Source organism: Camelus dromedarius, chromosome 10 (genome assembly GCF_036321535.1).
Source record: "Camelus dromedarius isolate mCamDro1 chromosome 10, mCamDro1.pat, whole genome shotgun sequence".
In the NCBI taxonomy this organism is placed as follows: Eukaryota; Metazoa; Chordata; class Mammalia; order Artiodactyla; family Camelidae; genus Camelus; species Camelus dromedarius.
In genome coordinates this window covers 41659038-42082577 of record NC_087445.1, presented here as the reverse complement: position 1 = coordinate 42082577, position 423540 = coordinate 41659038, and the positions used below count along the sequence as shown (strand labels likewise).

Genomic DNA, 423540 nt, shown 5'->3' with positions numbered 1-423540 from the left:
TGCATGTTTAATTCAACTATTCAAATCAGCATTTATTTTTCAAGAGGACTCAAAGGCTAAATTCCTATATGGTGGTTGGAAAACAAGATGTTCTTTCAAAAAGGAGTCCATAATTGCTAAGATTAGTTGTGGGAGGTGGGGCAAAGAGGCCAGCAATTTGGTGTTTGGGGGTACTGAGATGGACAAGTTAGCAGAAAGGTAAGTTTTGGAAAAAAAATTCAGTTTTGTTTTGGACTTGTTACATAAATGCCTATTAGATCTCTAAGTCAATGTGTCCAAAGGGCGACTGAAGTTAGGGGTAAGGTTAAGCTTTGAAGTTTAGGAGAGAAGTCATTGATAAGTGGTATTACAGATAGTCCCGTACTTAACCATGCTTTGACTTAGGAGTTTTTGACTTTATGATGGTGGCGTTACGCATTCAGTAGAAGCTGTGCTTTGAATTTTGAAGTTTGATCTTTTCCTGGGTTCATGATATGTGGAAGGGTGCTCTCCCATGGTGCTGGGTAGCGGGTGCAAACCACAGCTCCCAGTCATCCCTGCAGTCACCAGGGTAAACAACCTCAGCCCTGCAGTCACCAGGGTAAACAACCGACACACTTACAACCATTCTGTAGCCATACAGTCATTCTGCTTTTCACTTTCAGTACAGTATTCTGTAAGTCACCTGAGGTATTCAACACTTTATCATAAAATATGCCTTGTGTGAGATGGTTTTGCCCAACTATAGATTAATATGAGTATTCTAAGCTCCTTTAAGGTAGGCTAGGTTAAGCTATGATGTTCAGTAGATTAGGTGTATTGAATGCACACTTTTTTCATTTTTATTTATTTATTTTTGGTGGGGGGAGGTGATTAGGTTTATTTATTTACTTATTTTTTGATGGAGGTACTGGGGATTGAACCCAGGACCTTCTGCATGCTAAGCATGTGCTCTACCACTGAGCTATACCCACCATCCTAAATGCATTCTTGACTTCTGATATTTTCAATTTTTAATGGGTTTATCAGGACATAACCTCATCCTAAGTTAAGGAAGATCTGTATAGGTCATATCAAAGAATAAATATCTGAACACAACTAAGATGAGTCTGGTAACTCTGGAGGGGTGATATATCCTATCAGATATCAAAATATTTCATAGAACCCCTGTAATCAAATCAAGATGGTTTTAATATAAGTAGCTCAGTGGAAGAGTATAGACTCAAAGAAATGGATCTCAGGCAATATTAGAGTGTAATACATAACAAAGATGGAAGTTTAATTCATTGGAAAAAAAGATGGAATGTTCAATAAATGATTTTGGTACAACTGGCTATCCATCTGGAAGAAAATAAAATTAGTGTCCTATCTTACATATTTTACAAAAATAAACACCAGATGGGTTAAATATTTAAATGTAAAAAAGAAAAAAGAAAAGTGCTCGCAAGAAAATTTAAGATACTGCATGTACAATCTAGAAATGGACTTTCTTACAAAGGCTAGGATTTCAAAAGCTACGTGAGAAAATAGAAATATTTGGATATATAAAATTAAAATCTTCTATGACAGAAGATTCCATTAAAAATGATAAAGAACAATATATTTGAAAATTTATAATTCAGATGACAAACAGTTGATATATAATATTGAAGAGCTCTTACAATTGTCAGGAAAAAGACAAATGAGCCAATTTAAAAAAATGAGCAAAGGATGTAAATAGACAATTCACTGAATAACAAATGCAAATACTAAGAAGCTATGAACAAATGTACAAATTCATGAGTAGTCAGGGAAACACAAAGTGAAGCAACACTTTAATATTATTTGAATCCCTTCAGGCTGCCAAAAATTAATGAGTGGTAATATTTATTGCTGGTAGGGACATGGGTATTCCTATTTTTGGAGGAAATGTGAATTACTTTAGTATTTTTGGAAAGGAATGTAGCCACATCTATCAGAGTAAAAAAAATCTATATATCCTTTAATTCAGTAGCCTTTTCCCTGGAAATCTATCCCACAGAAATAAAAACACTAGAGCATGAGGACTTGTATACAAAGATGCTATTTTATTTTTAGTGGCCAAAGTTGGAAATAGAAGTGAATGTCCTTCAATGGGGAAAAATGGGATAAAATACAGCCTTTTCACACTGTGGAATATTATGTATGAATGTATGAAAGACTGAATCAGAGTTTACTAAGAGTTTACTTAGATTCTCACAAGGTATTGTTAGGTGAGAAAAGCAAAATTTAGAGTTCATGTAATATGGTCCCATTTTTAAACTAATGATGACAAACTCCCTCTGTGTACATTTATTTACATTTATGAGTGTTTTTAAGCTTATATATATGATCATTAGAGCATAAAAATGAAGAAAATGTACTAGGTGGTTAACATTTGTTCATTCAAGAAGAGAGTGATCTAAATGGAGGAGGGGAGGATTTAAGCAAAAAGGAAAAGAAAAGAAAAATAAAAATGTCCAAACTCCTTATCTTAAAGATTTCTACTCCTTAAATTCTTGAGATAACGTAGCTTCCATGAAAAGTCAGATTGAAGAACAAACAATAGCGATCCCTGCCCACTCACTGTCAAGTGTGTTTGAAGGCAGGCTTCCTTGTCTATAATTCTAGCCTATTCAGTGGAAGTTATATAATAAACAGTTTCTGATCTTCAGGCAGAAAATATTTTGGAGCAACATGTTGACATGTTGACTGCCTTAGAAAAATAGATGTTAAGTACATTTCAATCATCAGGTATAGTTATCACCTATTCATCAAAATATCCATCACCACTCCAGCAACTCTCACCTACCAAGCACATCCAAAACTAGAGATGACTGAGTGGAGAAAGGGGGGGAGTGGTGATAGGAGGGAAGGACTCAAAACATTTTAGAGAACACATTGGGTTCAGAAAATTGAATGAAAAATTGCAAACATAGTGGTCTTAGAAAAAAATGGATTAGAAAATTAGGAATCATTTAGACCAGCCTATCTGGGATATGGACAAGTAACCCCCATTAATGACTGGTCTGCTTAAGAGCTGATACTTATGTATACAACTGAAACAGAATTTTCATGAAATGATAATACATGTAGCCTACTTTGATATTTCCTATTGATGTTCTTTTTCTTTAAAACAAACAAAAAAATGCTGGTCACAACCAGGAATGGGTCACATCTGTAGTGTGAAAAACAGTGCCCCAGAGCAGCATAGAGGTATTACTAGTGCTCTTTTAGCTTTGTGACCTTCTTCAAGGTCATGTTTTTATTCTGTGTTACTTGTTAAAATTCTAAGATACTACATTTGTCAAAGAGAATGGCATCTTTCCAGCCCCTTGCTTGCACATTTCCTTGGAATTTCCTTAGAAACAGGGCACTCATTCCCTCTAAGGGGGGCATCTTGAGAACAAAATATCCTTCCTAAATCACACTTCGACTTGCTGTGGACTTGTTGGTTTTCACTGTCTTCTACCACAAGAACCTTCTGTTCTCTCTTCTAGTTTCTTTTTGTTATCTCAGGCTAATTTTTTTGGTTTCAATTTTATCCAGTCAACTAAGTTTTATTAATTTAGAAATAGCAAGGTGAACAAGAAAAAAGCTCTCTACCCATGAGTAACTAATATATTAGGAGAAGAAACAAACAGGCGTAGCAGAGCGGGATGTTGAAGAGAGGAAATTGGAGGTCCTCAGGCAGCAGAGAAAGATGGGTCTGATTGACAAGGGGTGGAGAAGGTTTCTCACATGAGATGTGTTTGGGAAACAAAGTACCTGCCTTTGCCTGGGGTGAGAGAGGGCATTCCTGGAAGAGGGAACAGCTTGCATCAAGACAAAGAGGTGGGGAGAACGTGTAGTTACTTTTGTCTGGGGTTCCGGGAGAGTGATGGGAGATGAGGTCAGCTGAAGGAGCTGATAGCTGAAGGGCCTGCTAAGCACATCTGTAGGCTGTGGGGAGCCGCCCAGGTGATTTCTGTGTTCTCACTGCTCTCTGGAAGGAAGCAAGGAGGGCTGGGTTCAGATCTCAGGGTCTTAGTCTTACTTCTTTTTCCTAGACACTAGCCCACCTAAAGTCTGGAATGTCTCATTATCTGAATCCCCAGAACCTGGTGTTGGGCTTGGCATGGACTCCATGGACATGCAGAGGAGTACCTGACAATTAGTTCACTTTTGCAGAGATCTGAAAAGTCACATCCAGGCTGTGCTTTAATCTTTAAGAAGAATGTAATGGAATTGCAGCACTTTGGGAATAATCTAAGAAAAACACTGTTTTTACTGAGACCTCTTTTCAAAACTACCCCTTCTTGGAGAGACATTTCAAATGAATTAGTAACTTAAAATTATTCTCATCCCTCCCCCAGATCCTAAAGATTAGGAAAACAGTGATGTGAATAAAAAGAAACTGGAAGTATAAAAATAATTGACTTGTGATTATCCTAGTTTTACAATTCTCTCTAGCTACTGCTGGTCAATAACAGCTTTAGGTTTATGACTATTTTAGTATGATTTTATAAGTGTGAAGATCATCAAAGAAATAATTGAATGTTAGAATTGGGAGGTCCCTGTGAGCTTATTCTGGTTCATCTCCTCTCATTTTACAGCTGGGGAAAGTCGGACCTAGATTATTTATGCAAACTGCCCCAAATAATTTTATATCAGAGAATTAAAATCAACCAAAAAGCTATGACTCAGAGCAACTTACCTTGTCGGTGTAGGTCCCATTAATCCCTTAAAAATGCATATGTGTGTTTCCACAATACAATTTGTATCAAATTGATATATTTTTGTATCTTGCCTTTTAACTCAATATATTTTGACGTTTTCCTTCAATTCTTTGTTATTCACTTATTACTCACGTATTTCCATATTTAATGACCATATAATATATCATTATATGAATATACCATAACTTATCTGACCTAGTCACCCTTGTTGAGCATTTAGATTGTTTTAAGTTATTAGTTATTAGATTGTTTTGTTGTTAGTAGGAATAAACCTTTGCACATAAACCATGGCTTCTCTGATTGTTAAGGGGAGGATTGCTAATTTGGTCAAAGGGGATGGATACGTTTAAGGCTTCTGCTACACACTGCCAAGTTGACCAGCCCAGGAAAGTTTCGCAGATTTGTAGTAAGAAGTTTGCTTTTTCATATCTTTTTTGAAACCTTAGCAACTTTAGACCTAACAGGTCAGTTATTTCAGTTAACTTGGGAGTTCAAATTTGCCTTGATTTTAATCATTTAAAAAACACTAATAATTATCATGCAATTATAAGTTTGAGAAGCTGAGGTCATTTTTCTCAAATTGTAAATGAATCTGTAAAAGCTAAGAGAGAAAGGTGTGACTAAATGACTACGGATCAAATAAGAAATGTCTGGGAACTTTCCTGTAGGGGTCACTATTACTATCAATTTATGCCTGCAAGGAAATAAAATAGTCGTGCATTTAAGAATGTATGCACATTCATTTTTAATGCCTGATGCGTCTCCATTCCCTAAACTGTAAAATAAATAATAAGACTTTGCAGCCAGATAGCATGGTAATGCCAAGTTCTTTATATAATCACACATACCACTCTCTCCACTCAATATGCTCCTCAGTTTGAATTGATTAAATATATGCTACTCATAAGAAAGGCACTTATGCTTGGTCTTAATAGAGGAAGCATTAGCTAATTGCCTAATGCCATAAAGTGTTTATTTACATGGCACATGCTGACTTGAGGAGAAGGAAAAAAACAACAACACGTTCACTGCTGTGGACGACAGGATGCCCTTCCTCTGCCTTCCCTTATCTGCTTTTCCTATGGACCTCTTTGGCTCTGCCTCAAAAGGTACACAGAGGACAAAATCGGATGTTGTAACCTGCATTCTATCCTGCCGTTTGAGTACAGAGGTTTTTTTTTTTTTTTTTAATTTTAAGTTTTTATTAATGCAGCTCAAACGTGATCCCGACGTTCCAGGAGCCAGGCCACTGTGGCTGTGCGGACACATCTTTGCAAGGTGGCTGTCAGTTTTCAGGACTGGGGCGGGGAACACGCCAGGTGCTGCTGGAAACGGGTCAGCCCCCTCTGCATAGCAGGAGTCTTTTCCACCACAAAATGCAAAGTAGCCAGCCGTTTTCCATTCCCCGCATCCCCAGCCCTCCTTGTCTGGCCGGGTGGGAAGGGGCCAGTAGGATATGCACCCTCTGCTTCCGCACTTCTTTTACTTAACTGAACCCAGGGGCAGCTGCTCCTCTGAGCGCAGCGCCAAAGCGCTCAGGCCCAGCTGCACCTTGCAGGCAGGTTGCTGAGCTGACCAAGGGCTTTGGTCCAGCAGGAGCTGGCCTGGGGCGTCCGGGAAGCGGAAGGAGCCGGTCTGGGAAACCCTGTTGTGAGCTTCAGTTTCAGGTGGGCAGAGAGAACTCAGCCTCGCCCCTGGCGCGCGGAGTCCCGCGGCGCACGCTCGGTTCGCTCCGCTTACAGCTGAAAGGAGTTGAGGCTGGGAGTTGGCCAACCTCAATCACCTGTCGGAAGCCCGCCCCAGGGCGCGCTGATAACTGCAGCCTCGGCTGGCGGCCTCCTCCGCGCCGGGACGCCAAGGCCAGGGTGGCAGGTGTGGGAGCTGCTCCCCGAGACACCCGCTCCCCAGCTCCCTGCTCGCCCTTTCGCCTCCAGGTGCCAGCGATTTAGCGCGCCCCGAAGGCCAACAGCCTCAGGCGCCAGGGCTGCGGGTTCGAGAGGCTCCGCCTCCTTCTATCAATTAGAACCAAAAACGCCAAGCCGGAACCTTCCCACTCGATCTTAAGCTGCGGTCACTGCTGAGTTTCTTCAGAACTTCGCAAGAAAGGGCCAGCCAGGACCTTTGCCTCCAACCTACGCCGCGCCAGTTGGGGACACCTGCAGGCCTGGGAGGTCCCGCTTTTCTCCGGGCACCGACGCCCCAACTTTTAAGGAGCGGTCTGCGCTCCCCGATTGACTGTCGAGCTCCTGTGCCAAGGGGCGCACTGGTCTTTCCAGGGCCGGCAACCCTCTCTCCCCCGCTCGCCCTCCTCCTCCCCCGAGCGGGTTGTGGGGCTGGGTGAGTCCGAATCTGCAGTACACTTGAGCGTTCCCAAAGCTCCGGGTTCGCCCCCCTCACCTCGGACCCGACGGTCGAGTAGGGACAGAGCCCGGGTGATCCAGGCCTTTTACTGCCAAACTTTAATCGGCCTCCGTCTGTCCTTTCCGAACTCGGGTGCCGAAGCGGATCGGCCGGGCGAGCGGGCGGCGGAGCATCGAGGCGCTCGGAGCCGCGTCTCCCGTCGGGTGCTGAGCGCACCATGGCCGGCTGCTGCTGCCTGTCGGCGGAGGAGAAGGAGTCGCAGCGCATTAGCGCCGAGATCGAGCGGCAACTTCGCCGGGACAAGAAGGATGCGCGCCGCGAGCTCAAGCTGCTGCTGCTGGGTGAGTGGCTGCGTCTCTCCGACCCCCGAGCGCCGGGCGTTTCCCCCCGGCTGCTTCCCTCGCCCGCGTCCTCTCTTGGAGTCGAGCGCGGTGCTGGGCGGCTTCCTTCTCCTCCCCCCAGGGGTTCGCGGATGGCAGCCAGTTGGGTCCTTTGAACCTCCAGCTGGGCGACTTTCGAAGGTACCCCCTTTCTTACCCCCAAACAAGGCTGAGACGTAACCTTTGACCTCCATCTGCTTTCCCCCATCTGTTCTGGTTTGCCCCTCTCCCTAAAGCCTCATCCACCCGACTCCTCCGTCTCTAGCGCGTATCTTGGATATTGGGGGGTGGGTGCTTGACCCACATCTTGGGTTCAGCGCCAGCTCTGGCCCCTGCACTCTCAGGGCTGAGTAAGTACCGTTGACTGAGCGCTTACGGAGTACGGTATTGCGCTTAGTTCTGCTGGGCATCGCTGGGCAGTGATGTGGGCAGGTAATATCCCCATTTTAGAGAATTAAACACAGAGGACGGAAATTTGGCGAACTTGACCTGAATGAGAAAAGGCAAAGCAGATACCAGGCCAGTCGAGTCGTAGGGATGAAGTCCAAGCCCGAGCTGCCCCGCACCCCACGCCTGCCTCCGCGGCTCCCTTTGGCTAGGCGGTTCTGTTTGCCACAGGCCCAAACCTCCTTTGCTCAGCTTAACTCAGCCTGTGCTGGTTCCTGGGATTGGGACTCCGCTGCCCCAGCTGTGCTGGCTGGTCTTCGTCGGGCTCCTTTGCCCTCTGCCCAGGTCTAGGTAGGACACCCACTTACAAAAATGGAAAGAGAACGTTAAGGTTTGCCCAATATAGGCTGCAGGACAGGATCCCACCTTTTCCGACCTGGAGAGCCCTGTTCAGTCCATTTTGCTGTTTGAGGGATATTTACATTTTCCTTCTTTCAGACCAGGATAGTAGCTGTCAATCTTTTTAGATAGCTGCAAGTATTTCCATTTCTTTTCTTTTATCTCTTCCAGACAGGAATCCTCTCTTAAACCAGTTTATTCATCTTTAATGTAAGGAATCACCCTTCCAGAAGGCTTTGAGGAAAGAAAAGCCCATCTAATTAGAAGAAAACAGACAGCTTTTAGTCAGTCTTGCCATCAGACCTGGGCAAGGGAACCCCCATGTAATTCCCTGGGTTTAGAGGGGGCAGAGTCTGGCCTTCCCCAGGCTGTGCCCCTCCTCATTGGGCTAAGTGTGTGCAGGTGGACTGGGCTGCCTGCCCAGAGTCCACACTGCCCACTGCACCCCAGATGCCTATTAAATTCCCTGCCCAGAGGCCCCAAGCCTGCTCTGTGCAAGTAGGGGCAGTAGACTGCATCCCTCAGGAGTGCCCAGTGGAGCAGCTGTGCTGGGGTTGTGGAAGAGCCTGGAAATGTGGGCTGAGGGTCTACAGGTGTGCCCACGAGGCCTCCCTGGGAAGAGATGGAGCCTGGGTGGGGCAGGGAGGGGATTCAGTCTGCTGGCCGAGGCTGCTCTTCACATCTGGCCCAGAACTCTGAGGGGTCTGAGAATTCAGATTGTACCTGGCCTTCCAGGTTGTTCTAAAGCTACACTGGTCCAGGAGGGAGGATTATGTAACAGTCTGCTACCTGGTTAGCACTTCAAAGTAATTTTGTGGGCCTCCATCTGTCCCCTTGTCCCAGGCCCCACAAAGGTTAGGGACAGGCCTAGCTTTAGCTGCGTGCTTTTCAAGGACAGGCTGGACCCTCTTTCACTCTGAAATATTTTGATTTGTGTCCGTGTGTGTCTGGAATATACCAGGAGCTTGGCAAGTGAAAAATTAAGCAGTAAACTGAGCCATACTGTACTGGTAATAAACCTGTTTGGAGAAAAATGCTTGCATTTACTTACACTCACACTAGGTTAGGAATGTCTGTAGGTATGTTGTTTGCACTGGAAGTCCTATTTGATTCTGGTGACCAGAATCCTTTCTTGTCCCCACCCAGGCCCTTAAGTCCAACTCTCTTCTGCCCCTTGAGGCACTGCCTCAACTCCTTTACATCAAGCCTGGCAGTGACCGGCTCAGTGCTAGTGACTCAGAAACTGTTAGAAATAGTCTCCACACCACATAGAACTGTCCAGAACCCCAAAGATGGACTTTGAAACCCGTGGCTTCTTTCACTTTTTGGGGGGGGGGTGTTGGGGGAGGTAATTAGGTTTATTTATATAGGTACCGGGGATCGAAGTCATGAACCTCATACACACTAAGCATGCACTCTTCCACTATGCTATACCCTCCCCGCTACTTTCACTCTTTAAGGGAGCAGGGCACGTTTGCATTTTGTAAGACAGAGGAGGTGATGATGCCGAAGATAGAGGAATCAGGGAATGGTATATGCTGTTATGTCTGAAGTCATGCAGTTTGAGTGGGGAAAAAAAAAATCACCCGAGCCTCTGCAATAGGTGTATTAGATGAGCCATTGCCTGGATGCCTCAGGTGAAAGCTCCATTTTGCAAATGGGAGTTTAGGATCCCGTGTGGAACATGGAATGATTTGAGAAGCCACCGACTCTTTCACGAGGAAGCATGCTGTTGCAACGAAATGATTGGAGGTTGTTTGCAAAGTGCATTCAATGGGGCAGTATCCTATCTGCTTAATGAAAGCCTGGGTCAGTGTCTGCAGGGAAAGATAAAGGCTGTTGGCTGGTCAGGGCTGGAAATTGCAAGATGTCAGTGTGAAGTGCGCTCAGTGGATGGAGATTGGTGGGTGGGGCAATGAGGAATAAAGGAGATGGCTGAATTTAGAGGAAAGAAATTCCTTGTCAGTTCCTCAGATAAAAGTAGGACAAAAGAGTTCTGATAAGAACTTTGAAGAGCACTTCCTGGTGTAGGAAGGAATTGTCTGGACAATAGCAATTAAATGGGGAGGAATGTTGACCTTTTATTGGTAATGAATTAGCCTTGGGGAAGTGTTGCTTGTCAATCGGGTTGAGTGTCTCCACCAACTCTGATGGCTTAATTTTGGATGCAGACCTCTCATGGAAAGGAATAAAGTTTACTGGGGAGTTTGTATATAACTTGTGCTGGTATAGAGATTAAAAATGTAATTTCTTGGGCCTGACTGCCTGGGTTCAAACCTTGGCTCTACTCTTTTTTTTTTTTTTTCCTTTTTGTTCATGGAGGTACTGGGGATTGAACCCAGAATGTTGTGCATACTAAGCATACACTCTACCACTGAGCTGTACCCACTCCCCTTGGTTCTACCCTTTCATAACTGGGGACTGACTTCTCTTGGCTTTGTCTGCAATGGCAAGTGTCAGCTAGCATGGCTCCATTCCTGAGCATTTTTAGCCACCAGTGAGGTGTCATTTCCATTTTAGCTGATCAACTGTAGGTCACCAGCAGTTTGTCTAAACTCTCCTGGTTGTGCTTTAACAGAAGTGTTGTGCTTTGAATTTCCCTTACTCAGCTGACTTTAAAACCTCTTCCTATACTTATACTAAAGAGTTGAAAAATCTGAGTTCCCCCAAAGTTTCACTGCATTGGTTATAAACAAAATTCCATTTTAGAAGTGGCCATCATGTTCCTGGACTGGAAGTCTATTAGAAGAAATGGCACAGAGAATATAGGCTTCTCAGTGGAAAGTGGCAGAATTTTCTGGCTCTGTAAGGAGGAAGAGGAGCAGAATGGTAAGTTTGCCCGTGTTCCTTCCTCTTTGCTTAGTTTAATCCAAAGTGCCAGGCACGGAGCTCAGTGCCAGGGAATCGTTTCCAAGAGCTAAGCTGGAGGTGCTTGTTCACACGGGAAGGTGACCACGAACGTTTAATAAAAATTAAAAGGTGGAACAGGCAGAGCACAAAGTACTTAATGGCTCAAATGATTTTCCAACTCCACTCTTTCTACATTTACCAGTTGGCACTGGACATTCTGCTGTAAGAGCCTTCTCTTTGCCCCTTTTTTGGTTTATCTATTATCTATATACACTCATGTATACCTCAGGGTGTGTTTGTGTGTGCATATGATTTTGATCAATGCTTTACTTGATTTCTGTACTTAAGCATTTTGGTCCTAGATTGTACCTGATTTGTGCAATGAGACCCCCTTCTGGCAGCTTCCCCGCATCACTGAGACATGCTCCATCATTTTTTTGAAGCACTTCCTTACTTTTGTAACTACATGCTCCAGGCTCATCTTGAATGTATCATACTTTCTAGTCTGGGAATCAGGCATTTCGCTGCAGGGCTTTGGTGACTTTTAGTGGAGAACTTTCCTTCTAAGATGCTTAAGCTACTTGAAACAAAGATACCTAGTCCCCTAATTCAAATCAGTCCGCAGTATCTAAGTACCTGAAGAACTGCATTTCTAAAGCACAAAGTTAAGGATGAGAGTTTTGAGGCTGTCATGCTGTGAGTGGGTATAACATGGAAAAAAATCTAAGTGGAGTTTGACCAAAAACAATGTAAAAAAAAAAGCCTTACTCCTCAAAGGGTAAAAAATTTCAAAAAAATTTTTTTCTCTTTTAAAGATGACTTCTAGTCTGTGTTTTCTCTCTTTCCCTGATACCTGATTCACAAAAGGAAAGTCTCATAAGATCTCCCATGTGTGGTGTTGCAGGGAGGGAGGTGGCTGGGTTGAGAAGGTGAAGAGGGGAATTTTCAGTGAGTCAGTGTAACAAAGCTGTTGTGTTACTGAAGACAAAGGTTGAAATTCAGGGCAGGGCATCTCACGAAATGAAAATAACTGCATAATAAAAACTGGGAGAGCCAGAGCCAGGGCCTTTCCAGGGCACAGCCATCAACATGTCTTGACTCCATTCTCTTCCAAGCTCCAGAGCCCTCTGGGCCTTTACTGGGCCCTGGTGTGGATGAGGGTGCACTCCTGGATCAGTTTAGTATGGGAGCCGTGCATCACAGCCACGGCTGTCATCTGAGTGCAGATGGCCTGCGGCCGGGCTCCCTGCAAGGCCAGCAGCTGCTGCTGTAGACACTTTCCAAGGAATTGAAAGTGCACTAGTGGGAATCCCGGGGCTCTAAAGGAGGAAGGCACCGTTCGAGCCTCTGCGGAGCGTCACCTTTCATTACAGCTGCTGATTGGTAGATGGATAGGTTGTCATGTTGGCCAGGGTTCTTGGTTTAAGACCATTTAAGCAGCAGAATAATTCATTGGAGGGGAAGCGGGAAACTCATAGAATTGATGGGTATTGGAGAGCAGGCTCGGCCAAAGGGCAGGGTCCAAGGGAGTCTCAACACTGGGATCAGACCAGACTGCCGAACACGCGGCCAGGGACTGGTCACCCAGGGAGTCACTGAGCTGTGCTGGATGCTCCCCTGCACGTTAGTGCTGCAGATCTTCTGAGACTGTCTCCTGCAACTTTGTGTCACTTGTCAAAACCTCAGACCATCTGATTGTGCCCACTGCCACGGAGCTGGGGGAGAGGCAGCGTGGCATAGTGGTGACAGCCTCCTCTCTGGAGCCAGCTGTTGAGAGTTTAAAACCTAGGCAAGAAGTAGTTCCCCTTGTGCTGCCAACCCCCTGTCTGGGCCCAGGCCACTTGCCTACTGTTACGAGGTCACTGTTAGAACTAGCATGTAGTTCCTGGCAGGGCGTGCGGATAGGACGGACAAGAGCATGTAACCTCCGCTGGTGCCCCTTCTCAGGGAGAAGGGACCGGTGTGTGGCCATAACATAGAGTCATGAAGTGAGCAGTGCGTTAAGGCTCTGGGAACCTGAGTATTTTCTTTTTCTTTCTCTTTTTTTGGTGGCAGTAGCCTCTGAGTAGTGATACATGACCATAAGCAAGACATTCCCTTTGATCCTCAGGGGCCTGACCTGTAAAATGAAAGGTTTCAATCAGGTAACCTCTGAGGTCTTTTCAATTCTATCATCAGATGGTTTATATCAGTGGTTCTCAAAATCTCTTCCCAGGACCAGGAGCATCAGTACCTCTGGGAACTTACTGGAAATGCAAACTCTCAAGTCCCTACCATGGCCTTCTAAATCAGAAATTCTGGCCTGGGGCCAGCAATCTCATGCAGTAAGCCCTCCAGGTGATCCCAGTATGTGCTCAAGTTGGAGAACCTGTCTTACAGTGTGGGCCTGGAGCTCAGGACTGGCCAGCCTCTGATGGCCACCCTCAGCTCTAAGCCATATATCCTTATCTTTCAGCCGGTCTCCAGGAGGCCCCAGGGATTAACCCGCCTAAGGGGAGGCCCTGATTCTTGCAGTTGAAGCAATCTCTCCCTCATCAACCTGATGAAGGGTCTTCAGAGTGTGAGCTGGGTAATTCGTCGGGGTTGTTGAGCCTTTGCCCCCAGGTGCCAGGTTGGTGTGCAAAGAGGAAGAGCAGGTAGGCAGGAATGTCTCACCTCGGCAAGGGTCCTTACAAAAGAGCAGTGTGCGCATTTGCTGGGACCTTGAACTTTGATGTACCACTCATAAAGGTGTGCTTCTGTAGATTGCAGTGGTTTTATGGCCAATAACCATTAAGCAGTTACCCTTCTATTGTGGATTAAGTGGTGTGGAGGAAGCAGGTTTTAGACCCAGCTATCAGTCTTCTCTTTGAAAGTTTGCCCTCTATGGAACATTGGCTGGCATTTTCATCTGAAGAGTAGTATTCCTCGTTGTCAAGTTTTTTTTGTCCCCTAAGTAACTGAAACACTCTTCTATTTTGTACTTAGCGATGAGAGGAAAAGGGGACACTTACCTTCCATTATTTTGTCTGAGAGGCATCTTTGACATTGTCGGTCAGTTGTCAACAACCCACAGGTGGACTCACTGTGCCACCGCTGTTGCGAATCTGCCATGAATATCACCTTCACTTTGAATAACTCATCCCCAGAATGTTTCTGTCGCTCAGCTCCTATTAATAGGGAAATATAAGCTAATTGTATTATAAACAAAATCAAATAAATGAAGGTGATCAATCGTTGGCAGAATCATCACCTAATGTACCTCATGGTCTAAATCTTACTCAGCCAAGTCAGTGCCACTCAAAATGCAGTTGTGGGCGCCAGGCCAGGGTGCATCAAAGACAAGTACAGAAATCAAGAGTAAGCGGCTAGAGACTTGTATAGGCATTTAACATTGTCGTGGCATCAGAGGGTATTTTTTTTATTGTATTTCATTGATGTGAGACTCAGCAACTGAATGGGAAAGATTTAGAAACTAGTCCCTACCACAAAGGGTTTGAGAAACACAAGTGCAAAACTTTATTTGGTGGACGAGGAGGAAAAGGTCCAGAGGAATGAAGAGACCTCAGCAGATGCACAGGGTTGGGTGGTCAGTAGCTAATTGACAGTCAGCGCCAGCGAGGGGTCCAGTCCCTTCGTTGCCAATCCATTCTTTCATTAAGTCACTCTGAGTCTTCATGATGAATTTCATTTCTAAGGCAGCATCGATTCTAAGATCTGCCATTGATTTGAAAGCAGCTCTTCATTTAGTGCCCCTGAAGGAAATGTACACATCAATGTAAAGGCATCTTGACCTTAAAAATGTTAATTTGTTTGGCAGTGAATCTCAGAATCAAGGATATAAGGTTTTTTCCCCTTTTTCCTGCTAATAGTACAAATTTAAAATAAAATAAAACTGCCCCAGTTATTGACAAAGAATTTAATTTCATAAAACTAATTTAAGGGCTGAAATTAGATTGGAAAAGAAGCCTCTGTTGTGTTACAGTCAGCCCCCTGGGTTCCACTTTAAGTAATCTTATTCTATGAAACTCCGAAAAGAATTGCTGCCTGGATTCGTGGGACTGTTACATATAAAGAAGTTTATGAAAAAAAATAAGAGCAACCAAATCTTGAGAGTACCTTGCTCCAAGGTCTGAATAATCATGGATGGGACACAGCCACGCAATTGGCTGCGTCAAGGAAGACTTTCACAGGAGACCTTGAATACCATGACAGCTTTGTTCACCCACGGTGCTAAGCACAGAGCTTAGCTTACGCTGGCTGAATTAATATGTGTATGTTTCTCTCTCTGTAGTGGTTTCCATGAAATACCAGATGAGTAGTGTGAATGCCTTATAGGAGATGGAGGTCTCTATTGTTTGGGCTGCTGTAGGAAGGAAGACAGGCCTGAGTTGAGCCTTAAAGAAAGGCAGGTTAAAAATTCTAGAATCGATTTGTTTTCTACATGTCCAAGATCTTGACTAATGTCTCATTTTGAACATGTGTTTATACCTGTATTAGTGGTTTCAAAATGAGAAAATTGAGCCTGGGTCCTAGAGATGAAATCATATTTGGAAAATACAGTTTTTGTATTTCCATAAAGACTTTTCCTAATAACTGTACATGATACAACTCTGATACATAAACAGAACTATAGCTGAGGAATTTGCTAATTGTTCTTCTCTATTGCTTTATTCTGAAATAATTTGAGAAAAATTATAATTCTTCTTGGTCTTTATTTAACTTTTATAAATATGAAGTAGTTCTGCTGTAAAATGAAAGAGTTAGACTTCATGATTTTGTAGGCCCATCTCGCACTTAGTTTTATGAATATGAAATTTGTTAGGTCTACAGAAAGAAGCAGTCATGATGACTTAAATCCTCAGAAGCTTAAGACCTAGTTTGAAATGTTAAGAGCCACACCACAACTTGAGCAAATTTCATAGGAAAGTGACCTTTTTCTGTGCAGCTAGCAGGAATAATGATCCAATGTCACTCTTAGTGGCAGTATTTGAAGTAGCAAGACATTTTGTGGTTCACATAAAAATATATTGCATTTGTTGATATAAATCTTTGTAATGGGTATTATTTAAAACAGTGGTTTTCACATTTTGTGATTTTGAGTTTGTTTTTAAAAGTTTGGGAAAGGAAACAAAATGGGACCATCCATTTAAAAATTTTACCAAGTGAGACTATTAAAAAATATCTTAGAATATTCATCCAAAAAGCAATTTAAAGGGTGATATTAGACACAATGAACAATGCCTTTCCTAACATGGCCAAAGTGGAACACACTGAACCAAACTGAAGGGTCTTCTCTTTTATCCTCTCCCTGATTCACACATTTCCACCTGTCCTCCTTACCTCAACAAATAGTACCAGTCTGAAAAACACAACGAACTAGTGAATAAAACTAAAAAGCAGACTCAAAAATGTAGAGAACAAACTGGTGGTTACGTGTGGGGAGAGGGAAGCGGGGAGGGGTAGTTTGGGGCAGGGGATGAAGAGATATAATTAAGTATAAAATAAGCTACAAGGATATATTGTACAACAAGGGGAATATAGCCAATATTTTATAGTAACTATAAATGGAGTATAACTTTAAAAATTGTGAATCACTGTTATACAGCTGTAACTTAAATAATAAAAAGTTAATTAACTAAAAAACAAAGGGTACCACTGACCACCCAGGTTCTCAAGCCAGAATCCAGAATCTTTATCTTTCTTCTACTACACCTAACACTAGAAATGGAAATACTAGCAAAACATTAACGTTTATACACCCAGTTGTCAATCTAGGCACTTGAAATGAATGAGCTCATGTATTCCTCGCCATGCTTGACGGCGCAATTATCATTGTCCTCGCCATTCTACAGATGAGGAAACTGGGGCCCCAAGACACGGTTCACCAGCTAAGGCAGAGCCAGGGTTTGAATCCAGGCTGTCAGACTCCAGAGCCCTGCTTCTTAATCATGGTCCAAAATCTCACCAAAATCTACTTCAAGACACTGAATCTCCACTGGGCCCACTTCTTGCCATCCTGTTGGCCCCAGCTGTTGTCTGGATTACTTCATCACCTACCATTCCTGAGCCGGGAGTCCACTCTTCACACTGCGGCCAGAGTGCCCTTTCAAAATTGTAGACTGGGCTGTTGTTTTCCTGCTCAAAACCTTTCTATGTCTTCTCATTACCTATGGGTGCAAATTTGAAATCTATGCATGGCCTGTGAGACCTTCTGTCTCCTGCCACCCCTCTGCCAACGTTCCTTGTGATCACTCACTTCTGGCCACAGAGCTTCCTTTTAGCACTTACAACAAGCCAAACGCTTCCTTTTCAGGTATCTGCATGTGCCAGTCATCTGCCTCCAACGTGCATCTTACTGGTCTTTAGCTCACTGCTACTCATTTTCAGAATGCATCTCAAAAATCCCTTCTTCCTGGAAGCCTTCATTGACTCCCCAATCCAAATTGAGTCCCCCCAGAATATTGTCCCATAGCCTATTCTACATTTCTTCCTTAAAGTAGTGACATCATTGTTTGAAACTCTATTTCTGACGTTGTATGTACTCTCCGTCTTCCCTGCTAGACTCTAAGTTTGCTGAGTGTAGGGACTATTGGAACCAGTAAATCTTCAAGATCTTGTGTGGTGCCTTGGTGTTCCAGAAACATTTGCTGAATGAACAAATATACTGCCATTTATTATCAATATAATTGCATGAAAGAAAGGCTACTTTAACTTCAAACAGTGAAAAGGGCTTATTCTTAGTAAAGGACACTTTAAATTGAATGAATATATATTTATGACTAACTCAATATTTGCTCATATTACATTTCACTTTTGGACTATATAGTGATGTATAAATGTCATTATATACTGACATTGGACTGTGGGCTGATGTTCTGGGAATCAGTGATTTATTGCATGCATCTTATTTATATTTCCTAAGCTTTCATATTTTCTTATGCACAAAAGTGAACACTGAATATTAAAAAAAATTTTTTTCCCTTAAAAAGTGTCATACTTGTGGCAGAGATCGCTAGCAGTCTCCTGAATATCTGTAATTTCCTCCTTCTGTAGTGATGTAATATCTTGGCACATGACACTGAGGTAAAGACCATATTTCTCAGTTTGCCTGCTGCTAGGCGTGGCCATTTGGCCAAGGTTATAGCCCATGGGATGTAAACTGTAGGCATTGAGGCTATTTCTGAGTTGTGCCCTTAAAAGGAAAGGAACCTTTCTTCCCTTCTAGAGAAGGGTGCTGATTTGGTGGGAGAAGTTAGAGCAACTGTCTTCTGCCATGAGTTGGAAGTCCAGTATTGAGGACAAAAAAGCAACAAGGTGGAAAAGGCCTGTGTCCCTGATACCAGACAGGTGCTATTCCTGCCCTGAGTTAGAAATGATGGGGCCCTTTTTCAACAGCAGCTAAACTTGTCTCCTAGCTAATGAAATATTATACACTTAGTTTCGCACTTAGCTTTTTAACTCCCAATATATCTGGGTGTTCTTTCCCAATCATATGTAATTCAAAGGCAGAAAAGTCAGAATGTATATGTTGGGGAAAGGGGACCTCGTATCTAACGTGATGAACATATTATAGCTGGAGGGCAGTGCTGTGTCTGGACCTCTCATTCTCCCACCTTTCTAGCGATAAACAACATGCTTGTATTTTCTGCCCACATTTTCTACAGTTGACTTTTCAGATATTTGATAGGAGCTTTTCTGCAAGCATATAAACATTAGAAGCTGCTTGTTTTACTTGACATTGAGTTTATTTATTAAAGCTGAGAAGTGTAAAAGCCGAGTTTTCCTAAGCCTTTAATATTCATTTCAATGTTCAAAAATCTAGTAATTTTTGTATAAAAATAACCATGCCTTTCACATAATTCTTTGATTAGCTTTTAATTTACTACTAAGTTAACCCTACTTACTAATTTAGTGAAATAAAGGATTAACTTTCCTCTAAACATTTTTAAAACCTATTTACAAATTTTAAAAGCCCTGAGTATCCTCAAATAGATCAGCCCCCTGACAAAGCTGGTAAGAAAAAAAGCTGAGCATTTAAGTGACTCTAGTGATCTCATAAACCTAAACTTATAGGTTAAATTAATCTTATTCTTTTAAACAATCAAATACTGTCTCTAAATGTAATAAAATAAAATACTGTTCCTAAATGTAACCAAATCAAATAATCATTTAAACTATTAATTCCTGTAAATTTATCATTACTCTGATACTTAGATTACTTAATATCAGATCAAATACTTTAATTAATAATAGCGTCAAAAAACTCAATGTTGCTCACGATTACTCTACTTATTCTTAAATTTAATTTGAGTATTGTTACTGTATGTATGATTCATGTCTTCTTACTCCTTCATCTTTTGTGGCTTGCAAAGTTCAGCCCAACCAAAAAGAGAAAATTTACAATCTCAGCCTGAAAGTTAGGACAGTGTTTCAAGCCCATACATTTTCTTGCAACGCAAAGCATCACTTATTCCTTTATTCCAATTTTTACTGTTTAAAAAACAACTTTTAATTAGCTCATTTGAACTGATTGGATTCTGTATCCACTGCCCCTTGCAATGGCAGCTAGTTTCTTCACTACCTAATTTGTGCTGAAGAGATGCTACATTTTATAAAAAGCTCTTCTAGCTGTCTGGTGACCATCACTTCTGATTCTTTTACAGTCATTGAACTTTAAAGAGGAGACACTTAGATCTTGGATTCAAGAGATGAGGGCCACGAGGTTGTTTCTTAAAGCTTGTCTTGATTCTTCTTTGGATATTCTGTGTTTGAACACATCAGTCTAATATTGTTTGCTTATCCCTTTACTTTCTATGGAAACATTAAGCTATTTAAGAATGAATGAAAGAACAAGATGAAGTAGAGTGAATTAAATACAGAGCCCCTGTCACAGACCATAAACCTACCCAAAACTCCCATCAGCTGGAAGCCATCAAAGCAAGTGTTTGGGTTTAAATGCTTCTTCTTTGTTCTAAAATGCCTAAGGGTTGACTGAATCACCCCCTTTAATATCTTCTCTCTGCCTTTGTATTTGTTGCTGTGGAATCGCAGACTTTCTACAGGTAGCTCATGCATGAGGAACCTGCTGGAACTTTCCCTGAGCTCTTTCAGATTACCGCTCATTTAGGATAATGAGGAAGTCCTTCTGCCTTGCCTAGTAATTCAATGTGTGTCTGTATTTGGGGATAGACAGGTGGAAGAAATGAAGAGGAGGTTTTGGTTTATTTGACATAAGCTCATCAGGATAAGACTGGACACTAAAGGTAGTGTCTATCACTTAGACATGGCCTCAGTGAAGCCAATTTGTTCTGTGTACACATGTATACCCACAACCCCCCCCCCCCAACTATCACTAGGTAATTTGCACTTGGAAGGCAATTTGAATTTGCCCTTAGGAGAATTAAACCAGTTCTATCTACAATGTAGTTACATCTTGGTGCAAACCAGAAAATGGCCAGAAGACTTACTATCCAATGGAAGTATATTCATTTGTTTAAAGTGTTCATTTTGAGAATCTAAATTTTCTGTTTAAAGTCATCTTACTCTTTAGGGAGAATCATGCTGGCCAAAACTGAAAGGGTTTTGTTCTTAATTATTACGAGTTGAAAAACTCAAAGAATTTCTTAATTTGTATTGATATCTGATAGAGCTATAGTTAGTAATATTATTTCTGATTTGTATTTCTTCCAGAGTTCTAAACATTCCTTATTACATTTGATACATTGCATGTTTAATGACTTGCTTTCCCTTTAATGCTTTTAAACTTTCAACTATCTGAAAAGGCTGGATGTTGTCTAAAGCCCTGTGGATGACTTGCCAGATATCTTTGGTATGAGTCCCAATATGGCTTCTATTTTGCAGTGTGACCTTGGACAATCCATATAAGTAAAATGAAGAGGCTGGATTCAGTGCTTCCAGCTCTGGGTTTCAGCGGTAACTCCTCAGCCATAGTGGAAGTATTAGTTACCTTGATCACTCAGGGCAGACACTGACCCACGTGCATGTGTGTGTAGTGGCTGCCTCCAGCAAAACTGAGGAAATAGTACCTGGTTGCTGTTTACCTTGGGGGACAAGTGGCAGAAATAGAGCTCTTCACATTCCTTTGTTCTCTAACCATGTCTGAAATTTCATGTAACTTGAGACTTTATATATATAGGTTTGTCAGGGACAAAAATGTATTGAATACATTTGAATGAATTGAATGCATTGAAATGAATCATCTAACTGGGATTGTAGAAATGTCTCTTGAAATAAAAATGACTCCTAGGAGGTGGATGAAATGGGTGAAAGGGGTCCAAAGGTATAAAGCAGGATTAAGTGAGTTTGTCAAAGTCTCTTGCTGCTAGATGTGAAGCTGGGATTTGATTGACCAGGTAGTTTGATTCCAGGGGCTCCCTGCTCTTCATACAGCTCCTCTCTCCTGCCCCTGGTAAAGAGTCAGCATAGGGCATCCATGGCTGGGTTGGGCAGTGGAAGGAAGCTGCAGGTAGAGACAAGGGTCTGGCATGTGCTTCTGGGTCTTCCATTACAGTACAATGGGGACTTTAGGCAAGTCTTACGAGTTGTCTCTAATGGAATAGAATGTGAATTGCTGATGTGAGCCATACACATAATTAAAAATTTTCAAGTGGTTACATTAAAAAAAAGAAACAAATTAATTTTAATATAATTATAATATAATATCATTTTAACAATATATTTTGTTTAATCTAATATATTAAAATATAATCATTCAACATGTAATTGATAACATCAGTAAGGTATCATATTCTTTTTTTATATTGAATCTTTGAAATCTGGTGTATGTTTTACATTTACAGCAAAACTCAATTCAGATTATCCATATTTTAAGTGTTCAGTGGCCTCACACGGCTAGTGGCCACCATACTGGACAGCACGGCTCTGAACCCTTGCACAGCTGTGAACTATAAAACAAGACAGTGGTAATGGAGGATCTATAAAACCTCAGCTCTGAAATTCTAGGAATCTATGATAGGAAGCACCTATACTTCTTAAGATGCTGACCATGAGTTTACTTGTTTCTTCCCTGCTTAAACAGCATGAAAAATGCATTCTAAGATAAGAATTCAACAGTAAAAAAAATTCTTTATGACTCACAAAGGCAATGTCATGTCAAGATAGTGTGTGCGTACCAAATAAGAATTTTCAGAAAGTAACCCCGCTTTGGTGGGTAAAAAAAAAAAATAATGAAAATCAATTATTTTCCTCACAAATACCTGGGAGCTTACACCAGCTCCTGTTCCAGGTCTCTGGAATTCAGAAGAGAGCAATTCAAAGCCTCTGCCCTCCTGGTGCTTCCATTGCAGTGTGACAGTGAACAGACGTGCAGGATGATTTTCGGTTAGCCAGGACCATGAAGAGAAACAGAGCAGAGTAAGCAGTTAGAGAGTGGAGACCTGGGGGATCAGTGGGTCTAGCTTTGAAAGGAAGACTTCTTTGAAGAGGTGACTATTGAGGAGAGATTGGGTTGAGAGATGGGACAAGCTGCGTGAAGACTCAGAGAACAGGGAGCAGGGGGTGACAGCGTTCGAGGCTGGTGAGACAGCCTGAGGTGGCAGTGGGCTGAGTGGGCTTGTGGAAGAGCTACAGGCACTTAGGTGAGCGAGAGAGAGGATGAGGGGAAGCAGGACTTTGGGTTTCAGTTTAAGGGCTGGAGAGACCACAGGAGAGTGGTGATTAGCAGACAGAGGTGATCTGATTGTCTTTTGAAAAAGAAAACTCAGAGACAGAGTTTAGACTGAATTTGGTAAGAGTAGAAGCAGGAGGACCAATCAGGATGCTACAAAATTGTCTGGGTGACCTGTCATGGCGACTTGACTAGCAGAGGAATTTTGGAGGTTGACTGAATTGATTAGATTTCATATCCGTGTTGAAGGTTGAGTTGGTTGGATGTGTTTATTGACGGCCCCGGGGTATTCAAGGACAGAATCGAGATGATCCTTGGATTTGGGGCTTGAGCAACCAGGCCAGTGGCAGTTCCACTTACTGAGATGGCTGAGAGTAAGGGGAAGGTGGGTTTGGCAGCAGGGAGAGGTACAGGGAATCAGTCACTCTGGTTTTAGACATTTTCAGATTGATGTCTATATGAAGGTAAACATCAGGATTAAATTTGAGGCTGGAGAGATTTATCATCTTCATCTTAGATATTTGGAGAGAGGACTTTGCTGTGACTCAGGGAGCTGGAAGTACAGTTACTGTTTCATCTGGGCACTGACTTTAATTTTGTTCCCAGGATAAAGATGAGGCCTTATGATGCTTAGCTTTGGATAGTGATATAAGCCACTGGGCTAGGAATCATGACTTAGATAAAGAAGTATTACCCCTTCACTGCTACCAGGTCTTGGTTCTGTGCTTGAGAAAGAGCTGTAACCAGCACTGGTAAGCAGATGGTAAGCATGCGTGCTGGTACAAGACGTTAAGTATTGAAATACTCCTATACCAATTGGTAAATGGCCATTCGCCTGAGTGCCCCCTCCTCTTGATGTTGTCAACCCAGCCATCAGGGCCTCACCTTTGGAATACTCCACATCTCCCTCTACTTAACAGCTAATAGGTAGTGCCTCACACAGCGATTAACTTCCTTGGTTCTGTTCCAGCCACTGGAGTGGAACCGCATCTGTTCTGAGTGGTCAGTCCCCATGCCAGGCCATAAGCACTGTTAAATATTTTGAGTATAACTCATGGTTCTACCCCTGGGTAGGCCGTGACCAAGCCATGTGAAGCTAGGAAGAGGACCCTCATGGACCAGTCACTTTCAAATAATCCAGAATGCTGATGTCCTTGATCTCTTGCATAAATTATGTTCCTACTCTACATTACCATTCCATGAACACTGCACAACACATCCTACACCAGCCAGCGTCTGGTGTAGGATGTGCTTTCCTTATATCCCAGCAGAAATACTACAGATGGGCACTCCCCAGCTTACTCTGTGACTAAGAACTATGAGATTTCAGACAGACCCTTTATTCCTTTATTTCACATTTATACCATCAACCAAGATCAAAGTAAGAGATATCTGAGTTACTACAATGAAACAAGAAAAGACCTTGCTCTCTCCTTTGGACTCCATGTTATCACTTATACAAAACCAAACCAAAAGAACGGATGACTCTGTTGTACTTTGAGGGCGTGCATGCGAAATGAAGCCTTAGTCAGGATAAAATTCTTCACTCAGAATTTAAATCAATATATACACACATTTGTTTATTTATATATAAATGTATCTGTACACATTTAAATAAATAAATATATAAATGGTATGTATATAACATGCAATTATATATTAATATATATATATAATTCTACATACTTTACTTTCAACCACCAACATTGATTCTGGAGATGCTCCAAGTGTAGACCGTGTATGATGGTAAACAGGTTGGTGAAGGGACTTGGGTGGAGGGAGAGTGTGGACTCAGCTCCTTCTTGGTCATCCTGCTCTCCTAAGACCGTAGAGAGGAGACAAAAACAAGAAGTGATCTCCAGTTGGATGCATGAGTGATGTGTCACAGAGCCGAAAGGGCTGTTACCAAAGGGCCGGGTCTGGGAGTTTTCCTGGAGGTGGGAGAACCGCTGAGGACCTGGCCAAGTCTGTGGTACTTAACTAAGGAGAAAATGAGACAAGGCACTTCCAGTATTCTAGACTATAAATAAATGTGTCTTAAGATTGACTTCCCTTCAGTGGCTTAAAAAACCATTCTCTCCTCCATCCCAATTAATTTGAGATAATTTCTGAGAAGTGCTGGGAGAGTTTATTCTCTAAAAAGTTGACGGCTCATTTGGAGCCTAGTGGCCTCAAGTGGCCGTCACGTTTCTTACTGGGTCAGTGTTCGATGATGGTGCTCCTGTCACGTTTGTTTCAGCCACAAGTCCATTTGCCTTTATTCCACAGGCAGTAGAGAACTTTCTCTGTGCCAAGAACTGTGGGTACAGAGAAGAGTAAGAATGACAAATGTAAGTGGATTTTCGGTTAAATTAGACTTTTAACCTCCCCTCGTCTTTCCAAGTTTATAACCATTTAGGAGGCAAGCTGGTTTCCGATGCTTTAAATGCTCTTGGCATTTACAGTATATTAGGATTGTGGGAGTATTTGCAATCTACCACCCCCGACTCTTTCTCTGGGGATAAGAGTTTTTCACTAGGTCTGCTGGTAGCTCTTCATGGAGGGGAATCTAGGCTGCGGATGATGCTGAGAGAATGCTAAAGAAGCGAGGCAGGCCGCGCTGGTGTATAATAGAACTGTAGTGGGGAAGAGGGAAGACAGAAGAGCCATGGGCTGTGTGGCAGGGGGCTTTTCAGAGCGAGGTTTCAGACTAGGAGAGTTTCAGAGAACATTCTCTGTGTGGAAGATATTCAGAGAAACAGTGATAAGGAGAGACCATTTTGAACATATGTTTTGAAAATTAAGAATATACCTCCCCTGTGGCATTTTGTAAAGATTGAAAGAATTGGAAAATTAAATAGATGTTAGTTACCTCACTGTTTATACGAATATAACACAATGTCAAAACTGAGCTGCATGGAGCCCCAGGATTTGAGGAAATAACACTGAAAACACTTAAGATGTGAGCCTCTGACACAGATGCCCCAAGAACTGAGGAGCTGGAGTAGTTGGACTGGCCCCTGTGTGACCGATAATGAGATGGATGGGCCATTGGAATGTGGTTGGGTGTGAGGTGCACCTTTTCCGTTTATAAATTGGGACATTAGGAGAAAAATGTTTTTTTAAGCCATTAAAGGGAAATCCATTGTAAGGGACATTTACAGTCTTCTCTCTTTTTCTGCTTAGGTATCACCTATTTGGCAAGAATTAATCTAGCCTACAATCAACTTCCCATTCACAGTCTTCTTCATCTCCTCTAGTCATCCTTGAAGCCATTAGTTAGGAAGCCTATGGCTACAAGATAAATAGTGCCTTGTGGCCTGAGTTACCACTTGGGGGAAACCTGCCCAACCAGAGACACATGCATTAGACTTTATATGCACGAGTGAAAAATAAATTTCATTGTGTCAAGTCACTGAGGTTATGGGATTTTTGTTACTACTGCAGAGCCTAGCCTACTCTGACTAATACACTCTACTTCTAAGCAAGAAGTACAGGAATAACCTCTCTGCTATGCTCACTGACTGACTACACTATTAGTTGTTGTTTCTTACGCTGTGGGAGAAACAGCTGCTGATCTTAACAAATATATTCCTCTCCTCTCCAATGTGTTTTCCAACAAGATTAAAACTCTTAATGATGCTGTTTTGGCAACAAGAAAAGGAGATCAAGTGTGGGGAACAATTTAGTGGCAAATCATCAGCACATAACAAATTACGGTGGAATTTTCCTGAAGCCAGTTCAGGTTCTACAAGTTTAGCTTGTGAAGGAGCGAGTCTTTGCCTTCCTTTCTTTTGCCCTTGTGTCTTCGTATTTGTTTACATTTTAGATTCTGGTGTTTGCTTTTTAGTTTTATTTATTCATTACACTTTTTGCCTGGTTTCAGACTCAAAGAACATGAGACTCCTCAGGGAGGTATGTGGCACTACCTACCCTCCCAGGTTGGTAGGAATGATGCCTGGAACAGGACCTTAGGGGAAAACATTTCTCATGATTGTCTCATTTTGGCTACCTGCCATCCATGGTCTTTGGTAAGGATTTTGATTTTGCTTCTTTGGGTGTGATCTTTTTGCTTTTTTCCAACTGGTGGACTGTGTAAGAGCTCAGTTTTTGGTGTCTGCTTTCCACCTGTCACTTACTGTCTATATGACCCTTAATGAGTAACAATTTCTTTGGACTCTATTTTCTTATTTGTAAAATCAAATAAGATATACATGTATATCTTTAGCATAGCTTCTGATTTATTATATCCATTAAATAATAGCTCTTTTGTTGATATTACTATTATCAGTGACAATATTACCTGTTGTTTCCTCTCTAGTTTTTTTTTTTTCCTTATGTTGGTGTTTTTTAAGTTGTGGCTTTGAACATGGGTCTTGGCATGTTGCATTTGGGGGGCATCTGAAGTTTAGAAACTTCCAGATTATGAGAGCATTCTGAGTAGATTTGTGTCCATAGAGGCAGCTCAGTGTAGAAATCCAAAGGATAAATGCTGTTTGAATCACTCAAAATAGACTTTCCCATTTTTAACTTCAGCAGCAGGCTGTGGTGGGTGCAGGAAGAAGGCCAAGTTACTCACATCCCCCAACAGGAGAAAAATGAGTTATCATTTTCATTGCCTTGGCTTTGCGTCCTTCTTCTTTTTCTCTGGAGATCACACGTGTAAGAAAAGGGCTGGAAGAGGGGCAGAGTACAAATGGAGGACCATTAAAGCCAAGGGAGATTTATTGTCTGAAATCTGTTTTCCACCTCCATGGCCACTGTTGGGAGGTGATTCCCCATAGACCTCTCATGTTTGTACATGTCTTGCAATCAGGGCACTAATTGTCCATTTCCTGGACTTTCTTTTCAAGAATGTTGGTAAAACAAAAAGTCTTGAAAGATAGAGATAGTGTTTTTCTCCAGAGTAAAGGGCAGGCCTGCTTACTGCCCATCATAAAAGTTTCAAGTTTCCTAAGCTTAGAGTTCCTCTCCTGTAATTAAACCACAGAGCTTTCAGGCGTGCATCTGGGCCTGTCCACAGAGCCCCTTGGGACTTTGGGGCGGGAGAACTGATACTAACACGCTGATTCTCATGCTTCTTTCAGTGCTATTGGTAATAAAGTCCTTTGTCTCTGACCCTGGAGTCTCATGCGTCCTTCCAGCATCTATGAAAATGGTGGCAGGCTAACTTGTTAGCTTGCAAATAGGGTAAAATCCCAGACCCTTCTTAGTTCTTGACAGCCACCATTTTAGTTACCAGTCTTCTAGTGTTAAAAGCACGTGAGAATAAGGGAGGGTAAAACCAGTGTAACTGAACTGCAGCTCTGAGCCATGTGCTTCATTCTCGGAGTGTGTCTTTGTCTACTTCTTATTCTTCTACTCCTTTCCTCCTCATTCTGCATCGTTAAATCCCCAGGCTGATAAGGGCAAACTCATCTTTGAAGGGTGAGGGAAGGGAAAAAGATTTAGAAGTGAAATCAGACTCCTTTTTAACACAAATGAGGGGGGTGAAATGGGTGCCATTCAGATGTTAATCCTCTATGTCTCATGGTAAGCAGGAGTCCGATCTTACAGCTCACAAATATTTCCAATGGATGATTATTGTTTTTCTCTTCTCTAGTCTATAATATAACAGAATTATGTATCAAAAGTAGTTTATTTGGTTGCCTACATTTGGTCAAATTCATACAGTTATTGGCACTAATGAATAAATGGTTTATTTAGCTTCAAGTTTGTGAGTGTAGAGGAGCATTTTATAGACTGAATGACTGTGTGTGTTCCACCACCCTGAAATTCATATGTTGAAGCTCTAATCCCCAATGGGATGGCATTTGGAGATGCGCCTTTGGGAGGTTAATAGGGCTAGATGAGGTCATGAGAGTGGGGCCCTGGCCCAGTGAGATTAGTGCCCTTATAAGGAGACACCAGAGAGCTTGGTTTCTCTCTCTCCACCATGTGAGGACACAGTGAGAAGAGAACTATCTGCAAGGCAGAAAGAGTTCTTGCCAGGGACCAGACTGACTAGCATCTTGATCTTGGACTTCCCAGCCTCCATAAATATGAGAAATAAATTTCACCCAGTGGTTTAAGCCACCTGGTCTATGGTATTCTGCTATGGCAGCCTAAGAAACGTATACAGAACAGGCATCTGGCATTGAGGAGACGTTAAGCAGTCAGAAAAGTGTGTGTGGGTCTTTGGAGGTGGTCTCCCTTGGAAATCTTCTTTGGATTTTCACACCCATTCCTTATACTGTGTTCAAGTGTGTGAGACTCAGATGATGTTCATCTGCAAAAGATATATCTGAACAAGTGTGACCCAGTATGCCCTCCTCAAGAGCCTTCACTAAGCCATCTCAGCTCCCATACATGCTTGCTTGAATCACCAGCCCCATTTAGTGGTTCTGTCAAGCCACTCTCCCTGCTCATTGATTTATGGTGGCTTCTGCTGTTAGGATTCATCAGCAGTCACTTATTATTCTGATTGCTCATGCCTTCTCAGCATGTCACTTGAGATCTCTGTCTGTATGAGCCAGTGATGAGCTTGAAATGTTCTTATTCTACTTCTATGGTAATCTGTCTTTTCTTTTATTATCACAGACTGTTGAAGCTTGAAAGAATCTCAAATCATTCCATGCAAATCCATTATTTTCCAAGTAAGGAAAGGAAATTGTTTTAGCTTAAGTGGCTATAAAACACCATAAACTCGGTGGCTTAAATAACAGACATTTATTTCCTACAGTTCTGGAGGCTCGGAAGTCTAAGATCATGGTGCCAGCACGGTTGAGTTCTGGTGAGAACCCCCTCCTGGCTTGCAGATGGCTGCTTCCTTGCTGGATCCCTATGTGGTGGAGAGAGGAAGTTCTGGGGTCTCTTCTTAGAAGGGCACTAATCCCATCATGGGGGCTTCACCCTCATGACCTCCTCTAAATTAGATTACCTTTCAAAAGCCCCCTCTCCTAAAACTGTCCCATTAGGGGTTAGATATGCAATCTGTGAATTTTAGGGAGACAGACATTCAGTCCAAAACAGAAGGCTTAGAGAAGTTTAAGTTTTTGAGCCATACAGCATTTTTCCTTTCACAACATCTACTCAGAAAATGACTCCCCCATGAACTCTAACTAATTAAGCCCTTTATAGCCCATTTGATGGCAGCATTCATGCAGCAATTCTCTTTTGAGCTTTGCTGAGACACAGTGGGTATGCTAATACGCAGGAGACACAGCATCTGAAAACAGAGATCGCAGTTTTGATGTTCATTATCCCTATTTAATGATAATGGCCATCCACCTCCTGAAAAGAAGGCGCTATGCATATTAATGAAGAAAGAATTCCAGAGGTTGAGATTCTGATTTTGTATAATCACAGGATAATACTCATTAACTAGTTGTTCCCAAAATAACCAACCTAATAGGTTTGTAGGGAGAAATGTTGCTTGACTTTAAAGAGATTTGTATATACTTGTGCTAGAAAGATTAAGTAAGAATAAGGTTTTTAAAATCCTGGTAACAAGAAAATTACTTTCTTAGAATATATTTTTGTTTGTTTGGAGATAGTCTTTTTTTTTTTTTTTTTTTCTTTTTAGAAGATAATAGGTTTTAATTGCTGGTAATTTATCCAGATCAGTTATCTTGCCTTCTCCTGGGTCAAGGCTTTAAAAGGAGAGAACAGTTTTCTCCTTCTTGGAAGAATAATAAAGCACTTACAATGTTTCTGTTTCATTTCATGCTGCCCACCTAAGAATCTAGTTTATCTTGCTCTGGCAAACATTTCCTGAATCACTTCATTGTTTGAATGGCTCCCCACCCCCAACCTCATTAACAGGAAAGGGAGATGTCTCGCAACAGAATGTATTAAACTTATCAAGAATTGCTCTTTGCCAGTGGATAGTCTTTCATGTAGTTTTGTTTTGGAATGGAAAAATAATGCTGCTTATGATGGGCTCTTACAACCTGGAAGAAGTTTAGAAATTGTGTAGTTCAGTTTCATTATTTCAAGCTGAGGTAACTGGGACCGAGAGGAGAAACTTGCTTAATTAGTAAAGAATCAAAACTAGAGCTGCTGCGGGAAAAGTGGGTGCAAGAGGATGGTCACACCCCAGGGACTGGCCGCCAAGTGGGGGGTCACTGGTTTCCAGCAGGAAAGAATTCAAGAGGGAGTCATAGTAAAGTGAAAGCAAGTTTATTTAGACAGATACACATTCGATAGACTGAATGCAGTCCATCTCAGAAGGGAGAGCAGCCCAGGGGGTGGGGTGGGGTGGGGTGGGGGTGAGTTTTTATGGGCTGGATAATTTCATATGCTAACAAGTGGGAGGATTATTCCAACTATTTGAAGGTAGGGGATGGGGATTTCCAGGAATTGGGCCCCTGCCCACTTTTGGCCCTTTATGGTCAGACTCAGAACTGTCATTGCACCAGTGGGTGTTCCGTTTTGTATGCTAATGTATTACAATGAGCATGTAATGAGGCTCAAGGTCTACTGGGAGCTGAATCTCCTGCCATCTTGGGTCTAGCTGGTCCTGACCGGTATTTGTCCTGTCCTCAATGGTTGTGTCTTTCTTTACTGGTTGTATCCTGCCCCCTTCCCTCCTATCTCAGAACCAACGCTCCTTGGCTTCCAGCCCAGTGTGGTTTCTGACCCCATGATACTGGCCTCCTTTCTCATTGGATGGGGCTTTGTCTGCCCTGTTTCATCCTCATCCATGATAAGTGACAAAGAAACAAAAGATCAAATCTTGTGGCAATATTCATGCAACGGTTCTTCTTTGAGCCTTCTCTGTGATGCAAAAATATATGAGATACGTCACCAGAAAACAGGAATCTTGGCCTACTGGAAATTTCCACACTTACTGAGCATTTCTTTGTGCCAAACACAGTGTAGGTCACAGGGTCAAACTGGCATTCACACAGCTGTCTGTGACTATCATGTGAAGTGAGCATCCTTGTTTAGACATTTCTGGAAAAAAGAAAAGAATATTCTGACAGTGACTCTAGCTGAGGAAGGTCTCTGCTAGTCAGTCCAGTGGGAAAATGGTAGGGCCTTACTCTGCCTCAAATTGTAGACATCCAGCTCGTAAAAGTAAGAGAACACGAGTGAGTCAGACTACTTGCTTTAATCGTCCTCTGTGAGTTAGCCCAAGTGAGGTTTCTCTGGGGTTTCCAGCCTCCTCTTCCATCACTTGTTCACCTTACACCTGTTCTCCTCCTCACTGAGCCGTCGAGTGAGCTTTCCCATGCCCATGCCAAACCTGCATGCGGGGAATTGCTGTGCGTTTGCAGCCTAGCGTGAATTTGTCAGTCATTCTTGTTTATCAGGTCTATTCATTTTTTAAGCCTTATTTCTACGGATTGGGAAGCTTTTTTAATGGAAGGGGAGGGACCCAGGGCTTTTAAAATTTGGTGTAGCTGAGATGTTCATTTTGGTATTGACATTTTATTCTGAGCATGTACGGGTAAGGAGGTAAGGAGTAACATGTGCCCATCTTTCCACCCAAGGATTGGTAATCTTCTCGGTCAATAGAGCCAAAATGCAGAATGCACTCTTTCTTATAAAAAAAAATTTGACACATTTGTGGACAAGAAAGGAACACTGGTTCCTTTAGTCACCATCTAGCCCAGCTGGATTTTCATATTTAAATATTTCAGTTAAAAATTAATTCAGTATCTCAACATTAATTTTTATAGGATTACATACCAAGTTAAAATGGCATTTAAGCCATGTATCCAGGAATGCAGAGGCAAATGGTTTGCAATTAGGGTGTGGATTTTATGAAAACTGAAGTATTTGCCTGAAATGGGGGTGGATTCCTGTGAGATGGCACTAGAGTGATTAGAAAAAGTGGTAACTTAAAGACCTATTTTCCCCTCAAACACTGAGAGGATTGGACTGTTGGCTGATGCTAAAGTCAATAAGAAGGGTAAAAATGATATAATAATTGTTAGCACCTTATAGCTTACAAAGTGCTTTCCTCTCTTTAGTTTGAACCTGATAATGACCCCACAGGTAATCAGGAATGACTTCATTTTACCTTTGCGGAAACTCAGACACATGTAGCCAGTGATGGAGCCATGACTTACATCTGGGCTTTTGGGCTTTGGATTATGTGCTTTTGCTTCCCGTCATTCTGCTTCCTTGTTAAGCACTGCCAGTGGTTAGTGATGAGACAGAACCAGACGGGGTTTATCTTGCCATGTTTTCTGACAGGATTTTCTGTGGAGGTGAGGACTTGGGAGAATGACTGGCTGGTCCTGTTGCCCACGTAATCAGATTGACCTTAGTGACGATGTATGTAAGGAATCTCATCAACCCTGAATTCTACCCTTCTCTTCTGACTTTGGACCTCTACTGAGGGCTTCACCAAAATAAGACAGGCTTAACCTCAATCTTTGAAGTTCTGCCGTTTTTATAGGATTTGGGGAACATCTATTTTCACCAGATACTTGGTTTCCTTTAAATATAAACCATGGGACTGTCATCCTATGAGATCTTGTTACACTTGTGGTTTTGGACATAAACAGAACACAGCATCTCAAATTTTTTTTATCCAAGTATCCTTAGCAGCAGAGGAAAATGAAGGAGAAATCCTGGCACTTGGGCATAAGCTTAAGGAATCTCAACAGGAAGTATCTCTGAAGTCTTCTATTTACAAAAATGAATGGGGATTTTATGTTAGGTTCTAAAACATTTATTCCCATATTAAAAAATAACATTTCAGATTAATTGCAATGACAGATATCAACCTTCTAGACCTTTCCTCTGTGGCTTCGTGAACCCAGCACACTGCTGGCTATGCTCAGGTTTCTCTGCCCCAGTTTAAGAAGCACGGACCCAGGCGAGTACTCGCATTCTTCCTGTTTTCCCAGGACTGTAGGAATCTGGGGTCATTCCTGATAACACAAGCAGGTGTGGTTTGGGGTCTCTATCTGTGTCTCTTAGACATTTACAGTCATCAGACCAAATCTCAAACCATTTCACTCCCATTCACTCTCCATTTTCCTTACGAACTGTCAAAGCAGTATGGCCAGGAAGAGGGACAAGGCTCTTGTAACAGTGGGAAGTGGTGCCTAATTTTAATATAAATGACATTGTTTATGGAAGGATATAAGTGGGCCCATATAACAGAGATCGGTATGAGCCTACCAACTGTGAGAAGAGCTTTGTGGGTCAAACTTTGATAACCACTGTTTTGTCAGGAGCCTGGTGTGACCAGATGTTTGCTCTACTTTAATGAAGGCAATAAAGGGCTGGCAGCAAGCAAATAATATCCGGGACATGTGGGGCATTTATGAGTTGGGTGGCAGGTGAAATGATGTTCAAGACTTGTTACATAATTTGTGGGCTGGTGTGAGATGAAAACGTAGGATCCTCTGTGCAAAAATTAAGAATTTAAAGATGGCAATACAGAGCATTAAACCAAGCCCAGGGCCCTTCTAAGCGGGAAGCCCCAGCCGTTGTACAGCTCACATGCCATGCATCTGGCTCTGATAAAGTTGGTAAAATTGGGAAAGTTCTGGGTGTAGCTAGAGTGCAAAGGAAGAAATCATAAATTCAAAGGTTACAGGAGAAAAAAGAGAAGGAAGATGACACAAGGAACAAAGTTTCCTTGGAGGTGATGGGCAAGAAGAGGTGGTCCTCGCTGGAGAGGAGAGGAGAATGATGTAGGCTGGTGAGAACAAAAACAGATCCCACATCAGTGTTACAAACCAGGTCCCTCCCAGGGGTCAGCTGTAAGCAAGGATGGGTTATATTCTAGTGGGCAGAATGAGACCTCCACAAAGCACAGAATGGGCTGGTTAATTCATTGTAAGATTCTCTTTCATACCTTCCATTGAAACTCATCACAGTTGCATTTGCTATGAGATCAGAGAACCATAAATGAGTTATGACTATTGGTTTTGTCCACCTTGGAAAAACATTTAGTTTATAGGATGGAGTGATTCAGGGAATTGGCATGGATGGTGATTTCAGTGTCTTGAAAAGATGAAACTTGAACATCAGTGAACTCTAAAGGCTGTGAGCATGATTCAGACTTTATGGCAGACAGTGATCCAATGCAGTGGTCATTTATTCAGGCAATAATCATTATGGGGGTGAGAAGCCAAACTCAAACAGAAATAGGAACAGGCAGGGAAGGATGTGTGTGAGGACAGTGAGGAGCCCCGGTGACCCAGGCAAGCCAGAGAGCATGGGGCCTGTTGAAAGATGCTCAGAGTCAAATAATTCTAGAACCCAGTGAAGACTGAGTGGAATCCTTACACAGTTTAGGCTTAATGGCTTGGCCATCAATTTGTAACCCTTGACAGATGAGTCACTGGGGAAAAGCAGACCCTTTAATGCCTCTGGAAAGCACTGAAATGGGGCGATAAGTATCTTCCAATGAATCTAAACCTTCCAAGCAGGCGGCAGGCCCCGGGCTTCCATCGAGGGTGCATACAGCTGCCTTCTGCTGCCCAGCATCTGTGTTGTCCTATGTCCATCAGGTGGCTACAGGCTACCCTCATGATCTACGAGGGTTTAATTACTAAGCCGGAAGTTCTTTTATTGCTATGCATAAACCCACTTCATTTTCATCCTGTTTCCTCTTTCTGTAGGACTCCCCACACCTAAGAATGACATCTCTTTCTACATAGAATAAAGCCCTGTTGCATGTGTGTTGTTTCCCCCATTTGAAAATATTGGAAATCCTGGTTTCTAAAACACATCGTGTGCAGGACCAGAGAGTTTGATTCAGATAACGTTTATTCCATCAGAATAAATGAGGGTTCTATTTTTGAACACTGGTGTTAGTGCCCGATTCATCTTGAGTGAAAAAGATTCTTCCTTTGACTTCTTTTGCCAAAGATCCCCAGATCTTTGCATCATTTCTACTCCGTTTTTCACACTCTGGTTCCTTGTTTTGCTTTCTGGAATCTCTGAGTCTCTCAAGATGAATTGCCTGAGTGTGTTTTAGCAACTCTGGGTGCTATGTGACAAGTGTTTAGAGGGTTTGCACATTTCAGGCTGGGAAGAAGAAATTGGAGGCCACAAGTTTCCTAGTTGTGTTAAGGAGAACCCTCATACATTCCTGTGTATTGCTGTGTATTAGTCAAAAGAGAAGTCAGTTACTTTCAAACTTTCCTAAGGAAAAAAAATGGTTTGAAAAAAAAACAGTTTTACTGACAAAAGCTCTAGATAAGAAGGCTTGTGCTCTGATGTCAGGACAGAGACTTGTCTATCATTAATTTTTACTGGTTTGAATTGTGAAGATAAAAGGAGACAGGCTCTAGCTTTCCCCTCTTCTTTTAGTCTGTTAGTGAGATACAGATTTGGGACCTCAGAATCAAGCCTGGGCCTCCAGTCTTTTTTTTTTTTTTTTTTTTAAACTAGAACACTGTGAAAATGCTGCCCCAAACAAGCACATGCATGACCATTTATTGCTGGATCTTAATTAAAACAGGAAGAGAACTGTTGTTACCTTTCTTTTAAAACTGAGATACTTTGATGCAAATGCATACTCTACAGTTACAGATTTTTCTTTTGCTAGTTTTAAAATTTTAATTTCCTTCATTTCTGTCGGCAGCCACCATGTCCCAGGAAAGGGACACCTGTGATCTTAAACTTAGATGTTACTCAGTGTAACAGAGGACCATGGAAGGGATGTCTCAACAGGAGAAATGCCTAGACTGGAGGAGGCCTAGTGACAGGTGTCGGCCACGGTCCACACAGCAATACATCCCGACTTGATGGTAATGGGAAAAAGACCAGGGCAGGCTCCCCTGGGGTGGGCGGGGGCAGCATCCTCAGGGCTAGGCTTATCTGAATTACAAAACTGGTGGCGTTTGTCCCCTAAACTGATAGAATTTGTCCTTATGATCCTCTGTTTTCTGGACTGTAATCAAATCTTGTTTCCCAACAGAGCTGCAGTTACGACTATAGTGCCTTTGTGGGAATTAGGAAAGGTTACCTCTCAGAGCAAACCCAATGGTGGTGTTCAGCCCGCTTACCACCCTTTGTGTGGAGTGTGAGCTGCCCACAGTCCCTACACGATGCTGGGTATCGCAGCAGAGGAGACTCACCTTTCTCCTCGCTGCTCAAAACTTCTCCGCTGTATGACTCTTCCTGAGCCTTCCTTTTCCTGAACCACCTCGTTACGCAAAGAATAAATTCAAGCCAAGATGTTAACAGCCATGGTTGTTCCAGGTGTGCCGTTGTGTTGCCAATGCTGTTTCCATCGTCCAGAATACTGTTTCCTGACTTTATATCTGCTCAAAATCCTATTTATTTTACTCTGTGATAAAAATCTTGACACTTGGTTGAGTTAATTTCCTCCTCTGGGTGGATGTTGTACTGGATGTGCTCATCCGTTTTAATATTTCTCATATTGGTCCATAAGTATTTCCTTGTCAATCTCCCCTAATGGGAAATCCCCTTGAGATGAGAGGCAGCGTTACCCATTTTTATATCCCTGGCTCATGGTTCATTATTTAGACGTCAATAGGTAATCAACAAGTAAGTAAGAATCATGTTGAATGCACTGGTCAATCAGACATAGTACCCACCACGATGCTTTCTCACTGAAATAGGGGAATCCTGGAGACGACTCGTTAAAGCAGCTGATCAAAGCGCAGGCAGCCTGGAGGACAGAGCCAGGCTGGTGTTTTCTTTGCCCAGAGCCTAGTTGGTGTTTTGCAATCTACTTGTGGTTGGATCAAGAATTAGTAAGAACTTGCTAGAGAGGAGTTTTATCCCTGTTTGTTGATTTTTTTTCAATTCCGTGAGTCCCGGAAGCAATGGGAACCTCCAAATGTGTATCAGAAAATTGTTTGGTTCCCTGGATTTGAGGCAAATGTACAGCTTACCTTTGCCCAGCAGTGCTATTGAGCAGGAAGCACTGTCTGTGAGGGAACATACACTCTAATTAGGTTGCTAAATATATCAAGTGATAAACTACACAAAAGGCCAGAAATCACAGCCTCTGGTGACTAGAGGAGTCTTCAGGGAGTGGATTTTTAAGCTGTATCTTGTGGAGTTTCAGTTTGCTCATGTGACTGAGAAATGTTTATCTGATGTGCTCCATCTTGTCCTAGGATAGAAGATACAAAGATGGGTCCGTCAGGAGGATACTTGTATTAGCTTTAAACTTTGGGGGTGGCCCAGCCCCTAAAATGAATACAGTTCTTTGCCCAGCCCCATGAAAAATTGCCAGATTAGCACAAGATGACTATATGTGCTAAGTAATATACCAGCCAGGTTTCAGTGCCAACAAAAAGGAAAGAAGTTCCATATGTTCAAAACAAAGTTTTTTTTTTAATTAAAAATTTTGTTGGAGGACGTTAAGAGGAAGAATTTTATCAAATATCTCATCTTCCTGTATATGTGGGAAAAGTTCTACCATGAAGAGCTCTGAGGATGGAACACTGGGTGAGACCAATATTTTAAAAACTTAAGAAGATGGGTCAGAAAAATAATCGAATTGAGGCAGAGGCTGTTCATTTACCAAGCTTATCAGCATGTTTGGGTACGATGCTGTGGGCTTTGTATGCAGACCTCAGTTTGGTCTTTAAAGTTATACTGTGCCCATTCAGGGCCACTCAGGTACAGCCATTTCTGCTAAATGTGTTCACCAGTTCTCCAGAGAAGTTCAAGTTGTAGAATTAAAAGAGTTTTATGTGGTTCACATGCAACATCTTAGAAGGAACCTAAACGTAGGCAAGACGTCTGCTTTGTCAGGGCAGTTCTGATGGGTCGAATTAGGTCCTGAGGAATGTTGTTTGAAATGCTGCCGATAGCCGTAAAATCATCCTTCAATAAATTCAACCAGGATTGAAATTCAAGGCTGGAAATAAGATGAAAAAATGACCAAACTCCTTTTTTCTCCCGTTGGGAATACTTTGAAACTATTTTAAGTGCTCATCTCTATTTCTTCCCCTGATGCTACCCCCTGAAGTATATCCCAAGGGGTGTTTCATCTCCTTTAATCACAGTGTGTCACATGGCAGCATCAGAAGCCCTCATCGGGTGCCAACAGGGAGGAGGTGTGAAAATAAGGACTTTGGTTAAAAGGGAGCTTTAGGATTTCTCAGTCAGATTTATTTCTAATCCTAGGTAAAAACAGTGAACGAGTATCAATTATGTACTAACTACTATACATAAAATAGATAAACAGCAAGGTCCGACTGTAGAGCACAGGGAACAATTTCAATATCTTGTCATAGCCTATAATGAAAAAGAATATGAAAAGGAATATGTATATGTATAACTGAATCACTATGCTGTACACCAGAAATTAACACAACGTTGTAAACTAACTATATTTCAAAAAAATTTCAATGGTGTAATACCATGTTATGGGCACCAAGTCTCTTTGGCCAGAAACAAAAAAATTAATGTAAAACACTGTTGTCCTTCCAAGATTTTTTTTAATCATCAGCTAAATGAACCATGGCTCAATTTCAGTCATTAAGAAAATGATATCTTTTGATCGATCCCAACACTTCTGTTTGTACTCGATGCAGTTTGGTGGCATTTGTTTGGTGGCATTGTCTGTAGGAGATGAGCTTTGGCGTGGCTGGCATTCGGAAAGAAGCACATCCTCATGCAGAGGAACGTGCGGTGGCTTTGCATATCTCTGTTCAGAAGCATCTGTGGGGCTGGACATTTTCATGCAGTGTACTGAGTGATGCATTCATGGACTCTCGGCCTGCAGGGGAGATAACAGCTCCCTCCCTGAAGGTCTGATTGAGCCCCAATGTGCCATTTCCATTCTCTCCATCCTGGCAGATAAACAAAGCTCTATGCTTGGGCAGTCTTCCAAAGGACTCCTATCTTGTCTTTGTTTAAACTAAAAAAAAAAAAAAAGCTCAGTCCATGAAGAGGCGCTTGTCTTTTGAAAACATCCCTAAAAGCCTTGAGTGCTTCTGTCCTATCTTTCTCTTGTCAAAATGGTTGCAATGTGAATTTCGTTCACCACGGTAAAGTTCATTTCCTGTCTGTGGTGCTGTCCAGATTTACTTTATCACGCTCACATGCCTGTCAAGGGAGAGCGTGGGTTCGTTGAGAGCAGCAGGAAGTGGGAAGGAAATGAGAGGCACAGTGTTTAATAATCACACAATCAGCATTCGCTTGGGGCACAACGATTGGGAAGGGAGTAGAGTGATGGGATGGATAAAAGCGGGGACTTTGAGGGTGGAATCACCCTGCTGCCCCTTGCTAGCTGTGTGATCACAGGCTCGGAGAAGTTAAATAGCCGCTGGTTCATCTTGTGCAAGGAGAGTGTGTGTGTGTGTGTGTGTGTGTATTGCACTCAGCACTGTGTATGTGGAAAGCTCTCGATAAACGGTAGTTATCATTAATAAGAGTTAAGAGCTGAGAAGATCACTGAAGGCATTTGTCACTCTGCTCATGAGCTGTGATAGCCCATTTGGGGATAGAGGAGGCACGTTCCATCTATAATGCATTCCTTTAGCTCCTTCCATCCTTGGTAAGCTAAGCTGAGGAATAAATCTAGACCTTAATTTAACAAATGTTCATCAGCATTAGCTGTGTACTGGTGGATCATGCCATGTGGTGTGGGGAACGCAGATGTCAAAGATGTGGCGACAGGGGCAACCGGTCAAGGGGGGGCATGAGACATGGTGGGCAGCTACATCCTAGGGCAGAACTCCTGCCAAGCGAACGGGGTGTGAAGTGTTCCGGTTTGAAAGTAGTCAGAGATTTCTTGCAAAAGGTGGCCTTGGAGCTGGGCACTGAAGAGTGGTGGAAATTCTGGGGGATAGAATTGCAGCCAGGGGCTCAGTTTAACCCCCCACACTCACACACAGAATGCTGGCCACGTATTTTCTGTTTCCAAGGGCCTGCAGTGTTCTTTATGTTCATAACACGTCAGTATCTTCTTGCTTTGAACAAAAACAAGAGTTATTTGCAGTGGGCACAGACTTGCTGAGTGCAGGCTGCCGTTCTCCCACACACGCAGGGAAGATCCCATGGTTAACGGGAAACTAAAACCTGGGCAGGCCAAGGTCAAGCCCAGGGTCTTCCATTCTAAGAAAAATTTGTTAGTTGCAAACTCAGTTATAACTCAGGAGAGGGTTTCTCATGGCAGTTGAAAAGTTCCTTTCCTCTTTTATAGAAACCAGCCAAGTTTTCAAAGTGTGCAACGGACCCTTTTCAAAGTGGAAAGACTAGGGAAGAAGGACATTTTACCAAGACTAAGTCCAGAGCATTGATGTCTTCTCAGCTCAGGTTCTTCCAAACCCGGCAGCTAGCCACGGACACCGGAACTTAGGGTGTAAGATACGTTTTCTTTTCTTTTCTTTTTTTCAATCGAAGTCGAGTCAGTTTACAATGTTGTGCTAATTTCTGGTATACAGCATAGTGATTCAGTTATACATGTATATATCCCTTTTCATATTATTTTTCATTATAGGCTATTATAAGGTATTGAATACAGTTCCCTGTGCTATGTAGTAGAAACTTTATTATCCATTTTGTGTACTGTAGTTAGTATCTGCAAATCTTGAACTCCCAATTTATCCCTTTATCCCCCTCTTTCCCCTGGGTAGCTATAAGTTTGATTTCTATGTCTGTGAATCTTTCTTTTGTAAATAAGTTCATTGTGTCATTTTTTTTTTTTAGATTCCCTATATAAGTGATGTCATATTGTATTTTTCTTTCTCTTTCCGGCTTACTTCACTTAGAATGACAATCTCCAGTTCCATCCATGTTGCTGCAAATGGCATTATATTATTCTTTTATGGCTGAGTAGTATTCCATTGTGTGTGTGTGTGTGTGTGTGTGTATATATATATATATAACTTCTTTATCCAGTCATTTGTTGATGGACATTTAGGTTGTTTCCATGCCTTGGCTAGTGTAAATAGTGCTGCTGTGAACATTGGAGTGCATATATCTTTTCAAATTAGAGTTCCCTCTGGATATATGTCCAAGGGTGGGATTGCTGGATCATGTGGTAAGTCTATTTTTAGTTTAAGGAATCTCCATACTGTTTTCCATAATGGCTGCACCAAACTACATTCCCGCCGAAAATGTAGGAGTGTTCCCTTTTCTCCGCACCGTCTCCAGCATTTATCATTTGTGGACTTTTGAATGATGCCCATCCTGACTGGAGTGAGGTGACAGCTTATTGTAGTTTTGATTTGCATTTCTCTAATAATTGGTGATATTGAACATTTTTTCATGTGTCTATTAGCCATTTGTATGTAAGACACGTTTTGATTTGTTTTTAGTTCTTATCCTATTTAGGGCCACCTGGAGACCAGATCAGTAGGGTGGTCCATGAAGAGATACCCTTTCCTTCTACCTCTCTGAGCCAGTGTAGAGAGGGCTGGGGGTACTGATGAACGTCCGAAACTCTGTCCCTGCCTTTCTCTGCAGGGCGGTCATGATGTCCGCCTTGGACTAGAAGAACTGAGTATGTGGAAAAATGTAAGCCGAGATTTAAGGAATAGGCCTGCGCAGTCTCTAAACTCAGAGTTTTTATACTGTGACCCTTTTGGAAGGTCCAGTGTGTTGGTGCTGAATTATTTCCTTGTCCCTGTAATGGTTTCCAGTTCGCTCTGTTTGTGCAGTGCTGTAACCGCACCCTCCACGTACTCTCCCCCTTACAAGAAGACTCCAGCAGATGAGGCCTTGTTTGAGAATGGGCTTTTTAGATTCGTCTTTTTATTATTTTTTATTTTTAAAAATTCTTATTTTTTATTGAAGTATAGTCAGTTTACAATGTTGGTTTCAGGTACACAGCAAAATGATTCAGTTATATATATATAAGAATATAAAAAAATATATATATATATTTTTTTCATATTCTTTTCCACTACAGCTCATTAGAAGAAATTGAGTATAGTTCGTTGCACTATACAGTAGGTCCTTGTTACTTATCTATTTTTCATATAGTAATACATATCTGTTAACCCCAAACTCCTAATCGGGCTTTTTAGATTCTGCTGCTTTAGGCAGAAAGGAAGCAGTTCTATGAAGTACTTTCTAGCTGATGAGCAACTGTACAACATAAGGTGGTTTCAGCATTATTAGACCTTCTCATTTGCTCACTGGGAGGGAAGACTTTAACAAAAAAAGACTTTCAAGCAAACTTTAAAACTAGGTACACATTTGACCTGGATTTATTTTTTCTTTCACCCCATCTTCGCATTGCCAATGTGTAGTTGAACAGCACAGTTGAAAAGAAAAATCTGTAGACAAGAGAGTGACTGTGATTCTTTGCAGGATGTGTTGTGACAGCCCTGATCAGAGCTTAGATGGTGCAGACCGACAAGTTGCTGTCAGCTCACACGCCAACACACACACACAGACGCTGAAATATCAGGGGATGGATTCAAGCACTCATTGCTCTGCCCTGTGCTGGTCTTTGCATCATTTCATGACTTCAGAATTCAGGAGCTGTTGGGGGGGGGGCATTTTGTTCACGCAAAGCACAGTTTCAGCTTCTGCCTCTGTAGTTGGAGGTAAGAACACTGCTTGCACCTCGTGGGTTTCGTGTGATTCTACAGGAATAATATCTGTGACAACATACGGAACAAAATAAACTGTTAGTCAGATACAGAATTATAACACATCTGCCATGAAAGAGTAAGGAATAATTTCCTACAAATGAATCCAGGACAAAATTTGAAACTAGGCATCAGGCTTCTTTGTGTGACTCCCTTCCCTCGTGGACCTACCTTCCCTCCCCTCCTGCCTTCTTGCCATCTCTCCCCACCTCAGCGCCCTAATAATTTTTCCTAGGAAAAATAACTGATAATTGAGACTTAGCCCAGCTCATGGATAAAAGTCTGCATGCCATGTGAGATATGACTTTCCCTTGATTAAATACCTGATTTTTGTTCAGTTAAAATTATTAATCAAATATCTGCTTGTGTCCAGTGCTAAGCCAGGCACAGGCCATTCCTGAGTCCTGTCTCACAGGGCTTGTACTTTGGGAAGGTCAATAAAGTAAGAGTATAAAGTATTATACTACAATATAGTGCAGTGTTAGTGTTACCTCAGTGATCTGTGCCTTAACAAGTACAGTTTATGGGACTTGAAAAAGAGGAGGAAAAATTACTTCTAATGCAGAAGAATCAAAGAAGAATTTATAAAGGGGGCTTAGGATGCGTAAGACTTGTATCAGGAGGTAGCTGCAAACTCAACTACCTTTGGAATGCCAAGCCGACAACCTAATGAGTAAATCAGGCTGGCCTAACACTATAAGGAGTGGTGGTGACTGGGGTATATTGGAGAAAGTTTGTCTCTCTTAAAGTGTTGGCCACTGTTCAGGCCAACCCAGTGGTTTCTACCTGACAATGTAGGCCCCAAATGGCCAGAAGAATATAGAAATCCACCTTTTTAGGTGAAATCTCCCAATTTTTGACAACTAATAAAAATAAGCTAAGATCTCATGCAAGTAAACACAGACACACACACACACACACAAATATTAGGGGATGGATTCAAGCTCTGCAGGCAGAGAGTGCAAAGTGTTGCATGTGAAGAAACTCGGGTGGTTTCACATAAAGCTGGGACACTGACTTCTTGAAGGGTTTTGTGAGAAATCTGCTTGGAAAGCAGGTCAGAGGCCCTTGCATGTCAGATAGGAAGTTTGAACCTTATCCTCTCAGAATGGGGAGCCAGTGAAGGTTTTTGAGCAAGGCAGTGGATCTGCCAGATAGTAGAATAATCTGAGCCACTACAGACATACTTTACATCAGAGAAAGGTAGGCATTGTGCTACTGTCTTGTCTACTACTGTGCCACATGTTTACAAACGATGCCATCTCACCCTAACAAACTGAAGTAGAGGTGGATATCGTTAGCTATGTTAATTTAACACATGAGCAAATGGAGGCTTTCAGGAGTCCCCTGAGATCATTCAGCTCAGGAAGGGAGGGCTCAGGATTTGAATCCAGGGACATTTGATTGAAAAGGCTGCATAATTAGCCTCTTTGGTGTACACAGAGAGACAGGGAAAGAGAGAGAGAGAGAGATTTGTTACTTCTTTTAATCTAGTAACTCTAGATTACCGGATGATCAAAGATCCGAGTGCAAGGATGGAGCCATCAGTATTCGGTTCAACCAGAAAGGTTGAAATTGTTGTGAAGCAATTTGCTATGGGAGGTGAAGCTCTGGCTGGGGGAAGAGAGTGATCAGAATGGTTCTCCTTGGAAATGGTGGGTGATGGTCCTGAAAGTGCAGTCTTTCCCTGCAACGTCTGCCTTCCTGGAGCACGAGGCTAACCCCCTAGAGCATGTTGACGTTGCTATTCATCGTCTATTGCTAAATATGAGATGACTGAGCTTACTGATTCCTGCTAGGATGGGGCCCACGCTTCCTTGTTCCTCCGGAAGAATGTGGAGTCTTACCCCAAAGCCGGGTCTGGCTGGTGGTCTACGCTCCTGACCTGTGTCCGCAGTGATTTCAAAAATCCCTGTGTTCAAAGATATGCTTAAGATGTCTGACATGTCATTCTTACTTATTTGGGTGCTGGGCCCTGTGGTTTTCTAACTGGAAAAGTGAATAAGGTAAAGTCTAAGATCCACTTAAGTTCTGAAATTTCTTAGTGCTTTGAAAATGAGGTGATTTGGGGGATGTTTATATTGATAAGTATTAGTATCTTCCTAAGGAACTGGATGCATAATCTTTTCTTTAAATGTGTGTGACCCGAGAGTTACCTTTGCTTGTTGCCCTAGGTGATTGGATCTTTAAAAAGGTTACTTCCCTCGGCCCGTGCTGTGCTCCATCTTCCCCTCACTCTGACACAGAAACTGACTCACGTGTTCAGACAGCAACCCGTGAGGCAGTAGGATAGAAATACGAAATCAGGCTGTCTTGGGAAGTGTGGGACATCTGGCCGCCATGCCATGCCCTTTCTCCATCAGGGAAGGAAAGAGGAGGGACTTTTCCAGGGCTCACAGAAAACATGAAATTGTGCTCGCCACCTGAGACCTTAGGCCATTTTGGTTTTGTTGTGCTCTTACGGGAACTCCCTCAACAATATGCACACACCAGTTTCCAGCCCAGAAACTTTATTTTACAGGGAGAAATCGCTTGTAACTGACTACTGAGGGTTAGGAAAATGATGGGGAGTTTGGCTGAGTTTAAACCTGACATTGTACTGGTTTCCTTATTTTTATGCATTGATTTTTTTTTTTCATTGTTTTGCGGGTAAGGGGGCATGATTATCCTCTTAATGCTTCCCTGACTGTGGAAGACATAAGTTGCAAAACATCACTTTAGGAAGTTAAGTTCTCGGTGCTGAAGGCGATAACTCTGATGGTCACAATTAAAATCCTGGAGACTATGCCTTCGCAGGCAACTCCAACCATCAGTGTTGCTTTAGGGAAGCCAGTTTACCCAGTGTGTACCAACTAAAAGTTATAACTCAAGCAGAGAGGAAAAAGGCAATCTCCAGCCACCCTCAATGCTTTCTCCACCCTGGACGAACAAACACCTCCCTCCCTTTTGGACAAACATATCTATAAAGACAGAACTGACTCATGCTGTGGCTCTTGAGAATGAAATACAGGTGATGCCTGAACCCCAAAGTGATAACATTGAACAAAGAGTGTTCTTTGCTATCCTGGGAACCCTGACTTCCTAATAAAAACCTAGCTCGCTCAGCTTTGTAGGAATAAAATTGCTACGTTAAAGTCAAATGAACTGGCAATCCAAACAGTTTGTTTAAGGCAGAGGCAGTCAGCAAATAGCTTTGCTCTTCAGGAAAATAAAGTGGCCTGGACTATCAGAGACTTAGATGGTCCCCACAGTTGACTATTTGCTCACAGGCCCAACAGGGCTTGCAGGAAATAGACCTGTGAAAACCAGTGCCAGGTTTTGGTAAACCCACACTGGAAGTTACTGAACTAAATAGACTCCTAGGGCGTCCAAGGGTTCTGTGATTCCAAACGTGATTTTTCCTAACATATTGCAGAGTCTGTATGAAAATGGGGGTGGGGGTGGGGTTGGAAATGATGTTTCCAACAGCTCTCTGTTTTGCCTCTGCTGCCATTTTTCTTTTCTTAATGCAGTTGACATATGAACCCCCACTATGTTCCTGGGCACTTTCAGGCAGTGGCTGAGAGGACACTGAAGTCAAATTGAAGAACTGACCATGACTGTAACAGCTCAGAGAGCAACATAGTAAGTGCTCAGTACGTATTTGTGGAATGGAGAAGGCAATTAATTGTGTCTGGGGACAGCAGAGGACTTCTTTGGGCTTAGGTGACCTCTGATTCAGATTCAGGCTTGACAGGAGGGTGTCACCCTATAAAGAAGGGGGGTTACCAACTTCCATGCTGTATGGGCTAAACTGGGCTCTATTTTGGATTTTTATACTCAAGACATCATCCTGATTCTTCTCTGTGCAGTCTTATTCTTGTTTCCACAGCCTCTGATTAAATGCTTTAGGTAGATTTTCCATATTTTATACTCATCCTTTTATTCATTCAGCCCTCAGACACTCAAGTATCTGTCTGGCTTTCTTGTTTCTGGGGGAAGAACTGGGCCAAACATAAAATCCTTACGCATTTCCTTAGTCATTCTCTTGTTACGGTCAAGACATCACCAACTCTGGTTTGCTACTTTGATGTTCTCCATTCATTTAGAATGCAGTACTGAAAATTAGAAAGCATTTTATTGCTTGAGGTTCTGTGGTTACAAGCAACAGACACTCACTTAAGCAAGAAAAGGAATTCACTGAAGGGGCAGGGGGATGTGGCAAATACAGTAATGGCCTCCCAAAGTGGTTCACATCCTAACCCCTGAAACCTGTGAGTAAGTTACCTTACCTGGAAAAAGGGACTTTGCAGGTGGATTAAGGGTCTTGAAATGGTGAGAGTAGCCTGGATCATCCAGATGGTCCCACTGCCATCACAGGGTCCTTACAGAGGGAAGCAGGAAGGTCAAAGTCAGGGAAGGAGATGTGACATCGGAAGTAGAGGTCAGAGGGATGCCATTGCCAGAAGGAGGCCCCCAAGTCAGGGAATGCAATGCCCTCTAGAAGCTGGAAACAGCAAAGTATGAATTCTTCTCAAGAAACTCAGACTTGTCAACTCCTTGATTTTAGGACTTCTGACCTCTGAATTGTGAGATAGTAAATTTATGTATATGTGTTTATTGAGCTGAAATTTACACGGCATAAAATTAACCATTTTTAAATGAACAATTCAGTGGCATTTAATACATTCTCAAAGTTGTGCAACTGCTAGTTTGTCTAGTTCCAAAACATTTTCATCACCCCTAAAAGAAACCTTGTACCTATTAAGCTTCTCATATCTCTGTTCTCCCTCCCCCTGGTAGCCACCAATCTGTGTTCTGTCTCTATGGATTAATGTGTCATGGGTGTTTGATGTATGTGACCTTTTGTATCTTCTTTCATTTACCAGAATGTTTTGAAGGTTCATGTGTGTTGTAGCCTGTCTCACCTTCATTTCTTTTCATGGCTGAATAATATTCCATTGTGTGGATACACTACAGTTTATCCATTCATCTACTGATGGACATTTGGGCTGTCTTGACCTTTTGGCGATTGTGAATAGTGTTGCTATGAACATGCATGTACACGTCCCTGTTTGAGAACATGCTTTCAGTTCTTTTGGATATAAACCGAGGAGTGAAATTGCTGGATTGTGTGGTGACTGTATGTTTAACTTCTAACTGCCAGATTGTTTTCCTTAGCAACTGAATCATTTTATACTCCCACCAGCAATATATAAGGGCTCTAGTTTCTTCAGATCCTTGTCAATGTTTATTATTTCCTTTTTCTTAAAAAATTATAGCTATCCTAATGAGTATGAAGTGATATCTCACTGTGGCTTTGAGTTGCATTTCCCTAATGATTAATGATGCTGAGCATCAATTTTCATGTGCTTATTGACCATTTGTATATCTTATTTGAAGAAATGTCTATTCAAGTCCTTTGCCCATTTTTAAATTGGATTTTTATCTTTGTTGTTGGGGGACTCACAGAATTGAGAGAAAAGTTGAATAAGTTGTGGAAAAGATACCGTGGGATTCTGGGTCACAGGAGTTAATGGATGGTCTATTTGAGATATTTCTTTTAAGATGTGTCTAATCCAATTTCTTTTAATTCTTATGTCTCTGATTTAAGAGGGGAGAGTGGCTGGTGTAGCAGAGGGATGTTCAATTCCTGGTCAGAAGAAAGCAGACTTCCTTGACTGCTACTACCACTTAGACAGCGTGTACATGAAATAGAAGCGCTATTAGTAGAAAGAAGGCAAATGGATGCTGGAAAGGCAGAAACAGAAGGGGTCCACAGAGGCATACAAACTAGGTAGTACTGCAGAAAAACAAAACCAAACCAAACCCTAACATGATAGAGATATACCAGTTCTGATAGCTGAAGATATAAATCTGGAATTATAAAATGGGAAGATGGAGCAGAAGACAAGTATCAGTTTCAAAAAAAAAAGTGTGGGGGGGTGTTAGTGATAGACAACACTGGCTCCATCATTAGAGGCATACCATCTGGAAAAAAGGAAGTGATGATCCCGTTCTGTTTTGCACTGGTTATACCCCACTGTATACTCTATTTTGTGTTCCCTACCTTGAGGGTCATACGGGCAAAGTAGAGCATGCTTAGAGATGAGAGGACAGGAGACTGGAGTCGTGGCATTGGAGTAATGGCAAATTTAGCTGAATGAGTAAATATTCTGGTCAAGAGGGTATAGGATCTGACAGGTGCACTTTAAGTGGAGAGAACTAAGACCAAGATCTCAGTAGCTTAATAAAAGCTTCACGTTTCTCACATCACAGTCCAAGTGGGTTTGTGGTGGTGAGAACCTAGTTCAGCATTTTGGATCACATGGCTCCACCTTCCTCCAGACCTTTTCCTCCTCTTGCTATTAATGAAGAGGGGGAAAGAGTGAGGAGCCTGCTTGTGTGTGTGCACGCTCATGGACCACACCTGGCACATCACTTCACACATTCTCACTTTGGGTTAAAACTCATTCATATGGACACACTTCCTGCAAGGAATGCTAGGAAATGTAGTCTTATTCAGAAAAAATGGTGCCATGGCCATGCACAGTAGGCCCACAACACTGGGAAAGCAAGATGGATTGATTACTGACCCCTAGGAGGAAAAAAAGGAGGATGCAAACAGGAATCCCTGCCTTTGCTCTTATGTTCTTGTTAGCTGGGCCTCTGCATCTTCTTTTTCCTGCTGTTTCTTTTTTCCTTCCCCTTCACAGAACTTTGTATTGACTCTGACTTAGGAACCTTGCAATTCCTTTCCTGCCTCTCTTTTATTAATTATGATTAATTTTATTGATTGTGATTACTTTTATTACTTGTGGTTGTAGTTAAAGGTTTTACACTACACACAGTGGAGAGAGCAAACTGATGGCTCATGGTCCAGTTGTGTCTTGAAGTCTTGGCAAGTTCAAGTGTGTATGTGTGTGTCTATGTTTAAACATTGTGTAATATCCAGTAAAATTCCAGATGTATGTTTTCCTTGCAATATCAGAAAATCTGCCCGTATGGGCAAAGAATAACAAGAATAGAAAGCATGCATTCTCCATGCTGCCACAGTCTGTGCTAATTACTAATGCCTATTACTTCTCCATGCTGAGACTTACAGTCAGTTTCCACTTACCACATTACTGTGATTTTTTTTTTTTTAACACTCTTCTCTCTCTATGATTTTGTGATCCCTTCCTGACTGTTGCAGGCATTTGAGTTTGGGATCACTGGCTTCTCCTGCTGCCACTTCAGCTGAAATGTTGGTTGGAATAGAGGGAGGGTAGGGGTGGGTAAATTGCAGCACCAGAGACATGGTGAGATAGGGGTGAGGGTTGACCACAGGATGCCTGGATGCCCATCACATGGTGAAGGGGAGGCCAACTGGTGGTACAGAGCAGTTGTTTCCAAACCTTGATTGTACGCCTCATTAGGTAAATAATGTTTGCATATACATCCCTCAAAGTAGGTATTAGTACTTAAAAATCACATGCAAATACTCCTGTTACTTCCAGATGCAATGCACTCTCAAGGTCACAACTAAAGATGACTGTAAGTCTATATTCCAAATGATCTTCATTATAATTTTGGATTTGGATTTTTGGTTGGCAGATGTAGATTCTTAATGGCATCTTTAATTAGCAGTTTCTTGGCATTATTTAAGCCTCTTATACATTTTGTGGGGCTTAGATGAATTGAAACTAGGCAATACATTCCATAAATTCTGTGACATACACATTTCAGCATGTGGCAGTGAGCTGAATGGAAATGAATGGGTTGGTTCACCTCTGTCAACCCCGCTGAGTTGCAGAATTTTATTTCCACTCTTTTCTCAGGATGCGTTTCACACAACCTGATGGGAGGCCATCTGACAGATGAAGATAGCTGTGTTTGTTTAAATTTAAACATTTTTGATAAAATTAATATAAATATAATTCTAATACTTTCCTCCTGTGGCTCAGTGGCACATCTTGTTTGTTTGTCCCCCGGGTGACCCACTTTGGGGCCACTGGTGGGTGAATAGAGCCTTACTGGCCAAGGAGTGGTCCCCAGACCAGCACTAGCATCACCCGGGAGTGAGTTAGAAATATTGACTCTCAGACCGCACCCGAGACCTGCTGAGTCAGAATCTGCATTTTAACAAGAGTCCCAGGAAATTTGTATGCACAGAAAAGTTTTAGAAACATGAATTAAGGGGACAGCTGAGGATTTGCTTGGGTTTGGGGTGGGCGAGGGATGATGGAGGAGTGAAGGCAGGTATCAGAGGTAATAGGACCTCATCATGGCCTCGTAGACACCAGACACGGTAGTTGGGGTGCTCAGCATGTTCCCAGACCCACACTTAGGAGACGGCAGATGGAGCTAAATAGAACTAATGCGAAAAGATTATTTAAAATCTTCAACCCTTCAACCAACATGAATATAAAACAAAAACAATTCAAATCCCAAACAAATGTTTACTGGAATTTCATGAACTTACAGAGAAAGCATTTGTTTTGGAAACGAGTCAGAGGAGTTCAGATTCCTCAAATGGAGTTTTTCTCTTGCCAAAGCTTCTCTTCATTTCCCAGCTGCCTGCAATTTATCTGCCTTCTTAGCTGAAGGGCTAATGACCGCAGGCGCACATTTAATACTTTGTCTACCTTGGTTTTCTTTCTTTCTGTCCCTCCAAACTTGAACTCAGACTTTAAGGCCTTGCCTCCTTTTTCTGAGCACATTTCCCAAACAAAGGCTTTGCTGGGTCTTATTTTCTTTGGGAATTAGGCCAGTTGGAGATGGGATGAAGCTCTTGCTTATTCCAAGACACCTAGGGCTTGCATCAGTGGGACTGCAGGGAAATCTCGGCGCATCCTTCTGTATGCAGTGCGACCAAAACACATTTCAGATGCCAGCACTGTGGGAATCAGTGGGGAACCTGAGTTAAGATGTCTCGGTGGGGGTGTGAAAACCCAGCCCTCCCAGCCAGACTGAGGTTTCCATTTATACAACCCATGGTTTTGAACACCTCCTGGAGTCGGCTCAGTGCCCTGAGAATCCAAAGAGGAGCAAAACCTCTGACCTGATGGAGCTCAACACCTTATGGCAAGTACAGATATGTAGGTAGACTCTCCAGCCTCCACAGAGACCTGTGCAACAGCTGAAATACAGAGGAAGTGATGTTAAGTGGTAAGAGTGGGTGAACGGTTAGATTTGGTGGTGGCTGAGATGATGGGGCAAAGAGGCTTGTGTCTGAGAAGTTGAATAGTATTTGTCAGGTGGGCCGGGGAGAAGAAAAAGAAATTCAGATAGATACAACAGCTTGTGCAGAGTGGATGTGCGAATTGGCATTGAGTGTTGGCCAACTGCAAGGCCAAGGGGATGGACAGGATTTCAGGAGAGGCAGATGGGCAGTAACTCGAGACAGGATTTTACTCTAATAGACTAGTGACTCTTTAACCAGGGTGTAAATGCGTGGGATGCAAAGTGGTCTGGGAAAAGGGAATCCGTGAGCAGAGGAGGAGGAGAGGGAAAGACTGGTCAAGTTGTAGAGGGCAGGCAGGAAGGTGGGAATATTAGTGCGTGAACCACTGACCACACTAAAGTGCGGCCCCGAGGGCCTGCTGAGATTGCAAACTCTGACTGAATAGCAGCACACACCTCAGGTATACTGTAGCTGCTTTGGGGCTTTCACGTGTAGAGTAGGATTAATTCAGGGTTAGAAGCTTTGGGTATCTTGAGTGGAGAAACACTAGAAGGTCAAAGTAAAGTGTTGGTCAAAGGGAGTTAAGATAATAGAACACTTGATCCAGGCTTTGTAGACAAGAAAATGGAGCCAGGAGGGAAAAGAATTGGAGAAACAGTGAGGGCTCCAAGGAACCCAAGGTATATATGAGCTTCAGGGAGCTGAGTTGACCTGAAATTGTGGTCAGACAGTAGGATGCAGAATTTAAGATTTCTCAAGTGAAGTGTCCAGTTGGGGTCCCAGATTTTTCCTGTACCTCTTCTTCTGTGAATTAAGCTTGGCCTGTCCCCCCTGAATTTATTTAAGGTAGCAGAAGAGACCCATCAACAGATAAAATTGGGTGATGGGAAATTATAACAAGTGTACACAGGAATGTGGGGTCAAGGCTGTTTCTTCCAGGGGGTTCATGAACCCTCGGGACTAAGGATTCCACAACTGAACCGAACTGTGGGAACTTCCTGTCACTTAACATTCAACTCCAGTGACCTGCCTTGTTCATTAAGCACTTATTTCTTAAAAGAGAGAATCTTATTAGGTTGACTTTGTCAATACACAAACCAAAGTCTTGCACCAATTCTCCTCTGAAAGTGTCCCTCCCTGATGTTTGGCCAAAATGTGGTTGTCTAGGATCTGGGTCCAGGGCCATTCCTTGTGGCAGAGAACACTTTCTAGCAGTTAGTATGCACAGGCCCACTGAGTCGTGTTATTCACAACGACCTCATGAAGTGTAGGTACTATGATTCATTTCATTTGACACACACAGAAACTGAGGCACAGAGAGGTTAAATAATTCACCAAGTGTACACGGCCAGAACACGGCAGAACCAGTATGTCTGACCATGGAGTCTGTGCTCTGAACTTCTCTCTGTGGCTGCCTCTGAACAGAAGTGATGCCAAACATGTTTCTTAAAAGGTGACAGCTGTCTGCCTAGTTTTCTCCTACAGCCTTTCATGGCCTGGCAAATAACTACGGTTTCATGTGGTCCCTTAAAATATGGGTCCTTCTCCCACACTGCGCCCCCCACACACCAAGCCTATGAGAACTGCAGGTGGATAGGTATTGGAGGTGATGTAATTTATCATTCAAACTGGGGATAGTCTGAGAGCGAACGCAGGCACTGTTATTAATAGCTATGCCAGCGCCACAGGCACAAACTAGGACTGTCCAGGGCAAAGAAGCACATACGGTCACTCTAGTTTTATATTATGTACTAAGTGAGAATTGAAATAAGTTACACGCAGACTCATCGTATTTCTAATCCGCCAGAGGAAAAGAAAAATTCCAAATCAAATTCCAAAAGGCCTGGTTCATAATAGGTGCTTAATAGATTTTGAATGCATAAATGATTGGTTTCAGTATGTCCCAAAGAGGTGTGCAGAGGACAGAAACAAATCTTGCTTCCAGGAGCGAGGAAGGGGCACAGCTAGAAAGTGCCAGTGGGCCACTCCTCGCAGTAACGTTTGTCCAAGCACTTTGTAGTTGAACAAGTTAGTGCTTGTCATTGATCTTAAATCGGTCAGCAGGCCCAAAGGAAACTTACTAAGAACTGTTTTTTGCATCTCTTAGTATAAGACTGTCATTAAAATATCTGTGTCTAAGGGAGAATTTGGGATTGACTCAGCATTTCCTGCTGTAGAAAGCAACAGCAAATGGCTGAAGGAAGAATAATAGATCTTTGAAAAGCCCGAGACCAGGGCCTGCAGGCATCAAGATTTCCTTTGAGTTTGCAAAGCTAATACCACTTTAGGAAACTGAAGAAACTTGATTCTTGGAAAAACTGAAAGAATGTGCCCCAAGGTCACCCAGCGGTCATGAAACAAGCAACTGGTCTCTGGTTCCAAATTTGCTCTTCTCTGTTGCTGGGGGAGGGCAGGACTTGGGACACCCCCTCCCTAGAGCTTCCGGTCCCAGTAGTGTTCGGGTTTGGGGGAAGAGTCGAAGTATGCGACGGAGTTGTTTACGTTGGCACCAGGTATTGTCACCTGAAGACACCGGTCAGTTCCACCCGATCTGCGTCTTTGCACCCAGTGGTGCCCAGCCTTAGGGTGAAGACCCTTATTTTTTCAGAGTGCCTGAGGGCCAGTCACATCTTGTGGTATCCCAACTTCTTCGGAGTGGCAGAGGGTGGGACTAATGACCAGATCTCAGTGATCTAGGGTGGAGGCATCCTATCCCATCCCTGCATCTTATTCCCAGCCTCCCAAGGCTGGATGCCCGAAGAATAGGACAATGCAGCTAGCAAGAAGTCCCAGACATCATGACTCGCATTACCCTATAGTCTGAGATAAGGGCCACAGCATTCTCTAGGCCTATGAGGTTTTTTTGGGGATGAGAGTCAATTTGGAAGAATTTATTATTTATGAAAACTATGGACCTGTAGTTTTACTGGAGTATTTTAGGTGGATGTATAGTCTCTGCCCCTCTCACCCAGCTGGTCCATTTCCTTTTCTGGTAATGAATCCTTTTTGTGTTTGAGACCTATGTCTTTATAAGGACAAAATCGGTGCTAAGTGAGGTGCTTGAGGATTTCAACTAAACTACAATATGGGAAACATTAAATGAAGATAAGGTTTTGAGTGAGATAAATATTAGGAAAACAGTCATTATTGTTTAAACTGAGGATCTGGTTGTACTTGCATGAAAGCATTTTTTTTCCACTCTCAATTTTTAAAATTTTGTGAGTTTTAAGGGAGCCTATGCTAATTTATAATTTAAGATTGTAGCTATATGTGACCAAACTTACTTTTTTCACACGAGAGATTGATGTTTTCCACCAGTGTACCTATTCCAACAGCTGAGTCATATTGGAAACACAATGTAGAACAAACACTAAACAAGTTTTTCAAGTGATATAAAACTGTCATTGGCCCTTGACGTAGTAGAGTTCTCCAGAATTATGTGAGAGACCAAAACCACAGAGCCACTGATGCGGGACAGTCCCAGAGGTCCTCAGATAAAAGTGAGGCAGGACTTAATCTTACTGCCATGATCATTCACTGTTTCACTCCGTCAGCCTCGGCCCACTGTTTGTGGGTTCTGATCATGGGTGTCTCACCCATCATCACCCAAGTAACACAAACTCTTAATGCTGAGAGAGGAGTATTTGTGATTTCTTTGTTTACTTCCATGAAAAACATGACTCCTTGGAAAACAAGAGTTTTGAGATCATTTGATAGGAAAAACAAGTTTACCGCAGAGCTGTGTAAGCAGCCGAGCCAGAAACTGGGGTATGGGGGTCTACCGGAGCCTGAGGAAGTTGGGAGTTTATCATCAAAGCTGTCCCCTGGAGCTCTGATAATGTGACCAGCAATTCCAAAGAATCTCCTTCAAAATTTTTCTCTGCCTTCCTGCTTCTGGATTCTGCAGAGCCCTCTTTGAAAGTGGTCAGTAAATAGGCAGGTTCCCAGAATGTGAGATTTACAGATAAGGAATATCGGTAGTTTAAAGAGGCTCTGCTAAAATGATTCTAGTTGTGTTGATGGTAAAATGGCTCCCTCCTGAGAGCCCTCCCAAAAGAAGTCTTGTCTGACTGATGATGGCCTTGGCAGAGGAAGGGCATCATTGGAATATGGTTGGACTTGTGTATTTCTTAAAACACCTTGACTTGAATTCACGAAAGGCTCGTGGTTGCCAGACCCACTCATTAGATGTCTGAATAGATGAAGGATGATTTATGTTCAAGGTCTGAGAACTGTACTCTGTTTTATTGCTATACGAACCCTATTGACAAAGCTCTGAGCTTTCATTTAGGGGGAAATGGGATTTATCTAAAATTCTTTTTTTAAACATTTTTTATTGAGTTACAGTCATTTTACAATGTTGCGTGAAATTCCAGTGTAGAGCACAATTTTTCAGTTACACATGAACATACATATATTCATTGTCACACTTTTTTCTCTGCGAGCTACCACAAGATCTTGTATATATTTCCCTGTGCTGTACAGTATAATCTTGTTTATCTATTCTACATATGCCTGTCAGTATCTACAAATTTTAAACTCCCAGTCTATCCCTTCCCACCTCCTCCCTCTTGGCAACTACAAGTTTGTATTCTGTGTCTATGAGTGTGTGTTTTTTTTTTTTTTTTAGATTCCACATATGAGCGATCTTGAAATTCTTTTTTTTTTAAGCGTAGAGTGTTTAAGAAAGTATGGGGCAGATACTCTACTTCTCCCCAAAGTGGTAAATGCAGGTGTTCAACTTTTATATCCTGGTAATAAGTAAAATGAGTTCTTGAGTGATTTTTACCTTAAGATGAGGGATATTTCCCCCTCATTAACTCTTCAAACAGTCCTTGGATCATAGTAGCAAATGCCTCAGTGTCAGCCTAAAGCACTTCCTCCCCAGTTGCTTCTGGAGCTCTAGGGGCACATTTGTTCCAAAAGAAACTCCTATGTGATGTATTAGATTTCATGCATGCACATACTTCTGCTTTATGGGAAAGGTTAGAATTTAGCAAAGAAGAGGTACACATTTCTGAGCTATTTGCTGGTAAGATGGGGTTCAGATGTTTGGCATTTTCAGGTTAGCATTATCAGGCTCATATTCTCATAATGTTATTTTCTTTGGAAAATGTTTTCTGTTTCAGAGAACAGTCATAAATTGGGGAAGGTTTAAAGTGTTCATCCAACACTTTTGTTACCGAGTTATTGGATGGAGTCATGGAACATATAGCATCTCCACAGGATTTTGAGGGTATGAGCATAGGTTTTTAGACCATGGAGAGAATATATGAAATTACTGACTGGACAATTCAGTTATGATAATGATGTAAAGAATGTGGAGGGAAAAGTGGGAAACATTAACCTCTAGGTCTTCTCTAATTACTGGCGTTATAACATCACGTGAACTCATTTTTTTTTTTAATAAAGCCACACAAATGTCTCAAATAGAAATCTTCAGTGGAAGTATCATTAAATAGTATAACAATGAATGTTACTCTGAAAATAAGCTGTTTCTCAAACTATTTCACTTCCATCTTAAGCAGAAAAATAACAACTATGAACATTTATGCTTTCAAAGTTAGATGGGAAGTAAAGTATCTTATATCTTTAAAATTTTTGATAATTAAAAAAATTTAAAAATAGGACACTGTCATAGCTAAAAATAAAAATATGTGGATTTTCCAAGAGCATCATTCGTAATTATTTTGATCTTTGCTCTATCTGGTCTCTGGACAAATGGCAAAGCATCCTTTTTCAAAATCTTTCTCCCTTTACGAGCCATAACATAGAACTGAAAATACACGGAACCGTAGTTCTTTGCTTATAAGAAGTTTTATATCTCTCAATTGGAAAATAGCAACAGTAGAAGATTTTGTTTTATCATCTTTAAAATAAATGCTCATTGCCGCTACCAATTAAAAATACCTTGCAATGACATTTCAGCACCACGGATAGCACTACCCTGTGCTGCTTCCCCCTCCCCAATTTTAGTCGAGCCACCTCTGGTCTGACAAGAGGGGTTAGGGATGTCTGTGTTGCCATAAGTAGTACTTACACTTGGTGTTACAGTAAAATCACCAGAAGAACTTTAAATACCTCAATGTCCAGTCTCCACCACTCTGACCAATTAAACCAGACTCTGGGGGTAGATCCCAAGCATTAATTTAACTTCTTAAGCTTTCTAGCCTTAAAACCAATAGCAAGTAGTAATTTCTAGGAGATGGGGTGACTTTCTTCTGAAATAAGGTTCTCAAGTTTAATTGCCTCTTAGAATTACCCAGGTAGTTTAAAAATAAAATCATTACCTGGGCTTGTCCCTAGACATTGTAACTCAACTGGCCTAAGTTGGGGCACAGACATCACTAGCTTTAAAAAACAAAAAACCGCCACCCCGCCAAACTCCAGGTGATTCTAATTAACAAGTGTTGCTCAATATCACTCTAAAGTAAGGCCTAGAATTAATTTTTTTTCATGTGGAAACTTTAGGCAACTTTGATATTTCAATAGGGGCCCCACATTCTAAAAAGAAGCAACATCTAGTTTTCATGACATTACACTTAAAGTTGAGAAAATTGGATTCCAGCCAGATTTGAAATCAAATGGCACCCCAACAGCTACCTTCTGCACCTTGCCTGAGCCAGAGCCCCAAACCTGCATGTTGAGTACCATCATGAAGTGTGAAATAGTAACCTTCTCCCAACTTGTTCACAAACATTATCTTTTGTCCCCAGCTGAGATTGGTGATTTCAAACTACCTGCTAGAGAAGTTCAAAGTTTCCTTAGTACCCTCATTTACTTTACCCCAAGCTGGGCATGTGTCCAGATGATTCACTGTTTAATAAGTTGAGAATGTATGGCAGACATCAGTTAGTGTTTACCAAAAATTTTTGTGCCTCTCTGTGTTTCCCCTCCTCCCTTGCTGTTATGTTGGAGCCATGTGACTCTGAGCAGAGAGTCTCTTCTGGAACAATGCAGATAAGAGTTGGTGCTTCCCCCTTGCCTCTTCCTTTGCTGCCTCATGGTTGGATGGACCACATGTTGGAGATGGCAGAGCTTCAGCAAGGAAGAGGGCTGCCTGCCTGCATGATGTGGCATGTAAATAGGAAAGTTACCAAGAGTATGTATCAGGGCTTGTCTGATGTGATAGCTACTGTTCATTATATACATCATGAGGTTCTCAAAGATTAATGAATAATCCTGAGAGTGTCAGCTGATAAGAATCTTTATGTTCCTGCCCATTACAAAGTGAGAGGAGAAAATGTGTGTATGTTAATTCTTATGTTTCCATCTATTCAAATTAAGAGGAGAAACAGTACATACAATATATGGACTCCAGATTGGGTGAATGTTTTTCCTTCCGTTAATCACTCTTAGCAGTACTGCTACTGTGTGCATTTAACTACTTTGCAACCGGAGGGGGTGGGGAGGGGAAACCCCTTCATTTCACCTGAAATTACCCAACAAACAAGTGCTTTAATTAATAAGGAACTGAAATTCATCCTTTCTCTTGATGTTGCTTTGCCTTTTTCTCTAAGGTTGAGATGATCATTCTGTTGCTGAGACTAGTTTTTACAACACACCTGTGTTTATATTTGCGGCCACTACTCTCCCTGTGTTGGTCCTTTCTCTCGTTAAACTGATTTTGTGCTGCCTTCCCTCCTGGTTCCCCTTTTCCCTGAGGTGGAGCTAGTAGGATGCCAGCCTCCAAATCTCCCTCAGTTTCTGGTCTTGTAACCACAGAGGAGAAGACACAGGTTAAAAGAAACAAACAAATGGTGGTGCCCGGATGGGACAATAAGTCTAGTTGTTTTGGGCCGTGATTGTCTTTGAGCTATGATGGTTCTCCACCTGACATCAAGCATCTGAGTCTTTTAGAGGTTTTGGTGAAAGATCTTCCTCATTCTACTGCTCAGTCCTTGTCTTCCCTCATCTCCACTTCACTCCATCACAGAGAAGTGGAGCCAGCTTACTTACATTCAATCCCTTGAGCATAGGTTGGTTATATCCCAATGGGAGCTGAAACGTAGGTCTTCACTAATAATGCTCCCCTCTCCTGCATCCCCAACATCCTTGGTACAGAAAGATTCAACCAAGATTATTCTCCGGATATTTTCAAGGTTTGAGAAAAGTGATTTTCAAGCAGGGTGTTAAAGTGATCTATAAGCTAATTTTAGCTGAAATAACATCACTGAGAATGCATTTAGCAGTAACAGTGTGTTGCGGGCTTATTATGCATGGCTTATACCTGCGGTTCCTAATCACTTATAGCCCTGTGCTTGTCTACCTGCCGTATTACCTCCCTGAAGCCACCAGTGGAACACTTAAGCCAATTACTGCGATGGCTTATTAAATTATGACCCCAAACATTCAGAAGCATCCCGTGTTCACCCTTCTAATTGGATCTGGCCTGACGTCATTTTAAAAATGTGCAGAGTCCTCAGGAGACACACAGGCAGCAGGTTTTTGCAAGATTTGCAAGGCACGGGATGCTTTTTAGGCTAATTTACTGCTTTAAAATATTTAATGTCTTTGATAGACTCCATTACCTTGGCTAATTCAAGCTAATTTGATTTTTCATTTGTAGCTAGTTAATTTCCATTTCTAATCACAGATTGTGATTCTAACAGAAATATTTTTAAAACCTGCAGATCACAGGTCACAGATCAGTTTATTGCGTACTGAAGCAAAGCTGCCTCTTGTCAGATAGCTTTTGGAATGATCTTGGAACTAATGTCTCATTACATACTGTATAGAACGAAGAAGTTAGCATTTGTTTTCATTTCATGACAGAAAGAGAGGTGGAAAGAGAGAAATAACCCAAAGGTAAGACTGATCCAAAATAGGAAGAAGATGTAAGATTTGTCTGAATGTTTTTTGGCTGTTATTTCCCAGTCTAAGTACTTTGACAGACACGTTTTATCATCTTTCCTCCCTCCAAGTTAGGTCTCTGTTTGTTCTGCTGATATATATGTATATATATATGTATATATATATTTTTTCTTGTGAAACATTTTTTTGCCACTATGACTGTTTCTTTTTCAATTCCTTATCACTCACTGGCCAAAAAAATTGCTCACTGCTGATGAAAATCAACTAGTTTTCCAAACGACCTGATTTTTCTGCCTCACCCAGAGACTCTTCATTGGGTCTTCCAGTTCCCACTGCTAGGCCTTTCCCCTCAGTCCTTTGTTCTCAGCCGCCTCTTTGAAATTGAAAGCTACCTCTTTCAGTTGCTCCTCCACGTTGCTGGAAGGCCAGCATGTCCACAGTGTGAACACGCGCCAAGTGAAGACAGGTTCTCCTACAGTGGGACACCCTAGCATTGATGTCAGGGGCTCCTGACTTTGTTCGGTCCGTCGGTGACCTTTCTCCAGCTCCTGGAAGAAAGGACTGATGACCGTTTTCTTGGCTTGTCTATAAACAGAGATTTCAAAACTCACTGAGTTTAAATTCTCAGGACAAAGGTTTAGTTTCAGGTTAAATACAATGTGGGTTCTACTCTTCCACATTCTCACCCTCCAGAAACTGGCATAGTATAGGAGCCCCAGAAGGATTAAATGAATGAATGATGGAGTTGAAAGGCAAAGGGGTTGAAGGAAAACAATTGCTACATTATTTTCATATTTCTATGTCTTTTCTCACTTGTAAATGGACATGCCGCTTACCATTTACTTAAATAACGACACTGTTGAGGATAAATATAAATGACGAAATGAGTATTTTTTTCTCATTCGACTATTAACCGCTTGTAACATCTGAGCAGCCCAAACTGACCATTGCCCTGTGTTGTGTTTTGGGGCCTGGTCTCTATACCTGTGTCTGCCTAGTTTCCCATGCTTTCCCTATAGTTTTGGTTTTACTTTCCCCCGTACCCACTCTGGCTTCTCAGCAAGACTTCACCTCTTCAGGGTTCTGCAGGCACTTTTTTGCACCTAGCCCTGGGCAGCCCTGGGTAACCCCGGTGTTTGGGCCACTTCTGAGATAGTGTTCATGGGAGTCCGATGGCAGCCAGGCCCTCCTTGCCACCCATCACTGTTTCGGGGGACTCCCTTCTCTCAATCCAGTAGCCATATCATCAGACCTTCTTGGGTGCCCTCAGCCACCCCCACTCCAAGATACCTCCGTGACTTAGATGAGTATCACTCTGATATCACTGCTGGACGTCAGTGCCCCTTACCTTCTTGAAGGCTCCATCTGTGGTCATCATCTCCTCTTACCCTGCTTCTTCATCGATCCTTACTCTTGCCTTGATCTTTGGAATGACTCTTCTGATTGACTGACTTCCTCTGAATGGGAAGAAATTCCTTGGTTCAGCTTCTCTCTTCAAGAGGCCAACAGCCTGTCTCTTCAATTCACTTCTAAAACTTTCAAAGAAATCCACTTTGGGCCATCCTTGCTATTTGTATCCAGCCACCGTGCCGATCCTGCTCTCTGGGAGGCCTGGGGTGACCTCTAATCACCACATCAAAAGCACTATCTCACCTTTGTCCATTTCCATGCCTGCCCAGCATCTGGCACTACTATCTTCTCTCCCTCTTTTTGACACTGTCTTTATTTAATTCACCAGGCAGTACCTTCTCCCAACTTTCCTACACTGTTTCTTTGTAGGATCTTGCATGGGCTCCTAATCTTTTTACTGACTTCTCTTTTCCAAGCTTCGGTCCCTGCCTCCACTGGGAGAAGTTTTTCTAGTGCCCGTTTTATGCATGTGTTTCAATTTCTCCTCCCTTTTTGTGTGAGGCAGTGACCTCTCTCCTCTCCCCACACAGACGTGAAAGGCTCAGCCCCCAGATATAATGGCCTGTGTCCTGTTCGACACACCTGAGCTTCTTGACCTGTTGCTCTGGCATTTAATTCCTCCTGTTTATGGCAGCTGGGAGTTCCCTTTCCTGCTTTTTCAAATTTGGCTGTGTATTTTTGTGGTGTTACATTTGCTCCAGCATTTTTGTGAGTTTGGAGAGTTGGTGGGTGGGGGTGGTTTTTCATCCTGTCACGCCTGTCAGTCCTGTTGACTAGGGGTTGCCAACATCCACTTTCTAAGGCACAGACCTGACTTTTTCACTTTCCTATCAAAACCTTTGACTCCCTATTATATCCAGACCGAAGTTCAAACTGCTTGGCATCGCAGGGCATCAAAGCCCTTAACACTTACAGCTTCACCTACTTTTTCAGGTTTGTTTCTTGTGACATCTCTTCGTTTTTCAATGATAGCAGTCGATGATTCCAACATATCCTCTGCCATCTTTATTTCTTAGAGCTGCACTATCCAGTAGAAATATGAGCCACATAGATAATTTTAAAGTTCTGTTAATCGTATTTTAAAAAGCAAAAAAAAAGTGAAAAATTTTTTTCTACCTTAACTTTCTGAAAGACTTTCTCTGACTTGCCTTTATTTTTATTTTTTAATATATATATATTTTTTAATTGAAGTATAGTCAGTTTACAATGTGTCAATTTCTGGTGTACAGCATTAACACTTCAGTCATGCATGAACATACATATATTCGTTTTCATATTCTTTTTCACCATAAGTTACTACAAGATATTGAATATAGTCCCCTGTGCTATACAGTATAGACTTGTTGTTTATCTATTTTATATTTATTAGTATCTGCAAATCTCGAACTCCCATTTTAACCCTTCCTACCCTTTCCCCGCTGCCAGTAACCATAAACTTGTTTTCTGTGTGAGTCTGTTTCTGTTTTGTAAATAAGTTTTTTTTTTTTTTTAAGATTTCACATATAAATGATTATCATATGGTATTTTTCTTTCTCTTTCTGGCTTAATTCATGGTGAAATTAATTTAAAAAATATATTTTCCTTAACTCAGTATATCCAAAATATTACCAAATAGGTACTCAATATAAGCATTATTAATAAGATATTTCACACTCTTTTTTTTTAATACTAAGTCTTTGAAATCCAGTGTGTTTTTACAGCACTTCTCAATTTGAGCTAGTCACGTTTTAAATGCTCAGTAGCCACATGTGGCTGGTGGCTACCATATTGGATGGCATGGCCTTACAGCACTGATTTAAGATGTTCTGCCCACACCTGCTAAACAAGACCCACCTTAAATACCACTCACCCCCAGATACTTTCCAATGTTTATTTCCTGTCAAATTGAATCTCTGGCCACTCTAGAATATTTTAAAAATTCCTTTTATTGAGCACTTATCACAGCCTATCTTGAATTCATGTATTTGTGTATTTATCTGTCTCAGTGAAATCATAGAAGGTACATATTACCCTTTGCTCATCTTTGAGCAACAGTGGGAAAGTAGAGAGGAAAATTGGACTTTGGCAGAAAGCCAACCCAAGTTCAAATGGTAATACTTCCATGGTGCAGTGGTGGTGGCTATATAATTATGGTCCATTTTTTAACCTCCATTTCCTCATCTATAAATTAAGGTAATGCCTCTATTATAGGGTAAATGAGCATTCAACAAGGCGTGCCTGGTACTTGTTTGGGGCTCAGTAAATTATCGTTTTGTTTCCCTTATTCTAGGATGCGACTAATTTAAGGTGCATCATTAATTTAATAACAAAGAGCTATTAAAGAATGTAAGGAAGAGATCAGTATATTAAATATGCACATGGATTATTAGTTGTGCCCATATTCAGGAACATTAAAATTGGAGGACTCATACATTGCTAATGGGAATGTAAAATGATGCAGCCACTTTGGAAAATACTTGACAATTCCACAAAAGGTTAAATATGGAGCTTCTACAAAAGGTTAAATATGGAACTACTGTATGAACCAGAAAGTCTATTCCCAGGTATCTATGCAAGAGAATTGAAACCTATGTCCATACCAAAACTTGCACATGAATGTTCACAGCAGTATAATTCATAATAGGCAAAAAGTAGAAACAACCCAAATGTTTATCCGTTCATCAGTTGATAGACAAAATTGGTACATCCGTACCATAGAATACTATTTGGAAATAGAAAGGAGTAAGGTACTGATGCAGGCTATAGCATGGATGAACCTCAGAAAACATTATGCTGAGTAAAAGAAGCCAGTCACAGAAGAGCACATGTTACGTGATCCCACCTTGAACTGTCCAGAATAGGCAAATCTCTAGAAACAGAACGTAGATGAGTGGTTGCCTGGGCTGGCATGGTGTGGGCATGGGGAATCCCTGCTGATGGGTACAAGGTTTCTTTTGGGGATAACGGAAACGTTCTAAGATGAGATTGTGGAGATGGTGTACAACTTAGCACAGTTACTAAAACCGTTGACTTGTACACATGAGATTGGGTAAACTTTATAGTATGTAGGTTATATCTCAGTAAAGAGACTAAAAATTTGGAAGGCAGTTGTTTCAGAAATAAAGGCATACGTGTTTGTCTACCTTAAAGAAGTGGCTTCTTTGGGTTGTCTCTCCCTCACCATTCTCTGAGCTCCTCGGGAGCAGCGAGCATGATGATCTCTTCACAGCCATTTCACAGGACGTGACATATAGTAGTTGCTCAGGAAACCCATTGGGCGGGACAATTCTGGTCCCTCCAGCACCAGAGAGAGCAGCTAAAGCACCAGCCACATCTGGCAATGTGTATTTCCATTTACCAGTGCACCCTTTTAGACTCCCACGTGTCAGTGACCTCATAACAGAGGAAGCTTATGAGTCACGATTTCTCCTAAGAAGCTTTCAGGCTGCAGAGTACCTTACATTTGAATTCTCGTGCAGAAAACTTGGAACATGAACCATATTTGCTACAACTTGCATTTTCGTAAATATGAAAATTGGAGAAGGCTAACCATCTTGCTTTCTAAATAAGATTAGGTAAAAGGCATTTCATATGTTACCTCTAGATCTGCGTCACAGGTTGAGATCTGTAATGTATCTCTATGTGCTGATTTGTTTGGCAGGATCATCTCTAACTAATAAACACATGGTACATTTGAGAGCAAACACCTGGCCTGGCACGACTGTATTATCAGTTACTACTCATGAAGGTCGTTCCAAGGGCAACATTTGCTGAGAAACAGACAGTGCTCTTGGGGTCTGGTTGCCGGTTTAAGATAAATACAAGCAGTTTTTTAAAAAGTAGCAAAGTGTTTGAGACTTCCAGCTCACTCTCCCAAGATTCAAATTTTGGCCACAGTTGAAAAGCAGAGAGATATACTAGTTAGTTAGCTAGTTATAAATTAATAATGTAATCAGCAGTGTAATGTAAATGAACTACAAATAGCTTAAACACCCATCTTTTAAAACAAAATTGTTCAATAGAAACACAATGTGAGTTGCATTCTAATCACTGCGTTAATAGAAGTAAAAAGAAACAGATGAAATTTATTTTAATGTTATATTTTATGTGATCTGGTAATCTGACATATTATCCTTTCAACATGCACTTAAGATAGAAAATTATTTAATTTTATAAATTATTATTATATCCTATATTCTTTTTTTCTTGGTAGTAAGTACTCAAAATCTGGCGTGTATTTATATATAGGACACTTCTCAGTTCATTCCTGCCTCATTCAAGTATTTGATAGCCACTTGTAACCAGTGGCTACCATAGTGGATGGCATGGATTTAGAGGGATGGCTTCTAAAAATATGGCATGTTCCTACTGTGCAGAAGTTACAAATAAGGAGGCAGAGAAGCACCACATGGAAAGAGCTCAAAGTCTTATTGTTAAGTGAAAACAGTGTAGGAGAATATTATGCATGGTATGACACAAGTGAAAAATTATTTTGAAAAATGAGAAGTATATATATATATAAAATAAAAGTATATATAAAAATGAAAAGAATATGTGTATATTCACTAATATGTCATGAAAATACATATGTATGCAAGTAAACAGAAAAAGTTCTGGAAGACAGCCCATCATTGAGAGGACTGAGGATGGAGGGGGAGCAGTGCATATGGCCAATGTAGGATTTAAGTGTAAAATTTTAACTTTTTAAATAAGGAGAAATGTATTCATGTGTATACACCTTGTGTAATAATAAGTACTTTAAAAGTGAGCTCATTACGTCTAACCATCCTGACTGTCTCTGGATGTCAGTGGTCTTCAACTTGGGCTGCACCTTAGAATCACCAGGGGGCTTTTCTGCCTGGACCCCACCTTGGATCGATTGAATCAAAATCTCTGAAGGTGGCCTTCTATCTTAAGCTCTTCAGATCCTAAAGATTGGTGGCCAAGGTGGCCAAGATTGAGAACCACGTGTATGGAAGAAGGGATGGAAAGTTTGTCCTTAAAACAGTTATCTGTGGACGATTCTCAAAAAATAATTTGATAAGAATCCGATGGAAGTTACTTTGAGGCATATTGTCTGATGAGGGTTTTCTGTTCTTAAATAAGGGCAAATCTATATTTTACAGCTAAATAGATCAAATGAGCTGAAGGATGGGTTTGATGTTATTTTGTGAAAATTGCAGTTCCTGAAAGACTTCCTAACCCGTGGCCATGTGAAATTTGGCTAAGAGAGTCTTTAAAATCAGAGCTGGTCTTTCTTTAAAGCAATTCTATGTGAACTCTAACAAATGAACACATATGGCCGCAAGAGCCAAAGTTGCATTCCATCGACAACTATCTAATAGGTAGTTCACAAAACAAAGGATTACGTAGACTTTAAAAATTATTTACTTAGATTCTTGAGCTCAGTGTCACCTTTTGAAAACATGAGATTAACCAACCTTCGTATTTTGAAAGCACCACTTCACTTTGAAAGCATCACTGATAGAAAAATTTTTTTCCTCTTACTGTGTTCTGCCTGAATGGGTGACAATCATAATGTCAGTGCCATCCAGGGTGAAGCCAGCGCAATCCCATTTGACAAGATAAGCCCCTCTGAGAAAGAAGCAGGCATATTTTACATTTGATCCAGGGTCAGTATCGGTTTGGGATACATCTCTCTGTCATTGGCCTCCTCTGCACTTAGAAATGAAACAAATCAGTGTTTGATAAGGCTTGTAGCCATTAGCTGTCTGTTCCTAGGCTTTGAAAACGCCTAGAAATTGCCTGATTTACTGAATGCTCCATTCATTTGTCCTGGAGTTTAAAGGAGCAAGCTACTGTCACCATGGAAACAGTCTCACATTCTAAGGAAACTGATTCAGTACCTGGCTCCTAAAGATTAATATATAACATGAGCTCAGAAGAGAACAAGGGATCTTCATTAGATTCCATAGTTGAGATGATGGCATTCCCTGCTCCAAAAATCTCATCCTCATTTGATTTTTAGTCCTTGAGTTGACATTTGCTGGGTAATAGAATGTGGTGAGGGTTCAATACTTTAATCCCTTGCCACTAAATTACTGCATTTGTGTGAACAACCCAAATGCCAGATTGGTTTCATACAGACTCTGAAGTTGCTATTATCAAAAGGATAACAGATACCCAATTTTGCTACCAGAAGCCTGGAAAACTGATATTGGGATCTAACTCTGATGGGGGCTGAAATAAACTAGTTTAAAACACTTAAAAAAAAAAAAAAAGACTGAAGTGAGCCCACTTAGAATGTGTTCCAGTCTTTTGTGTTAAATACTGGGGTGGGAATTTCTTAGTTGGAATTTCATTTTGAAAAATAAAACAAAGTATAAGCAAGTTACTTGATCTTACAATTAAAAAAATTTAGGTTATGATATCAAGAATGGTTGTACATATATGTTCAGTCAAGTGTGAAACAAGTATGGCATTTAAAAAAATACTTACATGCACAACACACTGTCATAAGTATGTGTAGATTTTGATACCACCTCCCAGCTCACCATTTACCCAAGAGATACAACTATAGTATTTTTTGTTGTAAATTTTCCAGTGGAATTTAGCAGCTAATAGGTGCTTTTGGGCATTTGGGACTTTTGCCACCCACTAGTAAATTCTTTTTTTTTTTTTTGTATATATATATATTTTTTATTGAAGTATAGTCAGTTTACAATGTTGTATCAGTTTCTGGTGTACAGCATAATGCTTCAGTCATACATGAACATACATGTATTTGTTTTCATATTCTTCCTCACAAGTTACTACAAAATATTGAATATAGTTCCCTGTGCTGTACAGTATGAACTTGTTTATTTTATATATACTAGTTAGTATCTGCAAATCTTGAACTCCTGATTTATCCCTTCCCACCCCCTTCCCCTACTGGTAACCATAAGTTTGTTTTCTATGTCTGTGAGTCTGTTCTGTAAATAAGTTCATTTGTCTTTTTTTTTTTTTCCATCCCACATATAAGTGATATCATATAGTATTTTTCTTTCTTTTTATGGCTTACTTCACTTAGAATAACATTCTCCAGGTCTATCCATGTTGCTGCAAATGGCATTGTTTTATTGTTAATGACTGAGTAGTATTCCTTTGTATAAATATACCACAACTTCTTTATCTAGTCATCTGTTGATGGACATTTAGGTTGTTTCCATGTCTTGGCTATTATAAATAGTGCTGCTGTGTTTAGTCTTTTAAGGAATCTCCATAATGTTTTCCGTAACAGCTGCACCAAACTGCATTCCCACCAGCAGTATGGGAGGGTTCCCTTTTCTCCACACCCTCTCCAGTGTTTATCGTTCATGGAATTTTGAATGATGGCCATTCTGACTGGTGTGAGTTGATACCTCACTGTAGTTTTGATTTGCATTTCTCTGATAAATAGTTATACTGAGCATTTTTTCATGTGCCTATTGGCTATCTGTATGTCTTCATTGGAGAATTGGTTGTTTAGGTCTTTGCCCATTTTTGGATTGGGTTTTTTTTTTTATTATTATTAAGTTGTATGAGCTGCTTATATATTTTGGAAATTAAGCCCTTATCAGCCTCATCTTTTTCAAATATTTTCTCCCATTCCATAGGTTGTTGTTTTGTTTTGCTTATGGTTTCCTTTGCTGTGTGCAAAAGCTTATAAGTTTAATTAGGTCCTATTCATTAATTTTTGCTTTTATTTCTATTGCCTGGGTAGACTGCCCTAGGAGAACATTGCTAAGATTTATATCAGAATGTTTTGCCTATGTTTTCTTCTAAGAGGTTTTTTTCAATCATTCAAAACACTCCTTCTTCACCACTCTGCTAGGTTACTGCCTTCCTTTTTCATGTTACTTTCTCCTTCCTAGAATAAATCCCTTATTCTAGCTTCGTGGCTCCCTCCTATGCCCTCCTCCTAACTCATACATGAGCATCCTTTTGGATTCTGTCCTTTCATTTGTGGTGTTCAGTAGCTTCCTTGCTCTTAGTCCTCACTCATTCACTTCAGGTGCTTCATCCTTATTAGGACTCTTCAGACTATTTTTCTTTCTCCCTAGACTCTCAATAGCACTTACCTCTTCCACTCAATGTGGCACGTGATCTCTCACTACATTTCCTAGCTTTGTCTAAATGATGTGTTGTTATGTGTCTTGCCCACTCAGACAGTGTCCTTGGGAGAAGGGATGATGTATCTTCAGGACCCTAGCACAAACCCATTCACATTATGGGCTCTCAAGATCTCACCATTAAGTTCCATTCAGTGATTTGAATTTAATGATTTCTGAGTTTTCTGAATACATAGTGTTAGCCTAGGATTTTACTTTTTTACGACTGCTGAAATTTTCTAATGAAATCCCATAGCTAGCTATTCCAGCAACATCTATAGACTCACAGGATGTAAGAGGGAATCATTTCTGAATCTATATGGATAATTCATGTGGCTGAAAACTTGGCTGTGGATTGAAAACTTCTTAGTTCATCAGGCTTTGAAATCCTCCAAAGAAAGTCAGTGATACATTGTTTGAGCTTTATCCCAAAGAGAAAGATGAAGCAATGCAAAAGAGGAGAGATTTTCTAAGAAAGAAGCGCCCTCTGGAATGCCCCTTTTGACTGGTAGGAATTAGGCAATAGGAAAATAAGATACAGATTTGATGTTTGTTAGTATAGTAATAAGTTAGCTAGCTGAAGGAAAACGTAATCACACCCCAGCTGCATGAGTTTTGTGCTAAGCATTGGCTTAAGAGTTAGAAACACTTATTAAACACATTTTGAAAAACTGACATATAGTTGATTTACAATATTAGTTTCAAGTGTACCTCATAGTGATTCAATTTTTTAACATTTTTTATTGAATTATAGTCATTTTACAATGTTGTCGTGATTCAATATTTATATGAAAATATGGAACACTTAACGAATTTGTGTGTCACCCTATTAATCTTCTCTGTATTGTCCCAGTTTTACTATATGTACTGCTGAAGTGAGCAACACAATTTTTTATTGTGATTAAAAATACATAAAATGTACTGTCTTAACCATTTTAAAATGTGCAATGCAATCATTAAGTACTTTTACAAAATTGCACAACCATCCCCACCATCCATTTCTAGAACTCCCTCATCATCCCAAAGAGAAACTCTGTACCCATTAAACAGTAACTCTGTTTCTCTTGCTCCAGCTCCTGGAAACTTTCATTCTGCTTTCTGTTTCTGTGAATTTGCTATTCCAGATAGTTAAATCCTATAAGTGGAATCGTATAATATTTTCCCTTTGGTGTCTGACTTATTTCACTTGGCGTAATGTTTCCAGGTTCCTCCATATTGTAGCATGTATCAAAATTGCCTTTCTTTTTAAGGCTGGATAATATTCCATTGTATGTATATACCACATTTTGTTTATCTCTTCCTCTGTTGATGGATAAACAGTAGTTAAACTATGAAATATTGATATCACTTGCATGACTTATTATAGTGGTTTTTCTGATCTCAATCTTCCCTGTCTTTAAAAGATTTCTTATCCTCTGACAGAGGGATCTGTGTATCCCAGTAAGTAAATTTGTTTGACAGGTCTGGGAAGGTATTTTGACCCAACAGAGTGGGATGGACGAGACCAGGTGTGATCAGCTTAAGCTTGCCCATCCTTACTGCCCAGCTCTGTGTGGACTCAATTTAGAGGCCTAGAGGGAGCAATACCATGCTTTTTTTTTTTTTTTATGGATTGACTTTTTTTTTTCAGTTTTTTTTTTATTGAAATCAGTTTACAATGTTGTGTCAATTTCTGGTGTACAGCATGGTGTTTCAATCATACATATACATACATATATTCCTTTTCATATTCTTTTTCATTAGAGGTTACTACAAGATAATTGAATATAGTTCCTGTGCTATACAGTAGAAACGTGTCTATCTATTTTATATTTAAATATAGATATAGATAGTATCTGCAAAATATTTTAATAGGTACAAGGTGACACTTGTGAAGCTTGTTTAAATTTCTGTATAAAAACTAAAAGAAACTGGGATCTAAGTTGGCATTTGTGAAAAGTCTGGGAGGGAAGACTAAACATTTGAGAATTATCCTGGCTGAGGGAGCTCTCTGAAGTAATACGAGTTTAGACTCAGAGGAATTTGTGGAGTCATAGCCAAGAATCCCGAGAGACTATATTCCTTCTGGTTCATGTGAAAGTGGACAGCAACAGACTTTAAATCAGGCTCAAAGAGAAGGGAAAGAACAAAGCCAGGCAGCACCAGAGGAGACCCAGATACTCAGCTCCCTGTGCTCAGATGCTCAGGGGAGGGTTTCCATTTTCACTAATGGTACTTCCTAGGGGAGATACAACACAGGGTTAGATGCTGTGGAGTTACTGCTTTAGAATACAGAGGAAAACAAAGGTGGTAAGTGTGTGAATTTTATTTTCTATAGGCTACCTCTGCCTTTCTATAGAAGGCAGACCCCAGTCTCCATTCCCACTGCACCTTTTATGGATGGAGAGGCACACAGTGACATCTGGGTCCAAGGTCTCCTCATCTATGCCAAGTGCACAACCTCACTTGGTTCCTGTCACTCCCTACACACACTTTCTAGATGTGATTTTGCTGTTATTAGGTTTAGACGTGCTATTGGGAACCCATTAAACCCCCTTCCCTGGAAGGCCTGCTTAGCTATGTCACATGACATGTCTGAGCACCTGGGCTCTGAGTTGAAGTATATTACTCAAAACTGAAGATGCTTTAAAATAATGATTTTTAAAAATGTATCTACATTTCCTCATTTTTATTAGGCAATGTTTTGAGAAAAAAAAAAGGAAACCATGTTATAATGAATTCCCCTTCTTTTTCATCTAAATTCAATAATTTTAAATATCTTGCCATGTTTCTTTATCTACATCCATGTCTGTTTATCTTTTCTGTTTTGCGGAAACATTTAAAAGTTAGTTGCAGGTTTCCTGGAGTGGCAGCTCTCATGTTCTAGGAACATTCTTCTGCAAAAACAAGACACCTTTGTCACACCTAAGAGTATTAATAACACTTTCATATTATGGACTATCCAATCTATGTCAAAATACCCTTCATTTTCTTAAGAATAATTTTTAGGAAATTAATTTCCCAGCAGAAGCCTCAGAGACTGGGAAACTGAGACAGATGTCAGAGGGTGGAGAATTGTATAGGAAGGAACCATGTGGTGTCGTGTGCAAGATGTGAGGGTTGGGGCTGGAGTCTTGGATTGTAGTTCTAAACCTTTAGGAGGCCTCAGGGAAGACATTTAGCTTTCCGAGCTCATTGGCAAAATGAGGTGGTTGAATAAGATAATCCCTGCAGTCCCTTCGGATTCCCCCGAAGGAATCAAAATGTGAGTATAAATTGCTAATGTAAAAATATTATCTAAATGTCACCTTGCTTTTTTGAAACAGTATTTTTCCCCCCTCTTCATACTTGTTTAGGGAGTGTCTAGTGTAGTGATGGAAACTAAAGGTAACCTGCCCTTCTCTGGCGCCATGAAATCGTTCTCTTGACCACTGTACCCCTTGTTCCACCAGAGGAAGGAACAGTTTTAAACCTAGCTTATTTCTTTGTATCATTTATCCAGGCCTGCTCTTGTTTTTCCATCATATTTTTGCTAGTCATTGAAAAGACAGTTTCATCCTCTGCCAGAAAGGCTCCCTAATGTGGGCCATTCGCGTTCCCTGCTAACCAATATTTTGTCCGTAATGAAACATTGTTTGGGTAATGATGGAGCAGGAGTGCTGGGGAAAATGTGCTTGGTCCCAGTACATGAAAACACCAGGCAGACCAGGGTGGTCTTCTCTGACTTCTCTGTGACTTTATTGACACACACCGTGTTCTGGTTATTTTCTCAGTGGGCCAGAATTATTGCACTCTCGGGTATAATAATCTGGGACTTGTGGCTGGCTCTGTCACCTCACCATAGTCCCACTGAGTTGGTTACTTCGTTTTCTCTGTTTCTCATCCTTTTTTCTCTCTCCCTCTTTCTTCCTCATTCACTTATTCATCCATTCCCTTATTCAGTGTGTGCCCTCAGGCACAGGGTGGGGGCTGCAGTGAACGGACATCCCCACCCCACAGGTTGATTTCTCTCTTGGTCGTAGCCCATGTCAGAATGAAGTGCTATGAAAGTGAAAGGGTCATTGCCTGTGGGTTACCATCATGGAAAAGAAAAGGGACCTGTGGGATGTACGTGTAGCATTTCAGTTACTGTCAAGGCAATTTTCAAACACACTTCCGATTGGAGAAACCTGGGACTGGTTAGGAGTGAGGAGGGGGAGAGCTCCAGGCACTCAGTGGTGACCCACCTGGGCTGCGAAGAACAGGAAGGCTGGTTCTCTGGTCTTGGCTAACACAAAGGGAGATGCATGGTGATGTTTTGGTGGTGGCCTGGAGCAGTTCAGTTTTAGGATGAGTCCATTTTCTTTCTTTCTAAAACACTGATCCATTAAGAAAGTAATAATAAGAGTTAAAACCTTTATTATTCCCCAGATGTGCTCAGAAGTAGACTGCTTTCATCAAGATTGTCTGGACGCTCTGTCATGGCCCCTCCTTTTTCCTCATCTTCCCCCACCCCACCATTAGCGTCCACCTTCATGTGTCTGCCATGAATTCTTTGCACCCATTCCCCATACATTTCATAGCTGTGCAACTGTGAGACAGCGCATTTTGTGCATACTTAAAAATGAATGTTTAAATAAGTGACGAAGACTCATGTGGCAACCTGCTTTTTATTTCTCTTTCATTCGGCGCTGCTTTATAAGATCCATCTGTGGGGCTAGATCCATGCACTCCTTTCATTGCTAGGAAACATTTCATCCAACAAATAAACATTTGTTTGGACATGTAGGCCATTTTCAGTTCTTCCCAGTAACAAACAGTGGTGTAGTGGCGCCTGTTGCCTTGTGTACATGAAGATATGCTACCTTTTCTCCAACTCTTTTGTTTTGAAAATTTTCAAACCTGTAGGAAGTTAAAAGAGTGTACAATAATCACCTGCTTTTTTTTTCCCCTAAAATACCCAATTAGTTAATTTCCCTGTACAGGCTTTCTCTTTCTCATTCCCCCCTCTCACCTGCCTTCCCTGGTCCATTTGGGCTGCTGTAACAGTACCATAGACTGGGTGGCTTGTGAATGATAGAAATTTATTTATCCCGGTTCCAGAGGCTGGGCAGTCCAAGATCCAGGAGCTGGCAGATTCTGTGTCTGGTGAAGGCCTGTTTCCTATTTCATAGACTACCACCTTTTCACTATGTCCTCATATTGCAGAAGGGGAGATTTGGCTCCCCGGAGTCTTTTCTGTAAGGGCATTAATCCCACGCGGGTGGTGCCCTCATGACCTAAGCACCTCCTAAAGGCCCCACCCCCTAATAGCATCCCCTTGGAAACTGAGTTTAACATACGAATTTTGAGGGACACAAACATTGTCTGTAATGTTCTTATTCTCTCTAGATAGACAGATAAATTGTGTGTGTGTCTAGGTTCCTTTTTAACTGAATTTTTTAAAATTTTAGACCTCACTCCAAAATATTCCATCACTAATCTCCTAATAAAAAGGTCATTCTCTTATATAACCACAGTATAATGATCATGTCTCAGAAAGTTAAATAATTGCATAGTATCATATGATACCAATCTAGAATATGCATATTTAAAAATTTTATTTATTTTTATATTTTAAAAATCAGTCTTTGTTGGGTGAGGAGGAGGTAATTAGGTTTTTATTTATTTAAATAATTTTTTAAATGGCAGTACTGGGAATTGAACCTGGGACCTCATGCATACTAAGCATGCACTCTATGGCTGAGCTATACCCTCCCCCAAATATGCATATTTTTATTTAAAGAAATACTGCCAATGACTCTCCAAAGCGTCTGTACTAATTTATTGTTCCCAACAGCAATGCATGAAAATTTCAACTTTCCCACACACTTACCAACACTTTGTTATTCTCTTTTGAATTTTTGCTAGTTTGATGGGTAAGAAAGCATCACTTTTAGATTTACATTTTAAAGAAGAAAAATCAGCCACGAAAACATGTAATTCAAGCACAAGATTTTATCTTTGTCAAAGTAGAAATGAGATCCTAATTTGGCTTCCAGAACAGGATAATATGCTCCATGTCTGTGAGCAATTTAGAGCAGGATTCTTAAACTTTTCTGAAAATTTTGGGAAAAGAAATAATGCAGCTCAGTTCTTCATTTTATAAACACAGACCTTTCAGCCAAAAATCTTATCAGAGAATGTTCTGACACAATTATCTTGGGGAATCTGAAGTTTTATCAGTGAAGTATTAATAGTATCATTTAAAAATACATATAAATCATTGACATTAATATTAGAATAGCCTACAGGATATGAAACCGTCCCACTGAGAACAGGGAGGAAACAGAACAGACCGTGTCTGTGTTCTTTATGACCATAAAACTGATAACTAAAACTTAAAAAGTAATTTTTAGCAAAATCTCTTAGATTTAAACTTTGACGACTAATTAGACACGGTATGCTCGTAACCAAATGTAGACAGAATTTTGCTTACTTTTTTGTGCATAAGTAACGAAAACAAACACTGTGTCTCTACTGCCCAGTGATTACCGCTATTAATAGTTGGTGATGATGATTCAACTTAAAAGTGTGTGTGTGTTTGTATGCAAGCATAAGAATAATCTGGATCACTTTCACTTTTTTTAAAAACATTTTTTATTGATTTGTAATCATTTTACAATGTTGTGTCAAATTCCAGTGTAGAGCATAATTTTTCAGTTATACATGAACATACATATATTCATTGTCACATTTTTTTTTCTCTGAGCTACCATAAGATCTTGTGTATATTTCCCTGTGCTATGCAGTGTAATCTTGTTTATCTATTCTACAATTTTGAAATCCCATCTATCCCTTCCCATCCTCCGCCCCCTTGGCAACCATAAGTTTGTATTCTATGTCTATGAGTCTGTTTCTGTTTTGTATTTATGCTTTGTTTGTTTTTGTTTGTTTGTTTGTTTTTTGGATTCCACATATGAGCGATCTCGTATGGTATTTTTCTTTCTCTTTCTGGCTTATTTCACTTAGAATGACATTCTCTAGGAGCATCCATGTTGCTGCAAATGGTGTTATGTTGTCGGTTTTATGGCTGAGTAGTATTCCATTGTATAAATATACCACATCTTCTTTATCCAGTCATCTGTTGATGGACATTTAGGCTGTTTCCATGTCTTGGCTATTGTAAATAATGCTGCTATGAACATCGGGGTGCAGACTTTTACCTTTAAGTAACACGAGCACTACTGAGTGTTTGCTATGGGCTAAGCACTGGTCTAAGTGCTTGTACCATTATCATTCCCATTTTCCAGATGCAGTTATTGAGGTTTGAGGTTAGGCAGCACGTGAGTGGTGGACCTAGAATTTGAGCACAGGGAGCCTTCTTAATCTTTATCATACTCCCTCCCAGCTTTATGTTACTTTCTCATTTATTGTACTAGAAACATCATTTCATGTCAGGAAATATTCATCTACATTGATTTTTCTTGGCTGTATATTTCCATTGTATAGAGTTACCGTAACTAATTGATTTCATCACCTACCACTGTGCATTTAATTTTTCTTTTTTTCTTTTTTTTGCAATGGTGTGTAATGCTGTGGTCACTGTCCCCTTACATTTACCTTTGGCTACTTGTCCAACACTTTCTTTAGAAATCCTAGAATTGGAATTTCTGGGTGACATAATACCACATTTTGAATGGTGTTGATCCAAGCTGTCATGCTGCTTCACATGGCTGGGTACAGGTGCTGCAGGAATAAATTGGGCTGGGTGTCTGTTTTCTTAGATTCCCACTAACACTGGAGTTTTGGTCAATTTTGCCCCTCTAATAGACACAATATGGTATCTCATGGTTTTCCTTTGTACCCTTTCATTATAGTGAGGCCAAACATTTTTCATATGCTTTCTTGTCTTTTCTCTTTTTTGTTTTTGTTTTTTAAATTGAAGTATAGTTATTTTACAATGTTGCATCACTTTCTGGTGTACAGCATAGCGTTTCAGTCATACATATATGTACATATATTCCTTTTCATATTTTTTTCATTATAGGTTACTACGAGATATTGAATATAGTTCCCTGTGCTATACAGTAGAAACTTGTTGTTTATCTATTTTACATATAGTAGTTAGTATCTACAAATCTCAAACTCCCAGTTTATCCCTTCCCACCCCCTTTCTGGAGGGAACTCTAATTTGAAAAGACATATGCACCCCAATGTTCATACTTGTATTTTCTTTTTGTAGCTTGTCTTTTTTGTATTTTCCATATTTTCTCTTCAACTATTGTTGTCTTTTAAAAATTGATTTGTAATAGCTCATAAAAGGAAGAATATCAATTCCTTGTCATGTTAGAACAGTTTTCCCCTAGCAAGGGCTTTGTTTTTTCATGTCTTTTTTTTAATAGCATATTTTACATTTTGTTTATATTTTAAAAGTCTAAATTTCCCCAGTGCAATATGGGACAAATAGCCACCTTTATTTTCTTGACGTACGTTGATTATTTAAAATTTTCATATATAAATCTTTAGCTCATCTGGAATCGATTTTGATGTGCCAGACAAATCTGATTTTTTTCCCGTATGGTCAAGATCTAGTCCCAATTCTGTTTATTGAGATGCCATTTATGAAAATGTTAGGAGCAGTGCTGGCACACACAGTTTCTCCACAGACAATGCTAGCATCCCTTTCTCCCTGTCTCTGTCTTCGGCAGAGTCTTAGGCAGAGGTACAAAGTAAGGGGTTTGCCATATCCAAGAGTTGGGCTGGAAGAGAAATAAAGAGCAAGACTGATAATTGAGATTTCACCATTTCATCAGTGATGAATGTTTATGAAGCTCCCTTGAAGATGTGTGACAATTGTTAGCTTCCACAAGGCTAGTGTGGGATGTTGATAGCTCTTTTTTCTTGGGATATGCTTTTCCAGAAGGTCATCACTAGGTAAATTGGGAGTTGGTCCTTATCTGGATTCTCATAAAGCTACAGCAGGCAGCAACTTTTCGAAAACCCTGGTTGGATTCCCCTGGCTTTTCTCCCATCAGCCTGCAATACGGGGTTTCATGTTCATTGTCTGGCAAGGTTTCCACTACTTGATGTTGGATGGAAAATAAATTAGAACTTGATTGTTGCAAGTGTTTTAATTATGGTGCTTAACCAGGCTAATTATATTTGGTTACAAGCACCAAAAATATCAGGCATTTAAAAAAAAAAACCCTAAGGTAAAATAATAATGATTTTTAAATTAGCTCCTGTTTCTCTAATGTATCAACGTTAAATGGAGCTACAATGGTAGATTGTTCTGGAAGAGATTGCCCTTGCCCACGTGCTGGATGAATTGGGTCTTCTGTAGCATATTTCTTATATTGTATTGGAGAGTAATCATTCTTTGTGAGGTGATCTTGGGATTTTTAAAGGAGCAGAGAGTAATTATTATAAAATATGCCATAACAAAATAGGTAACCTAATTTACCAGTTGATGTAATTGTAGTATACTTCAGAGTACAAGACCAAGAACAATGTGTTAATTTTTAACTCAAGTTAGGAAAATTCATCAACAAATTCTTTGTTTTGTGCCAAAACCCCAAGGTTTGAAGAACCTAAAAATGCTTAGAGCATCTTTTCTCACATTATTTTCATTTCTAAATCTTTTTCTCAGATCTGCTCATCTCTCAGTCGCTCAAAGCCTCCACATTTCCTTCACTTTCACCACTAACTCCCCAAAAAAGTGAACCAAAAAAAGCAAACACATGCAGTACTGATTTCAGACAAAATAGACTTTAAAACAAAGGCCATAAAGAAGGATAAAGAAGGACATTTTGTGATTAAAGGAGTGATACAAGATGAGGATATTACACTCGTTAATATATATGCACACAATATAGGAGTACCTAAGTACATAAAACAATTACTAACAGAGATAAAGGGGGATATTGATGGGAATACAATCATAGTTGGAGATTTTAACATCGCATTAACATCACTAGACAGATCTTCCAGACAGAAAATAAATAAGGCAACAGAGAAATTAAATAATACAATAGAAAAATTAGATTTGGTGGATATTTTCAGAGCATTACACCCCCCCAAAATAGGATATACATTCTTTTCAAGTGCACATGGAACATTTTCTAGGATTGATCATGTACTTGGGCACAAAAGAAACCTAAACAATTTTAAGAAGATAGAAATTATCTCAGGCATCTTTACTGACCACAATGCCATGAAACTAGAAATCAACAACAGAAAAACAAAGGAAAAAAAAAGGAAAGCATGGAGATTAAACAATATGCTATTAAAAAACCAATGGGTCAATGAGGAAATGAAAGCTGAAATTAAAAATACCTTGAGACAAATGAAAATGAAAGCACAACCACACAAAATTTATGGGACACAGCAAAGGCAGTGCTAAGAGGGGAGTTTATAGCGATACAGGCCTTCCTCAAAAAAGAACAACCTCAAATAAACAATTTAACCCACCAGCTGAAAGAAGTAGAAAAAGAAGAACAAAAAATCCCAAAAGGCAGCAGAAGGAAGGAAATTATAAAGATTAGGGAGGAAATAAATAAAATAGAGATTTAAAAAACCATAGAAAACATCAATCAAACCAAAAGCTGGTTTTTTGAAAAAGTAAATAAAATCGACAAACCTCTGGCCAAACTCACAAAGAAGAAAAGAGAGACAGCATAAATTAGCAAAATAAGAAAGGAAAATGGAGAAATTACAACAAATAAAATAGAAATACAGACTATCATACGAGAATATTATGAAAAACTATATGGAACCGAACTGGATAACCTAGAGGAGATGGACAAGTTTCTGGAAACATACAGTCCACCAACACTGAATCAAGAAGAAACTGACCACTTGAACAAACCGATCACTAGAAATGAAATCTAAATAGCAATAAAAAACCTCCCTACAAATAAAAGTCCAGGACCGGACGGCTTCACCAGGGAATTCTACCAAACATACAAAGAAGAACTCATACCAGTCCTTCTCAAACTCTTCCAGAAGACTGAAAAGGAGGAAATACTCCTAAACTCATTCTATGAAGCCACTATCATCCTGATACCAAAACCAGGCAAAGACACTACCAAAAAAGAGAATTATAGGCCAATATCACTGATGAACATAGATGCCCAAATCCTCACCAAAATATTAGCAAATAGAATCCAACAACACATAAAAAAGATTATACATCATGACCAAACGGGGTTCATCCCAGGGACACAAGGGTGGTTCAACATATGCAAATCAATGTAATACATCATATCAACAAGAGAAAGGACAAAAACCACATGATCATCTCAATCGATGCAGAAAAAGCATTTGATAAAATTCAACACCCATTTATGATAAAAACTCTCACCAAAGTGGGTATAGAGGGAACGTATCTCAACATCATAAAAGCTATATATGACACCTACAGCCAGCATAGTACTCAATGTTGAAAAACTCTAAAGCTTCCCACTAAAATCTGGGACAAGACAAGGATGCCCACTATCACCACTCCTATTCAATACAGTCTTGGAAGTCCTAGCCACAGCAATCAGGCAAGAGAGAGAAATAAAAGGGATCCAAATTGGAAAAGAAGAGGTAAAAGTGTCACTATATGCCAATGACATGTTACTATATATAGAAAACCCTAAAAGGTCCACACAAAAACTACTAGAGCTGATTGAAGAATTCAGCAAGGTAGCAGGTTACAAGATTAACACTCAAAAATCAGTTGCATTTCTTTACACTAACGATGAATCAACAGAAAAAGCAAGTAAAGAAACAATCGCCTTTAAAATAGCACCTAAAGTAATAAAATACCTAGGAATAAATCTAACCAAGGAGGTGAAAGAATTATACACAGAAAATTATAAACCACTGATGAAGGAAATTAAAGAAGACTTTAAAAAATGGAAAGATATCCCATGCTCTTGGATTGGAAGAATCAATATTGTTAAAATGGTCACACTGCCCAAGGCAATCTACAGATTTAATGCAATCCCTATCAAATTACCCAGGACATATTTCACAGAACTAGAACAATTCATAATAAAATTTATACAGAACCATCAAAGACCTAGAATTGCCAAAGCATTACTGAAGAGAAAGAAAGAGGCTGGAGAATAACTCTCCCAGACTTCAGGCAATACTATAGAGCTACAGTCATCAAGACAGCATGGTATTGGTACAAAAACAGACATATAGACCAATGGAATAGAATAGAGAGCCCAGAAATGAACCCACAAACTTTTGGTCAACTAATCTTCGACAAAGGAGGCAAGAATATACAATGGAATAAAGACAGTCTCTTCAGCAAATGGTGTTGGGAAAACTGGACAGCAGCATGTAAAGCAATGAAGCTAGAACACTCCCTTACACCATACACAAAAATCAACTCAAAATGAATCAAAGACTTAAACATAAGACAAGATACAATAAACCTCCTAGAGGAAAATATAGGCAAAACATTATCTGACATACATCTCAAAAATGTTCTAGAAGAAATAAAAGCAAGAATAAACAAATGGGACCTATTGAAACTTACAAGCTTTTGCGCAGCAAAGGAAACCATAAGTAAAACAAAAAGACAACCTACGGAATGGGAGAAAATTTTTGCAAATGAAACCAACAAAGGCTTGATCTCCAGAATATATAAGCAGTTATTACGACTTGATAAGAAACAACCAAACAACCCAATCCAAAAATGGGCAAAAGACCTAAACAAGCAATTCTCCAAGGAAGACATACAAATGATCAATAAGCACATGAAAAAATGCTCAATATCACTAATTATCAGAGAAATGCAAATCAAAACTACAATGAGGTATCACCTCACACCAGTCAGAATGGCTGTCATTCAAAAATCCACAAATGACAAATGCTGGAGAGGCTGTGGAGAAAAGGGAACCCTCCTTCACTGCTGGTGAGAATGCAGTTTGGTACAGCCACTGTGGAAAACAGTATGGAGATTCCTCAAAAGACTAGGAATAGACTTACCATATGACCCAGGAATCCCGCTCCTGGGCTTATATCCAGAAGGAACCCTACTTCAAAATGACACCTGCACCCCAATGTTCATAGCAACACTATTTATAATAGCCAAGACATGGAAACAGCCTATATGTCCATCAACAGCTGACTGGATAAAGAAGCTGTGGTATATTTATACAATGGAATACTACTCAGCCGTATAAACTGACAACATAATGCCATTTGCAGCAACATGGATGCTTCTGGAGAATGTCATTCTAAGTGACATTCTGGTAGATCTGGTAGAATAATGTTTTTCATGAATTTTTCATCATAGTTTTTCCTGTGGGGCCAGAACTGACCAGACTTTAGGAGCAGGAGAGGGTCCGATGAGGAAGGACTTCAATTTCAGTCTGGAAGCAGCTTGAGAACCTGATTGCCTAGGTGATTTAGGGTCACTTGAAAGGGTGAATGAATGAGCATGTGTGTATATCTATGAGAGATCTCAGTCTTTCCAATCTCTTGACTAGTCTTGATCTGCCACAGATGTACTTCAAGGTGGCAGATTGGAGTGGACAAAAAGTACATTTCTGCCAGCTAGTGGTTGACCAGATGTCACAATCCAGATGCAGAAAGTTAAAGATCCAGCTTAGCTGCAAGACAGAGTTCAGATTCTAAAAACTTAATAGATGAATGGAAATTGTATCCTTCAGAAACCCAAGAATATGCAGAATTTGAAAAAGAATGAGGAGGGAGAGGAGGAAAAGAACAGCTAGAGAATGTACGTCAAACTGTGCAGAAACATTTAAGGATTCTTGATTTGGGTGGTTGTTGATTTGCAGGCACAAAAGTTCTTCGTAAAGTATAATGAAAGTTCTTAACTAATCTGCCGAAGAGGTTGAAAAATTTCCCCTTCATTCTCTCATGGAAAAAAAAATTCATCCATATCTTTTCAAGTAGGGGTAGGGGCAGGGGACAACTAAGCAGACTGCTTGGAAATATTCACTGTTTTCATCAGGAAAATCAGAGCTGAATTCTCATTTCCATGGAGAATTTAAAGCAGGAATTAGTCCCACAGTATTACAACCAGTAAGAGAAAATCTAATTCTGGTCTTGAGACCGAATGTAACTACATTTCCAACATAAAAGAGTAAATGTGGAAGTGACCATTTTAATATGCACACTGTAGCCTGTAACTAATCTTATTTCTCCTGTGGACAACCTGACTTTGGAAAAATCCTGCCATTTCATTTCCATCTCCCATTAGATTCTGTTGGATCTTCAAGGTGTAGGTAATGGTTGGATTATAGGAGAATATATAAAGTATGCATATTAACCACTTTAAAATATTTTGAATTAGTCAAATTAATTTCATGCTGTAGTGCCTAACTTGAATGCGTTTTATGGTAGTAAATGCACGGATTTTGTGTTCTAGTTTTTTAAATTTTATTGAGTTACAGTCAGTTTACAATGTTGTGTCAATTTCCAACATAGAGCACAGTTTTTCAGTTATACATGAACATACATATATTTATTGTCGCATTCTTTTTCACCATGAGCTACTACAAGTTCTTGTATACATTCCCCTGTGCTGTACAGTATAATCTTGTTTATCTATTCTACATATGCCTGTCAGTATCTACAAATTTCAAACTCCCAGTCTGTCCCTTCCCACTCACCTCCCCCCTGGCAACCACAAGTTTGTATTCTATGTCTATGATTCTGTTTCTGTTTTGTATTTATGTTCATTTGTCTTTTTCTTTTTTTTTTTTAAGATTTCACATATAAGTGATATCATATGGTATTTTTCTTTCTTTTTCTGGGTTACTTCACTTAGAATGACATTCTCCAGGGACATCCATGTTTCTGTAAATGACATTATGTTGTTGTTTTTTTATGACTAAATAGTATTCTATTGTATAAATATACCATATCTTCTTTATCCAGTCATCTGTCGATGGACACTTATGATGTTTCCATGTCTTGGCTATTGTAAATAGTAAACGCGTATATTTAGATGGTTGACATTTCTGGGTGGATATTGAGTTAAATGTGATCATATGACACCTCTCCTAATTATCCTGAGTAATATGGCTGGTCCAGAAACATTGGCTGACTCAAAAAAATCTTAGTGTTTATTTAGCCAATAATATGAACCATGCTTACATACTTTTGAAGTATTCTTCAGCTCTTAAAAGCCCTGGGTGAAATCAAGAACTCTCTGTTTTAGTCTGTTATCCTTTCAGCAAATAATTAAAAGTCAGATGCTTCTCTGCTGGGTAGATCTATACCAAAATATACCCAGGCTGGGAGAGTATGTCCTGGTCCAAGGGTGAAATTAGAGTATTTTGCCATTGACATTTACCTCTTCAACCCTATGTGCATTTTGAGCCACAGAGGCACTTAACGTTTTTAGGGCTGGGGCAGGACCACAAATGGAAGCCCCTGGCTAATGTCCCCTTGTCACCACCACCTCTCATGCACACAGCAGGGCTTTGCACGTACTCAGGCCAGTACATCCAAGCCCACCCCCCAAATATCTGTCTCTTACTACCTTTCAGGCTTAGGTATGTGACATCAGTGTCACGCTTACCTTCAAGAGGAGGGATCGGGGAAGGGCCTATGGAGGCCCTGGAAGTGGGCTGGGGGGCCAATGGGGCAGTGAAATTCGAGGATCTCAAGTGCCTGGAGCTTGGCCTTGAAGCTGGGAGAGGTTGTGGATGACAAGTGGGCATGTCTCCTTGGTCCTGGGGCCTCATTGCCCCTTTGGGTGGGGAGAGATGAAAGAGGGCCGGAGTGAGGTCCTCTAAAGCTGGGGAAGCTCCTTTGTCCCCCTCCGTTGGTGGCACTGTGTCACGCCCTGGAATATGGGAATAACTGCGGGATGTTGTCTTGCTGGCCCTTATGCTTTCAGACAGCACGCCTCTGAACGTCTGCTCTGTGCAGATTGTTAGGCTAGGTGTTGTGGGAGGACACAAAATACAAAGCTATTTTTAATCGAGTTGTGGGGGAGACAAAAGCTGAACTGAGAATAATTACAAAACAACTAGCTAACAAGGGGGAAATTGAGACCCTAAATTGTTGAGTAAGGGAATTTTGAGTGAAGTAGAGTCAAGTGATGTGGCTGATTTTGAGCCAGAGAGGATCAGGGACCATGGCATTCAGGGCTGCCAGCTTGTGCTTCCAGGGCTCCCGCAGGGACCATGAATGTGTGACTGGGCCTGATGTAAGCAGGGGCGTCTAGGGAGAGAACGTGGGAGCATTTGGGTTAAATGAGTAAATGTATCCTCCAACAAAAGGCGTTCAAATTAAAAATTAAAAAACTGAACAATGGGCTGACCAAACAAAATAGGAATGAGATCCCTGACTCTCAACTTCCAGGGTTGTTGCGGATGAAATTAAAGTGACATTGCCCCATCGATGTAGAAACTTAATTGCTCCAAGGCTGTGTGGTGATGAGGTAAGGAATGCTAAGGAAAATGTAGTCTTAGTTACACCTAATAAAGTAACTTGAAGTAAGAAAGGTGCTTCCATAGGAAACAAGTATGAGGGAAAGAGCTGTAATGAGAAAATTCTTTAGTGTCCTGGAGACACTCCAAATGATGGTTCAGACCAGTGGAGAGCAGGAAGAGCCCTTTTCCCTTTCGTATTGGAAGCATTAAAAGTTTGCTATGTTTCGAAAACATAGAGGGATTCCCTATTCTCCTTTTCATTTCTGTAGAATCCCATCAATAATTATTATATCAAGTTTCTTGGAGTGTGAGCCTGTGATCACATTTCCCAAACAGACACTGTGCTGGGTTAACTAAAGTGTCTCTCCAGTTCATGATGAATTTGGAATCTGTGAATGTGAGCTTACGTGCAGATAGGGTCTTTGCAGATGTAATCAAACCAAGATGTCATACTGGATTAGGATGGGCCCTGAATCCATTGTGACTAGTGTCCTTAGAAGTTGGATGAAATGCGGACACACACACACATATGCACAAACACACACACACACAGAGGATTGATGGCCACATGAAGACAAAGGCACAGATGAGAGGTATGCTGCTGTAGACCAAGAGCATCAAGGATGGTCAACAACCAGTGGAAACTAGGAGAGAAGCAAGGAACATATTCTCTTCCAGAGCCTCTGTGAGAGAATAAATTTCTATCGTTTTAAGCCACCCAGTTTGTGGTATTTTCTTCCAGCAGACTAGGAAACTAGGCACCACTCCCCAACTTCATTATTATTAGAAATGCCACCACGTTCCTGGTCTCAAAGGTTATAATTCCTGTTTCTAACCTTGTCTTGCAAATGCATTCAGTCTTCCAAACCATCACATGTCCTTCTTCCTCTCCTTTTCCACAGTGTTCTCTCTTATCACTTATCATAATAATTAATACTTGAATTCTGCTTTCTAGAATTAAGATAATTTTAATTATCACAAATCATGATGAAATGGCATTATTCTGCCCACTTAATTGATGAGGAAACTGAGGGTCAGAGAGTTGAACTACTTTGTCTAAGGTCAAACAGCTTTCTAGCATATTACAAATTTGGGATTCCAGCAAGGATAAGCCCTTTAATCCAAAAGAAAATACTCAACCCCAAATGGTGTGCTTGGCTTTAATTATTTTTCCACACTGCCTTCTCCATCATCCCAAAGAAAAGACTACAAGAGCTTGTTTGTATCATTGGGGTAAAATGAGAATCATCCTCAAATCATTCTCCTTTGCTCCCCCGTACTTTAGAGGACTCACCCTTAGTTATTTTCCCAGCAGAGGTATCCCAGTGTTGATGTAACAAAAAAGAGCTCATTTGCCTCTTTTTTTTTCTCTTGTAACAACAGAATTTCTTTTATATATTTAATTATAGCCTTAGAAGAGACATTGAATTGGCTTTTTTTCCCCCATCAGTAGGTCACTGGGAATATAATTAATACACATAATAGCTATCTCATATACGGATTTCTTTTAGTTGAAATGGTCCCCTTTGCATACGTTTTCCCACTGTCTGTAACAAAGCAACTACTTGGGTTATGCTGTTCAGCTGGTTTCATAGCAAAGTCCAAAAGTTCATCCTTCCAAACATGTTAGCAGTTCCCACAGTTGTCTTAATGAAAATCTGGGGGTTTTGTTAAGGTGGAGGTTTATGAAAAGGAAAAGCTGGTTGGCTGTGGATTTTCTTGTTTTAGGCTGTATGTTTAAGCAGTAAATTAGCGTTGTAATGCCAGAGGAGGCTGTAAGTCTCTCCCAACCCCAATATGGCAGAGTTATATTGAGAGTGACCCTATGCTTTATTATCCAAACCAGGACACTTTTGAGAATGAAAAAGGATCCTATGAATAATCCCCTGAGAAGAAGCAGTGTAAGCTAGGTCTGGTCCTAGGCAACCAGAGGTATGGTTATCCTGGTTGTTTTAACCCACCTTGGAGAGAGGAGTCCAGCCTGTTTTTGAAATCATTTTTCCCCAAAGAGATGGATGAGTGGGGGTAGAGATTATTATTAATCATGAAGCATTAGATTGTCCCTTGGAAATTATATATGTAACTTTTTTTGGATATCAATAAAAAACACATTGAAAAATTTTTGACCAAATGTTTTGGTCTTAGTCATGCTGGAGCTCATGGTTCTGGGAAGACTGAGGCTCATATGGGACTTGGCCTGGAAGAAAGGCAACCAGGAAGCTGGCCTTACCCTCCTAGGACTAGTGCCCAGCTGAGGCACTCACTAAATGCTGAATAGGCAATGATTGGAATGGCTCTCAGCACGTCCTGAATTGGATTGTGACCTGACTTGATTCACAGTTGTACACCAGAAGAGAAATTTCTCTCTTGCAGAGGGTGAAGCCATGAGGACCATTTGATAAAAACTCGAGTTTCTCAGTTGGCACAAATTTGTTTGTTGTTTTGGGGATTGATGGGAGAATTAAAGTGGAAGAATGTATTTCATTGACATTAGGAAAGGCCCCTGGGAGTTAACTGGTAGGAAAGATTCCAAGGCTTTGTGGTAATGAGATAAGGCATGCTAAGGAAAATGTGTTAGGTACTTCTTCAAATATTTAGACATTTAGTGAGCACCTACTCTAGGGCAAGTGTTGTCCAAGGTGCTGGGGTTCAAAGGTAGCGAAGAGTTTCTAATCTAAGGGAAATCACAGATTAATGGGATGACAGATAAACACAAACATCATGACAAGGCAATATTAATAGCAGAGATATAGTAGGAACAGGAAAAAGAGCATGAGTCTTTCTGCCTGGGAATTCAGGGGGATTCACAGTAAAAAGTGATGGTGGTCCAGTGTGATGAGTTGAGTGTGTTGGTCCAGGAGTCAGCAGGCCTCCTGGGGTAGAGAAAGGAAGGCAAAGGTGACACATCCTGAGCTTTAAGTGGTTGATGTAACATTGCTGGTATCTTGCTGTTATTTAATCCATGTGTTCTTAAACTGGACCTTTCAAGGGTAAATTCATGTATTTTGATCACAACGGTGCTGAAAGACACAATATTCCTACTTGACTATCTACAGTAGTCCCTCCTTATCCCTGGGGGATGCATTCCAAGACCCTCCGTGGATGCCTGAAACCACACATAGTACCAAATTCTATGTACACTATGTCTTTTCCTGTACACACATAACTTTGATAAAGTTTAATTTATAAATTAGGCACAGTGAGAGATTCACAACATAACTAGTAATAAAATAGAACAATTATAACAGGATACTATAATTAAAGTTATGTGAATCTGGTCTCTCTCAAAATATCTTATTATACAAATTTAATGCCTTTTTCATCTTAACTAAGAACTTATTACACGCTGTGGCTATAATTTTGGCAATTTGAGGTGCAGCAGCAAAGCTAGCATGAATTTCTTTCTCCTTCTTCACAGTTTCACGGATAGAAGATTCATTCTTCCTAGAGATCTTTGCCCTCTCAGCATACAATTTTTTTTTCCTTTCCTTACTAAGTCTAGAATTTTTATCTTTCTGCTTAAAGAATGCACTTCACGGCTTCTCTTTGGTGTATCTGAATTGCCAGCATCCCTACTCTTGAGTTTTGGGGCTATTATTAAGTACAATGAGGGTTTTTGAACACAAGGGCTGCGATAACTCGGCAGTCAGTCTGATAACCAGATAGCTACCAGGTGACTAAGGGGCAGGATACGCTGGACAAAGGGATGGTTCACCTCCCAGGCGGGAAGGAGCGGGATGGAGCGGGATGGTGAAAGGTTTCACCAGGCTACGCAGAAGGGCATGCAATTTAAAACAAGAATTCTTTAATCCTGGAATTTTCTATTTAATATTTTCAGACCATGGTTGACCATAGGTAATTGAAACCACGGAAATTAAAACCGGGGATAAGGGGGTGCTACTGTACTTAAATCTGAATAAAATTGTCACCTTCTGCCAGAATGATGAGAGGTACTTCAAGAGAACAACTTTTTAACAGTCCAAGGAGGATGATAGTGCCTTGTACTCTTCAAAGCCCTACACAGTTTGGGAATTCTCTGTGCTTTCATTCTTAACCTGAACCTACATTTAATTGCACTACTATCTACTTTTTTTTAAAAGTACAATTTAACTTATTTTTATTTAAATCTATCTTTGGAGTGGTGGGTGATGGATAAAGAGTGGGCCAGGTTCTCTGTAGTGGCTGGTGGTGCAGCAAAATGCTTCAGTGTTTCGAAATGGTTACCTTGTCTCTGTCGGCCCTTCTTGACGCTTTAGGATTTTAAGTCTATCGTCTCTTTTTAGAGCTTCTTTCTTGTCCTTTCATTTATGTCTTGGCTCCATTCTTTCTCCTATTCTTTCTCAACATGAGCAAAAATCAAGCTTTTAGACAATTGTAACTTGTGCAAGAACAAGTCCTGACGTCAGACTCATTCCTGTGTTGACCATTGTGGGGTTATGTTCTTCCTCATATCCGTTCAAAGGTTGAGAGGCAAAAGTCTTATCAGTGCCCTGGTGGTATGATTTCTTGGTAAACATTTCTGTAAGAATGAGGGAAATGTCAATTTTCAGGAAGAGCAGTGAACTGTGGAAGATTCTAAAAGCATTTATGAAAATGCTTACAATCTGTCTTTTTTAAAAGTAGAGCAATGATGAGTCAAAGTCATATAGCAGAAAGTGATCTCTTGACTCTTGTTATAAGTGAAATGAGTTGTACTTTTAAAGGGATCACTAATATTTTAGCTGTAAGCCACAGAGATTATTTGAATATGTTTCTCCCTATTCTTTGTATGGTTTATTCATTTTTAGGGAAAAGTAATTGGTATCCTGAGCAATTTCCAAAATAGAGTTTTGTCACTAAAAAGCATTGGACTCTTAAGATTCTATATATTTTATTACTTTTCCAGAAATGAGTGATTGACACAGAACAAGCAAAATTGTGTGACTTCCTGAGGGTCAGCTATAACGTTTGGCTAGTAACAAAGATCTCTGGATCATGTGACTACAAAGAAGAGATGCATGTCAATCAATGATAGATGTTTCCTGACATAAAGCAGTAAATACTAAGCTAAATATTTGTATTGAATTTTTCAAGAATACCACATTTATAACAAACTGTAGAAATTTGGTTGTATAGGTAAATAGCTCAAATTAATTTAGAGTAAAAATTAGTCTTGCTGTCTCGTTGCGTTTGAACTTTTAAATGCACTTATGACAAATATAAGAAGCACATTGTTTTTTTGATACTTCAAATTAGAAAAACATTTATTCAGAAATTCTTTGTGATTGAAAATTGTTAGCATGATCTTTTGGCTTTGCCTCATACAAGAACTGCTCAGAAGTCAAGTCTGGACTTGAAAATACCTTCTTGATCAAAATGAGGCCCAAAGACAGAAAGTAGCAGGAAATACTTGGAATTGTTACTTTTCTTCGTTAGGCCATAAAGATGATTTTGTACATTGGTGAGAATAAAAAGATGATAAAATATGATACAGCATCTTTTGAATTCTGCTCCATTGTTTTAGTGTTACTTTGGTTTTTTTAAAAAATCTCACACTGTCTATTCAGCCTCATCACTTCATTTCTTTCAGCTTTTCCTTTTTGTTTCAAAAGCCTTGTACTTACTTCTTCAGTTAAGAGAGGGGCCATGAACCTTGTCTCCTGTTCTGTGTTGCCTAGGACATTACCTCTTCTTTTATGGTGAAAAATTGCTCCTGCCCTATTTGCAAGAGTAGAAGAAGCTGGGGAAGGTGGCATGATTGTGAGGGTGATGTGGGGGTTGGGTAGAAGTAGGCAGGACTGAATAAGTGACTATTTAGGCACCTTAGAAATGTTTTCCCTCTGGAAATGGAAAAACTAAGCTCCCACAGATGTATTTTATTCATGCAGAAGTGAAATTGGAGCTTGGTATAAAAACTCATCACATAACAGAACATAATGTAACTCTCTGAGCGTTCCAGTCCCAGGTAGCTTAGTAGAGGTTCCCCTTGGAAGAGCTCTGAGAAAGGCTTCCCAGTCCCAGGGAATCAGAACCCCAGGAGCTCCAGTTAAAAATGCACATTGCCAGGCTCCTGCAAGGACCAGTCAGGCTTGAACTGAGGAGGAGCCCAGGAATCTGCGTTTTTGTGGCACATCCCTCCCTCCATTGGATTGCACTTAGGTAGATGTCTTAGTTCATTTGGGTTGCTGTGAAATACCCCAGACTGGGTAGCTCACGCACAACAGAAATTTATTTCTCACAGTCTGGAGGCTGGAAGTTGGAGATCAGGGTGCCACCAAGGCTGGGCTCTGGTGAGAGCTCTCCTCCAGGTGGCAGACGTCTCCTGGCATCCTCACGTGGTAGAAGGGGCAGGGGAGCACTCTGGGCTCTCTTTTATTAGGGCACTAATCCCATTCATGAGGCCTCCACTCTCATGACCTAATTAACTCCCAAAGCCCCTCCTGATACCACCTGTTTGGGCATAAGGTTTTCAGCAAAACAACGAGGCCCTGCTGTAGAGCACAGGAGCTATATTCAATACTTCCCAACGGCCTATAATGAAAAAGAATATGAAAAGGAATATATGTATATGTATAAATGAGTCACTGTGCTGTACACCAGAAATCAGCACAACATTGTAAATTGACTATACTTCAATTAAAAAGAAAGAATTTTGGGGGGACACAAACATTCTGACCGTAGCAGTCGGGAGTCATTTGGGATTTTCCCCAACGTTAGCCGGATCCGCTCCCAAATCAGCATCTTAAGGACAACGAGCACCAGGATTGCAGCACTCTTAGGTGCATAAACTCCCACCGCGTGGCCCAAGGTCAGCGGTGAGTTTCCGGGGGTCCAGGCAACGTGCCCCCAAATCCAGGCCCTTTCCTCTGGGCCACTCTCCTTGCTACTGAGAACGGCTCCTGCTTAAGGATGGCAAAAGGAATTTTCTTAACGCACCTACCTCACTACCAGGAAACCCTGATACGGAACCTGGGCCTCCCTGTGTGGCTGGCCCCGGGGCCCGTGTGTCCTCATCAGACCGGGCAAGTGGCAGGGCGCCTGCTCCCGTGGGAGGCTGCTTTGTGTACTCAGCAGACTCGTCCAGTTAGTCCGGAGTCTTCTCTTGGCCAGGCAAAACCTCTTCCTATCGCTTTCCCAAACCGTGCTCGTCCTGGTTGTCTTAAGTCAGTAAATACCCAAGCACAGATGTCTTTCAGACTCGTACTCTGTGCTCTGATCTAGGCTCCAAAGATACCAGGGAACAAGTGCGATAAGGCCCTGTCCCCACAGAGCCAGCCTGCCAGTCACGTGAGAATGTCCATACCTTCTTCTGCCCGTTGGTCTCCTAGATCATATACACCAACGTCCAGAATTGTGTCCCCACTTTTGTTCTGTTTATGTACATTGTCTTCTGTAACACGGAGCTGAAAACAGCAGTTTCCCCTAGATAGTTTCAGAACACATCACAGACTTCGGGAGGTGGCTCTGCCCATCTGAGAAGCTTTATCAGCTCCTCGCTTTGACTCTCCGGGAGGCGGTCTTAACTCAAGGTTGTAGTGAACTTGAGAACAATTGGCTTTCTGTGTAAATGTCCTTGGTCTATCACTTGGAAAGGATTTATTTTACTTTGGCCTCTGTTTCCTCCTGTCTCCTCAAAAGCAACTTCCCCGCCCCTACCCCCAGCCTTTTGTGTGTTCAAAATTAAGCTGAAACTTGAACCTCATTGCTTTCTCACATCTCAGAAAGTGTTTAGAATTTTAGTGCTGAGACATTTTGCTGGACCCTTTTCAGCTACATGAGTTTCAACCTTCAGTGTTTTTGTATGTGGGTGAGGTTCATGGGTAGAATTTCAGAAGCCTCTAGAGAGAAGGAGAGAGAAAGCTCCTTTAAGGATGGAGAGTAAATGGCTACATTTCACATAAAGAGGACAATAATTTGTGTGCATTGTTTTCTGAAAAAAAATACACAGATCACTGGGGATAGACAAGATGCTTGTAGTTACAATATCACTGAAGTCTTATGATAATGTATTTAATGTGAGTCCTCATGGCAGATAATACTGGCTTTTCACTCATGACATTCATGTTTCCTTACATAACAAGCTTATTTAAATAAAAAAACTTCCATATTATATAATCGTACAGAATGGTACATGGATATGATAAAAATAGCAGGGCAGGTACACAGATGATGAGTTTGAGGAAACTCCTGGTGAGTTTACTCCTGGTGAAGTTGATGCCAGGAGTCAGTGTCTTGAGAAAAGCTCCCAGCCCTGCAAAGTGCCCACCTCCACCCACAGAAGCAGGAAGCCCACGGAGCTGAACTTTCACTTAAATGGAGCACAAGTTGTCCATATGTGCTGACCGTGCCAGGATGGCCAGCCACGTAAGTGTGGAGTGACCACTTAACTGAGTGTCTGTGCTGGAAAAGGAAATAACTCACGTTGAAGGCTGGGCGAGGCAGAGGATCCTGGCAGAACGCTATAGTGAGAGACTCAGAAGCGTATGCGAGCCTTACGAGAAGCAGGTGGGAGAAGCAGGTTGGTCTCCTGCCTGGAGGTCAGAGGGCACAAAGCAGGGAACGCGCACCAGGCCCTCTGGGGAATCTGCTACCAGCCAGAGTGCCTTACCCAGAAGTTACCTGCTGATGTTATTACAGACCACATTTGCAGTAGGATAAGTAAGAACCTCAAACTAGCAGGCTCTTAATGAAAGTTTTGAAGTACTTATAACCCATTGTTGACCACCGCCCCTACCCCAAGTATGAAAATAGTGAAGCAAAAACTAAATGGAGGAGAGCAGGCGTTCCCCTTACTTATACTTGGAACAGAATCTAGAGATGGAATTGTAATTTTACTCCTTTCCCTGCTCTGTGTTTTAACCACATTGGATTCAGGAGCGAAAGTCCTCTGGGCTGCAGTCCCCTCCACTGTCTCCCCTCCCTTGTCTCATCTGATTAAATCTCTTGGTCACCTGACACCAAAGTTCGCCTTCGAACCAAAGGCTTCCTCCTCCCTGTGAACCAAAATGATGCTCCCAGAGTGAGGGCTCACATTCTCCAGCTGTCGGCAGGGGCCCGGGAGGGGTGCCCACCTGCTTGTTGATATTGTGGGGGAGTCCATGAGAAAGTTCTCAGAAAGGGATAAGAAACAAAGGGGAGTGGACCCACGCTACTGACCCAAACCACACATTCTAATTGCAATTAGGTAAGATGTCAAAGCTAGGTCACCTAATCCTCCAATCACCGATAATTCTCATTCTAAAAGTCTTATCCTTTAGATGTTTCTTTTACTCGTCCAGAATAAGTGAACAGTTGCACTTACTGTATAAGTGTTGAGTTTCTGTTCAGAAGAATTAAGGAAACTCAGCTCAGACCCTTAGCTTGAGTTTACTGGTCCCCTGGTCCTGGTCACAGCCGTCATTGCCAAGAATGACTTTCCTCTCATGTGTCCGCCCCCACGTCAGCCCCCCTCTGCTATTGGAACCGGCTCATTTAGAGCAGAGCTCTGAAGAACTAAAGTCCTAAGTGTTAGAGTCTCAGTACCAGATGAAGTCAGTGCTTTAGCTGATAGGAGGGTGTGGCTTGGCCATTTGTTTGGGAAAACACTCAGTGTACATGGTGTTATTGTGGGAAGTGGATATACCAATGTAGGTCTGGATTTAGACTCAAGACTCAACACTTCCAAACTGAGTGACCTCAGACAGACTTTGACCTTGGACAAAGATTATATAAACTGTGTAATCTTTTTGATTTTCAGTGTCCCTTCTGGAAAAAGAAGATATGAGCTGGGTTGTGTTGAGTCTTAACTGAGAGTGAGAGGCTGCCCCACATCCAGCCTCTGCTCTCTCAACCTCAGCCCTGGGTGGTGTGTCTCTTCTTTGCCTTTGCCTAGCCTTTTTTTGCCCCATGTTTGGTTTTTTATTCTTCAAATAATCACAGTATAGAACTTAGAATATTTTAAACTATTAGTATTGATAGAATACATTTATAACTTCTTTTTAATTAATCTTTAAAATCACTTTTAACCTTTTCTTTTCAAAATGTTCCAGGTCCAAAAGCAAAATCAATGACTTTTTAAAAATGTTTCTGTGTTTGGGGCTGGTAGTGGGGTTGACTTTACCTTCTTGTAGGTGAATGGCTTTAATATCTGAAAAGGTTCTCTACCCTGGTGTAGAACTTTGGGGTGAGTCTTGAGTGATTTTTCTGGCTTAAGAGGGCCCAAGTTATAGTGTGCCTTGAGATGGTTATATTATCTTTCCGTTCTGTCAGCTTCATGGTGTGTAGCATGTAGAAGTATTAACATTAGCTTGAGGAAAGGTAGCTCTGGACCCGAGGTCAACCTTGCTGGAGGGAATAGAAGCAATCATGGCAACATAATAGATGGAAGAAGATGTAGGGACCCCAAGATTCTGTAAGAGCAGAGATCTAATCTGATCCAGGACTCTGGACCAAGCTCTGACAGTGTAGGGTCTTCCCACAGTTCCTCACATTATCATACGGGGTCTAAACAACCGAGAGTCACCACGAAAGGGTGGCTTCAGGGGCACCTGGTCTTATCACAATAATCTTTAGACAATTCATATCTTAATTTTCTGCAGTTGTCCATTTTATAAGACCTATGCAGGAAGACTGACGTTTCAACGTTTGTTACATCCATTCTTTCATTTAGCCACTTAAAAAAAATTGAAGTATAGTCAGTTACAATGTGTCAATTTCTGGTATACAGCATAATGTCCCAATTATGCATATATATATACATATATTTGTTTTCATATTCTTTTTCATTAAAGGTTATTATAAGATATTAAATATAGTTCTCTGTGCTATACAGAAGAAATGTGATTTTTAAATCTATTTTTATATATAGTGGTTTAACATATGCAAATCTTAAACTCCAAATTTATCCCTTCCCACTCCCTTACCCACCATAACCGTAAGTTTGTTTACTATGTCTGCAAGTCTGTTCTTTTTGTAGATAAGTTCACTAGTGTCCTCTTTTTTCTTCTTTCTTTTTTTTTTTAGCTTCCACATATGAGTGATATCATATGGTCTTTCTCTTTCTCTTTCTGGTTTCCTTCACTTAGAATGATGATCTCTAGGTCCATCCATGCTGCTGTAAATGGCATTATTTTATTCTTTTTTATGGCTGAGTAGTATTCCACGGTGTAAATATACCACAGATTGTTTATCCACTCATCTATCGATGGACATTTAGTTTGCTTTATTTAGCCACTGTCTGAGAGCTGACTCTCTAGCTGGCGCAATGTTGGTGGTACCCAAATGAGTGACTCCCATGCCCTACCCATCCCAGACTAAGGATGTAGTAAGAGACATATCAGCAAGCAATCATTTAGGGGATGTGCCCCACTGGTGTGTCCACAGGCACTTTGAGGGCTTAAAGGGGATGGGCCTAACTGTTCTGGGGGTGGAGGGAAAGAAAATTCCTTTGGTGGGGTGATATTTGTGGTGAAACTTGCAGGCTGAGGCATGGGCAGCCTGGCTTCTAATCCCAGCTCCATATTTGCATCGGTCTTGACAGTTTCCTCATCCCCAGCTTGGGCAGACAGCACCCACCTTTCCTGCCTCCAGAGGTGGAAGGGAGGCAGCAGTGAGCAGAAGGTTCTTTCTCGCACCCCTGCAGCGTGCTAGTTGTTGACACATGTTTCCAGGTCTTAGGGCAAGGGATGCAGGGCGTGGGTGGTTCCCTGGGGCCTACACAGTGTCAGTCACAAGAGCTGATGGTTAGGATTGCTCCTAGGGACACTCATGTGTCCTCAATAAATCGTGTGTGCACATACGTGTGATATTCAAGGCCTTCTAGAGCACAGGGTAAGGACCCCTCTGCCCAGGGGTTTAGGATGGTATTACTCTCCAGCTTAAACTATGTAAGCATTCAGCAGTCCCTTTCCAAGTCCAGCCCATCCACCTCCTACTCCTAACATTGGCCAACTGTGCCTGGAGGTCCTTCCTCTCTCAGTGTGCGCCTTTGAAAGACCGCTGACTACGGTTTTCACTTGTGTTGTCCTGTTAGGAACCGGTGAAAGTGGCAAAAGCACCTTCATCAAGCAGATGAGGATTATCCACGGGTCTGGTTACAGCGACGAAGACAGAAAGGGGTTCACAAAGCTGGTTTACCAAAACATTTTCACCGCCATGCAAGCCATGATCCGCGCCATGGACACCCTGCGGATCCAGTATGTGTGTGAGCAGAATGAGGTAAGGAGCTTCAGGGTGTTGGACCTGTGGGTGAATGCAGGCTCTCCTCTTCTGGTCAGCCTGTGTCTCTGAACTAAAAGATTTATTGGGTGCTTCTGTCAGCGGCCAAAAGCAGCTCTGGAGCTCAGGCTTGGGGCAGAGTTCCTCCCGAGGATTGTGGTGAATTTAGTAACAGCCCTGCAGTCTTATTTCTGCAGAAGTTCTAGCACAAAAGCAGTGTGTTGCTTCCCATTGCGCCATGATTCAGAAGTGTGGGTAGTCCTTTCGGTGGCTTTTTTCAGGTGCTGAGAAAAGAAAGACACACAGACACATCTTTTCTTTTGGCTAAGATACCTGGTTAATTTCTAACTTCCTTAGCGCCATGGAGACCTTGGGTTTACAATGGCCAACTTTTTAAGAATTCTAAGTCTTAGGAAGTATTTTCCTAAATGCCCTGCAGACTGCTCAAAGAAGTCAGCAGGTTTTGTTTATTTTGGGAGCTAGCCCTTCTTAGGAGCTAATGGTGGTTTATGAAGAGTGAAGCTCTTGTCCCAACTAGCAATGGACTCTGATAAAGTAAGGGTATCAAGCTGCCACTGGCTTTCCTATCACCTGGGGTTATTTGAAATACACATGTGTTTAAGACTGTAGGAAAATAATGAGGCAGGAGGGTGGGAGGAAGAGACAAAAAAACATTTTATATGGTATACTGGAATGTAAAGCCATAGGGAAATGTTGTGTCTGAGCTCATTAAGAATCTAGATGACAAACAGGGTTTATTTAAAGTAATTGATACCAAGTTACAACATGACATGATGCTAAAGAGAAAAATTCTAAGATGAACCTCTTGTGGATCTATTAAAAAGAATTCAGCTGCTCAGTCTGCTTGGATCTAGAGATTCTACTAAGTGAAGTCAGACACAGAAAGGCAAATATGATACCACTTATATGTGGACTCTAAAATGTGATACAAATGAACTTACTTACAAAACAAACAGACTTACAGACATAAAAAACAAACTTACGGTTACCAAAGGGGAAAGAGGGGAAGAGATAAATTAGGAGTTTGAGACTTGCAGATACAAACTACTGTATATAAAACAGATAAACAACTAGGTCCTACTATACAGCAGAGGGAACTATATTCAATATCTTGCAATAACCTATAATGAAAAAGAATACATACATATATATATATAACTGAATCACCATGCTGTACACCAGGAACTAACACACATTGAAATCAACTATACTTCAATTTGAAAAATATTTTAAAAAATTAAAAAAAGAATTTAGCTGCTAAAATGCCAGAATTGCTTAAAGTCTTACGTGTGGACCTCAGGGACATCATGAACTTGAGACACCTGTTTTCAAGTATATTTTATACATGTGATATATACAAAGAGTTTTGTAGCAATGGATCTAATGCTTGTCTTACTCAGTGGCTGGGCTACATAGGAGAACACAGCTTGCACCGAATTTTAGATGTATCTTTATGGCGTGACTGCAACCTCATGTCTTTACCACCATCTCCTTGCAGTCTTGAGGAAATGAAGGGGTGTGTCTTGGCTATAGCTTCAACCTTGAACAGTGTCAGGCTGAAAAGTGTGTGTATGTGTGTGCACGTGCGGGGGCCGTGGTGGGAGTTAGCTTTTACTCTGTCTGGTGCCAGGTCACATGCGGGGTCCATACTGAGCCTTCCGGAGATTCTGGAAGTGATTCTGATGATTCCTATACACGTTGGTTTTGAATACACGCATTATACCTTTTTGAATGTGTGCATTAAAAAAAAAAAAAAAGAAAGAAAAACCCCGTGCAAGTTATTTTAAAAATAAGGCCATCTGTGGAAATTTAAGATTATTTCAGAGAAGAGGTATGTCAGGAACGTCCTTGTGGTGATTTTAGTTAATGTATTTTCCTTCTTTGTAAAGAGGCATTTTGTTTCCCAGTCATAATGGGGTGGCTGGGGAAAGCTTGGAATTTAGGGGTAGCTTTGTAAATAGGCCTGTTGAGAAGAAAAGGCTCAGATAGAAGTCGGTGCTGCTTACCTTGGCAATGGGTGTTGGTAAACCTGATCAGATTTAGTAATCAAGGTCTCTGGGTTTGTTTTGGTTTGGTTTTCCCTGAAGGTCTTCTAGAGGTACTCTGAGTTTATATTTCACACAAAGAGGTTTTATAGGGTTGGATGTTCCACCACTTTCTTCTTTCCTCTTGATCTTAATTCTTTTTCGTAAGGCCATGTCCACTTGCCCACTAATCTGCGTTAGTTTCCTTGCAGCTGCCATAACACAGGACCTTGAACTGGGTGGCTTGAAACAGATTTATTCCTTCACGGTTCTGAAGTCTGGAAGTCTGAAATCAAGGTGACTGGTTCCAACTAGAGGCTCTCGGGGAGGCTCTGTTCCATGCTGCTCTCCTGGCTTTTTGTGGTTGCTGGCAATCTTCAGTGTCCTTTGGCTTATAAATGCGTGAACCCATTACTGACTCTGTCTTCATATAGAGTTCCCTCCTGTGTGTGTCTCTGTGTTCACATGGCATCCTCCTCTCTGCTTGTGTCTGAATCTCCCTCTTCTTATGAGGACACCAGTCTCTGGGTAGGGCCCATCCTAATCTAGTGTGACCTCACATAGCTTGATTACATCTACAAAGACCCTATTTCCAAATAGTTACTTTCTAAGGTTTGGGGTTTGCTTGAATTTCAGGGGAGTACTATTCAACCTAGCACAGTCTGCCCTCTGCCCCCACAGATTGTCCATCCCATAAACAAAATACATTCACCCCATTCCTATATACCCCAAAGTCTTAACCCATTCCAGCATTAACTGTAAGTCTCAAAGCTAATCTAAATGTCAACCCAAAAGGCCCCCAATCTCATCATTTAAATCCTCCAAATCAGGGATGGGTGAGTCTCTGGATATGGTCCATCCTGGAGCAGAATTCCTCTTCTTCCGCAGATCAGTGAAGCTAGGAGATGAGTCAGTGCTACCTGTCTCCTCCCCCATTGCTGTCTCTGGCTCCATTCTCAGTGCCTTCTTTCTACTTCAAGTACTTGCATTCCTGCTTCATAAACTCCCTCTTATCTCTCAAACACATGCCAGGGACGAACCACATGTTGAAGTGATTTAAGGAGAGGCAACAGAATGAGTGGAAAGAACACTGGGTTGGTCCCCTCAGTCTGGGCTCTACTGATGGCTCCCCTGGGGGTCTCGAGCCAGGGTCAGAGAGTAAATATTTTTGGCTTTGAGGGCTCTGTAGTCTCTGTTGCAACTCTTCTGCCTATTGTTTGTGCAGACGTAGCCCTGGGCAGTGCATAAACCAGTGAGTGAGGCTGACTTATAAAGGCTATTTGCAAAATGTGAAAGCTGTTCTTAACCTCATGGTTAAAACAAACAGCCAAGAGCAGATTTAGTGCATGGGCTGGAGTTTGCTGACTCAGTCCTAGTGGAAGCCTTGTAACCTCTCCGGTCTTGCACTCCTCATCTGTTAAACGTAGACAGTGCATGCTCTGCCTACTCCATAGGCCGACCGACGTGAGCCAAAGGAAGTTCTTTGCAGATTAAATGGCACTGGAGAAATGGAAGGTTATTACTCGGGCAAGCTTGAAAACCAAAAATGGACTCACTGTTCCTTCTATTATTTGTTTAGGTCATTTGGATCCATTTATTTATTATTTTCCAAATACTTTTCTCTGGGGGCTAGTCCTGATTCCAAATGTGAAACTATAACAAAGTTCCCTTCTTAGGTCATAGAATGATAAAATGATTAGTGCTCTAGGAGTTTAAGTAATTACTTAAGGCGCATGATATATGCTTTCTTTACAAAGTATTGCTTCATTTAAAACAGTGGATTAGTTAAGACAGGGATGAACATGCCTTAATCAGCTTTTCTTTTCAGTCGTGCTATCATTCCCTCACTTCTTACCGCTGAATGTTTATTTCCATTATTTGATTTTTTTTTTTTGGAGCTGGAAACGCTTTCTTTAAAGTATCTAGAAGGGAATTAAGAGTGCTTTTATAGGGTTTTATTTTAAATGTGAGCAAGATTACTGCTCAGCTAGGTGGCTGAAAATCTTTGCCTCTTACTTGACAGGCTGCTTACGAAAGGAAATTGATCAGGAATTTACTGTAGCATTCGGTTTTTAACCATGTTTTTTCAGTTAAGATACAGCCTTGAAGATTATTTCCTTATATGCTGCTGGCCTTTTTTTTTTTTTTTCAAAAGAAATGATTCATATGTATTTGCTCACCCTGTTGATAAGTCATAATTTTTATGAATGTCTCTCAAGAGTGTCGTATGAGCACATATTAGAATTTATGACTTGAATAAATATTACAAAGGCGTTTGCTCAATGTCATGACTCCTAAATTAGAATTAACTTATAACTTGTGTTCACTAGTGATAATTTCACCGAAAAGCTTCATAGTTTTTACTGTTTGTAGTGTTTCCTAATTAAGAAATTCTCATTCCAGGCCTGTCCTGTGGTGAAGGAAATCTTACCCCTTCAACATTCTGCAGAATCTGCTTGGATAGTTCAGAAATAGAATTTCCCAAGGGCAAAGGACAGCCTTGCCTGATATATCAGGAACTTTTTAGCTCTATATTCAGTGATTGTTAGAAAAGAGAACAAGACCCCTGCACTGTGGCTGCATCCTATTTGCATGTAACTCACACACATTTAATTGTAAGGGCTCATCGTAAAAACAAAAACAACATCTTAAAAAAAGAGAGTTAATCATTAAACATAAAAGGAGTATTTTCCCTGCCATCCTGCTCCAAGTACCTGATCCCATTGTATAAATATACCACATCTTTATCCAGCCATCTGTCAGTGGACATTGAGGCTGTTTCCATGTCTTGGCTATTGTAAATAGTGCTGCTATGAACATTGGGGTGCAGGTGTCTGCTGTCTTGATTCAAGTTCTGCACGTCTTTCATTTGGGTAGACAGATGTCTTTGTCGTCAGTTCCCTGCAGTGTCTTGGGTTTCAGTCCCTTGGAGCTCCAGGCTCTCCTGACTGCTGGGTGTATCAGACACATGCGAAACAATGGTCCTCAGTCTTGGGGGCTGTTGGAATCTCCTGGGAGGCTCTTCTCTGCTGCCCAGGGTACCACTCCAGAAAGTCGGAGCTAAATTTTCTTGGGATGCGGCCCAAGCTTCTGGATTGACTTTTAGAAGCCTCCCAGGTGATTCTGATTAGGCAGCCAAGGTTGAGAACCACTGATGTATGTATCTGAACACTATCTGGAGGCGTTCAGTTCAGATTCTACTTTCCTATCAACCTTTCCATAGAGGAGAGGGGGGCTTCTGGTGATCTCTTCCGTGGAATGGCCTAATTAATCTCCATCCCCAGGTAAACTGAGTGGCCAGCACTGAGGGTGTTTGTTCAGCTCAGCAGTGCTGGGGGGCCTTGGGGAGATGAGGCGATGTCACTTTGGCAGCATCTCCAGGTGACGTTTTTGAATTCATGGCAGATTCTGTTTGTTTCCTTTCAGTCTCTCAGGGGCCCAGCACAGTATCGTGCCGAGAGCTTCTAGGGATGGGGTGGGAGTCAAGGATGAAGAATGAGCCACGTTTCATTCTCCGGAGGTCACGTCCCTGGGTCTTCTCACTCTCTTTGTCCTGCTGTTGCTACAAGAAAGTTACCATTTCTTTTTGTTCAGTAAAGGATCAGGGAAAGATGTTATGCTGATAACATGCCCAAGGTATAGATATGGTTTATAATAAAAACACATTACAATTTCATTTTATGAGAGATATTACATGAAGAAATTGAGTAGTTATATATTTTCACTCATCATTAACAGACATTCTTACTTATTGAGATGGTGATTCACTAGGTATAAAACTTAAACATCAAGTATCCAACTTTGCATTTAAGCAACAAAGTCTGGCATTGATGGGGCAGAATCACAGAAGACATTTTCTAACACCAAAAAGAGCCTCGATAATGTCTATATAACTCCTCCAGCTTAACTTTGCATCCTCAGAAAGCAAGAGGCTGCAGGTCCAGAAGGGTCTATTAAAGACGCATGTGAGGAAATCAGGCACAGTTGAGTGGCCAACTCAGGTGGCTCTTTATAGAAGAGTTTCTCAGGGCTTATGTATTTTGAGACCCTCTTATTTTCTAATTTTTCAAACATTTGTTTAACTGTATTTTTCCATCCCACTTCCTCATCCAATTTGAGAAGTCGGATTCTGCATGAGCCTCTGGGAACAGGGAAGCCAGTGTCGAGTCTTTGGCTGTAGCCCAGGGTTAATGGTTCTCTGGCACACGGTAAACGCAGGCTCTGCATTCCTGTGTCCGAGTGGATGCTAAAAATCGCCTGGCACATTTTTCTCCTTACTAAGAATCTGGAGTTCTAGGTAGTGTCACCGCAACGACCAAGTCTCCACCAAAATCCTAGGCTGGAGTTTTCCCATTTATCCCAATAGTTCTCTGATGAATCAGTGTTGACTTTCATGTGAAAGTTGCTTCAGAGCTGGAGATGTAAGAGCTCGGAAAATGGGAAAGAATAGGAGGAAAATAAGAAAGCACTGGTTTTCTCCTTAATCACAGTCAGAAGTAAATCTGACCACCCTCAACCCATTAAGCCTGGCTTGGGAGCTGAGGAAGGTTTGGGGCCAATGATGGGTAATGAGATTGATTTGACCATTGAAATACTAATTTCTTCCCTTACCTCGAGGATAGATATGAACCGACCACATCCAAAGAAATGCTTGAGAAAATCTGGCGAAAAGGGAAAATCTCACAAAGTTACAAACAATCTAAGAACTAGTGTGACCATCCTTCTGTTTGAACATCTATCCATCCGTCTGACATATGTGAAATATTTGCCTTGAGTCTTTTAAATTGCACCCAACTTTGCTGCTATCTTAAAATACAAGATGAACACGTGAAACACCCTCAGAATTCAAAATTCCGTAGCAAAAGCTAGAATCATTGATGCTGGTAAAATTCTTATTAGGTCTAAAGTCTTTCACAGTTTGCTTTCTCTTCAGGGCTGAGCAGCACTCTCATTTTCTGATGGTAGAGAGGTAACAGTGTGTCAGTGGTACTCTTTTTCTCAGACCTGCCTTTTCTGATTAGTTACTTCACTGATGAATGAATGCCACAAACATGTGCCAAGAGGTAAATTATCCCAGGGTTTGTTTTAGAGTCCTTCGAGGAGAATCACGTGTTCATCTGGTATTATTGAATTTAGAGGTAGATTTTCTTATTAACTGGTTAATCAACTCTGCAGTGTTATCATAGGCAAAACATTCCAGAAAGCATTCTTTCTCTATTGAAAGCTTTTTTTCCCCAGGTGTGGGCTCAAATGGGATGCAGTTACTAATCCAACAGAAACAAACTGTTCAAGGTTTGTGTGTGTGCACGTGTGCACAGTGTGTACGGGGGGGTGAGTGGGTGTATTTACTAGTAAACCTATCTTCAGAGTTAAAACCATATTCATTAGTAGCCAAAACAGTTGGCTGTTTTTTCATTGATGCTTCTTTGTCAATGAAAGCTCAGATGTTTTTAGGGAGCTTTGACACATTGCATCTCATGTTCTTCATCCTGGTTTCTGACACCTCAAACTCTGTTAAGTTTAATGAAGTATGGTCTAAAGTAATGTAAAATCGCTTTCAAATTGTCACTGTTGCTCTGTATTTTCCCTGAATTAAGGATTTTTAAGTGCCTTAGCACTTTTTATCTGTAATTAGAAGTAGAGATACTGGGACATTTGTTTCAGTTGACCATTTAGAATCTAGTTAGAAAATTATTTGCTCTTGTGTGTGAGTGTATAAGAGTAAAAAGATGACTGGTTTTCAAGATTCTCTCTTTTTAAAGACACATTTGGTCTTTCAGTCATTTAAATAGTGAAGATGGAGTAGTTGCAAAAGGGTTGAGGGTGATAGGAAGAGCTTTGTATTTTAGGTGCCTCCGTTCTCTCCCTTCCTTCTATACTGAGAGCACAGAAGTGGCTGAATGATGGCATTCGTGGGAGACCTCCATGGTCAACAGTGGTGATTCTCCCCAAGGCCCCGAACTCCTCCCTCCCCCATTGTACCTCTGCTTTGTGTTCATGTGGAGTGTCTTCCCTGTTGGGCTGTGTGGAGGCTTCACTTTGGGGTTTTATCATCATTTATTATTATCATGATCATCATGCTCTGGATCAGTCCATGTGCAGAACCCTAACAATGTTAGTAATTACTCCAAACAAGAAAGTCATTCTTTCTGAGGTCATGTTCATTCTGGATGGGCTAGCATGAGACAGCAGCTGCCCTGCCTCTCCCTTACCTCCTCAGCTGCCTTGGGCAGATCACCAACGCTCTCAGTGTTTGTATTTCTTTTCTTAATTGAGGGCTCTGTTGGCTCCCAGGGATATTACAAAATTTAAATATATGAGTAACCTACCTTCAGAAGCAAAAAATTATATTTTGCTGTGTCCTGAATAGGTTACTTTCTTCACCAGAATTTTATTTTTTATGACTTCAGCTTATAACTTCCCAGTTAATAAGACACTACATCACATATAATGTTATGTCTCGTATATCAGCATAGGCTGTTCTATTTCCTAATCCCGGAGGTTTTCTTCAGATATAGTAGAAAGTAGCAGAACAAGAACCAGAAAGACACATACATATACCAGACTTGCAGAGAGGAAATCCATGTTCCAGAATGTGCGTGGTTTGCAGATGCGTCCTCACACCCTTCCCGAGGGTAATACCAGATTTTAGGTTTTTAATATCTACTTTCAAAAGAAGGAATTGAATGAACGAATGAGTGGTCCTCCTTCCCGCAGATGCTGGCATCTGCATCCCTGCGTCTCCTCTCACATGCCACCATGAGAACAAGCATCAGTGGACAAGCATGCCCCTCACAGAAATCTTCAGTCAGAGTGGCAGAGAGATGAGGCAGAATTCATGCAATGTCTTTCAAATTGCTTGGTTTCTTTAACATTTTTTTTAAATGACAAGGTTAAAGGGTTGGAGAAGAATCTTCCCAAACAGTTAGACGATGCTCCTGCTGGTGATTTCTTTACTCCCTCACTCAGAGAGAAAGCTCCAGGCTGGACCAGGCAGTCATGGCTCTGACTGTCCACGTCTGCATCTAGCCCTGGGCTTTGCTTGCAGGGAAACCAGGAGCTTGTCCTTTTGAATCTTTCTCTCCACTTGCCTATCTGCCGGGGACAAGTCATTGTCACTGTAGTTAGAGTGGCTCGTTTTTATTTCTTCACTTTGGCCAGAGATGACTCTTCTTACTCTCAGCAAAAATGTGACCTGATGTCCTTCCTGAACCACCCCTCCCCCCATTTCATTGTTACGGAAACCCGCTTATGAGAGTTTTGCTACCCTGCTTCCAGGAGGGTGGGGTTTCTGCCACCAGAGGTTCATGTGAATGGCTGATAATGCCTCAGAGTCATTTCCACCTAGGAAACTTCGAGATGAGGACTCAATCCACAGCAGTGGTAGGCACTTGCTGCGTCTTTGTTTTATGGATTAAGTGAATGGTACAAGTTCAAAGCTCCCTCTGAATGAGACGCTGGGCCCAAAAGATAAAATGCCCACTAGTCTAGAATCCTAGGGCTTCAAGGATTTAACGTGGTCTGTTTCCCTTGAAGCAGGGTCCCCCGAGTGAAAGTCTCCCTGTGGCTCCCGGGTCCTCAGTGACTGTCTGCAGCCCTCCCAGGGCATGGCCACGAGCCTCTCTGAGCAGTGCTCTCTCCCGTGGAGTGAAGCCCTTAGGTGACTGTCTCTCCCAGCTCACGCTGAGCTCCTCAAAGGCAGTGCTGTGTTCATGTCTGTTTCCTTCAGCCCTCAGACAAAGGTGGTGCCAAAAAAACAAAAATCTGCCTTTTGCATTCCAGGCGGACAGTATCAGAAATTGCAAGTTGTTACATCATAGTTTGGGCATTAAAAACAAAACAAACCCACCCAATAATGCAGACTGAACAGGCTTTTTTCCCCTTTTACAAGCATCCTGGCTGCTGGCATCAGCATCTCTACTGCTTGCTCCTTCAGCTGCAAACACAGCGAGCTCCCCTCCCTCAGCCCCAGGACTCCCGATGTCCCTTCAAGTCCAGGGCTTTGCACATGCTCTCCTCTCTGCCCTTCCCGCCTCTCTTTGTCTGGCCAAGTCTTTCTTGGCCTCCACTGGAATGGAAGCTCCACGAAGGCTAAGGACATGTCTGCTTTTACACACGTTTGTAGCTCCAGTGCTGCCAAAAGCCTATCCACTGAAGAACCAATTTCTGGGGCAAATGAATCCGATTTTTATGAGCCCATGCAGCTGATCTTAGGACCACGTTCTGGCCTGTCCTGAACTCGTCTCTGAGCTTGTCTCTCTCCAGTGTCCTCTGCTCTCCCTGTTGGATTGTGTTTTGCAGCACATCGATGCCTCTGTTTGTTCACGTTCTCCATCTGTTGGAACATCCTGACGCCCGTTTCCTCTGCACGCATACATAGCTGACTTCATTGATTCGTCTTGAATAAGTCGTCCAATACTGTAGCAGACTTTCTTTGACAGCCTGCCTCCCTCGTCCTCCCAGGGGTGAGGCACTGTCCTCAGTGTACCCGTAACATTACCGTAGAACGTTCTTATTATTTATGCATCTCTCCCACTTCAGACATGGAGTACTTTGAGATTGGGATTCATCCTTTTGGGCTCAATAATTGTTAGCGAAGTGACATTAAAACCTTATGTGAAGATACCATAATGCCAAAGCTGCCTGAGAGCTTTTTCCTAGGGCTAAAATCTACAATCTTAGAGAATGATTGAGTTGTTCTTAACACAGTATATTTTTGCCTCTTTACCTTTGGGGTTGTGATAATGGGCAAAAAGGAACAGAGTCTGCATGACCGTGTTTTTCTTTTCCAAAGAAATGTTTGGCAATTGGGAGTACAGCTTCTGGGTTGCATGGTCATGGGCCTCAGAATCCACTGTAGGGAGCTCGGGATGGGTCATAGTCAGCCCTTGGGATGTGTTTGGTGAACTGCAAACGTCTCCGGCTCTGAAAGCTGGGTGGGTGGCAAGGACTCTTTTCAGGCTGAAACACCCGGCAGCTGTTTTGGAATCCCACAGGGCTCAAACAAACAAACAATAAATGGTGCTGTAGGGAGAATGGCTTGTTTATGAGCTAGAAGAGAAACCTAATAAATAATACCGTCTTCAACAACGAAGTTTTAAAGGAATTGAGAAATCAGACAAAGAAGTAAGGCATATAGTGGCCGGGATGCCATGTTTGCTATTGCAAAACTAAGGGTAGAGAAGGTGGCTCATAACTAAGTCAGCTGGCCTTTCTAATACCACATCCAGAAGGTGGTAGATGGACCCGTGAGGTCCTCGTTAGCTCACAGAGACCTCAGGCCTCACCCACAGGGCAGGCCTCTGCCAGCATGGAGAAGAGGGAGGGGCAGAGGCCAGGAGTGTCACTCAGCTGACGTGCCTCGCTTGGAGAGAGGCAAGCGTGCCCCCTGTGTCACAGCACGGACACACAGCACGGGCGGGCACTACGTACTCTGGGCGCTCAAATGGGTGTGAATCGGTGCCAGGCTTTATTGAAGATACATCCTTTTATCCTAAGCAGTTGTCCAGCGTGTGTGCTGTCTGTAGCATTGCAGAGAGAGGGAAACTGAGGTTTACGGAGATGAAATAACGTCAAGATTGCTCAGGTGATGTGTGTCAGAGCTGGGAGCTGAAGTCAGGCTGCCTGCGTCCCCAGGAGAGCTGATAACCCCTATGCGTCCAGCTTCTCTATGGTAACATCAGGCCACATGCAGTGGGAGGTCCGGGGTCCTCATTTACCGGGGATTACAAAGCAGTAAATGATGTAGAGAGAGTTCTCTGTCTCGAAATCTCTCTTCCCGGCCACTCTGATTAATTCCTTTCTCTCTGGCTGGGATCCAACCAGCTCACACAACTGTCAGTGTTATCTCTACCAATATTTACACAAAGGGTCCTGCAATTAAAAAAAAGAGAGAGAAATATCAGGATTAGTACATCTGTTGGATGAAGTTTAAGGACTAGAGAGCTTTTCTGTTAAGTGGGTTTGAAATAGTTGCATGGAGAATATGTTTTTTTAAATGTCCTTTCATTTCCCTGGATGGGAGAAGTCAACAAACCGGAGATGATTTCAAATTTATTTTGCAAATTGAAACAATCAAAACATAACAGTGACCTTCGAACCGGTACTGGAGTGGCAAGAAAGAGCAAATAGAATCTGAAGAGCATACTCTGATTGTGGAGCATGTGGGACTCATTTTAGCTTTGCTGTTCTGCCTGGGTGGTGTCTCCAGCGTGGCTGCGTGTTTTAACTCGCTTCACCGCCGTCTGTTCAGACTTCCAGACCTGCTCTGGAGCTCGGTTTAATTCAGTTGGAAAAAACACAGGAGGAGAAAGAAGAGGGCTATGAACATGATCTCTCCCATCTCCCCAAAAAGACACACACACACTTACCACGCCTCCAAGTTCTCTGTCTCAGGGAAGACAGTCCCTGATTCCCAGAACCTTCCGGGAGCTGGCGCGTGGGGCCCTTAAGGAGTGCATCTTCTATTTTCTGTGCAACTTGATGAACACTTCGCCTCACTCTCTCGGGGGCTAAGAGTAAGGTCTGTTCTGGGGAGCAAAGCGGGGATTGAAATTGTACCTTCGTGGCTAGTTGGCTGGATAACTTGGACAAGTTACTGGCCCTCTCTAAACCTGCTTCCTTGTTTGTAAAATAAGGGGACTGGGCTGGTTGATCTTTAAATTTCTGAACTCTAGAGGAACGGAGGACCCATCACAGAATGTTACAATAACAAAGTGAGGCCGTTCTGGGGTTTCCTAAGGTTATGGTCAGCTGAGGAAGATTCTCTTAACCTCCGTTCTCTCCTGCCTTAAAAAATAAACTTTTCATTTTGTTTTTTGTTTTGTTTTGGAGATAAGAAAATGCCTGGTTCCCTGTGATCTTGGGGCCTGAGATTCAACTCCGCTGGGCAACTCTAATATGGAGACAGTTTGGCCCCTTCCTGGCTTTGGCTGGTTCTGAGAACATCTCCCCTTCCCCCGAAAGCCTCTACTGCTTCATCGCTTAACAAGCAATCTTCAAATCCTAGGGCATCTCCAGACAAGATGGCCCTTCATTTCTCTCCCTCTTCTTTCTGTGGACACTTTTCAGCCTAATTTCCTACACGTCTGTTTTGGGAACTCTTCTTAATTATACTCCTAGGAGCCTGACATAGAAAAGGCCAAAGGGAACATTCCATCTCTGTCCCCCTGGCCGTCCCAGGGGCATCTTGGGTCTCGGAGGCTTGCTCCTTGGTGAGATGCCCAGAGGCCACTGACTGGGAACCGAGCCTCAGTGTGCAGCACCTGAGAGCGGTGTGCTTTGCTGTAAGGACCGAAGGATGTTCTTACTGTGTTCCAACTCATCTCTTTAAATGTGATTAAACATTCTTGGTTAGTATCGAAATAACGTGCTTATTCCATCTAAAGTTCTGTGAAGTAAAAGCCCTGAAGTGTCGACCTGATGGGAATATATTCAAAGGGAGCCTCACCCCGAATCCGGCTGAAGAAGGATGATTAGAGTCACAGAACTTCCGAGCCCCAGAGGAGCCTCCAGCGCCCTCTAGGTCGGCCCAGACCTTTCCGCTGTGGTTTAGGTGACTGAAGTCCACAGAGATGAAGCGACGTGCTCCAGGCAAGTGAGGAGGGCAGGAGGCATCTCGGTGGGGTTCTGCTTCACATTAATCTGGCAGCGATCTAAACGTGAGTCTCAGAGTGAGGTTCTGAGGTTTTACACTCCAGCTTGTCCGTAGTTAAGATGATAAACTGAGGAGACGTCTGAAAAGTACTCTCTTTATTGTTTAATTCATACTTTATAAGGGTTGGGGAATTTTTTTTTTAATCTCTGTGGTTTTCAAATAACTTTCTCTCTCAATTTTTTTAAAAGAAGAATTTCACAACTAGGGGAAAAGTTGAAAGAATAGCACAGTGAATGCTCACATACCTGCTGCCAGCTGTTCATATTTTGTGATACTTTCCCTCCCCTCTTACTCTACCGTTTTTACACACAGGTGTCCATACACACGCACGCACACGTGCACACACACACACACACAAACTTGCTTTTTCTTTGTGTAAGTAAACATCAGCTGTAGGCATCCTGACATCACCCTTAAATACTTGAACCAGTGTCTGCTCAGGACTGGCGCGTTCTCCTCCATCACCACGCTACCATTAGCATGTCCAGGGAAGTTCACTCCATAGCTTTAATATTATACAATATAAAATACATATTCAGCGTCTCCGTGTGTTTCCAATATGTCCTATAGAGCTTCTCTTTTTTAATCCAGGAAGGAATCAAACATTACATTTGGCAGTCATCCTTACTCTCCTTTAAATGACATCCCCCTACCTTTTAACTTTTGTCTCTGGTGATGCTGGCATTTTAAAGGATCTAGGCCGGTTGTCTTATAGAATGTCCTACAATTAGGATTATTTGTTTTTTAGTTTTCTCCTTAGAGTTAAACATCTTGGCAAGAATAACGGAGAGGAACCCTCATACACTGCGGGGAGGAGTGTGAGATGGTGCAGCCGCTTTGGAGAGGAGTCAAGCAGCTCCTCCAAAGGTTAAAACAGTTCCATGTGACCTGACAATTCCTCCTTAGGTGTACACCCAGGAGAGCTGAAAACATACGTCCACACAAAAACCTGTAAATACATGCTCATAACAGCATTATTCATAATAGGAAAAAAAAGGGAGACAACACAAATGTTCAACACAAATGAATGGGTTAATGAAATGTGGCATATCTAGATAATGGAATATTATGTGGAAATAAAAAGGAATGAAGTATTGATACATGCTACAACATGAGTGAAAACAATTATGCTAAATGCAAGGAGCCAGTCACAAAAGGCCAAATGTTATAGGATTCCATTCATACGAAATTTCCAGAGTAGGCCGATCAGTGAAGAGAGAGGAGGTTGGTGGTTGTCCAGGGCTGGAGGAATTGTGGGAAATGGAGAGTGACTGCTAATGGGCACGTGGTTTCTTTTGGGGGTGATTAAAATATTCTAAAAATTATAGTGACAGTTGCACAGTTCTGTGAATATACTAAAAAAAACAAAATGAATTGTGCACTTTAAGTTGTAAATGGTATACAAATGGTATGTTAATTGTATCTCAATAACACTTATTAGAAAATAAAGAATGTATGTGGTGATATGTCCTCCTCATAGGGCATTTTAAGAGCCACTCAATGCCAGTTTGTCCTGCTAGTGTTGATGCTAACTTTTGAGCACTTGAATAGTGTGGTTCCTGTCTGATCTCGCTGTTGTAAAGGGACTTCTCCCTTTGAAATTAATAAATAAGCTGAAGGGTGACATTTGCCTGTTCTCCACCCATTAGCATCCACGTAGTTGGGTGCAAAATGATGATTTTTTTTTAATGGCCATATTTCTTACATTTATTAACTGGTAATTTTCTGTAGAGAAAGTATTCCTTTCCCCTCTTTTTAAAAATTCATTAAGCTTCAAAAATTTAAACAGAATTATCATATGAGCCAGCACTTCCACTTGTGGGTCTGTACCCAAAAGAACTGGAAGCAGGGACTTGCATCCTTGTACACCCAGGCTAATGGCAGCATTTTTCACAATAGCCAAAAGGCGGAGCAACATGCATGTCCATCCACAGATGAGTGGATGAACAAAATCTGATATATACATATAATGGAATATTAGGCAACCTTAAAAAGGAATGGAGTTCGGACACAAGCTACAACATAGATGAACCTTGAAGACATTATACTGAGTAAAACAAACTGGCACAAAAAGTCAAATATTGTGTGATTCCCCGTAAATGAGATATCTGGAAGTCAGGTTCATAGATACAGAAAATCAAACGGTACTTGCTGGGGGTGGGGGAAGTTAGGAATGAGGCATTATTGTTTAATAGGTACAGAGTTTTGGTCTACAGAGATGAAAAAGTCCTGGAGGTGGGTGACGGTGATGGTTGCACAATGGTGTGAATGTACTTAATGCCACTGAACTGTACACTATTTTCTGTTACGTATATTTTACTGCCAAAAACCCATCATTAGAGTCTCATTTACTCCCCTTAATTTTGATATATTATCATAATTATTCTTTTTGATGCTGGAAATTGGCCACCAGGACCCCCTTCAAGCTACGTCTGTCCCTCATTTGAGTATTCCTCACTCTTCCTAGAACGAGATGTTTCAGGCTTATGTTTACTTCCCCGCCCCAGTCTTGGACAGCCGTTTCTCCAAGGCCGGGTTCAACTTACAGAAACCAAGGTCAGGATGCGAGGCGAGCTTCTTACTGCTTGGCTGTTACACACTTCTCACTCATTAGCGGACAGAGCCAGAAAAACATGAACATACACTCACACATACGTCTATGTACGCACATACCCGATACATCTACACGCACGGGCTCATATACACACACGTACAAGGACATTCAGACATGTTCATCCTTAGTCTCTCAGTCCAGCACCACATTTTCCCCCACCTCCCCTTTGTTGGTATTGGTCCCCCTTCTCCCGTAGTGACAGCTCTGGTTCCCAAGAATACCAACATGTTTACTCTTTTGCTCTCTCCTTCAGTAAACAAAATAGTTTCAGATTTATCACCGATGCCACAAATCATCAGAAGAACTAAAGAAGAAAAGTCACATCTTCTGATAGCTTGCAGTGCTAAATGCATTTTCTGGACTTATTTTCCTTCCTTTCTTACTGAGTGGGCAGGGTGAGATGGAGGTCACGGTCATGTTGGTAGAAAGCAATGGAGATTCAAAAGGAGAAAGCAGGGAGGGGTCGTGAGAGAGCCGGGGATGGAGGGGAGAGAAAGGGAGGAAGAGAAAGAGAGCTTATCAGCGTTTAGAACTTTCACATGACTCGGTCCGCTCAGTAAGAGTAAGGTCTGTTAGAGGTAAGAACTGGAAAGAGAAGAGCCAAATGAAGAATTTAAGAAAAGAAAAGAAAAAGAATCTAGTTTTCTGGCCTTTGGAGTAAATACTTTGTATATTTACTTAACCAAGGAATAGTACATAAGGTTAGACTCATGGAAAACAGAGGGAAGTACAGCTGTTTTTTGTGAATTCCGATAAGATTTTATCCTGTGTGGGGAGTTGGGTTGCTGCGTTTGGCTTTGATGGTGACATTTTCTCAGACGTGGCATTTGATCTGGTACACACGCTCTACTTGGTGGTTCTTGAAATGAGGAATTGATTTATTTTTAAAAGGTTCTCCTGCCTTTGGAAGAGAACCAAGTGTCTCTTTCAAGTTGGGGAAATAATTTGCTAACCTCTTTCTCACCCCAGCGAGCCGTTCCGCCTTTTTGAGTAGGAGTTGGGGAAGCTTACTGAAACAACGGATTCTTTTTCTTCGTTACTGAACTCTTTCCCTGCTATGAAGTATTCTGGTTTCTGAGAGATGGTGGGATGGAAGTGGAGACACTCCAGACAGGTGTCCCAAGACCTATGTTTTAGTTACGGCCTGAGACTTACTGGGCTTGTGACTGTAGATACCTCATGACTCTGAACTTCAACTCTTCAGCAACTATGAAATGGGGATAAAATCTGCTTTGGGTTTTTTGTTTTTTTGTTTTGTTTGTTTTTAGTTTAGTTTTGTTTGTTTTTTCCGTCTCAAATTTGTGCCTTACACCCTTGCCAAAAAATTTCAGGTGACATGAGCGAAATGACACATTTCTAACCACTCTCATAGTGTCAGGATAAATGACTAAGAGTCGTGGGATGAGAGGAGGAAATTAATGACACCAGAAACCTATACAAAGGGGAGTTGCTGCAGATGAGCGCAAAATATGTTTCCAGCTGTTGGCTGTCCTATCTGGTAGCCACTAGCCCCATGTGGCTATTGAGTCCTTGAAATGCAGCCAGTTTGATTCAGGATGTGCTGTAAGTGTAAAATATATGTTAGATTTCAAAGATAGTATAGATGTAAAAAAATTATGGAGATATTTTAATTTCTTATATCATTGATTCCATTGAAATGATGTTTTGGGTATATTGAGTTTTAAAATATTTTACAAAAATGAATTTCTCTTTTGATATTTTTAATGGCCCCTAGAAAATGTTAAATTTTGTAAGAGACATTAAAATTACACATATCCTAAACATCTCATTATGTTTCTGGCAGATAGGGCTCTTTCCATCGGAGCCCCCCCGCCCGCCGCCAAAGATGTTGTTTTTCTAGCTTGCCATACATTCACATATTTATATAGAGCTGTTTTATATAAGGTAAGTTTTTATATAAAAATAGTTTTACATAAAAATAAGGCAAGAGTGGTGGTGCCTGGCTACAGCCGAGATTCTTTTTCCCTGTTGGAAAACCAAGTCTCAGTTTGTGTCCCTCTTTGTCATGTGTGGGAATTTCTTTTTTCTTTTCTTCTTTTCTTTTCTTTTTTTAGTTTTGTTTTATTGAGTTAGTCAGTTTACGATATTGTGTCAATTTCCAGTGTAGAGCACAATTTTTCAGTTATACATGAACATACATATATTCATTGTCGCATTCTTTTTCGCCGTGAGCTGCCATGAGCTCTTGTATATGTTTCCCTGTGCTGTACTTGCGTGGGAATTTCTGATAAGCAAACGGCACATGACTCAAAAATCTGCTAATGTGTTCCTCAATGGTTCATTCATTCATTCACACATCCACTTATTCATTTCACAAGTTTTATTCAGACACTGTGCTGTATCCTCAGAAGTACTGAGATGAATTACGACTCAGTCCTGCCTTTGAGAATACCCAGTCATCAGGGAGATGGAAGGGGAGCAGAGTCAGCCACCTAGACGCATAATTTACAACCTGGCACTGCGAGCCCTGGTCTGGGGCTCTGTGGGAAATGTAACGGGAAAGGGAGGAACGTGACCAAGACTTGGCTTGGCTTTGGGGTAATTCATACTTTTATTATTCATATTGTTATTCAAAGAAGCTTGCCAAGTTTATTTAAGGAGTTTGAAAGATAACAAATAGAACCATTAAAATAGTTCTTATTCAGCCCATACTTTCAAAAGATCCTTATTATAAATACATATTCTTTATTCATCTGGCTGAGTCTACTTACGCTCTCAAATTCTGTCTGTCTGCTAAGGTGTATCCTTGGCCAGACTTCTGTTCTGTAAAAGCAGACATGGGTTATTCAGTGATGGCCAGTTTATCAGAAACCTGCTTATCAGGGAGAGGCTCCCGCTTGTGATTCCCCTCTTTGGCTCTGTCCCGCTAAATCTGCATCGCCCCGGGCGAGGGTGAGTATAGATGGTGGTAGACTTTCTTGGAGGCGACCCAGTGGGTGAGTTTCAGGTAGACCAGACTGCCTGAGCTCCACAGCCTGCCAGCAGCATGGCTCTTCCCCCAACAGCGGGCACAGTCCGTTGGACTGAACGTGGGCTTGTTTTCCATTTTAAAACAAGTTGGGGAGATCACACTTCCGTAGGCTGTTTCCTTCGGTTAGGAACAAGCTGCAGGCTTGGTCATGGTACTGCGTCTTCTCAGGAGCTTTTTTCCTCTTCAAACATTTCTGGCTTTCGGCCTTCAGAAAAGAGCTCTGTGTGGTCTTGACAAGGGTGCCCTGCAGGCTGAAGGCCTACGGGAAGGAAGCAAGTTCCCTGTGAAAGCAGGCAGACCTCAGAAACGAAGATCTGCTTTGTGTAGTCTCAAGTAAATGATCAAATATTTAAGGCCTTAAAAAAATGACAGTGTTTATAAGGCCCCTTGAAAAGAATTTCTGATGGAAGGTGGTAAAAAAGACTTGTTTCTATTACTCATAACTTAAGTTGGCTGTGATGGGAATTGTTTAAATTCTCAATTCTTAGATAGAAACTTAAGGAAAGTGGGTGATGAAGCCTGATGGAATGGGTTATCTGGGGCCTGACTGAGCAGAGGGGTGATAGCAGAGGTGACTTCTTTTGCTTGATTTTCTACACACTCTGTCCGTTGCCTTCTGCACTGGAATCCCAGTGTTCTGGCCTGTGTGGGATGTAAATACCTTTGTGCACTTAGCCAAATTAGATACTTGCTTTGTTTTCCTAGAACATTTTTAGAAATCAATGCGAGCACATAGCTCATGCCCAGAGGAATGAGGAAATGGGGAGGGACATTAACATCACTTACTTCCCAAAGTCAGTTGTCATTTAGCAAGTTCCTCTATATTTTGGGATGGGGACAGGACGGAAATGGCTGTGGCTATAAAAGGGCAACACGGGGGATCCTTGTGATGCTGGAAGTGCTCTGTATTGACTGTAGCAGTGTTGCTATCCTGGTTGGAGGAAACTGGGCCAAGGGTGCGCAGGACCTCTTTGTATTATTTATGTTTTTTACAGCTGCACGTGAATCTACAATTATATCAAAAGTAAAAGTTTGAATTAAAAATGGTTATATATCCTTTGCCTCCCTAGGTTCACTCTCCAAAATTCATCTTAATGAAATAGAGATGTGCACAAAGATCACAGATCCTAAATATTTAACAGGAGAAAGATTAAATTATGGCAAATGCATGTGTTTAAATACTATAGAGTCAGCAAGAATTGTATTCCAGAATGTTCATTATTTTCTTACTTTTTTTAAATGTAGGTATATGACATGTAGACCTTTTTGTATGCATATCTTGCTTTACAGTAGACTAAAAACATTCAAAAATTTTCAGTCTGCTTAATAACATGATAAGATGTACACAGGCTAAATGGAAAAAACACAACATTCAGTTCTTTGCAATACAGTCATGAGCTTGTTTGAAAAAAAAAAAGTAATATACAAATTATAAAATACTGAAAGAAGTTTACCAAAATGTTAACATTGGAGATCTCTGGTGATGGTCAAGTTTTTATATTAATTATTCGTGTGTTTTTCAGAATTTCATAATGAACTTTTATAATTATGAAAAGTGGAATAAGGCTTTGCAGTCAGGGGAAAATACAAATGCTATTTAACAGAGCTGTGGTTTGATAGGGATGCTTAAGTGTGGCAAGGCTAAAAGGGCTTGGGAACAACCACGTGGCTAAATGGCCTACCCTTTCCTTAATACCACCCTAGGTTTCCCATACGTATGGGCAGTGTCTCACACAGTAGCATTTTGCTTATAATTCTCTCCAATCTAGAACAGACTTGACATTTGCTCCCCTCACATCAGGCCAAAGTGCCAGAAAATTCTGCTCCTGTAGTTCCTCACAGCTGTGAGCATTTCTCTACCAGTTGGTGCATTTGTGTGTGTGTTATCCAGTGTCCTGGATACTTGTACGACCAGGAAGCGTGATAGATTGGGGAGGAGGGTGGAGGTGAAGGAATGAGAGGGCAGATACCCACTCATGGCCTGTGGTCTGTCCTTCATCACGTGATCCTCGGAACTGCACCACACAAAGCCTGGAGGGCCAAAAAGCCCATCAGTGCCTCTGACGTCGGTGATTATGTGGTAGGGAGAGCTGAGCTCCTGGTACCCTCGATGGGGGGAGACCTGCAGGCTTTGAGACCAAGATCAAGGCTCATTGATATTCCATGGACAGATGACTGGATAAAGAAGCTGTGATATACTTATACAATGGAATACTACTCAGCCATAAAAAGAATAAAATAATTCCATTTGCAGCAACACGGATGGATCTGGAGATCGTCATTTTAAGTGAAGTAAGCCAGAAAGAGAAAGAAAAAGACCATATGATATCAGTTATATGTGGAATCTAAAAAAAGAAAAAAGAAGACCCAAATTAACTTATTTACCAAAGAGAAACAGACCCACAGACATAGAAAAGAAACTCATGGCTTCAGGGGTTGGGGGGAAGATATGTGTGTATATGTATGACTGAAACATTATGCTATACACCAGGAACTGACACATTATAAACTGACTATACTGCAAAAAAAAAAAAAATTTAAAAAGACTCCTTGATATTATGGTATGCCCTCAGAGCTACAAACGACCGATCAAAACCACTATTCTAAAGAGGTGTGACTGTGTTCTGCGCTCACTGTGTGCCAGGCATTGTGCCGAGCCCTTCCATGCTTATTAAGTCACATGATCCCCACGATGCTGTGGGGAGCTGGGTCCCACGAGTCAGCCATTCACGGACTATACTGTACATTGACTTCCTACCACGGACCCAGCCCTGTTCAAAGTGTGTTGTTAAATTAGTGAATAAAACACACCCACATCCTTGCCCTGGTGCCGCTGGTTTTCAGTTGTGCTAATACATAGATGAGAAACTGAGAAACAAAGAGGTTAAGTAATTTGCCTTGACAAATAAATGGCAGTGCCTAGATTTGACCCTAGATGGCCCAGCTTCAGAGGCTGAGGCCTCGGTCACCGTCGCAGGAGCATTTCCAGGTACAGCAATCCAAGTTTCAACGCTCAGATGGGATGGTACTGGCTCCCATGCTCCTTTATGTTACTTTGTGTTGCCAAATGAGAATTACACCTGGTAGCTGTGTGTTTTACAGATCACAAATACATGCGTATGTTGGAGTGTAGATACATTTATGTTTGATCAGTTTAATTCATCCAGTATTTATTGAGCATCTATTACATGTCGGGCACATGGTTCCTGTGCTCAAGAAGTTCACAGTTCAGTGGAGAAAGCAAGCCAGTCAGTAGTTATTAGGTAGCTGTGAGATGTATGGTAGAGCTAAGTAAGTTCAGGGTGCCAGGGAGGCAGACCAGAGGCACGCAGACTCAGCCCTGGGAGGCCTGCAGCTCAGGTGTGTGACGTATATGTGTTATAGGTAAATAAATGGGCTCAGAGAGACTCCTGCCCAGGGTCACACTGCTAGGAGGTGGAGGAGCTACGGTTTGAAACCAGGGTTTCTGGCTGCTGGTCCAGCGTGGCCTTTGTGTCACAGACTGGCAATTTCTGAGTGTCCACATCAGGCCCCAGTTAGCTTCTGAACCAACAAGGAGCCGAAGTGTACATCAGATCCAGGTCTTTCTTCCCTCCACCTCTTAGATTCTAAGCCTTCTGGAAGGAGCTGGAATTCGAGACAAGGCCAGGAGGCTTTATCATTCTTGCCAGCCTCATTCCATGGCACCCTAGGTGGAGAGCTCTTCTCAGGTTCATGGGAAAGAACAAATAGTCCGTTAAAGGCATCTGCCATGGAAGGGGAAATAAGCAGAGGATACAAATTCCAATTTAGAGAAACGAGTGCCATTTGAAGAGAGCCATTACCTCTGGAGAGAACGTGAAGAATATAAAGTAGAGGGCTGCCTCGGAGGCTGTGATGTGATATCGAAGACCCAAAGCAAATACCATACAATGTTATGATTTGACAAAACAGGGCAGCAGATATGAAAACATTTTTTATATTATTCTTTATACCTTTCTGTTTGCTCCGAATATTCCATTAAAAACACAAAAGAAAAAAACCCCCACAAAGCATACCATGAGTGGGGCATAAAATGTGGATTAATTGCAATCCACTAGTAAGGACTTCACTGATGTTCCATAACCTTGACCTTTCCTGAACAGGTTGATTTCTTTCTCTAAGGTCTAGTTCAAATGTCACTTCCTCCATGAAAACACCTCTGATTCCCCATCGTGGATGGGAGAATGTGCCCATGAATTCCTGCCGTACAAATGAGTACCTCTTTTTTTGGCAGATCCGGGTCACGTCTCTACCACTTGGCTGTCTGCTCTGTGCTCCTGGCAGCCTGCAGCCCTGGGTGTTGCTCAGAGAGCTCCTCTCCATCGCAGTTTGCTAAATGGGAAAACAAGCCTCTGATGCCAGGGGTGAAGCCAGTTGTCCAGCAGTTTTAGCTCAGAGAGCTTCAATTCTTTTCCTTCCTTGAATGGGTCATGGTGGCTGAATGTTGTCAATATCAAATGTGAAACCACGGGAGGAAAAATGTATGGATCACACCCTGCTGGCATCAGCAGCGAGATCGCAGGAACTGATGTGCTTTCTGATGGGCTTGATGCCCTTTCCGATGGGAGTGCCCCTCCCCTTCTGTCCTGGCCATTCCTGTTCCCAGGCCACAGCAAGGGCTTAAGAACATCTCAGGAGTTTACACTGTATTTAAACATTTATGGATTTGAGCTGTGAATAAGCAGGGCATTCTAGGGCGAAGCTCTTCTCGAAGCGACTTAGTAGCAAGTACTTAAAGAACCCCTACGTTATGTTCTGTGAGAACTTGACTTCTGTAGCTGTGCCTTTGGGTGAATCAATCAAGGGGAAAGTAACCCAGCCAGGGTTCATACTTTGACCATGCTGGCAGATGACACAAAATCTTCCTAAAAGTCAACTCTCTCAAAAATAGTACTTTTCCACTATCATGATTAGAAATGTCATTATTTGCCAAAGGAAGGAAAAACAGTAAATTCCTTCCCTGTTTACTCATCTTCAGAGGGTACAATAAAAAATTCCAAGAACAATGCAGATATGCTACCTCCCCCAGAGCATTTCCTAAAGTAGAGGGTGTCGTGGACAGCACTCCCACCTGCCTTGAGTCCAGTCTTGCAGAGCCAGTCCAGGGTCTCCTTGGTGTCATGCATCTTCCCCATTCTTTTCATGAAATGTTATCCTTTCTGGGAAGAAGGCCAACTGATCAAAGAATATGACTTTTAATTGTTTAATAGAGAAAGTAGCCTTTCTTTTGTGTTTGGCTAAGTCATTTCAGCACAACTTGTTTTTAAGGAAATAGAGCCTTAAGTATGGTTGACATTCCTTGGATATACTTTCCCTTTCCCATTTGCTTCCTTTTTTCAAACTACGACCTGTAGTGGATTTCTCAGAGTCCCTAAAGATGTGGAGCATCCTGGTTTCTTATTTATTATGAAATATTCTAAGCATGTAGCAAACTGTAGAGAATAAAAGAAATATCTTTGTGCCCACTTTGTCACAACCTGTTGGCCATGTTTGCTACATAGTCAGGGAAAATAACATTAGCTGCTATAACAAACAACCCCCGAATCTCGGTGCTTCAACACAATAGAAGTTTATTTCTTGTTCACGTAATATTCATGTGCCCTGTTAGGCAACTTTCCTCCAAGCAGCGACGCAGGAATCCAGGCTCTGTTCTTACTGTGCTTCTGCTGTCTTCAGCATGGTATCTCCAAGTCACCATGGCACAGAGGGCTAACTCGTTAGCTAAGAGGATGTTTGCTCGCAACAGCTCTAGACCACGGTGGGTGAGAAGAACTTGTTCTTGGCTAATTAGCTACTACTGTCACGTTTCAGGGTGTTTTTTGGGAAACAGCTTTTTCTCTCTAAGGCAGCCTACTTGCTGTGTAGCAGCCTGAGATCTTCCATAGTTCTTCCTTAGATCAAACCTAAGTCTCTTCTGAGTCTGAGTCCCATTTCCTTGTATGTGAACTTCATTATTCTGTGTGTGAAGTGTTCTTCTGGTTTTGTTCATTCGAAAGGCGATGGTGAGCTGGCAGCCATGCTGAGCTCTGTGGTTGCCCAGAGGTGACGGAGGTGTATCCTGCTCTCAAAGAGACTTCTCCTCATCTCCTAGGGAAGGCAATGCCCGTTTTCAGTCTCCTGAATTTCTGTGCTATTAGGTACTTCTTGTGCTATTTCTGTGCTATACCAAAACAGATATTTTGTTTGGTGTAATATAGCCATTTCAGGATGTTAGAAAATCTGAAATCTGAATCATTTCACCAGGAAGTTGGATGCTACATAAAGGAATAGATGCTTTTGTTTCTAAAGCATCCTGGCCACATCCCTTCCCTGCTTAAACCCTCTAAGCTAAATTATTGTTGAAATTCCCATTTCTTCGCCATGTGCATTTCTACCAAACCAATTTAATCCTCAAAGATTCAAGCTACAGGGCCCCACGTGGCTCTGCTCCTGCAAGGATTTTAAGGGGTTGAGGGGACATGCCCACCAGGAGCCTGCACTCTGCTTCTAGATCATCTCTGGGTACCCAGACCCCAGAATCCCCTGCCCAGCAGCAGTGAGTGGCTCCAGGCCCCGTGTGGCTTTTCTCCAGGTGCCTCTAATGGACAAAGGAAGCAACACAATCCTAGGCCATAGGGGTTGTGCGGGGACTAGAGAGAGTATGCCATGTCCCCTTTAATTCTGTAGCCCAGATGCTCTGCTTGTCTGAGTCTGATCCTGGCCTGGGGATGATGCTAGGGAAGGAATGAGGAGGAATCCTGAGAGTCAAAGAGGTGGGCAAAGAGGAAAGTAAATCCCCAAGCTCAGTTCTCAGCCCTTCCACTGAAGCCAAACTGCTCCCCATCCCAAATCTGGCAGATTACCTCCACTCTCTCCCCTCATTTACTGAGGAACCCGTGCCATTATCCTAGGATCTGAGCTACAGGTCCAGGATACATTGTAGATTATGCAAAACAACCTACAATAAAAATACTTAATAAAAATTAATTTTAAAATATTTAATAAAAATGCTTAAGTGTGGGTATTGTCAGTTTGCTTTAATATTGCAAGAACTGTCATCCACCTCAGCCTTTTCAAATGTAACCAATGTCTTAATGAGAGCAAAGTGTTTCTGCTTACCTTTATTATTTTTTATTGAAATATAGTTGATTTACAATGTTGTGTTAGTTTCTGGTATACAGCAAAGTGATTCAGTTATACACACACACACACATTCTTTTTCAGATTCTTTTCCATTATAGTTATTATAAGATACTGAATATAGTTCCCTGTGCTATATAGTAGGACGCTGTTGTTTATCTGTTTTATATAAAATAGTGTGTACCTGTTAGTCCCAAGATCCTAACTTAATCCCCCCTTTCCCCTTTGATAACCATAAGGTTGTTTTCTATGTCTGTGTGTCTCTTTCGTTGTAAATATATTCATTTGTATCATTTTTTTAGATTCCACATGTAAGTGATAACATATATTTGTCTTTCTTTATCTGATTTACTTCATTTAGTATGATAATCTCTAGGCTCATCCATGTTGCTGCAAATAGGATTACTTCATTCTTGTTTATGGCTGAGTAGTATTCCATTATGTATATAAACCACATCTCCTTTATCCATTCATCTTTCAATGGACACTTAGGTTGCTTCCATGTCTTGGCTATTGTAAATAGTTTTGTTTATCTTTATAAAAAACAAACCTGACTATAGATGTGAGTGATTATCAGGTGAGCAAACTCTCTTGCATAGCTACACTGGAGAAGAGCATTTATATTAATATTTCATCTTCTAGATCAGACTCTATTCTCATGTCATTTTTTCATGGTTATAACATGACCTTCCATTACTCAGTGATGGTGAACAAAGAAAGTGAGTTGTCCCTCCCTTGCTTCTGGGCTTTGATCAATACCAACAGCTCTTTAGGTAAATGACACTCCTACCTTTTTGGAATACAGAAGCCGTTCTCAAACTTGGGTGTGTTTCAGAATCATCTGGAGGAATGATTAAACATAGATTTCTGGATCCTACCCTCAGGTTCCGTTTCTGCAGATTGGGGTGGGGCAGGAGAATTTGATTTTTTAACAAGTTCCCAGGTGATACAGATGCTGGTGGTATGAAGCACACCTGGAGGGCTGCAGGCATACCTCAGAGAGATTGCCAGTTTGGTTCCAGACTACTGCAGTAAAGCAAATATCACAGTAAAATGAGTCACATGAATTTTTTGATTTCCCAGTGCATATGAAAGTTATGTTTGCACTGTACTCTTAAGTGTGCAATAGCATTATGTCTAAAATAATGTACATACCTTAATTTAAAAATAGTTTATGGCCAAAAAAGTGCTAAGCATCATCTGATCCTTCTGTCAGTCATCTTTTTCTTGGTGGAGGATATTGCCTTGATGTTGATGGCTGCTGACTGGTCAGGGTGGTGGTTGCTGAAGATTGGGATGGCTATGGTCATTTCTCAAAAAAGGACAACATTGAAATTTGCCACATCAATTTGATTCCTTTCATGAGTGATGTCTCTGTAGCATACAATGCTGTTTGAGAGACTTTTACCCACAGTAGAACTTCTTTCAAAATTGGAATCAATTCTCTCAACCCTGCCACTACTTTATCAACTAAATTTATGGAAAATTCTAAATCCTTTGTTGTTATTTCAACATCTTTACAGCATCCTTACCAGATGTAGAGTCCATCTCAAGAAACCACTTTCTTTCTTCATGTATAAGAAGCAACTCCTCATCCATCCAAGTTTCATCATGAGATTGCAGCAATTCAGTCACATCTTCAGGCTCCACTTTTAATTCTAACTCTTGCTATTTCCACCACATCTGTGGTTCCTTCTTCCATTGAAGTCTTGAATCCCTCAAAGCCATCCATAAGAGTTGGATTCAATTTCTTCCAAACTCCTATTAATGTTGATATTTTGACCTCTTCCGTGAATCATGGATGTTCTTAATGACGTCTAGAATAATGAATCCTTTCCAGAAAGTTTTCAACTGACTTTGCCCAGAGGCATCAGAGGAATCACTGGCAGCTATAGCTTTATTAAATGTATTTCTTAAATAAGAAGAGTTGAAAGTTGAACTCCTTGATCCACGGGCTGCAGAGTGGATGTTGTGTTGGAAGGCATGCAAACAACACTAATCTCATTGTACCTCTCCATCAGAGCTCCTGGGTGACCAGGGGCATTGGCAATGAGTAGTAATATTTTTAAAGAAGTCTTTTTTTCTGAGCAATAGGTCTCAACAGTGGGCTTAAAATATTTAATAAACCATGTTGTCAACAGATGTGCTGTCAGCCAGGCTTTGTTGTTCCATTGGCAGAGCACAGGCAGAGTAGACTGAGCATAGTTCTCAAGAGTGCTAGGATTTTGGGAATGATAAATGAGCACTGGCTTTTACTTCAAGTCACCGGTGCATTAACTCCTCACAAGAGAATCAGCTGGTCCTTTGGAACTTTGAAGCCAGGCATTGACTTCTCCTCCCTGGCTGTGAAAGTCCTAGATGGCATCTTCTTCCGATATAAGTCTATTATGTCTGCACTGAAAATCTGTTGTTTAATGTGGCCATCTTTCTTAATTATCTTGAACTAGATGCCCTGGGTAACGTGCTGCAGCTTCTGCATCACCACGTGCTGCTTCGCCTTGCACTTCTGTGTTATGGAGACGCCTTCTCTCCTTACTCTCATCAGCCAACCTCTGCTAGCTTCACACTTTCCTTCTACAGCTTCCTCGCCTCTCTCAGCCTTCATAGAACTGAGGAGAGTTAGGGTCTTGCTCTGGACTAGGCTTTGGTTTAAGGGAATGTTGTGGCTGGTTTGCTCTGTCCAGACCACTCAGACTTTCTCCATATCAGCGACAAGGCTGTTTCACATTCTTATCATTCTTGTGTTGGCTGAAGTAGCACTTGTAATTTCCTTCAAGTACTGTTTCTTTTATTCACGACTTGGCTGAGTATTTGGTGCCAGAGGCCTAGCCTTCAGCCTGTCTCGGCTTCTGACAGCCTTCCTCACAGAGCTGCATCATTTCTAGCTTTTGATCTAAAGTGAGAGACGTGTGACTCTTCCTTTCACTTGAACACTTAGAGGCCATTATACAGTTATTATTTGGCCTAATTTCGATGTTGTTGTGTCTCAGGGGATAGGAAGGCCTAAGGGAGAGAGATGGGGGAATGGCTGGTCAGCGGAGCAGTCGGAACACACCCAACATTTATCAGTTAAGTTTGCCGTCTAATATGGCTGTGGTTCGTGGTGCCCCGAAACAATACAGTGGTAACATCACAATGCATCAGTGATCACAGATCAATAAAACAAATGTAATAGTAATGAAAAAGTTTGAAATATTTTGAGAATTATCAAAATGGGACACAGAAGCGTGAAGTGAGCAAATGCTGTTGGAAAAATGGTGCCAATAGACTTGCTGGACATAAGGTTGTCACCACTCTTCAATATATAAAAAAATGCAGTTTCTGTAAAGTGCAGTCAGTCAAAGCACAATAAAATGAAGTAGGTCTGTACTGGAGTAGAGTACGTGTTCTGACCCGTGCCTTGAATTTAGACCTGAACAACTGAAAGGAGGAGAAATGTACATAAATTACTAAGGTGTCTTAACTGTTAAGCCAGCTTAGTTACTGCTTCAACTGTCTTTCTGTGCTCTAGAATTCAGCTGTCTATATCCTCTCTCCTCTGGGTCCTCTTTCTAAACTACCATTGAAAAATTCTATACCTTTATTGAGATATATTTTACATATTATACAATTACTCTCTAAATTATGTACTTCTGTGTATAATTAAATGTTCTTTGAAAAATTTCTGTCCCGCATAAAAGAAATCCTGTACCCATTAAACAGTCATTCCCCTCACCACCTCCTAGTCCTAGGCAGCCACTAAAATACTTTCTATAGATCTGCCTTTTTGGACATTTCATATGAATGGAATCATACAGTATGTGGCCTTTTGTGACCGACTTCTTTTACTTAGCGTGATGTTTTCGAGATTTATCCATGTGGTAGCATGGGTCAGTACCTCATTCTTTTTTATTGTCAAATTATATTCTGCTGTATGAATACACCACATTTTGCCTATCCATTCATTGTTTGATGGCTATTTGGGTTGTTTCCACTTTTTAGCTAATAGGGAGAATGCTGTAATGAACATTCTTGAACAGGTTTTTATGTGGACACATATCTTAGATTTCCTTGTGTGTATACCTGGGAGGGGAATTGCTGGGTCATAGAGTAACTCTGTATTTAATGAGGTGAAGAAATGTCAAGCTGCGCTTAAAAGCGGCTGCATGATGTTCCAATCCCAGCATCAGTGTGTGAGGGTTCCCATTTCCCTACATCCTTGTCAACACTTGTTATTTTCTATCTTCTTGAACATAGCAATCCTAGTGGGCATAAGCAGTGCCTCTAAGGTCTTGGCTTATATTTAGCTGAGAACTAATAATTTTGAGCATCTTTTTATGTGCTTATCAGTTATTAGTGTATCTTTGCAGAGATGTCTATTCAAATCCTTGTTACTTTTTGAGTTAGTCATCTCATGACTAAGTTGTTAAGGGTTCTTTATTCCGAATAGAAGTCTCTTATCAGATATATGGTTTACAAAGATTTTGTCCCGTTGCTTGAGTTGTTTTTCCATTTTTGTGATCATGTCATTTGAGGCAGTAAAGTTTTTAATTTTTATATAGTCCAATTTACCTATTTTTTTCTGTTGTTACTTTGCTTTTGGTGTCATATCTCAGAATTCATTGCCTAATCAAAGGTCAAAAAGATTTACTCCTGTGCTTTCTTCTTTTAAAGTTATACCTCTTACATTTGGATCGATGGCCCATTTTGAGTTCATTTTTGTATATTGGGTGAGATGAGAATCTAGCTTCATTCTCTTACATGTGAATATTCAGTTGTCCCAACACCGTTTGTTGAATTGTCTACATATTCTTTTCCCATTGAATTGTCTTGGGAACCTGGTTAAAAAAAAGAAAAAAACAATTGATCATAAACATAAGGATTTATTTCTAGACTCTCAATCTGTTCCATTAATCTACATGTCTGTCCTGGTGCCAGTACCACACTGTCTTGATTACTGTAGCTTTTTAAAGAAGTCTTGAAATTGGGAACTGTAGGTCCTGTAACTTTGTTCTTCTTTTTCAAGATTATTCTGGTGATTCTGGATCTCTTGCACTTCCGTTTGAATTTTAGAATTAGCTTGTCAATTTCTGCCCCAAAACCGCAGAAACTGGAACTTTGGTAAGGATTGGATTGAATATGTAGATCAATTTGCAGAGTACTGTCATCTTAAAAATATTGTCTTCAGATCCACAAACATGAGATGTTTTCCCATTCATTTAGATCTTCAGCTTCTTCCAACAATCTTTTGTAATTTTCAATGTACAAATCTTGCACTTTTATTAAACTTTTTAAAGCCTTTTATTCTTTTCGATGCTGTTGCAAATGGAATTGTTTTTAATTTCACATTTGAAATGATTTTTACTAGTGTATAAAATATGATTTTTTTATATTGATCATGTATCCTCATTCTTCTGGACTTATTTATTACTTCTAATTTTTAGTATATTCCTTACAATTTGCTACAGGCAAGATCATCTCATCTCTAAATAGAGGTAGTTTTGCTTTTTCCCTTTCAATCCCTTTTCTTTCTTTTTTATTGCCTAATTGTTTGGACCAGAACCTCCAGTATGATGTTTCCTGCTAGAAAGTAAGGGCCCAGAGATTCAGTCCTCCATCACTGATTGAGGCCGTGCTGTGGAAGATTCAGTGAGCAGAGAGGGACTTTGTGAAACAGGTAGTAACCTGGTTCCACTTAATACACCTTCCCATGATGGCATTTTGAAACATCTTACAACAGAAAGATACTGGTATGTTGTCATCCATGTTGCAAGTTACCAGTGGATATTCTAGTGCAAAGATTTGCAAGGGCATTTTATCTGTAAATAATCTGAGGCTTGGGCAGCAGTGCTGATGTTAAGCCGCAGAGAGTGTGTTCACTTGGACAATCACTACTAGATTCAGCGCTTTGTCGAATGCCAGATGAAGACAGATCCAACTGCGGTAGCACCGCCATAATAATTTGATCAATGGGGTGATCACGTGGGGAAATAGACCTCCAAGTACTGCTAGTGGCCTGCTGCTTGCTGGTGCAGTTGGCGCATATGCTACCTGTTCTGTATGTGTTTATACAGTTGACCCTTGAACTGTGCGGGCTCACTTACAGGTGGATCTTTTTCAGTAGTAAATACCGTGATAAGGCATGATCTGTGGTTGGCTGAATCCACAGATGCAGGACAGTGAATATGGAAGAACCGGTTGTATGGAACGTGCAAATTTTCCACTCTGAGGAGAGTCAATGCCCCTCACCCCTTGCTCGTAATAATTTGTTGTGTATGTTCTTTCTTCTCCTGTTATGCTTGAGAGCAGAGACCTTTTCCCACCCATACAGGTCCTGAAACACCTGGTGTGCTTCAAAGCATGGTCAGCTCATCCTAACTCAGGCATGACTTGACCTCAGTGATTGATTTGCCAGTCGTGGGACCATGCTCTCATCTTCCATTCTGAACATCCCCCCTAAAATGCGTCCCTGGCACCTCAAACACAGTCTGCACCAAACTGAGTCCCCACTGCCCCTGCTCAAACTGCCCTTCCCCTAAGACTTCCAGCTTCTCATGAAGTTGCCATTATACTTCTTGTCCGTCTCCCACACTTATTTACTGTTAACTCCTTCCTCTCCCTGGCCCCCTTTATCTCATCCTTAATGGGTCATGTTGAGTCCACCCATCTGGCTTCTAGCAAACCCACTCACGCATCCCTCCCTCTGCATTCTCAGGGCTCTCCCCCCACATAAATTGGCCAAGATGATTAGAGTAGCCTCTATTCATCTGTTTCTTCAATTAATGATAATTTGTTGCAAGGCTAACCCTTAAGCATTATTCTGATCATATCTCTTTCTTGTTCATACAATCTTAATGGCTCCCCCATTATTTATAAAATTCAGCACAAATTCCATAGCATGGAAAGTTTTCCATGAATCAACCCCAGCATTTCTTGTTCATGTAATCCCTTGTTGGGGCCAAACCTCAACACTTTCCATTTTCGTCCCTTTGCTTTCTTATTCCCAGATCTTTGTTCTCTTTGTCTCTTCAGCCTGGAACGCCTTCCCTATCTCAGCATTTATCCTATTTCGCTTTTATAGCTCATCTCAAATGCTGCCTTCCCTTTGAAGCCTTTCCCGATCTCCCCGATTAGTGTCAATCTCTCGTGCTTCCTGAGCCGGTGTCACACTTGATCTATAGCTTTCTTAGACACTTGCCACTTTCTGTCTTATCAGTTAATTATGTTTGTAGATGTGTAAATAACAATCTCCTATAAGCTCTTTATAAGGAAATGGACGTTGACTGAACCCATGGCAGAATATTCTACAGCCAGCATGGTTGACAAGTGATCCCATTTGACAGGATCAGACCCTGATCATTTCTCACATGTGCTTTATAATCACTTGTATTTATCCCCAGCCTCCTCTTCTTCTTCTTTCCAGTTTATTCTCACTGAAGAGACAACCCAGAGTTACCTGATCAGGCTCTCCTCTTCTTGGTGTGATGTGGTGCCACCCACATCCTCAGGACTCAGTCCCGGTTCCTCACCCCTCCCTACTAGCCCCTGTCTCCCAACCCTGCCACACACACACACACACGCACACACAGAGGCTTACTGGACATCCTGAAGTCCCCGTGCCCATTCTGTCCCCCTGAGCGTTCTCCACTCCCCAGAGTGTCTGAATGCATTGGTAACTCCTTGCTGTCCTCAAAAACAGAACTCTTTCTTCGTGAAGCTCATTCCAGACTCTTAATTTGCCCTGCTGTCACTTATAAGCCCGAGCAAACCCGCTTCCTCTGCTTGGTTCACAACCCCCCCCCCCCCCCGAACACACTGTGGCCCCGTGAACATAGTTTTGTTTTGCTTACACAATTATGTCAGGACATATCTGTCTCCCCTCAAAGGCTGTGAACTCTCTGAAGAGCAGACTTTCTTTTTATCTTTATAACATCAGCAGCTAGTCATCTGGTAGGTATTCAATAAAAGTTTGAAAGCATAAAAACAAAATCCAGAAAGGCTTTGTGATTCTAAAGAGGACGCTGATGAGTGAGTGAAGCACAACTAAGCAAGCCAAGACTGCCTCCGTGTAGCCGCCTGAGAAAGGAAAATTGTCCAAACCAGGTCGGCAGCAGGGCTTCGGCGTGATGTAACTCTCAAGCTCCTTCTGGGAAGTAATTCTGACTCCTGATTAAATGCTTGAGCAGTTCTCTGATACTCCTAAGTGATTAAAAACTTCCGGGAAGTTAGAGTTGTCCACCCGACTGACTGGCTAACATGATAATCTTAGGCCAGACTTTTTTTCTTCTTGTCAGTCTTTCCTTGCGGAGTGCTTGACATTAAACTTTGACCCATACTTATAAACAATTTGTCTGGAAAAATTTTCTAAAACACAGACTCATAGACAGAGGGAATAAACTTACGGTTACCAGAGGGTAAAGGAGGTAGGAAGGGATAAATTAGGAGTTCGGAATTTGCACCTCTTGGGGAGTGATGGAAATGTTAGCTATCTTGGTTGTGGTGGTGGTTTCAGAGGTGTGTACATCTATCAAGATTCATCAAATTGTACATCTGCAATGTGTGTAGTTTACTGTACAGGGAGTAGATCACACTAAAGGTGTTAAAAAACCCCACACAGTCCATCTTGAGTCCACTTCTGGGCCCTCCCTCTTTCACAACAACTTGTATGTGAATGCGGTATCTTGTTCATCTTCTCTCTTCACTCCATCTTCCCTTCCCAGCCCTCCCGGTCCCTAGAAGAAGGAGCATGCTGAGGCTGAAAGGATGGTTGGTGGTACCAGGTGAAGGAAGGGTGGGAACAGATGGTATGTATGAGGGTGGGAGCCTCATGCAGCTAAATACAACAAGAGAGGAAGGGGGAGGCCGTGCATCCTTGGAGGAGCAGAGACCATCAGATCAGCAAGGTACCGACTTTGTGGACTTGCTGAGGAGCTTGGATTTCATACGTGCACCAGTGGATGAAACTGATCTTAGCCCGGATCTTCTGTAACTGAGAAAAATATACACTACATGTGATTGGAGTTTTAAAAAGACTAGCATCCCCATCAGTCAGGATAGGCTAGGATGTGCTGCAGAAGCAAACAATCCCCAAACCTTAGTGGCCTAGAACATCCAAGGTTTATTTCTTGCTCACACCACATGTCCAACCGGAGGAGTGAAGGCTCTGCTTCACAGCATCATCACTCAGGACCCAGGATAACGGAGGCTTCCCCATCGTATATGCTGTGATCTCGTCACAAGGCTCTGGGATTTGTTGCAACAGAAGAGAGAGGGTACAGGAGCATAGAGCAGCAATTAAGCAATTAGTTCCAAGCAAACGATGCTTCTTGGAAGTGAGAAACTTCTCACATTTCATGGGCCAAAGAAGATTGCAGGGTCACACCCAAGTTCACGGAGGGCAGGAAAAGATCATCTTTTCATATCCCTGGAAAGACAGAAGCACCTGAAATATTTCTGAAGAGCAGAGCTAACGTGGTACAAAGACAGAATAGCCACTTCAGACCTTGGAGGGTGTTCTAGATGATGGTGAAAATGAGAATTTAGTTGACCTCTGTACCCCTGAGTGGAAGAGAGGATTTTAGAGCTTGAGAATGGTGGTGTGAGGAACTCGGTAGACCCTTTCTCCAGGGAAACCATTTAACCGGTGAAAATGGTAACAACCATCTAAAGTTTCTGGAAATTGTCCTAAAAGCATACAGCCAATGCAGAAGCATTTACTCAGGAAAATCTCTATCTTGGTAAGAACACTGGGAGTTGGTAGCATTGGAGCCACAACCTGTTCTCAGCCTTCCCCTCGCTCCATGTGACGAGAGCGCCTTCCCAGGGAGGTGCGGCTGGGAAGATGCGGGATGCAGTCCCTTGTCTCCCCAGCTCCTAGTCCGGCTTTGCTCTGGGAGGGGCAGAGGATCCCGTCCTCTCCAGCCCTGTGTCCAGAAGCAAGGACCCCAGGCAAGGCTGGCTGCGAGGTCTGGGCTCCCCTTCCCCCCTCAGCTCTCACTCCCGGGCGGGGCCTCTGTCCCAGGCATGACAGGCTAAAGACACTGGGGCCTTAATGGCCCCCGCCCAAGCCTGCTTGTACGGTGGAGGTTCCATGTCAGTGTGGCCAAGGAAAGAAGACCAAGGATTATCAACCCCCTCCCCAACACACCGGGTCTACTTGGAGAGCAGAGGTTTTGCCCCAGGAGAAGTGGGCCGTTCTCCCCACCCCAAGTCTGGCATAGGATTCTATCTGGAGGGAGAAGCAGGATGTAAAAAGGGCATTTTCACCGGAGAGGACTGGCTCTCCTTGGAATAGAGCATAGAGGTCCTGCCGAAGGGCACTGTCAGAAACAGTGGACATCTTCTTGCTGGTGGTCAGTCAGCGGGGTGCTGGTAGCGCAGTGACACGAGAAGCAACAGGCAAAATGGCAGATTGAAAAGAAACAAGCACGACCCCTCCCCCCCGAGATCACACTCACCCCCGGGGTCTGCAAGGCTGCTGTGCACGCAAAGTGCTGAGAGGAAAAACACAACCCGAACTGTCAACCTAACATCTTGCATCCAGCAAAGCTGTCGTTTAGAAACGAAGGCGGCCCTCAACACTGTCGGTGGGAATTTAAAAATGGAGCAGCTGCTTTGGAAACAGTTTGACAGTTCTTCCAAAAGTTAAACCTAGAGTTACCCGCAGTTCCACTCCTAGGTTCAATGTCAAGGTGCTGGCAGGGCTGTGCTTTCTCCAAAGACTCTAGGAGAGGGTCTTTCCTTGCCTCTCCCAGCTCTTGGTGCCCCAGACCCATTTCTCCAACTTTCCTCTGCATGTGTGTCTGTCTTTCCGTAGCGTTCTCCTCTCTGCATCTCAGTGTCCACATTTCCCTTTTATGAGGATACCAGGCGTGTGTGTCAGGGCCCACCCTAACGGCCTCATCCTGCCTTGGTTACATCCGCAGAGATCTTAGAACCAAATCTGGCCACGTTCACAGGTTACCAGGACTTAATACTTCGACATATCTCCTGTGGGGTGTAGGGTTTATTTTAGGGGCGCTAAAAATGTTCTCAGAATGATTATGATGATGGTTGCACAACGCCTTGACTGTTCGAAACACTGCTGAATTGCACATTTTCAGTGGGTAAGTTGTATGGCCTGTGAATTATATCTGAATAAAGATAGTTTAAAAAACTGAAAGTGGAATAAAGACATTCCAAGATTTAAAAAGGGGGAAAAAAACCCAAAACAGAATTCATGGCTGACAGGCTTTCCTTAAAAGAAGTAACTGAAGGAAGTTCTTTGAGGCAGAAATGTAGGGACACCAGTCATTCAAATCCACACACATAAAAAGCAGAGTTCCATTATGTTGGTCATGATAAAAGACAATCTAATTATATACTTTTCTTTCTTCTTGTTGCTAATGTAAAAGGTAATTGCATGAAAGGGGGGACTCCACACATGCACTTCCACCCACATGAAGCCAGAACAACTCCAGAGTTTCTCCCGAATTTTAGCGATTCACTTATACGCGTTCTGTCTGGCTTCCAAGATGCGCCTGGAACCTGAGATGTTCTGCCTTGTTCAGGGCTCATGGAATATTGGCCTGTTGAATTTGGCATCATTCTACCACCACCCCTCCCGCAATGGAAACCAAATAATCATTTTTGAGACACTTTTGAGTTACTTTTGATATTGGTTAAGAAACTACATATGTTCTTTGTTGAGGGCAAAAAAAAAAAAAAAAAAACCTTATCTAAAAGCTAATCACACTTTCTAAATGACAGAAATGTTTGGTTGGAGTTAAAAAAAAAAAAATGAAAGGTTAAGGATAAAGGTCCATCTTCTCCGATTTAATGCCCCTGGCCATAGCCCTGCCCTGTGCCTCACGGAGAGATTTTCTTACGAGTGACCGGTCCACATAGAATGCAGCCTTTTTTCCTTTTGTAAATGATGCCAGCTGATTCCAAACCGTTTTCGTCAGCAGCCCTGGGGCCTGGAGTCAGTGGCTCTGCCCACGTCGCAGCGCCTGTTTTGGGTGCGCTGTGGCTGTGTCTGGTTATCGTGGGGTGCGGATCGCAGTGTCCCTCCTCATCCAGAGAACAAATGGGTCTGTGCGTTGCTGGGACAGGTTTGTGATTCCCATGCTTTCCTGGTACAGAGCCAAACTTGGGACCGCCTGCCCGTGCGCGGGAAAGCCCGTTTGCTGACAGCGGGCTGTGGTGAGGGGAAGTGCAGTGTCACCTGCACATGCCAAGGAACGAGTCCGGTAACTGCTGCTTAAAAGGCCCGAACTCCTCGAGGGCTTTCAGGGGAAGGGGTTTAAAAGCCAAGTGAGGGAGAGGGGTTGTGGGCCATGTGATCATCTCATGGACATCCTTCTGACAGGTTGGTGGTGACGGGATCAGGAGTCAACATCATCAGCCTTCTGGTTCCATCTGGTCTGGGGTCCTCGTGCGTGTGGGCAGCACACAGTTAAATTTTTCCACCTGGTGGGGGTTTCAGTATCTGCAAAACAGCTCAAAGGACATGGCTCAGAATATTATCTACAGCCCTGGAGGAGGAACTAAAGGTCCTTGACTTTGTGTAATGGCTAAACTATTATTATTTTGTCTGTCTTGATTTTTCCTTTCTTTCTGCATTTTCTCACTTCTCTGATGAAATGCACTCTGGAACTCAGGGAAGCCTAGGAGAATAAAGCGTTTCTATAGCCAGGAGGCAGGTGGAGGGCAGGTGGCGGCGATCTGTTCTGGGAAGGCCCCACAGGGTCCTGCTTGGTTACACTACTGCCATTTGCTTTAACATCGAAAGGAGTGCGATGCGGCTCTGTACTCAGAAATGGCATGTTTTGTATGAGTCCCATCAAAACAAGAGCTTGGTTTTCCAATCCCTACTCTCTTAACTCCATGCTTCCAACCGCAAGCTGTTTCAAACCCTTGAGTTGTTGCCACCAGAGAGCTGTGAGATACGGTTGAGGCCAAAGTCACTATTGAGTTACCTCAGGGGGGGGCCTCAAGTGGCTTCCTCCCCCATGAAAGGAGCCAGCTGCTGGGGAGGCCGTCGGAGCCCAATGGGGAGGACGGCAGATCTGGTGGACGAATCTAGTGTTTGGGGCTCTGTGGATCCTGGTGGAAGTCTGAAGCTGCCCATTCTCGCTGAACCCTAAGAGGCCAAGAGGGGATTGCAGAAAGGGTGAGCTAGTCTTTCCTGACCAAAGTTAGGAGAGTGGAGGGAAGACCAGGGACCTCTAGGCAGATTTAATCCAGCTGTTCCCAGAGGGAGCAAACAGCAAGAGCCCCAGTGCCTTGCCTGGCAGGAGAACCCCCTCCGCTGTTGGTGTTCCAGTCACCAGGCCTGGTGCAGGTGAGCTTGCAGAGAAAGAGAACCGCCCATCGAAGAGGCACAGCCACCTGGTCGACCTAGCTGAGCCCAGGCCCAGGGAGAAAGCCAGCAGTCAGACATCAAGGTGTTGGTAGCATCAGCTCCTCCTGGAACCCCTGAACCAGTGTGTCCTTTTCTGTCTCTTACCAGGACCTCTCATTGGATTTAGAGTCCACACTTACCCAGTGTGATCTTATCTTGATTCCCAATTACATCTGCAAAGGCACTGTTTCCAAACAAGGCCACATTCTGAGGTGGACGTAAATTTGATGGGGATGCTTTTCAGCTCACTAGAGTTGGAAGCGCTTTCTGACAGGTTTGTAGGGTGCGAACCGTAGGAGGGAGACTGAAGCAGAGAGGGAGAGGAACTTGTTCAGGAGGGGCGCAGGGAGCACTCCTGGCACAGAGACGTGGGTGCTACAGCGGCTCCCCGCGTGACTCATTGGTGGCCTCCTGAGACCACAGAGGGCTTGGTGGGCGGGTCCCCGCAGCCCGGGCCACTGTGAGGTGGGGGATGGGGCACAGCCGGGAAACACCTGGCAGAGGGCGGCTGTGAGATGCCAGGAGGATGAAAAGGCACTTTGTGGGCCCCACGGGATGTGAGGAAACTTTGTACCTGTGAGTCAGGGGAATCTGGGGTTGAATGAGGACACAGTATTATGCTTGGTGACCGAGAAGCTGATTTGACATTTGGAGGGGGAAAAAAAACCAATTGAAAATTGTTGAGGGATCAGGCATGGCTAATATTTCATAAGTAGCAGGAGAAATCGGGACCCAGACTCCCCTGCAAGTCAGGTTGACAGGGGAGAGCTCAGGAAAGGGTTTGTGGATGGGACCTTGGAGAGGACGGCCTGAGAGAGGTGAGGTTTCCTGAGGCCGGAGATGGTGGGTGGGGGCATCTGTCGGGGAGAGCAGGTGGGGACACCTCGTGGAAGCAGGAGAGGCAGTGGGTTTGTGCGCAGGTGCAGGAGAGAGCACATGGAGGCAAGGAGGAGGTGAGGCCAGAAGTCACTGTGACTGAACTCCACAGGTTGGGGGGTGCCCGGGGCACGGCAGGCTTGTGCTGAGCCGCAGGGCATCTCGGAGTAAGACAAGCCCCTCTATTCCTGCTTTTTCTTTTCTAAAGTGGTGGTGAAACTACATAGCTTGAAATTGGTCATTATAGCCATCTTTAAATGCCCAGTTCAGGGGCATTAAGTACATTCACAGGGTTGTGCGTGTTCCTTCTTACCATGTGTGACGGCTGGAAAGTGTTGGTGTGTGGTGGGTACTGAAAGCTGGTGACAGAAAGCGTCCCACGAGGAGGTGGTCCAGAGTCTTGGGTGATGGGGAGAAAAAGTTGATCCTCCCCACCTTGTTCTGCAGATAAGTGGACTTTCTGGAACACAGGGAAGCAGGGCAGAAACATCATTTGAGAGAAAATGGGCACTGATTTCTGTTTTCTCCCCTTGAGGAGGGAGCCTTGCTAATGCCAGATTTGCTCGAAAACCAGGGGAAAAGCCCCCAAACTGATCAACAGTCCTTGATAGAGAAGCACCCAGATTTCTTTAGTGTTTTTACTGCAGTAAAATACTACAGTGAATTGAAAAGATACTTTAGCACAAGTTCTTTTCAGATGCATGAACGTATTTATACTAAAAGAGTATTTGTTGTGTATCTGAAGATCAACCGTAACTAGTTGCCCCCTATTTTTATTTGATAATCATATTCTGATGAAACTTTGAAACCTGGGCTAATTAAACCCAGAACTGAGGCAAACTGTCCCCGTTGTGGTGAGGTCTCTTGCCACCAGCACCTCTGACCAATCCCTAAGCTGTTACTGTCACCTAGACCCATCACACTGCAGGCTGGTGCAGGCGTGGTCAGCCCATCCCTAGCCCCCCACTCTGCTCTGTCACAAGTCCTACCAAGACAAAGCACCCATGGCTCCCAAATACCCTTCAGGCCACATGGAGCTCCTGGAAGACCCCTCTTCCCCCTTCAGAGCGGCCCGCTTGGATCTGGTGTCGCCTATAGGAAGTGAGTGGTGGTTGACAGAGGACAGTATGGGCCAGCCTGGTGCCCCCTAGAGGCAGTCACCTCGCCTCCGCAGTCCCATGGAGCGAGTCCAGGACACACCCTCTGAAGATGACAGGGTGGGCGTGCTAGCAGGGGCTCCACAGAGCCAGGGATACAGGACTCCTGGGCAAATCTGGGGTGCCCTGCTCTCCCGCTGCTGCTCCCAGGAAGAAACGCCTGTGGGTTCTCACTGCAAAAGGAAAACAACAACCAAATAGGCATCCAGGATTCAAACCACCATTTCGAAAGCCCATCATTAAAGTAAGCTGTGACCCAGATATTTGTGGTGGTGTGTTTAAGAGGTTTTCAAGCTATTGGAAAGAACGGAAAAAGTGAAACACCAAAAAAAAAAAAAAAAAAAAAAAAAGGGAATAAAACGCCCCAGGGCAAAGAATGTTTTTTGGATGATTCTCTGGGAGTTGTGTGGCTATTTTTTTTTTTTTTCAGAAATATAAATTCAGCATGGAGGGAGGACTATTGCAGAACTAGACAGGAAGCATCAGGGGAGTGTGATTTTGAGAGTTTACAGGGTGGCCGGGTCGGGTGGAGTGTGTATCCCCCAGATGGACGTACATCTGAAATGAAAGGCACACCAGTGGGAAATACGAGCACCTGAAACATGATGTTAAATTGAGCACAAAGAGTAGGACAACCTCACATAGCTCCTTGGATGTGAGGGAAACTCACTGTCCCCTTGGGCGCTTTTTCACACACTGGTAGAGACTTGTCTGTCAGCCGCCTGGAGCTGACAATTCGAGCATCGAGGAAGTTGGACAGCTCAGGATGTGGGCAACTGGACTCAGTCCCGTTCCCACTTGTTTGCTTATGGCTGATGGAAACAATTTAACCTCTCTTGTCACTTTTTATACAATTCAAAGGGCATACCAATAAAATTTGAATTTATAGAGCGCTGCCCTCTACTAGACTTAAAGATAGCCGCTAAGGCGGGAGGGGGTGGTGTATAGCTCAGTGGTAGAGCGCAAGCTTAGAATGCACGAGGTCCTGGGTTTAATCCCCAGTACCTCCATTACGAAAAATAAAAAAATAAAATCTAAAAAAAGTAAAGTAATATACTTAAAAAAATAGCAGCAAAGATGTGCCTTTTACTAAACTCTAACTCTCAAACTCTCTCTCTCACTCCTATTCACTAAGCCTTCCTGTTAAAGAGTGAGACTGTCTGGGTCTTTATCTAGAAATTATTACTCTGAGATAGGCACCAAGATAAAATTCAGACCGTGTAATTCGCTGAAATTACGATTGTGTATAAAGCAAGCCCCACGGGAGTCTACTGTCAGCGGGTGCAATCAGAGAAGCTGTCACTAGGTGGCGCCATGAATCATAGTGGAGTGAACCCTATGGCCAGACTGTCCCTAGTCATTGCTATTGATTGATTGGCTTTGGTAAGCATATAAACTAATCAGTGAAGCTTACTTTTTCTATAAACATCACATTGATATTGATATTTATACAGACCACCAACAACCATCTACCTGATCTTCATTTTATTTATTTTTATTTTATCAGTTATATCCTTTAGAGTAAGGGTTATGTGGACTGCCATCAGTGGTGGCTTTCAGAATGTGCGTTTCATTTTGGGGGAGGTAGTAATTAGATTTATTGATTTATTTATATTTTTATTTAACGGAGGTCCTGGGGATTGAACCCATGACCTCATGCATACTAAGCGTGCGCTCTACCACTGAGCTATACCCTCCCCTCTCAGAATGTGCATTTCTAACTCCAGTTTTCCATATTCTGTGTTGGGAAGAACACGTTTTATTCCTCAGTTGCATGGTGAACACCTGGAAGTCTTCTGTGTGGAAACAGTCGCGTTGTACTGGAGGCTTGGTGTCAAATGCTGTCTTCCACCTGCCTGCAACTCACTGTGGAAGACACTTATTCCAAGCTCTTCTTTTATCCCTGAAGGCCCTTTTCCTCCTTGCTTTTGAGAAGGGCTTGGCTACTGAATTCTGGATTCCAGGGAAAAATGTCTGTGAAAGTGATGTGCGTTTTGATTTGGGCATTACAAGTACATTTCAGCCAGTAGGTGAATTTGTAAAAGCTGAATCCATGAGTAATGAGGCCCCACAGTGTGTCTGCCTGATTTTGAGGCACGTGAGCACCAGGCACCGGGGAATCACTGGGCGGTGGATGAGGGTCAGGTCACAATCGCTTCCATCTATGTGCTGGGTTCCGGGCACCGTGCTGAGTGCTTTATACCCTGCCGGGCTGACTGCAAGCCCCATGAGCAGAGGTGTTTAGAGACCAGAAGAGCCCCTCACCTTACCTTGGTGTATCCCATCTTGTAAATCAAGACTCAAGACCAGCGAGCATGAAGACTTGGGAGTGGAGACAGGAAAGGGCAATTAATTTAGTCTGACCAGCTGGGAACCAGAATTCCACAGCCCCAGCATCTTGCTGTCCCTGGGACAGATGCCCTGAGGATGCAGAGGGGCCAGGAATACCACTGTCCTTCTGCCCAGCCCCGCTCCCAGCTTCCTGTCTGTCCTGGACCACTTAGTCCCACTGATTTCCCATGTTCTCTCCGGTTTCTAATGTTCACGACTATGTGTGTGTGTGTGTCTGTCTGGAAGGAGCTCTGACCTTCAGAGCACAGTGGCTGCCATTTCGCCTCTGACTCCCATATCTCTTTCAGATTTCTCTTGTAGCCCATCCTATCCCAGAACCATAAAGGAAGGGGAGTGCTGGGAACTATTCTTAACAGCTTTGCCAAGTTGAAACCATGTGGGGCTGAAGATTTGGTCTCTCAGCTGCATTATTAACATGCATTGTAGCTGCGGGTGTTTTTGTCAAAGTAATTTATGGCAGGACTCTTTGGAAAGAGCCTTTTAAGTTAAATCCACTGAAGTTTTGACTGACAGGAAAAGATAAAGTAACTTGGCCTTTCATGCCAACACTTTGTGGCCAGGGAATTCTGTTATTTATTTTTGTTGGGAAAAGGATAAGGAGAAAGAAGACGACAGAGATTGGAGTAGAAATAGAATTTTCTTTTGAATCTTGAATTGGGTTAGAAAAGCTTACTTCCCATTCCGAGCATGGTAGAAGAATGCTTTCTACAAGGAGAAAGCCAGGTAGCTTTAGACCAGCGGTTATATATTCAGATGCCTGCACAGTGAGTGGGGTGGGCCGGTGGCAATGGTGGCCAATGCAAAGTGTGTCCCTGCTGGAGACAAGGGTTGCTAAAGAAATTGGAACTGGAAATTGATCAAAAGAAGCTGGAAAACCAAAATTTTATGTGAAATCTCAAGTAAATGGTCATTTTTTGTAAATATTCTAGGCGTGCTTGGAAAAAAGTATATATTCCACAGTTATTTTGTGTATAGGGCTCTACATGTGTCCATGAGGTCAAATTTGCCGATCATGATGTTAGAACTGTGTGTATCTTTACTGAATGTTCTGTTTATTCTCTCAGTTACTGAGACAGGTATATTTCAGTTTCTTGGAGGATGAAGATTTGTTTCACCATTTTGACCTAAGAGATTTTGCTTTCTATATTTTGAGCCTATGTTACTAGCTGCGTAGAACTTTAGGACTGTTACGTCTTTCTGTCACTTGAAATATCTCTGTCTTGTTATACTTTTAACCTTAAAGTCTACTTTCCCCCCACCTTTACTGAGGTATAACTGACAAGTAAACATTAAGGTCTACTTTAATGACAGTAGGTTCCACCTTCCTTTGGATTAGTGTTTGCATGGTATATCTTTTTTCTTGTCACCTCTTTTTTTTGGAGTTGTTTTATCTTTTTATGCTTATTTTTGTTGGTGTGCTGGACACACGTGAAAAAATAATTTTAGGGTGAGGAAGATGTTATCTTCCAAACTTCAAAAAGAAATTTCCTTTCCTTCTGCCAGGTGTCTGGGAATACTGAGTCTCTGAGATTGTGATGATTCCAAGCTGAGTTGCAGCATCCTGAGTGTTACCTTTTGGATCCCAACTCAGAGCTGGAGGGCTTCTAAGGGGCTTTGGCTCTTGTGAACCCTTAAACTTCGATCCCAGTCATCCTAGTCCTGTGATGCTGAAAAAGGAGCTGCTCAACCTTAGAGCAGCTCCTTCCAGAACAAGCAGAAGCCCCAGGGAGAAAGGCTTCCCGAATGCTGGTTTAACTCCTTGGGTGAATTCTTCCCTGTACTCTAGCCCAGCAGTTACTAATTCACTGGTTTCCTGATTACTTTTGAGCATACTTCTGAAAATATTTTGTCCACCATTTCTAGCTGTCCTCAGTGGAGGAACTGATCCGAATTTCCTAAATTTCTTCCTTTACCAGTTGCAGAAGTTCCTTGTTTGGTTTTTATAGAAAAAACTCCTTTCTCTAGCAAAGTTGCCTGGCATTTTCTTTATAATGTAATGTTTGAGATGCTTTAAAAGCGGATCATTATAGAGCACTGAAATTTTACTTTGTAATTTTTAATAGAAAAGGTAGTTCTGGATCTCAACGTAGATGTTAGAACAAGTAGGGGTGAGTGTGTGAAAGTCAGAAATGCTATGTTACAGGGAACTTTCATTTTTAATCACTTACTTTAATCTCACTTGCTTTCACAAAGCTTGTGAGGCTCATAGGTCATGCATATGACAGTGAAATATGCATAGACACCTGAAATATTACTGAATTAGGTTTTTATCATCTAGAATATGATAATGAATGTAGATCTTAATGGAAATGCTTAAGTGTCTCATGAAAGAATAGGAACTCTGGCTCCCGGCCTAGGGCACAGGCTCCCCGAGCCCAGGAGAAGGCTCTGGGCCCTGCAGTGCTACAATGCTGGGCGGTTGATGGTGTAGGGGCTCCCCCCTGCGAGGACCTGGTGGAGAATGGGGCTGCCTGAGGGGCCCTGGCTGCTGGCAGTTGACAGGGACTGTCACCCGGGCAACCCTGGATCCACATGTGAAGCCGGCAAGACGCCACTTCATAAGCAGCTCCTTTTACTGTCACCCTGGGAATTTCTGAGTGAAACACGTATGTAGGACAGCTGTTTCCTGTGCTCTTCTCCCTTCGGAGCAGTGAAAATGGTAGTTTTGTTTGAGAAGGGAAAAGAGGAAAAGCCAGATACAAGCTCAGTGTTTGAGAAACTGGTCATGTTTCTCTATCAGCTGAATTTGCTCCTGTCATATTTACTCCTTTGTGATGTTTCTTCTCAAAGAAACGAATGTGTTAGGCAATTTCAGTTCAAGATGCTCCTCCAGCCTAGGGCTCTTATCAATTACAGACCCATTTATTCCTCTGCCTGCTGGATTTCACCACTTAGCCGTCACCCACCTCTGACTCAGCACGTCCCCTGCCCAAAACATAACGTGTCCCTCCATCAGATCCCCTTACAACTTTTCTCCCTGCTTTTCAGATGAAGAAGCCCAACTAAACGACACAAAACTTCCCTCATATGTGAGGGTCCCCGTAGAGGTGGTTTGAACATGACCATGAAAATGCTCACACTCCATGTATGAAGCTCTGCAGCCAAGTTAGACATACAGACATCGTAAACAGTGTACAAGTCATTCATCTCCTATTTCAATCAAACTTATTTAAAAAGCAGGTCACTCTTCCTCACGCCTCTCTGCCCTTTGTGATATTTGCTCTGGGACATTCTCTGGGGTCTTGGCTGGTTGTGCAGCTCTCAGGCCATTCTTGATCAGGGTGGCAAAAAAACTGTGATGGCAGAATCTCCCCAGGTAAACAGAGACTGAAGAGATGACTAAATGCAAGGTGTGATCCTAGATTGGGCAGATAAAGGACGTTTTAGAGACAATGGTCAAAGTAGGGATAAGGTTTGAAGATGAAATTACAATACCGTGTCAGTGTTGATTTCCTGATTTTTTGATTATTCTGCTGTGATTATATATGTCTTTGAAGTCTTTAGAGGTAAAGAGGCATTTTGTCTGCAGCTTCTCTTCAAATATTTCGAGAAAAAAGTGTATGTGTGTGTCTGCACGTGTGCGTGTGTGTGCACACGTGTGGAGGGAGCAGGGATGAATGATAAAGCGAGGGAGGAGATGATGAATACCTGGGCAATCTTGAAAGGCAGAGAGGAACTCTTCCTACCATGTTCCCCATCTTCTTCCAAGTCTTAAATTATTTCACGATAAGTTAAAGAAAGTGATTTGGACAGATGAGAGAGCTAAGCAGGAGGAGCTAAGGCAGAGCGGAGACCTCTGGAGTTCTACGCACCATGAGTCTAGTCTGTTCTAAACCAAAGTCCCAGTTGTTGGGTTTCTAAGGAGCCTAAGTTCTCTTCTTCTCTCAAGCCAGATTCCCCCTCAAATCGCGTCATTCTCACCTGGCTGAACTCCCCTCGTTCGTTACCTGAAATCCCAGGTCCGTGTCTTTTCCCCAAATTCCCCTCCTCCCCCACGAAGCCTCTGGAGAAGCCTGTGTTCCTCTTTGATACCTCACTGGGGCCCACTTTTGGCTCTGCTGGAAGAGCCAAAGGCTGGGTTTATCCCTTGCAACATGCATCAGTCTGAAGAGAGTGGATTATGCTGCAGTAACAAACCTCCCCCAAAGTTCAGCTTACTTAACACAGTAAAAGTTGATCTTCTCCCTCTTGCTACATATGCAGTAGGGTGTGTTAGCTCATTGCAGTCGCTCAGGGAGCCTGGCCGATGGAGGTTCCATCTTGTCTCATGACAACCCCCAGAGCAGATGAAAGGCAATGTGGTGAATTACTCACTGGCTCTTTAAAGTTTCTTCTTAAAAGAGACAAATGTTGCTTCCATTTACATCTCTTTCCCCATGAAGTATCATCCTTCATGGCCCTTCACTGTTTGTGAGAAGTGGTAAAAATACTTGTAACATCCCTGGTGACTGCACAGGGCTAACTCTCAGCAGGGGAGCTGAATTAACAGTTACATGTAGGACAACAGCCCAAAAGGCACGCCCCACCCCCCACCAAGGCAAAGATGCTGACTGCACCAGGGGCAGAGCGAGAAAGACAGATAGGCCGGGCGTCACCAGAGCGTTTCTTCCGTTAGACTTCCCTGTTTTCTGGCTCCTCTGTGTTCTCACCGTGGTGGGCACAGGCTGCCATCGTCCTGCCTCGTGTTCTTTCACTGCTAGTTTCTTGTGGTTTTCCGTCTCTTAGATACATTTTTAGTTTTTTTATTCTTATTTTTTATTGAAGTGTAGTCCACTTAAAATATGTTTCGGGTGTACAGGAGATGCATTTTTATGCACATCACAAAATGTTTACTGGGTACCTGTGTCCACAGAGGGTACCTGTTATTTGCCAGGCCCTGCACTAGGTTGTGGGATATAAGGACAAGTAAGACACTGGCTCTGCCCTCGTGGCATTTCCTGAGTTGTCATGGAGACAGGGAGGAAAACAAATACTTTAGAGAGCAGATCCTGGATCACACCTCGCATGGCCAAATGGGGCATCCTGAATCTCCATCATCGGCATTCTCCAGTGGAGACCATCTGATCACATCTGCAGGGCGGGAGAGCTGGGGAGGACGTGGGAGACAGCCCTTCTGCTCCGTCCAGACACTGTCCTGGTTCTCCATTTGTTGTTCTCTCTGGCTCAGAACAGGGCACATGATACAAACTGTGCCAGGGGCAGGATTAGAAGTCCTGGTTTACAGGCTGTCAATGTGTCCTGTTTTTGCAAACAAGAAATATTTAATAGGCATCTGTTGCAATAATAAGGCTAGCTCTGCTTACATTTGGCTGGTACTTTATAGATTGGGTGCCCCCGAAAATCACTGGCTCCTCTTACAAATGACAATGCTGAGGCAGGTAACCTGTTGGGCTCCTTAAAAGTCCCAACTGAACTGCTTAGAATTCTGGGTCCTGATTCCCTGCCCAGACACTGCCCACTAACCCATCCTGCCCAACCTTGTTTATGACTCTACAGACAGGATCCTCGACCTGCCTGAGGATCCCACAGTCTGGGGGAAGAGTTTATATTCACTCTTGATGGACGTGGGGTAAAGCCGTGTTGATTTAATCACACCCCTGGGTTTTGCCCTGAGCCAAGTGAATCTGTAAGATCTGCCTTTTCTCAAACTTTCTGCTGGGCTTCCTGATGAACAGTGAAGGTAAGAGAGACTTTTCAGAGGGTGCAGGACACACACTCAAGGAGATCACAGCTGCCAGATGGATGCTGTGCTGACTCATAGCCACCAGTGAACAGCCCTCTCTGCATGATGTAATTGCCCTGAGATACAGCATGCTGGGAGAGGGAAGAGGCGGCCGGGTTCCCGTCTCTCTCAGCGGGATCCTCTTGTCTGCCGCAGCTTGCAGCCAAGGACGGGATGTTGAGCCCCTGGGGCCAACACAGGGATGTGCTGTGGATGCGGGCCAACCTTCTCATTTTCATTTGCTGAAGTTTGGAAAGATTTCTGGCCTCATGCCGGCTTGTTGATTAAATGAGATAATATACGTAGAACCCTTGGCATCTAGTAAGTGGGAAATAAATAATAACTGCAATAATAGTAATAATTACAGCAATAATGATCTTAACAACTGCTGCAGTAACAGAGCAGTCGTAACAGAGCAGTGATTATTCAATAACGATGGTAACAATAAACACAGTATTAGGGCAGTAAGTGGCACGGGGTGGGGGTGGGAGGTCACAGTGGGTGTGTTCCCCCCGGTGGGAATGAGTTTTATTAGTGATGCATGATGATAAAAAGTGGACTGTATGAGAACTCTCTGTACTTTCCTCTGTTTTGCTGTGAACCTAAAACTGCTATAAAAAAATGGTCTATTAAGACATTTTTAAAAGAACAAGAGAGAGAAGCAAGCAGACCAGCAATTAGCTGTTGGGGTTATTTTTCAGTTCTCTGCAGACAGTGCACTCCCTTGTTGCCTGCACCAGGGTGGACCTGCTGGCGCCACCCCATCCTTGGTGTGCCACGGTAATAACGGTTACTCTAAAACAGTCCCGTTGGCTGCAGGTATTCATATGAGCAGCATGTTAATGAAATAGTTTGTTATCACTATGATGAGCAGTCATTTTCTGTTCACAACTGGGTGTTGAGTGCTGGTGACACTGGCCCCGGGGCACTACTGCGACCGAAGGCCACAGGTCGTGGGCTCCGTGTGGCTCTCCTGCCGGAGGTGAGCAGCCACGCCATCCCCACTCCTCGAGGCTGCGGCTGAGTGGCTTGGCTGTGAGCAGCCCGTCTGGAGGGCACCCACCGGAGCCCAGCATCTGGGGACATCTTCCCTAACTCAGGGACGAGGGCCAGTCTTGTCCCCAAGTCACGGATGGGCTGTCGTCTTTCCTTTGCCTAGTGAAAGGTTCTCTTTCCTTCGAGCAGGATAACGCACAGCTGATCAGAGAGGTGGAAGCAGACAAGGTGTCCGCGCTCTCCAGGGACCAGGTGGAGGCCATCAAGCAGCTGTGGCAGGACCCAGGGATCCAGGAGTGCTACGACAGGCGGAGGGAGTACCAGCTGTCGGACTCTGCCAAGTAGTGAGTACAGCGGCCCCGGCCGGCCTCCCAAGGCCATTTCAGGGAAGCAGGGCCATGTTTCAAGGAAGCTTCTCACCAGGGAGAAAGGAGCTGTTCGCTGAAATGCGGGCGCTCAGCGCAACGCTGCTTGTGTCTATTCCCCTCTTACTTTTTAGTGCATCTCTTCCCACCTCCTAAAATTTTCCTTCCTGCCATGGAGCCTCAGCTAGCTCTCCTGGCCCGAACCTACCTTTCCCCATCAAGTTCTAAGCCTCAGTCCTTCTCAATGAGAGGCTAAGTGAAATGTGGGCTTCCTTTGTGGGGCTGATCTCATTCAGGGTGCTGGGATTACCTGATTTAAACAAGAACTACACCTGCTTCTGTTTCCCCCTCTCCACATCCCTCTGCCTTCTCATTTCCTGCTGCATAGACAGCAGGTTGAATTTCCCTAAAATCAGAGTTTAGACCAAAAGTGCCACACACCAGTCAGCAGCTGATGTGGTGCTGCCCTCTAGCGGCTCAGAGAGGCTCTGCGGGCCCAGCCACGGAAAGCGCAGTCCTGAAGCCCCCGTTTATGATGCCTTGTGGAGGCCCTACTGCTGTATGCTGGATCCGTAAGGCTCTATCTTTTAATCATGAATCCATTAAGGTAAAAAGAAACAGACGGTTCTGCGTGCAGACTATCCCATAGAGATCACAGAATCTGATTTTAAGAATTTCCCAAAGCAATGCCTCTGCTGGCCAGGTCACCGGGCAAATAGTTGGATCACGGTCCTTCTTTAAGAGGTGAGGATTCCTGCTTCCGCAGCTCAGCTCCTTCCTCCTTGCTGTGTGTCATTTCTATCCTCTGGGGACTCTGGCACCCCTTCCCCAGACGCGTCCTCTTCCCTTCAGGTGCTGGGATTGACCTCTGAGCCAGTGTGGGTGGGTAACTCACCCATCACCTGGACAAGGCAGGGGTGGGATTGAAACCAGAATCTTACCTCCTCAGTGTCACTGTCCTCTCTTTGGCATTTGTCCCAGGCTGAGTGTTTAATGACATTAATTTAGGTTCTGAGTACAGGAACATTTAGGTGCAACAGAGCAGCAAAGTGGGAAAAGGAAATAAAAGAAGCCCCCACGAGGTGTTGGATTAGCACAGAAGACAGCTGGCCGGAAGGGAGATAGTGTCCCAAGGAGGAGGGCAGACTGCCTTTGACAGCTGGGGAGCTGGGCCCAGGTTCAAGTCAGCCAAGGCCTTCCTGGCCCTCACCCAGGAAAGCCCAGTCATTTGCTGCTGTAAAGGCCCTGGGGAGTGGCTGGGGCTCCTCCTGTAGGTCCACCTGGAAAAGACCCACTGGACCTGCTGTAGATTTTGATCTCTGAAAACTGGGGCAAGTCCACTGAGAAGAATGTTGGAGAGACCAGGGTGGTGGACAGAGCTGCAGCAGAGAAAACGATGGTCACAAACCCAGACGGTGCCCTGCCTTTGCCCCTGGGGAGGCCCCCAGGCACGTGGGCACTTCCTTGGGCCAGGTCAGCGGTTGCTGGCTGCTTATCTGGACAGGAAGTCATTTCACAAAAATTGAGCACGTGCCTGCTATGTGTAGGCACTGGGGTCAGGGCTGCAGATACAGCCAGTGCTCTCTGCCCTGAAGGAACATAGTCTGGTGGAAAGAGGCCAGAATAAATCAAAGCATCACAGGCGGAGTTCACGGGTAATAAGCCCTGGGGGTGGATGGTGGTGTGGGCACAGGAGGCTGCCCCCGCAGTCTGCTTCCTAGGCTGAGGGCTACAGCTGAACAGGGTTTGCCTGTTACCTCTTGGCTCCCCTTCACGTCACCTGTTTGGCCCCAGCAGACCTCGGTGAGCTCTGCTTGTGTGTGGAGAAGGCAGGGCCAGCCTCAAGAGTGCAGGGTCTCCAAGTCACCACACCATCATTGACCAAGGCCTGAGTTACATGATTATTCACTCAGAAGTGCCTTCTTAAAAGGCCTTTAAAAAGGTGTCCTCTTGTTTTACTACAGAAAACAGTGATATATGTTTTAAGACAATATTGTAGACCAACCATAGTTCAATTTTAAAAAATGAAAAAAAGAACTGTAAAAAGATAAAAAAAAATGAGTACCAATTAATTGAGCTTCTCAGAAGTATCATAGAACATGCTTCTGTTTGTGTTCCATATACCCTACCTATTAGTAGAACCTGCAGGAAAAAAAAAAGAAATTAAAGAACCATTGCAGTGATCGATCCCCCAATCATCCAAGACAAGTTCTGGGTGATGTTTAATCCTCCAGTGTAACAAACTTTTTTCTTATTTTGAGAGGACTTCCCATTGGCCTGTTTCATGCCTTTATATTTTCTTCAAAATTCTAATTCACTGAAAACAGTGTTCAAGAACAGCACCTACATCCTATCATGTTCTTGGATGAGGGCTTGTGGGAGGAAGAGGACAGATGAGATGTCAGAGAGCCCATTCCACCCTCCTCCTCCTCCTGGCCCCGCTGGCTCCCTCACCAGCCGGAGACTCATGGAGCTCAGGACCAGGAAGAAGAGAGGACGAGATCCGCAGGTTTCCTGGAAGGCTCACCAAAGCTTCTGACCTGTGTTCTCTCCACAATGGTCGTAGGAGGGCTGGAGTGCTGGCTCTCACGAAAGTCACTGATGGAACCTGTGAATCAGAGGGGGGTTCACTATGAGTTGGGGTGACTTCCCTGGAGAGGGAGAGGCATTTCTCCCTGCTCAGCATCTTGTTCTTGAATATCAGTTACCTGACTGACATTGACCGGATCGCCATGCCGTCATTCGTGCCAACGCAGCAGGACGTGCTTCGTGTCCGAGTGCCCACAACCGGCATCATTGAGTATCCGTTTGACTTGGAAAACATCATCTTTCGGTAAGACTGTCTCCCAGCATGATCCATTAGAATCTGTCCGTCCAGGCTTGTAAGTCCCCAGATGGATTCCTAAATGTGTTATTGCTAAGATGGGTTGTATCTCTTAGGGCATTACTGGCCCTCTCCATCATAGGGCATTTAGAGTTGTGGTACATCTCAAGTCCTACAATGGAGAGAAACACACCTTTCTATTCCCCTTAGAGAAGACGAGCATCCTCACTGAGGTCTGGAATGATTCTTATGCACAAAACACACGCACACAGAGATGTCTCTTTCTGTGACCCACAGATGGAAGATACTGTTGTCTTTTCCCTTTATCATTGCAAATTCCACAGCACTTTTATATCCATCAGTTCCCCTGTTCTTCCTAGTAACTGTTATACACACTAGTCGGGATGGCACAGGTAGTCCTGCCTGTACTCCGACTACATCTCAGTGTTTCTGGAGCACCTGTCACATTGGGGGAGCCCTCTGCTCGAGCTCCTTGATTTTCTGCATCTCTGGGAGCACATGCCCTGTGCCTGTGTGCCCATGAATTTATCTAAACCTTTTCAGAATCCATGCTGCTTGCAACTTCCAAAACCTTTATCTGGTCCACAGATTGATTCTCTTTAGCCCACTTGGTGTTTTAAAAAACTTTTCAGCCAACGTTTAAAAGTTGGGCTATTCTGCTGAAAGTATTAAGAGGTATGCTGTATCTCTTAAAAAGTTGGAGGATCTGGTCCAATAGCGAGCCTGCGTTTCTGTCCAGCTGTGCCTGCTGCAGTGGGGGAGCAGCCATTCCTTTAGACAGGGCCCCCAGCACTCATGAGGTGAATGCTTTTCTACTCTTGAGAGGCCCACTGAACTCATTTCCACGCCTGACCCCGGGCATGTTCAAGCTTGCAACTGATCCTTGGGCTATGATTCCTTGAACCCTTTCCCAAAGACACACACACAGGCTTTGGATTTCCACATTGTACAGAGGCACATGCAGGTCTCTCCGGGGAAGGGGTGGTGTCCAGCTAATGCAGAAAGAATCTGAGGATGATTCGAAGACCCATGGAAACAAAAAGGGGTGAGGGCCTGAAGGAGGCTGAGTAGACTTGGAAGCTGGCCTGACTCTCCGGCCTTCTGTGTCTAGGGTCCTGGCATTCTGTGGTGGCTAGAGCAACGCACAAGTGGGTTGGCTGCAGTAGCTTCCTAACCAGCGTCCCCCAGCAGGCTCCACCTCAGTGACCCCTGCTTCCATCTTTAGTAACGTCACTTACATTCTGTACCTCCTTTGCCAGGACACATCCAGTGGTTCTTCATTGTCTAAAGAGTGCTGATTTCCATGTCCTTTTTCCCCAAAGAGTCGTATGTTTCTGTTGAACAGGATGGTGGATGTTGGCGGCCAGCGATCTGAAAGGCGGAAATGGATTCACTGCTTTGAGAGTGTCACCTCCATTATTTTTCTGGTTGCTCTGAGTGAATATGACCAGGTCCTGGCCGAGTGCGACAATGAGGTACGCCCGGTGGGGAGTTAGGTATCTGTCTTCCACAGCTAACCAATTTCTGCAGGTTGCAAGAGGCCAGCCGGCTCTGGCAGTAGACCCTACCCCTGAGGCTAAATCATCTCATACTCAGAGTGTCGTCTGTGGGCTGGCAGCATAGGTGTCCCATCAACCCAGATGGAGTACATCAGAATCTTTAACATGATCTCAGGTTATCTGAGAATCACTGACCTAGGATCCTGGTTCTCAAACTTGGATGCACACCAGAATTCCCTGGGGGACCTTACAGAACAACCTGGCGGTTGGGTCCAACCCCAGTGGGGTGTGGCCTGAGCACAATGTGCTATGAAGCATGGAGCCACTCAAAAGCACGGTTCTCAGCCTTGGCTGCATATTGAGGAGTTTGTTTTGTTTTATTTTTAAAAAGCACACCTTTTGGACCCAACAGTAGATTCGTATTTCCTGGGTTTGAGTTGGAGATATCGTCACTAAGCTCCCTGGGGATGCTAACATACAGCCAACGTAGAGCAAAGGTATTCCTTAAAAAGCTTCATCTCAGGCTCCCCAACCAGATCCCTAAATGAGCTGGCATGGGGAGTGATGCCAGATGCTTGCAGCTGTTCTGGGACCACCTGGCAGAGCATCTGCCCTTCATGTCCCCTAGAAGGGACTTGCCCAGGGCAGCTGGGACTGACTCACCTCAGTCAGGCATTCGGTGCCCTCAGCCGAGTCCCCACAGCACTGGCCGGGTGAGCTCCATCAGCCGGGTCTGCTGGGTCAGAAGAGTGAAGAGAATCATCATGGTCACCTCTGCGTGAGGCTGGGGATACCTCTTGGGGAATAACGACTGTCTTCTCTTCATCTTTCGCCCCATCCTTTGCACAATGACCTCCTGACCTTTTAGAAATATCTTTTGCTTATAGGGCATGAAAGGTAAATCAATGAAGAATTCTGTCCAGGATTAGGCAATAACTATGAACAAATTCTATCTTGTATTTTTTTGAGAGCAGATTTGTCCCTGAGGAGGACAGTTACATTAGCTCATTAGCAGAGGATTAACCCATTTACTAATGTCACTGTGCAAAGAAGAATAGAAATCTTGGCTGCCGCCCAGCTCTTCCAGTGGAGAAATTTTTTTTTTTAAAAAAGCACAGGCATTGGATTATCCATATGAAAATTAGCTCCAAATTTGTCTCAGGAATTACTTAGGACATTTCTCAGGGAACCCAAAGACTAGTCAGGTGTGGCAGGGACAAAGTACCTTGGCCTTATGTGCTAAGAAATTAATCATATTCTCCTCTCTGAAAAACCCAAGGTATCTGTGGGAAAATTAAGTGGTTGCCACCCCAGACTTTCCATCCTGGTTGTAAAAACGTGTTGCACCCACTCACTGTGCTGTCCAGGAATTGTTCTCTCATACATTGTACTTCCTTGCCAATCATTATTGATAAGATTATAATACATTTTAAAGAAGCTTTAAAAACAAGTGAGGGTTTATCTTTCTGGTAATAAATTCCAGAATTGCTCCCCAGATGCTACCACTCAGGAAAGCAGGCCTAGGCACTGGGAGGTTGCAGGCGTGCACCTCTGGAGCAGGAGTGCGGGGCTTTCGTGTTTCCCCGTCTCAAGGAAGGGAAGGGTTTCTTTCCTCTTAGCATTCTGCTCTCTCTCAAGTATTTCTATCGAAGACAGTTATTGTCACCAGCTAGGATTTGTAAGTGCCCTGTCTGTTCTCCATAAATTAGGATTATTTAATATTTCTTTGCCAATGTCTAATGTTCAGAAATTATTACTGTTCTTCTAACCTAGCTTCCACTGGATTGTACTGTATTGTATAGTCTTGGGGAGGTATGTGGAGAATAGTATGCTCATCTATCACGTGGGGACCCGCTTCCACTGGAGAGCTCACCTGTGTTGCACACGTGTAAAGTGTGGCACAGGGCAGGTGCTCCGTAGTGTTTGTTCGCTTCTGCACCAGCGTCCAGCATTCCCGAGGGCAGTGGCCCCGTCAGAAGAGCCTTCCTCCTCCTCACCATCACTCCTGAGGCCCAGTCTGGAAGCCTGCACACAATTAAAGTGGGTGTCTCCCGTCTGCAGCTCTGAACTGCCCCCACTTGGTAATCCCAACGGTTATACACAGCCTATATACACATAGCCTGGGTGTGAACCTTCTTTTTCCAAGTTGCACAAAAGGCTTTCTTGTATCATATCGGGGCCAGAGGAGTTTGGGTGCTACAGGAGAGGAGGTCCAGGAGGGGTCCACGTGCTCACCAGCCTCAGCAAGGACAGCGACTGGAGACTGTGGCCCGGTCACAGGAGGAGAGATGGATGGAACCAGTGATTTGGCATGTTGTTCCCAAAGCTTTGCTTTTCTTTCTAATTTATCCTAAGTCTCTTCTTTCTCACTCAGAACCGCATGGAGGAGAGCAAAGCCTTATTTAAAACCATCATCACTTACCCCTGGTTTCTGAACTCATCGGTGATTTTGTTCTTAAACAAGAAGGATCTTTTGGAAGAGAAGATCATGTACTCTCATCTAATTAGCTATTTTCCTGAATACACTGGTAAGTAAGTGTCTGTCTTGTTGACCTGACCGCCCCAGCCTCAGTTCAGAGTTCTGAGCAGGGCTCCCAAGGGCCTCCTTGATCTGCCTTCAGCAGACTTTCTGACCATTCCCCACCTCTGAATAGAAGCTCCAGTTGAATCACTGCATTTTCGCCTCAGCACCTCCACACATGCCTCTCCCAGTGCCTGGAATACATGTGCCAACTCCTTTTGCTAACTGCACTTTGTTCTCTGAGACACAGCTCAGGCACCTCCTCCTTGGGGAAGTCCTTCTGCCCCTCACCCCACCCCCATCCACAGTAGGCAGCCCTGCCTCGTGCTCCCCTGGCAGCCTGGGCTCTTCCTAGCACTGAGGGCAGAGGCTGTGCCTGACTTACCTTCGCATTTGCAGGGTCAGTCAGAGCACCTGGCACTCCTCCTATGGAGGTTAGGGTGGCAGCCCCTTTACCAGACACAGAGTAGATGCTCAGGCTCTTTATGTAGACGACCAACCCATCGCACTAGATTACGCCCTAGTGCTAATGATTTCTGGTGCAGGAGGTCTCAAACACTGGTGTTAAGAAGAGCAGAGTTTGAGCACTTTCCTTTTTCCTTGTATTGACTTCACTGGCCATGCAGCATGGAGCCTGAGAGCTTTAGAATCCGCCTCGGGCGCCTAGTAATGCTAGTCCCCTGTATTCTTTCTCTTCCCTGCCCCAGTTCACTTAATAAGAATTACCTTTCTTCCAAAGTGGTCCAAATCAGAAAATACAAACTGAGTCACTATTTTTCAACAAATCTCCTAAAAGTACAATTTTTACGTACCAGGGGACACTAAAATACCCTTTTGCAGCCATACTGAGGTATAATAAAGATGCTCTAGGTAAACGAGTCCCGGGGGATAAGATGACTCAGAGAAGGATCCCCAGAAAGAACCAGGGCACACTGGGAATGCTGTGGGGGACGACCTGCTGGTGAGTCCGTATCCTTCTTCTTTATTTCTCTAACTGCCCTTGTGACTAGGACCAAAGCAAGACGTCAAAGCTGCCAGAGACTTTATCCTGAAGCTTTATCAAGATCAGAATCCCGACAAAGAAAAAGTCATCTATTCCCACTTCACGTGTGCTACAGACACAGAGAATATCCGCTTTGTGTTTGCTGCTGTGAAAGACACAATTCTACAGCTGAACCTGAGGGAATTCAACCTAGTTTAAAAGCTGCTCCCCACTCCTCACCCAGGCTCCAAGACTGGGCTTGCAAGCCTCCTGCTTTGTTTGCAAGTGCTTCTGACATCACCCGCCCAGCCCACTGGGCGGCACCAAGTCCCCCACGCAGGCCACAGGGACAGGGACGGGTGATGAAGCTTGTTAAGATATCTGAGTTCAGCAAAACTTTTTCAAAGTCTTTATTCCTAAATTGTTTTTATATTTCTTTTCTTAATTTTAGGCTACAAGATTCTCCATAATTTTTTGATTTGATATTTTATAGAATTTAAAAGCCACTGTGATTTATGGTTTTTTTTTTTTTTAAAGTGTGTATAATAATAGCCATTAAAAATCACATTACAGAGGAGCCTGTCAGTTTATAGATTAGGCTTTGAGACTTTTAGGATTAGTTTGGGTGACTTTTTTTTTTTAAAGAAAGTTAATGGCCTTGAAGCTTTATATTAAATTTTATAATTGAATGCTTTTCTCTCTTCATGCTTAAGTATATACCTTTAACATGCAACCAAAGATTTTTTTTTTAAACAGTTGGTTCTCCTTTGTGTTAACTTTCTAAGTCAAATTAATGACTATCAGTATTTCTAATTTAGTTTTGCCATAATTTGATCACTCTGATACCAAAGTTTTTGACTTAAGATAAATGGGCAGTAGATAGCATGTATGTTATACTGGTTAAAAAAATAATAAAGTGTGTATATTTATATATATATGTATTCCAATGTAGATGTCCAGGTCTTATAAACTTATGAAATAGCTAAAAGCCCAATATGTTTAACAGATGTAATGTAACCCCTGCCAAAGTTCTGATAGCCACCAGAGATTTCCTGTTTGAACCATGTATGCTGTGCCTTTCTGAGAAGGCTAAGAATATATACCATTCTGCCATTAGCATTGGATTGTTTTTTCTTTGAGCTTATTAACAGTTCTGCTCCTAAAAATAAAAATTCTGTGGCTTTTAACAGTTAGTAACTCAGAAACTTTGTAAATGTCCTTGTAGGGGAGGAAAAATAATTTTCCCTCCACCCTTCTATGTTCTTGGGTCAGACTTCACCCCTGTAATAAATGATAAACAGGAGAAAAACAACACAAATCTAGTGCCATGGTAAAGCACAGTCATTAAGGGTAAGGTTGTTTTGCAGAATTAAGTTGGGTACCGTCTCCAGTGGTAAGAGTTTTTGTTCATTTAGTGTCATCCTTCCCTTCCAGGTAGAGAGAGACATCCTTAAAATGGAGACTCCCCTTATAACTGTAAATTTCCCTTACCAAAGGATAACTTCTACTAGGTTTTCAGAGCTTTGCCTGTGTCTGTTCTGCAAAACCACCTTACCCTTATTTACTGTGCTTTACCTGGTACCCTCCCATAACTGGCCTTCCCGCCTCCTCCATCTTTCTTACGTCTTTAGCTGAAGACGATATTTAAGGTGATGCTTGGGTCACTTCAGGGGAGTTAAACTCAGTTTTCCAGGGTATCTCCCATGTATACAGGAGGGATACACGGTACTAGACTTCTGTTGTTTTTATCCTGTTAATCTTTTCAAAGGATCCATCATCTGGTCACTGATGAGTAGGATCTTCAATGGTATATTAATTTCAATAGCAACTCACACCAGTAAGCCTTTTTATGGTTTAACCATGGATACAAGAGATGTCCACTAAGAGGCTGCAAAAGATGCAGCTGTTCACAAGATCAACAAAGTTCACTCCCAGAGTTAGCCTAAGAAAGCAAAGACCTTCTCTCAACAGGTGATAAGAATAGTGTATTTAAATGATGTCTTAGATTTTCTGAGAACACGAGACACCTCCAGTCATAAACCCGCTAATCTGTAACAGTAGGGAGGCACTCCTGGAATGGGACTTCTCCAGTACTAACAAGACAACAAAGGCTGAGATGCCAAAGGCCCCTCATGGATGAGGACCCCTTAAGACACGGTGGGACAAAGAGAATGCTGCTTGTCACTCTGTGTTTCGAATCCCTATCCTACTGAGCCGGTTGCCAGACACAAGCACCTTCCAGCTGGGGATGACTAGAGATGGCATTCTCACTAGTCAGAAAGCCAAACTCTCAAGACAAAGAACAAAATGAAAGACAAACCTTTCTCTTGGCCTATGGTTCTTCTCATGACAAATGCCACAAAAGAGACATCGTAAGACAATGAATGACCACCTCTGGAAAGGAATGGGATCAATAGAGAACAAGAGCACTTACAACAAAAACCTTTACCACAGTCTTTATACCCAAGGAACTGATTCACACAAATATTTTCTTCTGTTAATCTAAATTTGGAAAGGAAGGAAATTTCCCCTTCCTCTCTCAACTGGGCCCTACAGACAGAGATCTGAGACAGCTGACTTTGGTAAGAATTCTTACCTTTGCCAGCTTCTGCCAGCCTTCCAGGTTCCTGTCCCCAGGCTCCAGGGCAAGTATGGTATTTCAGCAGGTTCCAAACTGTCACAAAGGAAAAAAATGCTCCCGGTACCATTCTAGGATCTTGGTCCCTGTAATAAAAGACAGAGTAACAAGAGAAAAAACAAAGTTTAATAGCATGTATATCTCCTGTATACATGAGACCCAGGAAAACTGAGTAACTCCCCCAAATAGCTTAAATACCTCCTCAGCTAAAGACAAAAGAAAGATGGGGGCAGAAGGGAAGGCCAGGTAAGGGGGCTACCAGGAAAAGCAGAGTAAACGGGGTAAGGTGGTTATGCAGATTTAAGGTGGGCATCTTCTCCACTGATAAGAGTTTATGATTGAATCATCCTTCTCTTCCTGGTACAGATTAGGAAACACATTTATAAATAAAATCTTCTCTTATAAATGTAAATTTTCTCTACAAATGAGTAACTTCTACTAGATTTTCAGAGCGTTTCCGGTGTGTGTTTCTTAAAAATAATCCGTACAAAATAATCTTTATGCCAAACAGGCATATTTTGGAGTGGTATGTTCTGCTCCCCTTCATCGTCCTTTCTGAGGGAAGTCTGTATTATTCCTCACTACACTGAGGTTCCCTGAGGAGCTGGCGCAGTAAAGCAGAAGCAGAATCACCTGGAAAGTAGAGTGCTTCAAACTAAAGGCCCAAGATGGTTTTGTTTCTGCTATTTGAAGATGTGTAGACACATATATACACATAAGCACATCACTCAGACTTAAGATGTGTTTTCTTGCCAGTCCACAGAATGTACACAGATTACTTACATATGACCATCAGCATTCCTGCAACTGTAGTAAGCCTTTATCAGCCACTTAGGATCGTCAGCTTCTCATTCTGTTGGAACACTGCCAAATGTGAAGCTATTTAGGAAAAGAACATCTATGCTGGAAATGACAGGAATTATGCTAATAATAAGATCGTGCTTCTACCATAGCAACATTAAATTTCAAAAGCTAACGTTCACTCAAAAAATGAATGCAAAAGAAACAGTTCTTGTGGAACTTCACAAACTGATGTTAAATTTTACCTGGAACAGTAAATGTTAAGCAATAGCCAAGACAATTTTGTATAAAAAGACAAAGAATGGAGAAGTACCTCTCAAGGTCATCTAGAAACAGAACAAATAAAAAAGCAAAACAACCCAGAGAGTAAGGGTAGGGGGTGGGCACCATGCTGTAAAGATCACGAACAGCTTCTGTGATCATCCGATGAACAAGTGAACAGGGCTCAAGACAGCCAGTAACCAGGGAATTAAACACTGAGAAATTTCGTTTCTTCACTTTCTAGCATTGAGTTATTGTTATTTTTACCTTTGGCTGACAAAGCAGATAAGAAAATGATGCCTTTCAATCACTTCTAGTTGCAGAGTGCTGTTGGAAAAAATCATTAACAAAAGGTAGTAATATATTATTTTCTTAAGTCATAGAAAGGCTGAATGCTCTGTATTAGAGCTGAATTACTTATCTCCGCCGATAATAGCGCTGCAGTAGAAGATTCTCTTCTAGCGCTTCTTTCAAACTATACTCATTACTTACCTTGGGAATGAGCCACTCGAAGTCTTCTGAGGCTGAGAGGCACAGTCTCAGTGCCCAAGAATTCACCAGGTACTACCACTCAAGCTCTCGGTCAGCGCTGATCATGCTGTGCTTGACTGCTGGCAGCTCTGACTGCAAAACCAGAACCTCGGGCAACATTAGTTATCCACCTTTATTCAAGCCCCGAAGAGGGCAGAGTTGACACAGGCAACAGAAGGCTTATGGGCAACGTTTCTAGTTCTATCCAATAAGTAAAAACACAGGCAGGCTAGAGATCAGAAATCTTTTTTTGACTCAGTTTATTTGAAAAAGTTACACGTAGTTAAGCTGCGCAGTCATCTGACCAAGCAATCCAATTCTACCAATAGTAAGAAATTCTTATTTGGAAAAAAAGTCATTGGTAAGCATAGCCAACCAATTTTCAGGGGAGAAAAAGACTAAGGTTAATTTCAAGAGGAAGAACCTCACTATGTAAATGCTTGTGTTTATAAATTATCTTATCAGAATCCATAAAACCAAGTCAGAGACTATATAACAGGAGACTGGGTCAGGAGCCCACGTAAGTATAAGGAACACAAAAATGAAGGACATAATGCAGTGATGCAGAAATAGACATTTAAAAAAATATCACCATCAACAACCATATTTTTACTAAAGAATAAGCATTCCACAGAAGTACAGACTTTTTAGTCAATACAAAAATTAGTAAGGAAAATATTTTTAAAGTGCACATTCCCTGAAAAATTCATTTTTATATGTAATACACATAATCACACACAGAGATGATCATTTAAAAAAGTCTACAACAATCTGATCTTGTAACAAGCCCCAGATCCAATTCCTAATGGTCTGTGAGTGGGTATAAAATCACTTGACATCGAGAACATTTCAATGTAGTCTACATTTTTACTTGCATGTTTTTCAGCTCCCAAACTGGGAACTTTGCGTGGCCAATGGAACGCTGGTGGTATGGTGGCCTAAGAAGAAATGCTGGGGGTTTTCAAACATGATCTATTTTAAGCACACTTGGGGTCATTAGACTTATTATACTACTCTCACAGGGTTGCTTGTTACAAGGACTTCATTAGAAGGACCGCATTATTAAGGTATCAGAGCAATATCAAATGAATGTGAATGGTGCTCAGTGACATGGATTTTCAGGTTGACAGATATCTATATCTGTAGGTGCTCTATATAGTGCATCTATATAGTAGGTGCTCAACTATAACACAAATGAATTTGTATTTGTATAAATAAAAACTTTAAAGATATACTCGTATCAACCTATAAAATCTGAAGTTACATATCTTACATAGCTCATTGGGTAACCAAAATTATCAATTTTTTGGAAAATACCATAATGCTTTTAAAAAAGAACTGATCTGTAATTCTAAAGTAAAACTTTTAAAAAATATGACATGGAACTATTTTACAAAAGAGGAAATAAAGTAAAAACGGGTTCAATTAAAGAAACATGAAAGAGGTCTATAACAGAGTAGGATCCAGAGTCTTCTCAATCCTTGGGCTGGCCCTTTAGGATAGCCCCGTAGCGAGTTCTACTCTACACCAATTGTGGCAGAAAGCAAAGAAGTATAAGAAAAAGTCTGCCCTGATGTAAGGGCAATGATTAAAAATACAGATTAAAAGAATCCTAAATTTTTTTACCAATCAATGCTGTCTTGATCAGGTATAGCATTAGCAGTAAGGTATAATTTCAAAAGTATATTTCAAAGAATTGGGCAGGAGAGTGGATGGTCCTTGTTTAGAGTATGCAAAGGAGCTATCAGTGAAACTGGACAGCACCAAGGAAAACCAGACTGAATACGTTTTGCATTGAATCTTGCAGAAAGAATGCAGGTTACCTGTATTTTCTACCTGAATCTTACAGAAATTAGGAAGTCAAATTATTTTCAGCTAAACAGCACTGGCATTTGTTTAGCACCTTCCAAAGAATGAGTATTTTGGCCCTAAAAAATTGTGTGTAAGCTCCCCATTTTTAAGGGCCTCTGGCCACCTGTAAGGTGAATCAGACAGAAGGTAGATGAACAATGCAATTTACGTAAAAGGAGAACTTCGGTTCCCAATCTTAGTAAAATGCTTAGAGGGAAAGAGGTGGAAATACATTCAGTTAAACGATATCCTATGGTCTTCTGGGGGTGCTGTCTGTGGAGATAACATTTTCTGTGTTTTATTCTAGACCACTGCTATCTAGTGGGGCAAATATACAGGCATGTAAGTGTATCTGATACACACTAGGAAAGGAAAACATTTCCAAAACAAGAGCTATTCTATCTTTTCACTCAAAAGAAAAAGTGCTCACAGTCTAAAGGCTCCCTGAGCTGTGGATTTGCTGCTCCTTTCTAAGTTAAGGTAAGGCTTAACACCATCCAGATTGTTCCAACAATCACTGGCTGGTACATGCCTTCTCCAGCAGTGGCTTTCAAAGTATCCCCCGCTCCCCGCTAAACTACAATTCACAATAAGAAGTAACATTTTATATTGTGACCCAGTATACACAGTATATAGAGTATTTAACAAGCAATATTTCAAACAAACAATATTCAACCTTGTTACATGCAATGCTTTCTTGTTTCCTATTCCATTTTAAAAATATGCTGGTCTTGAACCGATTTCATGGCCCTCTAACGGGTTAAAACCTACAGTTTGAAAACAACGTCCTTGAGGTTTCTGGCTGATCTTGAGAAAAGGTAAAAAGCAATGGCCCTGGGATGCCAAACAGATTTCTCTGACTTGTGATGGCGGAGGCATGAAAACACCCATTTCCAAACAGCTACTTCCACCTTCAGTGTATTTGGCACACACTTTCAGTTGCTACAGGCAAACTAACTCTGTACCTTGTCCCAATCTTTTTAATACAGGGGCCTTAGCTTGGCCTGAGGTATCAACTAAAACCGGTAACTGATGACTGAGTAAGATTCAGAAAATTCAGCACTGAACAGAGTGTTTATTTGTTACCAGACAAGAATAGGATACTACTTTGCAGGATATTTCTAAGAGATGAGCTAGGTGCATATATATTCACTGGGGTAATATTATGATAGAAATGATACTATAAGTTTGAGAAAATTTTCTTATTTGAAGGCCACAGGATAGTTCTGAAACAGATTAGGATTATGGAGAAGACTGGGCCAGGGAAGGACTAGGAATGATTACAACTAGTAATGATTATTCAGGGACCAGAAAAAAACTCAGCTGTACTCAAATAATCTTGCGGAAAATCCCAAGGTCTTGCTAACACTAGGGAAGAGGCAGCCAACATATATACAGTAATAGGGAAGCCACTGGAGAAGTAAGCGCACGTTCCCTTTGATTCAGAGTATTTTGTAAATGTGAAGAAATCACAAACTTCATTTTGTATAAGAAGCCAAAGTTGCTACGTCTAGTGATCATAGTTTTCTGGAGGAGAGCTGGCAGGGAACAGACACTCTGCCTTCAGCTTCACACCGTAATCACAGGTCAGGATGTATGCTGTGCTAGGATGAAGGGCACAGGGCTACAGCTAACAAATAATGCAAAGAGATAAGGACAGAATACTCAGGACATGATCCCACAGAAACCACCAAACAACGAAGACAAGCTTAAAGTTCTCAAGCAGGGCGCCATTAAAAGTACTTAAATATTAATTCCAGCTAGATTATTTTTAAATATCGTAAGATTATGGACTCTGTAATATTCAAGAAAAAAAGACTAGGGAGAGGGTATAGCTCAAGTGGTAGAGTGCATGCTTAGGAAGCATGAGGTCCTGGGTTCAATCCCCAGTACTTTCTCTAAAACTAAATAAATAAATAAATAAAAGCTAATTACCTCCCCCCACCAAAAGATTAAAAGAAAAGAAAAAAAAGACTACAAAATCACATAACTGTAAATTATAAAATGTCATACTTAAAAGACTGACTCATTATCTAGTAACCTATTGATGTTCTTTAAAATGAAGAAAATCCTCTAAGATAACTGACAAACTCCTGCTCTTGAAATTGTGGGTCTTTCTACTCTAGAAACAGGAATTGATGGGAGGTGTTAGTGGGGAGATGACTGGTAGAGAACGGATAAGGGAAGGTATTTCTAGATTCTTACTGGTAAGGGAACAGGGAGGACAGGCACAGTGGCTCTGCCTGGGTACTAGGTACAAGACCCACTCCTGCAGGGCTCAGAAGACGCCAAAAGAATTTCTATCCTCACACTCAGGCTCTTCCCCTTTACTGTGGGATACCCAAAGAGTTATGGCTCTGTTTTTTTTTTTTTTTTTTTTTTTTTTTGAGAAAAAAGTCATAAAACTGGGGTAGGCAATCAGGTACTTGGCTAACGGCAATGACTAGAACTCTAGGAAAGCAACATTTCAGTTGAGGATAATCTGATTAAAGTTTTCTGACAACCTCTACTCTAAGGTTTAATTCTAATGTATGCAAAATTAGATGAGCTCAGCAACAGAGAAAATGTGTATACTACTCTGAACAAAGGTCATCATGTTGGCAAGCACTATCATGAGACTTCAAATTTGTCACCTCCTGATTAAATTTACATTCAGCAACGAAAAAAACATTCTGAAAGAAACTTATTAATAAATAATGTGTTTTTATAATTAGAGGAAAATCTATACTATTTAGTGGCAAGATTTGGTCAGGAAGAAATGCAATTACAGACTGGCATGCTGTTTATTTTAGCTTTTAAAACAAAGCAAGGGTTTGAGGAATCTCAGGAGAATTTCACAACCATTAACTTACACAGAGTCATCAATTCTAAAAACAGTTTATAGTAATTTGGTGGCACGTACAACATGCATCAAATACTCTATTATTCAATAACTAAATACGACACTGCATCATTTTCTTCATGGTTCACAATCATGTAGTCATTCCCCTTCACTTGAAAAAGTCCATTAATATCAAGGTACAAGGATCTTGGACAAAAACCAAGGAAAAAAACCCTCATGACCTTATTTTTCACTAATGTGTAGCCCACGATTTTTGTTCTGATGAGCTATACATTTAAGACAGATATAATGATAATATCTAATTACAGATAAAGCAAACCAGAAGTTCTCAATCTATTGCCAACAGGACAGGTTACCGGGTTAGACTTTAGGGTACATTCATTTACCCCACATGCGTATAGAGAGGGGCTGTCTGTTCTGAAGCATAATGCGTATTAAGATGGCACGAATTGCTTATTTCATACCACCAGTGAAGAGGAAGTTGGTATTGTTAAGGCTTCAGGAATTTTCCTTTAAGGTCAGCAATCTATTAAAAACACGACCTAGGTAAACCAAGTGGATCTCATGAAGTTGGCTTGAAGTAGTATTTCTAAGGCTTTAAAGTTCTGAGAGGGACTTTCCCTTCTGGGGTATGACATTCATTCCTTCAACCCTTAAGATGAGGCTTGAAGAGGTATTAGTCAATCTCTATTATATAAAATGAAGAAAGATTATTTTTTATAGTCATGCTATGTACTTCAAATATAATTCAAACCTATCTTTTATTTAAAAAAATAAGGAAAATAATACCAAAATATTTATCTATAAAAAGAACTTCTATGTTTCCAAAGAAACCACCACCAAAGTTACCTTGATACCACTGAGGCAATGTTTGATCATTTACCTATCACTCAGAGAGTTTGAAGTAAGCATGACAGAAGTTTAAAATGTGAACTAAGAACATTAATTTTAGCTCCATTAAATTTAGGCTAAATATAGGTAATTTCTCCACCACTGCAGAGAATCACCTGGAGCCAATATTTAAGATTCATAAAAGAAATGTTTCTTTTAAAAGTAATTAGAATTTTAACCAGATGCATGATTCAAATTAGAAAACCAAATGGATCCCCAAAGAGCTGAAATAGTTTAATCACAGAGCTGTTTTACCTGATTCTAACTGATTTTTAAAAAAGTACTTGAAATTACTTCTGTACTATACTTCCCGAACAGGTTTTGGAAGGTATAAGGTAGAAACTGTAATTATTTATTGCTGTGTATCTTCAGGCAGTGGTCTCCGTCAGAGGCTCGGGGAAGGTTCCCTTGCTTCTTCTAGCTTTCTGAGGATCCACTGTCATGGGGAAATAAAGCAACATTTACTTAACTTCAGTAAACTTGCAATGAAGCTCAAAATGTAATGAATGAAAATCTAGAAGTTGTCTTTCCAGTTTAGTTAGGAGTATACTCATATCGCCAAAAATTAAATTCACTCTGCAGAAGAGGTCATTCACTCACTCAAATGGTCTAGACAGCTCAGGGACAACGGCACTGCATCTAATAGTAGGGATAATGTTTTTCTAAGATCTCTGGACTTAGGTGTTCATCTTCAGAATAAGAAAAGCAAAATAAACCATCCTGAGAGAGAAGGGTAATTTGACAGCTGGACGAATAACCCTGGCATAGTGTGGAAAGTATCCACACAGAATTCTTTCCGACCTATGCCACTTCTTTATCACAAACCTTCATGATTCCATATATAGGGTTCTACTGATTGAGTAGGAATAATTACATACAATCTACCGTGGGTAGTAGCATAGCAACATTCTTGAACATTTTAGGTGCTTTCCTGATATATTTTTCTATTTTGAAAGAATAAAACGCAAATAAAATGCAAACCTTTCTGCCAATAACATCTATTATCATTAGGCCTGTATGACGGATAGAAGCCACGGAGGAGATACTGGGCTTATCCCATTATGAAAGGCTTACGCAGAGCTATCTGTGCTCTTTCCCTAAAGAAGAACCTAGTGGGGATAGCTTTAAGATTAGAGAAAGAGAACTGGGCTCAATAACCTTTCCTGAATGTTTTTGGCAGAGCAGGAGGATTCAAAATAAACCTTCCAGGATAAAGTAACATGGTGACAGAGATTAAATGGAAAACTTGCTACCGAGAAACTGAACTGGTGGTGACGTCCTTCAGCAACACGAAGACGACGGCCAGAAAGGCGCGCTATTATCGTGCGCCACTGTCTCCTTGTTCCAGGAAACATGGGTATCGAGGCTCCAGTCACTTTGTTCCTCTCTCTTTGTAACTTGTCCCCCTTTCAGTTTTCTACTGTTAGTATGTGAGTGTTACCTTGTATCGCAATGTCTAGGTACAAAATTACACAGCACATGCTAAATGGTTCAAGGTGTATGTGCGTGGGTGGGAGAGGTTCCTGGTCTGAAATCCAAAAGTGAGAAGTGAACTGGTAGTCACATCCAGCCAGGACAAACAGAGAGGTTCAGTAAAGAAGCCATGTGTTCTTATTATAAGTTTCACAACATAGTGAGTACAATTCAGTGTCAGGAATAGCGTCTTAGTTGTGACCACTGAGGTAGATAATGAACTCAGTCTTCCTTTTCTTGACAGTGCACATTGTTATAACTGCAGTAATCCCTGGAGTACGTATAATGCATTTCAGTTCACATCATTCACATTTTGAGGAAACCAAGGTTAACGGACCTCCCCTAAGTCCTACAGTCAAGAAGGATCTGAATCAGTACTTATATCCAAATTTTCTGACTATGGGCTTGGCTCTTTTTTTCCCTTGTGCCAGGCTACAGTAATTTTTAAAAAATCATTATAGCTATACAGTAGAGAAATCAACAATGTGAGGTTATTATACTTTTGTTACTGGAGCTGGTAGATTAGCATTAGAGTGAAATTATTTCTTTTGTTTGTTGTCTTTTTGGCAAAGTATTATGGGATTTAAAATAAGAGCAATTTGATTTCAAAAACAAGTAGGTTTGCTGAATTCAATCTAATGAACAATAGTTCTGGAGAAATAGTATCTACTTATGCGTACTGAAACTGTCAAAACACAAAAATAAAAACAAACACAACTTATTTGTCCTAAAGAATAGTCCAACACACATGGCTTTAAAATGAGAAGCTGCTATCTGTTTAAATAAAAGATTCATTATATTTACCCTAGCATCCTCTGGGGTCTTGAAGTTAATTATTTTTCCAAACTCTTTGGCATGGAATACAGACTTCACTCGTTCCTACGAATAGAATAAACAGCTTCATTAAAATGGAACTATAGTTGTAGAAATATAATAAAGAAATGCCGTGAAAAAAAAAAAAGCCAAGAACGAGGAGTCAAGAAGAATCAAACACAAATGGAAAAAAAATGACTAAATTCTAACCCATCCATTATCACTAAATCTAAGTTAGAAAGTTTTAAGTGAGATTTCAATTACTAAAGCCACAAAGGGTTGATGCAGAGGATGGGAAGGAGATAAAGTCTGGAAGCAGTGCCACTGTTTTCCCTCTCCAGGTAATTTCCCGCATAGTCCTTGATATCTGGCCATGGACTCATGATAATTTTTGTTAAGAAATAATATGCACATTTGTGTGTATATACATACATATCTGTGTTGTATGGGTATGTGCCTGTGTATATGTATGTAACTTCTGACGTTTTAAACCAGTCATGTAATACGAATGTAGCTTCAGAATCAAAGAAATCAGGGTGGGACATAGATCCTCTATGATGGTCCTCCAGTTTTTACACTCCTTTGGTACTCTGCGATGTGTTTGTGGGAGAACTGTCTGATGGCGGATGTTAAACATTAGAGGGCCAAACAGAATGGATTCTCGAGGACGAGGATGTGATGACCTCTGTTAACCACGGGTGAGGACACAGAGGAAGCATGTTCTACTTGTCTAACAATTTCTTTAAGTAATTCAATATCCATGCATATACAGAATCTGGAAGAAATCAGATTCTTTTATTAAAAAAAAAAGAAAGATTGCTGATAAAAGGTCTCAAGGGAAAGGTGGAAGGGGAAGAAATCAAGGAGATAAGTTTATCCTTGGAGATGAAAAGCCAAGAAATGCAATATGGGCTGAAAACAGGCTAATAGTTACTATCCATCATTTCCTATGTGGCCACATGGCCTTTCATTTTCTGAGTGAATCAGAAAAATTCTCAGTGGGTAACTTGGTCTAAGATCCTCAAGAACTAATATCCAATCTACTTAGGGGCTGCCCCCTGTCTCTGGAATGAGTAGTAAGATGGGATAAATGGTCTTCACTAGTTAAGCACGGGCCCAGGGACAGTTCTGTTTACAGGCTTGTCTGAAAAACAAATCTGTTGTTCTGCTAGCGTCCAATGCCCCTTCTTTCAGTAACAATTTCCTGAATCTCCTTTGGGCAACTATTTTTCCACCCTTCTTACTCCAAAAACTTCAGGTAGAGCTGACCCTTCCTTATTGGTAGCACCATTAGGATTCCATGACCCTCACCTGGCCAGCTGGCCCCTGCCAGCTCCTGAGTAAAGTGATTGGTTCAAGAATAAGCAAGTGACCAAAGGTGACCCAGTAAGAAGCTTTCATTCTGCTGAGCTAGTATGATATGGAGCTGGAACTTCTGCTGGCCATAGTGTCACCAAAGGATAGCCTACTTGGGAATGAAGTCAGCAATGAAGAAATTAAAACCTAGATGAGGGAAGCAAAGATGGAGGAGAGGAAGGGAGGGGGAACAAATGCTAATAATGTCATTTGAGGATAATTAAGCTACAAGATATAGACTTGGATTTTTCAGTTTTATGAGTCAATTAAATCTCTCAAAATCAAACCAAAAAAGATAATAATGCACAAAACTAACTTGGGCTGAGTCATATATTTCTGATTAATACAGCCAGTGTCAAAGTGGCCTTCTGCATAGGTATCTGGTCAAATACTTTGAGGTCAAATACATGATCTTGTATTTCTTTGTATCACCTATAGTACCCCGTGCAATCATCACAACCTACAACGGATATCGAGACTCTGCTGATTTACCAAATGACTGGCAATTTACTGTGTTGTGTATCAGTATCCAAATATCAGGCACTGTGCTAACTGCTAGTAATCACAGTGAGAAATGGTCTCTACCTTCGAGAAGACTGTAACTGAACTAGGAAGGTAACATCCATAAAAAGAGAAAGAACTATCAACAATCGGCTATTTCCAAGTGTCTTTTAGTGAGACTTTCGGGGAAAAATATTTTAGGCAACTGCTAGGGATTCTTAGTTGCACCAATACCTCACTTTCGTGCCTTGGCTAGATGGCAGTGGGGAGGGCGCAGCCCTGTCACTGAGCATAAAATGAGGGCCCAGGGATGTAGTTGTCAATTTTTAGAGCACATGAAGTAGCACTTTTTTCTTCTTGGCCTAGCTTTCTTTTCTTTAAGCCTGAGTAAGACAACAAGTGTAAAGGAAATCCATACAAAGAAAAGGCAACATCTACAAAAGAGGTAGAAACACTGCAAAAGTAAAGACTATTTCAGTTCCTTATTTTCTGTTCCAAGTTTTAAAAAAAACTATTCAAAATACCTTTGCTTCAATGCGTAATCTTCTCCCATGAATAATGAACGGTTCTTTGGTAAACTCATCAAAAGTATACTGCCACTCACAAGTAAGCTGTCCAAATGTTCCTTTTGTTACAAACAACACGCCACTCAAAAAAAGGAAAAAAGAACCCACTTTAAAAACTGAAGCACTCATGTCTGATAATACAGTAATAGCAGGATACACATTCTTTGCAAGTGCACACAGAACATTCACCAAGAGAGACTACATTCTGGGTCATAAAAAATGTTAATGAAGTCAAAAGACCTAAAATACAAACTATATCCTCAGATCATAATGAAACTAGAAAACGAGTAACTGAAAAGTAGTAAGAATATGTCCAAGTGCTTACTTAAAATCATGCTTCTAAAAAAAAGTTCATGGGTCAAAGACTCTCATGGGAAATTAGAAAATATTTTGAACTGAATTAAAATGAAAATATAACTAAAAAAATTTGTAGCTATGCTTAGTGGGAAATGTATAACACAACATATTTATATTAGAAATATAAAGTACTTATATAGTGAAATATGTAAGGAACTTTTTAAGAAACAGAAAAAAGTACAGAACCAATCATCGAGCAATATTTTGGAGAACTTTCATATAATCAATGCTTTAGAAAAAAATGCTTTTATTAATAAGACTCCATGTAATATACTTAACGACCTATATTAGATAGAAGCTTTTAAAATTAAAATCTTGTTTTCCCCCCATTTTGAGGAAAAATCAAGAAATGTAAATTCATGGTATCTATAATAATTCTATTTAATCCCTCCTTCAAAAGCCTTTCTTCCCCAATTCTTCTTTCTGGTGGAAACATCAATTATAGGTACAATCAAGGGCTTCTTTAAGTGTTATATATTTTAAGTTAAGGGACTGAATTAAAGAAACAGCTGGCACATGGCTAGAATGGAAAAGGAGAAAGCTAATCAAGATTTCTCTCTCATCTCAGTTTTCTGTCTCTGATCCCGTTTCACCAATCCCGGATTACAGGGCTGTTGGAACAAGCCTACTAGTCCTCCAATGTATCTTCAACCATGTGAAAAATCAAAGATAGGCTAATCTGATAGCAGGCACCACGTACTCCCTCTCCTGATTCAAAGATTTTTTTTATCTTCAAACACAAAATTCAGAGAGAAAGAAAATTCTGAGTATAAACATCACCTTTCAATGCACTACAACTAGCTCACTACACTTACTCTGTCAAGGTTTATGTGGCCTCATTTAAAAAGACAGTCATCTCTAAAATGCTACAGTATTTGGAAATAATTAACTTTGCAACCGACTCTTGTTTAACTCTCGATGAGTCACTCTTCCTTTAGTCAATACAAAGAAGGGTTAATAAAAACATGATTGAAAGTTGCTATGAACAAAAATGACTGTTGAAGCACTGTATGTAAGCTTAAGAGTTCAGAACAAACTTAGATGTACATTACAGTACTTACTTCTGAATGAACACTAGGCAGTCATTTACAAATTAAGAAAGATCTCCATATGCTGACATGGAATACTCTTTAGGACATAAATCTTAAGTAAAATATTATGGTATAGAAAGGTGTGTTTAATAGATTCCCATGAACATTAAAGTATGTATGTTTATGCTTATATAGGCAGCTGTGTGCTTTTATAGGCAGAGTGTTTCAAGAAGGATACAAAAGAAACAAAGGTAGTTGCCTCTCTGGTGAGGGGAAAAGAGGGACTGAGATAGAATGAATACTGGCTTTCACATTTATACCTTCTAAAACTGAGTTTTCTTACTTTCTGTTACTTTTTAAACAAGAAAATTAAGATAGTGCTATAAACTTTAAGCTCAGAAATTATTAGGATTAAAAACATTAAAAATGATTGCTAAATTTAATAGTCAATCTGAAACAAGACACTTGTATAAGTTCACCTTTTTGGAAGTGAATGAAACCACACAGGTTAATCAAGCACTCCTTTCTATTTAGCCATAACTTCTCCCTCAGCCACATTTTCACTCTCCACTCTCCAGAAACTTACCCAAATATGGCACTTGCTTACTCTTTTCTCCAGTTTCATTATAGTAACTCCAGCAAACACTTGCCCCACCAAGGCTATGTCACTGTGTATTTTTGCATGTATCCCTACCCCTCTACTGTCTACAGGTTTATCTGGAGGTTTACCTGTAGCTGGAAGTATCCACATAAAAACTGATCTGCCTACTGCCTACTACTGATCTGCCTAGGAATACCTACTTATGTGAATGAATCTCTATGTATTCTAATGGTTAGATACCACCAGAAATCTATTGACTTCTGAAATAACCTGAAATTATGTATTTTTCGAGAAGGGGAAGGACTGGTACTGCCTACCCTTGAGATGATAGTTTTGTGGTAATTTCTGTATCCATTTAATTGGCTGAAACGAATACTAAAATATTTAAAATTATGTTTGTGCATGGTATGCATGTATCTGTATGTATGCTCAGTTTCAGGGATGAGGCTTGTAGTGCAACAGAACCACAGTCAGCTGGAATGAGTGTGACTGTGTGGAACAAAAGGTGAGGAACAACTGTTTTACTTCACGAGTGGCTGTCAATTAACCCCTTATCAAATTATATGAGAGAGAGAAAAAGTTACCTTTTGGTTATCATTAACATATCTGTTTTATTAATCATGACATGGGTAAAATATTTGTATTTTGCAAATCTTCCATTTTCCATGACCTAAAAAAAAAATGAGAGTGAGAAAATCATTAATATCATGTTCAAATTCAAGTAATGCCTTACTGATCCTCTAAAAACCTTTGTCAAGGGGGCAAATCATTAGCACACTTAAACCAAAATACATTGTTAGAAAGTTGAATATTCACAAGATCACTGCTTCTTCCTTTTTAAAAGCACCTTTTTATGCTGCTTTATTTAAGATAACTCAGTTGCAGCTATACCACTCTTTAATGCTAAATTTTTAGAAGATATTGTTACCTTACAAAGTTTAATTTGAACCTACTGAAGTTACTATGAAATGATCACATTCATTTTGTCTTGGAAAACAGATTAGTATTTGATCACATCTGTACAAAAACACATGTAAACACTAACACATATTTAAACACACGCATCACATAAATTACTACTAGCCCCCAATTGCCTCTTCCCTGAAATTTTCCTATCTGCCTTACAAACATGTTTTTCTTTGCAAATCTCACAACTCATTCAAAATTAAGCAGCAGAATGTTTCTGAACATCAGGAAACCCCAGGACTTAATTAGCCTATGCAACAGCCTATATATCTTTAAGACTGCTGAAGCACTGTTTACCCATTACATCGTCAATGATTCTTTGTCTCAGAAAACATAAAGTAACTACATAAACAAAATAGACCTATCATTTAAAAATTTGTTCTCAGTAATATTTACTCTGAGGATGGAGTTACTCTGGCTAGTAACTCTAGTTATTTAAAATACATAGCAGGCTAGACTATTATTTTTTAAAGGCAAACAATGTAATTGTAACTAAGATTCCTCAAGAATTTAGCCAAAATGTAGATCTCTTGAAGAAATTCTAAAAGAGGATATAAAGATCCCAGAAAATTGTGTCCCATGAGGCTATATCAAAAAGATTAAAATTATGTAATTTAGAAGAAAGCTAACAAGTGACTTCAATAATAAGGTTGGTTTAGAAGGCTGACAGAATAAACTTTTATGGGAGATAAAAGTTAAAAAAAGCAACAACAGGATAAAACATACAAATAAACTGCACGAAAGAATTTTCTAACTTCAAAGATCATAATATTGAGGAAGCAGTATCTTTACTATTTGCTGTAGTAGGGCAATTAAACTCAAATTCTTTGAATTACAAGTGACAAAGGGATATAACCACAGATTCAGAAGAAATTAATATAATTTATTAATTTATAAATTATGCAATTTGAAAGACTAGGTGAAATGGGTCATGTTTTAAGAAGATGTATATTATTAAGAGAAAATAGCATCAAATATTGGAGAAGAGTAGAAATTATTTGCAGCTGACAGTAGCTGGAAAACCCAAGTACACAAAACTCAGTAACTTTATTTTATAAACACAATAATCAATTTGAAAAATGGAAGGAAAAAGTCCTACTTACAAGGCTAATAAAAAAGATAAATATTTATACATAAGTTTAATAAGTAATGTGCAGAATTTATATGATAAAAGCTGTAATGCTCTATTGAGGGGAATAACAGAAAATTTGAAAATGGAAATCCAAGTCTTATTCTTGGATATAAAATTTCATTATAATAAAAGATGTAATTCCCGCATCCCATTTTTACAGATGTACACTCAACATGATCCCAAGACGGTGTTTGTTAATTTGTTTGGGGGAGGGGGGAAGTGACGTGACAAAATTACACTAAAATTTATCTAGAAAAAAATTGATAATTTCAAGTAACTTATGAAAGGAGAATGAGAACTACCCTAGCAGACATTAATACAATTTATAAAGTTGCAGTCATGAAGCAGTATGGTACTAGTGTCAGTTACATACAGACATACCAATAGAAAGAATACAGATTCCAGAAACTGACTAAATACGCACATTGGATTTTATAAAATCCTACACATCCAAATATAGGAATTTATAAAATCAGGAAAGCACTTCAAATTACTAGGCAAAAACATGCATTATCAAATAAATGGCATTTCAGGCAACTTGCTGGCTAAACCTTGAGCCCTACTTCTTTCTCTCTTTACACCAAATTAATTCCACATTGATCACTGATTTAAGTATACAAAATGAAAATAACAAAACAAAAATAACATTTTAATAATCTTAAAGTTAAGGCTTAAATATAAAATACAAAGTCTATAAAACTTAAAGTAAAAAAAATTGGTTAAGTATTTGGAAATTAAACACCAATGAACAGCAAAACAGTAAGCAAACAGAAATAAAGTGAAAGAAAACAAAAATCAAAGAAGAAATTGGGAAAACATCTGTCAATACAGTGATTCAGAACTAATTTCATAACAGAATTCTAGAAATATGAATAAGTGAATAGAAGGAAAATGAGTAAGTCTGTAGGAAATTGTTTAAAGGATATGAACAGGTAGTTCAGCAAAATACAAACAAAATCTGACAATCAACATAGGAGATAATTTTCAACTTAATTCAGAATCAAGAAAATCCAAGTCAATATATCTGTTGAGTCAGCAATTCCACTGCTACAATGTAGCTTATGCAAAGGTATGCCAAAATATACATATAGGAATCTTCATGGTAATATTGTGTTAAATGCAAAAAATCTAAATGTTCAAAAATAGGGAACTGTTTAAATAAATTACAGTATAGACATTCAGTGGGACATTATGCGGCCATGAAAAAGAAAAAGGTAGATCTTTTGTGTACTGATGCAGAAAGATGTGCAAGTATATCAAGTAAAAAGAAATTAAATTACTGAGAATGAATGGGGGAGTAGGAACACATACATGTATACTTAGTTATATAAACACAAAAAATTCCCAGAAGTGTTGGTGGTAGCACACCAATCTATTCACAGCACTTATCTCCAGGCTTAGGAAGGATAACAGTGGGGATAGACGTGAAGCTTTTATTTTTAACTTTACATCCTTTTCAGTTTTTAATGTTGGGAAAGAAATTAGCTTGAAAGTATATTCTTTTGTTCTATATGATCAAGTTTTAAAATAAAGAATACAAATATTGATTTCCTCAAGACCCCACTACTATTATGAGTCAAAAGTCTATAAACCCCATTAACAGATCACAGTCTTCAAAAACCTTGAAAGCTAATAGTTTAATTCTAAGTAACTCACATCTATGTTAATATTATGTTAAGTCTGGGTATTGCAATTGAGTCTGCCTTTCATCACTTTCCACTTTTCAGACCCAATCTAACCTGTACACTTAAGTAATTAAACCACTTTCAATAGTCACAAAACATCTCCTATAAACAAAAACTAAAAAAGTAATTAACGCAATGCTTTCTGGAGTACATAAAAAACCTTAAAAGAAGCAGCACTTCAAATGTGACTGGTCAAAACAGTCTGCTTTGAAACACATAATGAACTGTATTATTTCTTATTAGAATGAACTATTTGAATAAACATCAAAGATAACTCCATACGCAGCAACATTTTGCTGGTGAATCTCCACTACAAACATGAGAATATGGAGTAAGAGCAGTATTAATGACCAGAAGCTACAACTTTGGAACTAAATCCCACAGAAAGATGGGACAGAATGTGACAGCTTACCAGCCATCATCTTCCATCATGCTGTAAAGAATCTACAAATGTCATGCCTTTGGTCACAATTTCCTGCCTAATTGACTTTATAAATTCGCTACACATGAAGCTTTATACTTTTCAAAACATCATTTATATTAATTTTAAAAATTCCGGAATTTTAGACCTGAAGGAATTTTGTTGTTCATCCAAACGAATTTCTTCCTTGTATGCATGAAGAAATTGAGGATCGTGTCCTAAGTGTCTTTCCTATCTAATATTCATAACAACCTTATGCAATTGGATTAATATTATAGTGAAGTGACTTGCCTGAGGTCATATTATCAGCTGCAAAACTGGGCTCAGAAAAGTGGTTTCTTTACTTCTAATTCCAGTGCTTTCACTACACCATGATGGTGCCAGGCACATGTTTCCACGGGACCTCAAAAATATCTCCAATATCCCTGGTTGCTGGATGTTGCTGAGGCAGGTTGCAAAAGCAGCTCAGGCAGGCTCAATTTTTTTTCGGTTAATTAAGGGTCCAAATAGTGTAATATTAATGTCCTATCCTCCTTCATCCCAAATAGATATTAGGTATGAACGTTTCTATTAAACTAATTTGTGATACTCTTTAAAATAAATGAAGAACTAGCAAAGTCAGGGCTAGGAATCACAGGTAGAGCCTTTCAGTTAAGCCCAAAGTTTGGCAGAAGTATCAACAGATTTGCCTGAAGTATCAAGTACAATAGCCAGTACTGTATTTTTTGTTTTTGTTTTTTTCACGGGGTAGATAATTAGTTTATTTACTTTTTTAGTGGATGTACTGGGGATTGAACTGAGGACCTTGAGCAACTCTACCACTGAACTATATACACCCTCTCCCCTCAACAGCCAGTACTTTAGACATCTTAGCTTCACTTATATGCTACAGTATTAAAGGAAAACCAATTTTTGCATTTTTCATTAACAGAATATATAAATTACCTATCATCATTTAAGAACTTTCTTAAAGATACAAACAAACACACAGGAAACTGCATTCATTATATATAATTGTCAGAACCTATAGGTAACAATAAAATGTATGGTTACTGGTAAAGGATTCCTTTTGCATTAGAAAAAAATGAGTATGTAAACCTTAGTTTATTAGATATAAATAAATACAAACCAAAATGATTATACAATAGAAACATAAAAAGTAGGAACTGGAAAGTATCAGGATTATCCTCTACTAATACTCATATTTCCTGCAAGATAAGTCCCAATTCTTCAGAAAAAGAACATAGCTAGCAACTATAATACAGTAAACACTGCCAACGCTTTCAAACCACCTAAATGCCATGAAGCAGCAGAGTTCTATAACAAAAATATTTCTGAAAAAAACAAAGCAAAATACGAAAAGACAGATGATAGGAACAAATCACTAACATGGAAGGTTTTACATCTCAAACAATATAAAATGCTAATATTCATCGGAAATATATGTGAGAAAATTGGGTAAAGATAAGAACACATAGTTAAAAACAAAACCAAAATCTGATCAGTATCTGACTCTTTTGGAAGATGAGTTTCATAGAGGTACAAATGAGATTTTTTTTAAGATAGCAGCATGAATGATAAAAGGAAAATGAAGTTTATCTAAATGGAAGGTAAAGAATAAAATGCTATCAAGCAACAAAATCTACTGAGTAACAAATAAACAGTTTTATAGATTAGCTAATTTTAATAGTTAGGAGAAATATAAAAGGTTTATGAACAGATAATACTAAGAAATAAAGTGTACTTTTAAAAACAACAAAATTCAGGGAGGTAATCAAATTAAAATGGCAAATGCTATGATTTCTCAATTATTTAAGAAGTAAATAGATGACTTGTTCAAAATATTCTTTTCTTTAGAGAAATATTAGTCAATAATTGTAACTTCCTTAGAGTTATCCTATTAAAGGTTAGGGAAAAAAAGGTTTTATCAATTCACTTTTTTTTCCTCTAAAGTTGAAGTATAGTTGACTTACAATGTTGTGTTAGTTTCAGGTATACAGCAAAGTGATTCAGTTACACATATATACATGTTCTTTTCCATTATAGGTTATTACAAGATATTGAATATAGTTCCCTGTGTTTACACCGTAGGTCCTTGTTATTTATCTATTTTATAAAAAGCAGTGTGTATCTGTCAATCCCAAACCCCTAATTTATCCCTACCCCCTACCCCAATTCACTTTAAATATAGGAAATCTGAGGGTTATGGCCAGGAAAAACATGGTACTCAACCAAGCTTCATGGGCAAATATAGTAGAAATTCATTACCTAAAAGCCCAAAGATTTCATATATATACTAGAATAAATATAAACATGAGTAGACAAGTGATATTTACCTCATTATGTGAGGTACACTGGTTTTTAAAAAATCGAATCTAATTGACTGTGTCATTAAATGTGAAGAGGAATTAGGCATTATTTAATCTTTCTATACCTCTGTCTCTGCCCATGCAAATGAACTATTTTGACTGTCAGCCTAAGTACAAGCTAGCTGACAGCTTAGAGCAGGAAAGCTGAGCATAAACCTGTGACATAAAATCGTATTATCTTAAGAGATGTGAACTGTCATCAACTGGTTCAAATAAGAGTTTGGAGAAAGGACAGAATTATGCTCATTACATAATTATGTGCATTGACAGCAGAAGACCATTAATTAACCTACCTAATACATTCTAGAAGGGCCAGGGAAATTGGTCAGAAATACTTTAAGTGGACAGTTACAAAAGTCTCTCTAATGCATTTCCAGCAGAACCGCTACTGAACAACATTTACTGACCCATGATACTATATAAACGAAAACAGTAACATTTCTTTTAAAATACTGTATAATTCAGAGCAGTCCAAGTCACTGAGGTTTTATTGCTTCTATCGCTTACCAATTAATGTGTGGAAATTGTCCCAACATTCTAAAGTATTCTATTAACCTTAAAAGGAAAAAAAAAGGGCATAATTTAATGACGGTTTTACTTTGGCAAAGAGGAGACAAAGGAGGAATACAGAATTCACATAACGATGACTGAGAACTAGCATAAATTGTTATTTATTTGGAATAATGGAAACATAACAATGAATTCCTATTAGACACTGTACTAAAGATCACATACGTCACTTGTTTTAATCCTAGCAATACCACCAAGGTACTTTTATCTTGGTGTTATATGCCAGGTACTGTTAGGTACTACAGTTATCTCCATTGTACAGTCTGGAACATGAGATCAGATTAGCATAGTAAGACTATAAGCCAGTAAAAGGAAAAGGCTGGTACTGAACTCAGGTTTACAAGGCTCCAGAATTCAGGCCCTGAGCCATATCATATGGCTGCATCTCAGGTATTTTTATTTTCAAAATGAGTTAGCACAGAAGAAATACATACATTCCAGAAGATGCAGTGGGAATCCCATTTTAACAGCTCATTGGAATATGGATTCAGATAGTCCACAAGCTGTGTCATGTCTTTTGTAATGCTTCAACTTCATGTAATACCTAGGGATCATTATCTCTGTGGAAGATTGGGCATATCGTATGTGTCTTTTGATTTCTACAGTTCCTAAGCCTTGCATGTAACAGCTGATCAACAAACAGGAATGAGACTATAAAGATCCAACAACAAAGTGCTGGCATGTGTTTTAGTCCCAATCATTAGAATAATAAAGCTCACTACAATTATAAGCTCATGAGAGATGAGCAGAATCTTGACCACTCTCCTCAGTGTGTAGCCTTAAGACCTGGAAGAATGCCTAACACATAACTAATAGGAGTTTAAGAAATACTTGTATGAAGAATTAATACATGGCATTACATTTTTTCTTTGTATTCATATAAACTATGCTGTCAGATTGTACAGCAAAAAATTCAATTATACATATATAAGTACACATTTACTCTTTTGGCAATTTAAAAGTTAAAAGTAGCCTTGCAGTTATTCCAGAAAGGCTAACTCTACAGGAAATATCCAGCTCCCCGTACTTGTATCCCAACCCTGCAGCTTCATGAGATCCTAACTAAAACCACCACCTCAGGCTCAAAGTGCCACAAAACGTCTAACTGTACATTTCTCCACACTGCTTCCTATAGGACTCTTTACAGTGGTAAATTTTCACTGAATTACAGCTCATCAGAATCATCATCAGAAGTAACTATGGTATCAATTTCATTTGAATTGGACTCAACTGACAAAAAAAACTATACATGGTACTTCCTTTCATAGGATATTAAATTTTGTTTTTAGGTGAATCAAAGTGGCCTCCAATTTAATTCCGAATTGAAGATGAATTATTTTACTTGGCAAGAGAACAGCTTTTCTTTCATAGGACATTCAGCTAATGTAAAAACAGAATTTTCATAATTTATACTAAAATCTTCTAACAACATTATTGTCAAAGCACACACTAAAAAAAACCTGAATGAACTTTACTCAGCTCAACTTACGTTGAGAATCTCTGTGCTGTCGAAAGTAACCAGGGGAAGTTAAAAGGTAGAGTGTGAACATATCAGTAGAGAAGTCAGGCATTGGGTCCCAGGTTACAGTTTAGCACCTTTAGCTAAATAAAGGTTAAAGACCTTTAAACTAATACTTACTACAGAGTTTTAGATCTATTTTCACATCTTTGGTAAGTAGAAAATAAGACTCAGGTTGAACCTACCTGAGCGTAACATTTTTCTTAGAAGTTAAATGTGCTAAATTTTCTATTTTAATAGTATTTATCCTTAATATATTTATAAACTTATGGGATGAAATGATGGCAAACTTGAAAAAGATTTAGTAATCAGTGTCATTTCAGTTACTGGATTAAAAAATAATTTTAAAATTCATTTTATACTTTTTTGACAAAGAGAAAGCTGGAACTTCCCCTACGTGGAAACATCACCTCCAGAAAAAGACATAATCTCAAAGTCTTACTCACACCATATTTTTATGCAATCTTGGAAGGTTCTAAGTGGACTGAATTACTCTTATTGGTCCAAAATAAAGTTATCAGGATTTACTACTAAATGTTCAAAAGTATAGGCCTTCAAAGACAATTTGCCAAAGACTCTCCAAGAGAGTTCTGTTAAACTAATGAATGAGGCATGAGGACTGTATCCAAGTTGGATAGGTAATCTCTTTTTCACGGGATCTGCTTTATCTGAGATGCTAACTCTTATTTGCCTTGATAACAGAATTTGGCTCTCTTCAGTTTTCTCATCCCATTCAGAAGTATGCTTCTGGAGAGGAAGAGTTTAAAATGAAGAGTGAAATCCAATAAGGCTTTGTCTCCTAGTTCTTGTCCACTTACTCAAAATTTCAGATGAAGCCAGGAAGAGTGTTCAGCACTACTGTGGTGATCTGACTGCCTAGGATAAGCCCTTTCTTCCAGATCAGTTGTAATTCTCCTTCCGAAGTAAAGGGAAAGACCACGTCAGCTGAAGGCAGTTATCTTCCAACTGCTATTAAGGCAGTGTTTGAAGCTAATTATAAACATCTGTAATTTCTGAAAAAAAAGAAATATACAACAAACAACAACAGTCTCCCTTCTACAACAACTTACATAATGGCAACTAAGATATCTTTGTGAGAGATGTAAGAGATTCAAAGACAACACAGATTAAATTTTAAAGTATATCAAACAGTTAAAAAAAAAAAAAAGTACTCTCCCTATGGGACAACCCAGCTGTCAATATTCATACACAATGAAAAACACAAGGATCATACAAACATATACACACACAAATAAATTTTAAGAGGATGAAATTTGGTTGAGTAAATTTTTCTAAGAAAGGTAGAATCAAAAGGTAAAAAGTACGTTTAATCAAAAAGGAAAAGCTTCTACATCAGCTATAAAAATATAGGTCCTGCTGGCCATAATGTATTCCAGAAATAAAGACCAACTTTCCCACACTGGGAATTAAATGGGCCACTTTTTTAATCTTTAGAAGTTAATAACTCTATTTATACAAATTTCCAATAAAACAAAAATATGTAACACAATTTGTATATTTGAGTCATAGCTACATGAATAAAATTTAAAAATGAAATATGCCACAATAAATGGTGGGGAGATGGTAATTTTTTTCTTTTCTATTCCTATTTTTCTTTATTGAGCATATAATACTTAAACAATGTAGAAAATAATCTAATTTTTGAGAAATTTCACATCTGTAAAATACTAAAATTGTAGACTGAGAATCAATGTTAGTTAACTGATTCACAAGAGGGATTTACCTTTTTCCAATGAGGATGAGTCTCTAATTTTTTTTTTAATTCAAGGAAACTCCAAGCTTTATTGAATACATTAAAAAAATCTTTGTAGATATAATGTACTTAATTATTCATAAAAGATAATTTATAGTATAAAAACATAGTATTCCCAATCAAAAAGTTATATACTTAACTAGACCTCTGAATACCCTGATTATGTTTATAAAAACACAATGACTATATTTTGAATGTTCCAAATAATTAAGGATCTCTAAGATCCAGAGAAATGGCATACTGCAAATTTAGCAAATATCTTTGTTATCATTTCAATGCATAGAGTATGTATACGCAATGAAGAAGGTTACATGAAAAAATAATTTTACAAAATTATTAAACATTTATTTTAAAGCAAAAGTTTGGAGGTACACTATTGCTATATACATACTGGTTGATACACAGTAACTGTTAAGTAAATTTATCATGTTGATTGAGAGACAACTATGGACATGAAAATGGTCTACTACATTAAAACAAACCAAACCATACACTCCTACATATGACCATCATAAATCACTCTCATTAGCTCCCTAACACAGACCTATCTGAAATCATGTGCTTCATTCTTCTTTAATGCAGGACTTTCTGTGGTGTTTTGTATAGTATGGATTGTATTCACTGTACTTCATGAATTCAAACATTTATCCACTAAAATTAAGATTAAATTAACAATCTAAACATTTTAAATTGATCTCCATTTGTTTCAAAGGTACAGGCGTAGAATAAAAAATAAAATTGACATTCTTTTCACATACTCATCATAGTTATTATTTGACCTAAATGAATAGTCTGCATATCTTATTTAGACCCCACAGTACCTTTAATATTTTGGACTATTATAGCAAGTTATAAACATGCAAGGAAACCTATAAAACAAAAACTGAGGCTTAAAAGTACAGTAGAAAAGTAAAATAAAAGTTGGGATGGTTGTTTCTGGTCTTCCTCCCATCACTCTAGGAGGGCATATGGCAAAATTTCACCACAGGGTATAAATTAGACAAACTACCATAGCAGCTATTACTGCAGTCATCATTCTCTAGTGTATATGACTTGGGACGTAAAAGACAGTAACACATATTTCATGTTGAACTTTGATCTCCTAGCCACAGATCTACAAAGGCTCCATCTGTCAATTTTAATAACATGACCTTAAAATTAACACTCAATATTCCATCAAAGATACATGTTTTGAACAATTCAATAGGTAAAATTTATAAAATCCTGATTTTAAATATATAAGCAAATTGAAATTTATTCCAACTTCCTTTTCTATAAGGAATATTGAATGTTAGCAATATTATTCTGGATTTACATTTCTTGTATGTATATCCAATGTGAGCACCAATTAATTTCATTTATAGGCTCCTACAAGCAGATTATTTATCCATGGTGATAGGTGTTTACAATTTCAGGATTTCTATAAATTTTCCTTCCTGCCAGTCTTCAATATGTTATTCAAGTGTCAAACAGACACAGAGGAAAACAAAGAATAAATGATTATTCCCTTAGGGAAGAAGAACGAACCCTCTTTCCCTTTTTCTACACATAAGCAATGACCACGTAGAAATTCACAATATAAATAAAGGATATGGAAAGGTATGGTATTAAACAGTCAAGTTTTCGAACTCTGCTTCCTCACTAGACTTTATTAGATGGATATTTCCCATTTTTAAAGTTCTAATTACAGAGCCACTAATAAAAGAACTGTTCATCTCATTAAAATCCCAAGTTGAACTCACTTTCTACATATTTGATGAGGAACAAGAAGATATTTTTGTTGAAGTCCTGTATCTCCATCAAGAAAACAGAGCTATCCTCAGTCTTTTTTCTCAAATAAAAGCAACATAATAAGTATATTTTTTAAACTGGAAAAATAATACCTGTCAGCAAAGAAGCCTGAAAAGATTATTTCACTGTGTCAGGAAAACAGAAAGAACAAGGGCAATTATACCATTAAAGAACACAAGTCATTTCCACGGGCTAAAAACTTATGAATCCCTAAGACCACATGGACAAAGTGTTCTAGTTACTAGAATACTGCTTAAAATCTTTTTAATGTTCAAGAGATTTTAAACAAATGTAATTCTACCTCCAATTTTCTTTTCATTAAAATGGTAAGTCACTGCTAAAATACCCAGAATTTTTTTCAGATAAATTCATAAGGATCTTTATGAAATCTATACCATAGAATTGTCACAGACTAACCACAGGAAACTCAGTAAATGTCTTGCAAACAAGCAGTTTTGCATTTTCTCCTTTAGAAAGGCTTCGTGCTTAGCAATATTTGGATCTAAGAAGTCAGTGAAGAAATATCTAGACCCTTCTTTCCTCAGGTATACACAACATAAGAGTAGGCTGTGTTAATCCTAGCTTCTAGAAGCAGCAGGCTTTGTTTGATTTTGACCAAGGGTGAGAGAGCAGCAGTGCAGGACAAATACAAACTGTCTCTGATACCAGTAGTGACTATTCTAATGGTCACTGCTTTAATTTATTTACTTATTCCAAAATGATAAAAGTACTATATTTTGATGAAAACAGTAATTAGATGATTTGACATTCACAAATTTTCTTAGTCCTAGCACACACAACCTTGATTTCTACTTAATCTAAATGTGCTAGGCAAGGAGAAATTTCAAAAAAGCTGAATTTTTTAGCTTTGTTTTTTGTTGGCTCAATATTAAAAATCTGAGTCATTTTCTAAGAATAGTGAATAATGATTTATAGAGATAAAATCCTGATAAACCTAAGACTAAGAAGAGACTCAGAAATCATTGGCTGAATAAATTAAACCAAAAGCTGAACAATTAAGGCAAGTATCTACTACAATCTAAGCTCATTATAAGCAAAATGTTTAACATAAATTAAGGTAAATGTCCTTTGTTGATCCAAAAGTAGAGCCGTCACAAGGGATCAAACATCATACTACTTTTTTTCCCCCAAACATCATACTAATAGGCATTCATTTTTTAGAGTTTTTTTTTTAAAGTACATCTGATATACTAGAAAAGTAAAAAAAGTTTTATCTAAGTTGAAATTAAAAAAAACTTCAGTACACATAACATGAAACAGATTTGCTTATTCTTTCAGAAAACTAGTTAACAGTTTTTCAATATTACCCAGAAGAAATATATATAACTATGCTTACTATAAAAATTTTTCTCATGTCTTGAATTAATTCATAACATTTTGTAATAAGGATACAGGCACACGGATATGCAACTTAATAAGTATAATGATTGTAAAACCAATTTTGTTCACTGTTCCACAAAAATATATATATAACAAAATGAAATAAAAAGTGAACCAAATAAAAGAATACTTTTTTATATTCTGAGACTATAAATTATTTCACTATCTAACCTTTATGACAAACTATGAATGTTTCTTATAATAATAGTTCAACCTACATGATTTTGGAATAGAACAACAAATTCGTATTGCTTCAAGTTATATGTTTATTCTTATTGAAAGAAATTTGACAAAAATACTTCTAAAATGCTAAGTAAATGTAAAATATTGACTGGCTATTACTATTCTTTTTCTTTCTTTCCTTTTTTAAAACTCAATTACATTATATTACAGCCCAGAAAATTGACAGAGAACATTAAAAACAGCATTTTGCTAACAAATAAGCAGATAACTTAAAATGAAACTAGTTAACATCAAAAAAAAATTGCCTAACTTTACATCTCAAGGACAAACTTACACAAAGCTACAAATACATACAAGCAAATGCTATAATATATAGTATGCCCTACTTTTGACATAAAATACATTTTTCTGTGCTTAAATAAGGCAATTCTGGTTTTTTGAAAATGTATAGGAAAACATTTTAAGAAGAAAAAGTACTTTTAACTCCCTAAAAATGGACACATGGGCATTATGGTAGCAGTCATACAAAACATGTTAATAAAACATTCCAAATAAAATGATAAAGAACATATGAATTTTAACATTTCAGATCTGACTAATCATCGTGATCATCATTATCATCATCACTACTGCTACTGTGAGCCATAATCCACTCCCTGTAGACCTGAATTTTCTGTAAGCATGGTAAAGAAAAAAAGAAGCACAAAGGTTAGTTAAGTATGGCAAATTGCTTGGAAAACATGTAAAATTATGAAAAATTTCAAGGAGTCAATAATTTTGAAGATTTTTTAGTCCTGAACGGAGCAATAATTATGGATATAGTATATCATAACATAGTAGACTTAAGACTAAACTCCATTGGTTGGTACACTCAATGTATAAAGTAGCTGGATGAAAAAACTAAGGTATTCTGTGAATATATTAGAATTATTCTATTTCTCTAGTAGGCAACTTTATTGACTACTTGGAAGCACTATAATACTGGACCACTTTCTAGATAGAAAGGTACACCATGAAAGAATGTATCTCATATATAATTATCATATATAACTTAGTGAACACAGAGCACCATTTTTTAGAAAATTAGAAAATAAAAGGACAAACGTGAAAGTACTAAATATTTTCTAAGGACATTATTAAGTCACTTAGATTAAATCTAGGCAGATGAGATTTTAAATACTGTTTATAGGTCATCTATTTCTTTGCCACAGTACTGGCATTTATATATTTTAAAGTGTTTGCTAATAATAGAGTTTTGATTCAAAAAAGCACTATTACCGCTAAAGCAACAACCCACATCTTACACCTGTAGGAGAGTAATGCTAAACATGAACATCCTAAGGCATCTGGTGAATTCCTATAGGAATTCCAGTTAATACTGTGCTTTGTGCTGTTGCTGAAAAATAAGTAATGACTGACAAGGATTGTGAATTTTTACTCACTTAAATATCTCTAAAAGCAATTAATGCTAATATTGGCCTACTAAAAACAGTAGGCAAGTTTAAAAATAGTCAATAAACCCTAAAGTTTAAAGCTTCAGAAAACAATGAAAGTGTAGAACAAATTTACTTGTCTCTGAAATCAAGTTATCAACCATGAGAAATTTTTGGTTATATCTCACGGCTTTTTTTATCATCTGTTACTTAACAATGATGATGTATGTCTAAACTTGCCTCACTACTCATCCTTACTTCCTAAGTTTATAAAATACTTTCTCAAGAAGTATTTTTAATTTCTCAAAAGGCAATTTGATAACTTCAGTCTAGTAAAATGTTCATAACATGTTGTGTTCTAACAAGAAAAGGCAGATTGTGAGTAGAAATGTACGCTTCTATTGTATTAACTATAGGCGACTTCTGAAACATTTCCAAAGAATGATATACTGTCATTGTAGAGTTTGTCAACATGCCCTTTAGAACACAACCTCTCACTAAATCGCCAGTTCTATTCCAATATGCAATTATTTTAAACACATTAAAACACAATGTAAAACTACTTTACTAAATATCACATATTAACTCAATGGTTATATTTTATGGAAGTACATTTAATGAAAAATTATATACTCTGCATGTAGTGGATAAAATATTAAATTTTAAAATCTTTACCCTGTTCACTTTAAACAAAACAGTATTTAAAATATTAAGGCTATAAAAGAACCATCTCTTCCCACAATTTACTATTACAATGAATATTTTCAAGTCTCTACAACAGAATGACTTCTTGTTTGTTTTCAAACAAATGGTTTAATTTAGTGTTCCACATCTAAACCACAGAAACAACTCTGAATTGGTATATCCTAATATTGTTTATGTTACCCACAGCATAATCCAAATTTCAAAAGGTCCAATTTAGAAAGTAGAAGTTATCTAAACAGATAAAATATTTTACCTTCAAATTGTCTACTGCTCCAAAAGCTAATTTTTCGTACTAAAAGACATTGGTTTTCATGTGAATTGCTTATCAATTCCACAGGGTTTTAAACAGACCACACAAGCATAAAACAGTAAGAGGGTCATGGACATTTGAACATCTTCAAAAGAAAAGCAAAGCCCAAGAATTCACAATGATTTTTTTCTTTATCCATGCCTACTTGGGCATGAGGATTATATCCGGTATAAAGGCTGTCAGTGGTTTGACAAACAGAAAGAAGTACTCTAAATAGAAATGGTCTAATTGAGCAAATAAGAACCATCAACTGTGAGGGTACACAAGGTACAATGGCTTTCAACAAATCTAGTAAATCCAGTATGGAACTAAGAATACCCTATAAAAAAGATCGGATTGGCCCAAAATCCTATACAAAAAGTTACCAACATAAAAAGCTTTTCTTTGCATTCAAAATACTGAAACAGCTGTACGTAGTTTGTAAATTTTAATGCTAAAATCTACTGTTGGCTTTCACATGCAAAGTCATGCATTAACTGTTTTCATATCAAACTTTTTGATGCCTGTAAAAAAGAAAAAAAAATCTTATAGTAAATAAATGTATATTTAAGACCTACATAAATGTAAGAAACTATAACTGGAATTAAGAAAAACATATAAAAGCCCAAGTAATCTAATATATACTTAAAGCATTATATAGCTGCTTTTTAAAAAGCTGACTGGACTAAACTAATCTTAATTTAGAAGATATTTCTTTACCCACCTGTAACATCTGATTTCCAGTGCCATCCCTCAGCCTGTAAGGTCTGATAACTCCATCTTCATTAAAGAACCTAGGGGGTCGCAGACTCTCTACTTCATCAGAGCTCTCTGTAGCTCTAGAAGTAAAAAAACACACTTGACTTTAAAAATCACTAAAAAACTCCTAACTACACTTTAAAATGCAACTACAAAAAAGGATCTTCTTTTGGATAAAGTAAGAGTTACATCACTTTTTTATTTTAAAATTTGTCTTTATGACATAAATAATGTAAGTTCTGTAGAAAAATGTAAAACTGTAAAGAAGTTGGTTTATAGATTCCCCTAGTTTTTCTTTGTGGACAATAATGAGAGAATCAGCACCTGATGAGTACTGCTTTTTCTATTCTGATTAAGACTTTAAATTTTTCTTTTCCCATTTCCTAGTATATAATTTCCTCCAGTACAATGCTAAACATAAGAGGGGACTGCAAGCATCCTTCTCTCATTCCTAACTTTAAAAGGAAAGCTTCTAAAAGTTCTTCATGAAGTACAGATATCAGGAATTTTTTTTTTCAAAGGCGCTGCTTGTCAAGCCAAGGAAGTTCATTTTTACTATCAGTTTGCTAACAGTTTTTTTGTTGTTGTTACTGTTATTGAAAATCTTGAATGCACAATGAATTTTAAAGGAGGAATTTTTCCCTGGTCATTGCTGTGATCGTATGGTTTATCTTGTTCCATCTATTAATGCTATAAGTCACATTACATGTTTTAATGTTCAAATACCCTCACATTACTACTTGGGCTTGATATGTATTGTTTGAAACACATATACACATTGCTGAATTTGGTATTGTAATTTTTTATTTAGTATTTTTGATTGTATGGACCTACATAAAAATGATTTATTTATTTGTTCATTCATTCATTCAACAAATATGCATATATTCAATAAATATTAAGAGATTATCATGTAACGTATTCATATGTACAGACACATGTATATGGATCACTTCTTTAATTATAAGGAGAAATTGGCAGAATGGATAAAAAATATGATCCAACCATATGCTGTCTACAAGAAACTCACTATAGGGTCAAACACAATGAAAGTAAAAGGATATACCATGTAAATAATAACCAAGAGAGCTGGAATGGCTATACTAAAATCAGAAAAAATTATACTTTAAACAAAAAAATTCCTACTAGATACAAAGGACACCTTACAAAGAAAAGGGGTCACTATATCAAGAAGATATAAATATATAAGTACTTGACAACAGAGCCCCCATATATAGCAAAAAATGACAGAACTGAAAAGTAAAAAATATAATTCAATAGTAATAGCTGAATATTTCAAAACTCAATTTTCAGTAATGTGTAACAGATAGATCAGCTAGGAAACAGAAGACTTAAACAACACTATAATTCAACTAGACCTAAAAGACGTCTATAGAACACTCAATCCAGCAATAGCAAACTAGACATTCTTCTCAAGTGCACGTGGAACATTCTCCAGGACAGATTATATATTAGGCACAAAACATGTCTCAAAAAATATATAAGTACCGAAGCATATATAGTATGTATGATTTCTGACCACACAGAATAAAATTAGAAATCTTTAAGAGAAAGAAATTTGGGAAATCCATAAACTTGTGGAAATTAAAGGTAAAAGAAAAAAAATCACAAAGGAAAGCAACTATTTTAAGACAAGTGAAAACAAAAACATACAAAAATGTAAGGGACAAAGCGAAAACAATGCTCAGAGGGAAATTTATAGCTGTGAATGCCCAATATTAATAAAGAAGATCCCAAATCAATATTCTAACTTTACACCACAAGAAACCCTGAGGAAAGCAAACCAAATTCCAAAGCCAGTATAAGAAGTGAAATAATAAAGGTTAGAGCAGAGAAAAATGAAACAGAAAAAATAAAAACAATGGAAGGAATCAATAAAACCAAAAACTGGTTCTTTGATAAAGTCAACAAAAATGACAAATCACTAGTTAGACTGACAAAGAAAAAAAAGAGAGAAGACTTAAACTGAATAAAGTCAAGCTGGACAATCCAATTTGAATTTATTTTATATATCAAATAAAGAGACTGAATTAGTAATCAAACTTACCAGAAATAAAAGTCAAATCCAGTTGGCCTCACTGGTGAATTTTACTAAATGTTTAAAAAACATTAACATCAATCCTCTACACACTCTTTCAAAGAAATAAGGAGGAGGAAACATTTCCTAAATCATTCTATGAGGACAGTATTACTCTGATAACAAAACCAAAGATGTCAAAAGGAAACAACAGATCTATGTTCCGGTTAATATATATGCAAAAATCCTAATAAAATCCTAGCAAACTAAATCCATTAGCATATAAAATGCATAATACATTATAATCAAGTGGGATTCATCCCAAACACGTAAAGTTGTTTCAGCACATGAAAATCAATTAATGTAGTACACCATACTAATAAAACAAAGAAAAAAAACACACAATATCAACTTAAAGCATTTGGCAAATACATATACTTAGAAATTTATAAAAAGAAGATATGCACACTGAAAACTACAAATCATTATTGAGAGAAATTAAAGACCTAAACAAATAGAAAGACGCTCATTTTCATAGATTGGGAGACTTAATATTGTTAAGATGGCAATAATCTCTAAATTGATCTACATATTCAATACAATCCCTATCAAAATCCCAGCTGACTTTTTTGAATAAATTGACAATCCTAAATTCACAAGGAAATTCAAGTGACTAAGAAAATACCTAAAAAAAAATCTTCAAAAAGAACAAGAAGCCAGAGGACTCAAATTTCCTGATTTCCAAACTTACTATAAAGCTACATTAATCAAAACAGTGTGTTATGTTTTTGAATTAAGAATTCTCTCTGGATATAGGCCAGGAGTGGGACTGCTGGATCATATGGTAAATCTATTTACAGTTTTTTAAGGAATCTCCATACTGTTTTCCATAATGGCTTCACCAAACTACATTCCCACCAACAGTGTAGGAGGGTTCCCTTTTCTCCACATCCTCTCCAGTATTTATTGTTTGTGAACTTTTTAATGATGGCCATTCTGATTTGTGTGAGGTGATACCTCATTGTAGTTTTGATTTGCATTTCTCTGATAACTAGTGATACTGAACATCTTTTTATGTGTGAATTGGTCACCTGTATGTTTTCACTGGAGAATTGCTTGTTTAGGTCTTCTGCCCACTTCTGGACTGGGTTGTTTGGTTTCTTTATTATTAAGTTGTATGAGCTATTTATATATTCTGAAAATTAAGCCTCTGTTAGTCGCATCACTTGCAAAAATTTTCTCCCATTCCGTAGGTTGTCACTTTGTTTTGCTTACGGTTTCCTTCACTGTTCAAAAGCTTTTAAGTTTAATTAGGGCCCATTTGTTTATTTTTGCTTTTATTTCTATTGCCTGGGTAGACTGTCCTAGGAGAACATTTGCTAAGATTTATGTCAGAGAATGTTTTACCTATGTTTTCTTCTAAGAGGTTTATTGTCTTATATTTAAGTCTTTAAGCCATTTTGAGTTTATTTTTGTGTATGCTGTGAAGGAATGTTCTAACTTCATTGAATTACATGCTGTCGTCCAGTTTTCCCAACAACACTTGCTAAAGAGACTGTCTTTATGTGTATTCTTGCCTCCTTTGTCAAAGATTAATTGACCACAGTCTGCGGGCTTATTTCTGGGCTCTCTATTCTGTTCCATTGATCCATAGGTCTCTTTTAATGCCAATAACATGCAGTTTGATTACTGTAGCTCTGTAGTATTGTCTGAAGTCTGAGAGGGTTAGTCCTCCAGCTTCGTTCTTTTTCTTCAGTAATGCTTTGGCAATTCTGGGTCTTTTGTAATTCCATATAAATTTTAGGATTATTTGTTCTAGTTCTGTGAACAATGTCCTGAGTAATTTGATAGGGATCACATTAAATCTGTAGATTGCCTTCGGCAGTATGGCCATTTTAACAACACTGATTCTTGCAATCCAAGAGCATGGGATATCTAATTCAAAAAGACACATGCACCCCAATGTTCATAGCAGCACTATTTACAATAGCCAAGACATGAAAGCAACCTAAAAGTCCACTGACAGATGACTGGATAAAGAAGTTGTGGCATATTTATGCACTGGAATTCTACTCAGACATAAAAAAGAATAAAATAATGCCATTTGCAGAAACATGGATGGAACTTCACAATGTCACTCTAAGTGAAGTAAGCCAGAGAAAGAGAAAGAAAAATACCATATGATATCACTTATATGTGGAATCTAAAAAAAGAAAAAAAGAGGACACTAATGAACTCATCTACAAAACAGAAACAGATTTGTAGACACAGCAAACAATCTTATGGTTACTGGGGGAAAGGGAGTGGGAAGGGATAAACTTGGGAGTTTGAGATTTGCAAATGTTAGCCACTATATATAGAAATAGATTAAAAGTTTTCTTCTGTATAGCACGGGGAACTACACTCAATATCTTATAACCTTTAATGTAAAAGAATATGAAAACATATATATATACACATATATACATACATACACATACACACACACACGACTGGGACACTGTGCTCTACACCAGAAATTGACACATTATAACTGACTATACTTCCATTTAAAAAAAAGTCAAAGATAAAGAAGAAAAAAAACTGTGTTACTGACATAAGAATAGACATACAGATCAATGCAATAGAACTGGAAAGAAATAAACTCAAATTTACATCAATTGATTTTAGGAAAGAGTACCAAAGACAATTCAGTTGGGAAAATATAGTCCTTTCAACAAATGGTGCTGAACAACCAGACATGCACATGCAAAAGAATAAATTTTGGCTGGATCTATCACCATATACAAATATTAATCAAAATGGATCAAAGACCTGAACTTAGGAGCTAAAACTATAACTCTGTTAGAAGAAAATACAGGTTTAAATCTTCATGACCTTGGACTAGGTAAGACTTTCTTAGATATAATACCAAAAATACGAACAACCAAAGAAGATAATAATTTAGACTTTATAGAAAGACAGTAGCAAGAAAGCTAAAAGACAATACACAAATAGAAGAAACAGGGTTAAGTTCCCAGAATATATAAAGAGGTCTTACATTTCAACAGTAAAGAGACTATCAACCAAACAAAACTTCTAGCTCTCTCTTTCCCTAAAAGAAATGACAACCCCATCCTTCCAGTGGTTCAGACAAAAACTTAACAATTATCCATGATGATTCTCTTTCTTTCATATCTCAAATTCAATTTACCAACTAATCCTGTTGCTATTACCTTCAAAACACACACAGAACATGACTCCTTCCTTACAATATCCAGCCTATGCAGGTCTAATCAAATATAACCTTACAGTGAAGCTTCTGTGAATATCCTACACATAAAGTAGCAACCTTCCTCCCTACCACTTTGGATTTCTCTATCTCTTTTACCCTGCTTTATTTTTCTTCATAGCATTTTTCACCACTTAGTGTATCATATATTTATCAGTTCACTTATTGTCACCTATTATCCTCCTAGTTGAATGTAAGCTGTATGAAGACAGGAACTTGGCCAAATGTGTTAACTTCTGGTTCCCTGAGTGATTAAAATAGTGTCTAGATATAGCAGATGCTCTCTAAAATGTGCTGAGCCAGCAAATATTTATATGTGTAGTAGAATCAAGGTTGTTAACTGTGTTCAAATCATTTATATTCTTAGTTTTATCTTCTTGATCTATCAATTATTGAGAGAAATGTTAGATTCTTTCGCCATTACTGAAGATTTGGAAAGTTCTTTTAATTTTGTCAATTTTTGCTTTATAAAGATTGAGCCTATTGCGAGCTAAGAACAAGTTAAAAACTGTTATCTTCTTGGTTAACTGTTCTTTTTATCACTAGGTAATTGTCTTATTTATCCCATCAGAGAGCGTGTAATTTATGTATATAATATATAGCATTTCCTCTCCAGAAATAATATGAGGTCACATGCTTAATGCCAATTATTCCCTTGTCAGATTGCATCTTCTTTTTACTATTTTGGTTCCAGTGTGGTTTTTATATAGTTCAATTAGATTTATCCACCAATTTATATTCTTACACTTGATTACTGTAACATATTTTTCCTTTCTGGTTTCAGTGTCCTTCACAAGTCCATCCTTCTATAGTACTTAGTCTTATTTTTTCTAAAATTGTTTTATTTTTCCCTTAAATTTAAAGGTAATGTAGTTGGATACAGATTATAAGGCGTTAGAAAAATGGAAGGTTATTCTAGCATCTCTGGGCAAATGCCTGTATAGCTCTCTATACATTTTGAATTCCTTATGTTTCACTGACTTTCGAGCTTCTCTGATGACAGCAACTCAGTAAGTATATTTGTGAAACTAAAGTTACAGGTAGAAGAAACTGAAACCTTTTTTCCCCTCCTAATCTTAACTCTAAATAACAAAACTGGAAACATCCCATTATGGTAATAGTATGAAATACTGACTTAAAAGGAACAGCTCATTTAAGGACAATGCTTATTCCTATAGAGCAGGAAGAAAGAGAAAATACAAAGGAAACAGATCAGGGAGATATCCACTCACCAACTTTGTAAGTTAGGTTTCATTAATATGAATTTAATCAATTGTTTTATGTGTTACAAACTTCTAGGATAGAGGTAACAATAATGAAACTATTAAGTTTTAGTCTTAAGCTAACTTTAATTTGGAGAAAGAGAAAACATGTTTTAAAATTATTTGCACAAGAGAAAGAGAGGGAAATGAAGTAATAATTTCATAGCAAAATAAGACCATAAAGGAAGGGGTGAACAAAAGTTGAGTTTGAACTAGGAATATAAAATGTCATTATTCCTCAAAAAAGGAGACAGAATATTATATTTGCTAATTTTATAACTGACATACAGCATTTCATTATTGTAATATATTTCAATCAAAGCTTGAATGAAATGAAAAGCCTGCTTAATTTACCAAACCTTTCCTACCAAGGCTGCTAGGAATGAATGATGAATAAAGTAGAACTGTATGAAGCTGAAATGATGTTGCAATGGCAACAACTTAAAAAGTATCAAAGGAATTAGGAAGATCAAATGCAACTTGCCACACAGCAGGGTTCATAATTAAATGCCTAGAGCTAAACAGAATTATTACATTTCTCTTGGCTTAAGCATTTTCCCCACATTTTATATCAAAGAGAATTTACCTTTTTATTCCCTGAAATGTACTGCTAGCCATGTCTATGATGCCTCCAGTTGGCCTTGTCACTGCTCCAACTATACCTTTCCCAACACCTTTAAAGAAACCAGCTGCTCCTTCTTTCTGAGCTCCTGGAAAGAAAAGAGACAAAGTTTTAGACAATTGGATTAAGAATGAAAATAGAATTAATTTATGAAAGGCTTGGTAATATGTATCACCCAAAGGAATTATTATACTTGCCTTTGATTGGTTTTGTAACAATTCCTGTTATGCCACTTACAAAACCCTAGAGGAAAAGCACAATTGAAAATTTACAATACTTTCACATGATGCCTTGAAGAACCAAGTACTGCTTACAAAAGAAATACAGAGCTTTGCTTTCTAGATACCATAAGAACGAACATATTTACTAAGTATTTAATTTAAACACAGTATTTTTGGAGGCTACTGACATATTTTTGTATGTCACAACCCACTGATCCTCCAGCCCCCAAATCTTTGAGTAAATGAAAGTTTTATGTCTATTTCCTTAATCATAGAATGCGGCTTTAAAAGGTATTCCCTAATTGTTCACAACCCTGGGAAATTTCTTACAGACACTAAGCCTTTTCCTCCACGAGTGATGCCTTCTCTAAGACCAGCTGGTTGCTTGTTCATGGCTTCTCTTCTCTTCTGTTGGTAGTCTTCATCCATAGTCATAGCTGCTACCCCTTTAGCCATAGCACTGGTGATTTTGGAGGCAGCACCAGCTAATCCACCTAGCAGAAATTAAACTATCTTTAGTGAAATCAAACATATCATTACTTTCTAGCATAATCACACCTGGTAGGCATTCTGTTTCTTACCAACAGCTCCACCAACTAGTGCTTTCAGTCCTAGTGCCATTCCCTCCACAAACTCTTCAGGACCCTGGATGGCTCCCTGAAGAGTCAAAAAATAATAGCAAAGTTATATTTATATTTTCAAAGGTAAACTTACTGATATATATGGGGAAAGTAGTAGTGACAAAAAGAAAAGATCTCCCAGAGAAAGTGGCATCAACAGAAAACTTCACATTAACAGAATCCTAAGATATTTCATGACACTGAAAGTACGAAGAATAAAATGTTAGAAGCTGATCCAAACTTAGGAATATGGACTAGTCACCAAAGTGTACAAAAGGTGCCTACTTGGATTACAAGCTATATGATGAGAAGTTAACCATAAACTACTCTTCATAATTTTTAAAAAAGAAAAATATTTTAATTCTTAATATTTGTTTTAGATTATATTGTACAAAATATTAGTTTTACTTTACTTTTCATTACTTTCTATGTTTAAAAGTGAAAGCAAGAACATTTTGAATGTTTTGACAGAATTTTTTTTTAATTGAAGCATAGTCAATTTCTGGTGTACAGCATAATGTTTCAGTCATACATACACATACATATATTTGTTTTCATATTCTTTTTCATCATAGGTTACTACAAGATATTGAATACAGTTCTCTGTGCTATATGGAATAAATTCATTTTTTATCTATTTTATATATAGTAGTTAGTATTTGAATCTTAGCAATGTTCTCCTAGGGCAGTCTACACCCAGGCAATGGAAATAAAAGCAGAAATAAACAAATGGAACCTAACTAAAAGCTTTTGCACAGCAAAGGAATCCATAAGCAACACAAAATGACACAACCTATGGAATGGGAGAAAATATTTGCAAATGATGTGACTGACAAAGGTTTAACTTCCAGAATGTATAAACAGCTCATGCAATTTAGTATCAACAACAAAAAAACCCCCAAACAACCCAATCCAAAAATGGGCAGAAGACCTTGACAGAAATTTTAAGGGACACAGAACAATCATTTTTGTCACTGATATTAAGATTGCTTTGCATATCAGCGTGCATAGTTATTTTTACTGTCCCACACTACTGTGTAAAGCAAGACTGTGTGTCCACAGGTATCTTCCTCCTACTATAGTGTAAAGTTTATCCACCTTTAATATTCCATCAGAACACTTAAAATTCAGTATTTCTTAGAAAAGTCTTATGTTCTTTTGCTGTGTTTCCCAAAATCGATTTACATCTACAAACTCAATTTAATAATTGGGATGCATTATTTATTCAAAAGTATTGTGTGATATATTGCACAATACAAGATTAACTATTTTACCTGGTAAGGTTCATAAAAAAATGCCTCTACACCTTCAGAAAATTCTCTAATCAAGCCAAAGGGATTTCCCAAAACATCAAGTCCAAGAATGAGTACATACATCTGCTTAATGGCCTAAAAATGAAATGCAAACATTAGTCAGATCAGATAATCAAAGTTCATATTTTACCCCTTATACTCAGTAGACACAAGTTTTTTTCAGGCCAACACCCTCAACCACCCAATTTCAATCTAAACCATATCAACTTATTCATCACTAGTGTTAGTTTTTAAAAAGTAATTTGGTGTTACAGTATTAGAAATAATATAACCTATTTATATAAAGTTCTAAGAGTATTCAAAATGCTTTCACTTTCACAACAGTGTGTGACAGTTACTACTGCCACCACTTTATAGACTGGAGAAACACACAGGCCAAATGATGCCCAGAATGACATAATAGATAAATGGCAAAACTGGGATTCAAACTCAAAGTCATGTTCAGTGAGCTGTCCACCATACAACACCTATCTCATTGCTCTGTAAGTTATAGCATAAAATACAGGAGTCTTTCAGAGGTAGACAAAAATCCACTAAAATAATGTATGTAGCTGACTCAACAACTTAAACATTGAGTCAAAAATTAATAATATTTTCTGTTCATCAGTTACTTACTAATAAACAGTTTCCCTTGACCTACTTTTTAAGTAAGAGTGGTGAATTACTTAGCTAATTATCATTTAAAGAGTTATGTCTAATCCACACTGATCCAGGAAAGACTTCTGTCAAAGGCTAAAAAATAGGAACACAAAAAATTGAAATGGTGGTTGGACTGTTTTCTATAATACTGAGGAAAAAGACATGTTTTAAACTTTTGAAAATGGCCATTCACTTCCTTGTCAAATCTACATTATACATGTCTAGACACATATTATTTCCCTATTTTATATCGCTCAGTCCCTTCGTAAAATCTCAGACAAACCTGCTTTGAATAGTGTCTTATTACTTCAGACTGTAGTTCAGATGTCGTATGGAACTGATAGTTGAGTTCAAAAAATGCAAGCCTGAAAAAAAGCCGTATAAAGGTATAAATATATATGGGTGGGTGTGTGTACAGGGTAGGGGTGGAGAGAAGGAGATAATGTTTTTAATATTAATGACTGATTTTATTTTCTTTAGAATTTTTCTCCAAGTCCTTCCTTTTGGTACATCTTTCCCTATGCCAGTCAGAAAATCCACTCATGTACATCTCTGCATATTCTGTTCAAAGAACCCTCTAAGAATCAATCTGATAAAAGCTATGGATCTTATCTTCAGAAAAGCCATCAATATACACACATTTTCACATAATTTAGGGGATTTAGAGATCCTTTGGATCCCACTCAAGGACATGAACTATATTCTCAATTCTGTCTTATCATGGCCCACCGAGAGAATGTGTGACACACTGAGATCAAAGAAAGAGGCTGCTCAAGAATGGACAGGGTTCAGTTGCTGCAGGTCCCGCCTGATCAGCTGACAGCTGACGAATCATCAGCAGTTTACTTATCACCTATTCACAGTGTATACCCGGTCAACTGTTTGGGAAGTTCTATGCTAAGGATAGGACAGCAGCAAGATTAGAAAACTCATCCTATTTCTGATGTCTTCAAACCTATGTTTTAAAATTTGACTGTTAACCTAACTTTATCTGGGTTTACAGTTACCTCTTATTGGATTCACTCATTCTTACTACTGTTCTTAATAGTTCTAGGTGCTATCTGCAAAGGTCATTCTCATCTAAAAGTCTCCACTCAGATCTCTAAGTGTCTTTGGTCAGACACTCTAACAGCTTCCACTATGACTCATGTTAAAGTGTGAGTTCTTGACTGTAACAATTCAGCTGATCCTTTCACTTTCCCTGTCATGGCATTCATTTAGTTCTAGTCACATATGCTTTGAAGAGTCTTGATCCCACAGGCCTTAAAACAACATCTATTAAGTGCCACACACCACACCTTTGGGTGTATACAGCTTCTTAGGAATCTTTCCCGAGGCCAAAAACGCCTTCCTTTCTGTCCTTCTTTAAGAGTTGTTTTTTTTTTCAGTAATTATTTAATAATTATTGAAATATTTAAATAATTTAAGAATTACTCTGTTATCTAACAGTTGAGGGTTAGAAGACAAGTTATAAATTATATTCCACTTAACAGTAAAAACCATATTTAGCCTATGATCTGCAATATACTTTACATACTTTTTCACTTATAAAATTTTAATGTAAATATAAAGTGGACTTGTCATCAATTTATAGATTTGAATATTAAACATACTTAAAAACTACATCTTGTACATCTGTAAGAGTGGCACCAATACTCTTCAGCAAAAGATTTATAGAATGAACTGCCATCTGTCCTCCATGTTGTTCTGAATCTTTAGCTTCTTCTCCACCCGAACTCAGCGAAACACTTAAATGCAACTAAAGAGATAGAGAGATCAATATTTAAAGCACTTTCTTCATAATGACAATTTTAACTCTTAAAATTCAACCTCATCTCAAATTCACTACACTTAATAAGATTTCAAAGTTATCTGGGTTAAACCAAAATTAGTAAGTGGAAAGTTAAGGAAATTTAAAATCTAAACAGCCCTTTAAATTTTTTAAATTCAACAATGTAATATATGATATTTAGATCAATCCAATTCTTTTGGTAAACCTAGGAAAATATTAATCTTTATACATTTTAATAACATTAACAATCTAGAAATTGAAGTTGTTGGAAATAACTCAAATATCTCCAAAAATGAATGTTTCAACTATTAGAATTAAGTTAGTGTGGTAAAGCCCGTTAAAAAGCACTTTTGTGCGCCCGTGTGTGTGTGTGTGTGTATGTATATATAAATACATAAATTTACAACAATTTTCTTCAAGTATTATGTAAGTAACTTAGAAATTTTATGTTAAGAACTTTTAGTTCCATTCAATCCTTAATTTTTAAATCAGGGGTACTTTATAAGTTAATTTAAAACTTACATGTATATCATACACAAAAGTTTGAAAACTGTCACTAAATACCTTAACAGAAAACAAGGTAACATAATGTTAGGTCAAGATATAAACATAAATGCATTGTATATGGTTCCATTGTTATTTCCATGTGATAAAAAATTATTATAAGAGTAAATAATAATTATTTAAAAGGATAATTTCTTTATTTACTTATATTTGTAATAGTGAAATTATAGAATTTATATACTATTAAAGAATATAATTTAAATGCCATACCCCCCAAACACATCAAGTCAATTTGCTATTACCTAGATTATCAAGGATAATAAAAATGACTTATTTTTCCCCTACCTTGATAGGAGATATGTGAAAATACTCATATAGACTGACTTGTGATGAATCTACTAATGAAACTATTTTATATTCTTCTTGGAAAGCTTCTATATCTTTATGAAAAAGCTCAACCTATAAAAGAACATAAAATATTAAAAGCTTAGGGGATTTGTCTCCTTAAGTATTTAAGCCAATAGTTCACATGCTGCAGAATACTCCTCCATAATATCCAGATTCAACATTGCTCATGATTGGGAAGCTACTGCCTCAGAAGGGAAACTAACATCTCTACCGTTAGGAAAGTTGTATCTGTCACATACAAACTGAATTCTTTCTATGAGGGTAGCTGAAAAAGAGAACCTATCTACCCCGTAATTGTGATGTTACAGTCTTTCCATCAGTCACACAGAATATACCACATTTTATTTGTCTTAGCCCTTTTCTCATCAAATATCCCGGTCATATCCAAATTTCTAAATTATTAATCAAAACAAAAGTAACCCAGGAAAATAAAATAGGAAAAAACAGTGATGTGAACATGACTAATTATCCTCTTCCACCTACTACTGGCCTAAAACCTTTCCTCTTATTTGCTTAAAAAGGTTATTTGTCTTGCTTCCAACTTCTATAATCTGAAAACGTGACTTCTTCCAATGTACAACCACAGCAGCATTATAAAATTTTTTAAATTGTGTTTTACAATGGAAACAAAACCATTTTAATACCTTTAAGAATGTATAATGTTATCACTTTTTTTAGTCCTCCTCTTTCCCTAATCTTTCCCATCAATACTATTATTATAAGTCTTACCTCTGTTTTTTCAGTCACTTCAGCCTCTGTCATAAGTTCTGCTACAGCATAGACAAAGCCAAGATCTAATCTGAGATCCATTTCTTGGATCAACACTTTGAAATACCTATATTACAACGTGAAAAACATTTAAAAATCATCGATTAACTGCATTAACAAAATTATATAGGAAAAAAGTATTAGATAAAAATTAGAACATTGAAACAACCTTTAGATGAATAAATAAAATAATGTGATGGCAACACTGCTCATAATATCAACAAACTCAAAGAAATGCCTACGAAGAGGAAATCAATAAGTAAATTGTGGTATATAGTCACACAACAGAAATTATACACTAGTGATAAGTAAACTCTAGCTACAACAAAATGAATAAATTTTAACAAAAATTTGAATGAAAAAAGTCCCAGGAATATATTTACAGTTTGAAAAAAAATTTTAATTGGAAAAAATTTTGAAAAAGAAAGAAGCATAATGTTTAGGTACAGATAAACAATACAATAATACTTTTAAAAGAATAAAGATGGTATTTATCTTGGTGATAGGGTGGAGGAAAGAAGAAACAGAAGAGTGATACAAAGACTGATGTTTCTGTCAATGTTCTATTTCTTGAACTGAGTGGTGACTGAATTTGAAAATATTTTCTTTCTTGTTTCTAAAACAATATGCAGTAATTATAGACAACTTAAGAGACAAAACAAATAAAAAAGAAAATAATAAAACACACACAATTTTAGAAATGACTGTTAGATGTATTTCATTGAAGCCTGATACTCCAAGATTATAAAATAACTGATTTTTCGTATGACCTTTATAATTTAATATTTCATACTTAAATCTTTGACTCATCTAAAATTTATTTATTTCAGAGTACAATTAACTCACATGTTTAAATCAAAACATTAAATGAACACACAGGAAATGTATTAAGACACTTACTTAATACGTGATATCTGGGAATGCCCTGCAGATCTCATGACAATACTGACATCTGTAAAGGGCTTTGGTGCTGTGAAGGTTAATAAATATGATTAATCTCATGATGATATACACAAAAGATAAGCATTTTCTTGCAGTTTAGTACACATCCCAATGGACAACTAAATTATTTACTAAATCATGAGTATCAATAATTAAAATTACTGATATTGATTAAGATCTATCACAATCTTAATTTTAGATTTTAAAATTTAAATATTCTGTATTCACTCTAAGGATAACTGATTCTTTAAATTACTAATTTTAAACTGAAAGTATTCATTAGAATCATCAAGAAAACTCTGTGAAAACACAGATTTCAGGGTCTTGTCCTGGACTTCTAGGTAGAGGGGACTGGGCATATACACTGGTCAAAACGCTTCCAAGCAGATTTTGAATAACCAGTTTAGACAGTTTAGAGCTGGTGGTATGCAGGTGGGAGTAGAAAGCAAGAAGAGAGGTAAGTAAGGCGGTGGGAAGGGAAGGGAAAGTGAAGAGAAGAGGGACAGCAAAGAAGGAAGAAAAGTGAAGGAGAAGAAGCTGGAAGAAAGGATTTGTCAGTTATTCTCATCTGTGCATTACAGGATAGTTTCTGTGGTTAGAAAACACTCTGAATTTGAACTTCCTCATGATTTATTCAGAGGTCCTAGTGGATTATAAATTAAGGGTTCACAAATTTGTACTCTTTTAAAAATTAGTATCTCTAAACATTTTAATAAATATTTCTCATTAATCTTTCTTCAGTATTCAGAGTCTCACTGAAGTTAGTTGAGTACTTCCTGGTCTTCATTCAAGCTGTTTCATTTTCCAGTGATCCTACAGAAACTAAACTTGAGAATGGTTTCACTTCATATTTTTATAGTAAAATAAACCAAATAGCTAATACAACTGTTTTTATGGCAATTTAAAAATACAAACCAACCTGAATCCATGGTGACCGACTTGGGAGGCTTAATGGGATAAAACACAAATGGAAATACAGCACCAGGTATCTGGTTTTGGATCTAAGAAAACAAACAACAGGTCAGTATGTTAGTATGTTAATTACAGAACCTGACTGGAGTAACAGGATTTAAGAAGTAGAAGGAATCAAAAGTTCCAACACTGAAAACTGGACAGCAGCATGTAAAGCAATGAAGCTAGAACACATCCTTACACCATACACAAAAATAAATTCTAAATGGATCAAAGACTTAAACATAAGACAAAATACAATAAACCTCCTAGAAGAAAATATAGGCAAAACATTATCTCACATACATCTCAGCAATGTTCTCCTAAGGCAGTCTACTCAAGCAACAGAAATAAAAGCAAGAATAAACAAATGGGACCTAATGAAACTTACAAGCTTTTGCACAGCAAAGGAAACCATAAGCAAAACAAAACGACAACCTATGGAATGGGAGAAAATTTTTGCAAAAGATGAAACTGACAAAGGCTTGATCTCCAGAATATATAAGCACCTCATACAACTTAAGAAAAAAACAAACAACCCAATCCAAAAATGGGCAAAAGACCTAAACAAGCAATTCTCCAATGAAGACATACGAATGATCAATGAGCACATGAAAAAAATGCTCAGTATCACTAATTATCAGAGAAATGCAAATCAAAACTACAATGAGGTATCACCTCACACCAGTCAGAATGGTCATCATTCAAAAATCCACAAATGACAAATGCTGGAAAGGCTGTGGAGAACAGGGAACCCTCCTACACTGCTGGTGGGAATGCAGTTTGGTGCAGCCACTGTGGAAAACAGTATGGAAATTCCTCAAAAGACGAGGAACAGACTTACCATATGACCCAGAAATCCCACTCCTGGACATATATCTAGAAGGAACCCTACTTCAAAAAGACACCTGCACCCCAATGTTCATAGGAGCACTATTTACAATAGCCAAGACAGCCAAAATGTCCATCGACAAAAGACTGGATAAAGATGTGGTATATTTATACAATGGAATGCTACAATATAACACCATTTGCAGCAAGATGGATGGCCCTGGAGAATGTCATTCTAAGTGAAGTAAGCCAGAAAGAGAAAGAAAAATACCATGTGAGATCGCTCATATGTGGAATCTAAAAAAAAAAAAAAAGCAAAGCAAAGAAAAAGACAAATGAACATAAATATAAAACAGAAACAGACTCATAGACATAGAATACAAACTTGTTGCCAGAGGGGAGGGGGGTGGGAAGGGACAGACTGGGATTTCGAAATTTGTAGATACTAACAGGTATATGAAGAATAGATAAACAAGATTATACTGTACAGCACAGGGAAATATATACAAGATCTTGTGGTAGCTCACAGTGAAAAAGAATGTGACAATGAATATATATGTTAATGTATAACTGAAAAATTGTGCTCTACACTGGAAATTGACACAACATTGTAAACTGACTATCACTCAATAAAAAACAAATAAACAAACAACAACAACAAAAACAAAAGTTCCAACACTGAAACCGAAGCACTAGACAAAACAGACCAAGGGAATATATCTGGTTTGTTGCCATGTTCCTTTAGAATAAAATCTATTTTTTCAGACTCACCTGTATTCTGTAAATTTGAATTCTAAATGACGATTGATGTGCAGATGTGCTATATTCCACCTTTAAAGCAGGAAGATAATTTCTTCGTATAGCTGTTACATGTGGTTGCATAATTTTCATGTTAGTACCACTAGGTGTGAAGCAGACCTGAAAAATATGACAAGCCCCCAAAACCTAAAACATGGAATTTCTCTTCATTAACAGATTAAAATTAGAAATCTGTACCAAAAAACTTTAAAGATAATATTAATTTAAATAGTAGGCTAAATATTTGATTAGGTTTTGACTGATCTTCATACCCCCTTTTCCATACAATTTATGAAAATATTCACATAATACTTATAACTTAGTTTTATCATTTTTAATGTAAATTTAGTAAAATTTATCAAATATAAAGTAATAAAAGAAAGAATAACTTTAAAAGTACGACAAAACAACTTATTGGCTTCTTGTTAATCAACAATGAATAGATCACTAGCACCTTGAGAAAGTGTGAATTCTTAATACAGGTAACTATCCCTTTAAAATATTCTATGTAAAGTATGTGTAATAGTTTTTTAATGAACTAGACTTTTGATTAAAAACTAACTCATGATTCATCTAATTACAACAGATAAAAATTAAAGCTTCACCTCAGTACTTAAAAACATTACCTGAACGTTAGTGTCCAATTCAATAACCTTATCTTCTGAAGGGGAAGATTCAGTATATTCCTTAAATTCTTTCTCTAACTTCTCAGTCTGCTTTACACTCATTGGCTTCCATCTTGCCTTCTTCTTGGGCTTTGTCTCCCAGACCACATCAGAACTTATATACAAAAGTAAAAATCATAGTGCTAATTTATAAACATTTTCATTTTAAATGGCTTATTACATGAATTACAAAACTGTCAGTAAATTTTTACAAATCCTTAGTTATAAGCAAGCACATTACAAGTTTAGAAACATGAATTAATTCAAGCAACACTTATTAAACTCCTATTAAGGAACTATTCTAGGTGGTAGGGATATTACCTACCCCTTTCGCTTGTCATTGTGGAGCTTTCTTTTAGCTGAAGAGTGATAGACAATAAGTAATAAATATAATAAATTAGCATATTTTAATGTATTAGGAGGTGAAAATGCTTTTCAAAGAAGAAAAAAGAGACAGGGGAAGGTGGATCTGGAGTATTGGAACATGCAAAATTGTGGGTGTTGCAGTATCAAAATAGAATGGTCAATGGGGGTGTCATTAAGAAGGCAGGATTTCAGTAACCTAAAAGAAGATGAGGGAGTATCCAGCAGACAACAGAGGAACATTCCAGGTAGAGAGACAAGCTAGAGCAACGACTCCAAAGCAGAGCTTGCCTGTAGTAGAGGCAGAAGAGCAAGGAGGCTGGTGTGCCTGGAACACACTGTGAGCAGAAGATGGAGACAGAGAGACAGTGAGAGGCAAAGTAACGCAAAGCCTTGTAGGGTACTGCAAAGACTTTGAGTTTTATTCTGAGATGAGGACCCACTGAAAAATTATGAGAAGATTATCAGCAATATAATCTGACTTAAGGTTTGTTAAGAATATGCTGAGTGTTGGGATGGGGAGAAAAGAAAAAGGGATGAAGGCTGGAGCAGGAAAACTTGTTAGGAATTTAATGCAGTAAGCCAGGAGAAAAATGGTGATGGCTCTGCCTAGGGGTAAGAGTGAGGTGGTAAAAAGTGGTTAAATTCCATGTGCATTTTGAAAATAGAGCCAGCACAGCATTTCTAGATGGATGAGATTTGGGGTATAAAATAAGGAGAGAAGTTAAAGATGATTCCAAAGTTTCTGGCCTGGGCAAACAGAAGAATGTAGTTGTCATTAACTCCAATGGGAAAGCAGGTTTTGGTAGAAAGAGATCAGGAGTTTGGTTGTACACATTATAAAGCTTAAGGAGTCTCTTAGATACTTCAGTAAAGGTTTTATGTTAAATATTTGGGCAGGTAAGTCTGGAGTTCAGGAAAAAGTCTGGCTGAAGATATATTTCTAGAAATTTCTGGCATATATGTGGTACTTGAAATCATAAAACTGAAACAGAGAAGAGAAGAGGACTAGGGTCTGAGAGCCTCAAGGTACCCAATATTAAGCAGTTGAGAAAAAGAGAAAAGGAACCAGTAAGTGAGAGTGAGAATGTTGACAGAAAAGTATCCTGGAAGAGAAATCAAAGAAACTGTATCAAGGAGGGATCTGTGCTAAATGTTATATACAAAAGCAACAGGAGGACTGGTTATTGCACACTGGATCTGGCAATACACAGGACTCTGGTGAGCTCAACAAGACCAGTTTCATGGTATGCTGAAAGCAAAAGCCTGTTTGGAATGGTTAAAGAAAAAATGGGTAAAAAAAGAATTAGGGCTAATGAATATATCTTTTGCAACAACAGATCAACACTTTTGAGTTTGGCTACAGAGGAAAGCAAATAAATGTGCAGTAGGCAGCAGGAAAAGTAAATGCAAGAGTTGTTTTTTTTTTTTTTTAAAGTTTAAAAGAAATAGTGCTGATGGAAACAATCTAATAGAGAGATGCTGAGGTAGGAGAGAGAGAAGAGAATTGCTGGATCCATGTCTCAAGAGGCAAGAGGGGAATGGAATATACTGCAAAAGCAGAAAAAAAAAGTTTTAAGCAGAAGCACATATGATAGAGCTATGACGACTGGAGAAGTGTGTTGCTGCAAAATGTAGGTAAAAAATGCTGGTGCATAGAAGTTGAGATATTGGGGTCTTAGGGCTTCCCTTTTGATTGCTTCAATTTACTTGGTGAAATGAGATGTAAGGCAGTGAGCTGAGAGGGAGTAGTGGTTGAAAAGAGACAAAGTGAGAGCGAATGCAATAAATCTAATTTGCTAAAAAAAAAAAAAAGGCTGAAAGACTTAATACAGAATTTAATAATCTATTAACATCCTAAAATTACTTCACTCTGTTAAGTATGTAAGTTAATTTTATTTATTCTATTTGTTTATTCCTTCTAAAATTTATGTTCATTTAATAAATAGGTAGAAACCATGTATTTGCATTCACATCATTTAGCATGGGTGTTAGCATATATCAGGTTTCACAGGCTTAAAATCTGCTGTCTATTTGACTTTTTCCTTTTAACTAATAAACATACTTTTTTGAGAACAATAAAAATCCCTAAGAAAACAGTTTTAATAGGCCATTTTAAACGGCATGGATACCATTCAATGAGAAGTCAGGGTCATTTCTAGATGAATTTACATAGAAAAACAAATTCAAATTTATATCATATACCTTTGATTTATATATTTATCTGAGAGTTTAACTCAAGTAAAGGATTAAAACTACATTATCCTTGTTATATAGACTGGAATCTAGAAATGCCCTCACATTAGGCAATTATATACAGAAATTAATTTTAAGTGTTTATGAATAGGAATACTAAATACATAAGGAAGAGTTTTACTGATGATGACTTATGTGGGAAATCATAAATACAGTAGTACCTTATTAGATCTTAAAGTGCCAAGGTCAAAGCAGAAAATGATTAGAAAGTGAAATGTACAATGTGGGGAATATAATCAGAACAATGTAATATCTTTTTATGGTGACAGATGGTAACTAGACTTATCATCATTTGTAATAAGCAGAAATACTGAATCACTAAGTCATGTAGCAGGATCTAACATAGTGTCGTAGATCAAATGTACTTCAGAACAAACTAAAAACTCATAGAAAAGATCAGGAGGAGGGGGAACTGGATGATGGTGGTCTTAAAAACCAAAAATAGAGTGAGAGCAAAAGAGAGACTGAGAAAGGTAAGAGAGAAAGAAGAGGGAAAAGCGATTTTCTTTATTCCACTAACAACTATTTATGGAACATCTATAGTGTATCCTGCACTGTGGTAGGTGGTAATGAACAATTAAACATTTCTATACGACATGTTAAAGAAAGTATACTTGGATAAGTTGAATAAAGCTAACTTTTTAGAGAGCTGAGAGAATCAACAATGTAATGACAGATTTATAAATTCGATTTTGGGTATAGCTTTATTTCAAAAGGCAAAAAAAAAAAAGCATCCAAGCATTTTTAAATTAGCATTACCTTAGATGGGTACCAATGAATAGTCAAAACACAAAACTGAAACTAAATCATTTTAGATTTTACAATCACCATTCTTAATGATTAAGAACTTACTTAAATATACTCAAATTTTAATGCCTCTAACCTTGTAATGCCAATATAGGCAACTTCTTGCTTTGTATAATTATTGACGAGAGAAATTCCAACATCTTGTAACGCCAACACAATTTCTTGCTCTGCTAACTCTGCTTTCTCACTTTCATATGCCACTCTAAATACTCTTGGATCTTCAGTGAATAAAATAATGCGTTGTAAGCCTTCAAAGAATGAAACTAAATAAATGGTCTTTTTCCCCAAACTTACAGGTGTCATCATATCCTGAAAAAAAACCATCAAAAAATAAAAAATCAGGGTTTGGTCCCAACAAACATGAAATCTAGATTCCACATTTGAAAAATGAGAATAGTAAAGGCACCTTCTTCACAGGGTTGAATAAAATAAATTAATAATTGTGTAACATTTGGAAATTTACATAATTAAAATCATTTGATGTTAGCTTCTGCCATTATCATAAAGATAGGAAGACGGGTCAATTGTTCTTCTATTTTAATATTATAGTAAAATCTAATTAGTCTCCCTTTGTTGGCTAATCAATAAAAAATTTTATCTTCTCTGCTCCATTCTAAGACTAATCAATTTATGTTATGTGTTATAAGTTATTCAGTTAGAAATTCCTATTTTCTTATAGAGCTGAATAAAGAGATAAATAGATAAAGAACATCTGACACCTCAGCTGCATGCTGTACAAAGCACGAATATTTGCAGGTTTAATTCTGCAGGAAGCCTTTATATATAAGCACTGCACTGATATTAGGCTCTGCAGTTTCAATGACAAGTCAGCCATGAATTTCTAGCTAAGTGCATATTCTGATTAAGAGGAAATTTTAATATATAATACATATTCATGTTACAATCCACTGAAATTAAAAATGAATTGTTACCATATAATCATGGTACTTACAACACTTTCTAAAATAAAATACATAGCACTAAAACTATATTAAGAGATAAACTAATTCATTGCCAAGTAATTCTGAGGTCTTTCCAATGCTTTGTAGATTTCAGATTTATCTTTATAAACCTGAACTATCATTATGCTATAAATATGCAAAAGTACTAATCAACAAGTCAAATAATATTTTTATACTAAACTAAGGTCTTTTTTCCTGGAAAAATCTAATAATCATTCAAAAAAAAAAAAGTTAGGCCAATTATGGACAGCCCTCTCAAATACGTTTAAAGAATACTGGACTCCATAAGAGCAACATGGGAAGACAATGGGAAAATACCATCACTATGCTAAGAGAAAAACAACTCTGAGCCCAGAATTTCTTACTCAGCAAAAATACACTTCAGTGAAGAACACTATAATAAGGATGCCTAAAGACAAACAACAACTACTAAATTTCACCATCAACAGAGACTCAAGGAAATTCTACAGGAGGAATTAAACACTGGCAAAAGGAAAGTGATCCAAGATGAATGTCTCAAGTAAGAAAGGAATGTTATGCAGATAAAATGGTACCTGTGTGGGAGAAAACACTTTACAAAATTCAATATCCAGTCATAATAAAAACTTCCGGCAAATAAAGACTAGATGAGAAGTTTTTCAACCTCTTATCAATAACGCCCTAAAAAAGACACACACCAAACTTTGCCAAAAATCACATTTAAAGGTAAATGTTGAAGTTATATATAACTTGAGACCAGAAACAAAGGAAAGATATCTGCAAATATCACTTTTATTAAACAGTATATAGAGATGTTAGCCAGTCCAATAAGGCAAAAAAGGAATTAAAGACGAAAGGGCTGAAAAAGAGAAAACAAAGCTCTCATTATTTCTAAGTGTCATGATTGCCCATACAGAAAAATAAAAAAAAACAAACAAACAAATAATTAATATTAACAAGAGAATTCAGTGAGTTTTCTAGATGAAAAAATTAGTACACAAAACACCATTACACTCCCATATGCTGACAAGTGTACTTTTAAAAGGATACAATGAATTTCTGCTCTGGCAATTGATGACTAGATGCTCTTGGACCAACACTCTTGTTAAGAACAAAAAGCTGGACAAAATATAAAAAGATAAGTATGTATTTGAAAAGACAGAAATGCTACCAATGTAGTGAGAACTAATGGGCCCAAGATCCGAGAGAGAAGAAAAGCCAGTAAAAGTAAACTCTGCATTTGGAGTTCACAAGTGCCAGTTCTAAAAGTAGAAGCAAACACTGAGAGATTAAGAAAATCAGAAAAATTAGGAGTCTCATGGGAATGGAAGGACCAAAACTGGAGTAAAGGCAAACCAAAAAGAACAGGTCAACAACTTAGGCTTTTAGTTGAGTCCCAAAAGGGCGATTCTTTAGGTGCCAAGGTAAACTGGAAGTAGACTGGTCCTCAAGGATTGAAGACCAGAGTCAAATAATTTCAATTCCCATTTAAATTAAGATACTCTCCCCCTAGACTGGCTGTCTGACAAAAGCAAAATCACATGTTCTCAAGAGAAAGGGAACATCATACACAGTCTCAAATCCTTTTAAAAATTCTTTGATATACTAAGTTCAGCACACAGTCAAAAATAAACATGAATAAAGAATGGATATGAGTGAAAACTAAGAAAAACAGAGAAAATATAAAAATATCCACAAGAAATCTAGATATTAGAATTGTCAGATAGGCTTTAAAGTATCGATGATGAAAACATTCAATAAGTTATGTAACAAGGTAGAGAATTTTGAAATAAAAATTGAACTGATAATTTCAAGAATTAAAATTAAGTACTCAATGGATGATTTTAAGAGCAGATTGGACATAGCAAGACAAGTATAGTGAAAAACAGGTCAGAAGAAAATATCCATCCTGAAGGATGGAGAGATAAGGATGAAAACCCTAAAAGTCGTAAGAGACATGGTGAAAGTCTAACATGTATGTAATGATGGGGTTCTAAGATGAAGAGAAAGAAAGAAGTACCAATCCTGAGATTTGGTATCCAGCAGAAACACCCAACAAAAAAAGGGGCAAAATAAAGGCATTTCCAGGCAAATGAAGATGACAGAAAACTCACCAGCTGTAGACCACACACACATACACACACACACACACAAGAGTACAGAGAAGAAAAAAATGAACCCATATGGGAGTAGGGAGATACAGGCAGCAATGAAAAGTGGCAAAAAGGAAAAATGTGTGGGTTAATTTAAATGGAATATTAATTGTAAAAAAATAGTAATCATACTTCTTATGAGAATTAACATATATTTAGAAGTAAAACACACAAGATTACATAAGATGGAAGAGGGTAAATGGAGATAAAGAGTTCTAAAGTCCTTACATTACTTGGTACTGGTACAAGTACCAGTTTACAGAAGGTTTTAAAAAGTCAAGAATACATGTTGTAATATGGTATGAGGCTGTAGCTTTAGGTTTCACTTTGTATGATGATCTTTGTATGTCCCTGACAGAAAGGTATGCTCTGTAAGCTATGCTCGTGGGTCCTCGTAAGAGATGTCTGCTACTGTGGAGTACAGCTATTCTAGGTCAAGGCAGCTCATAACATAACCAGTGAGCCTTGTTCCATCACAGCAAAGCCATCATTTGAAGTGACCAAAGAGAATACCTCCTAAACTGCTATATGAAATGGCCGATGCTCCCTGCAGGCATGATATGTTTCCTGCCCTGCATCTTTCCAAGCAGGCAGTTGCAAACTGTGGCCTACAGCAGTTTGTAAGCCTGAATGTTTGAGCCTAAAAAGATGGTGTGCACTGAAACATTATATACTAATAAAAGGATCAACTTAACAAAAAGACACACCAATTCTAAATTCGTACCTACCTAGTCATGTAGTTTCAAAATATAAGAGCCAAAATTAACAAAACTAAAAGAGGAATGTATAAATCCATGATTTTTAAACACCACTCTCATTGAAACAGAAGCAAATAAAAAATTTAATGAGATAGAAGATTTAAACAACACAACAAAACTTCAATAAATTGACATATACAGACACTGTAACCGACAACTACAGAATATAGATTTTCTTCAAATATTCATTAAATATTTACAAAAACTAGCAACATGCTGGCCCACAAAGTCAGTATCAGTAAATTCCAATGAACTGAATCAGGTAGGTTCTCTGATCACAGTGGAATTAAGTTAGAAATAAACAAACATAACTAGAAAATTCCCATACTTTTGAAAAGTGATAAACTAAGTAACCGTATAGTCAAAATATAAAAATAAATCACAATGAAATTTAGAAAATATTTTGAACTAAGAGATAATTAATACATAACATAGCAAAATTTGTGAGATAAAATTAATACTGTTTTTGGGAGGAAATTTGTGACTTTAAGTGAATTCAAGTAAGAAGTGAAGAAAATCTGAGACACAATGATCCAGATAGCTGTTATGAACTCATCTGCACCCCCCCATTCATATGTTAAAGTTCCAACCTCCAATGTGACTGTATTAGGACACAGGGCTTTATGGAAGGAATTAAGGTTAAATGGTATCATTGCAGGAGAGGCGGGGATAGGGTCCCGATCCAAGAGGGTTAGTTTCCTTAAGAAAGACACAAGACAGCTTACTCACTCTCTTTTTGACATGTAAGGACCTAGCAAGAATGCAGTCACTAGTAAGCCAGGAAGAGTCCCCACCAGGTTCACGAGAATCTGACCATGCTGGCACTCTGATCTCAAGCTTCTAGACTCCAGAACCATGAGAAATAAATCTGTTGTTTAAGCCATTCAGTCTAAGGTGTTTTGTTATGGCACCCCAAGTAGACTAATACCTGTCTCAAGAGTTCAGAAGAAAATTATCAAATGAAAACAGAAGAAAGATTAAAGAATACAGATTAGAGCAAAAATAGGTGAAAATTAAAACAAATGTATAAAGGAAATCATCAAAAGAGCAAAATGATGGCTTTCTGACCAAACCCCCCCCCAAAAACAAAACAAAAAAACCCCTCAACTGAGGCTAATAAAACTAATAAATCCAACAAAATCTATTAAGAAAAAAGGAATCAAGACACAAATGACCTATACTAGGACTGAAAAAGAATCATCACTATACATATTAAACAGATAGAAGGATGGACATTATGAAAATATTTACATCAATATATTAGAAAAGTCAGATGAAATAAACATTCTTAGAAAAACTCTTACCAGCAGAAAAAGAAAACTGAATTGTCTTATATATAATAAAGAAATAGAATTCGTAATTCAAAACCTTCCTACTGCAGGCAAAGATGGCTTGGCTTCACTGGTGAATACTAGTTAACAGTCAAGAAATCATTTGAATCTTACATAAGATCTTCTGGAAAACAGGAAAATCATAGGCATTTCTCAACATGTATCAGAAGTCAGCATGACCTCAATATCAAAATCTAGTAAGGATATCACAAGGTAAGAAAGTTACAGGCCAACTTCTCTTATGAATACAAGCAAAAGTCTTAAAACATCTGCAAGCCAATTCCAAAAAATACTGGGTTCGTCTCATATTAAAAAACCAATCATATAATTCATCCTCCGAAATAAGACAAAGCCCAAATACCATAAAATGAGGGGGGAGGGTATAGCTCAGTGGTATAGTACATGCCTAGCCCTAGCATGCACGAGGTCCTGGGTTCAATCCCCAGTACCTCCATTAAAATAAGTAAATAAATAAACCTAATTACCTCTCCCTACCAAAAAAACAAAAGGCATAAAATCATCTCAAGAGATAAAAAGTAAAAGGCATAAAAATAAAAATTCAATATTCATTCATACTCATTTGATAAGAAGAAACAATAACTAGAGGCAAGAAAAAAGGCACTGGAGTAGGAAACAAATTAAGGTAATTTTGGAAGACTAATAAAATAATTTCTGAAAGCCATTTATGTTACTGGAAAATGTTTACACATTACCTTATTATATTATAAAAACAAATCAAAAATTTGCCACCCAGAAATAAATAATTTTGTTAGTAAACCCCTAAATGTCCCTCACAGAAGCTAAACTGACTTGAGATGACTTTCAACGCAGAGAATATATTTAGATCTGTTTATAAATTGAATGCTAAAAGTACCTCTTAAATTTTACCCTTTAAAACATAATAGAATCAAATAAGAAGGCAGACAAAGTAAGACTACTTCTAATTTTAAACACTTTTGGCTAAGTTGAAGTTTGAATACCGCTTTAAAAATCTTTGGCTGTTTTTAAGAAGTGTAGACACAAAATAGGACTTAAAACTAGTAAGGCTAAAAGAGAATTAAAAAAAAAAAAAGACTGCTAAGAACACCGTAATAATCAACCCAGTACTTACATCCTTTTGTGTTACTTCACCGTAGCTTTTTCCACATTCCCATTTCAGCATTCTAGAGCCCGCAGGATCAGCCCACGTATAAAATACTGCTTTTCCAGGAGGGAGAGAATCTTCTATTTTACTAAGAGAACTGACATAAACAGTAAAAGATATGCATTAAATTAAGTGCAAGTATATGAATATATAAAGAACCCCAAATAATATTTCATTAATTCTGAGTTCATTAATTGAGATTTGTGATAGTTTTGATTATGAGTAGACTGACATTTTTTCCCTAGACAATAAAAAAGTGATTCTTCTAAAAAAAATAATGACAAAAATTCAAGGTAAATATCGGTCTTACTTAGAAAATAGGTATCTTCAGGACTCTGAAACTACTTTGTCAACTTTTGTTTTAATCCAAATTAATTATGAAAGAAAATTATTCCAGTTACCTTATTTTATCTATACCAAGAGAACTTAACTGGTACCCTTTCCTAAGTATTACTGTGGCAAAAACAATACAACTCAATTATTTTTAAAAATCGTTAAGACATGTGATACATATGAGAAATTCAATCAATTCACAAAATGATTCCCCAAAAGAAAACGGAAAAGTTACAATCCAAAGAAATAATAAAATGTCACTCTTCTAAGCTGAAGAAGTTGACTCTGCAGATTAGACTTCTTTGGGTATCAGACAAAATTAATGGAAACAGTAACATCCTAGACGGATCTCTTTGTAAAATGTTCAAATTCTAAGAAAATAGGTTTGGTCTATTAACACCTAGAGAAATCATAATTACCCGTGAAGAAGTAAAAATAAGACTGGTCTCACACTTTTCTATAATAATGAATGCCAGAAAACAGTGGAGCAAGGCCTACACAATTTTGAGGAAAGAAGTTTTAACTCAAAATTTTATGTCAAATTGTCACTAATTTGCAAGACTAAGACATTCTCAAACAAGTAATAGTGTAACATACTATCCACCAACTCTTACTTTTTCCAACCAAGCCAGAGATGACTCAAAATAAAATTTTGAAAACTAGGATGCAGAAATATTAAGCTACTAACCAGTCAGGTAAATCAACTTATTAATACATTATAAACCAATGCAAATACCCCAAAAAGCCTTAAATAAACATACTTCCAAAAAGCCATTTTGTATTAATCTGGGTCAAAAATTCCAAATTATAATTATTAGAAACTGGGAATTTGGAAAGCAAAATTAAAGAAAATATAAAAGTATTCCAAATTTTTCATGGGTAAGTTAGCAGATACTGTTTAACTTTCAAAATTTAAAATGCATCAAAATCTTCAAGAACACAAAAAAGTAATTACAAGACAAATAAAATACGTGTTTTACAAATCATCATTAGAAGAAAATAATTTACATTACAAAAGAAGTGCAGCAAGGAGTAATAAATTAGTTCTTAAAAGGATTATAAATGGGTTAAAGATTTTTATTAAAAGACAAACAAGGGAGAATAGACATAGCTCAGTGGTAGAACATGTGCTTAGCATGCACAAGGTCCTGGGGTTCAATCCCCAGTACCTCCATTTAAATAAATAAATAAGTAATTAGATAGATAGATACATAAATAACCTAATAGCGTCCCCCTAAAAAAAAAAAAGACCGACTTTAACATTTTAAAATCAGAAATACATTCTCAACAAAAGAGGATCATTTAATTATAGTGCATTTAAATGAAAGAATATCATGCATTCATTAAAAAATTGTTTTGAAGCAAATTTACATGCTTGCAATAGCTGTTAAAAACAAGAGATTCAGCAATATAGATAGACAGCAGGAAATGAATCAAAATGTTGACAGTGTTGAGATTTTATGGATTATGGTTTTCTTTTCACAGTTTTTCTACAGGACTTTAAAAAATAATTGACAGCCATTATTTTTATATGTGAGAAACAATTAAAAAACCATATTAACAACAACAAAAAAGGCAAGGGAAAGGAAGGTAGAGGAAACAGAAGCCCTATATTCCTTATTTTTCTATTAAAAAATCAAATGTAAATATGTTGATCAGATAAATTTGGTTTAAAAATATTTAGAAATGTTTTAATTCATATAAATTTTCATCTAATTTACTGCAGAATATTCCTTATGAAAAAATTCATCTTAAATTTATCTCAGGCAACAGGAATTCAAAGCAAATAAAAATTAACCAGAGTCTGTAGAATGTTAACTGTGTATGTGTACAAGTCTTAACCTCACAAAACAGTAATAATACAAGGTGAAAAACACTTTAATCTATGTATGCAAAGGTGCAATGGAAGATTGGGTGTACAGATTAAGGTGGTGAGGGAAGGGATTACATGGAAGTGGAGTTTTTCTAGCAGAAAGGAGCATCCATAAAGGTAAAAACACACATTATAGGTTCCTAGAAGATACTGAATATAGTTCCCTGTGCTACACAGAAGAAATGTTTATTTTGTATATAGTAGTTAGCATCTGCAAATCTCGAACTCCCAACTTGTAACAGAGTAAATCTTTAAAGTTTTCATCACAAGAAAAACAATTCTAACTATGTATGGTGATGGATGTTAACTAGATGTTGTGCTGATGATTTCACAATATATACAAATATCAAATCATTATGCTGTACACCTGAAACTATTATATGATAATTATATTATGTTTTTTAAAAAGTAAACTACAGATATCAAGTCAGTTTTAACCCTACATAACTTCAGTACACTTTTTTTTTTAATGGCAACATTGTTTTACAGGGCAATAATACTATTATCAGTGTTGATATTCTTAAGAAATTATCATAAGGTCAGTGCCTCATCACTTAGACTCTGCTAAGATCAGGGGAAAATGTATTTGTAATAATCTTCTTACCTTTGCTTGTACTGAACAATGTCATTCTTGGTGTGATTTATTAACAGAAATGGAGCTGCGCCATCATGATAATCTGAAAATTTAATAACTGTAGAATGCTCAGCCAAATTAACCTCTGCTATAATACCTCCAAGCTAGAAAAAAAGGAAAAGAAAATATTCTCTAATGTGATCATTTTCCAAAGAATATTAACCAGTAATACTGAACAATAAAACTATTCATAGCAATATATTTTTGATGATTTAGAAAGTAACTCAGGATTTTATACTGCATGTCTGGAAAACCATGACTCAATTACTGCATACAGATAAATTCCAGATGTAGTAGATCCTAGTATTCTAAGTACTCTTTCTTTATAATAATCAAATTGTTTACTTCTCTTGTTTCCTTTTAGAACTTTTTCCCTTTGCAAAGGGAAATGTTTGTTCATTTTCAGTGAAACAAACAAAAAAATCACTTAATACAAAAAAAATTAGTAAGTATATATTAGCTTCTCTAATCACACACAGACACGAGTCACTTACCTCATTATCTAGACGCAATAAAATACAACTTTCTTGCTTGTTAAAATATATCTTTTTGGGAGGGCCTTCACTTCTTTCAACTTGAATAAGAAGTTTACTAGAAGCATCCTCAGGCCAAAAGGGGATACACTAAAACATACATAATGTATATTAATTTTAAAAATCCCATATTTCATCATAAAGACCTTTATCATTTTAATAAACCCAGGCTGATAACTATAGGCCAAAATTAAAATGTGAAGATTTTAAACTAGCAAAAGAAAATTTATCTTAAGAAAAGCTGAAATTAAAAACAAAAATAAAGTAAAATAAAAAGTAAGTTGTTATGCATTTGTAATTGCAATTACTGTAAACTAACTGTTGGAAGTCAGAAGCTATAGATTAGGTTTTCAAAAAGAGAAAACCCAACAGTCTCATCTGCAATCAACGTATAAATCAAGACATAAAATTGTTGTAAATAAAGGTATGGAAAAAGATACCTGGAAAATATATAAAGTAAATAATGCTGGAGTTATAATCCTAGCATCTAGATATATAGAGAGCTCTATATCCAACAAACCAAGGATCCAGACTTAATGAGGACACATGAAACATTCACAAAAATAAATCATATATTCATTCAACAAATATTTATTGAGAGCCTACTGTGTTTAATCACTGTTCAAAACTCTACCAACAGCTCTCTCCATCTCACTCAGAGCAAAAGTTAAAATCCTTGTAATGGGTCACAAAGTTCTGCATGATTACCCTTTATCACTGTTAGGCCTTTCCCTCTCCAATAATATTGGCCTCTTTTGCTATCCTCAAACATGCCAAATATTCTTCCACTTTAGGGTACATCTACGCTGGCTGATCCTTTGTCTTTAATGCTCTTTCCCCAGATATTCACCCTCCTGAGGGGTCCAGCTCTTGGCTAAAAACCTATGTGTAATTTTTCAGACCACTGACAATTAGAAAGGCTTTATCTTTATCTGGCAGATTTCACAGGACAAAGCTGCCCTACCCGTACCAGACTAGGGGCACAGCCAGTGCACTGCATCTCGTATGACCTTACAAATACCTGTGTGCTACCACAGGCACGTTCGTTCAGGGGCCGCTTCATCAGGGCCTTTGGCAGAGGCCTTCCTTGGGAACCTCTGCAAGGCCTCTTTATCAAGGGGGGCAGGGGGAACTTGAAGACGCTTTTTCTCTACTCTGACCTGCTGCTCAGTACTTTTCTACTCCTAACTGTTTCCACTTGTTTTCCTCCATCCTCCCGATCCATAAAACAGTAAGAGCTTTTTGTTCCCTTGACAGTGACACAACCCCACTGATCCACCTAACCCCTAACTAATGCTGTTTCATAGGAAAAACGGTACAGGAGGGCTTGGTGCTTTCTTCACTTCAGCCTCTTACTTACACTACTGCAGCAAGTGATTCAAGTCTTGACTTGTACTTTCACTTTGGCTTGCTGTCTTAATCAGCTATTCCTGCACCTGCCAGAGCAGCTCCAGCTCAGCCACGCTTTTGCCAAGTGTACCTCTCATATTTTCTCCAAGTTTGTTCAAATGCAACCTCAATGAGTCCTGACCACCTTATATAAAACTATAGTCCACCCCTTGCTCGTTAGAACTCTTAATACACGTTAGTCTGTTTTATTTCCTTTTCCCCCATCAGACTTGTCACCTTTCAACATGCTATATATTTTATTAATTGTATGGTATTACCAATTTAATGTTTCCCCACACTCCCATTGAAATGTAAACTACACAAGGACAGGGACTTGTGTTTTTGTTAAAAAATGCATCGCAAGGCACATAAGGAGTACACAATACATACTCGTTGAAAGAATAAATGAACAGGCAGATTTGAAAAAAGGTGGAACTTATGGAAATGAAAAATATAACTATTCAAATAAAAAAGTCAGCTGAAGGCTCAAGCTAATCCAGTAGTTTAGATACAGGAAAAGTGAAAATTTATGAAAAATATTTATGTAGAATTTATCCAGAATGCAGCAAAGAGGCAAAAAATATAAAACATAAAAAAGATATTACAATATATGAAGATAGAATATAAAGGTCTAGAACAAGTCTGGTTTAAGGCCCAGGAGGAGGAAATGGAAGAAAAGAGGAGAGGCAGTATTTAAAGAGAAAACAGCTGCAAATTTTACAGAAGGTGTGAAATAAATTACTCCACAGATTAGGAATAAAGCGTCTTAAGTAGGATGTATGAAAGAAAGCCACATGCAGACAAAAAGCACTGTGACTGCAGAACACCAAAGACAGAGAGAAAACTGTGAAGGCAGCTAGAGAAAAAGGAAAGATGATCTCTAAGAGTCATGGCAGAATTCTCAACAAAAATGGAAGCCAGAATAAAAGCTACAATGTGTTAAAAAAAAATTAGAACTGATTATCAAGAAAAGTATCATAAAACAAAGATGATGACTAAAACTTTTATGGATAAACACAAACTGATGATATTTACCTCCAAATCAGCTCTAAAGTAAATTCTAAAGGATGTACATCAGGAATAATGATTCCAGAAGGATGGTTTCAAAGCAAAAAGGCACAATGAATAAAAACAGCAAACACTTCTTATAATCCTATCATATTTAGAATAATATTTCTTTGGAAATAAAATATTCTGTCAACCTCAGGCCATCTTTCAGAAAGCTCTTACCAGAGACCTAAGCACTAGATAGAGCAGAATCAAAATTTCATTCCTGAGTCAGTATTATCTTCTTAAAATATTTGGCTTAACTTACTCTATAAAGGCATTCCAACCAGTTTCCTGGAAAGAATAAATAATTGCCTTCTCTTTACTACATTTATACTTTATCCAGGCTTCTATGCTATATTTAACCCCACTTGGGTAGTGATTATTAAATGTCTATCTCTCTTAGCAAGCAATGCATTCCTAGACGACAAGGTTTGGTTTTTAACATTTAAACAGTTTATTTATTTGATTTATTCTGGCACAAATAAATACTCAAATGTCCATGGAACTGAAACAAAACTGAGAGGTAGGGGTGGAGAGTTAAAACATTATGTAGTGATTTCAGGTATCTAACTTCAAGGAAAAATTAAAATCAAGAGGTATATTTTTGAAATTCATCTACCCACCTGCTCCAAATCAACAGAGAGCCATTTATCACTTCCCTCTTCAGCCACTGATATCCGATATTTGCTTTTGTTTTCAATTAAAAAAAGAGGGGTAAATGTGACAATTCTGGTAATGTTAAAACTGCTAAGGTCTATAGTGACACCAACCTAAGGAAAAAATATTAACATTTCAAAAACTGTTATCATATCAGTCTTCTTATAAAAATTAAGTAGTCAAAAGAGTTAAATAAAACTTTCTTAATGAGCATAGAATGAACTCACTTGATATTCCATTTTCGGGCCTTTACATTTAACAGCTCCATGACTACCAACAGTATCAATTGAAAACTGATCTGACAATTCACTATCGGTTACCATAAGCTGAACCTAGAAACAAATATTTTAAATATATTAGAATTTAGGGACCTTTACAAATTCCCACCTAAGCTGAAACATTTTTTGCTTTTTAGCCTAAACTAATACCACATTGTTAATGCACTAAACCTTTCCCTATATTAAAGTCTAATCTTTTAACCTCAAATATTTCACAAATGTTTATTCTACCTGTTTCATAATATTTTATTCTTCAGAACACTAAAAACTAAAAAGGAGTGATAAGTAGCTAAAGAAGCATGAAAGTTAAAAAAAATTTCACGTACCTTATTGTTATTAAAAAAGTGCTTTGGCTGAAAAGAAAAGAGAACTGGCTTTTTATAATCAGGTGGATGCTTTCGATGAATTCCATCTGCTTTGTACTGTAACATTCGACCAGTTTTATTGACCATCCAATAGGGACTATGAAATGCTATCACTGTCTGGCCAATATTATAAGTCACATGGATAGCAATATCTAAATCAGTCTTTTCTAGTTCTGTGACACAAGTAAAACTGATGAAACTAATATCTTGTTGATTAGGTTTTATATGATATACACTTTTCCAATCATGATTAAGATAGTCAAGTAATTTTAAATGCAGCCTGGCTTTATCTGACTGTACAGTACAAATCTGGGATGAGCGGCCTTCATGTAGAGTAAAAACTCTACTTTCAATCCCCTGTAATAAAAAAAAAAAAAAACACAGTAACTTTTTAATGTTTCAGAATAATATGCCAAAATATTCTATTTTATAATTCCAAATGCTATATAAAATGCTTTTGAAATATCTCCATTAGAAAAAGACTTATGTTCAAGTTCCAATTCTGTCAACTGTGTAAACTTGTATAAATTTTGAGATTTGAGTTATTATACTTGTAAAATGGTCTAAATGATCTACTTAAAAGGACTACTGTGAGTAAAATTAAATAACATAATGGGAAATTCCACTGGAACTAATGAAGATTATGAAATACTATAAATAGTAAAACATAAAAAAACCTTATCCACTAGTAATTTTAGTTTTGAAAAATACAAATAATAAAAAATGTATGAGAAAATTTACAGTAATTCAAAATAAGCAATCCCTACTAACTCCTATTCTTGGTTTTTCACAATCCCTAATCACTCACTTCCAATCACTGTTTATACTGAATCCTACATAACTCTTAACACTTTTCATTTCTCTCCACTCACACTTCATTACCTTAGTTTATGTTACTCTGACTTCTCCCTTTAAGAGTCCCCTAATTGCTCTTATCCCTTTTAATGCCTTCTCCATATAATAGCTAAATGATCTAAAAATTGATCATATCCTTTGAAAACTAGCCAACAAGGTGATACCTAAAAGTATCAAATTAAAAGTTCTATGATAATGGAACATAGATAATATATCTTGGTATTTCATCTGTTTTTCCAGCATCTCTAACCTGGTTCCCTCTTGTTGTAACATACAAATCTCTTCATCTTAAGATTTTAAATTACTTAAAGCAAAAACAACGTTAAGTTATCAATACCTGACATGTTAATAATCCACAAAACAGAATAATATTGGTGGTGGTGCTAGCGAGGTAAATAAATGGTAACCATGTGTCTCTCAGGCACTGTGCTAAATCCTTCACATATATTATTTAATTTGATTTTCCCTCTATCCCAATCATGCAAATTTTATTACTGTCCCCGTTTTATGGACTAGGACAAATGATTTAGAAAGCTATATAGCTTACCTAAAGACATAAAGCTAGTAAGTGACAGAACTAGGATTCAATCTCAAATCTATCTGAGAGCAAAGTATAAATTCTTAACAACTATGCTATCTGCCAAGAACACAAATATTCTTAAACCAAAGATGTGTTAGCTCCTCCATTCCTACCTGCCAAAAAATACTTAACAAAAAAGTGTAAACATAAAGTAAATCTCAATAATTAATAATTAATAGACTGCAATAAAACAAATAGACTACAATGAATTACTTTCTTATATTTGATAAGCAATGGCAAATAGAGTATTTACTTAAAATCTTAAGATGAAGAGATTCCTGTCATAGCAACAGGAAGGAATCAGATGTAACATATTAAAACAAACAATATTTAAAATAAAAAACATCTGTATAGGGCACGAAATTCTTTTAGAAAAATAGCATGAGAATAATATAGTGTATCAGTTTTTTCCATATAAGTTTAGTACCATTATTTTAATACTAATTCTCATACTTGTTGAGAAGTTAGTATCCATCTTTTAAATATATTATGCATGAAATATACACACATGGAAAGATTAAAAAATATTTTATAACTGAAATGATATCTTCATCAGAAGTGCTACCTTCTGATAATGTGATTATAGACAATCTTAATTATCTCTATTTTCTATAGGACTTTTAAAATAGCATATCACATTTGTGCATATAATTTATATTCAACTTAGTAATCAGATTTTAAGGTAAAGCAGTGGAAAAAAATTTTTTTAAATCCTCTTTTTCACAACATGATTGAAACATTCTTTTTGCATTTCAAGAATATCTGTACTGTCTGTTCACCAGTACTATAAATTTCATTAGAATTTTAAAACACTGTTTATTCTTCATAATTTTAAGTAACTAAAGCTACAAAGTCAAAGACAGGAAGGTACTAAAAAAATTCCAGAATACCTCTATGTAATAGGCAATTTTGTAAGGAAGAAGATTTCGGAGTAGGATAGGTGGCCACAAATGCATTATGTATGGTAAATCCCAACCATCTTCGGAATACACTGACACAGATGTCAAGTTATCTTTTTCTGGGACAATATTAATGATGAATGGCTTTTTAGAAGGGTTTATAGCTCTACATTTCTTCTTTAGAAAAGTGCCATCATTTTTCATAATTTCTTCAAAGTCAATTCCTTCACACATTTGATAGTCTTCATCTTCTGGCTTCAGAGAAAGGAGTGATCTACATAAAAGATTAAACAATACACTTTAGAATGTGCTTCAAAAAATTTAAAAATTTTCCTCTATGTGAAACTAACGCCAACAAACTCATCCAGATTATCAAGACATTTACTGAACCCATTATTCACCATTGAGAAGGTAAAACTGAAAAAGCACAAATGAGTAAAGACATTCTTTACTCTTAACGAGATCTCAATGAGGTGGGAAATACAGTGTTAAAAGGTAACTACTGCATGACCCAGATACCAAAAAATAGACATGCATGGCAGATGGAGGGCATGAGAGTGTGGTTAACTCTTTAGACTGGCTGCTAAGTGTTTTGCAGAAATGACAATTTTCTCAAAAAGGTTTCTTTCTGAAGAGATGAATTAGAGAAACACGCAAGGTTAAAGAAAAGGTTAAGAAATGAATGAAGAGAAAACATGAGAGAAAGATGATCAATGGCAAGAGGTTCTGAGTGAGAAGAGCTCATGGAGTGAATGGTCTTGAAACAGAACACCAAATGTTCTGAGAGAGAAGGAAGAAATAGATATTAAAGATGAAGATAAAATTTATATAAATGGGGACAAGAAAATGAGGGAGCAACTATCCCAATGTAAACTTAAACTACTGTTCAAATTTCACATTCCAACATGAACACTACACTCCAATCAAACCCTTATTCTTAATAGACCTGGACAAACCTTGTGCTTCATTCATGCCTCCTTATCTTTGTTCATGCAATTTCCTTCCACTCAAGATTGTCCTTCCCCACCCATCTCCACATTATTATATTTTAACTATAATTCATGTCTCTCTCTCAGGAGTCAATCATTAACCCCCTTTCTTTTCCACAGTTTTCTGCAACTACAAATCATTCTGTGATTTTCTATAACCTACTGTTTCCTACCTTCTGTATTTATTTATCAGTCTTTCAAGGGGAATAGCCAGGCCACTTCCTCTTGGTATCCTACAGCAGTGCCTTACACATACCAAAACACCTGATAAATCATTGTTAAATGAATTAAATTTAAAAATCAATATATTTAAATTCTACAGAGTGATACTCATTCGATAATTTAAAACCTTATGTCTTAAATATAAGAGTACCTGTATCTAAGCATTGGATTAGAAGGATATTTAATATGAAATCCAAGCTGGTTAGTCACTAGTGATTCTAATCAAGACTGATTAACTCTCATGTAACAAATAAATACTTAGCCTTGAACAAAAAAGTGTAGATACTTTGATGGCCTAATTTTTCTATGGACAGAGTTACAAAACATACAGCAATAGTTTAATAAAAATAAAGCAGAATACCACTAACTTTAATTATCCAAAAACAAAATGGATTTCAAGTTCCTCAGAGAAATTTCAAGACATATCTTACATGTCACTTTTACTCTAGTCTTATATAACCCACCCCAAATCCTGTCTAGAACATATACTATAAACAACTATTTTGTGGTTGTTCTCTCAACAGTGTAATTCTTTCCCTCAGCAAGTTTGAACTAAGGAATAAAACTCATTAGGGTTAGAAGGTCTACTATCTGAAAACATGAGCCTAAAACTGCTAGGTTTCCTTCTTAGCATTCGGGGCCCAACTTGAATTCCTAGGTATGGGTCAGAATAAACAGAGGTAAGAGATATTTAAGCACTGCTTGTAGTTTTGGCTCTGTCCTTCTGAAGCATAGGTCTAAAATGTCCAGGTCTAGTGTGTATTCTAAAATGGTACTTAACAGACTATAATGCTTATTCTGAGGAAGTTTTTATTCTCCATTAGAGTTCAATATCCCTAAAAGAGATTACTTTCAATTCCAGATTAAGTATCCCGAATGATAATACTTGTTTGTTTGTTTTATTAAGCCTGTAATTATGAGACTAGTCCATCATTATTGTTACAATTTTAATAATCCTTTCTTAATAAATATTTACATCAAGTTTAATCTAATTGCTTTAGATATTTAAGGCTGATGTGCTCTACAGCTGACCCTTGAACAACACAGGTTTGAACTGTGTTGGTCCACTCATAAGCAGATTAACAAATACAGTACTTGATGATTAGCAGTTAGTTAAATCCATGGATGTGGACACGGAGGTATGGAGGACTGACTATGTGATCTGAGCATCTGAGGATTTTCGTATCATCAGTGGATCCTGGAAACAATCCTCTTTGGATACTGAGGGACAGGTGAATGTGGACTTTTGATTGTGTGGGGGTCAGCCCTCTAAACCACATGCTGTTCAAGGATCAACTGCGTATCTCTGTTTACATTACAATTCTATCAATGAACAATTAATAAATACGCAGACACAGAGATAAAATATTTTACATCTTCTAAAGAAATTTCAAAAAAAATTGTATCATAAAACCCTTGAAAAGTAAAAATCACTTCATAATAGTATAAATCCAGAAGTCACCAATCACGCTCAATTAGACATTATTTTAAAAATCCTAAATACATATGATTACAGCTATAATAGTTATATTGCAAACATGTAATTTATATTTACTAGTAAAAACATAATTTATGATATAAATTAAATACATTAAATTAAATAATTCTTTAAAAAAATCTTCAGAGTGCTGAACCTTAATAAGTTATGTGAGATACTAACAAGACAAATTTGATTTCACTTAATGTTAGATATCACTACCAAGTCAGAAACTAAAAAGTCTATATAAGAGATCTGAGAGCAAACAAAGAAGATGAAGAAAAAAAAAATCACCGGTAGGACGCTAATGGTATGTTAAATTCATTTCCAGGTGAAGCCGTTCCCAGTAAGGCGTCCCCTCCATAAACATAAAGTGGTATTGAAAAATGATTTCTAATCTGGAAAAGAAAAATAACATTTAGTATCATCAGTCTAAGAATCTAAAGACATTTAAAAAACAATCCACTTAAATATCTCAACATAGGAATTATCAGGCGGTATTTATCTTCCTTATACAAATTAGAAAAAAACCCCAAAACATGCAATTACCTATGCCAAAAAAATACAAGGAAAGTTTCCACAGTTTTATAGAAAAGGACGCTCCAAAACAAAACTTTAAAAATCCTAGAAGAAAATAAGATATCTTCCTGACCTTGATATAAGGAATAATTTCCCCTTTAGACAAAAACAGTAGAAAAAATTTCATAAAAAATATTACACCAAAATTTTAAATGTCTGTATGATAAAAGTGAAAAACAAGCCACAGGCTGGGAAATGTCTACCTTTTTGTATCACTGTTGTATGCTACCCACTGGATGAAAAGCGACAGTATCTCATCCAATGAATAGCACACAACACTGATATAATAGAATAACATTTTTTTGATTAACATCCATTATAGATAAACCTCCACTTGTAATTATCTTTGGGATGGATAAAAACAATTTGGTTAGTAAAACCATTTTCTTGTATTATTTCCATATCTTACTGAAATATATTTTCAAAATCATGCCAAAATACAAATCATGTTGAGAACTAAGAATTGATAAATGTATAATCTTAACCATATTTTTATTTCTAGATAAACTGCTCTACTTCTTTGAAAGAAGAGTACATTTTCATTTCTATGAAAGTACCTACAAGAAGTTTAAAATTAACATTAAACTAAAAAAATTTAAAAATAATCAACCATAATGGGAGCAGCTCAACAGTCATCTTTTAATACAGTTCATTGTAAATCAAAAATTAAACACAAGAATTTCTGTTTTCATCCCTGATGGAATAATATAGACCAGATGTACCTCCCGAGTTGAAACAACCAAAACACAGGGGAAAAACACACATTAAGCAATAGTTCTCAGACATTGGTCAAAAGGCAGCACTGAAAAGAAAGAAAAAAACCCCACTAATGTAAGTCCTAAGATTGTCACCCTCTCTTACTTCCGAGAAAGTTTCTAGATTACTGTGTGGAGAAGTCAAATGGAGCCTAGTTTGCCTGAGCTGAAGAGACATATATGAGAATTTGGGAAAGCCAATGAGGCTTAATCTCACAGCACATTGTATGAGAGAGGAGAGAGCTGCATGGAGAGGCAAGAGTTGCAGAGCAGGAATTCCTGAGATTTTAAGAGTGTCCCCTGTTCCCAAGACTTCAGTTCTGTGGTGACTGGCACATGCTTGTGAGTATACTATCTAAGCCTCAGTAAAGATCCACCTAAAAGGGACAGGCAAAACAATCTCTGGTGCTGCCACACTTTCTCACTAACCAAAGTGGTAAAACCTTGTTTAGTACAAAGGGTATTGGTTACAGTGCTTTACTAGTGGAGCTAAATTAGTCCCAGACTACAGGCTGCTTGAAGTTCACCTAAAAAGTTCTAAAACAAGCACTGAGAGGATCACTTTCCAACTATCATAACTGTGTTGGAGAATTATGTTCAAGAACATATAAAGGTGTTTGCTTCAGCAGCACATATACTAAAACTGGAATGATACAGAGAAGATTAGCATGGCCCCTGTGCAAGGATGACACACAAATTTGTGGAGTATTCCATATTTCTTGTATATGTATGACTGAAACATTATGTTATACACCATAAATTGACACAACATTGTAAACTGACTATACTTCAATTAAAATAAAAAGAATATATAAAGGAATATAAATATATATAAAATAGCCAACAAGGTAAAATTCACAATTTTTGACATCCAGTAAAAAATTACTAGACACATTAAAAGAATTTTAAAATGATCCATAAAAAGTGAAAATGAATAAAGTGAAACAAATCAGAAATGATACACATGATAGAATTAGTAGACAAGGATATTAAAACATTTATATAACTATATTCAATATATTCAAAAGTTAGGGGAAAGATGAGTATACATAAAAAGACATGGGAAATATAAATAAAAATGCAAACTGAATTTAACATAAAGATACACTGGATGAGATTAAGAGCAGATTAGACATTGAAAAGTGAATCTAAAGATGTAATAGAAACTATCAAAACAGAAACACAAGAATTGGGGGGAAGCTGAAAGAAAAAGTGAACAGAGCATTAGTGGGCATAAGTTTAAACACTCAAACATATATATCTAACTGTGGTCCCTGAAGAAGAGAAGAGGGGGGAAGACAAAAGGAATATTTGAAGAAATGATGGCAAAATTTTTTTCGAAAGTTGATGGAAACTATAAATCCATAGATTCAAGAGCTTAATAAATCCAAGTACAAGAAATATGAAATAAACTAGACTAGGATTCATTCCAATCAAATTGCTTAAAACCAGTAATAAATGGGAAAAAATCTTAAAAGTATAAAAAAATAAAATCACACATTTCATAAAAAAGCAAAGATAAGAATAACAGCAGACTCTGGTAATACAGTCAACAGTGAACAACATCCTAGAAGAATGGAAAAAAATAATGGTCGATCTAAATCGCTATGCCCACTGAAAGTAACTTAAAACATAAAAGTGAAAAAAAAGAAAAAACAGTTCATTGCTAAATTTCATAAAAGACATAAAATTACTAGAAAAGCTCACCTAAGAAGTGCCAGACAATATAAATAGCCCTTAAAGTGAAACTGTGGTTGAAAACATTTACACAAGAAAAACATTATAAGAAACTCTATACCAACGCCTCTCATGAACATTAATGCAAAAATTCTAAACATGAATTTAGCAAATCAGTCCAACACAATAATACATTAAAAGGTTAATACTTCATGACCAAACGAGATTCATCCTAGAAATGCAAGGTTGATTTAATATTAAAAATCAATCTTATTTAATATTAATAATTAAAATCAATGTAATTCATCATATTAGAAATTTTTTAAAGATCCTCTCAATAAACACAAAAAATAATTTGACAAAATCCAACATTCATTCCTGATAAGGACTCTCAACAAACTAGGAACTGAAGGGGTCATGTACAAAAAAACTACAACTCAAAACATACTTAATGGTGAAAGAGGAAAACACTGTTCTCCTAAGACTGAGAACAAGACAAAAACATCTGCTTTCACAATTTCTATTCAAATTGTACTGGAGGTTCTAGTCAGTGCAACAAGCAAGAAAAAATAAAATAAGATGATGAACACTAAGACTGGAAAATAAGTAAAAACTGTTTTTGTCTGCAGACATACCTATAAAGAAGTTACTAGAACTAATACGCACATCTAGTAAGGTTGCATAACACATGTAAATATAAATACCAAATGTACTTCTACAAGCAATAAAAAAAATCAAAAATTAATATGAAAAATGCCCATTTTAACAAAATTTTTAAATAAAAATTGAAAACCTGAGTCTAAAATTTAAATGGAAGTGGAAAGACTTAGGCTAACTAAAACAACTTTGAAAAAGAACCAAGTGGGACAACTTGTACTACCTCACTGCAAGATTCAAGATAAAGTAATAATCAAGACAGTATGGTATTGGCATAAACAGATTAGAGACCTCAGCATAAACACACAGAAATATGGCCAATTTATTTTTGACAGAAGTGTCAAGGCAATTTAATGGAAAAAGGATAATTGTGTTTGGAACAAATGAATAGCCAAGTGGAAAAAAATGAACCTCAAACCTTATCTCACATTATATACAAAAAAATCATTCAAAACGGTATGTGCTAGTGTATGTATAGGATAGATTACTACTCAACAGCAAGATGTAACAACATTAACACAAACAAGCTGAGACATAAAAAATTATGTTGAGTGAAGAAGCCAGACTCCATTCCCTACTTCATTCCATTTATATAAAATGCTGTATTGTGTATCTAACGTATGAGAATATATCAGTGGATGCATGGAAATGGAGTAGGGGGTAGGGAAACTTTTTGGGGTGTTAAGTATGTTTATTACCTTGATTGTGATGAAGGTTTCAGACGTGTAATTTTGTCAAAATTCATCAACTATAAATATATGTAGCTTATGTACATCAATTTAACCTCAATAAAGCTATACAAAATTTCTCTCACTGTATTCTCTAATTAAAACAAAAGGATAAATACATACTACAAAGACCTAAAACAAAATGTTGAGTTTTTTAACAAAATAATATTCCAAAAAATTTATAAAATATTCCTATAAAAATTATGAGTGTATTCAACAAAATTCTACAACTGCTCATATTAGAGTAGTATAATTACCGATAATGATTATTCTTTTTGATATTAGCTATATTTTTATTACAGTCTATATTCTTTTGGTAGTAATTTGCTTTAATTTTTTTTCTTAGCACACAAATATGCAAAATATCCACACAAATATCACAAAAAACTGAATCATTCCATACCTGCACAGGGGAGCGAATTGTTACCTTCTTACTTCCTTCCACTGCATCAATTTGACAAACAATAGATCTTTCAACTCCAGACTCTCTGTGTCTTACAGTGTACAGTCGTCGTCCCACTTTTGTTAAAGGGATTTTATCAGCAGTAGAGTGGTTAGCAGGTGCTAAATTAAATATATATGTTTGAATGTTTTTATTAGAAATTATCATACATTAATTTTAAGTAGACATTATAAGCCAGCAACATCAAATGATTTCTTAAACTTATGAATAATTATCACTGATACCTATACAAAGAATCCATAATACATTTCTACATCATTTATCTAAAACCTTCAAAGCATTTTACCAAAGTTTTTAATTGAAAAAAAATCTCATTTGGTAGCTTAACCTAAGACAACAGCATAACCTTTTAAAAATAACTGAATGATGAGAGAAATTATTAGAAATTACAAGAACATTGACCTCTGGTTTGCTTTCATAATAACCAGAGCCTAATATATCCAGGCAGTCAATTACCAAGTAGCTGCAATTTTTTAGTTTTAAATTTTTCTAACAATCTGTGACACTCTGTGATAGCTAAGATTTGATTAAAATTTTATACAGTTTTTCTAATATACACACATATATTGTATTGGGAGGGTGAATTATATATTTTTATAACACTCCCCCCCCCAGCAGAATCCCATGAAAATGTTAGTTTAAAAACAAACAAGAGTAACTGATGAGAAAAAGTCACTGACAATGCTGGGACAACACCTGAAACCTAGCCACCGCTATGAATCATTTCCTGACTAGGAAAAAGTACTAGCTATCAGTTTTAGTACCCTTCCAAGTCCAACTTTTGAAACCCTCTCCCTTCTGATAGGGACTGAATAGTCAGGGCAAGGCAGGCAGGGGAATGAGGAATTCAAAACAAAGAAATCAAAAAGACCTTGAAGAAGACCGATTAACCCGATATTCTGGTGCCCTGGTTTACACCCTACTTTCCTTTTCCTTCCTATGTACAAACGAGGGATTTCTAGATATGAGTGAGTATGCACACTTGCAAGCTGGAAAAATTCCATGGTGGGGGGCATGAAAAAGCCCTTACTGCTACCTGCAGATACAGCCCCTCCACTGCCCACAGGGGTCCTGTCCCTCTTCTGTCTCTTCAACTAATAAAAACTTGCAGTGTGCAGTGACTCTAAAGTCTCCTTTAAGTTCTTTCGCTGAGAACCATGGGTCACTGACCTCTTACCCATAACACCTTCCATAACTACTTAAATGTCAAAGAGTGTCAGAAAGTGGTATGGGACTGTTTAATATTTAACTTCACAATGAGTACATACTATGATAATTTTAAAATGTATTTACTTTCATCTCTCATGAAAATGAAAAACTTCTGAGACACATAAAGGACAAAGGAAAAAACTTCTACCTCAATAGGTAGAACATAAAAAACATTTACAAACTCAAAAACCATTACCTTGTGCCACTTCATGAATTCAAACCTTATTCTGAATTTATTCAGTTGCAAAATGGTGGAATTCTACTGAGTTATACTAAAAGTCATTAAAACCACCACCAATAGCTATAGTCTGTAAAAGCTAACTGAGGATGACACTTAATACTTTTCGTCTCCAAAACATAAAGCAGTAAATTAACATGCTCTAAATAAAGCAGTGGATAAAGAAAGTCAGAGTTTGAAACACGAAGATATAGTAAGAGCAACAAACACCCTGCGAAGGAAATAATAATAAAATTCACAACATATTAGGAAGGAGAGGAAGGCAATTTATCACTTACTAAGAAGAATGAAGAAGAGTTTGCTGCTTAGGCTCGTCATTGCATTGAAATGATCATTGTCTTTAGTTCGGACATAATCCATACTTAAACTCTCCTCGCTTTTCAACACGTATGATTTTGCCATAGGTACGCTGAGTACGCTAAAAGATTCACTTGGCGAAACAGAGATATTAAGTCCAAGAGAGTTTAAAATCATAAATGGTGCTAGATCCCTTATGAAGACAGCTGAAGATCGAGTGGCAGCTTCCGTAAATGCCTAATAAGGAGGAGTTACCATAAATAAAATAAAATAAAATGTGGAAAATTAATTGACCTGCAGAACACTAATGGATATATGAAAAATAACTAAGTTAATAAAAAACTCCACTGACTTTTCAATAGAAGAAAAGAGTAACTCAGACTAGTATAAAGTTTCTTTTCTTACCTTGACTAAGTTATTTAACATTACAAGGCCACATTTGGATAATGTAATGTTTAGTTGGTCTTTTGAATGGATAGTGATGACAGTTTTATATTCTGGCACCTTATAATTTTCTTCTTCAGTACCTGACTCAACAATGGCCTTTTTGGCTTTCTTTTTCATCTAAAATAATAAATAATAGAAATATGAGGAAAATTTCTTCTTAGGAGCACAACGTAACTCATTTTGCAAAGGGAAAATGAAAACTAGACAAATTCCAATAACATTACAGACAGCAATAAATTTTATCAGTTCCACTGCCTTACTGGAATTACCTGAACATCAGTCAACTAAGGTCATATTGGACAGGAGCAGTATTAGAAGAAAAATTCTCCTCCCCAGTTACACTAAAATGGCAGGCACAATTTAGATGGGGGGAAAAAAAACCCTAAAATCACCAAACTCATGTGGCATCTGAATGAAAATGAGAAGTACCTACTTCATATCACATGGAAATTTAGAGCAAAAAAGTCATTTAGTCTATTGCTTATGCCATAAATAAAGAACAGAAACCTAGGGACTTAAAAAGTCCAACAACAGTTGCAGAACAGTGCTAACAGGAACATGGCCTTATGTGAATCAATACCACGTGACTCTTCTTAGGATTCACAGATCCACTGCCTATGTATATTCTGACCTAACAACCACCAAAGTTCCTTTATCCACATCCTTTATCTCAATTATGTGGAAAATCAAATGTACTGGCCCAGTACAAAATGCTGGATGTGCCAAGCTAGTCAGTCACCTTCGTTGTTCCTTTAACTGGCTTTAAACCAGGGAAAATGTGTGTGCATACTGACTGAATTATTATTAGGGAGGAGACACGCTAATAATTCTGCAGTCTCTTGCTTCAGAAGCACAATTTCATCCAACCAAAGGTTCTGATTTGTATGATTACATAAATTCACACCATATTTCAAACAAACAATATATTTTCTTCTATACATACACCCTTCAGAGAGCAAAGAAAACTCGGGACAGACAACAACCTACAAGGAAGTGCTAGAGCCACTTTAACCCGGTGGTTACGCGTGGGACTCTGGAGCCGGTGCTGCATCCCACCTCTTCCAGCTTGAAGGTACTATTACTTTATGGAAGTCCTTCAACTTCCATAGTTTTAGTCCCACCACATGTTAAAACGGAGCTTAAAACTGTATCTTTTCCAGAAGGGTTTGTTGTAAGGGTTAAAGTAAAAGTAAATTATTTAGAACAGTATATAATAAATGTTTACATGATTATTTGTACAGGAGGAGCACAGGAGGCATTGGCCTGGGTTTGAAAATAATACTCAGAGGTCAAACAAGGAAGCATGTGGAAAGCCTTATAATGAGATAATTGAACTCTGTTGTGATGAAAATTAAAGTGTGTGTGGTATGGACACCCTCAACACTTGAAAAATATTTTCAAACTCCAAAATTACCTTGATTCCAAGATTCCATGGTCTAAAATCCTCAGTCTGATCAATTTCTAAGGGTTCAAGCAAAGGCTCCCATACACCAAACATTTCATTGTAATAATGTACCTAGAGAGAGGATTTTTAATTTTTTAAATAAGGCATTCTGGTATTTTCTAAAATAATCTTCCGTGCTGTTTCCTACCACCATTCCTTTTGGCTGTACTATTTCTTCTTTGTATGAAAACCGTCTACATGCCATTCGTTAGTTTCCTACACATACTTCCTCAGTGCTTTCCTTACATGGCTATCCTCGAGGTCTAGTCTTCACAATTTAATCCAGACAAAACTTTCTTTTAAGTATCTTTCTTTGACTTTCAGGCTGGGCTTAACATCAAAAATCGTGTTCATCTATGAAACACTACTGACAATTTTTAAACTGTCTACCTCCACTTACTTTTTGAAAGCCCCTGAAGGCAAGTAACATATGATTCAATGAGTGGTTTACTCATTTGAATTCTCTGAACTTCTTGGACATCCTAGATCAAATTCTCTGCAAAATACAATTTTAGCCAAAATTTGAAAACCTGAAATCTAGTCTGTCAGTTCTACCTCTATTATAGTATATAACTTTGTATCAACTCAAATATTACAGCAGTTTATGAATTTTCATAATTATTAAGGTTGAATATCAGAGTAGTTTCCACTAGACATAAACTCAGTAATTTAAAGCAAAATATCTCTGGGGTGATTCCATGTAGATAAATTCTAAAGCAAAATATATGTTGGTTCAAAGCAAGTATCTTCCATATAAACAATTAAAGGACTCTCACAAAAATTTGAAAGACTTTGGTTGATTCTCATGAGAGTAATAAAGATTCTGCACTATATGTAAGTATAAAGCATATCCTTCTAATTCTTTATAAACTATATTAGAAGAGATTAAGAAATAGTCTAGTATCATTTTAAAGGAAAAAGGGTATTCAATTTAATTCTTAATATTAAGAATTTTGAATCTGCTCAACAATTGTGTATTAATATTATCAATTGATAAAATCAGTTGAAATATAAATTCAATATGGATGTGTACTCTCATGTACACATAAAAAATGTATCAAGGGTATAAATTTATAAACTTTCTTTCAAAAGTTTTGTGAACCAACATCATATATACAATAAACAATTTTAATGTTTAAATAAGATTCCCCAAATAGTTCATGTGTAGCATTATTTGTCATAAAATCTGGAAAAATACTACATATGCTTACTTCGAGCTCAAGCTGACAGTGGAGATTTATTAGAGAACTCCAGTTTTTGCCTTCCCCTGAGAAATGTGATTTTGCTAAAAGCATAGGCACGGTTCTATGACCAATTCCAGCCTCAAGAACTATAAAAATAGAATCAATGTTCATTCTTATCATCTCTCCTTTGGGTACCAATTCAGTTGTGGGAGCTATTTTTTCAGCTTCATCTGGTTCTTCAAGAAACCACATTTTCAAATTCTTTGTATCTTTCTTTTCCCATAAATGTGCTGTAGAAGCAGCAGTTTCTTGTGGGATGGTTTCCTTAGCTGTATAAAGTGCTGAAGTTATGGTGATCACAGTATTTATGATAACTGGTGAAACCTGAGGGGAAAAATGTAAACTAAAAATTCTATACACACCACTTTAAAAAAATACATACTTCAAAGAACATTCAATATATCTACTGAAGGATCAAGAAAAATTAACACTGAACTAACATTACTACCAAGAAATAGCAGATACAATTTTTTGCCCATAGAAGTTTTTTTTGATTATTGTAACTAATTTTAATTGTTAAATATTTACATGTCAATATCAAACTGTTCAATTTCAACTATACATACTATAGGGATGTTAACTACAGAAGCAGTCAACTGCCAATAATAAAATATATGAAAACATTCACTATAAAATGTATATTAAATATCATTTTAAAATTATGTATTATAAAATATTTCCAAAAACAGCTTCTTTTTTGCTTATTTAACAATTCAAAGTTGCTATAATAATGGCATATTTCTAAGTTTTATTAATTTTTTTAAAAAACACTACAGATCTGAATGATTGACTATATTGTAACTTACCTTCAGTGTCAGTGATTTTACTGATAAATCAATCACCTGTGGATCTGTACTTATCTGAGTAGCTTGACAGAATAAGTCACAGGGCTGCAAAACCTATGAGAGAACAACCAATACTATTAAAATAACATTGTTCTTACAATATTTTTATTTAAAGACTTGCCCAGTAATAGATAACAAACAAGTTAGTAAAAGTAACTGTATTAAAAACAAGTGAATCAATAAGACATTTTTTAAATAGAAAACAAACTGTGGTTACCAGGGGGGAAGCAGGGGGAGGGATAGATTAGGAGTTTAGGATTAATAGATACACATTACTCTATATAAAATAGATAAACAGCAAGGACCTACTGTAGAGCACAGGGAACTATATTCAATTTCTTGTAGTGAGCTGTAATGGAAAAGAATCTGAAACTATCTATACATACACATATATGTGTATATATATATATATGTATAATTGAATCACCTTGTTGTATACCTGAAACTAACACTGTAAATTGACACTTCAATAAAAAATAAGAATTAAAAAAAACACATTCTAAAATTATCCTCTTATTATTTATAATAAACAGGAAGTACTAAAAATATTAGCAACAATATTAATATAACAAAGTAGAAGAATTTCTTAAATATGCTTAAATACATGAAAATCCCAAAAACTTGTATTGTATATTTTATTTTACAGTAGTCCCTTGGTATCCCTGGGGTATCGGTTCCAGGACACACACACTTGTCCCCTGTTACCTTCTCTCTACCCACTGCATATACTAAAATCCAAAGATGTTCAAGGCCCTTACATAAAATGGCACAGTATTCAACAAAAACCCAAACTACTCAATTAAAAAAACTGGACAGAGGAGCCAAATAAACTTTTTCCAAAGATAAACAGATGGCCAACAGGCACACAAAAAGATGTTCAACATTACTAATTATTAAGGAAATGCAAATCAAAACCACAGTAAGATATCACATCATACCCATTAGAATGGCTATTATCAAAAAGGCAAGAAATAACAAGTGTTGGAAGTATGTGGAGGAAACGGAACCCCCCCACACTGTTGCTATAATAATGGCAAGTTTTATTAATTTTTTTAAAAAGACACTACAGATCTAAAGTGCCTATCAACAGATGAAGAGGTAATGAAAATGGGGTATGTGTGTTTACATATAAATATGTGTGTGCGCTGTGTGTATATACACATATACATACATGGAATACTACTCAGCCAAAAAGGTGAAATCTTATCTTGCCATTTGCAACAACATGGATGGACCTTGAGGGTATTATGCTAAGTGAAGTAAGTCATGTGGAAAGACAAATACTCTTATGATTTCACTTATACATGTAATGTGAAAAACAAACAAAATAAATGAACAAATGAAACAAAAACAAATATATAGATACAGCGAACAAGAGTAGAAGTTACAGAGGCAAAGATCAGGGGACAAAATGGGTAAAAGGGGTCAACTGTATGGTGAATGATGAAAACTAAATTTTTGTTGGTGAGCATGCTGTTGTGTATGCAGAAGGAGAAAAAAGATACTGTATACATGAAACTTATATGTTATATACCAATATTACCTCAAAAAAAAAAAAAAAAAAGAGGGAATAGTACAGTTAGTTGTCTGTATCCGCAGGTTCTTTTTTGTGGATTCAACTGCAGACTGAAGTACTAAAATAAAATTTTATCATGGTATTTTTCCATTATAAAATGAAATGATCTATATAGGACAAGCTACAAAAGATAAGAAAAAACTATAAACACACTAGATTTACTAAATAATTCTTAATATAATTATAAATTAACTGAGTTTTCCCTAACTATAGTAAGCATAAATCTGTCCTGCAGTCCTTAGTTACTCATGGTCCTTCCAAATGCAAAATATATTTACTTTCTCTTAAGGTCCCTAACAGTCTTCTCCCATTGTAGTCCAGAGTTCTGCACACCATCCACTGCACAATGGTGAGGAGTCACTCCAGGACCTTGCTTATGATATGTAATCTCTCCCTATCCATTAAATCATTGATGTCTCTGTCACTAACTCCGGGCTCTTTCTTCATCTTGAAGAGGGGTGAGTACAAGCCTTTTAGGTCTGCAAGGTGTAGCCCAACACTAGCCCAAAGCAGTTTTGAAATCCAGCCAGGTAAGAGTTTCTTGATTAGATTCAAAGTCTACGAATAATTCTCTGTGGCTTTCAACTGCACTCTCTGAGATAGCCTTCCTTTTTTCAAAAAAGGTAGCACAAATTTGAGTAGTTATATCATCCTGCTTCCTGTCAGTAGAATTTTGAGGGGTCCAAGAGTCTCTATTTTATACTCTGTCTCTCTCAGTCCATGCTCGCAGTGTTTCTCCTAAAACAATTTTCTCAAGGACCTTGATGGCTTTCTATACATTTTATGAGGTTTCATTTCATTTAAGCTGCATTCACAGATCTTTTTTAGATGATCATGGCTTTCTGCTCATATGGTTAAGGGAAGACATCCTTATGATTCCCAGAGGCCCTCCTCTGGTTTGATTGAAAAGATCTGTGAAACACACATTAATCTCTTGAAAGGGCCCTTTGTGTGACTGATTACTCTATGACTTTATAATCTGAGGTTTAGCAAAAAGTTATGCAATTACATATTCTTTTCTCTGTGCTACACTTATGGCACATTTCTGACTTGTAGCACCATATGCTATTTGGAAGGCTGAGAATTATCAAAGTCATTAAGTTCTGGTTCTTTTTGTTTTAACTGTTTCCCCTCAAATTTATCTCTCTGCTCTAGCATTTTTTCTATAAACAATAAGAGACCAGACAGAACCTTCAAATCAGGCAGCTTGGAAATCTCCTTAGCTATATACCTATGTTTGTCACTTACAAGTTCTCCTTTTCACATAACTCCAAGACACAATTAGCAAAGCTTTCTGTCAGTGCAAATCAAGCCATCCCCCTACTTCCAATAACATGTCCTTTACTTCCTTCTGAGCCCTCACTGGCAGCATTCTTAAATGACCATATTTCTACCAAGAGAGTTCAACTAACTTAGGCTTTCTCTATCATTCTCTTCAACATTCCTCCAACTTCTACATTTCTCTGCTTACTTCCCAGTTCCAAAGCTGCCCCCACATTTTAAATAACTGCTACAACAGCATACTACTTATATACAAAAATCTGTATTTGTTTCCTATTGCCACATACAACAAATCACCACACAATTAGTGGCTTAGAATACCACAAATTTATTATCTACCCATTTTCAGGGGTCAGGAATCTCACTGAAATCAGATGTCAGGGTGCTGTGTCCTCGTCTAGAGGCTTGACTAGGGAAAGATCTGTTCCCAAGCTCCTTCATGTTGTTGGCTGAATTCATTTCTTTGTGGCCCAGGCCTGAGATTTCCATTTGCTTGCCAACTTTTGGCCAGGGACTACTTTCTACTCCTGTTAGTCCCTCACAGGTTCCTGACATGTGGCCTTACTGACATGGCAGTTGGCTCCTTCAAGGCCACAGAAAAGCATCTCTCTGATGTTTCACCATTTTAAAAATTAGGTTAGGTCCACTGAGAATCTCTCTTTGTTAAAGTTAAATGATTAGCAATCTAACTATATTCATTGGTCCTGTCCACACTCAAGGGAAGGAGACCATACTGAGCACATGCAACAGGAGGCAGAAATCTTGAAAGCCATCTTGGAATTCTGCCTACATTAAAGATGGAAAATAAATCAAAAAAATATATATATATAACCTCTAAACCTATTCTCCAAAGAAAGCACATCAAAATCTACTACTATTCTAATAAATCAGAAAGATCAACTGGTACATGACTTAAATATTCAGTATATTATTTCTTTAAACTTCAGGGATAGAATATTGTAACCACATTGCAATATATAATCTAAGACTTTAAACATAAAATTTGTGTTATTTTGTCTTTTTAGAGAAGGCAAAAAATAAAAACAAAAATACTATTATAAACACATATAAAAATTTCTTATAACTTGGAAATTTTTAATTGGCTTTTTAAATAGTTCCTTCATCCAAATAAACATGAAGGTGTGCTTTGATCCTTAGCCAATTCCTATATTTTCAAGTCTAATTAAGCTACCTAGAATTAAAAATGCAGCTGGTCCTTAACAGTAAACATGTTCATGCCAAAACTATATTACAGTCAAATTTTCCATAATATAGTCCATATAGATCAACTTAATAATGTGGAAACATTTCTTAAAATGGAATTATTTTCCTACTAGTATGATTTTATTGTCTCCAGCTACGTCCATTGTGACTTTACTGATATTTCTATCATTTTTTTTTCCTCCTTCCTACTCTCATCTCTCACCATACTGCTCCCAGTCTCATACGATTTTTACTACTGGTGCATTTCTTTCCTGATGATACTGCTTCCCCTCCAAAGAAGCAATCTTAAGCTAACTAACATCTACAGAAGCCTACAAGAGCTGATTATAAATTCTCTACTTTAAAAACACTGCCTTGGTGGTGGGAAGGACTGCTTCAAGCTGAGGATGACTAAATACTAAGAAAAAAGTTAGGGTATAAGAGGATAGATGTTGGTATGTGGGTAGATGTGTGTTGGGAACTTGCACTCTCTGGAACCCAGGTACTCTGCATACAGTATCTCTTAAACCTGAAACACACTCTGGTAACTCCTCTATTCCCGTTTAACTAACTTCATCATCTTTCAGGCATCAGCATAAACGTCTTTTCTACTCAGAAGTCTCCCTTGCCTACTACTTCAGAACAGTTATATATAGTCTTCTATATATAGTTCTAATTAACAAACAGAATACAAGAACAAACTAAAATATCCTCAAATTTAGGATTAACCCATAAATGTAAGGCTGGTATGCCATAGGACAATCAATGTAATTTATCATCATAATAATAAAAACTACTATTGTTTTTTCAACAGACAGCAGTAAGCAATCAAAAAAATTCAACACTTATTCATGATTAAGATTCTCTCAAAATTTCATGTGGAATTTTATCAACATACTAAGGGTCTCATATTTAAATTCAAAAGAAAATATTAAAATTATAGTACTATCACCTCGCTTTTAGCACAGGAATACAATGAGGATGAATCCTTGTGGCCATTGAAGCAATAAACAAGAATGTAGCTTTTGCAGATGATTTTTGGTTAAGTCTAATATTAATAAAAATATTAGTACAAGTAATAAGTTTAGAAAAGTTAGAGAGTAAGATAAATTCATGAAAAAGCTGACAACTATTTACAATAGATATAAAATAAATTATATATCTGGATCATGATTTAGCTTTTAAAAAAGGAAAATTTAAAATACCTAAAGGATTTAAGAATTTTAAAGATTATTATAAAACCTAATTGGTGAAACAGACATAAGTAAATTTATAGTCTATAGGTAGCAAAGATGAGAATATCCTATGTTAATGATTGTGAAAATTTAGGGTCATTTATCCTCTAAAATTAAATTCTAATAGGAAAAAAGTATATATACCACACTCTCCATACGTCTTCTTGAAGTTCATGAATCTTTTTTTTTAAGTTCATGAATCTTTCATAAGCATACATGAAATGAACCCGAGAGACGAATGATGAATTAAGAAACTTTTTTCTAATATAAAATGACTATGATACCAATTAAAGTTCAACAAATTGCAACTTATCAAAATATACATAGCTTCCTAATTTTTTTTTTTTTTTTTGGTAGGGGAAGGTTGTTAGGTTTACTTATTTATTTTTAGAGGAGGTGCTGGGGATTGAACCCAGAACCTCAGGCATGCTAAGCATGCACTATACTGCTTGAGCTACACCCTCCCCCCTAAAATATACGTTGCTAAAACATCTAGTTGACCGTAAATAATCTTTTCAAAGATTCCTATTCAAAATTTCCTATAATCATAGATGTTTCCCTTATATGGATGCCCAGCTAAAGATATCCCTTTTTAGACTTCTGTTTCAAAATCTCCTATAATCATAAATGTTTCCCTTACATGGATGCCCACTTAAAGATATCCCATTTTTAGACTTGTTTCCATCTGTGAAGGAAGAAACTTGTGGGAAAGCAACAATCCACCTACAAGTTGTAAAGTCCTATTTTTAAAAAGTCTGCTTAATGTAGAAGAAGGAAACTGGAACACTCTATCACCATATACAAAAATAAACTCAATATGGATTAAAGACCTAAATGTAAGACCACTACTATAAAACTCTTAGAGGAAGACTTGCAGAACACTTGAACACTATTTGACATAGACTGCAGCATTATTTTTTCGATCCCTTCCACAAAGCAAAGGAAATAAAAGCAAAAATAAACAAATGAGACCTAATATAACTCAAGAGCTTTTGCAGAGCAAAGGAAACCACTAACAAAATGAAAAACAACCTACTGAATGGGAGAATATTTGCAAGTGATATGACCAATAAGGAGTTAAATATCCAATATGTATAAACATCTCACAAAACTCAACGTCAAAAAAAAATTTGATTAAAAAATGAGCAGAAGAACTGAATAGACATTCTTCCAAAGACGAAAGGCAGATGGCCAACAGGCATATGAGAAGATGCTCAGCACTGCTAATCACCAGGGAAATGCAAATCAAAACCACAGTGAGATACCACCTCACACCTGTCAGAATGGCTATCATCAAAAAGAATACGAATAACAAATGTAGGTGAGGATCTGGAGAAAAGGGAACCCTTGTACACTGTTGGTGGAAATGTAAATTTGTGCAGCCACCACCATGGAGAAGAGTGTGCAGATTCCTTAAAAAACTGAAAACAGACTTGCCACATGATCCAGCAATTCCACTCCTGGGCATATATCCGGAGAAAACAAAAACACTAGTTTGAAAAGATACACGCACCTCAATGATCACAGCAACATTGTTTATAACTGCCAAGATACGGAAGCAACCTAAGTGTCCATCAACAGACAAATGGATCAAGAGGATGTGGTATATATACACAATGAAACACTACTTAGCTTAAAAAGAATAAAATTTTGGCATTTGCAGCAACATGGATGGATCTGGAAGTTGTTATGCTAAGTGAAATATGTCAGAGAAAGACAAATACTATATGATATTGCTTGAATGTAGAATCTAAAAAATACAACAAAGTAGTGAATATAACAACAAAAAAAAGCAGACTCACAGAGAGAACAAACTACTGGTTACCAGTGGTGAGGGAGGCAATAGAGAGGTAAAGGATTAATAGGTACAAACTATTAGGTATAAAATAAGCTACAAGGACATATTGTATAGCATGAAGAATATAGCCAATATTTTAAAATAACTATAAATAGAGTATAATCTGTAAAAATTGTGAATCACTATATTGTACACCTATAACATATAATATATGTAACATGTAATTCTTCTCTTGGAAGAAGTGAGTATGTTCTATGGTTGAACAAAGACAAGTATGGATTACTTTTGTGGACAAAGGAAGAAATCTTTGAGTGGACTGTGAGAAGAACCTCTAGATGCCACCTCATACCTGTTCTCTTTTTCTTCTTCAGTAAGAGAAGTTTTAGCTGAGCCTAAGGTAGCTCAAAAAAAAAAAAAAAAAAAAAAAAAGACCACCTTCTCCAAACTTTTGTTGCAGATAAGGGTGGCCGTACAGCTATATTCAAGCCAAAAGGATATGAACAGAAGAAATATATGTTAAATTTCTGAGTCATAACCTAAAAGAGAATCAGTATGCCCTCCATTTTCTATTTCCTCTCTTTGCTTAGGGGTGAGCCATCAGCCTTGAAAACTAGGGAGACAGTCCACCCTATATCCTAACCAATATACACGTATTTACTTATGACAAAATCACATCTTACATTTCTGTTGATAATATTTATACTTCTATTATTCCTGTAGAAACCTAACCATTTTTATTAGTGTTTAGTAAGAGTACTAGAAGTCAGATAGTTAACTTGAAAAGATGTCTTTGAAGAAATTAATTTTAAACAGTTATGAAGAAGAGGAAGTCCAAGAGGTAGTAAAAAATAAAATACAAATGTGAAGTTGTCAAAGCAAATAGCTGATACTTCAAATAAGCCATATGGGAGAAAAGCAAAAACACATCTGAGCAAAAATGTCCAGAGGGGGAAGAAAATTAAAAATAATAAAATCGAAACAACACAACAAAAAATTGGTAGAAAGTCTCAAAGGCTTAAATGCAGTGCAGAATTGATTAGAAACTCAGAATAGAATCTTAATTTAGAAGTGTCAAGAAAAAAGCAACTTCTTAGTGTGATTATTCCTACAAATAGATAAAACAATGAGGAAAACTGGAAAAATGACAAAGTTTCAAAGATGGTGTAATAATAATCTAGGCTCTCCAAGCAGAAAGAAGGTATTTTACAGAGAAAAGTTGTAAAGTATGTAGGCAGTTTCCTAAAGTGGTATACACTATATACAATATAGCTTACAATTAAGTAGATGATTAAATAGTAAACTCACAGTAGTGATTTTTCCTTTTCTCTTGACTGGAAGAAATGGGCATGCTCTGACTTGGAGATCTTTAATGGCAGCAGTCATTGTATTATTTTCAAAGTCACCTTTCCAACAAATTTCACACTGTGTTGTAATGACTAAGGCAGGAGCATCATTTCTTGTCATATCAGCCACAAACACAATTTCAGGATTTTTAATAAGGACATTAATTTCCCACTTCTCTGATTCCTGTATAGGCACTAAAATAGAAATAAAAACGTTTTAAAATAGCTATAAATATTTATTATTTATCAAAAATTATTATTTACAGGAAAACACTAAGCCTAAGTAAAAAGTAAAATGAAAAAATCTTAGGTCCCAAAGAAATTTAGTGCAACTCTTTTGAGTACAAGATTTGAAGAAGCTATAGCCATAGAACATTTTAAAATGTGGGGGAAAAAACTCCACCATTTAATGGAAGACCTGGAAATAAATCTAGTTTCCAATTCTCTGCTTGACAGTTTTCACTATACCACAATGAATGAAATATGTAAAAGATAGTAGAAAACTATAAATATAACAAAAATAAAAGAGGATTTTAAGTTAAAGTACTATCTTTAAGTATGAGAAGTAGTGGCTGATTTGTTATTCCTTCTCCTTGATTACCTCCAACAAATTCTTTCAAAATATTGTCTTCAGAAAAGTACAATTACTTATTTTAATATAGATCTCATAATTTTTAAGCCCAATATATATTTACACCTTGAAAAATATGCAAACTGTATATCCTATCAGAAAATACATTTAAGTTTTCCTCTTAACCTCTGAAAAATAAAGATTTTTAACTTATTAATCCACTTAACTTCATCATCTAGAAGGTTAATCAAGGTAAGAGCTATTACAGCACTTTCATAACACAGATATCAAATATTTCAGCCAATAACTAACCTTCTTCTTTAGCAGGCCATGTTTGAACATTGGTTTCTACAGCAGTGCCTGTGGTGTAGGCCTCAAGAAAGACATTTGCAACGGTCAGGAGAAATTCCACACTTGCACAAATATACATTTCTTGAAGGACTAAATCAGCCACCCATCCGTCTCTGACTTTCCTATACCGTACATCCATCATGTCCTTTTTGTCAAACCCAACTGTCAGTCCTATCATTCTGAAAAAACACCATAATAACAATTCCTATGAGTATATTACAAATAAACCAAACACATCAATAAAATTCAAAGATCTCTTATCCCCTTCATGGACAGCAAACCAACACTCTGAAAGTCATTTCTCCAAGGAAGTTCACAGCGTACTCCAAACCACAGACTTACAGACTTCAAGAGCACAAATGTTTCATAAATTAGGAAGTACATCCTTAAGAAATTATCAGAATTTTCAATCTCAGCATATTTTTTCTTCTCAATTTTTCATGTTTCCCATTACAGTTTGCATGGATTAATAATTTAGATAATACAGATTAACTTAAAAACCAATTTAATTGCATTGATCATTTCTATTTACCCAATCAATCAAACACTCAGTAAGAAAAGCACATAACTGAACCAGGGTATTTTATGAGACTGATGCGCTGCCTGCTGCGCTAAGAGGGCAGATTGAACCAGGGTATTTTAAATGTTGACTTAGAACCACGAACTCAATTGCACTGAATCTCCGAGGACCTTAGGATGTACCCAGAAAATGAACATGCAACTTTGGGAATAAATTCTATCAACCATTTCTCAAGTAAAATCTCAGAACACTATTACCTAGGAGTCGCCTTCTTGACATGAGGCCTTTTGTCATCTAAAATACAGTTCTTTAATGAGAAGGAAGAAAACGTTGAGTCATCTGTATACATTTTTAAAGTACTTATAATATTCTCCAACTTAAATTCAGCAAGATTCAGAGAAGGATCACGAATATCTGTGAAGGAAGTCTGTGGAAGAGGAAATCAATCAAAATTTGACACAAAAACAAATGTAAAACACGTTTTAAGATATAAACTACTACATTCTCTATCTCCAAAGTGCTCATAATGAAAGGCAAAAGAATATTAACTTTAATTAAAAAATTTATTCTTCATATCACTGGCTATAGGAAAGATAATTCATTTTAAAAGGGAAATGGCTAAATTATTTTATTATTAAAGCAAAAAGATCAATAACTTTTCTGAGGAACAGATATACGCCAAAATATACATGAAATACTCACAAATGCTATTTTAATAGACATTTGCCTATATAATTTTCACCAAGTGAAAATATATTTTCTTTTCTTCTTCAACTTACCTGTTTAGGACCCGGACTATACAGTGCCATGGTAAGATAATCAGTTTTGAAACTCATATTTAGTGTTGTCTTAATTTGAGAAGGACGTGAATGTACTTCCACCACAGCAGCTGTCACTACAGTTGTTCCTTGGAAAAATTAAAGTTATTGGATAAAAGAAAAAAGTCAGATAGTGGAACTCACTAAAATAGCGTTGAAATAGATTTAAGTGAATTATTAAATAAATGGGTATAATATAATGTTTTTCAAAAAACTTTTAAGATTTAACAATTTAGATGTTGAACTCACTAACTCCTGGCTTAGCATTCATTACATAAAAACATGGGAGTATTAATTAAGCTCTTGGTTTATTTTTAAAAAGCTCTTGGTTTAATTTTTGTAAAATGGGAATAAGAGAAGTAACCACTGAGTTTGTTTTGCAAATTAAGCAAAATAGCATGTATAAATCGTGTACTAGAGTATGTGGTATATTAGTTTGGAATTTAAATTTTATTTCAAAAAATAAAACCAAACAAGATAAATTAGATGACATTTAGAAAAATCATTCCACTAAGCAAAAGGATCCAAAATTTAATTTTCTCTAAATTTTATATAAACAACATATTATATACACATGGTATGTATTAAATGGACATATAATAAAAACACAGCAATTCCTAATTCTTGTTTTACCTGACTCCAGAAACAAGTACCACCATGCCAGGTAGCTTATTTTTTTACTTTAGGCAAAATTTGTATCACTGAAATACACAGATCTTATCTGAAAAATTCAATGAGATCTGATGAATGTATACGTTCATGTCATTAACACTCCAATAAAGATACTGAACATTCGTATCACTCCAGAAAGTTCCCTTTTTCCTACCATTCTAATTTCAATCACCTTAGATGAGTTTTGTTTGTTCTTAAATTCTGTATAAATGAAGTAATATATCATACTCTTTCATGTTTAGTTTCTTTCAACTGACATGTTATTTTGTTTCAGTAGCTCATTCTTTCTGATGCACTCTGAAAATGCATTCTATGAAAATACACAGTATGAAAAATAAACAATTCATCCATTCTAGTATCAAAAAACATATGGGTTATTTCCAGATTTGAACTATTATGGATAAATCTGCATATATTACAAGGTAAGTAATTTTGTGTACATATGCACTTATTTTGGAGTGGGGTGTGGGTAAAAACTTGGGCCTGTAATTGCTTGTTATAGAGTAGGTGTATATTAATTGCCAAACTCTCAAAAATAGTTAATATTATTTCACATTTCTGACAGCAATATTTGAGAGTTTCAGCTGTTTCACATTCTCATCAACATTTGGTGGTGTCAGCCTTTTAAACTTTAGTTTGGTAAACTGAAGTTTTCCTGAAAAATAACTGTATTAGCACCTTTTCATGTGCTTACTGTCCATTTAACATATCTTTTCCCAAGTAGCCAAATCTTCTGGTCATTATTTCATTTTTTAAAAAGTTCCTAATTTCAAGGAGTTCTCATGTATTCTAGATAAAAGGATAAGGTCAGATACATGTATCATGAATGTGTCTCCTAGTCTGAAGCTTAACTTTTCACAATCTTAATACTATCTTCTGATGAGCAGAAGTTTAACATTTTGAAGTCTACTTTATAAAGTTTTCCTTTCATGATTAGAGCTTTTGTACCTACCCAAGAAATCTTTGGCTATCCTATGAAGATATTCTTTCATGCTTTCTTCCAGAAGTTTAAAAGTTTTTGCTTTCAAATATATGCCTTTTATCCATCTCAAATTAATTTCTGTGTATGATGTGAAGGGACAAGGTTCAATTTTTCCTACATTTACCTAGTTGCCAACAGCCCCATTTGTTAAAAAGTTCATCCTTTCCCTATTGTCTAGTCCTTGTTGAAAGTAAGTTTACTTGTATATCTTCTGGACTTTCTATTCTGTTTCATAAATCTATTTTTCTATGCTATGCTATATCCATACCGACTTAATTATTGAAGATTTACTATAAATTGTGAAATTCGACAGTGTATGTCTTTGTTCTTCTTTCTCTGTATATATAGTGTATACACAGATATATATACATACATACATACATATATATAAATGGCTCCATCCTTAGCATTTCTATATAATTTTTTAAGTAATTTTTTGATTTCTGTTAAAGTTTGATTGGGATTATGTTGAATCTATGAATCAACATGGTGAGAAGTGACATTTAAACAATACTGAGATTTTAACAATGAGATTTTTCAATGCACAAACATGGCATATCTCTTCATATATTTAAGTCACTTAGTTCTTCTCATCAGTATTTGGTATTTTTCAGTGTAACAGTCTCATATAATTTCGTTAAACTTCTTCCTAAGTATATTATTTTTTGACATTATTGAAAATAGTTTTAATTTTATTTCTTAATTGTCACTGATACAACTGATATTTACATATTAACATAGTATCTTGTTAAAAATGCTAAATTGATTTCTTAATTCTAGGAATTTGTTGAAGACTTCTTAGGGTTTTCTATGTAGTCAATATCACACTTAGAAAAAGTAACACTTCCTAATGCATTTTAGAAAGCAAGCATTACCCTGGTACCAAAAACCAAAACAGAAAAAGCCACTTAAAGAAAAGAGTATCACACACGAATATCCCTCATGACACAGCTATACAAATTCTTAACAACATAATTAGCATGCTGTGTTAGCGTAATTAGCTTTTTTGGGGGAGATTCCAACTTTTTAATTTTCCCTATACACAAAACAAAGTAAAAGAGATAATACAGGATTAAACTACAAAAGCATTTAACCGGTAAAACACACATACACAAAAAAAATCTGGATAGGAAGAAAAGCTTATTTACAATGAGGAAACATGTAAATTAAGGTAGTTTGTAGTTTTCACATGAAACATTAAAGAAGAAAAGTCAAACATATGCTACATGGGTGTCACTGTTTACAGTAACACTGAAGAAGAGAAAACAACACTTATTTAGGGACAGATTACCACGAAGTCCAGATTTTATAGCATCAGTGCAATAAATTCATAAAACTATATTACAGCCAGTTAATCTATTTAATTCTGATATTTATCATTCATTTTCTCTCACCAGTCTTGCTAAGAATTTATCAATTTTTATTAGTCTTTCCAATGAAAATGATTTTTCACTGTTATTTTTTTCTACTGTTTGTTTCTTTTTCATTGATTTTTACTGTTTTCTGTATCACTGCCTTTATTTTTAGTTTGATTTGCTCTTCTTCTTCTAGTTTTCTGAAGTGAAAGATTTGATCTTTGATTTTTAACTCTTATTCTTTCCCAGTACAATCCTTTATGGCACCAAATTTCTTTCGGCACTGCTTTAGTTGCATTCCACAACTTTTGACATGTTTTATGTTCATTATCTTCCAGTTTAAATAATTCTCTGATTTTCCGTCTCCTTTCTTTATGGAACCATCTGTTATTTCAAAATTATTTAATGTCCAAATATTTCAAGCTTTTTAGACATCCCATTGCTACTGATTTCTAACTTAATTCCATTTGGTCAGAAAACCTTATGGCCCCCCCAAATGGTTTATTTTTGTGAATATTCCAGGAGATCTTAAAAAAAAGTGTATTCTGCAATTGTTGAGTGAAGTATATTAATGTTAACTAGGTCAAGCTTGTTAACAGTATTCAAATGTTCTATATTTTGATTTCTTTTGTCTATAGTCTATCAATTAACTAAGAGTGATGTGCTAAGTAATCTACTACGATTTTGTATATGTGTATTTATTTCCTCCTCTAGCTGTCAATTTTTGCTGAATATATTCTGAAGCTGTTATTAGTAACACACATCTAAATTTATTTCATTTTATTTGTGCATTAATTCGTTCAAACTTATTTAGAAAAACTTGTAAAGAGAAATTTATGAGACAATCAGGAAAAAATATGAAGTTAACTAGATTTTTTGAAGTTAACTAGATATTTACATGTTTTAAAGGGAGTATTGCAAATGTTTTAGGGGTGATGATGTTACTATGACTATATTCAAAAAGTAAAGTTCACACTGCTTATAGATGAATAGTAATTAAAGGTGTAACATCTGAGATTTGCTTTAAAATTATCTAGTGGGCTGGGAGTTGGGGGAAGAAAAAGAGGAGAATTTTGGCAGTAATAAAAGCAGCCACATGATACTAAGTGTTGAAATTGGGTAATGGATACCTGTAGGCTCATTACCTTATTCCTTCTACTTTGATGTACGTGTAAACATTTCCAGAAGAAAAGGATTAAAACAGTAATATATTTAAATGTTTATTTTTTCCATCCATTTTAGACATTGGCTTTATACTCCTCTCTACTTAAGTCCTTATCATTTCCTCTACCTGTCCCATCTTCCTCTTTCCAACTTTGGTCATATATGTCATTATTTCTACCTTAACAGTTAACAACACTTACATACTTATTTACATAGTAAGTCTTCCATGTGTTGTTTAACTATGGCTATGTAATAATTTTAAATTAAGAGACTAATAGCTTATTATATTTCTTCTGCTGCTACAACATCACAACTTGTGTATCTCTCAAAACAGCAGAGAGAATCTCTTCACACATTCTAAAGATGGCTCAAAATCATGCAAAATTTAGTCCACTTCACTTCTGTACCAGAATATATAGTACATATTTCTCCCTTCTTAGGAACAGAATACATGTCTTCCTCATCCATATAATATAGCTAATTAATTCCTCATTCTCCCATTTCCTTACGTAGTATAATTAACTCATTCTACATATTACATAGAATTTATATATTTTTCTTCTTTAAGACATTCTTCCCTTTTTTTCTTAAAGCATTCTGAAACTCCTCTTTCCCAAGTCCTTCTAGCCCAGTAACACAGATAATTTTGGGATTCCTTTTTAATGCCCTCCTGGGTAAGTCTATTGTTTTTGGATCCTATGTTTTCCTATTTCCCAGATTCCTTGTTTGCTTTGCTAGAATATATTTTCAAACTACCAGCATACATGAAAGATACTGCAGGTTCAGTTCCAGACCAATGCAATAAAATCAGTATCACATCAAAGCGAGTCACACAAATTTTTGATTTCCCAGTACATATAAAAACAATGTTTACTCTATACTGTAGTCTATTAAGAGTACAGCAGCATTAAGTTTTAAAAAATGTACATGTATTAAAAATAATTTTATTGGAAAAATGGCACTCAGACTTGCTCAAGTCACAACTGCCATAAACCTTCAATCAGTTAAAAAACGCAGTATCTGAGAAGCACAATAAAATGAGGTATACCTGTAATTTCTTTAGGAATGGGTAAAAGAAAGCAAACTTTGAGTCACTGGAAATCTGAATATTCTTTTCCCATTTGGATGTTGGTTTTGCCATATATATACCCTTAACTTCAAAACCATCTTCCTTAGAAATTTGGCTATATTACTCCATTGTCTTTTATCCTCCATCCATCCCAACCCATCCCACCAAGTTTCACTAATGATAAGTCTGATTCCAGTCCCCTTTCCCCCAAGCCTCTAATAGGCATCCTGGTTTTTTCCTAAACTAAAAATTTTACCTTTGTTGTTATGACATTTCATAAAAATGTGTTTGCATAAGGAGTCTTTGATTGGCTTGAAACTTGGTAGATTATTTATATCCAAGAATTTGTTTCAGTATTTACTTAGCCCTGGAGGGTTTTCTTCTATTACTTCTTTGAAAGATTCTTCTCTTCCATTTTCTCAGTCTTTCTCCTAAAATATTTATTATTCTGGAATTGGACTTTTTGAACTAAAGCTCCATCACTCTAAATCATTCTCCATTTCTGTCTTTATTTTTCCTCGATGTTACAGGAGATTGATATATTCAGTAATATATATATTACAACTCAGTACTCACATTCTAACCCCATGCTTAGTGCAACTGTTTTGTTTTAAAGTTTCAGCAATCATAATTTTAGTTTCCAGTAACTCTTATGTTGGGAAGGCAAAAGGTAGTGATGGTAGGATTCATTTTATATTCTCAAAATCCTCTGATTATGAGAGTTTGTTTTCTGTTTGTTCACATTCTCTCTTGTTCCCTCAATTATTTCTGATTCATTCAGGAAACACTATTCTGTTTATCTTGGTTGCTTTCACACTTAGGTTCTTGTGATTTTCTTCATGTCTGATCATTAATATTTAACAACAGAGGACTGGGTTGGTTATTCTAGCTAGTAAGAATGGAATTTCCTATAATGTAATTAATGTAAGGTTGTTTCTGGGCTAGGATTCTGACTGAAAAAACTATGTAATATTTCAGGGCTTTACACATGAGTCTTGTGAACTAATAAGTTTAAGTTCGAGGTAGGCAGGTTTGGGGTTCCCCCAAAATGCCAGAATGAGGAGAATTTTATTCTTACAAAACAAAATCATCCCAGAAGTTCTAATTAACCCAATTTGCTGTATGTGCTGGTGCTCAACTTAGAACCTAGTCAGGGTTCCACATAGCAAATTAAATCCAACATTGGATGCAGTCTCCTTCTGAGTTACAGTTTCCTCTGTTCTATTCCATCCATCCATCTTTCAAATATTTGTTGAAATCCATCATTTACTAATAATCATTCTCTCTTAACAACTCTAATATTCTGATACTCCTAATATCAATATAAAATACTCCATCTGGAATATATGCTGCACTAGGAATAAGGGAGAAGATGGGGGAAGAGGAGAAAAATTGAAAATAAGGAATTATAGGAAAGTTGAGATAAGAATAAACATATACTAAGGAATTTTGTTACAAGACTAGGAATTTTGAATTAAGAAAAAAGTCAACAGAATGAATAAACAAATTAGAAATACCTGAACGGAATTAGCTAAATAGAAAAGATATATAAATCTTAGTTTACCCAAAACTAGAACTAGGGGGAATGGAAAGAAGGCTGGAAGGAAAGAAGAAACTAGGGGGTGGGGACTAATTTAAGGTTAAGAACATACCTCCTGTACGGTGTGAAGCATGAGTAATTCCACTAGTAACACTAGACTGATCTTTTATTCCTGCATTTGAGGCACTACCACCATCTTCATACCATATATTGCCATATAATGTTTTAAAAATAATTGTTATATCTTCTTGACTAAGAATGAACTGTTAAAAAAATAAGATTTACCCATTTTAACATAACTATTTCACGTAGTTAAAAATTCTCATACCAAAAAAATGACTTTCATGTCAAACCTTTACAAAACCAAACTTTAACATATCAGACAATTCTACTAAATGAACATTGCATTTTCTAAATGATCATGTGTATTTAGTAGCTTTTAAAATACAGAACTAAATTAAATACCAATACCAATGAAGCTATGAATGAACTTTTTTTGTCATGAATGTAGCAATTAACTTACTAATTTTAACCTTTAAAATGAACTTCTATCTTTTAATTATTATTGTAGCTGTTTTGTACTTTTTGGTTAGTAAGTACCTCGATTTACAAATATAGAATAATCAAAAAAAATAAACTTATATAGTGGAAAATATTTTACAATATGTTTTACATGAATTATTTTAGCTGAACCTCATAAAAGTCCTAGGTGTAAAGAATATAACCCTGATTTTATAAGCTGAGGCTTAAATGATGACGTATCATGCTTAAGTCCACTTAAAGAACTCAACACATTAACTCAAAACTCTGTGAGTTGCAAATTTAGACTAAAATCTTTAGACCAGCATAAGACTCATCTTAAAAACTATGATTAATTTTATAGCAACCTGACTGGGTCGCAGTATGTAGATATTTGGTCAAATATTATTCTAGATGTTATACAAATGATACGTATTTTTGATCATATATATAGCTTCAGAACATCTACAAATGCCCAGCTGCCTTCTGGGACAGACCCTCTAGAATGAAATTGAGTCTTTCCCTATCAACAAGATTCACCTGAGTATTAAGTAGCTGTTGCAGCCCACCTTAGGGGACCACAAGTTTGACCCCTACTGGACCTCAACTTCAGGGTCAAGGAGAGGTTAAAATCCAGTCTTCAATAAGTCAGTCTAATGCATCTACATCAAGTATTTACACACTCAAACACCGTACTGGTTCTATTTCTCTGGAGAACTCTAATAAAACAGCAATTAGGTAAAAAAACAAAAACAAAAACCTACAGTTTTAAATTGATATGTTTACTGAACTCAAGGGGATAACTTTAATTCCACAAAATTTACCAGTTTTATTTGCATCAGGCTTCCTTTGATTGCATTCTGAAGGTGATAAACTAATCTAGTGTTTTAAGATTAACTCCTTATTCATGCTACTTATGTTTTTTGTTTTTTAAATTTTCATTTATTCATGATACTTATTTTGTGATTATTACGTAGCAAGTATTTCAAAAACAGTATATTCACATAAATTAGGATGAAATTAAATATTACAACTTCTAAACTATGTCTTTCAATTAGTACATGTATACTGAATACCCCCCAAATACTGACGTTAATCATCACTCTTCACCCTTGCCAACAGCTCAGCGTAGGAAGCTGGACCAAAGGAATGCTGGTCTGTGGCTTCTGTGTGTCAGAAAAGACTGTGTGTGCTATCCCCAAATTTCTGACAAATCAGAAATCACAAACTGCAGCACTTAGGCTAGATGCATCAGAGTAACTGATTCCAACCTCTCTCTGATACAGAGGATGATGTCTAAGAGGGTTCGTATATGTGAAGCTGGGGATGGGCTACAACAGCTGCTAACTACTGAGGTGGATCGGTGTAGGGAAGACCCTATTTGATCTGCCCTGGAAGGCAGCTGGACATTTGAAGATGGTCTGCATCATCATCTGAACATTCTGCATGGATTCTCCCTGGAGAAGAGTGAAAGAAAATGGTGTCCCAGCTGTGCCACACAATTCTGCCTAATGACTGGGCCCAATGGGGAGAGGATTTGCTCAGTATGCTGTGTGGAACATGCTACTTATGTTTTGTAATTTTCTATCTGCCGTCTTACCAATATAAAGAGACATCAATTATTTAAGAAGGTATTCTCCATTTTTAAGTTAAGGAGTCCATATGATCTTATACACTAGAGTTTAAAGATTTTCAGTTGAGATCATCAGGTTTTATGTTCTAAATACATTTTTGAGCTAAAAATATGAAATCTTTAAAATGACAGCTTTCTCTTTTTGAATACAATTTTTATAGAGAGAAACAGAAAGGGAAACTGAGGAGCAGAGCGAGGAAGAGAATTTGTTAAGTAGATTTCTTAAAGAAATCTTCCAGAAATAATACAAATAGCTACCACTTCAGCAAAGCATATGATACAGTTTTGACTTCCATCCAGTCAAGAGGGAAAAATATGAACCTGTGGACAGTTAAATTAGAGATCCGTGAAGCAAAATCAACCAGTAGGGAGGTAAAGTTAATGCCTCTGTTACTGACTCATCAGCCATTTTCATCTTCAACCTCTATTCTTCCAGGACCTTTCCTAAGTTATTTAATATACTCCCACAGCTTTAAATACCATCTGTAATATGATGACTTCCAAATTATTACTTCCAGCCTAGACCTCTCCACTAAGATCTATATTAATATATCTAACTACTGTAGCACCATGTCTAACATTTGGTTCCTTCATGGGATTTACCACAATTTATAACTATTTTAATTATGTACATGTGTACTTTTTTTTTTTTTTTTTTTTTTTTTTTTTACTGTCTGTCACACCTTTGGACCACCACCATCACCACCAACCCCTGCATTACACTGTTAAGTTCCATGAAGTCAGAGACAATGTCACAACTTCTTTGCCACAGTTCTCCAATATCTAGTACAGGGTCTAATACACAGTTGGCACTCAAATATTTGTTGACCGAATGAAGAACACTCAATGAATTCTAGGTTTTGTACCTACTATTTCATTTCTGACCAAGGTAATGTATAACCAAGACATGCAAAATGTCTTATGCCCTCAAGCAATATTTCTTAATCAACAAAACAGAAATCAATAAGCATCCAAAAGTTACCTCCATGGGCTTTAGATGAGCATTTACATTAAAACAAGGAACTTCTTGATACCACTCCCAGGATAAATTTCGCTCAACAATCACCTCAAGATTTAATGGCAGTAGAAGATCCAGTACATCCTGGTATGCATCATTAATAAATTGAGTCCTATAAGTAGAAATAAAATTGTTCTGAATAGTTTCATACATAATCAGATAGTAAAACATTAATCATTTCATATACAAATAGTAGAAGTCAATAACTGGTGTGTGAAGAGAAAAATAAAATTGAATAAATTTTCCATGTCAAAACGAGATGTTCCATCCCACTAGAAACCTCAGTAATTTTCTGAGCTGAAGTGCTCCATATTGAAGAAAAATGAATTTTTAAAATAGGACTTTGCAATATGTTAAAAAGTGCCAAAATATACCAGTCGGACAACTAACTCTTAAAATAAGATTTCTCTCTATATAATCTATAAACATACATTATATAAGACTTCATTATAAAAACATTTAAATTCACTGATTTACATATATAGCAGATTACCACACATCCCCTTAATTTATGAGAAATATACACGATGGAATACTACTTAGCCATAAAAAAGAATAAAATGCAAATTGCAGCAACATGGACAGATCTAGAGGTTTTCATATTAAGTGAAGTAAATCAGAGAAAGACAAATATATGATGTCACTTATATGTGGAATATAAAAAATTAAAGAGAGAGAGGGGGGAAAGATACATATTTTCTTTATAAACCAGAAATATACTCACGGACACAGAAAACATACTGTGGTTACTGGGGGGGAATGGGAAATAGGGATAGATGAAGAGTTTGGGATTAACAGATATACATTACTATATACAAAATAGATAAAGAACAAGGACCTACTATATAGCACAGGGAACTATATTCAATTTCTTGTAATGAGTTGTAATGGAAAAGAATCTAAAACTATGTATATATGTATATGTATAACTGAATCACTTTGTTGTACACCTGAAACTAACATTGCAAACTGACTACATCTCAATAATAAGAATTTTTAAAAATCACAAAATTAAAAATAAAAAGGGTATCACAAAAAAACAAATGAGTTACAAGGATAGATTATACAACCCAGGAAATATAGCCAATATTTTATAGTAACTATAAATGGAGTATAATCTTTAAAAATTGTCAATGATTATACTGTACATCTATGTCTTATACAATATTGTATGTCAACTGTACATCAATAAAAATTCAAGTCCGCATATAAAACAAACACAAGAGGTTTTTAAAAATGTACAATATAATTCATACTTTACTTAACTTAAACATATGTGCAGATATAATGAAGTAGAAAAACATACCAAATTATTAATAGTAGTTATCTCTGGGTGGTCATATTGTCAGCAATCTTTTATGTTCATCCCTAATACCATTTTATGTATTTCTTCAATTAAAAATTAATTCTTTTTTGGACATAAAAATAATACATATTACTATTTAGTGCTCTATAAAAATTTAGTGAACTCTTTTAAAAATAATCTATTTGTAATACAGACTCACATCTAATTCATATCTACATCATTTCTTAAAGTCAAACAAGATGTAATTAAATATAGATGTATAAATATTCTATTGTTAGTAAATTCAAAATTTTATATAGTATAAACTCCAAGTCAATGAGCCATCTAAAGCTTAACATTATTACTATGTACCTACAGCCTATTATTAAAATAGAAGTCTCACCTCAGTATTTCCCTGTAATTTCTGAAATCTCTAGATTTGACTGAACAAATCATTCTATACTTTCCAATGTCTTCACTAAATTTATTATTCATTTCTTATCTTAACTGAAACCTAGCTTTCCATGAAGCTCTATTAAAGTCTGATTTCTCTCCAACACCTTACCTACCTCAGAGTTCAGAGACAGAAACCATTTTTCTTAATTTGAAATGATGCTCCTCCACTCTCACGTCTATTCCTTTAAGAGTAATACCATCCATGTTAACCACCTTCTATTTTTGCTATAATTTATCAATGACGAGTCAGTGCTCATTTCTGAAGACTCTGAGACTACTGAATCTCCAGTCTATAAATCACTCTCTACATTCGTTTACTCTATCAGTATCCTCTTATCTTCAACTTCTGTCCTCTCCATTATCCATCAACATGACTTACAATATTTAAAATCCTGTCCCACTATCTTCAGTCATACCACTTGTTAAAAATTGTCTTTCCTGAATCCAACTGGCTGTTGGATTTCAATACCGAATATCAAGTACTGCATGAAAAAAAAATCATACACTGTTAATTCATGGTTTACAACATCAACATGACCTTCAGTGCTGCCTCAACACATTCTCCTGGTTTCCTTCCTATCTTTCTGCTTGCTCCAACTTAACCTCTTTTGAGGATTTCTTTTCTGCCAGTTCCTTAAATGTTGACATTCCTCAGCACTCTGTTTCACCATGTCCCACTCTACAAATTCTCTGTGTGATCTTACTCACTTTGATGGCTCCTGTAACTAGCTAAATACTATTAAGGATGCCTAGATCTAGAAATCTGAATACTCTCCTAATATCCAGACACGTATGTTCAGATGTGTTCCAAATCTGGTTCTATATAACTTCATGTATAAGTCGTGTAATTATTTTCAAGTTACTTTGCCCACTGGAGAACTTGTTAGTATCACCACTCTACTATTTTTTTTTTTGCATTACTCTGTCATAGTTCACTGAACTGTATTATTACCAAATACTGAGGGTTTTTTTTTTAATACAAACCTGCAACCTGGAGTCAATTTTAACTACTCTCTTTTAACCATGACACACATTTAATAATGCTACCTTTAACTCCACTTTTCAAATTTCTCATAGCTGCTTAGTTCTCTATCTCACTTCCTTATCCTACACTGAGTCACATGTAATTCTTATGTGAATAAACCATTCTTCCAATTTCCAACTTTGTCTCCTTTTGACCTACTTTCTACAACCTTCCCAAATCTAAATGTGACCCTGTTTTTATGCATCAGCTCATTAAATTCATTAAATAGTACCTACCTCAACAATCCAATGAGGTAGGTACTATTTATTCATCCCTTGTAAAGACTGCTTACTATTGTACTACATATTCCTAACACTACACCTGGGGTATATTACATGCTAATAAATACTCAAATATTCAATGAAAATTTTCCCTTCCATCTAAGATGAAATAGTATGAATCAGATTTACCCTCCTACCTGAAACAACTGCTCCCTACCCTCCAAACACACATATGCAAAATATATAAAAAAAAGTTTTCAAGACACAGGACATCAGGAAATAACCAGTGATTACTGAGACACATGAAAAAAACAAGATGAGCCCTTTGATTGCCCCAACTTCAACAGGTCATGGAAAAGAGGGATGGGGGAGGATAAGCCAAGAAATAACCAGTAAAGTCCATGAGTTGAGAAGACAGAGCTGAGAGTCCAGGGAAACTAAGGCAGGTAGAGTTCACATGATCAAGTGCCAGAGAGAAGAGAGCTACAAAGAACACCAAAATGTTAGCACTAAATATCTATATTAGAAATGTTCAAATCAATAATCTGATCCACCACCTAAAGAAACTTAGCAAAATTAAACCCAAAGTAAGCAGAAGGAATGATATCACAGCAGAAATCAGTGAAAGAGAAAACAAGAGGAAAAAACCAAAAGCTGATTCTTAAACACATTAAATAAATAAATAAGCTGGTTGTTTAGTAAATAATAAAACTGGACTATCAAGGATGAATACCAGGGAATGGCAAGATAGAGGAGAGGGAAGACTCCAAGATCACCTTCTCCCAAGGACACGCCAACATTACAAATATTTACAGAACAACTACCGATGAGAATGACCTTAAGACTAGTAGAAAGCTCTTCTGCAACTAAAGATATAAAGAAAGAAGCACAAGAACACAGGAGGGAGGAGTGCAGACATGGTATAGTACAGAACCACACTCCCAGGTAGGCCACAAATGAAAGGCTAACTACAACTGCAGAGGTTCTTCCCAAGGAGTGAGGGATCCAACCTCTAACATTGGGCTGCCCAGACTAGAGTTCCCAGAACAGCTTTGAGGGTCAGTGGAGCATATTTTTGGGAGAGTCAGAGGGCTGTAGGAAACAGAATTCATTCTTAAAGGGTGCACACAAAATCTCTCATGCTCTGAGACCAAGGGAAAAAAGTAGTAATTTTAAAGGAACCTGGGTCAGACCCACCTGCTAATATTAGAGGGCCTCCCAAAGAAGAAGGAGGCTACTGGGACTCACCCTGGGGACAAAGACCCTGGCAGCAGCCACTTTTGGGTGCTCATTCAACCACAAGGACAATGCTGCAGGCAAGTACATTCTGGAATCCTCCCTCTAGCTCATTAACACTGGGACCCTGCCCAGCCCACCAGCCAGTAGGCACCAGTCCTGGAACATCCCATACCAAGCAGCTAGCCAAGTGTTGACACAACCCTACCCACCAGCAGGCCAACTCCCTTATGATCCAGCCCTGCCCACCTGTGTGCTGACATCAGCTCCAGAACCACAAGGCTCCTCAACAAAAGATCACAAGACCCAGCTCTGACCACCAGGAGGCTGGCACCTGCTCAAGGACATGACCTCACCCACCAGTGGGTGGGCACCAGCCATGGGACTGGTAGGCCCTGACCCTGCCCACCAGTGGCCCAACACCAGCTATGGGACACACTGAACAACGCAGCCAGCTTTGTCTGGTACTGGCGCCACCCAGCAATTCCACTCCTGAATATTTATCCAAACAAAATGAAAACACTAATTTGAAAAGATATATGCACCCCTAAGTTCATTGCAGCATTATTTATAATTGCCAAGATACAGAAACAATCTAAGTTTTCATCAACAGATGAATGGATAAAGAAGATGGAATACACACACACACAATGGAATATCACACAGCCTTAAAAAATAATTAAATCTTGCCATTTCTGACAACGTGGATGGACCTAGAGGGTATTATGTAAAGCGAAGTAAGTCAGACAAACAGATAGAAAGAAAACTACTATATGATCTCACTTGTATATTGAATTTAAAAACCAAAACAAAGGAATAAACATAACAAAAAATAAGAGAGATACAGAGAACAAACAGGTGCTTGCCAGAAGGGAGAGGGGTGGGGAGAAGAGAAAAATAAATGAGGGAGATTAAGAGATACAAACTTTCAGTGTCAAATGAGTCATGGGTATGAATGTACAGTGTGGGGAATATGGTCAATAACTATCTAATATGGTTGTATGGTGACGATGGGACTAGATCTATCACAGTGATCATTTTGAAATGTATAAAAATACTGAATCACTACACTGTGTGACAAAAACTAGCATAGTTCTGTAAGTCAATTACACTTCAAAACAAATCAACAAACAGAGAAAGAAGTAAGATTTGTAGTTACAAGAGGGTAGGAGGCAGGAAGTAGGAGGGAGTCAAAAGGTACAAACTATCAGTTATAAGATACGTAAGTACTAAGGATAAAATATACAACAAGATAAATATAATTAACAATAGAAATTGTTATCAGTAAATCCTGAGTTCTCATCACAAGAAAAAATAGCTATTCTATTCTTTTAATTTTGTACACATATGAGATGATGGATGTTTAATGAACTTATATGGTAATCATTTCATTATGTATGTAAGATGTAAGTCAAATCATTATGCTGTACACGTAGTGCTATTATGTCAATTATATCTCAGTAAAACCAGAAGGAAATAAAAGAATGGATATCCAGGTGTACCATAGGGAAAAAAAAGATCGATGAAACTGACAAACCTCTAGCCAGACTGATTAGCAAAAAGGTATAAATTATAAATATCAAGAATGAGGGAGGTAACATCAATACAGATATTAACGAGGAAGAAGGGAATATTATGAACTTTATGTCATAAAACTCTACAACTTAGGTGAAATAGGCATTTCTTGAAAAAATTAACAATGATCACTCAAAAAATAAATAATTTGAATAACCTTAAGTTTATTAAAGAAATGGAAATTGAAGTTAAAAACCTCCTACAAGGAAATACTAGCCCCAGATGGCCTCACTGGTCAATTCTACCAAATATTTAAGGAAGAATTAACACAACTGTACTCTTACTATCACAAATGTATGCATGTTAAATTTATCAAACTACATACTTTAAAATTATACAATTTATCACATGCCAATTATATCTCATAAAGCTGCTTTAAAAATATTCAACTGATGGAAAGAACAATGGGAGGGAGACAGACCTGCCAGAGGCCAAAGAAAAGCAACAAAAATAAAAGGGAAAAAAAAACCCAACACAATGAGATCAAAGAAAAATTACAGGAGGAAAGAAAAGAGCAAGTGAGAGGTTTAGAGATGAATCCAAGTTAAAAAAGGAATAAGGCATTTAAATATAGAATAGATGATTAAAAATAACATAATAAAAGTTCTGGAACTATCTAGATATTCACTTATGTCTAGTGAATATATAAGATTAGACACTACTATGTGTGTGTTTAATTAGTATGTCATATCCACAGCACAAAACTGATAGAATACTTCAGGTAATACTGTATTCACAGAGCAAATAAATATATTAGAAAATCTTGCATTTCTTCCATAACCTTATAATTTATAAAGAACTACAAATAAATACAAATATACTGCCTCAGGTAATAAATTTTAGTGTTCCTAATTACCTAATGACTAATTTTCCAAAACTTTCTAGGTTTTTAAAAACTAGAAGCCTATAATTAATCTTGCCAACAAATACTTGGGAAAGAGAATCACAAAATTAAGCACAGTTATAATAAAATTCCACTTTAAACAGTAAACTCAGGATACCAAGGCCTTTAATGTAAAAAGACAGAAAAAGATTGCCTTCTACATAAACATACCCATGAAAAGCTTACCTGTATAGTCGCATTTCACTCAGCTTTACTGTTATCAAATCAATAATGGGCGGGGGGTTGGTCTGGCTGTCTGTTATCACATGGAATGTATTTGTCATCGTAATTAGCCCAAAATCAGCAACAAAAACATTTTCAGAAACTGGAGACTGTGGGATAACCACAACTGGGGCTTTGATGTTAACATCCAATGCCATTCTAGAGCTCCTTTGTGCCAGTTCTTTTACACCAGTAGCAGCCCTTCCTGCTGCCTGAACAGTTGCCTCAGCCAAGGCTTGTTTACCTGCTTGAAAATTATCTATAAAAGCCTATAAAGAAAATCAGAATTATAGTCTTAAGGCTACCATTAATGAATAAGATTATTAAATGTATATTGGTATTTATGATATATCTCAGTGAAAAAATTTTTTCTCTTGGTACAACCAAGCATTATTCAAAGTCTGACTGCCTATGTTAAACCTTAATTTTCTGTAATAAACTTTGAGAAACACAAAGATCAGACACACAGTAAAACAATACAAATCTAGTCCAAAGCAACAAATGGATATTGCAGTGCTTCATTGCTATCCATTTCCTTTATTGTCTCTTTCCCTAATGGCTAAACAGTCATATAGTATTTCCCTAAACAACCTCAATAGACAGAGAGCTTATTTATGTTTGTAGGACAGAACAATAATAAAATGATGTCTGTCAATAATAAAAAGATGTCTATCAATTAGACTAAATCTAAATCCCTCAAAAGCCCTAGATATTCACAGAATCAGAATGCAACAGAAAATACGTTTTTCTTAATGATTACCTAAAACCAAACCAAACTTCAATTGTGCATTTAGAAGTTTTAGTTAGAGCTGGAAGTCGGGTAGAACACTTAAACCAATCATATATAAAATCAAGAATTCAATATACATAAAATGATACATAATACCCATATATTTAATGTTTATAAAATATACATTTCAGTTAACTAGAACATTCCCATGTGAAAATAATGTTATATAAATAATATACTGTACATTTCAGTCACGATAAAAGGTAGCCAGAACACCTTGAAAAACTCAGGAAAAAAATCAAGCAAGGAATTATTCTTCTTCATCTTTGCTTGATGCACAGCAATTTCCAACTAGAAAAGAATAAATGAAAAATTAACATACTTACCAGTATAGAACATAGAAATTTTGTGACGAAAACTACTTCAATGCAACCAACGGTTAAATTAACTTGAACGTCAACCGCATTCATATCTGTGTATGCAGAACCAGCAGTCGCACCCATGTAAGAAATCATTTTGAAGCTGAAAACTTCTTTTCCAGTTATATAAACAGCCTTAATGAGAGAAAATTCAATTGTCAAATCCATTTTTGAAATAATGTCTTTACTTCAAAAATAAAGCAAAAACAAAACATACCCACATACTTGGAAAATCTTCTAAGTATTCAAGCCAGGTACAAACAAGACAATTCTAACTCCTTTATTAGAATCTACACTGCAAAGGTTTTCAAACTGGTGGTGGCAGCTCCCTTTCTGGGCCATACTATCAATTTAGTAGGTCTGGCACAACATATTTTTTCGATCGGAAAAACAGGAAAAAATGATCAGAACAGACATTTTCATTTAGTATGTACACTTGTGCACTGAGAACTGCCATATAAATGTATTTTTCGGTCAATGTCAAAAGTCTGAAAAACCCTGTACCTCTAAAACTTAATATAATCTGCTTGGTGTGATGTACGTATAGATTTTCCAGATCCTTCAAAGGAGTCTCTTCCTATCACTATACTTCTGTTCCTGATTAGTTTGTGAAGAATCATCTCAACTGTCGAACAAGAATTACCTACAGCAGTTTAATGTCCCAAATTCTGCAACCCCAGTTAAAAATGTTGGAGCTATCAGTAGGTGTGAAACATTGAAAATATTCTGAAAGATGAACAGAGCACTCACTCATTTAGTTTACAGCTTTCTTGACCCTCCTAAATGCTAGAAGCAATGTAGAGGGCTCAAGAGCCATCAATAAGCAAATGAATTCCAACCACAGAAAAAAGAAAATCTCAGGAATCAAAAATAGTTGTCTAAAGGCTGAGGTGTAAGATCAAACTAAAAAGAAGTCTATAAGAGTTCTGCTTCTGCCTAGGATGTAGAATGTTGGAGAGGGCCATTCCAAACCTTAAGAAAAAACAAAAAACAGATTAACTACAAAATCGTAACTTTTCTTAAAATCAATAGAAATCTGAGGTCACAAGCCAACCAAGCAGCCTAAAATCCGAAGAAAAAAAGGTTACCTTCAAAAGAGACAGAACCTTGAGCACCAGCTCACCTGTGGTAAGGGAGAGGTGGAATGAGATGTCAGTCACATATACGATATGTAAGAAGAACTCTGATAAAATGGTAAAGATTGACTATGAACTAACATATAGAATCCCTGGGAGCCACAGATACAAGAGGAGCTCATACTCAGCTGCAAGCACGTCACTATGAGCTCTCTGCTGGAAACTCATGAGAGACTGAGGTAGAGAAGGAATATCAGAGGAAGCCTTCCTTCTTCCCCAAGGAGAGAAGCCTTCACTGCAGCAAAGGCCCAATGTACCACCAGGATTATTCTCTTAGGGCAAAAGCCTTAAGAAACTAGGGAAATGGCAGTAACCCTGCTGCCCTCAGGGCACAGGTAAAGATACTACACCCAAGCGGCAAAGCTAAAACTTCCTCTACACCTGAGGGAAGAAACCCAGACCATACAGGGCATCTTCTACTGGAGCAGGAAAGGATATTCTCTCCCACACAGGAGCTACCAACAAACTGAGTCAAACGCCTTGGGAGAGATGAACAGAATCACCAAGAACGCCCCATTTTTGAGACCTGGAGAAACAGGCCTGGATAGACTAAACCTGAACTAGGACAACTGACGAGCCTACCTAAAACATCTTCCTACTCCACCCCTACTTTCCTAAATACTCACTATCAAGGTAGCAAGCACTGAGAAAAAGCAGCAACAGACTCTTAACATCAAGGGAAGAGCTAACAGTATGGAAAGAGAACTTTCTGAGGTACAAGATTAGAGGGAAAGTCAAAATCATGGCATGCAGCAGTACTCCCCAACAACAAAGCCCCCACCCAAAGCACAGGACATAGCCAAAGCAATGTGAAGCAGTGGGTTACTGAAGGGACTCACATTAAACAAGAAAATGCAAACCTAGCTTAGCTCTCCATTAAACTGATTCAACCCCCTATACTAATGGACTAGCAGAAAAATGAGGCATACCCACTTCCAGACATAAATACTGTTGACCTCAGTCTCTACTAACTTATATTATGTGTCTGACATTCAATCAGTAGTTAGGAAACATCCCAAAAAGCAGGAAAAAAATAAACAACAAAGGACAATCATCAGAACCAGACTTGCCTATAACACAGATATTGAAACTTTCAGCCAGTGAATTTTAAATTATTATGATTAATATGGTAAATGCTTCTAGTGGAAAATATGAATGAACAGATGAAGAATATGAGTAGACAAATGGAAAATAGAAAAAAAGAGTCAAAGGGAAATATTAAAAATTGAAATAACACAGTAACAGATGAATACCTTTAATGGGTTCATCAGTATATTTAACAGAGCCAAGGACAAAATCAGTGAGCTTAAAAGTAGGCCAAGAGAATTTATCCAAACTGAAACATGAGAAAAGAATGGGGGAAAAGTTGAACAGAGGATCCAAAGGTTGTGCGACAATCTCTGACAGGAATCTAATAAGAATTTTTGAAACCCAAGAGGAAGAAGAACAGGGAAGAGATGGAGACAGAAGAGGACGAAGCAGAGGATAGAGAGGGAGGGAGATGAAAGCAGAACTATTTGAAAAGATATAAAAAATACTGAAAGATCCAAAAAGCTCAGAGAACTTCAAACAGGACAAATATGAAAACACACTTACATACACTCAGACACACCAAATTCTGAAGGAAGTCTGATAAAGATAGGAAATTACATACAATGGAGCAAAGATACATAGCTGACTTCTAATCAGAACCATGTATAACAAAGAATAGTGGAGTCACATTTTTAACAGTTTGAAAGAGGGAAAAAGCTATGTGAACCCAGAACTCTACACTTAGCAAAAACATCACTCAGAAAATGAAAGTGAAATAAAAGCTTTACCCCACTGAGTTCCTATCCCTCCACCCTACAAAAGATGAAAGAATTTAAAACCAGTAAACATGCATTATAAGAAATGATAAAGTTCCTCAGGTAGAAATGAAAATACCAGAATTCTGAAGGTACATGAAGAAATGAGTTCCAGAAATGGTTAGAATGAAAATAAATGTATCTTTTGTGAAAAATTAATTGCTCTCAAGAAAACTGACTAAACCCGAATCAGCCGGTATGTATTGTGGATTTTCAGCATGCACAAAAGCAAAACGTTATACAATAATATTCTGAAATACAAAAAACAGAACTTGACAGTATACTGTTGTTAGATACACTACACTACATAAAGCAGTAAAATATTACTGGAAAGTAGACTGTGATTAAAAGTATGTATTGTAAACCCAAAGGAAATCATAAAATGAATGATCTACACCCAAAATGAGGTTTAAAAAAAGCAAGGGGCAATACAAAAGACAGAATGAACAAAACAACTAGAAAATAGACATCCATTAGAGAGACAGCAGATTTTAATCCAACCATATCAAGAACTGGATTTTTTTTAAATAGCCTAAACACAAAATTAAAGTCACAGACTGTCAGACTGGATAAAAAAGCAAAACTGAAGTATATGTTGCCTATAAGAACCCACTTTAAATATAGTCACAGATTAAAAGTTAAAGGATAGAAAAAGATACACCATGCAAACACTAAAGCAAAGAAATCTGGAGTGGCTGTATTACTATCAAAGTAGACTTCAGAATAAGGACAATTACCAAGGATGAGGAGGGATACTGCATGATGACAAAAAGGTCAATTTACCAAGAAGGCATACAAATCCTCTATGTGTATGCACCTAACATGGTATCCCCAAAACATATGAAGCAAAAATTGAGAGAACCAAAATGAGAAATAGACAAAATCACAGTTGAAACTTCAACAATCCTTTCTCAATAATCAACAGAACCAGTAAATAGAAAATCAGTAGCCTGAACAATTCTATTAACCAACTTACTTGCTCTAATTGCCATTTATGGAACATTCAACCCAGTAACAGCAGAATATACACATTAATTTCAAGTATACTTGAACGTCCATCGGTGTTGATTATGCATGTTCTAGACCATAAACATCAATAAGTTTAAAATAACCAAAAAAGTTTCTTCTCTGACCAAAATAAATTTAAATTGGATATCAGTAACAGAAAGATCTGAAGAGTCTCAAAATATTTGGAAATTAAACAACACACTTTTAAATAAACCATGAGTAAAAGATAAAGACACGTGAGAAATGAGAAAATATTTTTAACTGAATGAAAATAAAAATACAACATATAAAAATATGTGGGTTGCAGCTAAAGCAGTGCTTAAAGGAAAATTTATAGCAGTAAATGCTTATATTAGAAAACAAGGATGATCTCAAATCAATAATCTAAGCTTCCACCTTAATAAACTAGGAAAAGAGCAAATTAAATCCAAAAAAAGCAGAAGGAAGAAAATTAACAAGAGCAGAAATAAATGAAATTGCAAACAACACTGAACTGAACCAAAAGCTGGATCTTTGAAAAGATTAATAAAACTGATAAATCTCTAGCTAGACTGATGGAAAAAAATGAGAAAAGATAAAAATTAAAATCTCATATGCTAAGAAAGAACCTACTACTACATACTATAGTTTCCCATTTATATGATATCCTGTACCAGCCAAAACTACACTGATAACTACAAAGGACAGAAGTAAATTTGTGGAGGTGATAGATCTAATCCATATCCTTAAGGTATTGGAATTTATCTACTTTGTCAAGCAACTGTGTTTGTCAAAATTCACAGAACTATACACTAAAAAGGATAAATCTTACTATGCATAAATTGTAAGTATATATTGTAAAGCCTACTTATAAGAAGGGAAAAAAAGGGGGGGAAATTAAAATTCTATCAACATAAGGGTTACTGAGACCCCTACGACCTCCTAAACATGCCGAGAACCTTTCTGCCACAAGGCCGCTATAGTTGTTATTTCCTCTATAAACTGATTCAGATTTCTGTCAAATGTTCCTTCCAGAGAGGCATCTCCTGATAAAATACCATTCAGATCAATATCATATTATCCTACTCTGTTGGTTTTCAAAGTACTTATCGCTCTAATATTGTTTTCTATTACTGAATATATATTGGTTATTTACTCCTTGAGGAGAAGGATTTTGCATCTTTTGTTGACTGTAATATCCCAATACCATTAAATTAATTAATAAAAACAGAGTATCTTTCATAAGTCACATGAGTGACCTGTGACTACCTGCCTTGAGCCCAATAGAAGAGAAGGAATTTTCATAAGACACAGTTTAGGGCACATAGGCTATGGCCTAGGAGACACCAGATGTAGATAAGGGGTAACACATGTCTCAGTTAGAACAATATTTTGTGACAGAAGCAAATTATATAAAATTTCATTTTTCATTTGTTATGTATAAAATAAAATTTTATTGGCACACAGACAAATCACTCATTTACAAATTATCTATGGTCACCTTCACCAGAGCTGAATAGTTGCAACAAAAACTGCATGGCCCACAAAGCCTAAAAAGCCTAAAATATTTACAATCTGGGTATTAACAGAAAACATTTGCTGACACCTAAGTTAAACTAATAGGCATTTCATAGAAGAGTAAGCATAGTCTATAAATATATGAAAAATGTGCAATTTTATTAGTGGTAAGAAATACCATATTATATACTCCAGATCTTCAAAAAATTTAATGTCTGACAATTTCAAGCACTGGCATTTAAATGAAATACCAACTCTCTCCCACTGCTCTTGAGAGTACGTGTGCAGTCACTAGAAATAGGTTTTCTGGAAATATTTGCATGAGATATGTCCAAGAGTATATCAGGAGGCATGTACAAGGCTAGTTACAGTAGCAATGCTCATAAAAATAAAAAAGTAGAAACAATCCAAATATTAACAGAACAATGAATAAATAACCAGTGGTACTTTCGTATAATGGAATACTACACAGTAATAAAAATGAATAAATGATGCTTACACACATCATCAAGGATATATCTCAAAAATATAATAAATGACAAGATGTAAGACAAAAAATATATAAAATATGATACCCTTTAAAAGGAGGAGTGCAAGATGAACAATCTATTATTTAAGGATTCATATATATTTGGTATCACTTATAAAAAATACAAAAATCAGGACATAGTTAACTATGCAAGGAGAGAGTCAAGTTAGGACATATTGGTGACTCCTGAGGTATGTTCTATTACTTGGCTTGAGAGTTGAGTATAAAAGTATTTGTTTTCCTGTTGTTCTTTAAATTACATTATTTGCTTTTGTGTATATGCTATATTTCAAAATAAAACGTTTCCAAATACCACAAAACTGCACCCAGTAACAAAAGGCCTATCCTTCAACCACTAGCCACCTAGTTCAAAGGACTCTTTTAACATTATAGTGCTATATTACTAAGTAGCCATGAAAATAAACTTAAAAAAAAAAATCTATCTGACTTCATACCCTCTGCTGTTGAAATGTGAAATGCATTACAAGGTTCACAGTATTTCAAAAGAGCAAAAAGTAAAAAAAGCATTCGCTACTCCTTCATCCTGCCCTACAGTTCCCTATAACTAGGTTCTAGCGGTATTACTTGTACTACTTTCATTTACGAGACATTTAATCCTCATTTTACAAATAAACAGATTTCAAGATTAGGCCACACAATTACTGAGGAGCAGGGCTAAAGTAAGAATCCAATTACACCTAACTCCAAAGCCTATGGACATAGTAAGACACACTGCTAATATCCTATGGCTAATTTATATCTATGACCAATCTTAAAGGACAATTATATTTAATAATGCTGATTAACAGAAACAAAGTCATACCTTTTTGTATACAGCATTTATATCAGAATCCAAAACAATTATATTCCTTAGCTTTGCATTTATTTCAGTCACTGAAGGCCTCATAATCATCTCAGAATCAAGCCCTAAGGGAATAAAACAAATGATTAAATTCCTTTTTCTTCATTTAATAGTTCTGGAATTTACTTTTTCTCAAATCTAATTACCTTCAATCTTAATTTCTGAAATGTTATGTTTCTGATCTTGAATAAATATCCGTAAACACGATAACTCTGCTAAAATCTGCAAAGTAATAATATCTTCATTCTTGGATAGTTTTAAAGCTGCAAAAAGAAAATCATACTGTAAAACATAAGAAAAAACTTTTAGTAGTTACCTTAATACATTTATAACAAACTGAAGTATCACAACGAATAATGATACTACTGGAGGAAAACCTGATTTGCAATTTAACTGAAAGCAAGCAATATATATTACCTACTAAATTAGGAATTTTAAAAACAATCAAATCCAATGAAAACAAAGAGACAAAACAAAAACAGTTCCTAGATGAAATAATATTTGAAACTAAGAAACTGCAGTTGTAAAATCATAAATCTTCTGTGATTCAATGATTTTAAGGTGATACTTGTTGATATCAAACTTGCAACTTCTGACTGCTTTAAAAAAAGCACTCAGATTAAAAAATTTCCACATTATTCAAATTTTGTTCTATTTTCCTAATCTAAAATAATACTAAATGTATGAATTTTAATCTAAATACTTCTACTGTATAATCTTCAACTAAAAAGAATAAGATAAAAGCCACTTTTTCTTCAGCAGTAATCACTTGACTATTATTTTCTAAAATTAACCTGGAATATAATGAGTCTTTCTAGATATTAATCTAGATAACAGAATTCTCAAGCCTATATTATAGGTTAATAATAAAGTGAGAGCCAAAATTTACTGATCTACTACTCAGTAAAAATTTGAAGTTGCATTTTAAAGAAACATACGTATTTTTTTAATAACCTCTCCTTTGTCTTCGGTCTCCGCAACGTGTATTGGGGCTGATTTTTCCTCCAATTGTGGAAGGGTATTATTAAAATAATTTATTGTATTCAGAAGTGCTTCAGTATGTAAATGAATATCCAAAGACGAAAAATTCACCTAAAGAACAAAGCTGATTTTAGTAACATAATAAATGTTTGCCTGCTCTGTGTTCTTTGTAGTATAAAAGCTATAATTTACAATATTCAGTTTTTATCCTCAAGGATCTTACAGTTCTAGTTATAAAATAATTTTTGTAATATATGTGCTTTGAAATACAGTATCTAATTAAAAAACAAATTTTATTCACTTATACCTTAATCAGCTGCACGACATTGTCATAGGTACTTTTCAAGTTGGGTAAATTCTTTTCAGCCTATACAAAGTGAAAAAAAAAACAAATCTCTTAGATTATTATAAGAAGACATACATATATATAATTACATGACAGTCTTAATACATATTTATATAATTTTTCCAGCTATTTATTACTTAAACTGCTTCACCAGAACAAATGAAATCTGGTTAAATTTAGGACTCCCTGGCACACAGCAAGTATTCAATAAACGTTACATTCTATCTTGCTTATTATCAAGAGTGAAAATTTAGATATTACGACATGTGGAAGACAATCACTTAGTCACTGACAACTGTGTAAAGTCTTTCCTAAATCTTCCTGTATGTTAAAACAAAGTTTTGACAGAACTGTCCACCAGGGATCAAACACTCTGTGTTATCTTTAAATTTGGAACACTTTTATAATATAAAAGTGGTTTAATTCATTAACAACAAAACCCCTAAAATATCCACATCAATAATAATAAAAATGGTCTTAAAAGTGATACACTGCTCATTCAGCATTATTCTTAAGTTATGTAATTTTTAAAATAATGCAGCACTTACATAAAAATAAGTCAATGAAAACAAGGACTAACTCATGTGTAAACCACAGTACACATAAAAACTTAATAAATGATGAAATGGTTATCATTAATCATCAAGAAAGAAATGGAGTCACTGATAGCAGGATAATTAAGTAACTTCAGACAATAGTGGGAAATCAAGTAAAAGCCTCATCTTGTATCCTATACCACAATAAATTCAATCAAGGCTGAAAAGTTTGTTGATATCCTGATGGGGGGAAAAGCCGAACTGTAAGTCATTTCTACTTAATCATGGGCTGCTTATTGTTTTGCTATATGAAGTATTTACAAATCACAAGTATCTAATAGAGGATGACAAAACAAAAAAAATCTTAAAGTTTAGGAGTTAAAGAGATCACATTACAATGAAGATTAAACTGAATACTGCTACTCATAAAACCTGACTAACAATTCAGCAGTATGCTTACCATGGCAAGTGCATAAATGAGACTACTTACCTTCACATATTCCAGTGTTAACAGATCTTCCATTGTGTTATCCAGTGTTGTAATCAAATAAACCGGTTTCATATTTTCATCTAAAAATAATTTCTAAATTATTTTATAGGAAAACAAATGGAAAATAAATGCAGGCAATATTAATAATTATAAAATTGGAAAAGAAGGATTTCCTCTATCAGCTCTGAGCCTTGATTTCTATATTACCCAAGCCCCACCTCCTTTACTTTCAACTCTAAAAATGTTTTCTTCTCACAATTAGCTTCCCTTCTCTTATGCCACAATGCTGAAGATGCTAACCCTCCTAAACCTAGATAGGAAGTAAGGTAAGAAAAAGTAGCAATTAGTTAAAGAAAAAACAGAATGGTTATTAGGAACAATGAAAGGACATGAAGAGATTCTGGCTCTGAGCCACAGAAATAGCTAGAAAGAAAACTGTCAGAATCTCTGAAAACTTAACTGTAGAGAAAACACATCAAGTATTTGATGAGAAACTACGCTTTTTGGTATATCAGTTTAGACTAAAACAAGGTCAATTGCCTTATTATCAGTCTTTACTAGTTGTGTTGTTGCTTCTGCTCAAAATCTAAGAAAATAATTGAGGAACCTGCTGTAGAAAAGTATTTTGTATAAAGTCTTTATTACTATCATCACCAAATTCCTTAAGGCTGCTAGAAATCAGTAATTAGACACTGGAAGAAAGGACTACAAACTGATCATACTCTCGAGAAAAAAAATGCAACATATTTCCACCAAATCCCTCAGATTCAAAAGCTTATTAGCACTTAAGCTAGTCTTCTACTGTAGATACTAATCACATTTCAATCGTTAAGAAGGTCCCCACTTTTTTCATACATTTGTTCGTTCACTGAGTAACTACTGATCATTTACTTTGTGTAAGAAACTGTACTATTCATTCACTTCTTCCTACTCCTTCTAAGAAAACAGAAGCAAATACATCACAGAAATGGGTGAACTGATAATTGTATATCCTGAATTATGTGTGCAAAGGTTTTCTAATCCTTTGCTCTTGGGAAAACAAAAATTTAGAAAAAAACAGAAATATTAACAACTGCTGTAATACTTTTGGATTACTGGAGAACACTATCAAACTGGTTCACTTTTCTTTCAAATCACCAGAGTAAACTTTCTTGATATAAGGAGAGTGAGAAAGCAGAACTCTGTATCCTGTAGGTATGGTAATTTTTTCAGGAAGAGATAACACAATCCACCACATGCAAATTCTCAAGGGCTACAGAACAAGGATAGAGTATGGAACTATAATGTATAAATCAAGTCCTATCACTGAGTTTTCAGGCCACAACACTTAATTTGCTTCCCAAAATACAAAAATCACATTTAATCCAGGGCTGGCAAAAAAGGGAAATTTTCATTACACCAGTTAACTGACATCATTTGCCTAGGAATGAGTTCCCAGAGAAGATGGCTTTCTCAAATCCTTGGGATGTATATAAGCATACTCCTTACCTTTCTTATCCCCATAGATAGTTCATTTTTACTTTAGTTCTCTAACTCCGTTACTTACAGTATCTCAGTTCAGTGGGGAAAAAATTCATAAATGAGTTTAAAGGATTTCACAAGACAGTTTCCATTTAAACTTAACTTAAAAACATTAAAAAGTCAACCATTAAAAGAATATTGGATTCTAGGACAGCCAAGAGTAAAGTATTTTTATACACATGTAAATAGAACACATTTATGTGGTCTCAATAACAAAGGTAAAGCCCTACTAATTTTAAGAAAAAAAAATTTTAAAGCCAACTGTATCAATAATCACTTTGACCATCAAGAATCTAATTGCACCAATTAAAAGACAAAGATTGCCAAAGTGGATCAAAGAAACAAGACTCAAGTAATACTGTCTACAGGAAACCCACTTTAAATATAAAACTACTTATAATGAAAGTAAGTAGACAGAGGAAAATATATTATGTTAACACTTATAAGAAAAAAGCAGGGATAGCTATATTAATTTTCAGACAGAGTAGACTTCAAAGCAAGGATTAGTTATCAGGAATAAAGAAAGGTATTTAGTAATGATAAAGGGGTCAATTCTCCATTAGGACACAACAATCCTTAAGGTGTATTTATCTAAAAATTGGGAGCAAAAAAAATGGTAACACTGTAAGGAGAAACAGACAAACCCACTACCATATTACAACACTTCACACCCTTCTATCAGAAATGAACTGATCCAGCAGACAAAAAATTAGTAAGGACACAGAACTTAGTAATATCATCAAGCTACTGGATGTAATGAACATGTACCAAATGCTTCATCCAACAAGAGCAGAATATTCCTTCTTCTTGAGCTCACATAAAATATTAACCAAGATCAACCACATCTGGGCCTTTAAACACACCTTAACAAATTTTCTAAAATGGAAATCATATGATGTCTGCACTCAGACCACAACAGAATTAAAACAGAAATCAATAACAAATATGGTTGGAATATTCCAAAATACTTGGAGAAAAAAATCACAATACTTCTAAATAACACATGGGTCAAAGAAGAAGGATCGAAGGAAGAACTAAAACACATTTGGAACTAAATGAAAATGAAAACACAACTAATCAAAATTTGTGGCCCACAATGAAAGCTGTACTTAAAGGGAAATATGTAACACTGAATACATATACTAGAAAAGAAGATCTAAAATCAAGAATCTATGCTTCCACACCTTAGAAAACTAGAAAAAGAGGAACAAAATAAATCCAAAGTAAGCAACAGTAAATAAATAATAAAAATTAGATTAGAAGTCAATGAAATTAAAAGTAAGAAATAATTAGAGAAAATCAAAGAAACTGAAGTGGTTCTTTGAAAAAAATCAACAAAAAGTTATATATCTAGCAAGGCTAACTTAAGGAGAAAAAAAAGAACACAAGTTATTAATACCAGCAATAAAAGAGAGGACATCACTATAGGTATCAAGAACATTAAAAGAATAAAGAAATACTATTATCAACTCTGCCCACCAATTTGATAACAACCTTTTACCTCCTTGGTTAAATTTACTCCGAGGTATTTTATTCTTTCTGATGCAATTGTAAATGGCACTGTTTTCTTAATTCTCTTCTGATATTTTTTAACTCATGTATAGAAATACAACAACAACAAAAGAAATATAATCAATTCTTCTATGTTGATTTTGTATCCCACAACTTTCATGAATTCATTTATTAGTTTTAACAGTTTTTTTTGGTGGAATCTTTGGAGTTTTTGTACATATAATATCACATCTTCTGCAAATAGTGGCAGTTTTACTATTGGGTCAATTAATAAATCGAAAGAAAAAGAAAAATATACCCTGAGACAAATAAAATGGGAACACAACATACCAAAATGTATGGGATGCAGCAAAAGCAGTTCTAAGAGAGAAGAGCACAGATATCTACCTCAAGAAAAATCTCACGTCAATAACCTGATTTTACACATCAAGGAACTAGAAAAAAGAATAAAATCCAAAGTTAGAAGAAGTAAAAACTAACAAACAGCAGAGATAAATGAAATAGAAACTAAGAAAACAATAGAAAAGATCAAAGAAACTGAAGAGTTGGTTCTTTGAAAAGATAAACAAAACTTACAAAACTTTAGCTAGGCTCACTGAAAGAGGGCTCAAATAAATACAATTATGAAAAAGAAGACATGACAACTGATACCACAGAAATATAAAGGATCATAGAAAACTATTACAGATATTTGTATGTTAACAAACTGGACAACCTAGTAGAAATGGATAAATCCCTAGAAACATACAACCTTTCAAGACTGAATCATCAACAAATAGAAAGCCTAAACAGAGCAATAACTCATAAGGAGATTGAATCAAAGGCTCCCAAAAGCAACAAAAAAGTCAGGAACAGATGGCTTCACAGATTAATTCTATCAAACATTTGAAGAGAACTAATACCAATCCTTCTGAAACTCTTCTTTAAAAAAAAAAAAAAAAAAAGAAGAGGAAACACTTCCAAACTCATTTTACGAGGTCAGCATTACCCTGATACCAAAACTAGACAAAGACACCACAAGAAAAGAAAATTACAGGCCAATATCCCTGATGAATACAGACGCAAAAATCTTCAAAAAAATACTGCAAACCAAGTTCAACCATACATTAAAAGTCTCAAGCGTCATGATATAGTGGGATTTGTTCCAAGGATACAAGTATGGTTCAATATCCACAAATCAGTCAACATAATACACCACTTTAACAAAATGAAGGACAAAAACCACATGATCATCTCACAGATACAGAAAAAGCATCTGACAAAATTCAACATCCATTTAGTATAAAAACTTTCTACAAAGTGGGTATAGAGGGAATGTTATCTCAACATAATAAACGCCATATATGACAAGCCCACAGCTAACCTATTACTCAACAGTGAAAAGCTGAAAGCTTTTCCTTTAAGATCAGGAACAAAACAAAGATGCCTACACTTTCCACTTTTATTTAATGTAGTTATTGAAGTCCTAGCCAGAGAAATTAGTCAAGAAAAAGAAATAGAACTACCCAAATTGGAAGTGAACAGTCTGTCTTAACGTTTTGATGGAATTGATGAAGCATTCAGAATTATGTTTTAAGGAAAAACCCCAAAATGTAAAGGAGGAAACAAAAATAATATGCTTCTAAATCCCTGCCTCAGCAAACAGAAATATTTTCTAAGATATCATATAATTTATATGTTATGATTTGGGATATAAATTGTTTGTGGTAGGCAGAATAATTACTCCTCCCACAATGATGTCCGTGTTCTAATCCCCCAAAACCTGAAACTATGTTATCTCATACAGCAAATGGAACACTGCAGAGGTGATTAAGGTTAGGATTAACGGGAAATTATCCTGGATCGTCCAAATGCACCTAATCTAATTACTTCAGTTTTTGAGAGTGGAAGCAAAAGGCAGAAGAAAGGTTAGAGAGATTATAGCACAAGAAGGATCTAACACCTCATAATGGTTCTGTGATATAAAAAACTATGTGCAAGGACATAGGCCTATAGGAGGCTAAGACCAGCCCTTATCTTATAGACAGCAAGAAAACAGACTTAAAACATATAGAAATGAATTTTGCAAACATCTTAGTGAGCAAGAAAACAGATGTCCCCTACAGCTTCCAAAAAGGAAGTCTTGTTGACTCCTTTATTTTTGCCTGTTAATACTTGTGTCAGACATCTGATCTACACGTTAATAAATTTGTGGTAAACTGTTACAATATTAATAGGAAACAAATTCAGTATTTTAGTATTCAGTTAAGTAGATTTAAAGTTAAACCATGACTATTTTATTTTCCTTAAAGAAAAATTATCCTTATTTTCTCTCTGGTGTACCCCCAGATTCCAAAGTACAATATGAAAGGTAAAGACTAACTCATAATATTTCTTTGAGACTATTTTATCAAGTGTACTGACTAAAAGCCTAGAGAATTTAAGACTCTCTAGAAGGTAATCAAACAATAAATTTAATTTATTTTTTAAAACAGATTCTTACCTAAGTATTCGGGGCATTTTAAGCAGACCTCTTTCAAAAAGGCATTTGCTTTCAAATCAAATGTTCTAAGCTCAATGTCTGTGCCCAATCCTAAGACATTAATTTCTACCACAGGTAGTTCACAATCTCCAACAAGTTGACAAAATTGAATCAAAACCTGGAGAAGAAAGAAAAAAGAAACTACCACTACCTAAAACAAAAAAATGCATATGGAGATGGTGGTTATATATGCGTATGGGAGGTATACATAGGATATGAGTGATATGTACTTAAAATTTAGGATAGATTTTTATACACACACATATACAATAAACTTACATTGTACAAGTAATTATTTTCAATAAATATATACTGAATAAACACAATACACTTAAACCCTTAATTCTTGATGAAGGAAATTAGTCTTCAAATAGGAAGGAGAACCAGAAAGCAATGTCTGGATTCAGCATTTTAAAGAGCCATGAATAGTAAAAAATGACCAACAATTTAAATAAGCCATATTAATTTTACCATGAAACATACAATACATACCTCTGGCACTTCAAATCTTATTTTATACTCAATCATATTTTTTGAACAGTATGGCTTTTTCTGTTGAGGACTTTCAACTCCAGTTGGAGATTGAAGAGGCTCTTCCAAGGGACTACATACTGCATCAAAAAACTCCTCCTCTGAATCTAAATATCACAGAACATTTTTAAAGTAAATAATCAAAATGACTAATTTAACAATAACATTTTAGTATTTTTTTCTAAAATAAATGTGAACACTAAAACACTATTTCAAAAAACTGAATGTAAGGATTAGAAAATAAATGGAAAAGAATAGAGACTACATCTGAAAAAATAACACTCTTGATGACAAAAAGGAAGTATGAAAACATCACAATATGCAATCTTTAGCTTAATGAACATCACCTTTAAAATCTCACTAGTCTAAAAACCGGTAAAAAACTGCAAATTTTATAGCAAATGCGAATACCGATTATTACATACATAATGAATACTTTAAGGAACACACTAATAGGCTCTTTCTATATGGAAAGCAAAATAGGACTTAGTTATAAACTCTGCAGTCTTAAAAGTGAAGGTAGGCCCTGAAATTTGAATGGAGAAACTGAGATCAAGAACTACTTCACATATGCATGAATATATATATGAGAAATTTCTTGAACATGCTATTAAAAAGGACTCAAAATCTAGTGAAACCATTACAGGAAGCTTTAAAGGAAACTAAAACCGTTTGAAGTATATCCCTACGAACTAAGACTGAATTTAGGGTCGATGATCTCACAAATATTTCATTCTGCTCATTCACCCTAGTCAGTACACAGAAAGGAAAACATTCTCTAGAAAACTGAGGATCAAATGGCAATTTCTGTTATTTAACATTCAGCAACTTTAGAAGTCTTAAAAATAGAAAAATACTTTTATTTTCCTTTCTAATGTGGCTAACAAAAAACATATATTTGACAACAAAATATTTACCAGTTTTCACATGTTAATAAAAGGTATTAAGGCTTGATTTTTTTTCCCTTTAATAACAAAAAAGGAAAATATAAAAAGTAAAAGAAAAAACTTACTATAATGAAGACCTCCCAAAGCTAACACATTATAAATTCTACACTTAACGTTTCTTGGGCCTTTTAGATCACAATAGGATAAAGATGATTAGCTTACTAGTGGTTCTTGTGATTATGGGTTCAACTTTTATATACCAAAAAAAAATCCCACTGCAAAAGAAACTTTAAGAAACATCCAAATTATATTGTTTAAAAGGAATTTTAGTGAAATTTTCTGGATAATATGCAAATATGTACTATTGCCTGAAATTTTTTATGTGGTCTCAAAAAGAAAACAATTTTAATAATGTACTTATAATAAGGAAAATTTCCTAAAGTAGTTTCATTTTACCATCATCAACACACGGAATTTCCAAGAGAGGAAACATTTTCTGTGAAATCTGGGATGTTCCTAAAGAAGTGGATCTTTCCATCTGGAAGAAAAGTTAATTTACTGTCAATTACAGAAAGACTTTTATTCTGAGTTCTAAGACAATTTTGACAACACATATTCATTCAATCTGAATTAGCTGGAAAAAAATCCAGTCTGAATTAGAAAAGCAATTTGTAAAATACAGACTTAAAGAAGTGCTTTTACAATTTCAAGGCTAAATAGAAATTGCAGAACTGTTATAATCATTTCCTTGCTGACAGACTTTGTGTAGGCAGAGATCTTAGATATATCTTAGTATCTTACTAAATAAGGAAGCCACCTCTAGGGCATCCATGCGAAACAACCAAAAGTCTCAAAAGTTGGGGAGCTTGCAGTTTCATCTTTAGCTTCTAAAAGATATTTTAGTAAATTTACTTTTTTACTGTTCTGGGAAATACAGCATAAAAAAACATATAACGCAGTTCAAAATGATAATAATAAAAGATACCCCTGAATCTTTCATCCAGGCCAAGAAACAATATAGTACCATACCCTTACCTAGAAGCATCTTATAAGCTTCCTTTCTTGATCCCATTCCCCAAAACAGATTTACTTTTATTTACTTGTTTATAACCTCCTATGACTGATTCTGTAATACATAGTTTAACCCATTTCTTTCTAAACATAGAAAAAGGCAATAATATTGTATATATTTTCCTGTGACCTTTTTCTATGAAATAACCTTTAAATTTTATCCGTTATGATAGTTTACTCATTCTCACTGCTATACTGTACTGCACTAATGAATAAACCACTGCTTACTTGTCCATTACACCGTTGGTAACTATTTGTATTGTTTACAGATTTTTGCTTTTACTTACATTGTCACTGAAGCATCCCTGAACATAAGGTTTATATGCAAGATTTTCCATGGTGCATACTATTAAAAACTGGAATTTCACATGTTCACCTTAGTGAGTACTATCAACATGTTTTCACAAGTATTTGCAACACATTACACTATGTCAGCAGATGAGAGTTTGTATGGCTCCACTTCCTCATGAATCCTAGTGTTTTCAGACATTTTAAATGTTGCCAATCTCACTGGCAATTTCACCCTAGTTTTAATTAGAATTTCACAAATATATAATAGTTACACATCATTATCGTAAGTTCATGGGTTGTGTTTGTCTTTGTCTGAATCCTATTCATTTTGGTAAAACATTTTTATTGAAATATAACCTGCTACATATGAGTACATAACTGTAAGTATAAATAAAATTAAATTTCAAAAAGAAAACACACCCATGCACCCAAAATCCAGATCCAGGCATGGACCATTACCAGCAACTCAGAAGCCTCTCTCATGCTCCCCAATCATTAAACATACCTACAAGAAAGTAACAACCATAATGCCCCAATTTCAATTTTTAATGTTCTGAAACTTTTTACACTACATTCATCAAAGAGCAATTTTGGTTTTTATTTTCCTGATGAGTAATAAAACTGAATACCTTTTTATATGTTTGTTCACTTCTTATTGGATTCCTGGTCTCCTTATATATTTTGGATAGTCTTTTTTTAAGTTGTATGTGTTGCAAACATTTTTCCCAATTGGATGGTTTGCCTTTTGCATTTTTAACAGTGTCTTTGAAAAGGCAGAAAATTTTAATTTCCATAAAGTATTTTTTTTTCTTTTGTATTTGTGCTTTTTTATCCCAAGGTATATTTAGCCACCACAGGACTCAGATTTTCTTCTATATTTTTTTGTTAAAGAAATTTTATACCTTTGGACATTTACATTTAAGTCTATGTTCCATTTCAAGTTAAATTCCATGTATAACATATGGATCGATGTTCACTTTTTCCCCACATGGAAATCTAATTATTTCAGAACCATTTGTTGAAAAGACTATCCTACCCCTACTTAATTGCATTAGCACCTTTGTAAGAAATCAAATATATATTAACCATCTATTATACTGTGGATTTATTTCTGGATTCTATTCTAGTTTAGTTATCCTTACATCTATTCTTATGCCAATACAATACTTTCTTCAATGAAACAGCTATAAAAAAATAAGCTTTGAAATCAAGTATTAGAAATTCCCAAACATTATTCTTACCACCCCAAATTTTGCCTAATATGTGTCCTTTCCATTTCCATATTATAATAAGCTTGTTGACTTTCAGAACAAAAATCTGGTATTTTGACTGGGATTGTAAGAATCTATAGTTTTGAAAGAACTGTCATTTTAATACAGTCAGGCCTCCAATCCTTAACTATGTATATCATTCCATTTATTTAAGTCTTCTTTAATTTTTTTCAGAAATGTTCTGCAGTTTTAGGTATATAGTTCTTGTATTTAGAGAAAATTCTCCTAAGCATTTAACCTTTTTTTAATGCTATTATGAATGGAATAATTTTCTTAGTTTAATTTTGAGAAACAACTTATTATTTACATTGATGACGTATCCAGCAACCTTGACAAATTCACTGTTACTAGTGGCATTTTTCTATATTCCATCAGACTTTCTCCACAGATGATCATGTTATCTTTATATATAGTATTACTTTTTCTTTTCCATCTTGTCTTTATTTTTCTTGAGTTATTGCAGAGGCTTCAGTATGAACTGGAATAGAAGCAGTGAAAAAAGGCATCCTTGCACTATTATTGATCTTAGGGGAAAGAATTCAATCTTTTTCAAATTAGGTATGATATTAGCTGTAGGTTTTTCCTAGACTGATGGGGCTCCCTTACATTTCTAGTTTGTTAACAGTTTTTTATCATGAATCGTTGTTGGATTTCATCAATGCTTTCTCCTTTTCTTTGAGATGATCATACATCAATGAATGTGGCTAATAGCACTGGCTGGTGAACCATTTTTGCTTTCCTAGGGTAAATGTATTTGGTATTTTAGAGTATTATAGTATATTGCTTTTAAAAATATACTACTGGTTGTAATATTTGTTAAGTATTTTTAAATGTTAATAAATATATAAGTCTGTAACTTTCTCATAATTTCTTTATCTGGTTCAACAGAAGAATAACATATGCAAAGAAACAACGTGGCCCATGCACAGAGGAAATTAGCAGAAACAAAACCAAAAGTTAGTTCTTTGAAAAAAATCAACAAAACTGAAAAACCTTCAGCTAGACTAAGACAAAATGAAAAGACATAAGTAACTAAAACCATGAATCAAACTGAAGTCATTACAACCAACCTTACAGAAATAAAAAAAATTATGAAGAATACTGTTTAAAATTGTAGGCCCACAAACTGGATAAGTTACATGAAATGGACAAATTCCTAGAAAGATCTGAATTACCTTACTGACTTAGGAAGAAACAGACACTCTGAACAGGCTTATAACAGGATATTGAATTAGCAATCAAAATTCTCCCAAGAAAGAAAAGTCAGAAGGCTTCAGTGGAGAATTCTACCACCATTTAATGAAGAATTAAAAACTTTCCTTCTCAAACTCTTCAAATAAATGGAAAAGAATACCCCAACTCAGTCTCTTAGGCCTCATAACAAAGCCAAGCAAATACACTACATACATACACACACACACACACACACACACCCCTAGAGACTAATATAACTTATAAATGCAAAAATCCTCTACAAAATACTAGTAACCAAATCCAAAAGCCTATTAAAAGGATCATATACCATAACCAAATGCAATCTATCCAGGAAAGCAAGGGTAACTCAATGTTAAAAAAAAAAATTATAATAAAACATCACAATAGAAAGAGAAAAGCCAACATGATATTCAACTGAGGCAGAAAAAGTATCTGACAAAATTTACCACCATTTCATGATAAAAATACAGAAAAATCTGCATACAGAGAAGAACTTCCTCAACATGGTAATGAGCATTTATGAAAACTCAAAGCTATTTCATTATATTCAATGATGAAAAATTGAAAGCTTTCCCACTAAGAACAGAAGAAAGACAAGAATGCTCTCTTTTACAATGCTATCCCATACTTACTGAAGTTCTAGCCAGAGCAATTATTTAAAGAAAAGTAATAAAGGCTTCCAAATTGAAAGAAATACAATTTTATCTATTCTCAGATGACATACTCCTAGAGAAAATCCTACAGAATTCACAAAAGCAAAACAAAAACTACTAATGATAAAAAATTAATTCATCAAAGTCATAGGGTACCAGATTAACATATAACTCAGCTGTATTTTGGTGTACCAGCAATGAATGATCCAAAAGGGAAAATTTAGTAATTAATTTCTTTTATAATAGCATCAAAAATAATAAACTATATAGGAAAGCTATTAATCAAGGAACTGAAAAACATGTACACTGAAAACTACACCGCATTTCTAAAAGAAATCAAAGATATAAGCTAATGAATGAATGGCAAGACATCCCGTATTCACGGACTGGAAGACAATAGTTTTAACATGGAAACACTAACCAAAGTGATCTACAGATTCGATGTAATCTCAATCAAAATGCCAATTGCATTTTTTGCAGAAATGGAAAGGATAATCCACAAATTCATATGAAACTGCAAAGTGCCTGAATAACTAAAACAATCATGATATAGAAGGACAAAATCAGCGGACTCACAATTACCAGTATCAAAACTTAGTACAGAGCTAAAGCAATTGAAACAGTATGGCACTGGCATGAGGACAGACATATTCATTGACCAATGGAACAGAACTGAGAGTCCAGATATATATCTAAACAACTATGACCTACTGATTTTTGCTAATGGTGCCAACTCCACTCAAGGAAGAAAGAATTGTCTTTTTTAACAAATAACATAGAGAAATTTGTTGAAATATAGTTGATATTTCAACGTGAAAAAAATGTTTAGTACCTTACCTCACACTGTATACAAAAATTTACTCAAAATGGATCAACAACCTAAATATAAGAGCTAAAAACATGCAAGTATAGAAGAAAAGGGGGATAAATCTGTATGATCTTGAATTTGGAAATATTCTTAAATATGACATCAAGCAACAAAAGTATATGAGCAAAAAAAGAAATAAATTGACCTCAAAATTTAAAATTTTTGCACATCAAAGGATATCATCAAGAAAGGGAAATGGCAACTCAAAGAATGAAAGAAAATTTTAGCAAATCATATATCTGATAGTAGTGATTATCCAGAATATATAAAAAACTTACAACTCAACAACAAAAAGAAAACATTCAAATGAAATATGGACAAAGGACTGGGAAAGACATTTCATCAAGGCTCATTTCACATTTTTTGAAAAAGTGGCCAGCAAGCATTTGAAGATGTTCAACATTATTAGTCATTAGTGAAATGCAAATCAGAACCCACAATCTGATGTCCCTTCATATCGATTAGGACGGCTATAACAGAAAAAGGGAAAGTAACAACTGTTGATGAGGATGTTGATAAATTGGAACACTCATGCATTGCTAGTGTGAATATAAAATTAAACAGCTGCTATGGAGAACAGTTTAGTGCTTCCTCTAGTCTAGTGGTTTTATATTAAACACAGAATTATCAAATGACCTAGCAATTACACTCCTACATATATATATATATACATACTCCTACATATATCTCTCTATATATATCTCCAAAAGAAAATAAAACAAGGATGCAAACAAGTACTCACATACAAACGTCCACAGCAATACTATTCATAATAGGTAAAAGGTGAAAAGAATCTAAATGTCCATCAATGCATGAATGGAAAAACAATGTGGCACTTAAGCCACATATATGCCACATTTTGTACATTTATATTCTACTTCATATATTTCTATCCACAAAAAATGTTCCATTTTATACACACACACACACACACACACATAAAGGAATGAAACACTAACACATGCTACAAGATAGATGAACAACCTCAAAAAGATTATGCTATGTAAAAGAAGCCAGACACACAAGTTCACATATTGTACAATTCTACTGATACAAAATACCCATAATAGGTAAATCCATAGGGGAAAAAAGCAGACTGGTGGATGCTAAGGGCTTGTGGAGTGGACGGTGAATAGAAAATGATTACTTAACAGATGCAGGATTTTCTTTTAGGATGATGGAAATGTTTTAGTACTAGGTTGCACATTACTGTGAATAAAACTAAACTCAACTGAATTGCACTTTGAAATAGTAAATTTAATGTTATGTGAATTTCACCTCAATTTTTAAAAATTAGAAAATAGAATTCTACAAAAAGGAAAAAGCTAGAATGACTATTATTACCAGACTTCAGAAATAGCAATATCACTAAAAATAATAAGAGATTACAAAGCGAAATAGGAATATAGCAAGGCAAAGTAACAATTCTAATATATACATACTCAATAAAAAAAACTTTAAAATACATGAGGTAAAAACTGACAAAAATAAAAGGAGAGTAGACAGATTCACAATTATAATTATAATTAAGATATGTTAATTAACTAGATGGGGAAATCCTTTCACCATGTACACATATATCAAGTCATCACAATGTACATGTTAAATATTTTAGTTTTATTCATCAATTATACCTCAGTAAAGCTGAAATAATTTTTTAAAAAATCTATTACAGAAAGTGAAAAGGGAAATCTAGCTTCAAGAGAGATTCAGATGTTAGAAGTTTTAAGACTTGTGACTGAAACTTTGTTTGAGACAAGGCAAAGAAGCATCCATGAAGGGCTGGTTCTTTGCTTAAAAAATTTTTTTTGATCTAACCTATAAAACCACTTCAAGCTAAATCAAAATTCTTAGTAAAGATCTACTGTTTTCTATTAAACTTTCTTGGAAAAAGTAGAAAACAGAGTCCTTGCAGATTAAGAAGTCATCTACACAAAAAGCAGCATGATAAAAGTAGGCGGAACATCAGCTGTAAAATTGTAGATTTATTTAAAGGGAGGGGAAAAAACATGAATTCAAATTTGGCTCAGCAAGCTACAAGATACATGATCTCAGGCAAAGTATAAAATCTCTCTAAGAATCTGTTTCCTAGTCAAAATAATGACCGTAACACCTAACTTGCTGCATTGTGAAAAGGATTAAAGATAAAACTATGCAAAAATCTAGAGTATATAAACAATACATACCCTTATATAGATATAAATATAGATAGAGAATATAAATAATAGATACCCTTACAGAGAAATCCTTTGTCAAATGTGTGGCCTGGCACATAACAGAAACTCAGTATGAGCAGACATATTACACAGTTATTCTCTGTCTATTCTTATACCTGCATTTGATTTTTAAAAGGAACATGATCTAATGTAGATCATGTGTTTGAAACCCTCTTGATATACAGAGATTAAGCCCAGAGTGTGAGGAAAAGTCCTCTTAGGCATTGCTAATGATAACTAAAAGAGAACCTAACAGTCACACAAGTACTTTTTCTAAAACTTGCAAAAACTTAGAAAGAAAATTAAAAGTGTAAAGGGCAACATACAGTAAACCAGAAATGACTTAGAGGCACAGCCAGCATAGCATAAAGCTAGTGGGAGAAGCAGACTTAAGATTGTCACAAAAATTCTCCTTAACATCTATAGAAAAGGATTAAAAAAAACAAAAAAACACTTGCCATATATATAGGATAGTATGGAATCAGTGAAAGAACAGACACAGACCCAGAAATCACTGGAGAAGAAGAGAGTCAGAAACAGACTCAACTCAATGGAGAAAGAAATTCTTTTCAACAAGTGAAACTGAAATAGCCAGGAATACAAATGTAAAGATAGTATGATCACTCATCATGTGCATTTAAAAAAATTAACATGAAATGTTTCACAGACCTTAACATAAAACCTAAAACTACAAGAGTTCTAGAATAAAAAATAGGAGAAAATCTTTCTGACCTTGTGTCAGGCAGAGATTTCAGAGACCTGACATAAAAAGCTTCTTCCATAAGAGAAAATACTAATAAACTAGATTTCATCAAAATTTAAAACCTCTGCTCTTCAGAGAGACTGTTAAGATAATAAAAAGCTCAACAGACTATGCAAAATACTGCATAACAATATGAATAAAATATTGCAAAACAAACTGTTCAAGGTAGTTAGCACAACATGTCAGCAACTTACTCTCAAATGGTTTGAGGAAAAGTTATTTGCACTAGTTTTACAACTTTCTGTAAGTTTAAAATTGTTTCAAAAGAAAAAAAGTTAAACATGAAAAGAGAAATCAAAATTGAAAAAGAAAAGTATGTATGAATGAATATTTTCTTTTTTGAAACTGTGTTGGTAAGAGGCACAAAACCCAGAAATCATAAAGAAAAAATCTAATAATTTTGACTATGTAAAAAGTAAAAGCTTTGCCATGGCAAAAATAAATGTATCAGATAAAAAAACAAATTTGGGGAAAAAGTATTTGTATTAACAAATTATAATCTTCTTAATTGGAAAACCATAACCCAAAAGACCTAGATAGTATTTTCAAAAACAGAAATTTAAATAACCAATAAATTTAGGAAATAAGTCCTATCTTACAAAGATATGCAAACCAAAACCAGAAGATAAAATTTTTTCATTTAATAGAATCAATTTTAACATTTGTTGATACTCAAGACTAACAAGAACAGAGAAACAAACTAATTTACTGTTGGTAGGACTAAATAATTAGAACTCAATTTAGAAATGAAACTTGGCAAAATTCAAAAAAATATAAAATTCACTGTATGTTAGGAAAAGGATGGTACACTCATACAATACTGTATCACCATAAAAAAGAAAATGGTAGATCTATGTGCTAACAGGTAAATATCTCTAAGGTACATAACATATATGATAATAATGGTGAAAAGAATACAGATTCAAAACAATAAGCATAATGATCCCATTTATGTAAATTTTAAGAACATAAGAATATATATAAACACATACATACATGCACGCACACACAGACATGCATGTTTCTGTGTGTGTACTAGTATAAGTTACAAACATTTTCAGAAAACTCAAGAAGCAGTAGTTAACCACTGAAGAGAGACTGGAGGCTGGAGAAGTGAAGAAAGGTAGTAGACTTATCATTTCATACTTTACTATTTACACTTTTTACAATTTCATCATTTTCTCTTTTAAAGTGCAATTTTAAAAGTCTATTCAAAATGAATTAAATTGTTTCACCCAAAATTTCTGTGTTTTTTACAAATACTATTTGTGGAATTTCTTTTTTAATTCATGCTTTCATTAATTTTGAAAATACATTACCTGAAATGGCTTCACAGGGGCACTGACTTCAGTTGCAGGTGGGGGTTTTGGGATGCTTTCAATCAATTCCAAAATCCCCTGCAGTTTTTTATCTGAGATTCTTAAAGAAATCAGTGGTAAGTTCCCAAAAATCTTGAATCTGTTTCAAAAGGACAGAAATCATTATAAAAAGATAACTGTTCACCTTTAATTATCCAGAAATAATCAAAAGTGATTTTAAGTACTAAAAAATATCTACACTGTCCATGGGACAAATTATCCCACAATCTACACCGAAATTCCCATAATTTTACTTTACTGACTAGTCTCATTAGATGAACTAATGTCATTATTTTTCAAGATTTTTTTCTATTGTTATTATGTTTATTACCCCTCCATTATTTTGCCACTGCTAGCTGACAGTTACTATTTATCAAGTGTTTATTACAGATAAGCATTAAGGAAAGCACTTGATGTGTACTATCAGAAATAATTCTCACAACCTATGAGGCAGACGACTTATTTCTGCTCCCTACTTCTTGTAAATTTCCAAGTGTACATGTTTCCTATTGGGAAACTAAGGTTGGCAAGCAAAGATAACTTGTCCAAGAGAGTACATACTTAAAACCATGTTTAAAGATCAGATCTGACTGAAAAATCACATAATTATATTAATAGATGCATGTAACAAAATCTAACACCTATTCATGGTAAGAACTCTCAGTAAACTAAAGGAGAACTTCCAAACTTGGTAACAAGTATCTCTGAAAAATCTACAACTAACATCATACATAATAGTGAGAAACTCGAAGTATTTTCCCACCAAGATTAGGTGCAAAGCAAAGACGTCCCTCTCTTCACTCCTTTTCAACATCTCACTGGAAGTCCTTACCAGTGCAGTAAGGCAAGAAAATAAAATAAAAAGTATACAGATTGGTAAAGAAGAAATAAAACTCTTTGTTCACAGATGACACGATCATTTATGTAGATTATCTGAAAAAAAATTCCTGAAAATAATAAGCCAATACAGGAAGGTTGCAGGATATAAGGTTACTATAGAATAGTGAATCACTTTCCTATATACCAACAATGGACAAGTGTAATCTAAAATTAAAAATACAATACCATTATATTAGCACCCAAGAACATAATGCTTAGGTATAAATCCCCTTTTGGGGGCATTCATATTGTTATGAGTGTTCTTAGTTTTAGTTATAAGAAAACTGCTGCTTTGAACTTCCTTATACATATATTTGGGTATATTTTTAGCCACTGGATACATTTCTAGAAGTGGAATTGTTGAGTAAAATAAATATAACAAATCTAACAAAACAAATACAAGATCCATATGAGGAAAACTGCAAAACTCAGATGAACGAAATAAAAAAAAAGAACTAAGTAAATGAAGACATATTCCACATTCACAGACAGGAAGAGTCGATGTTGTCAAGATGCCAGATCTTCCTAAACTGATCCATAGATTCAATGCAATCCCAATCAAAATTCCAGCAAGTTACTTAATGGATATTGGCAAGATGTTTCTAAAGTTTATATTGAGAGGCAAAAGACTCAGAATAGCCAACATAATATTGAAGAAGAGCAAGGCTGGAGGATTGACACTTCCTGACTCAAGACTTACTATAAAGCTACAGTAAGCAAGATACTGTGCTACTGGAAAAAGAATAGACAAATAGATCAACGGAACAGAATAATGGAACACAATAGAGAGTGCAGGAATAGACCTCCATAAATATATAGTCTACTGAGTCTTTGACAAAGGAGCAAAGGCACAATAATGGAGCAAAGACATTCTCTTCAACAATGGTGCTAAAATAAATGAACATCCACAAGCAAAAAAACTGATTTAGACACAGGCCTTACACTCTTCACGAAAGCTAATTCAAAATGGATCATAGACCTAAATTTAAAATGCAACACTATAAAAGTCCAAAAAGAGAAAAAACACTTAGATGACTTTTTAAGATACTTTTTACATACCACACAAAAGCACAATTATTGGAAGAAATAATTGATAAGCTGGACTTCATTAAAATTAAAAACCTCTGCTCTACAAAAGACAATGTGTAAAAGAATTAGAAGACAAGCCAAAGAGTGGGAGAAAATATTTGCACTTATGAGATACTTCTCATAAAAGACTGTTATCCAAAAATGTGCAAAAATTCTTAAAATTCAATAAGACAATCTGATTGAAAAATGGGCCAAAGATCTTAATGGACACCTCATCAAAGAAGATATACAGATAACAAATAAGCAAAGGTAATTCAATTATATATTATCAGGGAAATACAAATCAAAACAAGAATAAGGAGTTACCACTGCACATCTACTTATAATAACCAAAATCAAGAATAGTGACACCACCAAATAATGGAAAGGAACTCAACATCACTGCTGATGGAAACTCAAGACTACAGCCACTTTGGAAGACAGTTTGGCTGTTTCTTATAAAATGAAACATACTCTTATCAGCTGTTGTGCTCCTTGATATTTACCCAAAGGAATGTAAAGTTATGTCCCCACAAAAACCTGCATATGGATATTTATAACTGCTCTATTCATAATTTTACATGAATAAAGTTTATCCATAAAAATTTTACATTCCAATTTTACAGCCAAAACTTGGAAGCAACTCAAATGTCCTGTAGTAGGTGGTGGAAAAACAAACTGTGTTATATCAGACAATGGAATATTCTTCAGTGCCAAAAAGAAATGTGCTATCAAGTCCTGAAATGACATGGAGGAAGCTTAAATGCATGCTACGAAGTGAAAGATACCAACCTAAAAAACCTATATACACTATAATTCAAACTCTATGACATTCTGGAAAAGGCAAAACTAGGGACACTGGACAAAGATCAGTGCTTGCTAGGGCTTGAGTTTGACAGGAGAGAGAGGAACAGAAGATTTTAGGGCAGTGTAAATACTCTATGATATTCACTACATGATACCATAATGACAGATACATGCCATGCATTTGTCCAAACCTATTTAATGTAAAACACCAAGGGTGAACCATAATGGGAACTGCAGACTTTGGGTAATTATGATGTGTCAATGTAGGTTTATCAATTCTAACAACTGTCCCACTCTGGTGGAGAATACTAATGGGGAAGGCTATGCATGGGTGGATACAGGAGGTATACAGGAAATCTCTGCAGCTTTCTATCAGTTCTTCTGTGACTGCTGCAAGATGAATAAAGTCTTTAAAAAGTAATAACAGTTTAAAATGAGACTGACATCAAAGAGACTAAGTTTTCATTCACCATTTTTATCCCTGCATTTTTAAGAAAACTTACTTTTTAAAATTCACACACTGACTGCTAAAAATATATCTGAACTCCTTGAGAAAATTATAAGCTTTATTTTACCTCCAATAGTCTAAATATCTGTAACTAATCTCATACATCCTAATTTAACAGGTACATATTATCGATCAGTCTCATTAATGTACCCAAACTTCTTTTCAATTACTTTAAATATGCCAGTTGAACAACCTGAAGATGACAGATGTCAAAAATGCTACCTACCAAGTAATAGAGGACTTCCTTTTATTTGTCTTAAATTTCTTAAGCTCAAAATGCAAAGGAAGTTGCCTGATACTTACTGAGGTCCAGAATTTCACATATATCATATTCACTTTATACTGCTTACAACTTACAAAATTGAAATCACATGCTTCTCAGATTTCATCTTTCTAAGTCATTACAGTTTCCACCTGTGATTATTTTAGGTGGAAATAATCTTCTCTGGTCCTAACTTGTAGACATTTAAGTATAATAAGAATATAAGTACAAATGGCTTTCCTGGTCTCTTTTCCCTTTTATTGGTTATGCTTGGCTGTAATGCACTGAAACAGTTTGGCAAATTATATCCATGGTTTAATCTAGCCGGTTTAATCCAGCCTGCTGCTTATTTTTGTAAATAGGTATTACCAGAATATAGCCATGCCCATTCACTGCACAGTGTTGATAGCTGCTTTCATGCTAAAACAGCATAGTTGGGTACTTGTGACAGGCAACTTCAAGGCTAAAATATCTACTGTCTGGCCCTTTACAGAAAAAGCTTGCTGACTATTACACTGGATTAATCTCTTAGACTCTTGCATTCCTTTATCTATCTATATATAGACATTTTAATCAGCTATTTTAATTCCTGTTACTCTATACATATTCCCTGCATTGTAGGATATAAATTCTCCCTAATCATATACTGATAGAGCAGCCTAAAGCAAAGTAAGTTAGCCATTTCTTTCCTCAGAGTATTACCACCTCCCTTTTTGTGGTACTCTAGGTACCCATCCTAGATTCCAGCATACCTATCAGGTCAAAACAAAAGTAAACTATGCTGAAAAAAAAAAACTTCATAATCACATGTTTACAATGGGAAATCACATACATCTTTGTCCTTCCTCATATACTGACAAACTTCACAAGAAGTATCAGACAACAGTAAATAGGCAGGAGGACATTTGGGAAGGAATCGAAAAATCTAAGCCTTGTAGCTAAAATCAACCTGTATCTAAAGTTGGATTATAAAAAACAGCAAAACGTGTAGAATGCCTTTCTTTCCTTCTTTCTTAAACTAAATTCCTGGCACCCCTCTGTCTTAAGAATCTCAGAATCCCAGTTTGATTTCCTCAAATAAAGAAGTCTAAAAGAACGATATTGAGCAAACTGTACAATGTCTGCTAGTGAACTGGGTCACTATAATCTAAAAGGCCAAAAAGAAGCATGTAGGTTTCTCTTAGGTCTCTTGTTTTCACTTTGAAAAAACAGTTTAGTAGTATGAACCGGGTCCATACCACAGCACACAGAAGAAAGGCCAGGCTATCACTGCTTCCCCCTATCCTTATTCCTATACTTCAGGCACAAAATCTACAGCACTACCATGTGAGCGTTGTCTTGTTCCCTCTCTAGTAACCATTCCCCTTAGAGTCTTTGGTAGTTGTTAGAAATGTCTTTCTTTAAATTTTAAAATAGATTTGTGACTGAGGTTTGAAAGTCTGTAAGGCAGAGAAAAATTACTGGTGTAAAAGGAAGCTGAAAGGGCTGGCTATAGTCTATTTAGAACTAAATCAGCAAAACAGTCCAGTCTAATTTAACAAACCTCTATATTTATGATCCTAGGCTCAAAGTGTCAGTCAGTTAACAAAATATAAAGATCTTAGTAAAAGCAAATATATGATAAATATAAAATCAAGTATTATTATGATTTTCAACTAACTCCACTTTTTATTTGCTACAGGATTTAAAAGACAAATGCATCAATATAATTATAAATCTGTCAATGGCTACACAACATATAATAATGATATAATTAGTGACATCAGTAACAAAATGGAGGGGGTGAAGCAGTAAGCAGTAGTTTTTGTATGCAATTAAAGTTAAGTTGGTGTCAATTTTAAAAAGATTGTCAACTTTACAATGTCATAGGTTATCTCCAAGATTAACTAATAGGAAAACATCTACAGAACAAGCATATGTGGAAAAGAGAAGGGCATCAAAACATGTCACAACAAAAAAATCAATTAAATACAAGTGAAGGTAAGTAAGGGAGGAAAAAAGGGACGAAAAAGCTATAAGACATATATACAGAAAAGTAAGTAACAAAATGACAAAAGTAAATCATTCCCTATCAATATTTATTTTAAATGTAAATGGTTTAAACTTCACAAAGATATAAACTGATAGAATGGATTTAAAAAATGACCAAACTTATGCTGTCTGCAAGAGATTCACTTTAGATCTAAAGACGCAAGCAATTCAGAAAACAGGAATGGCTACAGTAGTGTCAGTCAAAACAGACTAAGTCAAAGCCTGTTACAAGAGACAAGAGATTATATAATGATAAAAGATCACTTCATCAAGAAGATTTAACATATATGCACTAAACATGAACGATCAAAAATATAAGAAACATTGACAAAGTTGAGGGAAGAAATAGTTCTACAATAACATGAGACTTCAATACCCCACTTTCAATAACTGACAGAACCACCAGGGAAAAGATCAATAAGGAAACTGAGGACTAGAACAACACTATCAACAAACTGGACCAGAGACATAAACAGAACTCTCCCATCAACAGCAGAATACACACTTTTCTTACATGCACATAGAATATTCTCCAGGACACACCATATTTTAGGCCACATAACAAGAGTCAAAACTTTTTTAAAGATTTAAACCATACAAAGCATCTTTTCAAATCAAAATGGAATGAAACTAGAAATCAACAGCAGAATGAAATATGCAAAATTACAAATACTTAGAGATTAACACATTCACTATTAAACGAGTCAAAGAAGAAATCACAAGGGAAATAAGAAAATCTTGAAACAAGTGATAATGAAAACACATACCAAAATTTACAGGATACAGCAAAAGCGATGTTAAGGGAAATTTATAGCTATAAACACCTACACTGAAAAAGAAAGATCCCAAATCAACAACCTAACTTTACACCTTAAAGAACTAAAAAAAGGTACAAACTGAACCAAAAGTTAGCAGATGTAAGGAAATGAAGATTAGAGCAGAGAAAGAAAATAGATAATTGAAAAACAAAACAAAAAAAAACAACAAAAGAGTTGGTTCTTCAAAAAGAGGAACAAAATTAAAGAAACTTTAGCTGGACTGAGATAGAAAAAATTCGAGTAAAATCAGAAATAATAGCCAAGACATCACTACCAATTCTACCAAAATAAGGATTTTTATGCCAACAAATTGGATAACCTAGATAAAGTGGGCAAATTCTTAGAATCACAAACCTATCAACACTGTGTTTTGAAGAAACAGAAAAAAAAAACAGACCTATAACTAGTGTGGAAAGTGAATCAATAATCAAAAATCTCTCAACAAATAAAAGCCCATGATCAGATGGCTTCACTAGTGAATTCTACCAAACATTTAAAGAAGAATTAACACAAAATTTTCTCAAACTCTTCTAAAATACTGAAAAGAAAGGAACACTTTCTAGCTCATTTTTAGGACATTACTCTGATACCAAAACCAAAACAAAAAAATACTACAAGAAAACTACAGATCAATATGAACACTGATCCAAAAATCCTCAATAAAATACTAGCAAAGAAAATTCAACAGCACATTAAAAAGATTATACATCATGACCCAGGAGGATTTATCCCTGAAATGGAAGAATGGCTGAACATATGAAAGCAGATCAATGTAATGCATCACATTAACTATATGAAGAGAAAAAAATAACACATGATCATCTCAATTGATGAAAAGCATTTAGAAAATTCAACACGTATCTGTAATAAAAACACTCAAAAATTAGAAACAGAAGGAAACAACCTCAAAATAATAAAGGTCATATATGAAGAAACCACAGCATACTCAATGCAAAAGACTGAAAGCTTTTCCTGTATCATCAGAATAAAGGGTGCCCACTTAAATTACTTCTGTTCAACATAATATTGGGAATTCCAGACACAGCGATTAGACAAAAAAAAGAAATAAAAGGCATCCAAATTGGAAAGGATGAAGTAAAACTGCCTATGTTCTAAGATTAAGTGATCTTATACGTAGAAAATCTTAACAATTCCACACACAAAATGCAAGAACTAATATACAAATTCATCAAAGTTGCAGGATACAAAAATCAACTTGGAAAAACCAATTAAGTTTCTATAAACTAACAAAGAACAATCAAAGAAGGAAATTAAGAAAATAAATCCATTTATAATAGCATCAAAAAGAATAAACTTAACCAAAAGTAAAAGACATATACTGAAAACTAAAAAATGCTGCTGAAATAAATTAAAGGCAGATAAATGAAAAGACACCTTGTGTTCATGGATTGGAAGACTATGTTGTCACTACTGAAAACATTTGCAGACTCAATGGAATCCATATCAAAATCTCAATAGCATCTTTCATAAAAATAGAAATATTCATCTTAAAATTCATACAGAATCTCGAAGGACTCCAAATCACCAAAACAATGTAGAAGTTGGATGCCTCACACTTCCTGATTTCAAAACTTACTATGAAACAGTATGGTACTGGCATAAAGACAGACACAGACCAAGAAAATGGAACAGAAAGCCCACAAATAAACCCTCACGTATATGGCCAATGATTTTTTGACAAGCGTGTCAAGACTAGTCAAAGACTGGGAAAGGACAGTCTTTTTCAATGAATAATGCTCAAAAAACTAAATATCCACATGCAAAAGAATAAAGCTAGATCCTTACCTTACACCATATCCAAAAACTAACTCAAAGTGGTTCCTAATAGCTAAAAGTATAAAATTCTTTGGAAAAATGTACAGAAAAAGATTCATGACACTGGATTTGGTAATAATTTCTTAGATATGACAACAAAAGCACAGGCAACAAAGATAAATTAGAGTTAATCACAATTTAAAACTGTTGTGCATCAAAGGACACTATCAAGAGTGATGAATAAAGCAATCTACAACATAAGAGCAAATATTTGTAAATCATTGTATCTGATAAGCAGTTAATATCTAGAAAAATATTAACAACACAACAAATCTCCCACAACTTAAAAAAAAAAACACAACCTCTTTAAAAGATGTGCAAAGGACCTAAACAGACATTTCTCCAAAGAAATATATAAACTGCCAGTAAGTACATGAAAATGTGCTCAACATCACTAATCATGAGGGAAATGCAATTCTAAGCTAGAATTAAATACTATTCCACACCTGTTAGGATGGCTATTACTTAAAAAAAAGAAGAAAATAACAAGTGTTGGTGAACGGGTAGAGAAATTGGAACACTTGCGCATTGCTGATGGGAATATAAAATGATGCAACTGCTATAGAAAACAGTAGGGCACTTACTCAAAAAAAACAAAAATAGAATAATCCAGCAATTCCATTTCTGGATATATACCCCTAAAAATTTAAAGCAAGGACTCAAACAGGTATCTGTACACCAACATTCACAGCAGCATTATTACGACAGCCAAACGTCCAACAACACATGAATGGATAAACAATATATGATTTATACATAAAATGGAATTGAGTCTTAAAAATAAATGAAATTCTGATGTACACTATAACATAGGTCAACATGAAGACATTATGCTAAGTAAAATAAGCCAGTCGTAAAAACACAATGTATGATTCTACTTACAAGAGTTACCAAGAATAGTCAAATTCCTAGAGACATAACACAGAATGATGACTGCCATGGGCTTGGGGGAGGAGAGATTGTGAGTATTATTGTCTAAAGGATAGAGTTTCAGTTTGTGAAGATGATAAAGTTCTGGAGATAGATGGTGGTGATGGTCACACAAAAATGTGAACGTACTTAATGCCACTGAATTATACACTTAAAAATGATAAATTTTATGTTACGTATATTTTACTATGAGAAATCTGAAACATGGCATTTTTTAGCTGCAGAACTACTGGGAAAATCACACAAAACAGACAGTACATACCTGGGCATCCTTATATCCATGAAAACCATGGCCTTAGAGAGTTCCACATTGAAGTGCATAGGTACCAAAATATGTTGTGCAGATACATTGAGTTTTCGTGCTTCTTTCCAATTATCACCTAATTACAGATATAGTACATGTTTAACACATGTATAATTTGAAAAACACACTAAACCTAAAATTACCATTAATACTTCATAGTCATACAGTGATAAGAGGAAATTTTCCTACATCTAAATAATCTTAATGCCACATTCCCAGGTACACATAATCAGCAGGTAAATTCTTTTCCCTTTCATCATTTTTCTTCTGTGGCTGCAAGACTGTTTTAATAGGAAAAAATGCTTATTAAAATGTTAACAACAACATAGTTTTAATCAAATCTACCATTCATCCTTGACAGTCACTATGCCAACCAGATACGTTACTCAAAAAACAACGTGGCTACAAGACAATAATGTAAAGGGTAGGGAAAGTGCAGTTCTTCAGTATTAAATATGAAAAGCTATCATTTATTCAAGATTTATAACTGGCACTATCCTAGGCAATGTTTAAATTTTCATTTAATTCTCACAATGATGTATTATCAACCCATTTGAGAAAAATGACAATGAAAGGAATTTATAACTTGCTTATGGTCAAAAAGCTAGTGAATAATAAAGCTGGAATTGGCATCCAGGTCTGCTAACATGTGACCCTCTGGCAACATTCACTGCAGTGTTACAAGCCTAGATGTTTAGTAAAGAAATGGCTAAATAACTGACAGCATAGCCTTAGAACGTTAGGTAGCCAATAAAAATCATGAATTTAAGTGCCCAAAATATTACTGGTAAATAAAAGGAAAGTCAGTATATGAAACTATATAAACCACGTTAAAAACGCATTCACAAATACTCCCACTCGTAACCACTGCACAAGCACACCCCATATGTTCATAGGTACGTGCACTGAAAAAAACACCAAAAGGATATGCACTGAAATATCAACAAGCTCATGTGTGAGCAGTAAGATAAAGGATGATGTTTTTGTTTTCCTGTATTATCCAGATTTTCTAAACAGTATGTCTATATCAGAGAGAAATAACTTAAAAAATTTATAACAAGACGAATGGGATCTGTATAATACAAAGCAGTTTCATATAAATCACCCCCATTTGAACCTAATATACCTACCTTTAGTCAATTAAAGCCTCAGTCAAGTAAAACTAACCCAGTGAAAGATTAGACTCTTGGAGATAGGTAGTAAATGGACTTCATTACAATTTTTGAAATTCCAACAGTATTGCAATAAATAAAATACCTCCTTCACTTCTCAAGTTAGATATAAAGATAAGATATTTAGAAGCATGTTTCATTTATCAAGAAGAGTCTGACAATTACATAAAGTAACCCCAATGTCAAAAAAAACCTGACCCCCCAAAAGATTTAATTATTTAAGAATAGTTAATGCTTATCAAAAATAACTCCAAGGAATTCCAATAATATTCAGATAATAATTATGAAATACTTCAAAAAATCTTTAAAAAGCATCTCAATATCTTAAGTATTAAATACGGCTCATGGACTTTTGAAAACTAATGACCAAAATGTGTCACATACCAAAATACAGTAATGTATTCCTTGAAAATTAATTTATGGATTTTCTATAAATAATTTGCATTTATCACCCACTATACTTCTAGGATCATTCTATAACTGAAATATGATAAAAACAGAAACCAAGTTCACTACTCTGAAGCAAATACAATTAAAAAAATCAAATGTTTCAGTCCTATATAAACTAACATTTTTAATAACCATTACTTTAGGATCTCACTGCTTCTCCTTTTATTAGTTAGCTCAGATAATTAAAATTTGATCGTATACATACATACAGATCTCTAAAACAGCCACCCATCCAATTCGTTGAATTATCTCAATGCTCACTAACACTCTAGGGATTCAGAAGCAGTATGACAAGATGGAAAGAGGGCTCAATTGGTCTGGGCCCTTTATGTACTTTAGTGGCTCCTGACAAGAAATTGCTGGCTCTGGTCACTTCATTTGAAAAACTAGATCCAGATTAGAGACTCCTGTTTACACACCAAAGTGAATAAGGTAAAAGTGTGTCTAAGATAGTAACCTTCTTTAATCTTTGTGTGGCTGTTTGTGGCCAGGGCTATCAGAGTCCCCTCAGCTGGTTACCTCTGGCCTTGAGCAGCCTCTTCTGGTCATCCCACTGTGTAATACAAGTATCACTTTAAATATGCACCAGTGTTTTCCAGCCTGTCCAAATGTTGGAAGAAACTGGTCTAGATGAGGATTTTTCAATTTCAGCATTACTGATATCTGGGCCAAATTAGTCTATTGTCTGGTGCTTTTCCCCTACATTGTACAATGTTTAGTAGCATCCCTGACCTCCACTCACTAGATGCTAACAGTGCCCCAACTCCCCACCTGTGACAACCAAAAATGTCTCCAGAAATTGACAACATCTCGAGGGGTAAAAATCATTCCTAGATGAAATATTGCTCCTAGGCAGTATCTACTATCACTTCTAATTCAAAAATATAAAAGTTCTCACATATTTTGGATGAAGGTCTTCAGAGAAACTGTCTAAAAACCTAATTAATCACTTCAGAAAAAGAATCGACAAATAACACATTGTATACTTACCAACTCTGCTGTAAAGCAGCTGTATGCTTGTAAGCTGAATTTCAAAGGAATCATAAGCTCTATCCATTATCTCTTCAAGTTTGGGGCCACCTTGTTTTAAATCTGGTAATTCTGAACGAATTTTACTTGTCACCTTGAAGTTAATTTTAATAATTTAGACTATGCAAAATACTTCAAAATGAAAATATAAAGTTTTTATCTTTCAAACTACAATAGAAAAATTTAACAGAAGATAAATTCACTAGCTGACATATAAGATTATTAGAAATATCTTTATATCATCATGATATATATATAGTGAGAAGGCCAGGGATAAAGTAAATTTTTATATATTAAGTTGTATTTCTCAATTGTTTATATTAAAGAAGGGGAACCAAGTCAGTCCTGATGAATAATACATCTAAAATTTTTTTTAAATCTTAGAAGCCTTTTTATTAAAGACAAAATTAAGAGACAAATATAGCTTATAAAATCTTTCTATGGCATGATGACAGATACTTAGATAACTATAACAATAAGCAAGAGTCCAGGATTAAATATTAAGATAGCTGAATGTTAGCCCCAACTCTGCTATTTATGTGACCCCAAGCAAGTTATATTGGTACCACCCCTTTCCTGGTGTACTATACATACTACTTTTTTCACTTAAGTATCTTGGAGATCACTTCACAGCAGTATATTCATTCATCTTATTCATTCATATATATATGTGTGTGTGTGTGTATTTGTTTAATTTTAACATTTTCCCCCTCTATTTTACATAGCTCTTATGAAGCAGACAATCAAAACTGATTATCTGTTTGAAAGGCAATAAATTTTAGAGAAAAGGTTAAGCAAATTGCCTAAGGTCACAAAACTAGATAGATAGATACCCTTACTCCTGACCACTCTACCTTTCCACTGGCTCTTTCTACTATACCACACTGCCAATGAACCAATTCCAAAACAAAATTCAAATATGAATAATATCTGTATTAAATTTTTATTATAAATGTAAATCTAGCAGTCTCTACATATTTACCAACTGAAGAGTTCAAAAAAAAAGAATAAAGGAGAATCTCAATATCAAGAAAAGGCACATATTTTTTAGGTAGCCATAAAGAGCATCCCAATATTATTCATCCTTCTTGGATCTTTAAATTGTTAGAGCTATTCCTCTACTTTTATTGATCTAGAGCAGTGCTGTCCAACGGAGCTTTTTATGATGATGGAATTGTTCTCCATCTGTTCTAATACAGTAGCCATTAGCCATTTGTGACTATTAAACACTTGAATGTGGCTGATGTAACTAAGGAAATGAATTTTTAAAAATTTTAATTTAAACAAATACATATGGCCAATAGATACCATATTCAACAGCACAGATCAAGAACGGAAAAAAAGTATTCTCTACTCAGAACTGAAGGGGGAAAGTGTACACAATTGGATGGGAAGACAAATGCAAGAAGATCATTTCTCAATTTTAGGATTATTTAACAGAAATACTAAAGTGACAATATCTAAAGTGTATATATATATATATACACACAAAAAAAACTTCAGAAGGATGAAAATATATTTCATTACTTCCAAAACCACCTCCCACTTTACACATTTTAATTGATCAAGTAATAAATTGAAATTGAAAAGGGCTCAAATTCTAAAAATATAATTCTTAGGCTCACCCCTGACCTTCAGTGTTCAGTTGGTCACTTTCCTATTAGAAATATAGGAAAATTACCTAATTAAATGAAACTGCACTTTACTCACCAAAAAGGAAGAGTTCTCAAATCCTAGTCTACTACTAAGCTAAAAATTAATGCACTAAATCAAATTGTCTAGGAAACAAAATACATCTTAAAGAAACAATAGATGTGCTATATTATAAAGTAATTATTAGTAGTATATACCTTTAGATGACCAAGATCCAAAATAAGTAGACTGGATGTAGGGCTAAAAACTCCATCTTGTGGGAGTATAATATATGAAGCCTTCAAATTAATTTTGAGATCAAGAACTTTCTGTGTTTCGATAATGTATAACAGACCTGCAGAAAATTTAAATCTTTACAATGAACAGTCTTCACAAATTACTCAATAAATAGAAAATCATTCACCATATGATTTGGTAGTACAATCTTAAAGTAATATGAAATTAGTATTAATTTTAAAATAATATTGAGCAAAATATTTTCAATATAAAGTGAAAATATTTGTTAGTCAATGTGTACACTCCAAATTAAATATAACTGAGTACATAATTGGAATACTTTGTCAAAAAGAAGTTTTTGACCCATAAACTCAAGCTGGGTGAAACTGGGGAGATACATTTCTAAAAAAATTAAGTTCCATGAAATATTTATTCATAACTGTTATATTAGATTGTATGTAATTCTTTCCAAAATGTGAACTTGATACATCTTAATCTACCATACTGAACAATGATATTTCATCTTTATATTACATGAGAATGAAAAATCCTGGATTATTAAATCATCTTCAATAAAACCATATGTAAACCAAAAAAAGGCAACTAGAACTTTCTATGGAAATGGATGAGTCTACTCAGATGAATTTTAACTAAGATAAAGCCTTGAACTTAGTATATTAATTTTTAAATCCTGGTAACATGAATGAGTAGGTAGCCAAACCTACTCTTCCACTAAAAGCAACAAAAATTTCTGGATGTAAAACCAAAACAAATCGCAACAAAGAAATCCACTAAAAACACTAAGAGGAGGCAAAAGAATAAGGATCTATCAAGCCAAAAACCAAACTGAAAGTTACCTAATAGATTTAAATGGGAGCCAGAAAAATTTGAACCTGAGATCATTTTCTGCACTTGATAAGCTTGAGAACTCCTTTCCACAGTCTCAGAGAACATAGGGAACAGATGACAAAGAAGAGGAATCTAGCAAGAGTTCTTGTAAATCTGAGTATGTATATTTTTAGGTCCCAAAGTAAAGGTAATCTAGAAGTTAAATCTCCCTCTCCCTAAAACCTACCCACAGGGGAATGCAAAGAGTATCTCTGAGAAAAACTGGGAGAAGAGGGTAGTAACCCTGTGAATTATAACCACAATAGAGTCCTGAAGTGGATACAGAGCCCAACATTCCCTTGTCATTCCAAAATATCTCAAATAATGACTTTAGCTAGTGGTCCCACCAACATTCTCAAGATACCTGGCAGAAAAAAATGAAATTCTTCCCTGAATGAAAGTCAATTTATCCTAGACTCCAGGGAATTCTCCCAAATAATTTTCCAATAAAATTGAGCTGCTCACAATCAAAAATCATCAAGTACAAAAAGATAAAGGTTACCAGAATATAAGAATCAGCAGAAGCAAAAGATAGGAAATAGAAAAACACAAAAGTCTTCATATAATGGAACTCAAGAATTATGTGATGAGACAATATAAAATAACTATACATTTGAGCCTTGACCAACACAGGTAAGTCCACTTATTCATGAGTATTTTTCAATAGTAAATATTACAGTATCATATGGTGTGTGGTTGGATGAATCTGAGCATGTGGAGGGATTCAGATATGGAGGGCCCACTATATATCATACATGGACTAACTTGTGTGTGTGATTACGTTTAAAGAAATAAAAGACAAGTTTGAAGATATCCATGGGAAACACAAAACTATAAAGAATAACAAAGCAGATTTTAAATATAACAAAGCAGAATTCCTAAAATGAAAATATAATCACTGAAATTAAACTCAATGCGAAGATTTAATAGCATATTAGACATAGCTGAAGAGGGATCCAGTAAATAAGAAGATATATCAAAGGAAATTACTCAGCATGTAGTAGAGAAAAAACAAGACAGAACAAAAACCAAATAAAGAAGTTAAGAAGAATGAAAGATAGAATAAGAAAAGCTATAATATATTTAGCCAGATATCCAGAAGAGAATGAAGAGAAAAAAATTTTAAATTAATGGCTAAAAATTTTCCAGATGGATTTTCTAAATCTACCAATTCTTAGACTGGTCCACAGCTGGATACATCATACTGAAACTATAGAATATAAAAGATAAAAGGATCCTAAACGTATAAGAAAAAGGACAGCTAATCTAAAAAGAAGCAGCAAATACACTGATTTCTTAATTCTCAACATCAATTATGGGAGCCAAAGGAAAGCACAATGGTCACTTCAATGTGCTGAGAAAAAAATAACCACTACCTTGAATTATACATCCAGTGAAAATATCTTTCAAAGCTGAGGACAAAAAGAAATTTCTTCAGACCAAAACCAAAGAAAACAACAAACAAAAGGTTTGGCACCAGCAGACACTTACTTAAGAAAAAAATGTATAAATGAACTACCAACAGAAAGGAAAGGAAATAATCCCCCAAAAACGTGTTAAGTACAAATAGGAATGGAGAGCAGAAAAAAGTAGTTGATATGCAGGTAACTATAAACCAGTATTGACCATGCCAAAAAAAAAAAAAAAACAAAAAGTCTTATGAAGTTAAAAAAGAAAAAGACAACAAGTAAAAAAATTAACAATAACGAGGATGGTAAAAGTAGTTCAGATATTCTAAAGTGTTCCTCACAATAACTGGGAGAAGGTAAAGCATTTTATTAAATTTCTATTTTGACAAATATTTGTGTTGTAATTACTACAGTAAAAAGAGAAAGAGAGAGAACGTTTAAGTTTCAAATGACACAGGCGTGGGGTTGGGGAAGTGATGCTAGAATTTATCTTCAAAGGAAAGCAAGAAAGATTAAAAAATATAAAAGACTGTGAATATAGACTGAAAAACATTCTGCTATATGTTGTTGACATGACACATCTAAAAACAAACATTGAGGGAAAAAGTAAGTTTAAACAATGAAAAAAAAAAAAAACAGAGCAAATTATAACCAAAAGAAATCCAGAATATCCATACTAATATCAGAACACACACAAAAAAAAATATAAAGGGAAAAATTAAAGCACTACTAAAAATATAGACAACTTCATTCAGATAAAAGATTTGGTTCATAGCAAAAAAAAAATTTATCTCTGCATGTACCAAATGATGGCGTCAAAATTTATAAAGAAGAAAATTACAGATCTACAAGAAATAGACAAATCTACATTGACAGTGAGGTATTTTTCATGTATTTCTCTAAATAACTCTTAAAATATGGTGAAAAAAGAAGGAAAAGATTCAGTAAGGATACAGGAGATTGGAAGTACATGATAAACAAATGTGACCTAATGGATGTGTACAGATATGAAGATATGCTTTTCAAATATATGTGGAACATTTTTTAAATTACCATATATTGAGGCAGAAAGGAAGACTCAACAAATTACAAAGCATTACAAATCATATACATCATCTCTACAGTAATCTATATTTTTAAAAATGCAATTTCTAATTTTAAATCTTCCCCAAAGAAATCTCCAAGCCCAAATAGTTTTATTGTCAAATTATACCAAACATTGAAGAAGGAGATGAGATCTGGTTTTACACACCAAGAGAACAAAAAAGGGTGGAATTTTTGTTCACTGAGGTGAATATTATTAAAAATCTGAAAGTTTTAACAAGAAAGGAAAATGACAGACCAGCTTCTGTCACAAACAGGATTTCAAAAACCCTAACAAAATTTTGCAATTAACTTGAATGTGGTTAATAGGTTGGACCTTTCTTTCTAAGTGTAAGAAATGACTGTCATTATATCTGAATTTAAATATAAAAGTACCAAATTAGTTTCATTTAAAACTTTATCTAGTCTAGACACATAAACTCAAAGAATACTTTACTAAAATCAGTGTAACATGACTGAAAGTTTAGTGTAAGTACTTAATTCACCAACATTAATACTGGCATTTACCTGTCGCTGTCTTATCACGGAATTCTTCAAGTTTTGTCAAAGTCGCTGAAGTCAGCTGTGCTAGATTTACTTCCTTTGGAGGTCTGAAGAATTCCACTATACTATTCACAGTTCTCTGTTAAAATAAGTATCATTAACATGAGGCACAAACTCAAAGCAAACTGAAATATATTAAAACTTAGGAATTAAAAAAAATGCTTACTGCATCATATAGCATTTCTAAAGGTTCAGCTTCTATGATACACCTCTGAGCAGCAGTTTCATCTAATGGATTTATCTCAAATATAATTTGGAAGAGTGATGCAGAATCATCCAATGAAGACAGGAGGCGGGGTTTTGTCGAATTATCTGGTAAGCCAGTAACATGAAACGAATCTATTTTGGTCTCAAATCTGCATGAAAAAAGATAGGACAAAAATCAATACAAAAATTATCAATACAATTTTAAAGAATTTTTCAAACTGAAAATAAAATAATTTCACTTTGCATTTCTTGCTACTGCATTCCATGCATACCAAAGAAAATATACAACTATTGGATCTGAACTGACATAGATTAATTCACAAAGAACTCTATTCACATGTTGATTTCTATATTAAGAAGCTTTGAAGGATTAGGGGTTTCCGATTTCCCATATAAAGAATCTGAAATCACCACTCTGTAACAAAAAGAAGTAAAAAGCTGAACAAACTGAGAAATCAACAAATCTTGGATATGTAAGTGAGGGTTGGACACAGGGCAATCTGCCACCCCTAAGACTGGGGAGACAGGCAGGGAGTCATGGCTTACCAGAGCAGAGACCTATGAAAGAAAACTACCACGGCCACCAGTGCCAAAGTTGAAAAACCCAAACTTTAACTGATGAGTTGCTGAAGACTCAGTCTGGACAACTCTGAGAGTTAAAAACTCTAGGAGGATCCAGCCATAGGAGAACCCCCCAAATAATTTGAGATATACCTCCAGGAATCTGACCAGGTTCCCATAGTAAATATTGGAGACAAATACCCTCCTCAGGCAAGTGGAGAGGAAGATAAAGCATTTAAAAATACGCCAGAGCACTCTGTTCTTCTCAGAAGGGCCTGCCCTCTGGAGAAACTAGTTAACTAGGGCCTTACCTGATGGGATATTGTAAGAACCAAAATGACCTAGGGGATGGCAATACTCAACTCCCACCCACTCTTGCCATTCTGTCCCACCTAAGGGGATAGGAAAAAACTGAGAAACTCCTGTTAAGTTCACAGTCCAGAAGCACAGGCTCATTAAAAGACTGAGAGGTCAGCATAGCACTATGGAACTCCTCCCCTTCTCCCACATCTTACAACCAAATCATTAAAAATCTATTTACAACAATTCTTTTTACCCAGTATGTATGTCTGACTCTCAGGAAAAAATAAGAAAGCACACAAAAAGGTAAAAAACACAATTTGAAGTGACAGAATAAGCATCAAAGTCAAACATGGCAGGGATGTTGGAATTATATGAACAGAAATTTAAAGCAAATACAATTAATAGGTCTAATGGATAAAGTAGACAACCTGTAAGAAGAGATGAACAACATAAGCAGATGGATGCAAATCCTCAGAAAGAATCAGAAAATAAACTCTAAAGATCAAAAACACTGTAATAACAGTGACTTTCATGGGTTTCTTAGGGGACTGCACAGCTGCACAGCTGAGGAAATTCTCTGAGCTAGAGAATATCAGTAAAATCATAAAAATATAGAAAGCGGAGAATAAAGACTAAAAAATCAGAAGAGAACATCTATGCACAACTACAAAAGGTATACCATGTAAGTAATGGGAATAGCAGAGGGAGAAGAGAAAGAAACAGAAGAAATATCTGAATCAATAATGATTGAGAATTCCCCCAAATTAATGTCAGACACTAAATCACAGATCCAGGAAGCTCAGAGAACATCAAGCAGAATAAATGGTAAAAACTACAGCCAGGCAAAATTTCAAACTACTGAGAATTAAACATAAAGAAAGAAATTCTAAAAGAAGCCAGTGGGAGGTGGGGGGAGGAATCCTATCTATAGAGGAGCAAAGATAAAAATTACATCCACTTTCTCAGAAACCATAAAAGCAAGAATAGAGCATAATAAAAATTCTAATTAAAATAAAGGAGAAATAAAGACTTCCTCAGACAAACAAAAAATTCAGAAAAACTGTTGCCATTAGATGTGCCTTTCAAGAAATACTAGAAGTAATTATTTAGAGAGAAGGAAATAATGTAAGTTGAAACTCAGATCTACATAAAGGAAGATCACTGAAGAAGTTAAAAATGAGGTAAAATAGAAACATTTAACTGTCCTAACAGATTGTTAATCATTAATAACAACAATGTATTTGATGTGTATGCTTATATATGTTTTATGGATGTATATATACATACATATATGCTCATGTATGCTTTATATAAGTGAAATGAATAACAGCAATGACACAAGGGATTAGAGGAAGGAATCAGGATATTTTGTTACTACCTGTGTACTCATACTACCTGTGAAATAGTACAGTGTTATTTCAAGGTGGATTTAGATCCATTGTAAATGTATGTTGAATGTTCTACGGCAACTGCTAAAAATAGTTGAAAAATTTAACTGACTGCTAAGAAAAGAGGGAAAATGAAATCATACAGATTGTTCAACTACACCAGAATAAGAAGAAAAGACATAGTGGACAAAAATGGGAACAAAGGACAAAAACAAATAGAAAACAGTAAGGATTATGGTTGATATTAATGTTAAGAAAATGAGAAAACAAGCCACATAATAAGACAAAATATTTGCAAGTAACACATCTGATAAGGACCTGTTACCAAAATATACAAAGACCACTTCAAACTCAACAAGAAATAAACAATACAATTTTAAAAGGGGCTAAAGACCTTAACAGACACTTCACTGAAGAAAATATACAGATTGGCAAATAAGCATATGAATAGATGATCTACATCATATGTCATCAGGGAAATGCAAACTAAAACAACAATGAGATACCACTACATATCTATTAGAACGGCCAAAATATGGAATAACGACAACACCAAATAATGACAAGGATGTAGATGGAGCAATAGGAACTCTCATACATTGCTGACGTAAATGTAAAATGGTACAGTCACTTTGGAAGAAAGTTTGGTGGTTTCTTATAAAACTAAACATTCTTACTATGTGATCCGGCAATCACGCTCCTTGGTATTTACGCAAAGGAGCTGAAAACTTATGTCCATATGAAAGCTGTACACAAATGGGTACAGCAGTTTTATTCATAACTACCAAAACTCAGAAGCAACTAAGATGTCCTTCAGTAGGTGAATGGATAAACTGTGGTACTTCCAGACAATGGAATGTTATTAAGTGCTAAGAACAATGACCTACCAATTCATTAGAAGACATATAGGAAGCTTAAATGCATTATCACTAAGTGAAAGAAGCCAATTTGAAGAGACTACACACTGTATGATTCCAACACTAGGATACTCTAGAAAAGGCAAAACTGTAACAGTAAAAAAAAAAAAAAAATCAGTGGTTGGGGGTGAGTGGGGAATGAATAGGAGGAACAGAGGATTTTTAGAGCAGTGATAATACTCTGTGTGATACTCTAACAATGGACACATGTCATTATATGTTTATCCATACCCATGACACCAAGAGTGAATCACGACATAAACTATGGACTTTGAGTGATTATGTTAGTGTAGGTTCATTCTTAGTAAAAATGGACCATTCTCTGAATCATGTTGATAATGGGGGAGGCTATGCATATGTAGGAGTATTAACTACATGAGAAATACCTATACCACCCTTTCAATTTTACAGTAAACCTGAAACTGTCCTAAAATAATAAAGCCTTAAAAAAAATTAATGGAGCAGTACTGTCATTGAAAGTAGCAGAGTAAGGTGCTCAAATACATAATCAAGTTTCTTTACCAAAATGACCATTAAATTGGCAAAAACTGCCAGAATCAGTTTTTTTTTTGCAAGTCTGGAATTTAATAAAAAACTTAACAACAACCAGGGAAAAATGAAGAAAAAGACAGCTGAATTTCAGGAAGAGAGCTCTCCTCCTTTTTGTTTAACTGCCTACCATTCCCCCATTCCCCAGCGCAGCAGCAACTATGGGGACAGTGGGCCACATTCCTGATGTGGCATGCTGGAGTCAAGGGACTAACACAAGCTGCTATGCTCTGAATGTGTATGTCCCTCAAAATTCGTATGTTAAAATTCTAATGCCCAATGTGATGGTATTCTGAGGTAGGGCCTTTGGGAAGTGATTAGGTTATGAGGGCAGAGCCCTCATGAATAGGGTTGGGGTTCCAGCCCTTTCCACCATGTGATGACACAGCAAGAAGCGAACAGTTCGAACTCTGGAAGAGGGTGTTGACCATAGTACTCTTTACAAAACACTGTAAGACTGTAATCTAATTTCCAACCTCACGGTGACATTTTTTCCTATAGATAAAAGAAAAAAAAACTTAATACTTACTTAATTGCTTGTGCTCCTGGTCTTTGCACAATCAACGTGCTGAATTCTTCCACTACAATATCTAACAGCTCAGATTTTTGTTGTTTTTCTCTCAGAATAATAGACATACTTTTCAAGTGAACAAAAAACTTGATGGCTTCAAACTAGAGTATATGCAGAGGAATAAAATGGAAAAAAAATTATATATGTATATATATAAAAAATTATATAAATACAACAAATTTAAAAAATTATATATATATATATATATATATATATATATATATATACAACAAATACTCCTATTCATATAGGTTATTATTTCCAAAAACCAGAAAATATTTCAAAAACAATCCTTTATATAGTAAAGAATCACCACATGACACTAAAAAGTAGGGGACAATTTTTAACCCTACTTGGGAAATTAAAATAAATGCAGTATTTACAGACTCAGAGAAAGATCACAGAACAAGTCAGTAACATGTAATTTTGAAAGGATTAAAAGTAGGCATATTTATCATTAAATACTCAGGTATAAGACAAGAAAATATTTTACTGTTTTTGGCAAGGTTGGATCAACTGCTGTTTCACTATAGCCAATTGCTTCATATAGTAAAGTTTTTTCTTCAGGTGTCAACATTTCTTCAAGACCTACAAATCATAAAGAAGTGTTTTGTGTTCTTAACTGGTAACAAGATAAAACCAATCCAAAACTTAGCTACCTTTAATAAATTAAATGCAAATTTTACTCTATTTTTATAATACTTTTAAGAAATTACATTCACTGAATGTTAGGATGGACTGGCAATTTTAGAAGGATTATTCTCCAAAAACATAACTTGCTAAATAAATTTAGCAATATATTTCTAAGTATTTCTATTAAGCAAGAGCTCACAAAATAGCCACCTGTATTAGGCACTTAGCGGCATTGTGCTAGGCAACACAGTTAGCATACAAAGTAGGTAGTAGTAATATCATACTTTCCCAATTTTAAAAATGGGAAAACTGAAGTTTGGAGAGTTTATATAATTTGTCAGGGCCACACTGCTAATAAGTGACAGGTCCAGGATGTAAACCTAAGCCCCTAAGCCTCCAAAATTATGATCTTAAACATGTGGTTAAGAAACAAATACCTTTCTAAGAAAAAGTTTCAATAAAAATTTACAATGGTTTATACTCTCCTGGAATTTTTATTTTATCTATCACTGTGCTATATGCACTTACTAAATCCTCTAGGCATAATGCTCATTTGAAAGTATTAGTAAGATTTTTTAAATTATTTAATTTTTACTTGACATACATATTTGTAATGTTTAATAGTAAATTTACTGGTAAGAATAAATTGTATCATATGTATATACATACTTACAATGTCTATTTTAATGAAAGGAAATTGCCTGCAAAACTTAATTTCATACTTGATGGTTAACTACATTACCATAGCCTGATGATTAACTACACTAGTATAAAATGAAATGGACTTACTTCCAGGTTTAACATCTGGTTGTTGTTTAGTATGTGATTCTGACCAATTCCACAGCCAGCTAAACCATCCTTTATTATCTTCTGACTCATTTGCTCCTTCTCTGTAAATCCTGTATCCAGATTTCTTTGCCTAAAATTTCAAATAAATGACAAATTATCCTTTATTTAATAGTCTAAAGAAATAGGATGATATTTCCAAAGCTTATCCACTTTAGTGAATAAGTGTAAACAATAATCGTACTGAAAATAAAACATAGTAACTGCAACATTAGCCAATCATCAGAATATAGGATTATCAAGCAGTTAGCACCACTATCTTACAAGCAACAGTAATTGGGGAAAAAAAGGCTTTTCACCTTCATATGAACTCTGAATATTTGATAAAACTAATTATTTATGAAGAATTTTTCCCCATAGAACCTGTCTGATTTAAATGGATGTGGCAAAACACCACATCAAATTTTCTTATAACATAAAGAAGCAAATTTGAACTTCTTTTAGGAAACAGTATATTACAGTACAATACCAACAAAAATCATAGCGTCTGTCAAATCTATATGGATTCTAGATTTATTTTTACTAATTTAAAGAAAATCTGAAATTACCTCAACTTCTGCCTGTTGTCTTGCTATAGTTATATTAAATACATCCAAAGTCTTTTCCAACTCCTAAAAAAATAAAATGTTTACATAAACAACTTTATATAAATAATTTAAGTATATGATCCATAAAATTGCTACACTAAAGAAAAGATATGATAGGAAGCAGAAAACAGATCATTCATCAACATAATATTCCTGTTAAATTCTGAAAAGCAGTGCTTGTATATATGCCAGCTTAGAAATTACTAATGATGAAGTAACTTTTTGAACAAAGAAATCATACATGTCATGCATGTATGAGTTAGAATTCTACAAGATTTACACACACATATTAAAAGATAACATACATGTACTACTTAAAATGACTTTTACTTGGGCTTTAACAGCAGCTGAGGGTAAACACATTAGTGTCACTTTCAACTAAAAATATAATTATAAATTTTTCATATTACATGTACATTTATATGCAATCATTAAGACATATCAAGTATATCTAGTCATACTTAAAACTTGTTTCTAAGTTTTACACTTTTCAAAGTTGCTGTGGCTACTGAAATAAACTGAGATAAGCTCGGTCTTTCATCATATCTATATGTTATTTTCATGATTACTTTTGAGAGCTCCATCCTCAAACACTTTTTGCCCCAAAGAGAAGCAACAATGACCTACTATTATCTAGAAAACTTTACCAAAACTAGGTAAGGAAATCTGTAATTACCAAAGCAAAAACCTAAGCATTCCCAACAGTCTAGGTCTTCAGAAAGTCTACTTCAGAAATAAAAATAAAACTCAAAATTAGGGAGTTTTTAACAGTTCCATTAATTTCAAGAGGCAAATTCCTCTTAGGCTCTCTAAGCTGTACTTCATCTATTTGTAAAACAGTCCCTTCTAGAATAAACTATAATGCTAAAAGATTAAGACTAATATTTAGAGAACTCACAAAACAGATAATTAAATATAAAGTTGCTGGTAAAGACCAGAAACACCACAAGAATTGAGAAAAGAGCACTGTTTCAGAAAATTCAGGGAAGTTCATACAAGAAAAAAAATTCAGGAAAGAAAATTCAGAAAAATTTCAAACAGAAAATTCAGGAAAGTTCATACAAGAAATAGAACTTAAGCAGAACTTGAGAGATGAGTAAAACTGGAATAGGCAGAGATGAGGAAAGGCAGATGGAATGCATGAGCCAACCTGACTACAAGTTTAAGCATACACATGAAGAAGACAGGAAATTTATTTGACTAATGCCCAGTTAGATGGGAACATAGGGAAAATGGAGTGGTGACAGATAACATAAGGAAGACTTGGAAACCAACATAAAGAAGACTGGAATCAATGCAGCAATGTCATAATAATGTGAGGCTTCAAGTTACTATACACATAAGCCCAAATCTCTCCAGATAGAGAATAATCTCAAATTCCAAATGTTCACAGGAAAACATCACCAGAGTTTTTCTCATCCAACTGAAATCAAGGAGTATGGAAAAGTCTAAGTAAAAGAGACAGAGTTATCAAAGAAAATTAGAACAAATAAGTAGGAAGCATTAGTCACTAAAGATTAAGAGGTTAAGTAGTACAAAATATTCAACAAATTTTTAAATGTGCTAACCTCCAAAGAGCTGAGCAGTTCACCAGACGGCTTCTTACTTGTTAGCTTTCTTTTATACAGTTCTTTGTACTGCTTCACTTTTTGCCTATGTTCTCTAATATGCTTCCATGACCACATCCGTAAACGGGGCCAAACATTTACTTCAAGAATACCATGTATAGCATAAACCCACCTAGTTAAAAAACAAAAACCCTACACTTAAAACACTCTCAAACCAATAGTATGAAATATAATTGATATTGCTTCTACTCTAACAACACACATAATACAGAAATGAAAATGGTACATTATCTGGGCACTTGGCATTTTTCTCAACCCTGTTAGTAATTAACAATACATTATTTAATCTTATCTCTTTCCTAAGTGAAAATAAGCAAAATCATCAAATTTTGTTACAATAAATAAAGTTCTACAGAAAAATTGTTGAAGTATTAATTGGCAACTAGCATTTTAGTCACCTGAATAGTAATTAAAATAGTCAACTGGAAGAGTAATTGCAACTTCCAGAAACAAGACAAGAGCTTAATAACCGGAAAAACAAAACTTTTGAATTTTAAAAAGGGGTTGCAAACTTTGGACTCCCATAACTTTTTCAGGTTTATAACAGGTTTAATGTATCTGATACCAAAGTTTAAATACTAAAAAAAGATACTAGACAACAAACTGGGATATGGTTTTTTAATAATTCCAAAAATACAGTAAATGAATGCTATGCTAGTATTTCCAGTTGTAAATTCGTTATAAAAACTACTTTAAGTCAGTTTTATTAATGTAATAAGCAAAAGCTACTAAAAATATTTCAAGCCACAAATCACACTACAGTTTGTATCAGCCCTTAAAGAGAATACCTTAAAAAATTCTTTAAAAGTGAAGAAATTCACTTCTATGTCATATTTCTTAAATCTTAAAAATCAGATTGAGCAATTCCACTTCTGGGTATTTATCTAAAGAAAATGAAAACACTAACTCTAAAAGATGTGTGAACCCTCATGTTGACTGCAGCATTATTTACAATAGCCAAGATATGGAAACAATCAAGTGTCCACTGATGGATGAATGGATAAAGAAAATGTGGTACAAATATACAACGGAATGCTATTCAGCCATAAAAAGGGGGGGAAAACTTGCCATTTGTGATAGCATAATGCCCTCAGTGTCCATTCATGTTAAGTGAAAGAAGTCAGACAGAAAAACACAAGTACTGTATGATCTTACATATATTGAATTAGAAAAAAAAAAGCTCACAGATACAGAATATAGACTGGGGTTCCCAGAAGCAGTGGGTGGAGGATGGGCAAAATAGGTGGAGGAGGCCCAAAGGTACACGCTTCTAGTTATAAAATAAATAAGTCATAGGGATATAATGTACAGCATGGTGACTATGGTTAATAATACTCTACTGCATATTTGAAAGTTGCTAAGAGCGTATCTTAAAAGTTCTTAATCACAAGAAAAATAATTTTGAAACTATGCATGGATACTGGATGTTAACGAGACTTACTGTGGTGATCATTTTACAATATACACAAATAACAAATCATTATATCCTACACCTGAAACTAATATATGTCAATTATACTTCAATTTTAAAAAACGTAAGGCATATTACCATTCTTTGGCATGGTAATGAAGAGGTACATCAGGTTTGAATTTCCTATATGGTAGATTTTGCGTCATCATATCAACTGATTCAAGAAGCTCCATAAGACTGAAATACTGAAGAATGAAAACAATTAAAGCTCTTAAATATTTAAGATTTTTTGTTTAGTTGTTGAAGATGAACTTAAATTACTGACTTTTTTAAGGAAACACTATAATACACAATTATGTACTTTTGAAAAACATTTATAATCTTAGCTCCGCTTTTATTAAACTGTAACTCACAATTTAAAATTTCATTTAAAAAAAATCACCTGTGGTTTATTAAATTCAATTGCTATGTCATGTAACTCAACATCCAGGTTTATTTTGGGGGCAGAAAAGTCAAAATCCGATCGGCGATTCATCTGAAGTTTGGCATTAGCAGATATGGGGCGAAATACTGGAAAACAAGACAAACTGTTAAAAACTGTATTGAGTTATTTTTCAAGAGTCTCAAAGTGCTAAAGAAATCAAGCTGAAAAGGCTGATTTGCATTTCTTATATACCCCTTCTACAGTTCCCAGATTTCCAAATTGCTATGACTTGATCAGATGAACTATCATTTAGTGTTGAAGATTCTTTCATATTTTCCTAGCTATAATTCACACTGTCTTTTTAAGTACAACAAAGGCTAACTGAACTTTTCTTCAAAACACCAAAATAACCCTTATAAGAAGGAACACTCTCTAAAAGGCAAAACAGCCCAATAGTTTTAATAGAAGTAGTTTTAAGGAATGGATGCATATTAGAAATGCTAAGGGGAAAAACATTTTATTCAGCTGCTGACTTTCATTATATAATTATAATTCCTGAATTTTGGATCAGTGTCTCTGTATCCATCTCTTCCCCCTTCTTAACTTGTAAAAGTAAAGGAGAGAAGATGAGAGTTCACCCAGGATAACCTTACTGGCTCAACCCTTAATCGAAGACTTCTCTCAACCCTTTATCTTTACTGCCAAAAAGAGTAAAAATAATGCAGAGGGAGACCAGTAATAGCCGAATCTAGAAAAAGATCAACTATTAAATTACAAGCTAATTTGTATACACAGATAATATATTCCTCTTGTTTTAATCATCCCTGAGGCATAGCACTAAATTCAAAAATACTTTAAGTTTGAATATAACAAGAAGATATTCATCAATAAGAGACCAGTTAAATTCATTATGATCCATCTATACAACAAAATACTACACAGTTAAAAATGTATGTACATAAACGGAAGGACATAGTAAGAGAAAGCTTTAAAAGTATACATATAAAGCATAATATCAGTGTTTGAAAAATGAAATTATTCCTCTCCCCCAGCTTTAATTCTTGTTACATACAAGACTATACATTACCCACTATATCCTCCTTGGTTACAATAATTTATTCGTCCCTGGGCTACACCCTCTCCCATCTCTCTGATTTTAGCTCTTGGCAATTCTAATTTCCGAGTGATTTCAATACACAAATGATCTTCCCAATATCATGGCCTCTTAGTTCCTTGGACTCTCCCACCCTCACCCCAACCACTAGACCTTATCATACCAGTGTCTTCAACCTCTCCATAAACTCAGTCTCAAGCATCCAACTCTCCTTTCAACACCACTTATCATTCTAGTAATCCAATATTAAACTTTCAAGTCTTAAGGGAACCACCATTCACTGGTCCTCTGTCTTTTATCTGTCTTTCACCCCTGCTTCATGTCCTCAGATCCCTCCCTTCTCTGTTGAAATTCCATGATCAGTTATTTTAGTCACTCCCTTGCATTCCACCTTTCAACTCCTTTGCCCTTCTCACTTTGTCAGTACTTACTAGGCAAAATCCTAATTCTGAATAAGGCCACTCTACTCCAAGACTTCTCTATAACTGAAATCTATCTTACAAACAAACTGACCACAGTCCTATCTATGGCAAAGCCCTAGACTTATACATTAGATTCTACCGCCTTTCACCCATATCAATACAGAAATAATCTCTTCTCTTATTTTTCATGTTCCATGGATCATTCCAACCTTAGCCTATAAACAAGCTATTATCTATCTCTCCCATTAAGTTAAAAAAGAAAAAACAAAAAATATAAAGAAACCTCTCGTTCATCCTCACCATTCCAGCAAGTGTGTCAGTTACCAATTTATTGCCCATAAGCTCCAGAACATCCTTCTCTACCTGCTCTAAAACCTAGATTTGGGCCCTTTAAGAATTTTTTCTTTACCATCTAGCATAATACTAATCTTTGTAAGTAGAGAATACTGGAGAGATACTACAGGAGGAAGAAGTTATGCCTACTGCCTGTTCTAATGTGCTGATTCAACAGACTCCTGCAGTGCCATGGTTTTGCCAACACCCAGCTCCTACAGAGAGGCTCCTACAGAAAATGGTTTCTCCAGTGTCCAGTTCCTGCAGCACAATAGATTTCTTCAGAATCAAACTCCTGTAGTGCACAGCAGCTAGCACCATCCAACAGGCAGTAAATTCTCTCAGCACCCTGCTAAGGTAGTTCTGTAGTGGAGTGCCTTCTGGAGATGACTCTCCATAAGACTCCCTAAAGGGTCAATTTCCCAAATGTTCCTGAAGGCTAATTTACAAGTTTTACTGGCATGGCACCAGAGACTTTCCTGACAATCAGTGAACCATGACCATGCCCTTTCCAACAAGTTCTAGATCTCACAGCTAAGGGAGGCAGACCTTCTCCTTTGGGCACTCCATCTAAGTCCCAGGGTAAGAGCTGTTCCTTCTGTCTACTATTTCTATATTCTTTAGAGTTCTCTCTATTTTTTATTAGCCAATCCTTTGTTATTATAATCTTCTATTATATTTAGTAATTCTTCATAAAAACTTTCCCTGCTTAAATTACTGTGTGGTTTCTCTCTCCTCATCAGACTGACTGAAACAGCCAGAAATGACAGTAGGGTAAAGCAGAAATAAGTCCAACCTTAAAGTGACAGATCTGAGACTCATCAACACACATGATACAGAAAAGTGTTTTGCTTTCATATATACATTACAAATACATTTAATTTTATGGAAAAATTAACATGAAATATCACAGTGACATCAACAATATTCATTTAAAATTTATACTGATTATGTTCATTGCACATTTATTTTATGAAATGTACTTACCAAAATTGTAACCTTCTGGAACAATATTTTCATCAACAATGCCATTCCTCAGGCTGTTCTATTAAAAAACAGATCAATTTATATTCATGTCAATATACCTTTCTGCCACAAAATCCTATTATGTGCAAAACACAAACGTTAAAAACAATTTACAAAATAACAAACAGGAGAACTGAGCTAAAAAAATCATTAAAGTGGTTAGAAATTACCTCATTAAACTACTACTATGTAAGAATGCTCTAGAAATTATTAAGATATGTGTGTGTTTATACATATTCGTGTATAAGCACATACACAAAATCTGACAAAATTCAACATCTATTTATGACGAAAACTCTCAAAGTGGGTATAGAGGTAATATAGCTCAACATAATGAAGGCCATATATGACACGTCCACAGTTATCAACATACTCAAAGATGAAAAGATGAAAGTGTCTCCTCTAAGATCAGAAACAAGATAAGAATGTACACTTTTGCCACTTTTATTCAACATAGTATTAGAAATTCTAGCCAGAGAAATTAGGCGAAAAAAGAAAGCCATCCAAGTTGAAAAGGAAGAAGTAAAACTGTCATTATTTGCAGGTGACATGATAATATACATAGAAAATCCTAAAGATTCCACCCAAAACTGTTAGAATAATAAATAAAGTTGCAGGATACAAAAATCAATATACAGATATCTGTGGTGTTGTTACACACTAAAAACAAACTATCAAAAAGAGAAATTAAGAAAAAAATTCCATTTATAACTGCATCAAAAATGTAGGAATAAATTTAACCAATGAGGTGAAAGACTTGACCCTGAAAATGACAAGGCACTGAGGAAACCGAAGAGGATACAAACTGACGGAAAGATAACCCACACTCATGGACTGGAATAATGTCCACACTACCCAAAGCAAAATGCAAATTCAATGCACTCTCCATCAAAATTCCAATCCATTTTTCACAGAAACAGAAAAAACAATACTAAAATTTATATGGAACCACAAATGAACTCAAATAGCCAAAGCAATCATGAGAAAGAACAACAAAGCTGGAGGCATCATACTCTGATTTCTAACATATTACAAAGCTTATAGTAATCAAACCAACATGGTATTATTGCTTTTCCAGTAGGCCACCTGAGGTGACCTCTAAAAATGGTTCGCTATTCACTTGACCCAGAAAGCCCCACAAAATCATGCAAATCAAGAGGTTCAAATCTTTGTGTTCACTTTAAGAACACTCGTGAAACTGCCCAGGCCATTAACGGTACGCATGTCCGAAAAGCAACCAAGTATCTGAAGGACGTCACTTTACAGAAGCGATGTGTGCCGTTCCGTCATTACAATGGTGGAGTCGGTAGGTGGGCCCAGGCAAAACAGTGGGGCTGGACACAGGGTCGATGGCCCCAAAAGAGTGAATTTTTACTGCACATGCTCAAAAATGCAGTAAGTAATGAAGAAATTAAGGGCTTAGATGTAGATTCTGGTCACTGAGCACATCCAGGTGAACAACGCTCCCAAGATGCGGCGCAGGACTTACAGAGCTCATGGTCGGATCAACCCTTACATGAGCTCTCCCTGCCACATTGAGATGATACTTGCTGAAACAGAGTATATTGTTCCTAAACCAGAAGAGGAGGTTGCACAGAAGAAAAAGATATCCCAGGAGAAACTGAAGAAACAAAAACTTACGGCCTGGGAATAAATTCAGCAAAAAATAAATGCAAATAAAAGTAAAAAAAAAAAACCGGTATTGGCATAAAAACAGACACACAGATCAACAGAATAGAACAGAAAACCCAGAAATAAACCCATGCATGTATGATTAGTTAATTCATGACAAAGGAGCCAAAAATATACAATGGGGAAAGGAAAATTCTTCAATAAACGGTGTTGGGAAAACAGGACAGCCACATGCAAAAGAACGAAACTGGACTACTACCTTACACCACAAATGAAAATAACTGAAAATGGATTAAAGACTTGAACATAAGATCTGAAACCATACAAACCCCTAGAAGAAAACAGGTGGTAAGCTCCATGACATCAGTTTTGGCAATGATTTTTTAGATTTGACAACAAAAGGAAAAACAAACATACATGACTACATCAAACTAAAAAGCTTCTACACAACAAAGGAAACCATCAACTACATGAAAAGATGACCTTATGAATGAAAGAAAATATTTGCAAATCATATATGATAAGGGATTAGCATCTAAAATATAAAATGAACCCATACAACTCAAAAGCAAAAAAAATAAACAATCCAATTAAAAAAATGAGCAGAGGATCTGAAAAGACATTTTTCAAAGAAAGAAAGATGGCCAACAGGTACATTAAAAGAGGCTCAGCATCACTAACAATCAGAGACATGCAAATCAAATTCACAGTGAGATATCACCTCACACTTGTTAGAATGGCTATTATCAAAAAGCCAAAAAATAACAAATGTTGGTGAGAATATGGAGAAAAGAACACTTGTGCTCTGTTGGTGAGATGCAAATTGGTGCAGACACTATGGAAAACAGTATGGAAAGTCCTCAAAAAATTAAAAATAGAACTACTGTATAATCCAACAGTTCCACTTCTGGGTACTTAATTGAAGAAAACAAAAACACTAACTTGAAAAGATATCTGCACCCCCATATTCACTGCAACATTACTTACAATAGCCGAGATATGGAAACAACCTAAATGTCTATCAATAGATGAATGGATAAAGAAAATGTTTTACACACACACACACACACACAGAGGAATATCACTCAATCATAAAAAAAAGAATGAAATCTTGCTCTCTGTGACAACACAAATGGAACTTGAGGGCATTAATGCTATAGCTCAGAGAGAAAAAACAAATACTGTATTATTTCACTTTTATGCAGAATTAAAAAAAAAAAAACAAACAAAAAACCAAACTCACTGATACAGAGAACAGACTGGTGGTTGTCAGAGGCCAGGGCTTGGAGATGGGCAAAAGGGATGAAGGGAGTCAAAAGGTCTAAACTTCCAGTTATAAAATATTTAAGTCATGAGGAGGGAATGCACAGCATGGCGACTGTAGTTAATAATACTGTATTACATATTTGAAAGTTGCTAAGAGAGTAAGTATTAAAAGTTCTCATCACAAGAAAAAATTGTATTAACTATGTATGGTGATGGAAGTCAACCAGACTTATTGTCGTGATCATTTTGTTATATATACAAATATCAAAACATTATGTTGTACACCTTTAAGTAATAAATGTTGTATGCCAATTATACAAAAAAGCATGTGCTTATACAAATGTTTGTATACAGACACATATATATTTACCTATTTCTGTAAATTTTTTAAGCAGATTTTGCCTAGGGAAAAAAAGACCACTGACTACAATATGCTAGATAAATAACAATAAAACCTTAAGCAAAAGATGATACCAACAAATGTGTATATAACATATCAAAAAAATTTACTTACCAATGATTCATCATAATTATTAAGATAAAACATCTGAGACTTCACATTCCAATAGGCAAAAAGGTTATCCAATCGGATTAACTGAAAATAAATCAAGTTTATTATAAGCCTCATTTTCTCTGAAGAATCTTTAATATGCTGTTTTCAGTAATCCCAAATAATTGGTCATATAAAAGAGTTAAGCAAGTAAACACAACTCACAAAAATCCTTATCTATGTATTACCATTTGCCTTTATAAAAGTATCTTTTGTCAAGCCCATGGGTTGACAAAACATAATTTTTATTTTACCTTACGAAATAGCTTCTCAGTTTCATCATGTAAACATGGAACCCAGTATTGATCAGTTGTCTGCAAAGAAAAAATAAAGCCATTAAACTGTCACTTGCATGTAAAATGGCAGAGTGATAAATAGTATCTATCATGCCCTAGATCAATGTCCCATTAAAGTGTCCTTCAAAACACAACATTCAAAGAATATTAACCGACCAAAAGTCTCTGAATTCAAAGATCTCACTGCTTTGAAAAAGTAAACAGTAAATTACAAATAGGTAAGTGCCATTATTAAGGTTAAATATACAGTACTCTGGGAGAATAGGGTAGGAGCTTCAACTCAGTGATGTGATGGTAAAAGTGCTGTCTAAGATATCTTAATATATGGAATGTTCAAAGAACTGAAGTAGCCCAATATGGCCCCAAAACACACTGAAAAACAAAGAAGCAAAACCAGGTATCTTAGCTGGGGTCAGATTACAAAGGGATTATAAGCTATTTTAAGACAAAACTATAGACTTTGTTCTAAGAGCAACAGAAAGCCAGTGAGAGGAATAAATTGACATCAGATGCTTAGTTTAAAAAGATGGTTTTCATTTTTTGTAGAGAACTAAATGGACTACAACAGTGGTGCTCAAATTTTATCATGCAATTAGGATCACCTGGAGGGCTTTTTAAAGTAGATTTCTGGGCCCAAACCTGAATTTCTAATTGAGTATGTCTGGGCTAGGGGACAAGTATCCAAGGACCTCTCAAACCAGTGGTCAAAACCGCTGCTGACACAGTTACCAATCATCTTCACACTGCCAAATCCAATGGCTAATTTTCCATCCTTATTTTTCAATATAACAATAGCATTTGACAGTGTACTTCACCCAACTTCACTGAAAAACTTTTAATTTGGTTTTTCCTTTTCTGACTGAGGTTGGGTCCAAGTTTTAAAAATAAATCATACACACACACAAAATTCATACACAAAAACTTGATATAACAAATAAAAGCACGTAATGAAATACTATACAGCAGTTAAACTGAATCAATTCAACTACATGTGGCAACAAAATCATGTCACAATATATAGAGAAAAATGGAACTTACAGAAGGATCATGCAAAAGATTTATGTAAACTTTTAAAAACCTACCAAATATTGCAGATTTTAATGGATATAGTATATAAAAGTTTAAAACCTTAGGATGTTTATCTCTTGAGTGGGAGAGAAGAGTGAAAGTAGAATACAAAAAGAATTTAAACTTTATTCATAATAGCTTATTCCTTAAAAAGTACTTAAAACTGAAACTAAATGACAAATTCAACACTTGTCTATTTTGGATGCAAGCAGGTATTTCATAACTCTCTATGTGCACCTATTATTTTTTAAATTCCTTACTTTAAAAAATTAGACAGGAAGACAGTATGCCACAATTAACAGTGGTGAGAAAATGAATGATTTGTTTTTCTTTAGGCTTTTCATGACTTATCAGTTTTTGAAATGAACATTACTTTTATTCTGTACTTATTCATTTAAAATTCAGATGGATTATTTTAAGTAAAAGTATCAAATTCCATAATTGGCAAATAATAGGTCCTCACATTTGAAAGTAAATTTGATTTATCAATCATTTTTTGAAATGTGAAACAATCTACCCTCAGCTCCAATCCAGTTTTTTTACTTTCTGTACCAATTCTATATAGACACCTATGCCTGATGCTGGCACACATTAACAGTAATTAGTAGTTTAATTAACTATACTGCACAATTAAATACGGTTGAATGTTTTAATTTGAAACAGTATTTTTTTATTGAAGTATAATTGATTTATGACATGTTAATTTCAGGTGTACAGCACAGGATTCAGTTATACATATATATTACTTTTCATATTCTTTCTCATTATTGGTTATTACAAGGTATTGAACATAGTTCCCTGTGCTGTACAGTGGGACTTTGTTGTTTATCTATTTTATATACATTAGTTAGTATCTCCAAATTCTGAACTCCCAATTTATCTTTTGGTAACCCTAAGTTTGTTGTTTTTTTTTTTTTTTAACATTTTTTATTGATTTACAATCATTTTACAATGTTGTGTTGAATTTCTTTTTAAACAAAGTACCTGCATGCTGAGATTCTGGAGGGAAATACCAAATGACAGTGGGTTCTCTCGATCTGTGATCTAAAAAGGAAAAAGTAAATTTTACTCAGCTTTTTAGTAGCTGGACAAAATTCACATTACAGAAAAAGTTAACTCTCCGGGAAGTACGCTATTTCAAACATTCAAAAACATTTTCCTACTTTCTGGAATAATTTTATTCCTATATTTTTCCTACTAATAATTAAAATACTAAGTATCAATGTATTAGTGTGGTACAGTAATAATATATCTGCATGTTTTTCAGTCTACAGAAAAAGCTTATTAAAAAAGTGAGTGACCCTCACGATAGAACTATAAGAAGCTAATAATTATCTGTTTGAGAGAAAAAACATGATATATTTCAGATCAAACAATTTGTTAAGTCTAGCCCTACTGATTTCTCAACCATCGCTCTTTCCAGGAAGTAAATATAATTTATTTTAAAAATACATAACTGCTAAATTCATAATTCCCACCTATCAAAGGAGATCGTAATATAAGAAAAGCATTCTCCTTCATTATCTGATATTTGAGCATTTTAGGAAAGTGTAATCAAGGCACTAAGGACTGCAAGATACAAATGTAATTATAAAAATAAAGATCATGTCATCTTCAGCTCTTTATCCCTCCACTTCCCAGCATCTCATAAGTTGACCACTACAAAGCAGGGGTCAATAAATAGCAAAATGTAAGAATAAGTATTACCTATTAAAATACTTACATCATCTTCATAACGAATATGGATGTTGGAAATTTTCACTTGAAGATTTTTTATTATCTGAGTAATTAATTTCTCTGTAAAAGTGTCCTGTTTCTCCACCCGCTGTTTTTCTACAATTGCAAATATTCTTTTTTTAACTTGAATGAAAAATATACCCTATAAATATCCACATAGTGAGGTAACATAAATGTTACCTTGTTAAAGAAATAAATCTATATTTGTAAACAGAACACTAAAAGCCGGCTTTCCAGAAGTCTTACATACCAAAAGACTTTCGCAAGGGACTGAATGCAGTTTTCAAAAGCTAGTTTCTTGTCCAATCAAACTAAAGCCAACCATGTAGAATTTATTGGCATTAAATTTTATAATTTCTGTTATACTAGGTACACCTGAGTACCTAAAGATATGGAAAATAATAAAGATTATTAGGTAAGAATTATAATAGGCTTATATTAGAAATGTCAGAAACAGCAGCAAAGAAAAAAAAAACTCCCTTAAAATTAGTGATATCATCATAAGTTATCTGTGGTTAGATGCATAAATTAGCTGAATATGCTCCTATCCTAATGAAAACAAAATAGGAAGGCTTAAGATCCTTTCCCTCTCTTCTTTTAAGCAAGGATGAGGGAAGTTCATCATTTGTTTCATTTTCAAAAATGATATTAACTATCTCCAGTTGCATCACTTTCCCGGGAAATATAAAAAAAATAAAGAATTGAGGTTCCTAATTTTTTTAATGTGCCTGTGATAACCACTAAGTACTAATCCTTTTGCCACTACTTGAAAATGCCAAAGAAAGCGATCTCCTTTCCCATTTCTGGTCCTGCTCCACCTATATATATATACTAACTATATTTTCCTCTGATGACCTACTCCCTAAGTCAGCTGACCCAGGAGGTTTCAGATAAAGAAAAGCTGATGAAGACATGTACATCAAAGACAAGGGTGAGTGCACAAGAGGTAAGTGAATGTATTTGAATATACTGAAAAGGACTTTAGAATTAATAAATAGACAGTAAAACATTAACTCTTTGAAGACAGAGCTTTTTATTCTAAATGTTGAATCCCACCACAACCTAATAAAATCCTTTGCTCTATAAATTTATTTGGTCATTCAATTAAATGCCGAATCTTTCTTTCACTATCCACTAGTTTCTTTTTGACTTTCTTATCCAACTCAGATTCTATAATACATTATTTCACCAACACTTTAAACTCTTTTGCTCTTTTTTCTCATTTCCCTCTGTCAATAAATCTCCAACCCTGGATAAAACCAACAGTCTACTTTTTACATAAACATGTGTATGCCTTGCCAGGTGAGTGGTGAAAGAGAAAAATCACAACAGAAAAGATCACCATTACTGTAAGTTAGTCACTGCCAACTTCAACTAACCAAGAACCTTACTATATTTCTCTGGTCCATTTGTTTACACTCTCCAGAACAACTATTTGAAAATTCTTTTTGATATACCTCAAGGATCCAACAACCTTTCCACTGCTCTCTTTACTCTTAGCAGATGATCTTCCGACTATGGAAGAAATAGAAGCTGCTTCTCTGCAATCATCAAGCAATCAAAACAGCTATTTCTAAGGTGACAATGTGCTCCAATGTCATAGATTATTTCTTAATCCTCAATCTACCTGATATCTCAGCAGGATCTGATACATTCTTTGCTTCCTAAAACACCCTTTTCCCATGGAAATACAATCTCCAAGTTTCCTTCTACTTACTTGACTACTCTTTCATCATCTTCTTTTGCTGTTTTCCTCCTCTATACAATCCTTAAATGTTGGATATACTTAGGGCTCAATCCTAGGATTGTTTCTCTTCTCACTTTACACTGTTGTTGCAGGGAATCTCATCCACATCTTATAGCCTGAACTATCGTCCTAATGCTGACAACTCTCAAATATACGTTGGATAAAGTAGGAAGTGAGATATAACTACAGAGAAGCTGGTACATTCAGGAAACTACAAATAAGTTAGTATGTCTGGAACAAAGAATAGAGAATATATGAAAGGAACACAGCCAGTAATGAGACTAGAAAGGCAGATAGGATTCAAATCATAAGAGTTTTTATGTATCTTGTTGAAGAGTTCTAAATTCTATCTGAAAACAACAGAGTATAACTGATGAATTTTAAGCATGGTTGTTTATATTTTAGATCTAAGTATAAACAGGAGTGACTTCTGATTAAACATAAGTTGGATCTATTTCTTAATTCCTCAGTAAAATACCATAAGCACAAAAGTACAGGGTAAAAATGGATAACTCTCCAAGACCAAAAGAAAAGAGTGTATAAGAAACAACAAATAAGAGATAACTTAAAAAATTTAGAATCTGGAAAGCAGACAGCCTTAGACAACATAATAGAAGAAGAAATTCAATCCAAAATGCACAAAGATAAAGATGCCAATAAAACACAAGATGAGTTTGAAAAAAAAAAAAAAAAACCAGAACCCTGGGAATATAAGACCTCAAACTACAAAACTTAGAAGAAAACATAGAGCAAAAGCTATATGACACTGGATTTGGCAACAAGTTCTTGCATCTGACACCAAAGGCAAAGGAAACAAAAGAAAAAGCAGACAAGCAAGACTTCATGAAAATTTTTAAATTTTGTGCGTTGTAGGACACTACCAACAGAGTAAAGAGGGTACCCAGAGAATGGGATAAAACTTGCAAATCACACACCAAATAAGGAATTAATATCCAGTTATATAAATAACTCCTACCATTTAACAACAAACAATAACCCAAGTAAATGATGGGCAAAAGACTTGAATAGACATTTCTCCAAAGATGGCATAAAATGGCCATTATAAGCACATGAAAAGATGCTGAAATACTAACTTTTATAAAAATGCAAATCAAAACTACATGAGATAGCACTTCATCCTATTAGGACCCTACTATCAAAAAACCAGAAAATAACAAATGTTGGTGAGGATGTGAAGGAACTGGAACACTTGTGCACTGTTTGTGGGATTATAAAATGGTACAAACCCCCGGAGAAAATATTATGGTAATTCCTCAAAAAATTAAAGATACAGTAGAATTACCATATGATACAGGAATTCCACTTCTGGGTCTATACTCAGAAGGATTAAAAGCAGTGTCTCAAAGGGACATTTGTACACCATGTTGAGAGCAGCACTATTCACAATGGCTACAGCATAGAAGCAACCCACACGTCCACTGATGGATGAATGGATAAACTAAATGTGGTATATACATAAAATGCAGTGTCATTCAGCCTTAAAAGGGAAAATCTGACATATGCTACAACATGGATGAACCCTAAAGACATAATGCTAAATGAAATAAATCAGTCAAAAAAAAAAAAAAAGACTAACACTATGTAATTTCACTTACATGAGTACCTAAGAATAGTCAAAATCATAGTGACAAAAAATAGAAATGTGGTTGCCAGGGGCTGGGGGTAAAAGGGGAAAAATGGATAGGTTATTGTTTATTGGGTGTAAAGTTTCAATTTTACAACATGAAAAGAGATATGAAGATGGATGGTGGTAACGGTTACAACACAATAAATGTACTTAATACCAGATAACTGTACACTTAAAAATGTACACAGACCACTTTAGAGTGGTTAAGATGGTAAATTTTATGTTATATGTATGCTGCAATAAATTTTTTTTTTAAAAAGAGGATTGGGGGTAGGGATGAATGACCACATAGGATATCAAAAAACTGAAACAGAGAAGAAAACATAATTACAAGAAGTGTTGCCAGGAACTATGTTAAATCTCCTTTAATGTGTTTTACCTGTTTGTTAACAGGTAAAGCGTTTATTATTGGATTTTATTTTTTATTTAAAAAAATAAATGTATGACAAGGATGGTGAGATTAGTATACATATATTTCTTTAAAGATGTTTAGCTATTAAAGGACAGAGGAACACAAGATAAAGAGGTGACAAGGTTAGGAAGATGACTTTGTTTAAAGATAACAGAGGCTACAATATATTTAAATGCCAAGAAGATTCACTAGAAGAAGCTAACAGTACAAAACACAGATGTTGATGGTGACATCATTATCATCACCAGTTTAAGTGGCGAAGGGTTAGATTTCTGCAAGATCTCTGTCACTGACCAAAAAAGGGGGGTTGAAGTAATGAACCATTTTATTCTAGGCTGAATAGGAAGCCAAAGGGTAAACAGATTTGAGAAAATATATCAAAGGACTAAGTATCTCCAAAAGGTGAAGAATTAATACAAGTGGAATAAGAAAGACTTCTAAGTAAGAAAATGTACTTCAAAAAAGTAATTACTGTAGTTAAAAACTAACCTTACCCTTATAAGCTAGGAATATTATTTCCCCTAAGGTAAATTTCTATAAGATAAAATTTCCATAAACATGATAAAACACACAAACCACATTAAAATTCCTCATGTAATAATATTCTGTCATATTTTTAAAGTAATCTCAGTGCCTCCAGAAGAAAATAACATTCAAATGTGATAAATATTTAGGTATTTTCCACTTTTCTTATTACCATTCTAATTTGTTTTCTTTACCTTGATCAGCTACTTTTCGTTTTGCTTCTTCTATTCTTTTCAGTTCCTGTTGCTTTGCTTCTAAGAGTTGTTTTTCTTCTTTTAAAGGATCATATTTTATTACTATAGAAAGCATAAAAGGAAAGAATCTTAGTTACCTTAAACATACTCATTTCAAAATATATCCTGGAAAATAATCACTAATTCAAAGTTTGCAAAAATTTAGAGTAAAAACCAATTTATTTTGAATTACCAAATACAAATTTACATATTAAAAAACAAAAAATTCACCAAAATTATTTGAACAATTATCAAATACAAAATTTTTTTCTATGCACAAAAAAGAGTAACTGAAATGATGTTTAAAATTTGACTTACTAGAAGAAGGTACTATGAGTAAATAAATGTCTTCCAATACGGCTTCAACTGGTTGAGTATAAAGGTTTTTCCATGGAATTTTAAGATTAAGATTACCTACGTGAAAGAAGACAAAAATACTATTCATTCAACCTAGATCTACTATCAGCCTATTTTCTGCCAGACGTTAAAAGAGATAAAGTAGCCTGTGACCTTACAAGCTCAGTCACTTTATAGAAAGCTATTTTACAACCAAAAACAAGCTTTGGTGTGATGATTTGAAATTGGTTTTATTAGTATTGTTGGAAAATGATATTCTGAATATTTACAAGTTTCTATTCATGGCGATCTGTACCACAAACATACCAATATTCTTTTTCCATTAATCAACAATCCCTGATATAAGTTTGATTTTCCCCGATTCTTACTTTAAATCTCTAAGAAATATTTTTCTTATACTTTAAAACAGTAGATTACATACTTTATATAAATGCATTTTTATACAGATTATATAGATAAATATATAATATATGTATGATTATCACCCTAATTACATATACTCACAAACTTCTACAATAATAACCAAGGATCCTGAGCAGTATTAGAAAATTATTCAAACCAATGAAAATATTTTACTACGACCCAATAGCAAAGCATTTCAAAAAGCATTTAGATTTCTTTAACTAAAAAATACTATGTAAGGGGTTCATCATACTATTAATTCTAGTTTTACATATTTAGAAATTTTCTGTAATAGTTTTAATATTTAAAAATTTTTTAAAGCATAAATCTCTATATTTAGAAATAGTTGTCATGAGTAGGGAAGGGAAAGACTTACTAAATATACCACTGCTGCATTATCTGGTTAGTAATACATACTTAGACATATCTCATTATATAACTCCAAAAACACATGTTTAAAACACCCAAAATTGAGAAAAAGATTTCATACTAAATCAATCCACAGAAAAACAAACTACCTGATTTCTAAAAGAGAAATAACTTTCTAAGTTTTGAAATCAGAGAAGAGAGTGATCATTTCAAATTTCTATACTGTCCAAAATATAACCAAAATGAAATGAGCAAATTGGAAAAAATAACTGACAGCTTTGACATTTTATTTATAAAAGTACCAAATGGATTGCTTACCCACATATAGCCACATAAATTAATAATCAAAAAAGTAAGTGAATAAAAGGAGAGAGAACAGTGACACAATAGCATTAAGTAATCAAAGAAACACTTACAAAACTAACAAGGTAGCATTTTTACCACTAGGTTTTTTTTTTTTTTTTAGCCAAACTGTTTTTCCCTCTTCTTATGAAGCTCAGACTTCTTACAGAAAATTTCGAACATTCAGAAAAAATACAAACAATAATTTCAAAAATCTTCCACGTAAAAACAAGTACTTTGAAAATATGTATATATTTATATCTGATATATATGTAATTCTGCATGCTAAATGAGGAAAATTTTGAAAGATCAATAAGACTAACAACACCCAATAACAGCAAAAGGAAAATACATTCTTAAAAAACTGGTTATACTACTGTATCACTCATCTGGAAATGTGTGGTTCTTTCATTCAACAAATTATGTTCCTACTATATGCCAAGTATTCTACTAAGTGAGGATACAATAAAATTAAAATAGAATTTAAAAATTAAATCCACTTCTCAAAAATCTTACTGTCTAGAAGTAAAAAATAAATAGTAATATTTAAGAATGGCAGGTGTTATGAAAGAGATGCAAATGACGCATTAAGTGATACTCAAGATTATCTTATGTATTAGTTGCTGAGTGCAGTTACTTTCTACTACTTTATATCAACACTAAAAATTACCTTTTTATCATTTTTAAACATGGTCAGACAAGAAAAGAGGAAGGAAAGAAGGCAGGCTCCAAATGAAAGCAAGTCTAACTACTCTCCATATGTATATTTTTATTTTCCTTGAATTGATGTCAAATTTATATACACTGATATGCAATGATAATAATTATAAAATTCAATGACTTATGGAAATTTTTAAAAAGCTGTGATCAAAATGTTTACTGTAATATTTTTATACCAATAGAAATACAGGAGTACATTACAATGCCCAAATATGCATTTAGTGGATTATTACACTACCTTAAGAAATAAGGGAGGTCAAATCAACAAAGACCATGAGAAATCTTAATTAAATGTTAACTTAAAAAATTGAATATAAAATCATACAGGTACCATGATTACAAGAAGTTAAAATGTTCACTTGTGAACAATCATATAAAAATCTGCCAAAATAAACATATTAGGTGCCAAAGTAATGGGTGACATTTTTCCTCTCTTGTTTGGGGGGTGGGGTACAGAATTTGAGTCTCAGAACTGTAAATGATAAAAAGCTTTCTCATTCATATGGTCTAAAACCAACCATAAGTGCACAAAATTGTGGAGACATTCATCAGGTAATTTATATAAACTTTCACAATACCATGTTCCCCAAGTGACATCAATACATTGCAGTAACGTTATATAAATTCTACCACAGAAATTATCTACGTAACAAAAAAACTTTCAAGTCACAAATAGTAACACTATTAACCTGCATAACACTTAAACCAATAAAGTTAAAATAAACCAACATAATTTAAGAAACCAAACATACATATTTTTATTAAACATGTTAAAATATCAGTATCTGCTCAAGCTATACATTTAAAAATGTAAACTACAAAAACAAGAAAAATAATACAAAACAAAACAAACAAATAGCACAGTATTTCTTAGAAAACTAGAAAACTTTCAGAACAGAAACTAGGTTTCTGACTGGTTCCTGATGATCCAGACCCTGCTCTTTATACCACGTATCCATGGCCAATCAAAAAACAGCAATGATAATTAGCCAGAAACTTAAGAAAGTGAGACAATCATGTTCTACACTGGATTTAATGCTTTGGCTCTCAACTCATTTCAACACCTAATAAGATGCATAACTTCATGGGAATTCGACAAGGAATATATGGACCTCACAGAATTTTAAAGTTTCACAACTAAGCTCTGCCTAGATGAAAACATATGATTATTTTAATTTATGCTCAGAAAAATTAAAAATATCACATTATAAAGATACTAGACATATTATTCTGGTTGCATATCCAGCAAGGAGGACATTAAAATAATAAAGATAGCTTACCTATATGACCAACTTTAATTTTAAATGGTACATCCAGCTGACTCTACAAAAAAAATGTAAATTATTAGTATATATACAGTTCAACAAAACAGATGATTATTTTTTCTTCCAAAAATTACTTAAGGAATTTAAGTTAACTTACACTTTCTCTCTACCTTCAACACTTACTTAAATTTATAAATACATAATTGCAATTTTATCCTCAAATCCATAAAATTCAGGGAGACAGATCATCTTAAAATAGGGGAAAGGTTCTACAGTAATACTGACCGCCTAAATTATCCATATGAGAATCACTACAGCTTTTACACTGTCTGAAAAAAATTGGGAAATTTCATGTCAGTTTGTATTTCTAGGGAAATTGACCTTCATTTTGCAAAAAATATCCTCAAAAATTTTTCTCCCTACTCAATGCGGAAAGGACAAACTTCAATGGTGCTGAAAAAACTGGATATTAACTTGCTAAAGAATGAAGTTGGAATCTTATCTCATACCATACACAAAAATCAACTAAAAATATGAACTAAGGACCTAACATAAAAACTGAAACTATAAAACCCCTAGAAGAAAACAAAAAAAAATCTTCCAGACGTTAGATTTGGCAATAATTTCTTGGATATCACACCAAAGGCACAGGCAACAACAACAAGAAAAAAATGAATTCAGTTTCATCAAAATTAAAAATTTGTGTGCATAAAAAAAACGGTGCATAACATTGTTAATAGAGGTATAAGACAACCCACAGAATGGGGGGAAGTATTTGCAAATCATCTCTGGTAAGGGGAAATATCCAGAATATATAAAGAACTACAACTCAACCAAAACAAAAAAACTTTGATTAGAAATCAAAAAAACCCGATGCTTTTCAATAGACATTTCTCCAAAAAACATATAAAAATGGACAAAAAGCAAATGAAAAGATGCTCAACCTCACTAGACATTAGAAAAATTCTAAGGAAAACCATTTCATATCCACTAGGATGGCTATTATAAAAAAACATAAAACAAATGTTGTCAGGGATGTGGAGAAATTGGAACCCTCATGCACTGCTGGTGCAAATACAGGCATATCTCATTTTATTGTGCTTTGCTTTATTGCACTTCCCGCATACTGCATTTTTTAAAAACAAACCGAAGGTTTGTGGCAATCCTGTGTCAAGAAAGTCTATCAGTGCCGTTTTCCCAATAGCATAATTTTTTAATTAAGGTTTGTACACTGCTTTTTAGACATAATGCTATTGTACACTTAACAGATTACAGTACAGTGTAAATATAATTTTTATATGCACTAGGAAACCAAAAAAGTCACGTGACTTGCTTTACTGTGGTATTTACTTTATTGCAGTGGTCTGGAACTGAACCCACAAAATCTCCAAGGTATGCCTGTAGAAAATGGTTCAACTGCTGTGGAAAACAGTGGGCAGTTCCTGAAAAGGCTAAACATAAAATTAAAATATAATCCAGCAATTCCATTCCTAGATATTTATCCACAGGAATAGAAAGAAGGGACTTGAAAAGGCATGTATGTTAATGTTCAACAGCAGCATCATTCACAAGAGCCAAAAGGCAGAAACAACTCAACTGTAATCAACAGATAAATGGACGAAATGCAGCATATACATACAATACAATATTATTCTGCCACAAAACGGAGTGATTTTCTGATATACACTACAACATGGGTGAAACTTGAAGGAATTATGCTTAGTCAAGTAACTAGATATAAAATGACAAACAAAAGTATGATTCCATTTATATAAAGTACCTGGAAGAGGCAAGTTCACAAAAACAAAAGTAGATTAGAGGTTAGCAGGGTCTACGAGGAGGGTGAATGGGGAGTTATTTCTTAATGGTTACAAGACTCCCCTTGGAGTAATGAAAATATTTCAGAAATAGATACTGGTGATGGTTGCACAACACTGTAAATATAGTTAAAGTCACTGAATTCTATGGTTTAAAATGATTAAAATGGTATTACAAAAAAATTGAAGATGATTGGGGAGGCAGGTTAACAATATAAAATGAAACCATATAGGAAGAGATAAATATTAGAAATATTATTTAATGGGGAAAAGTACACTGTCAGTTTGTACTTTTATAGAGATAAAAAGTCCATTTTGCAGTATTCACATTCTACAAAAATTATTTTCAAAAAGTTTTCTCAAATATAAATAATTTAAGATGAAGTAAATCAGGAAGAAGTCTATTATAGCTAAATGCACTAATATAATAAAATTTTTATGGCACAAACCTACCAGAGCATTTTCTTTAATTTCAAGATTCTTGAGGGCCACAGCTCCTAAAAGAAAAGATTAAAAAATAAAATTGAAATATTCAAATAATCTTCATTTTAACAAATTAGAATACTTTATACCTATATGTCACGTTAATGAAAAATAATTATAAAAATGTGTAACAGAAAGTAGAATCCAACTTTCATTGTTGGCACACCTTCATTCTTAACTTAGTCTAACAGTTTATGTTTGACCAAAACATCATTTATTATAAGTTCTGACCACTGCAGTTACAGATCAATATTAATGAATACAAACATGCTCATCAAAATTACACAAATAATATGAATCTAGTAACATAACATACAAGAAACTATAGGAAAAATGAATTATATTTAAATATATCTGCAATGAACAACTGGAAAGAAAATTTTAATCCATCCATGTGAGATTAGTAAGGATTTCCTAGAGATATTAGAGTGTTGCCCTATCTTTGCTTTAATTCTGCCATAGAAAACTACTGCCTTCACTTTTAAGTAGTAATTAGAATATGAGTAACTGTTGCCTAAATGTTCACATAATGTATAGGAAAAACACCAAGAAATGAATGTCAGTAACATCCAACAGACATAAGTTGTATAATAAGGCACAAACTTGTTCACACATTGTGGAGGTGACCAATCAGTGAATGATACGGGTATGCGGAGTATCACTTATCTTACTCTTTTTTTCCAGTGTGACATGCAAAACTACAGCTTAAACTTTCCATTTATGGAAAATTCTTTGTACGGCAGCCTTCAATATACTTTGTGCTGTGAATTCTTTTTTCCAATTAGTATATGATGAAGATAGGAAATGAAATACTGAGTAGAACTAAGAAAGTTGCTATTTTTTAAAAAGTTATTTTACATTAAAATGTATCTTCCAAAAATACCATCAAATAGATCTTTAATGTTATATGGTATCTCCATACACTGGTTAAAAAAATTTCAAGGAGTAAAAAGCCTTAGTTTACTCATCTTTTCCAGTGAAAATCCTAATAAATATTATTTCTTTCAAATGTATTTTCCTCAATAAATAAAAAAGGGCTCCCAGTGCTACAAAACTAAAACACATGACACTGAAAAAAGATTGATACTTGATAATTGCATTAAAATGTCCAACAAACTTAATATTTCCACATAAAACTAATTTTAATTACTTGTAGTACAACTTGAAATACAAGTAATTCTAGTTTGATTTCTGCTTACCATGAGATTTTTGGATAGCAGTTTATATATTTGTGATTGTTTTAAGTTACTTATCTCTTAATTTCAAGTGCATTCTGAAAACTCTGCATTTGTACACTCCTCCCCTCATGATTACCGTTTTTGATATATTTTATATCTAATTGTTTTATGTATCCCTTAACTGCTTATTGTGGGTATAGATGAATTTACTATTTTTGTCTTTTAACTTTTGTATCAGATTTGTGTTAGATGATTATTCACCATTACTATATGTCTGCCTTTACCAGTGAGCTTTTTCGTTTCATAATTTTCTAGTTTTTGAGTTGTGGCCTTTTCTTTTTTTTGCCTAGACAGGTTCCTTTACATTTGTTGTAAAGCTGGCTCATAGTGCTGAACTCTTTAAGCTTTTACTTGTCTGTTAAGCTTCTGATTTCTCCATCAAATCTGAAGGAGAGTCTTGCTGGGTAGAGTATTCTTGATGATCAGTTTTCCCCTTTCATTACTTTGAATATATTTTTCCATGCCCTTCTGGACTGCAGTGTTTCTGCTGAAAAATCAGCTGGAAGCCTTATGGGAGTTTCCTTGTATGTTATTTGTGGACTTTCCCTTGCTGCTTTTAAAGTTCTCTCTCTAAGTTTTGTCATTTTAATTACAATGCATCTTGGTGTGTTCCCCTTTGGATTCATTCTTTATGGGACTCCCTGCACATCCTGAATTCTGGTGACTATTTCCTTTTCCAATTAGGGAAGTTTTCAGCTATTATGTTTTGTATAGAATGCTATACAAAAACATTACAGTAAAGACAAACCAAAAATCTTTAATAGATATACACACAACAACAACAACAACAACAAAGAATCCCAAACATAACAACAAAGATATTCATCACAAGATTAAAGAAAAAGAAAGAAAAAAAGATTAAAAAAACAAAGAAAGGCAATAAAAACATTAAATAATCAATAATCACATTAAATGTAAATGGACTAAATGCTCCAACCAAAAGACACAGAGTGGCTGAATGGATACATAAACAGAACTGGTATATACCCTGCCTACAAATGACTTACTTCAGATCTAGAGACACACTCAGACTGAAAGAGAATGGAAAAAGATATTCAATGGAAATGGAAATCAAAAGAAAGGCAGAGTAGCAATACTTATACCTAACAAAATAGACTTTAAAATAAAGATAGTTACAAAGAAGGACATTACATACTGATAAAGGGGTCAATCCAGGAAGATGTAACAACTGAAATATATGCACCTAACGTGGGAGTACCTCAATATATAAGGCAAATATTAACAAACATAAAAGGAAAAATCAGCAGTAACACAGTAATTGTAAACAGCTTTAACACCCCACTTACATCAATGGACAGGTCATCCAGTCAGAAAATCAACAAGGAAACACTAGCCTTAAGTAACACATTAGACCAGATAGACTTAATTGATATATATAGAGCATTCCATGCAAAGGCAGCAGAATACACTTTCTTTTCAAGTGCACACAGAACACTCTGCAGGATAGATTACATGCTAGACCATGAAACAAGCCTCAGTAAATTTAAGAAAACTGAAATCATATCAAGCATCTTTTGCAACCACAACACTGAGACTAGAAATCAACTATAAGAAAAAATTGCAAAAAAACACAAACATGCGGAGGCTAAAAACTATGCTACTAAACAACCAATAGAGCATTGAAGAAAGTAAAGAGGAAATAAAAAGATACAGACAAATCAAAATGAAAACACAATAATCCAAAACCTCTGGGATAAAGCAAAAGCAGTTCTAAGACAAAAGTGACCAGTGATACAACTTTACTTCAGGAAACAAGAAAAATCTCAAACAATCTAACCTTACACCTAATGTAACTAGAAAAAGAACAAACAAAACCCAAAGTTTGGAAAGAAATAAATGAAATAGAGACTAAAGAAAAAAAATAGAAAGATCAACGAAAATAAAGCTGGTTCTTTAAAAGGATAAACAAAATTGATAAACCTTTAGCTGAACATAAGAAAAAAAGGAAAAAAGCCCAAATCAATAAAATCAGAAATGAAAAAGGAGTTACAACCAACACCACAGAAATACAAAAGATCGTAAGAGACTACAACAAAAAAAACTATATGCCAGTAAAATGGAAAACCTAGAAGAAATGGACAAATTCATAGAAAGGTACAATTTCCCAAGACTGAATGAGGACAAAATAGAAACTATGAACAGACCAATTACCAATACTCAAACTGAAGCAGTTGTTAAAAACTTCCAACAAACAAAAGTCCAGGACCAGATGGCTTCACAAGTGAATTCTACCAAATATTTAGAGAAGAGTTAATATCTATCCTTCTCAAAAATATTCCAAAAACTGCAGAGGAAGGAACACTTGCTTAAGTGGGTCAATATACATTATTGGAGTCCAAGAGGAGGAGAGAGATTAATATATGAATCATGGGAGTCCCAGAGGAGAGATAAAGGGGCAGAGAACTTATCTGAAGAAATAATAGCCAGAAACTTTCCAAATTTGAGGAAAGACATGGATATATAAATCCAAGAATCTCAAAAAAGAAACAATAATCAAATAGAGACTATTAAAGGTAGCAAGAGAAAAGTGATTTAATATTTACATAGAAGCCTCAAAAGATTAACAGTAGATTTTTCAACAGAAACACTGCAAGCCAGAAAACAGGGAAATGATATACTTAACGTGTTGAATGAAAAAAAAAACTGTCTACTGAGAACATTATATCCAGCAAAATATTTTATTTACTTCAAAAATGAGGGAAAATTAAGATATTCTCAGATAAACAAAAGCTGAGGGAATTCATTACCAGCAGAGCTGCCTTTCAAGAAGTTTTAAAGGGAGTCCTTCAAGTGGAAAAGAAAGGATGCCAGGTGGTAACTTGAAGCCTTATGAAAAAATAAAGTTCTCCAGTAAAGGTAAAGACATGGGAAAATATAAAAACCAGTATTATTGTGGTCTTACTTTGTGATTCCATTTTTTATCCTTTTACAGGATTGAAAAGACAAAAGAATAAAAAAGTTAGAAGGCTATGTTAATAAGTAAATATTATATAAAGATGCCATTTTTTTTTTTACATCAGTAAAATGTGGAGAAGGCAAGCTGTAAAGGGGTAAAGATACTGTATGCAATTGAAGTTAAGTCGTGATCAGTTTAAAATATACTGTTGTAACATTAAGATATTGTATGTAATCCTGCAAAGAAAATGCCTATAGAATATACACAAAAAGAAATAAGGGAATCAAAGCATACCACTACAAAAAAATTGAACACAACGAAAAGCAACAAGGAAAAAAATGAGACAAAAAACATAAGACATAAAAATAATAATTAACAAAGCAGCAATAGTAAGTCCTTCCCTGTAGATAATTGTTTTAAGTGTAAAGTGTTTAAACTCCCCAATCAAAAGACCCTGATAGGCAGAACGGATTTAAAAAAAAAAAAAAAAGCTCCCAAAATGTTAGCTCTAAAGCCACACATTGGTTGAAAGTGCAAGGATTAAAAAAGATTTCTCTTGAAAATAATAAATAATAACCAAAAGAGAGCAGAGATTACTATACTGATACTAGACAAAATAGGCTGTAGGTCAAAAGCTGCTACAAGAAACAAAGAATGGCATTACACAATGATAAAAGGGTCAACTCACAAAGCAGATATGACAACTGTAAACATATGCATCAGAGCTGAAAAACATATGATGCACACACTGACAGACCAGAAGAGAGAAATGGCTCTACAAGAGGAGGAGACTGCAATACACAACTTCAGAAATGGATAGAATAACCAAATAGAAGATTAACAAGAAAATAGAGGAACTGAACCAATACATACAGAGCATCATTACCCCAACAGTAGAATATACAGTTTTCTCAGGTGCACACGGAACATTTTCAAGTACAGGTCCATGTTAGACTACAAAAGAATTTGAGAAAATTTTAAAAGACTGAACTTATATAAGCTATCTTTTCTGTTAACAATAGAATGAATCTAGAAATCAACAGAAAAGAAACTGAAAAATCCACAAATATATGAAAACTAACACACTCAAACAAGCAATGGGTCAAAGAAATCACAAGAAAAATTTAAAAACAATTTAAGAAAAATGAAAGTGAAAACATACCAAAATTTGTGGGGTTCAGGAAAAGCATTCCTGGGAGACTACACATACACATATATATATATATATTATCAGTATATGTTTATATTAAAAAAGAAGAAATATCTAAAAAAAGAAGAAATATCTAAAATTAACAACATAAATCTGCATCTTAAAAAAAAACAGAAAAAGATTTAACTAAAATCAAAGCAGAAGGAATGAAATAATAAAGATTAGAATAAATGTAAGCAAAACAGAGAAATGAAAACCAAGAAAATTGATGAAACCAAAAGTTGGTTCTTCAAAAGGACCAATAAAATTGACAAACCATTACGTAGGCTGACTAAGAAAAAGAGAGAGAAGGGTCAAATACAGTTGACCCTTGAACAGCACAGGTTTGAATTTTGTGGGTCCACTTACATATGGATTTTTTTCAATAAATACATTCTGCAGTACTACATGATCCATAGATGACTGAATCTGCGGATGTGAGCTGCGGATATGGGGGGCCAATTGTAAAATTATATACAGGTTTTCGACTGTGTAGGGTTTGACACCCCAACCCCTGTGCTTTTTAAGGGTCAAATGTAAACTAAAATCAGAAATGAAGGTGGGGATAGTACTACTTATTTCACAGAAATAAAAAGGTTTATCAACACTACTATGAATAGGTGTATTGCAACAAATTTGATAGCCTAGGTGAGATAGATAAATTCCTAGAAACACACACCCTACCCCTAATGAATTATGAAGAAACACATCATCTGAACAGATTTGTAATTAGTAATGAGATTTCATCAGTAATCAAAAACCTCCCAACAACAACAACAAAAGCCCAGGACCAGATGGTTTCACTGGTGAATTCTACCAAACATTTAAGAGAGAACACCAGTATTCTTCAAATTCTTCCAAAACACTGAAGAGAAGGAAATACTTCCAAACTCAACCTATCAGGTCAGCATTAATCTGATAACAAAGCCAAACACAGATACCATAAGAAAACTACAGATCAATATCCTGCATGAATACTGAGGCAAAAATTCTCAACAAAATACTAGCAAACAAAATTCAATGGCACACTAAAAGAATTATACACCATTACTCAATATAATTTATTCCAGGAAAGGAAAGATGGTACGATATACAAATTCAATCAATGTAATACAACTCATTTAGCAGAATAAAGGAAAAAATACAGGATCATTTCAACTGATGAATAAAATGCATTTGAAAAATTTCAACATCCTTTCATATAAAAACACTCAAACAAACCAGGAATAAAAGGAAACTACCTCAACACATTAAGGCCATATATGAAAAGCCCACAATGAACATCATATTCAATGGTGAAAAACAAATCTTTTCCTATAACATTAGGAACAAGGATGTCCACTTTTGCCACTTCTTTTCGACACAGAAAGTCACAGCCAGAGCAATTAGGCAAGAAGAATAAATAAAAAGCATCCACATTGGAAATAAGTGAAATTCTCTCTGTTCACAGACAACTGATCTTATACAAAGTAAAACTTAAACATTCCACACAAAAAAATCTGCTAGAATGAAGTCAGCATGTTGCTGGATACCCAATCAAAACACAAAAATTCGTTGTTTCCATACATTAACAATAAACAATCCAAGATGGAAATTAAGAAAACAATTCCATTTAAAATAGCATCAAAAATAATAAAATAGTTAGAAATAAATTTAACTGGGGTGGGCGAGGAGGGAATGATTTATACCCTGAAACTATAAAACATTGTTGAAAGAAGGTAAAAACACATCAATGGAAAGACATTCCATGTTCACAAATTGGAAAGCAATATTGTTAACACAGCATGATTACCCAAAGCAACCTACAGATTCAACATAATCCACATTACAACCCCAACATTACTTGCAGAAATAAGAAAACCCATTTTTAAATTCATACGGCATCTCAAGGGACCCACAAAGCAGTCAAAACAATCTCTAAAAAAAAGTTGGCAGTCTCACAATTCTTGATTTCAAAATGTACTAACAAAAGCACAATGATCAAAACAGCATGGTGCTTGCTAAAAAGACAACCTATGGAATAAGAAAAAAGTATCTGCAAATGATGCAACTGACAAGGGGTTAACATCCACAACAGCTACGGAGCTCATACAATTCACTACCAAAAAAAGCAATCCAATCAAAAAATGGCCATAAGACTTAACAAACATTTTTCCAGATGACACAGAGATGGCTAGCAGGCACATGAAAAGATGCTCAACATTGCTAATTATTAGAGAAATACAAATCAAAGCCACTGTGAGGTATCACCACACACCTTTCAGAAGGCCATCATCAAAAAGTCTACAAATGTTGGAGAGGATGTGGAGAAAAGGGAACCCTTGTACACTGTTGGTGGGAATTTAAATTGGTGCAGCCACAATGGAAAACAGTGTGGGAGGTTCCTTAAAAATAGAACTATCATATGATGCAGCAATTCTGTTCCTGGGTATATATCCAGAAAAAAAGAAAACACTAATTCAAAAAGATACATGCACTTCCACCCTAATGTTCATAGCAGCAATATTTACAATAGCCAAGGTATGGAAGCCACCCACGAGCCCACCAATAGATGACTGGATTAAAAAGATATGTCTGTCTGTCTCTCTCTCTTTCTCATGCACACACAAACACACATACAGGAATATTACTCAGCAATAAAAAAGAATGAAATACTGCCGTTTGCAGCAATGTGAATGGACCTAGAGAATATCACACTTAGTGAAATAAATCAAAGGCAAATATTATATATCACTTATATATGGTATCTAAAAAATAATACAAACAAATGTATATGCAAAACAGAAACAGACTCACAGACATGGAAAACAAACTTGTGGTTACCAAAAGGGAGAGGGAAGGGTTGAGGAACAAACTAGAGGTACAGATTAAGAGATACAAACTACTACATATAAAATAGGTAAAAAAAAAAAAACCAAAAATTTACTGTATAGCACAGGGAATTATACCCATTATCTTGTAAAAACTTAATGGAATATAATCTGCAAAAATACTGAATCACCATGCTGTACATCTGAAACTAACATAATACTGTAAACCAACAACACTTCAATTAAAAAAAAAAACCAAACCCAGCATGGTGCTGGCATACAGACACTTAAACCACAGGAATAAAATAGCCCAGAAATAAACCCTCACATACATAGTGAAATGATTTTTAACAAAGCTACCAAGATCATTCAATTTGGGAGTTGTCTTTTCGACAAAAGATGCTAGAAAACTAGATATTCACATGCAAAATAAAAAAGCTGGATCCTTACCATATACCATATCCAAAAATTAACTCAAAATGGGTCAGACTTAAAAGTCAGACCTAAAACTATAAAATTCTTAGAAGAAAGCATAGGTGGAAAGTTCCATTAACATTGGATTTGGCAATGATCGAATTAGAGTTCTTGGACCTGACACCAAAAATAACAAAAAATAGAATATTTGGACTTCATCAAAATTCAAAACTTTTATGCATCATAGGACATTATAAACAATGAAAAGGCAACATGGGGAACAGGAAAATACTTACAAGTCACATATGTAATAAGGGATCAATATTTAGAATATAGAAAGAACTCCTATCTACAACTCAACAACAACAAAAAAACCTAATTAAACGTTGGCCAAAGATCTTGAATGGACATTTTTCCAAAGAACATATACAAATGGCCAATAACCACATGAAAAGATGTTCAACATCACTAATCATTAAGGAAATGCAAATCAAAATGACAATAAGATACCACCTCACATCCAATAGAATGGCTACTATCAACAAAACAAAGTAATGAATGTTCTTGAGGATGTGTAGACATTGGAAGCCTGGTGCACTGTTGTGGGAATGTAAAACAGTGTGATTGCTATGGAAAGTAGTATCATGGTTCCTCAAAAAATTAATTACCATATGATGCAGCAATTCCACTTGTGAGTATTTGAGAGCAGGGACTCAAAGGGGTATTTGTACACTCATTTATAGCAGTATTATTCACTATAGCTAAGAAGGGGAAACAACCCATGTGTCCACTGACAGATGAATGGAGAAACAATATGGTATATACATACTATGGAACATTATTCATCCTTAAAACTGAATGAAATTCTGACATATGCCATAGCACATAAACCTTGAAGACATTATGCTAAGTGAAATATGCCAGACACAAAGGGACAAATACTGTATTATATCACCATGTATTATACCTCTTATACTAGAATAATCAAATTCATAGACACACAAAATAGAATGGTGGCTGCCAGAAGTTAAGGGGAGAGAAAATGGGTAGTTACTGCTTAATAGGCACAGTGTCTCAGTTTTGCAAGACAAAAAGTTCTGAAGATGGATGTGGTGATGATAACAACAATGAGAATATACTTAATGCTACTGAGCTGTACCCTTTAAAGTGATTATGATAGGACAGCCACATGTAAATCAATGAAACTAGAACACTCCCTCATATCATACACAAAAATAAACTCAAAATGGCTTAAAGACTTAAACTTCAGACAAAACATAAACCTCCTAGAAGAGACAACAGGCAAAACATTTTCTGATATAAATCATAGCAACGTTCTCCTAGGACAGTCTACCCAGGCAATAGAAATAAAAGCAAAAATAAACAAATGGGTCCTAACTAAACTTATAAGCTTTTGCACAGCAAAGGAAACCATAAATAAAACGAAAAGACAGTCTATGGAACAGGAGAAAATATTTGCAAACGATATGACTAAAAAGGGCTTAATTTCCAGAATATACAAATAACTCATATAACTCAATAATAAAAAACAAACAACCCAACCCCAAAATGGACAGAAGACCTAAACATACATTTCTCTGATGAAGACATACAAATGGCCAATAGGCACAAGAAAAAATGCTCAATATCGCTAAGTATCATAGAACTGCAAATCAAGACTGCAATGAGGTATCACCTCACACCAGGCAGAATGGCCTTCATTCAAAAGTCCACAAATGATAAATGTTGGAGGGTGTGGATAAAAGAGGATCCTCCTACACTGTTTGGGGGAATGTAGCCTGGTGCATCCATTATGGAAAACAGTATGGACATTCCTCAAAAAACTGAGACTTTCCATACGACCCAGCAATCCCACTCCTGAGCACAGATCCAGAGAAAACTCCAAAAAGTCACATGCACCCCAATGTTCATAGCAGCACTATTTACAGTAGCCAATACATGGAAGAAACCTACATGTCCATCAACAGATGACTGGATAAAAAAGTTGAAGTATATATACACAGTGGAATCCCAGTTAGCCATAGAAGAGGATAAAATAATGCCATTTGCTGCAATATGGATTCAACCCAGAGATGGTCATTTTAAGTGAAGCCAGAAAAAGAAAGATACCATATGATATCATTCAAATGTGGAATCGTTTAAAAAAAAAAAAAAAAAAGACACAAGTGAACCTCTTTACAAAACAGAGACAGACTCACAGACACAGAAAACAAATTTGTGTTTACCAGGAGAGAAAGGGGTGGGGAAGGATAAATTTGGAGTTTGGGATTTGCCGATACTAACTACTATATATAAAATAGATAAATGAGGTACTACTGTATAGCACAGGGAAATATATTCAGTATCTTGTAATGGCCTATAATGAAAAAGAATATGAAAAGGAATATATATACATATGTATAACTGAATCACTATGCTGTATACCAAAAACTAACATTGTAAATCGACTATAACTCAATAAAAAATGGTTATGATAAATTTTACACTGTATGTATTTAACCACAATTTTCAATCGGCGTGGGGATGAAGAAGAAATAAAATCTTTCTCAGATAAAAACTGATAGAATTTGTTGCCAGTGGACCCGTCTTGCAAGAAATGTTAGAAGTTTTCAGAGAGAATGAAAATGATACAGATCAGAAACTCAGACCTACAAGGGCATTAGAGAAGGAATAAATGTAAAATTAGGCCTTTTATTTTCCTTATTCTTAACGGTCTAATGGAAAAGTGTTCAAAATAATAATAGCAACAGTGCATTGAGTGAGTACATCTTATGGATGAGTCAAATGAATAATAATGTTATAAAAGAGCTGAAGAAATGGAATGGAATACTGTTTTACGATACCTCCACTATCCCTGAAGCAGTACAGTGTTATGTGAAAGTGGACCTGGATTATTAGTTTTAAATGGATACTGCAATTCTAACGCAACCACTAAAAAATAAATAAATAAAAAACAAAACAAAAACCTATAATTGATATGCCAGGAAAGGAGAAAAAATTAAATCATGTAAAATGCTCAATTAAAACCAGAGGAGGCAGAAAAAGAGGGGGAGATTTTAAAAAGCAAAGAAAGATATGCAACAAATAGACGACAGCTACAAATATGATAAATATAAATCCATTTATAAACCCAACTATATCAATAATCATAAATTAAATGTGAATGGTCTGAATATAGCAGTTAAAAGAAAGGGGCATGACAGCGGATTAAAAAACAAAACCCAACTACAAGGTATCTACAAGAAACCCACTTTATATTTTAAATTTTTAATTTTTTTTTATTGAGGTAACATCGGTTTGTAACATTATATGTTTCATGTGTACATTGTTTCTACTTCTGTATACAAGATAGCTTGTTTTCCACAAAAAAAATTTAGTTTCTGTTCACCATACAGTTGATCCCCTTTACCCATTTTGCCTTCCTCCTAAACCCTTATCCCTCCAGTACTCTATTCTCTGTATCAACATGTTTATTTTTGATTGGTTTGGTTACTTCATTTATTTTAGTTTTTTGTTTCTGTTTTTTATACTCCACATAAGTAAAATCATATGGCATTTGTCTGTCTCCATCTGACTTATTTCACTTAAAAAAGCCTCAAGATCCATCTGCATCACAAATGGCAAGATAAGAAACCCATAAATCAATGAAGTTAGAATACTCCCTCACATTATACACAAAAATAAACTCAAAATAGCTTAAAGATTTAAACATAAGACAAGACACAGTCAACCCCCTAGAAGAAAACATAGACAAAACATTACCTCACATACATCTCAGTAATGTGCTCCTAGGGCAGTCTACCTAAGCAAGAGAAATAAAAGCAAAAACAAATAAGACCTAATTAAACTTACAAACTTTTGCAGCAAAGAAAACCATAAGCAAAACAAAACAACCTACAGAATGGGAGAAAATATTTGCAAAAGATGATACTGACAAGGGCTTGATTTCCAGAATATATAAACAGTTCATACGACTTACTAAGAAAAAAACAACCCAATCCAAAAATGGGCAGAAGACCTAAATAAGCAATTTCCCAATGAAGACATATGAATGACCAATAGGCACAAGAAAAAAATGCTCAGTATCACTAATTATCAGAGAAATGCAAATCAAAACTACAATGAGGTATCACCTCACACCAGTCAGAATGGCCATCATTCAAAAGTCCACAAATGACAAATGCTGGACAGGCTGTGGAGAAAAGGGAACCCTCCTACACTGCTCGTGGAAATGCAGTTTAGTGCAGCCATTGTGGAAAACAGTATGGTGATTTCTCAAAAGACTAAAAATTGACTTATCATATGACCAAGCAATCCCACTCCAGAGGGAACCTTAATTCAAAAAGACACATGTACCCCAATGTTCACAGTAGCACTATTTACAATAGCCAGGACATAGAAACAACCTAAATGTCCAACAGCAGATGACTGGATAAAGAAGTTGTGGTATATTTATACAATGGAATAATACTCAGCCACAAAAAATGATAAAATAATGCCATTTGCAGCAAGATGGATGGCCCTGGAAAATGTCATTCTAAGTGAAATAAGCCAGGAAGAGAAAAATACCATATGATATCACTCATACATGGAATCTGAAAAACAAAAAAGATAAATGAACTTACACATAAAACAGAAACAGACCCACAGACATAGAATCCAGACTTATGGTTGCCAGAGGGGAGGGGATTGGGAAGGGATAAACTGGGAATTCGAGATCTGCAGACTGGCGTGTGTAAAATAGATAAACAAGTTTATACTGTACGGCACAGGGAAATATATTCAATACCTTGTAGTAGCTCATGGTGAAAAAGAATAAGAAAATGAATATATATATATTCATGTATATCTTAAGAATTGTGCTGTACACCAGAAACTGACACATTGTAAACTGACTATACCTCAAAAAAAAAAATGCTTTATAAAAAAAAAGATAAGAAATCCACTTTAAATATAAAGACACAGATAAATTAAAAACAAAGGGATATTAACAAATGTATAGAACACTTCACCCAACAACAGCAGAATATTCTTCTCAAGCTCACTTGGAACACTTACCAAGATAAACCACACTCAGGGCCATGAACCATATCTTAACAAATTCAAAGGAAGAGAAGCCATACAAAGTTTGCTTTTAGACCACAAAGGAATTAAACTAGAAATTATAAACATTTCTGGAGAGAAAGCTGCAAGATCCCCAAATATCTGAAGATTAAATAAACACAAGTTTTAAATAACACATAAGTCAAAAAAAGTCTTAAAATAAATTTTAAAAATATTTTGAAACAAATGTAAATGTCACTTATCAAAATTTGTGACACGCAGCAATAGCAGGGCTTAGAGGGAAATTTATACCACTGAATGCATGTATCAGAAAAGGAGAAAGATCGAAAACCAGTAATTTAAGCTTCTACATTAGGAAACTAGAAAAAGAAAAGCAAATTAAATCCTAAATAAGAAAAAATAGGAAGAATTTGGGCAGAAGTTGCTGTAATTCAATACAGAAAATCAATTCAGATTTCAATAAACCCAAAAGCTGGTTCTTTGAAAAGATAAATAAAACTAACAACTCTCTAGTCATGTTAATCAAGAAGAAAGAGAAAAGACAAACATTATTAATATCAGAAATGAAAGGAAAGGCCATCACTATTGAACCCATGGATATTAAGAGATTAGTATAGCAATCAAATGCTTTAACTTAGATGAAATGTACCAATTCCCTGAAAAATACATACTACAAAAACACACAAGAAAAAATAATCTAAACAGGCCTCTATCTATAAAAAAAATTGAATCAATAGTTAATAATCTTTCAACACTGAAAGAAAGCTGCCCAGATGGTTCAGATGGTTTCACTAATGTTCTATAAAACATTTAAGGAAAAAAATTATTCTAATCCCTCACAATCTCTTTCAGGTAACATATGAACACTTTTAACTCATCTATGAGTTCAGTATTATGCTAATACCAAAACCAGATAAAAACATTAAAAGAAAGAAAAACTACAGACCAATAACTCTCATGAACATAGATGCAAAAATCATCAATAAAACATCAGCAAATTGAATCCAACAATATATAAAAATAATTATACACTACGGCGAAGTGGGATTAATTCGAGGTATGAAAGGTTGTTCTACATTCAAAAATCAATAAATGTAATCGTATGATTCATAGAAAAATCTATGATCATATTAATAGATGCAGAAAAATCACATTACAAAATCCAACACACATTCTTAAAAAAAAAAACCTCTCAGTACACCAGGAACAGATATATATGGTAGAAAAAATAGTAATAATAATGGGTGCCTCTGAAGATGTGGGCAAGCAAACTTTGGGGTATGATGGATATGTTCATTATCTGGATCACAATGATGTTTCCCAGGTGCATACATATGTCAAGATTTATTAAACTGTAGACTTTAAATATGTGCATTTTACTATATGTCCATTTTACCTCGATAAAGCTGTTTGATGGTAGACTTTACATTGTGGGTATATGGATGTGGACTGTAAAATCTCCTAACACTGATGTATTTTTGAACACTTCTAATAAAATGTTCCCTTTCAGCTCTAAGGTTCTACGAAAGTATCTTAGAACATAAAAGTAAAAACAATATTTAAGGAATTAGAATTGGTAATTCCCCTAAACTGAAACAATCATTTGTTTGGTTCCCCAGTATATTCCTATCACAGAAGAATGACTTGTTAAAATCAGCAACTGTGCCCTGACTGAATCTTCTTCTTCCTACAGAGCCACTGTTACACTAGGGGTATGCATTAAAAGGCCACTGAACATAAGACTACATAGAGAGAAAACTGGAAGATTAACATTCAAAAACAGAATATGTAAGCGTAAAAGAAGAAATCTGAGCTTCTAATGTTCCTTAAAGATGTCAGACATAACAACAAAAAATATGTGTAAAATTTCCCCAAGTATTGTAATTCTGGAGAAAACAAGAAAAAGAGCAAGGAGGATAACTACAATACTGAGGTACTATGTTACAAATCACAATTCTATCACACAAGCCATCCCCTGGGTCATTTGTTTAAAAACAAATTTTTTGTGTGTCCTACTCCAGATAAACGAATTACAGTATCTGGAAAGCAATTTTAAAAATCTGTATTTATAACAAGCATACATGGCTGATTCTGATGCACCCTAGCTCTTGAAGAAAATATTAAATGCTAGATAGTTTAGCAAAATTGGGAGAGGAATCTCAGATGAAGTACTACCACCTCCCTAAACAAATGATAAAATAGGAAGGGTAGAGAATTGTAAATAACACCATATAAAAATTATACTTTACCAACATCAGAATTTGCCAAGAGGTTAAGAAAAAGCTCAATTTCTCTTTTCCCTCCCACAAAACCACAAAATAGATGCTTCCAGCACTCAGTCTACTTACTTACTGTACTGGACCCAGTATAGTAGCATTCATTGTTCTGCTGCATTGTAATTCAAGTTTTTATCAACTCCACTCATGTATGATAATGTTCCTAAGGAAAAATGGGTTCTAATTTCCAAAGAACCATCTCTGAAACAAATTTTCCATTATTACATATGAAACCATCAATTTAAATCCTGAATATTACTTAATACTATTCATATGCTAATAGTGAAATCAGCTGGATTGTTACACAGAAGCCCAGCAAAAGCATACATTTAAAACTAGTAGGTCCTTCTGACATTAGACCATAAAATACTAAGTCCATAATCTTAACATTTTTCCTATGCAGCATCTAGTTTCAATTATTGAAATTTTCAAAGAATTTTTAAATTTATCAATTACTGCTCTTTAAATTCTCAAAGGATTTTTAAAATTCTAGCTATTGTTTAAATCTTCATTTATCAAAATATAACCAACTGTTATGCATAAAACACTAACATGTTATTTTTAAAATATGGTAACCACCAAAGTTAGAGATCACACTACCTGATTTCAAGACTTACTATAAAGCTACAGTTATCAAGACATGTGTAGTATTGGTGAAAATATGGATACATAGATTGCTGAAGCAGATACAGTTAAAAAATAAACCCACAGAATACAAAGTCTCCTGGTTTTTTGTTAACAGTGCAAAAATAATTCAATGGAAAAAGGATATTCTTTTAGGCAACTGGTGCTAGAAAAATTGGGCATTTGTATCCACATGCAGACAAATGAACCCCAACCTTCAATCTATACTGCACTTTATAAAAAATGGATCTGAAATTTTACAGTTATAAAAATGTAAAACATAAAATTACAAAACTTCTAGAATAAAACATAGGAGAAAATCTTTGTGACTCTACATTAGGAAAAGACTTCATAGGCACGATACCAAAAGTACAACTCAGAAAGAAATTTTCATGAAATGGACTTGATAAAAATGTTAAACTTTTGCCATGCAAAACTTGACAGACTTGGAAAAGACTGGGAGAAAATACTTTCAAATCACATATCTTACAAAGGACTTGTATTCACAATATTAAAAGAACTCTCAACACTCAACAATAAGAAAACACTTTGGAAGAGTTTGGAAGTTCCTTAAGTCTAAACAAAAGTTACTATGTGAAAAACTGTGCTGTACACCAGAAATTGACACAACATGGTAAAGTGACTATAACTCAGTAAAAAAAAAAAGTTACCATGTGAGTCAGAAATTCCACTCCTAGGTATATACCCAAGAAAATTTAAAATATATGCCCACAAAAGAACTTGTACACGAATGTTTACAGCAGCAGTACTCATAAAAGGCAAAAAGTAGTAATAAATTAAATGTCCATCAACTGATGAACGAATAAACAAAATAGGTTATATCCATACAATGGAATATTAGTCAGTCATAAAAAGTAATGAAATACTGATACATGCTACAGTATGAATGAACCTTGAGAATATAATACTAAGTGAAAGAAGCTAGAAACAAGAGGCCGTGTATATTGCAATTCCATTTAAACGTAATGTCTGGAATTGACAAATCTATGGAAGACAGAAAGTAGATTAGCGGCTGCCAGAGGCAGGGTGGGGAGAAATCTGAGGTAACTGTTAATAGGTATGAGGTTTATTTTTGGAGTGTTGAAAATGTTCAGGAGTTAGATAGTGGTGACAGTTGCGCAATTTTGTGATTATACTAAAAAGCAATGATTGTACATTTTAAAAGGGTGGATATAATGGTATGTGAATTAAATCTCAAGAGAAAAGGAAAAAAAGTCCAATTTAAAATGAGCAAAAGATTTGAAGACACTTCACCAACAGAATATACAAACAGCAAAGATTGACATGAAAAGTTGCTCAACGCCCTCAATCACTAAGGAAATATAAATTAAAACCACAATGCTTTATCACTATATACACATTGGAAGGGCTAAGATGTTTTTAAAATGGCAATACTAAGTGCTAGTGAGGGTGGAGAGCAACTACACACCCCCATTCAATGCTAGTGAGACTGCAAAATGGTACACTTTGAAAAGCAGTTTCAGTTTCACATAAATTGAGTATCCCTTACAACTTCAAAATCCCAAAAAGAAATAAAAATCTATGTCCACACAAAAACTTGAATGTGAATGTTTGCATTAGCTCTATTCATGATCACCAAAAACTGAAACATCTTTGGATTGGTGAACATACATAGAACATCCACACGATAAAATTGTACTCAGAAATAGAGGAATGAAATACCGATGCACGCATGCAACACATGGATGCCTCTCAAATTCATTTCGTATAAGTGAAAGGAGTGAAATTAAGAAGCCAGACCCCAAAAGCTAACACCACATAATTCCAAATACATGGCACTCTATAAAAGGCAAAACTGTAACAATGAAAACAGATCAGCGGTTGCCAGGAGTCGGGACTGGGCGGTAGACTATAAAGGGGCAGCAGAGGGACTTGAGGTCCTGATGTAATTTTCATCATCAAGTTTGTGAGGGTGGATACATGCTTCTTTGTATTTGTCAAGACGGACAGAACTGGACATCCTAAGAGTGAATTTTACTGTGTGAAAATTTTAAATGAACAAATCCGTTGATACGTCACTCTACACAAATTTCCACCTTGAATGTAGTACCAATTTTCCACTGTAGATCAAAGGATACCACAAAATGTTCTCAAGGCTTCCTACTGAGGTAGGTGGAGAGTTAGTAATAAAAGTGATAATAAGTTTTATTATTTTTACTTTGCAAATGAGAAGCAGCGCAGATTAAACCGTCGGCTAGTTTCTGGTACTAGTCAGAGGTGCTGAGCTAGCACTTATGTCCCTAGTTCTTAGTCCCACTCTCTAACGTGGTATCGGATGCCAACAGTAGTAACAACAGGTTTTCTTTATCAAACTAAATTACCTATTTACACTATTTCATAAAGGAGAAAAAGTATTTTAGAAGGCTCAAAGTGTGTGCATATTTAAGAATAGTAAAATAAAAAAGAAATACACCACTCACACAAAAAATTAACCCTAGTTTTGGCCTGGAAGGGTCATTTCATAAGGAAAAGGAATCTAATTTCTAATGGGTATTTAAAGTAAATAAGGGTATAATACAAAACAGGTGGAAGCACTAAAAATGAAGCTCCAAATAAGGAAGAGCAACAGAATAAACCGATAGTAAGTAAGGCTTCGGTCCTTCACCATCTAAGCAACGTAAGGACGGGTTCATCCCCGTCTCTTGCACAGTGAACCTAGTCTCTTAAAAATTCAGTAACTCGCTGTGAACCACAAAACCCCAAAGCCTTACAAACGTGACACGTTCCTGGCTGAGGTTGTAAACTGAAAACACATAGCTAGCTGTTCGAGTTAATGTGCACAGGAGTTTCCGCTCTATGTTATCAGCCCAACCCAGGCCAACAACCCGGAGTCCAGGTTGTGCTCCTGGAAGGGGCAGCCGAGAAACCGTCACGGTTCACCCACTCACGGAGGCTGAGGGAGGAAGGAAGGAAGAGGGCGTCTTCGGTCACAGCGCCTTGCTTTCACGTGCGAGGCGGCGTGCGACACTCCGTGGGCTGCCCGGGGCCTCCGTCACAACCCGGGGGGGGGGGGGGGTCGGGAATGACACAGACCAGACCAAGCCCAGGTGCGTCTCTTGGCCGCCCCTCACCCAGCACAGCTGAAACCGGACAGCGAGCGGCAGAAAAGCACGCCTCTGCGGAATCTTAACTTCAGACCCTTGGCGTCCACTACGGGGCCCCCCAGCCGGAAAAAGGGACTCTTTTCATCCCGCACCTACGGCCCCACTCCCCTCCAGCCAAAAGAAAACTCGCAAGCGGAGGCCCCGGAACTGCTGCCCAGCTCTACGTAATTTGACCCCAACGAGGGCGGCGGCAGGTGGCGGGCGAGGGGCCCGAGGCCCCAAGAAAGCCGGGCCCGGCTCCGGCAACGGGAGCCCAGGAAAGAGACGAGATAAGCGGGCGGCGGCGGTCTCGTTACCTCCCCAGATGCCCAGCGTGAGCTGGGACGTGTCCAGGTTCACCACATAGTCCCCCAAGAACCGGTTCAACACGTCCACGACCACCGACTCGAACACCATTTTCTTCAGCCGCGGTGGACGCGGCGCTCCTTCTTCCTGCGCCTGCCCTCCCGCGCCCTTCTCTCGAGACCGCTCGGTTCACCGGCTCCGGGGTGGCTCCGACCGTGGAGCCACTCGCGCCGGACACGCAGCCCTGCCGCGAGCCCTGTGAGGGGCGGAGGTGGGACCTCGAGCGACGCATGCGCACCTCGGGCTCCAGGGTTGGGGCGGAGCGGGAGGCCCGGGAGGGAGCTAGGGCGGCTGCGCGGCCGCCTCTCCGACGGGTGCCGGATTCCTGCTGAGCGCGGCTCCTGTCTCCTCGGCCCCGCCTTCTCCCCATCGCCTGGCAACGGGACGAGTATCTGGAGTGGCCCGACATTTCCCGACCCCGCCCCTCCCGCAGTCCGGCGTCGGGGCTGGCTGCGGGGGCGGGGCGCTGAGGGGCGCGGCGGTTACTCCGGGCCCGGGATGCCCCGCCCCTAACCGAGGAGACACGCCCCCCACACGGGCGGGGAGGTCCTAAACCTAAGTGAAGCAGGGGCTGATTGCAGCGCCTTCCATGTTAAGCGTGAAGCGTCACGAGGAGCACCCCCTTATTATTACAGTTTCGGGGGTACAGGCTGAGCCGGGGCGTTGCCGGCTTCCTGGGTCCGACTAGCCTGAGTGTTGGGACGCCTGTACCTGCCTCGCCCGGCCCTCCAAGGACTTGGCGAGGACGCACCTGAGATGACTTAACTTCTCCAGCTGCAATCGAGGGAGGGAAGTAAAGAGTAAACTCGGGACTGTAATGCCACGCCCCCTCCCCTGCAACTGAGATCACGCTCTTTTTGGTCAAGTTAGTTAGACAAAACCACCTTGCAACCCTTAAACTGCTGAGCTACACACACGCACACACCCAACCGCTCGCCCGCCGCCGCCAAATACTTCGAGACCTAGACCCTCAACCCTTGATCCTTCACATAATGACTGACCTTAACAAAGATTAGAACTCCTTCAAACCTACAACCACCCCCACTTTTGTCTTATGTAAAAATAGGGCCAAAGGCCTGAGGTCACACAGACGCTGGATGTGAAGTTTGGAAAACTGAAATAACCCTCTTAGGGATTTAAGACATGGGGGTATAATTCAAACGTTTTATCTCTGCATGGCAAATGATGATTTTTCTGTTAATTCCTGTATCGTTTTGGCACTTCTTGTGCATAGTCACCCAAATTTTTTAAGGTTTAAAAGTTTACCTTTACAAGTAGAGTGTGAAATTTAATTTTACACTCGTTTATGAGTACAGTGTGAAATTTAATTTTACACTCGTTTATGAATTATTTTCATATACTTTCGTATTTGCAGAGCCTTTATTAGATCACCAGTTCAATCTCTTGGTCTTAAGAATAATGAAGCGTCAATGTTAGGGATTTATCCCAGGTGAAACAACTAATGTTCTGCAGAAACAGATGGAACCTGGCACTTCTAACTCCACTCCACCACCCCACCTGCTCCTCTTGCAATTGGCTAATGACATTGGAAATCTACCTCAGAATACCTGAACAGTGAAACTAACAGAAGTTAAAATGCTCAGAAAAGGGAAAAGCCTTATTCAATCAGGTATTTTGCTACTTTACTGTTATTAACAAGAAGCCAGATATACAGTGGCTACAAAATTACACTGTTACATCTAGCACTATAAAGTACAAGAATTTCCAGAACTCACTCCAAAAATACAACTTAAGTATCTTGCAAACATTTCACACAGGTTTTCTCCAATTTGTGAAAATCCTGTAGAATTGGGTGAGGGGGAATGTGCTGCTGAAAATTTAGAAGTATAAGCATTTATTTGCTAAAGAACAATGAAAAAATTTCTGAAAAAGTGTTGGAAATAAAAATGAAGACACATGTTGTAACTGAATTCTTACCTAGTGTTAGGTGCTATATCATCATGTTTCCTAATTACTAAAAGGTGAAATTTTATATTCAGTCCTTGTGTTGCTTAATCCATCTAAGGAAGTTTGTAAGCAAAGTTATATTAATGTCATCATATAAAGGATAGGTGTACTTATAAAACCATTAAGCCAAATATCTATTAAACCTTGAAAAATAAGCTCAAGGATTACCAAAACAGATGCTCAAGTTGCAGATTTGGGAATGTATCAGTGGAAGATTTTTTTTTCTCCAGATCATAATTAAAATGCTGTACTTCATTGTTTGATCAAATTTTAAAAAAGGAGAAAAGCATTTGAGTGACCCCAAACTGTAATATCATCAAACTGTAATACAAATCTCTAACTTCATAAGGAGAACTTGCTATCTTCTGTTTAGTTTACATGCTACAGTTTTCCATCTTTGAAGTTTTGGTATACTGGTAGTAACCTTGGACATCTTTTTCTCCTAATTATAATTCCTCTGTCCACAAGTAAATGTCATTGCTGTGCTGCTTGTTTTTATCATTCTCCTTGCAAGGTCAGTATTGCAAAAGTGAGCTAGACTGCCTGATAAAGCCATTGAAGCACACCACGTTCTTAAAAAGTGTCTAGGAGGAACAGGTCTAGAAGTTGGCCATTTTACAGGACTTTTACTGACTAGCCTCATAAAGCCCTGAAAACCTATCTCAGTTAACAGTTTAAAAGTTATAAACAATAAGAAGTGATTTGGATTTATGTTTTCCAGTCCTTTAAAAAAAAAGAGACATTTGTTGGAAGGGAGATACAGGCAGAAAGAAACTTACAAGAACCTTACCCAGGCAGTGCATGTGAAATGTAAATCAACACAACCTTTCTAAAAGGCAGTCTGTAAACATCTGCAAACTGACATATACATATGTATACATATATGTGCATATAACTTTTGGTTCAGTAATCCCACTTATAGAGATTTATTCTAAGAAAATAATTATAAAAATTCAAAAAGCTATCCCATAAGCACATTCATTAAAACATTGTTTTTAATAACAAAAAATTGGAAACAACCTAAATATTCACTAATAGGGAACCTGGTTAAGTAAACACACACACATAATGAGTTACTAAACAAGCTTTAAAAATTATAAAGTTTTATACTAATATGGAAAGAAGTCATAATATACACGTGTGAGATACAAGGTCTAGAATAGTATCATATCCATTATATAAATTGTAAACATATTTTAAGTGTGCAGAGAATATACATACAGAAAGAAATCTAGATATATGCTCACCAAATGTTAGCAGTGATTATCTCTAGATGATGAGACTTTAGGTAATATGTATTGTTCTTTCATGCTTTTTTTTTTTTCCACATTGAGCATGTATCTTTTTTTCCCAAAACAAGAAAGCTGTTTAAATAAAGTAAGAAGATAGCTATGAACCAAGTATAATAACACTTCTCTTACTCATACTAATTGAAATGCTTTTAGTCTAAAGCAAATCAGCTTTGGAGATTTTAAACTAAGGAAAAACTATATGCTGTACACTGGGAACATTAAAAAAGGAAGATGTAAACTTAATTTATTCTTCTAAACTGGTAAAGAGGGATGTATCAGAAATGTTATTAGAGTATAATATTATTTTGTGATGCTTTGGAAAGCTGAATATGCACATGAATGAATTGCTCTCCCTAGAATTAGAGCCTCCCGAAGTTCCTGAACAAGGTCTCAGTCTTGGTGGAGAATTGATGTAGAAATGTATGTGAATTCTCAAAAGTCTGCCAAAAGACATGAACACACACTTCCTGAAAAGGATATACAGATGGCAAATAAGCGCATGAAAATATGCTCAACATTATCAGCCATTGGGGAAATGTCTAAAACCACAAATGAGTTAGCACTACATACCTAACAGAATAGATTTTTAAAAAGTGATAACTCAAAATGCTGGTGAGGATATGAAGAAACAGGATAATTTATGCATCAGTGGTGGGAAAGTGAGATGGTATAGCCACTCTGGAAAACAGTTGAGCAGTTTCTTTAAAATAATAATAATAATAAAAGAAATATGCACCTACCAGCAATAATACTTCTGGACATTTATCCCGGAGAAAGAGAAGTATGTGTTCTCACAAAAACTTGTACATGAATGTTCATAGCAGCTTTATTCATAATGGGCAATGACCGGAAACAACCCAAATGTTTTCAACAGATGAAATTGTATGCTGTACATCCATATCATGAAATACTACTCAGCAATAAAAAGGAATGAAGTATTGATTCTTGGAAGAACTTGGATGAATCTCAGGGGAATCATGCTGAGTAAAAACTATGATTTCACTTATAAAACATTCTTGTAATAACAAAAGTGTAGAAACAGAGAACAGATCAAGTTGCCAAAGGTTAGGTATGGGCTGGAGGGATAGGTGTGGCTACAAATGGGCAGCTGGAAGGTGCCTCATGTTTATGGAACACTTCTGTATCTTGACACATACACAGATAAGTGCATATAAAACTGGTGAAATCTGAAGAAGCTCCATGAATGGTACCAATGTGTTTATTTCCTGGTTTTGATATTGCACTATAGCAAGATGTTACCATTGAGAGGCACTGGATGAAAGGTATGTGGGACTGCCCTGTAAAGTTTTTTTGCAACTTTCTATGAATGTATAATTATCTTCAAAGAATATTTTAAAAGGCTCTGCTAATTTGGGGTCCAATACGGGCTACCCATGAGGATTAGATGAGCCCAAGTTAAAAGATTCTACATGGTGCTTTCATATCCCTGTGCAGGGTACTTGGTAAAACAGCCAGGAAGGAGAAGCATCTGAATCTGATGCCTTATCCGAAAGTATTAAAACATCAGTTACTCTGTGGTCCCAGTAAGATACTAGAAAGACAGAAATGTACCATAGGGATTACTGAGGGCCTTCCTCTGGCTCTAAATATCTAAAATGACTGACCACTTCCCAGATTAAGAGGTGTCCCAAATGCTGATGTCCATCAGGGTTTGCTGACCTCAGATTTTCACATGGCTGGTTGTTTGTCATTCAAGTTTCTGTCCAGCTATCACTTAATCAGAGGCTTTCCCTGACACCTCAGCCTCAGCAGCCAGCAGTCGTACTACGTCATAGTCACCTTGTTAGTGTCATGTCATTTACCTCTCTCTGAGATCATCTTCCTCAGAGCTGTTAAAGATTTTTGTCTCCCCATCACTGCTACTTCTAGAGCAGGGAGCTAATGTGTCTAGTTCTCTGTTGCCGTTCCCAGTTCCTACATGAATGCTAGGCACATAATAGCTTTTCTTTTTATTGTTGTTGTTGTTGTGTTTTGTTGTTTGTTTTGGGGGGGAGGTAATCAGGTTTATTTATATACTTATTTTAATGGGAGTACTGGGTATTGAACCCGGGACCTTGTGCATGCTAAGCATGTGCTCTACCACTGAGCTACACCCTCTCCCCCATAATAGGTTTTAGATACATATTTGTTGAAAGAATGAACAAATGTTGGCTATGAAGCCACTCCCAACTCTTACATGACTGAACATACCACAGAGAAAGAGGTTGATATACTAAGACTGACTAGAGCCAAGGGTACAAAAAAAAGAGCTTGTGATTGTGGAGTGAAGTTGCAGCCCCAGGAGAAGAGGCATCAGGACCTCGGCCAGGCCCCCACTGCGGTGCTCGAAGACACAGGTACAGAGAGGGACAGAGGATGTATGTGGAAGGCCAGGCTCTACACCCAGAATTAGGTTCCCGTTGGCTGGGCCGTGAACCCGGGAGGACAATCTAATTTCAAAAAAGCCCCCAGAAGGGTCCTTCAGAAACATTCCAGACCGTGCCACTTCAGTGCTCCAAAGCTGTTAATGTGACTCCCATATCACCTTGTAATGACCACAGCCCTTCCAGCAGATAAGGCCCTACACAAACGGCCTTCCCCTCTACCCTACTCTTATCTAGAGGCTTTTTCCTCAAACATCTGTGTAACTCACTCCCTCCATCTTTGTTTGCTCTGTGAATTTTCTGAGCCCTTTCTTGAACAGCCTGCTTAGCATTGATACCTGCCTTCCCATCCCGCAGTATTCCTGTCCCCTTCCCTGCTTCATCTTTCCTTAGAGCACTTTCCACCTGACAGCCTATTTTTTTTTACTTATTTATTTTCTGTCCACCTATCTCTTCCTGTTATAATAATATAATATAAGCTACTCAAGAAGAAATTATTATTATTATTATTATTATTATTATTATTTTGCTTGTTCTAGCCTCTGTGTCTACAACAGGGTAAGCACTCACATGTTTGCAGAAGGCAGGACAGGCATACCTCCCAGACAGTGAATTATCGCCAATCAGCTCCAACCCTACCCTTCTCTTTGTGGCTCTGTGATGCTGGGGCACACTGCAAACTGCATTTGGCATTAGCATCCTATTTAGGCTTTGCCAAGAAGGGGCGCTAGAGGGGCTGGAGGGGGAAAGAGTTGCTCCTTTTTGTTGGTTCCTCATAGGGCTTCCTGTCTACTTTCTTTTCTTCTGGTCATCACCCCAGCAGCCCATCTTCACCCACCAGGAGCAGTTCCTTAGCAGCACCTGAGCCTGCCTTGCATCTACCCCCTCCCCACCCCACTTGCAGAGTCAGTATCATCTCACCATCTCAGAGACATCAGAACCAATCTCACTGGTCCTCCTCCTAGCTACCAGCCAAGCGGATCTCTCCTCAGAGGTCTGTGTGTGTCAGCCGGAGGGCTCCTCTTCTAGGTTTACAAGTCTGTCCCCTTGCTCACTCAACCTTTGGGGTTATATCCGCTTCCTGCAGTAACTACCTCCACAATACTTTAGACCTCTCTCTTCTCTCTTTCACTACTTCACAGTTCCATACCACCTTAACAGTTCTGTTTATATCTCTCTATGGAGAGCTGAGTCAGGACCTGGAGTTGAGTCTGCGCCAGGGGAAGTATTTGGTTGAGAGAGGGCAGCAGTGTCATTAAAGAGAGTAAATGTAAATTGTTGGTCAGGAAAGAAGCCAGACTCAGGGTCAGAAATCGGATTGACAAGCCTGGCAGCAACTGCCAGTCTATAAATACGTAATGAGTCCAAGGATCAAGGGCTCAGATATTCAAGAACAGGTCAGACAGCAAAGTGTGAGGTGGGTCAAGCTGAAAGCTTCAGAAAGCTAGGATACCTGTATGAGGGACTAGGGTCCATTCCTGCTAGACCTGTGCACGGGGCCACACGATGGCACGCGATACCACTCCCCTCCTTGTTCGTCCAGTGCAGCCTCTCCATTCCTCAGCCAGCCTTAACTTAGACAGGACTGGAAAGACTTCCCAGATGGGAGTTCTCTCCCTGTCTGGACTTTCGAATATTGACCAGTATCTTGATTTCCTGCTTCGATTCTCTTTTCTCTCTCTGTGAACCATAGATGCACTGGATGCCGTGTGACTGTGTGTGTGTGTTGCTGCTTCTGTAAGTCCCTTCCCGGAGCCTCAGCCACCTCAGTGTGCCGCTCTGAGGCCAGCCCCTGTCACTCTGCCTTGCCTGCTCTACCCAGCCTCTCTGTTAATGCAGGGAATCTGAAACAGGCAGATAGCAGGCACTGACCAGGAGGGAGTGGGGTGGGAAAGCCCAGAGTTAGACAGCACCTGGGGCCATGGTTGAGATTTAGGCAGGAGGTGACCATGGATCTCAACCAGGTCACGGCAGTTTAAACGACTAGAAAGGCATAGGTGAAGTGGACGTCATAAAGTAGAATTTATGAGCCTTAACAATTAATTAACTATAGCGGATAAGATAAATTACTTCCAAGATTTCGTCATTCATAGTAACTGGAATGTGAAAACGAGACATTGGTTTTATAGGAGATGATGATGAGTTCAGTTGTTGCTTGGTCCCATGAGATTTGAAATCTAGGGGAAAATATCCAGGACACAGGGCAATTTGCCTGGCAATAGTTAGCAAGTAGGGAGTGAAGTTCCAGTGAGAGTCCAGGACCAAAGATGAACACTTAAGAGCTCCCTCCGAGAAGCAATTACCCACACTCAGTGTGTGGATGAGACTTAGGAGTAAAGGAACGTAGAGAAAGAGAAACAGACCAAGGATAGAACAGTAAGGAAACATTCTCATTTAGGGAAGAGCCAAATGGACATGAGAGAGGACGCCTAGGACAGGAGCCAGTGTACCTGGGGTGTGATGACACAGAAATCCGAGAAGGATTTATAGACGGGATGGGGTGGTCAGTAAAATCAAAATTGTAGCGATGTTAAGAAAGATGAAAAACTGAGAAAAGGCAAGCAAATTGAGCTGTTAGTGAGTACTTGCAAGGTCTTTTTGAGTCACCTACTAAGAGATACCGCTCCAAAGTCATTTTAAAAGAGTAGATTTTAATAACAACAGGATTACTGCCAAACTCGAACCTTGTATTTACCAATAGTATGCTTTTACTTAGAAAATTAAGTTCATGTCAACACTTACTAACCATTTAAACTTACACAGCTTCAATATTAAAATAGAGATTCATTGTCAACGAGGGTTCATGAACAAGTGTCCATGTTATTTTTGTATTTTTGCAGTATTTTAACTCTTCTTGTTCTAGTGTATGCTTTTCTCATCACAATACAACATAATTCCTGGTAAAAATCTTAACTGATCCATAAATAAACCAAACATTCACCTCCACATGTTCTATTTTTCAGCTGTTTTAATCACAGTTTGTCTGCACATTCTTTATTTAACTCTACTTGCCTGGAAATATGCTAACCTATAAATAGATATCAAACAAACTATATATAAGCCTGTTTCTAAGTTTGTGTACTTTTAATAAATCTTGATAAGATATGCTATTACTAACAGCATAGGTGCGTATGTGGGGTTAGGAAAAAACAATCCCTTGCTCTCCAGTCTACATACACATGCACACACACAGATACTCCAATATTTTAATAAGCAATATCGCCCGTATCATGTAGAGATGTACTTCATGTATATATAATTCATTTTTATATTACATTGTATTATATATAATTCACATGTAGCTTCACAGATAAAGGACAGATTTTTAATAACAAAAAAAGGCTACTGGCGAATTTGAGCCTCATGTATACCAGTAGTGTGCTTTTAAATTTTACAAATTCACCAATTACTTATTAAGCAAAACCTGATAATGTCTAAAATTTCCCAATGTTCACAATTTATAAAATCTCATTTTCTAAAGTTCACAATATAATATTCCCAGAACCTCTTCCTTGAAAGTACTCATGGTATTTTTCCACAGCTAACAAAAGTAATCTTCATCAATTAGTTATCACAGTTATACTGTTCTTAAATTATATACTGTGCTTTTTATATCCAAGGAAATTCTGAGTCAGATGCACTAATTTGGTTTTAACATTAAATTCAAACTTTGTCAATTTTCCTTTAAGGAAGTTAAAAAAAGAGTGCCATCTAGTGGAATTTTTGACATAAAATCCTTCCAAATTGATCTTCAAATTGAAATAATCAGTGTTTTAAATACTTCCCTTTTAAATGATAATGATTGTAAATTAAGTCCTATGTATTTTCTAAAATAAGTCCTAAAAATATTTTAAACTAAACTTCAGATTAGAAAGTCAAACTTAATAATCATTTATGACGTTTTTAACCATATATTTTAACTACTAAATTGGTTTTTCTCTCATCTGAGTGTTAATTATGACATACCAAAACTTTTCTTACTTTTCATGCAGATTCATATCTTTAAACAAGAAACATAACTTATTGCAGTTTTATGTTATTGTATATAAATTTGGCTTTGTTTCTTTCCCCAACATTTTTTGTTAATGGAGCAGTTCCTAAACAAGGAAGATTCTACTCACTCACCACTTCAGGCATCTGAGCTGGTCTTAGAGGAGATTTTTAAAATTCAGCTGTAGAATTCCAATTTGTCTTTTAGTGGCTATGCCTACTACAAACTATTTGACTGTTTCCCTCTTTACATAAAATCCACTAATACACTTGATATGAAAAGACAAACATGGTAGATGGCCAACAGGTGCATGAAAGATGCTCAACATCACTAATCATGAGGAAAATGCAGATCAAAACCACAAGGAGATACCACCTCATGCTGTCAGAATGGCTTTATCAAAAAGACAAGTAACAAGTGTTGGTGAGGACATGGAGAAAAGGGAACCTTGAGCACTGTTGGTAGGAATGTAGACTGGTACAGATACTGTGGAAAACAGTGTGGGGATTTCTCAAAAAATTAAAAAATAGGACTACTATACAATCCAGCAATTCTACTTCTGGGTATTTTTCTGAAAAAAACAAAAACACTAATTCGAAAATATATATGCATCCCCATATTTTGCAGGATTATTCACAATAGCGAAGATATGGAAGCAACCTAAATGCCCATTGATAGATAAACGGATAAAGAAGTGGTGTATATATATATATATATATATATATATATATATATATATATACACGATGGAATAATACTAAGCCATAAATAAGAATTTGCAACAACATGGATGGACATAGAGGGCATTATGCTAAGTGAAATAAATCAGAGAAAGACATGTAGATCTTACTTACATGTGGAATCTAAAAATAAAACAAATAAACAAACATAACAAAACAAAAACAGAGCCACAGATTCAGAGGACAAATGGATGGTTGCCAGAGGAGAGGGTGGTGGGGGGATGAGTGAAATAAGTGAGGAAATTAAAAGGTAGAAACTTCCAGTTACAAAATAAATGAGTAACAAGGATGAAGTGTACAGTGTGGGGAAAATAGTCAATAATTACATTATATTCTTGTATGGTGACAGATGGTAACTACGTTTATTCTGGTAATCATTTTGTAATATATAGAAATATTGAATCACTATGTTGTGTACCTTGAACTAACACAGTTTTGTAGCTCAATTGTGCTTTCACAAACAAACAAACTTATAGAAAAGGTTACCAAAGAACAGGGGTAGGGGTTAGGTGGGAGGGAGAATTTGATAAAAGTAGTCAAAAGGAACAAACTTCCAATTACAAGATAAATAAGTACTAGAGACATAATGTAAACATGATTAATATAATTAACACTGCTGTATGTTATATATGAAAGTTATTAAGGGAGTAAACCCTAAGAGTTCTCATTACAAGGAAAAATACTTTTTCTTTTTCCTTTATTTTGTATCTATATGAGATGTGGATATTAACTAAATTATTGTGGTAATCATTTCATGATGTATGTAAGTCAAATCATTATGTGGTACCTTAAAGTTACACAGTGATGTATGTCAATTATATCTCAATAAAACTGGAAAGAAAAAAAAAACAAATTAAGGGAATAACAGAAAAGATAAATAAATAAAGGACAGTACAGGGGGACAAAAAAGAAAAAAATACGGTGACTACCTCAGCTTGAAATACTGATTTCATCATCAGACTAGAGGTCCTGTAACAATGTAAGCAGCAAATGAAGTGCATGTGTCTTTTCAACACTGAAAACCCATTAAACAAATGCACAGAAGTGATCATGCAACCGTAAGGGCTGATGGGAATATAAGTTCATAGTTTCCAGCTGAGCTCTCTTTTCACTTTTGTTTATTCCTTTATGTCACTGTTTTTCTGTTTCGTTCCTTTTAGCCTCTATTCCTCAAATTCCCTAAATGATCCCTCCTCACATTAAGGTCTCCCCTCGAATATCTCCTAATCAAAGAGGTTTTCCTTGACCATCCTATCAAAAGTAGCACCCTCCCATCACCCCTACCCCAACTCCTTAACATTATTTCCATACATTGCATCTTTATTCTTTCTTACAGTATTTATCACTACCTCTCATATGTTCATTTTCTGTCTCCCTCTGTAGTAATTTCAACATTGGCTCCATTATTTTACCCTTCTCTTAGCTCATCATTTAACATTGTAGGACATGCCCCACCCTTTGACTGCAGTTCAGTTGTGTGATTTGCCTATGTCAGTGAGACATTAGCAGGTATGATACAGGCAGAACAGGAAAAGCACAGCTGGGCTGCTCCCCCACAGCCATTGCAATGAGAACACGCCTGGCTCAGGCTACTAGGGGATGAGTAATGAATGGGGCAGTGCCAAGTCACCCGAGTTGCCCCTGTCATCCCGACTGACCTAGTTAACCTGCCTCTCAGCCTTGTGTTTTGAAAACTATAATAATAATGATTAGTTTTTAAGACACTGCATTTGGGGGTGGTTTGTTACGTAGCAAATGGTTAAAACACTTGGTCAAATAGAATCATAGGCCATTGTGAAACAATGCTTATTCATTCAACCAAAGTGACAATAAAAGATTTTTAAGGCAAATACAGATTATTTAGAAGGCAAAGAAATTCAGTCTTATCAAAAGTAGCTCAACAGCCCAAGAAAATGTTGTTCTCATAACAGAGAGAAAACCAAGCTCCAGTCTTGCACCAGCCCACCCTCAATAACAACATTTATTTACCCAATTAAATTCAATCCAATCCCAGCCTGATTATGTACAAAGCTCTTTTGTCAGGGCTCCCTTTCTACAAACCTTCCACAACTTTCTGTATTAGTTTATCCCTTATTTTTCTTTCCCATTTAGAAATAACAAGCTTCAGGACAAAACTGCTTTCTTTCTCCTTAGCAAAATGCATTTCCATTCCTCAAACCTTCTTTTTGCTGAAAACACACATCCTACTTTCCTTGCATAGTGAAATGTTTATTATTCCAGTAGCTTTAATTATGTTTATTACCATTTTAACCCTTAAAAACCTTAACCTCTAGTGAAAACCAAGAAGCAAGGAATTACGAACAGTTTGTCATACCAGCATTTCCTAAATTTAGAGTTGGCAAATTAGGAACATTCCAGAAGTTCTAGAAACATGCATCTTCTCATAGTATAATTTCTTTCTTCAGTGTGGTACAAGACATGTGTCTAATAAACCCAGACATTTCTAGTTTCCCTCCCATGAGAAGACAAAAGTAGGTGAACTTAGACATGTTTAGCAATTAATGTTCCAGTATTTTATCTTATTTTTAAATGATCTGAATATTCAGTGACTTCCCATCATTTAATTTAATTTAGCAAAACCCTACATTAGTTTTAAGTTACCAAAAAATCTGGAGAAACTATTTTAGATAGACAAACCCAAAACATAATTATCCCCAAAAAGTTCGTCTGAATACTCTGACCTCATTTACCTCTATTTTATAAACTATGAAATTATCATCATACCAAGTTAATTTTTCTTGTTGACAAGCTCTGAAACAGAAATAACATAAACTTATTGACCCTCAGCAAACCTAGGTAAATAAAAGTAAGCCATGTCTGTATTGCGTGAGCAAGCTTAAGCTTGCTTTAATACTAGATAATTTAATACTGAATATATCCTAGACCATGTGAATGTGAAATTCATTTTGGCCAGTTTCCTTTATACTTAGAAATATTTAATTTGTAAGCACTTACATTTAAGTCAATTAAGTAGACATAATAAAATAGAGTTTTATAATTTAATTTTGACAATATAGTTCCAAGGTAGAGACATACCATATGCATAATGTACACACAGACATGGAAACAGACGTAACTAGAGACCTCATGGCTTCACTTGAAAACTTTCTTGTAAGTCAGGTATTACAGTACAAACTTACTAGTGCATAAAGAACAGTGGAATACGTTACATTTACTTTCTCAGATGACTAAGGCTTTACTATTTGTAGAAAAGACTTTTAAGGTTTGTATTTGTCCTTGACAAATCCTTAAGGAGGTTATACATTAGATTTTGGGTGAGGGGGCCTTTCCAGGGGCTTGAGTTTAAAAAGGCCGTTTCCCCCTGCTTTTCCCCTTTTGTTTCATGTTCTACCTGACTGAGCTAATTAGGCTTAGTCTCAGGTCACTGTGGGCTGTCTTTACATTTCCGATGTGTGGATTTACAAGACAAAGACAATGACTTTTAGCCCCCCAGAGAACTTGTCTGCCACCTAAATGATATTAAAAGATTGATTTTTCCAACTGCTTTTTTTTTCAGTTTGCCTTTTTATATCAGTGAAAAGATTTCCAACTAAACTGAAAATCAAGAGTTCTACGTCCTAGAACTTTAGGGTTCAATTTACCATACCTTCAAAAGTTTACACAAGACATTAGACAAAGACCCTCTTTCTGAGCACACAAGTTAAACCCAGAACAAAATCTCCGTTATTGTTTTTATTAGCCTCTGAATATTAGCCCCCAGGTTTTATTTCATATTGTGTGGGCTCAAGTCATTCTGCCTTTTCTTTGGTATGTTTAATTAATATTGCCTGAGGGGCAGGTTTATATGCCCTGTTGTCCTACCAGGCAGAGGCAGCATTTCCCAGTGAGACATAATGTCTGTCTGATGATACAATCAGGCCAAAGAGATATAACCATCTTATATAAAGCCCATTTTAAAATGCCAATTTTTATAAACTTTCACCTCAGTTCTATCAACTTTTATACCTTTGACTTTAGTTTCCATTAGGACCCCATCAACAAGCCTTGGTCTTAAAAGGAGTCCCAAAAGCTTTCTTTTTACACCCCACCCCAATCATTTTGTCTATTTTTGTATAAAGGTTCTGGGCTCCCCCCGTGAGGGGTTGAGCCGAGGGACTCAGGCCCCTTTGTCAGTCCTTTAACTTGATTAATTAGCCTGACTGTTGCCCCAAGCAATTGCTGGTCAGGTATCTCAGAGTAATTTTCCTCCAGGTTTAAAAACATACATATATTTAAATTGGGGTAAATAGAGCAGACTCGTTTGGGGCCCTTTAATGTTGGAGACCAATACAGGATCCCTTTGGCCCTTCCATCCTCAGATAGTGTTGTATCAAACATTTGTTTTAATCATATTAACGTCTGTTTTATTTATCCCATTTCTTAATAACCATCGAAAGATTTCGTATCCTTTTGGGATGAGTCCCTTTAAAACTTCCACCTTGTTGGGAAGAAGTCAGTAGGCTTTCCCCTCAGTTTTTTCTTATTTCCCTGTTAATCAACCTAATAAACATTAATTAACCCAATGTTTTTATTAGCATCTGTAAGACTCATTGAGGTGAAACTGAGACCGTAAATCAGGCTTCCTAAACCAGTTTATTTCGTTTGTTTTAAACTAAGGGCATTCTCAGGTTAGTCGTATATATACATATCCACCTTCTAAATTTGTTTTTTTCACAGGCGCCAATAAAACAGTTGTTTATAATGAGAGCTCTCTAAAAGTTTACCAGTTTAGAAGTTTCTCCAACTTAAAGAATCCATCATCTGGCCATTGATGAGTAATTATCTTAATAGCTACTCAAAGTGCACGAGGTGTGCACGAGGTGTCCTTTCAAGAGAGCGCAAAGGATGTAGCCTTCACAAGATCTAGAAAGTTTACTTCCAAAAATAGTCTAAGAAAGTAAAGGCCTTTGTTGTACAGGTGGACACAGCGGAAGCTAGAATGACAAAGGCCCTTGAGAGTTGGCACAGCGAGACAAAAAGACTGCTCAGAATCCCAGTCTATCTGACTGGCTGCTAGATGTGCACTGTATGTGTATCTTCCAGGTGGCAGAGACCACGTTCTCAAAACACAGGAAAAACCAACCTAAGATCAGATAGAGCAGTTACATCTCAGAGACACAGTGAGAGAAATACAAGTTCTTCCTTAGAAGAGCTTTTTTGTTCTTAATCGTCAGAATTCTGAAGAGAAGTTTTATCAGGTTGGCTTTTTCTAGGCATGCATGAAAATAAAAATTAATTTTGCAATGTCAACCTTCCCCCCTGCAATTTGGCCACTTTAGGGTAAGATTACCTTTAATTCCTAATCAAACAAGTCCACGTATATAACAGTCTCTATGTATATAATACAATCTTCCCAGTGTCTTTCAACTGAGGATAACCTAGGCACCTCTTCCTGAAACTAAGTTTCAAGAGAAACCTACTCCTCCAGTAGGGAGTTTAACACCACTGAATAAAACTAGGTTCACCAGCCAGTAACAGGAGATCCAAGACTCAGAACAGACTCACCCAAATTTGTCTGAACACTGAGGAGGCAGATGGGCACAAGAGGCCTCTCTGTTGATATAACGGCTTGAGATCCTTGTAGAATTCAGGTGAAGGAGACAAATTTGCTCTGAGTCCGTTTATTGGTCACTAAGACTGACGACCAAAAAAAAAAAAAAAAAAAAACCACAAAACCTTAAAGTTGAGAATTATGTTTTATCTGGGGACCTTCCTGAGGACTATATATAGCCCAGGAGACAGGCTCTCTGATACATCTGAGGAACTGTTCCAAAGATGTAAGGGAGGAGCCAGGATAGAAAGGAGTTTTTGCTTAAAAAAAAAAAGAAAAAGAAAGAAAAAAGAAAAAGAGGACTGATGATTTTAAGAAAGAGACATCTCAAGTTAGTGATTTCAGTGCTTTTCTATATATGGGAAGATGCAAGAGTCTGGGCTTATTGAAATAATTCCTTTGATATGCACCTTAACTATCTAGGGCCAGTACCCTGTTTTTCTCCCACCTGAATTCCCCTCAGGGAACACCATCTGGGCAGCTGCAGTGGTTGATGGCTTGATGGTGGGCAACATTCATTGTTTACTGGAATGGCAGACAACATTCTTTGTCCACATTGCTTGTTTAACTTTCATACATTTTTAGAAGCATACTGAAAAAGAACCTATAAAGATAAAACATGCTGTCAGAATTATGATGATTTTAATACATCTTGACCCATCTGGATATTTTCTTCCTCAAGGATTTCATTCAACACCATGTGATTCTGAGAAAATGTTTGCACCTGTTTGGTATAAAGCAACCCTATATAAATGAGCTTATTTTTCAGTCTTACTAGAGCCCAAACTCTGTAAAGGATTAAATTATATGTATACAGTGTGTATGCATGTATTTTAGTATTTGAAATTTTGAAGTTTCCTTTTTCAATACTATTTAAGGAACTGGGTACTTAATCACTGTGAACTCAACCATAGGTTCCTCTTCAATCCTTAAGTTTCTATTTTCCCAAATGACCTACTTTAAAGGTTTATTATCAACATTACAGAAGCCATTAAACAAATATATGCAAGCGATCGGAGAGTGTTGTGTGGGATCAGGGGAAAGCACGGATAGATTCAATCGCCTTCATTTTAAATCAATTAACTCACATGGATCTGTAATTTACACCCCTTTGGTAGGCAAGCTTACCTTGCTTGAAAAACAAGCTGCTTCTGTTAGCTCTGATCTCAAAACTAATGAAAGTCAACAGTGATTTTTGTCTTGATACCAGAATCATGAGGGCAGCAGGACCGCAGAGCAGCCCAGAGAATTGCAAGGAAAGCCAGAGGGGAGCCATGATGGGAGGTAAGGGGCGGGTCAAGGATCAGGAAGTTCTTACAGAAACAGCAGGGAGGCATCACGGAGGCACATACCTTGAAGAAAGACCTGCTCCTTTGTCCCTGGTTGCTTCATATTTCTGGTATCTGTCTGCCCCGAACACCTGCCCCTCCAAATACAGTACTAGAATGACCTTTGTTTATTCCTTCCTGTAGCCATTATTCTCTTCACCTCAAAGGACAGAAAACATTGCATTTATTACCCAGCTTGGCTATGCACAGCCATGAATCCTAGTAATGGTGGAAACCTTCCCCACCTAGAACTGCGTAGAATCCTGCAGACCCCCTCCCCAAGTACAAAACCAAGCAGTTAATGATTAGGACAGCAGAGTCATAGACTTACTGTCTGATGCACATTCCAGAGTTGTTTTACAGATACTATAACCGCCACCAGAGGGATAAAAGCTAACTGCATGATGACCAGACTGTAGCCATGACATAAGCTGCTCCATCTTGAGCAGCACTGAGTCTGTGGCCAGCACAATTCCAAGAACTGGCCTCAAGAGAACGGGATTAACGTTACTGCTCATAATAATCTATATCCTGTGGGCATCAAAATAATCAACCTGTATGTGTAAGTGGGCAACTAAAGTTGTCAGCAGAGAGATGCTACAGACCCATGTCAACATCTTCCACTCTGAGAATATGGCACGCATATCAGCTTGAAGAAGTTACAGAAGGTGGACCTTCATCACTAATCCCATAGAAATGGAATCACAAGTTAAAAAAAAAAAAAAAAAGAACATCAACTCTGACGTTGTAAATTAGTGCCCAAATCTGGGCAATATTTGAAATCTCTGATCAAGAACAGCCAGTTTTCCCTGGGGCAACATTTTAGGAAATTTGGTGCCACACAGTAAGAAATGGACTCTCTAGCAAATCATGTTGTACACCAGAAATTGATATAATATCATGTTGATTGTACCTCAATGGGGAAAAAATGAACTCTGTTCCTTCAAAAGTGTGAGAGGAGGAGCTTGAAATGAAGGTGTAGGTGACCAGATCCTTGGACCAGTGCAAATACTTAAACGTGGGCAGGCAGCCCATCAGCCACCTGGCCCTCATCTCCCCACAGCCATTCATAAGAGGCTGGCTCTGAAGCAGGGCTGCACAATATTTTATAAGCACAATTCTTGCTAATTAACCCCTGCCTGCTCTATGGAAATGCTATGGCACAAATCTGATCAAATTCCCACATTAGTCCATGCCTTGCAGCTTTCTCATTTGACCAGCAGATGGCAGCAAATATTGACCAGATTTGGGCACTAATTTACAGCTTCAGAGTTGATGTTCTTTTTCTTGTGTCAGTAAAAACAACAAAGTCATTTACATTTGCCTCACTCATTGCTTATCACACTGAGAAGCAAGAAATTTTATCTATTTTACACCTGATTTATCCTTTTGAATGGATCTCATGAAAGTCTGACTATATGAAATAGTGGAGCAGTGGTTTTCATTTATTCCTTGAAAACATGAGGATGTAAAATGTAACATACACCACAAAACAAGGATTACTAATTTGATCTTGATTCTGATACCTTCTCTTAATAAAACACTATAGTTTTTAAATGTTTCTAACTAGAATACAAAACCACTTCCAGATATGAACATTTACTACTATTATTTTATGAATAACTCCCACATTGCCCAAATCCATCCCTTTTGAAATGTACAGCATCCTTTAAATCACCTGGAGATGCAGATAATGAGATATTGGGAAAAGTTATTAAGAAAATCTTCTACGTGGCGTTGAATTAAACACTTGTTACATTATCTTTTGGAGAGTAGCAATTTTTGAGAGTTTTTGTTATGTCAACAGTGATTATGGAATCAAAAAAAAAATACCTTTGAGGAGAAACAAAAACTGTACTCAATAAAATAGTTCAGGCATCAGAGGGGATTAAGTCTGCAGAACAATTATTTCCTTACTTCATGCTTTGAAGTTTTATACAATGTAAACTAAAATCTCAATAACCGTGAAGAAAGAAATATGGAAAAGGAACAATCAGGCTACACAACAAGAAGGCGACCCGACATGAGAAGCAGGAATTACCAGTGCATGCATGTGTCAACAGTACTTACATATAAGTTGTTTGGGTTTATTAAGAAATGTAAAGAAACCTAAAAATGATTGTTAAAGGTAAGGGCATGGAAAGGTAACAGGCTGAGAAAGATGCCATGATAGTTTTAAAATAATCAAAATTTTTGTGAAGCAAAAGAAAAGAATAAACAAATTTGTTATAAATTGCATCTTAGAATTACAGAATCACAGAAGTAGAAAGAGTGTGGCAATTCTCCTATTGTAGCTTTCAGGCTGCCAAAAGTCTGTGGATTTCTTTCTCCGTATCTTTGGAAAAGTTTATCTGGCCTTTACTAGATTGCTTTCACTGATCCAGAGCTTTTGCGATTTTACTATAAAGATTTTATTTTCAAACAGCTCTCCTTATTATAAATTTCCTCTTTACAGAGATCTGAAACTGGTCTTCCTGTAACATCTGGTCATTGGTTCTCTTCTGGAGGAATAGTTCTAACCATTTTTGTTTTGGGTCACGGATGGCTTTGTGAGATTGATGAAAGTTATAGACCCACATCTTAGAAAAATGCATTCCGAGGCTCATTCATGGAGTTCAGGTTAAAGCATCCCTGCTAGAGGGGGGATAAAGCCTTTTCTACATGATGATTCTTCAGAATCGTGAACCAGCATCTTAAATCAGCCTCACTAGTTTCTTCAATTCCTTCTTTCCTTCCTTTCTTCCTCTCTCTGTCCCTTCATTCTCTTTTTTGGAACAAGCATATTCTAAGCACTTATTCTGTGCCAGTCACAGTGTTAGCTATTGGGGGCACAAAATGACTAAGACACTATTCCTGTCCTTGGGGAGCTCAACAGCTTAAAAGAGGAGAAAGATCTGCAAACAGATGAGTGAAGTCAGGGAAGTGACATTTGGATTGAGCATGGCTTGGGGTTGAATTTAATCAAAATTGAAACCCCAGCTTTGTCACCCATGAGTTGTATCCCCTTGGGAAACACACTCTCTTGGGAACTCATTTTGCTCATATATAAAATAGGTACTTGCTATGTGATATTACTGTTACTACTGTCACTTGCCAGACAACAAATCTGGATTTAATTATTTGTAGAATTTTGTAAGGGGGGTAGCAGAATGATTTTATTTTATCATATTCACTTTTATTTTAGGGCAAACCAGTCTGCATGGGAATCCGATGGATAAGCTGGACCAGGGAGAGACAGATGGGACAGAGACTAGATAGAAGACGTGCAGTTGGAGAACTGAGAATGGTGAGGACTTGACCGAAGGCAGGGGTAGTAGGGATGGAGAGTCATCAGGGGATATTTTTGAAGTATAAACTGCAGGACTTGGTGGTTAGTTGACAGGGAGAAGGCAAAGTTAAATATGACTCACAAATCTCTACCTTGGGAGACTGATTGGGTGGTGATTTAATTAAATTAGGTGATAATTATAGTAGAAGAAGCAATGAGAGATGATAATCAGTTGACATGTTAAACATCAGGTGACTTTCAGGTCCTTTGGGCGTTGGAAATACAGGTCTGAAATTTGGCACAGAAGCCTCCACTGGAAATAACAGATTTGGAATTTTGTCCTTGGTAGCCAGTCATGAGAGTGGATGGGTTCATATGAGAAGGCACGTAGGGCATGAAGAAATTAAAGACAAACAAGGAGAGAACTCAGGGGAACACTGGCATTTAGAGGGAGCAGGAAGAGGAAGGGGAGGAAGAGTTATTGAAGGCAGCAGACAGTAGGAAGTTAGAGAAGTAGGAGAACTCAGGGGCATTAAAAAAAACTATCATTCTTAACAAAAATTTGGATGCCCAATAAGCCCCAGGCATTCTGCTAATTGTTAGTTTCCCCATATAGAAAGCCCATTGCCCAATGTCTTCCTTTCCTATTGCTCTATGGCCACCCCCACAACAAGCCAAGCCCCACCTGTGCCTGGATGTGTTTCTGTGCTTTGTCGTGTGCTGCTGGGCTAGATGTCTGTGGCTGCGCCAGCGCCACACCATTTTAAGTGCTCAGTAATAAACCTTGCAGATATTCTCTCCCTCTATTCCAAGGAAAATATGAGTTGTTGTCATATTTCAGGTGGACAAAGCTGTTGGCACATTTTCAGTCCTATAGGTACGTGCTGAATATGTGTACTGATTGAGAAACCCTTTCTCTGTGAAGCCACTTCTAAAACAAAACTAGAGAGTTAACATACCATATGGTGCACTTTCTCTCTTTCCTCTTTGGATCTGCATAAATCACATTCTCTTAGACAGTGATTCCCAAACCTGGCTGGGTATCAGAATCACCTGGGGAACTTCTAAAAAATGTAAATTCCAGAGCCCCGTCCCAGATGTACTGAACTGGGTAGGATGGGGCATTCGGGGCCATGGAATAGGCATGTGAAATGAAATATTCCTTAGATGATTGTGATGTGTTCAGTCCATGGACAGCCATTTGGGAATCCTTGATTAGAATTAGAAACTTCTGAGAACATTGATTAAAGACATTTTCAGTGATTTTGAGTATTATTTTGCAATTATCTTTCAGAAAGCAAGCAATTTATTCATCTTACTGTTTTTCTTCTTGTTATAAACGATAAGTGTTTCTATAAAAATTACAAATATTGTATATTTCCTTCCTCCCCAAATCATGTTATTTTCCACAGCATGGAATTATTTCTTTGGCTTTCCAGATATTACCCTATTGCTGATAGGAATTGGCACAGCTTGTGCGAGTGCCAGTAGCAGCCAATTATATCCTAAATGATCTGCATTGGCATGAACAGAGTTGGGAGAATGCATTCTGCTTGGGTGAGATGAAAATTTATTTCAATAAACTGTGCTTGCATAAGATTTGACCACAAACAAAATTACATTGCTGTATGAACTGAAGCAGGGGTGGCATCAAAGTATTAAACAACCAAGATAGCATGAATATCCAAATGGTATTTTTAGCTATGTTACAGTTACAGCGTATTATAATAACCATGTTGCAAATAGGGCTCCATTCTTTTTATTCCAAATTCACTACATTCTAATTTTACCAAAGTTGATATCTTTTTCTACAAAAATAATGTGTACATAAATCCCTTAAATAAGTACGTAACATATTGATTTACATTTTAGGTTAAATAAATCAAAATCATTTGGTATTTATTGTGAAAGCGATTTGCACCTTCAAGGTCCATTTTCAGATTTTCTGAGTTAAAGTTAGTTTACAACCTTAGGACTACAATGTTTTCAAGAGCCTAAGTCATTAAAATGATCACTAACTGAAAAAAAATTTCAGTGGCTTGTAACGTGTAAGGTGTGCCAAAAACATTATTACCACTACATTAAGTGATAATTTCATAGTTAAAATTAAAACTATCTACACTAACATAGTATGCAGCTATTGAAATATGATTAAAAAACTATGTAGAGACAAGGAAATATTTATAACCATGTGAAAAGAATAAGGCACAGTCTTAAAATATGACTGCAGGTCTTCCAATAAAGTCCAGTGGAAATGATTACCTTCTATTTGGGGGATTAAGTTTTCATCCTGCTATCATATTGCCTTTTCAATAAAAATTCCTGGGTAATAAATCTGAACAATGGCTAAAGTTCAATGTTTATCCAGTAATTCAACAATTCTATCTTTCATTAAACAAAAATCAGTAATAGTCACTTGACTAATGTTTCTGTTATGCAATAACTCTTCAGAATACATTTATTTCCTGTCTTAGAAACAAGGGCCATATTTAAAATGTTAAAAAATCAGTGAGTCAGAAGAGACAGTGAACAAGCAGAACGGACTCAGCCACACTCGAGCATAGAGGCTCCATGTCCACTCTGGATGCAAGTGACAACCTCCTTCAGGAAACAGGCTGGAGGAAGCCCCGATTTTGGGGGGCATCAGCATGGTTTGATGGATAACCCCTTTGGTTTGCAAAGAAAAGGCATAGGTTCTGGTTCCAACTTTGCCAAATAACCCTGCTGAGGCTTATTTTCTAGATCGATAAAAATAAACTATTAAAGAATGAGATAATACATTTGGGAACATGCTTGAAATTTTAGGGTGCAACAGAATCCATAAGATTTTATCAGCCATTAATGAAATGTTAACATATTTTATATATTTACTTGTATATTATAGACACAATAGGCATTCTTGTTTCTCTCACTTATCTCACTTAAGTCCAGTAACTGAACTCTGACTTTAAATAATGCAAATTTCATATGATATAAACTGATTCAATCAGAAATCTGTCCCGGTGAATTATGAATGATGATTGAAACTGCCAAATATATAGAAAGTTGTCTTCTTTAATTATAAAAGCCGTATTTGTGTTCAGTGATATGAGAAATGTGTCACCTGTGTGCTCACAAGTTTCAGCGTTAAGGCACAACTTCCTATGTTAAACCCTTCCAGGGTTGATTATAACTTTCTGAACATTTACAAATAGTGATGCTATTTTAGTAATTGTATGGCATTTTGCTGTTTTTTCTCATCTCTAATTCATTTTTTTTTCTTCAATGTTCTCTCCCCTATGATGTCATAGTGGCATTTTGGTTGGTCTCCTGGTCTGTTTGCCCTCCACTATGACATTTCATTGGCATGTCAATTATAGATTCTCTGGGTTTTTGTACACAGATGGAACAGTTTTATACTCCTAAAACTCATAAAACCTTCACACTTTTGATTTACTTTGCAAGTACTTAAAAAGCACCATAAAGTTATGTTGTTTAAGTGAGTGGTTGGAAGTTCCAGCAAAGCCTTCATAAAAATTTTTTGCACTCTAACTTTACATGCTACAGAAATTCTGAACTTAATTTTAGAAAAGTTATTTAAACAAATGCTCAGGAGCTCATACAATTCTATCAGTGTCAACATTTAAAAAGTACTTGAAAGTCATCACGGGATAACAATATATCTATATAGTATGTATAATTACATATCTAGGTGTCTAGATGTATACCTAGGAACAGTACTGGGGACAGAAGTGACAGTTGTAGTAGTAAAGACAATTCTGAATACCTTACAGAGACTGAGGACCAAGACAGAACTTATTTGTCCAAAAAGTTTACATCAAATCTTGCCCTAAGCATATAATCACCAAAAAACATTATTGTCCTAAAAACCCCGTAACTTAAGAAGTAGTTATGTCAATTATAAGCCTTGTCTATTACTTAGGGCAAATACATGTTTTATATCCTAAAGGGCCTCTTCTCACAAGAATTACTTCATTTTTCTAACATTGAAACAGTATGATATTAAGGTAGACTCCTGTTATATCACTTATCTTAATACAAATATACATACAGTGCATATTTTCATATGTTCTTTACAGAGTAGCAACCCATTTTGTATACATGCATACAAACCATAGTAATACAGTTACAATCACATAGTATTATCTTTGGTGATCCCTCTTTTCAAGGAAATGATTGAAATGCTTACATGAACTCTGAGAGATTTTCTACCCTCCTCACCCTCCCTTTTTCTTTTAGGCAAAGTAAGGATTTATTAATCAACAATACATTCTCAGGAGGGAGAGTGGTCCGGCTCAAGGGAGCAACAGCACCCACTTTCCCCCTTCAGAGGTTTGTCTCTGGCAGAAAATGTCACACTACCTACATCAAAAATAATTATACATAGTGGGGAGAGTATAGCTCAGTGGCAGAGTGCATGCTTAGAATGCAGGAGGTCCTGAGTTCAATCCCCAGTACCTACATTTTAAAAAATAAGTAAATAAACCTAATTACCTGCCCCTCCCCACCAAAACCCAAAAAACAGACAGACAAAAATCCTTCAGTGGCTCCCTGTGGTCTCCACATAATAACAAAGTTTCTTAAAACAAAAAAAATTATACACATATAAACACACACACACAACAAACATCACATCTGCATCTTCCTCTCTGTTCTCTTGGATATTTTCATCTGCTAGGCTTGAGGTAACTGATGTTTTTGTATTAACATTTTATCTGTGCCCTCTGCCATCTTTCATGGTTCCCAAATCAGGAACCGCTTTACTTCCTACTATTTTCCTGTACACATTCTTCATTGTGGTTCAACCAATTTCCATTATGTTCGAAACAAGCAAAAACCAAGACAACAATGGTTCCACCTTCTTTATTTTGCTCTGCAGACTTAGCTACAAGTTACAAGGTGTTGGGCAAGCCGGCCTCTCTGGGCATCAGCTTCTCTCCCGTAAAACAACTGCTTAACGACCTCAGCTGATTGTGAAATGCTGTGTTTTACCCCACAGAGCCCTTACTCTTGGGAACCTGTCCCAGGCACTATATAAAAATGGAGTTACTGCACCCTCAGATTTTCATTGTCTCCATTTGAACTTTTTCTATCTTAAACTGCTTTGCATCCTGTTTCCCAAACTCTGATGCTAATTTCTTTGCTTCCTGAGTATTGAGTTGGTTCCATTTACGGCTTTGCCTCATCTCTTCAACCAGAAATGTTTACGTGCTCCTTTAGCTCTAACTCTGATTTCCTCCAAGTGATTCCCTCACTTCTTGTTTCTTTGCTGTGGTCTCTAAGACTAAAATCTTTGTCTTGGCCACATACCTGGTCTTGGACCCTGCACCTTTGGCAGAAGCACATGGGGCTGATGCCTTTGCCAGGTTTACCCTGCCAGGAGTGGGAACTTTGCATTAGGAGCCTACGTTTCTCTTGCCCACAAATTTTTCTGCTTCTTAAAGAAATGCTGCCTATCCTTTGAGGCTCAGTTCAACTCCTAAAAATTCTATGAAAATATTCTACCTTTACTGTATCAGCTACCATTGGTCTTTTTAATTTTGGACTCTTACAGTACTCACCTATATCACATCTGGCATTAGATTACAGAATACTTTTTTTTCTTTTTTTTAGTAATCTTACAGGTCATTTAGTCAAATTACAGCAGACAACATTCCACTCTTATTCCTCACCAAGCCTTAGTTGGGTTAATTCTCCTACTTGGGAAAATAGTCATTCTGTTTGTAGGAATAATGCAAATATCTCAGATACAATTTTCTTCTCTGGACATACTGGCTCTGGGATATTTCCCATGAATGTGTATCAACTTTTTTTTTTTAATGTAAAATGCATGCACAGGAGAGAGAAAAATTCTATTCAGGACATGCCAGCTTGTTAGATTTAGGTAAAGAACACAGCATGGAGGATTCAGAATAAGGGAGGAGGTAATAATGTCTAGTGGCAGGATGGATGGTGGGAATCTTGCCTGAGGTCTCCCAGTGGAGGAAAGGGGAGGTGAAAACTGATCACTTACTCTTCAGAGGGTGAAACTTCTACATGGACAGAGCTCTTTTCCTATTAAATACTTGATGATACACAAGTGGGTTAAAGATAGCTCCTGTGTGTTGGCCCCTATACTGGTTACTTCTTTGCAGCAGGTGAGAGCTGTTAGTTCAAAGCCCACTGATGCCAAACTTACATTTTTACATATCTAACCGTTTAAAATATAGCCCAAATAAACAGATTTTTAGCTATTTAGAGCCAGTTGCTTTGCATACATCACAAAACTGCACTCAACATCTGCTAGCCATAAATAAGACAAACCTTGTAGCTGTATAAGACCCCAAACCACGGCTGTCCTTTGGAGCCCTCTGACCAGAGACTCCCCACTTTGCCACTGGGCAACCTTACGCGGACACGTGAATCCCCTCTCCAGTTTCCTTCTCCCTCAGGAATTCTCTGGCTCTCTTCTTTTTCTGGGTGGTGAAGCCACTGTCTGCGGAAGGTCTCCTGCTGTGAGGGACTGCCTCTCTCATGCAAGCTTGTCCCAGCGCGGCTGGATGAAACTTGTCATGTGATAGTATCATCTCGTGGTCCTGGCTTTTTCTTGATCGGCCCTGAAATCCTCAAACTCACTACAGATGGATATGGCAAACGTGAAAGCAGTACCAAAGTTAGTCTCCTTTCCGCCTCAGACCTCTAGTCACCCTCCCCGAAGAGAAATACTCTCAGTTGTAAGAAACAGCCAGAAACATCCCAGGTGCATGCGTGCATAGATACGTTGTACAGCTCTGCTAGGGCTGCGGTAACAAAATATCACGGACTGGGTGGTTTAAACAACAGAAACTAATTTTCTCACAGTTCTGGAGGCTGGAGCCTGAGATTAAGGTGGTCAGCAGGCGTGGTTTCTCCTGAGGCCTCTCTCCTTGGCTGCCACGTGGCCTCACACGGTCTTTCCTCCGTGCTTTCGAATCCCTGACATCTCCCTGTATGTCCTAATTGCCTCGTCTTACAGGAACAGCAGCTGGATTGAATTAGGATCTACCCTGATGGCCTCATTTTTACTTAATTATCTCTTGAAAGACCCTATCTCTAAATAGTCATACAGCATAAGGTACTAGAGTTTGGGGCTTCAACATATGAATTTCAGCCCACAACACGCACACAGACACACACAAAAACACACACTGTCTTTTGCTTTTTTCGTTTACTGTATATTGACAGTCTTTTCCTATCAACAAACAGGGCTACATCTACCTCATTGTTTTAACAGCTGCATAGTATTTCATTTTCTGGGTAGATAGGATATTTTATTTTCCACGATCCAGCGGTTGAACAATTTGGTTGCTTCCATTTTTTATTTCTTTTACAAACAATACTACTATAATATCTTCATAATTGTGCTTTCTTTTACAAGTGGAGAGATAACCATAAGATAAATTTTTCGAATGGAGACTCAGTCCAGAGGTGTGTGAATTTTCATTTGGATGGATATTGCTAATTGCTCCATAAACAGAGAGTACCAGTTTACACTCCTATCAAGTATGTGTGAAATCCCCCAGACCTTTGCCCTAATTCTATGTTTTCATCTCCGTTAACTGAGTCATTGGAAATCATATCTTGATACAACTGTAACTTGACTTTCATTGAGAGTGGGGATTGAACATCTTTTCGTGTTCAAGGCTGTTTTAATTTCTTATAAACTGCCTTTTTAAATCCCTTATCCACTTTTTCTCATTGGATTTCTGGCTTTTTCCTTAGTGATTTATTTGTCAGAATCCTACATAAAAGAAAAGAATGAGCCTTTTGTAATATGTCATTTTACAGGAGACAAGGTTGCAAATAGCACTGGAACTCTTGGGTCTTCTTGAGCTCTTTTCCAGGCAGATGGTTTCCAGAGTGAAAGCATCTTAGTCTGGTAATGCAGGCACAGATAGGAAGCAAATTTTCATCCCCATACCTTACAATCTCTTATTATGACTAGCATAATGCCATAAAGCTGGGGAAATTCACACATTGAACCCATTTTGTGGATTCCATGTCAGGCACTTTCCAGAACTTTGGTTTTCCTACTAACCACATGGTAATTGAACTTGGTGCAAAATTACAAATTAAAAAATTTAGCTCATAACATGTTTTTCCCTAAAAATTAAAATTTCAATCAGTGAATCTGCCTGGGAAGTGGAAACATCACTCATGCTGATGGGATAAAAATTTATGGAATATATCTCTAAACCTTAGTGATCTGTTCACTTACTTAAAAGGACCACACTCCTTCTCATCACTGGCCATTGGTCATAGAACATTTTTCCTACCTGGCATCTTCTCTTCCTTTGTTTTCCAGTTTAAATGCCCTTTCCTGAGAGAAAGCTTGCCTGACACTTAATCCCCTAGCCTGACATAGATGGCTCCCACTAGACCTGAGTACTCTGTCCTTCCCTTATTAGCACTGAACAGAATTGGTAGTTATATATCTATTTGTTTAGCACAATGTCCAATACATATTAGAAACTCAATACAGAGTTGAATATAGAAAATATAAACTCCTTTGGTTTCAAACATTGTACAGTTTCCTGAAATGTCAAATTCAAAAGAAGCCATAGATATTTCTTTATCTTATAATTCATGAGGTTGCTATAAACACCTTGCAACCAAAACACACATGTCTGGACAAAACTCGACTTTCCCTATTCATTTCCATCCATATTCTTGGGAGACAAGTTACCTGATACATCCCTGACTCTCGTCCTGTTGACTCCATAGCAGCCCTTCTCCATTTTGAACCCTCCACAAGTCTTACCTTATAACTGAGAAGTGAAGAAAGTGTGAGAGAAGGCAATTAATACGGCCAGATCTCTGCTCCAGTGTGTAGGTACTGGTTAAATGTCTTTCTTATTTTTACTACAACAGACTTTATGACTGCAATAAAGATGTGAGTGGTTTCTTCAAAGATAAACATCTGAAAGAGAGAGGTGGGTTACATTCTAATAGCCTGTGGCTGCTGTCAGAAATAATTTAATGCTCAGTGCTTTGTTGGCTGACCCAAGTCTTTTGAAGAAGTGAAGCCTGCTACTTACACCACCATGGCTGCCCAGAATCCACTCATTTATGTGAGGTGCTCTGTAGTGCTGCTCAATGAAGGCAAGAAGCCTGAACTTGGTAATTGAGAATGAATGTCAAGTAGTGTCAAGGCGCCTCAATTCATAAGGCTGATAACTCCTTCTGTGATTGCATTTCCATTTTTACAGCTGCTTCAGTGGCCAAGTTTGCAGCCTTGTTTGGCAAAGTATATACATTACAGGACTCTCGGCACTGCCTGAGAAGAAGCTAGTAGTTTTTATTCACTTTTAAGGGTTGTGGAATTTTCCAACGATTATAAATTTCAATTTTATAAAGAGATAGAAAGAAAGATGAGAGAATCTTTTTAGAAGACAAGAGATAAAGAAAAGCAATCTTTGCTGCTAGTCTGGCAATCACACATGTTAAAAAAAACTTTTGACATTGGCAATATATTTCTTTGAGAAGAAGAAACTTCCTTAAATGAGATGAAAATACACAAAAGATTAAAAAATGGTGAAGGATGGATTCAATTTCTAAAATGTTTTGGAACTATAGTCATTTAAGTTGAATATTATCCAGGTTACCCTCAGCATACAGTCTAGCCCTTCTTTCTGTAAAGATCTAGAGAATAAGTATTTGAGGCTTTGCGGGCCAGATGGTGCCTCTAGCAACAACTCTGCCCTGGCTTCTCGCAGAACAGCCATCGACAATATGGGAATGCATGAGCACAGCTGTGTCCCAATAAATCTTTATTTAAGGACACTGAAACTAGAATTTTCAAATCATTTTATATGTCATGAATATTATTTTTCTTTTGATTCTTTTTAACTATTTAAAAATGGAAAAAAACATTCTTTGCTTGCATGTCATACAGTTAATAGGTGGCTGGCTGGCTTTAGCTCAAGCTTGTAGTTTGCTGATCCTAGGTTGAAACACGGTGGGTGCCCCTGTCTGTGCCTGAGCCCCTTCTAAATAACAGTTATGTCTCGCGGACGAGCCACCTACATGGGCAGGAACTGAATTATACTTAGCAGAGTCTTTAGCCGCACTTCATGCCAGAGTCTCTGAGCTTTGTTCTACATGCAGTGATGCCTGTTTTTACCAACAATTTGCTCCACACACAGAAAACTGTCTGAGCAAAGTTAATAGATGAATTGTCTCAGAGACTCCTCCATCTCCCCCCGCCCCCCTGCCAAAACAATGCCTTTGGTTCTCCTGGACTGATCTGAAAATCAGAGTGAAGCAGACACCACTGTGATACAAAGAATGCTGCAACTGAATAAAGATGTTTCCAGTTACTCTGAAGCCAGAGTAGCTTCTTAAAGAGAGGAAATGCTGAAGGTTGGAGAGTTTGTATATCTGCAAAACGGAAATTTAGTTTAATATCGTGTGGTTTGTTTGTACCTAGTGCTCTCTTTTCTCCTGAATCACATAAAATCAATTAGCAGAGCTTCTCTTGTATTGGAAGCTTTTAAAAAGAGATTTTGGTTGTAAATGACATATTAGGGAGAGTCTGGGGTTTTGTTTTTGTTTTTAGGGTTTTTTTTTTTTGCTTTTTTATTTTCTTATTCCAAAAATTGTCTTGGTTGGCAGAAAATATGGAAATCAACTGAAAAAATAAATTGATTATTTGCCTTTTTCCTGAGAGTAGAAGCCTGAGTCTTAACTCTAGAGGTTGTGAAATTAAAAGCGAAACAAACCAAAAGACCCAAAAACGTTGGAGTTATTTTTCACAAAGTTAATCTGGGGGCCCGCCTGATGAGACTGGAGCCGCTTTAAAGGGGTCCCGTTTTAAACCCTTCATTTGGTGCTGACTGCTTACCAAAGGGAGGTAATGACGAGAATCAAATTCACTGAACCGGGAGACTGACTTCTGGTTTGTCTAAGAAAGGGAATTAAAACACAAAGCGAATGCAAAATTGGCTCTGATACTCAAGAGCAAATATGACTTTTGCATACTGAATTCTAATAGTTTAAGGAAGCAGCTTCAGACAAGAGATGTTTAATAATTCAGAAAATAACACTAAGAGTCAGCATAAAAACTTTTAGTTTTATTGTGCTACTATTCTTATATCCTAGAACGCAGTGACAAGAGTCTTATTTGCTTTCATGGTACTTAATGTGCTTTGGGAGGCCCAGATAAAACCACGCCAAGGATTTAGATAAAAGTTGCAGGCATTTATTTACATATTTTCCAATCACAGAGTCAGCTTACTGTCTAGATTTTTCTCAGTAACAAATATCCTGGTAATTGAGGGGGTCTTTGGTTTTTCCTCGGATGTCAGCCATTGTCCAGGTGTCTGAGACTACTTAGCATTTCTATGCCACTTTAGAGATGCTTTCAGACTTTGGGTGGCTAACAAGCTGTTTTGTGCAACACTAAGAATCTTAATCTGATCAAATGGTGGTGCTGAAAAGCTCCCTTGGTTTTTTAATATGATGATCTAATGCTAGGAAATTGCAGTCTCTTGTTACTATACATAGATCAAGACATTCCACTCTGGACAGGGACTGTCACCTCTGCAGTCCTATTTTCCTGCTGAAGATCAGAGGATCTTGGGGACACAGGAGCAAGTTTAAATGTCTTTATTTTGCCCACAAGTATTCCTTCCTCCCACTCCCACCCTGAACACATTTGAGTCCAAAGCACAGCCTTCATTGAAAAATGGGTAGTTTATGCCATTTTCATTATAAATCACATATCATTCCTTGGGTAACGAAATAATTCCTTAGCAATGACATGAGCTAGACTCATTTTTAACTGTTGTTTTGTTTATAAGCTTTCCATTCACCTCAACCTTTTTATATTCTTTTTTCTCAGCCTTTAGATGTTGGGACCAGTACACATTGCTCACAGTGGGTCTCCATAGTCTCTATTATGTTTTAAATTAAAGCACTTCCTTTTTTTGCTTTTGTTTTCTGTTTTTTTTTGAGGGGGCGCTGGTAATTAGGTTTATTTACTTATTTATTCTAGTGGAGGTACTGGGGATTGAACCCAGGACCTTGTCCATGCTAAGCATGCGCTCTACATTGAGCTATACCCTACCCCGCTTGAGCCTTTATATTCTTGATTAGAAAATGTTCACGAGTCTTCTGCACCTCACACAGCTCAGGTGAAAGGCCCAGTCCCTGAAGCACTTCCATTACCTGCTTTGTGAGCTGAATGGTTGCTCTGCCTGTGCCTTCTGGCCATTTTCAGTGTCATCACACATTCTTATTTTCATGTAGAATCCCTGCTTCTGGCCATTGGAAAAACTGCTTTACTCTATCCATTATCTGGTTGATAAATACAATACTATATTTTACCACAATAGCTTTAGGTTAGTCAAGTTCTAGAGAGCCTATTAAGTTGGATCATGGTCATAATAATGTCAACCTTCCTGAAAACCAGCTTACCTGAGAGCAGCTAGTCTGTCCTAAATGAAACAAGTCAAATTCAGAGGTTACATTGACTGAGTAAGCTAGTAACTGGCTCCTTTCTTTCGTCAAAGTTTATTCTCTCTTTCAATCATGTACTAGATTTTTTGGTGATTTGAAAAATTTTTCACTTGTCATGTACAAAAGGCAATTTTTTTTTCCTTAAAATGGAACTTAAACTTAGCATTTCTAAGAAATTAAATGTTGGGGTTTTTTTGTTTTTTTTTTTTCCCCTTTTATTTTATCATTTAGATGGTTTGGAAATTTTTTTAGACCCTCATATGCTTAGTATTTAAATGTAAGATTTCTCTTTTGGCCTCCCAAATATTACAGTATAACACTGATACAGTTAATGTGAAATAAACATCTCAGTTTTGGCATGGGTTCAATTATATACATAGGCCTTGGGCATCAAAGACAGGTTTTCTTTCTTTTCCTTTTCTTTGAGTTTTTGGGTTTTGTTTTTTTTTTATGTATTGTTTTTGCTATTACAAAGAGAAAGAGAACTTAAGTAAAAATTGGAGGTTGCTGCAGCTGTTAAAAGCTCTCTGAAGCCCACTGAGAGGGAACAGAGCTGTTGAATAATGCAGACAAGATAATGAATAGCAGACAAATGATCCCAGAGGCTCCCCGCTGGGTAAAGGGAGTGTATACTTAGAGGCTAGATTTATTACCCTAACATCTTTTCTGGTGACCTCCAATTTATTGGAAATACCTGAGACATTTATAAACTCTGAGTTCTTCTCCTTCAACCAAAGCCAAACGTGTTCATCGTTTCTACCTCTGCTTCTTGAAGTCACACAGCAAAGTTGCAAAACTGGAGACTTCTTCTCTGAAAGGAAAAAACTGAGATTTCACTCATGCAAACAGAAAAGCACCAGAAATACAACCTGGTGGTCGATTTGTTAACTGAAGTACAAATGTGGCTCCCTCGACTAAAGGGAAGCATCCCAGATAGAAGGCTATCTTGTTAACTAGAAATTGCCGGTAAAGTTTAAACTCTGAGTAACTGGATTTAATAAAGCAGCACTTTAGAGGTATGCTTCATGCCCAGCCAAATTTAGGCCATTTTTCTAATGAAGGCAAAATTGTAGGATACATAGTACTGTGGGATTATAAACTACGTTCTTTTTAAAATGAACATTCTTAAAAACAGCTCTTGATGCTGAACTTTTTCTTTAAATGCAATTCATCAGTTTTTATTTGTACACTCTCACAGTCAAATTCAGTGAGAACTTCAATTTGGGATCAAAGAAATTATTCCATAAAGGAAGAACTGAATAGTTTCCAAAGCCGTGAGTAAAACAGTTTTGTGATTCTTTGAAATAGCCTAATGAGTTCCTAAGATACCTGGTCCAGTTTTCCCCTTACCTCCACATTGCTGGTTTCTCAATTGCTTCTTAGGAAAAACAAACAACAAAATCCTACCTAACTGTAAACCTCAGTTGTCCTGACCTATTTACCTTATTGAGATTTTAGATCTTAGCATATGCTAATTATGTCAGTATGTTAATTTAAGATAGTAAAATTTTGTATAGCTTTGTTGCTTGAAAGGTACTAGCCTAAGTGTTTATTCTTATTTGTATCTATGATTTCAGACGTATTTAGAAAAAAGTTTGGGAATTTTTAAGTTAATGTTAAGTGACAATATTTAAATAATCAAAAGTCTCTTTTTTTGGGGTATTTGTATATATGAATAAATGAAATGGAAAGGTTTTAGTTTTCAAAAGGGGTTAAATTGAATGAGATTAAATGTGAACTTGGAAGAGTTGCAAGTTTTTCCCATCCTCCTGAGAAATAGTAGAAAGAAGAAAATCAAGGTGGGGTCTTGCAGAGGCTGGTGGAGGGGGTGGGATTCTTAATAACAACTAGGTGAATTAAGCTTAGTATAGCTGAGATAAGGTGTGTTCCATCATAGTGTGGTATGGCATAAGTGGTATAAATGGCTTAAGTAAGTCTAGGACTTTAAATGTCCAACAGTATCACAAATAACTAAGGCCATGCCTATATAATGAATCCATTTTTCCTTTCTTCTTTTTGCCTTTGTTTTGACTTCTGTAATGATTCAATTCTGAGTTCTTGACCAGTTGATGTCTATTTGAATCATATTAATGAACTGATTGCACTGACTACTTGCTAATGTCACAAAGAGGACCACAGTAATTTTTAAAATTTTTAAAAATGTTTAATTGAAGTATAGTTTATTTACAATGTTTCAGGTGTACAGCAAAGTGATTCAGTTATTTATATATATATATATATATATATATATATATTCTTTTTCAGATTCTTTTCCCTTATAGAGTACTACAAGATATTGAATATAGTTCCCTGTGCTGTACAGTAGGTCCTTGTTGACAAATATCATATGATATCACTTATATATGGAATCTAAAAAAAATGATACAAATGAATTTATTGACAAAACAGAAATAGACTCATAGACATAGAAAATAAACTTATGGTTACCAAAGGGGAAAGGGGGAGAGGGATAAATTTGGAATTTGGGATTAACAGATACACACTACTATATATAAAATAGGTAAACACAATGACTTTTGAACAGTCAAACTAACAATGCACATAAATCCAATCACAGACTTGAGCAGCAAATTGCATGAACAGATATAATTAAGCTTGCAGAAGTATATTATGCATACTGTATATATTTCTATTAAGTACAGTGGTAAAATATAATAAAACTAATGAAATATATGTGCTCAAGCTTATAAAATTACAATTCATTCATTCATTCATCCTTCAATGATATTTTAGCATCTACTACAAGCAGCCACGTTTATAATGACAGAAACTCTATGGTGAACAAGATCTATAAGATCCTATATTTTAGAGGGAGAAGAGGACAATGAATATGTATGTGTTAAATGGACCTATCACATATTAAAGTGACAATATTTTTTGATGTATTGGGTTAAAACTATATTGATAAACTTAATTTTATTTTAAAATTTTAAAAAATGTGACCAGAACACTTAAAATTACAAGTGATGCTCACATTTGTGGTGTCCAGTATTTTCTACTGAGCAGGGCTGATTTAGACACCCTTCCTTCTACTCACCCAAGTAACCAGATAACTACCCCTCCACCGTACTGGCAGAAGACAATACATTCTGTGAAGAGCTTGAACTGGAAAAGCTCTGGACTTCGAAGCATCAAGGCCAACTATGGGCAGGAATGAGGTGCTGTATTGAAAACAGAGGGATTAAGATAAATTTGACGCATGAAACAATAACACTGCTTAATCTGCTTCTCATGCTAGGTCTATGAATACTGGCATGCAGATATATACCTCAATGCAGAATGCTGAAGAATTATTTTCTGAGGAAACAGATTTGACCAAAGTGGCATATAATGATATTTGGGAGTGCTCGAATCTACCCAAATCCTGATCACTAGACAGTGAAACCCATCGATTGAAAAGCCCCACCCAAGCACACAGAGGTCACAACTAGCATTTTAAAGCCTCAGTCTGGACAGTAAGAGTAAGACAGAAAGCCTCAAATGTGACATCCAGAGACAAAAATAAAAGAAAATAAATAAAAGAGAATCATAGGGCATAGAAAAAAATGCCTAGGAGAAAAAGAAATTCATAATTATTTCCCTCAGAGTAAGAAAGTATATATCTCTTCCATAAAACAAGAACAGGAGGTTGTAAAAGGAAAGCATTATGCTAACAAGCTTATTAAACATTTTAAATTAAAAATAGGATAGAAGAGATTAAAAATTCAAAGAACAATTTGAAGATAAAGCTGAGGAAATATTCTAGGTAGAACAAAGAGATTAGGAAAAAAATAGATCATCTTTCCATGTGGTCCAATATTCAAATAATTTTCAAGAACTTCTTGAAAGAACAGAGAAAAGAGATCAGATAAAAATTATCAGAGAAATACATTTTTAAATTCCCAGAACTGAAGAATGCAAGTGCAGGCTGAAGTCTACTGAAGATTCAGCTCAGTAAATGAAAGCAGTGTGACCTATCATACCTCCAGGCACAGGACTGTGAAATTTCAGTACACTGGAGAAGGAGAAGATTCTGAACACTTTTGAACATTAGCAGACAAAAACACCTCATGAAGGTCAATAATTGGAATGGCATTACATTTTACAACTGCAACATTGAAAACCAGAAGACAATAGAGGAATGTCTGCAACATTCTGAGGAAAAAAACAATTTCCAGTTTAGATTTCTATACCCAGAAAAACTGTCATATAGAAGGTTGCAGATATTTAATGTCCTGCCTTATTTATTTTTATACATCCAAATCTGTGGGATGTCAATAGACAATACCTAAAGACTGAAATATTAGAAGAAAGAGTTAAAGAAACTGAGCTGATTATCACTGAGAAAGGCTACCTGCTACTGTGGTCCATACATGTCACTTCCTGGGGCCCAGAGTAATGAAATGAAGAGGGATGAAGACTGAATCTGAAAGAGCAAAGAGAAAAAGGTATCCATGCAGCATAGAAGGTTCCAGAGAACAATGGGAAAGATCATAAAGAAAAGGAAAAGGAAATGTTAAAATAATCAGAGATCTTAATCCTAGAGAACAAAATGATTTACAATAATTCCAGAATATGAAGTTTCTAAACTAGAAAATAGCTGTTTTACATGGACTTTAAAAAACCCTGGAATATAATGAAATGAGTTTTAAATCTATAGATTAGATAGCCTGACAATCTATACATCAACAAGTCACATTAAACACTTGAATGTTTCCTTGGAAAGGTTCTGGGCCTTTTCTCATGATATTGATAAATTTCTCTGAAGGTCATTTAAACCTTTCTCTTTTTAAAAACAAGAAGGATATACCAACTCTTCTGCAGTTAAAAAAAAATTTTTTTTCAACGCATAGCCAGATTGAAAGCCACATTCCTTTTTAAGGCATTTTAATATCATTAGAGGTTGCACTGGTTTTCTATTGTTATGTAATAAACTACCACAAACTTAGTGCCTCAAGAGAACACATATACATTAAGTCACAGTTTCCACAGGTCAGAAGTCTGGGCATGGCTTAACTTGGCCCTCTGTTTAAGGTCTCACAAGACAGCAATCAAGACTTCAGATGGGCTATGTTCTCATTTGGAGGCTCACGGGGGAAAATCTGCTTCAAAGCCCATTCCTTTGCTGTGACTGAAGCCTCCAGCATTTCGCTAGCTGTCAGCTGGAGGCTGCTTTCAGATCCTAGAGGCTGACTAAAGTTTCTTGCCACGTGGGCTTCCTCAGTGTGACTGCTTACTTCATTGATCCAGGAAGAAGAATTCCTCAGCTCAGTCTGCTAACACGCAGTCTTACGTGATGTCACACAATCATAGCCGTCGGTCGTAGCATCACCATGGCTATACTCTATTTGTTATAAGCAAGCCACAGGTCCTGCTCACACCAGGGGAGGGGCTTATGCAAAGATACGACAGCAGGGAGTGGGACAGCAGTGGGGGCCTCCTCAGGTCTGTCTGCTACAGAAATGTATAAAAAATACAGGAAAAGTTAACATTTGCAAAACCTCGGTGTACCAATGTGGTGTTTAACATAATAGTTTCTCTACATTTAGACTAAACATTTTAAAGTTTAAAAGTAGTTCGACAAAACAGCTTGTAACTCTGCTTTGCTCTGTTTTCATCATCTCTTTGACTTGCAGTGTAATGGAACCCAGCTCAGGGGTCATGCATGGTGTGCACCTTATTTCCCACGGCTAGCACCATGCTCGACTCATAAAAGCTGATCAATGAATGATTGATAATCGAATGAATTCCCTAAAATGTTTCAAACATCAATTACCTATTCACAAATTCTACTCCAGCTTTACACCGTCAGGACCTAGCATGTAGTCAATGATTTTCACTGTTCACTCAAGTACAGAATAACAATAAAAACTAAAATTTATTGAGTCCTTACTCTGTCCCAGGCACTGGTCAAAGAGCTATGTATGTTGTAACAATTTAGTTCTGACAACCACTGTTAAGGAGGCAATTATGTATTTAAAGAATGGTGAGCTCCTCTAAAAATTCTACAGTGATAAGTTTTGCAGTCAGCAAAGCTAAGATTTAAGCCTAATATTTATCCTCTTACAACTTCCTTATCATGACCAACTCACTCATTTTTTCCTTCCCAGGGTAATATTTACCTAAGCAAGCACTAACCTTAACATCAAAACATCTTTTCTCCTTTGACCTCAGGTGTTCAACAGGTCTTTGCCCTTTGCACAGAAAGTAGCCGTTCATATTTAAACCAGGAATGATAATTTTTATGCAGATCTTAAAATGTATTTATAAATAATCATGCATTCAAACATATTAAGTCATTTAGGACTATAATTAGTCATTGTCAAGTCCTGGCAAACAGCAGGATTCTAATTGGAAAGCAGTGTTTGCCCTACTTGTGCCTCAATGAAACTTTCAGAGAAGGGCAGCATGTGCTTCTTAATCTGTTTTTCTAACAGCCAGTAGCAAATCAATGAAGATGAGGCTGGCGGGTATGATAAATTAATATGCACACTGACAACTTATAACCGCACAATTGCTTAGGGAATTACTATGCAACTATATCCAAGTAATTATATGTTTTAAATGATTTATCTCAATTTGTTCACAATACACCCCTAAAATGGAAATAAAAAGGGAGAAAATGCAAATAGCATGTTATACCAACTTTATGTGGAACTTGTTAGGAGGTTGCCCTTTTAATGAAGAATTTAATGAATTAAGAGGTTTGTTATGAATAAGCATTCTTACTACTTGTTAAGTATTTGTCACCACAGACCTGTCATAGTCATTCTAATTATGATTAATACCTTATCTTGAATTCCATCTTCATTCACATTTCAGTAACAAATGTAACTTCTATTATGTGATCAAGGTTCATGAAAACAGGATGATTTGCCTCTGACCTTATATTTTATTCATTTTTACATTCATATTTAACAGATATCTCTGAGAGTTAACCTTATGAATCTTTTAATTTTTAAAGTGCATTTTATCTTTGACATGCTTTTCCACCCTTTATACTGCTTCAAATCATGGTTATGTACTCAAGATAAATGAAATATCCTAACATTTTGATTATTCTCATATATATCTAGAAACTGCTACTTTGAGACATTGTTTAAAAATCTTTCTTGTCTGCGATGGAAAGAGCTCCTTTAATTCTCTCAAGCATTGCTAATGTTCTCAGTATAGAAGACACAGGTTTATGAATTTTGAAGAATCATGTGTCAAAATTTTCAGATTTTTCATTGTAGTCTATGTATAAATTGTGGCAAATATGGAGGTTTTTGTTGTTGGGGTTCTTTTCAGGGGTACAATGCAATCCACAATTCATATTATATTATATGTCATGTATCTCTTCCTTTATAGTTCGTTCTTTTCTTCCTTTATGTCTGTTCCCCTTTTATGCTTACTTTTCTCCCTTTTCTTCTGTTTTATCCTATTTCTGTCCTTGTCTTATTTCGTCTTCTTTTAATTTTTCTCCACCTTCATTTTTTTCCCTTCTCTGCATCTTCCTCTGTCCCTTTCTCTACAGACATATTCTCACCATTTCCACCCTCCTCTTTGTCCTGTTTCCCCCTCGTCCTTTCCTTTTTAGCCCCGTTCACTTCCCTCAAGAGAGTTCATACTCTCCACCTTCATTAAAGGCTATAAGCCATCTTTGCATTCAATTTTTGTGGTTTTAAGAATCCTCGATTATCCACACTACCAGCTGTTAAAAGCTCTGAGAGGAAATAAAAATAATAACATTACTTATTTTTCTACCTTTTTATTGGATTAAAAGAATCTCTACGAGAGCATAGAGTGTTACATTAACTAATAAGCTCACTGGAGTCACCATGAAAATTAAGCCAATTAATTTTTGGCAATAGTAATAACAATAATAGTAACAATGAACAAGAAGAAAATCAGATCATCTATCAAACATGAAGTGTGCTCTCCTAAGGGCTGGGCATCACGGAGGGGCAGCTTCTTTAGCAGGAAGAAGCTCTCTGGTCCCCAGAGCCGCTGGGTCCTTCTCAATCTCTGCTGTTGATGAAGAAACTCCACACACACATCATCAAGGCATTTGTAGTAAGCCAGGTAGCATGAGCGAAGTGTATGCAAATTGGAGAAATGAACCCTCTCCTGAGGTCTTCCAAATCACTCAATTCTTGAAGCAATTAGCAGATAGTCTATTTCCCCTTAAACTAGACGCATTTACATTTTCTTCATCATCTGAAGCATGTCTTCACACATTTCAGGTTCTCTATTATAAGCAGAGATAAGTACTATGCACTTATTGTTGAATCCAGCGGAATAAAGTCAAACACTCGTGGTATGCAATATTCTAATGTTATAAAGATCTGATGAGTTTTTCCTTGAAAAAATACTGCAAAACAGACTACATTTTAATTACGTTTTCTCAGAGGTGTCTGGGGGAAGGCAGGTCATGTGTTTAAGAGTGTTTAATGTACTTAAAAATTATATCTTCTAGCAGTCTCCAGTACTGATTTAATAGGTCTGATCTTTTGAAATGAATCCTATATCATATTTATGATGATGTTTTATTCGAGAATGAGGCTATATCTAATGAGAGGCAATTCCTTTGATGAGAGTGACAATTACATCACTTGAACTAACACATCAATAGCTATCTCTTCTTATGGACAATAAATTCATTGCTTTGGAAATAAACTTAATACTGCAATCTTAGGTTTTTTGGTTATCATTCATGATAAGCCAGATATAACTTAAGTGTATTCATAATCATGCAGAATGAAGAGGAAACAGAAAATCAAATGCCAGAAATAAATCAGGACTTTGCATTCACCATAATTTTCAACTTCCCTAAATCCCAAATCTTTCCTCTAAATAAAGAGAACTAGTAAATATGGAGACTTTACTGTGTGGCAGACTGTGCTACAATTGATTTGTTGTTTTATTTTAATCAATTTTTAAAATTTCTTCTACAAATCCTCTGTAGAAAGAGCTTGTAAGGACCGAAATGGCCAAGGTGCCAAAGATGAGGAAATCTGGCCAAGTCCTATGTGCTTTATGATCTTCTGGTAAGTTTTACAAAAAAATCTGATTTAAAGCTGGGTATTCTAGATCTTTAAATTCTAATAACTGAAAGACTTAAAAAGGTAACTCTTTTGTTGAGGAAAAGGATAATAAGAAGCATAATTCACAGCTCTAGCTTTGCTAAGGTGACATACAATTCAAAGTCACCGCACTTGGTAAAATATGTATTAGTCAATAAATAATGCTGAGACCACTGCCCAGGCAACGGTAAACAAAAACCCCCAAATCCTTGCCTGAGTTCTAACATCATGAGGAATTCTAGGCGAGCGTGTTGAATCACAACAAAAATATGCTCTGAATCACGACAAAAGTATACTCTTCCTAGCTCTTACGTATTTTGATTTGAGAAATAAAGTTTCAAATTGTCTTTTTTAATCTCTATGAAGAATATTAATAAAACTGCAGAGAACATTAAGTGCAAGACAGATGTTAGCTTATCTAAATACAAACCTTATTTGTAGACTTTGCTCATCCACCTGCTTATTTCGCAGTCAGTGCAAATGTATACTTTGGCAAATTACATTCAGTCTATAAACTTACCAAAGAAAATGAAATGAAAAGATTTTACTGGCTCGATGTCCTGCACACCTTGACACAACACTATTACAGAGAGGTGTGATTTGCTTACCTGTGATTGGGGCTTTCATAATGAAAGCTTTGGGTCACTTTTCATTTTCTGCAGAACCTGCAGAAGCACTTAGTGAAATTTCTGACATTATAGAAATGAAAGGAGCTAGCTTTCTGAGACATGTGCCTACAGGAGGACAATCACTGATGCTGAGAAAAGATGTTCAAAGGTTGACCTGCTGTAAAAATCAGATTTTCAAGGCATGAGGCAAGCAGAAGGCCCTTATCTCATTTAGAAATACCCTGAGAATGAACACTGAGCGAGGACTTACAGTAAATGATAAGTTCAGTTGCCATATAGTAACTTCAGGTAATGCTCCACAGGGCAGAACTTATCCAGCCAAGCCCTTCCCAAAACTGGTTTAATGATCTCTGATTCATCATAAAGAGCCTCGTAAAGGATCAACTGATTGTTCCATCACTTGATTTTTGATGTTACGTGTAGGTTGCAAGAAAAAAATGACTTTTTTGGAACAAGATTGCCTCAGAACTAGAAAAACTTGCCACCAGAAAAAAAGCAGCCAGGTTAAACAGGACCTTTTCAATTACTTTACTATAACTGAGATTTATTTGGGGTCTACCTTTGGTTTTCTTGTTTTTTTTTTTCTTTTTTTAGATTCAGTTTCTTTTTTTTAACTGAAGTATAGTCGGTTTACAATGCTGTGTTAATTTCTGGTGTAAGCATAGTGATTCAGTTATACATATATATTCCTTTTCATATTCTTTCTCATTATAGGCTATTACAAGGTATCGAATGTAGTTCCCTGTGCTACACAGTAGGACCTTGCTGTTTATCTATTTTATATATAGTAATGTGTATTTACAAACCTCAAACTCCCAATTTATGGGATCTACCTTCGATTTCAATAGGCTATTACAAGGTATCGAATGTAGTTCCCTGTGCTACACAGTAGGACCTTGCTGTTTATCTATTTTATATATAGTAATGTGTATTTACAAATCTCAAACTCCCAATTTATGGGATCTACCTTCGATTTCATGAGTTCAAATTAGCTCTGTGCTTTAAAACCATTTGATCTGAGAAAGAGAGGCTTAATTAACATTTAATGTGCTTCAGAGTGTTTAAACATGATGGATAATTTGGACACGTAGTGCTGAAGTTATAGATGCAAAGCACCTCACAACAAGCTGATCCCCAGAATAAGCACATAGGTGCAGAGTAGATGGGCGTGATTAGAGGCTGTAAGTGTAAATGCTGCTATTGCTAATAAGTAAACACCTAAGTATTCCATGCTCAAACGCCTTTGCTGGGAGGATATTTAGCTTGATTGACATCACACTGGACTGGTACCAGACTGGTACCATACTGGAATCTATATTCATTCTAGGAACATGTATTTATCAAAGTTCATAGCCCTCCTCAAGTAGTCTACACTCTTATAACATACACCAAAACTTTCAGAATTATTCTACCGATACAACTAATAACAACTGAGCCAAATTCAAGATTTCTTTGTAATTATTTTCATCCTTAGAACATGTTTTACTAAAGATTTTCAGCCAGAATTCCATGTATAAAAATTGCTTGAATTAATTGTTTTTTCTGATTGGTTATGTTATCAATTTTACGTACAGTCAAATTCTGTTTCTTTGCAATGTTAGTGATTTCTTATTTTAAAAAATCTTTTTCAATTTAATTTGATTTTTAAATGATGTGTAAACCATTTACATAGGTGAAAACTCAAAATCATATAAACAGGTATACTCAAGAACTCTTTCTCTTACCTACTCATTCTACTCCATTCCCACTTATCACCTATAAGAAATCATTTCCATTAGTTTTTCTTTTATACTTTGCTTCTTTTTTAAAACTAGAAAAATAAATTGCCCATTCATTTTACACAAAATGTAGCAAAATAAATATATAGTTTTAACTCCTTTTTTTTTTAACCTTATCTGGGAATTAATATATCTAAGAATATTCATATCAGTTCATAAATATCTTGTTTATTCTTTTTTCACTGCTAGCCACAGACTCTTTTTATGATAACTAAATACTGTTTAAAAAAATGTTTACAAAAATATTCTCTGGGATTAACCTGCCTGGGTTTAAAGCCTGCCACTACTCTTCTCAAGTTGTTTATTCTTTCTAAGCTTTTCTTTTTCTTTTTTCCCTACTGATACTCCAAATTTCCTTCTTTGATCTGTTTTTTTCTCTGTTTAGAGAACTTCTTGAGAACTTTCTTTGAGTATAGGCTTCCAGGTTGATAGTTCTTTCCTTTTGGCACATAAAAATGTTCCATTATTTTCTTCTCATCCATGGTTTCTGATAGGAAATAAGCTGTGATTCTAACCACCCCCTCCCTGTAGGTATAATGTGCTCCTTCTCTGGCTGCTTTCAAAAAAAGTTTTTTTTTGATCTTTAGTTTTTTGAAAGTTTAATTGTAAAACATCTTGGCATGGATTTCTTTGGCTTTATCCTGTTTGACATTCACTTAAATTCTTGAATCTGTAGGTTTACATCGCTTGCAAAATTTGTGAAGTTTTTCAGCTATTATTTCTTCAGGAACTTTTTCAGCCCTTCCCTCTTTCCCCTCTTCTTCTAGAACTCTGATGACATGATCCTAGTTCTTTTTATTTCAGTCCCACAGATTTCTAGGGTTATGTTTTTTTCCCTCCCCCCACCCCCCTGTCTGTTTTCTCTCTGTTCTTCAGGCCAGTTTTGATTGTTCTATCTTTCTGTCCACTGACTTTTTCCCCCTCTGTCCCTCCAATCTGCTATTGAGCCCATCCACTGAGCTTTTTATTTCAGTTATTGTAATTTCTTTTCTAAAATTTCCGTTTGGTTGTTCTTTGTATCCTCTATTTCTTTGCTGGAGCTTTCTGTTTCCCATTTGTTTCAAGCATATTTATAATGCTTGTTGAAGCATTTTTATCATGGTGCTTTAAAATATTTGTCAGATAATTCTATCTCCATTGGTATCTATTATCATCTTTTCATATAGTTTGAGATCTTCCTGGTTCTTAGTATGATGAGTGAGTTTTAGTTGAAACATGGACATTTTCATATTATCTTGTAAGACTCTGACTCTTTTTTACAACTTCTGTTTTCATTAGCTTTCTTTGACATTACGCCATCAAAACGTTGCCCAGAATATTTTAATACTTGGTTCATTTTTGCCCGCAGATGGTCTTCATTAAAATAGCAACCTGATTCTTGTGATTGCTTGGGGCAAAAGTTCTTGATTCTTCTTGATTCCTCTCATTCCCTCTGTCTCATTATCTCTTTAGCTATATATCCATGTACCTTGTTCTCACTTCCTTTAGGTCTTCTCTGACCCCTCCTGGACCCCATATAAAATAGACCCCCACATCTGCTTTCCCATTCCTCCTTACTTTGCTTTTTTTTCCTCCATACCATTTATCTCTACCTGGCATGTTCTATATGCATTTGTTTCTACAAACTGTAAGCAGTATCAGGGTAGGGAGGGTTTTTTTGTTCACTGATTTATCCTAGAGTTCAGAACAACATCTGGTATGTTGTAGGGACTCCATAAATATTTGTTGGATGAATGGATTAGTAAAAGAATGGAGACCATAATGTACAAATGAGGTTAGTGATGATAGACTTGTCTTTGTACTTTCCATTCTAATTTGTATTCTGTATTTCTTATAGTGCTTCATTTTAATGTTATGAAGGCAAAAGTTATGCTTGAACACATAAAATTAAATTCCCTAATAAGAGATGTAGACTCTTGTGTTTGTCACAAACCACCAAAATAAAGATTTGTCTCCATCTTGATATGATATGTATTATGGGCTGTAATTACGGTACGTATCATGGACAGTATGCTAATAACAGTCATGGCAAAGAATGCACAGGGAGTTTAATTGCAAGCCATCACTGCATTTGAGTCCAACCTTTGTGCACAGAGCCATTCATCATGAGTGACAGCCAAGAAGAGGAGAAGAACCCCATATTCTTCCACAGATCAGTCTGCCCCCTATTTACTTCACCCTGTCATTCGGTTTACAGTCCTCTTTGTTGGCTGTAGCCATTCCCAGAGGATGTATTTATTATCATGGAAAAAACCTGGATGACATCAGCAGCAGCACTTACAGCTCTGTGCTCTGGTCCAATAAATAATGTGTGCTCAGTGTGTGGAAGTGTTGAAGCAGCCCCGAATGTTATCGAGAACCAAGTGGGGTTAGCATGCACTGGCCTTCCTTGGGAGCTGGTTAGACAAGCAAAATGTCAGGCCTTGCCCCAGACCTACATTTTAACAACATCTCCAGTGATTTGTCTGGACATCGGAGCTTGAGAAACACTGATTTCTGGAAGATCTGACTGATACCAAAAGCCACCAACTCTCTAGGACACGATTGCAGACCATCATAACAAAAGGAAAATTTAACTCAAGTGAGAAAACAAAGCTTTTCACTTCTCACCCAAGGGAAGTAATAGAAACAGAGGCTAAATTAACACACTGAATTTACCTAGGTGGGCGTGTGATTTCCAAAACTATTGTCTGTAAATCTCATTCCATTTCCTGAAATAAAGTATTATCATTCTTGTTTTCAACAGAGTAAATTGATATTCAGAAAAGTGAAGTGACTCTCCCAAGGTGACACAGCTAGTGAATGGAATAAAAATCGACAGGACCAATTTTTGGACCCCCTCCCCCACCCCAATCCAGCTCTCTTTCATCTCATGATAAAAATTTAAAGGTTTTCCTCCTTCCTCTCTCCCTCCTTTCTCTCTCCCTTTCTTTCTCTAACTTGGTAAAGGATGATACAGAGCTAGTCAAAGCACATTTTTTTCCCTTCTCATAACTGAATCTTATGATCATTTAATGTAGCACAGATCTGAACAGATGAATTTGGGATGATTCTTTACAAATCAGTTATTTGAATCTATCTGAAAGACCTCTGCCTCTGGTAAATGTTCATCATTCTGTTGATGTTATACAGATATAGACTGAGTACATATTTGGAATCAGGCTAATGAGTACTCAGCATTGAGCAATCTATAAAGAGATCCCTAGGTAAGTGGTACCACTTAGCTTTGGCTTCTTTCTTTCTTTCTTTTTTAAACATTTTTTATTGAGTTATAGTCATTTTACAATGTTGTGTCAAATTCCAGTGTAGAGCACAATTTTTCAGTTATACATGAACATATGTATATTCATTGTCGCTTTTTTTTTTTTTTTTTTTGCTGTGAGCTACCACAAAATCTTGTATATGTTTCCCTGTGTTATATGGCTTATTTCTTAAAGATGAGTTCATGTTCATAAATATTTTTACTGCTACAAAGAAAAGAATTTAACATAATTTGGGGAGAAGGAATAAAAACTGTGAGTGTTTGGGAAGAGTGAGAGACATACATGGTAGTTCCCTAATAAGATTCTTAAAAGATGCACGAAGAAGTAGAAAGCATCTCTATTTGACTTCCTATGTGCAGGCAGGGGAATAGGAGAGGAGACAGCGGGTTATGCACATGCACACACATCCTTTGATTCTAGCATCTAGTTAAACATCTTTCCTTGCAGCATTTCAGGACAGATTCTATACACTTTTGCTGATATCTTTGCAAAATCTGTGAATGACTGACAATAACAGCACTGAGTGGATTATACTTCTGTCAATAAAATTATCAGTGATTAAGACAGACTATACTTAGATGAGCTCCAGCGTCTCAGAAAGACTTGTGTTTTAACATTCTTCTGGCTCTCTTCTATAGCATCTTTGCTAAAAATAATGGAAGAGCTGAAAGTTTTAAAAGCTTTTTCCTCCTCCACAAACCTCACATTAAAGGGCTGTTGGGAGGTACACAAAATATTAAATGTAAGAGATTTATAGGGTTTGTTTGTTTTAAGTGTCAAAACCAGTTATGTTTGGGAATCTGAAATCCAATTTTGAGGGAATATGACTTGGATAGCCTCTGTGCTCCCATCAACATACCAGAAAGCTTTAAGTTACAAGAATATGGCTCAAGAAATAAAAGTTGACATTCTATACACGCACTAGTAGGTCTCAAGGGCCCAAGCAATGCGAATGGTCTAAACACGGGTACATCACGTGAATTCTCTATACAATCTGTTTTCCCATCAGCCATATTTCATCGGCAATCATTTAATTAAAAATTGGAGCACCTATAGGAGGTTCCTAGCATATTGCCATTATTTAATATTTGTTTTATGACCAATTGGAAGGGGTTGTGGAAACCAGCAATTTTTCTCTTGGGGAATACTACAATCAGAACCATCAGCCCCAAGCACACATAAAACAGAATCTAAGTCACATTTATCTTCCACCAGGGAGCCAGAAACACAGTGACTATGTCTCCAGAATTAAAAATTAATAGCCATAAAAGGGACTATAAAAGAGGTGAAAAGGATATAGGTTTTGTAACAATACACAAGGAGCACCTAGAGGACCATTTATTTGCATTTTTGAGCTGGGGAGTTACAAAGATGGTCAATTCCGCTTAACAATTTTTAAAATGAAGAAAGGCTTCTTTGCAAAAGTCAGCTTAAACTCGATGAAACTTTGTTTTGACGTGAAGGATTTTTATTCTGAATTTCTAGTTCAACTGACAATGAAACGCAACCAGGTAATTACAAAATCTCTCCATTTTGTAATGCTTGAATACAATTTTATTGCAATAATATTACTTTCTGATCTAATCTGGTTATGATTTGTCAAATCAAATGTTGATTCTCTAAGGGGATAAAACCCCTTTTGATCTTAAAACGAAAGTAATGCAACTGTATTATTTTCTAATTCATTTCATAATACATTAGGCCAAAGTCACTTATTTATCTATCTGGAGATATTTTCAGTATGCTACTTTTTTTTTTAAGGCTAGGAATTTTGTCCATTATACCTAACAGGCCAGTTGGTACTTTGTGCTGGTCAGAGTAAAATTAGTGGTATTTCACTGAATAAAATTGTATAGCTTCGTATGAGAAGGATTATACTTTATACAGATATATATTTACATCATTTATTTCCTAAGAATTCCTGTACTTTGGGATCTTAACAAATGTTTGTTGAATGACTAAGCATCGTACATTACTCTCCCAGCCAAAGGAGAGCAATAGGACAAACAGCATGCTACCCATCCCCATTGGCAGATGATGAGCAGGAGACAAGAGAGGTTAGATGTTTGCCAGCATCTTAAGCTGTGCCACAAATCTCTTGGCTACTAGAAGAAACATGAAGTGGAGAGATCTAGGGGACAATCTAAAACCTAACTGCCACTCATTTTTGTCTGGAGGTTGAGGAAAGCTTTTCATACCTTGGTCATCACCGATCTGGTTACTTCAGAAAGTGGCTGTCAAGTCTCTTAAAACTGCTTTTAGTTTTGTACTGTTTGCTCACAGGCCAAAGTAGATTTCTTTAAAACAGACGAACAATCAAACCATTATGGCTGAATCTTTCTTGTCCCAGACAGGATTATAGATCCTTAAAGAATTTTATAAAAACTATTTTACAAAGGTCAAGAGTGTAGTAAGGGCAAGAAGACTTGGGTTTGAAATCTATGTGGTTTATCAGCCATAAATCCTTCGGGAAAATTACAAAAACCTCCATATGCCTCAGTTTCTTCATCAGCATAACAGTAGTAAGAAGAGTTCCTAGACCATAGTTGGTTGTGGGGATTAAATGAACTAATTCTTATAAGGAATATAGAATACTGCCTCTCACGCATAACACTTATAGAAGGCACAGAATTAACACATAGAAGGAAAGAATGTGTTCACTCAAAAGGGTTAGCTGTTAAAGAAAAGCTAAAGATCAGCTAAAGAAAAGGAGCCCATCTAATTCCATTGTAGAGTGAATCTCAGCCATTGGAGTTTTCTCGCTCATATTGGCAAGGATGGATCGCTGACGGAGATCTTTAAAAATGCACAACCTCTAACTCCCCCAGCTCTGAGTCCACATCTACTATGCCACCCTTGGTCTCTAATTTGGCTTCCCATGTACATCACCCACATGGAGCTCACAATGACCATGAAACGTAAGTTGACTTATCTACATTACAGTGTTGACCTGAAACAAACTGAGTCTCAAATCTTTCTCTAGCAAAGATGGTTTTTTTCAGATTCAGCAGAGAATAGCAATTCAGGGTCTGCAACCATGGCGAGCCACATACAAGTCCCCTTGAGGCAAGGGAAGGAGAAGGCTTTTATAGAGAGGAGAAGGAAGTTCGGAGGGCTGCAGTAAATGAAGAATCCATGGCATTTCATTGGCTGAGTCCTTGCCAGGAAAGAAGAGGGCTCTCTTTTTCCTGTTTGGCTCTGCTATTGTTGCAGGATGAAGAGCTCCCCATTCTGGTCTCCCAACTCTGTTTAATCAATTTTTCTGTTTATTCATTTTTATAAGTTATATGTCCCATAGTTTGGTTTTATACATCAGGTTTTAGAGCTTAAATAAAGTGAATTACCTCCAACAAAGACCAGGTTTCTGAGTCTGAGTCTTGGTAAATTCACCAAAGGAAAGAATGCCAGCTGTAACGTCTCATGTCACATGGCTGGCCCATCTTCCCCTGAGAGTAGTAGTTCTCTGTGCTGAGTCTGTCCATCTGAAATTTCTGCAGGAGGATAGAATCTCAACCATAGAGAGTCTTGGATCCTAAGTCAGAATGTTGAATAAATACATTCAGAATCTATGAAAAACCAAAGAGTAAAGTATGTGTTATGATAATCCCATGGCTAGTCCTTTGGACTGTAACCCAGGCATCTGAGCCTCTGGTCTAATTGCTCTGAGGATTCAATCAGATTCTGTACATGAGAGCATCACTCCTAGCATGTATTAAAGATAAAAAACTTTTAGTAATAATCAGTAATTATTAAGTGCTTGTCATGTACAGAACATTGTGCTAGTCATTTTTCATAGTCTTATTTAATGCTCTTGAAACCAAGCAGGACCCTGTGGGGCCTCCCTGGACAGACTAGTTCATCATATCCTCTGCTTTAACTCCCCTCTGAAGTACCTTGATAATAGTATCTGATGCGTATTTCCTGATTTTTTCAGATGCTAAAACCATCACCAAATGGAAGGAGTTAGCTACTTGATGATCATGAGTAGTAGCCCCCAGGCCATCTGGCAACTAAGAATTCACCAACAACCGATCGGGAGAATTGTGCACAGCTGATCATATGCCGTGGGACGCCCCTCCCTCACCTGGCCTTTAAGGAGGCTCAGCTGAAATCCGTCAGAGACTTGGGGGTTTTGAGCGCGAGCTACTCATTCTCCTTGCTTGACCCTGCAATAAACCTTTCTCAGTTCCAGAGTCTGAAGTTTCAGTTTGGCCTCACTGTGTGTTGGATACATGAAGTTGCACTGGGTAACACTCCTAAGAACCCTTTGAAATGGGAACTATTATTACTTCCATCAAACAGAGGAAGGCACTGAAGAACAGAGAGAGTAAGTAACTTGCTCAAGTTCACAAAGTAAGTATTGCGGGAAAGATTCAAACCGAGGCTCTCTGACATAGGCCAGGTCTTAGCCACTGTTTGTTCTGCTCTGCTGGGTTTTCTAACACTAGTTTTTTCTTTTTAATCAGAAAAACTGAGGACCATAAAAGCTTTTGTCTCATAGAACTAAATCCATGTAGAATTGAGAATGGTAACTGTCTTTCGTCTCAGAGTAAATGGATTCTGTCTGACGGATTAAGAAGAATTCACTTGATTTTTATTCATATTCAGGTGGGTTGAGTATTGGTTGATTAAAAAGCCTCAAATCTAGGGGCTTCATCTAGGCAGCTGTGTCCACACCAGTGGCATTTTCTTAATTTTACGCTCCCATTTAACTTAACCCAATTCCTTAACCTTTTTTCTTTAAAATTTTAAAGAAATACATTACGATAAAATACATTTTAAATATGCTAAGTGAAATAAGTCAGACAGAGAAAGACAAATGTATGATTTCACTTATGTGAAATCTAAAATAACAAAAGAAATAAACATAAGAAAACAGAAAAAAAAAACCTGGCATAGATACAGAGAAAAACAGATGTTGCCAGAGGTGAGAGGAGGGGGGTAAGAAATAGGTGAGGGAGATTAAGAGGTACAAACTTTTGGTTGCAAAATAAACGAGTCACTGGAATGAAGTATACAGTGTGGGGAATACAGTCAATAACTACGTAATATCTCTGTATGGTAACATATAGTAATGAGACTTATGGTGATTATTTTGAAATGTATAGAAATATTGGATCACTGTTGTGTACTAGGAAGTAACATAGTGATGTAAGTCAATTATATTTCAAAAAGAAACAAATAGACTTACATAAAAAGAGATCAGATTTGTGGGTACAGAGGAGGTGGGTGAGGGGAGAGGGAACTGGACGAAGGCAGTCAAAAAGTACAAATTCCTAGTTATAAAATAGTAAGCACTAGGGATGTAATGTACAACACGATACATATAATGAACACTGCTGTGTGTAATATATGAAAGTTAAGAGAGTGATCTTAGGACTCTCATCACAAAGGAAAATTAAATGAAAAATATATTATCTTTATATTTCTTGAATTTTGTATCTGTATGGGATGATGGATGTTCACTAAACTTACTGTGATAATCATTTCATGATGTATGTAAGTCAAATCATTATGCTTTACACCTTAAACTTATGTAGTGCTGTATGTCAATTTTACCTGAATAAAACTGGAAGAAACCCCCCCACATTGTAAAACAGTATGAAAATGTATAAAGGGAAAAACAGGAATATCCCTTTGCCCTGAGTCCTGTCCCGCTTCATAGAGTTAACCATTGTTACCAGTTGCTTCTAGGTACCCCAATAAATGTTTCTAGGCACTTGCAACTAATAATTTTTGATAAATTATCACACTATACATGATATCCTACCTCTATTTTTTAACTTGATAATATATTTTGCACATCATTTCTACAAATATCTGTAGATATATCAAATGTTGCATTATTTGATAGGCACCTACTTGGGGCACTGGCAAAGCAGGGGAGGAATGAGAGACAGAAAGGAATAAGGGAAGAAAGAAAGAAGGGAGAAAGAGGAAAGAAGAGACCTATTCTGATGAATTTATACAAAGTGTGTTGCAAAATATTTTCAGAATTGGAAAAAAAGAAAAGAAAAAGGAGCTATTTTGATCTCACGTTGCAGGGAGTTTTGTAGCTTAAATTTATTTTAAAGTGGAATTAGATATTATTTAACCAGTCCATATTTACGTTATTGCCAGTTGATGATTGCAAACAATGCTGCAGTGAATATCCATCTCTGCCTTTGTTAGTTTTTGCTTAGGTATTTGCATACATCTGTACAAACCACAATACGTTCCTAGAGGCCAACCCCCAGTCTTGAATTCTGAGATTTCCTTGACAAGTCAAACATTTTCTGGAAGAAAGAGGAAACAGGATCTTGTATGAGAAGATCATACGATTAATTAAGGTTCTGGAGAGTGGGAACAATGACTTCTCTCGGTGTGCTAACATTCAACTTCAGGAAATCTTGGGAGAGCACAACAAATCTTGCACTTGAAAGGAAACGCTGGAGAGTTTTTCACACAGGTGTAGTTGATGGAGTTCAGAGTCCTCCACGAAATTTGACTCCCTATTTCCAGCAGTAGGTACTATGATTACATACTTTCCAATCTGTGTGTTTTTCCTTTTCACTCTACACAGTAGTTCATAGAGTCTAGGAAATGAGAAGGAAAGGCAAGACTCTTCATCAACTTTTTTATTACAACGTTCTGTTGAGATATATTGGCTTTTCTACCCGGATGAGGTAGGAGCCATTAATTTGGAGCCCTGAGTAGAGGACAGTCTCAGAAATGGGGGTCCCCTTACCTAACTAAGAGATTCTTTTAGAAGTTCACTGAACAGGCCCCATTCTAAGATTGCTGCTTGGGCTGCCTTATGCTGAATCCTGCTTTAGAACAAATACTTCTGATAATGTAAGATCCTAGTACGTTTTCTAGGCCAGTATCAGTCTTTTTCTTGCAGAACATGTGGCTATAATAAGCCATTTGGACATACACAGCAGAGGGCAGAATTTGGCTGGGAGTAATTAATTTGTAATTAGTCAGCTAAGGGAGTGTGAGTATGAATGCACATGTGCAAACATACTTGTCTTTGAATATTTACCCTGAGCCCTCTTTGTAGATGACACTAGCCTGAATGTGTGGAAGAGAAAAGATAAACTCTTAGCATTGTAGAACTCTTAGTGTTTCCATATATGAGTCACCACTTTTTCTTACCCTCAAAAGATTTTTTTTTCAGAAATTAAATGGATTTAATGTTCACTCCTGTTTCTGAGATTGGATAGCCATATTGGAATCCCATGTTTCCTGAAGAATTTGCTGTTCTCACAGAGCAAAAGAGCCTTCAATGCCTGAAGGCTTTGTAAAGAGTGACTCCCTGAGATGATTTAGTCTTTAGCGCATGTAGCTTACCTGATTAGTTGCCATTAAAGCTAATGTAAGGCAAATACTCATCCTGTGAGGAGAGTGCCTGTAACTTTAATAATGCCCAAGGGAATATGTATGACCTCACACCTCCAGCCCAGACATTGTTTAACCATACCCCACAACTTGTGAATTTCAATTATTTGTTCAGAGGGGCCATTCATAATTGCCTGGTGTAAGCCTGCCTTTAGGATGCAAAGCAGAAGACAATGAAAATGCTACCCGAGCGAATTAGGGCAGCAGCACTTAAACATATAAATTAACTAGGCCTCTTTTCACATCTCCCTCTTTCTATTCTGAGAGGTTTCAGTCTGGTGACATCAAAGACAGGATTATGGGAGAAGATAAAAACTTGATCTAATGTCCATGTTTGAAGTCATGAAAGTCCTCCTCTCTCCATGGCAAAATAACCCTCTTCATAACACACACACAAAAACCAGGGTCCAGGTGCAAAGGGGCAGGGGGAGGGGTGGGGGTGGGAGAAGGCTGCAAGAAGGCCCCGGCTTCCTGATGTTGGAGGAATAACACCTATAACTGGGTGTTAAAGCCCAGCATTGCCAAATGTGCTAATAGATTGTTTGTAGGCTTGGGCTGGCTTTGTTCTGCAAATTAATATGTTAAGTCTTTCTTTTAAGCCTGTGTGATGTTGGGATGGTTCTTTAATGAGATTTTAACTAGGTTTCCCTTACTGTCAGCAAAGACTAGAACAGACATGTTTCTTAGGTGAAAGGAGAATGATCTTTAACTTCAACACCATTAACAAGTATTTTCTTAAATGTCGTTTGTCAATCAAAATGTCGTTTGCCTTAGAAAAAACCAGGGTATTTGTGTCCACTGCACCCATGGGCTATGAAGCCTGTGTATTCACGTTAAAGTGATGGGCTTAAAAAATGTCCAATAGTTTTCTTTGGAGGGGAGGGGAGTGGAAGTTTCCAGAAGGAAAATATGTCATAATTATCATAATTTGAAGATATTAAAGACTCACTTTCTTTGGAATTCATAGAAATTGTTTGAGATGAATGCAAACCTTGGCCCTTTAAAAATATATGCAGCTGCACTGCCTGGCATTACAGCCTGGAAGATTTATTTTCAAAACTCTGCAAGCTACAGCTCCATGACTTTTAAAGTCTTTAGTCCTTTAAGCACTAAATCAGCATTCAAGTGGCTGGTTAAGCTCCCAAAGGCCAAAATGAAGTGCTCCAGCCTAGTTTATAACACAGACTGACTGTTAGAAAACTCTTTCTTAGCCCCAAACCGAGGAAGCATGGAGAACAGACACAGCCTTTGGACAAAATTGCTGTGTTGGCTTCCTGCCTCATTTTCTCCTTTTTTCATGCTTTGGAGACTCATGTATGCTTAAACCCAAAAGTAGGAAAAAATAAAATCTTGTATGGTGGGGAGGGAGGTAGCAGGTATTATGATGTGGTCTGACAAACTTAGTTGTTGAGATTCAAATACTATGAAAAGCTCTTCGTTTCTTCCTGCATCCCCAGCCTTCTTGGTTGGAGATCTTGCAGTATTTATTATCGCCCCCTATCTCCCATGATGGGCACACTTCCAAAAGGAGAAGGCAGCATCTGGCTGACAGTCCATCATACCCATGATATGTTCCATTCTGAGTGATGGCTCTGCTTCACAGTTGAAGAGGTCTTTAATCTCCTTGTATTTATCCAAGCTTAACAGAAAAACGAAACCTCCTAGTTTACCCAAAGGGTGGGTCTTTACTGTGTGGTAGAAGGTGTGGATCCCACCATTTTCTAGAACAGTGACATTCCTAGAAGGAAACTTAAGAAACCCAGTGGCTTAGAAGTCTGAGCAGCCCCCGATGACTTCCCCCAGCCTCAGTTTCACATCTTTACACACTCACTCAGTTTTATATATTTACCTTAAAAGCTATTTGCTTAAATGTGGTAAAGGTCAGTCATTTATTTATTCTGCTTAAGAAAAGGTGTCAGCCTCATGATATCTCCTTCCAAAGGTGATTAAGAAAGTTAGCACATCCAAGTCTTGAAAACTCAAACAAGTTAAACAAGAAAAGTCTACAGTGAGTTTTCAGAGTATAAGTCATGTACTAGAAACCAGTGAAACAGACTTGTCTCTGAGAAATAGTCAAGAAACTTGCCCTTTTGCTCAGTGTCAATATTCACAGATTTTCTGACTTATATCTTCAAGATCCTTTCTGTTTCAGATTGATCTTCCAAGGTACAGCCAGACCTGGAGAATTCCTATCACTTTTCCTCAAAAATCCTCCATGGCTGGTAGAACACATGACTCACTCTGCCTTGAGTGTTGACTATCCCATGGCCTCAGGTAAATGCTCAGCCTTTGTAACAATTTGTAAACAATTCCACTGGGAACCCATGGCTGTGATGTTTATCTGCGTGCTGTGCTGCTGATAGCAACCGTGGGTCAGGTGTTCTTTGCTGGATGACTCATACACTAGTGTACACACTCTCACCGTATTTCTTCTAGGCCTGGTACTTGATCTTAGCCAATCAGTGAGAACAAGGGAAGATGTATCATGAATTTTCTATATATATATATATTTTTAAAAAACTGGAATAGCTCTGAGATGTAAGAACTTGAGCCAGAGTGATTTAGAGGAAAGCTTTTGGACTTCCTAATCATCATAGAGTCAGATCTTGCATTAGGACACATCCTTCCAGCTCAGTTTCGGGCATTGTCGGTCCTTGTGTAAATTCCTGCAAGATTAAGTGCAAAGGTTCTCATTTCTCCATGGGGTTCTGGAGGCCTTGGCTTTCCTGGCTTTCCTGAATTTCCAGGACGTTGAGGGAGGGAGCAACGTAGTTCTTCAAGAAGCCCCTGAAGGTCCCTGGAGCACAGTAGCTCTGGGTGGCCCTCCCATGGTGGTAAAGGGGGTTGCTTGAACTGTTCTTAGATCTGTGCCGTTCCTGGAAATTCTACAAGTATCAGTGAGGGTGACTGATTGTATAGCATGATCTCCATACCCCCGGTCTCCTGGATTGCTGGTTGTGCAGCTTTCATACTCTCATTTTTCCAAGTTCTCAGCCTATCAGAAGCGGAAAGGCCACTTTAAGCACACTCACTGGCAGACATCAGGAAGAAGTAGGCTCGGTATTCAAAGCAACTGGAACTCAAGTAGCGAAACAGCGGTCACCATCATTAGGAGCTGCCCAGCTAGCTCCAACTCAAAAGACTCTGTGTAAGTTTTCTGTCTACTTTATCAGTCGTTGAGGGATGGGTGTTGAAATAGCCAAGTATAATTATAGATTTATCCACTTCTTTCAGGTCTATCATTTTTGCTTTATATATTTGGGGCTCTATGCATTAGTTTTAAATACAAACATTTGCTGTTCTCTTAGGGTTACATTCTCAATGTTATTAGGAGGTGTAAAAACCAGACACAAGTAGGGACCTTGACAAAGAGAATAATGACAATTAGAAGCTGATGGCCTTTGTTATCAAAATCTACAATCTAGTCTCTTTACTGGACTGAGAAGTATAGTTTGTGTGTGTGTGTGGAGGGGGGGATGTGTTTGGGGAAGAGAGAGGGAGCAGCAGGAGCAATTTTCTTCCATTTGAGTAAAATGCAAATAAAAGCCTCCAGAGAGTCTGCTGTAGAAGGTTTGTACAACTTCCACTGTTTCCACCAATTGAATATTTCCTACCATTCCATAGGTTGCCTTTTTTTTTGTTGATTGTTTTCTTTGCTGTGCAGAAGCTTTTTGGTTTGATGGAATCCCACTAGTTTATTTTTGCTTTTGGTGTCACATCCACATTCTGTTTCTGCATTCATTTATCAATGGATATGTGCATTGCTTCCACCTTTTGACTATTGTGAATGATGCTGTTACAAACATAAAAGTATACAAGTATCTTTTCAAATTCTAGCTTTCAGTTCTTCTGGATATACACCTTTTCATATGCTTTATACTTTGAACTCTATAAGTACTTTCTATATAAAAAGGTAGAATAATTCAAAAGAAAAAACTCTAAAATTGAACTCAAACCCCTAAATTGAAAACACATGAAATTATCATAACCACATGGAGAAAAATAGTTATTTCAAGCTTTTCACAGAAAAATGAAAGCCAATCAATGAAGATGAAATGGTAAATGGAAGGATCATCAATTGATTATAAAGCCATTAAGTGAAAAGGTATAGTGGAACAGTATGCTTTAATGATGCCAAAGTATAACCCCCATTTTTTTTTCTAATTTCAAAGAG

At 37.1% G+C, this 423540-nt stretch overlaps 2 protein-coding genes, 1 long non-coding RNA gene, 2 other non-coding genes and 2 pseudogenes across 9 annotated transcripts; 4 read left to right on the top strand and 3 right to left on the bottom strand.

Annotated features, from left to right (window-relative positions):
* The first annotated feature begins 6384 nt into the window (after positions 1–6384).
* On the top strand, positions 6385–159376 carry GNA14 (G protein subunit alpha 14). The gene is made up of 7 exons (XM_031449913.2): positions 6385–7396; positions 98948–99132; positions 150235–150389; positions 153115–153243; positions 154601–154730; positions 157129–157282; positions 158286–159376. The coding sequence occupies exons 1-7, from the start codon at positions 7273–7275 to the stop codon at positions 158474–158476; spliced, it is 1068 nt and encodes a 355-aa protein (XP_031305773.1). The 5' UTR covers positions 6385–7272; the 3' UTR covers positions 158477–159376.
* On the bottom strand, positions 71397–71492 carry LOC116152824 (U6 spliceosomal RNA; annotated as a pseudogene).
* On the bottom strand, positions 150383–161666 carry LOC116152665 (uncharacterized). Its single transcript, XR_010382702.1, has 6 exons — positions 160854–161666; positions 156628–156779; positions 155418–155487; positions 154494–154626; positions 153119–153406; positions 150383–153018 (listed from the first exon to the last, which is right to left on the bottom strand). It is a non-coding gene; the product is annotated as an uncharacterized LOC116152665 (long non-coding RNA).
* A 4498-nt stretch (positions 161667–166164) lies between these two features.
* Positions 166165–166237, top strand: TRNAP-AGG (transfer RNA proline (anticodon AGG)). Its single transcript has one exon. It is a non-coding gene; the product is annotated as a tRNA-Pro (tRNA).
* An 866-nt stretch (positions 166238–167103) lies between these two features.
* Positions 167104–364439, bottom strand: VPS13A (vacuolar protein sorting 13 homolog A). 5 transcript variants are annotated; one of them, XM_010978070.3, is made up of 72 exons: positions 364183–364439; positions 344158–344201; positions 341903–341945; positions 338751–338846; positions 338394–338495; positions 333854–333963; positions 333115–333174; positions 331021–331080; positions 330731–330811; positions 327280–327337; positions 324442–324569; positions 324138–324244; positions 322529–322700; positions 320922–320984; positions 320317–320446; positions 319388–319482; positions 318853–318995; positions 314565–314754; positions 314363–314477; positions 310436–310572; positions 308547–308679; positions 305893–306010; positions 296453–296591; positions 287242–287323; positions 285860–286005; positions 285329–285485; positions 279814–279893; positions 278749–278808; positions 278399–278552; positions 277607–277723; positions 277422–277525; positions 270549–270716; positions 269397–269701; positions 262495–262642; positions 259473–259623; positions 252540–252667; positions 252018–252187; positions 251202–251419; positions 250281–250513; positions 241844–241936; positions 241005–241361; positions 239764–239865; positions 238308–238466; positions 237884–238139; positions 236099–236259; positions 231594–231697; positions 228603–228885; positions 226239–226634; positions 225862–225966; positions 225601–225747; positions 222500–222628; positions 221976–222109; positions 219133–219262; positions 212915–213147; positions 209374–209527; positions 208721–208867; positions 207087–207168; positions 206126–206195; positions 205187–205292; positions 204395–204508; positions 203367–203512; positions 202037–202118; positions 201076–201189; positions 199763–199838; positions 199512–199675; positions 199158–199203; positions 198925–199048; positions 191733–191847; positions 175355–175440; positions 172740–172863; positions 170350–170424; positions 167104–168508 (listed from the first exon to the last, which is right to left on the bottom strand). In XM_010978070.3, exons 1-72 carry the CDS (start codon positions 364280–364282, stop codon positions 168458–168460), a joined length of 9510 nt encoding a protein of 3169 aa, XP_010976372.1. In that variant the 5' UTR covers positions 364283–364439; the 3' UTR covers positions 167104–168457. The 5 variants fall into 5 exon arrangements, 3 of the variants coding, with proteins under 3 accessions (XP_010976372.1, XP_010976373.1, XP_010976374.1); XR_010382701.1 differs by lacking the exons at positions 167104–168508; positions 170350–170424 and adding an exon at positions 184251–184347 and having other exon boundaries at positions 172832–172863; XR_010382700.1 differs by lacking the exons at positions 167104–168508; positions 170350–170424; positions 172740–172863 and adding exons at positions 181851–181898; positions 184251–184347.
* LOC116152803 (U6 spliceosomal RNA) lies at positions 233247–233353 on the top strand. Its single transcript, XR_004136509.1, has one exon. It is a non-coding gene; the product is annotated as a U6 spliceosomal RNA (small nuclear RNA).
* Positions 328391–329022, top strand: LOC105087420 (large ribosomal subunit protein uL22-like; annotated as a pseudogene).
* Positions 364440–423540: the final 59101 nt, after the last annotated feature.

Bases quoted from the DNA above. Each gene is read 5' to 3' on its own strand.
- GNA14 (XM_031449913.2), top strand. From the start codon at position 7,273: ATGGCCGGCTGCTGCTGCCTGTCGGCGGAGGAGAAGGAGTCGCAGCGC. The intron at 99,133-150,234 runs GTAAGGAGCTTC...TCCTTCGAGCAG, and splicing joins ATGTGTGTGAGCAGAATGAG to GATAACGCACAGCTGATCAG. The intron at 153,244-154,600 runs GTAAGACTGTCT...TCTGTTGAACAG, and splicing joins TTGGAAAACATCATCTTTCG to GATGGTGGATGTTGGCGGCC.
- VPS13A (XM_010978070.3), bottom strand. From the start codon at position 364,282: ATGGTGTTCGAGTCGGTGGTCGTGGACGTGTTGAACCGGTTCTTGGGG. The intron at 228,886-231,593 runs GTGATTTTTTTT...TCTTTTATGTAG, and splicing joins ATACCATTAGCGTCCTACCG to ATCACTCCTTTCTCTGAAGC. The intron at 199,676-199,762 runs GTAAGAAACAGA...AATTTCTGCTAG, and splicing joins ACTAGTTGGTGGAGCTGTTG to GTGGATTAGCTGGTGCTGCC.